At 39.6% G+C, this 571,287-nt stretch overlaps 12 protein-coding genes and 2 long non-coding RNA genes across 36 annotated transcripts; 6 read left to right on the top strand and 8 right to left on the bottom strand.

The window, feature by feature from the left end:
- The first annotated feature begins 1,711 nt into the window (after positions 1-1,711).
- BCL2L10 (BCL2 like 10) lies at positions 1,712-6,522 on the top strand. 2 transcript variants are annotated; one of them, XR_009959492.1, is made up of 3 exons: positions 1,712-2,176; positions 3,583-3,954; positions 5,370-5,458. XR_009959492.1 is itself a non-coding variant. In XM_062584023.1 (2 exons), exons 1-2 carry the CDS (start codon positions 1,775-1,777, stop codon positions 5,496-5,498), a joined length of 531 nt encoding a protein of 176 aa, XP_062440007.1. In that variant the 5' UTR covers positions 1,712-1,774; the 3' UTR covers positions 5,499-6,522. The 2 variants fall into 2 exon arrangements, 1 of the variants encoding a protein (XP_062440007.1); XM_062584023.1 differs by lacking the exon at positions 3,583-3,954 and having other exon boundaries at positions 5,370-6,522.
- A 46,125-nt stretch (positions 6,523-52,647) lies between these two features.
- On the bottom strand, positions 52,648-85,537 carry MAPK6 (mitogen-activated protein kinase 6). Of its 3 annotated transcripts, none has more exons than XM_062583601.1 (6): positions 85,374-85,537; positions 62,645-63,845; positions 61,313-61,457; positions 56,544-56,708; positions 55,661-55,862; positions 52,648-55,019 (listed from the first exon to the last, which is right to left on the bottom strand). In XM_062583601.1, the coding sequence occupies exons 2-6, from the start codon at positions 63,197-63,199 to the stop codon at positions 53,921-53,923; spliced, it is 2,166 nt and encodes a 721-aa protein (XP_062439585.1). In that variant the 5' UTR covers positions 63,200-63,845; positions 85,374-85,537; the 3' UTR covers positions 52,648-53,920. The 3 variants fall into 3 exon arrangements, with proteins under 3 accessions (XP_062439585.1, XP_062439583.1, XP_062439584.1); XM_062583599.1 differs by lacking the exon at positions 85,374-85,537 and adding an exon at positions 68,965-69,062; XM_062583600.1 differs by lacking the exon at positions 85,374-85,537 and adding an exon at positions 65,220-65,649.
- Positions 85,538-155,468: 69,931 nt separating this feature from the next.
- Positions 155,469-167,568, bottom strand: LEO1 (LEO1 homolog, Paf1/RNA polymerase II complex component). The gene is made up of 12 exons (XM_062583979.1): positions 167,480-167,568; positions 165,715-166,413; positions 165,335-165,439; positions 164,507-164,601; positions 163,709-163,854; positions 162,178-162,262; positions 161,720-161,814; positions 161,294-161,428; positions 160,585-160,720; positions 160,072-160,258; positions 159,702-159,799; positions 155,469-155,748 (listed from the first exon to the last, which is right to left on the bottom strand). The coding sequence occupies exons 1-12, from the start codon at positions 167,535-167,537 to the stop codon at positions 155,644-155,646; spliced, it is 1,944 nt and encodes a 647-aa protein (XP_062439963.1). The 5' UTR covers positions 167,538-167,568; the 3' UTR covers positions 155,469-155,643.
- A 1,663-nt stretch (positions 167,569-169,231) lies between these two features.
- LOC134144558 (tropomodulin-3) lies at positions 169,232-195,688 on the bottom strand. Of its 3 annotated transcripts, none has more exons than XR_009959416.1 (11): positions 195,620-195,688; positions 188,151-188,330; positions 186,549-186,705; positions 179,296-179,418; positions 178,573-178,662; positions 177,908-178,038; positions 176,663-176,770; positions 175,080-175,223; positions 174,590-174,734; positions 173,336-173,477; positions 169,232-172,331 (listed from the first exon to the last, which is right to left on the bottom strand). XR_009959416.1 is itself a non-coding variant. In XM_062583587.1 (10 exons), the coding sequence occupies exons 2-10, from the start codon at positions 188,274-188,276 to the stop codon at positions 172,297-172,299; spliced, it is 1,059 nt and encodes a 352-aa protein (XP_062439571.1). In that variant the 5' UTR covers positions 188,277-188,330; positions 195,098-195,290; the 3' UTR covers positions 169,232-172,296. The 3 variants fall into 3 exon arrangements, 1 of the variants encoding a protein (XP_062439571.1); XR_009959415.1 differs by lacking the exon at positions 195,620-195,688 and adding an exon at positions 195,098-195,292; XM_062583587.1 differs by lacking the exons at positions 173,336-173,477; positions 195,620-195,688 and adding an exon at positions 195,098-195,290.
- A 7,139-nt stretch (positions 195,689-202,827) lies between these two features.
- LOC134144914 (tropomodulin-2) lies at positions 202,828-243,686 on the top strand. Of its 5 annotated transcripts, XM_062584236.1 has the most exons (11): positions 202,828-202,896; positions 212,961-213,169; positions 214,807-214,963; positions 227,042-227,164; positions 229,404-229,490; positions 232,282-232,412; positions 233,059-233,166; positions 233,432-233,575; positions 233,906-234,050; positions 240,942-241,003; positions 243,436-243,686. In XM_062584236.1, the coding sequence occupies exons 2-10, from the start codon at positions 213,044-213,046 to the stop codon at positions 240,971-240,973; spliced, it is 1,053 nt and encodes a 350-aa protein (XP_062440220.1). In that variant the 5' UTR covers positions 202,828-202,896; positions 212,961-213,043; the 3' UTR covers positions 240,974-241,003; positions 243,436-243,686. The 5 variants fall into 5 exon arrangements, with proteins under 5 accessions (XP_062440220.1, XP_062440219.1, XP_062440215.1 ...); XM_062584235.1 differs by lacking the exons at positions 240,942-241,003; positions 243,436-243,686 and adding an exon at positions 234,845-238,203; XM_062584232.1 differs by lacking the exons at positions 240,942-241,003; positions 243,436-243,686 and adding an exon at positions 211,811-211,833 and having other exon boundaries at positions 202,830-202,896; positions 233,906-234,660.
- LOC134144916 (uncharacterized) lies at positions 209,912-264,999 on the bottom strand. 6 transcript variants are annotated; one of them, XR_009959516.1, is made up of 6 exons: positions 264,932-264,999; positions 263,430-263,624; positions 261,923-261,975; positions 248,310-248,375; positions 243,421-243,530; positions 240,547-241,000 (listed from the first exon to the last, which is right to left on the bottom strand). It is a non-coding gene; the product is annotated as an uncharacterized LOC134144916 (long non-coding RNA). The 6 variants fall into 6 exon arrangements; XR_009959517.1 differs by lacking the exons at positions 240,547-241,000; positions 243,421-243,530; positions 264,932-264,999 and adding exons at positions 215,972-216,623; positions 224,821-224,964 and having other exon boundaries at positions 263,430-263,755; XR_009959515.1 differs by lacking the exon at positions 264,932-264,999 and having other exon boundaries at positions 263,430-263,755.
- Positions 265,000-265,140: 141 nt separating this feature from the next.
- Positions 265,141-279,030, top strand: LYSMD2 (LysM domain containing 2). Its single transcript, XM_062584237.1, has 3 exons — positions 265,141-265,389; positions 270,462-270,799; positions 278,197-279,030. The coding sequence occupies exons 1-3, from the start codon at positions 265,192-265,194 to the stop codon at positions 278,249-278,251; spliced, it is 591 nt and encodes a 196-aa protein (XP_062440221.1). The 5' UTR covers positions 265,141-265,191; the 3' UTR covers positions 278,252-279,030.
- Positions 279,031-284,820: 5,790 nt separating this feature from the next.
- SCG3 (secretogranin III) lies at positions 284,821-317,022 on the bottom strand. Of its 3 annotated transcripts, none has more exons than XM_062584148.1 (12): positions 316,985-317,022; positions 311,021-311,073; positions 310,403-310,448; positions 310,093-310,308; positions 308,890-309,032; positions 307,825-307,986; positions 307,321-307,498; positions 305,397-305,513; positions 293,650-293,733; positions 292,928-293,056; positions 290,249-290,329; positions 284,821-285,800 (listed from the first exon to the last, which is right to left on the bottom strand). In XM_062584148.1, the coding sequence occupies exons 1-12, from the start codon at positions 316,992-316,994 to the stop codon at positions 285,682-285,684; spliced, it is 1,338 nt and encodes a 445-aa protein (XP_062440132.1). In that variant the 5' UTR covers positions 316,995-317,022; the 3' UTR covers positions 284,821-285,681. The 3 variants fall into 3 exon arrangements, with proteins under 3 accessions (XP_062440132.1, XP_062440130.1, XP_062440131.1); XM_062584146.1 differs by lacking the exon at positions 316,985-317,022 and adding an exon at positions 311,713-312,062; XM_062584147.1 differs by lacking the exon at positions 316,985-317,022 and adding an exon at positions 311,713-312,062 and having other exon boundaries at positions 290,261-290,329.
- AP4E1 (adaptor related protein complex 4 subunit epsilon 1) lies at positions 316,833-344,109 on the top strand. 2 transcript variants are annotated; one of them, XM_062584144.1, is made up of 21 exons: positions 316,833-316,994; positions 317,530-317,601; positions 318,439-318,562; positions 320,664-320,737; positions 322,898-323,019; positions 323,881-324,040; positions 324,492-324,658; positions 325,279-325,352; positions 327,990-328,112; positions 328,197-328,306; positions 328,604-328,743; positions 330,975-331,084; positions 331,220-331,338; positions 332,479-332,781; positions 333,595-333,709; positions 335,894-336,029; positions 337,210-337,465; positions 338,185-338,760; positions 340,228-340,412; positions 341,223-341,380; positions 341,867-344,109. In XM_062584144.1, the coding sequence occupies exons 1-21, from the start codon at positions 316,833-316,835 to the stop codon at positions 342,025-342,027; spliced, it is 3,447 nt and encodes a 1,148-aa protein (XP_062440128.1). In that variant the 3' UTR covers positions 342,028-344,109. The 2 variants fall into 2 exon arrangements, with proteins under 2 accessions (XP_062440128.1, XP_062440129.1); XM_062584145.1 differs by lacking the exons at positions 316,833-316,994; positions 317,530-317,601; positions 318,439-318,562 and adding an exon at positions 319,514-319,550 and having other exon boundaries at positions 320,664-320,762.
- Positions 344,110-347,433: 3,324 nt separating this feature from the next.
- On the bottom strand, positions 347,434-396,585 carry TNFAIP8L3 (TNF alpha induced protein 8 like 3). Of its 2 annotated transcripts, none has more exons than XM_062584150.1 (2): positions 396,340-396,585; positions 347,434-351,037 (listed from the first exon to the last, which is right to left on the bottom strand). In XM_062584150.1, the coding sequence occupies exons 1-2, from the start codon at positions 396,389-396,391 to the stop codon at positions 350,475-350,477; spliced, it is 615 nt and encodes a 204-aa protein (XP_062440134.1). In that variant the 5' UTR covers positions 396,392-396,585; the 3' UTR covers positions 347,434-350,474. The 2 variants fall into 2 exon arrangements, with proteins under 2 accessions (XP_062440134.1, XP_062440133.1); XM_062584149.1 differs by lacking the exon at positions 396,340-396,585 and adding an exon at positions 365,757-365,844.
- Positions 396,586-438,525: 41,940 nt separating this feature from the next.
- LOC134144823 (aromatase) lies at positions 438,526-452,563 on the bottom strand. The gene is made up of 9 exons (XM_062584030.1): positions 452,203-452,563; positions 451,354-451,504; positions 448,140-448,294; positions 446,895-447,071; positions 446,042-446,156; positions 443,871-443,985; positions 443,143-443,305; positions 440,269-440,510; positions 438,526-438,777 (listed from the first exon to the last, which is right to left on the bottom strand). The coding sequence occupies exons 1-9, from the start codon at positions 452,342-452,344 to the stop codon at positions 438,526-438,528; spliced, it is 1,512 nt and encodes a 503-aa protein (XP_062440014.1). The 5' UTR covers positions 452,345-452,563.
- A 30,953-nt stretch (positions 452,564-483,516) lies between these two features.
- On the top strand, positions 483,517-506,858 carry GLDN (gliomedin). 2 transcript variants are annotated; one of them, XM_062584169.1, is made up of 10 exons: positions 483,517-483,807; positions 488,896-488,947; positions 491,146-491,163; positions 492,172-492,279; positions 494,615-494,761; positions 495,484-495,612; positions 500,734-500,814; positions 500,898-501,023; positions 501,933-502,083; positions 505,485-506,858. In XM_062584169.1, exons 1-10 carry the CDS (start codon positions 483,517-483,519, stop codon positions 505,942-505,944), a joined length of 1,563 nt encoding a protein of 520 aa, XP_062440153.1. In that variant the 3' UTR covers positions 505,945-506,858. The 2 variants fall into 2 exon arrangements, with proteins under 2 accessions (XP_062440153.1, XP_062440154.1); XM_062584170.1 differs by lacking the exon at positions 483,517-483,807 and adding an exon at positions 483,908-483,972 and having other exon boundaries at positions 505,485-506,857.
- A 1,142-nt stretch (positions 506,859-508,000) lies between these two features.
- Positions 508,001-566,024, bottom strand: DMXL2 (Dmx like 2). Of its 4 annotated transcripts, none has more exons than XM_062584171.1 (44): positions 565,896-566,024; positions 556,484-556,609; positions 554,853-554,924; positions 554,069-554,147; positions 553,278-553,434; positions 552,241-552,307; positions 550,219-550,397; positions 549,633-549,816; positions 548,303-548,477; positions 547,176-547,415; positions 545,678-545,955; positions 544,798-545,494; positions 542,826-542,947; positions 541,756-541,845; positions 539,099-539,216; positions 538,251-538,370; positions 537,398-537,625; positions 534,721-536,400; positions 534,311-534,421; positions 533,372-533,541; positions 532,373-532,470; positions 532,036-532,201; positions 530,819-531,083; positions 528,970-530,069; positions 527,687-527,878; positions 526,363-526,439; positions 525,550-525,680; positions 524,624-524,872; positions 521,698-521,879; positions 521,213-521,343; positions 520,097-520,182; positions 519,779-519,980; positions 518,594-518,711; positions 517,692-517,754; positions 517,211-517,297; positions 517,000-517,121; positions 516,129-516,267; positions 515,469-515,529; positions 515,257-515,384; positions 513,283-513,360; positions 512,567-512,658; positions 511,915-511,967; positions 510,528-510,745; positions 508,001-509,432 (listed from the first exon to the last, which is right to left on the bottom strand). In XM_062584171.1, the coding sequence occupies exons 1-44, from the start codon at positions 565,980-565,982 to the stop codon at positions 509,223-509,225; spliced, it is 9,228 nt and encodes a 3,075-aa protein (XP_062440155.1). In that variant the 5' UTR covers positions 565,983-566,024; the 3' UTR covers positions 508,001-509,222. The 4 variants fall into 4 exon arrangements, with proteins under 4 accessions (XP_062440155.1, XP_062440156.1, XP_062440158.1 ...); XM_062584172.1 differs by having other exon boundaries at positions 525,550-525,677; XM_062584174.1 differs by lacking the exon at positions 517,692-517,754.
- A 190-nt stretch (positions 566,025-566,214) lies between these two features.
- LOC134144637 (uncharacterized) lies at positions 566,215-567,524 on the top strand. The gene is made up of 3 exons (XR_009959436.1): positions 566,215-566,274; positions 566,865-566,917; positions 567,231-567,524. It is a non-coding gene; the product is annotated as an uncharacterized LOC134144637 (long non-coding RNA).
- Positions 567,525-571,287: the final 3,763 nt, after the last annotated feature.

Here is a 571,287-nt window from a genome sequence, read left to right as displayed (position 1 = left end):
TACATGAGGAGAGGTTTTCAACTGCCTTTTGTCCTTTTCATCTCTTTCTCCCACTTTGGTAAACAGCTCCTCAGTCTAACTTTGGTTAGAGCAATGAGGCAGTCTTTTCATATCTAAAAACCCAGACAGAAGCTCTATCTTCTTGACCTGCTCCTTAGCTGGGAAGTAAATGAAAAACGGTCCAGAAAAGATATGGAAGCTGGCCATAATCAAGTTGAAAGTGCAAGAGAAACCATAGCTAGGGCAAAGTCACTGTCAAACTGCTCCATTCTGTTAAACAAAAATACCATATAAACAGGAAGGGTGGAATAGGCTATTGCTGGAGAAATAGTAGCCTCTCTCTCTTGCTCTCCTGCCATGAGGAATGCAATAGGAAATTCCTGCTTGAGAATTAACAATCATAGGGAAAACTTTAGTTAAAAAAGGATGTGTGTAAATCATTGGTGGAAAGTAAAGATACCGTTTCAGCTACTCTAGCTAGCTCTAGCACATAAACACAGTCTAGATTTCCCTGGTTAAAAAAAAAATAATAGGGAGGTGTAAAACTTAAGAGTTTACTGTAGGAATAACTAAGAGATCAGGCTGATTCTTAATAGTGATCTGAGAAATTGCAGTAGAACTGGTTCCATCTAGTTGTTTTTAGAGTTTCTGGGCTTATCGGGATTGTTGTGTGAGTGTAAAACTGAGGCAGAAGGGCTGTAACCCCAGACAGGTAGAGTGAAGTCATGAATCTTGTGCTGGTCTGTGAGGCATCCTGAGCCTGTTCTGTGATGAGAAGTGAGAGCCTAACTCAAGGTGCAGGCAGCTGCTGCTCCGGCCTTTCCCAGTGCCGCTCGAGGATGCGTAGTGACGGCGCAGTCGCACAGCCACCTTACTGGGCTGAGCCACCACCTGAGGCCACTGCTGCAAACTGGCACTGAGCAGGAAGCAAAAGCTGGGTGAGTGAGATACTATAGCTACCTGCTCTGAGCCCACTCATAAATCCTGCGGTGGTAATTCTGAGAGTTTGGATTACTTGTTTAGTGGTTAATGGTTCTTGGAGCTCCAAGGGCATGGCTGGGATGCAGGGGCAGTTTCCAGCAGAGATGCCTCCTCAGTGCTGCACAGATTTATGCTTTTCGTAATACAGTGAACCAGCTGGCTGTTCATCTTGCTCTCAACCTCTTTATTTTACAGCAGCAGTAGTGAAGGGCCCAACCTCTGTGCTGTGCGTTATGATCCTAAATCCTAAATTTATGGTCTGTATGCCCATCAGAAAGCAAATGCCATTGCATTAGTTTGGGAAATACAAAGTGTGCTCATCCTATAGACCTAGAAAACCTGAACCTCCTTTTGATGCAAGCAATACAGACTTTGGCCGCTAATGTTTTAACACATGACAAAAGTACCGTATCAGACTGTAGTTAAAACTCAGTATTTTGCTTCATTGTGCACGGAGAAGTTAGCGTTGGGGCGCCTTTTTCCCCCTTCCAGCTGCGAAATTAATTTTATCTTCAGAACGGGCTTGCCGTGGCTCCAGACGGGGCATCCCGCAGGGACGGCGGCAAGCGGCAGGGCCGGGCCGGGCCGGGCCGCGCAGGGGAGCGCCCCCGCGAGCGCCCCGCGGCGGTCGCGGCTCGCCGCCCGGCACCAGGGCGGGCTGGGCCGGGCCGGGGCGGGGCGGCCGGGCCGGGCCGGGCCGGGCCACGTGGGCGGCGGCGGGGGCGGAGGGGCCGCCCCGCCTCTTAGTCGGCGGCAGCTGCTCGCGGGGCCGCCGCCTGCCTCGTCCGCCGCCATGCCGGGCTCGCTGAAGGAGGAGACGGCGCTGCTGCTGGAGGACTACTTCCAGCACCGCCGGGGCGGCGCGGCGCTGCCGCCCAGCGCCACGGCGGCCACGCTGCGGCGGGCGGCGGGCGAGCTGGAGCGCCGCGAGCGGCCCTTCTTCCGCTCCTGCGCGCCGCTGGCGCGGGCCGAGCCCTGGGAGGCGGCGGCGCTGCTGACGCGGGTGGCGGCGCAGCTGGAGGCCGAGGGCGGCCTCAACTGGGGCCGGCTCCTGGCGCTGGTGGTCTTCGCGGGCACGCTGGCCGCGGCCATGGCCGAGCGCGGCTGCGGCGACGGGCCGCGCCGCCTCGCCGCCGCGTTGGCCGCCTACCTGGCCGAGGAGCGGGGCGAGTGGCTGGAGGCGCACGGCGGATGGGTGAGCGCGGGGCGGGGGGCGCTGCCGGCCGGGGGGTCTGGGGCGGGGGGCGCTGCCGGCCGTTGGGTCTCGCGGGGGGGGGCGGGGCCGCTGCCGGCCGTTGGGTCTCGCGGGGGGGTCTCGGGGGGGGGGGGGGAGGCGCTGCCGGCCGTTGGGTCTCGCGGGGGGGGGGGAGGCGCTGCCGGCCGTTGGGTCTCGCGGGGGGGGGGGGAGGCGCTGCCGGCCGCTGGGTCTCGCGGGGGGGTCTCGGGGGGGGGGGGGGGGGAGGCGCTGCCGGCCGTTGGGTCTCGCGGGGGGGGGGAGGCGCTGCCGGCCGTTGGGTCTCGCGGGGGGGTCTCGGGGGGGCGGGGGCGCTGCCGGCCGTTGGGTCTCGCGGGGGGGTCTCGGGGGGGCGGGGGCGCTGCCGGCCGTTGGGTCTCGCGGGGGGGTCTCGGGGGGGCGGGGGCGCTGCCGGCCGTTGGGTCTCGCGGGGGGGGTGCGGCGGGCGGGTGCGGAGCCGCAGAGCCCTCCGGGCTGCGGCCGCGGGGCCGGCGGTGCGGGTGCCCGGGGCTCCGGGCCCGGCCGGCGGGGAGGGGGCGGCTGGCTGGAGGTGCCTTGTTTCGGGAGATGGAGGAGGGATTGCCGAGGGTAGCCGCACGGCAGTCAGCACCGCGCTGGGTGCGCAGCGGTAAATACAAATCCAGGCAAATGTGGGTGCCTGGGAGGAAAGCAGGGCTGGAGGAGTAGGCTGAGGCATCAGGCTGTAGTCCGTAAGGGCTTTGTGTGTCTTCCAGTTTTGGCTAGTTGCCGCTAGACTTCTTGCAAGGAAATTGGAATTTACCACTAGTTTAGAAGTGCTCCCCGAGGTGGGTTACGGGGTTATGGCAGGTGGAGAGGGTGAGAGGGCTGGCTTCCACAAACGTGGTGTGGATGTATAGTACAAAACGAGCACGTTTAGTGAGGCTTGAATGCTGCTTGTGCAGCAGTTGATATCATGCGAAAATGTTCATCTATCTCGTGAAAATTCTACCTGCTTTCTGTAAAAGCCTAAAGCTTATAGGGTTCTGAACTAGACACAAGGAGGAGTCTCTGCAGGCTGGGAAGGGAGTTTAAATGTGCCACATGTCCCTGTGGTACAGTCCCAGCAATTGCTCTTGCTGCGTGTGCACCTACAGCAGAGCTGGCTTGGACTCTGTCTTCAAAGCTTGCTTTACCTGTCTTTAGGAAAGCTCTCTACTACCTCCAGCCAGCACTTGCTGGAAGAGGTAGGGCTTTAAGTCAGTAAGTCATCAGACTGCTGCTATGCCTCTTTTGGGGGTAGTTTGCAGCCCACTTGGGCACTTGTATGTGTGACAGAAGGTTAACTGTATATGTGTATCAGCGGGGTGTAAGCTGTGGGTGTGTCACTTGAGTATTGTGCTCTGCAGCTGTTTGCACAGGGACCTGGGTGATGCCACAAGCGATGCCTGCTGGAAGTGTTTCAGGGTTAGTCACTGGATGCAACAAAGTAGGTAGCAAGCTGTCACCTTGCTCTGAAATGTGTGATGGAGTATGCACCTTGAGGCACCGGAGGAACACCCAGCTCCTCTGCTCAGTGGGGAGTGCCCAGGAGCTGCACCAACCTCAGCCTCAGCAAGAGGTGTGGGAATGAACGCTAGGAGGTCTTGTCGGTTTTCCGGTTAGCTAAGTTGTGTTCCAGTGCAGCAGTGTAGCTTAGCCTGGGAACACTGTTGCCAAGGAAAGCTGCTGGTGTACAGAGCGATGGACTTGATGCAGCACTGCTCTGGAGACCCCTGCAGGTGAGGGGAAAGGTGCAGACCACATCTGGGTGTAGTTAGTTCTTAGCACATCTTAAGTACTCAAATACATACTCGCTGCATATTGCTTTCTGGGCCCTGTGGCCGCTAACAAAACATGGAGGTGATGCTCCTGAATTCTGGGGCCCAAGGTTTACCTTCTCTTTGTATCTGTAGTCTTTAGATTTTAGAGAGCGGCCTTATGCAAGGCTTTGTACTCTCCAAAGTATAAACACAAAACACTGGTGTGCCTGTTCCTAGATATACTTGTGTATTAAGTCACCTGTCCTCTAGGCTTGCTGCTCTGCTTCCCACTAGTTCTAAAACTGGTGATCAGGCTGGGGGCCCATGAAAGCATGAGCAATAGAACTGAGGCGTACTGTGACATAAAGCAATGGCTGCTATTGCTTTTTTACCACTTGAGATGCATACTGAAATATAATGTTTAAGATATCTGTGCAGCTGTGTCTGGTTCTGAACAAAATGTCAGCTATCCCACAGAACTTCAAATCCTCTATTCTTAGGACTGGTGGAATATTTTATGCCAGTACAAATAAGGACTAAAAATAGAGGAGGGGGGGGGCAGGAGGGGGAGAAGCATTGGGTTTGTTGATTTATCCGGAGACCAAAATGAAGTTGGCTTTTTCAGTGGTCACTTGTCCATCCAAACGTTAAGAACAATATGGTGGCTGACTACAAAGTAAACTATCATTTAGCAAAATCACATTGCCTGTTCGCACAAATTAAAGTGTAAAGAACAAAGTTCCGGAAGAAATTAAGAGTAAAACTTGTTTACATAGACATCTGCCGAACAGAGTTCAAACATGACCATCTGGAGTTGTATTACTGCCACTTCTGATTATCACAAATAAAGATCTGGTAGAGCAGCTGCCAGCTTCGTTCTGTCATAGGTCAGTGCAGAGCAGCTTCCACTAGGCCCTTCCAAGTGGAATATGTAATCAGTGTCATGCATTGACTGGGATGAGACCAGCTTCAGATGCCTGTCTTTCAAGTGGAAATTTCCATATCCTGTGTTTCAGATACTTTTTGAAATTTGAATGAAGGGGAACAATGCTGGCAGCTCTAGTCAGAAACTTGTTTAAAAGGGCAAAAAATAACGTGGTTACATGTTGAATCTCTCAATAGGAAGTTTGCACTTGTCTTTTGAGCAAAGTATACAAATACTCTGTAGCTACTGCTTTCAGTCGTCTTGTGCGAAGGCTTCAGCGAAGGCTCACACAAAGCATTTTTTGAGTGCTGAGGACAATAGGGCTTAGGCTTTTATGGTTAGGGAGACTTCTGGAGCTGACAAACACTGTGCTTGGAATATGAACCATAACTGTACTCAAAGACTTGTTAAAGAAATTTGATTAATTGCAAGCCAACCAACTCAATGTTCCTTTCTTTTGCTTTTCTAGGATGGCTTCTGTCGCTTCTTCAGACATGGCTCTCCACCAGCTGACCAAAACAGTACCATAAGCAATGCAATAATGGCAGCAGCAGGGTTTGGAATAGCAGGATTAGCATTTCTCTTGGTGGTGCGGTAGGCTGATGAATGGATCTCGCAATGGGAAAGTACTCTAAAAACTGACAATTTCCAGATTTCATTCTATTTTCTATAGAACAGACCCTCTAAAAAGAAGTTTATATTTTTAAACTGGCTTGGAAAACTGTCTTACCCGATCTTTGGCTATAAACTGCTTCACTTGCTACCCAGTAACAGCACAAACAAATGTGTACTAAACCACCATTTGTGCATGTTCAAAACTCGTCGTCTCCAAACATTCTTTGGACTTTCTTTTTAAAGATGTAACCTAAACATTACTATGGCTCTTGTACTGTAACTTCAGAGTGCGCAATGTTATGCTATGATGAGTTATGGTGGACTTGAAACTAAATCCTCTGTTCAAGGCGTTTTATTTAAATGGAGGCTAGTCTTGGAACGCACCTTCCATTAATACTGTAAAATGGGCTGATGCTGACTGTGATATAATATGATTTGTAGCTTCAAATGCGGTGCACTGCACTTGTTACTGAAAGGCAACTCGTTGGTTGATTTAGAGCAATTAGTACCCATGATGTGAGAGGCATTATGGCTCAATATAACATAAGGCTGATTTCATTACACTACAAGAAGATAAGTATTGATACAGAACAGTAATGGCTGCAGTATCAGTTCTTACTGAAAGGAATTTAAATATTAAACCTTAATTGGTATATTGAAATCCACTGAAGGCTGGAATTTCTCTGGATTTCCCTGACAAAACGAGAATTTCCATATATCTTAATATATTTTTGAAGTATTTATCACCATATAATACTTGTAGCCATGACATCTTTATTTTTGTTTAAAACTTCATTTTTAATGCTGGTTCTTATCACTCTAGCATGTAACAAGCATTGTCTTGTTTGAGTAATATTTCACTCATGCTGTGTATTTCTTTCAATGGTTGTACAAATTGCCTTATGTTTCTGGTAGCTTTCAATGTTCCTGGGTTACTTATAGCTTGTACAATTTTACTATGGTGACTTCAAATTGTGAATAAATGTTAAGTATTTTTATTTTAAAAAGCTAACCTTCTGCTTATTTGATTGGATGGATGATGGGACTTAACTGCTTGGAATGTGAGTGCTTCAGTGTTTGCCTGGATGGATGAGTCTGTATCTACTTTCTTGGTGTTCGACATCAAACGAAAGAATCTGTGTAACTTCAGAGCAGCATGAATAATACTAGTTTTCATTGCAGAATAGTTCTGCAGCTCAGAATTAGGGATAAGAATACTTCAGGGGAAAATCCAAAAGGCCAACTTCACCTGCTGTAACTGGAAATAACCCTGTGGTTTTGTAGGCAAAAAACTTTCCAAAATTACTAACGTAGATGGGTACAGAGAGGCTACTCTGAAAGACTCGTACAGGGTAACAGAGCTCTTGTTTCTTTTCTCTGGCAGCTCTTGCCAGCTCTTTCCAGAGTTCTTTCGTGTGTGCAGAGGTTCCAACTGAAGCTGGAGTTTGCCTGGCATAACAGTGACTGAGCAACTGCTGCCTTAGCTCAATCCCTCTCAGTTTAGTAATACCTGAACAGCTGCAAGTGTTTTAAGGGCCTTGGGCTTCACTCTTTTTGAAGTTATGTCACATTCCTATGACATGGAAAGTTTGAGTTACATATTTCAGTGGCATTGATGGATCTGATGTGTGTTAAAAGGTACAGATCTGCTGTTCAACTTGCCTACCTGATCTTTTCAAGGCCCACTGCTCTGTGCTCAAGTGGGGTTGCCACTTCATCAGGCATGCTACTTCCTGGGCGTTCAGTGGGTGACAGACTTTCTCTTGGAAAAATCTATTTGGCACTCAGGTAAGTGTTGCAGCATCCTGCTGTGATGCTTCTCTCTCTGCTGGCTCACAGGCTGAGGCCTTCCAGGGCCCTGGGGAGGGAGGGCTGTTTGCTGCAGCTACTGTGGTACGAAGCACTGTGCACTGCAGTCCTCTCTTACATAGAGCTCCATTGTGCTGACTGAATACAAGTGCAGAGAGAACAACAAAAAGGAACATTCAGAGATGGTAAGTCCCATGGAGGCTGGAAGGAACTCACAGTAACTCCCCCTCACATTGCTTGCTGAGAACAAATGTATGCTTGTTTTCTAACTTCCAGTTCTCTAAACTCTGCTTTGGCTCCTCTCAGCAAAAGGAGTAAGATCCCATGGTGTGGGACCATAGCATGCTTGGTTCCTCTCAAGTTTATAGTGCCTGCTTGAATGGCAATTTGATAGTCTTGGGTGGTCTTCCAGTCTTCTTTGAAAGTGAGGAGGTACAATGCCTGGCACACTGGTTGCAGTGGGAGTAGGCTAACTGGTGCTGAGAAATGGCTTCTGAAACACGGAGTGCTCTGGGGGCTATGCCACAAAGAGCATGGCAATCGACAGGGCAAGAAATGCTAGCTTCAGAGGTCAAATGTTGCATGGAAATATCCTACTGATGATCTTGATGTGTCTGTCATATTGAGCAGGACAAAGATGATAACAGTATCTTGACTTCTAGTGTAACCTGATCCAGCAAGCCACACACAAGCAAAACGAGAGAGAATGTTGTGCTAATTATTACAGTTTGCTCTGGAGAAAAGATTAAAAATGTTGTCTGTTGTGAGCCAGTTTCTAGAAGTGTACTTGAATAAAGTTACATCAGCCTTTGGAGTACAGGTGACTCTTCAAAGTGAAGATAGATCTCGGAGAGTATTTGCTAGTACTCCTTGGCACAGGAGAATTTGGGGGGTAAGCTTGTTAAGAATGCAATGCTGCATGTGGCATTCCAGACTCCGGAGCTGGACTGTACAGTGCCTGTCAGCCTATGCCCAAGGGACAGCTTCTGTCAGCTGTATTGTAAGCACAGGACATAACCCGAGCGTGGAGCTAGCATCCCTCATGCTGGCGTGGAGGGAGGCTGGGAGCGTGCAGCCTGGCTGCAGGAGCAAACGGGCTGTCCTTTCTGGCCAGAGCCTGTGCTCTGGCTGCTTTCTGCTGTTACGGGAAGCTTCGTGGTGTAGGGTTGAGCACCATGGCTTAAACTGCTGAAGCTCCATTGATTTCAGGGTGGTTTGGACTAACATTTGCCTGACCCTTCTGATTTTTTTTTCCAGTTTCAGTTTGAGCATTTGCCTGAATGATGTACTGTTTTTCAATTGATATGGAACTGCTTCTCATCCTCTTTCCTACCTCAGAAAAGGGAAGTAAAATTCTCTTGTTCCTTTCTTTATTTAAAGAAGCAAAGTAGGTGGTGTTTAAGCACAAGGTTGTATCTAATCCTGATTATAGCATTCAGATCTTCAATGTTCATGTACTTTCCTGGCAGGTGCTAGGCCTTGTCCTATAAAACAGCACAAAGTAATTGCTGTAGGTTCAGCTGAGGCCCAAATATGCCTAAGCCTGCAGGAGCTGTGTATAATGGGTTACCTCACGGCACGTAAGTGCTGTGCAGGATTTTGTGTTTGGGGAGGAGGGAGAGGTGAGTATGCTCTCTTGAGCTGGACTTTATGGATTTTTACTATACAGGCAGATGTCCTGTTCACACAGTTGGCAGCTGGACTCCTGTCTTGTCTGTCATGTGAAGGGGCATGGCCCGCGGTCAGTGGAGCTGAGCCAAGAGTCCCTTTGTACTAGACCCCTCAGTTGCTTTGCAACACTGGTAAAGGTATCTGAGTAGAGTTGGTCTCCTGGAAAGTTGTAAGTCTGATTTAACACCTTGAGCATGACGTTTAATATCAGTGCTGATCTAAGCTTTATTTGCCTTTTCTCTGTGTATTCAGTCCCTTCAGTTTGCCTGATGCTTTTGACATGGAGTTATGTGGTCATCGTCTGGTTGCTAATACCACACTTGAATCTTTCATGCTCTGCCACGTACGGAAATCTTTGCAGGACTAAAAGGCTGAGAAGAAGGCATTCCCAGCATATAGCGGTATTCATAATGGTCTGATTGGAGTTGTTACAATGTTAACTGCTGGTGCTGCACCTGGTTGCTACAGAATTTCCTTGTGAAGGGACATTCATTGTGAACATGGGCAAAGGCGGTAGTGCTGTTGCAGGAGCCCAGCTGTCTTTTCATTAATGGAAAGATGAATCTATTCACCAGCTCCTTAAGAATGTTTAAATAGCCTATATTTTTCTTTTTCACCTGAAAAAAATCAGAAGGTATTAGAGTTCAAAAAATGAGAGTTCTGGTGTTATATGTCAGCTTGTAAGCTAATTTGTAGTGGCATGCAAAAAATCTGGTTTGTCATGTATTGCTGAAGGAATTGGTACTGGTGTTATGTCCTCTTTTTCCCACACATGCTGCCAGAGTGAGGGAATACAACATTGTTCTTACCTATAATGGTGGTATCTAAGCCTAGGTAGGATGGGAGAGCCCTATTAAAATGATTTTTCTAATAGGGCAGCAAGGAAGAGAATCAATGGACAGAGAAAAAAAAAAGGATGTGGCATTTATTCATGTAATATCTCTTCACTTCTTACATTCATTCAATTTGGATAATGGAAAAAAACTTGGGGGTTCCACTTCTGTTTCTCTCGCTGGTTTCTTTGTGAACTCCTCTACATTTAAAAGATGCAGTGTGGGGAGAGGAAGCACTGTAGGGAAATTGTCTGCTTTCAGGTTTAAAAAGAGTCAAGACATAATTCTTTCAGAAATACTGCTGTTATTGGGAGAACATTAAAAAAAATAAAAAAAAACCCTACCCTCACAATTTTAACCCTTATTTTGCCCTAAACTGAAGTTCTAAAATGAGAACAGAGTTAAAATAATAATTAAAAAATTCTGCTTTAGCTGAAGCCTAAAAATCAGCTTTATGCTGAACTAACAAGATTGTTTCACTGGAACTTTTTCCCTGAGCCTCACCTATTTGTTTTATTCAAATGAGATGAGGAGGACAGGATCTGACTTTCCTTGTTAAACAGATCTGCTTTTCAAATAGCTCAGTTGTTTCCACACAATCTATGGTATGTTTCTAGCACTGTATCACTGATACTAGCAAATCGGAAATCTTGTGGTTTCTAAATGTTGACCCGTTTTATGTCAGAGCTGATGCGCATTACACATTTGTTTAATTGAACCCATTAAAATGGCTGTTTTTATTCAGTAAGGCCAACTATCAGGCAGATTAAAACCCATGATTTAATGTAGTAAGAAATGTCACAACATAGGAAATAGGAAAAGCATGTCTTAAGAGAGCTCCCGTATACATAGCAGAAAAGATTTTTGCTCTTCTCTGAATTTAATCCTTTTAATGATTCTGACCTATGACAACAATTCACTTTAGGGAGTTCCTGTGTTTAACTGAACATGCTCTTTTGTTTGTTTCTGAACAGACCAGCACAGAGTGAGTAACAGCAGGAACTCCACACCCTGTTTACAGCTCTTTTTGATACTGTCTCCTTTTTTCTCTCTCTTTTTAAATATGATTTATAACTAGGAGGATTGGGGGGAGGAGGGGGAATGATGGCCTGCTTCAGTTTAACTTCATGTGCTGCACTGCAGCTCTTGGAGGACCAGGCATGGTATCTAGAGATCTGCTACACTGTAGCTTGCTCTGCAGCCTGATACCAAAGTCATGAGCTCTTGCTACTGCTTCTAATTTACAATGCATAATAGTAAAACTGCAAAGTGTTTGGCTTCATCAAAAATGCAGACTGAAAGCACTGCCTTTGGTTACTAAACTAGCCAGCTGGTCAGCTTCTTGGTTGTAGTTGTTAGTGTCCTGAGAAAAATCTCACAATTTTAATTAATTTCTAAACATTAATTATACAACTTTATGATGAACATCTTTGAAACCCCTGAAAGGCAGGCAGGGCCAATGGGGAGTCAGTGCAGGGCAGGCACTGTTGGCTGTTGTTTCTCCAGAAGTTGGCCAGGAGCTGCCAGCAAAGCTCATTGCGTGCCTGATCTCCTGCCTTAGAGGCTGTACCGCTGCCATCTCCTCTGGCTGGATGCGACTGCTTTGTGCCCTTGCCAGCCTGGTGCATCCCCGGCTGTCCTAAGACAAAGCATACTACTTCCAAAGGCCCCAGCAGCCTGGCTATTGGGAGGTATTTCTCCCCTCACCCTGTTATGTTCCATATTCCCTCAGTTTAAAATTGCCACCATAAACTATAAAGCAGCCCACAAGTGTTGCTGCTGCGTTTCAAGTAGCTAGTCCATGCTTCGGGTTCACTAAGTGACGTGCTGGTGGTCGCTTGGAGCGTGGCAGTACTGGAGATGCAGCCAGCGTCTCATTGACCAAGTGCTGGGCTGTGCCCTGAACAGTACTTGTGTGCTGTCTCCCGGATGCCAAGAATGAGGCTGTGAAGGAGCGGTCATATTGATGCTATACTATATGGGTGGTGGTTACATGACTTTCTAATGATTATAGTGAGTGGACAAGAATGAAATCCATCAGTCTGGTATATAATAACCTTGTAAAATGGCAATGAAGAGACCAGTGGCAGCCAAGAGCTCATGGTGCTTGACATGCAGGGAAAATGCTTGCTTTTGGATGTCTAGCACATGAAAGCTGCACACTGGATGCTTTGGTACAGGCATCTGTTTGAAATGTTGAACCCAGTTATACCTGGAGCCTGAAAGTGATGTGGTTGTGTGAGCAAAATTGGATGGTGGCGCTTTCAAACAAAATGTGAGATGTGATCCAGCAAGTGTTCACCTTTTCTGAGGACAGCTCAATTCTTTCCTGGACTATGCAGAACTGTGTCTTGTCAAGTAGATCTGTAGGCACCACTAGGTCTAATACAATGTCTTTTGGTACAGGAATATGGTGCTGTCACACAGTCACTGCCTTCTGTGGGTGAAACTTGGCCCTGCACAGTCAGCGAGTCAATAAGTGGTTTCCGTCCCAAAACCCCACAGAAACCCCTGATCTTTCCGGCATTTGAAAAGTCTGTAAAATATATGCATGGTATGATTTTTCTAACCTTTACATGCCCTGAAGAACATACACATCCAATAATCTTGCTGGCATTCCCAGCACGAACAGTTCTCCTGTGCATAATTGCTACTCAGAGCTAAATGCTCACACCCTTAGTTTGGAGGCATGAAAGAACACAGCATCCTTAAAATATTCCTATTGCTGTTTGTGCAGGGAACTGTCTGCCATAGCAGTATTTCCCTTCTCCAGGCACCTTAAAAAGAAAAATTTCTCATAAAATACGTATAAAAATGGCAATAAACCAAAAGCAGCCTGAATTAAAAAAAAAAAAATCCTCAGGGGTCTCATGTACTGTCCCTTGAGATGCTGAAAGCAAAACAACACCTGCCTTTCTGAAAACCTTTCAGAGCGTCTGGTCTGTTTCATGGGAGGAAAAGGTTAAATGTGTGGGCAAGGAGGGCCAAAGATTATGTGAAACAAAAATCCCAGTGCTGTTTGTTCTGCCATCTGCTCTAAACTCGATCCAGTGCTGTATGTGGTTTCCCATGGCTTTCCCTCTCCTGTCGTTGCCATATGCAGCGGCGGAGCGCTTTGAACTCCCTGAGCTGGCACTGGAGATACGGGTAAGATTTGCATTTCCTTTCTGTAAGAGGAACTGCCCTTTGACAGTGTGTGAAGCAGCCCAGCTCGGCGGTGCCGGTCACTGCAGTGGAATAGCAGCTGAGAACCCACTCGAGCGCCTGTCAATAAAAGCAGACTTCAGTGGTTTGGCACTAACGAAGCATGTGCCTCAGGCTGCTGAGGCCCGCGCCGGCTGGAGCCGCCGCCAGGGTCGGCACATCCCGTGCTCCTGCTGTGCCTGCTACGATTTCGGGCACGGACCCAGCAGCCCTGCTACGACGGGGCAAGGGGGTTGTGGTGCACAGCTGGCGCCCCCTTTATTCACAGATAAATCCCCTCCTCGGACTATCCGAGCCAGCTGCCCAGAGGGGGAGCGGGGGTCTGCGCCTGTACTGCCTGCGCAGGAGGGCCTCTGCTTTCCCCTGGAGTGCTTAACCTTTGCTCATTCCCCTTGCAGGCTCCCTCGCTGGGCTGCAGCTCTGCAGCGCCGTGCACGCGGGCCCCGGCCGTGTGTCTCGCTCTCCAGCCAGCCTGGCTGCGTGTGCCCGCACTGCCAGCCCGTCGCTGCAGGTGCGGTCCCCCGGCTCGCGCCAGCAGCGTCCTACCTGGAGCAGGGCCTGGCACGTGTGATGGCGCACGGGAGGACGGAGGTGGTGTTTGTCTCCGTTTTGCAGATGAGGAGCTGGCACACAGAGAGACGTTGTGTGAAGTGCAAGGACCCAGGGCAGAGGCAGGAGCTGCAACGTGCTGATGCTCTGTGCCAGGGCCTGCACCACAGCTCGCTCTGCGCCACAGCTGGCTGGTGACAGAAGAAAGGTGAAAAGACTTCCTTACATCTTACCTTCAGGATTTCATTTTTGTTCCACTCTTTTCCTTCTTCCAAACAAAAGTCTTGCAGCTTGCTTGCCTCTTCCTCACAGCCTAAAGTCGTCAGCCCCGTGCCCAGCTTTTCCTGGGTCTCTGCGCTGGGCCTGCCTGGAAGCAGCAGGACGCACATCCTTATCTGGCCTCCTCGTCTGCTCTCACCACCCTTTCGGTGTTCTGTTTTTGCTTGGGAGCGTGGCCTTGCTCTAGATTACTTACAGACAAAATACTACTTCCAGCCTGTGGAGGTGACCCAGTTCCACACAAAACTAGTTCTTTCACTGGAAATATGGGGCCTGATGGGAAAGTTTTGCTGTGTTGGGGACAAACTGGCTGCAGCCATCTCCTGAGGACAGAGATGGTGTACAAGCATCACCCTGTACAGAAGTGGGAGAGATCCTTTGTTTCCATATTATAAGAAATGATCTGTGTCTGCTTCTGTTAAAGAGATCTGCCATCTACTCTGGGAAAATTGCCATGATGGCGCATTAGCATTAAGCAGACCTATGATATGTGTGTAACCAAAACTTGGGTTCCTCACCTAGATTTGCATGAGCTGGATCACGGTGCATCGCTTAGCAAAACAGACAGGGAACAAAGGCAATGGTTCTGTGTTGTGGATGGGGACAGGCCGAGAGACAATCCTCAGAAACATACCCCCATTGAATTTGGGGAAGGGTAGAACTGAAGACAGCGCTTCATGACTCATCTTCTTGGACCAAGTAAGCCTCTAGGTCTGAACTTCCCCTTTCTTTAGGAACACTTGGATCTGTTGCTGAACTTTGCAACACAGTCTCATTTTTACTGAGGTTCTCAGACATAGTTGTCACATCCGATCGGAAGTGGTGGTGTTCCAGTTTCTCTCTTTGTGTTTTTACTGGCAGGACAGACAGCTGCCCTTTTACCCGCTGCTGACAATTCTTTTCTAGTTTACCTTATGAAAGCCTCATGGTGGTGTTTTCCCACTGTGCAGAGACCTTACGCTTTTGACCTCGCACTGCTATAGTACCTTCTTCATGGCTTTTTGAGGCTATAAAGCAGTTCATTGTTCGTAATAAGATGTGAGACATGAGGTTCAAGCAGTATTGGTTATTTTGGATGGGGCCCACAAGGGGTCACAGACCAGTGCTGTTTTTTTGTTTTGTTTTGTTGGTTTTTATTTTTTTAACAGGGATAGAGTAAGCTTTCAGGTTTCCTAAGTCAAGTTAGTTATTCTGAATAAGGCTGTATGCTCAGCTTTTATTTAGGAGTAAGCACAGCAACTGTCAACAAAGCTAAACTTAATAACAGATACTGACCTCTTTACTGTGGAAGCAGTGCTTATCCCAAAATACCTCAGTCTGGTTTAGTTTGTACTTTGTCTTACATGGGTACGTGTTACTCTTCAGACCAAGCTTAATTTTCCTAACATTGTTTGATTAATTTGATTGTTTTCCTAAACTGTTTGATTAATTTGAAGAGGCATTTTGTGTACAGCCTGCTAAATCTGGTGCTCCTGTGAATAAATCCATTAGCTAATGTGGTCACGGGAGATGAACACAAGATAGGCACGTGCACAAAGATTCCCTGTCTAGTGCAGGATTAGCAATGTACCTCTGAAGTAATTTCAGCTTTCCCAGGTTACGTGTGGTAAAGATCTGATCCAGGTCCTTGCAGAAGCATTTGGTACAGGATGTGCATCAGACTGAGAAAAGGATACTGAGGTAATGGAGATGGCGTATGTTTAGGGACTGATCAACAAAACAGATTCAAAAAGCAGTGGTGATTCAGAGGACCGTCTTGCCAGCAGATCTGTCCAATTGACAGAGAGGGAACTGTATTGCAGTGTCTACTGTTAGTTTCGGTGCTACTGAGTTATGGAGCTGAATTTACTGGTTTTAAGTTAAACACAAAAAAAATCAATGGATTCTAATTAATGAAATACAAGTATCCTACGTTAAGAAAGGAAAGATGAAGGCTGAGGTAGGGAACATGGATGGAAAAAGGTTTATTATTTTAGTTAAATCATTGAGTTGGCTGCGAAGAACACATTCAGCAGCTGGGTGGAAATGTACCGGGTGAGAGACAAAAATACCTACAGCGGTCAAGCACAGCGGAAGGGCTTGCGCAGCACCAGCAGGTAGTAATTAAAGGATGTCATGCAGACGTGTCTTTACATGTTACTGCTTACTAGCACACCTACTGAGTTCTTTGCAAAAGAAGTCACTTGCTACCTGTATGTTTGGTAGCTAATAATTTTTGTAGAAGATTTGTGTTCATCAGGAATCTGACTATGTCCTGGTGGCATATGAATATGCCTGGAATAGGAATAGCTCTTAGGCAAAAAGTGAACTGTTACAGCTGTTCCAAATGCTTACTTTGCTGCTCCAGCAAGTATATTGCGTGACCTTGCAGGAAACTTCTTGTCAGTTCCTCCCCCACCTAAGTCATCTCTGCTTGGTGAAAAGGATTACTGGCATGCTTTGAGCTGCCAAACCTTCTCCACTCCTTAGGTCAGCAGACAAACTCTTCCCCCATGCTACAGCTGTCACAAGTGACCATTACCAGATTTGATGACTACCTGAAAATATACTGGCAAACTGCCACCAGCTTTGAGGATCAGGATTACTCTAATTGCTGTGCACACTCGAAACACATGCTGAAGAAGGCTAGGTAGTGATTGAGATAAGTGGTAGCAGGTGAAGGCCTCCTATTCTGGATACACTTTGCTGCCAGAATTTGCACAATGTTTGCTAGATGTTGAAGCATGGGTAGATGAGCAGGAAAAATACAGATCCTTTCTTTGGAAAGGCAGTAATACAAAAAAGCATTTCTCACTTCACTACATATGTGGGAGTACACAGCTCTCTCCTTTCAATTCCCCTTCCTAGCTGGGGGTAGTGAAAACCCTGTTCTGCTCCTCTGATCTTTTAAACAACCTTTTTATCAACAATATTACTTTTTTTAAAATCAACAATACCTCTTGGATATCCTTTTCTTGCCTCTGAGGGAAGATGAGGAGTATGGCAACCTCTTCCCGCACTGCCAGTAAGGGTAGGACCCAGCTTGCCTGACTTTTTGGGTCTGTTCTGCATACATCCATGTATATATAATGCAGCTTCTCAGAAATAGGATCTTTGGCACATTCCTTTCAGCTGAGTATTAACGACTCGACTGGCTTGAAGAGTTGACTGTGTCCAGCCCAGTGTGATGCTGGGGCTCGGGGCAGCCCTGAGCTGGGTGCTGCAGAAGGAACCCTGAAGCAGCTGTCAGTCAACCTAGCAGTGCCCCGGACTCCCTCGGCTGTAAGATTATGTCTGCAATGGGTGTTTGTGCCCCTTTAGAATACAGTTAGACATCTTAAATGAAGCACCTCTTGTGCTGGGTGTCCTAAAGGGTTAATTATCACTCCTGCAGATGGGTGGATGGTGAGAAGATTGATTGCCTTGTGCAAGGTACATTAAATCTCACTCTCCTCCAGAACCACAACACTTGTTCCACCAGGTAAATAACTAGTTTAAAATCCCCTCTTATAGCAGCTGACCCTAGATGTGTTTATCCAAGTGACTGGAGTTGTTCCAGTCTCTCTGGTAAGTGACCTTTCTCGAATTTTTCTTTTCAAGTTGACATTTAAGAAGAGGGGAAAAAGTCACAGAAACAAACTGTGTTTTAACAACGATAAAGCCATACCAGTCAACAAAGCCAGGAAAGTCTAATTGGAGCCTGCCACTGAGGGCTATGCCTTCCACAGCAGAGTTTGTAAAGACAGTGCTAGCTTTAATTTCCTGACCTGCTTGTTTTTGCATTAAGCAACGCATTGGCCCATGGGATGCTTCTGCAGCTCTGCGTAGGTTAGGCTAACTGGCCGGGATGTACTGCAAGGCAGGGGGAGGGCTGCTGTGCATCTATCTGAGGAAAGGCTCGTGGGTGCAATTAAGTCAAAGACAGCTGCTGGCAGCTGGAGGCACTCACGTTATTAGTTCATTACTGAAATTCAAATGAAGAAGAGTCTTGAATCTCCCTTGAAAACAATCTGAATTCTGGCAGGCAGTGGAGCGCTCTGCTTATTTTGAAAAGGCCTTGGACAATTTTGGTAAATGTTTTACTCTATGTTCAGGGGAAAGTAAAACATCCTCCTCTTTTTTTTTTTTTCATGTGCTTCACTGTGAAGCTTGTCATTAGCTCCAGAGCCTCTGCGGCTCACTCTCCCCCTCCCCTGGCCATCCTGTCACAGAAAGTTGTTCAAGAAATGGAGCCTCTGTGCTTTGAAGGAGGTTTACTTCTTTAGTGCACGTGCCCAGTGCATCAGGTCCCTCTTAGTGTCGAGGAAATCCTGAAGGTGTTAGTAAAGGCTGCCCAGCACTGAGGCGCCCCAAATGCCACTCTTCCCATATGCCGGCGCATCTCGAAGCCTTGTGCTTGCCTGCTGCCAGATGGCCTCCGCAGGCTGTGGTGTCTCCTGGCGCTCTCGCCTTCTCCTCCTGCAGAACGCCCCACGGCAGTCCCCGGGCCCGGCCCTGCAGGCTTTATTCGTTTGTTTTGTTTAGTTGCAGATGGTGAGCAGGATTGCAAGTAGCAACTGGTCCGGCGTGTCAGACTCTCCCGGGGATCCCTCCCTTCGGCTGCTCTCCTCTTTGCTGCCCGTAGAAGTGGGTTCCCTGGGGGGCCCACCCAAGGGTGGCCAGCCCCGGGCTCCGCTCCAGGCCTTGCCTTGAAAAGAGGAATTGAAACAAGGACCTCCCAGCATTCGCTGTTTCTTGTAGCACAAGGCCTGGGAGATACCTAGGAAACGACTGGACAAACAGCCTCCGAAGGAAACGCGCGTTTCAGTTTTGTTTCTTGCGTAGCGCCTGAACAAGGCACCGGCTGATGTGCAGCCTGCAGTGGAAACGGGGGCAAAAAGGCACTGGGCAACTCTGCAGGGGCTGGGCCTGGGCCTGGTGGCAGCTCTTAAATCATGACACTGGGAGGTCGTGCTGGCCTAGGGAGATGCTGGGCCACTGACTCCTGGCGCTCGGGTAGGCGTGAGGAAACCTCCCTCGGCCGTAGGCGCGTGCTGCCGCTGCCACCGGGGCTGCAGAGCCCGTCTGAGCTGCGCGGCCCTGCGTGATCTGCTTGTTCATGAGAGAAAACCCCAGAAGTGTAGAATAGCACAGATGCTTTTAGCAAGTTGATGACGAAGCCTGCCCTTCCACGGCACCACTTCTCCCGTCCAGCTCCAGGGACGGCAGGCGCAGGCTCCTGGCACAGGGCAAGGCAGTGGAGGCCTCCCAGCACCTCCTGGGTGGCAGCTTCTGGATTGTCCGATCTGGAGTTTCCATCTGAGGTAGCTCTCCCCACTCCCGTATCGTCCCCAGGAATCATCTGGCAGCCGGCCGCCCGCCCACAGCTCGCTCGCTGCTGGCAGACCCTCAGGAAGCTCCTGCTGCGAGCGCCAGCGCTTGCTGCACCTGGGAACAGCCAGCTGAAGGGCTCTTGGACCGGCTCAGGGCTCTTGGACCGGCTCAGGCCCAGAGCAAAGAACTGCTTCGTGCCTCTTGCAGAGCGCTTGCTGTTTCGGCTCCTGCCAGCAGGTGCTGAGCTTACATTGCTGGCCTTGCCAAAGCTCTACAGCTCGTTTCTATCCCTAAAGGTTAGGGAGACGCATCCCAGCTTTTGTGTTATTGGGACGATACTTGGGCAAGCCTGCTGGAGTCGTGGGTCTTGCCTGCCACGTGCCCTCTGATCGCTTTTGGCCAGAAGGGCTCGTTTGACTCATGCTTACAGCAGACCCGTGTGGTGTGGAGCTTGCTGCAAGGTCAGTGCATGAACTGTGGAGCAGGACGGCGTGTGTTCAGACACTTCCTCTGCCCCTTCCAGGAACGTCAGTGTTGGAGAGCACGAGGCTATTTTAATCCCAGGAATGTCAGCGAATGATTTCACTTTTGTTTTGTCCTTGATAACCTTTCCCATCACAATGAGACAAGACGTCCAAGCTCTGCGTGCTTCCGTGTGCTTAGAAAGCCATTCAAACTGTTCTGTTGGGGAAAAAAGCAAACGCCAGTTTAAAAATATCTGCACAATTGTCCATGGTGCCTGGACAAAGGAAAAAAAAAAAAGTCCCCGCATTGCTATACGCACGGTACGTAGGGAAACAGCCTCGCCAGGGCCCGTCTGGCACAAACAAGGCGGCCGCGTGGATATTTGCCCTCCTCCCTTTTCCCATGGGCACGGCCCGGCACGGCACGGCCCGACACGGCTCTGCGGCCGGCCCTGGGCACGCAGCCGCTCTCCCGCCTGCGCCGCAGCGGCCCGGGGGCGCGACGGGCGCCGCGCGCGCCTGCACGTGGGGAGCTGGAGACCCCCTTTTCCGACCTCCCTCCCCGCTGGGCAGGCACATCGAGCGGCTGCTTCTCCTTCCCCGAGGCTCTCGCCCTCGGCCGAGCGCGCGGGCGAGCCGCGCGCTGCGCCTGGAAGCACTTCCCTGCCTGCAAATCAGCAGATTTTGCCGGGGGTGAAACGTGGCGCGGAGAAGGGCGGCGCGGGGGCCGGGCCGGGCCGGCGCGGGCGAGCTCCCCTCCGCCGCCGCGCTCCTGCCCCGGCGTGCGGCCGGACGTCCAGCGCTGTCCCGGGCCAGGGACATCCAGACACAAGCTGTCGGAGGCACGGAGGGAGCCAGGCGGCGCTTCCCCTCTCCGTAACCGGAGGGGCTTTCGGAGCGCCAAGGAACCTTTCCCAAATCTGCACTCTTAGCTCGGCGTGGGCATTTTTAACGCGCGGTTTTCAGCGTGGGAAGTGGCCGGAGAGAAACGATCCGGCCCCAGAGGTGAGCGGAGCCCCGGCCCGCGGGGGGCTGTGGACCACCACCCTGCCCTGCTCCCCGTTTTCTGCGTGGCCCCTTTTTCCCGGCGGAAGCCTTGACCTGGGAGCACATCAGCCGCCCTGGCTGGCGCTGGAGCGGCTAGCCGGGCTTCGGTTCGAGGGGGCCTTTGGCTCAGAAGAGTCTGGGCGGTTTTTGAGCACTCGGCCAAGCGCATGACTTCAATGGTGGCTCCAAAAGCTGCCCTGGCCATTCACGAGCTCGAGCCTGTTTACAAAACAGCGGCCGAGGGCTGCTATTTGTTGTTACGCACAAATTACATTCAGAGTTGCTAAACAGGCAAAGCCAAAATGAAAGTCATCTGTGAGCAGTTTGCTTTAATTAGAATAAAATCCTGATGAATCATGAGGTTTCTTTACCTCAAAGATGCACAAGGAATTGACTTTGGCAGCAAACATCAAGGTACAGCAGTCAGCGAGAGCTTGCTAGCTGAATTTGACATCTGCTGGAAAGACTTGTTTTCCATTGCAAGTCACATGCTAACTTGTGATCAGATCATGAGATACAAAGGATAATCTTCCAATATTTATTTTTCTCACTGGAATTTTAAAAAACAGAGGGAAGGAACAAAAGCAATGTTAAAAAAAAAAAAAAAAAAGCAAGTCCCCTTGCCTGCGTGAGCCCTGCTCTGGGCTTGCTGCACGTGGCGGCAGCCGCTGCCGCGCGGCGAGGGGGAGCAGCTGCGAGCGGAGGGGCACGGGGCAGCGGCGTTTCGTCAGCCTCGCGCAGCCTGCGGGACGGAGGGACCCAGGCAGGGCGAAGGCGTCCGGCGCCGTCGTGCCGAGTCACCGCGGCCTTCGCGGGCTGTCGCTCTGCCGTCCTCGCCGCTGCGTCGCTTGGGCTCCGATCGCTTCTCCGGCAGAGCACGGCGGCCGCCGCGGTGCGTCCACAGCGCGGGCAAGGGCAGGCGCCCCGCTCGTGCGCCGCGAGGCCGTGAGCAGCCCGAGGCACCCACCCGTCGGGCCCTGCCGCTCCCCGCTCGGCGCCGAGTGCCCCCTGCGGCGGGCGCAACCCGCGTGCCCAGCGCCGCGCGGGGCCCCGCGTCCTGGGAAGAGCCGCGCGGGCGCGAGCGGGGGGAGGCCTCGTCCCGCCCCGCGGCGGCACACAGCTGGCCCTGCGCCCTCCTTCAGCGTTAGGCATTTATGTTTGATAATAAATGTCACAGCAGCTTTTTATATATATATATGTATATATATAAAACAATATCCTGATGTAATCAGCTAGGCAGGTGGAGTTATTTGCCATGCACTCTGGTGCAAAGGTTTAATAAGCCCAGCTGCAAGATTAACCCAGAATCACCCTTGAGTAAAATCCCCACACAATCTTGGGGGAATTTTGCTAGCGCATCTTGGCTACGTTCATGTCTGCGGGATGGCGCCTCGCTAGCGAGCACCAAAAAACCCCAAAGCCCGCCGCGGTGCGGCCGCCGGGGCCCTCCGGAAGGACGGTGCTCGCGCAGCCCCTGCCCGAGCCACCGCTCCGCCGGCCTCCGGCTGCTGAGGGCTCGCTCGCCCGGGACGATTTCTTGCTGGAGAGAAGCTCGGCCAAAGCAACGGCGCGGCCACCGCGGCCCCGGGGAGCCCTTACGGTGGGTCTTGCCGATTACTGTACTTCTCACGTGAGATTTCCTTCGCAGTGTAAAGGAAAAGAACACCTCGAGTCTCCCCGTGCTGCAAAGACCAATTTTGAGCCCTATTCCTACAGGCGATCTGTCCGCAGGTGTCTCTGCGGGCTCTGCAGCGGCGCTGGCCAGAAGCCGCGACGGGCCGACGGGGGCTCGGCGGCCGGCACGGGGGCCCGCGCGGAGGAGCGCCGGCCTGCCTCCGGCTCCCCGGCGCTTTGGGGGACGTCAGTTTTTCCAGGCCTGTCTGACCTCTCTCCGTGGCTCCGGGGGCTTTTCTGCACCGTGTGGTTTCGCCGTTTGCTGGCCCTTTGCCTGCTCCTAGCAGAGTTAGAGCAGGCCTGACCCAGAAAGCTGGATGCAAAAGTGATCGATAGGGACTGTAATCGGTCAGCAGCGGTGCCCGGAGGCGCCTTTCCACATTTCTCTGGAAAGAAATAAATGCGTCCAGAAAAAAACGTAGGCAGTCGGCTTAGGGTAGCGTGGGCACACGGCAAGCGTGCCTCTCAGCCTGTGGTCCCCGGCTGCTCGTAAGGCCCCAGGGCACAGCAAGGCCCTGTCCGAAGGCTGAATTTGCCGTACGGCAGCCCGCCGAGTGCCGCAGGTCTGCAGACAGGGGCTCTGGCCATCAGGACACAGGCTGAGGCAGGGCACAAAACGGGGTGTGCTCCTATGCAAAAATACGTAAATGTACGCATCAATTGTCCCTAAGGGGAAAAAAGGCAGTAAAAAGCTTACAGTGTGGTCTAATGCAGTAGCTACACCAGCTTCAAACCATGTCTGGGGCCCTCAGCGCCCATGGAAATCGAGGGAAGAGGCAAGCCCAGCGATGCTCTAGCCCTGCTAGAGCGGTGCTCAAAGCGCACGAGCTCAATTCTTACAACTTTTTAAACCGCCAGTAAGTTAGAGAGGGATGTGTGACTTGGCAAGTACGTGGGTCAATCAGAAATAGCCCCTCTGGGCTGGTTTTAAATCAGTGCAAGCAGGGAGATGATCAGCACCATGGTGCACACCACTGATTTCTGCAGTTTTAATTCTAGCCGAACCCAGGTGCTTTGGGCCCCCTGTGCTATCATCGGATCTGGTGGCTTTCTCTCAAATCTTGAATCCCTGTGGTGGAAGGTGCTTTAGGTGCTAAAGTGACTGTCAGGGAAAGTCATGGGTTATCTTAAGAACTGTATTTAAACACCATTAGCTGGTGCAGGGAGAGGTGCCCCTGAGGCACCTGGAGCAGGAGCCGGTGGCTGGGGTTTGCTTGCTGCTGCTGCAGCCGCGCTGTGGCTGGTGCCAAGCGAACGGCTTCAGCCTTCCAGAGCCGCAGACATATTTCTGCAGTGTTTCTCCAGCGGGTTTTATCGTGCCTGCAATAGCAGATTTGAGGCATGGCTGGAGGAGAAAGACTAAGCTAAAACGCAGCCCTGGGTGTGATTAATCTGAGCACATTAGTGGCTTCAGGAGTAGATGCCTCTATTCACCTCTGAGTGTGGTGTAGACACCTGCTTCTGGAAAAAAACAACAAAAAACAACCCCCCCCCCCAGTATTTTTAGGGAGACAAACAAATCCTAAGGAATATCCTGGCAGAGCAGCAGCCTCCTGTTTGCCTGAACTCCTGCGGGACAGCGAGCGCTTTGTGTCTTCCCAGGGCACTTAGGAACCCAGACAAGCTCGGTATGAGCTCAGCCGCCGTAAATCAGGCGGCTCCATCGGGTGCTGTTGGTAGGGCAAACGCAGTGCTGATTGCTTTGATCTGAAACGCTTTCATTTTTCACCTCTACAGAGATAGACACAAGGTCAAACTGATGGCTGAGGCATGGAAAGCCTATGTGGCCCTTATTGATTTAGCGGTGATTAATGATTCCAAGAGCAGGCTGGTGATTCACGTGCCCGCGTACTCTGCCTGGGAATAAAATTCAGCCCAAGGCGGCTTTTCAGTTCCAGCGTCCGACCTGCTTCCTGCTGCTTGGGGCTGGCAGCGCAGTTCCCACGATGTCCTTGCGCGGGCAAACACCGGCTTGCACGCCGCAGCGCCCGCTCGGGCGGTCGGCTGCTGTTTGCCCTCCTCCCTCTGTGCGTTCTGCAAACGGGTCGGAAAAGAAAGCAAGCCCGAAGTCGTGCCGTAGCCTTTCTGACAAGCCCTCCTGAGGCTTTCCCGGCCCTCGGAGAGCGCGTGAGCCGAGCGGCTGCCGCTCCCGCCTCGGGGGGCTGCGGGGCTCGGCCTGCCCCGCGCGTGCCCGCCGGCCGCAGGGGCCGCTGTGGTCAGGCTCGCGGGCGGCGGGATTTGGACGAGTTTCCCAAGCGATGGGCAGTGCTGGAGGCTCCCGCGGGCTCCAGCCGCGTCCACGCCGGGCCCGGGCCCTGCGCGCCGACCGCTGCCGCGGGTGGGCACTCGCTGCACACCGTGGACACAGCTGTCCCCCGGTACGGGGAAGTAATCCTAATTTTGGAGGGGGGGATCTGGCCGTGCTTGAAGAATCTAGACAGAGATTATGCAACTTTCCTATTCGGTATTCGACAAAACTTCCCCCTGGCTGTTTCTGCCTTGTGACTATGACTAAATTCATCGTGTTGCCACCAAGGCTGTCTGCTGCCTTCACTGATTTTGCAGCTGCTTTCTTGCTGAGCAAGCCCGGGACCTAGTTACGTCTCGTTGCAGTTTGGATTCCACTTGTTGCCTATTCTTTTTTTTTGGATCATTTCTGATGTCTTTCCCTCACCTAGGAGCAGAGATGCTTTCCGTCCCGGACAGTGTCCTGAGGGCAGTGTGCACCTGGGAGGGCTTTGCCGCGGGGCGGCGGAGAGCCCCACGGAGCCGTGTGGCCCCCGCCGTGGGGCGGGGGGGCCCAGAGGCTCCTCCGCACGGCACGTCCACCGACGCCTGGGTCTCGCGGAGACGGAGTGCTGGTACCCGCGGAGGGGGCTTTCCGGCGACTCCGGCTCCGCGTCGGTGCGTCCTGGGGCAGCAGAGGCAGCTGCTGCGGGCAGGCACGGGTTCGCACCCACAGGGAATAGTCTGCCTTCGCCGAGTGTGGCCAGGCAGTGAAGCATGGTGCATGGGGCTGCAGTTACGTAGTTCCTGGGAAAGCCGCGATTCCTGTTTGCAGGAAGTCAAGCATAAACATGAGCACCGATCTCCTCTTGGTTTTAATTTCTAATTTTTTATTTTGTTTAGATCTGTGTATTTCACAAATGAAGAAGGGCGAAGCCTGAGCACCCACGAAGGCCGGGCGCGCGGGACTCGTGCTGCCAGCTGGTGGCAGCCGTAGCTGGGCCGAGGTAGGACACTTCGGGCTGCTCTCGTGGCCTGTAGTTTGCTGGAGCCAGGACTGTGAAGGCTGTTTGTACACGCACAGATGTGAAAATGAGACTAGAGGGTGCCGCATTTGGAAACGCTGTGGCAGGACTGCAAGGCTTGGAGGCCCTTTGGCCAAGGTCCCAGCTGACCTAAGACCTTACAGCTTTACTGCCTGGTGACTTGCTGAGCCCACAGAAGAGCTGCCACCGATAGGCACAGTCCCCCTGCCTCCTTCCTTCTTCTCAGCCTCATACTCCCCCTGGCACCAGCGCAGCCCCTTGACGGGTCAGTTCAGCACACTAATCCTGCAGAAAACCAACCTGAGCATAAGAGACCAGCACACAGCCGCCTGCAAGGAGCAGCGCAAAGGTGACAGCAAGGTTTTGCAGTGGCTTAGTAGCCTCTTCTCAAGCGTACGTACATTCACTCCCCGCAGAAAGCATGACGAGACTCTGGGAGGGCTGGGAAGTGGCAGCTGGTCTCCTGCCCCTGTTGGTTTCCTGCCTCACACACCACTGGCTCTTCAAGTGTGATGTTCCTCTAACTACGACTTGACAAACTTGACTACCATGGTGGTGACTGCAAGGTGAAAACCTCAGCAAGGCCCATTTTCAGTACCGCCACTCCTCCAAGTCCAGTGGATGGGTGTCAGTGAGGACAAAATTATGCCCATATAACCATGTTCAGAGAAAACACGCAGTAAGCGGACATGTAAGGTTATTTGCAGCTTGGTCAAAGGCTCTGGGTTTAAGTCGGTCTATGGCAGGAGCTGAGGAGATGTTTTGAATGTACTGAGGACAGCGAGCTGTGTACATTGGACTAACTCTCTGTCCTCATGTTTCCATAGCCTCACCTCTGCTATGCTCTCCAAGGCTTCCTCCATGAACTAATTGCACCTTGTGAGAACACTTAAAAACATATCTGTCCTCAGCAACCCCAGAGCTGCCTGGAGCACAACATCTGAGGACTTCAGAGTGCAGTACCTGAAGGGAAGGGCACAAGGAAGCGTCCCCAGTGGCAAACTGGGGTGAAAATTTCCACCAGACAGGTAACTACAGTGCGGTAATGGCACGGTCTTTCACTTAGCTTTTGCCTCCCTGCCTTTAGCACAGCAAAGGTGCAGACTGCTGCTGTGGACTGTGAGACACACCGCGAATTCACACTTGAGCGTGGCCACGGTATCATTCGCTGCACCCAGAGCCTGAAAGAGCCCTGCCATGAGAAAGCAAAACCAGCTCTCGTGTGGCGGTCGCCCAGTTTGGCCCGTCACATTACCATTCCTGCCCCGGGGGCCGTTGCTGCGAAGGTGCTGAGGGGGCCGAGCTCTGAGTGCCCCTCGCAGGAGCTGGGGGGACCCGGCCGGAGGCTGGCGTTTTGCAGCCGGTCGCGCTGGCTGGCACGGGGCCCGGCAGACTGACGCCGTCCCTGGCTGCAGGGCGGTGACTGTTCGGCCAGGTCTCGGCCTGAGCGCAGGAGCGGCCGAGGGCCGCCCGCCTCCTCCGCCGGGCGCTCCGGGGTCGCCGGAGGCCGTGTGAATTAACAGCCGCGCACCCCGGGCAGCAGAGCGACTCGCTGGCGGGGCCCGGCCCCAGGCGGCTTGGCACCGACATAACCGCGCGCTGCTCCCCACTCGTCGCCTGAGCGGGGAGCCACCGGCACCAAATACTGGCAACCGGCGCAGGCGTGAAACGTGGCCGTGGTGGTGGTGGTGGTGGTGGTGCTTAGAGGGCTCCCACCTCCCCGGTGACTCTCTTCATCTTCTCCCCGGGGTGGTTAGGAGGTTGCGCTCTGCCAGACCACTGCTGCCGATCGGTCGCAAGGGAGGCTGTCTTCGGTCCTTGCAGCTCTCCGGCTTGGACGAGGCCGTCTCGGCTGGGCAGAGGCAGGAGGAAGAGCAGGGACACGGGCAGGCGCGCGGCCGCGGTGCCGCCCCGCCGCCTCGGCCCGGGGCAGGGGCCCGCGCCGGCTCTGCCGCTCGCGGACCGCGGGGACAGGGCGGAAATGGGCACGTGGAGGCGCAGGCGGGAGAGAAACCCTGTCTGCTCCCAAATTAGCCATTTGGACCTGGTCAGGTTGGTTTTCCTGTTTACGCTCTACATGGAAAATAGGAAGAGAGTAAAAAAAGAAAAACCTCACCCCAGTCAGTACATAAAGAGCCTGTTGTGTGGGTGCCCGGGAATTATACCTTTTCGTTTTTCTTGCTAATCCGCGCGGCCTCGGTGGAGCCCAGGTGCGTGGTCAGCAGGCAGTAATGACAGTAATGCAAATAAAGAGGGATGCTGGCAGTCATGGCTCCCTGGTAGGAGATGCTTCTTCTTGCACAGAAAGCTGGTCTCGGGCCTGTTCACCAGCCAGCTGGTGAACGCCTGTGTCGGTGTTTCCCAAAGTGCAGGAGTCACGGGGGAGACGCGCAGGGTTTGTCGGTTGAGTGCTGGCTTGCTGGCAGGAAGGGTTCCTTACCTTGAGTCAGGTTCATTTCTAAAGACTCACAAACTCTTAGCTACTAGTCTAATTTGGCTGTGGGGTACTATGGAGGGAGATGCTGTAGGAGAGTGGTATAGATGTATTGACAAGGGAGCCAGCACGAGGGAGCCTGCGAAGTGGCAAAGTGGCGCTGCGAGCAGGGTGGTGTGCCTGTCCCCTCTGCATCGGCTGCGAAGTCATTGCTCAAGTTTTGCACGTGTCCTGAGGGACGAGTGTGGGTGCATGACTTCACTGACACGGATACCTCTGGGGTGCAAAGCAGCGGATGGTTATCAGGCGACACAACCTGAAAGGCCATGACTAAAGGTGAAGAAGCCACATCATCCTTCCAGAATTTCACAGGCAGATTGCAAAAAATAAGCTAGCTGCATGGAGTTTGGCCAGCGGGAGTGAGCAATCAGAGCAGATAAGACACTGCCTTCAGGAAAGTGGAGCTGATGATTGCATTTTGGTTTTACAGCATGGGGATGAGGTATTGGGATCCTAAACATTGCAGGCTCCGAGGAGTTGCTAAATCTTGTTTGCCTTGGATTGTTTGTCCAAAAAGATACTGAAAGATGAACTCTTTCTTCCCTTCATAATTAGCCATAATCTTATCTGGAGCCTCCAGAGCTCCTTAGCGGCTCGCCGAGGAGATGTGGCCCGGTGGCCGGGGCCGCTCGGTGCTTGCGCTGAGCAGCAGCGGGCGTTCGCTGAGCCTCGGCCGAGGAGCTCGGGCTCTGCGGGCTGCTGCTGCGCGCCTCCTCGGCCCCTCCTGGTCTCCGTCCGTCCGCAGCTACCGGGGCCGGAGCGGGGAAGCGTCCGCCCCCGGCGCCAGCCCCTGCCGCCTGGCAGCTGCAGGAGCCTTCGGGGTCTTTTCGCATTAGAAAGTAGGAAATAAGGTTCCCCGTCTTCGGCAGGCAGCCCCTAGGTCGCACGGTTCCCTGGGCTGGCCAAAGGACGTTGTCCGCCCCAGGCCGCTCGGTGCCCTCCGCGCTCGCTTCCCGCGGTTCTGCTCCACTCTGCTGGCAGCTTCCCACCGCTCCTGCTTTGAAAAGCGTGGGCAATTAAGGAAAAGACTCCCCCGAGCACAACCTTTCCTTTAAAAATGGCTCAGCCTCTCTCCGTACGCCTGACACACACGCACCTGATTTCAGCTGGTCTTGTCACAAAAGCTTTCGGCGGCACCGTGAGCGCCTCGGAGGTCTGGCTGCGCTCGTGCGACCGGCCGGCGTTCCCGGCGCCGCGCAGGAGCGATCGCCGTGCTGGCGAGCCCCGGCCCCGGCACGGCGGTGGCCACCGGGGCTGGGGACATCCTCCCCGCTGGCACCCGCACCGGGGCCGCGTCCCCGCGCAGCGGTCCCGGCTCATAAATCAGACGAGCCCGTTGTTAGTGCCCTGATTACACACCAGGGCTTATCCGACTGCCACATCTCATCCGGGAATTTGTCTTATTTTTAGCTGCAATTTTTATATTTGTCTGCAGCAAAACAGGCGCTGAGCGAGGCGCTTGCCAGGCTCTGCAGCAGAGACCTGGCTGCTTTGCTAATTATGGTTGTTTTTTCCAGGTCATGGATTAAAAATGTGAAATTTTGAAGAAGCAGGAAAAAAAAAATCTTCTCTGACAAAGCTTATACCTGATGCTGGCTCGCTAAGAATTATTTCTGAGACCAATGAGTTAGCCAGGTGTACCACCGTTACTGCGTGCATGTTACATTTTTACACCATTCTGGTTTTCAGTCAAAATGAAATGCCAATCAAACGTGCACCGAAGTGTAAAAATGCTGCTCCAACCCAGCAGCGAGATGACTGGCCAGGAGGTATTTTCTGTGTAAGCCTTTCCAGGTCGGCCACCGTGGGGTCCCGGGGAGGACAGCTGCGTGAGCCAGCGTGCGTGTCCCCTTGGCCCCGCTCCCGATGACTGGCCGGCAGCTGCCCGCGTTGTGCCGCGCTCTTTCCGAGCGCTGGCGTTTTCGCCGCCCTTCGGACGGCTCCCCGGGGCGCCCGGAGCCGCGGCCGGGGTCCGCCGGCGCGGCGAGCCCCGCTGCTCGCAGCCCACGGTGGGTCTCTGCCAGGCGCCCGAGCTGAAGCAAACCGTTCTTCCAAGGGACCGTGTCGGCAGCGCCGCGGCTAGACGTCGCAGCTACAGAGTGAGGTAGCGTGCTTGAAAGTAAGGAGCACGTGCTGGAGAAATAAATGAGTATGCGAGGAACACCGACAGCCCGGAGACCGTGCAGTGAGCTCCACGTGACGTTACAGAAGTGCAGTGGACAGGCACAGTGGAGTTAAAAACCTGTGTCTGACGCTACTAAAACCCAGTTTTGCACTGTTTGTGTGCAAAGGCTGCTACAGTTCGCCTTGGGTTTAGCACACATTTTCATCTCACTTGCAAAATACTGTTATCACAAATTGCAAAAACTGACCTCATCCTCATTTGATGAGAATGAAACCAGCACGGCAACTCCAAAATGTTCAGTTTGCTGAACACTGCTTCATGGCAAGAGGTTTCTGCTCAGAAATCTTTTTCGGTTTGCGGGTTTTTTGCCCCCACCATCCTTGGCCTTGGCCCGTGAAAGCAGTTTGCTCTCATTGCAGCCAGCATACTCCCTGCTTTAGATAATGGCTTTGTGCTGAGGCCTGACATGGCCTTTCTATCTACAAATTTTCTAAGTAAGCCTGAAAATTTCAGGGTCCCTGCTTTTATCTATTCTGGAGGAGACTCTTCTGTCTGTCACCAAACTCTTCCTGACCAAAGCATCTCTGTTTAAAATAATACGCTTAATTATTAATGCAAATCCTGAAGGCTATTATTTAACCTGTGCCAAATTCTCGGGCAGGTGCCAGAGGGAGCTTGGACGAAGGGATCCAGCCCCTTTGCACTGCATGACCTCCTGCCAGAGGAGGACAGGGTTTATTTGCGGAGAGGGAAATGCTTGCAGTGCATCAGTAAAGACTGAACCAGTCCTTGTGAGCGGTTGCACCTTGAAGTGAGTTAAAATACGTCGGTGCTGACTGTTGTGCCAGGCTAGTGATGGTGGCTGCCCACAGTCACCAGTCACTACCTGTGTGACCAGTGTGAATTTCTGCGGCTGCAGCATGCCCAGAGGAAAGCCCATCCTTTTCGGAGCGGGTTATCGGCTGGCGGCTGAGACATCGATGCCTGGGAATCGTTACGTAGCGTTGCCAGAATGTCACTGCCTCCTGGTCATCCCTCTTGGAAACAGCCTGATTGGGTCAGTCGCAGTGCTCTGCCTCCTGAAAAGGGGGAATGTGGACTTTTAGCCATGGGCCAAATGGGAAGCGCCAGCCTGAGCACTGGGGCAGCGGCCACATGCTTGGCAAAGGAGGGTCCAGGCAAAGCGCACACGAAATTGGGGCTTTTACAACGTATCATTACAGATTGCATCTCTCAGTTGCAGTCACGCTCTGAGTAGGCCCATGGTGTGATACAGGAGCAGAAGGAAACAGCTGGGTGCCCCGGCCGCGGCAGTGCTGACACTGCAGTGTTGCAGCGTCTGCCGAGGGCCGGCCACGGTGCGATCAGCTGCACGGACACACGGGGCCACTGCGGTCCCAGCTGCAAGTGCCCTGTCATGTGTTGGTGTCATATGGTGCCTCTTGCACCAGGAATCAAGTGACTCTGAAAAATCAGGACTTGAAAGTGCTTTGGCAATGCCAAAAGCAGAATTTTAGGGAAAAATTTCTCCTCCCCTTTCTCAAGAACATTTTGGTATTGCACAGATGATTTGGAATAGTTTTTAAAAGTGCTAAGGGCTGGCCATGAGACATAAGCACTTTTCCTTGGGTAGAAGGATCTTTCGTTTTCAGTTTCGGGAACAGGTGAGACACTTCACTGGGGAGTCTTTAGACTTTACAGACAAGAGGTAACAGGAGCAACTTCATACTGTTGTAGGCTATGTTGGTCACAAATGCAACTGTTAATAGCTGGTCTTGATGTTCTGCTGTGCTTCGTACATAAAAGCGTGCGCTTTATCAAGACTGATAAAGAGAAGGTGAACTTTAAAGACTTTCCTTGCTGTATCAGCAGGACTCCAGATAGGCTTCGGGCTGGATTCCAGCTCAAGTCATGGTGCTGGGCTCTCCGGGAGTGCTGGGATATTCCCCTCTCCCCCTCCCAAGTGCTTAAACTTTGCACCTTTCTGCAGGCTCAGAAATCTTTTTTATCTACCTGCAGCGCGTTCGTTTTACGAAGGCCTTCAGCGCGTTGCTCTCGTCGGGGCTATCCGCGCGGGACGAAGGGCTGTCACCTCTGTTTCACACCGCAGGATGGTGGTAGCCCGGGCAAAGCGAGCTGCAGCAGGAAGCTTGCTTTGGTGCTGACCTTGGCAAAGTCAGTTTTCACCCGCTGTCCGAGCTGGTGTTTCCAGCAGCTGGGGTGCCTGAACCGTCTCACCGGACAGGCGGCCACGCGCTGCGCACAGCACAAACTCTGTGCCAGCAACCCTGCTGCTCCTGAACGGACGCGGGGCTGGTCACCGGCATGCCTGTTCCCATCTGTCAGCTGCGTCGGCTCGCCTCTCAGTAACGCCAGAGAATTAAGTTATTAGCGTATTCTGTTTGGTAGCGTAGAGACAGCTGAAGCGGTGGCTGAGGGACTGCATTACAAGGCTTTAAAGAGCTAAACTCTTGGTTAAACTCCCCAGGGCTAACTCTGTCTGGACTCCCCGAGCATCCCGGTATTACCCTGCCCGCCGTGAGCAGCTGATGAGTCCTAAACCCGAGGCGCTGGCTCCTTTGCAAAGCGGCCGGCTGGTTGCAGGCTGCAGCAGGACCGCTCTCTTTTCCTGGGCACGGATGGCCTCTTGTGGTGGGTCAGGCTGCTGCACCACGCCGGGGCTAGCAGCCGGGGAGCCGGCGTGCCTCCGGCCGCGCTTCCTTCAGTGCACGAGTTCGGTGTCTTCTCCTTGGCCCTGCCTCTCGGCTGACAACCAGTTTGGCTTTAAAGCTCATCTTCTTAACCTTCACTACGCAGTATCCAGCCGTGAATGGAGATATGTGTCTCAGGGGAAGCATTAAGAAAGCTCCGACGTAGATGGGCCCTTCACTCCCCCCCCACCCCGATGTAATCCCCTATTTCTCGTGGGGTTGTTTCTGAGTTACAACGGTGAGACGGGGAAGGATCAGCCCTTTTGTGAATCAAGACCTTTCCACAACCTCAGAGTAATGCTAATAAACCCCGGGACATGAAGTGCAACTACGGAGGACCCAAGGACTGGAGCTTTGTCAGTCCTGCTGATGTTTGGAGGGCCTCTTGGCTGAGCCCTTTGGTTGCTCAGTTTCTGGTTGTTCCCAAGGGCCCATAGAGGAGAGATGAGGTAGGTGGGATATGGTGCGAAATGGCTTCCTTGGGGAGCACCCGCAGGGGCTGCTTCCCAGCAGTGTGTTCACAGGTGGTGGGCAGGAGAGACACCTCAGGGTCCTGGGCAGGTGCTTGGGACCATCCTGGTGTTAGCAAGATTGACGTGTGGACAGATTGCATCCAGAAACAAGCTCAAGAGAGACAACTTTAAAAAAGATTTAGAAAGAAATGTCCAGGATCACATCAGATGATTAAAAAAAGCAGTAGCTTCACTGAGGTCCTGAGAGTTGAAGAAGGGAATAAGACCTCCAGACACCGAGTCATATATACTGGTCTTCAAGGAGAAAACCAAGTTTCCATGATGTGCTGAAGTAGCTAAAACTGCCTTTAAGAACAAATCTATTGCACAGGGTAAATTAGCAAGGAACATGCAAGATTGAAGCCTGGTCTCAGTTATGCCGATCTGAACCAGCAGCAGCGAACGCAGTGCATTACGTGAGTGCAAATCTGGTGCGGAGGAGCAGGAGCAAGCTTCCAAATTCAGGGTTTCCAGAGGAGAGGGAACAGCATGAGCTGCCCCTAGAAATAAATTATACACACACATAAAAACATGTATATTTTATATATAATGTGTTGTGAATATGTATTTTTATGTGTATAATTATACACCTAATCTGTACAAGTCCGTGGATGAGGCTCCCGGCGGGGGTCAGCGGCGGGGTCCTGCGCGGCCGGCCCCGCGGAGGGACGCGCGTGGCCCCGGAGCAGCAGCCCTGCTCGCAGGCTCCGCCGCGACCGCGCGGTGCCACTCTTCGCCCAGGCACTGTCCGCGGGCCGCTGCCGGCGAGGACCTCGGCGAGCAGGTCGCATGCAGGAGGTGTGGGTGGAAAGCAGCCACGGTCCATTCCTGTGTGAGGACACCAACAGGCTTTCCTTTTCCTGCAGCAGCAGCGGCACCAAACTCCGCGTTTAAGCAGCCTTTGAGCAGTGACAGAAATAGGTAAATGACAGGGCAGCCACGGTCCCTTAATGTGGGCTATTCTGGGAGGAGAACATAAAAACCACATAGTAACCTGGCAGTAGGGTTATAATTGCATTCCCACGCTTGGAGTGAGCGGTCTTTTAGGTGCGAAGCTGTCAAAATGCCAAGGGAAGTCTTGGATTTAATTTTTAAAGGATAAGCTGCTTCTGAAAGGAAGCCCCGGGAGCCTGGGGCCGGCAGAGCCGGGTGCCCGCGGCCTCCTCGATGGTCACCCTGCGCTGGAGGAGAGCGGCAAGGCCATATGGATGTTTAATACAGCAGCGCTGGGCTGTGCAGCCATTTTCTCAGCCCAAGGGAGCTTACCCGTGTCGTTCGTGTTTGCTCTCAGTAAAATCGGGATGTGCTGATGAGGCAGCAGGACACCACGATCTCCATGGGGTATGGCTTTTAGAGGACTGACATGCAGAGCCTGAAGTGACTCTGTGTTTACGTATGTAGTTGAGAAACAAGAAGGAAAATTAGGAACTCGAGCATGTCATTGAGCAGATAAAATAAGTAATACTAAATAATAAATCCTCCAACACGCTTGCCAGGTGGGAAAGGCACTGCCTGGAGTGGTGGCCAGGGCTCCAGGCCGCCAGCCCATGTGGCCGTGCAGCCTCATGGCCGTGCAGCCTCGTGGCCGTGCAGCCTCGTGGCCGTGCAGCCATGTGGTCGTGCAGCCGTGTGGCCGTGCAGCCTCATGGTCATGCAGCCGTGTGGCCGTGCAGCCTCGTGTCCATGCAGCCTCATGGCCGTGCAGCCATGTGGCCGTGCAGCTGTGTGGCCATGCAACCATGTGGCCGTGCAGCCTCGTGTCCATGCAGCCTCATGGCCATGCAGCCATGTGGCCGTGCAGCCGTGTGGCCGTGCAGCCATGTGGCCGTGCAGCCTCGTGTCCATGCAGCCTCATGGCCATGCAGCCGTGTGGCCGTGCAGCCTCATGGTCATGCAGCCGTGTGGCCGTGCAGCCTCGTGTCCATGCAGCCTCATGGCCGTGCAGCCATGTGGCCGTGCAGCTGTGTGGCCATGCAGCCATGTGGCCGTGCAGCCTCGTGTCCATGCAGCCTCATGGCCATGCAGCCATGTGGCCGTGCAGCCATGTGGCCGTGCAGCCGTGTGGCCGTGCAGCCATGTGGCCGTGCAGCTGTGTGGTTGTGCAGCCTCGTGTCCACGCAGCCTCATGGCCATGCAGCCTCGTGTCCATGCAGCCTCATGGCCATGCAGCCATGTGGCCGTGCAGCCTCGTGTCCGTGCAGCCTCATGGCCGTGCAGCCATGTGGCCGTGCAGCCTCATGGCCGTGCAGCCTCATGTCCATGCAGCCATGTGGCCGTACAGCCATGTGGCCGTGCAGCCTCGTGTCCATGCAGCCTCATGGCCGTGCAGCCATGTGGCCGTGCAGCCTCGTGGCCGTGCAGCCATGTGGCTGTGCAGCTAGCACCAGCCCAGGCTGTGAGCGCCAGCCGCTGGGGTTTGCGCCCTCTCCCCCCCCCCAGCTCTTCATCGTGACCCCCACCTGAAACCTCACGCTGCTCCCACTGGGCTGCAGAGTGTGTCATCGCCGGGCATCCAAGTCCTAATGTGCTGGTTTCCTTCAGGGACTTTTCTTCTGGAGAAGGCATAAAACACTCTATATGAGTTTTTGAAATGTTGAGCAATTTAGTCACCATGCAACCTCTCTAAAGAGTAATTTTTCTTTTAGAAAAGAGTTTTCACACAGAAATGACTTGCATCCCACTGGAGTTGCTCTGCTTATATTTTCATACCATAAAATATCTTAATAGCTTGTAAGATTGAAGTCATTTTGGGAAACCTTTGCTGTACCTGAGAGGAATGAGGGGGGGAAAAACAGAAGTAAAGAGTATTCTCATGTGGAGGAGGGTCTACAGGCCTTGGTGGAGCTCAGCAGCAAGCCTGGGCACGATAGAGCTGCATTAGGCAGGACCAGCCTGGTGATGGGCACCACGGCCACAGTCACAGGTCCCGCAAGACAGGCGCAGAGGGAACCGTGGCGGTGCCCCTCGGCGCACGCTGTGCCAGGCTGTGAGCACCCATGCACCAGTGGCAGCCAGGAAGGGCACCTATACGGTCCCTGGTACACCAGCAGTTGAAAAATAGACATTTTTGTTTGATGTCACTGAATAGCTGCAGGGTAGAGAGACTACTGCTCTGCAGAAAAATTGTAATGAATGATTGTGCTTGATCTCATTCGAACCGAACAAACTAAACCTATTTAGCACAGACCAGAAACCATCTGTTTAGGCCTGCTGCTAACTTCACGGCACCGCCTGAGCCTGGAGAGGCTGCGTGGGGGAAACGCTGCTTGGCTGCGTGCTGCAGTGTGGTGGCGCGGCGCAAAGGGCTGCCCCCAGCGCGCTGCTACGGCACCATCGCCCCGAGCGGAGTAGCAGGCAAGCCTAAACCCTGCCGGCCATCTCGGCTAATGTTCTCCTGCGAAACGGCTAATCTCTGCATGCCTTGGCCTTTCCCAGCACATCCTGGTTCAGAAGTTCAGCAGCTTCAAAGTTGCATCTGATCATTAACCCTGAAAGATCAGAGATTACTTAAGAGTTTAAACTGCATGTTTGAGATGGTTGAGCTGCACAAAGTTCAGATACAAATCTGACACCAAATCCTGAGACAATCTTCATGAAGTTCAACAGGGAGATCAAAGGGTTCAAGGGGTTTTGCTTCAGCCTTCTGTTGTCTGTAAGTATCCAGCCAGCTCTTTACAGAAACAGAAATGTTTCCACTGCCAGTAAAATACTGTTTGTCCCCCAAACCAGAAAGCTAATGGCCGTTTTGAAGGGACATCTGCAGTTCTCCATGCTGCTGGGATTCAAAGCCCTGCTCAAGCCATCCTTTCCCAGCTCTTTGCTAAGCTAGAAAGACAATCTCATCCAAAGCACTTGGCTTTCAGTGAAAAGGCCCCAGGGGTTCCCGGGGGTGTTGAACTAGGCTGCATTGGACATGGCTTCACTTTCCTGCAAATGCTGTCCTCATTCATCTGCTCTTGTTTTCAGGCAGAATTTAGAGGTTGTTTTTTTGCAAAAGGAAGACTGACCATATTCAAATTGCATTTCATTTAGAGTACAGTGTAGGTTTGTTTGCTTAGTTCTTTTTAAAGCTGCTTCCATGCAGCTACTATTTCAAAAATGACCATGAGTTTTGGATGTTTCTGGCAGCACATAGTCTTTGGAAAATATGGCCTGGCTTACAGCTCCTGTTGACTTCAGATGGAGAGAAAAGAGATCACAGTTCTTTGATTATGCCGGAGGCTTTGCTGGAAAAATACTTCTTTTCTTATGCATTTTTCACTGAGATATTATATATGAAAGACCATGCTATACATAAAAGACAGAAGCACCATCCATCATCACAGTTAGTTTTCTTTTCAGTTTGTTTTCATTTATGGCTTTCAGTGTCACAGAATCGTAGGAGACCTTAGGTTGGAAGGGACCTCCAGGTGTACTGTAGTCCACCCTCCTGCTCGGAGTGGGTCCAACTAGATCAGACTGTTCAGGCCCTCATCCAGCTCTTTCTAGTATCTCCAAGAATGGAGATTTGACAGCCTCTTAGCAAAACCTGTTCCTGAGTTTGATCACACTCGTGGCAAACATTTTCTTTCTTATAACTAATCAGAATTTCCCATGTTGCACCTTACGTCTGTTGTCTGTAGTCCTAGCACTGTGCACCTCCATGAAAAGCCTGGCTCTGCCTTCTTCATCCCTCCTTATTTGCCCATTGAAAGCAGCAGTAAGAGCCCTCTTTGCTTTTTCTTCTTAAGGCCAGACATACTGAATTCTCTCAGCCTCTCCATGTGCCTCATGTGCATCAGACCCCAACCATCTTCATGGCCTCAGTTGGACTCCTGTGCATCAATGTCCTCGTCCTGGGATGCCCCAAACTGTACCCAGTGCAGCAGATGTGGTCTCACTAGTATCAAACAGAGGGGAGGACCCAGCACCCTTGGCTGCTGGCTGCACTCATGCTCCTGCAGCCCCGCGTGTGGCTGGCCGGCTTCACTGGAAGGGCGATAGCAGGTCCATGCTCAAGTGAGCCTGCACGCACGACAGCAGTCCAGGGCAGCAGGAATACAGCATTTCCCCCTTGGCTGCTTGGGCAATGTGAGCAGCTCATCTAAGGTGAAGGTTTTGGAAGGATCTTTAGGAGCGCCAAACAGCAAATACATTGGTATTCTCCTTGATGGGATTTAATCTTAATGCAACTCATTAGTCCTAGCCATGGAAGTCCTGAACCTGATTGTGCCAAAGGATTAATTTAAGTCTAAATTCTTCAGGTACAAGCTCAAAGAAAAGGAGCTGAAGGTCACTTAGTGAAGGAAGCACATTAATATAGTCTCATCTGCAAGGCCAGTCTATGCTGCCGCTGGGAAGCAGGTTCGTGTGACGGCAGTGGGTTGAGCTCAGGCCCCTGAGGAACCCAGAGCAAAGTTGGGTGCGAGCCACAGCCTCCGAGCCTGGCTCACAGCCATTCTCCTGGAGGGCAGCAATGGATCAGCTTCAGACAGAGCGGAGCCGCTGCCTGATCGCTCAGGAAAAATGCTCGAAATATTCAGATTCAAGCATGAGCACAGGTTGTTGCTGGTTTTCTGTTGTTTATATTGCTTGTACTTAGCAAACTGTGGGAAGAGGGTAAGTTTGAATTCAGGCTGTGTTAGGAGCAGGTTGAGGCTACTACCTGTTTGCTGTTGTCTAAGTTCAAGTCAAGTATATTTGACATAGACACAAACTGCCTTTTTATTTTTTTTCCCATCTACTAAAATTGTACCATATTGCCTTAGCAAGCTGGCATGTATTCAGCACTGAAAACCAGATGTTGCCAAATTTCTAGTAGTTGCTCTTGATGTTTTATGCTGAAATATGCATGTCATTCCTTTTGCAAAAACAGCCAAGATTTGCTCCCTCAAAGTGGGTCCTCTCTGCCATCAGCTGTCTTGCTCTCAGTGGTGATGTCTATCTCAGAAACGTTGCTGTCAGCTTTCATGAGTTGAATTCGGTAGATTATTCCATAGCAACCCAGAGTCCTTCCAAGTCATTTGTTACCTGGGCACCAAACAGCTTCTCGTTTTGTGCCTGCAAAAGCATTCACCTGAGTATTTTTGCCAGTAAAATGCCTTCTTTTTTCCATCACAGTTGCAGACATTCAATTGTATTGCAAATGCAAGCTTGTGCATGTGCAGGTGGAAGGAACAACGCTGTAAAGTTAGCTTTGTGGGCAAGCAATAGAAATGTGGGAAATGTCCTCGACAGCTGATGGTTTCACTTGATGCATGCACAAATTGCAAGAGACCTTTGGAGAAATGGAAATATGGGTACTCTGGGCTACTTTCATGTCATGTAAACATGACTTTGCATGTTTACAACGAGCTCCTAAAACAGTAAGCAACTGTGGCAAGTAACATGGCCCATTGCTAAAAGCTTGGAGAGCTGTGGCGATTTCACTTGGTGGCTGTGTTTCTGCTGAACGGTGAGTTCCTGGTGTGATGCGCTGCAGCTTGTCCTGTCCGGGTACGCTGCCGCGGGCCCTGCAGCAGCGGGCTTCCATGGCGCCGCGGCCGCAGGGGGCAGCGGCATTGCCCCCACGGCAGCTCAGGTGAGCTTCTGCCTTATCTCAGTTCCACTTTGTGCATGTTTTGTGCAGCCTGTTGACAGAGGCCCCCAAACCAGTCTTGCCACTGCCTGCGGCACCCTGGGGGCTCTTCAGCATCTGTCCCTTCTGTGGGTTTCTTTTGGTTCGGGGGTTTGGAAGAGAAAGAGGGCCAGGAAGGAGCGGCTGTCGAGTGAGTACTGCATTAGAATGAGCTAATACGGCTTACTAGTAAAAGCATGCTTGGCAACAGGATCTGTCACACCGCAGCACTCGCACAGTGGTCAAGTTAGGGCCTCCACCAGACTCCTGCAGATGCCACAAGGAGCAGTGACAGCGCCACGGCTCAGGCTGCCCCGGGGCGCTGCCGAGGAAGGCGGCTGCGCTCCGGAGCCACCACCCTTTCACAGCCTCAGTTATACCCTCCATGTCTCTGCATAGCTCACGTGATGGTTGGCCTGTGAATCTGGATACACTTTGCTTGTTTGGCCAAAAAAAAGGATGAAGATTTTGCTATTTTAGTGAGGGTGGCTTATTGTCTTACGCACATGCCCATGCTGAGTTGCTCTATCCTGCAACATTGAATTAGGAAAAATAAGCAAAAATCTTCTAGCAACCTTCTTAACATTCATTTTTTTCTTGTTTAACCTTCAGGTGGAAAAGAAGGTGCCACGTTATTAACCCTGTTCTCAGAAATACAATAAAACAGTGTGAATAGAAGGGATAGATTTTTAGTGGCAGCTTGTTTTTGTGGGCCAATCACTGCAACTGAAATTTGGTTTCCTTAACGAATTACAAGTGCAAATGCGAATAGTGAAAGCACTAACCCTGTGTTTGCAAGCACTTCAGGCCAACTTCTTACGTTGTGCCACAGGCCCTACAGAAAGATGACAACTACCTCTGGCAAACAACTAGCCATTTACCATCACATACCGTGACACCGAGCACCCAAGGGCATGAAGTGGGAGCTGTACTGGGTCCACGTGTTCCTGCAAGGCCATGGTTCCTCTGACAGTGCCCTGGGAGTCTGTGGCACACCGTGTCCTCATGTCAGCATGGTGCTGCAAGCACGGCAGGTCCCTTCTGCGTCGTCTCAGGTTAGCTGGCGGATTGGGAGAAAAGTGTTGCTAGTGCAAAAGCAGGTGTATATTGAATCAAGTTACTGAAAAGCACTTTGTGGTCCCTTGCAGGTTCCCTGTATTAAGCATCAATGTCAAACTCCTAAAATAAGAAGCCCTGTCAATACGTGAGCCTCATGCCACTCTGTGTTTCTGTCTGGGGGACTGGGAAGTGCTCTGCCCAAGCGAGATGAGCGGGGCTTTTTGCAAGATAACGTTGCTTGTTTTGAGATCAAAACATCCCCAGGAAGCCTCAGAGGTGCATAACTGTGACATGCAAACATGCAGCCAGCTCTTAGCCGCCCTCTCCTGCAGCTGCGATCCTTTGATCATGTTTTTCATCCCTGTCACCTTTGCCAGAAAGTTTCCTGTACCATCCCACTGACGGAGCACCTGAAAACCAGCAGAAGAGTTGGTTGAAGCAGCAGCACAAGTGGCAAACGCATAGAGCAAGGGTTACTGCTCCTTACCTGGGAGCCACAGCAGCTCTGCACAGAGAGCAGGCTGGACTTTGCTCCTGCCTTGCGTTGGCATGTTGTCCGGCATTTGGGGAGGAGAGAAGGCTTCACTAGGGCCCTGATTATATGATTATTTGTTTCTCCCATTACAAACATCTTGGTTGCAAACAGGAGTTTTTCTATACTAATACAGATGTCTTAGTTGTAAGTTGAAGGTGGTTTCAGTTACATTAGTCTAAGTGCCTTATGCCAGTGTATCTTTTCCTTCCTCCCAGAGGAACAAACTGTACCAGTTCAGAGCCGTGTTTATGGCAGTCTGTGGTTTTGCCTCTTCCAGCATCACGTAAGCTCTTTCTGCACTAAACCAGGCAGAAAGCGGAAGGAGAGAAACAACCCACTGAGCTTCCCCTAGCAGACCGTCCCGGGCGGGTGAGCGCATTTCCCGCGGGCGCTGTGGCGGCGAGTTTCTCCGGGCGCAGGAGGGCTCGTCGGTGCCCGGAGGGCGGCTGTGGCAGACGGGCTGCCAGCTCACGCTGCTGCAAACAGGCTGGGGGCAGACCAGGGTTTATTTTAGACAGTCCTTGGGGCTGCGCTTTTTTACCAGTGCCCCAGGGCACCAGCAGCTCTGCAGGCGAAGCTGCACCGTGCAAAGGCCCTTCGCAGCTGAGGTAGGTATCCAAGCACCCATGCTGGGTTATGAAACCGGGCAACGGTCTTACTGAAAATGCAGAGGCAAAAATTGATAAAGGGTAAAGCAACGTCTGTGCTTAAAAGTGTATTGTGTCCAGGCTATCTGACTGAGAAGTCCGTGCTGCATGGGGGACGGGGGCCCTCCGGGAGCTGCAAACGCACCATGTCCCTTCCCCAGGCCACGGGAAGCAGAGAAGCAGCGTCCGCCCTTTGCCAAGGCTGAGACTCCAGCACAGAGAGGACAGGGAAAATGCCCCTGGAGCTGCCAGGAACTTCTCAGAAAAGCTGGTTATCTCTGCAAACTCAAATTTTTTACAAAATATTTTCACAAAGTTGAAATCTGAGTGTAACACCCTTGAAGTGATTCAGAAAGACTTGATTATTCCCTATTATTTGATCTGTCCTCTTTCCTTTTAAATCCTACTTCTAGGTCTAATTTCAAGTATTATATTAATTTGGCTTTGTTTCATTTCAGTTTTTATCATTTTCAGCTTGAGTTTCCAGTTCATCTTACTGGTCTGGCTAGCTTTGGGCATGAGGCTGTAATAACAGCCACTGCTCGCTGTCTATAATGCCTGGCATTAACCCAGGATCTCAGATGTGTATTTTCCTGGATTGTAACCCTAACTTTCACCTGAACTCAGATGCAGCTAGAGCCATTCAGTCCACTACAAAATACCTTGAAATGAGGTTTTACAATGTCTGATAAAACAGCCACCCTCATTCTAACACTCTAAACTTTGTGAAAATTAACAGTGAATGGCCACTGCCATAAGCCTGCTCCCCACACCTGTGTCCCTGCGGCGGCATCAGACCTAAGGTTAGTGTAGAGTTTGGGCTCGTATTTGGGAATGTGATGAGGCAAAAGCCCAGCTTATTGCTGCCTTCTCTGTTAAGAGCTGGGATTGGTGGCAGGGTTGACAAAAAAACAGGATTTTGCATTCGTTTTTACCATCACAACTGGTCCTTCTGTCACGGATGAGGTTAAAGGCAGGGTTAGGGCCACCATTAGGCCGGACTTATTCCCCATGTAACCTACTATTTACCAAGCACTCACCATGACGCAGAAAGGCCCCGCCACCGTGACCACCAAGCCTCATTCCCAGCCGTAGGGATTTGTGTATCCAGGAATACAGCAAATTCTGTAGTTCGTCTTGGCTCCATCTCTAACCTCAAAATCGTTGCATATCCATCTCCGAGCTGCCTGTTCCTTGAGCAAAAGGAGATCTCGGGCTCTCCCCCTGCTGTGCTGTTCCCCACCAGAGACCCGTACATGATACAGACCCCTACAAGCCCTCCGCGTGCTAACGACAGCCTCTTGTCTGAATTTAAAAAGCTGCCAGGTGCCGGCTGCACTGGTGAACCTCAAAGAAGAGCTCAAAGCTCTGACACAGCCTCTAACGCAGGGCTGCTGAGGCCATGTCAGTGCTGGGAGGTATGAAATACTCTGTGACAGCTTGGTAGAGCTATTTTTGTTTTAAAAAAGCACAGTTAAAAAAAAAAAAAACAGCTGTATGACTTTACTTGATGGCTTTGGGGGTCAGAAGGACTTGCACTAAAGACAACAGTTTGTTCCCAGATCTGAAGTGCTTGATGAATTGCTGCAGGTCCAGATCTAGGAGATAGCCCAAGTGCTTCCTGACCCAGAGTTTTCCACAAGACTGCGGGGAATGACTTTCCCAGCAGAAGCAAGCACAGTGTAGACAAGATGGATGGCTCATTTCCCCTTTAATGCACCACAGAAACAAACTTCTATTTAAAAAAATGTTTTAAAATGCAGACCAAGAATGAAAAGGCAATAGTCACTCTCACAGGTCATACGTACAATTTCTTTATGGCAAGTTTGCCTTCTGTGACTGACGAAAGCGGATCAGAGCAAGTGTCTTCCAACTGATCCGCATTAGAAATGAAGTAACGTTACTTGGAGGAATGATGGGCCCCACCAGAGATAATGTAGGCTGCTGACAGTTGTGTTTCCACATTAAAAAGCATCTTCCTTGTCAGAAGGGTTTCTCCTATATAGAAATAAATAAGCATTAATTTACGTGAAAACGTTAATGGCAAGAGAGATAGCTCATATTGATCCAATCGTGCTGTTCCACTGTAAAAATGTTCTGTGGCTTAAAAAAATGTGTTCTTGTTCCTCTTATATAAGGTGTGTGTAATGTGTGCATGTGTGCGCGTGCATGTGTGTATGCGTATAAACAAGATAGGCATAGCTATATATAGCTATATATAATTATATGCGTGTGTTGTACACATGTCAGTAGCTAAAAATACTCGGTAATCAGGTGTTCTCCTAAGACCAAATGTTCGATGGGCTGCACTGGAGGCTGTTGTGTAACATTTTCCTAAATATCGTTCACATACTCGAGCGCTGTAACTTAGCAACCCTTGTTTTACGCAGCGAGGACAGTATCGCGCAGGTATTTGTGCCTGGCCACAGTCACGGCCTCTGATCGCGTAACGGAGCCAGGCGGGGAGAGCAGGGGCTCTAACCAAAACGCCGCGCTGACGCCGGCCCCGAGCGGGCCCGAGCCGCAGGGGACCGAGCTTCGGTCGCGGTCTGCGGCCGAAATGCCCCGGGCGCCCTTCGCCCGAGCGGCCCTGCACGCTCCTCGGAAGCGCCGGGCACCACGCGTGCCCCCGCCCCGGCCAGCGTTATATAAAAGTAGAAGCATTTTATATAAGCCCATTTTATCTGCAAACCTTTTATATTTAGAGCACCTATTTCTATTGGAAACACTAAAAGCACGTTACGTAAGGCCCCGCTTAAATCCCTTGGCTTAAGGTTTTGGAGGGGGAGGGGTTCTTCGGTGCCCAGTACCTGCCAGGTACAGCTGCGATCAAAGCTTCAGCATGCAGCTGCTCCTGCAAGGCTTTTTGCATTCCCTCCACAACACCTCAACAACAGCAGAGTACTTCGCTACGGGGAGAGTTTCCCCTTCCTCACTGCTGTGTTCACGTGGGGAAATTTGCACCCGTGGCGAGTGCTCTGGGCGCGTTGGCAGCACAGCAGAGAGGGGCATGCAGCACGGCGGCCGAACTCCTTGAAGTACGTCGCGCTACCGCATTTGGGAACATTACTGACATCGCTTAAGCAACAGGAATGTAATTCTCAGAAATCCGCTGCGCATTCAGAAAGCATCTAACTGGAACTGAATATTTAGCAACATAAAGAGGCCAGCTCGCTGTGGTGCTGGGGCGGCAATATTGTCTGATGAATTAATTATTCCCCGAGCCCTCCCGGAGGGGAGGGAGGGGAGGAAAAATGGTGGCAATGGTCATAAAGTACATGTGTAACTGCTCAGCAGGCAGCTGAACTGCCCCGGGTTTATGCCCACCTACCGGCAGAAGTTGGCCTTGGTGCTTACCATGGTCATGAAAAGATTTGCTTCCCGTTATATGCCAGAACGACCTGCTTCGCTGAAAGGCTCGACCACGTCCCTGCGCAGCCCAGGGGGCCCGATGCCCTCCAACTCTTGCTTTCCTGGTGTTAGAAATGGCAAAAACGGAGAACGAGCGGGAGCTCCCGCCACGAAGCCCCCACAGCCGGGACGCCACCCCTGGAGCGCTCTGTCGGCCAAAGTCACGGAGTCTGAGCCAGAAACTGCAGCGTTTTGGTTACACTAGCGTCGCCGATCTTCCCTCAGCCTGGACCAGATCTTCCTGCCTCTCTACTCCTTTATTTCCGCCCTGTTTCTGAAAGCAAGGACACGGGTCCCTCCAGCGCCGGAGCCCTCCTCGAAGGGCAGGGCCAGCCCCGCAGCGGGCGCAGCAAAGCCCCGGGGCTACGGGAACGTCGCCACGGCCTCGGCGAGGGCGCTGACCGCATCCGCTCTGCAGCAGCCCCCGCTGCCGCCCACGCCGCATGGCCTGCGCCGGGCGCTGGGGCTCACTCGGACGCCGGCGCTGGCGCCCGCCCTCCCTCGAGGCCGTGCAAGGCGCCCAGCTCCCCGCCGGTCCCGGGGCAAACGTCCCGGGGCGAATTCCTGTCACGTGTCGCTGAGCCAGACATTGTAAACTGGATTAAAGTGGTGCTGGGAGGGACTTGCGAGCCAAATATTTAAAGCGACTGTTAACTGGCGCTGTTGACGGCTGGCCACAGGCAGCGGCACGAGGCAGTCCCCGGCCCTGCCCCGGGGGACTGGGGACTGCTGGCACGTCTGCGGCACGCGGCGGGGTGCCCCCGCGGCGGGGGCTTTGCCTTTGCCTCCTGCTCACCGCAGCGGGATCTTCAGCGCCTGAAATAGATGCCAAAATTCACATCACATCCTGCAGCAATGCAGACCTTAACGCTAAAAATATGGGTATCATCTTCTCATTTCAGCCAGGAAAAATACGTGCTGGGGCCGACTGTGGAGGGTTGGGCCCCCGCCTGCTCCCGCGGGACCCGCAGGGCGGATCTGTCCGTCACCTGCCCGAGCTCCCGGAGCAACCGGGCCGCTACGCCAGCTCAGTATTTCGTTTATTTCGTCTTTGAGCACTACCTCACCTTGTATTAGTCCTTACCTGTCCCAGAAGTCAAGTGACGCAGTCATCGTCTGTGAACAATAATCTGGATGATTTTATGGAGCAGGAGGGCAAAGCTGTCTCACTGAGCGTGGAATGAGAGAAGCGGAGCCCGTAGGAAGTAGCCGCAACGCGGGCCCCCCCACGAACCCGGATTAGGCAGAGCACTGATCCGAAAAGGAGCGGGCAGATCCGTCAGGAAAGCGCAGCGAGGCCCCGCCGGGCCGCCGCAGGGCCTACGCGGCGCCCGCGGAGCAGCGGTGGCCGAGCTGAGCCCCCGCCCCGCCGGCAGCGATGCGCCCTGCTGGTGCTGCGCCGGAGTTCGGAGGAGACCGGGGTGCCGCGGTGAGCTCGCCGGCCCCGACGGAGCGGCCCTCGCCCGGGGGCTGTTTGGTGCCTGTCGGGGGCCCGGGCCGCCGGGCCGCGCGGCGCCCTTCCCCAGGGAGCCCTGGCAGACCCGCGTGTCTGACAGCCTCTCTGCTCCGCGTCGCCCGTCTTCAGGCGACGCCGAATTGCCTCTCTGTTACGAGCTTTCCAACATCCTGTTTTCACCACGGTTATTTTAATCTTCCTATTTCTCATCAGCTTTTTCCTCCTGCCCATGCCAACACACGCCGCAACTGCTGGCGGCCCGGCTGGAAATCTCCAGCGGCAGTGTTTCGGAGGAGGAGCGGGCCGGGCCCCGCTGCGGCCCCGGCCCCAGCCCGGCCCACTGCCTTAGCGGGCCGGGAGGAACCGGCAGGGCGCGAGGACGGAGCGCGAGCGCGGCGGGGCCCCGCACCGCGTTGGGCCGCGGCTGCGAAACGCGAGCCTGCTGGCGCCGGCAGCCCGCCGCTGCCCCGGGCTTCCAGGGTTCGCGCCAGGCTCCGCCGCCCCGCTGGCACTGCTCGCCTCTCCCAAGCCCATCGCGATAAGGTTTTGTACCTTGTCTCTCTGGAAACCTGCCTCGTGCTGGGGGTTGTGCAACGGCGACGGCGGCAGCGGCCTGGCTCCGACGGCCGGCCTGGGGCGAGGGGCTGCCGGCCAGCACGGCATGGCACGGCACGGTGTGGCACGGCATGGCACGGCACGGCACGGCGCTGGTCAGGCGGGCGTTCCCGCGTCGCGCTCCTCTGCAGCACAGCGGGCTGGTGTTCCCGGTGCCGGCGTTCACCGCGCTCTCCCGCGTCCCTGCAGCGGCAGCCGGCTTTGGCCTCGGTTGCAGGCCCGGGGCAAGCGGCGGGCAGGACCTCGCGTGCTGGAGGAGGTTGTGTTCAACCGTCAGTGCCAGCCGGGGCAAAACAGCATTTGCAGCGTGTGACCAGCGGTGAAGGGAAAACATAGCATCACGGAAAATCAGCAAAATGTCACACGTACATGTCCAGAGGATAATCAAGTATGTAGAAGTAACTTAATCTTTCAATATGTATCAACACTGAATTTGCTAGGAAACTTCGTAGGAAAAAATAAAATCTCGGAGAGGCAGACATGACACAAAATAAAAAAACTAAACCCATCTGCTTTTTTAATCATAGGTTTTAAAAAATGTCCCTGCTAGCTATCCAGCTATTTCAAGAACTGTACTGTTTAAATTGATAGCCAAACAGAAACACAGAAGTCATAATAAATCGGTTACTTAGTTCTACGGCTTTAAAGAATTAAAAATGCTGAAATTCAAGAAAGGCATTAAGTGGAAATGCTGTCTTTAAACAGCTACTGACACTGAAGATTTAGATTCCAATCCACCTCAAATCAAATCCTCAATGGTACTGAATGAGAAAACGACGTTTTACTACCGGAGTCTGGTCGCAGAACATCCATACGTAAAGTCTTTCCAAGGCCGCAGCCTCCAGCCGTGTTTGTAAGCGGATTAAGATCAAGCGCCTTGTAAAACAGCAGCTCTGGCCTGACCACACCTGTGCTGCAGAGACCCTTTTTGAGCAAGACGGTGCTCAGCAGGACGGGATTGGTGGCTCTGGCACCACCCATGGCAGGACCAGTGTGGCAAGAGTCCGCCACCATTTGCAGCACCAGCGCCTTGGGGTACACCTCGAGCAACAGGCAAAATTCACATATAAAGAAAAGCCTGTATTTTATTAAACCATTCTGAGATTGTTCAATAATCTTTACCCAAGAAGACAGGACACAACCTACATATCTAGAACTGTACCCAGTCCCAAATGATCACTAGAAGAATATACTAAGCCTAAACCAAATGTTAGAAGAAATTTCAAAAAAAATCAAAATTGTAATTGAAGGCACAAATAATCTGGAAGAATAGCAAATTAGGACACAATGTATCAGCCCTCTACCAATTATGAAACAAAACCAAAAATTAAGAAAAAAAAAATCTAGTGATGATTCCTTACTACAGAAACAGCAGTATAGAGTAGCCTAATAATAAAGGTAGCTTAACGCACACAAGCGAGGTGTGCAGGGGAAAGGTCTTTCTGCACGTCTCTTTCTGTATAGCCCTGCTCTTATTCAAGGGACCTTCACTGCAGCTGGTAGTGGAGGAATCTGTTAACCCTGCTGTTGTCGTGAGAGATGCTATAGTCAGAGGTGACCGTATGATGCACCGCCATGCTGTGTGGTGCTCTGGGGCAAGAAGGAATTCATTATCACTCAGAAAAAAACGATACAAATTTCTGTAATCTCACCTGAAAACAATACGAATAACACTTGCTTCTTCGAGGCTTCCCGGGGAACATATCTGCCAGTGCCTGGTAGTCTCTGTATCACAGGGGACTCTTCTATCGAAAGAGGAAACTTGTCAGGGAGTGTGACTGGGTTGTGCAAGGGAATGACATTGCTGGCTCTGAACCCAGACAAGTCAGAAGTTCAATGTCCTGCACCTAACCACAAAAATACCATACTTTCTTCTTTCATAACAGCTGTAACATTCTGGGTAGGTGACATAAAGGTTAAAAGTAATTTTGGCTGCAGCAGAACAGCACAGAGATTACCAGAGGAATGTTATTATCAGTGTTCACTATAGCAGGCCTGCTTTGCAGTCAGGATGCAAAAGAGCATTTCCAGAGAAAAAGCGATTACATTATGCAAACAACTATCGCCAGCTATTGACAAAACTATTTACAGAATGGTGCGGAACCCAGTTATCCGCATGTCCACATGTGCTATCACACACACACATTCTGTCTGGTGCATGCAAATTTACTGTTACTAATTCCCAGGCAAAAGAAGGAAGCCATTGAGTTTTTCAACAGTCAATATTTTAAGGAGTTCTCAAATAACACTCAGAGTAAAGTAGATTACCATTTTAAATATAGAGACACTTGAATGAAAGCATAAGCATTTTAGGTATAAATGGTGATATTGATTATACAGCTTGTTACTAAATACACCACAGCATTACTTCAGTCTGACGCAAACCGTGGTGGAACAGCAGATGAGAACTTGCAAGATTATGTAAGCATAAAAATAATTAAAGGAATAAAGAAGAAATTGGTTCAGGATTGCTGTGACTATCTTTCAATGAATACAGACATTTTTATTATTTAATTATGTGCAAACCCTGAAATGTTGACAAGCACTTCCAAATCTCAGCAGTAGAACAGCAACATGGTCATAAATACAGCGAAAAAAGTTTGTGAGAACAGATTCAGTTCAGGGATGTTCTTCCCCTGGACTTGCATGCTGAAACAATCTGCAGAGCAGCATGCCACTGATTTCTCAGGAACTTAACTAAAAATCTCCCTGAATTTTGTAGCATATGCGCCCGGAGACTAGTGACTACAAGAAGTCCACGTTTGGAAAAACTTGCTACCCCACAGAGTTTAGAAGAAAGGGGAGGAGAAAAGAACCCAAAGAGCTGCAGATCCGCACCAGGGCCATATGGAGGAAAAACACTGCAAGCAGGAAGCCAGGTAAAGCCCTTCCTCCACCACCTTGTAAAAAAAGGCAGTAAAAAAAATGTCCTAAAATAATACCTCCAGGCAATAGGCCAGACTGAAGTGAGAATTTAGCAGGACTTCCAATTTATGTAACAGACAAAGCTCTAACAACCTCTGCAAGCACAGCAAACAAAACCACAATAGCAAAACAAACAGAAAAACAAGGTAAAAACAAGGCTAAAAGCATGTATTTAATACACAAACATAGCTGCAAACAGAGGTCTCATTGCTGCATAGGTAGACACATCCAACTAATTTTCCCCTAACTAGGGCGAGTAACGAGGGCTGAGGCGAAGCCGCGGCATGGGCTGTGGAGCCGCCCGTCTGCCTCCGTTCCCAGCAGGTCTGCAGAGGCTGCTGGGCGGCCTCCGGCTCCGTGCACCGGTTGTGCTCCTCGCTAAGGCCAGCAGGGATCCGCTCCTCGGGCCGTAACAGCAGTGTGAAGGAAGTCTTATTTCAATGTATGAGATAAGCTTCTTCCATAATTCAGTTTTAGACAGTTCAGTTGCCAGGCCACAGCTGAAGAACTACTCGTGTCATACTTTCTCCTTCAGGGATGGGCATGGCTGACGAGTGCAGGGCAGAAACAGCCTTTCACTCCTGGGAATGCTCCTTGAAACTCCGCACTTTCTGCCTGTTCTCCCAAATCCAAACTTCTGTATTTTGTCTAGGGAGAACCAAATTCCATGTTCTGATTATCTTCATTTTCTAGCCGTAGATTTAAGCTCGCCTGATCTTTACGAAGCGCTTCCACTTTCTTTGCTCACCTCCACACAAGAAATTACTTCTACTTAAGCAGCAAGGTAGACGTGCTGTACCCTCCAGTATCAGTGAATGCAGCCTCTTTGAGAGCACTATTTTCACCCAAAGAAGCCAGAGTATCTGCACAGCATTTCTCCCAGCACAGCTAGATGTCAAAGGCAGTGAAGCACTGCAGTGGACTTAGGCTTGACCTCAACTCCCTGCTCACGAGTGCAAAATGCTCCTGTTCTACAGTCACAAACTTCTTGTGCACTATTTGCTTTCTTGTTTAAAAAAACCACAAAGTGTCTTTAGGCTGAATGTTGTTTCTAGTCTCTAAGTGTGTCCCACCCACTGCTTTCATCCAATCTCAGAAGAACCAGACTATCACACCACTTCCAAGCAGTCCCTCCCCTAGGAGAAAGGATGGATGTTTCCTCCTCCTCACAGCTCCCTACACATGAAATGTGGCTGTGTAAACAGTTACACAATGTGTCTGGTAATACCACTGAGGCCCATCTCCCGCAGTGACCATGTTCTGCCACGTTCAAGTTACAGCTCCCCCTTTGAAGAGAGTTGTAGGCTCTGCTACCTGCCAGAAGAATGGGGCTGGAAAAAGCTGGAAGGACTAAAATATCGTTATGGAAAAAGTAGCACATCCTACTATTCCTAAGGCCTGTTGGATCAGAAATGCAGCCTGCACGCTTCAAAACATCCAATAGCTGTTCCTGGCCCTACTTCCAAAATTGCCTTATGGAAGCACTCCAGTCATTTTCTTGGCTGAGGGACCCATATGTTCACCTTCACTTGAGGTTGCCAATGACATGACAAGGCTCACATGTTCTTTCAGTGGTTCTTCCACTTGGGTAATATTCCATCTAAATAGCTGATGAAACAGTAATGCTCACAAACTCAAGAATTCAATTGACTTTTTAAGAGCCATGGTTATAGATGCTACTGCGTATTTACGCTTTTATAGACACACCATTACACAAGATTCTTAGGGGCAGGCTGCAGCCATCCACACTGGAACAGAAGCACTGGACCGCCGGAGTCTACGAGCAGGGCTCTGCGTCCCCAGCAGCAGGCAGTTCAAGGGCAGCCTACAACAGAACCGCTCACACTTCCTCGAGTACCTCCGAGTTACTGACTCATTTGTAATACAGACAGCTGTATTACTGTGGCAGGTATTTATTTCTCATTGGACAAAGCATCACGAACAACACTCATATTTGCTGGCCATGTTTTTATTTGTCTTTTGTTTTAAACAGGGGAGCCAATGATACATCCAGTATTTCAAAAAATCAGAAGGTAAAACAAATTTTCAAAAGACTGAGATGCTACATGCTATATTTAACCTAATTTTATTCATGCTTGCTTTTGATGGAGGTAGGGAGAGGGACAGGAATCATTCAGTAAAAACATACAGTAAAAACAAAATGTCTCACCATATAGAACTTTAACCTACAGTAATGTTGTACCTTAATTATTTCCATGCACACAACTAACATTACAAAATTTTTTTAAAAAATGAACACAATTAAGACTTCTAGGAGCATTTTATAATAAAGCAATTCCTAATTTCTTTTGTAGAGATCAAGCACCTCCAATTACAAATTCCTATACACAGTGAGTGCTTTACTTGAAATGAAAAACGAAACAAGAAAGATGTATTGGATAGCCTCAGAATAAGCCGATGTTAATATATATTCAGCTATGTAGGCAATAAACCATAGTGCTAAACAAAAACTTTTTATCTGAAAAGTAACTCAAATTAAGTTGACTTTCTCTAATTACAGAAATATACTTATTTGCTAAAATAAATAAAAGTGCTGCATATTAACACTTCACTATAAAGAATGCATACCAGAACATTTATAAATATTGAATGATTTTCAATCAGAATAACTACTACAATAATGCTGGCTAAATAGAAGTGCATAATGAGAAGCACTATGGGTGGTTAATGTTTTGCCACATACTGCTGTTACCTTGAGGTAGATAACACATGCGTACCAAATTCTGCATTCATTTCAGTTGCTGCTGGTATCATGTGTCTAAGAAATGTGTACAGTATGAAAAACTCTAAAATACACATGAATGAAAAATGTTTTGGGAAAAATAGATATTTTCATGCAATTATGTACATTCTCACTGTGTAAATTTCAAGGCAAGATTCTTTTTCTGCAAAACATGGACACTGTTTTTCTGAAAGAATTTTTTTTTAACTTGGTTTAGTGCATTTTTGTTACCTCCTGCATTTTGCATTATTTTGCTCTATTCTTTAATTTTGTGTGCAAACGACATGCCAGTTTAAAAACAAAAACTAACTTATGTATAGAAAGTAATTCTGGATTGTAAAAACAATGGTAAACAGAAAACTAATGAAATCCATACCAAAATTACACCATCTGATTCAAGTAAAAAAATTACTTACACTAGTAATAAAAAAAAAAAAAGACAAACACACCTCATGAATATAAAAGAAATGTCTGCTGAGTGTTTTAATTTAGATGTTTCAGAATGCTGCTGTATGTTTTGTGGGGAATTTGGGGAGATGATTTCATAGCAGAAGGTGTTAACGTGGCCTGTATTGATTTCAGGGGTGAACCAACAGGACTGTGGAACTGAGGAATACCTATAGCCTCAAGCTGCTTGTTGAAGAGGAGTTCTCCACTGTTATTGAGAAAGCTCTCTTCTCTCTCCTTCTCCCCAGGCTTACCCTCTTCTACTGGCTCAGGTTCTAGCATTTCGGCGTCTTCTTTCTTACTAAAAAATTTGTCCAAATAACTGGTGTAAGTATTTTCTTTTTCAGCTTGTTCATCTTTCCTTACTTCACAACAAAATTGGTCTATGAGGAAGCACTCTTCCCCACTACTTACAAACTGACTATCCCAAGAAGTTTGGTACAGTGCTTCTAACTGTGCCAAATTAGCCATTCCTTTTTCCTGCTTCTCTCTGCTCACCGACTTTGGTATTAATCCTTTCATCTCTAGTTGAGACACTGAGCTATTCAAGTCATTTAATTTATCAATATCAGTAGATTCATGTTGTAAGCTAAGCTGAATGGTTTCTGCTATAAACGAATCAAAGTCAAATCCTTGATTCTTCTCCCTTTCTTTCTCAACAAGCTGCTGTGATGCTTCCTCAAGTGCTATCTGAGCTTTCACCAATCCATTCTTTTCACATTTAGACTTGCCTTTCTTATCAGACTTCTCTTTGCTCTGTTCCTTCCAGTTTGAAAGATCTATAATAAGCTTGGGCTCATAGTAATGGTTAACTTCACTATCTCGCCAGACTAAATTATCTAGGTATGAAGATGACCTCATTTTGTAATTACAAGTGTGACTACATTCTAGATCACAATACTTGTTTTCATGGTGATCTGAATACTGCCAGCAAGGCTCAGTAGAGAAGTGGGTATCAAAAGCAGGATCCTCCAGATACTTTTCACGATCTCCATCCAAATATTTGCGAGGATCTACTTGCACTTCTTCCTCATCAGTAACATCAGAAAGAGCCCTTGGATCACGCTGAACTTCATCAGCTTCGTAGTTATTATGAATAGGCCAGTCATGATCTGAAAACTGACTTTCATGGTATCTGTAAAACAAATTTCTAAGTGTTAGCAACTAAAAACAGCCTTCTAGCTCCCAAGTCAGATAGTTATGATTAGAAATACCCTTAGAGAATACTGACAGTTCAATATACGTAAAGATTTTCCTCAACCAAATTCAGACGCCACTCAGGTTTTTAATTTAGTCTAGAATAAAGCAATCCCTATATGAACATTTGAAAGATTTAAGTCCAGAATTATGTATGATAGTTTACTCCATTTACAGATCTCTCCTTAAAGCACACTTAAGGGAGTTTAAATATGACTACTGTAATCCTCTTTACCATTATATGAGCTAAGTGTTGGACAAGAACAATCCATGTTTAACACTCCATTTTAAATTTACCTTTTTTAAAAGAGAAGTATTTTTGAGAAAAAGTAGTGGAGAGATTAAATTACTGATTCTAGAATCCAACTGTACTTCAGCAATCCATCAGCTTATCCAGGTCAGTCTAAGAAATCAAACTCAATGCCAATGCACCAACAATGAAAGAAAAATTTATTCCCAGGCTGACTTGAAAAGAAACAAACAGAAATGGAAATGATGCCCATGAAGCAACATTCATGTTTATGTTCAAACACACAACAGTTCAGTCACATTGCATGTTACAGTATGCAATGAACTTACCTTTCCCAGTTATAAATGTGGCTGTGACTTTCATCCATCAGCAGAATATCATCAACCTCATCTTCAATGTGAAAAGGATGGCTTGAAATAGGCTCATCCGTTGGAAAGGAATAAATGCTCATGTAAGGATGGGACAAAGCTTCTTCTGCTGTCAATCGATCCATGGGACTAAATGTCAAAATTTGCTCCAGAAAGTCCAGTGCTGCAGAAAAAAAAGCAAGTAACAATTAAAAGAGGATAAAACTGAGATTTCAGGCACCTAGAATTTAAGGTTAAGATGCACTGCTTTGCTCTACAGGTATGCATCTGCTTAAAATCTTAACTTCTCACCTCTGCAGCTACTCATATTATACTGCCAAAAATATATTATGTAGCCATAAACATAGAAGAGTGGAGGCCAGACAATTTAACATCAACAATAATTTAGTTTAGAAACAAAAAACTACAAAAGACAGAATGCTTCAAGTGGAATCAATATCTAAGAATAACTGTCATTAAACAGGGCAGTCAGTCAGTAGTTAAGATTCAAAACAGTTTGTTTTAGAGAATTCCTTTTTTTTTTTTTTTTGAGAAACAGTTCTTTTAAACTGACTCCATTACAATGTTTATTTGGAGTGTTAATGTCTCAAAATATGAGCAATTTCATCAGCCTTACAAGGGGAACAGGTCCATCAGAGATGCAAAATTCTGCTCCAAAGATGACCAAGTAGCTATCATGTAATTAAAACGTTTCTTACTATAGGTGAAAACAACTTTTCTTCAGAGAATGTACAGATTCTTCTGAATGAAATCTGCTTCTTTCAATCACATATATGCATTGTAAAGTTGTTCACCACTGCTTCAGGATTTTTGAAAGATAAAGTATTCTTTCTGAACAACTTACCTTCAGGACTGATGCCTGGAAGCAACTGAGTTAAAGGTTTGTGTGGCTCAGTCATATCATTTCTAATGTAAACTGGAATTACATTGAGAAGCTCCTGACGGTCCTCCTCATGTACAACAGGAATTGATTCTAGAATCAACTGCATCTGTTCAAGTTCATGTGCACCTAAGCACCAAGAGAAAATACAAGGTGTCATTTCAACTTCAAACACTCCTGATATATATTCCTGTATATGAAAGACATAAGAACTCTGTGCAGCTACTTTCTCTGAAGCCTACTATCTCCTGCAACAGAGGAAAGTCTGAAGCTCCACATTTGTATGATACTAGATCTCAGAAGTTCTCAAAAATGGTGTAGTATATGAAGAATTACAGAGCTACTGCACACCAATAAAGATACCTAACCTAAGTTTTCCTAAGTCAAAAACAAGGATAAGGTGCTGCATTAATACTGTATCTTTTTGCTAATATCCTGCAGCCTTCTCCTTTCAGTGGATCTACCTCATGCATTCAACATTTGATCTATTTTTGATTTATACAGTCTTATCAATAAAAGGGATCACAGTTTAGCTCAGCTAGAGACCTGACAGACTACTCACATTCATATTAATATTCTGCTCTGAAATCCTCTATTACTGTCAGATGTAAGATAAAAATATCTGCCAGATAAGAAGTGTAAGTCTGAGAAAATACCCAACCTAATACTATATTTTAATTGAAATTATCAAATATTTTGAAGAGCAGTGTTAATATACTATAAGTCTCTGCCTCAATGAAAAGGTAAATAGGTAGAGGCTTTAAAACAAAATTCAAAGTAGAAGGGAAAAAAAAATCTAAACATGTTAGATGCCAAACACTAATAAAAACTTTAAAGACAACACTTCCACCAGTCAGCAGTGAGAGTCCTTAGAAAGGCTTTTCAAAGCCTTTGAAAACAGATATAATCAGTTTATTACTGTTTACACAATAGAACAGTAGAGTATTTTAGTAAGGCTTTTTTAAAATAAAGTAATGACAGAATATTTTACGTTATTTCACTTCTAAAGGTCTCTGAAGTATCACTGGGCTTAAAAAAACTATAATGAAATGCATCCACTGCATATACCAAACAAACAAATGATATCTTATTTCCAAACATTAGTGTACAGAGACAGGCAACTTCTCCACTGCCATCCACTGTTCACCACTCGAACACTCTCCACCCTAAAGATGCAGCTAAGGGATGAAGATGTACAGGATTATCTGTATGCAAGTGTTTCCTTCCTTCACCAGGGAGCTTTTGGCAATCATTAGCAATGTTTTAAGCATGTGATATTACGTACAAAAACAAACGGGGTCAAAACCAGACTGCACTATCAAAATCTATACACTACAGACTCGCTACAGCAGTTTGCTTAATAGTCGGTGGCCATCCTACCACACACCTGCCATGATTTAAATAAAAGCTGAGGCAAAACCACTAAGGAAAATTTGGCCAATACCTACATTCCCCAATCAAATCACTACCATCTAATGTAAAGTTATCTGCAGGATTGAAAAAGTTGTGTTGTCTGCCTACTTCAGGCTAGTACAAATGACTTAAAAGATATAACAAAATCTGATTTACAGTAAATCAGGGACAGTATAGCATCTGATGAATTATTTTATTTCATGTCATGCCCATTTTGAAATTAATCAGCTTTTTCATTCCACTTTAAAAATTCTGTATTAAAAAATTTGAAAGAAAGAATTATGTAAGTTATTTGAAATAGTTATTAAATTCCTAACTTAATTTCCCTTCCCTCCTTTGTTCCAGGTATTCTGCAATTTTAATCTACCATTATTCATCTCATTCCATTAAGTCTTTCATAAAGCAGAATTCCTATGGGATAATTCACAAGTGGCAGCAGACAGGAAGGTTATAAATTAATCAAACCCTTCCCTTCAAACAACTTTGCAAAGGAATTTTATTCAGATCATTAGCATAGGTTAACAGCCACATCTTCAAACATTTTCCAAATGTATGACATTAAGAAGTTCACTTCTCTTCAGGCCAAAAAGCTACGGTACTGCTAATTCAGAGACATGCATTTAAAAATGTAACTAGGGCACATAATCCTACAAACTTCAGATTTTTATGATGAGACTGGGCCAAGAATCTAGATTGCTGTACAATAACTATCAGACCAAAAAACCTCTGGCAAATACTAATGTATCAAAAACTCTTTTGAAGAGTTATTTTCACAAAACAAGTAGTTTCAAGTTTTATGTATCCTCATATATAAACAGAAATTATATGCTTCACTCCCCATTCAAATAAAGTAAAATAAAGTGATTTTAATATTACTAGGCAAGCTGTAGGCTATGTGCTGCCATAAACCAAGATGCAAATACATAACAACTAAGTTTTCAATATACCAAAACTCAATTAACTGAACTCAGAGCTTGCTTCCTGAAGATCAAAATTAACCCCCACCTCCACAAACACACAAGATCAGCAATACTTCTGCCAAGTTTGATTAAATACAGGCCATAAGAACTGAAGAGAATTTCACTAGAATCACAAAACGCGATTTGGCCTTCATGTTTGGTCAAGTATTCATCTCAACTGTCTTTCTGTATTTGTCTGAAACGCAGATGCAGAAAACTGACCAACTCATTAGTTAAGGCATAATCTGGTGTTATGCTTTACTTCTAAGAACAGTTTAATCCAGTCTTTGAAATAGAATCCAGAACATCTAATCCAATATTTCAGTTTGGCAAGAGGGGAGAAAAGGTCAAACCAGAAAGCTAGAACAAAGGTCCACAAATCCCTAGGAGCCACAAAAGCAAAACCTGCCTCCCTAAGCGGTACACTTAGTCTCATAGAAGAAAGTAAACCTTAAGTGGGTTCACAAAGCTCAGAATAGAGCAGACCATTCCTTTTCCATCACGGACAGGAAGCTCAGTTTCTGGACAAGATGTTAAGACTCTACCCAGGTAGGGACAAAGTGCCCGGAGGAAAACAACGTCTGTGTTTGATGATGGTGACCAAACCGTGTTGATCCCAGAGGGAGAAAGAAGCAGTTAGCGAAGGCCAAAGCAAGCAGAGGGTCAGACGGCAGCAGACATCACAACCGTAAGTTAGCTTTTGTGGTTTGTTGGTTTTACTTTTCCGAGTAAGTAAAAGCATAGAAGACACTGACAGGCAACAAGTTGATACTTGCAAGTACACAGCTTTATATTTTTATTCATTCTTACATAGGCACAAACTAGAACACAGCATCAGCACATTGCTTCAAATTGTACTTAAAAAAAAAAAAAGTCAAAATGCTAATAACATCGTTACATACCAACTGCATCACTGGATGCAAAAATTCTACAATTCACAAGCTTTCCCCTACTTTTCATTATATTCCAATAGAACAGTAAACATTTTCAGGTACTGACACAGTGGAAATCTAATACATCTTTTATTAGCAGAACATTTTATACACTAGGGATATTACTCCAGTAGTTATTCACTGAAAAAGTTATCAACTCATTGCAAGTTAAAGAAAGCCTCTTCACATATTAATTGCTAGTTTCTATGAAATTACGATTTCAAGGTGACAGTATTCTATTAATAGGTTTAATGAGAAAACACATTCAACTTAATTATCTTGATGTATAAAGCTAAGAATTACTGCAGAGGTGTGGCTTTAGTCCACATGTCTCTAAAGGAATGTGAGCTTTGAAATGCAAGCTCAGTTCATAGAGGTTTTATCTATACAAGTAATGTGGGCCAACAGGAGTAAAGCCAGGAGCAAATTGGAGACAGCTGCTGCCAAGGCCCACAGGCCACAAAATAAGCTTTTCAGAGGGGTTACTCTAGACTAGCTCATCTGCTCCCATGAGCTGAACGCCCATCAGCAGGTGGGGCACAACAGATAAGCTCCTACAGTGCATAACGCAACTTCATTTTATCTAGCAAGACTATTTTGCACGTAGAGCTCATCAGCAACATCGTGCAGGACTGTGAGCAAGAGATTTGCTTCGAAAAAATGTGTTTCTGATCCTAACTGAAATACTAACATAGGCACACCTGATAAGACTAGAGCATTGCTTCCTATCTTGCCAGGAACATTTGGAGGTTACAAGTTTCCCTGGTATGCCACACTGAATTTGAAATCCCAAATTAAATCACGTATGTCCCACTTAAAGTCCCATTTGTACCACTGAAACACACGACATGAACTGAAGTTGACCGAAGCTGGGAATTTCCTTAGTTCAAAACAATCTGTAGATAGCAAAACAGAATTGGGAATGGGAGAGGAAAGCCTATTCATAACTTCAAATATAAGGAAGTGAGAAATGATCTCACTTTAAATGAGACCTACTTTAAATATAGGTCTACTACAGCTAAAATCTTTAAGAAAACAATACGCAGATCATTCACCATTCTTAAATACTTCCCGCGTATATCACTTTACTAAAACACATGCCCACTTAGAATACTTCCTCTGCATCTAATAACTTTTTCTACATACAAACTGATATGAGTAACAATTTAATTTAGTGCTCACGTGTATGGAAAATTAGTCTTTCACTAGGTTAAACTAAATTTATCAGAAATTAAAGCATTTCCTAATTTAAAAAAAGGAATACATCAATATATAGTTTACTTATATAAATGTATAATAAAATAGCATATCCCAACAGCAAGTGTGAATTGATACTAGCTGTGATAATCAACCTTTCTTTAGCAAGATTAAGTATTGTCATTTCTTTTAGGAATACACACACACACACACACTTTCTTATTCCACCCACCTGCAAAGAGGGTTTTCCCAGTCAGCATTTCAGCAAAGATGCAACCTGCAGCCCACATGTCAATGGCTTTAGTGTAATTGTTAGGAGAAAGCAAGAGACGGGGTGATCTGTACCATTTAGTAACCAATCCTTCAGAAAGATGGCCCTAAAAAAAGAAAAAAAAAAGAACAAAACAAAACCCCAAAACTTACTTGCGTTTAAGATTTTTTAAAATTATTTATTAATTTTTAATGCATTACCTATTTCAGTATTTTAACATAAGCTCCTAGGGATAAGGGGACAGCACTAGACCACACGCCATCCTCCAGTCTAGCATTCACTCAGCATACCATGCACACAAATAACATTTATTTCTACCTTTCAAACAGAATAGCAATATCTTTATGAATGAACAGCAATAACATACAATATGATTATTTATTAATCAAATGTGGGACAGTAGCAAAAGCTTTCTTATTTCTAGACGGCAAACAAATAAAGAGATAATAATGAACTCCCTTACGAAACATTACCTGAACTGGGAAGACAATATTTCTAAATAAATCCCAGGGAGTAGCCACACTTGTCACTATGACGAACACCATTTTTTAACTTATCTAAGGCTTCTATACTTACACCTCTCAGGGTCTTAATTCACTGTGCACGCTCTGCTTTTCTGAATACACACAATTAAAATATTGTTTTTAATTTTACGCTTGTGTAGTCCTAATAATTAAACTGTTCCCATCTGAGATAAAGTATGCCATCCAAAGATCTGTTTTGCTCTGTTTGCAAGCATTTCACTTCTGCTCAGAAAATCCAGACTCCTAGATGAAGAAAAATTCTATTGCATGATCCCTAACATGATATCCCACCCATTAAGAGGTCTTCTATGGACTATGCTTTAGTAACCCCGAAGTATTCCAGACAGATATTTTGTATAATAAAATAACTGGCTAAAACCAGGAAGTGAAACAGGCTCCATAGCAGGAATAAGAATCTTGGAACTTCAATGAAAGCAAAATATTTCTGATGTTCTAGAAACCAGCTGTACTGACATACAAAGACACTCTTCTTAAATGAGGTGAGTCACCCTTCAGAGGATCCTAACAAGCACCAAGTAAGAGACAGGAGCAGGAAAAGAGGAGGTTAGCACACCCTACACTGAGCTGTGAGATCAGTACATTCCCTCTTGGAGTCCTGCCATCAACTGATCATTTAAGGTGAGCATTACTTTAAATACCTAGACAAGGACTGGGAGTCTTATCTAATTCTGCAAAGGGGAGAGAGATCCTATTTTAAGAAGGCATGGTTGTCAGTATATCGCTTTGACTAGTCTCACTCTCCACATACCTTGTGGGAATAATGAGGATCCATGATTCGTGCAAGACCAAAATCGCCAATCTTCAGCACCAAGTCTTCAGTATTTATGAAAAGATTAGCTGGTTTGAGATCTCTATGCAGAACATTTGCAGAGTGAATATACTTGAGCCCACGTAGCAGCTGGTACATGAAAAGTCTGGCATGATCTTCCAGTAAAGGGCCTTGCTCTAGCAGATTAGCCAGATCTGTCTCCATGTACTCCTGGACAATGTAAACACAGTTCAATTCTGTAAGGGAGCCCACGTCATCGGTTAACTGGCTGCCACTAGGACCAAGAATTTCAAATACTTTGACAATGTTATCGTGGTCAAGTCTTCTAATAATTTTGATCTCACGTAGAGCATGTTTAACACTCTGAGGATCTGTAAGGACAATTTTCTTGACAGCCACTCTTTTGTCACAGTCATTATCGACAGCAGAAAAAACTAAGCCATTTCCACCACAGCCCAGTGGTTTTAAGTCCATATACCGAGAGCCCAGATCAAAACCATGAATGTTCATGAGACTTTCAAATTTTTCTGCCATTTTCAATTTCTTTACGTTTCTTTTTCCTCAAACTATTAAGCTTCTGTAAACATGCAGAGACACTTCCACCGGTATCTGAAGGAAAGGTCTTATAGAAAGGGAGAAGAAACACTTGGCTTTGACTGCAAGATGGTTTCTTGACACTCTCATTTCATTATGAGCCAGCCAGGCCTGTTGTGTCCCCTTGAATTTAGAGCCTGCAAGCTCTATAACTCAAACCGAGCAGAAGATAGAAAGATTGCAGCATTCATAGTTCAAGAAAGATGCAGCATTTCTGCAGACATTAAAGAAAATACTCACAAGAAACTCAAACGGAATGAAATGACATACTATGCACTCAGCTCTACTGTGCTAAACTGGTTAACATTTAACAAAAATGTGAATAAATATGCACGTAATAGGCTTCTATTAACATCCTCCTCCTCACAGTGCAGATACATTCAGTGTTGGACTGGTCCTGAGCAGCGTCATTCTATGGTGCTGGTAAGCACTATCTTTTCTTCCTTTTCTCTCCTTTGTTTACAGTCTAGTTAAACAGGAAACTGGCAGCTCTTGATTTACAAAAGATGCCTTCTGTTAATGATCAGGTGGCTCCAGCTCACCACAATCACAATCAAAGCTACCATCCATTTTATTCTGTGACAACCTGAAAAGAAAGAGAAAAAAAAAGATCAGTGTTCCAGTACAGACAGAATTCTGCCTTCTCTCCTGACAAGTTGGGCTAACCATAGTGCCCATTTACAAAACAGGAAGCCACTACTACTGCTGAACTAACTGGAAATAACACATCCTTTTCATACTTCTTGTGGCAGAAAACTGACAACTATCATCAGATCACCATTTCTGAATACATGTTCTGAAAGTTTTATTTATAACCTACTGAGAATCAGGTACAGAATCAAAAATCCTACTGAGTTTTAATAAAGAACATGGTAGAAGACTTGGCATTTCTCCAAGAAGGTCAGCAATGATAACATCTTGCATCTCAGCCATCAAATTTTTGGAAGAACTCTTTCCATCCAGTTTTTACCCCAGAACAGAACTGGGTTTTTATAACTATTTTGCCATAAGAGATAACAGAGTACCAGTCACAAAAAAAAGGACAGTGTTTGCACACTCTCAGAATTTATTCAGTTTCCAAAATATACAGCATATATCCAGTACCATTTCTAAAGTCTGAATACTTTTGAATAAAGTTTACTAGTATCTCAAATCATAATTTTGCCTCTATAGAGTCACTGTTGCCAGAATCATAGGAACACCTCCTACTTTCTACATCCAAGATGTATGTTATTACTTTATCAGTTACTTACACACTTAAAGCCAATCTAGATTATAATAGAAAACTAACAGCCAGTACATTTTACATAACGACTGATGTATTCTGTAACTGTTTCCTCTAACATATGGGCACCCTGAGACATCATTAATTTTTAAATCAGTATAATACACTAATGAATGCAACTACTATTTATGAAAACAAAAACAGCTATTTTCTCGGTAGGCTTCCCTAGCTGCAACAGCAGAGTACACTCGCAAAGACCACATGTCGTACTTCTGCACAATATCCTCACAATTTCTTTCGGAAGCTCAGAGATGTCAAACAGAAGAGTCAAAAGGCACACCTTATGCATTGTGGCTAGCAGCAGTCTATTTCATTACAAATTGATGAAACTTCTTCCCCACCAACTATGGCTCACACCAAAGCACTAAGCATCATTCTTCAATCTTAAATCAACACATTTCATCTCTTCAGCCAGTCCTCCAAGTAAACAAAATGTTCTCTGAACTACCAAGTAATTTAGAATTAATCTTTGAGTGTTTCTCCTTAAAAATGTTCTAATATTTCAGCAAAGCAACCAAGCAAAACAAGTTACTGTACTCCTAGGACAGTAAGTGACATATTATCAGCATATTCAAACAACAGCCTCTTAATTTGCTCAAACAATCAAAACTGCACGCAAAAAAAATAAGGCACACTGATAGAAATAAGAGTGCTGCAACACACTTAAAATATTACCATTTCTGAGGTTGAAGCCTGACTGCCTCCAAGAGACACCACCAGCGCACTGGCTTACTCACTCCCACTGCCACACACCACCCCACGCTCAGGTATTTGTAGAGTCATATGACAAGCCGCAGCAAGAAAAAAAAAGGAACACATCCTTTACTGGATTTTTCTTTTTAAATAAAGATCACCAAATGTAGCATTCCTAAATTGAAAGTTTCAGCTACTGTAGTATTCTGTAAAAACAGTGATCTCCAAAGCTTTGCTTGCAGAGGACACACGACCACTGCCTTGCGAGTCCTTAGCCTACCATAAGGAGTTCTACTTTTATACAGTGGTTTATAAGGGTTATTATAACCTTTGCAAAAGTTTAATGAGGTAACCCCATTTCTGCAAGCAAGTTATTTCTAAACAATGACACTTTTTCCAAACCCTGTCTTAAGTTTATATTAGAACTTAAGCTTTCAGCACGAATACTCTTCTTATAATAACCCAAAAGTTTAAAGAACAAATATCAAACTCATTCTAATATTAATTAGTATAACATCAGTAACAATTTAACTATTTGATCATTTACAATTTTTTTTAAAAAAATCAAAAAGCTAATCTCTTGATTTTTATCTTTTTAAACCTAAAAAAGTTATCATTCACAACACAAAGTACCACTAACTTAACACATCCATTTCAGGCTCATTCATTTTGAACTGCTGTCTGTAAACTAGCTCACATCACTCCAGACCACTTTCCTTTCATTCTATATTCTCACAAAAATTGTTACGGAAATTTTTATGGCTTACATTTACACTTCAGATTTCATGCTAAGTCAAGGTCCAAGGCCTCTGTTCAAATACCCTCCAATAAATTGTATTTTATATCCTTAGGAACATCTAAAAACCATTTAAATCTCTCCTATAACTAAGCCTGTTATTTCACATCACTGATGTCTTCAGCACGCAGCAATACTAAATTGGTTTCCATCATTTGAGTGGCACATGGGAACTTCTACTTCAGCCAGTTCCATTAAACAACACAGGAGAAGATTCAAAAAGATGTCCAACTGGCTTATCAGTTGCAAGGAGTAAGATTTGCTGATCTCATCACCTTCAACTCTGACTTTACAGCTTCATGCCAAGACTATAGGAAGGTTGAAGCAATAATACTAATGCGAGAGCAATGACAACATTGATGTTTACCTCAAGGAGTAACAAGGTTATGCCCCACATACTTGCTGAAGCAAGAGTCCTAAAAATTTCATCTTTAGTTAAGAAAGCAAAGCACTGATAATTTAAGCAGTCTACTGCAGCCTTCAGGTTGTCCCTATCCTGCCATAAACTTCCTGTGTAATTATGAGCAACTGACTTAATCCCAAAGCCACTAAAGGCAGTGCCCTACCATTGAAAAAAGGATATAGCTGTACAAAATTGAAACAGGAGGCAACCAATCCATCCAACAGATACAGCAACTGATGGGCGTATTTTGAGGACAATCATAGGCAGTCATAGCTAAAATACCTGACAATTAAAAAAACTAAAATAAATATCCAGTTCTGCATGAGCAAGCTTTTATTTACTGTAACTAAAAATTCTACTTCAGAAGCAAAACAGATTACAATACTATAGCAGGTTAATTTACTCTTATCAAAAAATATGCTTCTGAACCAACACAGCACATCGACTAAGCTCTGCAGTATCTTCTCTTTCACTGATGGCATCAGTACTACTTTTACCATGAAATTAGGAATCTCACACAGCAGAGCCCTTTGCTTACACTCAACAGACCCTTCACTGCCACCACCTGCAACCTGCCGGCTCCTCTGCCAGGACCGCAGCTCTCATCTGCTTTGCTCGCTCCAGAAGCCAAGGAAGCGAAAGCAGCTCTACCAGTTTCCCCACACACGGGTAAACAGCGAGCAGACATAAGACAAATAGTTCTGTCGACCCCAAATGAATGGAGGGATGGAAGAAAAAGAAAAAAAGAAAAAAAAAAAAAGGGGGAAACTAACCCCAAACTTTCTTAGAGTATGACTACAAAAAAATAATTACTTAAAGGAGAGTCAAATAACTAGATCTTAAGGTTTCACTTGTGTCAAAATAACCTCAAAGTAGCAAGCTTTCTTCTTCACATTTCAACACTGGAATTTTTTTATACTAATACTTGCAAAGAATGACACAAACACATTAACTTTACAGATTATTTAGTTTCAGTGAAAGTCCTAACCATCAGTTCAGTTGTCTGTCTTGAGAACACACAGAAAAGAAAAAAGACACATCCTTTTTCAGTTGTATAACACACTGAACACTTATGAATATTCAGTACAACCTTTATAGCACTGACAGCCTAACCTGTTAACACACATGATGGAATAGCATAGAGTATTAAAAAAATATGTATATACATCCCACCACACCACTGCACCAGATTTCTATCACCTCAATTTGTGCTCAATAGGCTATTCATTCAGGCACTGATGTTTTATTGCACAACTCTCTTCTCGGAATGATCCTTGCTGCTGCAGACAGCACGCAGCACCGGCTCCACGCATTATGCAAGGGGCTGCTTAAGCGCGTGCTGAACTTCTGCGTGTGGATTTATCATAGTTTTCAGGAAACAGGACGTACACTAAGACACTGTCAAATACGAGACGTTTACTTTTTCAGAAATCCAAATAAGACCGAAAGATCAAGCCGATTAAATTATGTAGACCACATAATGATCAAGCCATTACTCACACGAGAAAGACTAAGAATGACTAATGACGTTATTATACAACCTGCTGAGCGCTACCCCTCCGACTACAGAGATACGGGGCACGCGAGTGTTTTTTTAGACCAGCCACGTCGCAGGCAGTAGGCAGAATGAGTCATCGCGCAACTCATGAAACTGCCGCTTTTCAGAGCCTCCTCCTTGCTCCCCGCACCGCCCGGGGGGCTCTCTGCCGGCAGCATGTTGCTATGAGTTTATGAATTCTCGGAAGGGCCGGCGGGGGCACACGGAGCTGCGCCGCGCCGCGCCGGCCGCACGCAGGGCGGGCTCGGTCCCGCGGCGGCCCGGCCCCGGCGCGCCGCTCCCCGGGGAGCCGGCGATAACGGCCGCGGGCCGGGCGGGGCGCCGAAACGCGGGGCCGCTTCGAGGCCTCGGCCCGCCCCCTGCCCCAGCCGGCTCCCGGCGCCGCGGCCGGCGCGCACGAACGCGGCGCGGTGCCAGGGCCGCCGCCGCCGCCGCGCTGGCCCAGGCGGCCCCGGGAAACACGAGGTCCCGCCCGGCGGCGAGTTTCCGCCGGCGCCGCTCGCGGAGCCGCCGCGGCGACGTTACGCGGCGCTGGCAGCGGCCGCGGCGGGAGGGCGCCGCCCGCAGGCGCCCCCGGGGCGCAGGCCCAGCCCGGCGGCGGCGGAGCCCCCGCGCCGCGGCGAGGGCAGCGCCTGCCGGCGACCGTTAGCCGGCGGGGCCGGGCGCCGCGCCGCCCTGTCAGCGCCCGCCGCTCCCGCCCGGCTCCCTCGCCCCGCCGCCGCCGCCGCCGCGGCCCCCTCCCCTGCCCTCCCCGCGCCGCCTCGCCTCGGCCCGGCCCGGCCGCCGCCGCCCGCCGCACTGCGGAGGGGCCGCGCGGCGGCGGCCCCGCCGGAGCGGGCCGGGGTGGGGGGGCGCGGGCTGGCGGGAGGGAACAAAGCGCCTTTGTGCGGCGGGGCCGCGGCGGGCCCCGAGCGCGGCGCAGCGCAGCGCGGCGCGGGCGGCCGAGCCCCCCCGCCCCCGCCGCACTCACGGGCCGTCCCGGGCTCATCAAGGGGCTGCGCTGCTCGCACGGCCGGGCCCCGCGGCCCCGCCACCGGCTCCCGCCCGCCTGCTCGCAGCCGCCGCCGCCGCAGCCGCCGCCATGTAACCCGGCTCGGAGGGCAGCGAGGGGCGGGGCGCGCCGGGGCCGCCTCCGCGGGGCGGGCCGCGCCGGGGGCGGGCGGCGCCGCCCCGCGCCTCAGGGCCGCGGCCCGCCCGGCGGCCGAGCAGCGCCGGCGGCGAGGCCTGCGCCTTGCGGGGGCGGCGGCGGCGGCGCGCCCGGCCGCAGGCGGGTCGCCGCGGGGGCGCAGAGCCCCCGGCCCCGCGGAGCCGGGCGCCGCCAGGGAATGCGGCGCTTCGTGGGGAGCCCCGCGCGAAGCTAACCCAGGCCTTGGAGACCCACGGACGTCAGCTGAGGCCTCCCCCAACACCTCATTAATGCTCCAGTTACAGTTGCTCCTTCCCGCCCTTCTTTGGTCTCCGCTGCTCCCTTCGGACAGCTTCCCCGGGATAAGACTCCCCTCGCTGAAGCGTGCCCTTGACCCAAGGCCTGGAAGCGTGTCATTTGGCAAGGCTTCGGGGTTTGTTCAGCGCTTCCCCGGGCAGAAACTAAGCACTCCGCACAAAACCCCAAACGCAGCGAAGCAAGTGCTGTTTTGAGCAGCTGGAAGGATGCAGAGAGGAGGGTTAGACCGCGTCTGTACCTCGAGAGCGGAGCTGCGGGTCCTGCAGCAACCCGTGAGGAACCCGGGGAGGGAGCAGAGCTGGAAGGACCCGCGCTGGCCACCACGGAGCAAGCACGGCAGCTACGGATGCAAGCGCATGGCTGTCGACACAACCACGAGCAGGGAAGTGGTTGTATGGACCACGTTCACTCATCCTGGCTTAAGCGTCTGTCATGGTGGAGAAGCAAAAGCGAGCCTGGAAGCTAGGGCCTGCAGGAATGGCAGACTGCCTCTCCCTGTCTCAAGGGGACGTTCTGACTCAGATTTTCTGTAACCTTGGTGTGGCTGTGGACCTGAATGTTCTCTCCAAATACCTGCAAACTACTTGCCATTGCTTTCACCTCTGCAGGCACTGGCCTCCTTTTCTCCTCTCTTGCTATTACTGCATCTCCCTAACATCGATAGGGACAGTAAAATTCTTTTTCCTGTAAATCACAGCTGAAATAACAAAGCAAAATAATTCAAACAGGTTCAAAATTCTCCCCATGAGACTTGTATGGAGCTGTCTTAGCGGAGAAAGAGATGTTCTCATGTATTTAAAAAGGTGCATGAAAATACTAGGTCTGCATGTAACAGAAGAAAGTCTTAATAGTTTCAATACAAGTGGTCAACACTGGGTGGAGTTCCCCTAGGTCCCTCATGCGCTTTTCAGTGTAGGATGACTTAAAAGCAGAAAAAAACAATGTTTTGGGGTTTTTTTTTAACTGGTTGAACAGATTATTTATAGTTGATACTAGCATAGACGTACCTTGCATTGCATAGGGCTGTATGCGTCCCACTGCTCCCATCTGGGCAGAAGCATGCAGTTGACCCTGGCAGCTTTGATTTGCTTAACTTTAGTTTTTTTAATAAACAATCGTATATCGACATCCAGGGAGGTCCCTATCCAGGTTTTCTAAAGTTAAGTAAGTTTTAAAACCACTTGAATTATAAAGCCAAGCATTAACTGTTTTAATTTAGCCAGATACATTAACTCGTCTACTAGCAGTGTTACAAAGTAGAAGGCAGTATATTGCATGTGATCCTGCTGGCGTAATTCTGCTGCTCTATGCCAGAGTCTCAAGTGCGCACAGCAATGGCTTGTATGCTCCCATACCTTACATGCTGAACAGGCAGCAGCTATTACAAAGTTGCTCATAAATTTACACACAAGCTATAACCTACTCCTTCGTTTGCTGCCATATTACACCAACTCATAAAAGTCTCTCACAGCAGGAAAGGGTACAGACAGAACAGAGTATTGCCCTATAGAGAGTAAGCTAAAAAGGGAAGAGAAAACCCATTCCTTAGCACTGAAAAAAAATCATACAAATAGGTGGCTTGGAGCACAATCCCCAAACACACATATTTGGAAAGCAAATAGTGAGCTACAGCTCAGCCTGCCAGAGGCCTGGACGTTTGCTGCATATGCGATGCAGCTTCTTGTTACAGCTGTTGTTAGACAACCCTCGTCTCCCCAGGCACAGTCCCCTGGCATCTTATCCCTTCAGTGCCGTGACAGCCCTGCTCTCGGGCTCCCTGAAAATGCTTAGCCCTCTCCCTATGACCATGCAGCAAAACGTGGCTTTACTCAGTAGCAGAAAAATATGAGGTCAGATCAGCTAAGCCAATTAAAACTACAAGGCTTTGCAAAATTGTTTTTAGGAGTACAGAGGCAACAAGATGGGGGGAAAAAGGTTACAAGAGATACCAGCAGTTCCAACCTTTCTTGTCCCCCAGGGATCCACACTGAACAAGTAAAGCTGTGACCGGGTACCGCTTCCTTGTGGGCACAAGCCACATCTGAAGTGTCTTTCAGGCCGTGTGTGGCCTCTGGGACAGGGTCTGCAGACCCAGTGGTCTGACTCGCTGTACCGAGAGTCAGATACAGGCTATAGCAAAACACAATCCACTGCAGGTCAGTACCTCTGTGGCCAAGCATCCCTGGCACAGCGGGAGCCGTGCCACCGCAGGGGGAAGGCACGGTCCCGCGGCAGGAGGGCGCCGCCGGCTCTTCGGGTGTGCGGCTTTCTCTGCACGTCAGCAGAAGCAGTGTCAGCTCCCCTTCAAGCCTCGCCTGAGGAAGGCAACGAACAGTTGCTAATTCAGTATTGTACCACTATCAGAAGGCAATAGCCAAATTGCACTTCGCAATATTTGCTAATTTATAGGCACCTATACAGCAAGCAAGGGATAAAAATTAGAAACAAAGTTGCAGTTCTTCTGCCCATCCAGCCTAACAGTGTTGGTAGATTACAGCCCTAGCTGCTCCAAAAGGCCTGTACTTAAATATAGTCTACAAAAAAACCCTGCAAGAGTGCATATTTAGAAGAGGTGATGTTAGGACAGCAACCAGAGCCAAACCACAAAGGAGAACTTACTTGCATTAAAGGAAAAGATTTGGGCCTCAAAAAGAAAAAAATGTAGGAGCAGCAGTGGTTGTATGTCGAAAAGCCAAAGCTATTTACTTAATTAAAGAATTCTTCTACCCATACAAACTATTTTCATTATGAGAGACGAAAGAGCAAGCTGATTTTAGAGTACTGCAGTAAGAAAATTTTTATATTAAAGCCTTTTTATATTAAAGCACCTGGACAGTCCATCATCTTACGATGTCCATTAGATTACTTGCCAATACCCACATTTCCTGTTTCAGTCAGGTGGAGAAGTTATAGATCCCATGGAGTTTGCTCTGCAGCAGCCCAGCAGGTTTGAAAGTAATTCAGCAAACACAGAGGCCATGTAGTAAGTGGCAAGCTTCCTCACCTAGCAGTACACACTCGTAAGTCTCACAAAGTCTAGATGTACCACTGTTTTTCTGGTTTCTTAGTTAGTAATTCAGGAGCTGGTTTTTTTGTTTGTTTGGTCTGGGGTTTTTTTTCCAACTCCTCTTGGCTGCCATACTAAGAGCATAGCCTATGTTAGGATCTAATGAACTAGATCCTTCAACACAGAGAAAAATCATGCAAATAAGGATCTGGCGCAGAAATGCTACCTGTCTTCAGCCTCATTATTGACAGAGTTATAATGCACGTGACTTAAGACTTGCTCAGAGCTTAATTGTGCGTCATATTGCAATTTAAAGCTATCTAATCGAGCAAATTGTCAGTCTGTTCCCAGATTTTAAGTGCCTATTGATTAGACCATAAATAACAGCGTCAAATTGTTTCTCCCTCCCCACAGAACACAATTACGTAGCATGTAGATGATGTGCTATATGATCCCATTCTAAAACATGTGCAGATATTAACCATCAGTAAAAATGCACAGTAAGAAAAGAAGTGGTCTTAGGAGGCTAGAAAGCCCAGCAATTAAAAAATAATCAGAACAAAAACAATGAGTCATTTATTTCAAATAAGTTCAAAAAGATCAAACAGTAAATTCCAATATAATACTTCAACCTTGCATGCAAATCATTACTTGTGGCGTAACAGGGAGTGAAGTATTTTCGAAGCAGCCACACCTGTTAAGATTGGCAAGGGAAGAAAGATCCTTAGTTTGGAAAGGTTGCCCAAGGTGACTTGGCAGCTCCGAGCTTTTGTCTCAGTTCCACTGCTTCACTGAGCATTTCTGCAGGAAACCACTGCTTTCAGGATTTATGTAGGTCTCTCTAATGATTCTAGGTATTTTCAGAAAAGAATGAATTGAAGAGTATACCTCACATCAAGTAGACTCCGTCCTCACTGAAGAATCAGGCATCTGTGGCGACCCCTGCTTCATCACCTGTCCTGCAGAACCCCTTCCCTGGGTAGCAGTTCACTAAGCTGTGCCAGGCAAGGATTCACCAGCACACGGTACGCGGCGCACACGTGCTCGGACAGCTACTGCAGCGACACAAACGACTGTCCAGAGCAAAAGGCAACTGGCTCCTGAGGATCTACTTTTTGGGCTGGCCCATGTTTCCTAACAAAGTCTAGGATTCATTTTGCATGGGGATGGGGATGAGTTTAGAAAGAAAATCCAACTCATTAAAAGGAAATGGGGAGAAAATCAAGAAACATTCAGTTCCTTCTGCTGCCTTGGCCTATTCTGCTTATCTGTGTTCTGCAAGGGTGACTTGGCCCCTAAAGCATGATTTGGTTTTCCTGGAGTAGCTCCAGAGAAGCTCCAGAGTTTGTTTGGGTCTCCTTTAACTACTGCCTTCTCCAATTAGCTACTTCTCTGTAGCTTATAAGCAAAGCCTTCATGAGTCACTTGCTCTGATAGCATGCAGTTTCACGATGCCAACATTCAGCACTGACAGCCCAGGTAAATGGGATTTCGCTGACAACCCCCAGCAGTTCAGGTAGTTTCACTTCTTGGGTATCTCCATTTCCTGGGAAAGATCAGACCAAAACCTCCCACAATGACTGTAGGGTTTTGCTGACTTAAAGTTTTCCCCCAAAATATTAAAATATGTTTTATGCTAGTATTACTAGCAGGTATTCACACAGAATAGTTTTCAAAGTCACTATTTAAAAATCTTTTCCCAAAATTTTTAGTCAAAATCCCTTTTAGTTTTGCAGTCCAGATGCCCCTCTTCTCCTTTCAGTGGACCTGATCAAACTCTATTTGACAGTAGTTGAAGCTACCTAGGAGGAGACAGCATGCCATCACCTCATTTTCACTTGGTAGAACTAAGTTTGCTAGAACAAGCTTTGTGCCTATCTCTGTTCTGATCAGGAAATAAGATGTGAAAGTATATGGGGATATAGGAAAAAAGAAAAAAGGCAAACCCTAAGATCTTCATCCCTGTGCGAGACAATAGAAAGAATGGAAAAGAACAGGCTATTATCAGAGACCAACGCAAACCAAAGGCAGCAACGTACAAAGGCCAAGTGAAAGTGGAAAAAGAAAGTCACTCACACAAAATGTTTAACTTTAGAAATTAGAAGAATTAGAATTAGTTAGAAATAAATGGGCTCTGTAACATACTTTGGAAAATCTGTGATTGTGCAGAAAAGAAAGTCATTAGGCACTTAAAGCAGAACAATTCATTCTTCCCCTTTGGCAGATCATCAGCAACATAGGACACCACTGGTGCAGCAAGATACATGCAGGCTCCCCTCTTAATAGTCACATCTTTATTTGGATTGGCAATTCTCTCCATCTTAGCCAACACTTTGCACACTTAGCTGTATTGAGAGAAGAGGGAACATTCAAAAACTTGCCTTTTAGGTGGGTCAGCACTGGAAACGTCAGCCCTCAGAGCATTAAATTCACTTGCAGGCCTGGAGCTCTCCCAGATTTCTCAGCCTCTTATTAATTCCTCGTACCTAACCTTGCACTGATGTAGCTGTCATTTTTTTCATGCACAGAAAGTAAACACGGCAAAAAATTTACCAAAGTAGGCAATTAAAGTAGTAGGAAATCAAAGCATGTGTTAGGTTTAATCACCTTTTAAAAGGTAACTAGTATCAACAGTTTCACATTTGGGTGCTTCAAGTGACCCAAGTGTCTTGCAGCTCCCTTGCTGTGCTGTAGATCCACAGTCAGTGGGTGAATCTACAGTTGAAAAAAACTCTACAAAATGAGGATAAGCAATGCTGTGACACAGCAAAGCATAAGATTAAGCAAAAACAAGCCCAGAATTGTTTTTTACCACTGCAGGTACAAGAAGATGCTGGGGCTGGTAATTCTCCCTGCCCAGACCAGCCCTGCTCTGCTGCAGGATGGCACTGCTCCGACTGCCACATCCAGCACTCCAGGTGAAGCAGTGTGGAGAGCATGTCAGCCCACAGAGGTTGCACCAGAGCAGTTGCCCAAGACATCTCCATACTAGTTACTGCATCACCGCAGTGCTGCTAGAGTTGCAAGGCAGTACATTACTGTGTAGACATTATTTATGTCTGTAAAACCTTGAGTACTCCAAAGCAGAGAGATGCCCTGGTAGCAGAGGGCTCCTAGCGACAAATGCATTTGTTTGCGGACAGCTACTGGAAAATAAACCAGCTCTTAAGCAGAAGTCATAAAAGCCTGATGCTGGATTTATATTTTTATGTGGAACTATTCTTGTTCATTCCTACATAACAATAAACCTTCCTACATGCAGCATTTTGATTGCTATTGCATTACAGAGATAAAGCCTGGCTGTGCAATTGTAAATACAGCTGGTGCTGCAGTGATTGTCATTGACCAAGAAAAAATCTAACATTTGCTAACATTTTCACCAACATCAGAATCCTCTTGAAATACATTTACAGGAGGCAAAGCTCAATATAAATACACGGGCAGCAGCTGATACACCTTTTTAACAGCCTGAGGCTGCACAACTCTTACATACCAAATAGCAACAAATGTTATCTTGGAGTTTATAAAGGGGTGGAGGGGTGTAGTAAAGGAGTTGAGGCATTTTAAATGCTTTTGAACACTACACTGCAATAAACTATGTACAAACCGGTATAGGGCCAGAAGCAAACCTTATTTCGTCAGTAAAGACGCAGAGATCTGGTGCCGCCACAAGAAATTTGGGGATGTGAAAGCTAGCATTAACTGGCCGTATCACAAGAGTCTCAAACCTATACTGCTGCCTAGGAGATTAACACCCCAGGCTCAAAGGCCTCTCTGGCACATGAACTCAAATACAGCCTAGACCAACTATGTCACAGTACTTCACGCATGGCAGTTTGTAAAATAAATAAATAAAAAAAAAAACAGGGTGAAACGAGACTGAGCTCAGACTGAGACAGGGTGAAACAAGTTCCGAGACATGTTAAGAAATTACATCCTTGTAGCGAAGCTGTGGCTCCTCAGGCAGAGACCGTCCTCCATCCTATTGCGCCTGCTGCGCACAAAGCTCATGGATGGGCCTGCTTTGCAAATAAGAAATGTTCTATGCAGCTAAGGACTAACAGGCAAGAAGCACTGTGTCGGAAGGGTCAAGATAGGCTGGTGGGAAGCTGGAGTAACTGCTGTTGCTCAGGGTGTGCTTCTGCCAGCACCTTTTTACAGGATTCACGAAATACCACCTATCAGTGAACAGCAGATTCACTCGGGAAAACACTGCTTCTTTTGCATGTTTTCTCCTGTCACTGTCAGATTCTGACTCCATCCATCTCCTGAAGCCAGAGAGATGGAAAACCTGAAATGTCATTAACAGTGCTAATCATCCTTTATTTCACCCCCCTCTTTTCTTTTTTCCTTTTTTTTTTTTTTTTGCCTTCAATGGATATCAGAAAAGTAGAAACATTTTCTAAAACTTCTACCATCACATTATGTGGCAAATATTCAACATTGCAAAAGCTATGTTAAGTTGTGTTTGTTATATCTTCAAGGCACCCAAACCTAAAGCTTTTGTTTTGATAACACAGAACTCTGGAACCACCTATTCTCCCTTAATAATCCATACCTTAGTGCGTTTTGCACCATCTATTTCCAAGATTTTCACTGCAAATATAAGAGACTAATTATTTTCTCTTTTTTTTTTCCAACCCCATTATGTCTTTGTTTCCATTACAGTTTTTCTAGGATCTTTCAGGTTTTCTTAACAGTTTTGATACGCTTGCTGGGAGGGAGTACATTTCTGAACAATTTGTTTTCTCATGAAAACTGGGTTTTGCCTGTGTGCCAGAAGCAGCAGACATTTTATAAATAGCCTTGGATAGATGACAGGAAATGATGCAAGATCTCAGTATGCGCCACTCCACAGAGGGCAACTGTCTGCAGTGCTCAGGAAAAGGGGACTTGCACCACTGACTACTACACAGAAAAAAAGATGCACGCATGCGTTGTTTACTGCATAGTATCGGCCTTCTAAAAGAGAAAGGATCTCTCCTTATTACAGCTGAAGCAAAAAGTGTATGTTTGCAACTATGCTACAATGAAAACCAGTAAAATTTTCTTACGAAGATGAAAAAAACGAGCAGAACTGTCTGAACTCACTGTTTTCTTTTACTCTACAGGAAGAGCCTTCACCTTCTTGCATGCTATAAATGCCAACAGATCCGCTGGGGATCCTCCAGACCCTAACTGACACCAGACACTGGGATCATCTTCTTATCATGGCATTTCCCATCAACTTCAGCAAAGTCTCTTCCAACCCAAACAGCTTTAAATGGGCTCCAATAATAGCTGCATAGGGGCTAATCTCTATTCATTTGATCCCCAAAACAAAGAATGTTCTTTGCAATGATAATATAAAATGGAGAATCGATTAACTACCTCATTTTGTTTATATCTACTGGTTTCCATGAAGGTAAAGCCCAGTGATTTATCTCCAATAAATATTTTATTTGGAACACCTCTGCTAAGTCCATGGCAAAACTCTCAACAGATTTGACTTCAACATACTGACTCCAACCTTCTCACTCACTATCCCACTTCCAAATTGTTCATCTTCAAATCAGCAACAAGCATCTCTCTGTCTACTGCTTCTCTCTATCGGTCTACTTCTCATCAGGCTTTCACCCAACAGATGACTGATGAGCATGTTAGATATCCAACTACAAGTAATAGTGAAAAACAGGTAGTGGACCTCTCTAGCACCTCCTTCTGTCCTCTATATTTGAGCTCTCTGTGCTTATGCATTTCAGTTAAGTATTGTGCAAAGTTGGAAAGAGGTGGCCTTGGGAAAATTTACAGAACAAACCACTCTCCTTTCTACACCGCTAAGCATTTGAAGTGTGAGTGAGCATATGCAAACTCCTTTGCAGAGAGGCATCATCATAACCAGCTACTCACAGCACTTTCTCCTACAGAGCCAGTGTAAGAGAGGCTAGCCCGAGACTCTGGCTGATATTCTACTTTAACCAAGAATTGTATATTTGATCTCGTTTCAGAAGTGAATAGTTTCTACCCATCATTTATAAGTTATCTGTTCTCCTGATAGACAGAACTGCCCAGAAGCATTTTCTGCCTATGAAAGGAGTAAATAATATATGATATGTCTTTTCAGCTTTTGTACTAAGTGATTTTAATCACGATCTAAATTAATATAGGTTCAAAGAAAAACTTGATACTTTTGCATTAAAATATTAAATCTGAGTTTCTGTTAGTTTTGAAACGTAAGATATATTACTTCTACCTGACCACTATGACAGACAGTGCTGGAAACTGGGTCATGCCATACTTTCTCAGGAAAACACTGCAAATAGGAATAGAATACTTCTGTCCATGTACACATTCCAGGAAGTAAAAGCAGACCCACTTGTTCATACACTGTGTACGTCTGCATGAGGAAAAAAAAAGATTGAGAGGGTGCAAGAGAAAGTTGGCAAGGCTGTCACCGTTTGCAGTGCTCAAGGAGAGCTCTCATGCACAAGATCCAGCTGTTCTTGAGGATCACAAGCATTGAAAAAACAACTAGATTTTAAACACAGATTTGGTTCATTTCTGAATGTGGAAAGAAAACCTGTGTACCATTTCTGCCTGCTGACCCACAGGGAAATGTGTGCCAAGTGCCTAATCACTGAAGCACTGAAGAGCTTGCTCCACAGAGACATGCTGTTCATATATAGAGCTACTGGAGAATTCTTCTCAGAAATACCACCATAGGGCACCCTGCTCCGGCAAAATCACTCTAGCTGTAGTCCTAAACACAGGAAATTATCTACTACAGATAAACATTTCACTGTATAGTTAGGCCTAAATGTTCTTACATGATCTAAATAACAAGATGTATGTTGAAAGTGAGCTGGAATTAAGAAAGATTAAAGAGGCAGAGAAAATTTCCAATTTTTATTGCATCAGCACTCTCTTATCCTCAGCATATCTCTAAACAATTCCTGCAACAACATTTGGTGAAAAGCTGTTAAAATCAAAATTTAAGAGATACTACACAGAGCTAAAACTATATTTAGGGAGGGGAGGAGGGAGAAGGGAAAGCTATTCCTCTCTCATAAACAAGCATTTAAGTCTCTATTAAAATAAAATCAGTTACTAAAAAACAATTTTATTTTTTAAAAAGGTACTAACACTTATCTCAAATTTATTCTCACTGTTTGACCAGGACACTCCCAAAATAAAAGCAACTGAGATGATTTAAAGACGGAGAGTTTCAACCTTTGGAACAATTCTAAATGCAATACATAGTTCTCATGATAGCTGCAGTTCAATAGGCTTTGATGTCATCGGATGTTCACACATACTCCATGACCTGCTCTGTAGCATTGGCCCAGATGACAGCAAGAGCTGTAGCATGGATGGTATCCGTGATCTGATGTCCAGGTGGCTAGCAGAGCCACAAGGGGCTGAGAGAACCATTTCTGTTCCCTTGCAGCTATTATCACAGAAGTTAGGTGCACAAATCCACCAGAAGACTGAAGTCAGGCACTCACGTTCGGTAGTGGGAGGATATATTCAACAAGCTCAAGCTAGGCAGTGGGATATTTTACGTGGTCACCCAACAGCAAGAAATCAGACTTCAATCACCAGACAACAGTGGGAAAACTCCTCCTGGTAGTCTGTATCCCAAAACAGTGACCAAGACAACAGACCACAGCTCAGAAACCCCTCATCTTTCCACTGTTGTTAACTTTTCCAAGACAGAGAGCCTCGCTGGCTACAGACTGTCTTGGAAAAGACAAATCCCAGCAGCCAAGGATAGAAACAAGCCTCAGTCCTTGCTATCAAACCACCCTAACAGGGCTGGACAAAGAGTCCCACTACCTCTGTCCTGCTCTAAGGGTAACAGGAGGATTGACGCTCTGAAGCTTGTCTGTCACACAGACACTTTTCACTAAGACTTCAAAAGACAGTGCAATATCACTCAAAACCAAGTTGCTGTTTTTCCCTCAACCCAGAGAGATGTTGGCTGTTTATTTTTCCCCAACAGACAAACTAAGCTAGTATTTCCACAGCTGCATGGGCTGCCTAAATAGTTCCTAGTAATACAGAGAAAAGTGAGATTATTATGGTCTGCGATAACATCCCTGTTTAAATAATTAAGGCAATTCATTCACTTGTAGTAAAAATGATTCAAGGACTAAGTGTACAATTTCCGATCAAAGTACTACCCTATTTATCATCCTAGGTCCAATGATGTTTGTTAGTAAACAATACAAATGTAATCTTTACTGGAAGATGGTAAATCAGTGGCAAGGCTTGAACAGTCCATGCTCAAGTACGAAATCTTCAGCCAAGAGCCTGTTGTAACAGCAGGGCAGGAATGGAAACTTTTGAACCTTTTCACACAGAGGAACATGAAAATTCATATGCCTGATTGCTCCAATATTTCAGATAGCAGGAGAACATAGGAATACAGGCTTTAACGTTGGCTAGCAAACTTCTCTGGCCTTTCAAGGGAACTATATTTGACATGACAATCACAGTAATCAGATCAAGCTCAGTCTGCCCTGACACAGGTTTAGTGAATAAACAGATGCCTTTTTCTCCTCACAAGTGCTTTAGTGCTCTGCTTCATTCATTGCAGTGCTCACCTGATTAACAGTAATTGAATACCAAGAAAAAATAAAATCGGTGCGCTGCCCTATGGTTTATTCATCACACATTGCCCTAATCTGAGGATAGAACTGCGGAGATTTTTTTATTTTATGGAGTTTAAGAGCTCTGCAAATACCCATTAGTTTGATTTCTTCAATCTGCAAGGCTGTCAGGATACTATTCCGCTTTCAAGATTGAGAATTGAGTCACAAAGATCAAGGTCACAGTAGCCTTTAATAACAGATACACAATTTAAGATTCCTAGAACTGATTTTTTGAGGTGATTGGTGCTTTATACCACCTTTTCAACTTTTCAAACAACTTTTCAAAGTGCTTGGCATTTCTTGTACCAAGCACAGATCCCTGAAGTTCAGAGTTTTCAGTGTTTGCAAATTATTCTAGGATTTGTCCAGGTAGCACGATTTTTCTCCAGCACCAGAGCATCCCAGAGCAGCTGTGTTTGCACCTCCACCACCTCAGGCTCTCCCCTCTCTCAGCTGTTCATCCCCTTTCCCTTGTCTCCTCCCGTTTCCCATCCAATTCCCAGTTTCCATGTTCTTTTCTCCTTTTCAGTTCAAACCTCATTTCTACAAGCTCTTTCCTCCAACCAATTCCATAAAAATTCCCCACCTATTTGCTACTTCTTCCATCTGCATATGAGTCAGGCAGCTTTCTCCAGTTTCTCACCTGGACCCAACAGGAGCCACTAAAAGCAGTGCATGGGAGGAACAGTCTCCTCATAATCAGTTAAGCAGCCCAAACTCGACACAGCCTGCAGCAGCCCACAGATGCAGTCACAGGAAAATTTCTGTTCAGAAGTTACTTAGTCAGAGCAAACTCTGCACCGACAGAGGAATTTATCTGGTACCACACCTGTCCAGTCTGCAAAAACTGAAGTCTCCAGTTCATAGACGTCAAGAGATTTTCCACAAAGATAAAACGCACATCTTTGATTCTGGCCATCCCTAGACCATATTTCAAGCGTGCCCTCTTATTCTGGAATAGGTACAAGCTTTTTAAAAACTATTTTTGTTTGTCTGTTTTAGGTTGGGCAAAATTGATGATCTCCTTCCAACATAGTTCTTGCAAAATGAAAAAACATTTGAGCTAAACTCTCAGACTTGGAATATACCCAGCATCAAACATTTCCATCCACATAGTCAGTAGTTAGCAAAGCCACTGATAAGCAAACCATAGTGAGCTCCAAGCAGTCCTATCGAGAGACAGCTCACCAGCCTCGCCAGAGCAAACCCATGGGTGCAAGCACCACAAGCTGCTCAGCTGTGCTACTGCCTTCACCACTGTCCTCCTACACATACCCCCCCCCCTCCACTTCTCCTATGGGCACAGAAACAGACACAGGCACAACACCTTTTCTCTGCCAGAAGCTACCCAGAAAGTCGACACTGGTGGTATTACATTTCTAGGCATCCTTTTTCTTACAGCTCCTCCAGGATGGACAGCCACTACCTACAGTAAGGTGGTGGTGAAAGAGTCTGCCCATGAGAGAACACACTGGGGATGAAAGAAGTGGCTCATGCACTTTCAGACACTGGTAGGGCTGTTCACCAGGTCGGTGAGAGGCTGTTGACCAGGGAGGTGATGGAGCAGCCTACACAGTGGCACAAGCACTAGCCAGGGTGGTGCTGCAGCTGTGCTCCAGCCTCTCCTCTTCAGAAGGGTACTTTGGGGAATGGACCTGGCCAATGGTAAGGGGGAGGAGACCTCCCCTAAATAAAGAGCTCACTCTCTAGGACAAAGTTTCTATTTTTTTTTTTTGCTCTGATTTACAGTTAGACAGAGTCTTTCCTACCACACTTGTGGAAATGTGTTTATACAATCTCCATCATCAGCTTCTCCATAATCTCAGTTTGACCAGTTGGAAGGACTGACAGAAAGCCACATGTGGCTGCATTCAGGTGTGGGAAATGATGGTGGCAGACAACATCCACCCAACTTTCTGATGGTTACAGGGGCTGTAATTTTTTTAAAAAATTCATGCTCTCCTATGTGCAAAGTGCTTCAGGACCCCCGCTTTCTGCTCCATCCTATTAGGGAAAGCAGAATTTCACAAAGCTTTTCCCCAGCATGTCAAATCCAGGCTTCATGGCTCTGTTTGACAGTTTTACGAAGATGGCTGAGCAGAAGCAAACAGGTCACTGAGCAACAGAAATGCAGGACTCAGCACCCCAGCCCCGGCAGATGCATCAGGCCCAGGACATTTCCACAATCCAGAGGAGACCTTCAGAGGAGACCTCTCCCTTCACCACTTGCACCTGGGCTGGCCACTACAGCAGTGCATGCACCAGCCCCATCCTGCAGCCCGGCCGTCCCCACGGGCAGCCCGGCCAGCCGGGCCGGCACCCACCACCGCGCTCCAGGCTTCTCACCTGCAGACGGCACACAAACTGCTGGGGGTCCTTCAGCATAACGCTGACGGCTGTGCCAGGCAGAAGGCTAGGAGTACATCCTCCAGTCCTCTCTCTTGCTCTTCAAAAATATTTATTTATGCTGCCAGTGGTGGCAAAAAAGGAGTCTCAGTGCTCAGTCTACCTTTAGTTACATTTTCCCACGTGCAGAGATGAAGCTTTGACACTCCTCTCCCTCTGCAGAGCAAACACGGCGTTTGCAGGAACAAAGCTACGCTTATGTAAGCTGCTGAGAATGCCAAGCTGAGCGTCTGACAGGGAAAACTTCTGCTAAAAACCTAACTCTTGTCTTTATTCTAGAGATCTAATCTATCTTTTGTGCATTCCTGACCTTCAGAAACTATTTTCATCTCATACGTTAAGTATAACAATCCTCTTAACAGGGGAACATTTTGTTAGAGCTTTAAATTGGGTTACGTAAATTATTTGTAGTTCTGACAGCAGGTTTCTCTTCCGTCCACAAGGACAGTTGTGAGTTGCTACAAGGTTCATTTGCAATCACTGCAGATAATCAGCTGAAGGGACTTTTTGAAATGCGATTTCACCTGGGGGATATGCTGCAAGTTGAACAAGGTATAAAGGATTCTTTAAAAGCAGCGATTTTGCCAAATAATTCATAATACAATAACTTCACATCGGGAAAATTAAATGAAAAATCCCTGACATGAACAGTAAGTTAAGAAAAGCAGTAATTTTCAACTCCTATAAACTTCAAGAGAAACAGAATGCAGATGGAAGAAATATAAATATATTTTTTTAGAAAGGAAAAAAATATATAGATAAAGAGAGAGAGAAAGAGAGAGTGCACACTTAGCTACCTGAAAGTCAAATCCTGCTCGGTACTGAGCATGTCCCAATCCATTAGTTTACGACTGCTGGCTACAATGGGAATTGCAATCAGTCGGGATTGGGCTCTTTGCATCCAGTTATACACTTGTTCAGAAAAAAGCACAGAGTGGAAAAATTATTCAAGAAATAACAATACTACTTTTAACACCACATCAAAGAGCTCAGTGACTGTAGAAACAAACTTTTCAATACTCTACTTTCGCTCCTCTCCCCACCTCCCCTAACCAGCAATGTCGCTACACATTGAAGGGAATGCGTTCTTGGACAGTGGAAAAGTCTCCTTCCTCCTTTTCTCTGGTCACTGTAATGACTGACTGGGAAAAGGGTTTCTACCCATTTCTTCAGGAGTGGGAAAGGAAGGTATTATTCAAAAATTGAGTCATATTCAATTTTTGGGGGGCCCTCTACAGAATTTATGAGCCATAAAATAAAAAAATAAAAAAAATAAAAAAAAATAAAACAGCATTTTGTTCAACCTTATAACACTGATTCACTATAACAAAGTTTTAAAATGGAAAATTTCAAATCAAAATATTCATTTTAACATCTTTATAAGTGCATTCCAGATTTTTTCTCCCTATCTGACAAAAGCAGTGAGTTGAATCTTCCTGTGAATATTTTATGTTGGTATTTTCAATCATACTGGGTTCGTTTATGCTCTTCTAAGTATTATTTTTCTTTTGTATCCCCTCCCCTTCTCTCTTTTATGCTATTTTCAGCAGTCTTTACAGATTTGTCTCATGATTTTATTAGAAGTATTAGTAGTCTCTCTTACAATATTGTATCTACTGAGAATGCAATGTATTAATCCTTCCTCGTGCAATGTTAGATATTTTTCTGAATTATCTAAAGATACTAGCTGACTAATATATAATGATTTACAAAAAAGCATTCTGTGTAATCAGGTCTCCAGACAATATATTGTTATTTTAGTAATTCTCAAAGAGAAAGGGATGTTGGTTTCAAATGTTAGTTAGAAAGCTTGATCTTAATTCCTTATACTTTTCTCCTCTCTAAACAGACAGGTCTCATAGGAGAATATACACAGACATTTAACTTACCATTACTGAAGCCATCTTTTGACTTCCTCAGTATCATTAATATTTAAGCAGAAAGAACAGAACAAAACAATTATCCTAATGACATCACACCAAAATAAATAAAATAATTTTTTAAAAAGTCATCCAGGAGTAGTGAGAAGGTCGACAGGAAAACGCTAGTCAGAAATAGCTGTGATCTGAGGAGAGGGGGAAGGTTATGTTTCTGTGATACGAGTAGTGCACAGCTGTCACTCTAGTAACAATTCATCATATTAATATTTAAATGAGAGGAGGAGGAGGAGAAGGAGGAGGAACAGGAGGAGGAGGAGAAGGGCATGAGGTTGTGTGTGACTCAAACATCAATCCTCCCTGTCCTTAAGCAGAAAAATAGGCCACCAATATAGAAAGAGTATTAGGAGGTACACAGAGGGAAGGTTTGTTTTCATTACTGCTTGAATCCGAGTGGGCAAACTGGTTCCCCCAAAAGTCTAGAAATAACACTGCTTTTACTACTGAAAGTTAAGTTCCGTTAAGTTAAGTTCTCAGACAAAGCCGTCACCCATCAAACAAACCGAGCGGCACTCCAAGTGTGTGTAAGCTGTTTCTTGGATTTAAGTACAATTCCAGAAAGCGTCTACACTTCATGCAAAGAGCAGGGGGAAGCCTCAGCTGACCCGGGCAATCGCAGAGCTGCACTTTGCCGTTCGTTCGTCTACAGATGTGCTGGGTAAAAATAACCTCTTTAGCCAGCACATACTTACTTCCAGGCTTGTTCCCTCATCTTGGCTCATCAGAGTCTCTCACCCAGGAAAGCTGAGGAAAGCGGTGGCGCCCCGGGATGGGCCAGCCAGACTGCCGTCGGGAGGAGCGCCGCGAGCCGCCCGGCCGCGGGCAGAGCTCGTGCAGCCGCGAGCACCCGAGCAGCGGCACCGACACCGGCAGGCTGGGTGCAAGGTGGGGAGCTGCTGGCACAGGCATAGCCCAGAGGTGGGTGGCATCTCCTGCAGGAGAGCAAACCTGACCATGTTTGGCAACATATAAGGTTGCACAACTTTATCCAACAATTCCACATAAACACCGCCTCTCACATGCTAGTCTTTCAGAGTTTGGGGTTTCTTTTTTAAGTCTACATAACTTCTCTGTTAGCAGAGAAACTGTTACTGTTGACGCCCCTGGCTGAGCATCACACGGTTGGCTATGTAAATATATAAAGGTAACAAGCAACCATTTAACAAGAAATACAGACACAGACTCCAGAAATGGCCACAATGCTGAAGAACAAATAGCTTATAGCAGAACAATTCCACCCTCAGCCCAGGGCTCAGCATGAAAATACAAGGAACATAAAGTGTAACTGTTAAGAGATGCCAAACTCATGCAGTAACATCAGTTCCCATCACATCAAGACAAATTCCTCATCAGAGGATTACTATTTTCTCCTATTTGAGCAGAGACATTTTTCTCCACCTTCATTTCATTAGGCTAATCTTACAAGATCAAGTTTGCAAAAACCCAAGTTAATGTTGATGCTATTTTTAGCTGACTTATTCAGGGTTTTATTTGCTGAACTCAATACAACAAGAAATATGTTATTAATACATAGTAGAAAACACCATTCTCCAAGGCTTTCTCCATACACACTGTCAGTGTCCTGGTAGAGCGACCATTTTAGTGGTCTTCATAAATTGTCATAAAGACTTAAAGCAGAATCGGAAACCCTGGGTACGCGGAAAACCTGGAGGAATGGAAAGTAGTCATCTAGACTGCTCACAAGAGTAGATGAAAGGGGTCTTTGGAAGGATAACCATTACTCCATATTAGCAACTACAGTAAAGTAGGGGAAGTTGGTCTCATCTTCAGATTTTGGGAACACTGGAAGTCCAGAGCTTTCACACTGGCCTTCACCCCTGGCAGAGCCCGCTCTCCGCTCCCCAACCACCACTGCCTCAGGTGCAGATGCTCCAGGATAGTCTCAATGCAAATACACGAAGGGAATAAGGAGGCTGGAATTAGCCATCCTATTAGCCTGTTAGCACTCCCCGTTGTGACTCGCACTTTCCAGTCACTTGGAATGGCAAAATGTAACTTTCCTATTCCTCGAGCTTCTGTGTCACCTTCTAGTGACAGTTCCAGCCTCTCATAAAGTATCCACTGAGATAATCTGCAAGGGTGATGACAGCTGGCACTCCCACAGCTGCACCATTACTAGCAATCAGAGGGCTCAATCTTCTACCAACATGAGTTGTGTCACTGGCCACTGAAGAGTCAAGGGAAAATGCTGGGAGAAGCAGAGGGTCCCTAAAGGAACAAACTTCCCTTTCTACATGAAGGTATTGGGTCTGGCCCACTGGGGTTAAACTGGAATGCAAAGTATTTGCTGCTCCTTCTATTAGTAGCACCAGAGATGATTTAAGATAAAGTCAAGTTGGCTCCTTTCCTTCTTGCTCATCCTCCTCCACAATGTATACACACACATACTATTTCAGAAGCAATATCCTCCTTGTGCAAGCATGCACGTACCATTGCTAAAATAATCCGCAGAGCAACCTCCAGTTTTCCCATTGATTTTCAGGAGCCTGAAAAGGTTAGTAAGCCGAAGAAGCCTCACTGGCTTTCCTCCTTTCTTTTAGCCTGCACTTTAAAAAGCAACTGCATGAACATATTAATACAGATTAACAAGGAGGGAAGACAAATGTACAATCCTAAATTAAAAAAGGAGCAGTGGACAAAGGTTAAACAGTCTTTGCAACCATTGAATTAATTGAGGGTGAATGTGTGATAGAAGATAAACATTTTCAGGAACAGATTGGATCAGCTGACAGTTTTAATAGCTTCTGTAAAATGTCATATTGCAATAGCTTTTATACTATCTTCAAGGGCAGCTATCAATTTCCAGCTGGGCTAGGTGGCAATTGGATTAAAGTACAAACTGAGAAGCCCAGAAGTTCAGGCTCAGATCTGTTCTTTCTCCAGCCACAGAAGAAGTTGCTAATTTAATCCAAATCCATAATCTTAGTTCAGAAGAGGCTCAAACCTGTATTAATAAGTAGCTTTGAGGTCAAGGCTTTTCTCATGCTTTGTCCAATGTCTCCCCAAATTCCACTCCATTCCAGCCTACGATCTTAGTTAAAAACAAACAAAAAACCCCCTCCATCCATTTTTTATATTTTGTTTGTAAAATATAGCATTAAAAAGAAATTCCTGTCCAAAGGAGGCTACCTGTAATTTCTTAAGCACCATTGGGTGACCTTTTGTGCTAAGACTCCCTTCCTGTAAATTTGGCATAGCTTCCACTTAGCTTGGAGAAGACTGAGTACTTAATTCAAACATTCGGCAATTGCAAACAGCTCTGTTGCTGAGTCTTATTTCAAGAGAAGTAACGACTCAGGAGATACCATGTCTTTCATTCATTTCTCTGATAACTAAACATCAGGCCATAGCACAAGTCCTGAGCAGCTCATCAGAACAGAAGAGCCCACAGCAAAGCTGAGCACCAGACTTGCCCTAGGAAGATCCCTAAGAGAGGGATCAGTGTGAAGAGCTGCACTGGCACCAGAAACCCTAAGCCCTCACCAAACACAGATTCCAGTTTAACTACTAGCACTAGGTTTTAAAGTTAAGATAATCAGGTGCAGACTGCTGAGCCCAGCCAAGATGTGGTCTGCACATTTTTAAGTTTTCTTTAACCAGGCAGATGCCACTCTCTTGGCCATTCCAGATGAAAACAAGCTGTCATGCTTCTCAGTGCCTACACAAGTGGCCTTCCTCCATTCTGGCTCTGAAAAGGCTACGTGGTCCGTTTGAATAACTAACAAATGCTCTCATCAGTGCTGTGGCTAGCTGAGATTTCAACAGCAGCAAAGCTTACACAGTTGTTCATCATCAGAAAAGAAGAGTAAGCTTTTTATATTCTAAACTTTATAAAGTGATAAAGATCTATGAGTCATCTAAAATGCAGTTTATCTAGAGACAAATAGTGAAAATAGAGCAGGTAGCTTTGCCTCCTTTTTTTTTTTTGGGGGGGGGGCGGAAACAAAAAGAAACCTAAGATATTAGTCAGGAAAACGAAGGCTGCTGAAGATACTGAGGAAACTGAGCACAAGGCTATGGCTGAAGACTGCAATGAGAGCTTCCTCAGTAATTTTATTTCCCTGACAAAAGGCTAGATCTTAGGTACCCTCAAGTGGCTCTTATCCACAATGAGGATCTCTGTATTTGGCCTATTCATATTTAGCATTTCCCTGCATTTGGTCCGTGAAATCAGGGGGCTTGATATTTTTACCACTGCAACCAATGCAAAAACCTCTTCTTGCCTTTTAAGTGCTTGATTCTGCTTTCAGGCCTCAGCGTCTTTAAATCCTTCCTTTCCCAAACATAACTGACTGATGGGAGTGTGCATCCCAGGGGTCAGATTTCAGTTCCTGACCCAAATATCCACCCTTAACTTGGCAGACATCCCAACAGTTTCCCAAAGAATTTTCCTTGGGAGTGTTTGGAAATCCTCCTGATCAATAAATAATTTCTACCAAGTGAAACGCTAACAGAGCTGTTCCACTCAGCGATCTCTACAGTGAAACATTAACCCTCCTCCCTTCCCCATGGTGGCCGAGGCCGATTTGCTGCTTGGTGACCCACGAGCGACCTCACTGCACACCTACTTCATGTCCAGTATTTAGTTACGCAGGATTTACATTTAAAGAAACAGATGGGAAAAGCAACTTTAAATTTTTCCCTGACTCTAATGGGCTTTGTACTCAGTGAGAGGAGGCAGATGATGCCAGGACCACCTCATTCTAACTCTAGGATGCTTGTTCTTTTGCTTCTTCTACTGATGTTTCCATTCAGGAGGTATAAGTCATGTTCTTTGTTTCCACAGTCAGCAAAAGAATATGAAAATGGAGAGGAAAGAGCATATCTTGATTTTAACTCTGAATTCTCTTTTGTTTGGGGGGGGGAAGGGGGCGGAGGGGGGATCATTGCTGCCCCTGGAAGCTGTTCTTAGGTAGCAACTCCACACTGGGGAGCTCAATCCAGTCCATCTGCTCTGCACAAAGGCTAGTGCACACTGGTGCACAACCTCTACACTGCAGCCTTGCATATCACACACCACCAGGCCCCTCCTGCACCGGACTCAGCCTCAGTTTGTCTGCAACCCACACACAATCCCACAACTGGTGGCCTTGCTTGGTGCAAGGGGCACTGCCTGCTAGTGTGCAGGGATCTTGCCCCATCAGCACACTCTGTCAAGCTGCAGCACATACTGCTGAGGAAGGGCAGGAGGAGAAGAAATGCACTATTAAGGAGTGAAGGCCAGATGCTCTCCGCAGAACCAGCAGCTATGTGGCCCCAGTTCCATGACATGGGCACATATCCCAGGAAGAACTCCCTGGACACAGCCATGCCCAGGAGTCAGCAGCACAGCACAGGCAAGCCCACTAGCATCACTCCCATTTCAGAGGTCTCTGAGGCTGAGCCTGACATGAGTGGCTTCCACGCAGGATAGCACATACTTAAATGTCATTTTTTGTTCAGCTGCGCTAGAGGACGGACAAAGCACAAATACCCTTTCTCTGCTGGTAGGAACTATATCACTGGAGACATTAGACGTGTCAACCCACTAAACTCCAATTCACTGCAGTTACAGTCCCCGACACATTCATCAGTTCCCTGTTTCACACCTCCAGCTCCTGCTGCTGGCAACATGCCAGCAACCCTGATCCTACCATGTTGCACTGACTTCCACAGCATGAGATATCCACTCAGGCTGCCAGAAATCCAGTCCATTACCATAGTGACTGTAACCTGACATGGAGAGCCAAGGTTTCAGGATATGCCAGGAGTGCCTTTGAATGCCTCAGAGCATCCTGGAACTCACCAAGATGGAGGACACGACCAGGATCATCATTGCCTACTGAACAGTCTGTATTGCAGCAACCAGCATCCCCTTCCTGAGTCGCTGTAGGAAAGCTAGACATCCTGGGAGATCCTTCCTCACTCTCACAGCCTCAATAGAGATGGCCTGCCCAAAAGAGGATCATGCCAGACATCACAGCAGTGCATGAGCAGAAACAACCTCACCTAGTATCCTAATCGCCACCTATGCCTCTAAGCTCTTCTCTGTTCCTTCCTTCCAACCTCACCCTCTGTTGACTAGTTTCTCTACACCCACAATTCCCCAATCCACAATTCTCTCTACCTCCACCGATGATAATATACAGTCTGGCTATGCTGACAACACTATTTACCCATGCTAGCAAGTCCTCATGCAGAAAGGGGGCTCTGTTCATGACCCTGCTCTTCGGGTACAAACTGAGTAGAGCATAAGCATGTTCCTTCTTGCCTCTTCTCTAAAGAAGCCACCTGGCTTTACCCACAGCAGAACTGTCCTGCACAATTACCCAGATCGAGAGGCCTGCATGACTTTGCCACGACTCTGCCACCAGCCCAGAGCTATTTTGTAACCAAAATGCTTCACTTAAGCAAGAGAAGTTGTTAGAAATCACAGAAAAGTACAGAAGAACATATTTTACACATAATTGTATATAAAAGTACAGAAGAGTACAAAGTATAGAACATACTGTGGAAAGTGCTGGATAAGGAGATATAAGCCATTTTAATGTGCTCACAAAAGGCACTAATTCAGGAAAAAAAGATGGTTTTCATTAGAAAACAAAATAAGACAAAATCCTCTTTTTCTTCAATGCAAGTAGACTACATGGCCTCCTGCAGAAAAGCTGTTACATTTCTGGCGGCTGACACACCATTGACAGTGCTGCACTAGGAGAAAGAAAAAAAGCCAAAACAAACAAAAAAACCCACTCTTACTCAGAAGTCAACCCTCTAACTGCAACCTGCACACATTAGTCACAGCACAATCAGGACAGCCAAGGAAAGATTAGGTCAACTTACTGGAACAAGCTCACATAGCTCAGAGCCCACATTTCCCTAGAGAGCCCCTAGCTTTTACCAGGGCTGGTCAAACCCAGCATAGCACGTCCCTCTGAAAGTCCTTTCTCTCCCCGTCATGCTCCAGTTTCCATTTGGAGTTAGTGCTCCCAGTGGCCCTGGGCCAAGAACTCCCTGAGAGAGACAGGGAACAAAGTACATGCCATGTCCTGGTCAGGCTCCTCCAGGTACAAAGTAACAAAAAGCCATGGAGCTGCCCTGTGCGTCTGGACTTGTGACTAAATTTTTTGTCTGTCCATCTGAAAGCTCATTAAGAATTCTCCAGTATTCATCTGCAAGTCTCTTTAGAAGAAATTCAAAGGAAAGGCCATATGGCCCTCAGTTGTCTTGATGTCCAAATAACACCTCTACTGACCAGTACCTGACCTTGGTGCACCCACCACCAAAGCTGAGAATGCTGTGGATTAGCACCTAGGCCAAGGTAAGGTCACCTGCTGTGACTATCCTGTCTGCTGGGTACTGCCCACCTCATGAGTCCTCAGCCTTTTGCCAGCTCAGCATATACAAGTCTTCAATGGAACTCTCTATGGGATACTTTCTGGGTGGCATCTCCCTCTAGAACTTGTGGCTGAGCTCTGGCTATGCTGACAAGACTATTTACCCTTGTTAGCAAGACCTCATGCAGAAAAGGGGCTCTGTTCATGACCCTACTCTTTAGGTACAAACTGAGTAACGCATGAACCAACTAAAGGCATCTCAGCAACTTGGATGGTAAAACATTTAACCTTAATATACCAGCAATATACAGTCCTATAAACTTTGTGAAGATAGGTGACTGCATGTAAGAGATGGTATTAGTGCCTGCTGTGCAAGGCCAAGTGTGAGACGGAAATGTATATGGAGCAATTCATCCTGCTGTTTACAGACTTGACTTTTGCTTAGCAATTTATCCCATGAGGTTTGGATGTGTATATTCAGAGGCAAGAAGCACAACATCCACAGATACACTGCCTCAAACACTGAGATGTTCCTGTGGCATCCTCACTGTAACTGGCTTAGTCACGATCCTGTAAAAGAATAGTGCTTAGGACTGGTGAAGGCAGCAAAACTGCACTCAGGAGCTCCGCTTCTTGAGTAAACAACTGGGACAGAGAGGGGAAATAGGGGAAAGAGGGAGGGGAAAGAAGGACAGAAGAAAAATTCAACAGAAGCTGTATTGTATACGAGGATCAGGAGCTTAACGTGCCATAAAATCCTCTGTATAAATGTTCTTGCAATAAAATAGAATAGCAGCTACTCTCAGGGAAACTGGAGCTACCCTTAGCTTAATGATTATTACAAATAACCAGAATGATGAGGTACTTTTTCTTTTTAAACCAGATGCTATCATTAGTGGAATGTACCTGTATACTTGTGGAATACTCTAGATCAGTGTATCAGGTTCAAATGGAAGTTGTTTAATATATTTATATACCCAAGCTGGATAGGGTTTTGTTCAATAATGATTTCTCATGGTGAGATAAGGGACAGAACTGAATGAAGCCATTAACTGTCAATCAAACCCACACTGGTTTACTCATGACTCTCCTAACCCTTGGGAAAGGATAACGAGTTTAGATATCTCTCAATTAAAGCTTTCACGGACCACCTAGTCACCGGCTTGCTTTCAATATCTTACTTTTTAAAACCTTTTGTCCTTGTCTACTGAGTTTACTACAAGCAGAGCTGGAACAGCATTATGCTTTATTTAATCCTTGCGTCTGCCACAAGGTTAGCCAACATACCAAGTCTTGCCCCACTTGCTCAGACAAAATCTCACTGATTGCAAAGATGAATGGGGCTCATTTTCTCATTTTGTCTCTTGGGACAAGAAACTTCGTTAATAATGCTGCAAGTCACCCACTGCTCATACGCACTCCTCGAGCCTTCCAGCTCTACCTGTTCCGGAGCAGATTTCCTGTATCATGGACAACTTCCTCTTTAAACAATCATTCGTTTCCTTCCCACAGACAGGTGGACTTCTAAATACCTACAGTTCTGCCTCATTAGCCCCGTATCTTCTCAGGAGGTCACAAGGGAATAGTGGAAGCTAAGAAGTAGTGTGTAAGCAGCCAAACAGCTATTCTTTCGTCAGAGCAGCAGTGAAGTCAGCCCTGTACAGATCTACAGAGGAAGCTCTGCCTTAATAAGCTTAGATCAGAGTCCAAATTAGATGGAAACATGCCAGTTAACGAGTTCCAGTTCTTGCATGAAGAGTTCACTGAAGGAGGACAAATGGAGTAGTGTCCCTAGCCCCAGCTCGGCAAGTTGAAGAGCTCTGTTCTTCTAGATGCTCCATTTATGTATTTTAGAGATGGATACATATACATACACACACATATACACACACACACAAAATGACAGCAAAAAGATATCACAAATCTGGCCTCCCAATCTGGACTGGGATCTCATATCAGACAGGCTCCCCCCCCTGTTCTGAAGTATTTAGATCTTCATTCAGCTCCTTACAGGACAAAGCTATGACAAGAATTCAGAGCGAGCACTGGGTACTGAAACCAACATTAATTCTCCTCTTGGAGCTAGGAATGCAAAGGAGGAATGAAGGAAAAGAGCCTATGACATGTACTTGGTTAGCTTGTTCCCCTAATCATGAATTTCAGCCCAGACTTTTCCAAAAGACACTGCATTGAATAAAGGTCACAGTTGCATCCATCAGATGAGATGATGGGTGCAGATGAGAAATCCTCTCATAACCCAGCACACAGCCAAGGCATCTCACAGGTTCCTACCAGAAGTACAGGGCAAGGGGGAGGGAAACTACATCTGTGACCTGCCAACAGATTAACATTTAAATAAGATCGAGCTCCAGCCAGAGCATGCTGACAGCCTGTGCCGAGAGCAGCAGCAGCACATTATACAACCCTCTCAGAATCTAGGCTTGATAGGAGATCAAATACTGCACACACAGCAGGAGCAAAACCGACCTGGGAACCAGCAACAGGTCCACAGTCGAAGAGACACAAGTCAAGAATCTCCAGGATTCAACCACTCTATTCAATACATGCAACCAAAAGGACCAAAAAGTCTGCAGGGCCCTACAACTACCGAGCAGCTGGCCTGCAACAGGCCGTACTGCTCTGTACCATCATCCCCACTAAAGAAATTTCACGGTTCCAGGTTTCTTAGATCTGGTACCTAGATGTTCAAGTTTACAGCTCATGTTTCCTAGAATCATTGGGAAGTTTGGGCCTAGGACTGAAATCCCAGGCTCATATCCTTTTTCGTGTTAAAACAGCCAATAATGACAAAAAGGAACAAACCCTTTACCTCTACCCTCCCATTCCTGGCTTTCTCCACAGGTCCTGCCATCCCTCTCATGCCTCTCCCAGCACATCTCCAGACAACTCTCCTGGTCTTCAGTAGAGCCCTTCAGATGTGAAAATCCCATTCCGGTGGGAGCACTTTTGCTCTGCCATGCTGGCATTATCCTGCTCCTTGCTGACCTCCCCACAGACCAGGAGCCTTCGTGGCAAACATCTTCACCTTCCTCTCCATGGCCAGCATCCCTGCGAGAGCTGATGCACTCAAAAGCTTTACCAGCCAACCACCCAATTGTGCATCGCAGGGTTTCACTTTTGCACAGACTCAACCAGGTAGGTTAGCTGTGGCCTATTTGTGAGCGCAGCTTTTGGCGTAACAACCGCACATCAGTTAGAAACTCCTCAGATAAAACTCTCTTGAAGTAAGGCTTTAAAGGGAGAACTGAGAGAAGAAAAAGGAAGCATGCTACCTCTTAAAGTAGGCCAATCATATGTAGTACAGGCCAACATCTCTGAATATCCATGAGCTGTCAACATTTCTGCTAGTACTAAACATAGATCCTTCTACGTGAGGATGAGGTTATTTGTCTTAATTGCTGCATCTGTTTGCTGCACATGGGATAAGAACTATGAACTTTGCTAATGCTTGTACCTGTACTCTAGGAGCTTTCTGCTCCTTCGCCTTTGTCATGACTCTGTGGGCTAAACACCAGGCTGCTTGCCTTCGCTCAAGCGACGTCTTTGCGTCTCCCCGTTTGGAAATTGCATAAGCCATGCTGGCAGTCTGTTTCACTCGCTCCTTTTAGTGGCCTGTTCTCCTGCTCTGTTACAAATAGGGCAACGTTCCCACTGCAGGACACAACGGCAACGTGGTTCCAGCTGGTGCATCAGGAACGGCTATCCCAGCCCCGGCAGCTGGACCGCTACTGCCCGACAGGCTCCACTGCTCACATGCGCCCCTCTGCCACTCTTGGGCAGCTCACCTCGGCTGCAAAACCACAGAAGCCCAAACGTGTTGAGCAGGTTCATGTCAAAATCTGACTTGACAAATGTTATTTCAATCCTTGGAAAATTTGGGAACATTTTTTTCCCTCCTCTGGTTTGGATCTGCTGCTCCCTCTCTTGGGAAAAAAAGCCTTTTTTGCCTTTCAGCCACAGTTCAGTGTCAGAACAGTCAGAAGCAGCTCTTTTTCTTTCTTTCCTTTTTTTTTTCTTCTACAAATCACAGAGAAAAGAAAACCACAGAGGGAAGACAAGCCTTAAATCAGCATTGGAGATTTGGCTACTACACTTCAGTTCTCTCCTTTTATCTTTTAACCAGTCGGATATATAGCAAAGAAATGCTTAAAACATGCTTAAATATATTGCTGAATTAGAATTAAAATAATATTTAGACTCTTTATTGAAAAAGTTATTTTTATACTTCAGTTATGCTGTTCAGTTAAACAGTATATAAGTGAAACATAGCCTTTTTCCAGCATTTTGGATGTCGATAGCTCTGTAGGAGAGAATGCATTTCTTATCTCTAACAAGATACATCTTTCATCAAAAGACAGACACTGTTGGCCTGAGCGATAAAGAACAGGCAGTCACATTTTCAGAAACAACACCAACCGGCAATGGGGCATAAGCTCCCAAGAGTCAGATTGCCAAAGGTGGTTTGGCAACTGCCTGCAATCCTAAATACTTTTAAAACTCTAGTCCGAAGGCAGTCTAGATGGAAAAAAAGCCTTGACATTATAGTTTTATCTGTAGCACTAGTTTTTCTCAGTGCAATAAAAATGACAAATTTTCCTGGTAAGAGTAATTTTGCTGGCACAGCATCTCTGAGTTCAGTAAGTAAAACAAGCTAAACAAGAAAACAAACTGTATTGATTTAATTATACATCTATAATAGGATTCTGATGATACAGAAATGGTATCAGTGAAATCTTCTCTTTAACTAGCATTTCCTTATTAGCATAAGCTTCTAATTCAGGCCTGGCCTTACGGACTTATGGGAGACATTGAAGCTGCAAGTCACTTTGTGCTGTAGAAATCTGTAGCCACCGTCCTTTGCAGATGCAGCAGCCAGGGCCTCCTGCCACACAAAACAGAACCACTTGCTCTGCTCTTTTTTTTTTTTTTTTTTTTTTTTAAAGAGGGAACTGCTTGCTTGATTTTAATTTTTTCCTTACAATAGAGAACAACCCTAAAGAGTTTTGCAGACAGCTTTTCAGAATAAACACACAAGGTCATACTCATGTGGGGAGGGAAAGAACAAGCTCTGCTTCACAGAGACAGGAAATTACTGCTTGTGGGAGCAGGAAGTCCCAGCACCGCAAGCAGCAATTCCCAAGGAGCTCCCAGGCGAAGGCGGCCGGCGGCTCTGAGCCCACGGCTGGATGTGTGTGCCTGGAGCAGGTAGCAGCTATTCTGCATTTTCTGAATCAGTTCAGCATCGTGCCCTGTCAGAACAGCAGCTTTAAAGCCAAACTTTGTGGTTCATTTCTGAAAAGTGTTTTATTAAGAACAAAAAGAAAGACTTACATTTGAAGTTACTTACCCATAGGTTTATGTTTTAAAAATCCTCACAAGAATAATAATACTGTAGGATATGACCCATTTAGGTATAATACTTAAGTGGACTATAATCCCACATTATTTTATATATATATATATATATATATATTCATATGTATGAGATGAAATCCTGTATTAATTTCTATAGTTAATGACTAAGAGGTTAGCCAAGGACAGAAAAGGCAGCCTCCATTTAGATAAATGCTCATCTGAGTTTCAACACTGGTCAAACAGGAAGTTTGCAAATTAGGCCTAGAGGAATAATTATAAGAAGTTTACCTTAGTGTTAAAATGTCCTTCCTTGCATTTTGTCCTTGAAGGGCAGATGATTGCATGCAATCAAGTCGGATCAATTAAAAAAATTCCAGTCCCGTGAAGGGCAGATGATTGCATGCAATCAAGTTGGATCAATTAAAAAAATTCCAGTCCCGTTGGCTGAAGAGTACCGCTCACCTACAGCGAGGTGGCTTGAGGTAGCCTGTTTGACGTGCATTGCAATGAACCGCGAACACATACAGTACCAGTTACTGTCTTAGCTGAGGGAGCTCTGCTGCCACTACAGGTGGCCCACGTGTGAGGGTCCGGCTGCTCTTTGCACTAGCGCTCGGCTGCCCAAGCTCTGTTGGGGGAGCCCTGCAGCGTAGTCTGTAGGACTCCCAAAAGTTGGGGCGGGGGTGCTCTGATAGGAAAGCACATGGCTTTGGTGCTGAAGCAACAATTAGCATGTTGTGCTCCCAAAAAGGGGAGGATTTCTGTGTCCTGCATCTGCTACATTTGTTAAAGATAAAATAGTCATTCCTAACTACAGTGAGAAAGAGAAGGAGAGCCTTCTTGTATATAAGCTACCACAGCTGTATTAAAACCAGTGATTGATTTACTGTAGCTAAGGATTTGCCCCCAAACTAACCAAATGTCATCCTGTCCAGCTCATGTTTGTTTTGCTTCAGCCTCCTGCTTTTCTCCCTTGTTCTGACATTGACCTGGCTATGAATCAGCATCCCTGCTCAGGGGGACTTGCCTCTAACACCTTTGGAAAGAAACCGGTCACTGCCAGCAGCACAGAGAACACCAGGAACAAAGCACGGGCCAGGGTAGAAAGAGGTAAAACATGTTTCCTGCCTTATTTTGAACAATAGAGGATTGTGCAATGCACTGATCTGCAAGACAGCAAATGCCAGGAAAGGCTAGAGGCATTGCTTTGGCCTGCTGACGTTGGTAAGACCTTTGCTATTGACCCTACTGCTACCACATGGTTAAAGCACAGGGAACGGTTACACAATATTAGGTATTTCATGGCTGAACTGGTGGTTTAATTAGCAGCGATCATGTCAGCAGTAGCAAAGATGCTACATGTTTCTTGCTCCATCAATTAAAAAAAATCACTACTTCCAAAACTGTTGAATTCTATTAGGATGAACACTTATTAAAAGCCTACACGTAATTTTAGAAAAGGAGGAAAAAGTCATTTCCCTTACCATTTCCTATACATAACCTTGATACAATGTGATAACAATTCAGTTGTGCTGCTGTTGTTAATAAATTCTGTGAGCTATTTTTTGGTAGTACTTACCTTGGGTGCTGCTTTTCTAAGAGGGAAAAATCCAGGCATAAATTTTCAAGCAATATGGTCGCTTATCAGCTTTCATATGACAACAATGAGCTCTTTCCTAGACAGAGAGGCTCATGACTCCCTTCAGAGAATGGCACAGGCTTTGGCTCATTTCCACAGAAATAGAAAAGTCACTGGCAAAGCCAAGTGGGTAAGGAGGGCTCCACACTACAAAAAACTGAGTAATTCTGTGAGCTGTCGAGTACCCTCTGCTCCTTCTGATTTCAGTAGGGGCTGAGGGCATGAGGCTCTGGACAGAAAATGCTTTAACATGCTGCAGGATCACGCTGTTACTACTGAATTCCTTTCTGTTGCAATCTGTCAGGGAACAGCTGTGCCAAAGTGGAAAAAATCCCAGAAAGTTGTTGAAACATTCTTATTATTAAAGACCTAATGTTTCCACTGCAAATGCATGTAATTCCCAATGAGATTTCTGGTGTCTTTTAAGGTCAGCTTTTGTAGCATTACAAAATATCAGGCGTTCTGCTATACTCTACTTACAGGTTTAGGGAACGTTTTTAAAGTAAGGAGAGAAAAAAATTGGAACATGCTTGTGGTTTACACTGTTGTTTGCCCATAAGCATACATATGATTAATTTATTCCCCATTCTGCTACTTCTCAATACTGATTTGACTCTCATCCTCTTAGGTACTTCACTTCTGACTTTGCCTCAGTTTGATCTAGAGATTGGGGCTACTTTAAAGAATCTTTCTGTGCCTTCATTTGAAGTCCCTAGTAAGAGGGACTACACTGACTCAACAGATACTTGTACAGCACGCTGCTGTCACTGCCTATAAATATTCTATTCCTGTTGTTCAAACTGGCAATCCCAAAATGAAGATTTACAGAGCGATGTCACTGCAGCCACTGACATGTTCCTTCATCTACAACAAGATCCCCAGTGAGGTGGGGGAAGGAATTTCAGACCGCAGAATTAGTCCTCTTTTTGAACTATGATGCTTCATTTTTCCCCAATAGTATATAATATCCCTCTTGGGAAATGCACCCTTTTCTAAACAGAGTGCAGTATTGATTTCAAATGGAGAAGGATTCTCCCCTTTCATGTCACTCTAGAAATGCTCTCTAGATGAAAAGATTTTAGAATCTCTGGTGAACAGAGATCATGTATTAAATGACATTCCATGCAAGTGAGGACTCATTACTGTGAAGCTGTTGTTTCTTGCCCAGGCAGTTAATTGAAGCCTGTAAAATTTCCATTGTTTAAACCCAGAGTGTCTCACAGGGGTATGCCTGGAAGACACAAATCCTGGCCCCCTATCAGTTGGATTGGCACAAGGGTTTCCAAACGTGTGCAGGACAGAGAGGCAATCAAGACTCTCTGCTGGCATCACAAATTTTCTCCAGAGATCTCCTGCAGAGGTTTTAAGCCAATCTGTGGAAGTAAAGGCACTAAGACATGAAGTCACTTGCCTTGAGGCATGCAACAATTTAGTTGCAGAGCTGGAAATAAAATTGAGGAATATGAGCATGCTGGTCCATCCCATAATCAGCAGATACTCTTGCTTCCAAGTTCTAATTAAAGAGCTGATATTACACAAAAAGCATTTGTAGTTTGCCGTAAAAATTAATAAAGCTCAATAGTCTGGAGTACTAGAGGGGAGGCATATGTTTTTAAATTCTCCCAAAGATGGTAACACGGGTTGTGGTTGTTGTTACCTCTATACTCCTCAGTCTGCTGCAGCCCCTGTTGCTAGCTGATCCCAGCCGAGTTCTCTTTCCACTCTGACAAACCCAGGATCCTGCCAGTCCAAATTAGGTAATGTTAAAAGAATATATTCTGCTCTACAATTTCCTACCTAATGCTGTTTGTGTGAGAGAAACAGTGCATTGTGTCATTCTCATGAAACAGATACAACAGCCAGTGGGAAAAATAACAAGTCTGGGAAAGAACAGAAGTATTTGATGTGATGCAGTTATAATTAACACAGCTGGCAATGTTTAAACGCCTGAAAATAGGTGCTAACCCAAATAAAAATTAACCGATTTAATGCCCTGGGCATGCAAGCGCACACACAAGCACACAAGAACACGCACGCCCTCCTGCAAAGGGAGACCCAGCTTCCAGCTAAAGCTGCGTCCAGCACCCTTCCGGCTTGGCCCTGGACCCCACGCCGGCACTAAAAGCGTTTGATTGCCCCGCGCCGGCGCAGCTGCGGGCACTGCCGGCCCGCGCGCCCGCCGTGCCGTGCCGTGCCGTGCCGTGCCGCGCCGCCAGAGTCCTGCCCGGCCCCGCTCCGCCAGAGGGGCAGCGGGGGTAACACAGGCCGCCGGGAAAGGAGGACGGACGGCAAGCGCGCGTCCCCGCGCTTCCCACGAAATCGGAGACACCCCAAGTATTCTCCCTGTGAACCAACATGGGGAATTCATTACCTGGGTTTCTCACCTGGCAGACAGGGTGCTGCGGACCCCCGGGGTTTGCGGCTGCAGCTGGGAGCACCAGCGCGCTTCACTTGCAGCCCAAGACCCGACGAGTTAGCGGCAACTGCACCTTGCCCCAAGAGACCAAAGGCTGACACGGCTCATAGCTTCCAGCACCGGTTTTGCTAAGTAAAGTAAAGTTCTACCGCGGTTTCAAAGCGGAGCCTCCAGCTGAGCGCGTTCTCAGAGCTTTCTGCCCCGTTGCCCGGAAGGCCGCGAGCTCTGACCGTGACGCGCCCGCCGCCCGCCACGGCAGGAGCGCAGCCCCGGCCCGCTCCGCCTCAGAGCCCCTGGCCGGGCTGCTAATTTGGGCCCCAGGGCAGGGCCTGAGGAAGCCGGCTCTTCGCTTCTGTCTCTTAATCGCTTAAAACGAACGCTCGTCGCTGCCGTTGTGCTTCCCCCGTGCAGCCGGGTGCGGGGGGCAGGCGCCGGGCACGCGGGCGCCCTGCCCGGGAGCGGCAGCGGTGGGTTTATGGGGCCTGGGTGGTCACGGTGCCTCGGGAGAGGTAAAGCGCCCGATGAACCTTCAAGACCAAACATTTTAAACGGCCAAAACAAGTTAGCCCACAGGGCCGCGAGATGAGCAGAGCTGGCAGGCAGGCGAACGCCACCACGTAAAGCACAGACTCAGGGCGAGGGACCTCTGGGCACCGGGAGCGGCTGGGGCGCAGGCCCGGCTGCGCCGAGAAGGGGAAGGCGCGAGCACGGCTCGCTGGGCGAGCGCGGGGCGCAGGCGGCGGGCCGCGCGCGGGCTGCGTCGCCACCCGCCCCTCACGGGCAGAGGCAAGGAGGAGGCACCGCCGGCAGCGGGGCGGCCGCGGCTCCTGGGGCCTCCTGCGCCCCGCTGCTCCCGCCGGCAGCCCGTGACGAGGGGGAGCCGCAGCGGCTCCCGGCCCCGAGGGGGACACGCAGCCAAGAAGCTCAGCAGAGAAGCGACCAGCCCAAATTTAGCACCGTCAGCCTCGGTGGCCTTGAAAAGCCAGTGCTTCCAGGGGCGGCTGGTCCCCTCCTTGCTGCACGCGGGGCGACGAGGAGGAAACGCGCTGCGTGGGACCCTGGCGAGGCTGCCGCTTCCCACGGGAGGTTTCCACCAGGGACAATCGAGTCCATTATAACTCGTAACTACTAAATAAACTCTCTTGGCAAGGAGCGTGGGACAGAAGCGATACCAGCCCCAAACCCTTCTGCTCCCATCCTGAGGCTGAAGCTGCAGGGCCCTTGCCCGGTGCCGCCCCGGCTGGGCCGCGCCGAGCCTCGAGCCCTTCCCGGAGCTCCCCGCTGCGCCGCCCGGCAGCAGGCTCCCTCCCCTCCGCCGGGGAACGGGAACGCGCTGTGCCTGCGGTCCCGGGCAGGCGTCGGAGACGAGATCGAGCCTTCCTGTTCCAGCTGCTGAACAGGCTGTACTACGGAGATGCTATCAAACATTTTGCTCGTAATTCACTCGTTCTTGCGTTCTGATTCACAGCCAAAGCCCTATCCTGCATCGGGAGCCTGCCACCAATGGGCAGCAGCACCTCAGCAATTCACAGGTTGAAGCACTAAAAGACACAATTTTCACCAGAGGAGCTTATCTGTATTTCTGCCAATACATGTCTAGCATCTCTGGCAACAGCCAAATAGGGGCGAACGGACAAGGCCTATTTAATGCGAAATGCAAAGCTGGGAAGTCAGAAAACTCGACTGGCTGGCTAACCTTTTCCAACTGAGCCACCACCGCAGGGTCATTGCCTTATTTTGAGGGTATACAGAAAATACAAACCAGCAGTGCCACGTTGGGCGGGAAAGTGACACTGTAACTCCCTTTGTACCTGCTCACCTATCGGTTACTGGGAGAAGCCCGATGAAAACAGCATTTCTTTCTTGCCAGACTTGTTTCACTTCAGCTCAGTGAATGCACTCACTAAACCGAAAAAGCAAGTAACAGGAGTGAAATCAGCCTGCACTACTTCTGCTACCATGGATGTCCAGGTGGCTCAAGAGAAGCAAAACGTTAACTCTGCACCAGTCTCTGTTCCTGCTCCCAGTCTCTGGAACAATTTCTGTAACTGCTCCTGTTTGTGATTTTAAAAATCATTTCCTTCTTCCTGCTTCTCTAAGCACTGTACTTTGATTGCTCCGTGAGTGCCAGCTGGCCCACGGATTCAATTCCCCCAGCGTGGCGAGCCTGATGCAATGGCGCTGACGGAGTTTGAAAGGAAGCGATAGGGAGGTTTGAACTTTAAGCTGGAGTAATGAGTCTCTGCTGTCTTGTGACACAGTAACCCTCACCATGCGGCAGGGCTTACGGGAGGCCGCAGGCAGCACATGGAGAGCTGCAGAGACGAGCACAGCTGCTGCTTCACGCTCCCAGCAGTTGTTTGGACATGAACACTTCCCCGGGGGGTTGTTCAGGAGACTTGTTGTGGGCATTATCCTTTATTTGCACAGCGCCCCAGGGCACAGAGGAGGGATAAGAGAAGGGGGGAGAGAGGGATGGAAATTCCTGGCTTTTCATTATTTTTACGAAGACAAAAGGCACAGAAGGAAACAGCCTGAATGGGAGGCATGCATCCCACGCTGGTGAGCAAAGCCCACCAAACAGCATATGACAGCAGAAAACAAGGGAGGGGAAACCAGCCTGGGAGAAAATGGAAGGCTCAAGCTGTGCAAGTTTATTTACCTAAACAAAGGCAATAGTGACAGACCCATTGCCAAAGCCTCAGTTCAACCCAGAAGCCAGCCTGGAACAGAAAACTGGGAGAAAACAATTGCACGCACAGGGAAGCGACTGTGCCACAGGGCTCTGCTCACGCAGCCCCAAATCCCCCCTTGCACCTGTGCAACTGTAAAACAGGAAGGAATAGGGTCACCTCTGCAATCGCAACTAAGCAGGGGAACAGAAAGCCACAAAAGCTGAATTGCTAATCTAGTATGCACCGTCAACCCATCTGCCCCCATCAGGTCACTGGGTGCCTCTTGAGTAGCACCAGCCTACTGGAAGTCTCTCTCTCCAGTCCAGCTTCAAAATCACTTGGCCTCCTGCCTGCTCGGTGTGATTTAATGCTTAGGTGGGAAAAGGTTAAAGCACAGACAGAACTGCAGGCATGCACAGCCTGTGGCTTGCAGGATGTGCTGCCTACGATAAGCCTTCATTTTGCTGAAACAACTCCTCCTATCATTTTGCCCTTACTCAAATCAAAGTCTTTTTATTTAGTAAACAGGGATACCAAATTCTTTCCCTGTAGACTGCTATTAGAAAGACCTCTAGATTTAAAATCTAAAGAAAGGTATTATCTTGGCTGCAGAGAAGCCAGCCTCTATCTTCAACTTCTTTTATTTAATTAAGCTTAACAAAGACTGTGTTAGAAATGGATTTTAACTGTGATTCAGGCACACGTCAGCTCTACAGAGGTGCAGCACAAGCACATAGGCCCTGGGACGTCATTCAGGTCAAAACGAGCAAACCCCACATCACTGCGTGCACAATTACTCACAGCTCAATTCCTTTCAACTCTGCCTTATTTGAGATTTTATTATTGGCACTTTTGAAACACAAGAAAACATCCTTTATAAGGATTTCTCCAAAAGCAAGAACAGGCTGGGCTAGATGCTCAGGTGGTGCTTCAGTGGAGCTCCACCAATGCTTACCACATGGAAAAAGAACAAGGGAGAGAAAAAGAGAAAGAGGAAATACCTTAAAACAACATAACCAGACTTATCTCTAAGGCTCTCTGTGGTCAAGCTGTTGTCCTAAGAACAAGGAACCTGGTATATCAAAGTCTCTATGAAACCAAGGGACTCTCAAGAGCAAAAGAAAAACCAAGTCCAGTTGGGATCCTCAACAAAAAAAGAGCAGATGACATAAAGGATGGTGTAATTGTTCTTCAAATAGTAAAGGCAAATCAGGACAGCTTTCAGGGGCTGGTGAAAAATCCCAGTGCTGCTGCAGTATGTTACAGGCGAGGGCACAAGGCCTTAGCCCTCTGGAGCATTAGCTCCTGTTAGTTTGTTCTGTTCATAGAAGCACAAGGGAAGACAGTCGACAGTACAGCATCTTCTGGGGAAAGCAGAAAGGTACCTGTTACTACACTTTGCAATGTACAAGCTGTTATTGCATCATTATGAGCAACAGAGTTTAAATACGCTTTTATTTACAGTTAGATCAAGCGTAACAACTACGTTAGCTATCATCTTTGAATTGCAACTTTCCAGATTTTTCATGATTCAGAATTGACCATGAACATTTATGTGATCATGCTGCAGCCTTTGGCTTTCTCGTACTCTGACACTGATGATCTCAGCTGTGACACCATCACTAGGAAGGGGATATAAACCCTTGTGTTTGTATGATACACAAGACCAGCATTCTCCATATATACCTGCAAACGAACCAAAACCATCTGTAGGCAAGTTCATGGTTGGCAAAGGGAATTATGAATTTTATTGTAGTAGCACTAAATGAGCTGTTTGCCTAGTTAGATGAGGGGGTCATACAAGTTACCAAAAGATCAGATAAGGGAAGTCACTGACCCATGTTGTAACTAAAGTTCTTCAGGATATGTTGTTAAGATGTGTTTCCATCCTGATGGGGGTGAAAAATATGTATTATATTCAAGCTGGCAAACTCTGTTCTCTAGCAATACCCTACTATGAGCAGGGTGGGACACAGGCAGGCCCAGTCCTACCACTCCTGTATTTCAAAGTAGAGCTGGTTCATGGCAGGGGAGGAATGCAATCCCTCTGACAACTTGCACATCTTTTGTGAGACCAAAAGCAGAACATACACACATTCAACACTCCAAAAAGATACTCAAAAAAACAAATGACTTGTTCTTCTGCCCACTCAGAAATGAAGAGCTCAAGCATGAAATCCTGACTTAAGTAAAATGAACAGGACTTTGTCATCGATTTCAGCAGGGCCAGCTTTTCACCCCAAGAGCCTGTTCCACTGTTGAGCAGAGAGATAAGCTGCCAACAGCAACATTCTGGCCTAGGAAATCTGGAGAGGTTTGTTGGCTGATTACAGAAGCAGCAAACATACAGCTCACCCTGGTGCAGATATAACTTGCATGCATCCTGCTTTCAGAAAAGCTGAGGGCTCTGTGTTGTTTATTGTGCAGTAGAAAGATACTAACAGTCATGCCTGACAATGTTTAAGAATGGAGATAAAATTCTCTATCGTGGATTATCAGTTTGTCAAAGGGGATGCTGGCAGTCAGAAGCTTTACTGTGATGAGGTTTGCATTTCAATGAGCAATCTGCAGAAATCTTCAGGCTCCTCCATGCATCAAATCTAGGCAGAAGCAGATCTGTGCTGAAGCCTCCTTCAAGATGCCCCTGCAGCACTCAGAGAAGTCTAACTCCAGCCAGGTCACAGTCAAGGCTAGACCGAGCTGTCAGAGCTAGTAATTACAGTCTGTCTGACTGTAAAAGATGTTATGGTATGGAGTGAGTAATCAGGGGTTTAGAAAAACATGCTAAAAACTACCATATTTTCTGCCATTTATAAAATGCCACAACTGCACAAACCAGAGGGACTGGCACAGTGCTTAAACCTCAGAGTTCACTCAAAACCAAGGCTCTCAGATACTGTCAGGAGGAGAATGGTTGAAGGATTCAATCCAGCTACCTTGGATGGATTTTCAGGGGCTTTGGTGGGAGCTGGAACCAACCCTAAGTGCCCAGATAAAGACAGAGAGAGCAAACGCTTCAGCAAGCAGCATAACTCTGCTCTGTGCAGAGGGTTGGAGCGAAGCCTTGCTGCAGATATGCTACTGTCTAACCCCCCGTAGCTATCACAAAGGAACCTTCAGTGGCCGTTGAGTCTTTCTTGACCTCTTGCCATCACCATTCTTTTCTGTAATAAGATTTGAGAAAAACTCCCTATCTGATTTGTTTCCATCATGCCTTTGATACTGCCTGGCACACTGCATTTTCTCCTTCTCCTGGACAGCTAACTGGTAAAGCCCTGTCCCTGGCTTCCCAGGGGGCTCCACAGGGGCAGCCAATCTCCACATGTGATGGAGGCTGCTGGAATTTCATAGCTTTTTTACATGGGGGCAGATCTGAAGGCAGGGCGGGGAGAGGAGGACTGAAGTGAAGGTAACTTGGTTGTAAAATGATACAAGCTAGTGAAAAGATAGCAAGATGGTACTCCCAGAAGTAATTTGCAGCACTAAGTATCTCTGTAACTGATACGGTCTCTCTGACGTCATCAGCTTGGCTTCACATCGCACTTCTGAACACAGCTCCTGCCAAAGAGCAACCTGCTCTGAGTTAACGTCCTGGTCCGCCAGCATGGCTCACGGTGGGCAGCAGCATACAGCCTCGGGCAGATTACAAGGGAACCAAAAAAGAGCGTCTTACTCTATTTGCCAGAAGCCACACGAAGGACTCTTGTGTCAAAGTGATTTCCTTGCTTTTCACTAGTGTGATACTATACCTATCAGGGTGAAACTATGCAAGGACGCTTTTCAAGAGACAGCAGTACCAGGTACAAAATTCTGCACAGTCCAGGACTTAAAATCAGCTGCTCTCTGCTTAGCGTGACGGAGAGATCCTACGATTAGCCTTCTTTATAAAAGTGTTTTGCCTTGGATTCTCTTTCCACTAGTAGCTGCTGGTCTATCTGTAGTCACCCCAACCCAAAGGTGGTAACAGTGCTAAAGGACAACAGTGAGTTCTTCTTTGGCTTCCAGCTTTGTAGGTTATATCCTTCCACATTTTCAAGTTTCCTTCTACAAGCACAAGAGCTGGATACATCCCTCCTCCCCATCTCCCTTTAAGTAAATACTTAAGTTCCCCTGAAATACTGTGAATCAAGCACCTGCCCCTTTGCAAAAACCATCAAGCATCTGGAGATTCACAATGAAGTCTCAAGAGCTGATAAAACTGCCTGTGAATTTGGCTGAGGGGGCTCTGGGAGACAAAAGGCAAGCCACATCACTGCTGTGGGCCTTACTTATTTCTACCATCTGTGAGACTTAGACAAGGGACATTATCAGCTGTACACGTTCTCATGGCCCCAAGGAGCTCAACACAAGAGCCTGCTCATAGCAGAATCAAATTCTTCTTGTATACATCACTAATTTTCTGCCAGGCTTCAAAACAGACCTGAAAATGCCAGCAGCCACATTGATATAGTCACAAGACAAAACACAGGCTGTTCTTCATTTGCTCCCCTGGATTCAGCCACAAAGCTTGTGCGGCTACACATGCAGGGAGCATCTGCTGTGTGTGCATGGAGTACCATCAGCATGTGCACAAGCACAAATACAACCTCCTCCTGCACTCACACACTCACCATCTACAGTCTTGCAGTGTAAACACAAGCTGTTGTTCAAGTGTGATGCCTGGCTGAGCTCCCTTCCACCACTACTTCACTCAAGTATTTCAGAAACAAGCAGATTGCTAGGCTAAAAACAACCAGCAATTATTTATCCTGCTGCAGAACTGCTCCTGCAAGTTTAATACCTGACATTTGTACAGTGCTCTTCTCCATAGGACCCCAAGCACTATAAAGGCATTCACATGTAGAGGGAAGCATCATTATTCCCACTTTTCAGGTAAGGGAATCAATGCTTTGCACAAACTGCATTTCCTGGAAGCAGAAAGCCAGCAGCCCCTGTGCCCAGGCTCCTACTGCCTGCTGCGCATCCTTGCTGCAGCTTTGGCCCATTCTTCCTTGTGAGAACCACCACAGACCTGGAGAACAGGTCCACTTTGGTATAGAGCTAACTGCATACGGAACACTGTTCACTCCCTCTTTAATTTTTTGTAATTTAGGCTAGATAAAGATTATTTTTTTCAGTTGTTCTATACAATCTGTACAGAATATAGGATTTTTATTGCTGTTACCTTTGCTGCTCTCCTCCATATCTATATGAATCAGTCACCTCTTTCTTGAACTACAATGTGCAAAACCCAGACCTAGCATTTCAGTTGTAGCCTTACCTCTGCTGAACAGAGCAGGAGAATCACTCGTCTGGGTTTTACAGACTACACTTCTATATCAGTATGACAGTTGTCCCTGTTATACCACACATCCCCTGGCAGTCCATATAGTATGATTGTACAGTTTCAGTGTGTCTAGACAAGCAAAGACCATAGGGAACTTGGGGAAGACAAATGCTTTGCTGGGAGATCACCCTTTCTTTCAGCTGGCCATTCACTGTCTGTTCTGACATGGCAGAGGAAGTGGAGGTTTGAGAAGCACTTCTCTTTGCAAGCCTCACTGATTTCCAAAAGCAACCTTGGAAAGCACAGCCCAGAGCACAGTTGCCTTCACCAAACAAAAGCCTGTGATTGGTGTGGCTGCAATCTGTGTTCTGACGCACCAGGGTCTGTATGCATGTGATGCACAAAGCCTTAAAATACAGAGAATGCAGTATAAGCTGAAGCCGCTGCCAACCTCTCTCTCTCTTTCCATTTTCTCAAAAAAAAATACGTTTTGTAGTTTGAAAACTGCCAGGGGTAGAGGAGGTCTGCTGGTGGCCCTGGGTGCCAAGCTGTTGGCTTTCCCTTGCCTCAGCTGAGCAGCCCTGGCACAAATGGTCAAGGGTTAGACTGCCATTCTCCCCCTCTCTTCCCTCCCCATGCTCCAGGATTGCTCTCCTCCATTAACTCTGATCATCAGCATTGGTTCAACACCACTGGTACACTGCCAGTCTTCACAGATGGCCATGGAGCTGAGTTTTCAATACGAAAAAAAGTTGAAACAACAAAATCTCTGCTGAGGCTGATTCAGCTTGTGAACGTGGATCCCATTAACCAAGTCCCCTTTTCCAGTTTTTCAGCACAAAACTGTGTGCTACAGCTTCACAGGCAATGGCTCACTTGCCTGAATCACCTCTCGTTAGTGGCCTGCAGGCAGCATGGGTTTATGACTCCACACTCAGTGAAACAACTAGTTATGGGCAGAAAGACGGGTTAATGAGATGCTGAAACGTTTAGGACACAACCGTTTATGGCCTTTGTTACGTTATTAGCATGTGCTGGAAAAGCAACTATTTTGACCAATGAAGAGACAAAGACTCAAGCGAGGCAAGAGCAACACAAAGTGGAATTCAGATGAAGAAAAAAGGCCTCTTCCTCCATGTTTAGTTGCACTGGGTCATCTTGTACCTGGAATGTCAGGGCTGAGCCCTCTTCCCACAGACAGTAACATTGCACCTTTTTGCTGATAGCAAGGTGAGGAAAACCTGATCATCTGAATTCAGATTTGCTTCGGCCCTCAATCCAAATTACTCCAAACCGGACCAAAGTTACACCTTAGATGTTAGGGAATAAGAACATGCCTTGTGACAAGATCCTCCAGCCAATTTTATGCTGAAGTCACACTGGCAGTCCAGAGTATTTCATCCACTGACAATCCACTCAGAAGCATGAAACTGCACTTTGACAGACTGGTTCTCGTTGATGAAGACCTGTCCAATGCAAGAAAATGGAGGAGGGAGTTCCTACCATCCCTAGCCTGCACCTCCCAAAATCACACAGGGAATTTGCATGGGATATGGAAGGCAGAAGAATAGTAGTGCAGCTCATGAAGAATTGAAAGGAGACAAACACAAGCCATGCACCTTCTCTTACACACAGACGACTGCAATCCAGAGCCAAGGGAGAGAGATTAAAACCTCCTTTGCCTTCTTTGTATCATTCCTTGGGCTCAATCACGCTGTCTTACAGCACACTTGGCACAAATCTTGTCCCTTTGAGACATTTTTTAATTCAGAGTATCAAAAACTCTCAAAACATAGTAAAACCTACAGATGGTGGAACAACTCTAAAACTGTTTCTCTCCTTGCCTACTGTGTGTGTGTGTGTGTGTGTGTGTGTGTGTGTGTGTGTGTGTGTTTCATAGAGTGATATAATCTCCTGAGAGAATGCGGACTGTGCCATTCCGCCTGTCATCCACAGAAGATATCAGACTGAAACAGTTATTTATCAGGAGAGGAGAGTCTCAAGTAGACTTTCAAAGATACTTTTTTTTTTTTTTTTTTTTTTTTTTAAACATTTTTACATGTTCTCAGGGACTCTCAAAGGTCTCATGGTAAACTAGGAATGAAATTCCCAGTCAAACAGATAGGTGATTGGCATTGAATTTAGCTGCATCTTTAAGTGACTGGCTGCCTTTGAAAATGTGTCCTTTAGTCATTTACCTCGAGCCACAGTTGCTTTTAATTTAGGTTTGGAGGTTCTAAATCAAGAAGCAGCCCACAACTACTAATGACATATATACTTGGCCAATATAAGACACAGTGAATTCTAGTTTTTTAGTAACAAGAAGATAAATATTAACTGGCTAGCCATTTTGTAATTCCCAAACAAAGTCTAGAGATATGGAAGTTTGCTTAGCAGAACAGTTCCAGAGGAGTTTGCCATGGCCTAGGACACACTTTCAAGTAAGAGTCACAACTCAAAACTGCTAACCAAGTTGCACTGGAATCACATGAAGAAGATGATGCTAAAATTACCAAACTGAGTTGACGACCTCTGGAGCAGGCTGATGAATGTTATCCATTGTGCAAACACTTATTTGTCGGAAAAAGGAGTTACTTAACTTATCAAGCCAAATCCGTAATAGATTACAGAACTGATACAGAAACACAGATATATGCAGAATTCTCCCTGTGTTGTGATATGCTGTGAAACATGGACCACACAGCTATGAATGACCCTTGGGGATTTCACCAACTGGTAATGTTCAGAGAAAAACAAAACTTACTGCTTAATTTCATGGAGTTTGGACTCTACACATAGAGGCTTCTGCTGCCTTTTCCCCCCTCTTTTCTTTCACATTTAACAGTTTGTCAGAAGAATAAATTTGTTACAGACAGTATGAAGCAAATGAGCACCTGTGTAATGAATTCAACAAGCATCTTTATACTGTTTACAGCACCCAGAATCAAGCAGAGTTTCTCTAAAAGTATTAATTGTCAATAACCAGATTCTGCACTCACATATACATGTTCACATGTCATTGCCTTTCTGGCAACTGTGTTGGTATCTATGCCACAGGAAAAATTGGTCTTAGTTCCTCAATAAATACTGTATTTGATTGGGGTGGGGGGAAGGGTTGTTTTGTTTTTGTTTTGCCCAATTACAGTGTTTTGAATTTGGATGAATGAGTATTGCATTACAGGACGCTGTCTGATCTAGATAGTCTAAAGCCAAAGCAGCATTAAACTTGCACAGAATCCATGTAAACACTCTTACTCATGTCTCTTGGGTACTTTCACTTAAGTCTGAGATTGGACCAATAGATTGACATACCAAAGAGACAGTATTGGAAACTCTAATTTCAAATGAAGACATCATGAAATCAGCTCTCCATAAAAATGAGATCATGTTCCAGTCTTGAGGGGGTTGTTGCATTACAATTACTGAGTAAAATAAGTATGATATTTATCAATATTACTGAGAGAAATTACATTGGTTTAGCACTTCTACCATAAACCAGAGAGCTTACAGGGGATTATAATAAGGCTATAAAACATTATAGTGGAATGAAACTTGGCAAGTCATATAAGATCCAGGACTTCTTACTTAAAAGAAATTTAAAACTTGGTTTACCAATTTCCTGGTACAGGATAGGACATTTGTAGCCCACATAAAATACACATTTTTGTTAGCTATGAACTAGCTGGATACTGAGATCCAAACTGAATCACCTTGCATATTTTTATTCTTTCAGGCTAAGTATGTATTTTGGAGACATGCCATTTGCTCTCCAGTAAACAGTATACTTGACAAAATGATCCGTTTCCTCCCTACGAGGCCAGATCATTTAAGGATGTTCATTCTCTTCCTGTAACTAACGCTCACGGAATAATTTTCCACTGTGAAACAGGTCAACAGCCAACTAACAGATCTGAAGCTCTATCCAGAAATAAGACTGCACAAGAGAACAGGAAAAGCCTGAACCAAAGCTGTGTGGTTGGGAAATAAGGAACTACAGCACCTGCCCAGTATTGACCTGATGTATTTTTCTTGAGGGGAAGCAGAAGGAAAAATGTCACCAAAAGGTACCAAGGGGAACACACTGAAAAGCACTGCGCTTTTTCCTAAAGCCCAAAGGTGTGATGGAAACTCACACATTTAATTTTAAAAGATGTGAACAGCATTGTTATACTCACTGAAATTAGTCACATACTTAAAATTAAGCATGTTTCATAGCACCAGGCTACATGATTGCAGTGTGCCTCACACCGCAGCAAACTTTGTGAGCTGCATCCTAAAAATACACAGTGCCTCTGCCCAGTGCTGTTAAATCAGGCAAACTCCTGCTCCTACTGCTCTCTCTTCGCCAGAAGCCTTACAAGCCCCGTTTACTCTATGGGGCCATTTGCACCTATTAGTTTCTGCAGGGTTAGGTAAACATTCAAGAAGAAAACTCAAATCCTTCAAGCTTTCAAATGTGACATGACTAAGGAGACAGGACTTCCAGAACAGGGCCTATGAATTAATAGCATTTTTTAAGAATAAGTCTAGCCTAACTCTGTTTCTGATGCTGGCCAGTAAGGAAATTAAGGAAAGAGCATAAGAATAGGACAAGCACACAGCAGTACTTCTTCTGAAATCAAGAGAAATTCAGTGGCAGATTTCATCATCCCCTTGGAGACGATGCAGAAGCCCAGGACTGCACTATGAACCCAGACATGTTACAGAAGAACTCTTTCTGAGGAGCTGCTCAAATCCTCCATTCTCACCTTGCTTATATCTGATACTCATTTTGGCACAGAAAGCAAGGCATCTGCAGCTCACATTTCTTGTTCCTTTGAGGTGTAATTTGGGCAACACAATAGCTAATCACTCTTCAACCTCAGCCCCATTATACTCTTCTTCCCTCAGAGTCTCACATTCCAGCTTTCACATAGGGTGACCACTCCAGGAGGGCCACAGCAGCACACCTCAAGGAGATAAGCCTGATATCCAATCTACTGGAGTCACACACCATTAAAGAGCTTCCAGCCACTGCCAGGGAGCAGCAAAGGGCTCTCACGCTGATAGAGGACAAGGAGTGCACAAGGGCTGGCTGGCAGGGCCAGCACTCTGTTCTCACTACAGCAGAACAGTCCTTGTCTGTGGCTGCGATGACCCTCTCTTGGCACTGGTTAAGCCTCACAGCAAGGGAAGAGAACTGCTGAAATGGATTATATGTCATATACCCTGCCATTGCATTCCTTCCTCTGCTGCAGGGAGCACAGCATCCAGGAAGACTCTTGGCTGGAACAGGATTGCCTCATTTCCATTCACACATCCCAGACTGAGTGCAGCTATGCTATGCAGCGTATTTACGGTGAGCCCCAATGTGTCTGAGATGTATCCATCCTACTGAGAATGCACTCATACAGCTTGCTGCAGAAGTGCAAAATGGCTGATACAACAAATGCATCAGATTTCATGCTTATGCATGGCAAATCTATCAGGTAGGTGCAAGAGGTCCAAAGTAATCAGGAAGCACTGAGCTCCATGTAAGAACTTGTCCAGGGGCACATCCTGGATTTTTGGACATCCATGAATCCCCAACACTTCTCCAAAATTTTCTTCTGCTCAGATAAAACTTGTAGGTGGAAGAAAACAATGTATCTAGAGAAAAGCCCCCTGTTTGATAGTTTATTCTCATATCTCAACATCCAAGCCTTTGAGAAGCACAGACTAGGTATTTCGTGTAGTGTGTCTGGGGATAACTTTCACCTTGAAGATATCGATGTTACTCTAGTCTCTTAAGATTCATAGCTACCAGCTCCAGATGCTCACTGTTAGAAGGCACTAGTCAGCAGAAACCTACAGTAACTGGTGAGAACTGCCCTGAATTTACCAGGCAAATCCTTAAGTCTCTTATTCAAGCAAATTTGAAAATATTTCAGTAGATACTCTGTCTGCTTTTGGATTACCCTCAGCTCTCAAGGCCATGGTCTAAAAGAGCACAGCTCATTTCTTCATGCTAATCATTCTGTCCCTCGTTTAAGATCAAACAATAAAGTCAGACTATATCTTAGAGCAGCAAACACAGGAGACACGAGGCTTAGTAAAGCACAGAAGCTTAACAGAAAGAAATGTGTTCTCAGTTCCCCAAAACTATCTTTGCAGGAGGAGTTCCTAATAAGAACTGTCAGCCAGAGTGCGGAGAGAATATTGCATGTTTAATTTGCATTTAAACTAGTTCTGAAGAAGGAACTGTGGCAGGTACCAGATGAAGATGTCCTTTTGATATAGGATGCTCCCAAGTCCTAGTAAACTATATATAAAAAGAGAAATGAAGCCATGTGACGTAGCATTTAAATTTCAGAACAGGGACTCGCTGACTTTCTGTTAAATGTCAATAGAAGCCACGCAACCTCTCTCTCTCTTCACTTCCCCATACGAAAAGCACAAGCAACGGGACACTAGCACAAGACCAGTAGCCTCCCCCAACAAAATGGACAGGAGCTCGTTTCCAGCAAGGAAGGCAGCTGTTATGTTTAACATCACAAAACAGAACCCTATCTCTAGCACTGTTGACAATCCTCACAAATCTGATGCAATTGCTGAATAAAAGTCAGCAGTAATGACACAAAGATATGCATGTTGCTATCTCTTAGAAGACCTATAATCAGTACTGGGCTATGACTAGGGCAAAATACATTTAAATCAACTGCTGACACTGCTGACAGTCACTTAAAACTTTCCTCCAAAACTAGCTTTCAAATTGTCTTCAGGCTATGAAGACCAGCAAAGAGAAGAATACACATGGGCAACTCTGCTTCATCCCCAGGTCAGGGGCAGGCCTAACTCTACACCCCTACCATCACGGGCACAAGCAACTGAGAGCATATTCACATAAATAAGCACTAGAGTCACTTCACTTTCTCCTCGTTCATAGCATCCTGGCCAAAGATATCCCATGTAAAAGAACGTCTCTGGCAATGCAGAGTGTGGATCCAACTGATACGAGTTCCAGCAACTACTCTGAGATGAACGAACACCATGCTCTGCTGTTTCCAAAAGTTACAGAAGCCCATAGACAACATGTGCCCTTCTTTGCCATAATGTTTACACAAACTATAGTAAAACCCTTTGTAGAGCACTAAAGCAATATTCCCATGATGGGGGGAATGGATGCAAAAGGTAACCAGCATCTTAGTAGTTTGGATCTGCTTGATCCTGTGAGACCTCCGCTGGGCACCACGGAACACGCTCCCCCAGGACGACCTCGGCCTCAGCAGCCGACGGGCAGGCTGCCGACAGAAGGGCTTTGCTTAGTTTCAGTCCACTTTCCTGCACCATCCAGCTGTCGCTCATAGCTAAGAGCTGGGGGGGACTCTCATTATTAAGTCTGGCTGAAAAATGCCCAGCAAACACTGAATACTAAGACTTCGTAGCACTCTCCATTTGTGGGAATGTTTTTGACAAAATCAGTGAAACGGGTCAAAACTCCAGGCCAATGAGAGACACTGGAAACCATGTCAAGTGGATACAATTGAGAGAAATTTTAGCAGCACTGAGAAATCCAACAATACTAAATTACAGATGGAATCAAACAATTACAGCTTTATACTTTCAACCAAGGGACAACACACTTTGTCTGAAGGCTCTTCAAAATGCTTTCTTCTGTCCATGAGAATGATCTTTGTCTTATATGGCAGCTGTTTTTCTTCCATGAGCTGATCTCATACAAGTGGTAATCTTGCTGGACTTGTGATCAGCTATGATGAAGAATAGCCAGAGCAATCTCTCATTGTGTCTTACTGGCCTTTAGGTGCAAATCTCCATACCAGTCCAACTGACACGAGAAGGGGGCTGGTCAGTATTTCTGTAACGTTTGGAGGAGATAAATACTGACTATTAAAGTCAGACTTTTCTTTTTAGACTTTCTTAAGAAACATAATGTAAACAAAGATGCATATAATAAAAGACAGAAGCAGCAGTCTTTAAAACTACGTATACTCGACTGTAGTCACTGTTGAACAGCAAAACTCTTTTGCTGCTTTGTTGTCTCAAACACAGAGAGGTAAATATGTTGTGCTGTAGCTGTTTGTTCCTTAGGACAAACATAAAGTATTATATTTTCACTTAAAAATATAATCTTGAATGCTTATGAGCTGTTACTTACTTACATATACAGCAAGGAAAGCCATATGTTAGAAACAATAAATAAAGGAAATATAGCTGAAGTGCTAGAAAATACTTGTGCTACTACAGAAAAGGAACTTGAAAGTTATTTTGATGTCATTTCTATAAGGTTCTTAGAACAACACATGCAAATATATCTGATAATTCAAGAATCTTATTCTTGGATTCCTTAAATAGATTCAGCTCTCACTATAAAACCAATGTCTGTTCACTGCCTTTTTCAATTTTTCCATTTGAAGTACTTCTGAGTAGCCTTTAAAAATAAACTTCACCTAACTGCTCGAAGCCTTTGAAAGATATATGCTTTTGGAAACAATCCAGCTTTTATGATCATTGCAGGAACAATAATACAGTCAAAAGAAAATACAGAGCCTATCAATTTCTGATTTAGTTACTAATTAGTCAATCTCACATTCACTACACAGATGAGTTTTATCATTTTTTTTTATTTACACTACTGTTGCTGAGTTATTAACTCCATGTTGCTTTCTGCAAGGAAGATTGATCTAGAATATTTTTAGAAAAATTCACTGTTTACATAGGTCTTCTTGCTATAATCTTTGAACCTACCAGAATTCATCTGGATCTCTGCTGTCTGCAACATTTGCAATAGCTTTAGAGACTAATATCAATAAAGTAACCTGCAGTTCTCAACATACCACATTGCCATAAATGAGCTGAAGGGTTTTGTCAGCTGGCATACCTTAAAAGAACTGTTAGAACAACTTTATACCAAAACAAGCTAATTACCACATTCTGCATCCAAGATGGGCTCTCATACGTTATTACATAGTCAAGAAAAAAACTGTGGCATCCCTAAAGATCTGAAGAAATTCCCAAGCAAATCACTGTTGTATATACCCACTTACCCAGCCTAACTTTAAAACACTATGATATTTCAAATCCAATAAGTGAATTAAAAAAAGAAAACTACTAAATAGCTAACATTATGAAAATTCATTATAAGAGATCAAAAACAGCTTTAAATCTGACACTGTCCTCCCACACACCCACCCACCGAGCACAAGAATCTCCTTCATTGCCAGCCATCACCTAGACCTCACCCACCAACATCTTTATGCTCATCTTGAAACAGTCTCTGCCTGCACCAGGTAGAAAGTCTACGCTACCAGCGTAGCGTCCACAGTAGAGGTAGTTACAAATATATCTTATGCATCACCCTTCCAGATGAGGGAAATGATAAGAAGCCATAGTTTACCTTATTTGTGAAAAATTATGAACTTCCAGATCATAACTTTTGATTTGTTCTTAAAGTTCAACCCAGAACAGTCTCTCTTTCTGGATCACAATCCTGTTTTTTTCTTGTTAGTTACTATCAGTTAGTAATTGATACATATTTATATACTGACCCTAAGTATTCAATAAGAACATGTTTCACCGGAAGCATGTTTCACCATTTCTTTTCACAAGAAAAGATAAATCCACTTACAAAGACTTAGCTTAATCAATCTGACAGCTGTGACGAATTTCAATAATTTTTAAGGCTGCCTTATATTACTAGCCATATCCTGAAGCCAGAGTTAACACTGCTTCCACAAAGCACTGGGCTGTAAGGCTAGAGAAAACTCGGTGATTGTTCACTGGAACTTCCAGAGGCCACAGAACTTGCTTCATAATTTCAGTGTGGTGGTTCACACTTGCATGTCCGTTTATCTTTAACGCTGTTAAACTGTAATCAGAATTTACAACAGATGCCCCCAGTCGGAAGACAGGTGGAACCAGAAGGCTCAGGCTGGCTTTTTAGCCCGAAAAGCTCTCCCACATGCCCTAACTTTGAAAAACAAAACAAAACAACCACTGGATCACTCTCACTCATTCCTGAGCAACAAGGAGAGTGTCTGATCCTGGCACTCAAACAGCTGCATAATAAGCAAACAGTGCTCATGCTAGAGGTTCTACTCTCATTCTCAAACATCTTACGCAAGTATGATCCCTGGCCAAAATCACAAGCCATTTTGCAGTCTTTGCATCTGGAGATCACAGGTCTCATGCCCTGCAACTCCCTCTGCCCGGAGGCCAAGGCTTTTTGGAGAGGAACGTAATGCCAGTTACAGCTATCAAGCATAGTACTCGCCCTAAAATAATTCTCTTTATGGGCAGTTGTTGACTGCAGCACATGGGAACTAGCAACAAGGGAGGACAGAATCTCTTCAATTAATTCTTGCTTCAGCCTTGACCATCTGCAGTCAAGAATTAAGCTAAGCTAGCAGTTTGGTGGTGATATACAGCCCTAGGCAAAGCAGAGGGCAGATTAGCCCTCTACAGGGCTAATAAAAAGAAAAAAAAAATCTCAAACAGGGTGGAGGGGAAAGAGATACCACAAGGTCTAACCAGCAAACTAATCCTACAGGACTTGGATTTCCTCACCGAGGCACAGATACCTATCATCAGAAAATGCAAACTTTGCAACCAGTTATTTGACCATCCAGGACTTTATTTCAGTATGCAAAGAAAAAAGGTTCAGGGTATTTTCAAATCTTGCAATGCATTTCTCAAAGAAGCAGGACATCCTACATGTTTTGTGTTTGCATTTTCCTGTATTTGTTTCAGGATTAATATTGTCAGTAGATTATTTAAATGCTGACTAAAGACCATCACTGTAGGGATATCCGAGAGAAGAAGGACCCTCCGCAGCTGTCGGCAGCCATTACCTCACCAGTCTGGAGTTATTAAAACTTCCAGAACAAGCAGAGCCCAGCAGGAATGCTGACTGTTCTAACACACCATACCCACCAACGATTATTTTTAAAATCTGAAGTAGTTCAAGCTGGGGATTAAAGACACTATCAGGTGTTGCCTATTGTTGAAAATTACTGTTCCAATTGTTAAAAATCTTCCGCATTCAAGCAGAGACAAATATTAATAAAAAAGGACTTATTTCAGATGGGCTTATTTATACAACTATCTTATTTTAATACCATTAACTTTCATACAATGAATATACAATTTTAATCCATGGACTCTTCACTGATAAGTCCAATGAAATCCATAAAATGAGAGAAAAGAATAACTATAAAATTTGCATTAATAAGTAGCAGATGATGAGATCATCACTGCAGGCCCCAACCAGGCTATGTGGGAACAAATACGGAAATCCAGGGTTCTCTTCCTTGGACTGCCTCTAAACATCTGTCCTTTTCCATTCAGTAACCTTTCTATATGTGTTTATTCCCAAGTGTAATAGGCTTAAGTACACCTCATCCTAAAAACGGGCTGGAGTGGAACGGATCAAATGCTATGGTTTTTCTGTTTTTTTTTATTATTATTCCCAGGTTACCAATCAATGCAAAGTAATACTGTGAGAAAAAATTTTACTTCAAAACATGAATTTAGCAATTGGCCTAGACTCTGGGAGTGGATACAGAATATGCTGGTTGCATGTTCTAGTTGTGGATGGCCAAGCTCTCTGATCCTTAGAGTCTACAGAAAAATCCTTGCGTGCAGAGAGAAGGTGCTCACTATGAACGGCCCCAGTTCGGGAGTGGGGCGGTGAGGGGGGGGATCCCAGAGAGGAGATGACAGGGGTCCTCTCAGCCCGACATTCAGTTGTGGAACAGTGTGGGCTGAGACTCAGCACAACCCAAAGGCAACAGCACCAGCCTCAAAGGCCCTGCGCCACCAGAGGAGCAGCAACTACTTTTTTTTGCTCCAATTTTCATTTTGATGGTTACCAGTTAACCCCAGAAGTTCTCTCCCTTTCTTTGGAAAAGTTAAAATTATATCCCTTCATTTGAATTAAAGTAAAATAATTATTTTGGATTAACAATAAGGAGGTTTTTGATTGAGAACAAAAATGCCTTTCAAAATTGATCAAGCTAACCCACAATAAAACACTCATCCTGCAATATGAATGTCTATATAGCAAGTTAATCAGAAGTAGTTTTAGTGGGATAGTCATTCCAAGACAGCACCTTGAAATTCTGCACAGCTCTGATTACTCTTCTGCTCCTTCTCTGTTTTTCTCACTGGTTTTCCTGCTCTCTCCTTCATACATGCTCAATCTCCACTCTAAGCAATACCCAACAAATCCCTTCCACCTGCATGCCTGATTTTTGCATGGTGACATGTGTTAGGTAGAAGAATCAACTGCTGTTTCATACTCCTTCAAAGGAGTTTAACATTTGCTTAAAACTTTTTTAATGGGCAGCGGGATTTTTGCCATCCAGCTCCAGTAATGTTTCTCCTGAGTTAGGGTGGCAGCAGTACCTGAGTTTTAGCAGGAGGAAATAGAAATTTCAAAAACTCAATTTACATAAAGTGACACAACAAACTGATGTCATAAAATAGGATTAGTGACCTGGTATCTTAGTTCCTTGGCAAATACTTTAAATCAACAAGTTACTTGCCTTAATTTCTGTTCTTCTGGAGATCTGAATTCATTTTTGCTTTCAAATCAACTTTCATGGAAAATTTTGAAGCACTTGGGAATAATCCAAGATGAAATTAACTTAACACTGTGTAAATCCTGAATGGCAGCATGTGTACCTACTAGAATACACAGTAAGGAAACCTAACATTAATCTCCTAGTCTTTGAAAGCACTGGCAACACCAAACCCCAGCTCAGCCCACTTTAAAGTCAGACACTTCCACCTGGGCAGAGAGCACACAGGTGACTGAAAACTTCAGTACAAACCATCTTACTACCATGGAGAGGTGAAGCCATGCAGCCAAGTCATGCTGTAGATGGAGAGACAAATGCTGCCCCAGCTTAATCACCCAGAACTGTTTGTGGCAAGGCTGGCAGCATTACAGAGATACAGATTTCTTATTGCTTTTTCAATTCATACACAAGGTTAAGGTTATTTGGTACTCATATTTACTTTAAGAATATTGTGAACTTTGTCCAATCACTTCTTACCCAAATGATGAAACATTCTTCTGTGCATCCAAATTTATCTCTATTACAAAGAAACTGGAACAAGATTCTTATGTATAGATCTTCCACTGCTACCACACACAGTTTCAGTTCACAGAAAATAAGGCAAATTTATTTCTGCTTCTAAAATCTTCCAAAACACAAGAAAAATCTCACAACCCTCGGCCTAAAAACAAAACATTACCAAAATGAAAAATCTGCCATGACTCATCTAAAGAAGCTCAAGGATTCCCCACAATTTCTTTGATTAGAGAGTGTAATCATAGATTTACAAGCAGACATACAAAAGCTAGGAAGAAACACCCTCTCTTTCACTGGAAAAGATGGATATTATACGAGTGGTGAGATACAAATGGCTCTCAAAAGACTGTAGGCCTATTTGCATGTTATTTATCCTGTGAGGGTAGTGAATTACAACCACATTCGTTCTTGTCTGCTGTGGAGAAGAACAAATCACATCACAATCAAGTCATGGTTCTGTGCTCTAATCCTTCTAAACAGAAACCAAACAAGGATTTCCAATGAAAATGCTTTAGTCTCACCTGTGCATGCCAGAGGGGGCTGGGATGCAGACAGGACACTGCGGCGTTATGACACAACACCATGATGGGGTAAGGCTTCTTGTTGGGAAATACAGTATCCTTAAATGCTGCAGCTGCATTGAGATTGGCTCTGGTGATGTATTTGCAAGGGAAAGTGCTGGACAATGGGATATTAATTTACATCCTGACATGCTACAGTAAAGTAAGAGACTAGGAAGGCAGTGAAAGCAACCAGAGGGAAAAGCTGCTCAAGGATGACTTTAAAATATTAAGACTTGAAAGTCCAAAGGAAGCCTCACCACCAAGGGCTATGAAACAGAGAAGAAAGCAGGAAAGACTTAGAATAAGTAACTTACAAGGGTAAGAAAGAAAAAATGAAGACAAACTGCTTGCAACTGAACTTGGCTAGTTAAAACTAAGATGAAAACTTCCTGAGAAATCCATTTAAACTGCTTTTCTTCTCCTGTGTGTCTGAGCCCACAGAAAGTTTACCACATTGTACTGTGTAATTTCTTCAATAATGCAATTAATACAGCTTAGCTTGTCTGAAGGCAGGGAAGAAGACCAGGTGCACTGAGCTCAGTTTAGTTAATTCAAACAACAGTAAAGGCTTGATCAAGATCACATCATATTAGTGTTTCTCTGTGCAGTGCTCTCATGAAGCACAGGAAAGTCACATTGACTTTAACAGCCACGTGCATTTATCTTCTCCTAGTTGTATCAGGTTGCTACATGTCACGGGAGAGCGAGGCAACGTGATGCTTGGTGTCACATTGTGTTGCAGTTCAAAGAAATTCAACTTCTTTGCAGAAGCAAGCAATTACCTGCAAACAATGGGTACGGACGGTAACTGGTAACCGTAGCCCTGGGTGGGAGCCTTGGTGCGGCTCCAGCAATGGGTGTGAAGGCTGACTGAGTGGAATAACGCTTGGCTAGCTAGGACAGGAGTAATTAGCTGCCTTATTTGGTAGCTTTGCCTCTCAAAGTGTCCAAGTAATGAGTCTGCTCATTTTAGTTATCTGCTTAAACAAGGTTAGAAATCCTTAACTTAGAAGAAGTCAAAACATCTACCAGAAGAAAATACAGTGAATAAATCGGGGACTAGAGAATATTCAAAAGCAAAAACATAATTGTGTGCAAAGACAGCTACAATAGGCAAGCAGTGATCTCAAAATAGCAGTGTTTACAGGACACAAAGCAGCAGAGCTCCCTTACACTGCAGACACCCCTAACTAAAGAACAGCTGTTTGGGTTCTAGTAGATACATACCTGCAGCAACATAAGATCTTACCATAAAGAGTTGCGTAGGTATTCACCTAGTTTCTTAGGCCAATTCCTGTAATCTATGTTGAAGTTCATGTTGTCACGATGAACTAGAGCGTTATCCTACTCGAACTAAGATAAAGCCAGCTGAGGTACGCCTGACATGCTCACCCATCAGCCTTCACATCTGCTGACTTACAAAAATACTATTTTTTTTCTTTTGCCTGTTCAGACATGTTACAGGTGACTTGCTGCATTTCATTCAACTTTACACAGTGCTGTAACAGCAAAAGAAGAAATTTCAGTAATACCTGGGACCTAAAACTGCTCTGTAATACCAATGCAACACTCCTCTGATTTATGAAGATTATTCACAATAGAGAAATCAGAGATCAGTGATTTCCCTTTTCTTTCCATTTCCTAAAGTGCTTCATATGACTTCATCCTATAATGACAGTCCATACTTAAAATTACCTCAAAGTCAGTCATTGCTTACAAAGTGGATTCCATGTGACAGTGAGAGAGGCACCACTAAAACTGTTATACTAGAAGTGAACCAAGACACAAACTCACGAGGCATCTTCCCCAAAGCCACATACCGAAACCATGATCATGCTCTTGTGGCAAGAGTGGCATTCCAAACACATGCTGAGTCCAAAAGTGAAAGAAAAGACTTGCAACCAGCCCTCCACACAAACTAAGTTCAACTTCCTAAACTGAAAAGCAAAATAAAAATGGAATATATCACATGTTAGCTGCAAACATTTCTGAGATTATAGTTGGGAGGTTTTTATCTCATTCGCTGAAAAAGACTTTCCACTTCTGGGTCATCCATCGTCTATGCAGTTTTGTTTGGAAACCTCACCACCACACATTATCCATTAAGACCTGCACACTGCAGATGTTGTTTGCAGCAAGCAGAATAACCATTCTTTGGATGTAGGTCAATAGCAGCATTTGTCCCTGCGGGGTGCCGTGCCTGAACCGGCCCCTGTTGCACAGACCGGACTCACCTCACAAAGCCCGCTTTGAAGCACTGATCAAATAAAAGAAGTGATTGTTCCCACTGCCCTAAGCGGGAAACCTCACTCCAGCGACCGGAAACAAGATACTACAGCACAAATTTCAGAAAGTGTTGCCACAGAACAGGCCTCCAAACCACTGCCCCTCAAGCTCTGACATTATTAGGGGACTATGAAACACTTGTAAAGGATGAATTTTTATTAGTGAAGCTTCTAAGTAACACTTATAGGAAAACGGTTACTTTAAACTTTACTACTCTACCTATACACAGAGGTTACGCATATAAGCATGCAAACGACAGTTTCAAGACCAATTCATTTTGACTGAAGGAGACTTGGCACCTCCAATGGCAGGTCGGAGGAAACGTCTGTAAAAGCAGAGATGGAGGAAGGACTTTTTTCCATTAACAGCGTTTGGCTGTTCACCTTAAACTTCTAGCATCAGTGCTTTGAACTAACTTGGCTGATTCTGATTTAAAGCAGATGAGGGAGCATTCACTTATGTCCTCCCTGATGGCTCTGCTACAAAGGCAGGAGCTGGAAGAATGTATTAGTCCATGACCAAGCCCCTCTCAGTTCAAGCCCAACTGAAGTACACTAGTTTTCAGTAGGTAAGTGTCCAGAGAGGATTTTGTGCTATATTAGTTTAAAATCACATCTTTGGCTACTCTGGTGCAAAGCTCCTTGCAGGTCAAGCCTCAGAGAAAATATTTCCGAAGAGCCATTTCACCTGAAGAGACACCAGATTGGGATTTACAGCCCTGTTCTCCACTGGCTTGGAAGATGGCACTCCTAACTCCTGAAGCAGCCTTATTCCTGTATCTGGGCTGCACGGGAACCCTCAAGATACAGCCTGCAACTGTATCTCTGCAGCAGCTCTTCCAGCGACATGCAGAGCTTTCTGAGCTCCCTTGCACCACTACAACTTCTATTCCCTGTGAGCACAAAGCTTTGACAGGAGTGCAACTTCTCATATTATCAGGGAGGAATAGACTTGTCAGTCCCTGATGACCAGCTGTCTCTGGTCTAAATATACAACGGGTTGAGTACTGCTTTGCAGAGGGGATTCATCTTCACCAGCAGTTTGCAGGGAGGACTCTCAGCTGATTGCCAGTTTTACACCCCCCCCCCCCAGTACAGAGATCATGTTGGTAATGGGAAGACTTGCTGAAGCCTATTCACATCAACTGCAGTCTGGAGCTTAAAAGTGCACTCAGGTGGCTAAACATGTCCAATCTCAGGTATCTTCAGGACACACAGCAGTCAAAAACCTAGCTCTCAATTCACTGTTGCCGACTGATGCTCATTAGTAAGCCGTGTCAAGCAGACCACTGAAGAGGCCACGGGATTTTCTCCAGACAACGGAGAACTGCTTAACTGTTCACTGCAGGCGAACCAATCTGGGCTAGAGGAGCAGTCTGAGTATTAGTAGTTCTCTTATTTGTAGGAAATTTTCTCTAATCAGCAATAATTGTTAACCTAGGTTTAAGTAAGCTATGTTCCCTGTTAGCTTAAAAGCTGAGGGGCTCTAAGGACTGATTAGCTATATTTGCCTGAATTATAAACAGCAGTCCAGTGAGTCCAGCACAGAGCTCTCTCTGTACGCCCTGTACTCTCCCTGCAGCAATTCACTGGAGAGAAGTGAATTCATCTGAATTATACTTATGAAGGTTCTACTCTCAGGATTCTTTTAAGCTCAAACTGGCAAATAACTAACTGTACAAAACACTTCTGTGCAAGACAACCAGCAACACAAGAACTTATTTCTGATCTCAAGGTCATCTGAACCCACACAAATTAAGTTTGTTAGCTAGAAAGCTTGCGGGCCATGTTTGCATGAAAGAAAAAAAAAAAAAAAAAAAAAAAAAAAAGCAAGACTGAGAATGCATTCTGGGAAGCATTTGTGAATTGGCAGAGAAGAAAGTTCTATTTAGGACTAAAATTTATGGTAACACTACAAGGAGGTTCTTGGAGAGATTTTCCAGTTATCCTGATGGGTACTGGAAAAGAATCAAAGCATCAGACAGATTCCTATAGGAGCAAAGCATACTGATTGTTGAGCAGTTTAGGTAAATTGATCCTATGTGCACAAATAGAGCTACTAAATGCTAAACATTTGCTAAAATGCAGGCTAGAGCTCTTGGAGGCCCACAGGCTGACTGCAACCTGTCCAAAACCTACCCAGTGTGCCACATAGGAGTTACAACACTCAGCTCCCAGCAGGATTCCTGCTGATGGGCCAAAGGCACTGTCTGTGTCTGCTTCAGGACACTATGTTTCTCTGCAGCGTTTCCTCAAATGCTAGGTTCTTTGCAGACACTACCTACATCACTGTGGACTTCCCCTGGGTGGAGGCACAAGTACAGGAAGTTCAGGGGAAAGGAAAGTGTTTTTTTTTTTCGTAATGATTAAAAGTCCTTTTAGTTCCGAAAGCACACCTAAATCTGGACAGACTCCTCTCAGATCACCAGGTACCACCAACAGTTCTTTGCTCTGTTTTCTTCTCCATTTCCCTCACTCTGACCCTATGGGCCACAGTCACATCCATACTCATTAATTTTTTGTCTTTCACACAATGCAATTCTAAGTCTTGTGGCTCTTTCCTCCAAGGAAAAAGATCTTTCTTTTTTTTCAACCTCTGTACAACTCTTCTCAGGGTTCAAATAGGTCAATATTTTCCCCAAGCACTGAACAGAAATGAAAACACAGACAAACTGCCTTTTGACCATTAATTACACGAAACAAAAGCTCCCTCGGCAAAGTATGATTTGTGGATTAAAGTCCTTCCCCCTCACCCTCCTCCACTCTCAATAATAAACAGAACCCCAAAATCTCTTCCGGCAGCTTATCACAATCTAGCTAACCTCAATCCTTAAAAGACAGAAGTACTCTATTTTTGTACACCAAGGAAGGACTTCATCAGGGATTTTCCAAAAGCCCTCAGCAAACTTGCTACACACAAGGCATAGCACAAACTTCTGAATTTCACAAGACGTCTGAGATGCCAGGGTGAGAGAACTGGTGGGTTGGATGTCAGAATCAGAACAAGCCTGGGCATTATTGCACTTAAAAGCCTTTTACCTGGCATCTGGAAGCTCATCACATTGCTCCAGGAGCACAGAAAACACAGAGAACTTCAAAAAGACCACACTACTCCTCATATTCAATCTTTACATGGTCCTGGAGAAGTGGCAGCAGCTACATGGAGTAAACTGGAACTAGTCAGTGAAACAAAAATGACAGAAAGTAATTTATAAAATCCCTCCTGATTTTCAGCTGCTTCTTCACAGACTATATCTCTTTCGCCCTCTGAGACATGCATGAACATGAGACCAAAATGTTTGCAGTCCAAGGGATTAACCAGAAGATGCTATGAATTTGTTTGGGGAGACTAGACTACATGCATTCAATAACAAAGCACATAAAGCAATCTCTGCCACAGGCGTCTTCGACAGTTTTTGTCAATTCATAATAGCTCTTGCTATAGCTCACTTAAGAAAAACAAAATTACGATTAATCTCACCAATTTCACAAATGAGAATACACTCACGAAAATACCTGAAAATCTGGAAAGCTTGATAGTCAAACAGAATATTTTCATTATACTCATATAGCAGGAGAAACTCCACAACCATCAGACAGTGCAGCTGGGTTAACTTACTTGCAATGGAGCTATATCTTGTAAAGCAATCAAAATTAGCTGCTGCCTGGAACTCAAGCTCCATGAAAATATATCTATGCCACCTTGAGTAAGGTGACATTATACACAATTACTCACCAGCACACTTAGAGTTAACCTCTGTGCACTGCTCTCTAAAGCAAAACTGGTTTCAAGATGTATTTGTTTAAACAAGTGAACAGAAATGTCAGAGGCCATTTCACCAACTGCATGTGACGACAACCTTCCTCCTCCTCGATCAGCAGCAAACAATTGCACACTGGGAGACAAGAGTTTACTAATGTTGAGTCAGAGTAGGGAAATTCATCCAGCAAATACATGCAACTGAAAGAAGGAAAAGACAGATTTCTCTCTTCTCTTTCCCCACTCTTCTGCTCTTCCCTCAAATAATCTGAGCTACGTAGAGCGAGCCTTTTCTATTCTGGCTTGAAAAGCTCCACAGAAGAATTTGGCACATCCACAGACTCATCTGTTCCCAGAACTCACAAATGAGCATTGATATAAACTGGATGGATGTTTGGATAAATCCTAGCTGAGGTTAACGACTTTTTGTTATGTCAGTGCAGGACACACTTTTCCAGGAGTATCAGGAAACAGCAAGTCCTTACAAGGACGGACTTGCGCACAAAGCACAAGACTTCCTGGAGCTGCTCCAAGACCAGGAACTCTGGACTTTCTATGACAGCATGTACAAATCATGCTGGCATTTCCTTCAAACCATAATTCTGACCTCAGGGGACCTTGGAGTCTGTCTTCATTCACCTTTATAAAGGACCGTAGGCCAAAAGGCTAGCTTAGTAATGGCTATGTTAAAGTCCTTTGTATTATTTTACTTTATTTTACTGTAAGATTAGAAAAAAGCCATCCCTTCAACATTTGAATACAATTGTAAATACTCACTAATAATAGTGCACAAATAGGAACTTATCAGCACCAAAAACAATTGACAAGATCAACTCTGAAATACAGAGTTCTCTCCCTTGTACACTCCTCATCACTACCTTTCCTCTTTTCTATGCCAGAGGTGACTTCTACAAAACTTCCTTAATGTCAGCATATTTCCTCCCTGAAGTGACACACTCCTTATACTGACACCTTTTACAGAAATCCCTCAGCCAGTAGCTCCTACCCACAAGTAACAGAGGGGCTCCAGTATCGGCACTGGCAAGTGGCAAGTCACAACCATACCCAGTTCTCAACCAGTGACAAAGATAACAGAACTCTAGTGCCATGCGCTCCCAGCATCAGACCTCACTAAAGAAGCAGCAGCAGTGCTCAGTACCAAACACCATTTTCAGTTGAATTTAAGATTAGTTCCAAGAAAGGACATGGCAGTAGTCCAATCACAGGACAAACCAGTCTTCATTATTTTCTCTTGGATGTGGATCATGAAAACAAATCATATTTGGACAGGTCACAAAAGACAGCTCTTCCTAGCCAAAGCCCTGCGTTGGTGTTTTCAGCACTACATTTGACAGTGTCCTGGCCTAACAGACTGAGCACTAGTTCAGTATAAATAGAAACAGGTAAGAGAAAATACGGCTATGCCCTACTTTGCTCTGGAATTGATTTCCACTTAGGACCATGACACAGTACAGGGCTTCAGGGACAGCTGTTTTGCTATCCTGTCCTTTCCCAGATAGAAGTCCATTGGGGAGACTCTGCAGCACCCCTACATTCATATTTAAAATGCCATTCTGAAAATAAAATCAACCTCCTAACTCTTTCTAGATTTTAAGAAAAAGACTTACTTAAACCACCACCAATAAAGTACAGAGTTTTGAAATTTGTGAGTACAAATTTAACTTCTGATTTTCAGGAAAGCATGAGATGCAAAGAGGTGTTTTGGAAGAACATTGTTTCCATCCTTCTGCAGGACTAACCATAAATAACTGCATACTCCAGCCTTTTCCAGGAATACCAGCCCTATTCTGCCTTCCTCTCCCTCAAGCAAAGACACCATGTTTACATTACTTCTACAGTCAGGAGACTTGAGCAAATTCTTATTAAGGAAAGTAGAGGGTTTTACTAATCAGAATGGCTAAAAAATTCTAGGAAATTGTGACAGTGAAAGTCCCAGTCTCATTTTGCAAATAGACCTGTTTGTTTGTGTCCTGACTTTTCTAGATGAAAAGTCTAGAAACTTTTCCAGATGAAACTTTTCTAGATGAGCACTGTAAAACATAGCCTTGATATGCGCAAACACCCCTGTAATAACAGGCTGTGAAAGCAGCATTGCAGAAGAGCACTGCCACGTTGTGAAATGGCTCAGCACACCAGGCGCAAGCAGGCAGTCTGGAATGGGCAGGCCTATCATCCCTGCCTTGGTAACGCGCAAGAAATGTATTAATTCTACTCTTACTTACATGTTTCATTTTGGATTTTTACACTGTGCTAAAATGGAAATCTAATAAAATGTTACCTACCTTACCCACTTAATTTTCCCCCGAGGACCCACTATGCTTTTAAAATTCCCTCCCTACCTCATCTCACCCTCACTCACCGGGGTGTTGTGCCGATTAATTAGTTAATATTTGCAAGGTGCTTTGAAGATGAAAAGCGCTAGGTACTCAGCATTAGGCATTGTTATTAAAAAAAAAAAAAAACACCAGAGGCTCTGCCAATGCACTTCAGTGCAGGTGATTATTACAGTAAAGTCACTTTATCCTCTTGCCTCAGAGCTACCACCACCTGAGGCACACTTCAATTATTCAGAAACACCAGCCTGTCTTGTCTTATAGCTTAATTATAAAACAACTTCTAGTCAATCATGCACTGAGTAGTGGAGTAGAAAGGCCAGTCATTGCTCACATTGCACATAAACCACTGGTGTGGCAGCCCAAACAGCAAATTCTGCCCGGTGTCAGAGCAAACACAATTTTGATAATGTCCCGAAATGCAATGATGTTTAGGTGAGGAGACCTCCTGTGGCAAATAATTAGGCTGCAGTAGAATTGTGTCAGAGACTATATAGAGACCAAAAACAGGAAGGAGAAACAAGTCACAGGAAAATTCGAGAACAGAGAAAGTGCAGCAGCATCAGCCAGAAATGGTGGAGAGCAACATGGCTATGGACTCTGACCGCAGACTGGGCTGCAGCAGCACAACAAAGTGTTATCCTCCTTGGCTGGTTTTCTGGCCCTGCCAATGAAAAATATCATTCCTGAGTCTGCATCTCAGACAGTTCAGTTCCCAGTTCAGCATGGACAACTATCAGCAAAGATGAGTTTTCACTAAGATGCTGGACTGGGACCTGAAGTGCCTGCAAAGCTGCCACGTTCCCTGCTGCCCTGAGAAGCCGTAAGGACAGCTGGAGGTTACACTGTGCAACTACTGCAGCTGCATGCTGTGGCAGGGGGAGTCAGAGTCTGAGGACCACCACCAAAGCATTGGAGAGCACCAGACAGGCCTTCACAGCAGGGGGATCTGCTACAAACAGAACTGCGGGAGCTACCAGCACCAGCGGTGCCAGAGCTGCTCCAGAGAGAGCACGAAGCCCATGCGAGGCTGAAGAACATTTTAACCCTCTGCCTTCCAGCTCTATACCTTTGTATTTTTGATACACAGAAAAGCAAAACATAGAGGATGGGTTTCCTTAGGAATGAGGGAAAACCATTAAAACACTTTTCTTCTCCCTGTCAGTGCAAGACTGCTGCCTGTTAGTGCTTTATATAGCCAAGTTACTTTCTTTGTAGCTTTTCTTTAAACTCATGCTCCTAAAAATATTATAGTCTTTGTGCATACTCCAGAAGGAAACAAGCTGCTAGTCAAGCTAATAAATAGGTTTATCTGTTACCATATCTACACTGAAATGAGCTAGGAAGCTTTTTCAGAGCAATAATACAACCAAAATCCTGAAATATCTAACTTACTCCTCAGCTAAAGCACCAGCCACTTTACAGCAGAGACAGCAGACTGGAATTGTGCTGAAATAGTGACAGGATAAGCAAAGGCGAAATTTATTAACAAATGAATTCCTGCTATTACAAACCACTTCCACTTCACTACCAAGGCTTTTAAGGGTACCTGGTAGAATAAGACATCTCACTTGCCTTCCCAAGAGTACAATTTAAGGCTCAATTCCCATGACTGCTAAGCTCTTACTGCAGTTCCCATTAACTGTGCCAAAAGCTATGAACTCTTCTGAAACAATCAGAATAGTTTGATACATATGCAGAAGGGGTTAACCAGCCCCAGCTCCTACTTAAGTCTCAAGTTATATCCAGCAAGTTTCTACTCCTGCTCCCAATGTGAAGTGTAAAGCGGCAAGCGTGAGTACATGCTTGGAGAAGCATGTGCAGCCCTGGGTTCAGTACGCTTTACAAAATCACAGAATCACATAGAATGATTGAGGTTGGAATGGACCTCTGGAGATCATCTAGTTCAACTCCCCTGCTCAAGCAGGGTCTCCTGAAGCACGTTGCACAAGACTGCATCCAGAAAAAATTTTGAGCATCTCCAGAGAAGGAGACTCCACAACCTTTCTGGGCAACCTGTTCCAGTGCTGTCACCCTCACAGTAAAGAAGTTTTTCCTCATGTTCAGACTGTTTCAGTTGTGCCTGTTGCCTCTTGTCCTGTTGCCAGGCACCACTGAAAAGAGTCTGGCCCCATCCCTTTGACACCCTCCTTTAAGGTATTTGTAGACATTGATAAGATCACCTTTGCCTTCTCATCTCCAGGCTGAAAAGTCTCAGCTCTCACAGTCTTTCCTCATAAGAGAGATGCTCCAATCCTAATCATCTTTGTAGCCCTATGCTGGTCTCTCCCCAGTAGTTCCATGTGGTATTAGCTAGTCAGCTGTCGATGCTCCCTAGGGATTTAATTTTTGCAACAAAACACCAGCAGCCAGCAGATAATGCAACGTAAGGTCTGCTGGTATCAGACTCAGGCTGTTTTACAGCTTGATATTAGAAGGAAATCACATGAAAATCAGTCTTATTGCACATGATCAGATTAATGCAGTCTTAGAGCATAAAGTTGAAAGCTCTTCCATGAAAAGGTCATGTTATTTTTTTCCAAATGCTGATATAAACTATTAAGTCAAAACCAAATCATGATGCTCTTATTTAATCTGTAGTGACTGCCAGAATTGCACAGACTTCTGGGAGAGGTCTGTTTGAACACAGCTATTTTTGACTATCCACCTAGAAAATGAGAAACAAAGAGAATTTTGTTTCAGTACAGTCTAGTCCCACCACGTGGTTCTGACTGATCTGTGATACATTTCCAGAGTGCAGCAGGTGTCTGGGGGAGTGACTGCAGCTTCTCATTCAGCACAGCAATACACAACCACAACAGAAAGACCAAAATAGAGGTCAAAAGAAAAACAGTGTAGATGGGAAGATGAATGATGAAGCTAGATAAATTTATTTCTCCAGTGTAAATCATATTTGGCAGAAGCTTTTTATTTGCTGTGATTGTAAAGATACCGTAAACGCACTTCTCAGGGAGCCTGGGTTCACATTTGCACAGTTCAGTGCTCTCTGTACTGAAACAATTTATGATCTTTGTCCTGCCTAGTTCCTTGAAATTAAAAACTTAGAAAGAAGCATTCAAGAGGCTGAGAAAAACAACAAACCTGGTGAAGTCTAGCCCTAAATCCTCTGCAGGATACATTCCAGAGGACAAAGCTAGGTAGTTTCTGTAGTTGCATATTAGATGCCACCTATTTCACATTGCCAGTTCAACAGACAAAGGATACTGGACACCTGGGAAAGAAAGAAAGAAAGAAACTCACAAAAATCTGGTACTAGATCTCTTAATTCTGTGTCAGGACAAGTAGGTTTATCTTTCTTACAGGGTCCTTTTCTGTCAGGCTAATAATCACAGATTCAGATACACTAGCTGTTGGCAGTTACAGCTTGCTAGGAATACTCAAAAGAGTCCCCACAATACAGACTTTTTGGCTGTCTGATGTTTCAGAAAGACAGACTAAATACAGTCATGACCCTAAATATATCCTACTTGCTGTCTGCATAGAGTAAAACGCTGTGCATAGGCTGGGTAAATATTTATTTTACTATTGGTGTCATCTATAGGATAAACAATACCTGCCTACCCAAAACTGCTACGCTGTTATAGCGGCTGCTACACTACTGAAACATAATTTCAAACTTACTATGAAGAAATAGTAAGAGGCTATTCTCTTACTAGAGGCTAGAGAGGCTAGGCCGCTAAGGTCTAACAATACAGACTAAATGGCATTAAGGAGATAACATGGACTCATATTACCAGACAGGAAAGAGGATGGATGAAGAGTTCCTGCACGTATGCTGGCTTCCCCATTGGAAAATAAAACAAGCATCATTTTGCAGAACTCCCTCCTGACTCTTCTGGACAGAAGCTTCCAAATACGTAAGCAGAAAGGCTTCTGCAGCCCCAGGGTAGGAGGCACACCCCCACATTCCTAACCCGGGAAGCCAGCCTCCCCCTTCCTTCTGAGGGGGATGATCATACCAAATAAAAAGCTAAAAATTTCCCAGTAAAACTTTTCATGCAGGACATAACAAGAACTTCTTGTTCAAAGGAGCAGCACACTAACCTTGAAGTTTTTCCCATAAAACCTAACATGAATCTATGAAACTTAGGTCCTTCTACTTCCTGTACAAACCATTTTTTTAATTCTTGCAAATTTGACCCATTTTATCATTGAAATCAGAGTAGCTTGTTACAGGGAAAGCATACACTCAGCAGCTCACCACATTTTGTTCTTATAAAGGACAAAAAACAAAAATCAAAGCAAAGAAACTCATTTTCTAGAGAGCTGCATTTTTGTCTGTGTATAGAAATACTCAATATATCAAATACTTCAAAAGATGTGTAAATAAATTACTGTGGAAATCTAACAGTTGAAGAATAACATAACGAGTTTATTATTTTTGTCAGAATCTTCAAAATCTTGTGCACTGTTCCGTTTGCCAGTATGAAAGAAAAGAAATACAGGAAAAAACCAAAACACTCCCCCCAAGCTGATGGTGTACACGTCTCAAAAAAAACCTGCAAGAAAACAGCCTGATCAGCCTGTATGAATGCTGCGCTAGTTACTGCCATGACTTGCACATACAAGGACTCTAAACCTGATTGCTACTGTAATGATGAATCATACAAGTATCATTTCCAAAGGGATCACCCTCTACCGGTTTTTCAGTTCCACGTTAGTTTTTCACTGCTGCAACTTCAGTTGCTACAAAACTTTCATAAACACCCCTAAGGTAATGACCTAGCTAAAGATAACTGTATTTATCTATTATTTCCCCTTTGGTACATTTCAGAGCTCAGATAGAGCAACTGGACCCCTTGAGGATTATATCCTAACATATCTACTATAAATATTTATCTGAGCGACTTAAATTTAGCTTTAGTTAGGTCTTTCAGGGACACACAGTGGGCCTTAGCCTGGGAAACTAGAGAAGCAACTTAACATGACCTTCTCATTTTCAAGCCAGTTTTCCCTCAGTATTGCTGGATTAAGTTACCTGTGACTAACCTATTTGGTATGGCAGTTTAGCGTCACTGTTTTTCTCAGAATGAAAGTCAGGACTCAAAGTCCTTGATATATGCTGAATCTATTGCTGAAGTTGAGAACGGAGAACATAGCAGATTTCATCCTATTTTCATACCACATAAAACCCTTTGGTGTGACAATGAAATACCTGGCAATGCTCGAATTATTATTCTTCCAAAGAGGCAACCCCTTTCTGTCTAGTACGGATGCAGTATATTCCCATGAGAGAAAGATTTCAGGTACAAGGAAAAAGAAAAAAACCAACAAGTTGGAAGTAAAAAACATACCTTGTGGATAATGATCCATGGCCTTGGGTATGTCTACAGTGATGTGTGTCTACGAGGTTCACACCTTTCCCCGTAAACTTGAGTCTTGCAAACAGCTCTCTTCTCAAAGTTTCTCAACAGATGCCAAATTCTGCTTGCTATTATCCACACTGCCTTTCTTGGAACATCTGCGCAGCACTAACATTTGTGGGAATATATCCCAGGTTCCTAGCACTGCTCTTCTTGGAACAGTCCTTCCTCAAACAGCCCCAGAGGCAGAAGCTATTTTAACCCACCACTGCACAACAATTATTGGCACAGGGTGATGCTCTGTTCCATGTGTCAGATGCTTGATTGCAAGCATTTGAGTTTGGGCAGCTTTTGGGACCAACAGAGCCACACTAGCACACTGCACAGAAAAGTTGCAGAAGACACAAAAGACCGGGACAACAATCACTGCAGTGTTTATTGTCGCGGCTTTATGGATACACTGCTGCATTCAGACAGAGCAATCTAGCACAGCATCGCGGGACAACGGCAGGTGTTGCTAAGTTCAACAATAGCTCCAAAATATTTACCTGAGGGGATGAGGTTTCAGTTGCAACCCTTCTCTGCCAGATTTTAAGGGAGTCACAGACATTGCCAACTTGTAACCGGATAGTTTGATATTCGCCAGGGCTAGGCTAATGGACTAACGCGGTGCCCTTCGAAGGCTGTTACCTGCCTTTGTCAGCTTCGAGGACGGTCTGACATCATAACTAGCTTTCAGAGGAGCTTTCCCAACTATACTAACACAGGTACCCTTAGTACCACTGCCCTGAGGATGCTGAGGTAGGCCAGCACGCTCTCCCCAACTATTAACAACAAATGACCCTAATAATTAACTTGAAGTCTCATCACACAACAGATGTTTAAGCACTGCATCGCTGGCAGGAGGAAAGATCAAGGAGGATCCTGACAAATTGCCAAACTAAGCAATATTTAAACAACAGTCTCAAATTTGTTTCCCTGTTCAGTGCTGCAAAACTACCATAAGGCTGGAGGGAGGGAAAAAAAAAAAAAAAAAGAACTGAATCACTTGGATTTTTGCTATTGCAGGCAGTTCATCTGAGCAGCAAATGTAAATACTCAATGGAACTTTTGCCAAAAATACATTGCCTCCTCTCCCCAGTTTCAGGGTGGAGACAGATTCCACAGAAACATACTTGCAAGACAAGTAACCATCTCAAATGCTTTTTAACATTAGCATGTGCTGTCTACCGAAGGACAATACGTTTCACAGATGAAGGAGTTTAGTTCAGTAACAAACTTCTCCTTTTGTTTTAGTGGATTTTTTTTTTTCTTTTTTAAACTTCAATTATTTCAGTAATCCCATTTATACTGTAGCCGCACAGACAGTTTTATCAGCCAAGTGGTGCAGGGCAGAAACAGGCCACTAGAGCAAGAACAATTTTGTTGTGTGGTTTTGGTTTATTTTGTCAAAAGGTTTGGTTGCAGAAGAAAACATAGTATTGAACTATGCCTTAAGCTACATTTTGTTTCAGTGAAATATTTTCACAGACTTTTCATAAACACGTGCTCTACATACACAGAACAAAGTATTAAAAATAACAGGTTGAATCCCACCCTACCAAACGCCAAGAGGCGTGTGACCAATGGCAGTTACAATCACCGAGGTAATGTTAGGGGACGTCTTGGCTTGCAACTTTTAAATCCCTCCTTCTCCAAACAATTTGCCCAATTCTTGGTGCACAAGAAGGTACAAATAGCACAATCTGCCACATGAACTCTCATCATAACTTCCACCAACCTAAAGACAACCACTCACCAAGAAAATGAAAATCCTCCATGATTTAGCAGTAAGGTGGAGTCTACCACACTTCAGCAGCAAGAATGGCTGACAACAGCTTTCTCACTCTACACCTCACTGCCCATTCAGCTGTTAGTAACACGACTATTAATGGAGCTTCATTAACTAATGAACAGATGTAAGTCTTAACAAAAATAATAAAAGCAATAAAGATAAAATCAGTTTTGTTTTTAATGCAGACCTGCTCAGTGCAGAGTCCTACAAGCAGTTTCATCAGCACAAGGTGGAGGTTCACTAAACTCCAGAAGCAGGAAAAAGCAGCCAAGGGTGGAGCAGGGTATTCTATAAACTGACATGGCCACACGGTGCTATGGAACTACACCCATGTTAGCTCTCCGCAAGAACAGCCCTGTCCTTCACCCCACAGCTTCCCACAGAACACCCACAAAGGTGACAGTAGTACTTACGGAGTCGAGGCTCAGGATGCCTTGCAGGTTCCCTGCTGACCAAGTCCGCAGAGTATCCTCCCAAGCTGTGCAGTGAAACAGCCTTCATACTGCAGTCACCTCCCGGAGCCCTTCAAGGAAAGCCTCCTCTCCCCTCTTCCTCCATGTAAAAAAGCTTGCCAAGGAAAAGAACAGTTATGGCAGGTGATCATGTTTATGGTGCCTCCTAAAGCTCTGCGCACCAAAGATAGCACTCTGGAACACTACCTGGATCGCAGCTTCATATCCTTAGCTTGTCACAGCCTTTCTTCATGGACTTAAGGGGACCCCATATTGCCTCAATAACTGTTTCAAAAAGGAAGCAAGATTGCATATATCTATAAATGCAGTTGAAATCAACATGCTTGCCACATTTCCACCAGACATTGATTAAGAGGCTTCTCTGCTTTCCATGCCAGATAGCCAGGAAACCCAGAGTTGGGCTGGTGGAACAGGGGTTAGCTGGTTGCTATGGCCACTCAGAACCTCCAGGGGAAAAGATAGGTTAATATACTGAAGAGGCAGCTCTGAAAAGCTGCAGAATTGAAAGGTATTTGAGGGGCAAAGTGGTGCAGGACAGGCAAGAACAGGTCTGGAAAATTGTGGGGCTGTCTGCAGAAAACCATCTGCATTCAAGCCCAAAGCTTATGAGAAAAACACATCTGCAATGCAAATTGACCACGCACAGGCAAGTTATCACCCTGAACAGATTTGTAGCCTTGATCTTTCTTCACCTTCTAAGAGGGGAACTGGGATTTCCATCATAGGTGTTCACATGACAAAAGTATGGCTGAGCAGCTAATCACAACAAGAGGCATGAGCTGACTATTTCAATCGCAATTCAATAAAAGTTTCCTTTGGAAAAAATTCTTACGTGTTAGGGGCTTCCCTGCTACTTCCCCAAGTACCTGTCTACATTACTCCCTCGTGCTACTTAAATCAACGCTCAAACCACCCACCAGCATTTAAAGGGATTTTGATGCTACATATCTCCAGCAAGCTGACCTCAGCACCACGAAAGGAAAAATACTGCTCTTATGGGAAGCCTGTTTCATACCAGGCAGATGACAGTGACGATTATAGGAAGAAGATAACAGAAGATCTTTTAAGTGCAGTTTTCTACAGTGTTTGATATATATTCACATATCAGATATCAGTATTATATAAGATATATATTCATATAATTAAGCATAAACATTCGGGGGGGGGGGGGGGGGAACTTACCTGGACTAGCAAAAATAAAGCAAAATCCACCAGCCCTGACATTCTCCTGCAGGGGGAAGACCTGCAGCAGTACAGAAAACATCCCGTATTCTCCTGGCACAGCTTCTTTTGGATTGTTCCCTGGAAGGGGAAAGGACCATGCAACCTGCACGTGCTCAGGAGTTGCCTGATTAGGCAGGCAGTATAGAACTGAGTTTTCTACACAGTCAGTAAGCACAGTGTTTGAGCATGTTAACAAGGTTACGTTAGGACTACAAAGCAACCCCAGTGCCAACTTCACTGGCAACCTGTTTCTTTCAGGTGGAGATACCTGCAAAAGATACAAAATCCATCAGATTGCTACCAACCTATGTAACTGAGAGCATTTTTAAATTAAAATAGCTTATATGGAGAGGCTCTAGAACGGCACATCTTGCCAAAAGAAGATTGTTTTGGTCAAAGTAATGTTTGTGTGTATCAAAAAGCAAACAAAATTTCTACAGAAAATATGAGAGACAGAGATAGCCTGCCTTCAGCCAAGGTAGGCCAGGGAATGCTCATACTTAAACAAATAGATGGAAGAAAAAGGCATTTTTAAGGATTTTCAGCCCTAAATCATATTCCTACTTGTTACAGTTGTTGTGGCAGGAAACAAGAACGAATAAATGATTACCGACTATGTAAACTTCTTAAACTGATTCGTTAATGGCAAAGCTTTGTGCAACCATACACTCCAACATGGCTAGATTTCTATTCTCCAGAAAGGCACCCCCTAGACCAGCTGGCTTTCTGCTGAAGGTTACCACTCCCCCAGCTCTGTCAGCCAGAGAGATTGTGTAAGTGCTCCCAAATCAGCTTACGGCGAAGCTAGCCAGGTTAGCTCAAGTCACTATCAAGTGCATATTCACATGATCCTTTTGACTGGCAGATCCTCCAACTGGCAGGCAAAAATAAGTGCTAATATCTTTAACACACTCTCAGTGGTTCTCTATGGCTTCACTAACTACATGGCTCCAACTGGGAATTGTTTTAACAGAACTTCAAGTCTCTAACAGACCCTCTAGACTGTTTTCTACTTTCAGTCCACCCATCACATCCTGGAGGTGCACCACTGCTGGCTGGTATGCAAGAGACCTTTGTACCCTGCACCACATGTGAGTGAAGCAGAACATAGAAGTCCCCTTCAGCAAGCTTCTGAACAAGAGTACACCGATCTCCAAGTGATCAGACATCTTATGGGATAACAAATGGCAACATTCACTGAATAACTGATTTGATAAACTATTTCTGGAGTATTTGATCAGTTCTACTGGCTACCATCACTCCTACAGAATCAACAGGCCCAATCTGAACATACGCTTTAGAGAAAACATGCAGCACAGTAACAGGTTAGGAAAGACATTTACTAAATTAAATGCATACCCCTCTTGCTCCTCTAAGCCATAATGAAGCATACACAGAAACCTAAGCAACTAAATGCATACTCTTCCTGAAGTGGCTGTCTGTGCATACACAATCTGTCCCTTCAAGGTTTTTCCATTAACATATCCACGTGTATAGCTATAAATCAAAATGAAAGAGAAAAGGGCAGGCCAGCAGAGGTATAAAAGACAGGAAATACACTGTAGGCCATTTTGCAAAAGGTGGTGATTAACTGTTATCAATTGAAATCACAGATAGATTCAGAATCTCAGCCGCCTACAAAGCGATGAAGAAACAGAAGGTTAGAGAGAAATAAGGCTTTTAGCTACTCTTGAAAACAGAAACAAAAATGATAGAAAAAAAAATTAAGAGATTAAATTCTTTGCTGAATACAAACTTAGATTCAAAATGCACAGCAAGTAAAAGAGGTAAACAACAGTACTGACTTCCTTATAGAAGTTCGGGAACCCAAAGCAAAATAGAGGAATATAGCAGTGAACAACAGAAAGTACCCTGGCAAGATGAAGGACTGAACAGATGTACAGGTAACTTCCTGAGGCCAAAGAGCTGATGATAACATAACAGGCTACCAAAATCCAACAGAGGAAAGTAATTTACGTGAGTTATTTCTCCTCTTCAAAAAGCAGATTCCTGGGAGAAGAGGGGCAAAATTATCAGATATTTACTATAGAAAATGTTTCCCAGAAACATTACACACTTTTGCAAAATCTTAAATCCTTCCTTGCCTCCATCTTTCTCCAAATGGCAACTGGGAACCACTGTTACTATTGTATAGACTCAGCATACTTTTCAAAAAGAGAAAGAAAAGCTGTCAACAGGAGTTGCTGTTGAACAGACACTCATTTGATCAACACACTGTCATTACTAAGCTTCTTTTTCTAATGGAAGAGCATAAAAATACTTTCTCTCTCCACGTGGCACACAAGCCCCTGTACTTGTGTCAGACTCCATGGAAATACATTGGTGGGACCCCCTTGGCAGACGTTGGCAGAAAAAACACTGCCTAACTAGATTTCCTGAAGCATGTGGTTTTAGACAACAGCAATACCAGTCTACGCTAGGATCTTCAGCTCAAAATATGATAATCATTCATATACAGTACTAATGATATGGAGAATCCCAACTACCAGTTGCATGGAGGAGGCAAACTCATACCCCTGAACATGCTGAGATGCCAACAGGGTTTACAATAAACCCCTAGATTAGCATACTATTTTGGTGTGGTGAATCAGTTCATCGGCAGCCACGGACCATGCCAGCACACATGACAAGGCAGGAGAGTTGCCAGCTGCCTTTCAGTTGCAGGAGCAGTTCCTATCTGTACAAACTGGCACAGCATCCACTTGGTATCTGGCAATAGCAAATGTTACACTGCTCAACACTGCTGTTAAATACAGGAACCATTTTAGAATACAATAATAAAGTCACACGTAACAGGTTTAATCAAAGCTGCCTATTTTCTTGCCATGGAAACCAGTCACAAGGACCAAAAAGCTGCCCAAAGACAAGAATTTTCTGTGCTACTCTCTCCTAATCTGCCCTGTTCCCTTCTGAAACGCTAAAACTGATGAACAACGACATGGACTAGCTACAACCGGCCCAAAGCAGCAATCTAAGCTTTTCACACAAACTCTGCAAATGCATCATCAAGAGTCACACCACAGCGTAAATATGCTTCATATCCCACCTCCAAATGACTTAATTCAATGTGCAGCTGTTGCTTCATCCTTACAGAATGGACTCCCCACAGGCAGATGGACAACAAGCTACTTAAAGTGTTAGGCCTCAATACCTGTTTTTACAGAAGCAATAATAATCCAGAAGTCCAAGCAACTAGATGCTGGCAAGAGCTCAGTGCTCTGTAACTGAGTAAAGAACACAATACCAGATTAAGAAAAATCTTAAGTAGCAGCTGCAAAAAGGAGGATTCAAACTATTGTTCTTCTCCACTAAAGGTAGGAAACGTACTAACTGGTACGGCAGCAAAAGGTGAGGTGAGATTCAGAAAACCTTCGGAAAACAGGTAAGCAGCACCATCGCCACTAATAGTTTATACTATAGAGAAGAATCTGTCAGGAGAGCTTAGGTAAAGTTAATCTTGTCTCAGAGCTTGGAGGTGGACTACATAACCTCTCAAAGATTCACTTAAAAGCCTATTTTTCTATGAAACTAAAATCACTGGTGTCTCATGATGAGCACCCAAGAAACCAAAGCACCTACAATTCTACGCTGCAGAATTTGAGCTCTAAATACTTGCTTTATACACCTTATCAAATACACCAATACTTTATACACCGTAACAAATATTTTCTTGCTTTTTAAATATTTAAGTAAACTCTTCACAAGATTTGTATGCTATACTCCCATCCCTCTAATACTATGTCATCTGCCTGCCCCTTCCTTGTCATGTTACACCATGGCCCTTACCTCGCAACACGACTCTCAGAGAGAGGCTTCACACACAGGCTGAATCCCACCGAAACCACTGCTCTGCGCAACCACCAGAACCTTGCACGTGAATTGACTCGCACAGATGAGAAAATAATTGTACCTTGTGTGTATAACAGTTAAGAGACTCTAAGCTATGCAACATCCAAACATTCTATCTGTAGAAAAGCTCAGTCTTGCCTCATAAGATCAGAAGTCCACCACAGAAGTTTAGCCTTTGAGCGGGAACGATAAACAAGTGGCTAACAGGCGAGGGTATGTCTGCACGGCAGGCCTGCACGGAGAGCTGCACACCAAGGAACCCTACTGCGTGGGCAGTGGGCTCCATTCGGGCTAAGATGCTCCTCACTGCAAGAGAATTCTCATTATACAGCATGTGTATGTGTGTGTATACACACACACACACATATATATATGCATGCACACACACACATTTACATACTTTTTTGCTGGATCCATTTAATTTTTCCACCTAAATTGCACTAATACATGCTCTAAACATCTTCTTATGCAAGTTCAGGGTTTTCAGTTTATTTTACAGTCTTCTTTGTTACCAGTTATAATATACATATATTTATACAGTTTAAAAAGAACCATATGGAATCAAATGCTGAAAAATCCATCTTTTTGGCAAACAACTTGTGTAGTTCTGAGTAACATGAATGCATTTTGAAAGCCAGGAGAAGCTTTTTTTTTTTTTTGGTGAGCCCTCTCTCCATTAATTACCATATTTTCCAAAGCGTGAGAAATGTTTCGTGTCTCTCACACTCAGCTGCAATAAAGCCCTTTGTACAAGGCTTAGATGTAATATATGCTACAGATGACCAGAACGGTGACTTGTGCCTTTCTTCCCCCACATATACCTTCTGTGCATTTTGTCTTCACTTCATTCTGCTATCGCTCTGCTTCAAGGGAGGCAGCTTCTGGGAGACAGGCAGAGTGATTTAGACAGTGCAGTCTTAAATAGCCACAGCTTAATCCAAGACCCTTTGCTAGACTAACCACGTCTAAAGAGTTCTGACATTATATGAATATATATATATACACATATATAATGTATATATGAATATATACATTAGTATATATTTCTATACAGCCATGAACTAGTCTTCATATTACCCAAGTCCATGCCACAGAGTGGACATGTAGACTAGGTACACACACTGCCAAGACAAGACATTAAGGTATTTAGTACTGAAAAGTTATCAGAGGAAATATCCAAAGTTAAAGCACATGCACAGAAAATTCAACTAACCACTGCATAGATCGAAGTCTTTTTCAGACTTCCTGCAAATGCTTTTCAGGTTTTTGAAATGTCTATATAGACTGATTTAAGAAGTATCTAAAAGCCAGACCCTTTCAAGACCAAAGGCCATCAGGAAGCCATGTATCTAAAATCTCTAACAACATTTGAAAACTATATATTCTTTTTAAACTTTACAAGCACAGACTGAAAAAAATAAGATACATGCTTGCTTCTCAGATTCTGCAATGTCAGATAAACAGGCACAGGACCAAGACTCCTCCCCCTCTTTGAACTTGGCTGTGAGAGTATTTCAGATTTTGACATTCCCAGAGTTCAGCCTCACAGCATGACTTGATTGGCTGCAATGCATCTGACCTGCACTGTTCCCAAAGATCCCCAGCTCACATGTGACAAATTGTTTTCTTAACTATGTCAAAAAGTTTGAGCTCTCATTTCTAGGTTCCCAGCAATCCTAGCCGATCGGCCAGCACACCTTGAATGATGTTACATAACAAAAACATGATTAGTCTAGCAAAGTCCAAGGAGATTTAATAAGATATTGTGAAAGGAAGGCAAAAAATAAGATAAAGATTAGCTCAAAAGGAATTTGTGAAACATACCTCAAAATAATTTGTTCCCTTAAAAACAACAAAAAAAGTTTCCTTCCAACGTAACTGGAAATTGTTCTTTGATATGTAACCAAAGGTATTGCAGATGCCTACCACACTGAAATATAGTACTATATATAGAAATATGAACTGGCCCTAGTGTCTAGATCAGCACCTCTCAACCTCTATTGATTTGCAGCCTCAGTTCTTAATATTACTATTAAGTTTTCTGCATATCTGACATAAGCCTATTCACAATAGGACATCTTTTCAGAGACAAAGCACAAGGAAGTTAGATTTAAAAACACTGCTCTATCCAGTCGTATGAATTATACAGTGGTGTATTTCTAAAGAACATATTGTAACTGCAATGCACTATACATTTATATAATTCAAGTGAAGTGAATCCAGAATTACATTTAACAGATTTGACTGGCACATGTATTAAGGATTTTTAACTGACCTAGAATAGCTCAGACTATCCTGCTTACTCAACAAACTTTTCTGACTGAGGGGGAAATTGTTCCCAAATTTTAAAAACAATATAATGCAGGATCAAAGTTACTAAATAACCACTAAAATTCACCATCTTGAAATGCATTAAACTGTCAAATTACAAAGTAATTCAAGTCTTCAACCTGACAGTGTTGCATTCACAGATTTAATTCCTCCCCTTCAGCATCTAGTAATACTATGCTATGGAAGGATTAAATCCTAATAAAGACAAACACATACCCAGTGTGGTCCGCTACATGTGAGCAGCTACTCCAGATTCAGTGTTTGGGAAAGTATGAGAGGCAGTATAATCCTATTTAGTTCTGAGAGATCAAACAGGATTTCTAAAAGAGTAACACATCCACAGATCAATGAACTGTTCTCAATTTAAGTGGGGTCACTTTGTAATTATGTTCCAAAAGCATTTTTATCTGTATGTATAAAGTCTGTGACCATGTCTAGAGAAATTAGCATTATATGAAGTTATAGATGTCACACTTAGAACTCGAGAATGGTATTCAGAAAACACCATTCATCCCCTTATCCGTCCCCTCATCCATATTTTGATTTGCTTATTGATACAGGAAGCTTGGTTCTCCCAAAACCATATCTAATGCTAACAAAGTGAACACATCAACAGACCACAGCATCCCTCATCCCTTTCTCAGCCACGACAACATGACATTAATATCCTATCGATTTTTTCTTAATAAGACCAGAACAAACAAAATACTTAAGGATATAATCAAAATGCCAATTGTTTAAGTGGACAAAATGATGATATTATCTATAATCAATTCATGCTGAATGTAAAATGATGCTTTGACACAAGTTTCTGAAAACCAGCCAAATAGCTTTATGTTTAAGCATACATGCAAATACTGCAATTAGCAGTTCTGAAGAACCTCTAAGTTCATTGTTGACAAGGTCTTTAACAAATAGCCTAGATATGAAACTTCCAGGTCCTTACTCTTAATGCTTTGCAGTCTGTCACTACTATGAAAACAGTAACGTCATTCAGCTCACAACAGAAGAGCCTCCACTCACGGCAATTGTGAACTGAACTTCCTCCACCCTAAGTCTTTCCTATGGAGAGGAAAAAAAAAAACACACACACACACAAAGAAACAGTACACTTAGATCACTAGAAATTATGAAATTACTGCCCAATAGCTGAGCAGAAGATTTGAAGCATCTAACCACTGACATCACCTGAAGCACAAGAAGGAACCCTTCCGAAGGACCCTTCTACCACACCCAGTTCTGAAAGCAAACACCACTACCAGTGGCAATCCTGGGATAATGTCACCTAAATGGTTACACTCCACACATACCTGATTACCAGCTAGAGAAGCATCATAAATAAACAAAGTGAATGCTCAGATGTTACTTCTATGACGAGAACAGAGGCAGTCAGAGCTGCAGAAAACTCTAGGCCTCATTCAGTCAATATAAGGCAACTCTTGCTATCCTCAAATACTCCCCTACGCCATAACTTTTTCATCCAGTTACAATTAAGTAAATAAGGCATGGATATTCTAATATCCATGAAATTTCTTTACTTACAACAACATTCCATCCAGCATGACTACAGAGCAACCAAATTAAGCCAGCTGGCTGTCATGATGACACCTGTTCTCTGTGGTATATTCTGCTTTCCATGACCAAGTATGACTGTAAGAAAAGAAAATGCTCCTGCACTTAGCTGAAGATATAAACCTACACTGGAATACTTTAACTCAGTGCCTAACCTATTTTAAGGGTGCTGTTCTCAGCTGGACTCCTGTTTCCTAAATTAAAGGTTAAACCAGCTTGTAGAAACTGACTGGGAACCAGAAATCACTGCCTCTTAAAATGGTGTATTTCTTGCTCTGGACTCTGATGGACCCCGTTCAAAATCTGCAGATGCAGCATCTGTATCGCAGGTTGCTGACTCATCCTGTAAATTCTTGGAAAAGTTTCAGTTCAGACCTGAAAAATAATACTGACAGAGACCAGCATGTCTTGTAACTGCACATTTCACTGGATGCCGAAATAAAGATCGATTCGCCTCCATAACTTTAGAGAACAAGTAGGAAAAATTCCTTTATTTTCTACTGAATTTTCTTGCCTATCTTCTCCTTCTCAAACAAGCTCTATGTTAAAGTAAGTTTTTGTTTTCTTAAGTATGATGTTATCTGGGGACCTGAATCCTACTCTATCTGGAACAAATCTCTTCTTTTGATAGCAAATGCCTAGTCAGAGTGACAGGTCAAGGCTGAGGGAGTATTTTGACTGTAAAACACATTGCTCCATTCTTTTACAAACCTACCATAAATATCCACTGGACACTATAACATGCTTTTTGCACTTCCCATTAGACTTTTCCCCCCCCCCCCTCAAAGGCAGCTTTCATATACTACACTGAATGCCTAAAGTTCACTGGGTTAAGGATCTCATGTGTTTATTCTAGAAGCTGACCACTTAATCTTTACAATACTTTAACTTGAGTTGGCCACTACCCTTCCCTACAAGCCCAAGTGCTTCTAAAGTATCTGTCCTTCTTATCCTGTCAAGTCAGCATGCTCACTTGAAAGTTTTTGCCCTCTAAATTATTTCCATTCATTACTACATATTAACCATTAAAATGTGCATCTTAGGTGTATTATACTATTTATCCCAAATTTACCTCTTTTTACAACTGTAACTTGACTCTCTAGCACTCAAATTCAGTTCTTTTTAAAGCAGTCTGCTATGAGATTAAGCACTTCTAGTCTACAGGTCAAATTTCTGCAGTGCCTAGAGTAGTGTCCTATGTCCTCCCACTAGGTTGATCTAAATGTAATTAGTGCCAACATAAGAACTCATCCCAGGCATTTTCAGAAGTTTAATTAAAGAATTCAAACAAATATGGTGCAAAATTCACAGCTCTATGAAATCACAAGCTTTTGACATCATCCTAAGACTGTCCATGTTCAATGAAGCTCTCATTTAAGTTCCACAAAGAGAAAAGGAACACCAGCTACATCCCAAAGCAATTCACAAAACTCTTGGGAAGAGAGATGACACTTTCAGTCAGCAAGCTAACACTTAGCTGCTTCTGTCCTTGTTATCTGAGCCTCCTTGTTTCCACCATCAGATATGAAGAAGCTGTAAATTATCACCAATACTTTTGAAAATCATAGCAGGCACTTTGCATTTTTCCCCCTCAAAGGGAAAACACTCTAATTTCCTTCCCTAATCACCAGAAGAACTATTACTGAAAGAGAATCAATACAAAAAATTCAGTTCAAAAGATGAATTACTGATCTGACATATACTGCGTAGAGGAGGGTACTGAACAATGGAAATAACTCAGGCTTTTTAACATTGATATAAAAAATGAGGCATTCTTCAACAAAAATGTGAGAGATGTATCCTTCTTTAAAGAAAGATATCTTTCAGAGTCTGGATTATCAGTTTGCCTTAAACTAACACAGAATAATTTGTTTGCAAGAAAGCAGAAAACCCCTAAAATAATCAGGTATGAATTTTGAAATATGCAAGCCAGAGCTGCCCAAGGTCAGTTTTAAATTACATAAATCTGGTTTTGGCATTTGAGATTTTTTCCAGTCATTTTTGTAGGAAAAAAACAAACCAACCAACCTACCAATCAACCATGTTTTGGTCATGACACTTTGGCTTAATCCTTCTCTGTGATATACTTCTCCCTTCATAGATACAACATAGTCCAATTGGAGTTTATTGTAAGCTGAAAAATAAGATTAGGAGATAGCAAGATCACGCAGTTTAAATGAAATTACCTAATTCTAACTCAGTAAAAAAACCTCAAAGCTGCTGGCAGTAAATACTGTAAGAGCAGGGAGTTCTGTCTGATATGGACAAACAGAAATAGTAGGATTGTAGATCTCAAAAGTACACTCCCCTCAAAGCAAGCAAAAGGGATTACGCCAACATGAACGCTAAATACAAGTGTACTAACACCTGAATAGAAGGGTTTAGATTACTGCTGTTGCCAGAAACCTTGTGTTAAATTCCTTTAGATATTGCAAATAAAAGTGTTCCTTCTGTATCCATGCAAGTTTTTCCCAGATACATTTAACAGAGATCAGTGATGAATTTTATTATAAGATCCTGTCACATGAAGAATATTTACCGCATTATCCTTACATTGGCAGATGAAAAAGCAGATAATTGCCAAATTACCAGGATATAGATTAGTATGTCTTTTCTAGTTATATTCTGAAGTGACTTGATAAGAACAAGAAGCATAAAATGATATAAAATCAGATGTCATTTGATTCAGTAAAAGGATATAAAAAGCAGAGGATTTTTGTTAGTTAGTATTTCCACTGTTTTTAGAAGATTTTATTTAATTTACAATACACAGAATACAACACGTAAATGATTCCATGATTACTAGTAACTGAATGAATGCTATTACTTCCCAGAAAATTTGAACCATAGCTCAGAGAAATAAAGTTACTGTTGCTGGTAAGCTACCTCTGCAACCTCTCATTTCCTCAAGACTAGGTTTTAATTGAAAAAAGCCACTTTCTAAAGCTAAGCTTCCACTTCAATAACTGATGTTTTTCCAGACATTAGTCCATTAAACTAAGTTTCAGAGACTGCAAATGATAAAATTAACCCCCCCCCCAAAAAAAAAAAAAAAACACTTATGAAAGTTTCAAAAGAAAGAAAGAAAGGTTAGCTAGCTAGCTTGCCTGCTTTCTGGTAGAGAAACATTTCAGCACAAATTTACGTATGTTATCCTCTCATTTAGATAGTTTGTGCAGTTCCCCAGACTGCCTAAGAGTTTTGAAGCAATTAGAGATGCAAGCTAGGAATCAATATACTAGTTTGTAGCTTTAAGCCTTTCATGTCCAGACAAGTATAAAAAAGAACAAGAGAAAAAAAAAGAAAAAAAAAAAAGACACAGCTCAAGTCAAAGAGCATCACTAGGCAACACTAGGTATTAGTCACATGGTTTTCCGTGAAGCACTTTCAAGTGAAGCCATAGGCACAAGTGACTCAGAATTAGAAAAGCCTACCTAAATTTCATGAGTGTAAAGTACAGGATTTCTTACAGCAAAAACTGAAAGAACATTTACCAAATAAATGGGGGGGAAAAAAAAAAAAAAGAAAAACTTCTCAATCATTCTCATGTAACAATCTCTGTGCATTCAACGACACTATGAAGCTGTTAAAGAAAAGTATACTTCTAGAACGGACACCTGTGTCTACCGGGTGAGAAATAAGTCTTTGTGATTTCATAAGAAAGTCACTATCTCATGTTTAACACATTCCTAGGGCAGAAGCCTCATATCAGGGCTGAGCTAGTCCTTGTAATACACAGGAATTATTCTACTCTACTTCTTTTTCCCCTTGCACCGCCTTAAGTCACAACTGACTTTTCAATGTGCCAATTCCAAGATACACACCAATAAGAAACTATTCCCTGCCTTCTACAGCCAAGCCAATGTTTACTTCAGAAGAAGGAAGCATCCTTTCTCCATGTGCTTTAATTCATGATCATACCAACTTTCTGAGCTAGTTTTGACGTTCATATGGCCAACAAGCCAATGCAGTTGTCCCATCTGGCAGAAAACTCAAGAACTCAGCAGAAGTTTCCTGCCAGTTTAGCAAGCTGACTTTGACTTCTGACTCACTGAGTTGGGATACACATCACCAAACCTGCTGCGAGGAAAGAGGAAGAACGGCATGGGCAGCTGCTCCTTCCAGTGGGTACTGATCTGTCAGATGTGCTGCAACACAAAAACACCGAGCCGTATAGCTCTGATGAAGAAAAACGCATAGTGGAAAATGTTATCCACTACAAGAAATAAAACTGCAGTTTAACAGCTGGAAAGCACAGAGAATATCTTGAAACAACAACAAAACCAAATAGTCAAGCAGAGTTTTCAGTGACCGTTTTAAGAATGTTTATCCTACATCCTACCACTAGCCAGTAAATCCAGTACTCAGACAGCTTAACATCAGCTCTTCAAAGGAATTTTTCTTGGAAATAGTCCAAATCATACCCTTTCTGGAAGAAGTATTCTGAGCAGTCAAGTACAAGAGTAAATATTCCTTTCCTTTCTCCTTACTCATTTTGCTTTTGGTTTAATATTTTTAATTTAATGGCAGAAAACTGTCTTCAAGCTGAATAAAATTATACATTAAGTTTATAACTAGCAAGACTAAGTTCATTCAAGTGACTTTAATTACAATATGATTATTAAACCAATTTAAGCTCAGAAAACACTGTTTCTAAAATCTCATGTTTAAATAAGACTTCAAAAGAGCAATTTATAAAAGAAGACAGTATAAAAAATACTTAGTTTAATCTTTGTAATCCACAAAAATCATTTTTGGAAGACGAAGTAGGCCATTTAGTAAGTAAAGGCTTAGTCAGCATCAAACTTATGAAAGTGATTAACATGTTTTCACCCTTAGGAGTGCAGGAAAAATAAAAATAGCCAACATACTTTAATTAAACTAACATAAAAGCAAACACTTCATCAGTGAAACTGTGGTGTGCTCCATAGACTTTGTTGTTTAAGAGGTATCTGGGAGGCTTTTATGTGAAAGTACATGTTAGATTCACATTTCTCTACGGCTTGTTTCTTCCCGAGACTGTGACAAGCAAAAAGCAGGTAACTGCATGGAGCAAATCAGTCTCCCAGCAGAGGTCTAAACTAAGAGGATTACCAGGTCAAAATTCCAGCAGATAGAAAGAGGTGTTATTCGCATATTAAAGAGACAGAGGAACTCTTAGATAACACTTTAATTATAGAAAAAAAAAGAGAACAGTTTCTCAGGCAGTCAAAATCCTGAGTAGAAATTCTTCACTTTGTTTTTCATATTTGCAAATGTCTATACTGCAGTCAGCTCCTCAATAGAATATATTAGCACATGCAGAGCTCTCTGCTACTGCAGCTAGAATGCTTCCTGCATCTTCCAGGTGGGAGAAATGGAGGCAGAGTATTTCAGTAAACTACTAGCCTAATTAAAGATGACAAAACCAAGATGTCCAGGTTAAAAGCTATTTCTGGAAGACACTAGGGAATGTCAGACAGCAAAATGCCCACCTTACGGCACTCAAACCTTTCTATCATTTTACAGAGCAGCAGGATTTAGCTGGAAGACAGAGATTGGTAACAGTTATTCTTACATAACTATTACCTACTTTATCTTACGTAACATAAATAAACTTTCCACAGCATCAGTCAATGGTTCCATCTGAAGAGGTATTAAGCTAGTTCTCTTTTATTTCTGTTATCTCTTCAAGTTGCATCTAAACTCTGCAGGACTGTATGAAAACTCTGTTAACAAAGCAACACAGATAACATCTGAATGCTATCTCACCAACCAGGGAAACTCTACATACGGGATATTTAATCTTAGAACAAAAGTGAGGAAAAGTTCAGATACTTTTTAAACTTGCAGCCTTTCCCTGCTTTACAATTGGCGTTGCATAATCAAATACAGTGTTTAGAAATAATGTAAAAGAAGCAATGATTCTGTTCACAATATTCTCTTTCAATAACTTCCTAGTTCAACAACCAATTCCTAAAAATCAACCAGGAATAGTAAGAACCAGCACCATAAGGATCCCATGACATTATGAAATGCTATTATTGTATTTAAGACACGTATTTGCATTGTGGTTCCCAGCAGCTTTTGAAGGAAACATTCATGTCTCCTTGCAGAAATTTTTGCACTTTGTTTAAATAAGTGCTTTTGCTCTAACATTTACATTGCTAGCATATGCTCATTATTATTTTTTAACTCTCAAGCAAGAGATGTATTTTTCACATGCTGAAGTCTGGAACAAAAATCCATGTCTTAATGTGAACGCTTTATGACTTAGGTAAAGGGATGAGTCCTGTTTTAAATATAGCTGACTGCAGTAACTTCACAGGTTACACAAACAGGCTAAGAAATATTTTCAGTCATCAAAGTATACCAGCATAATAACATACAATTCATAGTCACCTGTAAATAAGGAATGTCTAGGAAAAAGCGAGCATTGTACTCTAACTCTCCCATACAAAATGATAAGTTAAGTCTCCATATCTTCATCGAATAAACTTTTTGTTTAAGCATTCTGTATGAAAATTATAAAATTTTTCCCAATAAACTTAGTGCCAGTGATTAATGCAGTTGTGTAACCAGTTACTACAGTTCTCAAAACTGAAATGTACCGTACAAGATATATATATATATATATATATATAAAAAAAAGGACACTGTGATGCCTGGTGCAACAGCTGATGCAATAAAGATAAAGCATTTTAAAAATAAAAGAAAGTCAGAAAACTTTATTCACACCAGAAACACAGAAGCCAATGGAATATGTCGTTATCAAAATAACCCCATTATGGTTACTTACACTTTTGCTGTAAGAGAACTGTACAATATATATATAAATATATATTTAAAAATCAACTTTTGTGCTTTCTCAGTATTAATCATCATCATCTTCCTCTTCATCGCTGATTACATATTTCTTATGCTTCTTACTTGCCTTGTCATCATCCTCAGCTTTTCTCTTTCCAGAAGGTTCACCTTCCTGAAGGCAAAAGAGAAGAAATACAAAGCTAACCCATAATTCAAGCCAAAACAGAAACTCAGAATAGCAAAACACCCAAAAAAGTATTTCTTGAAAGAAAAGCAAATTTATTTGTTCTAATTCTTTCCCTTTGTTGTAATCCAATGCAATTCTTTAAGTACAGTCAACAATGTTACCAGTCACAGACCCCAGCATGAGAGGGTCCAAATACAGCTGCAACTCAATTTACCTCAACGGACATACAACTACACCTGCTTCAAAGTCAACTATGGCATAGAGTAATTTATATCATAACCTGAATTTATGGCATGTGCACTGTTATTCTCAGCACTTATGAATTAAGTGGATAAATCTGAAATAAACCCCTAGAAATATAATGTTTTGGTATTTTAGATGCACTCTTAAGGGACACACTCCCTGTACAGTGCAGAAAGTCTACCACCAAAATCTGTATTACACTCTCCATGGAGTAAACAGAGGACACGGAGTAAACTGGGTACACAAATTAAAAATCATAAGAACAGAAATTTAAGTTTATATAGTTTTTTTTTTTAATGAGGGATTTTAAAATTATCTTTATTTCAAAGGCTAAAATACAGACTTTCAGTGCATGAAGTAAACTAACACATAATGTTTTTCTACAGGTAAACAGATTAAGGAGACAAGGTAGAATAGATGTTGATCTCATATCTCAAAGGAAGGAAGATGTCTAACTTCATGATAAAACTCTCACATTCAGTGTAAAGTTAACCCTTATACTAGAAACAGGTGAAGCAATTCACAGTGCAGAGCTCTAGAACTTAATGTTAAATATATGTAAAAACCCTATCTGTGAATACAAGAATAGGGAGGAAAAAAATTTTTTTTATTAGTCAAATGGCCTATAAGGTAGTCCCGAATTGTTTCCTTACCCATTCATATTGGAATTCAACTTTTTTTTTTTTTTTTTTTTTTTTTTTTTCTGGTTGTACTGTTTCTCTAAGCAATACCATAAAGCCTTTCAGAGGCTGGATGCCCAATTTCTAGCACTTAAATAGAGAGCCAATAGTGTTGGTTTTTTGGGGTTTTTTTTTTGTTTGTTTGTTCGTTTTTTTTTTTTTTTTTAATAATGTGCATTTTGACCAATTCAGTTTAGATGGCCCTTCCAAACAACACTTTGATTCAGAATGCTATGAAAATGTTTGGCCACACCACAACTCACTAATGCAAAAATCATCAATTTTAACATGAAAAACAAATAGTAACTCAATTATTGTTTATAAAAAAAAATATGTCTTTTAAAATATATTCTCAGGTCTGAGTAATCTCATATCTTTTTCCATTATAGTTATTTTAGTTATTTTTTTTAAAGCAGTACATATTAATCGCAGTTTAAGAAGCAGCAAAAGACAACATAGGTTTTCAAAACTGTAATAAACTATGTTTTATTCAAGTCAATTTTTTCTATATTAGCAAATTGGTAGGAGGTGAGAATCTGACTTAGGAGGAATTAGTAAGCAAGGAAAATGGAAATTATCAAGAGTAGGAATCCTATTTAGCAAAACATTCCCATTAATTACAATAAAACAAAAGTACTTGCCACTTAGTGATAAAGTATACTAAAACAGATTGACTTTTTCAGCATTGAAGTTAAGTTGTTACCAGCACAAAGATTTGTGCTGTGCTGTTGACTGACAGCACACAATAGCACAAGAGAGTGCAATGTTACCTGTATATTAAAATATTATTTATAATAAGAGCCATACTTCCATATGTGCCAGCTGAAAATAACTAGTTATGCTCTACTGCTTTTTAAATTCTGCAGCACCCCTGTGAGGCCATGATGGGAATATCACCTTTAAATCAAATAATTTTAAAATGGAGGCTATCACTGTCCAAGTAGCAGAGAAATCTTTTTGGCTAAATATTTTCTCTTGAGAGAGTAGAATTGTAAAATCTTGATGTTGCAGTATCATAAAAGGAACAACTGGCCGTGTCTTGTCAACAAAGAATTTAAAATTACATTTCGGTCTACATGCCTAACTCAAATTATGGCTCTTTCCAGCATAATAGTGTCATATTTTCTGAAACATTAATTTACTCAACAAATAATAAAAAGACAAAAATCATGAATTTCAAGAAAAACCTGCTTTTAGTTTCTCCTCCATATTACAGTGCTTTTTAGTGCAATCACTCAGTTGATGGTATATACCAAGAGGAATAGCATCACAGCTACAAGAATACACGTTCAGAGTAGAATCATAGCAAACATCCCAATAGCTGGGAAATAAGACACACTCGATGAGAAATTTGTATGAAGCAGAATATAAAAATGCAAATGAGAACAATCTTATTCCTTCCTTCCTGTACAGAGGTATGTGTCCTACTGAAAACTCTCACATAGAGGTCATTTACAGACAATTCTGGAGTTTCAAAAGCTGCAATTAAAGGAGTCTGTAATCATTCACTAAAAGGACACGTACCGAATCACACTGTAAAGTTATCCTCTTAAAAAGAAAAGCACATTTTATTAGTGAATAGTAGTAAATATATAAATATATATTTATATATATAAATAGTAAAGTGAATAAAGCCTTGGAAGCTATTCCAAAAGCTTACACTGATCTACTCACACTTCCTTTATTTTTAAGCTTCTGTATGTTATTCTACATATAAATTATATTTTACTTTAAATTAAATGTTTATAATAAAGCAGGACATGAAGATAAGTGAAACTGGAACTCAAGTGTAAAAATACTTCTTTTATATTCTACAAGGTAGTAATAAGAACCCATGAAGTCAGGTAAGTTTGGATATACTATGCTCCCACACAGCGAGGGCAGCTAGCAACAGAGCTCAGATGTGTCCAAACTACCCCTGCTGAGCCACATTTGGCTTGGAAGAAACAGAAGCTCAGCTCCAGTTCAGGGCTGCATCCTGTTCATCAACAGCAGGATTACAGTAATACGGAATGGCTTGTGTCTAAAATAAAGTGAGTTATTGGGTACTGAAACCAAGCAGGCCAAAGACTTGGCCCAACCCAGCTCCCTCTTGCAGCAGGGCAACAGTAAGCCAGGGAGCTAGGGTCAATTGCCACTTGTGACCCATTTCGAAAGTTTGCTCTCCTCTCAGCTCCCAAGGGTTGGCTCTTTGCCACAGAAGCTTTTTAGGACAAGGAGCAAGGGTCAAGAAGGTATACAGAGGTAGAGCTGATGGAGAATAGAGTCTACATACTTCCTGGTTCCACTTCTGCCACTGGATGAGAATAGCTTTTAATCTTAAAAATGGTATCAGTCAATTTTACAGAGTGTTATACCACAGCGCAGTATCAAAGTGACATTACCTTAAACCAACAAATCTCAAGACTTGGCATACACAAAGATTCATTTGTGTACACCTAGCAGTGATCAATTACTAACAACAACAAAAATCCTTAAAATTTTAGAAGAAATAGTACTATTACTGTAGCTAATATTTGCCTTGATCACAACCTAATGTCTAGGTATCTGGGTGAAGGATAAAGTTTGTTTAGCAACGCATTAACTGCATCCCAGTTTTTAACTCTTCTGTTTAAAAAGAGCAGAAGTGCTATAGGAAGAGGCTTACTTTGTTTCCATAATAAGCAGAAGAGGAACACGTAGCTTCGCAGACAATACTGCCCTAGAATTCGGATACGAAGTTTTCTTACTCCTTGCATAACTTTGATGAAGCCATTTTATGTAATTTTACACCATTTTTTTCATCTATAAAGCAGTAATAATGTTAGTGATCTCCTTCAGAAATCACTCAGGTCTGAACTGATGCAAAAATTAGCACAATTACTGTGAAAAGCATGCCAACTCAAATAATACATTCATCACAGCATAAATGAAACTAGAAAATTAAAAATATCAGCTTTTTAAGAACTAGATTTAGGCAGGAAACGCTCATGACCAAAAAGAAGTAGCCTTTTAAGAACAAGGTGCTTTTCTTACCTCATCACTAGTAAGTTTCTTCGCCTTAAGCAGTCTTTGTGTTTTATCTTCATCTGAGCCCTCATCACTGTCAGAAGAATAGATTCTAGCACGTTCCTCTACAAAGAAAAATGAAAAGCCAAACATTTATCCATTTCCAAAATTTGGTGAGGAAAAGATGGTATTAAAAACAATTCTTTTACTTTTCATCCCACAAAAAGCAGGCAGCACCTAACTCCATAATAATAATAAAAAAAAGATACCACCTAAAATCATGTTTTCGCATGTCTCAAATGGACAAGTAAAAATACAGTCTTACAGGATTTTCCTGTGAATTAATCTATCTGATTTATACAGACGCCATTTAGCTGCTGGTAGAGTTTATTATTACCTCTGATGCCACCTTTGTATCTGTTTTTGATAGCTGCTAAACTGATTGCATCATCTCCCTCATCCTCCTCATCATAGCGATCAGGTTCTAAGTAATTTGCACTCAGACCACGCTGATGCTGCTTCTCCCGCATTCTTCGCTGCTGAGACTCTCTACGAATGGAAGCTCTTAACCTCTCCTCTTCTTTCTGTCAAAAAAAGAAACAAACAAAAAAAAAATTCTGCCAACAATGTATAAAATCCGAGGAACAAACAAACAAAAAGTACTCTGAGCACCTAATATTCTACTGAAGCTTTTGAAATCACTTCACAGCAGTGTAAGAACTATCAAACCAGAAAAGCCATTCTAAAGCAAAAAAGATGGCATGCTCAAACCACACTCACGACTAAACAACTTTTGTCTATATCTCCAAAATGCAGTGTCTTTCAGGAAGTTGTTTTATGCTCAGCTATGTTATATTTGTGATTTTTTTAGATGAAATCAGCAAATAAAAAAATTCTTATGCGACAGTACCTTAATCATTTCTGTGCGCTGAGACTCTGGGTCGCGACCTGCCATTGGCAAAATACGGATTTTCTGAGTTTTTGAACATCTATCTGCAAGGGACAGAGTCATCTTCCTGTGGGTAGCGCTGTCTGTAGAGTGTGGCCTGTTATAAAATTGTTAGGGATTAAACACTTCTTAAAAGAATGTATCCCATTTCTAAGGACACCTGTTGGACAGGCACACTTACAAATTCAAATATTCATCTGCACAAAAATGAAACTACTCTTATATATTTAAAATTCACATGCACTATAACAGATACTGGAGACAACAGTTCCTCTCCCAGCAAGCACTCCACAGTTCATTGTCAGCCTAAATAATCATCCTCACATTTCAGTTCAATATCCCAAGCCACAGTCATTATTTTGATGGCAATAATAAATCAGAGAAAAAGGTTCCTTTCAGAGAGCATTAATGTTCTTTCTAATTCATGTGAGGGCTTTTCACTTAAAAATGTAAATTAAAATACATACAGTTTAAAAAAGTGTTATCTATGTACTGCACTATATAGCATACTAGCCTTACAGACCAGGAGACACGCATTAGGAAATCTTGTCCAAATGCTGACTGTTTAGCTCTGAAGGTTTACAAAATGATCTCTTAATTTTTTATATGCCAGTTACAACAGTTCATTACAAAAATAATACCACCATTTGATACGGAATCATGCATTTACCTGAAGGTTAACTTTGTTTTGAAAACAGCCTGTCCTTGTAGACCTGTCCCTTGTCTGATAAAGAGATGGTTGTGATCTCCCTGTAGTGGCGCTTTGTACACATCAAAGACCTCATTGCCCAAGTGGAGTGACATGCTTAAAAGAGATTCACGTTATTAGTTACTTTATAAAAAGTGGCTACATTCTATTGTTTGCCTCACCTATAAATGGAAGAAGCCTTTCTGTTTCCTTTTCATATATAGTCAATAATTATACTTCAATCTAAACAAAGCAGAGTGTAACATTTTCAAAGCACTGAGGCTTTTTAATAATTACTGCTGTGCAGCACTGACTTCAAACTTTGCTGATCTTCCAATTCTGCACGCCACGGCATTTCACTGAAAGACAACTGCTGCACTCCTTCAACAGCAGAAAGTCCAAACTAACCTTCCATCCGACCATTTGACTATCCGTGCGTTACTTTCTCTAATCTCATTTCCTTCCTCATCTCGCCGCATTCGCCATCGTATGGTGTTTTCTACCTTTGAGAACAAAAGATTGTTTTAACTCATAATAAGGAATACTGTTGTAAAACTGTAAAATATACTCTGCAGAAGTCAAGAACTATGGTTACAAGGGCTAGATAACATGCTGCATGATGCAAAGAACGGAAGATGAAAGGGAAGACTTTTACAGAGGAAGCGCAGCTATTAAGCTTTTTTTTTAAAAAAAAATAAGAAAATGTCAAGCATTACTAAAACTGATGAACTTTCTTCAGTGCTGAACTGGTCCACACCTTCATAATCTGAGCCATAATTCAAAACACCATTCTACAATATCTGAAATATACTTCAGAAAGTATAGCTAGATGATCATGAAAGAAAATAGGAAAATTAACATTATACCTTGAGTTTTAACCTAGTTCTACCCTCCTCATCAAGCATCTCCTCATCTTCAAATTCATCCTCGTAATACTGGGGGTCAAAAGGTCTGTAATAAATTATACAACACAATTTTTATTCTTCTAAAAAAATTATACAGATTATTCTAGGGTTGTGCAAAATAACAGGTGCTTGAAATGTTTAAATTATAAGCTGCACACAACATTAAGCACTACAGCTGTGAGACAGTCAGTTCTGCAGTAATGGAATTTACTGCATTGATTCTACACCACAGGAAACCTGCCCAAGTGTCTTCACTACCATCAATTATAGTAACTTCTAATATTCTGACTCTATAAATGGCTGTTGCTAAAGAAAGCAAGTCTGTCTCAGAAGATACTGTTTCTTTTGTATCAGGATGATGAGGTAAGAGTTTGGAACCAAAGTCTGGAACTAAATATGTATATTATACAGAGAAAGCCAAAAGAAAAATGATTATCTTGCAAATAGGGCGAATTAGTGATTTTCTACCAGTATAATGTTTAAGTCTATTTTTTATTTTAATCACAAAACCAAAGGGAAATAAGAGATGATTTTTCTTCTCTTCCTTCAAAAAACCTGATGATTGAAGAATAAAGAGGAGGGTAAAAAAGTGCCCATTTACTAGCCTCCTTCCTAATAGTTTCTATGTTGTTGCAAGGGAAAATAAATGACAGTAATAATAAATAATAAGTAATACAGTCCCTGCTATCCTGCAGTCCTATCTGACCAACCCCCTAAGATCCTCTGGACTTTTCTCACTGATTACAGCCACTAACCTAATTACATAACTAATTGTTATGTAATTCATAACAATTCTCTCCTGAAACGGCCTATAGCATGACAGCCTAAGAATTAGTTGACTAACATATGACAGAAACAATGCTGCACTGCCAGGTAAGAAGATACCTATTAAAATCTCCAATAAAGTTTTTTAATGGAACACTCAAAAGAGGTGGATTTACAGTAATCAGTAGAAGTGTTCAAGGTGGGCTTTAGGGCCACACCTAAATTAAGAGTCCTTTGTGGTATTATTTTGTGTCTCTCTACGAATTCCAGCAAATTCCTTTAGCTCGGATTAGGTAAATCAGAACTTCATACTAAAATAGTATATATAGTACACACAGTTAGAGTTATTTTAAAATTCAAAATAATATCTTAATTACTCAGAAGCACAGAATGAATAAGCACATTTGGCTTTCACACCTCTGAAAGCTGGAAGCTATATTTAGAATTCAACTGACAGTACATGCTTTCATATAAACCGTATTTTAGGCGGGTTTTTTTAAGACAAAAATTTACTCAATCAAGCTGGACTCCAAACTTGTAAGAAAAATCATTTACTTCTTGATTAGGTAATAATCAAATGAAGATTACTATTGATCAACCACACAAAAAGTGTGCATCTTAACCACTTTAAATATGGCCAAAGTATTTAATTTACTACTAAAACAAAAACAACACAGTGAAACACTAAAAAAAAAAAATGTTAAATACATATTTAACGTATAATTACCTGGGCTCCACGCTAAGGAAGTTGGGCAGCTTCACAAAATACAAATCATTACCCAAGTCTGTGTTTACTTTTGGTATTTCTACCTCTATTCTAGTCTCTGGAATGGGCTCCTCTTCCTGCTGTTCTTGATTCAGTCCATTCTCATCCTAATGATGAAAAAGCAACATAAGCATAAAGTGAAAAATACCAATCTCACTGTTGTTGTTAAAACAAGCACTTGTATTTTGTCCAGAGATGTCATTTGTATGTACAGATGGAGAGGAGGTAACTTGCATATTCTCAGTGAAAGTAATCAAACTTAGCATTTTCACACCCCACTTACAGTGGTTTCAAACAGGAACGCAAACACAGAAAAACAAAGACAATGAGCAAATAGTAAAAGAACTGACACAAATATTTATTTTTCAGTTGAGCACTGGAATTACAGTTGGGGATAACCTTTTGATGATAAAAAGGTTTTTTCATTACAGGACTCAAATGAAAATACCTGTCAAATGGCTGTACTAAGGTGCCAAAGACAGTTACGACTTCATACTTTTGTTCATGACAATCAATATATTTCTTTCATATATGAAAAGTCAGGCAGGGAAGGGGGGAAGATGAATAAATGAATTCATCCAGCAGTGCTACAAGTAAAATTATTAATAATTATTTTAGCTAGGGCAAAATTATCTGTAGGTTCTTACTTAAGCACTTATTGTTAGTCTTTTTTTCACTAAGCTGTATCAAGTTCAATCAGTCTTCCAAATTTCAAAGCGGAATGGCAGGTCAATTACTTCAAAAGTCAAGTCTACTCACAATAGGCTGTCCTGGAGTTGGTGGCTTGTCTTCTCCATCACTCCCTGAAGAAATGTCATCTGCACCTCCAAACAGATCCATAACATCTGTATGTTCTTGAGCAAAAAAAATATTATTTTTAAATATGCATGTACACACACACACAGAAGAAAGATCAACACATTCTTTGTCTTTATTACCACCTAAAATCTCCTACAAAGACTAAAAATTGAAAATGTTTATGAAGGAAAGATTATTTTCTTATGCCATAAAAAAAATTCCCTTTTATCTTTAAGATTCAAGCTACATTTGTCTTGGAAATGCACTACTAAATGGGAGAATCTGGTTGAAAACGAGCAACAGAAAAATCAAGATTAACTTATTTTATTCAATAAACAATATAAATATTTGTAAACAGCTACTTTGTTATACATTTTGGAAATTTTACATCTGAAAAGAATCAAAACCTATTTCTCAGGCAGTTAAACATCACAGAAAACGCTGTATATTCTCCTTTGACTATATGCACCTTTTTTTTTAAAAAAAAAAAAATCTCCTTCAGAAACAAAGGAGTGAACCAATACTTACATAAGAAAGGTTTTACCTCTCATGACAGAAACTGAAAGACAGATAGATCAGAACTAACCATAAAAAACACAGTGCACACACACAAAATTTTTGCTGTACCTTTTTGTTATTTCTGTGACATTACAGTTACACCATACAGCAAACAGTATTAATGGCATCACTTCTGTGGCAGATGAATGAGGCAAGTTTAAGACGAGGATTAAAAAATAAACAAACCAAAAATCCACAAAATCCTCACATGCACACAACCCCATCTGTTACCTTTCTGTCCTTCTGTATCACTGTCCACTTCTGAATCTGATGCAATTGGTTTCTTTCGTTTCATTCGCAAAACTTCATCTTCACTATCACTGCCCCTTGCAGACTCTAGTAGAGAGCATAATTATTCTCAGTAAATTAAGAATTCTGTTCCACAAATTTTAGAATTCCTTTGTATTAATAAAGTTGATTCAGATGATAAGGAATTTTTAAAAGCTGCATAAAAAACCTTTACAAAGAGGACTGTAGTTGAAAGCTAAGTGATCAATGCCCTTACATTTAAGTCTGAGTCTTTTCAAGTCAATATAAATGAAACACTAGAGATCAGACTGGCAAAAAGGAAGCAAATTATTACCACAGTATTCCGCAGTATTCAGTCCTACCAGATTTATGCTCTTGTTCCTCCTCATCAGAATGCTGGGCTCTTTCATCGTCATCAGAGTTCTGCATCTTCTCCTCATCAGAATGCTGGGCTCTTTCATCGTCATCAGAGTTCTGCATCTTCTCCTCATCTGAGACCTGAGGTCTCTCTTCATCATCAGAGTTCTGCATTTTCTCCTCGTCAGAGTTCTGGAGTCTTTCCTCATCATCAGACATCTGTGGCCTTTCATCTTCCTCAGAGTTCTGCACTTTCTCCTCATCATCAGAGTTCTGCTGCCTCTCCTCGTCGTCTGACTGATCACTTTTGTCCTCTTTGCCCCACTTTTCATCTTCTGAATGCGCTTTGTCAGAACCGTCTCCCTCTGAATGATGGCTGCCTTCATCTGATCCATGCCCTCTGTCATCATCATCATCATCGTGAGCAGCTTCCGAAACACTGTGCTGATCCGCATCGGACTGATCGTTATCTTCGTGCTCAGAATGTCCTGAAGCTTCAGAGCGATTGTAGGATCTTTCAGAGTGGTTGTCACTCCCTGTATGATGTGATGCTCCCTCATCCTCACTATCATCACCAAATAACTCTTTATTACTAGGTTTTACTGCTTCCCTGTCATCATCCTGGTCACTCTCGCTTCCAGAAGCATTACTACCAGAGCCAGCATTCTCCTGATCAGAATCAGATTCAGATCCAGAATCAGAATCTGCAAAACAAATACCACCCTTTCAAAAGTTAAAATGCCCCTACAAGAAGAAAAATAAAGAGATGGATATTGCTTTAAAAGAAATAAAAGGCAGAGAACTATAAGAAACAACTGTAAAAGTTACCTAGAACAACAAAACGTTACTGATGCACAGGCATCACAGGCAACAAAAGAGACAAAGAAAAAGGATAAACAGAATGTAATGTTTCAAACCACAGTGTATTACTTAAGATTGTAAGCTCCTAAAAAGAATATGCGCTTATACAAAAGACAATAAATTTTGAAATAGCAAGGGCATGAAGCATATAGTGTTTATAAAATTATAAAAATTTAAAACCATCATCATTTCTGAAGCAAAAGTTAGCTGCCCCACCCCTCTTCTGTACCCTGACACACTTGCTACAGTGGAGCTACTCTTAAGCGCCGGGGTTGGGGCATACAACTGTAATCAGAAAAAAAAAAAAAAAAAAAAGAACACCTGTTACACACATTGAGAGTAGCATTTTGAAAATACGCAAATGACAGACTCTAAAACAGTATCTATTGGGATGCACTCCACCATTTTCCTTTAGATGCTGATGACAGCTGAAACTTTTCCGGATAAAAAGGCGTAAACAGGGAACTTCCCTCATTTCCACCATCCCAAACCCAAGCACCTCTAAGCAAACGTATGATCAAATGTCCATTTATCAAATTCGTTGTCAGAATTGAACTTTTCATTAGTTTTTGATTACGAGTTTTCCAGGGAAGTGGGGCTGGGATAGAGCCAATAGAAAGCGCTTTTTCATTGATCTGGATATTTTAGAGCATGTAAATGGGAACTGATACACTATTAAAGAAAGTAAAATACCCCTACCACAGCAAAGCGTTTTAAAGAGAAAAACAGCTATAAAAGCGCGTGCGACTCGGGTCTTTGGCCAGCAAACGAAGCGTGCCAAGAGCCGCAGGGCAGCGCGCCTTGCCGCGGGCACCCGGGGGGGGGAGGAGGAGGAGAAGCGCAGCGCCGGGCCGGGCCGCGCCGCGCCGCGGAGGGCAGGGGAGCGCGCCGCCCGCCCCTTCCCGGCACCTTTCTGCTCGGCCTCCGAGTCGGCGTCGCTGCCGAAGAGATCCTCCATGTCGGCCATGGCGCGAGCGCCGCGCTCCCCGGCCGCCGCCGTCGCCTGCCAGTGACGTCGCACGGAGCGCCGCGCGGCGCCCGCGGGCGAGGGCGGGAGGGAGGAGAGGGAGCGGCTCTTCTTAAAGGCGCCGCGTCCCTAAGCGCCGCCGCCGCCGCCGCTCGAGCCAGCCGCCGCCGCCATTTCCTGCTGCCCCCGCGGCGGCGGCGGCGCGGCCACGGGAGCGAGGCGGAGAGCGACGCCGCGGCAGCGAGCAGCGCTCGTTTAAAGGGCAAAAGCTGCTCGGCGGAGGCAAACGCGCTTTGCTGGTCCACAGCGGCCGGGAGGAGCCGCCCGTCACACTGCGAACACGCCCGGCCTCTGGAGCCGGCCCGCGGCCCCGCGCGGCGGGCGAGGCGAGGCGAGGCGAGGCGAGCTCGGCGGGCGAGAGCAGGCGGCCGCCGCCGCGGTGCTTCGGGCATCCCGCCCCCTCTCCTCCTCAGCGCCGCGCCCCCGCCGCTGGAAGAGGCCGTGGCCTCCCCGGCGTCTCGCCTCCTGTGCGCGCCGGCCCCGGGAGAGGCTTTCCCTCCTCCGGCAATGCCGTGCGAAGGTCGGCAGGAAAACAAAACCGAGCCTTGCGCGGTCGCTTTCTGTAGGGGTTCACCCGGGCCACCGCCTGGCCGCAATACCCCTCTGCGCAGAGTCTCCTCAAACGTATATACATATATAATTATATACATTATCGTATATAATAACGATCTTCCAGACCACGTTATTATAGACTTGTCTCACGTTTGATTGACAGTGACAGGAGAGGGGACATGAGCACAACGTAATGATTTCGGGGGCATTTACAAGAATTTGGTTTAGTACACACCGAACAGACACTTGGAGGACTCTCACCTACTTAGATCTGTGAAAGTTGTTTTCCCCTTCTATGCCTACACGTTGTCAAATTTGGTTGAAGTAAGATGCTTCAAAACTCGTGCACCAGTACTAAGACTTGTTTTCAAAGAGAACAGTGAGCTGTTGTAGTAACATTTGTATTTTACTGCAGCAATAGCTGGGAATTGGAGGAGGAAACATTTAATGTTTTAGTAGAAATCTTTCAGGAGCAAAGTTAGGCATAGCGAATGGCACAAACTTGCTCAGCAATCACTTCTTTCTTGTTGTATGCCAGAGATCACATCCTTGAGGATGCAATCTTGAGGTTTCTATGCGGCTAGATACCCGTTTCCTACCACAGTCCCAGGCTTAACTGTCTCTAAGGGAGCAGCTGAGCTGGAAAATACAGCACATGGAGAGGGGCAGTGGCTGTTGAGCTAGGGAGCTCCCCAGAGATCTTTTCTTACACAAGCCTGTTTACAGGCATTTCAGCCAAGTGGCAAAGCTCTTGCAGGGAATGGGTAGAAAAGAGCAAACAACTCATGAACTGTCTTACTACCTAAGGCTGTATAAAGCAGGCATAAAAGCTCACCCCATTTCTTGTTTACTTGCTTGGACAATTTGAATTGGATTGACCATATGTTCTCAGTCTTTTTATGGACTTTTACACATTCTTTTGCCAGCTGCTATATGAAAATCAAATTCTAGATCAGTAACCTTTTACTTCCAGAAGAATCATTTGGTAATCCACTTTCCCACTGGAAAAATGAAAGTTTGACATATATGCATGGGTCAACTTTGTGCAAGTTCATGTACTATTAAAAAACCAAAACAATACATAAATTTAATCATTCAAAAATTTTACTGTTACACAGTCTGACAGCATATAGTGCCAATATGCTAAAACACTCAATTCATATTTCCTCAATGGAAATTTAAATTGAACACTTGCCCGTTTGTAGCTTACAAACAGTATTAAGCTGTAGAGAAAATGAGGCTATTTAAAACACAGTAAATAGATAATTCTTTTGGAATATAGTTTGTTTTCATGCTTAAAGAGTGGAACCCAGCATAATTAATAACACATAGTCAAATGACTCCTGCACTAAGCCTGGAAAATAATCTAAAAAAAATAAAAATAAAAAAACCCACCACCTTTTTAGGAAAAGGGATCTTGTGTTTATGGTAGCTGGCTACTGAAGTAATACCACTTTTGCACTAAAAAAATGAAATCATACGCAAGATCTCACTACATCTGAAACTATTAAAGCAGAACATTCACTTTACTTATTGAAACTGTTTATGATTCCCAGCTAGACTGAATTCCTTCATTTATTCCAAAATGGAGTATACATCATAGGCACAAAAATAATTGTTTTAACTGCTCCATGCACCATGCCAAGTGTCCTTCAGTAATTCAGAGGGCCAGATCCTTCTGACTGAAAAAGTCAATTTTCTATGGCCAGTCTGTCAGATTTCTATCCTGGAAGTGCCAACAAGCAGTCAAATATTTAGCTGCTACCTGCACAGCTAAGCCAATTAAAAGAGATTCATTACTACTGTCTGTGACAGGACACTTAAGAATTGCAACTTAAAAGCCTCTGACTTTGATTGCAGTATAGACCATTAGAAGCAGATAAACTTGATTTTAGAAGTAAAATAAAGAGATTTCGGCTACCATTTCCATAATCCAGACTTTCAGTTTTCTCCTTCAAGTAGGAGATAACCACATAATCTTGTTAGATAATGACACAATAAATCATCATAGAAGCACAGTATGTGAACAGATTTCATGAACATGTAGCCCTTCAACAAATGAAGGAAGACATTACAGCCTGTTTTTTGACACAAAATGATTGAGTACAGCTCTAGACAGCTCCGCACATGACATGCTTTGGCCATATTTATACAGCACTATTTGTAAAAACAAAAAAGAAAAAAATCCACAAAAGACACCCACTTAGTTCACTTAGCTTGCAAGTGTATGCTTGGTATAAGAACTTAAATTTCAAAACTGCCTAAAAAAGTCCTTGAAAATTTATATAAGCCAGAAATAAAAGAAGCCCCTTTTCTTGTTACTCATCAGATCATTTCTAGGTTAAATTTATAGTAAAGCCTTTAGTTTGAATAGAATTAATTCCAGCTTGCTTTTCAGAGCCCACATTTATTTGGAATTAGTCAATGAAAGGCTAATTCTGATACAAGAAATGCCCTATATAATTATAAACCTGTTATTTACATCATTGTTGAAGGTACTATAATTTAAAATTCTCTGTACAGTTGCAATAAAATTGGAAGTCACCTCCAGAATAAAGTCTGTCTTTAAAGATCTAATACATGATTTGCAGTAAAATAACATGGGCACAGTGAAAAAGAATTGCTCTACTGATTTTTTATAGTATAAACGTATTACCCAATGCAAAAATTTCAGTCCTTGACATTTTCTATACATAAAATGCTCAACATATTATGATTCTCTGATGAAGATAGTCAGTTGAATTCTGTTGCTATAAATACAGCTGAGCAGTCCTTTAGAACTGTTTTAGAATGTTTCTGAATTTATGATCTCATTAAAACAGAGCAATGTAGTACAATACAATAATCCAAAGATACCTCCATCAAATAGCCTCTAGATTTCACGTTAAATCAAAGTCCACTGTGATTGTGTACGCAAACTGAAATGATTCTTGTTGCCATATTCATTTGCTTTAGATACAGAACTTCAAGTATTTTAGTAAGCACTATGCAATATAGATTTCACTTTGCAAATTGGTTCATTTCTGCATGTCTTATGTAGTGTTTTGACATTGAGACATGAAGTAGAATAGAAAGATCCTTTCTTAAAAGTGTGACTTTATTGTGTTATAAAAAAGAAATGATGGATTTATATGAAGGAAAGTAGTTTAATGCAACAGTTTTTTAAAAAGGATTTTTTCCATCTGCCACTTACTTAGGACACTGGTTTTACAGTTAAGGCTGCATTTCCAATACATAATTATGCAGACTTTAACAAATGCATGTCCACTACTTCTAAAGAAAATGACACTATTTATCTATTTAGATAAGGATTTTTAAACAAATAATATAAACTATGATGAACACAGGAACTCAGTCTAAAAACATGTCCAGTTTAGATACAGAGCAAGATACAGCTTTGTGACTTTAGAAATGACTAAGGATTTAGGTGCAATAGAAATACTGTCATATTTGCAAGGCTCTCACTTTAGTTTTTATTAGTCTCTCACAAATCTCTTAGGACAAGAGGTCCTTAGCCAATTTATGTTTTGTCTGCTTTTTAAAGGGGTGTCTTTTGAACCTAATCACAGTACAAAGAATGAATCAAAAGAAGAGAGCTACAAATAGTTGTAGGAAGTTGTTTACAGATAGTTGTAAAAATTTCTCTTCAGTGCATATGAACAAGGCTGAGTAGCTCTATATAATGGGTCCAACTGTTATGTGAAGAATCCCTTATCACTAAAGTATTGTTCTTAAGAATGTACACATACCCCTCCACGTAAATAAGCACACCTAGATTTTCCAACATTTAAATTGGGTTACCTGCCCAGTGATCTTGAATGTCCCATTCCTTGACTACAGACAATTACTCCATTGATTTGTGTTTATATTTTTAGTGGAAAGCACAGTAGAGGTCTTGAAATACAAAAAAGTTTTTTTTTTTTTTAAAAAAATATGTTACAGAGACTGGTGCAGTTATTGTGTCTCAATCTGAAAAATGTGATGCATACCACACAGATTAATATAGCTTTGCTTTAAAAGGAGTGGGGTTTCCAGTCTTTTCCCTTCTAACCCAAGTAAAGGAAGTCCAAGATTGCCAAAGCCCACAGTGAATGAGTGTGCCTCGAGGACTCTTGAAGTGTGAACACAGTTCTGGCAGCAACAAGATTTACTGGTTTTCTCCTTCAACCCTTCTCTTGCGAACTGTAGTAAGAGAGAAAGTAGATTTTACTGTTTTTTAATCACTGAAACTACTGTAAGCACTTCTACAACATCAGTAAGCGGAACCATGCTAGTGGTTCCTACTTTGTGTCTTAATTTCACTTAGTACAACTTAAGATTATTAACACTTAGTATTATCCATCATTAAATTTATACTTGGCAATGCTTATTGTTATTCATGAACAGCTTCAAATATTTGAGGAGACACTAACAAGAAGCAATCATTCTACATTCAGTTAGCAGATTTAAACTACTCGATTTTATATTGCCGATTTCTGTTGGTGGAGAATTAAGTTTACACGACTTCAAAAGAAACAAGAGTTTCATAGTATACCTTAATAAGACTTGCACGTTTAGCAAAAAACAGTATGTTATGTTCAACAGCCTAAAAGCATTCTATTTATTAATAAAAGATTCTATTGTCAGAAATTGCAAGACCAGCAAAAATTTATGAATAAAATCACTAAAGCTCACAAGCTGCTTAGTTAAAATATGCAAGATTCACTGAATGACTGTAGTTTTGCTCAGTATTTGTAGTATTTTTGATTGATGCTTTCTTTTTCCATAGCAAATTATGTTTGCTAGGGAAACAGAGGGAAAGCAGTTTTGTTTCTGTCTCAAGAAATGCTTTAAATAGTGCAAAATATAAGTAGACTAAATGGTTTTCAATTAATGCTTTAAGTCTCATATTTAAAACACTACAGCTTGACTCTTTCTAAAGCCAATGGGTTCCTTATTTTTAGAATAACCCATAGACTTTTTGATCTCCATTCTAATCCAAATTGTTTTCTTCAGTGACAAAGGTTATTCATACCTGTTTTCACCAAATTGCAAGAATGGATGGAAAAGATTCTAACTTTAGACTTCTCCAGTCACGCAGTTAAAAGCAATTTGTGCACAGTTTCAGACAAACAAGAACAAGGAAGTTATATAACACCAGTGTGAACAAGGTAGAAGGGGTAGACTTAAAAAAACACCACACGTACAAAGACAGAGAGGTGAGATTTTAAACATTTCAGTTTCCAGTGCTTAATACCCAACTGGGTATTCAGAGTAACCCGTCTCTGTAGCTTCAGGGCTGGAGAGATGAAAAGGCATTTGCAGAAATTTTTACTTGCATACTCCAGACTAAGAAAGCAAGGAAAAAAGGCAAGATATCAGTAGAAACATAGATTTCCAACAGTCAAATGCTAAAATGAGAGCTTGCAAAAAGAGAAGCCTTAATGACAGGAGAAAGACACTTGAAATGTTATAACATAAAAATTGTTCTGAAATCTATTTTGAGAAACGATTATGTAGTGTTTGTGTGCCTTCCTTCTCCCTATAAGATCTTAGCTATTACTCCCCCTCCCTTTCAGAGCTGTTCTCTTCCACTTTGAACTTTACGGAGAGGGAAGCAGATCTTTAAATCAGACTCTGACTTCCTATGTAATCCCCTCTCATTTATTCCAGAACTACTACTAGAAAACTGCATGGCCCATTTTCACACCAAGAAGATGTGAAATCTCTACAAAACTACAAAGCATCTAAAAGTCAAGTTTAAGTAGAGTTTTAAAAGGTAATCCTATTTAAATAGATTGCCCATATTATCTGGTTATACTCAAACGCTCCAAATACTTCAAATTATTACATAAATGATTTCTTTTCACATGTGACATTACTAACCAATTTTTTGCTGTTCCATTTAGCTACGATTCTAACAGCCAAGCTCCCGCAAAGTTTTTTTTGCAACCAGTTAAGTCATTGCTACCAGTTACCTTTAACACAGAAGCAGAGAAGATAACTGTGTATTAACAAAATTCTGAGGGAACAAGCAACCCAGTCACAGACACTGCAGATGACAGACAATTCAGTTTCTACATTCCAAATAAGATAGGATATACAGGCAGGGAGGAGAGCATCTTACACTAATAATTTCTAATGGTGCTTTTAAAGGGACAATGAATTTTACCTGAATCAAAACTAAACAATCGAAACCACCTTCCTTTTGCCCATCTTACCTGTAATTCAAATGTTCTTCCTTGTTCTAGACAATGCTAAAAAGTCCAAAACTCATACACCTGAACACCCCGTAACAAAATAAAAGAACACTAAGCAGCAAACAGAAGAGTAAGAGTAAAGCATAGAAGAAATCTGAAACATATTTACTCACATTTCGTTATCATCCTTATTACATCAGAAATGCAGGAAAAAAACACCTTTAGAACATGCCACATTCATTTAATAATCACAGGCCTTACCCAAATCATTATTTTTTGTGATCGCTGCAGCTGCTCTGGCTCGAGGTCCCTGCTGTGTGAACTGGTATCCAAATTTAAGGATCTTGGTGTTTTCTTCAAGCATCTTGGCAATTTCCACTTCTGCAATTGTTCCCAACTGCTGCCTCTATTACAAAAGAATAAAAGACATCAGAAATCAGGTTTATTCACTCCTCCCACAAAAAAGTCAGAATACTTTCATCCCATTAATCAGCAAGTATTAAATTGGAAAGCAAAAGCTCGTAACACCTGTTTGTCCACTTTAAAGCACCAGCAAGCACAGAAGTGACCAGGAATCAACTTCAGCTGGATGCTTGTGAGACCCTTCAAGACAATCACGCGTGAGGTTACAATATTTAAAAGCAAAATATTTTGGGAAGTTTTACAAGCTACCATCTAAAAATATACAATCAATCAAGGTAGACAGTGCATAAAGACTGCTTTTAATTAGGATATTACCCCCCTCACTTACTTGGTTATCAATTTTGATCTCTGTTAATGTTTCATTGTCTTTCAGTGCATCGACCAGTGCCAAAATTCCAACTCCAGTGATGAAATTTGACTCTATGTTTAAACTTTTTAATTTTGTGTTTACTTTCAACATATCTGCAAGAGCCTTGGAATACAAGGAAGCATCATTAAAACTTTGAATTGTGCTACATTGCATCAAACCATGGGACAGAGTGAAAACTATTTTCACTAACTAGTTCTGCAGGAGCAACGTGTAGAGTTACACTATGCATTTCTGATTAAGTGTGCATTTATTATTTGAGACAGAAGTGAGTGTTCAACTAGGCTTTATCTACATTTCTCTTTAAAATTACATGGTCAAGAAAAGGCCTGTCTTACTCTTGTTACAAGCTAAAAGCATACACAGAATATAAATTGTCTGAAATTAGCATATTGGATCAATTCCATTTTGTAAGCCTTCAGAGCATACAATGAGTAATGCAAGCTGCTAAGTAGTAAAAGAACAAAAAAGAGATTGAAAGGAGAATTAGATATGGTTAATTTGTAAACAGGAAATTCGACTTTCAGAACACTTCTGTATGCTAATTTGGTTAAGTAGTAAATTCAAAGCCTTAAAAGTGATACTAATATGCATCTAAAAAGTACTTTAACGAAAACACCAAGTACCTGATCTTATTTCTGAGAAAATAAAAACAGGCAACTCCTGATGCTTACTATCGTAACCTTTAACCTTTAATTTCATAACCATAACCTTTTTTTTATATTAACTTACAATGCAGGAAAAAAAAAAGCTTCTATATTTAATTACAAAATGTTTCAGTTCTACTGAAAAGGAATGTTTTAATTGACCCAAAACATAGCTTTCAGATGTTCATTTAACAGAATGTTTCAAACTTATTTTCTTTCCAATCTGAAATTAAAACAAATGCAAAGGATTATCCCAGAAAAACATTTAAGGCTGTTTTCTCACGTTTTTTAAAAAAAGTAAAAAGTACACCTTATGATTCAACATACAAAGAAAAGGACCAGATAATAATTACTCAGATTTTAATTGTGTCAATCTAGATATCCTTCACTAATATCATGCTTAATAGAGCATTGCCTTGAGCAATCTTTGGTAGCAGAGAGATCAGAGAAATAGATGTTTTGCAATTAAACTATAGTTAGTTGAGAAATACGAGCTTTTCAGTTCTCAAGTGTGATTCTTATGCAAGTTTCGAACATACTACAGACTCATAGAATGAATGTTGGTGGAAAGAAGAAAGGAAGATCAGGAAGGAGGTTAGCAAAATTACTTCAAGTGAAAAATCAGGAGAAGAGGTTTGGGGAAAAAAAAACTAATCAATTCTCATTCATCTCATATCTCTTATGTCTTGCTGCATATTTGTGAACTAGCAAGTATTTAACAACTTTGATACAAAAAATGTTTGTTAAAAACAGAAAACATACTTTATGATCTAACAGAAGTTAATCATTTTCATCCTCAATATTTAAACAGGATTCAAGCCCTTACCAGTTTTCTTCCAGACTAACTTCCCATGTTCCCCACTTAAAAACATTAGCAAAAAAACACAGCTCACTTACAACAGCAACAGGATCGTTACTTCGTGTGGCTGCAAGGCTAAAAGTCTTCACATGTGTGTTGGTTTCTAAGGCTTTTGCAAACTCTTTCAGCGTTGGAATTGGGATGTTCTTGAATTAAAAACAGTATTTACATTCTTGAGATATTTATTATGTTTATTCCCCTCCCACATGTCCCATGATCTGCTTCTTTTTACAGCTAAATACACTATAATAGTAACTATAATTGGTCTCAGTCTCACAGTAAATGTCCAGATATGAAGCAGCGCTGTGTAAAATTCAACAGCTGTTAAAGCCACCAATTCTATAAAACAAAGTCACCTCTACTATACATATGTCACAGCCACAGTAGAAGTGTCAAAAAATACTTTCTAGCTGCCTTGGAACTGTTACGGAAAAGCAGAATTTACACAAAGTGAACGTTCCGATAACTATCAATATCAAATTAATCTCTCACAATTCAAAAATCGGTCCTTTTTCTCATTAGTGCAATAAGAAAAATTTGAAGTGGTGAAACCAATAGAACGTCACCCTCTGTGTTCTACTAAAAATAATTCCAGAATATGCCAATTTACAGTTTGAAAATTCTTGCCATTTAGTAGCAACCAACTGTAAAAGGAATAATGTTAATAACAAATTAGGATAGCAAATTTCTCAATTTATATCAGTGTATTTCTGTTACCTTTTTAGGCATTTATTTTGGCTAGTATTTCTCCCTACTGAACAATATTCTTAAACTACAAATTGTATTTTCTACTTTTAGTGTGAGCGGCCTGGGTTAACATATTGTTCTTTACATTTTAAGTCAAAATGTTGCACTTTTTTTCATTCATGTAAATAAAAGGTTTAGGCGTGTTTAAAAACACAGCTGTTACATTTAGGAGTAGAAATACCCTTAATTGCTGACAGCTCTTTTGCATGAGAATCAAAAGGATGTTAGGTACAAGTATAACTTGTTGGCAATAGCTGTAGCTGAGAACACATTTCTCCATAAAGAACAAAGGATTCAAAGAAAGTTAACTCCATGAGGAAGTTCTGAGGCTTTTTAAATACACATTTGGCAAAAGACAGCAAAATGGCTTATCAGTTTACTTCCATGTTTCCGATTTGAGATTGCACACATGGTAACATTTAGCAGAAAAAACACCATGCTTAAAGTAAGCCTAGACTGTCTTACAGAATTTTAGAACTTTAAGCATCTTTTACTGAGAAAAGGCAGCATACTTACTGCAGACTTAAGGCAATTACCTTAATATTATTTAAATTAACTTCAACAAGACTGGAATCATTATCTTTAATCCTTTGCAAAGTCTCCTCCACATTTGTGGGATTTGGTGGTTCATCAAAAACAGGCAGCATTTTTTCCCCTTTTACTATATCTGAAAAGTAAGGCATATAATTGAAATCAAACAGGTCACATGTATTTGCATAGCAAGTAATACACATAGTAAACATTAACTGTATTTAAAGATGATTTGATCAGTCTTTACATCCCTCTCCCACTCAAAAACATATAATCCTCTCTGGACTATATTTTCATAAAGTTACGTTCTTTTCCAAAGCCCTTCACAGCCTCATTCTGCTTTTCTTGCACACTAGTTCTTTTCAGAAAGCACACCAGGAATTGAATTATAAACACAAACACAAAGCCTATGAAGCCTGAAAACCAACACACACAAATGGGCTTGCATCCACTTTTACCCCAAAGTGGATTAACTGCAGAACAGATTTTAGTATAGATAAATGTATTTTATTTCCACCTCTGCTATAACTCAACTAGCAGACATGCATATTTCCAAATTAAAACTGAACAATATCAAGAATGCTAGTACAACAGAAAATAATTAATGCTATAGTAACGACTATGTGCAGTACAAAGAATTCATTTATTTAGCACTTGCATAAATACTTACTAGAGAAGTTATCTTTGCCAACTCCATTACTGCTTCCTACTACATCACAGAACTGATTGTTTGTTATCAAGTTCGACATTCCCAGTATAGCTGAAAAAAAAGAAAAGAAAAAAACCCCACAGTTCTTCTGTTCCTGGCTAATTCAGCTCGGAAACAAGAGTTTCTTTAAAAACAACAGATGAGAGTAAAACACCAGATTATCAGTAAACTAATCCATTTAATCTCTTAATAATTTAAAGAAAAGTAGAAATAACTTTCATTAAATACAGACTTTTTAGTTGCCTTTCACCTAGAAAGGCTGTCAACCTCACCAGGTTCAGGCATCATAGTTAAAAGTGCAGATCAGTCATGATATCATTATGCACAAAACTCTCGACTGAAACTTCAGGAATACAGTTCTACAAAGCACGTAGCAACTGTTACATGTAAGAAAAAGCAGTAGTGTACGCAAAACAAAAAGCCCTCAGTCTGAGAGGGGAACATAAAACATTTGATTTTCAAACTCAAAACCTATCATCAAGTTAATTATTTTGGCCTGCTAAAAGCTGGCAGAACTCCACAACGATGTGGTACAAGTAAATCAGCACATAACATAATCTAGTTTCTACCACAACTATAACTTCATATAGTCAGGTTTCAGATGACAAATATACCATAACATTAATTAAAAAGATCATTCTTGCCTGAATATGCACCCGCCTATTCACACTTTAAAAAGCTAACCTGCAAGGTCACATAATTCTGTGTCTGTGGCACTTGTCAAGGCTTCCTCCAATTCTGGATCAAGAGATATTTTTTCTTCAGTGTAAGACTGTACAGGCTTTTGTTTGGGGATAAATATTTTCCCTGGAATTAAGAAAATGAAAAGTCTGATATTATTTGTATTATGTAACTATTTATCCGTAAGTTTTTCTATAGTTATGGAGTACATAATACATTTAGTAAATCTTCAGAACAAAAGCACCAAGAAAAACAAAGCAATGGGGTTTCTTCTGTTTGTCCTTGAGAGTCAGAGATCAGAAAAAGGCATAAACAGAAATCCCATGTTACTTGTAACTTCATGCTTGGAGTCAGGATGCAGACTGCTGAAATCTTATTTGCTTCTTCAAAGTACTAGAAAGCATTATATGAGCCTACATCATAAATTTTAAACGCTGTAGAAAGTACCTGTAAAGAAAATTCAGTATTGCTGGAAAATGATAACTGATATGTTTATCTGCATCACAGAAAGGCATCTAGGCAGAGCTGTCATTTGAATGTGTCATATATGTGGGATATCCAAGAATCATCTGAAAATATGGACCAGACTATTCATTGCAATTTTACAGCATGTTCTCTACTTTTGATTTTGGATATTAACTGAATTTTAAAGAAAAAATAAAAAGATGTCTGAGCTGTTTAAGAAAACCAAAGCTTGTGAGTAGCAGAAAACAAGATACTAGATTCATATTCTAACAAAAACTGCCAAAGAGGCTATTTTCTAAACTGTAGAGAGCAACAGAAGATACTTGACCTATAGAAGGTCACAGAAGATTCAGTGAGAGGGGGGAAAAAAGAGCAGTAATAATATTGCATTCTGCAACAACCTTTCAGCCATTACAGACAGATATGTAGTCAAAGATCAAGAAAAGTGAAAGAAAATTTGAAAGAAATACTATGTTTTTAATATATACACACACACATATATGTATATATATGCAGGCACGCACACACGTACAGGTCTAATGACATCAATAAGATGCAATTTACTAGATCAAATTAAAACACAGTAGATCTTGGCTCTTGGTATTTCTGTAAAACACCTGATGTATCCCTTTCAACATTAGCACTCGGCTTCTTTGCCTTAGCTGTTAGAAGAGAGAATTGTGGAAAATTTGTTCCAACTTTTTTCAATCATTTCCCAAGACAGGAAGTGTCAATAATTTTCCTAAAAATTCTCAGTGGTAATTCAGGAATTCATCTTTCACATTCATCTCTAAGTACTTTCAGACACATGTACAAATGAATCATTCTAGTTCATTCCAATTACCTGACAACAGTCCTCCTCACGTACCGGAATCAGACCAGATGGTCAGAAGCCTAAGATATTTCCCTTGCGTTGGATACAAGTGTATCTTGTTACATGTTTGGACTAAGTTCAGCATTCTTTAATACCTCCTAGTGACAAGAAACTTCATAGGCACATTTCAGTTTTAATTCTGGGAAACTCGGACAAATCAGAATTTTGGTTTCAACATTTCTAGAAACCAGTGCTGAAGATAGATTCCAGGTTCCACAGCAAAAACAAACATAAGAACACATCCACCTTTCCCCTCTCCCCCCAAATTTCCATCTTAGATTAGAACAGTTTGTGGATCATTTTCATTTTAAAGGAAATTATGCATTTCTGCTAACACAGATTAGATAGAAGTATATCATTTTTTTCTCTTTAACGCCACAGTATGACAACAAAGATCTGATGCTAGCACCACAGTATTTTTGTTCTTGGGCTGTTGCCACTCTGGAAATTTGTATAAATGGTCATTATCCATATTTAGAACCAGAAAGTAAATCTCCTTACGTAACTTTGAGTTACAAACAGTAGCTGAAACCAGCTGAAATGCATTACCACAGATACCACCATTTTGATGGACACTGCGAAATAAACTGTGGTGATTCAAGATTAATAGAAGACCTTCATAAGTGGAAGGTTTGGGTGAAAAACATACAAGATTACTTTGATATAATTGATACAGTTCTTTGGTACTACTATCCAACTTTTATTTTGTCAGTATCATTGTCAGTAAAGGGGAGAGAGAAACTTCCAACTTAAACTGTAATTTACAGAAGAGATGAGAGAATTTGTTTGACCAGATTTTCATTAACCTCTGAAACACTCGGAACAGACAAACACAATCTAATGCCTTTCACTGTCTATATTTCCACTGTTTTCCCTAAGTAAACTATCAAAGTGAAGATTTCAGACTACTAGGAGGGAGAAGAGAAGGAAACATAGTGAGGTTTGAGCATCTGAACCTTTATTCAGATTGTCCTGATCTACAACATCGGTGTATTTCACACTTTCCGTATTACTTTGGCTTTTTCTCTGTACTACATGATTTCTTCCCAGAAATCCAAAAAACCAAGTGCCTTAAGAACTTAAAGAGCATCTCAGTCATGCATTTTTATAATCAGTCTTGTCAAAAAACAAAGTCCTACACTTGTATAGACACAGAATCATAGAATCAGTAAGGTTGGAAGGGGCCTCTGGAGATCATCTAGTCCAATTTCCCTGCTCAAGCAGGGTCACCTAGAGCATGTTAGACAGGGTTGCATCCAGACGGGCCTTGAAGATCTCCAGAGAAGGAGACTCCACAACCTCTCTGGGCAGCCTGTGCCAGTGCTCCATCACTCTCACAGTGAAGAAATTCCCCCTCACATTCAGGCAGAACTTCCTGTGCTTCAATTTCTGCCCATTGCCTCTTGTCATGTCACATGGGACAACTGAAAAGAGTTTGTCCCTGTTCCATAAAAGAACATGAAACCTTAAGAGAACTGTAAGCTAATTTTGTCTATTTCTGAGATCATCAGTGCACACAGTTTCCAACAGAACTTTACTTATTGCTATTAAATTCTCATCCATGTTCAAGATGAGGAATTAAGATTTATCCTATGCAAGAAAGCAAAGTAAATTGGTGGCAACAAGTGCCCATATAGCACTTTAAGAAAGTATGCTTCCTAAAAAAGTGTTAAATGGCATTTCTTTGATACCGGAAATATTTTCTATCTACGTTCTTCTGTCCTCCAAGAAAATCCCTATCACCTTTTTTGGTTACTTTGAGTTATTTAAAATCAGGAGTTCTCATATTTTCAGAATGCAGAACACATTCAAAGATAATCTCAGAGAGCATGTTTGGAGATGCTTTTCAGCACACATGTCACGGTATAGTGTCAACATCTAAAAGGAAGCACAGGAATCTGATTTTAGCAGTATTGCAGGATCTTTCCTCGCAGTCTTAAATTCAATTCTTCTAAGCCTCTTCTGTTTATTTTATAAAGAAATACAAGAAGTAGCCCAGTCACCCATCTTCAGATCACCATTAATGCTTTAGTTACACTAATGCTTCAGGCTTATCTCTGTGAACAATTTTAAACAAAACAAAAAACACACAAGCAAACCTCACCACCCATCTCCTCCTTTCAAATCCATCCAGCTACTGACTCCTGTGCCCTACCCTACCACAAGCATTTGTGCAGCAGGCAGCAAATGGGTGAACGCAACTGTTATCAATTAAAAGCAATTTTTTTAACAATGTATTTATTTTACCAGGTTAACTTCAACTTCAAACAGTCACCAGACTGGTTCAAAACACCCCTACAAATAAGAACTACTTTTTCTGTTGTCAACTTCACCAATTCTTAAATTCACAGGTTAAGAACCTCAGTTTCTAAATTTAGTCTCTTTCTCAGAAGCAAACTTTTATTCATACTTGCTCGAATATTAAGATAACTTAATTAAAAAAAGCAGAAGGATAAAGTATACAACAATTTCTTCATCCAAACAAAATGTAAGTATCAGCTAGCACACTTAACACCATAGACTTCAAATCAATACTTCAGCATTTACTAAGGCAAAATTGTTAAAAGCTGCTCCCCTCCAGCAGTGTTAATTAGAGCCAACTCCTGTCACATCAGCTGGGTCAGAGGCAGTTTTGTTATAAAACAGGTAACACCCACGTTTATATAACCTCTCATTTACTAGTTTCATCTCACCATAGCCCAGAATTCAGAGATTTACAACTCACACAGGAAAGCAGCTGTCTCCCCCTGCTTACCACTCCCAGGTAATGACCAAATACTTCAAGAAGAATAAGACTGCTGTCTCTTAGGAGACAACGATCTAAACTCGAGGTCCGTTTCCAAAACAGATTTGGGATCCTCCCTGCCTCCTCACTATTGCAAGTTTGGATGGGCATTTTTTTCCTCTTAAAAAAAAAAAAAAAGAAAGAAAGAAAAAAAGAAAGAAAAAAAAAAAGAATACATGTATACATCTGCACAGTCCATAAGACAAAGAGCTTTCTTGGCCCTTAAGTGGAACATTTCCAAATAGCAAGGATACGATCACATGAAGAAAGAGGCAAATATAAAGAGGCAAATTTCAGAGATGGTCACACAGTAGTTTCTGTAATAAGTATATATTCTGATCTTTTATGCCTTTAGCTACTATATTAAGTGATGCATATCTTGGAATTAGTTTTAAAACAGGCTTTCTTTGCAATAAAATGAACCAAGTTCTGAATCACACACTACTGCACTGTTTAAAAGCTGGAAAACCTGGATCATATTTACTGAAAGATACTAGATATTACATATAGAATGATAATATGTAAGATTGAAAGTCTTGCAAAAGTCAGATACATTTAGCGTATACATGCACTTCTGTATTAACACTATTCTTACACCCATAAAAAGCAATCCAGCACTCATTCTAGCTAGTTTCTTGCTGGCAGATCAGAAAACAGTCTAAAATCTGTTTTGTAGTATTCTATCTGTGGAAAAGGAATTCAGTGTCACCTGAGGACAACCGAATACAATCTCCTATCAGCAGCGATTCTATGAATAAGAACAAAGAGCAATACTTAGCATATGCTATATATCTTATGCTCAGTGATTTCATCAATCCAGAACATAAAATCCACAATTCAATCATCACTAATTCTTACTACGAGACAGACCAAGCTTCATCAACTCACTTCTGAGTACAAATTAACATTGATTTTTTTTCTTTTTAATTCAACTAACAAGTAACTTCCTCAGTGTCACACTGCAGAGCCTGTACTGTTTTTTGTTATCTGTTTACAGAACACGTAGCAATGAATTAAAACTGTTTTACATTAAGGCTAGTAGAACACATTATTTTGTTCCAGCGCTCTTGTATGGAGAATGTCAGTTCGACAAGTTGTTTCTCCAAAGCTCCTACAAGATCTTAACTACTTCATTTCGCAGCACATAATATACATTTTCCTTTAAAGACAAGTGATTGTTTGAAAGGCAAATAGAGAATACAACATCCCAAATTCTACTGCTACAAAAGCAAACAGTAATTTAGATCAACACAAGCCAACTGTGCAGGTCAATCCCAAAAAGCTCTAGACAGGTGACTAATACTTTAGGCTAAAGTATCTTCTGACTGAAATAGCAGGAAAAAAAATAAAGCTGAAAAAGCTATATTAAAAGCAAATCTATACAGAACAATTATTTTATTAAGAATGCAGACAGAGAGTCTGGAGGAAAATAGCATGATTAGAAGAGCACAAAATATTGAAATACAAAGCTTAGTTTATATGATATTTTGCTAATTCCTTGCACTCCACAGTACAAAGTACATTATAAGGGTTTGACGTGCTTTTGTCCCACATTGTGATAATTCTCATATGTTGCTGTTCAAACAGAAATGAGGAGCCTATATGATTTGCTCAGATGTATGGAATACATTTCATAGCAATGAAACCCAGAGCTTAAGTCTAGCTTTACTATTTAGATAAAAGGTCCTTCTCTTTGCATGTGTCTTGCAAAACTCTTATTACATCTTCATTTAAAGTGATTGAGACAAACCTAGTTTTGCTGAAGATATATTTTTAAATGGCATTTCATGAGAGTTGGTTTCATGAATGTTTTGGCCTCAGTTATTTCTCAGGCAACAACAGTTTACTGTATGGCTCAACACTTTGTTGCAACAATGTGACTTAAGACCTTAAATCTTTTTTTCAAAATATTTTTTTGTTTGTTTGCTTTTATACACAGCACTATTAGAAACTAGATCCGGCACGAGAAATGCAATAATAATTTTGGAGGTTTAAGCCTCAGATTTACTTAGTACTGTTCACCTTATTACATCAGGATGGTTTACATGACTTCAGATATTTCATGTTTCGCAACACACAGCAATAACAGCACCAAAGATATATAGGAATCACATCATCTATCAGTGAAAGAGATGCAACATTGTCTTGGTAATACACATTACTCCAAAATGATTAAGGAAACTGAGGGAGAGAATCTTCATTTATACTAATGTAAAGAAACAAGATTACCAGAATCTGTAGTAAATAAGGTTGTTTAACCCACAGTAAGCTTCCTGGATAAACCTGGACGCCATAATCACCACTTTGGGATTCAGTTCTGCTAAACTGGGAAAGGGAAAGAGGGGGAAAAAAGAAGTATAGAATCCCCCCTTCTCACTCCATATAATGAATAATTAGACTTATTAGACCAGCTAGACATACAGAAATAAGAAAGCATTTCTCACCAAGTCAGTGAGAAGACTAAAATCCAAAGCAAAGATTTAAAATACCAGACCTTAGTAATGTGTCTACTCTATTGGGTCAATTTTTTCAAGTTTTTTGTAGCACAAACCACAGCCAGATTTCAAAGCTTCTTGTTAATTATGCAATTATTATCTAATAATAATGATGCAATCTTTTCAAAACCTTTCAGAAAAGATATTAGAAAGACAACATGACTATAGACAACATACCTGGCCTTACTGACCTACAGCACCTTTGATTATTTGGTATCTACCATGGTAAATCATTTTACTACTATACTTTAAATTTAACATAGTGTTACAAATGCTACTGTTTGTCCTCAGCTGCCCAGAGCATAAGCCACAGATACAACAGCATTTGTTATTACTGAAACTAATCAGGGGCAGCTCTTACACAGGGAATACAATCCTCATAAGAACTTTGCAATCTTTGATAAAATCTTTCAGTCTTACTTCCTTCCCGTGGTATGTGTAAAGATACACCAGCCCCAGCATCCCAACTCACATGAACAGAAAGTGTTCTGCCTCTGCACCGAAGCACTCATTGGGAAATGCCAGCAGTAAAAAGCATTAGAGCTGCCACTCCTTCAATAAACTTTGGTTCAGAGGAGTTCTGGTTGGTCCACTTCAGAAATTTCATAGCCACCTACACAGAAAAGGGTGTTATTACCTTTCTTTTCTCTTGTAAAAGGCACATAATCTTCCCTGTCTTTGTGCTCAAGAGCCTGTTTCTCCAAATATGCAAGGAGTCGTTCCCTGTCAAAAGGACCTGAAGCCTTTTTAGCAGTCTGGTCTTTCTGTCGGAAGCCTGCAGGCAGAAGTGCATTCTACAAAACAAAATGGAGCAAACACACACAGTTTTAAAAAGTTTTAGTGAACACCTGTTTAGATTAATTTCCTTCCTCCCTCCCTTCCTTCTCCCCTCCCTGAAGTTCAAATCCAATATATCCTACTTTTCAGGCAATCTTGAATTCCTTTGCAACTTTTTTTTTTTTGGGGGGGGGGGATATATTCTTCAGATACCAATGATTTAATTAGAGTATACTGCACTCAGTAGAACTGAAGCAATTCTTTCTTAAGTATAACAGCTCCCAGCACTAAACTTGCTAGTTAGCTTGCATTTCTTTTCCAGAATGAATTGTTTAGATGGAAAGGAGTATATAAAACTCACCTATTTGCAGTTTAGACATACAGTAAGAGGGCTACTTCTTCCATTACTAATATCAGTATGTTACCACATCTTGAGAAGTATTCTATTCTCATTCAGTTAGCAATACAGATATATTTCTACTCTTGAGGCTAACTCAAGTTTTTTTTGCTACTATCATCCTCTTTCAGTTGGCAGGGGGGAGAAGGAAATCAGGAAAAAAAAAAAAAAAAAAAGAAGGATATGCATACTGAAAGAACAGAACATGAGGAATTACAGACTATAATAAAAAATGACCAACTGCTTCTGCCCGTTCTCTTTTGTTAAAATATCTACAAAGCCAAAGTCAATTACTATCAGGAATATCTTGCCATGCACGAAAATACATGACCATAAATGTTTTTTACAATCATCATTGAATATCAAGCTCAATCTTAATCTGGTTCTATTAAAGCAAGAAAAAAAAAAAGAAAGAGAATCAGAAGGTGAAAATATTAGTACTGGACTCAAATTTAGCTGTAGTATTAGTGGAGGATATAACTCAGCTCTTTGTAACAGAAAGCCGAAGTATTAATTATGCAATACTCTATGTTGACATCATAATTTAGGAACAGAGTATTTGCCTCCTCTTTGCCAAGTCAGGAAGAGGACAGGAGTAGTGTAGGCAAAGAGATACAGGATCAGGAATCTAGAAGACTTTAATACCCTCCCTCCCCTCAAATTGCAACTGTAGAAGCAGCAAAATAAGTAGATAAAAAAGGGTTGTTTACCATACAACAATGGAAACAGTAAAGTTAAACTGGCCTTCTAAATAAACTTTCTTCTCAAGAATGCTGCTAACAACAATTTTTCGTTTATAAATAACTCTCAGAGAGCTTCTCCTGACAATCCTCTTTTGTATTTTCCTCTACTGTGGTTGCATTCATGTTGCAAAAGGAAATAACCACTTGGGACATCATATACACATAAATTTTTTGAGTAGTATCATTAGCAGATTAGGAGAAAATTCTGTACAAAAGTATACCAACTACAAAATGAATTCAAGCAAAAAAAATAGTCTCAAGTTACATCAGACTGGTTTCTAAACATAACAAAAAACCAGAACTTCTCTTGGCTAACACCTACCTCAGGGTCAAGATCATCCAAAACAGTTTCCAGTTGTTTCAATTCTTCATCTGACAGTTTGCCGAGAATTTCATCCTCATCAAGATCTTTGTATTTGTCCAAGTCCTTTCGAAATGGGAGAGTCATGACTTGAGCAGTAGCAAGTTCTCAATCACTCCGAAATCAAAACCTTAATCAGATCTGCAGAAAGAGTTTTTAAAAGAAACAGGCACAGTTAAGGTAAATTCCCGGTTACAAGCATCTTCAACTTGCAAGTACATTTCTAAGAGGGAAGTTTTTTCATCCAGCATTCATATCTATTTATTATTCTACAATCAAAAGAGTACTAGAAAGCTATCAATGCCTTGCTTCTTCACTGGCAAGAATCCTGTCCTGCCATGCCCTTTGCAATCAATAACTGGATTCTTTTTTTATTTTATTTTTTTTAAGTTAAGCTACATATATTTTTATAGACTAATGCCAATGCCTAATTTCTTTAATAAGAACTCCAAGGTGTTCCCAAAGAGCAAGGCAGACTAGGGGAAAATCACCAAAAAATTTTGTATTTCTAACCCCAGTTTACTGCCATCAGTCTTTACAGATACTGATGTCAAATGAACAGTTAAGATCTTTTGTATATATTGTTGCTGCTGCTGTTTAAGGTCAATTTTACAAACTGACTAAGATACAGTAAAGGAAAACTTCACTAGACGCGAACTAGGTAATAAGAAAGGACATGAGTCAGTAATAACTACAGAGGAAATAAAGGATGTTTGCCTCCTGAGTTAATTATATCACTACAATGGAAGTAACATTTTGTTCTGTCAGATGAAAATTAAAATATCTTGATGAAAGGCCTAGGAAATACTGTTACTTCCTATGTAACTTCCTATGTCCACTCAGTCTCACCCTATTCTTCTTTATTTCCCAGCTGACCGACAGAGGGCAAAGATGAAGTGAATCAAAAATACAGAACAGACAGAATAGCTGCTCACTAAGTGCTGTATTTAGAAGAAAATCAGAGTTCTTCAAAAGACTTAAGTCTATACTACTTCTTGCTTACAGAGAGCATAGGTAATCTTGATTCTGATAGTCAGAAAGTTTTGAGCATTTGATATAGAAAAACACACAGTTAATGACTATAATGTTTAAGCACACCGATTCATTTTTCTCATTTTTCTCTAAGAAATTCTTGTTTTTAACTTCTCCTCAGCCAAAGTTTTGCTTCCAGTTGAACACACAAAGAAAAATAATGTAACTTAAATGGTTCTCTATACATGAGGAAGAGTGTCCATAGTGTATTTCTAGAGCAAAAGCTAGACCCACACTTTAAGGCTTATTAGCCCCTTTAACATCTTTCTTGGTTCTAATAAGAACACTCAACACAGAAGTTAGGCAGACAGCAGAAGTTATTTGTTCTGTGGAGTCAAAACTCCAGTTCAGATGCTCACATCATACACCCTACTATACACTATACATAATTTCATATCTGAAGTTAGGCAATACTTTAACCACACTTCAAAAACAGATCAACCTAAAGGTTGCTGCCTCTTAAAAAAAAGGAAAGGGAAGGCTGTATACACGTGCCATGTTATAGTATCCTGCTCGCAGGATTCCTTCATCTCAGTTGTTTACAGTCAGAAAGGTCTCCCTTCGAATACTGCCTGTCATAGTTATATACTGTGATACTTCAATTCAGAGACACTGAATAAACATGAGCATACAAAGGTCCATCCATAGTATTCAATGAAGTTTGCCTGTAAAGTAAATGTGGTTTAACAATCATCTTAGCAAGAATGGTATATTTTCAGTTCCTAGTAAAAAGTGCAAATAAGTTAGCAATGTATTTCAACTACTTTCAGGATGTTTCCTTATGAAAAATATTAGAGATATAAATACTAGAATTTATTTGTAAACCACAGTTGACATCGTTAGGACATAATTCCAAAGCTAAACTACCAAACATAGATTAAGATAGCTCAAAAAAAAAAAAAGAGAATGGTGTCTGGCTTCCCCAGGTTAAAGCCAGTCATGTTGAAAGAGCTTTGACATTTAACAAGAGGCCACAGATGAGAAAGAGAATTTACTAGATACAGAAAAAGTACTGATTAATATTCCTATGTTTCTCAAAGCTATGTTCCAAAAGTAACCATACCACATGCTACCGTTTTCCTAATCCTGTGATATATCCATTTCTAGAGGTGCATAGTAGTTGAAGAGCAATTAGATTATAGCTGCAGTGGATGCAATCTGCACGCAGACTTCTGATTCCTAGAGCCTTAATGTTTTCCTCTTCCTTACAATTTAAACTATTACACACCATCATAAAATAAAACACTTCCTGCAGCCAGTTACACAGCATTGCTCATGCCTATGCATAGTTTGAATACTAAATCAGCATACTGTTATTTTGCAGAGTTCTGCACGTACTTTTACATTGAGATACTAAAAGCTACAGTTTTAAATGGTAATTATAAGGAACAGAACAGTTAACGTATTGGAGTATAGCACTCCCCTTACTCAGATGAAGAGTACCACTACATGCCTGCATAACCATACCTTACATGCAGGTAGGCCATACTTTTTCTATTAGCAGCTGAGAAATGCAGCCACCCACAAATAACTACCTTTTACTTAGAGCACTTTTATCTTTTACATTGGAAAAACTGCTCATCTTTGTAATACAGGTCATAGTCCTTGGTCTTACTTGGCTTTACCACATGATCAATGTATCCACTTCAAACGATGTTTTGGCTCACTTGATGGCACCATTATTTGCATATCATATCATATTATGAGTTTTGAGGAGTTAAAAACAATTAGGACATCTAAGACTTAAATTTTTAAAGCGTCCTCAGTACGCTGAGGTCTTTCCATCTATCTGCAAAATTCAGAGAGAACCTGGAGTCCAGTCACTATGTATTTAGCTACAACAGCTGGATTAATAAGTACAGACTAGAATGCTCATGCAAAAAAGTGAAAAATAAATAAGTATGGCAAAAATAGCACTAATTTTGTAAGTGAATCTTCTTCACAACAAAAGAGAATCATATTGGGTACAGTAAATTTAAAAGAGGCCACGGAATGAGTTAACAATACAATTTTTAACACCTATCAATCAGAACCGAACTATTTTTAAAATACAGTAGAATACTTAATATGAGACACCTTTAAAAAGTTATGACTGTAACATTGCTTAGCACATCTGTATTACACAGGGAGTGCTTGGTAATGACGTTCAGATCACTCCCTACCAAAACAAACAAACAAACAAACAAACAAAAATCCACACAGCTAAGGCATATAAAACATGAATATATAACATTCTAAAAATCAGGTTTTAAAAAAAGGTGTCAAGAAGTCTCATTGCCCAGATAGGGCATAATGGCCAGCTGAAGCTATAGTCTCATCAAATAAAACCCTTCACTTCCTATTAAACGCATTAATATCATACTTTTTAAACTGACATTCTCAATTGCTTTTCCTCAGTCACCGTAACTACGCGGTGTGGAAAAAATATAAATGAATAATTTAATTAAAAAATCTTGAAAGGAAGAGTGAAGTTATTTAGATTGTAAAATATTTGTGGCACATCTCACTGAAAAACAGTAATTTCAGCTTTACGAATACTTCACCCTTTTTTAAATCAGAAGAGCTAGTTTTCTTCTAAATATCCTTCCTAGCTTTAATGTGTATACTGTTTTAATGGTAAAAGTCAAAAGGACTAATATTCTTTCCTTAGACATATAACTGAAACGTAAAGCAAGTTCTTTGTTCTAGTAACTCAACAGCTGCACAAGAAAGATTCAGGAACAACAGAAGCAAAGTTATTGTTTCTATTGAATAGAAACTTTGATTGATTGAAATTTCAGTGCTCGTGTTTATTAAGGAAAAGATAGAAGCAATGAAGACAATAGTAATGAAGACATTCTGAAGGACATCACAGAGAGAAAAAGCTTGTCACTACTCTTTCACCTGAGAAAGCAACAAACCAAAGAATTTAAGAAAGCAATAGTTTTATTTGATACTATTTTATGATTACCTGAATCATCCTCTAAAGTACTGTGAAGCAACTTTCATATACCTTTTATCCACATTTAAATATTTTTGTCCTCTCCTGTCTACGTTAAAAGCAAATGTTTAAAAATAGCTAGTTTCTGATCTTATTACAAAGACTCAGCCCTCAGAAATTTATCTAGTATCTTTAAAGGCACAATTTCTTGCAACCCTAACAGGAATAACTCTTGGGAAATATCTTATCCACGGGAAATTACAGTCTTATTAAAGTCCACTGTAAATGGTTTCCGTAACTTGGATTTTAAAATAGAAGTGACATCATGAAAAACAAACTGAGCTAGTTTTGGCCAGCATGTTCACAGAGGTCACTTTAATCTCATGTGTTACTTTAGAGTCTTCTTCCAATCAGCATCTTAAACCTTAACTGGCAAAGGGGAGTCCACAGGCAGAGTTTAACAGCATTCCTGCACCCATCAAAGCCCCGAAAGAGTTCCAGATGCTTAGCGGAGCCTAATCTAAGCTTTTCCCCATGGAAGTCCTACAATGCCAACAATTTTAACTTTCACTGTGCAAGATCATAGATAACTGTTTATGAATACTATTTACATTTGAAAGAGTTATCTTTATTTACCAAAACCAGAAGAAATATCAGTGAAGAGACATACAGAAGCTATTACGGTAATACCACCAAGTTCCTCATGATGATTTTGTATTATCTTATGACACCTCTGTAGTCCAGCAGTGGTTTTCTTATCAGAAAGTTCCTAAGAACTAACCTGACCCTTCCAAATTTCCAGCTTGAGGTACATGGCACATGACACTGGTTCTCTTGACTGAGTTAGCGCACATTCAGCAGAAGTCTGAGACTTTGTATAACCAGTAGGTGGCATCTCATCTTTGCCTATACTTTATCTCAGTAAGGCATTTCTTTCAGTCAATAAGAAATGGCTATTTCAGGCTATTTTTGTACATAAACACCCTGAAGCTTCATTCTGTTCTAAGAAATAATCCACTGAGTTTTATACATGACAAACTCATGCTCTCCCAACCTAAGACTTGTCAATACAGAGGACTGAGGTGGACAGACAGTTAGTGCAAAACAACTGAAAGAACAACAAATAATAAATAGGTATTTGCTAATGGACTTGTTAGTGGGAGAATCAATTTCCAGGTCCTTCTAGCTTTTCCTCTATATTACAGGATGCTCAGGAAGCAAACAAAGTTTGCTTTGCTGTTTTATAGTTCCTGCACACCACTACGCAGAATTACAACAGTTACCTTGCTAGTAGGATGCGTTAAACGATGACTAAGTTGCCAAGTTAGTTTTGTCCAATAAAAACTTATTTCTATATGCCTATTCTTGAAAAACAATCATCCACGCTACCAGACTGTATAAATATAACATATGTTCCAGCAAATAACAGAGACAACAGATTCAAGAATCGGAATTGTTCACTCATTAGGGTTAACATAGTGTGGAAGAGACCCTTCGTGAAAAGGGCACGTCAGATAGTACTTCAGCACAACCATATCAAAGACGCTTCCAGACTTCTCCTCAAACTACCTGCAGAGCAGTTATTGCGATCTCAAATAACTGCAGGGATTTGACAGGAGAATAGGAAGATAAGCACCTCAGAAAAAACGATTGCTACGCTTTTCCTATGACAGCTAAAAACCCCAGTTACCACAGTTACTGACTGCTCTGAGGAGACAGAAGTTCCTCCAGCAGAAATCTTTGCTCCGGTTATCCGTTCCCACTTACACACACACACAGAGCGCAACACCACTGGATCAGATGTTACAAAAGGCCTAGAATAAAGATTATAAATAAATAAATTGATTACAAATTTTTTTAGACAATGCCTGGATTTTCTTTAATAGATGCACAATATCTGCTCCTCAAGGAACTGCCCAGGGACATTTCAGTTAATAAGCAACTCCAGATATGAGCTATCTGAACATTCATAAAAACACTGACACTCACATTCATTAGAAAAGTGGCAAAACATGCAAGCCTAGAACAGAACAATAGAAGAAATTCACTTTATTCAGCTTGTGTTGCTTGTTTCCTGTTGTCTTTCATCTAGAACATCTGAAGTTGGGTGTCTGCACTCATCTAAGTACTCTAAATTTGTATGTAATACTTTAATACATACAAGAGAGGCAAATGGGTAAACTTCCAAGTAGTAGCCAATTACAAATTCTCCATTGCCTCAATTACTGTCTTTCACCATCTATATATCTAATATGCTAGCAAAACATCAGAATATATTAAGCATATTATGGCAAATTTAAAGTATAAAGTAACTTCTCTAGTACAGCATTTATTTTCAATACACAATTTGCACCTATCCACAAAGAAGGCAGCAGATAAGCTTTCAGTATTGGCCTCTGAAAGTTATGTGCCAGATTCTCTTTAAGTACAAGAAAACAAATATACAGACATGCAAAGGGGCCTTCTGGGTCTGGTCATTCCTCAGTGCAAACCTACCTCTCTAACAAGCCTATTTCCTGTTTGAGCATAGTCTCATGAGAGAAGTTCTCATTTCCGGAAGACTTTTATGTTAGTGCTACATACAGTACGTACCCTTTTGTCAACCATGGAGATACCGGAAAAATATTTGTCATTAACATGCATGACTTATAAGTTGTAGAAAGCAAGTTGAGTTATGCTAATGAGATCTACAGGCAAAGTTTTTTAAGTTTTAAAGATTTTAGATTTCATGGTGAAGTTGGGTGCTGCCTATGAAAAAATAGAAGTATTCTCTGTTTGAACACCCACTAACCACCCACAGAACTCCCCTCGATTTCTCTATGGTCAAGTTCTGAACCCACAAAGTCCCCTTAACTGTTCGCGGCAGGAAAACTAAACTGCTCAAGAGTTAGTTTTCCACTGCAAACATGAAAACCCCGCCTTACACACTCCAGCTTTGCACAGAGACAGTTCTGACCTTTTAACTCAAACACTCGCCCGACTTCCAGCTCCCTTTGCAGGGCGACGTGCGGTCACACAGGGGCCACCGGCAGCCCCGGCGCCACTGCCCAGGGCGCGCGCGGGCCCGCTCGGGCTCCGCGGCGAGGACGGGCAGGTCGCGGGGGAAGCGAACACGCATCCGGGCAGACGCGCCGCGGCCCCCTCGTTACCAGAACGAGCCGGCGTCCGGGGCAGGCGGCGCCCGCGGCGAGCCGGGGCCGGGCCGGCGGCGCCGCCCTGAGGCGCGGCTGGGCAAGGCGGGGCAGCCGGGCGGCAGCCCGCACGGCCCGCGCGGGGGCTCCGGCCGCGGCCCCGCGGCTGCCGCCGCGGCGGGACAGCGGCGGGCGGCCCCTCCCCGCGCCGCCGAGGCGGCCGCTCCCGCCGCCCGGCTCGGCCCGCCCGGCTGCCCGCCGCGCCGGGGCTCTGCCCGCTCCCGCCCGCGAGGGCTCCCCCGGGCGGCCTCGGCGGTCCCCGCTGCGCCCGCCGCGCCCGCACTCACCGAGCGGCGGCAGCGACCAGCTCCCTCCGCCGCCTCGCAGCCTCCACAGGGCAGCCCGCCCCGCGCCCGCCCCGCGCGCATGCGCCGCCCCCCCCCCCCGCCGGGCGGGCTGCCCCCGGGCATCATGGGAGCTGTAGTCGGGCGGGGCGGGCCCGGCCGCCGCCATTCCGCGCGGGAGCCTGGCCGAACGGCGCTCGGCCCCGAGGCGGGCGCGCTGTTGGGCAGGGCGGCAAAGCCGGCGGGTCCTGACTGGAAAACGTGGGAATGCGGTACAGGAGCAGGATCTGCCCAGGCGCCGGCCTTTGCTGCGTTCCCGTTCTCCCGCTCTCAGGCGGAGGTGGCGCGCCTTTGCCGTGCGGAGCCGAACGGCCGGGCCGGCCTGTCCCGCCGGGTCGCGGGCGCCCCTGGGCTCCTGCCGCTCGGGGCCTCGGCCCCGGCCCTTGCCCGGCCCTGCCCGCGGCTCCCCGCCGGGCCTCGCGCAGCCCGCGCGCCGGGAGGCTGATACCCAGTGCTAGACATCCACCTTCATTGTAATTAAGGCGCAGCAAGCTAAAATAAGGGAAAATAGGGGTTTATGATGGTAACTTCTCATCTTCAAAGTAGATAGTGCCGTTCCTGCCTTTAGGATAAGGCATTTGCAGCATGCAAATAATAACAATCCTTAGTCCTGCTATAGCACTTTGCATGTCAAAGCATTTTACAGCTATTAATGGCCGCACGATACCCCTGGGACCTTGAGAAAAATTATTCCCAGGCTTACATAGTAGGCGATGTTGAGATACTGAGTTTCTCTAGGTGTTTTTTTCAGAGTCAAAGGAAATTGTTAGCAGACTGAGGAAATTAAAGTGTGGGTGAAACCTTGGCCTACTGGTGTCAGTGCAAGCTCTGCCATCCACTTCAGCAGTGCCAGGATTTAATACCAGACCTTTCAGCTTCATAAAATAAATACAGTGTAAAGTAACGCATGTAATCCATCTTATTTAATATGGAGCTTATTTAAAATACTTCAAGTGCTAGTAATTTATAAGTAATACATTAATGAAAGATATTTTCCCAAATCTTGGCTGTGCTGAAGTCATTAACAAGGCTCTTATTAACTTTAACAGAAACAATTCCATCTATTAAATTATATGAAAATGAAAACTTGAAATGGGGCAGCCCAGCATGTCAGGCCGAACCGTCTATCGGTGCTTTGTTTAAAAGAATGAAACTGCCAGTGTCCGCGCAGTAACGAGGCGGGGTGCGTGCGGGGTGATCTAACGGGTTCACGAGAGCTGTGAGAGTCTCACTTGTTCAGCGCCCAAGGCCAGAGACCCACAAAGCAACGCCGAGCCGTTCTGGCACACGGCCCATGGGTGAATGAAGAGACACTTTCATAGCTGCAAGAGCACTTCTGCAAATGCTTAGCAATGGATTCATAATCCTTCAGTCATTAGGACACTGGCATTTTCCAAGCTGACAGTCCGGTGCATGTAGCAGAGGGCAAACACAGTGTTCTCAAAAGGATTAGTTGAGGGATTTCTTTTTCAAAGACTGAGATATAATTTAAGACTATTAATTAAACGCGGTTGAGAGAAGTGTAGTAAATACAAAACTCTAGGGACGGTGAAGACCTGGACAGCAGTTAAACTTCCATCAGTTCTGAGAGGATTCACTCGAAAACCGAGAGTGGTCACAGTCCAGACTGTCCTCTCTGCTGTTGCTGAACTACACTGCGCATAGCAGAAGAGGAACATGCAAAGCCTCAGACATAATCCTAAACTGATTAAATCATAATATATTTACTTACTACAGTGCTGATGTGGTGCAAATGAAGTCCATGGGTTCAGTGTATACAGCCTGAGACATACTTTTGTGGCTAGAGAGTCAGAACAGGATGAAGGCAGGAAGGATACTGTCAGTAAATTAAGTAACAATAAAATATATAATATCCTATATAATCTTTTATGAGAGTGGCCAAACTCAGAATGAAACAAATTATATATGTGAGAAAATCAAATTTCTTCCTTCTACTAGGAGAAAAGGATACAGTTTAGCCATAGTTCTTCTGAGACATAACCCTAATTCCTTTAGAGTTTTATGTTCTGATATGAAAGGTTAATACTTAGCATGTTCCCGTGAGCCAGATAGGATAGGAAGCCATGAAGGTGGCTGTGTACATGTGTTTCCAAATTTTCCTGCACACATAGCCACCTTGCAGCCAGCCTGTGACAGTGCACCATGGGGCGCAGGGCAGAGAGCTGGAGCACCCAGCAGCATGCTCGCTACGGCTGCCTGCACCAACCCAAAGGGCCTGTGTGCTTGGGAAGGGAGGCAGGGGCCCCTATTTGGGACCATGCTTCAATGGGCTTTGTTCCTGGAGTACCCGGTAGATGTATCCAGGTTTAGATGTATCCAAAATGACCTGATTCACTGCATACTGGCTGTATAAAGAAGCATGTCCTAAGAGAAATGTACCCATTACGTACTGCTTAGCTGCAGAGGGACTCTATCTCAGCTTAGGCCTCCAGCTTTTTAGGTAAAAAATGGAAATTCAGATACTGAACAAGCAGCCCTGCAAAGCCATTCATAAAGGGAAAGATGCAGCAGAAAGATCTTCACCAGTAGCAGATCCTGCAGAGAGAGACCAGCAGCTACTACCACCTGTTCCTTTTTGAGGGGCAAGCCATTGTATAAGAGCCAAAGAAAGTAAGCAGAGAACTGGCCAGTACCCCTTAATGCTTCCTCCTTCTCATACCAGCATATAAAGCAGAGCTGGCATAGGTGGAGGAGCAACCTATATTTCATGGATGGAGCAGATTTCCTGTTGCTCACCCTCAGATGTAGCTCTGGGAAGGTGTGAGCCCACCAAAGCCATGCTTTTGGGCAAGCACTGCTGGAACCAGGGCAGCTCTGTGCAGCTCTGCAAGTAGGACACAGAGCATAGCAAGTAGATGGGGTCTTCTCCTGCCAGGACCAGCAGAAGTCTTGTTATGTCCTTGGGTGGCTCCTTTCAACTCACAGCTTTCTGGAGTCCCAAAGCAGGAGATTGTGGTTCCTGTCCCCGACCACATGCCTACCATGTGTGCCTTCTGTTTAAAGTAATGGTCTTTGCCTCACTTTCCACACCTGCAAAATGGAAATAATGATATAAATTGAGATGCACTGCTGAAAATTAATAATTAAGGATGTGGTATTTGTATATTATTACTACCATGGCAAACACAGAGTCCAACTCTAAATGCATTCCTTTTGGATTCAGTATACTATGGGTAGAGTATAGAAGGGTCCACAGAAATTAAGTTTTGGTAAAAGTGTAGTGGCTGAGTTGGTTTTAGATTGGTGCTTATTAAGGTATTGTTGTACTCTGCCTTATAAAAGAGTCCAAGAAAATTCTATTTTCTGCCAAACCAGTGCAATTAAGAAAACTAAGCTGAACTGTAGTTGCAGTCTGCCCACTTGACATGCTGCTGGCCAGCATTTCAAGACTTGAAGCACCCAGCCCTTATGAACCAGGGCTGATTACATGAATTGATTCTGTTGAAATACCATTTCAGGAAGTGTGAATGCAGCTCAGCAATTCACATGTGAACAAGAGTAAAATTTTATCTTTAGCCTAGGTCTGAGATTGCTGATCAGTCATTGAAGCAAGAACTTTTAAATATAGGTCACTGAATTTGATCAACAGCTGGTCTTTAAGGGAAGAGATCAAAATACACACAACACAGTAATCAAGACCAGATGTTTGTCTAGAAGGCATACTATAGCTCAAGCAGGAATTCATTAAGCCAAGTCTTACAAGCTGTATTATAAAGAAATCAGATGAAAAGATCACAACAGTCCCTCTGGTTTTTATTTAAAAAATAATTCAAAACAACAAATAGTTGTGGTTACAAACAGTTCAGTAAAATAAAACTTGTTTTTGGATTCCCTAGGTAAGGACTTACAGTGATGCAACCTACAGGTAGTAAATTCAGTTTTAGGTAGGGCTAGAAAAATGCCAAATCTCTACACTACATTCACCATGCAACAGCTGAGAAACAAACTCTACTTGAGGTCAAGGAGAAGATAAAGCCAGCAAATATTTTATTTAGGAATCCACAGGACTGCTGCCTTCTGAAAGTGTGCCCCATAGTAGGGCAAATTTTTTTTAGAATAGTTATCCTCATGCATATTGTATCCTGGTGGTGGTAACTCTGCCACTGCATATCTTTCAATAAGTCATTTTAAACAGATAAATGGCCTGGATGGACAAAATGTTGTGCAAAGATTCCTACCAGGGAGAAAGGACTATCTGGAGTATTTGTGGAGCTTTATCCCTGCAGTAGTGCATTTTAGATGTGCTTTCAGGATATTAGTCTGTGAAATCCCATATATTGGAAATAACGTCTCAGTCAAGATAGTCCCAGTCATATATCTTTGCAAATATATCCCACATATAGGACATAAAACCCTTTAAGTTTGTTAAATGTGTTGTATATTGTTGATTTTAAATTTTTAGGTTTTGTAAGTATTAATATATTTAGAAAATATAATACTCTGTACACAAAGTAACTGAAACATGGTAAGGTTTACTTTGTATGCTGTGATTGTGAGCAAAATGTTACTCTTAGATATGTAGGTATACTGCTGTATACATCTGCATTTAATATACTTGTTATGTATGGTTTTGTCTGTGTATCATTAATACAGTTGACCTCTATCTCTTCTTAGACAAAAACTGTTCATGTTTCTAATGTTTTTGATTGCAAAACTGTGTATGAGGTAAAAGGAAAAAAAAAGAAATCACAGCCAAAGGAGAGACGAACACTGCCTCCAGCCAAGTCCTGTAGAGATCTTAGATTGTTACATTTCTAACAGAAATTAACATGAAGCGAATTTTTCAGCAGATATATGGAAAAGGAACCATGGGAGGGGTTCTCCTTATCCATATCAACTGAGAAATAGTTTCAAATTAGCAAATATGGTTTAAGGCATGACGACTTGAAAAAAAAACTTGCAGAAGTTTATCAGAGAATAAACGTCCCAATGTTATTTTTGTTTCTTTGTTAATATTGTACATTTTCCTTTATCAGTATTTGAATAAGTATGATATCATCCTAGATTTGGCACCGATCTTTGGTGCAAGAGCAAAGTCTCCAGTCTTTTTCCAGTTGTACACGTAACCAGGTCCTCAACAGCCCCGGTCCTTCAGACCGAGAGTAAACCCCTGAGGAGCACAATCCCTTCTAAAAATCAAAACCGCACTTCTGCATCTAGCAGACTGAATCCAGCCATGTTCTCAACGCAGCCTCAGCCCCCAATGCTGCGGCACAGCTGGTTTCAGAGGAACTCGATGTGGCTTTCCAGGCGATCCAAAGAGGCAAGCAAAGCCATGGATGTAAATCTGGTTTATCTGAACTCTTATATCCCAGCAGTAAGGGAGAGAATGTGGTATAAATTGATCTGTTTTTGTTTGTTTGCTTGCTTGCTTTTTCCCTTTCATTTCTGTTGGTCTGATAATATTTCGGATATTTGGCAGAAGCTTTGTTAACTTATGGCTGAATATCTTATTCATAAGAAGCTGGAGACAGGGAGGTTCCAAGCAGATAAATGCAGTTTTGATCCATCTTTGTGCATTCTGTGCATTACTGTGAATGCAGGTATTTTACAGAGCAGCAGTAGAAAAATGTCTGACCTAACCCTTTAGTCCCTGACACTAACACAAGTTTCCTGCCAGAAGTCCTGCCACAGGTACATGAGGTGGTTGGCAGGGTATGGAGTGAAGTTAAAGTCATTGCATTTCCTGGTTGCAATATTTTTTTCCATAACAAAATTCAGCTCTGGTGCAGCATCTGCTTCTTAACAAAGCAGCGTCTTGCTTTTCTGCCAACACCTCATGAAACTTAAAGACATTTTAATCACTGGAATAGCTGTGCTGCTGCTAGTGACTCATTGCTTAGTGCTCAGAACCAAGGGCTTCAGTTCAGCTGGAACACAGTGCCCAGCATAAGTTAACATCAATTCAGTGTAAATGTACAAAAATAAATTGTCAAAGCAAATTGAAAGAAGAGGAGCATAAAAATGGTCTCTTCCTATACTCTGTTAAGATCAACATGCTCTTCTGAGAGGTGTCAACCTCACGGTACCACTGTAACCTCATGAAACTGGGATACAGCTGGAGCTCTCCTTGACAAAAGCCACCAAGCCAAAAGCAGTGCAGGGCAGTGCAGGGGCGATTGCCCTCTCAAAGGGAGAGGACCCTCAGGACCATGCACAGAAACGCACACGCTCTGTCCTTTAGGTCTCCGGGTGAGGCCCACATTGGTCCTCTGAGCCCTCATGGAGTTGGAGAACCAGTTAGGAAGTCAGTGACCAGTGCCGTGGCCCCAGCCCAGGCAGGAGGCTCTGGGCAGCGCCCAGCACCCTCCTCTCCAGCACGGGTTCCTCCTCCCCCCTCCTTGAAGCGACAGCGACGAGTCACAGGGCCATGTGGGGCCCGTGGACTCTGCTGCAGGACCTGTCTGGCCGGTTGGGCAGCTGGCGGGTCACAGAGGCTGGCGAGCAGCGCAGAGGTGTTTCCCAGGGCCAGGTGCCTGCAGCATGCTGGGACTGTGCATCGCTGCCAAGGCCGTGTGTCCAGGCATGGCACGCGTGCACCCAGCAGCGAGAGACACGCACGGAGCAGGGCGACTGCTGCCACTGGTGCAGCATCTGAGCCCAGTGTCACCTGTTTGCGTGGTCTGCAGGTAAAGGAGACTTGCAGGAGAGGACAAACGCTGAGGCTACACTACGACAAGCCAGGGGAGGGGGGGAGACGTGGCTGGTGGCGGATCAGGTGGGGCCTCACCTGCAGTCTTTGGGCAGAAAGAAATGGAAAAGCGTGAGGGGAGAGGAGCCCCGGGGAGAGGGGCATGACCTGGTCCTGCGGTGAGGGGAGGAGCGGGGCGAGGTGCCGAGGGCGAGGGCAGGAGCGGCGCTGCAGGCGGGGCTGCGGCTGGCGGGGCTGGTGCCGGTGCTGGCGGGGCTGGCGCTGGGGTAGTGGCGGCGGTGCTGACGCTGGTGCTGGTGGCGCAGGCAGCCCCGGTGCCGGTGCCGGCGGCTCCGCGGCGGCGGCCGGACTACGAGTCCCAGCGTGCCCGGCAGGGCAGCGCGGCCGCGGTGCGCAGCCGCCGCGCCGGGCACCCACCTGCCGCCGCCGGGCTGCGCTGGGGCTCGGGCGCGGAGGGGCGCGCAGCCGCTGGCGGCGCCGGGCTCGGGGCGCGCAGGCGGCCGCCGGGCGCAGGCGCGGGCGCGGGCACGGGCAGCCCCACGGCGAGGTAAGGCTGCGGGCCGGGCCGGGCGCGGTGGCTCCGCGCTGCGCGGAGCGGGGCGGGCGGGCGCGGAGCGGCGCGGAGCAGGGCCCGTCCGCGGCCGGGGCAGAGCCGGCACGGCGCCGCGCCCCGGGCAGCGCAGCGCGGCCCGGCCCGGCGTGGGGGCTCCCGCGGCCGCGGAGGGCGCTTCCGCGCGGCAGCGGGGGCGCCGCCGCCGCGCCCCGTTTCTGCCCCCTTTCTCGCACCGCGCGTTTTGCAGAGCGGCGCGGGTGTGCCCGCCTCGGCGTGCTCACGCCCTTGGTATCGGGCAGGAAACCAGGAGAGCGGGGGCGCGGCGGAGCAGAGGTTTTCCGCGGCGAAGGGGAGCTGTCCCCGCGCGGTCCTGCCGCAGCGCCGGCGGCGGGGACGCGCCCGCCGCGGAGCCGCGCGGAGCAGCTGCCGCCGGGGCGCTGCGGAGCCTCCGGGCCTCGGCTCGGCGAGCGAAACGCGCCCTCAGCCTGCCCGCTGGCACTGGGCGTCCGTGCGCGCCGTCTGCTCATCCCGTGCTCACCGAATCACCAGGGCCTTCCGTGGCGGACTCGAGGGGCTTCTCCTTCGATGGAAGCTGTGAGGGAATTTCTGGTGCCAGAGAAAAAAATCTACAGTCGATCAATGAGAAACGTGAAGAGAAGTATGAAGACTGTAACTATGAAAAATAAATGAAAACTGGTTAGATTCATTTGACCACCTTGAGCTTAGGAGTAATATAAACTTACGGAAAACCTTCTGACATCCTGAACGATGAAACAAATTCAGAAATGTATCAATAGCAAATATCTATTTAAAATAGAATTGGAAGAGGAGACAACGTTCTTCTATCATGAGTGATATACTTTATGGGGTCTAGACATTTCAAAACACTTGGCAGAAGTGTTTTGTGTATTTGAGGTAAATATGTCCAGTCTTTTCAGTTTCTCATCATATGGAAGCTCGGAAATTGTCCTTGAACTTCTTTTTTTCTGCCATCCACTTTGGGGACAGGGGACCATGTAACACAGACAGAAACCCCCGGGACCAACTGGCCTAATACTGCAGGCATCACATCTTTTAATCCCCTGCCAAGGATATGAGTATTAGAAAAAAGCACACAAATTCTGGGGCGTATAGAGGTGTCTCACTGAATTTTACTAATGATATTACAATCTTTTCAGCATTATTTTACACCCATTTGCTTTCTGATAAACTATCTGTCTTTGCTGTGGTGCTGTATGCTGTGTAGCTATCTTAACTGAGCTTCCGGAATAGACTTTATTAAATTGTTACCATTAGTTAAAAAAATGAATAATGTTATGTGAGTCATTTCCATGGCTTTGCTGATCTAAATTCCATGTGTATCTCTTCTCCCATTCATCTAGCTGTATTTCTCCAAATTTAGCCAGTAGCCTCTCTCCTCTTGACAATCTAAATAATTATGTTCCAAGTGGCACACTTTGCCTTCTCACTCCATAAATTTTTTCCTTCCTTCTGCAAAGTATTATTGTTCACTTGCCCTGTCTTACAACTTACAGCAGTCAAAGTTTATGCATTTCTGCTGTTATTGACCTGTTCAAGTTTTATTTACAGTATTCCTATGTTATTGATTCAGATGTTATTTCACATAGTTTGATGTTTTTGTGTGGTTGGCTATCCTTTTGACCACAGCTGTGGTAGCTCTGCAGAGTTTTGCATTGAGAAGCATCAGGTAGCACCCTTCAGCCATGAGTATTTGCGTATGCTGGGTTTATGCCGGAGTGAACGCGTATTTTCCACTTACTGAACGTAACACCCAAGCATAGCAGTGCTGCCATGGCTTCTGTTTAACAGTGCAGTTTGGTCATCATTATTTGGTGCTATAGAGATTTGTAAACTTGCTTTCGTTAGGATACTTTTAAAATCCTTCTTTATTGGGATTATTTCAAGGAGCAGTTGGGTCTGAAGATCCAGCTGCCAATATAAAGTAAGGAAATTTGAGAGGAGCAGTGATAAAAAGGTAGCATTTGCTATCTGTTGTCAGCGCAGGGGAAACAATACTTCCAATATTACGCAGTTTCCTTTTTCTTCCTATGGGCGTTTCCAACACATGAAAAATAAACAACAGTGTTTTCTTTTCCAGGACTAGTCAGATCTACTTTGGTGTAAAAATAAAAGGTGTATTTCGGGGTACAATTCCTTCTCCTATTTATTGTTTCAGCTATCACACAACAGACGGTTTCTCTTAATGATTTGTAGCTAAAATGCAAAAAACTACATAGAAAGGAGACAAGTTTAGGAAAGATAGAAGAAAATTTTTTTAGACATGATCTAACAGTTATCGTTATCAACAAGCACAGTTTTGCTATCAGTATTGTACATTCTTAACCCAACCTTTGGTTCCCTCTCTGTCATATTTTCACCTAGGGTGTCTCACTTGTTTAAAAGATCCACTTAAATGAATGAGACTACCCATGGAAGAAGGGAAACGTAGTCAGAGCTCGGTACTTGGGAGACCTTGCTTCAATTCTTTCTTGTCCTAAACTTTCTATTTGACCTCGAAAACCGTATTTCTTTCCCCTGACAGGTCAGGAACATGGTGAGGTTCTCATTTAGTTGGCGGTGGCTCAGGCACTGCGGTGACAGGCTCTATATAACTGTGACTGATCAGAGAGGGTACCAGCATCCAGCCCTTGGCCTCCCCATGGTGCCGAGTTACAAAGCTGGGGACAGTTCATGGCCCGAGCACATGCTCTGCTCTGCATTCATAGTAGATGTGGTGCCAGCAAGAATTATAATTCTTTGTAAGCACGGAGTCCAGAAGACCATTAGTTGGATGCAAGACACTTTCTTCTGAACATCACAGCCATTACTGCAATGAGCATCATGTAGCAACTTACATTATTCAACAACTTATTCATCTGGGTGACCACAGCACCTCGGGCACCGTGTCCCAAGCCTGGGAGCGGGTGTGCTCCGGGCTTTTTCTGTGCAGGAGGCACAGCCTGTCCTTTTGAGGGAAACTGGCACCTCTGCAGAGGGGCCTCAAACTTGCACAGCGTGGCGGTTACTGAAAGGGTTGTAATACCACTGGTGCTCCCACAAAATAACGGGGGTGGCTTGCTTCCCCTTGCTATCCGATAGGCAGCAGTGCAGTCACATCTAACACTGATTAGCATCCTTACTGATAATCCTGGTGTATTATAATATTAAATCCTGCCCCAGTGCCCAACAGTCAGTCAGTACAGCTCACCAGCAAGGTGTTTCTGTTCTCAGCAGGGCTGAAGCTTACAGGTGACAAACAACGGGAAAAAGCTGCTGTTTCTTTGTCCATTTTGTTTGAGGAAAAAGAAGACTTCACTGTCCAGGATTTTCAAGCTAGCACTTCACATCATCCTCAACTTAGGACAGTATCTACTTGATGTTCCTATTTTAGACAGGGTTTCAATATTGTTATGATTAAAAAAAATTCTTGATACGGAAACAATTCTAGTGGTTATGATCTAAAATAAAATTTCATTCAGAAACAGATTATAAATTCATCAGTCAGTGTAAAGAAAATGAATTTCTTCTGAGGACTTATTTCCATGTTTTGAATAGTTATGAATAATTTCACTAATATTATTTTAGAAACAATTTGAAATTAGTTATTTCATAACTTTTTTTACATCAAAGTGGGAGAAGCATTAATGTTTTATCTTTCTTTAAATTCCCCAGTGAAAAAAACCTTTCATCTTATCCAGATCAAAGGCAGTGCCATCCCTTTATATCTTCTATAAATAACAGCACATTCGTATAGATAATTTTGCAATTTACGTGATGGTTATTTTCTTGTAAAGGGCATGATCTAACTCCCATTAAAGCGCGCTGATGTCTACCATTCTATTTGAGTAGGCGTTGTCAAGCCCTCCTTTAAGAAGCTAACTAATGTAAACTCCAGAGTGACCTATGCATTATCAAGGTTCAGAAAAGCTCATCCAATTATGGAATGGGGTTTCTCATCACTGTGTGGTCATCCTAAATGTTCAGGCATAGTCTAATACAACATAATTGATAACTATTTGCCAGAGTCTGTATGGGACTAAACCAGTTGCTAGGAGCAAGGTATAAATTAACCTCAGAGTAGCCTTAGGGAGTAAAAGCATTTTATAGACAGTGACATTTTCTGTCAAATGGGTTTTAAATATGGAAATTTCATGAGATAATTTGCCAAAGATAAAAGCCAGGAGCACCACATTATTTTTTTAGATCAAATATATCCTTTTTGACGCACTACTATCATTTGTTGGTAATTTTAGTAATCAAATATATCTGATTACCTGGTATGTTCATTGTAGTAAGCTGGGATAAAAGGAAAATGTTGCTTTATAGAAGAGAATTTGCAAGCCTAGAAACTCTACTGGCAGATACTAATCCTAATTTGCTTACAAAAACAAACAAATAAACAAACATCTTTTGTAGTCTTAGGGTAGACACTTGGAAAACTCAGCTCATGCCTTGATCAGAGTGCCTGGTGCTGAATGTACATCACCTCACCTGCTGAAATCCCAGAGCTGCAAAAGAGTCGCCTGTGGTTCCAGGTGGGGTAGACATAGTCTGGTGAGATTATTTTTTTTTTCATTTTTCCATAAATGAAGTTAAGGACATTTCTAATAAACTATATTCAGAAACAGAACTCTGTTATTGTACAGCAGTGCAGAGAAACCTGCAATTCAAGGGAAGTTAATTTTAAATATATAAGGATTTTTAAGAGTTCATTGCTAACATATAATAAAAGATGAAATACTAGCGTGGTAATAGAGCAGTCTTCACAAGCGCAGTGCTACCCTAACTCCAGCGCCGTATGTGGCTGAGTGTTCATTCACAGACTGTCCTCCAAAGGGCCTGGTGCTACAAAGCCCCAAAGAGCTTACTCATTTTCATCCACCAAGCGATCACATTGTGTCGCTGATGGACTGAGTTAGAAGAGGAGTGTAAAGCCCTGGAGGTACAGTCCAGTCCCTCCCTACGTCATGAGTTCTTAGGAAGTCTGGGGGGGGGGGAATAGATAGAAAAATCAATAGGGATTCTAGAAACCAAATCCTTTTGTATAACTTGCTTTTCCATTTTCTACCTGTGTGCATTTCTTTGGCTTTCTACTGTATCTACATCAGGACCTGTAGCTAATACCATTAGCATAATACACACAAAAAATCCATTTCATTATGCTTCTTTGTATATTAATATTATGTTTTTGTGTTATGCTGGGCCTAATGCATTCTTTATCTTTTCTGAGATTTCTGAACCATCTTGTTCTAACCCAAGGAGAAATTTTGTACTACAGAATGTGACCTGTGATATATATCTTCCTTTTGTTCATGGTTGGAAAGCACATTGGTCTTGCTTTTTATATTTACATAAGCAAATAGGAAGGAACCTTACTTGTATGACAGATAACCAAGTATTCCTCAAAATGTTTTTCTGAAGTTCCGGTTTTCAACAGCCCAGCCTTGTTTTCCATAGCAGTTGCCAGGGAGCAGAGGGATCATCTGTCTGGGATTGGATTAAGGATATTGTTTGGAGTCCGCTTTGCCTGGGTGGTGGGGAACAATCAGCCTCTTGCTGCTGAACATCTGTTTGTGCTACACAAACACCGCTCTTAATCACAATGGGCCAAATCCCATTTGTTTGGTCCAGTATTGATTTAACTTGGGATTTATTCCACTTGTTTCTTTTTGGCTACTTGAGACTAAAGAAAGTGAAGGATGTTGCCGCATTTACAGATCTGTTCCAGAGTGAGTCATTAAAAGACAAATATCCATCATTCTATGGAAACAGTTTAAAATAAATCGTGCATCAAGATTTTTTCTAAACTTCAGTTGTCATGATTTGCAAAAGTAAGAGTGATTTCTCAAATCCGATTATAATTTTTTTCTATAAAAATGCAAAGAATTCTATTGGATTATTTCCTCTTAGTGCTTCTCCCTCCATCTAAATATACATTGCCATGCAACTTCATTCTCAGACACAATGAAAACTAGAAATTCACGTTTCTCTTTTCTATAGGACCTCAGAGACATTATGATTTCCTAGGTATACAGCCTGTGTTTTCGAAAGCATGAGTGACCTGATGAGGCCTTGTAACTGCTGCCCCATGGAAGGACAGCACAGAGGGACTATGCTGTGGTTCAGGGTGCTCCAAGGGATCAAAGCAAATGAGAGTGGGAGCTCTCTGGCATTTAACATTAATTTGGTAGAGGACTGATTCTATCTCAAAAAGAAATACTTGCATCAGCAATAGACAATTATTACAGTATTATGGTACCATCGGAAACTAGTCTGGCTACTCTGGAAAAGCCTTTCAGTAGTGTACAAGGATTATAACAAAGAAAATACTTACGGTAAGAGGAGTCAGAACCCAGCAGGTGCTGACTGCCTACAGCCAGTAACAGTTTTATGCAGGCAGGCTTCTCTCTAAGCCTTTGAAAAACATGTTTTGAATCCTCACATTGATAGACATGGGCGAAGAAGCTGCCCCAAATAAAAATGAAGTTTCTATTTCTTTCCTTAGAAGGAATCAAAGATAAAAATACAGCCACAGAGTTACTGTAGTTCACTATGTAACATCTAAGCTCCACAAAGACTTACATGTACTATGGCACTGGTAGAAATGCTACTACTCAGAGTTTTGCACCATTCTGCATCAGCAGAGGTTTTATATTTTGTGCATCTCAAGGAATGTTTTGCTTACAAGTCATTTGCTATTTAACAGTTAATGTATTTGAGCCCATGATAAAACTATGGTGCTTGGCATTGAAATTAAATGGAAAAAAAAAAAAACGATGAGATTAGTATTGCTCCATTCCTTACTCTCCTTATTCACTCTTCCCAGTTAGTTTTCAGAGAAACTCCTTATTGTCATGCAGGCTGCCCCATTCTGCTTCCCGCAGCTCCAAACAGCGATAGCTTGGAGTGGCTGGTTAAATAATTGGTTTTTTTTGACTGATTAGAATTTGAAATATGTTTATTTCATACAATAATTATAACAACGGAAATCTGGTGGGTATGACCTATAAAAAGCGAAAGGTATGTGTGCACTCAGAAAAGTCAAACCACAGTAAGAAGCAGCACAGATGGCATATGGCCCTGTTTACATACACAAAATTAACAGTCTGGAATCCAATTAACAAGGTGGAGATAGTCATCATCACATTACACGGTAATTTCCAGCGTATGCAAACTCAAGACTTCAGCATTTCCTTCTCAGGCTGGCTGAGGCTGAACTTACCCATTCCCTTGGTTTCCGATAATGTGATGGCGGCAAAAGGTCAGCAGAGAGCACTAAGGCCACCGCGTAGACGACGGGTGTGCCAGCAGCACGCCGAACAGCCTGGTGGCCGGGGCGGGTGCTCCGGCAAAGCTTTGCTGCCGACGGCGACTGCGGACACAGGGGCTCCCAAAGCCGCGCAGCTTCGTTCTGCTCAGTCACCAAAGAATAAGATACAGACGAGAAAGGGAAAACGACAATGCGATTTCTGTCACAAAAGTGTGTGTGTGCAAGAAAAGCATTATTTCTACTGTTCCCTGCCCCACTAACTCCAACTGGGTGTATCCAGCACAGTGCTTGGTGCCACGAGAGGAGAGGAGATGGATCTTTACGCATCTGGGTTTACATTTGTTATTGCTGTCCTTGCTGCACGTGATCAAATGTCTTCTTTTTATAATGCTAATGATAGATACAATATTGAGAACTGTCTTGTAGAGAAAAATGTCTCCTGGGATGTCTTTCCTTTATGGATAGGTATGCTGTGGCACCAGTCACCAAAACCCAGAAATGTCTAGTGCACACAAACTGTACCCTGCAGGAATTACCTTTTAGCAGCCGGAGTCAGTCTGGCAAACTCCCTTCACAAAAGACGCTGCCCACAGAGTCCTGGTGACCCCAGTGCCCAGCTCGTAGCTCTACCCCTCGCTGGGAGCCCAGCGACCGCAGGCGGCGGCGGCGGCGGCTGCACCAGGCAGCACCCCGCGTAACGGCAGTGCCGAGCCTCGGCCAGCGCAGGCGCTTCGGCACTCTCACCGCTTCCTTTTCCAACGTTTAATCTAACCCCGGGATTACAGCTCTGTCTTTTCCAGGGACACAATTAAACTCTAATAAAATCAGCACTTAAACAATTAAACAGAGTTTTAAAAAGCTCTAATCCCCCCAAAGAAATTTTTCATCCCTGTTAATGACCGGGAGCTGAAATGCTATGTGTTTAATGAGTTTATCCAAAGAAACTTTGAGAAGGCTCCTGATGCCTTACTATAGAAATACTGTACTGCATCTGAATCTGCTTTTTTTTTTAATTTTAAGAATACATTACTTCTATTTGAAATACTTAAATTAGCTAATAAGTAATTTGGGCAATAAATTGCATCAACAGAACTCTTGTAGAGCTATGTTCTGTTTTAGTACCAAATACACAAAAACATGAGTTCTTTTGGCTGTTTTTTTGCCAAAATGTATCTCACATTCAGGGCATATGGGAGGATTTTGATAGAATAACAATTTTTTACAACTGCTGTAACTTTGTTAAACATCAGATGCCAACTAACTTGCTAAAAGAAACTACCAATTTAAAGAACAGTTGAATTCTACCATGACATTTGGAATGGCTTGATATTAAATTATATGAATATTACAAGGCATGACAAGCCTTGATCTGAGATAGGTAAACATCCTATTCCATGCAAGAGCATTATTTCCACTATATATTCTTATTTTTTTCCTTATTATGGCTCTATTTATTTTCCATATTTTCATAGCATTACATTAATATCAAGCCATTCCAAATGTCATGGTAGAATTCAACTGTTCTTTAAATTGGTGGTTTCTCTTAGGAGGTTAGTTGGCATCTGTTGGAGTTTTCAAAGTTGTAATTCTACTAACTAGTCTCTTCCCTTTCTATAGGTTCTTCCATTTAGGAAAATGAGGTATGTTTTAAAGTGCTTAATAAGCAGGTCTGTTTTTCTGTCCCATTTTTCATTTAAAAACATAGTTTTATTTTAATTAATTTTCAGATCAGTGGAAATAAGTATTTTAATAGTGAAACTGTAATTAAATACAAAATTTTCATTTCAAATTTGACTAAAAGAAAAATAAAGATCAAGTGTCCAGCTCATATAGACAGCCACATATACCTGCATGGATTTTGTAGACTTACGACAATTGAGGACCTGGCCAAAAGAAATCAAAGTTATAGTTGATAGATAAACCAGAGTCAGTGAAGAAAAAGCATCATTTGTCATATGACATATCATGTGGCAAGAATTTACTATTTTACAATTTACTATTTATTTACAATTTATATTTACTATGATCAGTTGGGATCATATAATAAGGAACCACATTCAAATTTTAAGACTTAGATCTAAGTTCATGAAATATTAAGTCTGTATTTTGCTTGTGGCCATGGTTTGAATGCCCACAGGAGCCCCATGCAGCAGGCTGATTTACAAATCACCTTTTGAGCTATAATGAGCATATCCACACTCCAGAATTTATTTTGATGACGACTGCTATCATTTGTAGCAAAAAATGGATACAAATTACTACTACACACCAGCATACTTTAAAGCTTCTTAGATAACCATGATGTACCAAAAAACTGGCTATCGGCAAAGCTGGAATAAGACAAAATACCTCGAGGCATAATGCTTTGTTTCTTCTTTGTCAGTTTTGGACTGTTTCCTGTCTACCACTTTGCTATGATCCTTTTCATCCCTTTAGCCAAAAGAACAAGCAGATGCTGCTGTTTCTAAGCAAATTAAATAAAACAGATTTATCTCTATGACAAAGGATAAGCTCCCAATATTTTTGTTATGCAATTCTTAAACCTCTTTGCCATGGACCATGAAGTTCCTGAATATACCAGTCCTTGCTGTTCCTAGGATACTTGCTGCCTCGCCAGCCGTAGTACTTCGTCACACACACGGAGCTGAGCCAGAACATTTTGTTTCTTTGTTTTCATTAATAAAGTGTAAATGTGATTCTCAGCATGCAGGCTCTTTACGACTCTATCTGCTAAATGGAGACACTCAAAATGCCTTCTTTCTAACAGCAACTGAAACCGCAAGAAGCACAGTACTCCTGAATGGTTGAAACCCTGAAGAGAAGCATCCGCTGAGCAGTGCAGCAGGAGCCATGTCTCTGCCCTTCCGCAAAGAGTTGGAGAAATACAAAAATATTAACGAAGATGAAATACTCAGCAAACTCTCGGAGGATGAACTGAAACAGCTAGAACATGTTCTTGACGACCTTGATCCCGAGGTTAGTAGTGGGGGACAGGAGATTAATATTTCAAATGCTATTGACTACAAATGCCATGTTCTGCAGCATTTTGTATTTGTGTTGTGCCATGGGAGAGGCAGTGTGCTCTGAAGGCTGAACAGCTCAGCTAGGGGCATTTTGATTTTACTCCTGCTGTGATGGGCTACTTGCTTTTGTGCAAGTTGTGTACTCCATCCCTCATCGATTTAGGCACAAGCTTGGCTGAGCTGTAAATCTTTAATCATGTTTGTACATGGCAGCAGGATGAGATGCTTTATGTGGCTGCTATTTCTGAGCACAGCAATAAACAAACAAACTGAATGGGTGTTTGTGAAGATTGGATCTTTTGAACTTCTGAAATCTGTTGACTGTGTCGTTCAACACAAATATTTTTAACTGAAGAGAATATATTTAGGCATGATTTAGGAAAAGCAGACTCAGCTACCCAACTGTCATTTTCTAGAGAACAAGGAGAATTTGGATATTTGAAACCATTGCACAGTGCATAAAGACCTCTGGCCTGGGCACTGCTCGGTCCCACAGCAGTGGGTGAAGGGCACACATGTTCTTGTGGGAAGTCTGTCTATACCTGCCACAAAAGCTGCCAAGTTGATGCGGAAGTTTGAAAAACAGCAGATAATCTGTCCAATAAAATTAAATCACTCTGGAGACAAAGTAAAGTGCGAAAACCCACTAGATTTATAGCCTGTAGTTTTATAGCACAAATTTACCTGGAGGTTAAGGATGGTCTGTAGTGTCCTCCCCTCCATTCTGCCCACTTGCTTCAACTACTACCACTTCTACAGTGCGATTTTCTGCTAAGTTCAGGTATCTAGCAGCTCAAATGGAAACCCAGCACATTCCAGAAAAAACGTCACAGTGCATTTGTAGTTGATGCACGTGTGTGCAGTATAGTTGTACTATTCTGGACATGTTTGTGGTGCAGAAGTCAAACACAGTGTCCGGGGTTCATTGGCAGCTCAGAAGTGGTTGGGTGCTTGCGGCACATGGGTGTCCCTGCGAGTGTGCTGGCCAGCTGTGCAGCATTTCTGCAGCAATCTAAGGGCAGCTCCAGCGTGTTGGCTTCACTGCATATGCGCTGTGTAGCCCCTCTGCCTGTGAGCCTTTCTGGCATTTCCTGAGCAGAAATGTGGAGCCTTATGCATGCTCCTACCTCAGGCGATGCAGGTGCAATCACGGCAAACAGCTGCGTGATTGAAGTGGGAATCCATCCACTTGCTTCCTGCATACTCCACATAACTCACCAATTATTTTCTGCACATTCCATTCATTTCTGAAGTCCAAGAAACAGCGTTAGAATGACATTATTTTGGGGGGAAATGAAAAGAAAGGGCTAAAAATGGGAAGAAGAAGAACGAGAGAAATAGTAGAGGAAACTTATCCTGTTCTGCTTACCTGGACTCTAAACCATATGGTTGTAGGAAGCACAACACAGAGGATTCTCATCTTGCTCAGTTCTTTGGTGCTATGTAAATTGCTTAATAAAGAATTGAGAAGCCTGGAGAAGATACTGCTCTTAATGATTACATTAAAAAAACCCACTGAAATTAAATGTGGGACACTGAAATTGTGTCATCTCCTGTGTGCCCATCCCTGTCTTTCCCGTGTGCTCACAGAACGCCTTGCTGCCCGCGGGGTTCCGGCAGAAGGATCAGACCACTAAAGCTGCCACCGGCCCCTTTGACAGGGAACGCCTCCTTTCGTACCTGGAGAAGCAAGCGCTTGAGCATAAAGACAGAGAAGACTTTGTACCGTTTACAGGGGAAAAGAAAGGTACAGTCCGTCTTTGGGTCCGCACTGAGGGCCAAGCTACCTGAACGTGGGGATGCAGGGCTGCGTGGCGGCTTTGCGAAAGCAGCCGGTGCAAAAGCGGCGGAGGCCGTATTGCGCGGGATGAGACTCATGAGTCAGAATCAGAGCTGTTGTCAAAGGAGATAAAGCGGTGGTTTTATCTGTGCCAAGGTGGTCTGCCTGCTACTCTGGAGTTATAATCCGAGGTTTTGGATCAGGCCCCTGAGGGGGTTTGCGAACATACTGACACCAACCCAGCAAAGGGTTGCAGTAGCAGCTTGCCATCCAGCAAATGCCTCTGAAGTTAAGCATGGTCCCGGGTAGCTTCATCAACTTAACGAGGATTATTCTTATATTACGCCTTAGGCCCATGCATGGGTAGTATACTAGGGCATGTGGTTAGGAGGAAAAGTCTCAAATACCTTTCTAAGTAAGGATTATCTACAATCACTGTAAGTAACAGCTCAGGGAGTGCACTTAAAAAAGTAAGTATTTTTCCAGTTGTTTACTAGCACATCTGGCAATGCTATTCCCAGAGTCAGTTTCTCTGTTTCCCTTTGTCCTACAGCTACAGGGAAAAAAAAAGGAGAAAAACAGGAAAACATAATTCTAATTACTCAAACATTGGCTGGGTAACCTTAGTCATATTTTTAAGCAGACAGTGTTCTTTTAGCATTATTACCTCCCTTTCCTCATCTGTATACAGTGGACAAAAACACCCACCTTAGACCACTCCTTCATTCAAGAAGGAACTTAAGTCCGGCCCATCTCTGAACATCTGATTAATCTCCCATTATTTCAGTGGGACCTACTTAAAGGTAAAGAGGTATTTCAGGAGAGTCAAAAGCAACATTTTTTACTTTGTATATCATTACTACTTACAAAGGATATAAAATGTCATTTGCAGGCTGAGTTGTTACCATCATTACATTTTCACTCTTTGAAACAATGGTTTTAGAGAATAGAGACAGTTTTCAGCTAGACCTCCTTGATGCATTATTTTATCATGCAGCACATTAATTTCTCTAGGTTTTCCTCCATTATAACTTGTGCTTAGTGCTATCACAAGGCTGATCCTGGCCCACTGAAATACAGTAGCACTGCAGTGATTCTGCAGGTAGCAGGCGCAAGCCGGTACACAGTGTACAGGAAGGAAAATGGTTTGTTGTCACATGGATTTATTACCAATTGCTTTTCTTTTCCAGTCTCTTATAGACCATCGTGTTAGCACAATACAAGTCACTCACTGCATGAAGGCTCTGCATATTTGTACCAACGCTATCAGTCAGGTCTCACCTTACTGATATTTATTTAATGGCTTAGGGCTAAGACTCTGCCATTTTGTACTGAAGTCATGTCTGAGATCTCTACACCTGTCTGAAACATATGAACACAAAAAAAAGCAAACAGTGGTGCATGGAACTGTATATACCCACAAGACTGGCACTCAATCTGCATAAAACTAAACCCTGTGTTGTCCATGCCAGTGTTATTCTGCATTTTGGGATACTTCTTTTACTTCAGTTTTCTTTTGATGAAGTTAAAGCTGTGCTGTTCTTCAGTTTGCCTCCACATGTCCTTAAAGTTCCTGTTAATATTTTTTATTAATTCCTGGTGTCTCTGGTGTCGAAATACCACTGTTCTACAAATGCAAATAACCACAGTTATTCCTCAGCACAGAGTGAATTCAGACATCCTGGCATTTAAACCTATTCTTGCTTTTTTGTTTGTTTTGTTTTGTTTCATTGTGATCATTTCCATCAGTTACAGTTTTAGGGATTATTATGATTATGAAGGTTTTTTACAGCTTTTTTAGGCTACGGGAATTACTTCCCTAGTTTCTCCTGTTCTCTCATATTAGTTCTTTATCCCAGACAAAATCCTTAGTATTAGCTCTAGCAGATTAAATCATATGAAAACAACCATATGTTCCTTGCTTTATGCAATCATTTTACAACTACAAACTAAACACAAAGAATTATAATAAATTTTCATTGAACTCAAAGGCCAAATGCCATGACAATACTCTTTGCTTCTCTATTAACATTAGAAATAACTGAATTAATCTGAGACCTGTATGATTCATCAGGTTCACTACCTTGATAATTGAGAACTGGATAGACTATGCAGCATCATTTTTGTGCTATTTTCAAGGAACTGGCTTTGGAAAAAAAATCTTTTTATTTTGAGCTTGGCATGTCCTATATTGATACTAGTGTCTCTCTTCTGCTGCCCTCTGGCTTGCTTGGCACGGTGGTTCCTACAGACTGACAACCAGATTGCGCTTTGCTTTGATGCCTCCCTTTCTTTTCCTTTCCCTTGCTCTGCACTGCAAAGACATCACAATTTCTAAGGCTCAGAATCTGAGTCTTGGAAAACATGACTGAAATCTCCAAATGCCAAATGAATACATACTGAAATCTTCCTACAAATTTTATGATAGTTTTGCTGATTGGGTGGATCTGAGGGAATGTGCTGAATGCTGCCTAAAGGCCATTTATGTGTAGCTGGCTCCGTATCTAGTATCAGTGCTTCTAACTGCAGCAATATTTGCTTTGGCAAACTTGATTGAAGAAGCAGTAACAGAGTGACTGTATTAAACTATCAATGAGCTGACTTTCATTTACAGCAAGATATTTTGTGTACAGGGAAATAAAACAATCCTGCAAAGGCCTCTCCAGTATATTATACTGTATGTCAGATTTTAGGTCACTTTAATTAGAGAATAACTGACATTCTTTCAAAGCTCAGAAATTAGTCCAGGATAAATAATTAATGTTTTGAAAATGTGTCCTCATAAGAAACATAAGAAGAGTATCTCTTGGGGAAGAGCTTGTTTTCCACCTTCTGTATGGTGATGGACTCTAAAGTGCCTTTACAGTTTGGTAAATATCTCTATTATTACATTAAATATATGTCCATTAAAAGATTTCTTTACCTTATAGCAGCTCTATAATGTAGCCATACTATACATAGTTCCAAATTAATTTTAGAGTAATTCTGCTAGTTAAAAATTAAGCACTTGGGCAGCTCCAAAATGCATATGGTTTTGTATAAATAGAAAAGGGAGGTATAGATTCCAATAGGCCATTTGGCATTATTTCCCATCTGAGGATATTTGTGTGTCAGTAGCAGTAGCATACGTCAAGTGTTGTTTCAGCTTTTGTCGCTGTCATTTGATATTTGCCTTCCACTGGGAGAATATCTGTTTTTTTTTTTTTTTTTTTTTTTTCAAAATTTGGAAGTGGAATGCTTCTACCAAATGTTAAGTGACATTTTTGCCCATTCTTACGGTTATCATGAAAAGCTGGCACTGGCATGGAAACTAAGTGGTGAGCTGAAAAGAAGGTAGCATTTGAAATAACCTGCTTCTAGAAGAGTCTGGGATGCATCATTTTTTTTAATCCAGTGTCTCTGCCTTTTTTTTTTTTGGTTAATGTTTTATTGGAGAGTTCTTCAACAAAAAGCAGTACCACACAGCTGCTGAAGGACAAAATTCAATTGCTTGTGTTGATCTTTATATGCTCAACACAACCATAAGGTTTTGATTGTGTTCAAAAACAAGCCAAAACAAATGCCAGGCTTAATGGAGATTCTGAGAGTGGTTAGAATGCAGGAAGTGTTAAATATGAGCTCAAGAGAGTTGGTCGTGCAGAGAATTGCCTTGGTTTTGATTGTAATCATGTTTTCGAGAGGTTTGAAGTGTTTGGCAAAATCAACCAAACGTATGGTGAGCATTAGAGTTTTGGCCCTCTGCCATATTTGGCAATTTCCTATATTAATTGTTGTACAAAAGGAAGGTTTTAAGCCTGCATGGGATAGCCTTCAAACCCCTAGTTTTGTGCTGAACAAGGACCTGAGTGTTCACAGCCTGATCAGCTCACCACCAAATGGGCCATTTGTTCAGACCACTTTACCCCGTATTCTCTGAGAGCCATTGACCTTTCAGGCATCTGCCTCTCCCTGATCTGTACCTGCATGAGCCAGGGAGTAGGTACGTCATTTGAGTATCCCCATCACAAATGTCTGCTCTCGTCTGTCACATGCAAAAGCTCTGGTGGCTTTCAAGAACTGTTGTGCACCACAGCTGGTTAATCAGCCATTCCCATAAACAGTGGCTTCATTATTCATGAGTAGTGGAGGCAGAGGGAGTAAGCACTCAGTATTGTAGCCATAGCGATTGGCAGTTTGTAAGTGTTTATTTTGTGTATTTTTTGGATTAGTTCCTATTTATGATAGATGCTCTAGAAATCCTTACATAGAAGCCAATGAACTACAGAAGTTATGCAGACTGACTCACTGCATTTAAAATATATAGCTGGAGCAACTGGTTATCACATTGAGATCACTATGAAGCCTTTTCTGTATCATTTGCAAGTTCTTGAGAGGTTAAAGAATAAAAAGGAAAGGTTGAGAAAGTCAGGGATAGAGCAGGGTAATGTTACAAGCCCAAAATGTTAGAACAGCAATGTCAATGCTACATAACTATTACGAGAGGAAATAGGAATGAGTTATTGTTCAAGGCAGAAAGGTCTGAGAAAGAAGAAATGATAATTTTATGTCCTCGCATCTCAGCATTTGAGACCTTTTTGCAGTTGTCTCACAGCTTTCTTATATGATTGTCCCCAAATTTCCCCAAGCTGTCCAATTTTAGAAAGAATAATCTATTCTTTGCTTATCTTTGTTGCAGCATGCTAGAGTCTTTCTCTTTACTGAGTGCATGTACATCTGATCTCAGTTAAGATCTCAGAGCTACTGTAATATAAATATATACTATTAACAACATGTCTGTTTCTGTTTTGGTGCAGTGGTTCTCTTACTACATGATACTAATGAGATGTAAATGAGAAAAAAGTTCTGTTGTGAAATACCATTAGATATGAAAAGTTGGCTATGCCTTTTTTAATTGCTTTAAGGATTGCTGTTTCAATCCTTCAGCATTATCCCTGTTTTCTACAAGGTCTTCTAATCCTTGCCAAACCATTTCATTTTGGATCTGATCCAGTTCTCATCAAAGTCATGGAAAAACTCCAGTGGATTGGGCCATTATTATTTGTGGCTGGAAAAGGAAGGGGCACACACTTGTATGTGATTAAATGCTAACATTTTCAGCCAACTGATAAAAAGAAACAGGAAGAAAATAATGACTGAACCAGAACGCTCTCGGCCAAACCTCTGTTTTCAGTTGCTCTGGTAGAGACCACCTATCTTGCATGCTGTGCTCTGCCAGGCAGAGTATCAATACTCAGCACTAGTAATAATGACAGTCATTTTCAAAGGCCATAGTAATAGAGTAGATACTAGTGAAATCCAATTTTGGTTTCTGTAACAGACCCCTACATAAGAACATTATGATTTAACTTAGAGACATGGTATCCTTTTTGGATTGACAGAGGGAGCCTTTTCACCCCCCAAAGCTGAAATACATTCATTTATACTTTTGTCACCTTCCTCCTGTTCTTCAAGGCTTAAATTTAGTACTGATGTTATTCTCTTAAAACATTAAAAGTGTTGCTGTTGCTGACAGTAATGCCTATGGTCAATGTCTTTCTCCACATTCTTTTGTAAAACCCTGTTTTAATTGCTTATGACTTTGCCAAACTCACACAGTTCACACTGAAATTTCCCATGCTAAGATTCTGCCTCAGGCTGAATGTTTTTAGAAAGTGTCAGCAAAAAGGAGTCAGCTGTTTCCAAGAACAAGATTAGGAGAAAACACATTGTTTTAGCCATGTAAAGTAAATTTTTCCAGCTGTTTTTATGAGCTGCAGTGCCTCCCTGCTTTGAAGAGGGGACTTGAAATGTGTGCCCTCTGCAATCCCCAGGGACACCTACTTGAATTTGGCATTTTACAAAATACTGTACTTTCTTGTACATCCAGTTTGTTGTAGTATTCTCCAAATACTCCTCCTGCAGTGAGTATTAGTCATGCCCTCAGAGTTTCTGCCCCCACGTGCTGGCAGCCCCCAAGCCACGGTGGCGGCCCCCCGGGACCTGGCCACACTGTGTCCCTGACATTGCTCTTTGGAGAAGCTGTGGTTGCGCTGTGATGGTGGGCAGGGGGACGTTTGCTGGTGCCCACTGTGGTCACCAGGCTTTGGAGGGCACTGCAAAGGAGAGAAGGAGTGAAACAGCCAGCGCGAGGGCAGAGCGATGGAGGGATTCATTTTGGAGGAGTAGAATGAAGATGTTTACAGTGAGGAGAGAGACACAGCTGCTCTGAGGAAAGGAGATGTAGTAGCGATGGGAAAAGACATCAGAATTCAAACATGCCTAAGGCGAGGGGACGCCGGGATGGGGAACAATAGGTGACAAAAGGAACAGAGGGAGAAAGGCTACGCAGGGTGGGAGAAAAGAGGACAGAGGAATGTAATTAGTGCGGACTCTAGTTTTGCCCAATTTTGAATATTCTCCGATGTGCCAGAGGACCTGCCAGACCTGGGCCTGTCCTCCTCTACTGACACTGCTCACAGATGGAAGAGCTTTGGGCTCCTGTTGGTGCCTGGCTTAATCCCGGGGGTTAATTCTGAGGACAGTTGTAGGGGCACAGGGATCCTGACTGCTCTGGGGATCCATGTGAGGGTCTGAAAAATATTCTGGGATATCTTCTGTTTTACAGGTTATGGGTTAGCTTTTGTTTATTATTTGAGAAAGTGTACTTTTCAGAAACATTCTTAGAAGGGTCTTGTTTTATGGCAGAAACCAAACATGCTGATCACAGTGAAGGGTGCTGGGCAGCTTGTACTTGGGTTTTTGCGTATATGCACAACAACAGATTTAACAACTTTGGAAAGATTAACTTTGCAATCTTACTATTCCTTTACCTTAAGTTTTCAAGCATCCAATATGCAGTCAGTAATCCAAGAGTAACAGTAGAACAGCAGTTATGATACTGCATTTTAATTACTACTAGCTTGCAGCTTCAAACTTATTTGAGCTTGGCCTGTTTTCTTATTCATAATTCAAATGTATTCCCATTAAAAATTAATTTAATTACATTTGCGTAGAATATTTGTAGAGAGGAATTGAAGTAAGTCTCAAAAGGGAGGAACAGTGCAAATGGAAAAAGTGAACTGTGTGTCTGTGATTTCTGCAAGGCAGAATTCCAAGATTATTGAATTTCACTGCTAAGGGCAATGCAGCGTTCTCAACTACTAGCTGAGAATAAACAGGAACTCACTCTAGTCAATGATTCATTGAAAAATAAGAAGTAAAGAATGTAACGAGATATTTTCTTAAAAGTACAATAATCTATATTTCAGTTTATAGGAAAAGAAAGTACATTGTTATTTTATAATTATAGTGGAAAATGTATTTGTATTATAAATTTAAGTAACTGTCCTTAATAAAACATAGAAAGGACATTTTTACAACTAACTTTGTTGAGTCATTTTGGTTGTGCAAGGCAGGAACAAAACATTACTAAATAAAAATCATAGCAATTTGTATCTATTTGCAAAAGTCTAATTACACAAGAAGCAAAACAAATGACATAAGAAGCAGAGCAGAGAGGAGACAGGCCAGAAATGATGCTACCAATGTTACAAACTCCAACTGAAGATGAAATCCTCAAGCTGACTTTTTTTATGGCCACACTAATAAAATTCTGCCAATTATGCTATTTGGTTTCCTTCTTTTTCCTTCCCTATAAACAACAATAAATACGTTTTTCCTACATATTTAGATACACGTGTGTGAATATGTAGTTAACTATTGCCGTATTGTTGTATAAGTAGGTGGAGCTAGGCTTATGTCTGATTTCCTTGCTCTTCTTCAATTTTGCTTTAAAGGAGGTATTTGTGTAATGCAGGAAATCACAACCTACTGAAAACCCAGTGACAAAACTACGTCAATGGTGTTATGACTGTACCCAGTTTATTTCTTCTTTTCATAGTATTTGTCTTCCTCTTAGCTCACTCTCCTTTTCTCAGTCTCTCCGTATTTGTTTCAGTCCTTTTTACTACACCTTTCTCTCTGTTTTTCAATAGATTTTTTCCCCAGGCTCTTTTGAGCAAAAGATGAACCATATCATATTTCACTTTGAACATAAGTTGTGCAGTGTTTGACACTGGAATCGTCCGCTGTTATACTGAAGCAGTGCAAACTTTTACTTGCTGCACTCACAGTCAGAAAGTCCCCTGGGTTATATAGGCCACCTCAGTCGTCATCCAGGGCACCACAGGCAGCCATCCCAGTTTGACAGAAGGGACAATTTCAGGGAACTGATTTACACTTACAATTTTATGTTCACGAAAAGCACTTTGGATTCCAGATATTTTGCATTTCTGTGCATGTGTACAAATGCAATGGTATTTTATTGCTTACTAGTTTATTTTTACTGAAATGGAGATTTTGCAGATAAACACAAGAGTATATTATTTCTCTACCTAAATATGCTTATTAATTTAGTGTTATTAATATTGAAGTTGGTCAAATATGACATGTAAAAACATAACTTGTCAATGCATTTTTCACTGGTAGAAAGATAAGGTACTATTGTTAAAACTCAGTACAGAATACTAAGAATTTTGGAGGCAAATGTAACACAGCCAACATTATTCACCTCACATGGAGTGTTCTAATAAAGCACCTTCATACCATGAAGATATATAAGAATACTTCATATAACACCTTCAATGTAGCGTGAATATAAACAGCAATATAAAGAGTACCAAGAAGAGCAGCCTTTCTTCATAAATCTCACTTAAAAATAACATAATAAAAAAAAATCATTATTCTTTCCAGGCTGCAAATAATATATTTTACATTTAAGCTGCAGTACAGCTACAAATTGGCACTAGACCACTGAAATAAGCAAGACAGAATTCACATCTTATTTTGTCACTGAATTGCATGATGACGCTATGTAATGAATTTATGATGGATATGGGGCCGGGGGCATCTCCTGGATCTTTAAACCCTGTCCTCAAAATAATGAAAGGAAAGTGGTTGATAGCTGTCTATAAACACAGGCCTTGGCAGAAAGGTAATTAATTTCTAATCATAAGCTAAATGCATAAATTCTTTTACTTTGTATCTATTATGCTACAGAATCTCTTCACAGTGGGCTAATGTAAAAGTATGTTCTTATCCAGCTAGCTGAAAAAGAATATTTTTATAAACCCATTGAATGCCAGCAAGGCCCGTATATATTAAAAATATATATTATCGTCTTTGACATGACCTTGCCCTTTTAAATACTTCATCTAACCAGTAATAGAATTTTTTTTCCTGAAATGTTTGCCAAGAATGCTTTAAATGAAACTATCATTGAGAATCATATACACATTTAAAAAAGACTTGGGCTGTCATCCAAGAATTACACATGCCTGAAACAAATGCTTAAATCATGTATTCCGATACATGTGAACTGCCTGGAAAAAGTATGAACCCAAACTGCCTGTACTGGTTTCCATTAGCTCTGGATTTCTTATATACAAGATATTTGGCCCATCCAGTTCCCAAGTACATAGGGAAGCACCAGCTGAAATATTTACCATGTTCAGGATACCTAAGACCTGGGGTCCTGTGTCCACATCAAATATTATTTAGTCTCTGCTTGTATCACTTTGAGATTCTGAAATAGAAGTGTCAGTACTCCCTAGACAGTTTTTAGCATTACATGGAAAGAGATGCCTCTGGATAGCTATTCTAAGGGAACTCTGGATTGAATAGTCAGTGCTGCTGTGAATCAGGGAGCAGGACACCTGTGAGACTTCTGGGGTCTTGGGTTCCCTGTGATGGATGCCATGGCGAGACCAGAGTGAAAGCAGAGATGTGTGTCAGGATTTGTAACAGCCTGGCTGGGGTCTGGGTCTCATCTTTCAAGAATCACTTACCACCTGCTTGAGATGGTTCATATTAGTTTGTGCTGCTGTGAAGTATAGGGCATAATCTGACCAGTCAGGATACAGATAGGTAGGATACCGTCAAGGTGTTAACCAGCTACTTATTACTTGAAATTTGTGTAACCCATCAGTGATCTGAAAGGAAAAACATTTTACAGTCAGTTATTCACACTATTGACTGTTTACTCAGATATTCCAATTAATTTTTGTCTTCAAACCCCTGATATATGCATGAATTGTCTCCTTGTATGTCAACCTCACCAGCCAAGCGTGCATAAACTCAGTGGATGATGTCTTGGAGGCTGCCCTCCAACATGAAAATTATGTGGTAATGCTGACAGTCTTTAATCTTAGCACTTGCACTGTTATGAAATCTGGAGAGCATGACTAACTTATCTTCACAGAATGAGAGTATTTCTCACTGCAAATCTCCACTTGATTTTTGTTCAATATTGCTGTCTCTGATTCATATCATCTAGTGAATGGTGAAGGTGAAAATGATTTTTACTTTTTGGCCCACAAAGGATTTCTCTCCTAAAAGCCTCTTCCTAAAAAAAGGCTAGCTTAAAATATCATGGGAAAAATTAATCATAAAATGCACTACTTGTTTTTGTACATCACCTTCTGTCCAGTTTCATACTCAGAAATTATTTCACCCCAGTACAAACATCTCTAAAGTAAATAAGTTAAATTCTGTACCAGTAAACCTTAAGAGCATTTCATAAATTTCCATTAACATTCCTGAGCCTATTCAGTGACCTCATTCACAGAAGCTGACCATACAAGATTGCTGCAGACAAACTTGTAAAATGAGGTAAATGAATTGGGTATTATTACCTACATAAAAATAATACTTAGGACCATAATGGAAAAAAAGATTGAAGTCACAGAAGGATGCCAGTGTTGAAAAGCCATTGGCAGAGGGTATATACTTCAACACTTAGTATCAGAACTGTATTTATTAATGGTGAGAAAATAACACCACTGAGACAGTGAAAAAACTATTTTAGAACCATTTCAGGAAACCTTTTAAGTGCTTCAAGCATTTAAATTAGATCATACAAAGCTGTACAAATAAGACAATTTAAGGTTTACAGTGGGTCAAAGCCACCTGCATCCAGAGGTCATCACAGCTTCATTACAATGGCATTAAGTAAAGCTTGCTTGAAAGTTACTTGTAAGGGACAAAGGTAAGGGGAACCACTCAGTTGTGGACAACAAAAATGGGAATTCACAGAATTATTAGAGAGATGACACCATAGGTTGCACATAGTACCATCTAACATATTACTTACTATATGGGTTTGGCACATGGAAGCATTGAATGGGAGAAAAGCTCCGGCACACTACTGGTGAGTGAAGTGCAGCCCCAACTCTGACTTAAAGGACATCAGTAGAAGCCTTTGTAGTTGCATCATTACAATGCTGATGTTGACTATAATACTAGGATAAAGCAGTAGTTTGATGTTTTGTATTGTTTCTGGATTTATCTTATGTTTTTTTTCAGCAGAAGGACTGATAATCTCAGTCTTTTGGGAACGTTGCATGGAAATACCTGCCAATACCAGTGTAACAGTGGCACATGAGGAGAGATAGAAATGAAAATAGATAGGTCAAGCCTTCCTCAGAAGATGTGGTTCAGTTCAGTTAAGACTTTTCAGGTCTGTACAGGTGATCAGGAGAAGGCTGTTTATGTGAATGATCACCAGGAAACAAACGGGAAATACTGATTCAAAGGCTAGGAATTAAACAGCATTACTCAAGGAGAACAGCTTTGTAGAGTTGTCAGGATCTTGAATGAAATTTGGTAAACTGAAAGTTTCTTGTACTGGGTGTTTTTAAATGCCTCTGATGCCTCATATAAATATAAGGATGAGACTTCTACCAGCTTTTTTTCTAGACCTCATTCTGCCTATTTAAGCCAACAGGATGCCTTTCAGAAAAATCTCAGCTATCACCACTCCTGGGGATTGATTTTAGGAAATTTGATCCTATATTAATAATTACCAATACAGAGCAGAAGTCTGTACCTTTTACTTTTTAACTCTCGTTAAGGTCCTCATGTTGAGGATAGCACCAAGTAAGAAACTAGAAAACATGCACTTGATATATTTCCAAGCAGTTCTATTGTCACAGACCTATTTCATCCACTGCCAGGAGGCAAGTGAGTTGTCTCATAATTCATTTCTCACTGACTTTTTTCTTCTCTTAGGAAAAATATTTATCCCTAAAGAAAAGCCCATAGAAACTCGTACAGAAGAGAAGGTGACCCTGGATCCAGAACTAGAAGAAGCCCTGGCCAGCGCTTCAGACACTGAGCTCTATGACCTTGCAGGTTAGCTAATACATCGTTATGCTCCCTACAGTAGTTCTCCTCTGCTTGGACCTTCCTCCAAGAATGTCTCATTATCATCTCCCAGGAACCAGCTATTTCACTATTACAGACATGGGTCAACCTGTGGGCCACGCATTGCTTGTGAGCACTTCACCTATGACTTGATAACTGCTGCATTCCTTCTCTCTCATTGACTTCTAACTGATGTGGCAGGCAAGGGAAGAGGATATATCAGCTAATATGATTTGGGGAAGGGATGGGTCAAGATGGTCGGTTGCAGACTGAAGTATTTGCTTTCTAGTGGAGACCACTGATGCCACTGCATCCATGTTGTCTGCAGTGCACTACTGCTGCCCTCTCTCCACTCTTAACACCCCATATGGCAGTGTGAACTGGTCAGAGGATGTGATGGATGAAGATCCTGTTTCCATGAGGAAATTTGGAAGCTATGTCTTTGAATTAGGAAAACTAGTTGCCTCTGAGTTACATGTACACAGATTCTGACTTATGCCTAGTCTGGTTTATCCTTACCACTTCTAATTGTTTTCCTTTAATCCAAATTCCTGAGTGTGCATACAGGAGATAAATTTGAAGTGCATCCTCTCACAAAAACATGAATAAAGATTTGAACCTACAGTACAAAAGGCCAATCTGTAGTTCTTGAGCTGCTTGTGGCTCTCAAGGGGTTCATGTCATGGGTATGACATCTGAAAATACTACTATAAGATCATCTGAATCCCTGACTTGGGAAGAAGGAAACCAGCAATGGCTGTTCAAGCCAGAGCTGAGAGGCCCCTATGGAACCATTGTCTTCTCCTGCTTCTTCAGCCCAGTTCGAGTGGATCCTTCCCTCAGCAGTCTGAGGTGCCTGGTATATGCACTGTGGCTTTTGTCTATACAAGGATTTGGTGGGAGAATTTCGATTCCACTGACAATTTTCTGTTTTTCATTAGGAAAATCTAAACGAAATATTTCAGTGTATTTGGTTAGTCTAAAGCATGTTATTCTGGGTTAGGTCAACATTAAACTTAAGCTCTTTAAGAGTTTATTATCTCATTGAAGGACATTATCTCACCATTTTCTTCTATGATTCTTGGCTACACATATATTTCTGGATGCATCATAGTCTTGGCTCTGATTGATCCAATGTTGTGTATCACAAGAATCACAGAATTACAGTGCAGCTGGCACTTCTTCTATAGAATGAAGTTTCAAGTTTTCCTCAGCTCTGATCAGTACCCACCATTTCATGCTGGAATTTATAGGTAACAAAGTCTAATGAACAACAATGAATAACACACCTACTGAAGAGAGTTTTGAAAACAGGCTGCAGCAGCAACTAAAAAGTCATTTGCTTATGAAACAAAAAGTATTTTTCAAAACAAAAATCTGATGATAAATGTAAAAATCTACCTTAAGTCCATAACTTTTAACTCATGCATGATACTATGGAATAAAGTCCAAGCAGATACTTAATTAGAGAAATACCAGCAAGCACTGCATGATTTATCCTCTGATGTGATGAAATTTAATTTGTATGAAAGATAACTTTCCCTACAGCTTCTTTTACAGAATTTTGATTTCTTTTGTAATTTCTCTCATGATAGTTTATATCTTCGCTATTTATTTTAATGCACTGGAATATATTCTTTTTCTTCCCAACCATGTTAGTATCTGTGTGCTTCTATAGGAAACTGTAGGATTACAATGAATGCAAACCTATTAAGCTAACCACATATAAAGTCAAACACATCTCATTTGTGCCAGAAAACAGAGAAGGGGCAATGAGAAGTTTGGATTGTTTATTAGGAAAAAAAATCTTTAGGAGAGTAGAATGGCATTGAAATGAGTTGTCCAAAGAGCTTGTGGAATTTCCATCCTTGGATGTTGAAGATCTAGCTAGATAAAACCATGACTGACCTGAGTTAGTGTTGGCAACAATCTTGCTTGAGTGGAAAGCTGGACAAGATGACCCCCAGAGGTCCCTTCCAGCTGACATTTCTAGGATTTTATGATATGCATACTGCAATGATTGATTTGTTTGATGACCTTTATTAAAAATGTCTACATTTATAGTATTTAGACCCTAAAGAGTAACCCAATAAGCAGTCAGAGAGTCACAACTTTGTAAGGGTTATCTGCTTAGAGACCTAAATTAGAATTTGTAGTAGACATTTTTCTGCAAATTTGTTTCTGCTATTAATACTGTATTCTATTGCTGTTTTTTACACATTTGTAGCTGTTCTTGGAGTGCACAACATGGTTAACAACCCAAAATTTGATGAAGCAGGAGCCCGCAGTAAAGATGGGAAAGGAAGCATGAGAAGTAAGCAAGCAGCTTTCTCTTATGGGCTATATGTCATCTTTAGAGAATTATACAGTTATGGGTTGGGTCTAGTGGTCTAATTTAGTGTAACTTTGCCTTACTTGTTTGGAACCTTGAACCTTGATTGTTCCAACTAATCATGAAGGAGAGCTCTTTAAAGCAAACATAATCTAAAAATTCATTATCTATAATGACAACAATAAAATGCAAATAAATCTTTCATAAGGTGCTTTGTTTTCCTAGGAAGCCACATCTGGCTCTGCAGAGGTGCTTGAAAGAGTGGGAGCATTTAAGAAGCCTAGATACATATATATTTATTGCACTTTAGTTTAGGCATGAGACAGAAAACATACTGCACTAAGCTCTATGTAGCTTAGTGTAGCTAAGAGGAGGCCACAAGGCCACACTGCAGGTGAGACAATGTCACACTAAGTATATATATATATATGTGTAACTGAAGAATGACTTGTAACTTTTAGGCTCTAGCTTGGCAGAATTTCTGGCAAGGTCATGTCTCTGGCCAAATTCACATTAATCTGCATTCAGAATGATGCAAAGGCTGTATGACACTATTACTACCCTGGCTACTCTGTATGATCTGTTACTTCCACCTCAGATCAGCAGTGGCATATTTAAATATTTTTATAGTTTGTCTGTTATGTGACTTCTTAGGTACAGTCCAAAGAAAGCATAATCACTCAGGAAAAAAAAAATAAAAACAGAAAGTAGGAAAACAGTTATTCAAAACAAAACCAGAAGTGCTCATACTAAATAAAATATATTCTGGCATATCAGATTTTAGCTCAACAACTGACAGGATGCTAGGGGGAAGAAACATGTAAGTGCGAGTTCCAGGATTTTCTTGTCACATTTTCTTGATTTAAAAGCTGCCAAGCCTAGATCCAGAGCTCTTCACCTCCAAGCTCAGGGATATAAGCAGGCTAAACTTTGCTTTTCAAGACAAAGTTGTAGAATGCTCTTTAATAAACTTACAGGAAGCAATACTCAAAAAATACTTTCTTCTTGCAAGGCAGTTACCAAGGACTTTCATTTCCATCCTTCTCTGAAGGAAGGGGAGGTAGGAAAGTAGGAGCAGGATACCATGTCTCTTCATTTTTCTCAGGATTAAGACTGCTCTGCAAACCCCCACAATGGGGCCCTGTACAAGCTGCCATCTATCTCATAACAGGCAACTGCATGCATTACTAATCTGCACAGATTTGGGACTATTTTTGTTGTACTGAGTCAAAATGTTAGCTATGTGAGTCTGCTAAACTACGCTCCAATCACAGATTTAACAACCAGAAAATCACCCTGTCAGATCACTTTGTTCTTTGGTCCAAAAGCAATACCTTTCCCTAGCCAAGTGAAATGTTTCAGTAGAAGGAGTAGGCAGATCTCAAAAGTTGCCTGTTAATATGGCAAAACAATACCATGATTAAAGAAACAAGATAAAATGCACATGAAGCAAAAATAAGTAGAAGAGAAAAAAAGAAAACTACTGCTAACTCTAGACTGGCATATTGAACCTGAGGACAGGGTCCAGGTCTCTCCTTGGTTCCTGGCTCAGCAGGCTGTTTCTACAGGTACAAAAATGCTGTGCTTTTTGCCTGTTCTTTTTAGCCATGAATCCAAGATGTGGTAAATGCTTCAAATGCATTTTATTAGCAATTTCCAATTTCCAACTAGTTAGGAAAGCTGAAATATTATGCATGCATATGTGAAATCTCTCAGGGAATTAGCAAAAATTAGTTGAGGTACAAGCAAGCAGAGTAAAAGCCAGCTCAAGGTTTACGTATCACTTCATTTTTACCAACAGTATGAGCTTTAAACAATATTTTGATTTTGCTTTGGCCCATGATATGAATTTTTACCCATGGCATTGACCAGAAATGCATAGTACATTGAGACTTGAGCACAAGATTTCAAAATAACTTACTATCTGCAGCACAAAATAAAAAGGTTTAAACATACTTGTGGTCAGTAACATATTCCTTTCTTGCCTCTAGTGGCTTGGGTGGTCAGGGCTTAGAAATTAATCTCCACAACTATATGCCTGGGAATTAGAAGTACTAATTGTGTTCTAAACTATGATTTTTATGCATCTCTAAGAATATTTATAGTTCATAACTGCCAACATTAAAAATTGTATCTCTTTGGAGCAGATATACTCAAAGACTTCATAAATTCTGGTGTTGGCAGACAGGCTTTCTTTTCATTCTTTGATAGTTTTATTATTTAGAAAGTGCAGATGCTGCAATTTTACAAGAGCTAATTGAATTTATAGTAAGGCTGACAGCATCACACCAAAGGAGGAAACTGAGGGGCCTCCTGACTGTGTTCCTTTACATTAGCATAATCTATTTGTGAGGTGCATTTTCTCACTAATGTAACAAGTGTGTTCTGAGGGCACCTTGCTTTGCAGATTTTAGGCTAAGAACACAGCAGCCCTTACAGTATGTTAGATCTTAAATATTAGTCTTAAAAGCTACTTTGGCTCAAATTAGTTGCACTGGCGCTTTCATGCAGAAAGGAGGAATTTTCCTCTTTTCCTGGACAATGCTGCCCAGCCACTGTGACTGCATTCCCAAGTGCCACGCTTCTGGATGCACAGAAGGTGCAGATGGCATGGCAGGAATATAAATCTAATCCTCCTGGTTACAAGTTTTTTGGTTACTATAAACTCTTGCTTGAACACTACAGTACAAACCTAAATGAGAGTTGAAAAGCCAGATCGTTTCTGACAAAGCCTGTTTCTCATGTCAAAATGTAATGAGATCTTGTGTTGCAGATGTGGTCAAAGGTGAAAAGGTGAAGCCTATTTTTGAGGAGCCACCCAACCCAACCAATGTGGAAGCAAGTTTACAAAGAATAAAAGCAAATGATCCTAGTCTCATAGAAGTTAATCTAAACAACATAAAGGTAGATGCTGTGGTTTCATTTCTGTCATCATAGGATGGTTTACTGAAATATTTCCAAAGCCCTTGTCTTTTATCTTCAAATTTGTCCTCTCTTTATTGTATATAGGAAAAGCAGGACACAGGAAAGGACTGTGGAGGGAATTGTTCTAGAGGCTTCAAGGTTATCAGTGCTTGCTATTGAATTAGATACCAATTAAAAGCCCAAGGAGTGATTCCCTCTGGCTGCCTTTCTTTAGTTGCTCATAAAGCAAGATACCTCATGGGCACTACATAATCATCACTGGTCTAATTCAATTAGCCCACACATGCAAATAGAGGAGGGGCTGGGATGTGGAGACTCTGAACAACCAGCAGCAAAATAGGAAAGGAGCTCAGAGATCAGTCACGTGCTTGCACTGGCCTGACCTAATTAGAGGCAGTGCTGACAGACAGAGCATCCTCCCATGGGCCTCCACTGGGTCTCAGAGGGCAGCTAGGAGCGAAGAATGAGTCGTCCACTCTGACATACTCTTAAAAGCACTGAGGATTATAAAATTGCATACTATTGCATGCAGCTATTAATCAATCAGTCTGGTAATAATTAGAATCAGGGTCTACTGATGTGACTCGCTTTCCTTATTACTGGATATATCTTTTTCTTAATGCAGAATATTCCTATTCCAACACTGAAAGAATTTGCAAAAGCTTTGGAAAGCAATACCCACGTGAAGACATTCAGCCTTGCAGCTACTCGAAGCAATGACCCTGTAGCTATTGTAAGTATAAACACTGTTTGGAAAAAAATACCAATTTTCAAGTAGGGCTATGTCTGCTGTAGGATGCATCCTTCATTTTCCCTTGCAAAATTTCCTTGTGACAATGTATATTGGCAGGGTATCTACTCTGTTCCACCTCTATGTTATTCAGAGCCTACTTGTCTCTTCTTTCTTTGTCGGTTCTAAGCTATGTTTTGCAGATTCTCTGTTGCTTCCTGAAGCTTTCAGGAATTTGATTTCATATTCCCTCTTTTTGCGCCCTCAGGCATTCGCAGATATGTTGAAAGTGAACAAAACGCTGAAGAGTCTGAATGTAGAATCCAATTTCATCACTGGGACGGGTATTCTGGCACTGATTGATGCACTAAAAGAGAACGAATCCCTGACAGAGATTAAAATTGACAACCAGGTAAAGAGAGAGCACTGAACCTGCGTCCGCTTTGTTTCCCTTCTAGATAGATTCCATATGTTATCCCAGAGGGTCTGGCAAAGGCAAGGCAGCCTTCGGTGGCTCACTCATTTTGCAGCTCATGTCCTATGCCCATGCAACCAAACAATGGAAAACATCTAAATAAAACTGGTCGAAGCCAAATATAAAACCTAGAGCAAAATCTCCAGAGATGGGATTCTCTGGAGTTTGCAGTATGATACTGGAATATAACACCTCTCTCTCTTTCTCTCTCATTTGAGAATAAATATTTTATTTTCTTTTGGGGACACTGCATCTCATCATCAACAGAGGCAGCAGCTGGGGACAGCTGTAGAGATGGAGATTGCCAAGATGCTGGAAGAAAACTCCAAGATTCTCAAGTTTGGATACCAGTTCACAAAGCAAGGGCCAAGAACAAGGGTGGCAGCAGCTATTACTAAAAACAATGATCTAGGTAAGATGCTACTACATCCACTCATCATTTTTTTCTTGTGAGCCAAGCTCCGACTTGCTTAGACATAGCAATTTCTGCCCATGCATAAGACTGGTTTCTAAATTTGTAACATCCAATCTGCTATATAAAAGGAGTGATATATACCTCCATCACCTCAAGAGTAGAGAATAGCAAATATCTTACTGTGATTAAGAGCCACTATTCTTCTCCTACTTGTGCTGGGAAAGGGAGCCTTTCCCTTGGAGCAGCCAGGCTCCCAGTTGCCCAGTCAGTTGTTGTACACAATAAGTAGAGAGAGCCAACTCTGGCCAGCAAGGGAACCAAAAAGATTTACTTGCCTGAGTGACCAAACACAGGCAAAGACTATAATAAACAAATAAAATAAAAAATAAAGCTTTGCAAGTTCTACCTGAGTAAATGTGATGTATTTTGCCCTACATGCTCAATACACAAAACATAGAGGAGCTGACTGAGCAGGAGTAGCTTACAGCAAAAAATGGACCCTATGTGTTACTAATCAATTCCACTTCAACTGTAGTGTCAAACTGGGATGCCTTCACTGAGGCAAATCCTCACTGGCTTCAGCTTGGGTTTCTCTCTGCAAGAACTGAGATAAAAATTGAGCAAGAATTCACTTCTTTCACTCAGATCCTTTGCTTTAATTTTTAATAGAATGCTTGTAGAAGCCCCTTCATTGTTATTCACGTGACTGGGCGTATAGAGTGCCACTGAGAAAATGCTTAGATTCTCAGAAAAGCCATATTGAACACTCTTCCCTTGTTCTACTGGTGCAGTTCGTAAAAAGCGAGTGGAAGGAGAGCGGCTGTAGCCATGCCGGAGGATGCAAAACCCGACTGGAGGCAGCCAACAACTGCAATCTCAGTGTTCACTGGTCAGAAGGGAAGACACTGGAAAACCATTATAATGGGAGTTGCTCATTTCTGTTAATGTCCCCTTTTAACCTTGAAAATGCAGCCTGATCATTTTTAACTTTCACAGTTAATTGAACTTTTATGAGAAAAATTCATCGTTGGTTTGATATTAATGAAAAAGTTGTTTTACAATATCTGAAGCCAATAAGCAGAATGTTATGGTGTTAGTGAGCATAATATACGGTGACACTGACCTTTATTTTAGACACTTTTTGCCATGTTAAAGTATAATCTTGTGTATGGATAAGGGATGCTCTGCTTAAAAGGAAATTCTAGGGCCAAGTCCTGCAATGCCTTACATTTTTGAATAATCCTAATTTATGTACGTAGTCCTGCTGAATTCAATGTGATGCTCCAGTAATGCCAGTGCAAGGTTGCAGGATCACACCCATGGGCCTCTCTCCTGCTCTCCAACCTGGACAGCAGGAACTCTGTGTTCGACAGAGCCCTGCTACCTTGTGTGGGTCTCTGCCCATCCGTGTCCAAGAGCAGGATCACGCCTAGGTTTGTAAGCATTGTCAAAGCCTACTTGTTTACATAAGATGAGGTTCATTAGGGGGATCATTTCACAATGTTACACTGATTTGTTAACCTTACTCCACAATGGAAGGTAGTATTAGCGTTGCCAATCCTAGATACCTTAAACGTTAGTTTTTTTCTAGTCCAATGAGTTTTTATTTGTGACTAGAATGCACAGTTTACAGCAGTATTTGTTTTGCTTTGAGCCATGTGTTTGACCTTTTTTAGTTCTGGTATTTATGCGCATTTGTTAGTACATAGAACTCAGGACCTTTTAGGTAAAGATTAATTAAATAGTTAATCAAGGACAGCAACTGTGCTACCAGGAAAAAAACAGTAAGAGCGTAGTTGTACCAACTACCTAACTTTCATTTATAGAGACCATTTCAGGTTTGTCCTTGTATCATAAAGCACTTACTTAGGTATTTGCATTAGTACTTAGCTGAATAAGGGCAGATTTAAGCATATGCACAACCGCTTTGCTAAATCAAGGCCTTAACTCAGTTGCTGTACATGTTACTAAGCCAGTGGAAAATACTCGTGAAGCAGCAGCTAACCCCAATGCTCAACAGCATAAAAATTTTAGTAGGAATTTAGTCCATAATGTTTTATTTTATGTATTTCACAGTCCAAAACATTATTTTCTACCACTGCTTTATCACTGCCAACCGTTGTCTCTGATGAACAGCCAGAGGTTCCTTTTGATTAAAATGAAACATACTGCAAGAGTTAAGGGAGACTCTGGTTAGGTGTTTCACTGATCCCTGTGCTTTCAGAAAGCTGCAGGAATTTCCCTGGAGCTAACACGCTCCTGCAAAACACTAGTGTCTTCTCCCAGAGCTGCCTTGCTTCACCCACACTGGTGGCAGCGGGACTCGGAAGGTCAGCGTCACTGCGCTGCACTCCCAACCTAGGGGAGAGCTGTGATCCACTGCACAGCTGGGTACCCAGGCCTAGAAAGCAGGGGAGGCCCAGAAGCAGCTGGCTGGCATACTCCCCCGAGCCTGACATTTTCCTGAGCCTAACAGCAGTGCAATCGAGTGGCAGGAAACCTCCCTCTGTGCCTTTTGAAATGGAAATGAGCAGGTCCAAGGCAGCACTGTTCCTGTGGGATTCTGATCTTCGTAGTTGAGCCCTAACTGAATCATGTACACCTAGATCCAACTTAAAAGTAATTTTCTAAAGTGCTCTGTTGAATTGGAGTCTAAAGTACAGTATCCACAGTTTACCTCCTCAGATTAAGGCTACAACTTTTGCTTCACAAGTGAAAAACACAACACATGAGGGAGTCTTGCTGAGATTTTCCCTAGATCCATGCCAGATTTGCTGTGAAAAGCTTTGCTATTCCATTAAAAAATGTCAAGTTCTGTAACACAGTCATAACTCTGCATGGTCTTAAGTAAACAGCCCTTAAAAGCATGAGGATTACTAGGGTGATAATGGACTTGCAGCATCAAGTCACATGGGTAGAAAAGCCTCATCTCCAAAGCCAAATGATTTTGGATGCTGACAAAATTCAGTGATTAGAATCACACTATCCATATTTTCCTCTTCATTTGTTTGATCCAAGCAGGGAAATCCCAAGTCCCTATGACTGTTTTTTTAATGTATTTTAATGATTTTGTAATTGGTTTTTTTTTTTGTAAGGATGGTGTGTATGTATGTTCAAGGGAAACAAGTGCAATCCATTTCTAGTCTTAATTGCCACCTACAGGGTTGGTATTTGCATGCAGCAGTTTTATAAGGATGGATTGGTTCCATCCACATCAGCTACACAGACCAAGGTAACTGGCTTGGGAAGGCCCAGTGGCTTTCTCTTGCCTTCATCTGCTGTGCTATTTCAGAGGCGCATTTCTCCTAGAGGGAGGATTCCTCAGGCACTAGAGAGCAGGAACTCAAACACTAGCCCCACTATGCACTAGCAGACAGCGCCTGGAGCTTACACCCCTTGGCTGGGCACCTCGGAGGACTGTCTCCTGCCAACACGTGTGAGGCAAGCTCCTAATACCTGGCCCGTTTGTCTGGCCAGCGGGTCCAGCACGGCCACTGCCAGGCCTGCCCAGGGAACATCGCTGTCCTCCCTCTTCTGCACATTCCACACAAGGGCTTGGTCACTATCTGAGCGTCGCAAATCAAATGTTAGGGCAATCTAAGTGTCTGCTCAATACAACAACAACAAATCAGCACCCTTACTGGTGACAACAACGGATTTTCATATAAACTTGAATATAGGATGATTTAGTTGGTTAAAATCCCCGCAACTTACATGAAGAGGGTCAGGATGTGACTAGTTCCTTTTAAAGTTCCACTTTGGAACAACGTCTGTTACACTTCCAACTGAATGGGACACAGGGACATGAGTCCTTTTTTTCTTAAGCAAACATTCAGGAGTAACTTTGTCTACTTTTGCACATTGCTTCTCATGTTGACAGCTTAGGTTTGGTTTGTATTTTTTATACATTTTTTCCATAGAAAAGTTCAACATTGTGCATGTCCTAACATTTTCGTGTATCGTAGTGTGCACTAAGGACAGTATGGTGTACATGTCAAATGCTAGATGAAGGTGTTATCTCCGGAACATAAATAATTGCATGCGCACAGTGTGGTGCATATTACTCAAGAGGAAGGGAATTACCACGCTATGTAACAGTGACTCCCAAACAACGTGGTTTTTCTAAATAAATCTTCATAAAGAATCTTGCTTTCGTGTTTTCTTGTGGTTTTGTGCCTTGAATCAAGCCTCCCTCAGTGCTTGACATCAAATTAAGCAGCTTTCTCCACCATGGCTCTTGCAATTTTCACTTGGTCTGGATCATCTGCAAGGTTTCAGCTTCTCTTTCCCGTACATTGCATGCAGTGGACTAGAGCTTCTAGAATCACTGTTGTGTGCTCACAACAAGGCCCAGGAACAGAATAAACTGGATTCTCTTTCCAGGTTAACAGATTTCCTTGTGATTCTCAAAGGAAGATGCGACAAAAGAGATTTGTATGTTTCTCCAAAAGAAGCTGAATAGGAAGTTAAAATCTCCCATTTTCAAAATATGTCTGTATCTGAGTTACTTTAGATCAGATTTTTATGATGCATCTAGGCATCGAAAGCTGCACAGAAAAAATGATGGGATTTCAGGAATGACTATGCACCAGCTCTCACCAACTGTAATATAAATTTGATTACGTAACATACTGGTTTCTGTCGTTATCATAAAAACCTGGCCCAGTTGTCCAACCCCCTTTCGGGATCTTAGATGCTTTTGAAAATAATGCCCCATATTCCAGGAATAGCTTTTTTTTTTTTTTTTTTAATACATCAGGGTTGTAAAATTAAGTACACAGTAAAAAATGAAGGAGACTGAAAAGCAGAAGTCTTAGTGTAATAAGCTTAATGTTTTCAATAGCTCTGTTTTCAATTTTTACAGCTCTGATAAATTATGTGACAAAGCAGTAATAGATTTATGCAGGCTGCTGTTCTTTTTTGAAGTAAAAAACAAGTGCAATTTATTGCAGTTCCTGCTATTAGAGCTGCAAAGACTACATCTCACGTTCCCTTCATCATTAATTCAGTTTTTCCAGAGAACGAGAAAGAGGGAGAGATTTCACTGTTATGCAAAATTTAGACCCCAATTTACAATTTTGGCTTTGGCATTCGAAAAACAAATATCAGTTGTTCCCACTGAGAATTATCTGTCATCGACGCATCTGCTGTGGTACACAGTAGAGCTGAAAATTTTCCAGTGAAACCAAAAAGATTTTCTAAAAAATGAGCTATTCTCCTTATTCCTTATAAAAATTAATCAGATAATCCATTTTTTGATGTAAGGAGGTTTAATCTAGACCTATTGGTATTTGATGGAGAATGGCCAATATGTGACTTTCTTTCACAGAAGCTTTTATACAATACAGAAACAAAATCCAGTCAGTATCAGTTCTGAAAGGATAACTATTTAGAGAGACGTGATGAAAAAGCATGTGCAGTCATAAGCCTAAAATTGCTATTGTCCAGCCAGGATCTTGCATCCAAATCATTTAGCATAAGCACTACATCAAATTATCCCTCCTCAGCTGCTATTCAGAAAGCCTGCAAAATAGGTTTTCCAGGAGGATCAGGTAGAGAGGGACTGCCCTCTCTTCTCAGCACATAGTGTCTCAGGAATTTTCCATATTACACCTCATTAGATTCTGACACTAAAAATATATACTGATTTCTTCTGATGTATATAGAACTCTACAAACTTCATGGCAATTAAGCACTTTGCCTGTTTAGATATCTTTATAAGTCATCAGTCTATGCCCTTAGGCACCCTAACGAACTTGTTAAGCTGACCCTTAGAACCTATGCCATAGAGAAAAAGAAGTCTACAATGTATATGTGTACATATATATATATATATATATATAGAGAGAGAGAGAGAGAGAGAGAGAGAGAGAGAGAATATGTATATATATTTAAAACTACAACGTATATGGCCAGCTTCTTAAAAAGGAAAGAAATAAGAAATCCCAAACATATTCTCACAGAAGATATGCTCTCTACAAGCCCAGGGAAGTTACCCAAAATATGAACAAATTTGGGAACAGGCAGACAAGTCAAGCAACTAGGAGCCACCTCTGAGAATGCCCAGTCTATTAAAACAGGTCTTTGCACACCAGAGCATGTGCTAATCTACAAATAATTTTCTCCAACTGTTATGGATGAACATAGCTGCCAAGAGGCTTTTACTAAATTTCTGGATTAGGCAAACATACTTTTTTGCATATCACGTTAGCCTTTTCAAGCTCATGTCATGACTGCCTTAATAACTCCTACTTAGCAGTCTTCTTCCCCATCCCACTTCTATCAGGTAAACTTTAACCTGCTTGCTTGCTTGCACTGCTTCGTTCAGTCACCCATAGCTTCTGTCTCAGAATTTAAGTGCAATTCACTTGTGTTACTAATACAAGGGAAGGTAAAAACTGCTACTTTTTTGCAATCTGGATGCAACCTGATGAGGTGCTAAAATAGCCTGGGTTCCCCAACAGAATACCTAAAGGCAAATGCAACTTCCATCATCTGTCTGCCAAGCTGTGAAAACCAAAACATCAGTAAAAAGTCTACACTGTCAGAGTTGGGGGAAAAAACAAAATGCAGGTAGCAAGAAATCAGCATAAGTTCTCACTTATATGGAGACCCCATGCTGCTAACTAGATCTGCCAGCATAAGAAGAGAAGTCATACATTATCCTCAGTTCATTTAGTCTGTATTGCCACCACAGCAATTACCATTCAGAACCAAAAGTAATCAACAAAACTAATTCCAGCAGTGACTGGAATGAAACCTAAATGAACTCAACATGGTATCACTCACTGAGATACAACAGTCTTCCTGTTTGCATTGGGTATCCTTTTTCTATCCTCAATAAACCTCACTTGTAATAAGGCCAGTTGTACTTCTGGTTGTTTGCAGACTTTGCACAGATCATCTTCCAGTTACCATAGGAGCAGTGAAGAACTGTACATCTCATCCTGGTAAGGAGACAGCAACAGAGTGTAAATGCCTGCTTCCAACTTCCATACCTGAGGCTTCTCAGCAAGGCCAACATTTTGCTTTCAACCCTTCTTTCCCCAGCAGATTCACATTCCCTCCTGCCTGCTGACTAAACAAAAGGCACAAGGAAAGAAATCATCTTCCCTGCCCATTTAAATTTTGCCTTTATTTCTTTCAATACTTCAATTCTGAAATCTCACTTTTTGCAATCTACTTTTGCATGCCAAAAAATTGATGAGAGACTTCTCAAGAAAATGAGGAAGTATCTCACAATAAGAGAAGATACATATCTCTGTGTCTCAGTACGTGGTTCTGTTGGGATTTGCAGGGCCTAACATTAAAGGGAGTGGTCATGGGAACTATGTAGCAAAACTCCCAGATCATAATATAAGAGGGAATCCAGCTGCAGAGAAGCTTATAAGGTCACGCACTCCATTTCCTATCCCTAAGCTAGGATATTATTTCTACGTATTTCCTAGTTTTTTCAAACAAAGGAAAAGGGCCCTTCAAAGACTGGTTTTGGTCCTGCACCCCTTTTATTACACGGGTTGTACTGAGGTCACCTGGAATTTTGGCTATGAATGGGATTATGGGCCAAGGACCACAGCTGCTATATCCCACCTTCTCACTCTAAACTTTTATTTTAGGAATCAGATTCTTCTCTTTTTTCTGTTTCTTTTCAGAATTAACATTTCACATATAAACAGCTGAAAAATAGTTCATTTACAGTAAGAGGGCTGATGCTATTTTTACAGTTTCTGAGCATGTCTTCATTTCTTTGCTAATACACTGTGTCTACTCCTCTCCCAAGCCTGAGTGACAGCAGCATAAACACCGGGTGCTCCATATTCTACAAGGAATGCAGGGCCAGTTCCCACGTGAACTGATATGGAGTGACAGTGTCACTGTAGCAAGCTGAATTTACCGCTGGCCCATTATCTCCTGCTTCTACCATGCAAAAAGTCCATTGATTTTGTTCTCTTGATATATCTACTCAAAAGTCAGATGTTCTCAATTTAGGCTGATATACCAGACAGGCAGTTCCAAGAAACAGAGGTGCAAGTTGACTACATTTTCTGCTATATTGAAGTATTTTTGATCTGTTTCTTTGTGTGCACACTCCTCTAGATGCAGCCAGAGGCTCTGCATTCTGCATCCAAAGTCAAACTGCTGCCAAACCTGCAGAAGGCTGGCAACAAAATGCAGTTTGGGGAGAGCACTCACTGCTGGGGAGAGAGGCACTCTGCTGGGGGTGAGGGAACATTGGACAGCAATCACTAAAACATGCAACTCTCATAAATGAATATTGACTTTTTAACCATTTTATTAGATGTCAGCTTTTGCACATTAAACACAATAATAACCAAGAAAGCTCTGTCATTCTAACCTCTGTTCAAACTTAGATGAACATTTGATACAGATCAAGCAAAGGAGTATGATAAATGGCCCTTGAGGTTTACTATTTGAGGAAGAGGAGGAGAGGAAAAATAAACCACAGAATTGTGCTTAGATGGTTCCCAGCCTCAGTGAAGTATTTAAATATTCATGCTTCTCGTGTCCATTCCAGTAGAGCAAATGAGCACAAACAAAAGAAGCATGAGGGGCCTCCCTCAATGAGGGTCTGTTTGCTTCTTATAGCCAGCTGCCTGACTTAATATATTGAGTCTGACATTAGGTAGACTCGTTAAATGTGCAAGGCATCCCTCAGATAAAGCAACCACATCTATTGTTTTGCTCTCTGATCTTTTATGATAATGAATGCATTGATGATATATTGAACAACAGAAGCTGGAATCAACAATTCATACTACAAATTGTTTGTTGTTTCCCACCTGCCACCACAGGTGCAGGTCACTTCTAAACATTGCTTGGACTCTCAGTCAATCTATGCTGGTGAACATTACATGTAAGAACTACCCAGACTCGACAATCTTACACTAACTCAGTCTCTTGTCCACGAGAAGGTTGTATACTCATCAAGTATCTAAAACAGCATTAGGAGCTGTCAGATAATCGCACTGCAGCCCAGCCCACACAGCCCCTGGCAGCAGCCTTTGCCCACTAGGCGGCACAGTTGCTCTATGCCATTGCGGTATTTTTCTGCATGCTTTCAGGCTGTTTGAATAAAAATACATATCATTAAATGTGTCAAGCCCACCTAAAATTAAAGATACCCCCTCAAAATAATTGCCTTTAAGTTTTGATGCTCAGAACAGATTGCTACGTGGCTGCTGTTCCAGCGCAAGCTCTCCCTCCGCTTCACACTTCATGCACTCTAGTTGAAGCAGCTAATTACTGTGGTATTTTCTTAAATGCACAGTCTAAGACTGGAATAAAGTCAAGAACACCTTTTATGAAGTGAGATTTAGTTATCTCACATTTTAGTTGTTCTCCTTACCATGTTTTTACGCAGAGCACAGTATCTCATACATGGAGGAGAATAACACAGTGCATCACCGAAGGGAAACGACACTTTGATTGCTGTGATCAGATCAAAGTGCTCAGCAGCTGCAACAGAACCAGACAGCAGCGACGTAAGCAGTTATGCCACCTGCCGAAAGCTTCAGTCCCTTCCAGCATTACTCAGAGTTTGAAAGATCATTTCTATGATGAGAAAGCAACTGAAGCTTTAAATGAAAATAAATGATGACATTTAAATAAAAATGCCTTGGTTTCCTTTTGTTGCACATTTTTCACTAAAAACTGGATACAGCTATATGTAATATCTTTATGTTTTCCTATTCTCATAGGCACAAAAATAGAAAATACAGGTTAAGAATTTCCTGTCACTCTTTTGAGACACTCAATCTGACTCCGTAATTAAACGAGCAAGTCAGAACTCTATGTTAGTTTTAGTATTTGAAAAATGGAAAGCATTCTCTTTCAGAAATGGCAGGATCCTGTATGTCCTGAAGCCAGCTGGGACACAAACCAGTGCATGGCCAGCACCAACAGAAGCAATTCCCAGAAGCACCAGCTGAAGTACCTGCTATTACTGTGAGGAACTCACTGGGCTGCGTTGCTAGATTGGAGACAGAATGAATCACTGTAAGAACATCCAAGGAGAAGCCCTAGGTGCTGAGGAAGACATGAGCAGGCTTGTCAAAAACGACTTGTAAAAAGTCGTACCCTGGCCACATGAGCAGGACACATCACTTAGGCACACCAGAGGAGCTTTCAGAGCATTGGCACCAGTGTTTTAGATCCTTTTCCAGTGTTCACCTTGACTCCAACCATTCACTGCCCTTGGAACTTAACCAAGGAGTTCTCAGTAGGCTAATTCACTTGCAGATGGGTAAATTAGGGCCAAACTAATCAACCCCCTGGATGACCCATCAAATCTCCTCCCCTGAATACAGCTTCTCTGAAATAAGAGAGAAATTTACCTCAGAAACAATTTAGATACTACAAAGGCACATAAGGTAAAACTCATCCCATGTCTGAGCAATCTGGGCTCCACATAACCAGAATCTAATCTAATAACCCTCCAAGTTAGCACGCACCTTTTAACTGGTGTCCATGTTTGACCATGTCCAACCTGGGGTAACATATGCTGATACTGCCTAAGGAGAATGCATCTACCTTTAAGCGTTTACAATAAACACTACTACTGGGTGAACTCATACATGGAAATCCTCTCTTATCTGCTGCACTGGATAGGAGCAGTTTCTAAATTGTTTAGTAGAGCCAAAGCAAGCAGCAAACTACTGCTCATTCTCTCATTCTTTCCTGTTCATTGTCACCAAATGGTGATTAATTCATGGAGTTTTAACAGAGGACGCACATGTACTGCATTGCAAATGCCACAGTCACCTACTACTAATTAACATCAATGTATTGCAAAGCTAAATGATGAAGTTAGCTCAGCAAATTTTACAAGTGACAAGAACAAGAGCTCTGAAATAAATGTTGGCATTCAGTGGGCTTCCTTGTATAGTACAGCTCTGGGCTATCTTACCATTGCATGGCGTAGATTAGTATTGGCTGCTGCTTTCCCAGGGACAGAGCACAGCAGGTCTGTCTCAAGCAAAGAAATAGCAAGAGGACAAACAAGTTACTTATGAATAACCGAAGAGGAAGAGGAGTCAGGAAGGGATTTGGCCCTCACTGAATGTGTGGCCCTCACTGTAAACTCACTAAGATTTTTTGCAAAGCAGTAGAACAAATAAAGAACATCAAAAATTAAAAATAGTTTTGGGGTGATGTATCTTCATTTTTGACCGAAAATTTTTGAAGTATTTAAACACTGACTACTGTAAGCATCCTTCACATATTATAGAGGCAGATGCTGAGGCACAGATTCATTAAATACTTTTATCCCATTCACCAGAGGAAATGCTAAGAAGAGAAGTCACCTGCATGTTCCATGTAGGGCCTGATGCATTTCCCTGTCAATCAAGATTTGTCTGCTGGTCACCCATTTGTTTCCAGTGCAGCTCATTGGGGCTGCAGTAATATTTCTCCGCTGGTCACCTGTTTGTTTCCAGTGCAGCTCATTGGGGCTGCAGTAATATTTCTCCTTCCCCCCTGATCTCTGCTGTGAGTCACCAAAGCCTTTACTCCCTGTCTGGGTAGAAGGACAGAGCAGCATCACCCTCTTTGAACGCACGCAGCCAGGCACCCAAGCAGAGCAGAACAGGGAGCAGGAGGAGCATGACTCATGCTGGAGCAAACAGGGGCAGCACTGCCATAGCAACAGCACTTTTAACCATTGTATTACTCAGACTACGTAACTTTTAATTAACGGTCTGCTTCTTTTTCTGTTTTCCCACAGTCTTAACATTTACCTCATTCCCTGCAAACTACTTAAAAACTTCAAAATGGGTAGTAATCATCAGAAACTAAAGCAGTCCAAATAGCACAAGGGAGAAAGCCACTGAGCTTTGGGAAACCATGCTGAAGTGGGACCAGCCTTGGACCACTAGCCTAACTACTGCCTCAAAGGAGGGAAGTGCCCACCCGATGGATGCCAAGAAGATCTGCCTTGTGCCTTTATGCTCATCCCTAAAATACTAGAGATTCACACCCAGCCCCAGATCAGCCTCTGGCATTCTGAAAATGCCTTCAGCATCAGGGTAAGGAAGGAAAATAAAGCAGAAAATAAACTTGGGAAAGAAAGCTCCCCTAATGTTTTCTCCATTGTGTCATTGACAGGGAAGGAAGAGGTCAGGGTGTGCTCACTCTCCTCTCAGTAGAAGATTTAAGACTTACCAGAAGTAAGTTTACCCTTTCTGATAAATTAAAAGTAGGCTACTAACCTTTAGGAATTTAAAGATCAATGGCTGGAAATCACTTTAGAATACAGAGTTTGAAAATGAAGACTCAGTGGGAGATATTTTTTTGGTTCAGGATTCAGTGAAGGTCTATACAAATGATCATTCAGGAAAAGAAATGCAAAATGCAAATCAGAAACAGAAAATGAGAAAGACCTTGTACATATTTTTATTTTTTAGCAATGACAGTTTCAAAATATATAGTCAAGAAAATTCTAGTTATAAAGGGGAAAGTTCTCTTTGGGCTACACAAGAAAACAGAGTGGATGAGAACAGATTTTTTTTTTTTAGGAAAGAGAATAAGCAAGTCTGGAGAAGATACTCCACAGTAGCATGAGTACTAAAGGTATCTACTTTTAAAAGGAACTGCAGCTCACTAACAGATCAGTTTTTGAAGGGCTTCTAGAGAAAAGAAAAAAATCTTGTCTAGAGGAGACAAGAAAACAAAATATCGACATACTTTTTTAAAAGTTAAAACAAGATGCAACTTATTTGTTTGCTTTTTATGTTATGAAAACCTGCATTCTCACAGGCCTGATTTAAGCTATTATTGATTCATGCCTAAATCGCTGTATGTCCAGAACAGCACATACCCATTGTAACCACTCAAAATTGTTCCGCTAGGTCATTTTCTTCTAGTATAGCTGAATGGAGCAGCAACACTACTCACTTTGAGTACATGGTCTTTGCACAGATACTATCTCCAGCTTTTTTTAGAATTGGTTCCAGAGTGATGACTATTCTCAACAACTAAAAAAAGTATTAATCTGTTCTTAATCACAAAGTTATTACATACGCCACACCACACACATATAGTCTCTGAAGCTCATCTCATCCACAAATGGTCAGACGCAGTACTAAAAAGAGAAGTTTCCAGTCATATTACAGAGCCCAGTTCTCCTCACTAGTCCTCTAAACTTCATTTCCAGTTAATATATGCTGCACTCAACCATTTTCATACTGCTAAGGAAAGGGCACCAGATCTGCTAGCAGCACTGTCGTGAGAACCCGTTTTTCCTTTAACTAAAAGTACTCAAGTTGATCTCTATTTTACCCATGTATAAAATACAGATTTAAAATAAATAGAACCGCTAATATATACCAGGCATGCAATAAGATGCAGAAGAATAAAACCAGCTTTTTCCCTCTATTGCCTGATGCCCACAATAAAAAGGATTTGCAGTGTATAGGCAGATTACCAACAGTCATTCAGTATGGGAGGATAACACTACAATTCTGTTGCTTCCAAGACTTTATAATTTGACTTCAAGGCTCATTTTTTGAAGAGCTCTTTTCTCTTAATGCAGATAGCACAAAAGAAAAGACTCTTCTCCAGATACAGTCAAGCCTTTAGCTAAATACTCTGGCTTGTATAGAGCTCCCTATTTTAAAACTGAGCATGATTTAGTGATGTAAACCACCCTCTCTATGCGACTGCTCAGATGTAGTTTACGTTTGTCTCCCAGAAAACACTAAGCCAAGTTCAGCAAGACCTATACGTCTTGGTAGGGCCAAATGGTTGACTGTCCAACAGAAATTCCTGAGGACAGTCTAAAGAGCTGAGGACACATTTTGGCACAAAGAAGAATAAGGACATATTATTCTTCCAAAACATTGCCTTCTCTTGAATGGGAGTTACAGAGGTAAAACCTGTCTAGGAGTAGATGAAAAATATGACTAACAAAATGTCCTCTTTGGTGAGATGGCATTTTCTTGTCCTTCACTTCAGGACTGAGATCTAACAGGGTGTGATGTTAACAAGGCAGAAGTAACCATCTTACAAGTACTGTTGCTAGGATGACACATAGAAGATCAAACTTATTTTTCAGAATGACCAGTCCAGTTGTAATAAACTTGCATTCTTTCCACAAAGGATAATGCTGCTTGTCATTTTTTTTCCTAAGATAGCATCGATCAGACTTCTTGCATTTAAAGATTAATTTATAGGAAACACAGCAAATCAGAAAATGCTTTATAATTCTCAGAGACAGTTCTGCAATCAGCAACTGCTTACCTTTTAATCAAAGGCTACACAGCACAATAGACCTCATCTTTCCAACTGTGGCACGTGCAGTTTGATCTGAAAGTAAAGCAGAGGAGGCAGTGCTGCATCAGTGCATTCGCTGGCCTGGGAGCACAGCATCGGGCCTGGGGGATGAGGAGAGGGACTCTCAGAGAGATTCTACCCAAGATGCATCACCTTTCTTTTGCCCAGCATCTAGTTTCCTTTAATGTCTATTCTGAGCACAGTGTATTATGGCAACATTAGCTGCTGCTAATGGTGCAGGTGCTAACAGACCCTCTGCCCCAGGATCCCAAGCACCCCACTATTGTGGTACTTGCAATGGATAATTTAAATAGTCATCCAGTACCAGGGGATGGATACCTTCAAATTTTGAGAAGAATCATGCTTCTAATTTTAATTCACATAGATTTGAAAGATTTCTGACTTTGGTGATTTACATAATAGATAAATCACTATTCACGTTCTTGTTAGGAGATAAAATACAAAATTTGGTAGAAACTGATACAGTTTATCGCAACAGACTGGCACAAGTCTCCCTGAATTTCAGTATAAACATTAACTGTTAGCTATGAGGAGAGACTGAGCTTCTCTATATAATGATACAGCTGAAATAATAGTAACGTCATTCCCAAACCAGATGTAACCATCTAAAAGAATGTGACCTGCAGGAAAGATGGAGGGAGATAGAGTGCTCTACTAGGAAATGCTACTACTCTGCTTAAGGTTTTAGTCTAGAAAGAAATGTGAGAAGGACCAGAGCGTCTGAGAATAAAAGTACCAAGCAAGCCAACATGGATATATTAACATAATAGCTGCCACTATGGCAGCTATTGATGGACCTTCAGTGAAACTAAAAGTAGATTTTGTACACAGATGTGAGATGTTGACAACAGATGACAAGCAGAAATTCTTGCAAGGAAGATCATACCTGCAGGCAAACACATTCATTCTGACAATTCTAGACTAGTGATTCTAGCTAGAGAAGTGAGTAATTGACCAGTATGGCATTACACTGTCCTTTGCAGAGAAATACATTTCAGTGTAATCACTTTTAGAAAAGTAAAGGTCAGTGGGTATCCTAGTCTTTAATCTCTACAAGCTTTGAAATGTGACTCTTGAATACATATTCTACTTGGTTTACGTGTTCGCAGGATTTAATATTCAACACAGAAGCCTCTCTGTTTACACAGGCAGGTGAGGAGTTGGTGATGAAAAAACAGAGCTACACAATTTTAGAAAATGGACCTAAGGATATAGCCCAAATGAGGATGAGTAATGATAGCTACTTCCTCAGATGTACGTCAAAAACAACCATCATTAAGAGACTTGGACAGTTAAGATTTGCCATGCTGTTAGCTTTTAAATTATTCAAGGGCAGAAAGAGTTATGATTCATAAAGAGGCTTTTAAGAAGATGAGTCTAAGCCCCTGCACTGGATCTTCCCAGGCAGTGCTCTCATTGTAGCCCAGATAATCACTTGGGTCAATTAAAAACTACAAAACTAGCTCTAATGCTTGCATGTGCATTCGTAACAGCTGTTTGTATTTTATAGAGCCTAGCAGCCGCAGCTGAATGGAAGGCCTCAGTGTGCTGTGGAGGGCATAAATACATAGCAAAAGTACTTCTGTGCCAGAGAGATTATATTCTGCCTTCTCCAGTAAGTGCAATGACCTCAAACCTAAGAGCCTCATTAAAGCAATGAAGCTAGATGGGATCAACCCAGGTCTGACTGACTCCCATGGGATCCTATCCAGCCTCTACAGCAGAGCAAGGAGGACTCATCTCCTAGTACTAGTCCACTGTCCTACACATAAACCCTGCTTTGGTCTTGGATGCCTTCCCCGCAGAAACGCCATATAGCCAAGAAGCCCTGTCACAGCCACCAAGCTAGAACTCAAAGATAAAGTTGCAATTTTACTGGGGAAAAAGGTCTGCCTGAAAGCACTTGGTTTCTTTGTTTCGACTTTCAATGTAAATACCAAATCAAAACACCTGGTCAATAAACATTGGATAAAGTCCTTTCAAAAGGTAAAAAGGAGGAAAAAAACTACTAGTTTACAAAAGCTGAAAACTGCTGCTTTTCAGGATTCTTACTGAGGAGCTTAAGAACTTCCTATATATTTATGGTGTGTATTATAAAAAGAATTCAAAAACCAATAACCGGATTCTGCTATCTTTTTCAACAGAAGCATTTAAAGCATTTCCAAAAGGTCGTCTGTTGAAAGTGCTTTCTGACTGATACTTTGAAACAAGTCTAATAGCTGCAAACACTATGAATTGAAAAGGTCACTGCCTAATCCAATCTCAGTGATTACCATTATTTTTCTCTGCAATTATGACTATATTAAAATAATGATCCCAATTCACTGGACGATTAAACATTTCTATTAATGTTACTTCAGTAAAACACAGTACAAGCTGAAAGATCTTTCATAATCAAGCATCAAAGTGCTGTTTACAATGCCTTTCCCTTCAAGTAGGTTTATTTTGCTATTAAAAAAAATCTATTTCTTGCTCAAAACCAGCTTTTTGTTCATCAAAGCTGCAAAACAGACTTCTCATTTTAGTACCTAATTCAGAGCCAGCATCTCAAAAGCAATGCTGAACATTATCTTCCTGCCTGCTAATTTTAATGCACTCACCATTGCCCTAGGAAGAATATAATTGCTTAATATAGGGGTTCTCATGCTGTTTGAGTCATTTGCACTAATATTAGCTGCAATTACTACATGTGCTCAATTAGGCATGAAAAAACCCTACAACTTGAAAAAAATTATGCGCTCAGACCCACTGGAGATCCACAGTCATTTTACCTTTTTGTGAGAACCATGATTTTAACAGGTTCTTTTCCTGATTTTTCTTAGCTAATGCAATGTATTTCTCCCCAGCTCTTACCTGGGCTGATCACATAAGCAAACTTTTCCCTCAGTTGATAAGGTAATTAATATGGAATACCCTACACAAAAAAGTTCCTTTTTCTTCATTACTCTGCGCTCAAAGTTAAACTTATCACACTAATCAGTCATGTGAGTAAGCAGAAATACACTGATTGTATGAAATCTTACTTTTAATGAAGGAAAATTAATCTCTTTCTTGTGACAGACATAATTGACTTAGTAATTAATGAAAATAGATGGAAACTGGGTCACTTTTAACAGTTAAGAAATTAATATGGTCAGCACATCCTGTTTTTCCAACTCATGGATTAAATACCGCCAATCAACAATCTGCCCAACCGAATCTATATGGCTAAATACATGGAATTGGGTTGAGTAAAAAGAAAAACTGTCTTTTAGGATCTCTTTTCAGGAATCACCTCTTATTATGCTGCAGAAGAGGACAAAGGTAACAATAAGGTCTCAATGTCAGTTTAATCCCTCAGGATTCACATAAGCCCAGGATCAAATCATGGTAATAACCAAATTTTTCTCTGGTACACAAAGTCAGCGGAATTTTTACAAGAAATCTGGGTCTCGCAGACTCCTTTTATTCTAATCCTAACAAGTGCCTAAAGCCTTCAAGCTTTTGTTCCCAGCTACAGAACTGTGGAGGCAAGTTCCATGTTTATATACATGCTAGGTCAAGACAGCTTGTGATGATTTTGCTTTTCGGATGGATTCCCATATTCCCTGCTCTGTCTCCTTAACCTACTGTTTTCTTTTTTCATGCGGCATGCTCTTCTAGAAGAAGTTGAGTGATGCTATAATACATATAAAATAAGAAGCAAAGGCATATCTTGGTGATGTCGTGTTAGTGATCAAACAGCAACTTTTGATGGAGAAAAATATCCTGCCAGCTGTAACCAGTATGGATAGTTTACAAGCAGGTAAGCTTCAAAGTGTTTATCTAATTTTGCAAGAAAAGTACATAAAAGTCAAGCTGGATACTAAATTCTAATCAATTCCATGAAACAAAATTCCTAATGAAACAAAACTATTAGGGATGATCACCAGGAAAGAGAAAATTAATTCCAAGAAATAGAAGATACCTTTTCAAGTCTACTAACCTCTTTTGCAACAAGGAGTTAGGAAATTAATTTAGGGCAGCTTGAAAGAATTGCTTAACCGGAAAGAAGAGGAGAGGCAAGTTACAGCAACTCTGTATGACTAACAACACAATGGATGTTTGCATAAAGTGTATTTGGGCCCTTTCAGTCAATTCCTCCCATTGGTTCTCTATTTTGGAAATACCCATTCAGTCGCTGAGAGTGACAGGACCCTCGCAGGATAAAGTAGGTCTCACATATAGCTCTATTCAGGTGAATTAGCTGATTGTGACAGTTTGGTCTGTAATTCTTCCCTTCCATCAGGTTCACGGCCAGAAGTGGAGTTCATCTCAGGAAAACGCAAATCCCTGGTGCCAAAGAATAAAGTGGCAGATTGGAACAGTCTATTTTAGAAAAGAGCTGCCATGTCTAGTTAGTATTATAAACAGATTCACTACACAGCAACAAATGACCTTGGAAACAAAAGCCAAAAGTAACTGAGGATTTCAGCCAGGAAAGGGAAGAAAAAGAGAAGTCACATCTTTTCTGCAGTAGATTTCAGGTACTCAGAATTCGTATTTTATTATCTTCTCCAGTTTGCATCCTTAATTTCCTTTCAAATAATCTTTTTAAGAACCCAAGATGCTAGTATAAGTAATGTTCTGTATCACCAGATTCGAAATTCAAGAGGAGAAAAGATTGCTTGATGTTAGCAGCAAGCAAATCAATGGGTCCCTATTTCAGTTCAGATTTCACCATCTCACATCATCTTCTGTAACCATACTGCAGCTAAACTCTGCAGAAAATAGTAATCACTACAGGAAGCTTTCATATAAATTGGTAAACCACAGCACCTGCCAAAGGTAAAAAACACATCTTTTTTTTAAATAGAAGCCAGAGGAAGCACATTTCTAGTTTATTTTCCTTTACTCATTGCTGTGTTTTACAGCCACTTCATAAAACATCCTCAATTCACCACACCAACCAAGCAGAACAGTTTAGTTTCTTTAGTCTCATTCTTTTCTCACTTTCTCAAAAGTACCAGCTGATAGAAATATGAATCTTAATAATGAAGCTACCAACTGTTTATTCCTTTCTAACTGATTAACCTAGCACTCCTATTTACCACTCTCTCTACTCTATTCTACTGCTATGTTTGCCTATTGTTTCAGTATAAAAATCAACCTGATATAGTCATGGGTGTTTCAGCATATATTCAGCACTGTTATAGCACAAGGTTATCATAGCATTGTTCAGATTATCTGTCTACCAAGAAACATATGCTAGCAGATGCAACAGACAAAGCTCCAGGGTGACACTACATTTTGAGAGAAACATGCAGAGGTTCTTTTCATTTTAGCGTAGTGATAGTGACTAGATTTCTTTAAAAATTCTGATTTCATACACTGGCTTTCCATTTTGATATATTTAGTTCATTCACACTTACTATAAATCTAAAGAAACTGGCTTAGTCTACCTAAAAGAGAGGATCTGGGGAATGTTTGGCTTTGGCTCCCCGCTTTGTGGCTCTGGCCTGTCTCTGACATGGATACCCAGCTAAGTACTTTCATTTGCAAGTTTAGTGAAAATCAACTGCTTCCAGGAACTACCATTGTCCAAACCTACATACACATACAACTTGACATTTAACATGTGACATATACTGAGGTTTAGTATTATAGATAACCTAGATAGTCACTCCTTCAAACACTCCAGTTTATTCCACTCCAGTATTAGCTAGCCATAACATTTGCTTGTAACTCAGGCATTCACATCAGCAAATTCAGAGCATGAACCATATTGTACCTACTACCATAATATTTTGAACTTTTCCTTCTATATTCCTGCATGTGGTATAAATGCACCAGTCTTCCCATGCTCTACTCCAGGTTCCAAGGGATTTCAGATAGTGTTAGGTAAATGCATAAGAAGTGCCAATATGATTATCTGAAAATCACATTTTAAGGCCAGCACCAGAGTCTTAATTAAGAGCTATCAGTAACTAGTAATAGAAGTGTAAACCATTTATGAGAGAACCCTGCAGTACAGGCAGTCTTCAGGTGAGCCAAATTATTAAGTAGATTATTTTATTGGCAATATTTGACATTGACAACCTATACAGAGGTTCTCAGAGGCCTTCATGTGCTCATATATGCTATATATTTGTATATGCATAGGCACAACAGTTACAAATTCTAGCCATCCACAGAGAGACAGCAAGAACTGGGTAGCCAGCTACTTGTTGCACCAAGAGCATCAGAGAATGAGGGCTGAGCAGTGAGCAGGTAAGCACACAGGAAAATCAAACAGGCTGATAGCTCTCTAGAGTCCCTACTGAGGTTTGGAAGTAACTGCAGGAGATGGCCCACTTTCTTTCTGTCTTGAAGCTCTTGCTAAATACAATAGTATGGCACAACTGGAGCTCAAAGACACAGAAGGATAATATCAGTGCAAATTGGCTGAGGCAAAATTACTAAACTGTCTTAACAGGAATCTGCTGCATAGCTAGAAGTCTCTCTCACCTTTGCTCCACTCTGAGTCTCTTCTATTGCTTACATGTGCTCTGGGCCTCATATCTTGCACATGTCTCTACTTCTGCAAACCGCTGATAGTCAGATTAAGTATTGCTTTCCATAACCAGGGAAGAATCATAAGATATTACCCCCTGTGAGGTGCAGCCCCTAAGGGATTCAGAGGGAAAGTGAAGTAGGAGAGACTCAGGCACATAAAGCAATCAGGCCTGAGGGACTCCTCAGAAGGGACTCTGCAGCTAAAATTCTTTGAGCAGAAAGAAACTATTCTAATTAGAAATAAGTATATACAGTCATTGTATCTGGCTTCATAAACCAAACAAACAGGTTTATTTCTGCATTAGCACATCTCTAATTAGGGATAAAATACAGTGTTTACACATCATGCAACAGGATGTTAGTGTTTCATAGTATGCCAAGAAAGAAAGTATTTAGAAAAACATAAGGCACGAGGATATTCTCCTTAGGACATCCCTTGCCAGAAAAGGGAATAACATGCACTTAGGATTACATATCCTTTTGAACAATCAGTCTACAATGAAGTGTAGAAACTTGGAATATTTTTTAAATATCCTGGAAAAGTTAAAACAAAGTCCCCACAAAAGATGTAATTCCCTTCACATATGAAACTCTTCCCTCCCCATTTTTTATTTTGCTATTTTAACTAGGTGGCAAAATAAGTCACATAACATACTTCAGCAGTACAGAAAAACAAGTATTTCTGCATTAAACTAGTACACTAAGCCATGACTTACTGACTGAACTACTGTCCTTTTGCTTCTAACAACACTGCTATAAAGACAACAACTTCTGGCAGTGAAGTAAAGTCTAAAACCAAAAGCAGTAGTGCCTTAGGTTGCTTTGACACAAGTCACCATTACCTCTTTATTAACTTTTCATCTTGCATTTTGACTTCATAAACCGCCTGTCAGAACTGCTCTGGCGCTTGTGCGGAAGCTACATTCACACAGAAACTCTTCTACAAAGTTACAGTTTCTACATTAAACCCATGAATTAGTTCAGAAACAGAGCAACAGGCAGAGTTACTGGTGAGAACACTCATGAAAATTAAATTTAGAGCACGTGCAGTAACAGCAGCATCTTCAATCATAAACATTTTCTTTAGAATTACAGTTCTCCATTTTCTTGTAAAAGCAGAAGAAACTGTTGCTGCTGGGGAGTCATAGCTGCTATACTATACCATCACAGATGGCATTGGAAAACTTTATGGAAACTTTGGATTAATGATTGCCCAAAGGCAATCAGGTTGAATGCAGCTGGCTCCAGACAAACACTGACTTACCAGCCATGCTTCACTCAGGAAGCGTTTTCTAGGCACATACAGTAAGAACATAAATGCACCTAAAGGTGCATTTAGGCGCACCAGCCATGCAGGGATAACAACTCACAGATCTTCCAGTTGGGAAGAATCAGCTGGTCTCCAGTCAAGAGCAGCATTTCAATTTAAAAAAAAAAAGGAGGAAGAAAAAGGAAGGACACCAAGCTTCCAGATTGTATTAGCTCACCACGAGGACTATCTAAAGGTTGATTTGAAAGCTTTCTGTATCCCTACATGAATACGGAAACAATACGAGCAAACACAGCAAACGGAAGTATAAGCAGTAAAAAAATTAAGAGGGCAATACCACATAAATAAGAGCAAAGTTTGTATGGCCACTTTAATCTGCATATGTCTTAGCTACCAACAAAAACCCCACGTCTCCTAGCCTCCTACCCTCATGATGCTCATTCCTGCCATCAAACACTAGCACTTTTGTGGCTCCACAGTTAGCCAGGCCAGGAAACCAATCTAGAGCAAAATTACCCTCACTCGGACCAGCCAGTTGAGTTCTACCAGACTACAGAAAATTGCTGTGTAACTATGACCCTAGAAGGTAAGAAATAATACACAGAAATCTCAGTACACAAAACAACAATCCACTTAATTCATTATCACTTTCTCACTTCCTGTAACACCATGATGCTTCAAAGACTAATTCCCCACTTCCCAAAAATAAGAGGGGTTTAATTTAAAATTCAGATTTAATTTAAAATTCAGAGTCTAAAATATATGGAAACTGCTGATTGAGGGTTCTATTTATACCAGCTAAGAACAGTCACAGACCAAAAACATACTCTGGTTTTGGACACTAAGTGACAACATGACTACAAGACCAATTAGGTCCAATTAAAATATTCCCACAGGAAGAAAATATCCAGTAGTAAACAGCTTGGAAAGCAAAGGGAGCTCTTGGAAGAGAAACTCTCTTTACACCTTCAAATGTGCCCTGCCATTGCTTTTGTCTTCCCACACAGAGTAACTTTCCTTCTTAATAGTCACAGGCTACTTTCACAAAGAGCATTCACAAGGGTAACTGTAGGCCTAGGAAAGCTGTAATCTTTGTGGCATCCTCTGTAGTCCACTAAGACAGGTAATTCTGGAATGACTCGGAGCAAAAACATGACTGGAGTTGCTCTGAGTGGCTCTTTCCAAGGCTAGAGTTAACTTTTATGAATATTTTCCTGCAAGGCAAAAAGATCTCCTCTGAAAAAACAAACAGAAAATCCACTGTATTTCCAACCTTTACTCTTTCTGAGCTCTTTTTTCCCCAGGCACAAGGCAAGACATACACTCTGCAAGCAGACATTGCAAGAGCAAAGACCTTGCTTGTCGTAGAAGATCTTTCAAGTGGTCAGGAGGCTGAAAACTGGTAGGCTCGAGGGGTATCAGTAAAAGGCTGAAAATGTAAAGTCTGAATTTTGGAAAATCACTTTCTTTTGATTAAGTGACTCAGTGGATTGAAGTAAACTGGAGTCTTAGTGAAAAAAATTGATACATACTCCAGATACTGTTTTATACTACTTTTATTCCAGGTATTTCCAGCAGTGCTACTAGAATTTCACCTTTTCAAGACAAATCAGAACTGAAGCCAGATCCAACTTGACGAAGTAGGAGACAGGGCAATAAAAAAATGGGAATGAAGGGTAAGGATAGACAATTACAATAAATGAGGTCAGTGAATAGGTATAAGAGAGAGCAAGCACAGTTTAGTAGGCAGCACATGGAGGTGAAAAGTTCGATATTCTCATCTGGATTTCTGGGTATCTGCTAACTTCCTTCATGTTCTTGGAGAATTTCTGGACAACTTCTTTGGAGTCTCTGACTAATCAGCCTGCAGGACACTTTGATAGAGAGCAGATTTCTTTGAAATCAGTACCTGATTGCTATTGTTTTGAGCCCTAAGAGTTGACAGAAAGATTAAAAAGGCAACTTGATTTTTTGTTAAGTCTTCCTGAACCTAAATTGTGGCTAAAAATGTATATAAAAGAAACAAATTACCTCTGACCACTTATGCAAAACTACCATTTAAAAAATGCCTAAAAAAGTAATTTTAATAACCATATAGATAAGCAAAATTGTCTACTCCTTTGTGGTTCTTCACTTAATTAAGGAAGATCCCTTTGGCTCTTGACAGAGCTGCAACTGAAACTACTTTGGCAAGTGAGGTGCACAGTAACACATTAAAGAAAAAACACCTACTCTGACAAATGAATAAGGAAAATGTTTTTATTTCTGTATGCATAAACCATTTCCTCTGGTGGATCACCTGCTTACAGTGAAATATTCTCCAACTAAAAATACTAAGATTAAAAAAGCCACTCACAGAGAACTGATGGGGTGAAGAAGGAAAGCTATTTCCTTATTATCTTCTCTCTGGCTGTTTTACATAGCTCTCCCTCATGACAAAGCTGTCTTCCTTATGTTTATTACTGGGTTTACACACCAGTGGAGGTGCCATTAACTATCCTATTACAGCCACACTTATTGTATTCATTGGTCTTTTTAATTAAAAGAGGCTAAAGCAGGGGTTAATTTCACTGAAATTTGAATTCTGGTGCCTTTTTAAAATCAGCAGGGGGAAAAATTTAAATAACTGAAAGACTCAGTGGTGATGGCAAAGTGGGCTAGTGGTGAGGATCCTGCAGATAAAGGACTTAGTTGGATGGCAAATGCATATGCGCAGAGGGAAGCACATGGAAGGGAGCAGTTAGCACGGACAGGGGAGGCAGCATGAACACAAACTTACTGAAACTATACTAAAAACACATTTAAACTCTTAAGTATTCCACAATGACCAATATTCTAATAGAACTAATTGAGACATTAATTTCACTCTGGAAATTGAAATCAGATATGATGTCATGGGGTCCCATGACAAATAGCCAAATATTAAGAAATTACATGAAAAGTTGTCTGTTCTTCACACGTACTTTTCTACCTCCACGTTTCCAACACTTTGTTTGTGCTGTCCCTCTCTATACTCCTTCTTCTCCAAAATGAGTATGAAGTGCTACCAAAATTTTGCAATTTTGCGACATTTACATTGATAATATCAGACATAAGGCGACACTAGCTGCAAATCTACAACTCACCTTGGAAGATAAAAGGCATGCTGTTAATGTAAACCCTGTCACTAACATATTGACGAAAAGCTGTTGATGTATTAAGAGGCTAGTTAATGTGTATTCCTCTGCTATACATAATTTGATGATACACAGAAAATCGACAAGGCATGAATATAAGGAAAGCTATATCGATAGCCTTTTTAGTGGTAAACTGAGTACATTTAATCCTGAAGTCATTGAGGGACAGCAAATATCATCCCAGGGTACCTTCTTAGCACAAGTGCTTCTTAATGTAGAATAGCAGTTTACATATAGTGTATGAAACTAATGAATATATGTTGCTGCTCCAAATGTTTCTGCCTCCTGCATGGTTGACTTTATTGCCTGGTAACTTATTAACCAGACACAGCTATAAATAATTTGATTTCCAAGGAGTTTATGACCTAAAGGAAAAGTTGATGAGCAATAAAAAGGCTAAAAAACACATGAGCAAAAATACTGACCCTCGATGCCAGAGGCTGGCCCTGAAGATCTATTGGATAGCTTCTCTCACCCTCATCCAAAGCAGTGTCAGCAACACCTCCCTGCCTGCCAAGTCCCCAATGCTGGGTACCCAAGGTCTAATATGTCCCCTGGATGGTGTCCTCTCAAAGGCAGATGGACAAAACATGGTGATTCCACCTTGCCTGTTTAGCCATCTCTTTTCAATAGCAACAACTATGAATTGCCAGGAACTTCCTGTCCTTTCAGCATGCACAGGTGGAAAACAGAATCAAAAGACTGGTAGGATGAAGGGGTTGAATCACCTTCTTCAGTGGTATCATCATTCTCCAGCAGTTCACATCAGGAATAACACAATTGAAGAAACCAAACAAATCTGCAATAGCACAAATCAGCCCTCGTCACGAAGAAGGACTACAACCACTTGCTTTCTCTTGCAAACCAGACTGCTCCTACCAGCATGGGACTTGCAACTTTCACATTACTAAGTGGAAGATGATATACAAAACAGCTAGAGACAGTGAAGAAGCACAAGGTCCTTTCATGGGTAATTGTGGACCTAGGATGCAGCTTAGAAAGACATTCAGCCTCTGCAAATAGAAGGGAAAGGGAATACATAAAACTTTATCAGTGCTTCACACAATAAAGCCAAAAAAGCTCTGAGAATACAAACTCACAGCACATGATATTGTAACACTCTCCTGTAACCTTATTATGGAAACCCACAGTAACCTCTGTTAAGAGTGTTAAATATTAATAAAGGCTCACAGCTGTTACTGCTACATAATGGGCTTATTTTGATGAGAAATATGCGCATGGCTTAAGTAATGTGCATCAGTTCAGACAAACCTACTTTCCTTTCGAAATTCACGCAGGATTTTCTCCCTCCTTCCTGCAATTAATTCCAGAACCCAGGGCTATTATTCATAAAAGGCAGGATTTGCCTCTTTGATCTTTGTCCTACATCCTATCAGTTTTTATCAGAGGTTGCAATATGAACTGAGGTGGCTACATTAACTTGGCACGCTACCCGTTACCAAGGGGCAGCCTTCATTTTACCTATTTTCTCCTAGTTATTGGTGAATATTCCCACACATATAACCCATGATAGAGATTTTGTATTGTTCCTGAAATTAAAACAACTCTGTCCTACATTGCTACAAATACTGTAGGTTGTAATGTCCCTGGCTTGCATCATAAACATCAAAATTCAGAAATGCTCATTGTTTCTTTAGTTTAATCCTTCACAAAGCAAATTTGGTCCAGGGCTTCTTTACTGACAAAGTAGCTGGTAACATGAGCTTTATCATTAACAGGATAAATACCTAGCTAAAGGGCATTCTCTTCTTATTTGGGCACTAAATTATATGTGCTACCTTAACTAGACTCAGTTGATACTGATCTCTATTTCATAAGTTTGTTGTCTTTAGTTGGTTAACCTACATAACTATAAAAACTATAAAAACAACAAAATCAAAATCAAGACCACTGTGCAACTCTCAATCTAGATGTGGATGATTTTCAAAGATAAACGTGGCAGTTAAGTATCTAATGCTAATTAGGAGTCAATGAACTGGAAAGACTTAAATACTGTTGGTTACTTAGAAAATTTCATTATGAAACACAGCTGAAAACTCCTATCCTTAAAATAGATTTCAGAAAACAATAGATGCAAAAGTACCTGAACTGAATGCCTTACTAAACGTCAGAATTACTTTTGTAACTGCTGTTTGCATGAATAAATACCATAACATTAGCTCCTACTCATCTTTCCTGTCCTTAATTAGCACCTATGCAAGGATTTTATACAAGAACGCAAACCTAGTATTTTCTAAAGTCTGAATATATCCTTACAAAAGAAACAGAGAGGACTTTCCCCTTCCTCACAAACTCGGCTCTAAGGAACCCTTAGATCAGGGATACAGCCCACAATACTTAGTCCAAGTCTCCAAAATGAAAGCTTTCTTTTAAAAAGTATGTTTCTATCTGTTGTAATTGCAGCAATATCCTCCCAAATGTGAAATGAGTAATAGATGCAATGATGTCTGCAGACAGCCTCAGAACAATGACTCAGAGGAGTGAACTCTTCTGTCCTATATAAATCTGATTAGAGTGTCAAGACCAATCCACAGTGATGTGATTTCAATGCTAGCATTACCAAGGGAATTACTGATTACCTTAATGCAAGAAGCAGGTTTGGGCAAGTACAGTTCCTTGGAGCGGGAGGCTACTGTGGAGGAAGAAATCATAGTAGCAATAATAAGGAAACAGGAAGGACAAAAGAGCACAGTAAGAGAAGAGAAATAGAATCAACAATGTTTAGAAATTCTCTTGCTGAACAGAGAATGTCGCAGTGGGGCACTAAACGAATTAAACCTTTAATTGCTATATAGTCACTGTCCATCAGGAAATAGCCAGTGATGTCTGACAGTTGCTCATATAGAGATCAAGAGGGAGAACATTACTGTGGGGAGTAAGAATCCCAAACCTACAGCAGAGTCTAACAGAATGAGTTTGACGTCCTGTTTTTAGGGGTGGGTAATCAGTGCAAATGGTTCCTTCCCATAGCCTGCCAGAGGAGCCTGTTAACTTCCTCTGGAGTCAAACAGGGCAATCAATAAACAGGCAGTGCTGGCACAGTGGGAATTTGAGCTGGAGTGCCAACTCATGCCCCAGTTAGTATGACAGTGTGAAGCAAGTGAGCTCTAACTTGTACATAGGCCAGACAGCGATAACTCAAGACCACCTTTTTTCCAGAGCCTTTTATCTTAAAATCTTAAAACTAAGAAACTGTAGGCAAGCTAGTATTTCCCTCAACTATCAAAAGATTACATACCTACCACTCTAGAGAGACTCTCCAGTAGAATAGATATTGCATTCTTACTGCTAACGCAATTTTATTTCTTGAAGTGAAGCCTTGTTATCATGACACTTCCAGTTGCCTCTATAATTCATCTTGAATTATTCATTTTGAATGCATAGTAAAAATGCTTGTATGTAAAAAAGGGTCACCCATTTTTAGGTTACCCAATTTGAGCTCTAGCTCTATTTTTTTTAAGTTATTCTTGGATTCGGAGTGTATTCACTTTATAAAAAAGGCAAAAAGCTAATCAGATCAAGTATCTTTGCAATATCTCAAATTCAAGATCTCCCCTGGATAATTCTCCTGGATTTTGATGTATCTGCAAACTGCTAATGCAGAAAGACAATCCAGCAGCTCTAGAAAAGGAACTCATATATCTCCTTGGAAAGTTTTATTACTAAAATAAAGCTTTCAACATTAAAATATCTGTGGTATCTTTATACTAATGTAAGGTGATGCTGTTCTCACAGTTGTGACAGCTGATTTAAAGTGTATCGCACACACTTCGCATATAAATAGAGTTTAACACAACATTAGATGGAGTGATACTAATATTAGTGCACCTGTCAAACACTTTTTCAGACTAATTGATACTACATGCTCAACTCATTGTATCAGCAATGTTAAACAACTTTTCCATTTTATCAAACTGGAGCTTCTCCTTGCTAAAAGCCACTTTAGTTGAAGTTATTGGTCTAAGTAATTTCAGCTCCAGGCAGGCACCCAGAAGTTTGTAATTTCCATTGATCAGCCTTGAGGAGCTGAATTTGAGCCATGACTCGGTGCTACATATATGGTAGGCATTTTTAATAAATGCTGACCTGCAGTTCTTCACTTCTTTCTCTAGGTGGGTGGCAGTTAAATTGCTGATGCAGCTCACAGCAGACTGAGAAGTTTCATAAGGAACTGAAAGCACAGAGATGTCACAGCTGATTTGGTGCTTGCTCTGTCTATCTGGTATAACCTCAATTGGGCTCCCCAAGAGGAGTCTCCAACTTCCAAAATGTTCTGTACAACTGTGGAAAAATGAAAATTAAACATATTTACCATATTTTGCCGCCAAATTCTTTCATCTTTTATACTGCCCTGATCTATCCATGCATTCCCTAACAACCAGTTTGTTCAGACACTCCAGGATTGTGATGCTGGATTCTCTGGTGGTGGAGGGTGAAGTGCTATTCCTTACCACTCTCTAGCGTGTATTGTGCAGCAGCTTTTACATTTTCCTAACTTATGCCTGGAGACAGGCAGCCAGATCAGCAACCTCTGTCACATCTGCCTTGATTTCTGTATCCTAATTCCTTGGGGAAACCCCACAATCTGACTGCTGACCATAATTCAATTTAACTCCCCAACTAGATACTGTTCCAGTTCATCATTTGATTTTTCCAAATGATTATCTGGATGCACACTAAGCTGGGCAGAGGAACACTGAGGTTATGCCATAAACCAACTAATCTCTTCCTGCATTTCACTTCTGCTTAATTTTGAGACAGAAATCTATTTCTCCAGATTTTTTGGAAAAGATTACACAATGCTAAGTTTTTGTTATACCTACTGCTTCTTGGTATCCTGCTATATATTTTGAACATATACTTTTTGCCATTTTGGTATGTATGCCAAATATACCCAGAAGACAGTTTTTGTTGTAAAATCTCAGATAATTATATAATGGTCTGGCTTTCAAAGAAAGCCTGTATGTAGATTTCTCAGTAAAAACTACTGAAAACCTTCTAGAATATGTAGCGTACGCTTGCTGTAAAATAACGATTATTTTAAAACAGATTTTTGTCAGCAATCCTACGATTTTTCCTCCAGAGTCATTTTCCCACTTGCTACCGTTATTCTAGTAAAATAGCCACAATAGCTCCTTTCGCATGCGTGCGCCCACACACTCCTTCGTGCCTGGCCTTTCCCTCTCTGGGCCAAGCACCAGCCCCGCGCACCGCCGGCTCCCCAGCGGCAGCGGCCGGGCCGACCGCAGCCGGCAGCGCCCACACCGCGGAGCTTGCGGAAGAGAAGCCCTCAATCTCTGCTGGAAGCCGCACAGATTTGGGGCCCAGCGCTAGGACACACGATCCCGTCTCTCGATAAGGGGCTAATAAACGCCTACGGGGCCACACAGCTTGTGCCGCGCCTCCTCCCCGCGCCGCTCCCGTCAGCCGCGGCGCTGCAACGCGCCTGCGCCGGCGCCCGCGAGGCCGCCACACGCGCGGGCGAGGCGCGGCCGACGCCCGCGCCTCCCAAAACAGCCGAGCCCCTCGCTTGCGAGTGTTTTTGTCCCTGAAAGGTGCGCTCTTGGGCTGCTCGCGCACTGGGGAACCTGCGAAAAGGCCCCGCCGGCCCTCGCACAGCTCCTCCGGCCGCCGCCGCCGCGGGCTGCCAGCGCGCATGCGCCCTCCCCGCTTCCCCGGTGCAGGCCGGCCCGGGCGGCGGCGGCGGCGGCGGCGGCGCATGCGCGGCGGGGCTGCCCCGTCGCGAGCCTGCGGCGTTGCCGCGCGGCGGGGCGGGGGCGGCCGCCGGCGGGGCGGCGCCATGCGCGGAGCGGCGGCGGCGGCGGCGCGGGGGCGCTGAGGCGGCAGCATGGCCGAGTCGCTGCGGGAGGAGCCGCCGGGCGGGCCGGAGTCGGAGGCCGAGCTGTCGCAGCGGCTGGCCCGCACCAAGGCCCGCTCGTACGGCAGCACGGCGAGCGTGGCGGCGCCGCTGGCCGAGCGCTACGTGGAGCACCGCCTGGGCCCCGGCGACACGCTGCAGGGCATCGCGCTCAAGTACGGCGTCACGGTACGGCCGCGCCGGGGCGAGGCGGGGCGCGGGCCGGCGCGCGGCGCCAGCGGGCCCGGGCGGGAGCAGGCCCCGGCCCCGGCCCCGGCCCCGGCCCCGGCCGCGCCCGCCCCCGCGCAGGGGAGCTGGACTCACCGTGAACGATCTGCGTTTTCAGGTTGATACGTGGGCTCTGACCACGAGAAAGTCTTCCAGTAGCTTCAGGGCTAAAAGCTCTCCCAGCCACCCGACAGGTGATTTACAGCCGATGCAGAAGCGTCACTGATCTTTGCTGTCTTCCCGGACAGAAGCTGCTTCCTTCTGTGGAAGACACTGAAGGGTTTACAGCAGCCTAAGACACAGCCCCCTGAGGTCTACCAGCTGGGCCTAACGCGCTGCCGACCCCCAGCAAAGAGGGGCTCGCCTAGCCTAGTGTCACTGCAGTTTCTTGGGGCCCATGAAGCTGCAAACTGACCTGTCAATACACAAGTTCAGTATTAAAACATGCAAAATTGCTTGGGGGCCAAGCAGTCGATGAACGCGGCCAGCAGCATGGGGCTGGTGCGCGGTGACTGCCGCTTTCACATCAGCTCCGAGAGCACCTTTTGGCTGGGCCCCCTCCATAAGAGGGGCAATGCACTCCTGAATTAGCAGGTGCTACCTGGAGTGGGTTTCCTTTCCTAGTCTGGCTCTGACACTTAAAAGTCTACTTCCCTTCCCTGGAGAAAGATTTTGATCAATCTTGGTCAAATCACTTTTGACCAAAGCTGCTTGACATGAGGATTAGTGGCATTTTGCATTTACACAGATCTGCCTCAAAACAAGATTTTCCTTTGTAGCACTTTGGATGAGCAAGGTAACCTGAGCTGCTTTTTGGATTTGTTTGCTTTTGCTTTTTTGTCAGTACCTTCTGTAACAGATAAAGTCTGTGGCCTAAATGATTCAGCTCTGTTTTAGTCTTTATTCACAAATGCTTTTCTCGCAGCAATAATTTGACTGAAAAATTTGTATACACAAGTCACTAAAAAAAGTAGTTTTCTGGAAGAGCATTTCAAAATACTTTAGAATTATCTTTCAGATGCAGTTGTGGATCAGACATATCCAATATTAAAAACATACATTTAACTTAAAAACCAAACTTTTTGTTCATATTATGGGTTAAATAAAATTTTGCTTTGTTAATGATGCCTTTAAGGTATAGATGCTGGGTTTTGATCTCATGCTAGCATTCTGATCAGGAAACCTTAACAGCAGCACTGTCGACCTAAACTGAGAAAGGGAAATTCCATGTCAGCGTAACCGTGTCAGTTAAGTTAGCTGAAATCTGTCATTGTGGTTTTGCTCTGATGGGTTTCACATGAGGGTAGGAATATATGCAAATGTTTATTTCAACACAAGATGAAGACCCTTAGCGCCTTCACACAGTTACATGGACAGATTCACTCTAAAGGGTCATTTAATTTACTTCCTACATCCCTTGTAGTTGCCTAGAAGAGACGGTTGCTGTAATGTGGAACATCAGAATTATCTTAGACTGCCACTGCCTCAAGTATTACTGTTTTTAGAAGTTTCCCCATGTGGTTTCTGTCACTGGTAGCAACTGCACAGTGAGAGACATCCTGTCCAGTGCCTGAGTTGGCATGACCTAGCATAGGCAATTTAAGATGGATGAAAACAGGTTGGGGAGAAAGAGATCAGAGTGCTTTGTTTGTCCTTTCCTCATATCCTTCACTCATTTCTCTCAGATGCTGTCTATAGCTGATACTCATTAGCTCTTCTTTTGAAGACTGTTGGGTAAATTATCATTGGAGAATTAATAGCTCGGGTTTAGTATCACATTCATGGTTCAGTTGGAGTATTGTTTTACATCACACAGGCATCTCTCTTGGGGGAAACAGGGATGAGCCCTGTTGGTTTCATTGCTGGTGGGAGCTGTTTTGATAGACTAATTCAGCAGCAGTTTATACAATAGTTCAACTTCAGCAACATTATTAAAAGCAAAGGCTTTAGCACACAATAGTAAAGAGATGACCATGCTACAGCTTTTGCAGTAAGTAGGTTTATAGCTAATAGCAATCAAGTTTCCCAAGCGTTGAGAAAATTGCTGTCCAATTGTACTCTCCATACATATCTGAATGTATTTAGTCATATAGAGTTGCAGAGAGCGCAGAATGTAGTGCGCTTATTGAGTAACTTGCTGAAGGCTGAAAGGATGTGCTTTTTAGAGACAAATATTTTCTACTTTCTCTTTACTGAGTGCACAGAAGTGCATAGTCTTCTCCAAATGACACAAGATGACATTTAAAAGTTATTCCAGGAAGAAGTAACCGAAGTTAGAATTACAGTGAAGTAGGTCAGAGAATAGCAATAGAGTGCATTATTAATCAGCTACTGAAGCATCACCTTCCTAGCCCCAGGACAAGACAGCCTGCAGTAGAGATGAAGTTTCAGCTTTGGTAGTGTATTTTATAGAGAAAGACTCCAACAATCATTTTAAATGAGACTGACACAAGGAAATGAAACGTTAGAAATATCTTTAAAATAGACTTTTAGAAATTATGACAATTGATGTTTAAACTTCTTTTTAGTGTCCATTATAAGTCTCACTAGTAAGTCAGGCAAAGCTTCTTTTGTGCCTTTCAGGCAGTAAGATATGTACTGTACTATGTAAGGTTAACTAAAAATAATTAGTTTCCAGGCTTCTGGAACTGGAAAAGTAATGAGTCTTTTATTTGAACAGGTAACTTATGGTTCAACACTGGATCTTAATTATTCCCCTTTTGAAAGGGATTATTAAACCCAACCATGCCATCAGGTGGGCCATCTGCAGTAACAGGTTGAGGTTATCTCTCCAGAGACAATACCATTTTCATATATTTACTGGATAGAAACAACTCAGTTCTTGAGCTTTACTTTTCCATTTCAACTACTATCCCTTTTCCAGGCATCCAGCCTTTCTAGAGAGAATCTTTGATTTATTTTTGAGGAGAAAGATTTCAGACTCTAAGGATCCAAGCAAATACATCGCTGCATGATGACACCACAGCTGTGGCTAGTCCACAGATCTCTAATGGCTCTACAGCAGATAAATACTCTTACTGCACAGTGTATGTCTACATTGCATGCAGTGCTTTATCCAGATTATGGAAGTGGTCATACAGCCTGGAGCAGATTGGCATGCTGATAATTTGCATCCTACCTTTCACTAGTTCCCTTGTGTAAACAAGGACACTCTGGCCAGTGGGCCATGTTTAAGTTCCTTCAAGGACACCTTTCTGCTTTTGCATTTTCTCAAGTGTTTCTATAGGGGTAGGGCATATCAGGGAACAAAGGCTAACATTTCCCTACTTTCCCTTAGTTTTAAGCAGCTTCATCTTCTATTAGCTTCAGTGTAAGAGAGACACAAACATGTTAACTCTGTTCTTGTCTGTTAAGTTTTCTCTTTTGCAGTTGGGAAGGATTCCAAGCAGTGGCAGAACTGAGTTTAAAAGACTGCTCTACCACTTTATGCTTATCAGTCTTAGAAAATGTTCATGATCCAAGAATTAAACTCAAGATGTTTTAAAGTCTGTAGTAGTGACTGGCTAGTGCTTAGAGCCCTTCTATAGTTCTGAACAATTATACTTGTTTACTATTATCTATAGTAACTATATATAGTAACTATATATATATATTATCTATATAAGTATATATATATAGTATAGTATATATATTATATTATAAGGTTACTATTATCACAAGACATAACAGTATTCTTATCCAATTCAGCTCCATTTAGTTTAATAAAAATGAACAATACTCTTCTAATGCAAGCAAGACATATTTTCAATTCTCTTCATACTTGTTTTCAAGCAGGTTTTGTTTAAAGTGCATTTATCATTACAGTACTGTAGTGATTAGGGATCAATGTTTACTGCAGTCACCAGAGAATTCGAATAGTCATTTTTCTTTCTTTTCACTTAATTAGGACTTTTCTTAGCAGTTTCATAAGCCCAGGTTATAACAAAATTTTATAAAAGTCTTATGATCATAGATACTGATTTCAGCAGTAGTTTTATAGCCTGTAATTGAGAAATAGAAAACTAGTTTTCAACTGTTACTGACTTGCAGGGGAAATTTTTATGAATAAGTCCTTAAAGAATATGCTTATTAGTAAGGAGGCAGTATAAAGATTTACTGGGAGCTTTTCTTATTCAGTAAAGTGTATGGCTGAGAAGCTATTACACATTCCATAGCTAGAGAAGAAGGAGGGCTTCCTGTTTTAATACTCAGAGAAAGATAGGGCCTGTTCAGCTATAGTTTGTCATCATCTGTGCTGATGAGTAGGTCATATAGAATGCTTCAAGTAAAACTGCAAAAAGAGGTATTTAATAATTGTATGATGGCAGTTCACGTGCATTACATACAAGATGTTGCTGTTGATCATGCTGTTCACTGGACAGGAAGCTGCTATCTTAGGCAACCATGTCACAAAACATTTAAGAGTTTCCTATTCTTTTTACTAGCTGACTTCACTGAAAGGCAAGACTTCAGCTGCAAATCTGATTTTGTTACATCGGCAAGGAAAAAAAATACTGTGAGGCGTATACTGTTCTTCCAAAATTTGTAGAACTTGCTGTTCATAACTAGCATGTCCTAGAAGGTTTGGTGTAACTTGATCACCACTTATTTAGATTATGAATACTAGTTTAGCTAGGGCAGCTGCCAACAGTCCAGCCTTACACTGCACTATAAATCCAGAACAGTATTGTTTTTGCAATAGCATTTTTTTTTTCTTTGGAAAGTTGTTCACGTGAGCCAATTAGAAGACTATTTAAGAAAAACATCTTTATTTGTTGCAAGACCTCTGGAAATATTCCAATATTGTGGAGTCAAGTCTGCATATAAGGGAAAAGCTAATGTGTTAACAAGGCCAAGACAGAGCATCCACTCTGAAGTAATTTTGAAATGCAAGAAGACATTTAAGACAACAAGAGTCATTGCAGCTGCAAAGTATGTTTTTATAGTAACTGGAGATTACTGCGGTCATTCAGAAAGGTGACATTTTATACTGTGCCAAAACCTAATAACTTACATTTTCCTGTCTTTTTCAGATGGAACAAATAAAGCGGGCAAATAAACTGTTCACTAATGACTGTATATTTCTGAGGAAAACCCTGAATATTCCTGTTATATCAGAGAAACCATTATTGTTCAATGGACTTAATTCTTTGGAGTCTCCTGAAAATGAAACTGTTGACAGCTCCCCTTCTTGTGATGAAGGACTAGCCACAGTTCAGGAAGACAGTAGTTCTTCTCCCAGTCCTCAAGAGCCTGACAATCAGCCAACTGCACCAGAAGAACTATCTGCCAAAGATTTTCTACAGAGATTGGACTTGCAGATTAAGTTATCCAAACAAGCAGCCAGAAAACTAAAAGATGACACTGTCAGGTAAATACCACTTTTAATATTCAGCATCTTAATTTCATCCTGAAGGCTTCTGTAAGTCCAAGTTGAACTCCCTTTGTGGATTACTTCAGGCTGTAGCTGTTTAATTTCTCAACAGCAAATCTGTGCTATTATCATGTACCACACACATGTACAGTACACCATTGGCAGATGCCTTGATATCGCAGTTATAAAAGCCGCTTCAGAATTTATGTACCTCATAGAATAGCAGTAATATCTGTGAAAGTTAGTAAGACAGTATTCACTAAGATGTTTTGCTATTTAAGCAGACAACTATTTAAGTGAACTCAGATTTTTCAGTAGAATATTAAACCAGAGACTGCGTGGAGGGTGATAATGTATAGCATGGCGTGACTGTTTTTTTCTCCTCTGTCCTAAGTTGCTTTGTAATGGTACAAATATACTCTATTTTGCAGGTCTTTTCCAGTTAAACTGTCCTACCTCCTTTCTTTAAGTGGTCCCTCCCTTTATGGATATGTAGACTTCCTCCTTTTCTTTAGTACCTCCTCTATAGCAAAGAGCTCACACACCTTTTAATTCCAAGTAAAAACAGTGCCTTTTGACCCCTCTGCAGTAATCATTACCCCCTCCTCTGACACATGTAGCGCATGCACAGAGTAGAGATACTATTGAGTGTAGGAGGAGGACTAAGAAGAAGAAGAATGGACTTCAGTGGTGTATGTTTTCTTCCCCTGACCTTGGGGATGAACCTCCCCAACCTTTCACCCTCCTTCAGAAACTTGCTCATGAGCAGTTTCCTGGCTGTTTTTTTGGCCTGTTCTCTGCAGAAATTGCATAATTGGGCAATGCTGAGCTGGCATTTCTCATAACAACAACAGACATAGCTGCATGAGACTGGTATCTTCTCTTACTCCAGAGAGAAAAGAGGTCATGTCTGCACATACGTACATTGCTTTTGAGAAGCTGTTTAATGCAAAGTTTCATCCATCATCCCGGCTCACCTCAGATACTCTGATTTTGTATTATTTTTGCCTTATACTCAATAGATTTGGTCCTGAAAGTTCACCTTTTTTCCTCCACATGGAGAGCTTAGAATTCCATCATCTTTTTAATATAGTATTATAGGTGATTTCAGCAATTTAAAAAAAACTTAGTTCAACGGACGAGCATTTGAAGGGGAAGAATATATTGCATTGAGCAATTGGACAAACCTCGTTTGCAAAAATCTCATAAAACAGCTTAAGAGTCTAATTAATTTGATTGCACTGTGCACACAAGTCTTCATTGCTATCCTGATGGTATCATGGCTATAATACTGTATCAGAGAAGGCTGGAACATGTTAGTGACACATCATGTTAGCACACTTCTCAATTTTTCCTTTGATCTGATCATATGAAAGAAGAAATGTAGCTATTGGACTTTAAATCCCTCCATACAAATTCATTTAACCTATGTTATCTTTGATACCATGCAGAGCATTTCTAGCAAAGTAAGTGCTGCTGCAATCATTATCCATGCATATCTGTGCATCTATCTAACACAGAGTAGATGTTGTTGACCCAGTGATTAAGCTGGATGGAAGGAACCTGTGGACTCTCTCAAAAGAGTTCAATTATTTTAACATCCAATGAACAAAACATGCTAATATGCAGGAGGAAATTCACTTAGAGACTTTGCTGCACCATGAACAGAGTCAATATCAGGAGAGTGACATTGCAAGAGTAGAACATTGTTACTACTTGTGTCGGTTTCCTACCTTGCTTAGGTTATGGCTTGGGAAATGAATGTCTGCTACTGAATTCTGCAAGAGTAATGCATACAGAGGACAAATTACTTTTCCCTCATGTTTGAATTTAGCAGGTAATTTTGTTAATTATGCATAGAGCACAGATTTTTGTTAATCATGATGATACATGAAGCATGCAGTGCAGAGCTTCGACACGTGCTTACAAATCTGACTCCTGGACTCAGGGAAAAAGCTTTTTTAGGAGGCAAGCAAAATTCTAGTATTACAGTATTACAGAACTAGATTCTCCAGAACTTTCACTGACAGTATTTTAACCCTTAACACATGAAGAATTGCTGTGCTGTCTTGTGTTTTAAGGCCTGGAAAAGTAACATTTTAAATTAATGAGCTCTCCTAATAGCAGAGGTCAATTTCCACTCTAAGTCTTACAGATTTTGCAGATTAGGTAACATCATACATATATCATAAATACTTATATGTGTATTTATTCTACAAATAGAATTTTACTTATATTTTCATCTATACTCCCATCAATGTTAAGTGCATGTTACTACACATTGATAGCATAGAAGCATGTGAAGTATTTCTGAGTGTTTCAGGATAAGGTGGAATCATCTTCTCCACTGTTGTAACTTAAAGCACTGAGCTACTGTTGCAAATATAAATCAAGTTCATTTGAGCCCTCCTCAGCCCTACTGGTTGATACCAAAACACAGATACTCTGTGGAGATTTAGGCCAGTGCATATCTAACTTCTAGCAGGAAGAGAGAAACAGGCGAACTCTATAGCAACTCCAATTCTGTCTTTCCAGACTTAAGTGTTTACCAAAGTTGTTCTTGCTCTTACATGTCCTGAAGAAGCCTCAGGAGAACAGTACAAACTCCAGAATTGTCAATTGGTTTCATATCCTGAATGATCTATTGACCACCTCACTTTTTCTAACATACATTTTTGCTTAGACTGCTTAAAAGGATGATGTCCAAAACTTCTGAAAATGAAGACTTCCTAAATGTCCGATAAAGCCTTTCTGAGGTCACCTTCCACCCCACCATCTCTGGCTTTCGGTCATGACTCATGAAAGCCATCTTTGTCTTATTTTCTCCAGCTGTGTTCACTTCTTTTCAGTCTGGTAGGAAGTGCCAGAGGTCTAAAGTGAATGCCTACAAAGGCCAAAGCAAAGAGCAGGACTAGAGGGAAACTGTTGCCAAGAGCCAAAGAGTTATCTTTAAGCTATATACCATGGATGGTATTTCTTGTCCCACACTGGAAGGTTGCTATGCCATGAACTTCAAAGCCTCTCTGGCAACATCTGCTAAAGCAGCTCCCCAGGAGGAGCTGGTTCTCTCTCCCATATCTCTCCTGTCCCTTGTTTTCAGCAGGGGATCTTGAGAATTGAACAGCCATCATAAATGGAGTTTTGTGTATTCATTATGAAATTAAGGAAGAATATGCATTAGTTTTATTAGCATGTGACAGAAATGCAATTTGTAGTAGTTTTAGAGAAAATATACCAGTGTTTTTTCTTGTCCAAGATGCTATTATACGCATTTCAGTATGCTCAATCTGATATTTAGAGTTTAGTGATGGTTTGTGTATCAGACAACTGAATACAAGAACTCTTAGACAAACTCCTTAAGAGTCCTTAAAATTTTAAGGTAGCACTATGATAGACTAGAACACTAAGGACATGGCACGCTTCTGAGTCAGGTCACATTTTTCTGCAATTGCCTTTTGCAATGACTGATTTTGAGCGCCTTGTTAATTGAACAGAGTCACACTAATAATTATTGCTTATATTAGCCAATATAATTACTGGTATGCAGCACTGGAACAGATTTTGTAGTCTGCTCAGTTGCCTAGGAAAGAGTAAGATGTTGAAATGTTTGAAACTGATAGCAAGGTTAGTTAAATTGTCCAGTCACCAGCATCAGCTAAAAGAATACAGATATCTCAGTGAATGAAGCTGGCTGTGGAGAACAGTGTTTTTAGGATTCCTAAAGCTGTTAGCCTGTGTACTCAGATTATTGCCTCCTTTAAGGGTGAATGCTAGAAGCATCCACACATTAGATTGCAGTTCATTTGTTCAGTCACAGGTGTGCGTTGAGTGTTATGAATGTGGCTGTTAGTATTTGTTATTGTGGCCTGGTGTATATAAAAGCTTATAATAGGTGTTTTTCTGCACCTGCAAATCGCTGAGCCAAGTGGGAGCTGCAAACAGGGAAAGGCAGCACTATGAAATGCTGTTGTGCTTTGCTGTTCCTTCCCCTTTGCATGAAGGAGAACATTGCAGTGTGACTTACCACTTTGCTATTTTAAGCGTCTCAAAAATAGAAGGAAAAAATTATGTTTATATATTAAATGTAAGCATACTGCCATGCTGTTTTCTGTGGGCCACTTACCAGAGCTACTAGTATATAATCTTATCTAGTATAAAGCTTGGCTTATTTTTAAGTGAGCTAAACAGACTTTAAGACTTAGTCCATACAGTTCTGAAGATCTACATGATTAAACATTCTTGATCATTACCTGAGTTTGGAGCAGAATCTAGTAGATTTCTCCACATGGCTTCGTACTGCTCTCTGGGATAGAAGACTGGAAGCTGTCCTTGCTTAGACCCCTTACTGCATTCTGCAGCATGCACAGACCTCAGACAGAAATGTTTTAACTGTGCGTTAAAACAAGTCACTGCTTCACTTAAGTTCAAGCATAACTGCTGAATAGTTCTTATGTCCTTGTCACATACAGAAACCCCTCAAAGTTGTCTGAGACCAAATGCCAGACTTCTGCCCGATTCTGCCAATTACCATGTAAGAACCTATAGTACAAATATGTATTTTAAAAGTGAGTTGGAGATGAACAACTTAGGCTGTTGTTTTGCATTATGGAATATTTGAAGTCTGCAAATACCTACTAATATAAGATCAGCATTTCTTCAGTTCTGCACACTTACTTTTACTATCCACCATAAACAACCACAGCTGCGGTCTAAGATTTGGTAGCTGTCATGTCATAATGGATGCGAGGAACATTCTTTCATTAATGTTTCTGAGAAGGGTAGAAAGGAGGCTGATTATGGTAGCCTCTGATTAGGGAGATCTTTTTGCTCCAGCTCTGCCACATTTTAGCTGCCTACACTTGTATTCTCAGCTTTTAGAGTTAAGCAATGACAACATTCTCCAAAAACATAAACAGATAGTGAAACTAAAAAGTACTAAGTAATTTTCAGTATACAACATAAAAAGTGAATTTCTCCCCTGCTGGACTGTCACTGCTTTATTAAATTCATATTTAATCAAGATACAGAAGCTCACTTTTTGGGCTGTTTGATTTATCTTGAAGTATTTAAAAATTAAAGTATTTAAATGTGAATGTCTTTGTACTGAATAATTAACAAATTTCTTCTTCGCTAAAGAAAATGATTATGTAAGTTGCAAAAACAGCTTTGGCTGCAGGAAGACTAAATGCTTTTAAAACTAAGATTTTATGTATAGCTATGTAATAAAATATGCTTTTTATAAGCAGAGAAAATAGATTTTTCCCCTTGCCATTCTGATGATATTGATGCATTTGAACTTCTGAATGTGATAGGAGACAATCAGATGATACAAGTTACTTGCTTTTGATTCTCCTGAATTAAATTTTAAAAAATGGGAGCAGCAATTCTTCAGTATCTAGTTTATGGGATTTAATATAGCCAGAAGAATTAGATAAAGGAGACCCTAATCAAATAGCCCCTCTTCTATTTTACCTGCTGAATCCCTCATCCTAAGCTCTGAAATTCTAGAGGTTAGCTTCATCCTCAAACAAGCGAGACTGCTATTTGCAATTGTATTCTGGGCATATGTGGCTGGAAACCAGTTGCCTCAAGAAGGTGTTTGTATGGGCTTCAGAACATACTTTTTAAAATAGTCAGCCTCCACTGAGCCTCAGCTCAGGTTGCATTTTCTAGCTCTTCCTTTTCCAGTCTTTTAACCTTAGTATGTTGATGGGTTTCACTTCTGAACAAGTTTTAAAATACTATCTTGAGACATTTTATAGATTAACTGTGCTTTATACTCATTTAAAAGTTAATTGTTCCTTCCCTCAAAAAATTCCCCTCAAATATTGTTACTTTACCCTCATGCCAGCTATTATGAAATGTGCCTGTGGATTATAGTATTCCTTGGCAGTTCTGCAATTCAGAATTGATGAGATTTAAGATGCAGGCAATCTGCATATATTTTGAAGTAATATCTTTTCTGAAGAATCAGGCTTAGTGTTGGATCTATAGTGTCACTAATGTGAGTACATTTCGCAAGAAAAACTAAAAATTTTTCATTACCATTGTAACCACACACCCCTGAAATTAAATAGCTGCTAGTTTAATTCACAGCCATATTTTGTGGGAGGTTTAATTTTTTGACAAGTTTGTCACAAGGCAAAAAGAAATCTCATATCTTTTTGGCTTAGAAATAAACATTTTTTTGCTAGACTACTTACAAATAGGAACGAGTTAGAAAAAAATCTGTGCTTGTACTCAGTTGCTTGGTTAGTTTATAGGTTTTTTCCAATTTTTATTCTATTCTGTTCTATTTTATTCTATACAAGATTTAAGGCGCAGAATGAACATTGTTAGGATTGTAGGAAAAAAGTCGATACGACTTTTGGAGTTGAAACACTGTTGAGGTATACTCAGCTATTTAAAGTGTCCATCCCCTATACCATTATTAAACTGTATGAATAACTATCTGTGTTTGTAGGCACATACAGCATTAAAAGTAACTGCAAATCATTTAAAACTCGTTCTGAAACAACTGTTAAGTTGTCACCAAATCACTAACATATTGCCAGCAGTTGCTTTGTTATCTTTAAGAGTATGCTCTTAGTAACATGTAATTTTGAAGACGTACTGGTGATGTACTGGAAATTAGTGATCTTTCGAGTATCTAGCATGCTTGATACTGGTTGCTGCACCGCAATAGGTTTACATAACTTAAAAAAAAGCAGTATTACCAAGCAAACAGTAGGCAGACTGATTTTCCTAAGATTTAATAGGTACTCAATTGTTTATCAAGTCACTGCATTAATAGTAAGTTTGTGGGCAACAATTTTCTGTGAAGAGCCATACAAGTGATTAGTCTCAATACTGACTGATGTGCAAAGAGGATATATAAAGGAGTCCACTGAAGGACAGACTGCAGCATTAAGACCCAGGTCCATCTATTTAACTAGGATGGACTACTCCTATTGTTGCATCAGTTGCTCCATCTGCATCCTCTGCCCTCCTCAAAAAGCCATAAACAAACCTACAATTAAGTCTTTATCTTGAAAGGAGAGATACAGGGAGAGCAATAATACTGGAACCTCAGCATGTGCTCCACTTGCTTATCATTTACAGTATTTCTTAGAGTTGGGACTGTAGTGTCAGAAACAGTTGAGTAAACATGTTCCAATATACTACTGAACTACTACACCTTTGTTTTCAGGTTTCCATTCATGACACAAATAATGAGAATTCCTGGGACGTATACAACAAATAGTATGCTGCAGTTAGACTGCAAGTAGTATTTGTTATGAAATACCAGTCTTGCCTATTTTGATCCATTACAAAAAAGTTATCTGCATTTTTGTGAGTTTTGCTATTGAGATGTGATGCATGTTTTCCTGAACTGATCATGATTTTCTTTTTAGAGAGGAGGAGAACGAAGAAGGTCCCTATGCAACTTCTTCCTATCATCACCAGTAGAAGACAGACATGATGGCCTGAAAACTTCCAATGAAATCAGTTCTTAAAGAACTAAATGGTCAATAAGTAAAAAAAAAAAGAAAATAAAAAAAGTCTTTTGGACTCATCATCATGATGTACTTTAAACAAGTCATGAATGGGTAGTTTCACTGACTGTGTAATTGCACTGAAATTATGACCTCTTCTGCCTTCCACAGGTTAATGTTCTTATGCTATATCAACAAAAGGTTTAAGCCTTCCAAAACTAGTAATGGCCTTTATATCCCTTCTGTGCAAATTGTAGCATGGTAGCAACAATATATCCTTGAGGTCACCTTTATGCAGGATGTTGATCTTTAGTAAACATTTTGTAAATACTTGTTAAAGTGTGAAATTTGTTTTAAGTATTTAAAAATATTAAGTAAGTTTGCTTGTCAATGACAAACTATAAATAATGGAAATATACTTACTCTGCAGACACAGCAAGTTTGCTATGGGAGTTCTGTCTACTTCAGGGCTGCAGAACTTGTCTCTGAACTCTGTGTGTCTGTGTGATGATAAGAACATCTGTGTATTCCTAGAAAGAGGAATTTGACCTGTTTTGATTAAAGCCTTTATGGTCAAAAGAACTGTTTGCAAAGTGGATTTTTGCTAAGAGTTACAGCAAAAGATATTTTTATTTGTGAGATAGTGACATTGAAATATCAGGTATATGTTCTTGTGTGCAGTTATACTTTGTGTAATTTTAAGTTAATAAATAGAAAAATACCAATAATAAATGCCTCTTCATTATAAAACTAGCTTGCTTCCAGTCTGGTTTTCATGAAGAATGATTTGCCTAATTACATCAGATGTATTAGATACTACTGATTTCAGGGAAAATAGTATCCTTTACAGTCCTCATTCTAAGGAAGGTTCTGCCCTTTGGCTGCTTCCTCTCCCCTAGAAAAGTGGAAAAAAATGAGGCGGCTGGAGCTATTTTTTGTTAGCTGTTTCTATTTTAAATGCATATCCTTCAAGGAGACGCTTTTTTTCCTTCCCAGGAGCTATAGCTAGTTGCCATTGTTGTTTTTAAACCTTAGTGAGTTAAAAATCTTCATAGGCCACACATAAATTAAGTAATTCTCATAAAGGAGAAGTTCCTTATGTTTCCATTAAGTTTAGCCATGCTCACTTTGTATGCAGCCATATGAAGTAATCGTGAGGCAATTCTGCTCCGTGAAGCAGCACTGAGGAAGTGGCTATTTGACACACTTTTCAGTCTCACGCTTCTTCATCTTTAAACTTTTCTGAAAGCAGCCATGGATAACTCTGGTTTAGCAAATGGTATAGGATCCTTGGGCCTCTCCTTGCCTTTCCAAATTTGGCTGTTCCATACATACATAGCTGCTGCAACTGAGGAAGTGTTAGCATTTAATATCTTAAGTAATGTTCTCTAGCCTATAAGTAATAAGAGCTGTTGGATGCCTTTTTTTCCCCCTATCACTAATAGGCCTGGAAATGTATATAAACAAAGAAAAGTCAAAAGAATGAATAAGTTAAATACAAAGTACCACCCTTGTTTCGTGAGTCCAAACATAAAGAGATAGGGATTGGGACAGGGGAGAGCATTGACACACTGACATAGAAAGGGCGAAAAAAAAACCACTGTGAATTGTTTGGAGGACAATTTGAAGAGTAAGGAACAGTATCTATTACTGGAATCAAGTTTTGATTCACTTCACGGTCAAGAGTCCTTTAATTCTGTGGCAGTTCAGATTGTGCCTCAAATACATAGTCAAGTGACCACATCAGCTGACCCTTGGTAAGTAAGCGTGTGCGTTTTCTCATTCAAAAGGCTAAGCACCATCATACTGCCTCCAAGAAATGCAGATCACCACTGAAAGATTTCCACAGTGGAAAAAGAGACAAACACATTGCCCCAGACCTATGTATCACATCTACGTTTATGAGCAGCTAAAGGAACCATATATTTCACAGTCTTTTAATCATTTTTTTGAAAGGTCCACTGAAATTTTTAAAGTTTTACTCTTAAAATATGATCTCATATCACTAGTGCATTACTTTTTCAAGTTCAAGTATAGGAAACTAACTGAAAATTTGTAGCAGGAGCTGCTGGAATCAATTTTAACAATTGTGCTGCTGAAGTAAACAGATTAAAGAATGTAACGCCAACAGATTTTGCCATTGATTAGTAATGCTAGAAAATAGACTTTTAATAAAACTAAGTAGGAAGCCATCTTCTAGCAAACAGTAGAGAAAGTTCAACAGAACAAATCCATCTTACTACAACCTAGATATCATTTAATCTAAGCAGGTAATCTTTAAGTCAAATAATTGTTATTTTCTGCAGGTTTCTAGGCTCTCAAGTGTTTTGTCAACCTACCACTACTCTTACTTAACCCAGGAGTTGGTTTAGAGTTGTTTATGAGACCTGTTTACTATTAATAAGGTTTCCGAAATCTATTTGATCTAACTGAGCAGTCAACTTAAACTTTAATACAAATTACTGAAAGCACACTGATAAGCCTTCACTGTTCTGAGAAAGGCCTCGATTTAAGTCTGTAAATTGAGCCCGCCTGATTCCATCCTCTCTTTTCCCCATAGTTAATACATTAGCCACTTGTTAAACATCTTGGATTTTTCCTTAAAGTATTCATCTAAGCTTCATAATGCTGTCAGTAAAGAATTGCAGCATCCCTGTTGAACAGCTGCAATTTCCTATTTATAAGCTCATCTGTATAGTTTACTGCTCTTTCAAAGTGAAAGAAAACTTTTAGCAATATGCTTTTTATATGGCTTCCATCTTAATTTCCTAGAACTAGGAATAAAAATTCAAAGCCAGGTAGGGATTTGTATTGCCTTAGGTATCACAACAGGCAGCTCTCTTTCCCAGCGCGACCATCCAAGCCTTGTCCTGGCCAAAAGCTGCTCTTCACAGCTGTGGGGCTTCCCAGCAGGCCACGGACGCCTGTGCCCACTCCCTAACATGGCCCTGGCAACCTGTGCCTGCTCCTCGACCTGATCTGGTTGGGGCAGGTGCTGTGCCAGGCTGAGGCCAACTGGCTACCTGAGCGCCCTTGGATGCTGCGGCTGCACTCCAGGATCAGCTCAATTGCCTGACTTTTGTTTGAGTCAAATCAAAATCGTAATCAAAAATCATACTTTGTCCTGGCAACATACTGTAATATAGACAAAAAAACAAAAAACAACAAACAAACAAACAAACAGATTTTTGTTGTGGTTAATTAGTGTCTGGTTTTTAGGTAAATGTATTTGATACTTCATAATCTGTAGGGTAAACACAAGGACAGAATGCCCACCTTGTTGTATAGATAAAACAATTTTTAGATTTTTAGAAATTGCTTTACTGTACCTCAGCAAACTTCGCATGCTCTTTGTTCAAGTGGGTTTAGTTACACAGTTTGGAGATTCCCATAATTCAATGTAAGCTTTTGAATTAGAAACAGTGTCTTTTCCAGTACTGTTGAAACAAAGGCCAGAAGATCTGCGCAGAGGGTTAGGCTACGCTACTGCTGGGTTTCTAGGCAATCCTGAACTTTATGCAGTCTTTGTGCAGGGCAGCTGTTCAAACACACTTTAGAGCAGGCATGTTATGTACTTCAGATACATTAAATTCAAAGAAAAACGAAAACAGATAAGAGCAAGTGATGCCTAGAAGTAATGTGTCTTTAGTATACTGAGGATAATTCAAGATGAAGTTTCTCTGCCCTGTGAATAAAGGGTTCTTAGGATTTCAAAATAGCTATTTTTAATATCTTGTCCTGCAAGTTGTGGTTTAGGGTTTGAACAGGGGAGGTCCAGGTGGAAGTGAAGCATGCAGTACAGATAAACTTCCTAGTTTTATAGCTATTCTCTGATGGACAAACTTTCAATTTTTTTTTACGTTTCTTCATTTAAAGCTTGTAAAAAGTCAAAACCTGTGCAGATTTGGACTAGGATCCTTTCCAATGGAATATGGTACATATTCAATAAAAAGTTTTCACCTGAGATTCATTTCTAATGTGGCAATTAAAATCCTGATACGTCAAATCAGCTCAATCATCAGGTGTTGTAGTTCCGTCTAACTTTGTCAAAGATGGGGCTTCCCTCCTCCTGTAGATAGCTCTTATAAACTCCCATTGCTCCATGGTGCAGGGCTTCCTCAAAAAACTAGGCACTGGATATAAAAGATGTGTTATCTTTAACACAAAAAAGCAGTCTTGTAGTACTATAGCTTGTACTAAAGTGTTTAATAAAGTACAATATACAATAGCCTAATAGAAAAGCTGATAATGTGAATACCATTTATATTGTACTTGCTACACTTTTCAGTGATAACTTACAGAATGAAGCATCCAGTAGAGATATAAACAGAAGTGATTTCTGTAATATTAGAACCAGAGACGTGCAGGTGTTGAAAATACTTAGTAACAGATGTCGAGTTAGTGATGAGCTCCAACTGCTCCCTTCAAAATAAGGACTGCTCAATAGTGCAGGTCTTAATTCGAGTTATTCAATTAGACTTCATTTAGCCTAAGTCAAAGAGCTTCTGAAATGCTGGGTGATTCATCAGGCTGACTGCATCTTTACTGACCTGTTCTGAAAAGTGATGTGGCTGATAGAACTTGTCTTGATGCAGCAACAATCAAACCAGTATTTGAGGAAGCCAAATTAACAAGTTCAGCAGGCTTAGTCAGGGTGAGAAGTGAATCTGCTTTGAAGAACATCAACTGGGATTGCTCCCCTGTCTATGAAAGGGCTTGTTCTGCTCTCTGCTAGTAATCACGCTGATCTAACAGGTTGACACGTATGCTTTAAGTGATGCACTGCAGCAGGGTAAGCACAGAATGGGTCAAAGAATGTGCATATTATGAACCAGAACCAGGCCACACTCATTGTTTGACCTTCTTTTTCTAAATTATACCATCTGTTTTTTTTTTGTTGAAGTTATGAAATTTATAGAAAATGAGAGGTTAAAAAATATTAGAGTAGCCTTTTGGTGGACACAAACTGTTCATAATCAGGAGTTATTTAATGATGAGACCTTTCTGTTAGTATGAGACCCTGCAGAGATTCCTGAGAGGGCAAAGTGAGAAACTAACTTCTAACAAAATCTAAAAATAGTATTATGCTACTCATTATTTTTGACAGGAGAAGAAAGTTTGCTCTTTTTTAAAACAACCATAGAGGAAGAAAATGTCATTCTTTTCTTTTTCTTTCTTTCTTTCTTTCTTTTTTTTTTTTTTTTTTTTTTTTTTTTTTTTTTTAATGCAGATATTAGATTACTACTGCTTCCCCAACTGCAAAGGTCAATGGTTATCTTTCTCTTAATTTTTCTGGTAAATCTAAATTTGGAAAATTGTCCACTGTGAAATATTCTAGTGTGACAGTCACATAATAAAGCAAGTCGCAAGCTGTTGCAGAAAACAACTGAGATAAAAAGGGATGTGAAAGAGAGACACTGTTCTTTGGGAACATTAGCAAATAGAAAAATAAAATTAGCAAGTCTAGAAGAAAACAAATATACTCATCTGATATAACAAGAATTCTTTTTTTTCTAATTGTTTTCTCTTGTGCTTCTAGGGACTATCTTTCACAGAGGAAGCTATATTGACTACATTTCCAAATATTGTTTTCAAACCTTAAAAATATAACCATTAGTGACTGATACTGTAAATCAATGATCCACAGCAGGATGTGTATGGGCAAGTAGGGATGTGCTTTTGGATGCTAGAAAGGATTCATGAACTTATATATCATCAGTTTTCAAATAGGTATGCTGTTATAGCTCATTGCTGCTACATTCCTTTAATATTTGTTACCAATGATGTTCTGTTGATAATTTATGCTTTGCAGGGATTCCAAAGTCCATTTCAGTTGGCTAAGAAATGTTGTTCAGATCTCCTCCTCCTTAGCATCCAGATGTGCTGAAAAAATAAGACAGGAAATGATCTGCCTATTAAACATTAACAGGACCCATGGTGGACAGGCATTACTGCAAGTCAGCAGCTCCCTGCAGTGTGGGGCAGATACCCACCTCAGCATCAGCTAGTATTTTTTGACTGTAGCAATCTTAAATGTATCATGGGTTTTCTAAAAAAAGCCAGAGGAAGGATAACCTCAGCTATTAAGGAAGAAGCAATATGTAAAGAGAAAAAAACTTTCCTGGGAGCTCTTTTAGACAAAGGACTGCTGCAAGGGATAAGTCTCAGGACAAACATCTTCTGGAACTCAGTTTAAAGCTCACTTTTTTTTTTTTTTTTTTTTTTTTAACCACTTCTTGGCCTTTGCTCTTGCTTCATGAGTTCTTCATCTGTACAATTATCCATTCACTTAAACTTGAAAAGACCTTGTAAGTTATTCTTTACAAACACTGTAAGTGAATAAAGAATGAGAGCCATATTTTTGTTATTTTAATTTTTCACTCTTTGGGAGGTATCAACTACTTGGCTAATGTTAGCATACATAAGGCAAGAAATAATTTTCCCTATAGTAGTAATACAGATCATAAGTCAGTGAATAGACCACTGACTTGATATTCAGTGATGCTGACATTTGACATGTTCTTTAAGGGTATCTGAAAAACAGGGCCTCTATTCCTGAACACATCTCTAGCTGCAGCCTCCCCTTCTCCTGCAAAATGACTCGATTTGCTTTGCTTTCCTTTGTTTTTAAAATAAATTAATGGCTATTTATGTTCGTTATCAGGCTACTCGCATCAGGAATTCAACTAATTATGCATGCACAGTCATCAAAAGGTGCACCAAAAAGTGAATATTTAATACAAGCTAAGTAAAGAAAAATCAGGGAGAATACAGCTCTTTCATTCAATCTGAAAGGCAATTGTATTATCAAAGATGTGTTAGTTAGCTAAAGACACTATACTCGAAGTTACAGAATGCCATACAAAGAAATACATATATGGTCAGGAAATCCTGGTACTAGGTTTTTAAAACAAGATTTCTGGATATAAAATAATATGATTAATGAACACATTATTAGGAAAATTATTTTCAAATATTTTATTCAGAGAACTATGAACTACTTTGTAATAATGCCCTTTACATAGTTGCATCTCTAGAAAGCTAGTGGAGTGAGAGCAAAATGATGTAGCATTAAATGAACTTCACATCAGAAACTATTGGTTTATCTAAAAAATAAATCAAACACAAATAATAAATCGAAGAGAACATCACATAAATATTTACCTTGTCAAATAGAAATTCAATGTAAGAATTTGGCCTTTAGGATTGACATGTAAGTGTTGGAAAATACAGTGTGCAGTCAGTGTACAGAGCACTACAGCTCTTCACTGCTGTCTAAAAAGTTGTCAGTACAATGTAAACAGAACACTTCTAATGATATCCTCAAAATAACAGATCATTAGTCATTGAGCTGGGAGTGGGGGAAGCTATACTAGTTTTCTACATTCAGCGGCCACCAGCTTTTTACAGGCTGCCATATATGCGTTTAATTACATCAGCCTCTTCCTTGTCCAGGATGCCCTTGTCCACATAAGCATCAGCTTGCTGATCAATGAAATCTCTCAGCTTTGAAAGATCGTATTCTGAAAAATAAGAATTCATTTACACAGTGAGTCATCACCATTACACCACTTCACCTAAGAAACAATGCCATTATAAAGTTTATTCAACAAATTTAGACAATATGAGGGGAATTCACTAAAATTGCAACTTGCTAAAACAACAAAAATTAAGAAACCTGCATAAGGTCATCTTAGATATGATTGTGGTTTTGCTATTTAAGAGTAATAATCGTCTCTTGTGCTTGCCTGCTTGCTAGTAAACGCTACAATAAGATTATCTTTTGGTCTAGAGATTCAATGTTCTAGTCTGCATGCAGAAGCTTTAATTTCACAATTGTCATGGATTGCAAAGATAGTATTAAATTGACTGTTTCATATTAAAATCTCTGGAAAATTCTTATTTACTACAAACACCTGTAGTTAAAAACTGACTTTTTAGAAAGCTCAAGAAATTCCTAAACTAAATGGAAATGATAGAATTATTTATCTTGATACAGAACACGCTATCTTGAAATGAAAAATATTGCAGTGAATAGTCCTTATACATCAATTTGCAATACAGTCCCAAAAGATCCTTTCTTCTTTTCTGATCAATAATTGCATCTATGCAGCATGATTCACACCACACCTATATAAACAGAATTTTCACATGGTGTAAAATATCACTGTTTTCTACAAAAACAATTCTACCGCAGGCAGTAATCTTCCAAATAATATAAAAAGTAACTTACTGTGTAATCTTTACTCTGACAACAGATTGAGTATACTCATAGGTAAACACATACAGGTTTCAGTTACTTAAGTTACTGCATATAATAAAATGCTTTCTCTTTTTTAATAATCACATCTTAGTGTCTAGAAAACACCAGTGTCTTAGTTAAATGAATTGATAATTTTCACAAAAATATTTATCTTGAATTTTTCAAATATGAATTACTTATTCCATGGATAGAGCCTTCAAAATATATTTGGTATATAAGGTTGATGTAATGTGGTCCAATATATAACACCATATAGCAATAAATGGAAGGACACTTTTTTTCAAACTGTGCATTGTTAACAAAATGGATACTAATGATTTTGCTGTCTTGTTATGGCTGAGTGACCAAAAATGGATGAGGGGCCGAAAGTAGTAGAAGCAAATTAACGTATGCAGTCATTTTTATAACAGTATAAGGCAATTTCAAGTGAGAAACATAGAAGATTGATATTCAGAACTCTCCACCCCTAGGGTGATATTCTTTCTGTATCTGAGTAAATAGGAAATTTGCCACTTCTTGTACTGAGGCCAGAATTCACTTCTGGTCTGTTTCTGGCATTACTTACGGTATGCAATCTGCTTTGCCTCTCTATCCTACTGGTATGATAGGGACTAATAATACTTAACAATTTAATAACAAGGTTGTGAGATTTCATTGCTGTTGGTAAAATGAGATATTCCAGTGAAAGATACCAGGGAATGGAAATGTATTTGTTGTATTATAGCCATATTTCTTAGCCATAGACCTTTTTTAACATTAGGTGTAGCTATAAACAACGTGTAACTTGGGACCACCATGGTATTGTGCAAGAGACTCTAGTTCGAAAATTTTATGTGATATGATCATATATGTAGTCCATGAATCCAATCACTTTGTGCTCAGAAGGACTAGCAAGGTTACAAAATTCTTACATGTGTACAAGTTGCAGACTGAGCTTTCAATAATGTCTTCTTCTAGGAGCCATTCCACACAGATTTCCAAAGCACTTGCAAGACTACATGGAACTGACAAAGCCAGATTTTTTATCCATCTTTATGATCCCTTGTCTGAGACCTCACAAAGCCAACTTCATTCTCCAGCATAAGGAACAAAAACCCTTTGTGATGGTCCCATATTTTTGGAAAGATACTTGATTTTATGAGATCGGTAGTGTGAGAGGACTGTGCGTGAGCTCCCCAGTTCTACGCTAAGCTAGAATTCCTGTAATGAAAGAAATCCTTAGGGGCCAGATTTGCTAGGCCAATTGCTCTGAACTCCCAGAACACTTGAAGAGTCTTGGATTTGTTTTTATGCATATACTTTGCTAGATTAATGGAAGAATCACGTACCTCTCAGAAAAAGGATGTGGCTAGTTGTTTATTCTTCATTACAGCAAAATTCTCATTGGTTTCAATTAGAATTTTGCCTTAGTAAGGACTGCACATTCATGGATGAATACTAAATTATGATGATATCCATATTAAAATTCCTGAGCTCATCTTTTCTCTATCTGTAGTAGTATCTGTAACTCTAAAATCATTTATTAGAAATGTGAAGGTTTATTTACTAAACAAATACATTCTATATTAGTTTATAACCATTAAGGTATTGTCCAATTCTAATTTTATCTGTAATGGCAATTTCACTTGATTTTCTTTTTTGAATTGGTAAATGTCAGTTAATTTCTAGTATGTATTTACAACCTATTAATTTGGGCAAGTAAATAGAAGAATCAGCTTTGGTTTATATTCATCAGAAGAGCTGCAACATTATACTGAACTGTGAAACTACTATAATAAATGAAGTGAGATCTTATTTGCATATTTAAATCAAGCTATTTGCCATTGCATCCTACAAATAATTCTAGAATTTATTCTTTATGCATAAATGGTTAGTGCTATGAAACTATGTATTACTTAAGTATTTTATGAAAATGTGAACATGCTATTTTCACATATTTCTTGACCGACTCACAGTTATGTCCTTTGGCAATAGAATACATAGCAACTGAAGTCTAAAGGTGGGAAATGATGTTAATTTACACAGGAGAGGATCTGCTCTTAATAGAGCATTGGTTTCAAAGATGAAGAACTCAAGTGTTTGCCTGGCTCTCCACTGTTTTATTTTATTTTTAGGCTATTGTGATTTCATTGATTTTCCAGGCTTTTCATTCAAGCCAGGTCTGGGAGATACAAGGATGGGTCCACAAACTCAGAGGGATAAAATTCTTTCTTCTGAATATATGAAACAAACTTTGGACACAATGGCCAATTGGCTAAAATCTAGGCCTTTGACAAAGTTCTCTTTATATTACCTAAACCACGCAGTATTATTGCCTCCATAAAAGGTAACTGATATTTTTAAACTGAGAAATTTCAGATGAACAGTTCTAGGGTCATTCATCATTAGATTAGACTCATACAAAGTTAAAGATCTACAAACATTTGCTGGAAACAAATCTAGGCCTCTTCAAGTATATTCAGAGAATAAATCAACCCAATAATGGAAAAGATTGGCCATTTTAATACAAATATTACTTTGTGAATCATTTTTCCATTAGCTCCCAGGTGCTAGCTGGAAGTGGAAAAATGATTGATGAGCACACAAATAACACCTAATCTTTACTGAAGGGACACAGTGCAGTGCATTCTGTGTTAGATAAGCTTACCCTGACCGTACTTCCTTTATCATTATCCTGGGAGAACTGAATTAGCATTTTACAAAAATAGAAAGAATGGAAAAGGCAAAATGAAGATAAAGTATCAAAAGAACAAGAACTGTATTCTAATTTTCTTGTAGCTTACATTCACCTTAAGACCCATTAACATTGACAGAGGACAGTGAAGATATTTTAGTGAAAATGAAAATCAAGCTACACAGAAAGCCATGCATTAAGCACTAACACAGCGGATCCATTTTCAGAAAGTATTAACATCAGTACATCTTACTGCATTCACAGGCAGATAAGATGCTACTGATCTCCAGTCACAGCCATCTTCAGGGTGCAGTAGTGCTGAGGAAAGGTCACTATGAAGAGGAGCAAGGTGTAACTGACTATGTGTTAAACAGAGAAATAATCACATAACTGAAATCTAATTACTATAATAAGTACAGATAAACAGAAATATTTATTAGAATGTCAGGAAAACACTTGAGCAAATATATAAGCCTGCTGCCAACTGGAGTTGCTGCCATAGCTTGTTTGGAAAAGGTTTTAAGATGGAAGAATTAACAGTGGGATTGAAAAAAAAGTCCTTCCTATTACCAGATTTCTATATATAAAAATGAATGTAGACATGTGTTCATCTCTGAAATGTAATTCCTACACACTTCAACTCACAGAGGGGGTCGCTAGATCACCTAAGGCTAATCTCATCCTTTCTGCTTGGCTGGTGCAAAAAGGATCCCTCTTGCCAGGCTTCGGTCCTACCCTGGGGATGGATTTCCTTGGCTAGGAACCTTCACTTAAAGAGCAGGTGACAGCAGGAGGCCCAGTAAGTTTGTATGTTGACTATTTAACTTGTGATTATGAAACAAAATACATTGCTGCTTGTGATGGCATGCAGAGCGCTAGCAGGATGCACTGAGCTTTTCCAGACATATCCAGACATTAAAAAAAATGTTTATTATTTAACTCATGACACAATGCTAAATATTATAATATAATTTAAAAAAATGCTCTGCAATATATATAGTGCCCATTCAATATCAAAGCTTTCTACTTCATACCTTCTTTGTTACCTTGTTTGTTGTGTTTTTTTAGCCATTCTATATTCTTCCTGATTGCTTCCAAATATGCCTCAGCTTTCCCTGGAGAAAAAGATCAGAGAGAAAGAAAGCACTTATCAACGATTGATGCAGCTTGTTTAACTTAGTGAAGTTGGCTACACTGCAAGGCAGATCAAAACTATTAGATTCTTTTTAAAAGCTGAAACCTGTCAACCTTAGTCAGGCAAAATTCCCACAGATGGCTAGCTGGATTTGCCTGTAAAAGATCAGTCATCTCTACCACAAACTTAGAATCATGGCTTTTTCTGATCTCTGTGTATGACTTTCAGTGGTATCCACAGATACCATGCATGTGGACTGAGGGAAACTTGTAGCTTTTTGATCATCATAACTGTTCAGCAAAGATGAAGCTGCTAAGACAGCAGGGAGTGACTTAGATGAGACTGAGAGCTTTGATTATCAAGTCACATAAAATGTCAGAAATCTCTTCCATTCAGTACTACTAACAGCATACAGCAAACATAAGGTTGATATTTTGGAAAGACAGGATGAAATACAGCTATTTACACTTACTGAGAAAAAGGAGGCATTAAAATTACCATGATAATTCCTTGTTACTGCTTGTTATAGCTGAAATTTTAAAGTGATAGCTATTTTTGGACTAGAAAGCACACAGGATAGAATTAGTTCAAGGATTACCTAATAAGGCCCCTAAGGAAATAGTCCAGCTAATGGATTTTGAATTCTTAACTTGCCTGGAGCTTTATTGATGTAATGTCCTTACTTTTCTCAGGAAAAAAAAAACTTAGTGTGATTAGCATGTGGAATGATACTACTGCCAACTATGAGTGTCTGGTTCCATTAGTAAGTGGATTCAGTATTAGACATACTGGAATTTTGAGCTGAGAGTGCAGAGTTAGCTTTATTTTAAGTCATCCTGTGAAACAGCAAAGGACATTGCATGAAGAGACAAAGAACTAAACGCAGATCTAATTTAAATCTCTTAAAAGGTATTGAGCTGAACTTTTCCCTGAAGGTAAAAGGAAGCAACCTGAACCAAACTGAACAGACAAATTCTCAACAGACATGGGAAATATGTAATCTATCACTTCTCACAGCTACTGCGATAATTTTGACTTATTCTGAAATTAGACACTTACCTCTAGCTATTCTGCTATCTATACTCCAATAACCGCTGCCAGAACCCTCTTCTATGTGTGACTGTTAATAGTTTATACACCTACACTGAGCACAGGACTGAACAAAGTGATCAGTTAGCTATGATTTGTAGCCTTGATTACTGCAATTCATTATAGAACGTAAGAACATCTTGCAGTGAAAACACATACATTCAAAAAGTATCAGCCAATATAAAACACATAATATGTTTTTGTTTGTTTTTTTTTTTTTTTTTTTAAACAACTAATGACAAACCAGAGATGCTTATGGTGGATCCTTAGCACTGAAAGGCTTCTGCCCTAACATACAAAATCATACAATTTCAATATTCGCTATCTGACAAATCTCTCTATAATAACTTCCTAAGAAAGTCTATTAAGTTTAGGCAAACAATTCCTGATGAAGAAGGTGACTTGTGAGTGCAGAAGCAAGAACTAACTTGGAGATGCAGCTAGCCTATGGAACTCACTCTGACAAAAGACATGACTGAGCCTGGAGCTCTACACTGTGACGGTTACTTGCCAAACTGATTGCTCAAACTTCGCTTATTCCCGTAAGTTCTTCATCCACACACAAGCCTAGAATGAACCCACTCTATCTCATAGGTATACACACCAACCACTTCTATTTCTAAGAAGTATCTCTAGTACAAATTGAGAGAAAGACAGAACAACAATTTTATTGAAATATTTGAGAACTGTGCAGGACACCATAGAAATGCCTGGCTAGAAATGCCTTAGCTAAAAATAAAGCAGTGCTTGTCTTTCTATTTGGTACACAGTCTCTGAAGTATACTCTAATGAGATACATAGCCCTCTGTGGGTTTGCTTTGAGATACAGCAGCTGACTTGTTTTTCCCTTTTGCACTCTGTGAATAGAGTGACTTCAGCTATTACAGTCTAATGTAGTGTGGCACATGGCATTACATGTCATGCTGAGGCAACTGGGATAATAACAGGTATCATTATGCTAAGTTTCCTTATTGAGGCACTAACTTACTGCAATAGACTTTCAAAGTTATGTAAAATATGTTAATTGTGGACAACCCTTAACCTCTGGCAGTGAGTAATGCAAATTGCTTCATTTTACAGAAGAGATGGTTCAGTACCTTTCAATATTAGCTTGTTTAACACAAACTAGAGAATTCAAGGCACTCATTCAGAAAATGAAATATCTTGATAGTCTGAGTTCATGGAAGACACAAATGCAAAGCAAAATCTCTTTGTACAAGTATATTAAAATGCATTTCATATGGTTCTCAAAAAGAGATAGGAATTCTATGAAGGATTATGACCTTATTCAGCACAGGATATGGTTTCCTGTATTTAAAAACAAGCAAATAATTAAGCACATTTCTGAATCAAGCTCTTGTGTGCTGACTCCTAGTAACTATATAAACTAAATACACTTATGCTAATACAATGGAAAAACAGTATCTAAGGAAAAGAGTCCAATCACTTGGAGCATAAGTGCATACCAAAAACAATAGCTATTCTGTACCTCTGGGCTCTTCATTGTTTCCTGCTGCATTTTGTTCTTCATTTTTTGTGGAATCCTTTGAGATTTCATACTCTTTTTCCATTTTAGCTGCTTCTTCCTTTGTACTGTCTGTTTCTTCACTACTCTTATCTAAAGAAATTGTAATAAGAGCAATTTTGTACCACATGTATCAAAAGCACTTCTAAAACACACCAATATGTTCTTTAGGAAGTAAAACATTCTGACTGATGAGTTAGGAAGAAACTCATTGGATCCTGTCTCAAACTGATTTCTAAAGGTCATCTCCACCCTGGACTTTTGGAAACAGGAATGCCTTTTTCCTCCCTTACAAACAGTTGCTGAATTCAGGCAATTAAAATACAATAATATGTAGTTCATAAAGATCTGTTTCTTTGTGAAGATAAGATCCATTCATTAGATCCAAAGTTGACAAAGAATGAGATTTTTCTATTTAAGTTTACAAAGCATTGATATGGCTTGACTGTGAGAAATGTCTGGGCTCTGCAGAAGAAAAGGACAGTCTGGTGAATATGCTTCTCAAACACAATCAAGTAAAAACTCCTCTCGTTCTGTGTGCTTAGATATCCAAGCTAGATCTACAGGTCCTTGAGGGATCAGACCCAGTCTAACACCTAATGCAATCAGCCTGCTTTTACCTGAATAGGTTAAGCAGTGTATTATTAAATAGGGATTTCCAGGAGAGAGAAATATAGAATAAGTACCTGCTGGTAGCTTTGCTTTGGTTTTAGGGGAAGGGTTCTCAAGCTTCTTCTTTGTCTGCACCGCTATCATTGTATCTAAGTTTTCTAGAAATCAAGACAAAATAAAACCAAGCCCCCAGTTATTCTTCAATAGAAACGATACAGACTATATTCTCCACAACATAGCTTTGAATGGCAGGCAGAATTCTAAAAGGAGCATCTTCATCTTTGTCTCTGAAGAAATAATGCAGAGCCAACTGGTTAATCAACAAAAGAACAAATAAGTAACTACAAGAAATTTTGGTCAATTTTAAGTAAGAAAAATACTAAATCATGACATTAGCAGAACCAAACAGGGCCAATAAGCATAAAGACAGTAAACGTGTGTATAGGTATTCAAATTATTTAAGTCATGTAAGTCACAAAAATACAACACTATCTGTCTGTAACAATTAATTCTGGTGAAAGCAATGAAAGGGTATAACTGAGTCTTCAAGGTGTACAAGACTACAAAATATGTACTTCATCCTGGTAGGAAAATATTCTTCCAAACTGCTTATTAGTCTGGATTTTATATGGTTTTATTGGGAAATTAGTCTAATAAAAGGTTTTCAGTCATATTTAAAATGAAATAAATACTTCAATTGAATTGATTAAAATATATATTTTTAAAAGTTGCTGAAGCCAAATATTTATCTGAAAACCAGTAGACAGTAGTGGCCATGTATACAGCTCTAGAAGTCTAAAAGATACGCTTTTCTTGTAGTATGCAAATTTCTGGGCTGAACTCAACTTGTTTAAAACTGAAAGCAACTTTTCATCAGAATGGATGTTTTAGATATAATCAGTGCATACTAACATGGGAAAAAAAGTCCTTCTTCATGTAAGTACCTAATAGGATACCCACAAATGCAGATCATCATATAATCTGTCACATTTTCTCACTCATGTTATGGACAAGGTATAGAATTTGTTTTCCCTTTATCAGCTTTTTAAAGGTTTAGTTAAACATGGATCCAAAATTCAACAGATGGATGTCATCTACTTGGTGGATGTTTTTGAGAGACTTGATTTTGAATTGTTAATCTTCTCTTTGTATAAACAGCTGAAATATTCAATATCAGGCCTGTGGCAGAATAGATACCATGGGACTAGTAAATCATTTATATCCTAGGTCTTACGTGTGAGGCCAACATTTTACTCATCGGCTAGGAGCATCTTTTTCCATGGCAAAAATACTTGGCACTGAAACCTCAAGATTATTTTTTAACCAAGCAGATTTCTCTTCACAGCAGATTACTATACGCAATTCTGCCTGCTATCTGATGAGAAGTAACATAATCCTGTCTGAGTCATCTATATTTTGTTATTTACATAAAATTAAAATGTAAGCAGTTTTCGTTGGCAGTCTGCCTGATTGCAACCTGTCAATTTTACATTATATTATTTTTTTTGTGTGGAAATTATTTTCATTTGTTACATCTCCTTTTAGTGTAATATTGAGACCTTTGTCATATGCCCTAAAATAAACAGGGTTGGGCTTGGTTACAAGCTGGATCAGACTACTAAGGAGGAAAAAAACTCAAGTTACTATTATAGTGGTGGAATTGATGCTTCACTAATCACTTGATCCAAAGTTTACTGAAATGAACATAAACATTCTTTTCAATTGAGCTTCAGATGCTATCTTTCATCCAGAATCAGTACCACACTAGTATCCCAGCAGGAATGTAAGCATTTCTGTGTTGCAAGAGGCATGATTTTTAGGATAAGATAGACAGTTAAGGACTTTGTGCTTCATTAAAGCGATCTTAATGAAAACAGAGTATTAACCTGGTGCTCATCATCTAAATATATTCACTTAAAAGCCCTTTGTAAAGTCAAACAAATATATTATTCTCCTTCACTTTCTAATTCACGCAGAAGCAAAAATGTCACCACTGATTTTTGGCCTCAGTCCAGCAAAATCTGTTAAATTAGGCTTAATTTTCAGTGCAAAACTAGTATTTTTATACAAGGAAGAGCATTTAAATATTTATAAAAATGCACACATGCAAGTGCATTGCTTGTTATATGCCTTCATGTTCCACCCCGGAGCAGCTACAGTTAGGCACCGCTGCAGGAAACAAAGAACCTTCCACAATTAAAGATATAGCCAGGCTCCACAACAAAACCGATCTGTAAGCCTTATACATCTTTAGATTTAAATGCCTGCAAACTGACAGTATTTCCAATATACATTGATAACAGTATTTGAGTTGCACACGCATCTGCATACAGCAAGTGCTACTGAAGGCAATAGGATTTATGCTCCTACATCATTCAATTACTTATGCAAATTCCATTAAAAAATCTATAGTTTCTCTAAGTATTTCAATTTAGCTAATTGTTCAATATATGAGTAATAAACAATATATATACACTACTACCTTGTCAAGTATGGCAACATGGTAATACGCATTGCTTTCCAGCCATACATATGTAACAGATGTATCTCTGTGTGAAGTATAGTACAGCAATATTGACCACTAATGATCCAAAGTTTGTCACTGAAACTAGGCTGAATGTGATAATGGCTATATCCTATTTTCAAAGCTTTATTTCATCAGTAAAGATACAAACAAGTTTATACGAAAAACCTTTCAATAAATACTGCATTTTACAGGAGAAATATGAAGCTACATTGCTAGCTGGATAGCACAATATGAATCTCAAGATTTCACAACTAGCTGTATTTTCTATGTGACAGAGAGGAGCTAGCTATGTAAGGTTGTTCATGTTTATGAGGATCATCTGGTGTACCTTCATAAAAAATATAGAGAATTTACCAGAGAACCTCAATTCTCCCTAAACGAGATTTATTGCCTCTTTTCCTTCCCCCACCCTTTTTTTTCCCCTAGAATTAATGCCTTTAACAGTTGGTATTGTCTGTACTTCTCATATGTGGCTAGGCTATGACTGAACAATGTTTGCTCTGAGTTACACTAATGGAGTGAGTCATCTTCAGAACTGATATGTGCCTGTCCAGCAGCTAAGCAACCAAACGTCCTATTTGGAGGTCTAACAAGAACTGATTAGTTTTCCGATATCATTTCCCTAGCAACGTAATTTTTACAGAGTAAGAGTTCAGAAAGGTAATGACCCTTCCACAGAGCTGGCCTCTTATTTGAAACAGCACTAATTCAAACAACAGAACTATAACTACTGAGCTAATGGAAGTGACCTATGTTGGTAAAATAGGCTATTCCTCTGGCTGTTGGCTTTCGGAGGAGCTGTGTAATCTAATTATTAGAACCAGACACCAGGAGTCAGAAGATCTGGTTTCTGTGTTACCTCACTTTCTAACCTGCTCTTTGATCTCAAGTGACTCACTGAAGCATTCATTTTTCAAGAGGACTCTTACTTTGGGTATACATTTGGGTAGGCAGACATCCTTAGCCCAGTTTTTACAGGCACTACACACTGTTTGATCCTACTAACTGCACCTGAAAATGGAAACTCCCAGCACTTTTGAAAATCAGAACTGAAAATCTTCACATTAGGCATCCAAAAATCTGAATCGCCTCTACGTATAAGCCTCATCTTTATTCTGTGGAAATACACTATGGTAACACCATTTTAAATCCTTGGAAAAAGATACGTAAAAAAATATTACAAATTAAATGACTTTGTTCTTATCAGAGGCATAGCAACAAATCTACCCATTCTAGTATTTAATTGAATTGATAATGGAAGCCTGAAATGCAACCTTCCTTATAGCTATAAAGATTCATGGTGATTTCTGGACTCTTGTAAATTTTGCTAGAAAGGCTTTTTTTATCTGCAAAATTGTCTTGTTCCCAAGAGGTATTGTCACATTCTACCCTTGTCAAATTGACTGAAGCTGAGACTTCACGCCATTAAACAACACCTCAGCAGAAAGACCTGCTTTGCCTTTCTGTTTTCATATAGTATGGAAAGTTTTTGTTTATTAAAGCAGAAAAAGGGGTACTCATGGTGTCTGAAATCAATCTTAATGATACCTAAAAAATGAGTTTATATACTTTATAAGTTTACATACAGCAGCCTCAGTCTGAAAGCTTTGTGCTGACGACTGCTTGTATGAGATGCACATACTTCAGGTATTAAAAAAGCACAGTTCACCCAGGGCTCATCTCCCTGCTGCAATAAGTGAGCCTACAGAGTTTGCACATTTTTTTTTCCCCACGTTTCAAAAAACTCAGGACATCTCAGTGTTTCCTTGCAACTCTTCTGTGGAGAGAAGTATTTCCAGTACACTGTGGAAATATTAATGTTACTGTATACCAAGTGCTAATGTTGCCACATTTTGAACATGGTCACCCACATCTGGATTAATTAAACTGAAGAAAAGGTACTGAATGATAAGCCAAATGAAGAGTATATTTATCGGAAAAAATTTGCCTTATTTATCCCAGCAAAATGAAGACTGAGAAAAGATAGAACTGCCCTCCATAAAGACACTAAGAGGGTAAACATCGGGGTGGGAAATAAAAAATTTAGTCTGGAAGATTATGTTGACACAAGAGCAAATGGCCTTGTCTAAATTTAATTAGAGAGAGGTTTCTAAGCATCAGAGAAGTAGGGTTCTCAAATGATCCTCTAACAGAAGTTACAACAAAAAAGGGCAAAATTCCCAACTACTTTTAAGAAGAAAGCTGACCATTATAAAATGGTGCTTGCTACAATGTGTTATTCAGGATACCCTTTTATTTATTATGGTCTCTACCAGTTCAAATAATTTTTTAAAACTCCCTAAGTCATGTAAAACATTGAAAAAAAACATCTAAATGAAGTACTAAGATATTTCTAAAACAATTGCTAAAATACAGAAAGAATAAAAAGAAGTCCATATATTGAACCTTACAGATTTGCCTTACAAATCTCCTGTTCCTTTCTAACTTACTGCTTTACATCTCAAGATACAGTCAAGATACATCTTTTTTTTTTTTTTTTTTTTTTTTTTTTTTTTTTTTTTTTTCCTTCCTATTTGACTGGTTTGTTGTGACAGTGATTCTGAAGCCTAATGCTGCCATGACATTTGTCAGGTAACAAACCCCAGGTACAGATTACAGGCAAGATGGGCGGAGTGATTTGCAATAAAATAGTTGTAGTATCACTTAGCAATCAGATGAAAGGCCTCTCAAAGAGCAAAACACAGTTAAGTAGATGATCTGATGCGAAACTCTGACCAAGCTTCCTTCACTGTCCTTATTTAATTCCCTGCCTCAAAGGCTATTTCTCAGTTTTATCCCTTCAGTATTCTAGAGTCATTTCCTTTACATTACTCCAGGTCCCCTAGAGCTTTGTGGTGCAATTCTTTCCTAATCCTTTCCTTCCCTGAGGTTGCTATGAGGTCTTTGCACACATTTTAAATATTTAGATAGCATGTATTTCATAAGCCTGATGGTTTGGGACTGAGGTAGCACACACCCGCCTCTACTTCAGGAGTGGGATGGAGCCTAATTTCGAAAGATCAGTAACACCCGCTTTACCCCACACCCACATCATCATCTCAAATCATAACTTATGGCATCAGCGCTCAGCTGTCAACACAGAGATACTGAATTCAGAAAGTTTTTCCAGGCAGATATTTTTCTCATTATAGTGAGAAAAAATAAAAGCCATAACTGTCTTTCTTTAGAAACACAAGCCAGTTAGTAGGACGTAAAACATGGATTTTCAGGGACTGAACGAAATACTTTTTTGTCAAAAGAGAAACTATAAGGAGATAAGGAGACAGAGATGTCTAGCAACGTGTCCAGTTAGGAAAGCATAGCGGAGGAAGTGAAAGGAAATGGAAGAGGCAGAATATTTATGAGAAATACCTGCAAATTCAAACGGTAAACAGCGATAAACAAAGAAATGAACTGTAATATATTTTTTAGTTTACGGATTTCTCCATATGATACGATAGGCACGTAATCGGGGGGAAAAAGGATTAGTAACACTGTAACTACTGAAAGAGTAGATACCAAAAAGGTATCTGAGAAAATTTAGATTCCATGAAAAAAACTATGCTCATATTTAAGTTGTCACTCTCAGATGACAGCCTGATATCTCCCTCGATCCGTGATGCCCATATCTACTTGCCTTGGTAGGCATTGACCCTATTTTTTAAGGGCTGTGGAGTTAGCTGTCAAACTTTTCATACCATATTTACCTACTTTTTTCTAAGCAGCAAGGGTCAAGAAAACAGTGGGGCAGGCAAACGTTCATGTGTTTGCTCAAATACAGAAGCAGCACAACACAACACTAATTGGGACAGACTGGTTAGACTACAGAAAGAAAAGCTATAAAGTTATAGTGGGGGTCGGCATCAACATACTCCCTAGATTCCAATCTTATTTGAGACTTATGCACAGTCCTCACCTTCTATCCACACAAATTCATTTTGGTTTCAAATATTCAAATAACACTGGGCAAGGAAAATCACCAAAGGGAAATTCAGAGAGGAAAAAACAATTAAAGATTTTAATGCTTATGTAGAGAACCTACAAAGGCAAGAAAGAGTTCTTTGAAAAAAAGGATGTTAAAAAAGAAGAAAAAAAGTATTATGCATGAATGGCTCCCTGTATGAAATACTGTCAGTATGTTTCATCTTCTAGGTCAAAATGAAGGGAAGAACAAAAGGCCCATGTGACACCTCATGTATCAACTGGCAGCCTCTGGCACTGGCTTAGCCACATCTCCCCTCACCCTCATTTGAGATCACATAGTCTGCATTAGGCAGCATTTGATTTTTGGAGGCAGTGAATAGGAGAAAGATAATGTCAGTCTGTGCTGTGACCTCTCTTTGCCTTACTCTCTTACCTACCTAAACAAATATCAGGATCAGACCTGTGCGCAGATAAGAACTTCAGGGATTAGTCAGTGCTCAGACGAGTCCTTGCCTCTCCCAAGGAAAGGCCAGACTGTGCACTGGCCTATGCTGGGGAAATTGCAGAGGTCAACCTTCATCAGAGGTGCAGCTGTGAAGAGCACCCAGCAAGAATGCCAGAGACAGAACAGTTATTCCGTATTCTTTAGCCTAGAGGGGCAGGGACATGTTGAAATCAGCATAGCACACTTTCAGGGGAGATCAGACTAGCATTTTCCCAATGTATGTTGGGCTTGGTTACAGCCTCCTCTGGATTCCCGCTAATTCCTCCATCCAAGAAAAGATCTGAAGGTGAACCTGAACGAGTTCTCTCTCTTCCATTTCCACTAGAATTTTTTCAGGTGGGTGCAATCCGGACCAAAGACAGTATTATAGTAAAGCAATATCACAGTAGTAACTTTAGAAAAAGGCCAAAACTAATGAGTCTATGTCTACCTAGATAATGGATCACCAATAAACCATTTCCCTATCACTACTGTGTCTTGCAGTTTGGAGTCTTCTTTTGAACTGCCCATTGAAAACAAATGGCAAGGGGGTAGAAGAGGTAGAGACATCTGTTCACATCCATTTCTAACCCACGCAATCTCCTACTCAGCTGTGGGGGACAGTGCAGCTTCTGACAGTGAGTCAGAGCCAAAGGAAGGCACTGTGAGAGGTGGCTTTGGTTTGGTCTAAGGGAGGAGGTAGTTGTGACTCAAACACTGCATATTGATGAGCTGGAGCAATTTCCCTTTTTCCCCTTCTAATTAAATGGGGTTTTGCTCCTAAACCAGCCTGCTGTAGGCTGCATTATATATGCAGTATCAAGGTGCAAGTCTCTCCACATATTTGTGAGACAGAGAAGTAACTCTGCTGACTGATAACAAAAATTTGTGCTAGATGCACTAGTCAATAAATGAGAATTCAACACCAGAATACAACATGCACATAATTAATTTATACCTCTGGGGTAATAATTCATTGGGTAACACAACTTGTATTTGGCTTAGATGGCAAAAGACAAATTCGCTACAAGCCTGCTCTTCTGAGCCATGCACAACAGGGAGAATATATTCACTGTATTGCATAAAAAGAATTTTTACACACCCACTAGTGCCTCTTAAAAATTTGCCTATTATCTTGAAAGCTTCATTTATACTATGGTCCACTAGGCTCTAATTGCAAATATTTCCTAGAATAGTTCTAAAAATCGCTCATTTTTTTTTAAGTGGGAGATAATTCATAACTATATCTGAACAAACTCGCAGAAAACCATTTGTTTCTGCTTCTAAACTTACCATATTAGTAATACAAATGTATTACAAAACTATAGTTTTCTTTACACTTTTTATATTTACTATAAACAGTGTTTTTACCAGGATGAGAGGAGACTGATATGCTTTCATTTTGGAATTAGCTGGAAGATATCTTGACATATGCAGGAAAATTCTCTCAGTACACAAAAACCTCCTCTTTGTGCAGTGTAGGGGAAGCATTTCATTAATCTTGCTGTTACAGATACATGCCTCTGACAGAGAAACTACCAAAACGAAGCCCAAGATGATGCTACTTAACAGACAGATAAAGAAAATGAAGTGTGATATTACTCACATACCAATATTCAAACAGTATACAATATACAAACAGTGTAACTGCGCAATGAATTCCTTATTCTGCTCTGCTGAAATCAGTGAATTCTACTATGGTTTGAATAGCACTTCCTTTTGCCTCAAAGCACTCAGCACCAAGAAGGATACAGGCATTTTCAGTTCTATATGGGAAATTCAGTATCAGAGATTTATGCAACAGAAATTAATCTTTAAAGTATGAATGCAATGAATAATGAAATAAGTTATGCTGAATCAGTCTTAGTTTCTCTGAAAGCTTCTTGCTGCTTTCAGCTGGTCATTATGTGGAGGGATTCCAGCTCTTTCATTGCACTCTACTGCTGCACCTTGTCAATGGCAATCATTGTTTCAATAACTGTCCCAATTCCTTCCAAATACACAACCTGTTCAGGGATAATAGCCTGTTCCTCTAGCAGATTGGGGCAAGCAAGAAGAGTCCAACTGCTTCAGTAGCATTTCCTGGATGTTGACCAGGAGCCCACGAGTGGATAAGATGATACCACATCTGAAAGCCTATGCACAGGCTAGAAACATTCTGTGGGGCTTTCACTCCACAGAATAATTTGCTCGCAGTACATCAATATACGGCATCTATACTTAAGAAAGTAAAAAGTGATAGATGATACTGGCATTCTGCCACCAGTAGGGCAATTAGCAAGTATGATGTATTTCAGCTGAGTGCACATTTTACATGAGTTTGTTCTAGTCTCTCTTCAATGCTTCCAGAGCTATACTTCCGTAAGGTGTACTGTAAAAGCTACACAGGACTTCTGTTTTATGTACATGTATACATCATTCCTTCTTGTTTGGGTTCTGTGTTATAGGTTATATTTACTATATGGAAGGCTTTTACATATGTATTGTACACAATGTATGTGACTATCATCACACGCTAAATAATACTGAATGTGTGTATTAAATCACAGACTTCCTTTTCCTGTATTTGTATGTGTGTACATGTGTGTTTTTCTTGCACCAGAGTAGCTAGGTCCTTTGTAACTTAAAGTTAAATCTAATAACATCATTCACTGCAGCAGCAAGATTATTTTCCTGCTGAGCAGGATTCAGTGATGATGATGACATAATGCTGTGGTTTCCAAATCCCAGACCAGATGTTACTCATACATGCATTCAAATTCACTGTCTCTGCATCCACGTGAGAGGCACAAAAGCAAGACTTGATTCAATAAATGATTTATTATTTTGAATGTATAATTCAGGGACATAGCTTCCACATGGCTTCCGCCATAAAGTGGAGAAAAGTAATTTATGTAGTTTCCTGATGTAATAAAACAATGAGAAAATATAATCCCACCTGACCAGATACAGTATTTTCCATCAAGTAGCATGAGATCTGCTTGCTGATTCTGAATTGAAGGAACAACTATCAGCTGCCTTTTTTTTGTAACTATTTCTTTCCTCTGAAAGATACTCAAACTAATTCCTATATGGATGAATATAACTGTGCATCAATAGCCTAATTTAAATGGCACCCAGTAACACATTACCTATTCAAGTATTTCTGGGTATATTATGTTGTAACTTGTAGTTGAGTAAGGTGGCAATAAAACTGCTGCTATGCTTACAGCTACTATAAGAAACTGATATTCTTCTGGGCTTGCTACCCTTGAACACTTGAGAATATTAGCTCATAAATGAAGGTCAAATTTAAAGTAATTTCTCAACATCAAAGCTAAAAAAGAATACCACAGATGCAATTTGAGACCTGTGAGAAAGCTTTTTCCACTACAGTAAGTTGATGGAGTACAAAATCCATCTCTCCATAAATCACTAGTTTGCAAAGCATACTTTTCTGGCTGCATCCCTTGATAGTCTTATTTTAAATCTAGACCAAATCAGACCTCCAAAATTCTTAACCTAATCCCTCTGTACTATGTCATCATGGCAATTTATTTCCAGGGTTACAGTATTTATTTAATCAATGTAAAGCCAACGTGAACAAATGCCTTAAGTTTTAGTAGGCAAAAATGCATCCCTAGTGTAATTCCATTGATCTGAGTGGTCAACATTAGCCTGTTAAGTTTCAGCACAATAGTATCAGTGAGGGCAGTATCTGCTCAAGCCATATTATTTTCTTTCGTAACTTCATTGCATGCTGAAACTGCAATGCCTGAAACCAACCACTTCATTATATGTAGTTCTCCTTACACAGGCAGCCAGAGAAATAAAGCCCTTACTTGTCGCATAAGTTGTCCAAATATTCCAAAATTCAAGGGCTTTCACAGAAAAAGAAGGGGAGATAGGATCAGAGAGAAAATGAATTTTTTAGAGAGGAGGTGCAATCATGCACTGAATGTGAATCATGAGTCACTAGACTTTTTGCAGCCAAGTAATGGATAATCAATCCATACAGTTACAGTAGGACCAATTAATCATATACGTGCAACAAGAAGCCTACAAAAGTCAAGAAAGATCATTGCCACACCTACCTCTGTGACAGGCTGATCTGTGACAAGCTGAGAAGTTGCCCTGATGTAAACAAAAACTTATCAGGCTAACCCAGACCAGGAATAATACAGAACAAAAAAATGTGGAGAACTTATGTACAGGAACTCTTCTTCTGTAGCCTTGGTTTCTTAACTAGAAAGGTTATGAACAGTTAATATAAAAGGGTTTATAAAAGCCAAAAGGAGAAAAGCACGGGAGAAAACAAACAAACAAAAAACAGATTGTTCCAAAATCTCTCTTCAGGAAATTATAACAATTTTGAAGTCTGCATAGCCACAGACTCTAAAATGGATCTAGGAAAGACATCTTCAAAGGCTATTCCTGTACTAAGACTTAAAGCTTTCCACAGACGGAGTTTTACTTGGTAGAAGACCAAAGAATTACATCCTGTGTACTCTAGCTATGTACAAATGACAGATTAAAGGTGCTGAAGCATAGGATTCCTTTAAAAAAAATGTAGGTGCCTGACCCACCTGAATATTATTGGAATAAAATGCTAATCTTTCTCTGATATAATGCCATGAAAATCAATTGAGTTGCACAGGTGAGAAAGTAGAATAATGCAATATGGCATACTTTTAAATCCACATCTGATAAATAATCTTTCATTCATTATGTGGAAATATGGAATTCAACATTGCTATAATGAATGACCAATCATTAAAAAGTGCAGCTTTAACATTTTGAATTAACAAGCCTGAAACAGAACTTGTAAGAGCAAGGAAGACGACAATATAATTATCACTGTTGGAAGAGTAACAACATAGAATTAATAACATTATTGCATAAATTACCCAGATAGGAAACTCCTTCTTCTGGTGTGATTGTTCCATATTTAACCATCATCTTCACAAAATCAATCAGGGTTTTCATGATAGTTATCAAAGTCTCCTTTTCTTTTGCCTCTGTCTCTGCATAAGGGGACAAAGTAAAAGCAGTCAGAAAGACTTAGCTCTGTACACTCTTTGCACAAATATATTTCATAAAAAGATGACCTAATCACTATAAAGAGAAGGTTGTGCTGCATTAGTGAGGAGAAATGCTAGATATTCTCCTTCAAAATGCTCCTGCAAAGTGTACCTGAATATACCTTAAAACTTCGGGGTGACTTGACAGAGTTCAAAGAGTAGGTCAGTGCATGAACAGTTTTCTACATTCTGTATATTTTTTTTAGATTTATCTGTGAACTACCCATAGACAAGTAGTTTTCTACCAGCTCTGTAGCACAATGATAGTTCAGAACCCCTTTCTACAAGACCTATGGGTTCACTGGCAAAAATATAAAGTGTCTCAAATGAGATTGGTATAGTGCACAAAATCATGACTCACTTACTGGGAAAACATATTTTTGTTTACACAGTTGGCAGGATTGTGACTCTAGAACAGGATATGAACGATGATTTTTCACAATAAAATCCATCTTTCTTACCCATATGTACCTCTGACTATCATCACTTCTGCTTCTTAGCAGCTTCTTAGCTTTCAACTGTGTTTTACCTGCTGGACAACATTACTGCTATTCTTGCAGTAGCAACATGGAACTCCCTAGCACCACACAGCCACACAAGCTCTACATACCAGGTTAGCACTGAAGGACCCAAGAGAGCCCATTGGGCACTGTCTGGCAGGGACAGCTGGAAACAAACTCCCAGCCTTAGAAGAGAGCATAGCCCCTTTGGAGAGCTGCTAAACAGGTTTTTTAACCTGCAATTTAACATGCATCTGTAGGATGCAATTGACTCTTCTCTCCTCTCAGTTTGATACAAGCTGGCAGGTAAACAGCAAAAAGTGAGAGACAAGGCAGAGACATGTGCAGCCAATGGGGCCCAATTCTGTTTGCTTGATACTCTGTGGAACCCAACACATTCTTCTGCTTTGTGTGCAGAAGAGAAAAACTGGCATGCAAAGCTACCAAGAGAAAATTAAAAGAACAAGAAGAATGAGAGGTTTCCAGATTCAATTTGGGAAAGGATGCCCTCAGGTTTCTCTTTGTAGGTCTCCACTCAAATGTTTAGGGGGACAGTGTGAGGAAAGACTAAGGATCCTGCAGGACAAGGAATCTGCAGACTAAATTGTTGCTGAGTGTACTGAAGAGAGATGGAGATGGTATGCTGGCTGCAGAGAGTAAGAGTGGGTAAGAGACTGAGCATGCTGACAAAAGGGCTGTGGCAAGGTGCCATAATCTTGCCTGTAATAGCTGGAAGGCAATAATGTCTAGCACCGGAATAGGAAGAGACGGGCAGAGCTCTCATTGCAATAAACAGCAAACCTGTGGTTTGTGAAAATACTAGGAAGCTCAGACTCATTTACTGGTACTATCACTGTGAGGATTCTATTGTTGCTTACTCGTATCTCCCTTGGCTTAGGAGACAAGGATATTACTGGAAAGGTCTCTGGAGAAAACAGTTTGCTAGTTTTTTATTATATCCTTACAGGAATGAAAAGAATTCAGGAGTCCTGAATCATGCAGCCCAAAATGGGAAGGATTTCATAGGTCACACAGCTTGCAGTCTTGAATACAGTTATTCCCACTTTTGCCATACTCACTAACAAAATGAGTTTCTGTTATGCATCTTAAAAAACATTCTTGAAGCACAGGGTCCATTGCAAATGCAGAAGCTGTAGGGAGGGCAAGGGAAAGGAGAGGGAGAAAACGGGGAGAATCTTCATTTTCTATATCTCTTTCTAAATTCTTCTATAAATACATAAAGAGCTCACCTGAATTAAGACTTTTTAACAGGGCATAAAAGTTTGGGAAGTACTGGAGGTCTTCAAAATTATCTTCAGAAGGCAGCTCATTTCTTCTTTCCAAGATACTAGATGATGGCCAGGTGTTATCCAGCGTATCATCAATTTCTCCATTAACGAAACTATCCTGATCAGCTTTGCTTGGTGTCTCCACAAAAGACATTAAAAATTCTATAAGCACATTGCTATTAGTGATGTACCTAGAGCAATATAACTACAGTGAATAGCATCATAATTTTCTACCAACATTTCCTAATTATGAGATAAAGACTAGTTACTTTCTCAAAGTTATTTCAGTTTGGGATCTCACTGAAACGTTAAAGTAAATCATTATTTGTTTTTTTTATCTAGTGGAATTTCTTTAAGAATTTCTTTAGTTTCCAGATTGAAATAATTATTCCCTAAAGCAAATCAGTGTATTGGTCTACATGCACCATTTGGCAAGTGAGTCAAAACTATTAGCTAAGAAATTACCATTTTCTCCTGTTGCTTTTCTTTTGTATCACTGTCTGCTCTGCTTGGAGGATAATCAAAATCTTCAGACTCCTTCTCACGATCTTTTGCTTCATTTGCAATTAACTGCTGTAAAACCTCTGCCACTTCATCTTCCAGGGTATAGGCCTGGCTTTCTGTAATCTGTTAAAATATTCAGAGGCTATAATGTATACAGTGTTTAACACACATGGAAAAGATGGAGCTCCAACTGACACACACACAACACACAAACACACGCACATTCCACAATGGATATATATCTATGTACAATTGGATAACTATACTAGAAGGCAGTAACAGAGAAATAGAAAATGCACACAGTTTTCTATGGCATCGTCAAAATGTTTTTTTCTTTTTCCTTTGTAACAGCTGCCACCTGAATGAGAACTCTATCATGCGGCTGTCCCACACACATTTCCCTTTGTCATCAGTGTGATTTAGCATGCAACAGCTAATTGGAAGATCTGGTACAGAAAAGATAAAGTTAGTAGCCTGAAATATAAAGATTCCATACTGCAGTGGTTAAAACCATTAAGACATTCAGAGGTCAGGGTTGGACCCAGTTTTGTTATAAATCAGTAACAATGAGAATAGATCAGTAACAATGGATCCTCAGCTAATCAGCATCATTATATGTCCACTGATGACAGTAACTAGCATGTGGATAGAAATGAGCTCGGACTGTTCTCCATAAACATCCAAAAGTAATTGATAATACAATTCAATGAAAACCAAAAGACAAATTAAATGAAAAATGAGGGCAAATACAGGAGGAGTGCCATCAGTGAATGTTTTCTTTACATTAGAAATGTTCTGCAATTTGACAGATTTTGTTGCAAATTCATCACAGGAATAGCAATAATATCGCAGGACAAAACTAATGTGCAGTGTCACAGCTGAGCAGAGAAGCTTGCCTTGAGCCTGAATCATATTCTTCCCCATTCAAGTCAGCATCATTAGCCGTTCATTTTCATAAATGCAATGTTCTGAAAAAGAGCATCAAGCCAGCCCACAAAGCAACCAAACTATTAACAGGAAACTTACCAGACCCAGATTTAGAAGTTTTGAAACGATCTTGTCAAACACTCCTCTATCATTTTCCTCATAAATTCTTGCAGCAATTTTTTGGACAATGTCTTCAGCAGTCAAAGGAGTGCCATCTAATTGATGGAGGCCATCTGGATCATCTAAAAGGATTACAATTTAACTGTGTGCTGACTGTCCTATTTCATTTGGATCAGACATCTTGTAAAAAAATATCTGCCCATATCTTTTCCTCTTCAGAACAAAGTCGCATTCTTTCCTCACATGTTAAGAGTATACTTTGATACATGCTTTGCAATGCGTTACATTATACCCAATGAAATGTTCTTAATATCCACTTTCCACATCTGAAAAAATGTTTTTCTGACTGCATCTTTTGAAAGAGCACAGATAAATATCCAGAATATTTTTTCTATAAAATTTTTTGTAGAAAAATATGTAAACGTGAGAGTACATTGCTCATATATGTCTTCTGCTTATATATATCTTCCTGGTATTTATTTTCATTCTATGGCTACTTAGAACAAAGCAGGTCATAACAAGCATATTATGTTCTTGTATGGATTTCAACAAATTAAAATTTTAATTTACTTATGGTAAATATCATCATTATGACTAATGAGAAAGTGAGTATGACAAGTAAACTTTGATCTGTGATCATACTTTGATATAATTAAAAATTTCTGGAGCTAAATGCTGCTAACAATTCTCAGAGGATTCACTATAAGACAATTAACTACTCCTGTAGTAAAGGTAATATTCTTTGGCCTTCAGCACCTTCTCTTCTGCTAGTTTTCTGATGAGGAGAACTATCTAACAGACATGACACTTGGAACAAATACAGATAATATGGATTTAGTGCCATATAAAAGTGCTTTTCCCTTTCAAACAAAAATGAATATATTTTCATTTAAAAATGTGTCTCACTTTCTTCCTACCAAATCTAAAGCTTTAAAAAACATAATGCAAATTACATGGTTGGATTTTCCTCCATGGAAGATGATTGTGAAAATCAACAGTAGTAAATCTTCTGTGCTGTATTTTAAAATCTAATTGTTATAAAACAAACTTCTAAAACTGAAAGTAATTGAAATTGTACTTCACTGATAAATACAGTCTGCATGCAGCTGCAACAACCATGACTGTAATCAGTTTGCAAGAAAATTCTATTCTAAATATTACTGAAAAATGGTTACAGAATACCTTGAAATTTATAATCCAGTCCACTCTTAGTAGAGTCATAGTCATCCACAAGCCTGCGGTTCTTGGTGGAGTCTACATCATCAGTAGTCAGTTTCTGTCCATACAAGGAGCTTCTAATTGTCTCCCTCTCTTTTTCATTCCTTTCTCTTTCTGCTACTGACTTTAGTAGATTCAAGTCATCAACAAAGGAATAATTTCTGAACTCTGGCTTGTTTTCTGAAAAATTTATTAATAGACATATGACATAAAATCTTATACCTCTTTGAATACCATTAGGAAAATCAGTATAAAACTAGGAAAAGTGTTTTACCTGCTGGAACTATTTTCCTATTCTTGTCTGCCTCAGCTTCAGCAATCTGATATACACAAATAAAACATACAAACAAACAAGAAACGTGGACAAAATAAGTAAGTACACTAAAATTTACGATCTCTTACTTTATCAATACCAGTAGAAACCTTAATGGCCAGTCTGCACTCTCAGTAAGAAGATTGCCTCAATGAGAACATCATGCTCAAACTCTTAGCACTTTTTTTGTCAGTACCACTATATCCTCTGATCAGAATCAGACATGAGAAGCTATAATAGACTTCCAATTTTAAGATAAATGCCAGTTGAGCTTTTCTTCTTCAACCCAAGCTCTCACTGTACTCCCTCACGATCTGAATACAAAGCGGCTACACACTTATGATCTATTGGAGCTGATGATCCACCTTTGGGATGATGAGGAGCAAAATTCTATATACTATTTCTTAAAAATTACTGAAACTTTACTTTGTACCCAAAGCTCACCCATACTAACTCTACTGATAAATCTATTTTTAACTTAGTTATTAAGCCATTAGGACATTCATGGTTCTGGCACCTGAAAGCTCAAAATATTATACAATACAAAGATTAGAGAACATTTTGAGTATTTTTATTTACCTGTTCCTCCAAAGGTCTTTCTACACTTAATTGTCTGTTGTGTATACCTTTATCTAGAATAAACACATATACACACATATATTCAATTATATGATGCATGTGACTACAAGAGCAGCATATTTTTTCTTAAATTACATTTTTTTCACATAAAACATTGTGTGTTAAATATGCTATAAATAAGTTCTTGTAAAAAAAATTCTGTGTTCCTAGAAGGTAATAAAATAAAAAAGGTAGCCAAGAAGGTTCTGAAAAACATATACCAGAAACACAGATATACACTGAACAACTCCTTTCTAGTAAGAAAACTCATAAATAAACTGGGGGAAAAAAACAGCGTATGAGAGTGACTAAAATAGCAGTAGCATAATCGGATTGGCATAACCAAGAGATTAAAAATCTGTTACATCCAGAATAGCAAGAGAGAGAGAGAGACTTGAAAATTGCTACAGAATAGATGAAAACATTGCTTGGAAAAGAATGTAAAGATTCATAGCCTTTCCTTCTAGTAGCCCCTACTTCTTCACTTTAATACCAGATTGCTATTTCAGTGGTCCAGTTTCTCCAGCTAGGAGTAATTTCTTTAGGATCTAATTGCTTTTAGCCAAGTGAAACTAAAGTTTTTACTCTCCTTTATCGATCCCCCCGTAAAACTTTCCCCATCCTGCAGAAAGGGCGCTAATGGAGGTGCTTACCTTTGCCTCCGGGTTTCGGGAAGCCATGCAGCTGGCTTGCCATCAGCGACAGCACCTGCACCGCAACCGCCAGCTTGAGGAGCATCCTGCTGCTGCCCAGCCCCCTCGAGGCGAGCCGGCTCAGCGATGGGGCCGATGCCCGAGGGGATCCCCGAGGCGCCGCCGCCCTTGCGCGCCCCCGACCGCAGCGGGCGTTCAGCGGCGCGGAGCCCCGCTCCGGCGGGCGCTGTCCAGCGCCGCGGTGCTGAAGTCGCAGGAGCAGAGCCCGCTGCGGAGCCCCGGGCAAGTCGCTGCCGTGCGGGCTCGGCCCCTGCTCCCCGCGCCCGCAGCAATGGTCGAGCCCGGCCGCGCCGCCAGACCCGGGCAAGGGGGAGGAGACGGGGGAGGGCCGCGGCCGGCGGAGCATGCGCGGCCCGCTCCGCTCCCGCAGCGGGAGGCCCCCACGCCGCCGCCGCCGAGAGAGGGGCCTGGGCCAGCCGCCAGCGACGTGGGAGGCGCCGCGGGGCGACTTCGGTTGAACACCGCAGCTTACTGCGGGACAGGCTCTAAGGACCGGCGACGGGAAAACGCGATCTGCTCGGCCAGCCCCAGGGCACTGCCGCGGGGAAAGCTTTGGTTTGGAGTCAGCTCAGAAAAGCTGAATGGGCTACACCCGCTCTTTAAGCTATAAAAGTGAAATTAATTCCTGTACAGAAAGCCTAGGAATCATTTAAATCTCATTTAAACCCTTTCTACAGGGATGGATTGCACAACAAAGACACAGTCATCAATTATTCTTTTTACTATAGAGAGGACACCAAAAGTTAGGGGGCACATCTTGCTCTGTTAAATTTAGAATTAAAAAAGCAGCAGCCCAAATTAGAAAAAGTGTGTAGGCTAACCACGAATAAGCATTTTTATAAATTTAACCCTCACAGACACAGAATAGTAATGAATCCCTAAATATCTGAGGAAGACATTTTCCCTCTTCTCTTTATGGTAGGAATAAAGGATCATGACAGTACTGTGTTCAGAATCCTATAGATTCTGTTTCCTTACCATTTTGATAAAATACTGATGAGAGCTGATGCTTCCATTTACATCAGATACACTGTTATAAATTAATCCACTGGTAATCCAATGGTCCACAGCTATTAAAAAAACTTTCAGAAACACTCTGCTAAACCTAGAATCCTTATCTAGAGTATAACTCCTATTCTTGGAGCTGTACCAGTTAGGAATTATAGAATATTTTGGATAAAAAAAAAAAGTTCAAGTATAGTTGTATATAAAACTGCCTTATTAACATCATTGCCTGGCAATCTACAAGGAAAAAAATTACTATACTAAACGGAAACTTCCTTCAGTTTAGAAGCACAGAAGGCAAGGAATTAAACTGAATGCAACTAGCATCTTCCAAGAAAGAGTGTATAGACTATCAACTTCCTCTGCCCTCTTCAGCAAATATATACACTTATAGGAATCTTTAAACTAGAGAATATACTGATTTAGAAAAATAAAAAGATCAGTTCTTATTTTAATGTGGCTTGATTTTCTACCTCAGCTTTAGCTTACAGGTTTGTATTAATTCAAAAGGTCCCTGCTTATCTAATATTCTCAATATTTCAAAAAATATGTAATTCTCTTCATTACCCCTACTGACATTTTATTTCTATCTCACTTTTAACATTTCCATTTATAGACCATACACATTTAGTCATTCAGATAGAAGTCATCACACAATATAAAAGCAGTAAATGAACCTTAAGCATACCAAAATCAGGCTAACTGTAAGGTGGTGAGGTCAGAAAAAAACTGTCATTGGACAAAATACTGCAATGAAGTTGCTGGTTAAAATATATCTATTTAAATGATATGTCTATATATTCTTCTTGTCTATTGTGAGATGTCTATTTGTATCCAAATGCATCTATTTTACATGATACTTTTCTACTTATGTGATAAACATGTTTCTAGTTATGTTAAATAGTTTCTTTATTATTTCCTAAGGTTTATTTCCTTAGAGCTAAATCACTCCCTTTTTGCTAAGCCTCTCTAACATGAAATGATGCAAGACTGTAGGGGCTGATGGTACGGACAAAAAGTAATCCTAAGCTCTGCTTTCATCTGAAGAAAAGTATCCGTTACAACTGCTGAAACTGTAAGCTAAAAATATCCAAGAAAAGCCAAATCTAAAACTGCAGACACAAATCATTTACAAGTTCTGTTAGGCAGAGTCAACGCACTCACAAACACATGGTATTAAGGGCAAGGATAGAGCACACCTGCAGTGCCACAGTCTGGTTTTGAACATTTGAACCAGTGTTCCATACAAGTGTGCTCATAAACTCACATGACATGTGACAGATGATACATAATCTCTGCTAATTATCATAAAATATGTTTAACCATAATAGAAAAATCACTATGTAAAGGTGCTGTCTTTGTTTGTTGCTAGATCTGTTTTCATTTGGCATCATTTGCTTGTACTACTACACACTCCTCTTCACAGTGCAGAATCAATAGTGAAGAGCATAAGCTCTTCTATTTTGAATTCTGTTTTGGCTCATGCACAACCAACCCATTTTCTATTCTAGAACTATTTATTTCCAGTAATGATTCATGAGCCAGAAAGAATACCACTTGCCTATCATAAGCCAAGACGAATTTGCAGGAATAGCAACTAGAATGTTTTTTATTGTAGCAAGCATAGCTGATATAGAGCCTAGAGAAGTAATTGAAATACAGCCTTTGAGTGCTATTTTTAGTTGTTTTATAACCACACTTCAAGGCTTTTCATCTAATTAGAAAAGCAGAAAAAACAATGCACCTTGCCAACTTTATGCTTAGGTGGTAGAATTTCCTTACTTTTGTGGATTTGATTTTTCTGCTTATGCTGACATTATGCTAAACAATACATTAAATAGTCTAATATTTGAAAAAAAATCATAGGAAAAGTGCTACTGGAGACATTTATCCAAGACATCAGAAATAAGTATAATCATCTGACAGTAAGTCATGCATCTTACATGTGCACTACGTGCACAAATGTGTGTGCTCTATGAATAGTCCTCTTGATTTCAGTGCAATCATCCATAGCATCATGCACAGGTCTGAGTGTTCACATTCAACAAGTCATTTAGCATACAGCATCTCTTTGTCTACTACCTAAGGTGAAGAGGAGAACTCAAGGCTCTGGAAACAATACTTAAATAAATAAGAAGCCATTTAGATGGTAGCATTTATTCAAGTACCATCAGCTTTACTGGCAGTTTTTACCATGCCTGCTGAACTTACACTTCTGGCCTAGAAAGCTTAGAAGCTTTGTCAGCTTGTACAACATAAATACGATGCTTTTACATGGAGAATTCTTAAATGAGATATTCTTAATCAATGTATTTTTTAAAATAAATTTAGAAAATCCCAGTATAAATCTTTTAACTTAGGTTCATGGAAATGCCATCTTCTTGTATTTTTAAAAACTACAGACCTAAGTTTGTTCCTACATGGCTTTTTTTCCCTCATAATAAATCAATTTAAAGCTTCAAACTTCAGCTCAATTTTCTGATCAGACATACACTGGAGAGAGAGCAATACTTCATTGCAAACATATAGCTCAAAAGTGATTACCTATTTTTTCTTCATGCTACCAAAAAAAAAAGAAACACCCTTATGTTGAGACACAAACTGGAAAAATTTCAATTAATTTTGATTCAGAAAAACAAGTATAAAAGTTGTACATGCATTTCTGAAACGTAATTCAGCCTATAAAAATACCTCTATACAGTATCAGTCTGCTATTATTAGCAAGGTGATTGACTAACAGATTCAAGCAGCACCACACATTTTCCTTGCTCATAAAGCAGTGAGAGAAAAACAGTTTTGTTAAAAAAAAGTCTATCTGAACACATCTTGCTGCAGTTGTTTGAAGATTTCCTTACATGGGTTTGGGAAGACGTATTCTATGATCTCTGACAAACATGACTATTAGATGCCCTTTTTCCCTTGTAGGATAATATAAATGTCAGGGTTATCCGGGAACATTCTTTTCTGTGCCTGTCATTGTTTGGGGGGGAATACCTGGTGCTGTCCTAGACATGTAGTTTGTACGTGAGTAAGAAGGCTTATCACAGTGTTTCAGAGCAGATCTGCCTGTGTCTAACGAGCAAAACAAGAGGATTTCTGTGATTTGAAATCACTTCCCTAGGAATCAAACGACCAAAAAAGAACAAGGCTTCCATTCATTTAGCACCTGCAACTATTCCTGTTCAACCGTGGCCACTTAAAACTAATCTTAGCTCCAAAGGCATGATACTACAAAATGGCAGAAACAACATCCTGAAAAGCTAGACAAATCTCTAATTTTTAACCTTATTAATTCAAATCTTATTTTTCATGGGGAGAAATCCTGGGTTTTGTGTCTTTTGAAAAAATCGTTCCTTTTGAAAAAGCAACGAATACAGAGGCAGCACTCAGGAGCTATGTCCCGAAAGCCCTACCAAACCGAAAAACGCTGGCTGACGCGAACAGCACCGTCCAGAGGAACGGAACAAGCGCTACCGCTTCCCTGGTGCTCCAGCTCCACCTTCCGGCGCAGCGGCCCGGGGCGGCCTCGGAGGCGGCCCAGCCCGGGCCACTGGCCCGGCGACTTCGGGGCGGGGGCAGGGGGACACAGTCCGGCGCCGGGAGGCTCCTCCCGCCGCGCCGCGCAGCGGCTGCCCCTCACCGCGCCGCGGGCAGCCTTCCCGCCGCCGCCTCAGCACGGCGCGGCCGCGGCACGAGCCCTTCCCGCCCTCCCGCCGCCGCCTCAGCACGGCGCGGCCGCGGCACGAGCCCTTCCCGCCTTCCCGCCGCCGCCTCAGCACGGCGCGGCCGCGGCACGAGCCCTTCCCGCCCTCCCGCCGCCGCCTCAGCACGGCGCGGCCGCGGCACGAGCCCTTCCCGCCCTCCCGCCGCCGCCTCAGCACGGCGCGGCCGCGGCACGAGCCCTTCCCGCGCCGCCGCCTGCGCGCGCCCGGCGGCCGCTGGCGGCGCCCCCTGCTGCTCGCTCGCTGCCGCGGGGCGGGGCCCGGAAGTGCGTGACGCAGCCCGCGCGGGCCACGGCCTGGAGCTTCCGGGAGGGAGTCGCGGCGGCGGCGGCTATGAGCGACGTGGTGGAGCGGACGCTGAGCGCGCTGCCCGGGCTGCTGGGGCAGCACGACCCGGGCGCCGGGCCGGGCGGCGCCGCCGGCCCCGGCAGGGCCTCGGCCACCTCGCGGCTCGGGAGCCTGATCCGCAGCATCACGGCGCTCACCTCCAAGCATGTAGGGGCTGCGGCGGGGCCGGGCCTCCCTCCCTCCGTGCCTGCCTCCGCGGGCGCCGCGCGGGGCGAGGGGGGGCGCTGGGGCCGCGGGAGCGGAGCGGAGCGGGAGCGGCGCCCGGCGGGGCCGCGCCTCAGCGCCGGGCTCGCCTCGGTGCCGCCAGCGCGCTGCCGGAGCGGGGCCGGGGCCCGCGGGGCCTGCGCAGCGCGCCGCGAGCCGCCTTGTGCCGCTGAGCGGCCGCGGCCTGCGGCGGCTCCGAACCCGCGGGGGTCTCGCCGCAGTAAACAGCGTTGCGCCGGCAGCTAGCAGCACTCCGCAGAGGGCATGGTACGCGAGAACGGGGATACAGAGAGCTGCTTTCTGTGCTTTGAGCAGGAAAATACTGCAACAGAAAACAAGGAGCTGCAAAGTTTTGAGAGAGTTGTGAAATGTTACTAATTGAATATGTTTTCTTGGACTTTTACTCATATTTTGTCCCTAAAAGTTAAGTACTTTTTTTTTTTTTTTTTTTTTTTTTTAAAAAAAAAACCTCTTACAGGAAGAAGAAAAACTAATTCAGCAGGAACTAAGCAGTTTGAAAGCCACAGTTTCTGCCCCCACCACAACACTTGTAAGTTGTTACTGATTAGAGGCTGCAAGAACAGCAGACCAAATACGAAAAGAACAGTGTTCTTCATTCTTTTTGCCCCGAGGATTGTAAAGGTTTTTTACAGTATAGATATTTAATCAGCAGCATTAAAAGACACCCACATCCATCGCTTTGCAGCATGGTTAAAATACTGAGGGTGGTGGTTCTAGTTTACATGAATAAACCATAGTATTACAGTGCCAGAAGTTTAGACATTGTGTAGCCTCTGAAGTAATGCAGACTGAAAAGCTAGATGCTTCAATCCGGTCACGTTCCTGTTTGCAGTCTGGCATTGTTCCTATCACTTCTTTTGTATTAGAAGCTGTGTTAGGTCATCTGTACAACAGTACATGTCTGAGCTGTATGAGTTGATGCATACTTCTGGTTTGGGTTGATTAACACAGAACCCAGTCACATGAGTGAGAAGTTTTGAAAGAAAAATGAAGCTTGCCCTCTCATACGTAGTGATAACCCATCCGAGGTCAACGCAATGATTGGTATAAAATAATTTGCATTAACACTGTGATCGTGTAACCGTAAAGATAATTCAGTAATTTTTTTTTATTCTGGTCATAATTAATATGATGTTGGTCACATAGTAAACAAAATCAGAAAATATTTAAGGAGAGTACGTGGGGAGTTCTACTATTGTTCTGATGCTGCTTCACCATAAATAAGGAAAAACTAGGACTACTCTGATTTCAGAAAATGTATGTATGTATACATGTTTTTATCAATGTTGTCTACCTCATTTGAGCAATGAAGAACAGCATAAAACACTGTTCTAAAATTCTCAGTACTTTATTTCTTGTATTTCAGAGACTGATGAAAGAGTGTATGGTGAGACTCATCTATTGTGAAATGCTGGGGTATGAGTCTTCCTTTGGATACATCCATGCAATCAAGCTAGCACAACAGGGAAATCTTTTGGAAAAAAGAGTTGGTATGTGCATGGAGCTGCAGCTTAATATTCTTAAAAAGTATTTTTAGAAGGTTCTCCATAATTTGTAATTCGTATAAAAACAGAAGTAATTGAAAATGTTCTTCTGCTTCTTGTAGTCTTGTTTCATAGTCCCTAACTCCTCTTGGAGGAATTGATTTATTGTAAATCATTAGTTGTTCTTTCATCATTTTGAATTACAGTACCAGTAAACATCACTAATTTATGGGAAATTTCATCAGAAACTCATCAAGCTGAAAATCAGTTTCTTCCAGGATCTAATTTCCTTTTGAAGTAGTGTAATACAAGATTAGACAAAAATGTTACTGTAAGACAGACTATTTCCATAAGCATAGTATTGTTTTTGCAGCATTTGACTGATGGGTAGTTGCCTAGAATTTTTATAAAGGGCTTATTGCTGTTAACATAAGTGGCCTTAAAACATCATCATGTCTGTTTTGGTGATTATAGGATTCTTTCGTTTAGAAGCAGTTGTAAGAAATAAAGCAAATGGGGAGATTTTTAGAGCAGAGGTGCAGAAGTTTCTGTGGGATTCTGACAGGCTATTTCAGATTTCTCTGAAATTTCTTGCCATAGTTTCCTTGGCTGCCCAGTATGGCTATAAACGTTTTTCCCAGTAGATTTTGTTTGAAGCAGCTGTCAGTCTTCTCTGGAGAAATTCCTTTACAGTTGCTGATTCAACTGCCTAGCAAAGACATTTCTTCTTGTTTGCAGAGAAAATGATTTAACTCCAAGCAATACTAAATTTCCATATGCATAAGGAAGGCAATCTCTTGTGGGATATGCTTGCTTGATATCCTGTGTTTGAATTTCATGTGGATCATCCACTCAAATTTTGGAATTTCTGAGGAAAATGTGCTACAAAGGATGATTTGAAGATGCATTTTCCCCTGAATATTAAAAGCCAGTCCACAGATATTCTGGTAGGGATTAAGAAATTCTATCTGCACCAAACCTAGGAGGGCAGGTGGTAAGCTTTTTTCCAGAAAACGTGTATATGACCTCTATAAATGTCAAGAAACAATATCTTCTTGTTAATCTGTTTGAGACCTTTCCATCCTAAGGGTCTTATTGAGTAGGTTTTGGTGCAACTACTCTTTTTTTCTTCTTCTTTTTTCCCTCTTTTCCTTTTAATGCAGGTGCTTGAGGTCTTTTGTGCCCAGAGAGCCCTTAATGATTGGAGCTGATAACAAAGATGTTTGAGTGTTTATGTTTTTTTTTTGTTCTTCAATTTTGTGATGCGTAAGGACAACTTTGTTCTGCATGAGATATACCAAATAAAAGTGAAATGCATTTTTACGGTTGTGCTAATGTGTAGTTCCATGAGCAGATAGGCCAATTTTAATAATTTGGACAATACAGTTACTTGTACCTAGGTTGTTCATTCTGATCCTTATGTTCTAAATGAGCCATGCCCTTCCTGACTAAAATCCATCTCTATAATACAAGTATTGTTATGCTGTATTTCTGATGAGTGGCAGTACTTGCCCCTCTTTAACTGTATTAGTTTAAGAGAAGAGGAATTCTTTTTTCTAAGAACTCAATTCTTTTCATGCCAGAAATCAAGTTTCTTTTCTGGGGTTCTAGAATTGTTTCCTCTTTCTTCCAAATAGAGATGATGACCAAGTAGTGTTGGGCATAGGATGTTGAGTTTAGTTTTAGTACTCAACTTGGAATACAGCAGTATATTTGAAGCTTAAGTTTTATTTTTTGAAAAATGATAAATATAAGGAAATGCATTAGTTGTCTTGTCTAAAACAAATGTGCTCGTCTTGCTGAGAAGACCTTTATTTTTCAGGAAGTAATTTTTCATGTTGTCCATAGCTGCTCTTTAGCATCATTTTAATGACTTTTATTTCTCCCAGCTTGTGGATTTTTAGGCATCATTTGTTGAGCTTTACTGCAACTGAAATATAACTGTTTTGCCTGGAAAAAAAAAAAGCTTTAATTAATAACTTAAAACACAGGAACCACTGTCATCTAACTTTTTGCTTTAATAGTTTGAATTAATTGTTCTTGTATTATAGTTTTCTAGGAGTTTTTACTGCTTGAAAGTAATTAGGGAATCTTATTTCTTTTCTAGGTTACTTGGCAGTTTCTTTATTTCTCCATGAAAATCATGAACTGCTACTTCTGCTTGTGAACACAGTTGTGAAGGTACAGTGTTTTTGGAGGTCTTGAGGTAAACTAAACTTGGACCACTTCTTTCCTTTGTCTTATGTCCTTCAATGTCTAAGTTGTGTACTCATTAGTAAAATCTTGTTATCTTAAAGTCACTGTTTTGGGGGTTAGCAATGACATTTGAAAAATGGCTCTGCCTGTTTTTTTGTTTAATTTTGACAATATTTCTACAATTACAATATAAGCAACATTTCTACACTGTTGCAAAGGAAATATACCGTTGAATTTCTATTATATAATGTACCAATTATACTTTTGGGTATTCATTCTTAACTCCAAGAGGATCTTTGCATGCACATTCCAATATAAAATTTTGCTTTTAGCTGACAGCAAGTATCTGTTGGCTTCTTTGAGTTCTTTGGATGATGATTTTGATACAGGAAAAAATGAAATACACTTTGGAGTGACACTGAAAATCCATTACCTATAATATTTTTAGGTATCATCTTCCATATTACTACTTTTTGCATGAAACAGTTGTAGCTTCTAACTCTTTCTAATGTAATTATTACTTTTATACTAAAGTAGGCTGAATTCTTACATAAATTACAGACTGAAAATGATGCTTGTTTTGCTGCTTTGATTGAAAACTTTTTTATAATCTATAACAATCGGACTTGAAGCTGATAAGGGTACAGAAAAATGAGAGTCACAAAATACTAAACCAAAATGAGCAATAAAACCTGGGTGGGGTAGATGGGTAGAGTAAATAATGATGTGTGCTGGAAATCTTACATGTTTAATTTGTTTTGAAAAATAATTCTAGTGTTTGTATTTTATGAATCTATCCATGCTTTTTCTTTGAGGTTACAATGAGCTATATCTACTATTTTCAATTATATTTGGGACAGATTGTCAGTTTTTATGATTTCTTTCGTAGAACTTCACATTAAGTTTGCATTTCCTTTTAGAGAACATTTAATATCTTATTTCAGCATGCAGATATGTAATTGGCAGTACTACTGATCTTGTTCTTTATTTATTCTTTTTTATCTTGTATTAAAAACCATTTTATGTTTTTTAATTCTTGGGTATGATCAAAGGCACTAGAGAGAATATTCTTGACTTCAGTGGGAAGTGACTCAAGTCCCATTGATCCGACTGGGGACTTGGCATAGTTTTATAGCCATCAAACTACTTCAATAAACAAATGTAGGTTGTAGCTTTTTGTGTTGGCATTACATGCATTAGAAACATGAATGTAATTCTGTAATGCAGTGGTGAGGACCAGCTTGTTCCTTACTCCCGTATAAGAGTCTTAGTTTACATTTCAAAACCTTTTGACTTGAAAAAAAATAAAGAAACTTATGAAGACTTAAAGACTTTAAATACTTAAGGGTTAGACTTGTGTCTAACCTTTGGTCAATGACACAGTAGCAAGGAAAAAAAAGAGTTATTATCAATGCTTATTGCCCTTTATTTTTGTATTTGAAAGAACCTTAAAATTCCTTGCCACCTTAGTTGTCTTTCTTCCTGTGTTATATTCACAGTTGCAGATGTAATGATTTTTTTTTGGTTGCTTCTTTGTGTCATTCACTTGCTTGAAGTATTTTAATTTTCCTTACAACCTGAGAAGCCACCAAATTTAAAATCTAGAAATGCATTTGTGGTGGGAATAACTTATTCTCACTTCTGTCAAGTATTCATTATTGGATTTAGCTTCACTTCATGCCAATATGTATAATTACATCGTTGTTCTAAAATAATTATTTTTGTCTCTGTTAAAGTTGTAATGAAAGAAGTGTGTGTACCTGACTATTAAGAACAGAACAGCTCTTTTTTTATTATCATAAACAGAAGGTATATCTTTATGGCTACGTTTTAAATTGGCTATTTATTTATTTGAAGAAGTTCAGGTGTCTTTGTTCATTAGAAATAAAGAAAAATTTAAGCAGGGCAGCTCAAACTTTCAGGTAGGCAGTATGAACCAAGCTCTTAACAACTGACATGGGTCTTTATTGCCCGTTCATGCCTGAGGAGACTTCAGGCAACTGAATGGTGGGCAGCAGGATGCTTGCACATGACCTGCCTGGGCGTGCTAGGTCCAGTCTGTTTGCCAAAGATTTGGGATATGTCTGGTAGATAATTTAAAAGTTTAAATGAAAAATGACTGTCTTATTTCAATGATTGTAATAGGATTTACAGAGCACTAATCTAGTAGAGGTGTGCATGGCGTTAACCATTGTCAGCCAGATCTTTCCACGGGAGATGATTCCAGCTGTTCTTCCCCTAATAGAAGACAAGCTGCAGCATTCTAAGTATGTATTAATTTACAGAATTTCAAGTCATATTATAACGACTTGATCTTGCACATGGTTTTACTAAACTAATGTTTTTTCCCAGAGTTGGTCTTTAGCCTTCATGTTCAGAAATTGCTTCTCTGCTAGTTTTCTTTTTGCATCCTTGTGTCTCATTTATTAGCACTCTTGAATGAGCAGTGTGTAGGCATTCATTTTTTTCATAACCAGTTTTAGTAGATAAATGTCATGTAACTTATCTGTTGGAATCCTTTTAACAGATATGTGGATGAATAATTTTTTGTGGAGTAAATGGAGAAACAGACTAGAATCCCTGAAGTGTACTACATCACTGACAATTTTTATAAAGCTCTGTAGAAACGTTATTGATGAAAGTATATCTGCAGAGATCCATAGTCTTGAATTTTTTGATTTGCTAACTTATAACATCCCATGCACAGAATATAATTCCTTATAAGCCTTCTGTTGATGAGAAACTTAAAAGAAACCGCAGAATGAACTGACTCAGTAACTAATTCCTTGACAAATTTTTTTTGGGGGGGAGCAGCAGATTTATAGCAGCCAATTTCATAGTTTATCTGGTGGCCATTCTTGTGAATTATTTATCTGTCTTCAGGTACTTCTGAGCTCTCAAGTTTGCTTAGTTGCTTCTGTACTTAGTTGGTCTTTACAAAGCCATTTGGTCTCAGGTCTTTATCTGTAAAACACAGGTACTTGTCTCTCCAAATCATGGTGTTCTGAGGACTGATTACATAGATCTTCTTTGCTGTAGAAATGATATTTGCATTTTGGTTTACTGAGTCAAATACTGAATACATGAGCAGCTTGATTTTGTTTTGTGTGAATCTCATTTCTTTTCAGGGAAATAATCCGAAGAAAAGCTGTTCAGGCTTTGTATAAATTCTATCTCATTGCACCCAACCAAGTCCAGCACATTCATGATAAGTTCCGGAAAGCTCTGTGTGACAGGGATGTTGGTGTCATGGCTGCTTCTTTGCACATTTATCTTCAAATGGTTAAGGTAGGCAAATAATTAGAAACAAAACTGAACTTAGGAGCTATTTATCTCCTATCTTAGATACTAGGGAGCTTTACAAAAAGTTTTGTAGATCTATGCTATGTTTGTTGGTCCTCTAGCTCTTTTTTTAGCTTCTGACAGAGGTCCGCATGTTGCCCAATCCAAATGTTCATTGGTATCCTTACTGAAAACTAAAATTTAATTTTTGCAGTATTTTAAAGGTTATACTGAAATTTGCATATAAGTTCATTACTGTTGCCTTCAGCTGACATTTACTCTTGCAAAAGTGCATGTAAATAGAATAGGTTTAAAGTGAAAAGCTTACAAGTTTGGGGACAAGAGCTGAAGCTTGATTTAAGACATGAAACAGTTGGTCAATGTAGCTGTTTTGATTGTATTTGATGTGTGTGGCCTTGCTTTGTTGTTTGAATTGTATTTCCTTTGCATTATGTAGGAAAACTCATCTGGATACAAGGACTTGACTGCAAGTTTTGTAACCATACTAAAGCAGGTAGTGGGAGGAAAGCTCCCTATTGATTTCAATTATCACAGCGTGCCAGCACCATGGTTACAAATTCAGCTTTTAAGAATATTGGGGCTGTTAGGAAAAGATGATCCAAGGTAACTAGATTTTTCTCTGCAATTAATATTTTTAAGATACAGAGAATACACACTGACTAGTACTTCATTGGAAAGTTTTTCTGCTCTTTCATAAAATAGGAGAATTTCAGTGTTCACCTTCTTATACATTTGTTTTTTCTAAACAGTATTGTCAGCAGATCCATTTTTTTAGTGGAGAATTTCTCAGCTTTTGTCTCTGTAAAGCAATTGATTATTATGGAATACACATGAAATGTATTTTTGTTCCAGACTTCTATTACTAGCTTAGCATGCAACTGAATGAAAAAACAAAATAAATATACCTAAAGTGGTGTGTTTTTTTAGGACCTATTTGTGATTTTTTTTTCCTGCTGATGCCTTATTTTTAGTTGAGTATTGAAGAAAGTGTTTTTATTCTTGTGATATGGTAAATGTTTCATTTGAAAGCTGAAAACATCTTGTTATATGTTGTTTAAAGATAGGTTATAGAGCTCTTCCATTTTAAAGGGAATCTGTGAATATGAATAATTTGTTTTACAGATACCAGTATTGGTGTCTGAGCTTTTTTGAAAAGTAGAACCATATGCATATATATATTAGTGCTACAAATGAGAATTTTTTTAAACATTCTTTTTAAACAGGACAAGTGAATTGATGTATGATGTTCTGGATGAATCTTTAAGAAGAGCAGAGATAAATCATAATATTACATACGGTGGGTGAGAGCATTTTATTTAATTGCCAGTATTTGCAAAGAATGAAAATGTGAGTAGTCATGCTAAAACATGCTCAGTACTTCTGAAAAATCTATTTATGTTCTCTATACAACAACTGTATTCTTAGGTGTCTATGATTGACTAGTGGATTGTAAAACAAATGATATGTATCTGTGTAGTACAGTTTTGTTTTTATCAATGAAGGAAAAACATTTTTGTTTAGAGGGAGTCTGTATTGGATCATCCTGACTGAAAAGCCTCTATCTTACATTTCCATTGTCCTTACCCATGAATACAGAAAGTTGGCTGCTTCTTGAAAGCTCTTACTGAGCATTGCTTAAGTTGAAATAAATGATAAAATAAAAATTCTAGTGCTACAGCCCTGTTTATTTGAAAGGCTTAGATCTTCAGCCATTTATCTTTTCATTGACTCTAGAAAAGCAATACAATTGTGCTAGAGTGACAACATGAGCTCTTTACAGCTATGTATTTTCCCAGTAGCCACAGTTAATAAAAATTACATTTCTAGAGTTCAATGATATGGTGCCTGTGAAAAGATACTTTTGCACACATCTGAATTTAAAACTTCGAGAACGTGGTAGATGGCTATGTTCATTTCATTATCTTTTCTGCAGGGAAAGCTGTATTTGTTGCTAGAAAATAGTCAAGGGGAATAACAGTACCATAAAGTTTTTCTAATAAAAAGCTGAGTAATTTCTTTGGATTTTTCTTTGCCTTCCCCTCCCCATCTGCTAATATCTTCTCAAGCACCCAGATCTAATGTTCTAGTACCCTACATTAAGAGATTTGATTCACTGTAAAAATTCAGTATTTTATGGATTTACGGCAAAGCCCTGTAAATTTTGCAGAGGTGCTTGCATTAATGGAATAGAGAGAAATTAGATGCCTATTTGATACATATTTTCTGAAGCATTGTGTAAACTTCACTACCAGTATAATGGAGGGAAAAGCATTGTATTTTAGTAAATAATACACGAAGAAGCATGTTTCAGATGTTAAGTGTATTCAGTTTGTTGCTTCTGTGTTTTTAGACAAGAACATACAGGATATTGGGAAGAATGTTTTGTTAAAATGCAAAAAAAAATTTGCACTTTTGATTTTTAAGAGACTTGTAAATCTGATGTTAAGCACTTAGAGGCCAAAGGAGAGAGTCCATTATGATGTGTACAAAGACGTGGGTATGTGGTATTTTTCTAATATGATAAACTTTTTAAGAGTTGATGATCCTTGACCAGAGAAAACTGTAATTCTGAATGGTTACTCTTTCTAATACAAAGTTATTGCTCATTGAATGTTTTTGGCTTGTTGCAGGCAACTGAGTTGATAATGTACAAATCTTTCTCAGATATGGTTTTGTAATGCTGAGAAGGGACTAGTTGTTGTCTGCCTGACTGACTCTATGGCAATCAATTAAAGATTGAATGATGATAATAAAAAAAGACCCTGAAAAGTAAATCGTGGTTCTAAGTACCACTTAAATGGAGGAGAGTAACTTTTGTTTAAATGTTTGCCTGGATTGCTACCGTAAAGGATTAATTTCCGTGTGTTGTGTGTAGTTCAGTTTCTTTTTCTAGCTTTTTCTCCAACAGCTATACCGTGTTTTTTTGAGGAGGAATAGTATTTTTGTTCCTCAAATTATTTTGGCTGACTATGGTAGTTAAAAATTCATGAGTTATTGAAAATTTTGTCTCAAATCCCCTTTAGTTGTCCATTGACTTTCTAAAGAGTCACAGTTCAGTCTCCTGACCAAGTATTGAAGACTTCAAGGTTAGAAGAACTTCAAAGACAAAGTTGTACGCAGCATGGCAAAGATTTAAAAATATTTATGCTGAAAGACAATAGTCTTTCATCCTGTTTTCACACAAGTAGGTACTCTGCAGTTAGGTTCAGTACTGTTAGGATAGCAAAATAATCCATTGTTGCAGTGAATGAGCTATATGTTCTGGGAAGCTCATCAGAATGTGAGGTGGTGGAAACATGTAATCACTAAGATTATTAAAACACTTTTGTACACTAAAATACCATAAGAACTTTGTTTTCACTTTTGAATCTCTAAGAGTTTATGGGCTTCGAAGATCTGTTTTAGGTTAACAGAGGTGGGCTTGCTTTTGTGTAAGAAATTTTAAGTCAACATATGACAGAACTGTTCCCCATGCCGTACTGTATTTTTTCTTTTTCTCCTTTTGATTTTCTATGCCAGATTGCCTATGCAGCACTCTTTGCTTCACTGCGTGTTTCTGGCAGTATTTCTGTGCTACATTTTCAGCATCCTAAAACAAAGTAATCATTTGTTCTTTTGAATTTTTATTAGTGAGTTAAGAAGGAGTGTCTTTGCTTTTAGACTAGGTAATTAAAAATAAAATTGCAACTTTGTTGCAAATATTCTTTGTTTGCAAAAACGAAATGTTTTTGTGTACTAATGAAATACATATATAAAAACTGTGATGCAGCTCAACTTCAGAAGTACATATTGTGGTAAAGTAATATACTGCTTTAATATACTAAGTAGACTGCATTTGGCCTCATAGTTTTGTTACTAAGATATATGTTTGTTTGTTAAGAGTGTTTGCATTATAGGAATATCTAATACATATTAATTATTTGTTTTTGCCCAGCCATCCTATTTGAATGTGTCCAAACAATATATACAATTCATCCCAAGTCTGAACTACTTGAAAAGGCTGCTAAGTGCATTGGAAAATTTGTTTTATCAACCAAAATTAATCTGAAGTATCTAGGTAAGGATACCTGGTTTCATTAACTTTTAAATCCAATCATGCTGATATACATGATTATATCTTCTTCAATTGCTTATTTTCTAGGTTTAAAGGCTCTGACGTATGTTATCCAGCAAGATCCTAACCTGGCGCTTCAACATCAGATGACAATAATTGAGTGTCTTGACCATCCTGATCCCATTATTAAAAGGGAGGTCAGTCAACGACACAGATTGAGATAATTTTTAAGCCTGGTGATGTGAGTGTGGTGTTTTTTTTTTTTTTTTAATGAATGATGTTAAAGTTATAATATGTTTTAGTTACTTTGAGGTAGCAGTTATGAACAATATTAATGTGACAAACGGTGTAGATAGGCATGGTATTATATTTAAGACTTGCCAAATAAAGACTGTTTCTCAATTTGGCATCAGGCTAAAGTGTTTCTGTTTGTTCAATTCCTGTGCTGACTCATCAGAGCCAATTAAGGTGTGTTTTTTAACTTTTTCTTTCAGACTTTAGAGCTTCTCTATAGAATTACAAATGGACAGAATGTAATTGTTATAGTTCAGAAGATGCTCGACTACTTAAAACAAAGCAAGGAAGAATATACTATCATCAGGTTAGCTGGCAAAATAGCAGAACTAGCTGAGAAATATCCTTTAATTTTTCTGAAGACTTGGAGTCAGAGCTCAGCCAAATGTAGCACACACATCTTTCAAAGCATGTTTCATGATCTGTAATAGGAAATTCTGTAATAGGAAATGCAGGAAATGTTACAGCTGTGCTTCTTACTCTATTTGAAATGCAAAAAGTATGTAGAAGAAAATGCATGTACTACTGTGTTTTACTTTTATATTTCACTGCAGAAAAGTACTCTCAAATATTTTATTTTGGCTTTGGAGTTTGGCATTAAAACCATTTTTTAAATTAAAACTTCAAAGCCTTATACCACTATATGAAAGCAGAGAGATGCCTCAGTGTTATCCTGAGTGCTATTCCATAATAGTGAGAATGATCTTCCTAGCAGAGAATTTTTTTGTTGGCATGTATTACCTATGGATTTTAAGACTAGCACGTTTTCATAGAAATAAGGAAAGGGTCATTTAACTATGCCAAAAATATAAAGGTAATCAATAAATATTTGGTGTATGGTTGACGTTGTTAGACTGATGATCTGATTTTTCTGTATGTATCCTCTTCTGATGTTTGAGTTATAAGCTCTTTGTAAGAGGGATCGGCTTTACCATTCTGTTTGTACACTGCTTGGCACAGAGAGTTGAAAAGCTGTATATTCATACAGTACACATAAATGAAAGTTATAACATGAACATATAAATATTTCTGTATTTTTGGAAATTTCCATTCAGTAGTGCATTTAAATTTTTATATTTACACACACGCGCGTGCATGTGGTTTTTTTTTATATATATATATATATATATATAAATGTATGTGTATATATCTGTGTGTGTGTGTAATATATTTTTTGGGGAAGGCAGAAGCTAGCAGTACTTCCAGCGTTAACAAAGCCTGTTCACGTTTTAAATATGTTCTTAAAAAGCAATTTTACTTTCAATGGAGTGCTTCAAAATGTTTGTTGTTATTCACTGAAACAATAGTAAAATGTTTCTAGAAAGAACAACCAGTCTGTCATCAAAAAACTGATACAGAACAAAATCTTAAATTATGTTAGAAAGCTAACATGGAACGAGTATGAACTTAAATAGCAGAGAACAGGTTTTCAAAACTAAGTTTTTGTAATAACACTTCTGATATTACTGCGTGAAATCTAATAAATCTCTCAGCTCTGGAAGATTTTTCCAAAGCGGTTCAGACTACCGCTGTATTAATGAATGCTCTGGCTGACAGATTAGTGTACAGTTAGTAAAGTGCAAGACTTTAAAGCTTATTAGTTGTTAATTACACCAAGGAGAGGAAGCTTAATTATTATGCAATAGCACATTTTTTATTTTTGATCTGCTGTATGCCAGCAGAGATGAGCCTGAAGAGAAACTCATTTTTGTTTGTTTTTTAACTGTTCAGTACTTCATATTACAACTTTGGCTACATGTTTTCAGTGAAATGTAGTTTTTAAGTTTGGCCTAGTTGAGTTTTGTTTTTCAAGGTTGAATTAGAAACACTGTAAGAAAGCTATGGTACCTTTGGAAATTTTGCAGCATATTTGCCAAATATTTACAGATTCACTATGAAACCCTTCAGTTCTACAGCTGTGAAGGAGCTGTCTCCTATCAGTCCTTTAGCTGGAAAATACTTTGAGTTGTTTGCAAAAGTAGTTATTTCGCACCTTAGGTACACAACATCCTTCATAACAGTGTAAGTAAAAGTACAACTGAGTTGTTTTGTAAGTGGTAAAATTAACGAGGCCTGCTTTCCTAAGAATTTGTCTCCTGATTTCCTGTCTCTCTTGCTGTACTTGACTCTCTATCCTCTATTTCTGCTGTTAACACATTCTCCTGTCTCTTTTCCTCCTGCTCTTCTCTGTCCTTTTAGATATTGGCTGGGCAGGAGACAATTTCCTGTCCTTTATTCATTCACAATATCAGATACATAGATTGCAAGCCAGCAAATTGGATGTAATGGATAGCTGTTAAGTTCATATGCAGGTTTTTGTTCAGCAGAGCAGTAATTTAAGACGTTCTTCTCTATCTGACCACCAGTTTTCATGAACTTTACAGGAAACATCTTTGTAAAAGATACAGGTCCTTTTTAGTTAAATTGAGCTGAAATTTGACCAGCAGACGCCAGAATTATTGGAAAGGGTAGGACCAGTAGCTTATTTGTGGAAAGTTTGTTTCCTTAGGAAGCACACTAAAAATGTGCGGAAGTTATGGCTTAGCACTTCATTCCTTAACTTCTGGACACGTATGCCCCTGACAATGAATGGTTCATCCAAACAATGAATGCAGTGTTCTCAGTTGGAGGAGATGTGCATCCTGATATCCCAAACAACTTCCTGAGGCTGCTGGCTGAAGGTGAGCAATTCACTGAATGTTGCGAAGCATTAGCCAGATGTTAGTTAATCGTTTGGCTTTGTTTCTCTTAAAAATGTGCTTTGAAATACTGATGCAGGTGGCATTTTACAAGCAAAGTATGTATTTTCCTTTTAGGATTTGATGATGGAAAAGAAGATGAACAGTTAAGGCTGTACGCAGTGCAGTCTTACTTAGCATTACTAGAAGAGGAAGATACATTCTATCCACAGAAATTTCTTCAAGTTATGAGTTGGGTAAGGCAGACACATAGTCAAAATTGAATACACAGATGTGAGGAAATTGTGAAAGGTGGTGATGTTTCTGATAAATATTTGTTCCTAACTTTAAGTTTTGATGTTTCTGGTAAGTATTTGTTTCTAACTTTAAGTTTTAATAATGAATATTCTATTTTTGCTTGAAGTCAAGATGCTACACTGAAATCTGCATTTTTCAGCAGCCTCTTTTGATCCCTAAGAACTACTTATGTTGTCCCAGTTAGTGAAAAAGGAGATCTGCTTCCTTTCAAGGCAGGTTACTATTAGAATGATTTAGCTGCAACATCTGTCTGCGTGCTGAGTCTTCCCGTCTTTATCACAGTTAAGCCAGTTGTGGTTTTGAAAGCATGCTTAGCCTTGTGGTTGACTGCCCAGTTGTTACGCTAGTGTTCTCTGACTCCTAGGTAAGCTTCAGCTACCACCCAAGAGGCTGCATTATGAATAAGTCATTTTTTGTAAGGACACGATTACTATATTTAGCTTCCTTTTCAAGACAGCTATTAAGAAACTAGAAGTTGGTTTCTGCTGAAGTAAACACAAAGGTCATTTCAAGCCTTTGGCATTTAAAGCAGAGTGCTTCAGAAATCAATATGATTTAGAATATGTTTGTCTGAGATAAGTCTTGCTGAAGCAGGTTGGAGACAATTTAATCAATTGTGCAAGCTTGACAGCTATCTTTCTTTAGTAAAACTGGGAATGCCTTCATAAGCAATTGGATACTCAGTGGAGGTTACATTTTTTGCATTAGTGAAAGCAATTTTGTCCTTTATATACCAGCAATTAAACCAGCAGCAACTGGTACAGTAGGGCAACTGTACTGACTGCTGTTCTTAGTTACAGGTCAGGTTCTTGTTCTAGACAGATTTAAAGTGAGAAAATGCTAATTCAAAGAGTCCAAAGCTGCAAGAGGTATTTCTCTTTACACAGTATCTCTTGCTTTCATTTTATTTGGATAAAAAGTTTTTCTAAGGCCTTGAATGTAAAGTTATTTCAATATTTATTTTTTTGGGATTGTGAGGTAGATTTTATTGTGTTACTGTGTTATCACATTAATTTTGAAACTGAAAGTACAGCTCAGTGTGTGTGTAAATGTATGTTTTGTCTGTGCTTTGTGAACAGGTTTTGGGGGAATACTCTAGCCTCGTTACAGATGTTGATCCAGAGATTATTTTGATGCGGCTACAGAGGTTGCTGAAGAAGACTTCTGTTACTCCTGAAACTAAAGCTTGGATAATGGCTGCAGTCACCAAAATAGCATCACGTACCTCCTGTTCTAAAACAGTTGACAAACTAATCCAAGAATTCAGCACCTCTCTAGATACCTGCATGAGGCAATATGCCTTTGAATTAAAGCATCTATGTGAAGACAAAGTATTGATGAAAAATTTGCTTCCTTTTGATGCTAGTTGCAATGACATAGTGGTAAGATAGCTGCAGTGTCTCCCTTATGAACAGTTCTGTGGCTCCAGGGATCGAATAATTCAGGAAAAGGCATTTTAAAAATGAATTATGTTTGATAGCTGAGACTGGTGCATGCGCCAGTCTGCTAGTCTCATTAAAAAAGGGTTTTGAGAAACATTTTTCAGGCCTCTATATTTAATTTTAACAATCTATACCAAAATATAAAGAGCCATGGTGTTTAGTTAGTAAGCTGACGTCAGTTTTAGCAAAATTGTTTTCATAAACTGATTTTTTTAAAGAAATATTTGACCTTATTTATTGATATGGTACAGCTTTTTATCCCAAAGGTTTTGCTTCCTATCCAAAAATACTGATCTTTGCACTGAAATGTACATATTAAGTGAGGGAAAATAGCATTAATGGTAAAATTTTTTGAGCTTTTTTTTTCAGTTTGATATTTTCATGTAATGGTGGGATTGACCATTTTGAGAAAACTTATGTTCACTTCTGTTTTATTTATTTATTTATTTATTGGTGTGGGGAGAGGGGTGCAGTGGGTTAAGACAAGAAAATTAGAAAGCACTGATGAAACTTGTTTGTAAATCTCCAGCACAGATTTATATCCTGTTTCAGCATGGTTTGATTAACAGTTTCTATACAGAAAACATTTTCATGAACCTAAATAATACAACAGCTTTACTGATTATAGATGGGAAGCATGAGATAGAAGATCCTAATTTGCTGATAAGATAAAATATTCTTCTGGTAAAATCAGGCTGATGTACAGAAAATATTTTTATTTTCATTGATGTCTCTTTTCTTAATTCTTTGTAGGTAGATGCTTCCTTGTCTTTCCTGGATGGGTTTGTGGCTGAGGGACTTGGCCAGGGTGCATTACCATATAAACCTCATCACCAGAGACAAGAGGAGAAACTTTCTCAGGAAAAAGGTGATTTAGTTTAGTGCATTCACTAAACAACTGGTAAGCTCTCTGAGTATAAACAAACAATAAGTGTACAGTTAATATAATTTTTTTGAAGTAAGTGATATATAGTGACATAATACTTCAAAGATATTTGTCAGTGCAAAATGTTTAACTTCTACTTGTTTCATGTCGTAGTACTAGAAGTAATTAATATATTTTGCAGCCAGTAGTACTGATGTACATTCAGTAAGCTTAATGCTAATAAGAACTAACAAAACATGTGGGAGCTATCTACAGAAAGATATGCTGGTCCTTAATGTGTTGTAGTTGGGGAAAAGGTTCGTGTTTTGCTCAGTAAGATTTGAAAAGGTAGCAGATTGTGTATCACCAGTCAACTTTGCATGTTTTGTTTTCTCATCAAGATGATCTTTAATTCTGTGATATTCTTGATACTCTTGTGACAATTTTAAGTGTTTTCTCTCATACCTTCTTAATTCATCTGAAAAGCTCTTGCTTGTAAATTCAACTAAGCTCCACTTAGTCCTTAATTAATTCCACATCTGCCAAGCTGGTATATGTAACCATTAATTTACCATTGGCTTGCTGTTCAGCAGAGGAAAACATTTTGCTATAATCTCTGCTAGTCCATGGGCTTTGAAATGAGCAGTAAAAAGCAGTAAAAGGAAAGAGTTCCTAACTTACGGTACTCAGCACTTAAGTCTCAGCTGTGAAATTACAATTTGCAGTAATAATCATTGTGAACTTACTTTATGTAAGGTGTCTCATGTATCTTTTCCCTAGTGCAGGTATAGATAACACAGCAGTATATACTTTTGTTTACTAAAATCCAAAACGTAAAAGCTTTAGCTTTCCTGCATGTTTAAAATTTTATTCTGACTTTATGCATTATAAGTTAGTGTATTACATCTGTAGTGTCTACATTAAACATTTTCAGTGGAGAGATGCTAACAGGTCAGATGTTTTGAAATTGAATATTCTATGTTTTTTTTTTTTTGCCATTCATGTAAAGACCAATGAAGAGTACAATCTACTATATGCCAAATCCATTGAGCTCACTGTAGTACTTCATAGTGAGGTGTCGAGAACTGAATGAGTGGTATTTACTGCTGAAGAACATGCCCATGTGGCAGTCTGGTGTTTGCAGAGTTTTTGTAATTTTCTAGGGAAACCTTTATAAGAATGAGATTATGAATTGCTGTTTTTTTCTCACTATTCACTCAGAATTCAGTTTTGATTAGCATCTGGTTCAGAAATATTCTAGCAGGTAATTTTTAAAAAATATATTTTTTTGTATTGAGTTTCCATTGAGTTTATTGATTTAAAGTTCTTTGTTCATAGACATCTAGTTGCTATGGGTTAGTAGTGTTTGGATCTCTTTGCCATTTATGACAAAGCCCCTAGGATCTCTGTTCCTTCTTGTTTTTCTATGGGGCAGGACACTGTTCCTTAGCATGGCCTTTGTATTTACCAGTAGACCTCTCTTATCCCAGATGCCCAAGAGTTCTGGTCTGCCCCTTCCTTTTGCTGTGAGGAGGAAAGTGTAGTGCTGGGTGGAGCTGAGGAGAAGGGATCGTACCCCTTGATGGTTCAGGTGCTGCAGTGGATACTGTTTCTTATGTGATAATGACTGGCTGTGTGTTAAATTGTAATTCAAAACAATTTTCAGAAATCATTCGAGCTATAATTTGATTCATGAAGCACAGCTGAAGTGCTTGGTTCTGAATCTTGTTTTGCAAGTTTTTTTTGAAATAATGTGTCACTCAAGAAGTCAAGTATGTTTACAAAGCAAATAATATATGGACATTGCTGTGGACTCAAAATATGTTAGGTTCATCAGCAAATAGAAAAATTCACTTATTTAGCTCAAATATAGTACTTCTGTCTACTGATAATAATTCAGTATTGGCAGAAGTTTTAGAGTGATATTTTCTAAAATCTGTTCAATCTCAGTGTTTAGAAAAAGTTATATTTAAAAGTATGTGTGCAGATAGCAAACGAATACCTCTTGTAGGCAGATAAATTCCCTGCATGTCTGGAAGAAATTTACTTGAGACAGAAACATTTGATTTTAATGATACTATGTTCCTGAGGCCTGATAAGTGCAAGTAGTATAGCATATCTCTTTTCAAAATTTTTTTTTCTTTTTAAGTTTTATTGCGGTATTAAAAGTTTCTGTCTTTCTTACAGCTCTGAATTTTGAACCTTATGGATTGTCATTTGCTTCAAGTATGTCTTCATCTGCCTTCACTGGCAGACAGTCCCCCACTGGTTTATCTTTTGGTTCTGATACATCTGGTAACAGCGCTGAGACAGGGCATAAAGAGTGAGTTAATTTGTCTTTGAAACGAAGTGTGTTTAAGCTTATGTTCTTGTCAGTATCATGGCTCCTTTTGGTGCTTCTTTCTGTGGAAGTAAAAAGAATATAGTTGAACTTGGAACTTACCTCTGTCATGTAAAAAGAAATTATTCAAGATGGTGTCTGCACTGAAATAACTAGGAAAAAAAAATAATGCAGTTAAACTATTTTTTTCCGCTTGTTTTGTGAAGTATGAAATGAATGTGGTAGCTCACATAGTACAGCTGAAACAGATTTGTTTGATAGTGGAAGGATGAGGTGGTTTCTCTCTCTCCGGCTTTATTTTTTTCATAGGCTATGCTCACTTTCATGAGCATGTCTTATAATAACATGCCTTTTATGGAAATCTTTTTAGATAAAGGTGAGGCTGAGATTCTCAATGTGAGATACTCCTTAAGTTTTAGAACACTATAAATAAATTCCATGTATGTAATTCCCTAGAAATTAGCTATTTTGTACTCAGGTAAATGAGTATACAGGAAAACTTGGAAGCTTTTAAGGTAATTGAGCCAGTTTACATGAAAATCTTTGAGACTGAAGCTTTTAGGTATAGTAGTTAAAGCATTTAGCCTGTGTGTGTCTGAACTAACTTTTACTATGGTTCAGAATGTCTGAATGTGACCACTTTTACAAAAAAAAAAAAAAAAAAAAAAAAAAATCTGGGTGTTTTCTAGATCTCTTCTGATTTGTAGCCTATTGTCTAAGGTACAAAATAGTACTGTTGCTGATTCTTTAAAAATTAAATATAGCTAAAGCTTCCCAGAAAATGGGAGTAAGGTAGATACCATGTTGTTCAAACTCACTTTTGAAATAATGAGTGATTAAATTATGAATGTAATCTGAAAAACTAGATGAAGTTTGCAAACATGGTCATCTACTGCCTGCAGGTATCTATGCTTGTTGCGTATCCTAGTCCCAGTGTATTTGCAGGAAGTTTAACATGAGCTGAACAACACCATTAACATAGAAGTTTGTACAGGTAGAAGATTGTTCCTTCATATTCCACTGTTCAGTCTGTAGTGAAGCACTAAGGTTGGGAATGGTGTTTAGAGTGTCTGTCTTTTTATGAACATGGTGTTCATACACTTGGTCCTGCACATTGTTTTGATTCTTTGATTATTTTATTTTATTTTATTTTATTTTTTAGGACAAATAGTCTGAAACTTGATGGAGTGAGGAAACTCTGGGGAAAAGAAGGCTATCTTCCAAAGAAGGAAAACAAGATAGGAAAAGAAGGTGAACCTCTGACTGTTCCTTGTGGCAGCTTATTAGCAGGAAGTGTGGCTGATCCCCCTGTGTCACAGTCTGATCAAATTGCCAGCCTCTCTGAGGAAGAAAAAGAGAAGCAGCAGTTAGCATCAACATTGTTTGTTGGGCTAGGATCAAATGCTGGTATCAGTCTGGTAAGTGTGGGATTTTTTTGTGATTTACCAGTTTGAAGTTTAAGTATGTCCTTATTTACAGCTAGATATTTTTATGCAAATGGAAATGAAATCAGTATTTTGGTAAAACTAGACAAATGAGTCACTGAAAAACTATTACAAATGACTACTGGGATTTGTTAGTTCATTTAAAAACCTGGAACAGGTTGGATATTGCTTGATCAAATGACCTCTGGAGCAGATGTTATTCAGTAGCCAGAACTTCTCTCTATATCCGTGCTGTGCTTCCAATTCTGTTTGCAGTCATAAAAATCATGTATTTGGCAATAAGGCTAAAGTATGACACCCAATGTCCACACATTTTTTTGTTTACTTTTGGTAATACGCAGAAGACTAAAGAATTCACCATTAGATAATCTTTTTGATAGTAGCCTAATCATATTAGCTAGCTCAAATGTTGCTGTTTAGCATGCTTTTAATGAGGAAATGTTTACCTGTGATTACTTTTTAATAGAATCTTTTATTTTATGAATTAGACAACCTAGAGTCCTTCTTGCATTACAAATTAATCTAATGCCCTGCAGGAAATTTAACAGAAAGCTGTTGCTGTATCTTTGAAAATATTTAAAATACGTTTGTATTTGTCTTTGCTCCTTCTGTTTTATTCTATTAACAGCTAGTCTTTAGCAGCCAAAAGATCCTTCCTTTTTATTCCTCCCCTCCCTTCTTTCTCCTTTCAGATGGGGAAGGCAGACATGGCTACTCAAAAGTTCAAAAGAAAATCAAAGATAAATGAAGCTCAAAATGCTGAGGAAACATCAGACATCCAAAATAGTGCTGCTTCAACTCTTGGCCCTTTGCTTGATACACTACCTAGTAACAAGGAAGGCCATGAGGGAGATGAACACGCAAGGTTAATGAAGGCCTCTTTGTGTTCTGCAGATACTGTGGAAGATAATTTAGCATTTGAAAAACTTCAGTCTTTAAAAAAATCTGTACCGGATAACAAACTTTTAGATAGTAGGCTGTCATCATCCTCTTTGTTTGCTGATAGTAATATTGAAATTTTTTGTCCTTTGCCAAGTACTGAATGTGAAAGTGCCAGTAAAACTCTCTTGGCCCCTTCCTTACCAGCAGAACTAGCAGAGCTCCCTCACTCTGAAGTAGTGAAACTTTGTCAGAGTGATGACCTAGCTCTGCATTTATGTAAAGTGTGGACAGATGACTCTTTGCTGCTCACCATGTTTATTTCAAATAACAACACTTCTGCAGTTAATGCTGTGAACCTAGTGTTTGAAAAAACAGAACATTTTCAGGTAAGAAACTTTGTTTCAAGTGTATTTCAGATTCACTCAGAATTCTTGCTTTTATCCCCATTTAACTGCACGATATTGTCTTCAATATAGTAACCAGCTCTTTTTCTAAGCGTTTCCCTGAAACCTGTTGTACGGCTATTATACACATTCTGAGGGGTGATGAAAGAAAATTCAGTTGTAAAATTCAGGTCATTTTGGTATTTAAATTCAGCATCTTTTTTTTTTTTTTTTTTTTTTTTGTTTCAATTTGATTTCATGTCCTACGGCTTACCTCCCTGGAAAAAACTTGTGTGGTGTTTTTTGTTGTTTGTTTTGTTCCAAATTCAGAGTCTTCCTTGTGTTTTAGGACTGAATGCAAATGTAACCAATTATGCTCAAAAGTTGTGTGACTTGAGTTACCAAAGAAATCACTTCAAGCTTTTTGTCTCTCTGTGGCTGTAATGCTTGTGCAGCTATTATTTGTATTTGTCTGGTAGACAGAGATGCTGCCATTTCTTCCCTCACATAAAACTATGTAAGCTTGCTTCAAGTTTTGATTTTTCTATTCAGAAACATCAGTCATGTTTCATTCAGTTGATACTAGAGAGGAGTCAGTTTATTTCTGATATCAGCTACGTGTGGGATATAAATATGACTGATAAAAGCATGATGAAGTCTTGATTGAAACTTTACATAAATAATTTAAAGCTTTTTAGGAATGGCATATCAGCATGATTATCTGTGGTTTTTACTGATTCATGCACAGAATTATAAAACCTTAAAAGCACTCGGCAAGTGATAACTGGACAACGAGAAATAAGCAAAATGTTTATTTTAGAATTGCTAATTGGTTATAAGTCTTTTTTTTCCTTTTTCCCCCTGTTGATGTTGAGCTTGAACCAAATCTGTCATGGCATTGATAGAAAAATGAACATCCCGTGTCTAGCTGTTCCATTTAATATTCCACATAAACTACTACACAGATAGAATCTGTGTAACCGGTTTGTTTGGAGAGGTAAAGGATTGCTTGAATAATCTTGGCATTGTTTTTGTTGCTAGGGACAATTTTTCAACTTTCTGCTTTTAGCATATGGTTGGAGTTGCTTAGGGAATGTTGCACTGTTGCGTCCTTTTGTGTATTAGTTAATTTTTGAGGATAAATAGCAGAGATCAGTCTCCTGACCATCAGTTTGCAGTCTGTCTGAGCGAACATTTGCAAAAAGCCAGTTGGTGAAGAGAGATCAATTTCTTCTGTGTGTTACTTCTCGTAGTATTTTAATACTTAAATTACCCTTGATGAGAACTGAGAAATGATAGCTCTGTTCACTATCCAAGAGTCCAAGAAAAATTAGTCAACGGAGAAAGCATTTGTACAATTTTATAGCTGTGTCTTAGCCACTAACACAAGTGGATGGCAAGACTAATATATATGTGTGTGTGTGTGTATATATATATATATATATATATATATTTATTTTATGTGTATAGATTTTGGAGAGTCCCACCTACCAGTTTTCTGTAATAAAAGCTCAGAGTGTGGAACATTGCCAGCAACGTGTGCAGATGGACAAAGTCTGTACACAGGGAGTTCTTTGTGGCTGCATTAATTACCAGTCAGAGATGGAAACTTGCCTTGAATTTTCAATAACTCTATCATTGTTGGACTTCATCAGGTAAGTAAAATAAGCTGCCATTCTTAAAAATGAATATTGTTAAATAAATATTAGGCAAGTGCAGGAAGGCTTGGGTGCTGAGTATTAAAGACTGATTTCGATGCAATTGAGATTCCTGCTAAAAAATGATTATTTTCACACTGGAAAGGGGAGCGAAGGGAGATAAATTCCAGAAACAGTCAATATCCTTACAGGATTTGTACTTCTATCTGCAGTTTTGAATATTATTAAAATAGTTTTTGAGGTTAATAGAACTGAGTGAACAGAAGGGTAAGAAGGGTGTATTGCTTTAAAATATGGCAAAATAAAAATAAAACGCTTATAGAGTGATTAGATAGAGGCACATATTATGTGTGAAAGTTGGCAATTTCTGTAGGAAAAAGAAGAAAACCATCCTATATATATTTGAACATGTTTTTAGCAGTAAGAAAAGCAAGACACTTTTTTTCAGATAGACTTGTTTGTTTTATAGTGAAATTCACGACATTTTCCATGTTATTTGTATTCAATAATCTGTTGAATTTATATTTTCTGTTTCAGCAGACAAGCACCTCAGGGCAATTGACTTAAGTCTTTTATTTACTTTCATCAAATTATCTAAATTTGTAAAAAGAAAAAAAAATCTAAGATAAGGACTGGAAACTTGTTATGATAAGCTGGCAGGAGGAAGAGTTTGTTTAGATGAATCTACATTTTGTTGTTGCTTGCGCTGTTGCTGAGTTGCTTTTAGATACCGATTTTTGGGGATACTAAGTATATTCTGAATAATGTATCTTACTTGACTAAGGTCTGTGATCAACGTATTTTTAGGCCAATGGAAATGACTACAGAGGACTTTGGGAAGCTGTGGCTGTCCCTCTCCAATGATGTGAAACAGAATCTAAAAATGTCATCTTCTCAAGATTCCTTTTCAGCAGCTCTGAGTACACTGCAACAGAAGCTAAAACTCCATATAGTTGATATTATAGGTAAGTGAAGTTATACTGTAAGGCAGCTTACAATCTGTAAATCGTCATAGGAAAATAAGTGCTTGAAAGCAGGTATGTTACGTTCTAAGGCAGGAGAACATTTGGGAGCATACTAAACCTTACCCAGGGCATTTTCTTGAGGACTTTAGTAGACTTACCCAGGGTCTGTGTGAAGGTTGAAATATCGAGGTGCAAGTGTACAGCAAACAGTAAGTTTTACAGGCAGCAGGTTATTTGTACCACTGTTTCTGAAGAGTTTTGGAGGGGACAAAAAAGTGGAAGTGAGGATTTATGACAGAAGGTATGAAGCTAGGATTGCATGCAGGAGGCATGACTTTTGGTAACGTGTCAGAGGAGGTAAGAGTAGAAAAGAACAGAAGAAGCGGCCTTTGAGCACGAGAGTTTTTATGAACTATATACATCTATACGGTATCTACCTCTAATTATTATTTCTCTCAATTTGTCTGTGGCCTCTGTTATTTTAAGGTAACGAGGGAATACTGGCATGCCAGCTGCTTCCATCCGTGCCCTGTCTGCTGCACTGTCGTATTCATGCAGGGATGCTGGCTTTGTGGTTCAGATCTTCTTGTTCTGCTCTTCCAGATAGTTTGCTCTATCAGTGTCAAAAGGTAATGGAAGGATCCTAATAATAATAGTGCCTGCCTTAATCTATGGGTATATGAAAATCAAATGGAAGATTTATACAGTTGCACGATAGTAACCAAAGCTAAATAAAGATACCAATTCTGAGAAGTATTGAAAGTTTTCTTCCAACTGGCCTATGTCATGTGGACTTGTAGGGACAAATGATGATGTAAAGTATGCCTGGAAAACCATGCTCAGGATTGTACAGTCACTGACAAGTCATCTGCTAAAGTATTGTTACCTGTTTAAGTGAAATGTGTATTTCTTACTTTTGTTGTAAATGACTGAAAGTATTTATTTTTATTATGTAATTTTTATAGATGCCAGCAGTCATTCCTCATGGAAACTGTATAAATAATATGATTTTATGGAAAATGTATCTCTCTTATGAGGTCAGACTTGAACATTGATCAAGATCTTCTCATTTTATTTTAAGAATTTTTCTAAAGCTGTTTTTTTAACAGTTCTGGCAATGAGACCTGTATTGGTTGTTGTATGAAGTACCTTATATGTAAACAAATGTATGATTTGGAAATAATTATAAGACTTCAGTCAGTAATACTTTTCCCATTATCTTTGACATTGGCACTTAGGTATTTAGTGGTAATATCTAAGTAAGATCCTAGTAGAAGACAGGCATGTGAAATGGAGACTGTTTAGAAGTACCTCATGGAGGGTGATCATTAAAGGCTTTTTGAGTTTTTGTCTGCACAGATTCCTTCCTCTTGCTCAGTCATCTTGCCTCTGCCTTAGGATGTGCAATAGTTGCTGAATCTGTGTGCATGTCTGAAGATAAGTTTCACGCAGATAGTCTGAGATAACTGAGCTGGGTAGTTAGGTGTTGTCAATGGACATATTCAGAGCTCTCCAGTCTTAATCCTTTATATTTAATTTGGCCAATATCTCTGTCCATGAAAACTTACAAGATGGAAACTTTACTTTTATTTCTCATTCTAATTCTTAGCATTTTTTTTTTCCAAATGCGAGTGTAAGACTCTGCAAAACTCTGACCGGTATGGATTTGGCTATATTGTGGGTGCATGGCTAGGACCTGCTGTAAGACGTAAGAGATCTAAGTCAGTCCAGCATGCATCCTGAATGTATCTGGATATACCTCACAGCCTCGAAAATCTACTGATTTCAATTTTTTTAGATATTATATGAAATAATACCATTTACCATTATTTACAACTTGTCATGTTTTTTTATTTAAAAACTTTCAGATTGTACAAACATTTCTCATAGATATGGTATAAATGGATTCTGCAGCTGAACTCTCTCTATTAACAAGGAAGTTCTTTGTAGTGTTTCAGTTTTATCAGTTCTCACCTGATGAACACTGATTTTTAAAGGAAAATATTCTGGTTTTTTTGCTAAAAGTTCGTGAAATCACAGTAAGAATACAATATGTATATGCTGATAGTTAAGTGGTGTGGATTTTTTTTTTAATGCAAGTGGCTTGACTTTAAGACTTAATCACAGGTACAATCACATAAGGAAAGCTCCTTTTTCACTGCTGTTTCAGTACCCTCTTGTTGAGGGATTTAAAGTGCACTGAACCTGTAAATATATTTTATGTTCTGCCTACTTTAATCATGTTTACTTGACACTTCAAGACAGTTTATATAAATGAAAATGATTTGTAGTGGAATAATTTCCAGCAAACTCTTTCCCTGGTGGTAAATCAGACTTGTGTGATAAAATTGGACTTCTGTATTCATGTGAAATGTTACAGAAGTATCTGTTTCTAGCCTGTGCATTTACACCATTTCAGCAATGAGATGTTGAATGTTTTAGTGTTTAAAAAGAACAACAAAAGATGATAATGCCTTCTACTGTTCACGTATTGCTCTTTACATCCTTTTTCACTGTACTGATAGTGTATGTTATGCTGTAAATATGCAGATTCTAGGAGCATAATCAAGTGCTTTATGCTAATGTCACATAAAGGGTTTTGCAGAGATTTGTACCTGTGGTACAGTCTTTATTTTCAGGTTGTCCAGCAAATATCTTTCTTAATCTATGATCATCTTTGCATTTCTTATAGTTTAATAAAATCCAGTTTAATAAAAATTTCAGCTTAACTTTCATTGAATGTTCTTTGTTACCACATGTGGTGGTGGTCTGTATATTAATAACTAGGTTCTACTTGAATTATTTCTCTCTGCAGCTAAACAATGATGAAGAATGTAACATTGTGGAAGTCTTGCATCCAGTGGTGATTTAAATGTCATGTTTCAACTGGAGGTATAAAAAGTGTGAAAGAATACACCGTAGATCTTTTGAATAGTATTTTGTGTGCCAGGGCACATTATCCAGTATTCTTTTTTGCAATACTGTCAGGCTATGGAATTTGAGGTATTGTTGATTGCAATAGATTCCTCCCCCCTCAGGTTCAGTGCTAACGTGACACACCACTTACTGTGGTTTTGAGAGGAATTGGGAGTTTGGCATTGAGTGGCTGCAACCCTAATCTAAACTGTGAGGCTGTGTGCTTGCGAGGCTGTACACAGGTGTAGATGTGTAATGAGCACATGCTGCTCTGAAGTTCTGGCTGATGTAGGTAACTTACTGTTCTTGAACCTCTGTAAGTCAGTGCTGAGAATCCCTGTCGTTTTGATCAATCATACAGGTGTCTGTAAAATGGAACATAGCTACTTAAGTAATTCTGCAAAGAAATATTCTCTTGCATCTAATTCTATATTGAAAATCCTTTAGAAAATATGTTAATCTTCTGAGTTCTTCCGTAAGAAACATGTTAGTATGATAGGAAAAATAGTTTAAACTCATGCTAGTAGGGAATTTGTTCATTTCAGAGGGAGCGTGAGACTTGGTTTCTTTCCATTTACTTTTCTTTTATGTACTAGGGCTTGAAGCATTAACCTTTTTTTCTGGGAAAGGGAAGTAAGATGGGTAAGGTAGGATGAACACAGCATATAATTCTATTAACATGAAGGAGTCTACTTTAAAGAGGCAACCAGAGGCCATCACAGCACATTGGCCTTTCTGAACTGGCGAGTTAACAGCATATTGGACAAAGAGCCTAGGTACTGAGAGACTCTGGCTGTTCTGCTGCTCTCTGCCATGGGCACCTTGGAGTTCTGGACATTTTGAAATCTACAGGTAAGTGATGATCTTGGATCCACATTTCACTTGATTTCCTGAGTTCCTTTCCTGAAATATTTTTAAATATATTTAATGAAACATTTGAATAAGAAAATAAGTGCAAGTGCAGAATGGCAGTATGATGCAGTATGTTTTCCTAAACATAGATTAAATCTCCCACTATGTTATATTACTTTCTGTAAAATATTCCCTATCCTTGCTCATCCTGTAAGGAGCAGAAAGAGTAAATCTCTGTGATGGATGGCAGTGTTTTGAGGTTCTTCTGTACTTGTAAACAGGCCATAAATTACATTGTCTATTGGCTTCTAAATATTGGAAAGATAGTAATCTGTTGTAGAGTCTCATTAGCAACCTTTTTCAACATAAAAACAGTATTCTTTTCTATGTGGGTGTGAAGGTGCATTATCTTTTCTGGCATTGAAGTATCTAGCATTGCATGTAAAAATGGAAGTAGACCTACTTGAGTCATCCAGTTAAGACTTGCTTTTGCAATTCTGTTGCTGTGATAAGAGGTAATTATGTTTTACCTTTTGGTTCTTTACAGGGTCAGTCGTTTATATGCCTTTCTGTAAAAATGTTTCTCTAATTATATTTTTTATATATATGTGACATACATACATATATATATATATGTATGTAATATCAGCACTGTGTACTGTTCTGTGGTTCACATGCAAATTCACTAGGAAGCTAAAAGTGGTCACTCCCTTGAGATTTTTCTTGGCCTTTAACATTTTTCTGTTTATGCAATAAATTTGGCAGTGATGAAGCAAAAATGTTGTGTCCTGCCATGATATGATGCATAAAATTCATCTGAGAGCAGTGTTTTACCAGCAGTGTGGCTGAAAGCACCACTTACTGATATTGCCTTAAAATTTTTAAGGTAGTTTTCAATTTTCTCTGTGCCAGTCTTTAATTGCTTCCAGTAAAATTTGCCACGTGAGTTGTTTGCAAATCCTGAAATCTTTAAGCCAAAGCAGTTTGTCTTTTCTAGGAATAAGAATAGGAAAATATATGCTTGTTGAATTAAAGCGTTCTGGTAAGTTCTAGCATTTCCGTGTTTAGGGCTAGGATTTGAAATTTGCCAGGGATGTACTTTTTTTTTTCTTTTCTCCTTTCAACTATAGTGACATTTAGCTAAACTGAACACAATACTGCTGAAAATTTGCAAGATGCTTGGTAGAGAGCTAGATTTTGGCATGTTATTTTTGCTCTGGCCCTGACATAGATTGCCTGTGTACCTTGTAGGCACTTCTCAGACTGCCTGTGTAGAGCCCAGTCCTTGAAGGCAGACACTCTTGCCATTTCCTCCATGCAGTGTGTGAGAGTTTGAAACCGGAAACTGAACCATACCACTAAAAATGTTGAGTATAAATTGGTAGCTCAAGTGCTTAAGGACTTTGTGAAAAACTACTTTTGTTGCTAAGACATGTTTGTGTTGTGTGATAGAACAGATTTTTCAGTTTTCTTTTAAACTGTTAAACTTTCTGAATTTCTGTCCATCTATCTGTGTACCCTCCTACTTTCACAAAATCTTGTGTTCAAAAAGCTTGTGTTGCAAAAGTTGAAGATGTCAAAACTTAAGACTATATGAACACCGTCGTCCTGTTGCCATACATGTGCATTACTGTAGTCTATGTTAACGTGATTACATACTATCTTTTTTTTATCCCCAAAGAACTCCCACACTTAGTGCACAAGATGGCCAGAGCTGTAGGTGGTGTGCTGGAAGAGTATCAAGCTCCTGCCTCATTTGCTATAGATGTGGTGAGATCTTAAGTAGACAAAGCAGAGGTTTTAAGAAGGGAAAGAAAGGGTCTTGAGAGCGAGTTATCTGCAGGTGGCATAGAGGAGAGGAGGACTGTACTTGCTTCTGCTTTATATGCAGTCGATAACATTTTCCCATATTTGGGGTGCTTGACTTGTCTATGTGTGGGGTTTTTTTTAATGCTAAAAGAGCTGAGAGTTGGCTATTTAGAGTAGCAAATAATCTGAAAAATCAGATTTTCTCTCAGTTCTCTATCTGTGACAGCATTCTCCCTTAGGTGACTGAGAATCGAGAATTTGTGAGGCCCTCAAACTTGTAGCAGTGAACGCTGTAAAAACATCTTGAGGAAATTAATAAGTAGTCTTTGGAGTAGGGTTTGAATTGTGTTCAACAATTAAAAAAAGAAAGTTTGGCCTACACGCTGAAACAGAAAGCTGCATACTGAATGCTGTGGATTAAGTGAATACTGCTCTTTTATATTGGAAGGTAGAATAAATAAAAGAAACAGAAGGGGCACTAATCACACATTTTTAATCCACAAATATGATAATGCATCATATACTTCGAGTGACCTGAACATTGCCAATATTTTAGCAATGTTACTACATACCAAGCCACAAGTACGAAAGTAAACAATGATTATACAGGATATGCAAATCTGAGAATACTTCAAAACACTTTCCTTTCTTAAGGCTACTCAGATTTATAAATAAAATGACAGATGTTTGGCTGTTTGTCTAAAATACCAGAATCTGCATACTGATAGCTGCAACACACAAAAAGAAAATTACATACACTGGATATCCCTTTCCTTTTGGATATCTTGAATGTTGATTCATGTCTTTTTTCTGACTTTAAAAAAAGAATGTATATATTTGTTTGCCACAAGTGAAACAAACACGCAAAGTCTGATGTGTGCATTGCGACAGGTGTGTTGAATACAATAAATACTGTTCAAAAGTGTCAACTGACAAGTACATGCTCTGGGGAAGAATGCAGTTAGTTGCGCATGTAAATATGGCTCTGGCAAATGTCTAAACTTGCAACCTTGAAAGGCAAATCTTAACAGATTTCTAACCCCAAGTGTATGTGTATCATTACTGTGCTGTGCTGCAAAGGGATAGTCTACATTCAATGCTACTAAATGTATGTTTTACAGTTTTATGGGAAATAGATGGGAAAATTGCAAACTGCTCTGGTGATGTCTGATGCTGCCATTTTTGCTGTCTTTTGTGCTGCAAAATGCATTCTCCTGGAACAGATGCTAGCTAGCTTCTAGCTCAACCCCAGTGAATGTGATCTGGATATGTGTATTCCCTATTATATAAAAGCAAGTGCAATAGTTAAAATTTGGACTGTTTCAAGAGATGCACTGTAGTTATTCTAGGTGAGGAAAGATAGACAAATAAGATCACGATTTTGAAAGCTTTCTCTACTACTATAGTACTTAACAGAGTTTAAATGGGAATATATAGCTTTCTGTTATCCTGAGGTAATGGGTGATCAACTCTGGAAGTTTTTCTTAGACAGAAACGGCTTTCAAATACATTTTCTGTTCTTTGTCATTTTAAAAGTATGCATCTCTGTAATGTATTTGATATGGCAAATGTTATCTCCTGCCTTCAAGATTGTTATCTGTGTGTCATCTAAAAGGGGATGCTACGTGACACTGAAGTGTCAGTAGATTGAGGTAAGCCTGGAGGATAAGACTAGAGAGCAAGGAAGGGAGGGATTTCTGAATATACTTTCTTTACTTTGGCTTAGCCAGCATGTTTGATCCAGCTGCAAGATTTTGAAACCCACAAGCTGTAGTATCTGCTCTGCTCTTGTTCTCCATTTTTTCCCCCTTAATTCTAGCAAAACTTTACAGAAACTAGTATGTCTTTACAAAATATTTTCAGTTTCAACACACCAGTGTGTGTATGTGTGTGTGTTTGTTTTAAGTCACTGAAAACATTCCAGCTAGCTCTAGCTGAAGGCTATTCTAGTTCTGTCTCTAACTTGGCTATTTTAGGGGAGTTCTCTTAAAAGGATACTTAATGTCATACTTCAGTGGAAATTTTGCACCCCAGAGGTCATGCTATAAAACATTTTTCTCTAGTACTTTTAAGCACAGATTTGTGTGTGGAATGAGTGTGACTTGCAAAATGACTCTTAAAAATTCTTACCACAATACAGTTGTCTTCAGATGCTCACCAACATACTAACCTTTCTCCCCAAATGCCAAAAGCATCCCAAAGTTCAGTTCAGACCTCTGTAAGCATTGCCTTAGTTACTGGCATATTCTCAGTTTTCAGTTTGTTATCAAGGAGCTGTGGTCTTACTTGATGTGTACTGATAATTTCAGAATATTTTGCAAACTGGAGGACTTGAACTGTGATACTGAACCATAGGAAAGTTACGATTTTTCAGAGACTATGTACGGGTTAGGAATAGAGCTGAAATTAGCTGCTGTTAAATACAGCATCATGGGGTCTTGTGTTTTGCAAGTGCAGATTATTTTAACAGGAATCTTCCCTCAGGTGTTATGCTACAGAAACCCATGTGATATTTTAGGCAGTCTCTCTTTCTGTCTTAATTTCTACTTTACTGCAAGCACGAATTAACTATAATAGACACATTAAACCAAGAGTTTTCCCTAGGCTGAGTATTATCTTTTGTGACATGAGATGTAAATGTTGCTTTGTAGAACCACTGGTTTCTTAGTAGTTTCAAAAGTGCAGTTTCAGAATCTTCACCACGGATATCTTGTCTGGCAGGCAAAACAGAAGAAGTATAAAGAATACGATAACCTTCAGCCTAAACTAATTTGATATTACCAAATACACAAAACCCTAGAGTGGGGGAATCGATGTTGTTCTACCTTATCTAGTTTCCTGGTTACCTTTGAGCTTAAACCACTAAGCTGCTTTTCAAAATATGGAAGCTTTTCTCTCTAACTAGAAAAAATAAAATAAAAATCTCAAATAGGAATATTGCTTCTTAGGGCAACTTTTAAACTTTCTCACTCAATTTGCATTATTTATTATCTGTTATCTATTTGTTATCTTAGACTTAAATCACATGTAAAATCACATATAAAATCAGAGGTGCATTCTTACAGCTCTACTTTGTCTTCAGCCTTTTCAGTCAGCGTGGAAATAATAAAAACATACACACCAGGGGCAGCGTAAATTCTATGCATTGCTTTCTTGCCTTTTCCCATCTATTTGCACACAGCCATGCATTTGAGTTTAGTTTCTTTTCACATACTAAACTTCCAACATGAAGCTAGTAAGATTATGATGAGTAGCATGTTTCTGAAAAATGTTTACCAGCAGCCTTGTTCACTCCACTCCTTGCAAAAACTGAATTGTCTGTGAACAAAACATTAAAATTGATAGCTTTCTGATTTAAGTTTTCCACCTCATCATGAGCCAAGTGAGCATGTTCTGGATCCTGCTGGAGACAGTAGTAAGGGAATGATCAGAAGGAAGCTCACATGCTCACCACAGCTCATGAAGGGAGGCCAGTTCTACGTAGAAGTTTTTGGTTGGCTTCTCTTTAAATGATGTTTCAAAGGACTTTCTCATCAAGTAGTTTGTTGATACCATCACAAATCTTTTTGAGGTATGGGCGACAATCTCCATCAAGGCTGTACAGGGCAGTTAGAAATTCCACATCTGCAAAATGATTGAAGACGTGGTTGATACGCCCATGGGATCTTGGTGTCAGGTGTCGATCTACTAGTTCATGCACGAGGTCTTTGCATTCATTCAGAAGTTCTGCAAGAACATTTCTGTCAAAAGTGTATTCCACCTCATAGAAACTGACAATTGTCATGGCAGTTTGGTTCAGCTTCTTCCTGAATTTGTCTACAATTTCCAACTCTTCTTGGTTGAACTGATTATTTCGATAGAGAATCCCAATTTTTATTGCCACTTTAATCAAGTCCTTCATAATTTTATGAGCTTCTTTTTTGTTTCTTGTGTGTTCCTTTGTTACTTTGTATAGCTCGTCAAAGATTTCACTGCTTGTGTCATCAATTAGCATGTTAGCCATAGTTTTGGTTGCCATTTTACTCAGGATCTTTTTCTGGGCTTGCAGTGCAAGGTTCTTGGAACTGAAACAATCGGGACCTGTTTCAGGATAGCAGAAAAGAAGAAAAATGTTAATTTTACTTTGTGAGTAATTTTCACAATCAGTTATGAAAAGTAGTACAGATTAGTTATGTGCTTCACTGAGGCCTAAGATCAATACATATAGTCAATATTTCTATAATGGAAATATTTCCAACACTCTATCCAGGTGTCTTCAGGGTATCAGACATCAGCATTTTAGGTCTTTTTCCTGTTGTCAGTGAGGTTTGTTTGTTAGTTTACAAATTAAGAGTAGAATGTTTGGAGGGGAAAAATCAATGACAGTTCTTTAGTAGTCTCTTAATTTTGAAGTTTAAAATCAAAGCTTTCTTGGAAGAGATCTGAGATGTGCTCAAAAAGGTAAATAAACTGTCAGACGAGCGAGATGAAATACTGACAAATAAATATAAGAACTGAAAGAATTATACTTCTGGTCATTGGGAGTCACTGTTGTTCCACAATTAGACTAAGCAGCATCATAGAAGGGCTGATAGAGCAAACCCATAAATGTGAATTTATTTTGCTTCAATCTCTAATAACTGTATCTAAATTTTGAGGGTTTTATTTTATTTTACAAATTTACAAATTTCTAAGAATCTAATTTTTGTGGAACATTGGTGCTTTAATGTATATGATTCCTGCCAGAAGAAGTTACCCAAGCTCCTTGCTGTACATTCATCAAATAAACATGAGTATATTTGGTTTTTTTTATCCATGTAAGCTTCACTCAACATAGTACGTAAGCATGCAGTTAATTTTGAGCATGTGGCTACTCCTCTGGACCTTATCCAATGAGGTCCTATAATTATTGTTAGGGATTAATTTGATCTTCCTCTGTTCTTCAAGTTAACACTGTTTTTTAACTGACTGTATGTGGAAAAACTCAAGGAAACTGAAAGGTTTCATATGAAATAATCATCCAGTTTAATACTACAATAACAAAATGTCTGTTGGCTCCAGGGGCATGTTATCATCGTAGCAAAACGCTGATGAGCATTGTTTTAGTGTGAGGCTCCTTCCTCATGTTCTCCTCGCATCTTGTCTAATTATTTGCTCATGCTGCAGAGCTGCTTAAGTGCAGCAACAGAGATTGGGAGTCTTTCTGTGCCAGTCACGAGACCCTGGTCTGCATTGTGGGAGACCAGAACCTTTGCTGACGTGAGTGGGGAATGGAGGCAATACTGTTTCAGCTGCTTCATCAGCTGCAGGGGAAGAATCAAGAAAGATTTAAAAAAAAAGAAAAGAAAAAACTTTCCAGTGCTGGTTTGATTTTGGAGCATGAGTAGGATTTAGGTTGGCTGTGTGAGCTCATGAGGCCCTTTTCAGCCTTTAGTACATGAAGCTTATCCAAGATAATCGAGATAATCATGCTGTAGTTCTGTTGTGTAGCTGTGATTTGTGAGTGTTTGTGGTAGAGCCTAGAGACCAGTCTGTGGCCTCACTCACAGTGCAGTGGTTTAACCACAGACTCTTCCTCTCAGTGGTCCCTGACATAGTCTCATGAGGCAAAAGTGATGTCGGGTGCCAACGCTTGCTTCAGATAAATCACGATGTGAATTAAAAGTCTTCTGTTTAAATGAGATTTTTCAAGTTACTGAAAGTATCACATTAAAGTTGTCACTTTTTTTACAGCCATACTACTGAGCAAAATGAAAGAATAACATTTAATTTTAACTGACCACCACCTGGAAAAAATAATTCAATATGTTTAAAAGAATTGCCTGTCATTTGGAGGGAAAATTGTGGGCCTGATCTGCTGACTGAAGGAAATAGAAAAACTATGATTTAATCTAGAAATGATAAAAGCAGGATGAAAGCTTCTTTCACTTTGCAGTACATGGGTATATAAATAGTGTCCATTATAAATAATGATGTGCATTGACACAGTAAAATGGAAGATTCATATTACTGTTTCTGTAGTATTTGCTACCAGTCAAATGGATGCAGTTATTTATCTGTTCTGATCAAAAGCTGAAAATAATTGCAGTAGATTTCTAGAATATTAATTTTACTAATGATAATGTACCCATGATAAATCTACATCTTCAGTAGGTGACAGTCCAAAAGCTTCCCTCTAAGCTTAATTCTCCAGGACAGAGCGTGCTTTGCCAGAACCATTGTGGGTCTGTGGCTTGAAGCAAAGGCTAAAGTACCGGCATACAGAAATAGGTAGCAGCCGAAGTACCACATCCCACGCTGCAGACAGTGAGTCCATGGAGGCTTTATACCAGGGCACCTGTGAAAGAGCCAGTAGCACAACCACCAGCGGATTCTCAAACACACACACGTGTGGTTGCCTTCCCCTGCATATGATTTCTGAAAGACAGGATTTGGTTGTAAATGAGCATGTAGAACTCCTAATGAACTTACCAGAAGCAATGGTTGTGTCTAATGCAGACAAAGTGGCATAAGGGTTATGTTTCTATCCCTAAAATAAATTCAAGCGCTTCCAGGTTTGGTAAACCTGATCCCATGGAAAGCTCAAGCTATAAAATGGACTATAAATGGTGCAGCCAAAGAAAATCAGTTTTAGTTTAACTGAATGTTAAAGTTGGAGCATTTTTCTATGGCAAGCTCACACTCTGAGATCTGTTATCCAAAAGGTATCAGACTGATCTCCTATTCACCCTTCTAAGAATGGGGAAAGCTGATATATCTGAGATGCTAACATTGCCTCTAGAAGTTGTAGTGCCCTTCTCTCTGTGATTCCTCCTAGCAGGCGCCAATGTGGTATCCTCCTGTTCTCTATCTCTTGCTCTTCTCTGTTCAAACCAAGAACCAGTTCCATGCCTGGTATCTTTGTCTTTAAATCCTGTCTCGCTGCTGGATCTCTAGCATCTAAACTGTGCCTGCCACTTGTGTTCAGAGCCCTCAGAATCCAGGCAGACCCAAAGGCTTGTGCATACTCCTTTCTCCTTTTGTGCAGCCCTGTGAATTGTAACATCTTTAACAGCCAGTAAGTAGTTTCTTTATTATTGTGACTGCCAAGCACCAAATGCGAGCTGCTTACCCTGATCTCTCTGCTAATCAACTGCACCAGACAGAAAAAGTCCCAGTGGGAAAGGGCTGTGTTTCATGGTGACACAGGGCAAGTTTGTGCATGTGTAGCATGCCATGGTGCTCTATATTAAAAACAGATGCTGCAGTCTGCTGCCAGTCTCCCCACGACATCAGGAAAAAGCTGAGGTGATCAAGAAGGATGGCAACTCGTGCATCATATCTGAACTAGCAGCAGGTCACCCGGCTATCCAGACTGGTGCTCTGTAGAGGCTGAGCGTGTGACCTCTACCTGCCCCATTGCCCATTTGGACTGTTGAACAGCATGGATGTTGAGAAGGTAGATAACGGGCATCAGTCCTAGCATGGCCTAGATAGTGGGGTGGGGGCTGCCTGCAACAGGCCATGCTCAACTTTCCTTAAATTCTGGGCACGTACAGTTTTAGAGCAGTGTAACCTGGAAGAAGGGAGAGACTGCGTTGTTTGGATTCTTGCCTCTGAAATCGCATGGTACTTAGAAACCAAGGTGATGCCTTGCTATTCAAAGATAGCAAATAGCTGTATGATTAAATTCTTTCATAACGCTTTCATGAGGACTGCAGGTTTACTTTAGAAGCCTTTTCTTGTTGCAATACAATGCTCTTACACACAAAATATAACTTCTTTACCTCCCACATGTGGCAAATCTATTTTCTGCTTTCTTTCACGTAACAAATCAGGAACAACATTATAGATGCTGTTAGCTTTGAGAAACATTACGCCAAAGGAAAAAAAAAACACCCAACCCTGAGCATATTGCTTTGCTAGGTTGTTATTAGCTTCCATTAGGAATTCTGGCATCTTAGTTTTTTACTGAAGTAGAGACTGGTTTTGTCTTCATATTTGCTCGCTTGCTCTCCCTTACTCTCTAAATCATGTAATCGCTTATTTATTGTAAAAGCTATTCAAAAAGCCCTATGATCTTCCATGCTTCAGAAGTGTAATTCTTCAGACCTCCATTTCTGTAGCTGTCATACCTGAAAACTGAGTCGAGCCTGGCCAGCTGCGGGTGAGATGACCTGGGGAGGCTTCCTGCATCCGGGCAAAACAAGAACCAGCCACCCTCAGGGAGGATGCTGTACCACCTCTACATGAGCAGAAGCCCAGCTTTTGGTACGTGGTGCTAAAAATGGCACAGATGCCTCACTTCCGTATAACAGAAATGCTTAATAATAGAAGCATGGAAAAAGTTTTGCAATTCTGGAGAGTGGGTATAGGAGTTTTATAACTTTTAAGAGTTTTTCAGTCTATAATGCAAGAGCATCTGTAATATTCTCAGTATTTTGATTCCAGATGGCTGTACAGCATGGTTAAAGCTAAATGCTCAGCAATACTACTTTCATGTAAATATCTATTCACCCATTATATATACACAACAGCAAAGCAGAAGCAGTATCTGCTCCTACTGCTACACACAGGAGACAGCATGGTTGACTGTTACTGTAAACAATTACCTAGACATGGAAACAAACACCCTGAGCAGAGAGTCCATTTCACTCGCAATTAGCCTTAATAAAGTTTTGCAGCCAGGGCTATTTCCTGCCTTGGCAAATGGCTGGAAGACATGTTGAAGTGAGCCCTGAGGTCAAAATTTACAGAGTAGAAGTTAATCTGTAGAACTTTGGTGGAGTTGGCCAAGTGCATTTTTTACTGTATTTGTAGGCTTGCCTGGAGAAGAAAAACATAAAACACTTTCTTGTTTTATACGTTGTAACAATGTCATGCTTGTACAATTAATTTTATGTGTCTGACACTGGCAATTGTCACTATCTTGCCTGCTGCACTCTGTACTAATTAATCAACTACCTTAACCATTGACTTCACCTGCACTAAGGCTGATCACACTCGCAGCTCTTTGTCGTCTCCCCTTTATGCTGTGAGCGTTTACCGTATTGAGGGAGCCTGTTACAATACTGACTCTGAGCAGTGGGTGGTGTGTTGCACTTCCAGACTGTTGCTAACTGGTGCACACCTTGGGGCACAGAGTTAGACCAAGAACGTCCTGAAGGGATAAGTTGAGCTATGCAAATCTAAGGACTGAGCTAACAGCATTAGGGTGCTGCAGGACCGCAGCTGGCTTCTGCAGCCTGTCAGGGATATAGGAGGTGGCGGGAGCTGGAATGGGTCCTGCTCTGTGCTCCAGCTGTGCTATAAATAAGCAAAAGGCTGAATCTCAAACCGAAGGAAAGGAAGGTATGCGGGAAAGGAAGGATAATGATCAAGAGGCTGAATTATTTTTAATACTTGTGAATCTTCAATTTTCAAAGCAATGCAGCTTCTGCAGCAAGAGGCAGGCTTTAAGGAGTCAGCAAAGCTGCTGGCAATGTGGGCAGCCATCCGACTGCCAGAGCTTGCCCAGGCCTGGTGGAGAGGGACTAAGCCGTGGGACAGATGGGCTCAGCAAGTTTGCTGTGGTAGGAGGTAGCTGTATTGTGAAAATCTTTGTGGGAAACACGCCCAATTGAACAGAAAAGCAGGGTGCTACTTGTTCGAATGACTGAAATTTCAACCTACGAGCTGGAGAGTTTTGGAACGCACATGAGAACGCGTGAGGCAACGGTCTCATCAGGCTTGCACAAGGAATTACATGAGCAGTGGTTCTCTAAACGGTCAATCAAAAGTTGCCGCTGTTGTTGATTCTTAATTGGGCTCTACGGTTACCTGGAACGTCTCTTTTCCTTCACTTCTAAATAGTTTATTAGTATAGATAACCTTACAGGAAAACAGGAAGTTTTATTAGGCTGTTAGGTGAAACTAAAGGTATATAAGGACAAGGAAAAGGTAGCACAAATTCAGAAAGGAGAATTTGTGTAAAAACAACAAAATTCTTTTTGCTTAATTTGCACTAGTCAGAGACAGAAATGTTAAGAGATACTGAGTTGCAAACTGATTTGTTTCACTTATCGTTCACGTATCATTTATATGCTATAAGAGTTATTAGAAAGGTGAACGGCAGAACTTAGGCTTTCAAAATAGCTTTAAAAATATATAGGGAAAAAAGTGCACTAAAAGCACTTCCACCACTGTATTTTAGTACTGTGCAAACAGAGAGCTAGTTGTAAATGTGCATATTTCTCTTGGACAGCTACACGATCATTGCAGAAGAAACATTCAGTATTTCCAGTAACTTTAAGCCAAGAAATCCGGTAAAACAGAAGGAATATATCAGTTTTCAAGGAGGGCCAATTTAAACATGTAAGCACTCAGGGCCCAGCACTCAAAACTTCTAACACTTCTAAATTGTTACGATGAACGTAAAAGGGTTGCTCATTTTCATAATGGAACAGGAGATGCAGACAGATAATTATACAATCCTAGGAGAACATACTGGTAACTTGAACTCTGAGTTCAAAATGTGGATATGCTGAAAATGGCAGCAACAGCACTGTAAAGAGGAAACATGACTGAATGGAAAAAAATATTTTTCTTTTCAATACTCTCTACAAGCAGCAATTATTTTGCAAAAGAGCACTTTCTGGCATCTAGTGCCCGGAGATTACTAACAGTAATTTTGTTTCAGCAGCTGTATTGTATGTTGAACTTATTTTATTAATAATACATTGTTCCTATGTGCTAGCATGTGTTTCAGAACCTGGCAGAGATGGTGGTAGACTGAGGAGCTTTTTCTGTAAACAGAACAGGAGCAATGCAGAATAACCAGTTTAATTGCTGTCCTTGCCTCAGGAATGCTTCCAGAGACTATATCCAGGGAGACAGGAGTTCAGTTGCTGTTCCATGAGCTCTGCTGGAGTTGTCAAGAAAGGGGCTGGCTGAGCTCCGGCTTGCATTGGGTAGGACTTTTTTTGGCCTTCAAAATAGCATATATTGAAAAATCACTGACATGTAGTAAATTTTAAGTATTAATTATTGAAGAGTTTGATTTCAGTCTCCAAAAGAGTTTGTGTTTACACAATCTCCTCTGCCTTCCCCACAATCATGAGATTTCTTACACCTGTTTCCTAATAAAGACACTTAGCACTTACATAATCACCATAATACCTTATTTTTTTTTAATAAAAGTGTTTAAGTGTAAGGATAATTATCTCTATAGGAAAATTTGCTGACCATGTAGCTTCCACAGGACAGTAGTAAGTTTTTATATGTGTAAAGCAAATGTTTATTGCTTAGACAGGACATGGTCTCTGCAGGAACATCAAGTGCATAACAAACAGTAAACCCATTATCATGTTAAGGAAAAAAAAAATCTCATAGACTCCTTTAAAAGGATGCAACTATTATATTCTTCCATACAGAAGTAGCAATTATTTAAAAAAGAAAGGATTTTTCTTGCCAAAGTACTATTTGCCACTGAGAATATTATAAGCCATGATAAACTTTTCAAGATTTTGTACCTGTTCTGCTTTTATCCAGTCAAAGTTTTCGTAGCAACTTCTCTTTCTAGATAAGGATTTGTAGAATTTACTTTTGGAGCTACTTTATCATCAGTTTCCACACCAGTACATTCAGTTTTGAGCAAAAATTTGAACAAAATTGCAAGCACTGAATTACAAAGTATAGCCTGTATTATCTAAGCATCTGGGATATACCTACACATCTGGGAACCCATCTGGTAGAGTGACTTCACTTAAACCTGTTAAGATTTTTGGTATTATAGTAAACTTAAAAATCTTAATTTGTTTTCAATGTATAGTGTCATTCTTGCTCAAGGAATGTAGTAAGAATTCAGTCTCTCTCTTCTCTTCTTAAAAAAAAAAAAAAAAAAAAAAAAAAAAAAAAAAACAGAAAAAATCCCTCAAAATCAGAACAGCTAGTACGCTAATATTTACTTATAAGGCAGGTGCTTTACAACCATTAAGTCTGTGCATTAAGTGTTCAGTTGCAGTATCAAAGACCAAGGTTCGGATCTCCTAGTTCAGGCTCTGCATCTTCCCCCCTTCCTCAAGGGATTTGATGCCAGGGAGCAGCTATTCCCCCTTTCTGACATCTCAATGTTTGAGCACCAGAGCACTTGTAATAGATCTTGAGGGAATTATTTCCTAATTTCATGAATGATAGATTCTTGATCAGGATGCATAAAGTCTCTTCATTCATATCATTCTAGTAGTGTGAGGGAAAGACAAGGGCTATGGAGGGATTTGTGCTTTTGTGGGCTTTGTGCTTGTTAATTATAACAATTCTAACTCCTAGTTAACAGGAGGTAGGGATTTTCCCATGCATCTGTAGCTTAAATGCTTTTTCTTTCTTCCTTAGAAGTCTTTTTAGCTTGCAGGAGCCAATGGTTCCCAGCAGGAAATTAATATACCTGGTAATATCAGCTCTAAATACTAAACAAGACCTCTGTGCAGTATGTCTGCTTTAAACAGACTAAGTGCAGCCAAGAAATGGGGTACTGGGTCACTGATTTCTTTCTTTTCCCATTTCTCATCCCCTCATGAAGAAAATTCTGAGGGTTTATTTTTGTGTCTTCAGGTTATTTCTTGTTGCAGTATATTGCTCTTTCTCTAGAGATATACTTCCCTGCCTTTTACATGGAGTAATTCTATTTTTGACTCTGGTATATTAAGAATGGCATGAAAAATAACCACTTCTACACTCTAAGGATGTACAAAATTCCCTGAGAAAGCAAACAGTTGAGAACCTAAGGATGGCTTGTGTGAAGAGGCTGTGAAACTGGGAGCTCGCATTGCTCTGTTGCTTAAGATGAGGCTAAAAGTAAAATATTTCTCCTAAGCAAGGGCACAGTGATGAAACTTCCAAAGACAATAGGCTGCCACTGCACAAGGTGTCAAGCTGCTGTGAACAAGCTGGCTCTGCAGCTGCACTAGATGGAGAGAGAGTCAGTTTATCAGCTCAGGCACTGTATCCTTCTAGAGCTAAGCTGGTATCTCTGCAGAACACACCATTCTCTTCACCATCCTCTATCATGTTGCTCAGATGCACCCAAAATAGTCTACCTTGTCCCATATAGTGGCAGGGGAGCAAAACTCTGTAATTCACTCTCAAAGGTTTTTACTGCTCAGCCTTGTTTGCTTGAAATGCTTAGAGGACACTGACGTGGTGCAAGATGGGTTGGGGTAACCCTAAACACTGACGTATACACAAATCAGAGGAGGCAAAGGGAAGGAGTGAGAAAGGCTGCTTCAGCTAAGAATTAATTTAAATTTATGTCATCTGCATATCCGGAGAATGAGGGAGATATTTTTATGAACATTACGTGCAATCATTTTATTTTCTTGACCATGAGATAAGAAGGTGATGGATAAGTGGGAAATAAAATAATGGCAAAGATAAGGCACATCAGTGAGGGAGGCGGGCAAATGTGTCCTTAATGAAACACCAGAGGAGCTGCTAATTGGGAAATGGTCTCTTGTCTAACTCCAGCCAGAACTTCCAAACTCTGTTTATCCTAAGGAAAAGAGTTGAAGTGAAGTGAAGATGAAGAGGAAAATGGTGGCAGGAAGCAAGTGTCTGATAGGAGTCCACTTCTGCAAGCCAGAAGCAGGCAATCTAGACTGATCAGAATGTATTTAAAACTATTAAGAAAAGAATGTTTAACTAAAACCATATATTTAGGCTATTTATTGTTTAATTTCTTTTTTTCTTTTTTTTTTTTTTGCTTATTACATAAACTGTGTTTTGAAGATGCTAGTAAGTGTGTACAGATCGGTTGCTAGGACTGCAGAAGATGGGGGGTGGGGGGTTAGGTTATAATACATTCAGACCTGTTGTTAGGTAGTCAACAGGCACAGCTATACGCATACATACAGGTAGAGCAGTAGGATCTTGATGTGTTTTTCTCTTTAAAGAGAAAGCGAAGAGTGCAAAACCTGCTGCAAGTATGAAATTTTGATAAGGGAACAAGGGAGTTTATTAGACACAGGATATGTTGCACTTTAATGTACAAAAGTGCTTTTGATAAAAAAGACTCTGCAAGTGTCTAAGTCAATTACTAAAGAAATAGTCCCCTAAACCAAACCTTCAAGCTATGCCTAGTGATAATGTGCTGTATGTCATTACCTCCCAGGTGTGTGCAAGTTAACTATGTCTGTGTGTTTAAGACAGTTTTCATTTCCAACATGAGTGTAATGGCCTAGATTTGTAAAGAAACCTAAGATATCATTAAGTGCATTCCCAAATTTTAAATACTAGTCTGGGATATTCGGGAGGAAAAACGGACCAAAAAAATCTGGAGAAGTTATTACAACCAGTGCAGTATTTTGGGGTAAACGTCCCAAATAATTTACCATTCACATATCAAACATCTTCCTTCTGTCTCCTGGCAGTGGAAGAGCCCTGCTTTCTCTTTGCCTGACTCCCTCCTGTCTCAGAGTCCAGTGCCTTAGCACTTAGTCACACTCTGAATTCTGATCTGTGCCCCACTGCAGGACAGAGAGAATGTCAGCTTTTCAAACCTCCATTTTAAACAAACTGTTATGCTTTGTTTACCATAATAGGTAACAGGGTATCAGTCCATGCTCTGACCTCACAAACACGGTAGTCAGAATTTCTTTGCCATTTGAAGCAGAAAGTTTTATTTTGCTCAGCTCTGATTAGCTGATATTTTTTGCTGTAGCTTTACCGCAAAGGTGCTATATCAGAGCAGAATGTTGCTTGTGCAAGTCCATAAAAGACCTGAGAGCACACTCCCTTTTTGAGTAAGGACTACTGATAATATCAGTGTCTGAGTGGTGCCAGGTCTGGCTTCTTTTAACTCATTTTAAAAGACTTTTTCCCCTCACTTGAAGTTTAAAGATTCCTTTAGCAACCTCTTACAGAAGATCCTATTATGGCCTTGCTGAAACATACCCTTCTGCTATTTAATTGTAACACAACCCATCTATAATGAGTTAGTTCAGTGTTTTAGCTACAAATGGACTGGTGGTACCACAATTCGGGGGGGGGGGGGGGGAGAAAAAAGAAAAGAAAAGAAAAAGAAAAAAAATCATCTGATTGTCTAGCTGAAAAGCATATGTGTAAACTCCATTTACTTGGCGAAAGAGGCATGATACTAAGAGTAGTGCAGGGCTTTTTTCCTTCAACAGAGAACGTACAATGCTCATATACTGAAATAGCCATAAGCAAACAATTGTACTTTGCATATCTTTATAAGTAAATATCTAAACTGAACTTGTCAATATTGTCAATCTGGGTTTAAACCGATGCCTAGTTTTCATACTGAAAGGGCTAGAAACGTATTTCTTGATGACAGCAAAGCTGAAATAGAAAAGGCTAAAGATGGGAGCATTTAAAAAGAAAAAGAGAACCTTTTTATGCCTGTTTACTGTTGCTCTCAAAGGAGGACAACAAAACTAGAAGATTCTCCATTTACTTATTGTTTAAAACAATGCTTTACTGTTTGCCTGCTTCTTACAGCATTGTATTTTTACGGTTACAGAATGTTTGGCTGCCTAGAATCCTTTACATGTTTGCTTTTTATTGCCTCTAGAGAAGGATTAGCTGCTGGGGAGATGGCCAACGCAGATTCAAAATGGAAAACTCTGACCAAAGGAAAAATTAACTACAGTCAGTGCAGCTGGGATTCATCAGACTCTCCATCTCTTACAACTCTTTGTGCATCTAATTGGCGATTCATTGGTAGGAAGGCAGCACATGTTGCCTCATGCCTCAGATGTGATCTATAACCCTGATTTCCTTTAAGATGAAGCCTGATTAGGACTTCAATATTTCCTGTGGGTGTTCTACTCTGCGCTGCTCACCTGCAGCTTTAGATCAAGCACCCTATCAGGATGCAAAAAACACTAAGAACTGAATGTGAGATGGCTGGCTTCCATCCCTGTGAAAAAGGATACATGCTAATATGTATCTATCCCACATGAATTAGACCACCTGCTATATTCTCCAGAACTGTTTTCTGAAATCGTCCATAAAGAACAACCACAGTTTATACAGCGTTTTCTTTAATAGAAAGGAAGAATTGTTAAGTTATGAAAAGCTTAGTATACTCTAATGAAAATACAAGCTGAATCCTACAAAGAGCAAAAGAAGATTTTTTTTTTTTTTTTTAATGGGAGAATACAAAACTCAGGTGGATTTAGTTGATTCAGTTCTTCCTCAGTTTCAAGACCTGCAAGAGTAGTGTCTGCCAAAAGTTAGTGTCTTGCTATCTTATACTAATGAAAGAAAAATCCTGATGCTGTACTGGAAGAAAGGGAGGAGAAACTAGACTACAGATGATGGTTTCCTTGTTACGAGTTTAAACTCAAGCGATAAGCATGGCATCAGTACTTTCACAGTGATCTCTCTGACCCAGGAAGCATAATAATATCTTGCAGTCAAAATCTTCTTTAGAGGATAAATGCTGATGAAGATACTTTTTACCTTGTTCATTGAATATATATTGCAACGTGTATCATGCCAGGAGGAACATCCTGATAACAGGGCCAATTTTTTCTGTCATCATGGAGTCCCTAATACCAGTTTAACTGCAGTAGCTATAACCACCCGTGGTGTAGAAATTTGCTCTAAGTGCAACTGTTTATTTCACAAAAGCCAAAATAGAAAAGATGTTGGAAAGGTACTGAAACGGTCAAGACAGTTCTTAGGTGGTCTGTTTCATTATTGTGGTGAGACATGTGAGTAACAGTGATGGTTTCTGTACATGTATGCAGCTATATGGAGTCAAGATTGAACTTACAGAGGGAAAAATCCAGTGACTGTATGTTACCTAAGGTATATTCTATAGGGACAAGCCTCCATGAGAAATACAGTTAAGCAGAATCTGAAAAATAGAGAAGCTACCTCTCATCTCATCAGACTTCAGTTCTGTGGGATCTCTGAGTACACACGTACTGAGTTTTTGTGCTGATACCTCCGCGTGAGGTGCCAGCTGAATATCCAATGTGATGCAGAAATGCTATCTCTGAATGTAGCAGTCACAACGGCCTCTAGAGAGAAACTCCATGTAAGATGAATTGGGCCCAGCTTAATATTAAGAGAAACAAATGCAACACAGCCCATGAGCTGTCGTCATCTCACTGCTTCAAATGCCAACAAAGAATCAGGTTAAATAACAGCAACAGAATAATAGGGAAATCATGTTTACTAAAATAATTCACTCTGCCAAAACAACTGCTATTTCTGAAGGTAATTTATCAGTATCTATTACTCTGTTTTGCTGCTTGTAATCTCGAGCATGGATTTTTAGAGAGTCTGGTATGTGTCCAAGAGCAAACAGCACACTGCCTTTCCTTCTGGGGCAATTCTAAGCGTAGACAGCTTCTCAGGTCTTACGGAAAAACGTTTCCAAAGGTGGGTGAGACCCATCTCATCTTTCCTGAACTTGATATGGTGCTCAAAGAGTGAACTTCCAGTGGAGGTTCCTCAGCTATGGTAGCAGTCACCTGAGGGAATACTGCTTAGTTTCCTTTTATTGCATCTTAGGACTTTGTAAGTCCCTCTTTCCTGGGGATCTAATCTTGCATTTCTTAGTCTCACTAAGGCTCTACTGAATTCATTCTTCTTTCTGCCTGAAAAAGTGTGACAAAACCTACTTCTTATTCAGCTCTCACCAGTCCAGAAGGAATGAAAGTGCATTAGTTCTGCACAATCTCACATTTCCCAAACTACGTTTTCTGCGGTGAGGGAAAAATGCTAACCCCTTTCTCAAAGAGGGGGTTTTCACTATTCTTTTGTGTACTGCTATGTGCAGGCCATCCACCAGAGATGACTTTCAAGTAAGGAAGGGCCAGGCCTCTTGGATCCCAGGTCTGAAAATAGGTCTGATCCTCTTTATCAAGGCTCTAACAATCCATGTGATATGCTTGTCTAGACAAATAAGACTGCTCTGCTCGCACATTCTGTAGGTTTCAGCTTTTCCTGAAACAATGTCTGCTTGTAGTTTCTCTTCTCTATTCCTGCAGTTAACATAGCATAACCCAGGGACTTTCAAACTGAATTATATAACCAGTGAGCAGAAAGTGATCACTGCCGCAAAGAGCCTTCAATCAAATGATGTATTTGTATTCTTTTAAATGGTGACTGGAGGCTTAAAAGGGAATGAACATATACCTGTCGTTCATCACTGTTAATTCCTATGCCAAAATAATCTCAAGAGTTTCCTTTGAGTTTGCACAAAAACTGGAAAACAATAACCCAATTCTTATGCTCCAGATATAAATATTAGGAGGAGTAAACTGTTAAGAGTAACATTTAAATAAACTCTGTAAGAAAGTAATCCAGTTGAGTGATATTCTAAAATAGAACTAAATCATTTAACTTTTACTAACCATCATGGTTCACTTAATGACACTTCCTAAGATGGTTTAGACAAGGTATGAGAACGTCTGCAGTCCTGCCCACAGTGATATAGCACAACCTAATATATTTCACATGAGAGGTCAATGTCCATATTCAGGTCTGGAACCTGTCTTTGTTCATTCTTTTTGTCTCATTTTAATTATTGTTAATTTGAGCTACTAATTTTATGCCATTGAGCCCTACACTACATTATATTTGAAGCTTCCCTTGGTAAAGCATTTAGTAGAACTTTAATTCAGCTGACCTAACCACAGTGGACTTATTTTTTGTCACCAAACTCAAGGGCTGGCATGCTCTTTTATTCAGATAGTTTTTTGTTTGTTTGTTTTTCCCCAGTAATCTGTTTCTGTTCTTCTGAGCCTGATGGTGCTGCTGAGGACCCTGCGGAGGTGCTAGCTACCTAGCTACTCAGGCCTGCCTTTGCTGCTGCAGTGAGCTCACTCACCTGCATGTCTTCAGCTTCGGGAAGCACTGGGCCCTCCCTGGTCACAGATCTCTTAAGGTTTGTTGTAGAAGTGGTGCTGCCAGCATCCTCCCATCAGCCAGCTGCCTTTCTGTCCTTTCTTCAAGCCCAAAGCCTGAAGACAATTGACCATTAACTGCTTTGCAGTGTCCTTTCCCCAAATATTAGATCCTGTTGGGCTTGCACAGAATACACCAGTAAAAATCTTCTATCCTTCCAGCATGCTTAACAGCCATGCCTCCTATGAGAAATGTGCTCATGATAAAAACACATTTTCTTACAGCAAATGGGCGCCCCACTGAGCCTCTCAGACTAGCTTCCCATGATGTGAACTCTCATTAAGTGCAGCCCAGTGATGCTAGCTTAGAGTTGCATCAGTAAACACTTACTTGACTTTAATATACATAGAAATTACTTGTGAAAAGACTTTATCAGAGAAATAAAATTCAGAAATGCCAGAAGATTCTCTCTTGCATAGTGAGCAAATGCCTAGAGATCAGAATAGCACTTCAGAGCTCGTAAGATTTTGACAAGTAGAGACAGTGCGTAAAAAGATAATGTCTGCTGTCATTGCCTCAATTCTGGCCACGTGTTCATGCATGGAGTAGGCTCATTCATATCCTTCTAATTCATGCTTCCTGGAACTCACACATGGGACACAAATCACAGCTAAGTCACAGTCTTAGGATGTGTCCAGTTACCTGAGAATATTAACACTACGAACACAAGTATGTAAACATGATACTCCCCAAGAATTTATTCAGGGAACACTGAAATTCTTAATCTAGACATTTGTAAAAACTGTACTGTTTTGTATACTGGTCAAATGGAAGCTGAAAATCTCATTAAGATTGCAAGGACTATGGTCCAGAAAAATTCTAGAGATACTTGAAAATTCTACAATTTCTGCTTTATTCTAGAATAAACAAGAGAACACAACCATAAAAACAATATGGCATATTTAAACATGAAAAAATATGTGCATCTGAATGTATGTGAGCCAAACTTAGGTCTGGCTATGCCTGTAAAGACTTCTTTTAGCATTATTTATTTGCTTTCTTACTTTATGTTGATGTATAAATAATCTTTTTTTAAAAAGCAAGCATTATCTAATATCTACGTATTGATACAATCAGTGAAACCATATGCATTCAGAGGTAGTTCTCTCCTTTGTTCTCTCTGTTTCTAAAGATAACTTTACAAAAATTAAAAAAAGTGGCCAAGTAAGAAAAAGTTGTCTGGATATTTGCTCAGATAAACTACAGAGAATAAAGTGTTTAAATGAAATGTTTGCTCTTATTTTCTTTACGGAGATCCTTTGCACCTTGTGGAATAGCGTCTGACAAGTACCTGTAGATCCTAAAGTCACATATGATCAAAGAGATTTAGGATATGACCCTACCTCCTTTTGGACAGAGCAGAATGTCTTTTGCTGTATTCAGTGTTTCATGAAAGAAAATGTTTTTACTGGTGTCAACAATAATGGCATAAACTAGCCACATAAAATTAAGATGTTATATAGGATAACAAGGACATTACTTTTCCAAAGACACCCCCACTACTTTCCATGGTGTGCTCAGGTTTGACCCCTACAGTTTCTTAATGCAAACTGATCTAATATCCAGCAGACACTCTTGCCTAATTTCTTTAGAGGGAACTTGCTATTTAAAGGGGAGGTGTTGCCATTAGTATTTTTTAAGTTTCAAGGTGTGTCATGTTTCTTGGACTATCTTGTCTCTGTACAGGCTATTTGGTGTTGTCATTCTAATTTCCCATAGCTACCAGCGGATAAACATACATTGCACAGGGACTACTGCCTGAATTAACATCTTGAATTCAAAATGTGTCTTTGTCTTATTCAGACTCTGATCCTCCAGGCTGGGGACGAGATCAGCAAATGCAAGGGACTATTTTCTGACTTCTCTTTTTTATTATGCTTTTCACTATGACAACTTCTCTAACAGAGAATGAGCTGAAATTTTTATTGTGTCTGTTCTTGCCTCCTTCCTCCTTCTCATGTTCATAAAATAATAATATAATTTGTCTGGAATACAGGAATGTAAATTACTTATGTCAGTGGTTGGATTAGGAATGACTTATAATAGCATTAGCCTTGTTTCAGGTTTAAAAGATACAGTTCATCATAGCAGCAAATGAAAAAACAGCCTCAGAGATAGGAATGGAGAAGTATGTGCAGTGGAGGATTAAAAACGCAAAGTTTCGAAATATTATAAGCTAATTCAACCCAGCTCTCATGATTTATAAGATTTCTAGAACTCTTAGTTCTATGTTATTTCTTGGCTGTCATTCTTAGCACATATGCTAGTTAATGTGTTTTGATTAAATATGGGCAACTATAATCACACTCTGTTCTTCTAGTCCTGGTTGTGTAATCTTTTTTCCTCTTCCTTTATTATACAAGAAAAACAGACTTTTCTTTGCCAAAGATGGTTTTAGGCCTCTGACTACATCTACTGTAGTCCAAATGATAAGGGCATATTTCTATTAAACTCAGTATTTTGCTAGTAATGAAAATTGATTTTATGTATTTTCCTAGTTGATTGTAGGACCATACAGATGCTACTCGTTTGATCTAGAATACTTACAACACAGCCCTGCTTCAGTGAGAAAAGATTAGAGGGAGTGTTGAGTAACACATAGCGCACTAGCTTGCTCTGCCTTTGCTGTTTAAGAGACATTCAGTATTGCATTAATAGTGGCATCTCCTGTTTTGTTCATATCTTTTCTGAAACATATCTGTTTTATTTCCTTTAGCGATAAAGATGCAAACTAAATGGACTTTTCCTCCCTCTCCCAACTGTGGAAACTGTGCATCAGACTTGGTACTACAATTACGACACTGCAGCTGGAACTCTTCTTGGCATAGGGATGAATGCTTTCACTCTAGAGGTCAAGGACAATTACTGTGGCCTGAGATTGCTTTAGGTAATATTTGTTCAGCAGATAAATTAGAAGGTAGTGCCAGGTTTGTCAATAAAGTATCTTTCATAAGGACTAAAGTCTTTAAATACTACTTTCCCAGCTTCCTCAGATAAGATTAAGCAACTGCACAAAATCTAAATGTGGCATTCTGTGCATTTTTATTCTGTGCATTAACACAGAAAAGAAGCCATTTGTTTTACTGATAAAGTAATCCGTACAGAAATACTAGCATGGGAAACAGCAGATTTATAGATGCAAAATTCACCCTTGGGATAACAAGGAAGTACAGTTCTGATTCAGAATGGTCTTCACTCCCCTTTCACAACTACATTTTCCTTCTTTGTAATACGGACAGTATATTAATTTCCAACAAAGCTGTTTTTTAGTTATAGCAGTTCCTAAAGTGTCTGTTATCACTAATTGCTGCCTTTTCTGTATTTTGTGTGTTACAGCTTAAAATGGACACCATTGGCTTAGTGTTTCAGACTTAATGTTTACTTGGGGAGGGGAAAATACTTAGCAAAATTCTGTGGTAACAGGCATGTTTGCGTGGAACCTTTCAAACATTCAGTGGAAAGTTTCCTTTGATTCTTACAGAATTTGCAATGTTACATAGTGGCACAGTGTTAATGAATGAGTTCCACAGAGTAAAACTGTTTTCTTTTGCTTTCTCTAACTGAGCTGTACAGGAATGAACTGAATGATCTAAATAGTCAGCAGAGCAATCAAGAAGTAGTAATGCTTGTTAAGTCCTAACTGATTGCAAGAGTTCAGTAACACCAGCAAAGCCACCTTCACCTAAAAATATAAAATCTTTATCCTTTGAACACATGTAATAATGAACCTATTCTGCTCTGTTACTCCTGACTAAACTCACTGAAGTGGGAAGAAAATGAATAAATAGCCATTTCTTTTTCTGTGGCTAGAGAACAGCTCTCAAAACAACCCTTTTCAGTAGTACCCTGATTAGAATGGGTGGTGGCTCAGGAGACTCTCAGTTGCCAGCTTTGGCACCTTGCTGATTTTTCAGCAATATCTGTTTCTTTTTTTAAACTGAAAGCAAGTTGAAACTAATCAAAACAAGCTTCTTCAATAGTTGTGGATTTCACAGCTAAGCCATGCTTAAACTTATTCATATAAATAGTTTTGTTATTTTATAAGATAGTTTTTGAGCAAAATGAGCAGATTTTAGTGTGAAACTAAACAAAAAATCTTGATTTCCCCTCCCTTATATCTTTCTAAATCCTGAGTTTTGCCTGCACTAAGGTAATCCTGTCCATGCAGTCTAAAGTTTAATAGTCATGTTGACTAATATCCCAAAGATGAGTCAGAGCACTGTTGCATTTTGTACTGAAGAATCATAGGAAAATAAAACCCCAAATCAAAAATAATTTCTGGTCCTTTCTGTCTCTCCTGTCTCAAGGTATAGACCCAGCCTCTGAAATCAGTGTTCCTCTTAAGATGCGAGGACAAATCCTCTGATGTAAACGGGCATAGTTTCACTTACACAGATAAAGCAATACAGGTTTATACCAAGGGAGGGAATACTCCCCACATCAGGATTCTTTTTAATAGATTGACTGAAGAACAGTAATTACTCTGAGTCTGAAGAGACTTACAGCTGGACATATGTTATGGCTGTATTACTACATCTACTTATTCAATTGAAAAGAGGCAAATTCATGAATTATGGCTATCCCTAGCTTCAATATAAGCTGGAAACATTGTTATTAAACTGATTTTCATGGAAAATGTTGACTGTTTGATATAATGTTGGAAGTGTATGTATTTTTGATAAAATTCCATAGGATTTTCTGTCAATCTCACAGGTTGTTGGACAGCCATTTCTACCTATGTCTGTGGTTTGCAATAGCTTTGCAACAGATTTTGGCAGAGAAAGTGAGATGTTCCTGTTGTGCAATAGGGAATCCAGGTCTCTCTGCCCCTCTTCAGACTATTAAAGCTGATATTGAGCTTCAGCCTTTGAGCTTGTCTCGCAGACTCAGTGTGCTTTTGAAAAAAGGAAAAGAGAGAAGGGGGGGGGAAAGCTATGTATGTACTTAAACATTTCCTCGGGAAATTTTTGATTCTTAAGCAGAATACAGCATCATTAGATTTTGTTAGTCTTTAGTCTTTCAGCATTGCAAAGTCTTTGCCTTTCAACCGTGTCTAGTCTTAAAAACATTTATGTAGATTTCCCTAACAGTACTGTAATTTCAACCCTGTGACACCATAAGATTGACAGTAATAATTGCTTCAGCAATTGTTATTACCTACTGTTCAAAATCTTTGTCATATCATAGGATACCAAATGCATTTATTGGGATATCCTATTTCTAAAATATACAATGGATAAATTATTGTCGTTGTAAAAAGTTCTAAATATATGAAGCACTAAGAGAACAGCCTTATTTCTCACAAACTCAGAAGGATTAAATTACATACTTGGAGGAACTGCTGCTTATTAAGAAATTATTTATGAGTTGAATTATATCATTTCTAAATATATAATGATTTGGGATGGCTTCCAACAGTTACTAAAGAAGCCAGCCAAGTGATGCTTTGCAATTAAATCAGGCTGACAATTCAGTTAACTTCTCGGTGTCCTGGCTTCTTTCTGCTGTTTTTCATGATTCAAGTGGATAATGTATTAACCTTTTACAACAGAAGCCTCACACATCTCCTCTTTGGTATCCTTTTATGTAGTGATGATCAATAGGAGCCTCTCTGTGGGTATTCACTACATGAAAGATTTCTTTCTTGTCCATGTAACTGCTAGTGATGCTTAAGTTCTTGTGTTTAGTTAGGACCCGTTGTTGTACAGAGTTTTAAAGCTTGTAGCTTCTGATAGCTCATTTGTATTGTTCATTCTTTGATAATGACCATCTTCAAAAAAACTTACTTTTATGCAGAAAAGACTGACCTCTATGGGAACACCTACACTGTTCAAGTTATGCAAGGAGACAAATATAACTCTAGGACCTAGGTTATTAGCAGGGGAATGAAGACAGATAATTAGGAACAAAAACACCAAACATAACAAAAAAATCCACTGAACCATAACCAGTCCCTCTCCTACTTGCATTGGATGGAACTCAGATGTTTACAGAGAGGTTATGCACCAGCTATGAGCTACAGCAGATGTGCTGTACAGCACTTGCACCAGCTCCCTGTAAAGTAGAAAATGCCATATCTCTCCATAGAGATCGGGGCTACTTTCCTAGGTAGAAAATACTATAGAAAGTTACTTATCTAGGCTTAGTTCTAGACATATCCAGAGTAGAGTAGCCCATAAACTTTTTAATGATAAAAGAATTCTCAACTGGAAAAGGTTAGTTAATCTGCAAAGAAATCAAAACCTTGAAAATCAGTGAAGTAGACGGTTGGAACGGGGTGGGGGTGGGGGTGTTCTTCTGTGGAAGAGTCTTTCCATGCCTGGCTGTCGCCATAGTTGCTGCAGGGTTTCTGTCGTTCTGTGTCAAAGGAGTATGTTTCCTCCAGAGTATCCAGGGCCTGTCTGTCTTGCTGGGATTGGCTATTTTGAGTTAGTCACTCAAGAACTAACTAGAATTATTTCTCTTTCCCAGCACTTCAGAATAGATAACAAACTTATTTGGGTATCTGGTATATTTGCTAGCTCCATTACTCATTCATCTCATTAGTGAGGACTGTTTACAAGATTTAAATAAAGGGTTCTCCTCCGTTAGTGCAGGAAAATGAAACCAGATTGTATTACTTGGAAGAATGACTTAAAATGATGGAAATAATTCTTGTACATAAGTAGTGCAACACAAGCTTATTCCACAGTTGCCAGTTGAAACAGCAGCCTATTTTGTGCTATGCAGTTCACTGATTCCTTTCTAGGGTGTTCTTTGTGTATTAAAAAAAAAATCTACTGTTGGTGGGTTTGAACTGCTGTTTTCTCTCAAGTGGATATTCTAGTGCCTTTTTCCAAAAGCTCCGTCTGAAAGCTAAAAATACTGTAGCACAGAGATCTGCCGGAAGGCTCTACTGGGAGGGCAGGAACGCAGTCCTTGCCTGCTGTCTGTAGGTCCTGCCTAGCTCCTCCCTTTCTGCTGTGACAATTCACATGCTGAAATAGCGGCTATCGCTGTTCACCCCCTATGTAGGAATTTTAGCCGGTGGATTCATGAAGCCAGATCTATTTGTCATGCGTCCATGTCTCCACCAGCCTTTGTAGGCACTTCCCTGAAACAATGTTCTTGACACAGCTTGACACAACTGCTTTCCTTCTTACAGCCCTGCTGAGTGGAATTACCCTGTCATGCTGCTCCACGTGACTGAACGTTACGGGGTTGGCGGAACAATCTACTGTTTTAATAGCGGCTTCTGTAAGTTGGTTTCAGGACTACATGTTTTCTGGACATAGAACTACCATATAAACTGATGCTTTTAGAAGATTTTAACTATCTTTGTGTGGGAGATAATACATCGGTAGGCCTTGCAGTGCTTGATAAAATTAAGGTAGAGAAGCCTTGGGTGTGTGGAGGATGGTTTCTGACAGTGTGCAGAATATATCTACTTTAGCCTGGGGAAGAGAAGACTGAGGGGGGATATTATCAATGTGTATAAGTACCTGAAGGGAGGGTGGCAAGGGGACGGGGACAAGCTCTTTTCAGTTGTCCCATGTGACAGGACAAGAGGCAACGGGCAGAAATTGAAGCACAGGAAGTTCCGCCTGAACGTGAGGGGGAATTTCTTCCCTGTGAGAGTGACGGAGCACTGGCACAGGTTGCCCAGACAGGTTGTGGACTCTCCTTCTCCGGAGATCTTCAAGGCCTGCCTGGATGCAACCCTGTCTAACATGCTCTAGGTGACCCTGCTTGAGCAGGGAGGTTGGACTAGATGATCCCCAGAGGTCCCTTCCAACCTTACCAATTCTATGATTCCCTTAACATTGTATAGGGACAGCAGGAACTATGGCTGCTCCCAACGGATGTAGTGACTCTACACATTCTTAGGAGCAAGCCAGAAGAAAAATGGTCTATGAGGTTTTATCCAATCAGCCCTAACAAGACAGCAGATTGTTCTGTGACTATGATAGCTAAACTACTCTAACTCATGGCTAGTTTTGTTTACAGGTTAATCTCATAGAAGATATTTTAGAGCCACTGTTTGGCTCGGGTAGGGCTGTCAGTCACTCAGGTAACTTTCCTCACAACTAAACGATGCATCGGACTGGGAATTTACTAGCCTCACCGAATACCTCACTACATTTTCACAGTGATAATCAAAGGGCAGTAGCATATTAAAATACACCTTTATATACTTCAAGCACATATCCTTAAGCAGACTTCTGTGGAACACCTACCATGCTTTTTAAAACTGCATTCTGACAAGCCAGGAAGTTTCTGTAGAACTCTTCCCAACAAAGAGCAACTATGAATAGTCATTTATGGCCAGAAGTGAAGATTTTTCTTATTACTATATATATTTTGCAATAATGGAACGTACAGAGAATCCCTGCGAAAGTCTTCAAATTGTTCAAAGTCAATATAAGTCCTTATCAGTATATGAATCTTAGGTCCTTCCTGAGGAGAGTTTTGCAGAGATCTTTTGTACCTATACGAATTTCACAATCAGCATTAGGACAGGACAGAGGAAAGAGGGGAGGAGGAGGGAAAGCCTTATTCCCCTCTTGCTCCCAGTTCTGCTAAATCTTTCATTCCATCGTGTGCTTGTGCTGTACAATGAGCCTTCCCCTTTTAAATTAAGGCTGTATCTGTCCCTGTCAGTCTTGCAATTTAACCTTCTTCTGCCCCTTTGACAACAGCTAGCTGTTCAGCTCTCTTACAAAAATTATCAGTTTCTCTTTTGGGTCACATCCAATGTGGACTCTTTCATATTGTTTATTTACTCTACATCTAAAAGCCCTTTGACATCCCAGTCGGTAGTAAAATGAAATAATCATTGATTTCTTACAAGATGTATCAATCTTTATACCATTATGGAGAGGAAGGAAAATAGAGATCTGAGAGCTAATCAGAGTAATGACTTTTGAATCTGTCTGCAAATAGCAACACAAACACAAATACACACATATATTAAAGAAGAAATTTTAAAATATTTTCTACTTTTTTATAATTTGAAAGCTCTCTACTGAACACAAATATCTTTCCATTTTGGCTGCAGAGTATATCTTGATTAATAAACCAGTGCTACATAGCATGTTGGTACTAATAATAACCACTAATAACTAACTAATAAATAACCACAAAATGAATGCTGACAAACTGAGGGTAGATCTAGCCAGTTATCAGTGTTAATACTTAGCATCTGGACAATCTAAGAGAGCCTCTGCTCAATGAGAACTGAGAAATTCATTGGATTTGTGTTAGAAGGTCTTCCCGCAATATCCTTATTTGGCAAAGAAAAATGAAAAGAAACTGAAGCAAGTTCATATTTACTGTGTCCCTCCAAGCAGAAGTTATGAAAATCCTTCTTCATGTAAAATGTACACAGCAGGATTTCATAGCTGATGTCATAGCTGGAATAAGAACTATCTGTCTCTTCACTATTCAGAATTTTTTAAGCATTGGAAAGGTGATTCTCAAAGTATTTCCAAGAGGAGTGTTGTTTGGCTTCTATCCCCCTCTATAACACCTAGGTTGAAGAGATTCAACCCTATATCTTGAATTTACTCCACAGCCACTTTAGAAAGTAAGAAACCTATCTTTTGCAAGCATTCACACACAACACCTAACTTTCCTCATTTGATAATTTCCCTGGAAAGTAGCAGTATGACATTCTTTATCACTCTTTTTTTTAGATGCGATTTAAAGGCACATAAAAGGCCATCACGGGTGCTACAGCAGGTAATCTGTCTGCAGCCCACAAACAGCTATTCACTTTGCGTTCTCATTAGGCAGGTAGTTTCAATACTTTTCAGAATATTACAATGACAGATCTTAAAATCTGGTTCATTGAATACGTCTCCATAATTTTTAGCTTTAAAGACTTTCACAGCAACTAATTTCTGAGCTATTTAAAATTCGCTTACTTGACTTAGTTAAAAAGTAGTATTACTGCTAGCACAGATTTTTTACAAAGATAATGACAGATCTGTTCTGAGCTTCAAATAGCAGGCGCTTAGATTGGGAGCTTGTTCAGTGTTCTTTCATAATGAGATATCAGACTTTCACTCGTGTACAAGTATGTACAACAAAGGCACTGATTAGAAAACTCCCTAGTAAATGACAAAGTCGAAGATATATAGATTTTTTTTGTTTGAGACCATAATGTTTACATTCAGTCAGGTAAATAAAAAATGCAGAGGAGAAGGACAATCTGGTATATTTATGTAACCTAAACATTTTTATTCCCAAATAATTGGTATCAAGTTCTCTTTTTTTCTTATCTCTATACAAAAAGTATCCCTTTAATTTTTCTAAAAATCCCCAGCAGCATCTTATACTCGCCACATTCTCTTTATTCTCTCCTAAGCTGTAAACCTCTTGCTGCTCTCTGTTATCCATTTCAGAGAACACATCCTAGTATTATTTTTTAGTTTATCCAATCACATCATCTCGGTCTTTGAGCCCTCAGATTTCACACTCAAGCTGAGATTTTTCATTACTGATTGCAAAAAGACAGATTTTGGGACACAGCTAATCATGATTCCTTCATTTCACCCAAGTATTATAAAATATCCAGGGAAAACAGAACTTTAAAAAGCTCTTTGCTGTGTGAACATTTTGACTTAGCATGAACCCTACATTCCTCAGTCAGACTGTTCAGTGCATTTAGACATAAACTTTCTCTATTCTCGTGATAGGAATCCAGCTTCACACATACCCTAATTAACTACAATTCAGAATGGAGTAGGAATGATTACTGTACAGTAATACTGCTGTTTCTTAGCAACCATGAAAGATATGCGGGAGGAGGTGAAACAGAGACCCAAATAACAACACTTTCAGATTGAGAATTTCCACCCAGACTCACCTGCTAGTGGGATAGCCATTTTATTTCAAATTTCTATTTGCCTGCCTCAGTGCTGCATCTCACAGGCTCTAACAATATAATTTGCACAGTCCAAGAAGACACTTAAGCATTTAATTTCCACAGAGCTGATAATATCTGCTTTCTACCTGTGACTCTGAAAAACTTGTAAAATTTAGTTAGAAAAATATTTTCCTGCTTCCTTTCCAGATAATGACTTATATCTAGCACTAATTCTTCACTTGATGGGCATCTTACCAGATTAAGGCTGCAAGGTTAGGCCTTGTTTCAGTTTTACATAATAAACAAAATTTATTTTATCAATCAATATTTTAGCAATTTTTTTTCTTTACCTTTGTATGCATTAAAAAAAACCCTCATATGTAATTTGATGTTTTTCCTTATAAGGCTAAGTAAGTATTTTGAGTACTTAAATTGCTTTACTGTAGATACTGAAGATACTTACATCATATATTAAGTAATTTTAAAATACAAAACAAACAATATTGTCACTGATTTTCAAATAATAATATTTTTTAAAAGTCTGACAGCTGTAATGCCAATAAAAAAAAACAAATTCCTTTAAAACTTGCTGAATCTCTCTGTACTATGCTATATAGTCCAATTCTGTGCAATTGCCATTTGGATATGACATTACTAATACTCTGAATTTATTTTTTAATCTGGAGGGCATGAAAGATTGGTCTCTGCTACCCTATTCATATTTTGATATTTGATCCTGGAAACTTTGGAACCTGAAAACCATACAGCAAACTTCAAAGTACCAAAGTGAAGATAAAAATGGAATAGCACAAAACAGCATGAAGACTGTAGTTGGGTTTTAGACTGACAGAAGATGCAGTCATGGAAGATATGCATGGTAACACTGCTTATTCTCACAGGTGCTGGGAGCTGGGAAAGCCCCAGCAGGAAGCAAGGAAGGTCTGCCTAAGTCATGATAGTCTCTCCTGGCTAACCTGTGCATTACAATCCCTACCAGGACACAAAACTCTCATTTTTTCACCTCCAGTACATAAGATAATGCTGCAGCACATCATGTGAAATGCATCTCACATGGAACAAGGGCAGAATTGTGGTGCCAGGATGCAACATGGTAACATGCCAGCCATTTGGCTTCCTTTCTAGGAGAGAGTCTGAGCCAAAGTGCACTGCTACTGTCTCTCTGCTCCATGGCACAAGGTGCTCCTCGTCAGCAAATCAGCCATTTCACTGACCAGCTGCACCTGGTGCTTGAAATGCAAGAGAGGCCAGGGTGCTGGCTGCTGTATGCAGGCAGGTGGGTTGCTTGCAGCAGGGGAATGCAAAGAAGAAAGTAGTTATGGATGGTCTGTGGTCAGCATGTGTGATTTCAGAGGTAGGTATGTGACTCCTTACTGTTACTGGCACATCCTCTAACCTGGGAGGTCTTGGAGCTGTTATTTGTTGGAGGCTGGGAGAATGTTTTGTGCAGGTATCACAGTGTCTTTTGCCCTGTTCCTGTACTTGTCTAGGTATTTGCTGTTGGCCTCTGTTAGAGGCTGCGTGCTGGGCTACAAGGACACTTGGTCTGACTCAATGCCTGTTCTGTTTAGTACAAAATAACACACTGAGGCATGCAGGGAACGTTTCCGCAAGAAACGCTGACTTTCTCACAGTGCTACGTGAAAGAGTGTTCCAGCTGAGCACACACAGGGTTTGTGCAGTCCTTCTGTATTGCTCTGGCTCATAGTTCCATCTGTACCTTTTAGTCTTTCTTCTAAGGTTTCTCTGCATGGTTGCTATAGTTTTATTTTCTTTTCATAAAACTGAGAGTGGATTCAACTGATTGTGTAAGCTGTTGATTTTGCTTAGAGAAGCAAATCTAAAGATGTAAAAATCTATAATTCTTCAGTTATAAAAAGTGTTCTCTGGCAATATGTTTTGCAAGTCCTGCATGAACTATGGAGTCACCTCTACAGGTACCAAGTTTAGTAACATATCTAACAAGTCTTTGTGTGTCTGTTTATTTAAAAGATTGTTGTTTACTCTGTGACTTTAATGTTAAAGTTAGCTTTGCAGTTTGTTTACTTTTTTTCTTTGCTTGTTTGTGTTTTTCAAAGCAAAAGTACTCTATAGCAGTGTGAGGGAAACAGGAAACTACTGGATTAGCAGTCTAAACAAGCACATGCTGTAGGCTCAGGTGGTGCTCACTGAAGAGCATTCTCTTGTGCTGTAAGCTCAAATGCTCCCTAGAAATTCACTGATATATTTCAATTGCTTTCTGTTGAGATATTTAATTTTATTTTGATCTAAGAGGTGTATGAATGTTTAACCCCTTTAGTATTCACATGAGTATCATTAAGGATGAGTAGCTTATTTCTGGTGGTAGACTAGCTGAATATCATGCCAGTGGCTTTCTATGGTGGTTCCTGTGTATTTTATTTTGGTAGTTTTGTCTGTGCTTTCCTTGCGTAGCCCAGATTGACTCTGTAGCCTACTGCTTTGGAGAGGATAAATATCTTCTCCTTTGCCCTGCTGCCCCTTTCTGGTTGTTCAGAAATTTCAAACCCACTCCTCCTGTTGCCGGTAAATGCAAGGCAAAACTGTAGCTGGTTTGGAGCCTGCATCACTTTTTCCTTCTGAAGTGTGGAGCTGAAGAGAGGCTGTTTTCTTAGCCTTGCCATGTTTTGAATTTGTAAAAGCTGAGTGAAAGGTTTAGTGTCTCTGGCTACAGACTCAGCAGAACAACTCAAGACCTTGGTCCCCTGAGTGTTTGAGTGACTTGGCAGGAATGTATCTTGCCTCTCTTACTTTCTGTGGAAACCAAAGTCTATGAGAGGGAAACTAAAGTGTCCTAAGACTTTCCTTTATGGGTTGGGATGCACATTGGAATTTTGGAGTGTTCCATCTGTGAAGATACATTCTAAAGCATACCAAAAATGGTTCAGCTCTCACCCACTCCTGTGAGCAAAAGGGTCTCCTCCTTTACTTCCTTCAGTCTGCTTATTCTTCCCCAGGGTAAAGTAAAAGCACTATGAAGAAAGAATAAAGCTACTCATAACTCACAGGTTTTAACATTCCTTTCTATGTTAAAAATTGAATTCCTAAGGTAGGTGGTCTGCTTAGTCTATCTTGGGTCATCTTAGGAACAGTTTTATACGATTTTTTTTTCCTGCTGTATATGGCTTTGTTATGGCAAGATGAAAATCAACGAAACTGATGTTAAACATGTAAAACGAAATTGTCAGGTTTGCCAGAAAGCGTATCTTCTCCTCAGTAACTCCAGTTGGTATTAATTTGCGTCTTGGTCTCACTGAGCTATTAAGCTGTAAGACAACACAAATAGCTCTCTAAGCTTAAAGTAGATGGTGTATTTTTAATAGAGCAGGAATTTGCTTTTTTAAAGTGTAATTTACAGCCAGAGAGTACATCTAATGGATATAAGACAAGTTAATGCTACCTACAGATATAGGCTTCCTCTAAGTAAGGAGGAAGGGAGAAAAAAAGCCTTCAGGTGTCAATAATACCTCTTATGCTAGGGGCTACATAATATGCAAATACAAGATGTTATTAACAGACCTCCAGGTGTAGTCTGTTGATGACTATAAGGCTGATTTTTATGTCTCAAAGCCAGCTGGCACAGAAGGTGGTTGCACCTGGCTTTCTGAAGGAACATTAGCTTCCGGAGAGGTGAGAGCAGTCAACAGGCTGTAGAGCACTGCCTCCTGTATCAATTAAGGAGCAGTAATACCTGGGGTGGTGCTGGGGGACTTAACCTGAATTGAATCTAAGGAGATTTGAGGGGATTGTGTATAAAGGCCCAATAGACACACACTCTCCCAAGTGAATGTGATCTGACAGCATAGGGTGCACACAAGTGATGCACTCCTGACCCCATGGTTTAGCCAAAAAATCTACAATTTGTCAGCTAGTTACAGAGAGGGGAAGCTTCTGGTCTAGTTTAGGGATGAGAATAATCAAGTGGTTTTCTTTAGCATTTTTTCTCACCTGTGTATTTACAGACCTCAGTAACTAAGCTGTGTGCATTTACATTTTGGAAATAAGTGTTTGTATTAATGGCTGAGCTGCAGGTGACTTTGGGGTAACTGACCAATGAGTTCAGTAGCTCCAAGGTTAGGGCCAGCAAGGGTGGTGTAGGTGGGGTTAGGACTGGTGGATTACCTACATGTATATGAACTAAAGTAATGATAGTCTTCAGAGAGGTTGGAACTTCTATCTAACAGACTTGATCTCATCTTCAACACTGGCAGTTAAGGGCAGGTTTTGGTGAAAGCAGTTCTATTCACTGGCAAAGAAGGCCAAATCAGGATAACAATTTGGTGTAGAAAATAGTTGTTTGCAACACTAGGCTTGGCTTCAAAATGCTATGTATTCAACTTCACAGAAGTATGATGCTGAAGGAGAACTTTTAATCGATCATCCAATCCATTCCTTGCTCTGAGATAAGATCAGCAGGCTAAAAGATATTTCTCTAACTTGTTCTTAAACTTTCCAATGAGAGAGCAGTTGCAACATCCCCACATAGCTTAATGCAGTACTTGCATCCTTTCTAACTATAAAGATCTTCCTAACATCATACTGAAATCTCCCTTGTTGCAAATATGCTGATTGTTTCTTGTTCTAACTGATCCCAATTTTCCATAAATAACTTCAACAAACTTCAGTATGTGCAGAAAAATGTCCTGTGGTCTTCTCATTTTTAGGTTAAATAAACTGACTGTGACAACTGAGAGAAGGAAGATAATTTAATTCCACAACAGTTATTCATTTACACGTTTTCAACCTGTGTTTCTGCAGGTGAGATTACTGTTACAGCTCTGTTAATGAAAGGCTGTGTCACAGAGAGCAAGGCTGGAGTTTGATGCATCTCATGTCAGGTTTCACCTAGCTTTCTAGAAGTCTACCTCCAGGTTATGGATTCAGTTGCCTTAGAGCAGGATTTATTATTCCTTCTGCTGAAGAGTTGCCTAAGATCTAGGAAGAGAGGGCAGATGGCTTGGAAGCACAGACTTTCAGCCCAGAAATCCAGCTTTTTGCACAAAACTCTTTAGAATAGGATCAGAAATCTGTTTTCTGGCTTGCACTTGAGTGAGTTTGGCAGGAAACAGCACCTTCACACCCTGTCCTGAAGATGATGGTGTAGGTAGATTTGGGTTATATATGTAAATCTACACTGATTTATGTGGAAGAACTAAAACTTGGATTCCAAAGAAAATAGATTAATTTTGGGTATTGTGGGAAATATTTTTCACCCCAACTTATGGTTGGATTCTTAGGGATGCTATAGTCCTAGACCATGGTATATGCATCGCAGTCATGAAGGAAACCCTGCGTCCCATCACTTTTGATCAGGTTCTCTTTTGTGTTTGATCCCACCCCTTATTTTAAAAGAACTATGTTAGAAAATATGCCAGCAGTCATGAGGATGTTAATTCTTGGCAGACTTTGTTCTAGTGACTTCTCTTTGGGTGAAAGGCCTGCTTTCTTTATTTCAGTGAGTCCTATGTATTAAAAGTGGCTTTTTTTTTTTCAAGGCACACCCGATGTTTCTGATTCTAGGTTCTATTTTTATCCCAAATGTGCTTTTGCATGGCAAAGAGCTAGCTGTTTTGAATCAGAAGAAAATGGAAAGATGCAAAAACATTACTGTTTCTCTTTAACTGAATTACTATAAAAATATAGTAGGAATTTTCAACTTCTAATTGTAATGCTTCTTTATTATATCATGATACGTAGTACTGCTGCTTATTTAAGACAAACACCCTAGTCACTTGTTTTGATACAGCAAGAGAGGTCAAAGCTGGTTAAAATAAGATAGGTCTTAAACTGCAGCCTGTTCTGAACCATACATATCTTTTGATTTCTAAAATCATTCATTAACTGTACAAATGTAGTTTCTGGAGTCTTTTCAGGATATACCCATCAAAGTATCTGTAGTAATCAGGGACTATATTGATATTAGTATTTATTAGCGTTCAGTAAAATATTTTGGGGTCCTTACTGCATAATCACATCATGAAAAATGTTCCTGACCTAAAAATAGTAAAGGTAGACAGACCAGAGATGGGAGGAGAAAAAGACACAACTGTGAAATACTTGCTTAAGGCTGTGATTAAGACCCTGCTGTCAGTCCAGTACTTCAGACATCAGATTGTGCAACCTCCCATGTGATATCCTTTCAAAAAGAAATTAGATGGGTATCTTTAAGGACAGACATATAGTAGGCATGTAAAATTAAGATCCTGTTGACTCTGAAATTCAGGAAGATGTTACTTAACAGAAAACTAAGTGGCAAAGTTTGTTTTTAAAAGATACACAAATGAGTTACCCCTCTCAATTTTTTAAAGTGGTGGATGAGCAGTTAAAATTTTCTTAAAGTTGAGGCTTAATACGGATGCAGTGTCATTAGTGCACACACCTACTGGGATGCAGAATCAGGAAAGGAGACCTGCTGCAGCGTTAATAAAGCAAAATGGGACAGAAGAAAACCTTGGAGAATCTTAAGAATCCTATGTATTTTAGATATTTTCTATTTTTTCCAAAAGAGAATGCAAATAACAAGGAATTTATTAAGTATTATCTTGTTTTGTTACTCTGCACGTGGGTATCTTTGCATGCTTTGTTAGGAGAGTTCTGAAGTGCGCAGCTGAACATATGCTAGGAGTATCCCATCCACACCTTTTAACTCTAGCCATCTAACACTTCCTCTACAATGTCTGCTGTATGTGGTTAACTGTGATATTGCAAAATCAGCCACCTAAGCAGTGCTGTCCTGAGATTAATTTTCATTTATTTGCTTTTTTTACTGTGAATTCTGTGTGTTTTTAAGCAAGCTAGCCTCTGTTTCCCCCCCCATCATGAAAGATGTGTGCATTTATGAATCAAAGAACAAGTAATTTTACATACCAAATTTTTTCAGATCTGCTAAAATCCAGTAAAGCCAACTCTAACTCTTGACATAATCCTGATGTGTTACCCTCAGAGCTTTAGAAGGGTATTGTAAAGGGTTAAGGTGCAGAATTTCTCCAGTGCTGTGGCAGTGCTGTCCACAGCCCTCTGTTGCCCCAAAGGAGGCAGCTTCCCAGGGGCAACTATGTGGGAGCAGAGATTTGATCTGTCCTCACAGAGGTCTGCAGTTTTGATGGCACAGATGTGGTCTATAAAGTTATTTCCTTCTCAAGAGCTGTTCTTCCACCCTGTACCTCTTAAGGGATGCAGGACAGCCTGCCTATGCTATGACTTATTCAGTTTTTCAGATTTGTAAAAAATATTTAAAGTTTCTTGTAAAGGTCTGACCTTCTGATGGGTGTGCACGTCCTATTCATGGTAGCACAGAGCGATCGTTATCGAACCAATGTAATGTTTCCCATTCTGTGGAATACTTGTCTCTTTGCTAAATGAGCTTCTCAGGTTGTTATATGTATTTTCTTATGAAGGAAATTGCTTTTATATTTGCTGTGTTTTATTTATACTTGCTGTAGATTTTAATGCCAAAAAACTACTGAAGCCTGTAACTTGGAAGTATTAAGTTTATTTTTCTATATATAGCACTTCCCTAGCTGACGAAGATGACTTTTATCTACTTAAAATTAGCTGAGCTATATTCAATCACATGCTGTTTGTATGAAAATGTTTTCAGCTTTAAAAAACTTTAGAATAAGGCAAGTTTCTAACCCAGTGAATTTCTGTAGATAGCTGTAAAACCTTCAATAATATAATAGTGGAGTTTCATCTCTCCCTTTTTTTTTTTTTTTTTTAATCGAGACCTTGACAAAGAAACCATATTGCTTTAAAATCCAAGTATTTAAGGATTTTATTCTTAATCTCTTTAATAACAATATGGTCTGTAGAGCAGATAGAACTTGTATTTTAGTCACTGGTGAAGTGACTACATGTTGGTCTAAGATGACCCTAAGTTATCATCCCTGTTAAAAAGCATACCTACTTCTTGAACCTCTGTAAAAGTGAGGGAAGAAATAAAGTATTGCAGAATTAACATGTATGCCATTATAATAAACTACTATATGAATTGCCTTTGAATGTGGTTATAGGAAAAGGGAACTCTGTATTTCATAGCGAAGCTCTTTCAGCGATGAGTGTATAATTACAAAGTCGTGCAATTGTGGTTGCTACCACTAGTTATTCGGTAGGTCTAATCATACTTTGTTTTAGTGCACAGCCTTAGGTATTTTGCATGTACCTTTCTACCTCCTTGTCACTGACTGCAGTAACTTCAAGGAAATTAAACCGTTACTTGAAAATATGGAAAATACTGAACAGTGGTCCCCTTAAATTCTCTTCCTGCACGTCACTTGTCTCAGTCGTGATACTGCGTGGCTGTTGCTAAGGCAGTATTTTCCTAGCTAAGTTCTAAAAGGTAAATACACAGAGCGCTTCGCAATGTAAGAGCAACTGCTACCCGTCTACTGTATATGGGCAAGAACAGACATAGCTCTTGTGGGAATTCGCAAGCCACACGGACATCTCGGTTGTGAACAGCTGATGTAATGTGAGCGTGCCCCTTCTGCGGGGCTGGGTCATGCGAACGGGCAAGGGCTGCTACGCTAGGGAATAACCACGTTCCCTTGCTGCTGTGCAGGACTGTGGTTTTTTTTTTTTTTTTCCCTCCTGTATTGGCATGTCATGTACCAGATATTGCTGACTGGACATGTGAGAGTTGCAGACTTGCATCCAAACTTGCAATCTTGATCAGGCAAGACAAAGCCATAAAGATAAGAGTTTTCTAAAGAAAAGCAAAGGGTTCCTCCTTGATGGAAACAAGGTATCAGTGTGGCTGCTGGCCCTGCACCAGGCAGGTTCAGCTCTGACTGACTTGATGCAGTTCAGCTAGATCAATCGAGAAATGGAAAAGGGGATATGGAAGCACTGTTGGTTGGTTCTGGTGAGCCTGCACCTGACTGTCGACTCTTCTGGTTCCTTTCCCTAGTGCTTCCCTTGGTGTACATGTGTGCTTTGGTCCTCTTAATGTCTCTCTGGGAGAAGAATAGTGAAAAAGGCTTTTTTTCCTTCTAAGTGAAGAAGAGTTTAACTTCTAGAAACATCTCTTACTGCCTTTTCACAGCTGTGGCAGTGACACAGCACAGGCTTCTGCTTGCCTTCTAGAGCCAACTTGTGTGAATCCTCTTAAAATACCTCTTCATTAAAAATATTTACTAGAACTTAGAAGAATAAATATTAGTAAACTTACAGGGGAAAAATAATCTGCATACCATGGTTTATCAGAATACTTTGCCAAAGGGACAGACAACCCCTTGTTTTCTTTTATTCCTTGTAATTAAGCTGTGCCCCTAGAAAGCAATTTCCTCCTCTGACCTTATTTGACCAGTGCCAGTTACAGGCTGTCGTGTTTGGATTGAAATGTAATTCTACCCTCCCCCTGACCTGCTATTCAAGATTTGATCTTATGGGGATGAGGTTATATTGTTTCTCCAAACAGATGTTTACTCAGGAATGCACTTTGGAATTAACAGAAAAATTGTCTTATTTTCTGGCAAATACTGTCAGATATACCTGTCTCTAATTTCAGTATCTCTAAGACGAATCAATTTCCCTTTCCTAGACGTCCCTTACTAATCAGGATGACAATCTTCTCATTTGCGAGCCCACTGTTTCTTGGCTAAAGGAGGTAGGTTAGTTCCTCTGGCAAAGCAAATCTGCTTCTAATACTTGCAACCACAAAGACAGTACAGTGCTTTACTCCCATCAGTTTCCCCTTTCATGAAATACAACTTGACAATACTTTCCCCCACCGTTGTGGCAGAAATCATAAAAAGCATATTTGAAAAGATTTCAGAAAGAGGAATTGGATCAAGACTGGGAAAATAGTGCAAAAGAAAATAACATATTACCCTGGCCAAGGCACAGGGGATACGAAAAGCTTGGTTCTATGCTAAAAAGATATGGGTGTTTGGAGAGGAAACACAGTAATGTTGTTAGAGCAAAAGGAGAGGATGGGCTTTACAGTAACATATTAAACAAATCTGAGAAGCAGTAAGGGGGAAAAAATGAAAAGAGAAATACTCCTGACTTTATCAACTGGAGCAAATGGCTTTGGACATATGAAAGAGGGCAAAGTGAAAAAGGTTCTAGAAGCTGGACATCGGAAGGTATAAACACAATTTTGATGCCTCTGTTCCTCTGAGGGACTAAACTTCTCTGGCAGCAACTGGCAGTCAGAAGTGTGTGTGTGGGGAGGGGGGTTCAGCCTTCCTTCCCTTCTGCAGGCCATAGCAAGCTGCATGTGCTGGGCCTTAGAGTGTGAGGTATGTCTGCATGTATTCCCAAGGTGTGGTCCCCTCCTTGCTCCTCTTACCTGCAGTCCAAACAAACATCCCTTTATACTGGCATAGGCTGTGGAAGATGGCAATGTAACATTGAACGTGGCTATCTTCTGGCTTTCCATAACTAAACTTTTAAACCCCTAGCACTGAGCAAAATCAGCACAACTTTGTTAAGCTTGAAGTGAACAATACCAGCTAGTTAAAAAGAAACTTGGTTCACAGCTTGGAAATTTTTCTCAAAATGCCAGGAAGTATTCTGGTCCTGAGGATAAATGAGTATCAGCTGATTAACAACTAAGTGCTGGGGCTGTTCTCGGCCCCTAGGCATCTGATTTAATCCAAATTTCAATGTTTGAATCATGGAATTATGGTAAGCATTGATGTTCATTTCTCCTTTAACAGATAATCTGTGCTTTCCATCAATTCTGTATAACTTCTATAAGGAAAGTGATTTGTGGAGAAATGCTAGTTTTGATCATGTCCTAGATGAATGTACCATCTCCCTTTGGGGGAAGGGGGGGCAGAGAGTGAAATCTCAGTTGTATCTACCCTGAGGATACCAAGTACTATGTTCTCTCTTATGTCAGATGGTATCTGATATCAAGATCTAAGAACTGATCTGAATATACTCTTAAAAACAAATACAGATAAAAGTGAGACAGAACTTCTAGCTAAACTTGAGCTAGATTTGTACTGTAGAAGCTGGTTTCTGATAGACACAAGTCACTTCATTGAAGGGAGGAAACTTTATATATATATATATATATATATATATATATATATATATATATATATAAATATAGACCCTGGTACATTTAAAGGGGACTGACTAGTCCAAATTGGTAAGAATATGGCATATTGGCACTTTGCGAAATTCATAGAACTATTCTTTGAATACTTAGACTTGTGAATTTTATCCCTTTCTGAAATCTATAGTTCAAGTCAACATATTAAATCACTGATTCTTAGTCACTTTTAAATAAATCCAGTAGCTGTGCATTATAAGTGTGTTGATTATTTTTGCATCTACTATTCCATATTTCTCATAATAGTGGAGGTCACTAATGAAATAATCACAGAAACATTGAGTTTGGAAGGGTCCTCTGGAGGTCATCTAGTCCAACCCCCCTGCTCAAGCAGGGTCGCCTAGAGCATATCGGATAGGATCATGTTCAGGCAAGTTTTGAGTATCTCCAGGGAAGGAGACTCCACAGCCTCTCTGGGCGGGCAACCTGTTCCAGTGCTAAACAATGATGTATCAAACTACTGTTGAGTATTAGAATAGTGAGATACCACATATAATCTGTTTTGAAGTGAATATAAAGGTCATTCTTGATACTTTTAACCTTTTACTTCCCTCTAACTTCTGGGAGTAATCAGGAAACTGGACACACAAATACACAAAGTTAAAATTAATTGCAAGCAAACAAAAAGCACTTTGACATTTTTGTGGAATGTTACTATAGGATACAAAATGTTTGCTGGCAAAATCACCCTGAAGGAGAGATGACTATCTTTTTTATTTTTTTTAAAAAAAAGGTGTGTGTGGAATGATGTGACCTTACATTTGCTTGATATGCATCTGCCAATGATTGGGCCATGTAAATGGTTCACTGTAGGAGTAAATGGAAAACTACTTGGAAAGGAAACAGTAACACAGTAATAGTATTCCTTTTTTTTTCTTTCTTTTAAGAGAAATTATTCAGTTTTTCCTGTAACATGAGGTATTTGGATATTTATTTGGATAAACAGAGTTAATGCCAGAAATGAAGTGTTTGATGATAGGGAAGCATTCTGCTAGAGTACTGTTTGTTTTAAAGAAGATTACCTCTTACATTGAACCAATACAAAGACCACAGGGAATGTCTTTCTTCACCATGAAGTGTTTATTTCATATCATAGCTAGAAATAATCGTTCTGTTCTGTCTCTTTTTTGTTGTTAAATTGACAGATGTTAACCAAAACCCATTATCTGTGCCGAGAGACCAGCTGTCTGTAAAAAGGCCAGCCAAAACCAACAGATAAACTATGACTTAAAACAGAACCTCCACCAAGGAGGGGTTAGCGATCGTTGGCAAGAACAGAAGTTACTTTTGCTTTTTTCTTTTACTCTTTTTTTCCTTAAAGATATCTGCCTTAAAGGGCAGGTCACCGTCTACCAGTCAGGGCTTCAGCTTAACTTTGCTCCTCAGGAAGAAGTCTAGGTCTTGGGTATGAGGTAATAATTACTTCAATTTTGTACCAGCTTCCTATGGGTCTCTTTGGACTAGACTCTTTTCAACCTATCTGATACTCTCCCATAATCTAGCTGTTAAAGATGCTTCTGTAGAAAAACAGCAAATAATTTAACTGGGCAAGACTCCAAACTGGGGCCTTGGCCCAACATAGCTGCTCTGAAAGCAGTCTACAAGCAAGCCAACAACCTGGAGAGCTCTGAGCAGGGCAACAGAAGTCACTGGGAATGAAGTCTTCCTCTGCAGCCTGCTCTGACCACAAAGTCTATGTCTGTAAATAAACTGGGACTGATCCTGTTGTACATGCACAGTACAGCCATCTGGATGCAAGCTGAGTTCTTTCCCACACTCCAAATGTTGTTTAATTCATACTGGCCACTTATCCTCTGTCCTGTGCCAGGACATCTTGCGGGAGATTATCTAGCATAGGCTGAAACAGTGCCAGGAAGTGTATTAACAGTTAAATGGTTCAGAGGGTTGTGTGCCACTGCTTGGGCTTGCAGCCAGGCCCTGCTTAGTTTACTGGTAAAGATGTAGTTAGTGAGAGCTCTTAAAAAGTTAGAGCATACTTCTGCTTTCCTGCAGTCTGGGAGGGCCTGTCACCTCTCCTCTGCTCTGGTTGATGCTGTGGGTAAAAGGCAGACAAAAAGGCTTTTCAGTCAGGCCAAGTTTTCAGGAACTTTCCTCATCTCTCTGACATATCCAGGAATATATCTGGCCAAGCATTTTCCTTACCTCACAGTACTTTTCAGCAGAGCAAGAGTTCTGATTCTCATTGTAACAGCAGCAAGACTGGCCACAGCTTCAAAGGTCTTCTCACAGCCATTCCTAATGGGTAGTGGCATAGAATTGTTCCCATCCTATGCTATCCTTTCCCTTGTTCTAGTACAAACCTTCATGTGGTTGCATGGTGAATCAGACTGAGAAAACTAATCTGAAGCTAACAGATAGGGGATAGGAGGGAGAACCATCTCTGAGAGTGGGATTGATAACTTTGTTCTTCCATCTTTCATTGTTCTACTAAAAAAATGGGTGACCTACTTTTCCTACTATGACTTCTTAATCTTTAGATGCAGTGGAAGGTTATAAGTTGTACCTTCAAACAGGAAGTGTGAAGTTTTGAGATGACAGGCAGGCTGTCCTGTACAGGTCATGGCACTGCTGCCAAAATTGTACATCAAATGCTCTAATTTCAGAACAGTCCTTTGGCAAGGAAGATAGGATAGTTGCTGATTGCTGTGTGACAGGGTATGGCTTAACAGTTTTGGCTATGAACTTTATCAGGCATTAGAAATTCCTGCAACAAGGTTTGTCCCTATCTGCGATTTTAAAAAGCAAAAAACCCCCAAACCTCACACCACAAACATGCTTGCTTTCTGCTTGTGTACCACTAGCACCACTGAGGAAAGCTCAATTTAGGGCTATGCAGAGCTCCTCATAACTACCATTCAAAAAAAAAGTGGAAACTCAATCTCGCTGCCCGAGCAAGGGGATGTCTCGGACCTGGCAAAGTTGTGGCTGCCTTTTGTCTGCTACTCGTGTGTCAAGCTGGCACTAGCATGCTCTGTCCTGAAACCAAATAGTTCTGATTAAGCATCTCAGAAGTATTTATGCATTATGATAGCACAACTTCCTCATGTGATCCAAGTCTGCTATCCTTAAATGAGTCAGTTTGCTTCACACACAATGACCAACCCTCCTGAGCCCACGTCTTCAAATGCCATCCTCTCAACAGTAGGAAGAAACTTCTAGGATCTTAGTCTGTTTTTATCTTGGTATGTGCAAGAGCCTCATATCACCTACTGAAGCACACTAAAACTATTGAAATGGGTGTTATCTCATATACTCTCTGGTGTTGCTACTTAACTGACTGGTCCACAGATACTGCTATTGCACAGGCTGGTGAGCTTGGATCTTAATCTACTGCTTCATTAAGTTCTTTCTTCTATTCAGTTTTAAAACTCTCTTGCACAGGTTCACATGTTGAACTAAACAATCCATTCAGTTTGCCAAAAAGAATCCCACTTCTGTCACCACCATCACAGCATGACTGGATTTTTGCCCATAGAAGGCTTCCCCACCTGCCCCCCAGCAGCCCCTGTGCCTGTATGTAAATCAGCAACCCAGGTGTTTTCTGGCGGAAACAGATCTGAGAAAATTCAGTCAACCTGTCTTGCATGCCCTAGCTGCTGCCCTTACAGGCAGTTACTGCCACCCGGTCCTGAAGGGTCTCCTGCCCACTCTGTCTTGGCAGAGAAATTAAGACACGCCTGCCTCAGCATGCAGTTTGAGCCAAAAAGCCCTGTAAGAGAGTCTGACTCTTTTCAACTAGTTTTGCTTTTTCTTTGTTTTCCAGCAGAAGGGAAGAGAGTGCCCTTTTTCATACAGGTGTTTGAAAACGCTTCATTACAGAAGTATCAGAGAGAGTCTGCACATTCCACTGAAAATGGAGGGGGGGGTTTCCCCCAGTTTCCATACATCTAACATGCTGTGGTCTGCCTCTTCTGCCTGCTTCTCTAAGTCCTGTTATTGCATTTCTGCTGCAAATCTCTTTATATATAAAGCAAAACAAGGTTTTGTTAAATCAAAACCCTACCCTGTCAAACACAAGTATTTCCTGGGGCAAAGCATACTTTTTGTTATGAAATACATCGTTTAAATGATCAGTATGATACTGCAAAAAGAATTATAAAGTGCCTGCTTGCGCTTTATGCTATGTAAGTACATCACTTGTTCCTCAATTTCATATAGTACTAAATACTTTATAATATACTTTTCCTACTTAATCTTAAACCCATAAAAATGGATTAGCTCTGGAACGGCATTTAACTCTGCTACACTACAATTAAAATATGTAAAGGCTCAAAAGACTAGTATCAGTTGTGCAGGCAGATCATAAAGCATGATAAATAATTTGCAGAAAAAATGTTGACGTGTCAATAAGTCTGTCACCAGTTAAGAGTTTTACTTGGGGCTCAAGCTGCTCTCTTTAGGCCAAATTTCTTTTGACTTCAGTAGGAAGAAAGAGAGGAGACCAGCAACAGTTTACAAGATACGTTAAACTTGAATCAAAACAATCAGTATTGTTTCAAAGACGATACAGGTGGTTGACCTCTACTTTCCATATGTTGATAGTGTTATACAATTCTATTAAAATGAACATGTCAATCTATGTTTGGATTTAGCAGCTTGGGGAAAGGCTTACACTGATATTGCATATAAATGCTATTTGGCCAGACTCCTGCCTAGTCTCGCCAGTGAACCTAGAGCAATCTGCACCAAATGAAGGTCTGCTTTTTTCTTGTGTAGAATCCCAAAACTCACTGCTAAATCACTGCTGTTGGAGATGACCTGGATTTTTATGATGTGTTAGGCAAAAAGGTGGCAGAGAATCACATTATGTGGAAGCACCGAAAAAAAATTCATTGTTCTTCCGAATAATTTTTTTAAAAATCTCTCAATAGGTGGACATTGAATAATGAGAACATTGTTCTATTTTAAGGATTACTGTTCAATTTCCAAAAGCTTATCCACAGAAAGATCACACTTCACAAAGAAATGTGATCAGCAGTATGTACAGTAAAATTCAAGAAACTGAAAGTAATGATAGTTTCCCCTTTTTTGCTTTACAAGATATACATTTTACAAAATAATGTAGACCTGCCTAATACTCTTAATAGGGGTTTGTGTAATCACTTATTTTTTTGGCAAAAATCTGCTTGGACTAGTCACTGCTTTGCACTCAAGCTGACTGATGGATGGAGGAGAAGACTAGTGGAAGCCAAGGCTGTGGAGGTAGTTACGGGTGATGGTTGTTGGTTTTCTTGTTTTTGTTTTGTACAGCTATCATCTTATACTGCTTTCACATGTAAGGAGCTTTTTCTTTGCACTAAAGAAATATGAAGCTGCTATCATAACAACACATTCAAAATAAACATAGAAAAATATACTTCTGCTCCCTTGGAGACTCAGCTTTAAGTGGGCTATTAAAGGAAATGAGGCTATTGGGACCTAGGAATAAGACTCCAGCTGGCTCTTGGAAGCCAAGTGAGCATGGCAGATGGTAGGGGGACACAAGTAAGCCTCTTGTCCTGTCCACACCTGTTTGGAGAGTCTCAGGAATGGCAGGGCTGGTGTTCTTCCAGGAGAGAGCAAAAGATTAAATCAGTATTGCAGGAGGTATGAGATGCTGTAATTGAGATAATGCTGTATTGCCGCTGTATTACATTAGCACTGTGAAGCCCTAGTGATAAAGTGAACTCTATTATGCTGGATTTGTACAGTTGGAGAACTAAAAAGTGGGCAGTGACTACCAGAAGTTTTGATTCAGGTAAGCTGAAGTCATTGCTCTGCATGCTAGGAGCTACCAGACGGTAATGATGAGATTAAGTTAAGCATTCAGGTTGATGTGTCATTTTTCAATGTATAATTCTAGCTGTTCTAAAGGCAACAGCTAAAACTGGAGCATTACTAGGACTTCACCCAAAATATTCTCCCCAGTTGTCCTAGAGGCACTGTACTTGCCCTTCAAAGGGGAGGCAGAAGGCGCGTGGCCACTGGGATCTGTGGTGCGTGGTACCTCAGCATTCCTTCCTCAACACGGTGGTGACTGAAGATCATGCTATAACCCCTCAAGTGCTGTGCCTGCAATAGTGACTGACAGAATGACAACCAAACGCCCACAGACAGAGATGCACTGCACTGCACATGTAGCAAAGTATGGAAAAAAGACCAAATGAAATCTAGCAAAAAAATGTATTTTTCAGAAGTGGATTGTGGATACCAACAGCAAGTAATTCTTTACAGCAGAGAAAATTAATGCAACTGGCTAACAGAAAAACACTAAGTTTTTGCTCTTCCATTTTTGTTCTACTGCATAGGCATCTGCCATGTATCATCAAAATACCAGATTTTTCTTCTCTTAGATAGTAAAAAGAAGGAAGAGAAAGCGTAGAAGAGAATAATGAGCATCAACTGTTGGCAGCTAGGAAGTGATGACATAAAAAGCACTTATGGCAATCTCTAAGAGTATCTTTTTAATTTATTTAAAAGAAAATCCTATTCACAGCAAGAGTAAGTTGTTGGCAGGAGCTGTAGTACATCAATTTCTCTATAAACCTAATGTTGTTTGTAACTCATGCTTCATGCGCTGCTTTGAATATTTGTATGAAAAAGTATAGCTGTTGGTGGTTTTGTTAGTAAGTTCAGCCTAGCAGTGCATTATGAATATATGCCTGTTGCTAGTCTTATGCATATCTAGATCTTGAGTAAGAAAATGCAGAACAGGATATCAGGAGTAAATTCCACTAATATTTAAAAGTGGATGGGATTTAAGATGCTATAAAATCCTGAGTTTTTTTTTTTTTTTAGGAAAAGAAAAAACTATGCTATAAAATCCTGTTATGCTGGGAGACTAGACCAAATGACACCTACTTATCTTACGACTTCTTACCATTCTTCATCACTGAAGTATTAGCAGGACAGGCCCTAAAAGTTGTCACAGATTATCTGGTATCTTTTTCTGTAGTATTTAAAATGCTTGTTGCTTGGTGTAGACTGCTTTTGGAGGGGAGTGGGATAGAGTGGGAGCTGGGATAAAAGATATGTCTAAAGTGGGCAGGTCATGGTAAAAAGATTTATCTTAAAGAGCATGTTTGTAATGTACCACTGTCTAGGTTTATTGTGAGACAATTTTAGACGTTATTTCAACTGTTCTCGCTTGTCTCATGCTGGTTAAATGGCTTTAGAGAAGATACCTATGACTTGAATGGGAAGCTGGAGGCCAAATGGGCCTGTGTCTTTTCTTCCACACCTAGCTTCAGTCATCACCTAGCTTCTGTCTTGTGCCAGTTTTCTATGTAGACGCTGTTGGAGTCTGCTTTTCTGATGGCAAGGTAACATCACTACTGATCAAAGAAGAGTTAGAAACCTGGAGATGCGCATAGGGAAGCAGGATGGCTTTCAGTTAACAGCTGATCTCTATGGACTGACAATACTGGTGGAGCAAATTTACTTCTATATATGCTGGATTTTATACAAGTTTATTGTCCCTATTTACTGCTTCTGCAAGGCACCCTTTGATTACAGCACGTCAGCAATGCTTCTTTTGCGTAAGACACAGGAATGCAGAGATTTGGGAATGGTAAAAGATATGGTTTTTCTCCCTCAGTTTTCTCTTCTGTCTCATGTAAAAACTATGCGGCCTAGAGCAACCAGGCAGCATGTTTTTGGTGACAAGTTAGCACTCTTCTGAAAACAAAATCCTAGTGGCCTAACTGCCTGGCATGCCTGTCTGAGTCTCCCCTTCCACACATGGACTAACATGGAGTCCTGCAGAAATAGCAAAAGAAACTAGCCACCCCCAAAAAGCTTTGCAACCTCTAGGTATAAAGCACAAGGGAGCAGACTGATGCCAATGCTGTGAATTTAACCGCGTGTCACATCATGCTTGGCTGTAACACTTCAGGACAGATCTCTCCGCTACCCTGAGCAAGCGTCCGGCCGAGGGTGAACAGAGCCCGGGGCCGGGCCCCTCCTGCGCCGGCCGAGCCTCTGCCCAAGCAGCCGCCGTGGAGCCGGTTACCACTTGCACCGCCTCCCGAGCGGGCAGCAAAGGGGAGGCTTCTCGCCTTAGCCAGTTCCTCCGCTCTTGCGAGCCCGCGTTGCCGCAGGGCGAATCCGAGCCCTGTTTCAGGAGTCCCTCGGCGGGGCGGCCGGCGCGCGGCGGCCCCTTGGCGGTTGGGGCCGTTGGCGCGAGGCGGCCGGCGCGCGGCGGCCCCTTGGCGGTTGGGGCCGTTGGCGCGAGGCGGCCGGCGCGCGGCGGCCCCTTGGCGGTTGGGGCCGTTGGCGCGGGGCCCTCGTGAGGCGGCAGCGACCCGCTCGCGTGAGGCGAAGCGGCCGCCGAGCCCTGCCACACGCGGGACGGCGGCGGTCCCTTCTCAGCGCCGAGCTTCGGCGACTCTCCCCTGGAGCTACCATACGAAATGCGCAAGGCGGGTGGAAAAACATACAACCCCCTTTTTCATTCACCCTCCAATCCTACTGCCTGCGGAGCCGGTTCCAAAGGCGGCGGCAGCACCACCACCACCACCCCCCGATACACACACAGACACCCCTTGCACTTACCTGCAGGTGAGAGCAGCTCGCCTTCGCTGAGCTCCCCGGAGTCCGAGTCCATGCTGCAGGTAGCGGCAGGGAGAGGGTTCAAGGGGGGGCTTGGAGAGGGCAGCGTGCGGCTGGCTGCCGCGAGCAGGAGGGATGCCTGGGGCAGGGGAGCCGGAGAAGGGAGCGAGCGACGAGCAGAGCCTGCTCTCTGCTCCTCTCCTCCCAGCCCGGGCGCTGGGTCCGTGCCACCACATGCAGCCACCTCGCTTAGTGCCATTGGCTGCAAAGGAGGAGCGGAGACGGGCGGGCTCCGCCGGGGGGAGGAGGGAGCGGGGGCGCAGCGGGGGACGGTTTCTCTCCCGAGCTCGTTGCACAAGTTCATATCGTAACCGGCTGCGTCTTCGCAGCCGGCCCGGTTTGACCGCGCCTTTTGGCTGCCGCGGCTGTGGTGATGCCCCAGGGCCGCCGGCCGGGCCCGTGCGGGCTCCCTGCTTTTGGCAGCTCCAGGCTGGCTCCTGAGAGCAGATTTCAGAGTGCAGAAAGGACCAAAACGACACTCCTTCACACTCAGAAACATGCCCCCTTTGCTGTTTCCTTCTCTTCTGGCCCTATGCAGGTTGTGGGGCTTGAGGCTGCTTTTTTCCTTGTTTCTTTTCCATTTTTTTTTCTTTTTTTGTGGGAGCGTCTCCCCTGACCTTCTGTCATTATTTTGTCTCTTTTCAGCTGTTTACTCCACTGGATGATTTCTGTCTGTTTTATTCTTTCAAAAATTAATCACTGAAACAGTAGAGGCTACTGTGGAAGCACCAGGCATTACTGGACATTGGTGTCCCTAAGAGTATTGGAGGAGTGAATTTTACTGTTACATGTTTGCAGGTTTTCTGCAGGCTCAGGAAGACAGTGCAACATTTGGTAAATGAAAGCACTGTTGGAAAATTGTTTTTAATTCTGAGTTTGAAAACTTTGGAGTTTAGATTCTGCAGGCTTTACGTATGCCCTATGAGCTATTGCAGTCCTGAGCCCACCCCATAATTCAGATGATTGAGGTCACTTGTTCAACTCTATCTTTCTGTGGTGGTTCTTACCCTTTTCTAACATTTATGTGCTGTTATTGGCCAAGGATCATTTTTATCCTTGTACAAAAATCCAAGGAAAGTAGTAGGACTACTTTGCTAACTCAAAATCAATCCTACAACAAACCTCAGTTAAAAGCCACAGATTATGTCATGTCCTAAGAGCCAGACAGTGTCTTGAACAGTCTCCTGTAGATTACTGCACCCTCCTGCCAGAAACTTGCTCCTATAGTTGTAGACCAAAGACTTTTTCCTCCTCCTTCTCTTCTTCCTCCCTCAAAAAAACTGTACAGATCCTCATGCTGCTGAAGAAAGCAATGCCAAGACACTGCTTTGAAGCTGTGCATGAAGTTATCTTTTGCTGTCAGACTATGCCAAATACACAGGATAAACATGAAGACTTTATCTAAATTAAGGTCTATTCTAATATAAAAAAGGATTCTTTCCAAACTTAAAAAAGGGGTCCAGCTAAATCTTCTTGGTGATGGCTCATTCTCTGCAATGCTGAGTGTGAGAGCTACAACAGTAAAAATGAAGAATTTGCCTTGTAGTCTAAACTGAATCCTAACTTGCTCCTCTTACGCTCGGATCATGTTGAGTCTAGAGAGACAGCAGTCTACAAGCTTTCTGGCCCTGACGTATACTGGTTAGGACCTTGAATTTAGGTATTTTGCAGGATTCAACTCTATCAAAGGCTTGACTTCCATTAATCTGTGTTTTATTTTGCAAAAATCTTCAAACTCTATGGTGAAAGTCAGATATAGAGTAATTTGGAAGGTTGCTATCATAATCTGGGCCTACAGAGTTATGTAAGATAGTGCTTTTGTTTTTAGTTTTATGAAAACAAATTCTGACTTTGATTTATAATTTCTTTCCTTGAATTTTTAGTAGTGTTCCAGATACTGCTGATTATAGCCTAACGATTTAATAATATATAAGGACAAACCACTAAATTTAAGTCTATTGCTAAGAGGCAATGCAAGATATGAATGCACATACATGCATTGCACAAATTAACAAAAGACATGGGAGTAATCTACAGGTATGATATGATAAAGGATACAGCTGCAGGAAAACCATAGGATTAAGTCAGGAAAGACAGTCTTGGATACCATACTGAGAACTGAATCTGAGAGCATGGAAGGCTTGAATTTCTCTTTTTCTTCTTTGTTTTTTACCAACACAAATGTAAAATATAAAAAAGCCTCTTCCATAAAGGGATATAGCAGTTTAAATCTAGTGGGAAGAGTAAGTTTGTATTGGTGTGTAATTTATTTTAGGGATGTCTTTAACTGTATGAAATTCTGATGGTAATTTCTAAACTAGACAAATTCTGACTTTCTAATGACAATCACTGTAATTAACAAGCAAAAAAAATACAATGATTGTTGTAGAGGCATACTTGTGGTTGGAACCCTTGTTGCTTCCCCAGCAGGAAAGGGGACTACCAGGTAGGGTGTATATTCTGGGTCATGTAATATATTTGGTACAGTGTAGCTGTATTTCTGCTTCCAAAGTGTTCTAGGTACTGGCCTCTCCTTTCCAGAAAAACTGGCCATAATACGAGAAATTATCTACTGACTTTCTAAATTTTTTTCTGAGAGCATAACGTGTGCTATAATTGCAATTAAATGTTAAACACTGAAAATTCATGCATCTCTGCTGCTAAATGATCATAGTTCAGTTAGTAATAGGACAGGTTTGTCTTTCAGAGGATCATGAAAAATGAAGACTTGACCTGCAATAGTGAACTTGAAAACTGAATCCCATTTACTTTAATTCAAGTCATTTTTTTTCATCCTTGTGTAACCACACAAATAATTTGATGAAAACGGAATAACTTAATCAATACTGCGTTGTGTCAGACTTGTGATATATACATTGGGCATTCTCAATACTATGCTGTAATTACTTTCTATTCCACAGTAAATGCTATTTCAAGATCTCTTTTCCTCTTTATTGCTGCTAACTGTAAAGCAGTTATTAAAGTTTTCAGCTGAAACAGAATGAGCACATTGTTTCATTTCAAAACATATGGTTAGAATTCATTTTTTTTTTCTTACTATTTTCTACCCAGCAGAGTCCAGCACTTGGCTTAACATGTGACCTGGAAAATTCCATATGCTTAGAGCTCTGAAATTCATAGTTTCCATCCATTACAATACTGGTACAGAGAAAAATACAAAAGCTTTATTAAGAGCAGTATATGCACTAGCTGAATACACATTAAATGAAACTCCACAAGGGAAAAGCAGTTTTCTCTCTCTCTCTCTTTTTTTTTTTTTTTTTTTTTTTTTGCAATTAGTATAAATTGTGCAATTACGTATTTACTTTTATGTTCACAGAGCTGTAGTTTGTTTCCTTTAATACCAGAGACTTATGGCTGGTTTTAGGATAGGCATAAAGATTGCTGGGAAATTTATACCTTGATCCGTTGTTTCTCAAGGCTCAGTTAATGCATCTTCCTGCAAACCTCTACAAATATAACTTACTAGAGAATCTAGTAATATGGCCTGTTGGAACTGCCCCATATATTACATGTATTCTCAGTTACATGATGCAGTCTGTAGTGGCTACATTGCTGTATGTCCCCTCCGCTCACATTTTAACTCCATCTGGTCTTGATCTTCATTCCATATGGAACTTATTTGAAATCCTCCTCTGCTTACTCATTGTATCTGAGTGCTGGAGAATTGCCTGTGAGAGCTGTTAGGTTCCAGGCTTTCTTATGGTTCTTTCTGCAGGTCACATTTGCATGTTCACTCGCATACAATTTTATTTTAATCTAAATACTAATGTAGCCCAACTACTGTACTGTCTGAATGACTTGATATATCTAGTATGTGGATTGTTGCAGAACTACTGTGAAACAAGGATAATAGTATTTCTGTCTTTCAGAGAGAGGAAATAGGAGGTACAGAGATGCTGTGATTTCCTGCAAGTCAAACAGGAAGACTTCCACCTGTATTTTTGAGTCCTACCTGAACTGTTAAGTTATTCTTCTCTGCTAAGCAAAAGAGTACTATGCTGCTTCTGTGTTTTTGCTATTCAAGTTTTTCTCCTTGAGGTTAAGCCTTAAAACCTGTCCCAGTAAAGCAGTCTCTTCTACCTTTTAATTATTAAATCTAACTGACCCATCTTCTCTGCAATACCTTCTTTGTGTTTGAATTGCCTGGTTTAGACTATGAAGACACTGAGGTAGGATTGCATCTACTTAGTTCTAAATGTAAAAATATAATGTATTTCTTTTTCTCACAAATAATTTTTATACTACTTTTTAAGTATGGTCTGCTCTAGGATGTACTGTTTCTGATACTGTTTTCTAATATTTTACTTCATTGATTAGGAAATTGTATCTTTCTTTTCTAAGTATTCTTCCTACTTAGTGTATTAAACAGAGAAACATGTATCACATATGTATAACAGCATGTGATATCATATACTCACTCATCATGACATGTAACTGATTTTAGATTTTCCAATTTCTATGTAATTTCAGTGTATGTTGTGTGTGTATTTCAGGAAGACAATTATTTGCACAGTTACTGACAAAGTGTGAATAGCTATTATCAAGGGTTAGTGGTTGTTTTGTCAATAGCTATGTCATCTGATGAGCAATCAGTTACTTACTGATGTCCAGAAGCTAGTCAGCATGCATATACATATATATGCATTTGCATACATTTTTAGTATGTTTTAGCTGCAATTCTGCATCTGATGGTGGTCTGCAAACAATCTTCATATTTGAAACAGAATTATCTGAACAAGATGGCTGCATTATTTTAATCATGTGCTAGTAGATACTCAAGATCTAAATTTTTGTATCCTCTAATTTAGGCAGAGTGTATATATCCTGGGTTGTGTGGATGAATATGGAAGAGTGCAGTCTTTTCTGTTTATATATTTTTTACTTGCTGTAAGGTATACAGGGCATCAGTTTAGAATACCTACTGTCATATGGACCTATTTTTAACCATTAGCTTTACTGAATTGTGTTCCACCTTTATTGTCTGTGTTGTTGACTTAAAGGGCTGAGGAAGCAGTCAGACTGAGGTTGGAGCCTGTACTAGTGAAAAATATGCTGGGAGGTTTTTGGTATACCAAATTTAAGACTAGGATTGCAAATCAGCTTTGATCACTTCATGCCTTATAAGGTGCTCTTACAAGATTGTAATCTCAAATAGAAGAGATAATAGAAAGATAGCTCTCAGTCTGGCAAGATTTTCTTCATTTGAATTGCATTGTTCTTGGTATGTTATCAGAAAGGATAATTTTGTCAGATCTTGATATTTTCATTTGCTTAAAAACAGGCTGGGACAGTGTGTTGATTTGTACAGGGAAAAAATGATATTAAATAGTTGATCTAACCCAAATTCTGACTGCTCTTACTAAGAATGGAAGAAACAATAAATATCTCTTCTCTTCACTCCTTCCCCTCTATCCCCTTACCCCATCCCAAGCAACATTGAGCAAAAAAGGCAGCTTTTAAAAGAGATGCAGTTAGATTGGAAGGGAAGTTTGTCAGCCTCTATGCTTATAGAGGCAGAAGAACAGAAAAGCCAGAGCAGTGCCCATTTTTCTTCTGTGTGTGTGTTTGTTTTAAAGCATTAAGTTTATCCTGTTTCCTCTTACTAAAATAGTCTTGTGAGAATGGAGAGACTTGGATGTTGGTTACTTCCATTCTTTTTCTGTCTTTGCCATGTTACTTTCCTGTTCACTTGTGGAGTAGGATTTTGCTCATAGGATAAGTCCTTTGTATAATGAACTGTAATCTGAATTGACTGGACATTTGTTCTACTTTAGTGATGTTTGATGTTTTTGTTTTTTTAAAGAAGCTCATGCAGGAATACCTTCCCAGATTCAAAATGTACATGTTGATTCTGTTGGTGAGAAAATTCTTTTGATTAGGAAGTTCTATTTGAAAATTTTATGGGTTAGGTCATAAGCCTCTCTTGTCTTAATGAGCAGGAAGTTAGGTATTATTAGTTTACGACTAATAGTATCTAATAAATTAGATACTTATGTCACTTGCAGTTTTTAATTTCATTACTGGTAGAATACTCATAAAATTAAAGGATGAGATTGATTAGCCAAAAACTATTTTTTATTTCCACTTTCTCTTTTTCAGAGGCAGGAAAATAAACTTGAATTACATTTTTCTGTGAGGGAATCACTGTAAAATACAGGTTACAACAGGCTGTTTTGTCCCCATTCTGATGCTGACTAGAGAAAGCTAGTGGTCAGCTACCAGTTAAAAATAATTTCCGAAGATAATTGTAGAGAGGAAAATGGTTTAGTGCTCATGGTAGTCATTTAAGTTACTCCTGAAATGTTGCATTCCTTCTTCTCACCAAGCTTTTTTCTGTTTTTTTTTTTTTTTTTTTTTTTTTTTTTTTTTTTATTATTCATTATCAGAGTTGATTATCTCATAGCTACACTTAAGCATTTGACCATGGCTAAGATGCAAGTAAAATACAGTTAAACCAACAACAGATGCTGCTTGTTCCTGAGCTGTTTTTCAGCAAGCTTTGAAACAGTTTTCTGCTTGCAGTCTGGATAATGGGTCATCCTTGTTTTCATCCCTGATTTCAAATTATGTGTAGGAGGAGGATTCCACAACTTCATGATACTCTGAGAAAGCAGAGAGAATTTTGTTGCTAGGAAACTATGGAGGTCCTATACTTTACTGTCTTTCCAGAATGGTTTTATAGTTGCCCTCAATTATTTAATTAACTTTTCCAATCCTATTGTTTATGCAAACATCCACATGTCTTTCTGTAACACATTTATAGATGTGTATTCTAGAAAATATTTTTCTATAGTTATTTCTGTATTACTTTTTTTTTCCTACACCATAAAAAAAATCAGTACTTTAGATCATACTGTGTTTTGAGGCTAATATTTATTCACATTCTAGTGCTGTGTAGAGATCCTGCATTATTAGGATCTGGTAAATTAAACTTTCCTTCAAAAGGCAAATGCTGAGATCCATAAGGAGTTATAAATCTTAGATAGAAATTTAATATCTGATTTGAGGAATGCTTTTATCAGGAAAAGTCAACAGTATTTTGCAGCTGACAAGGTCTGATTACTACTTATGCTGGATGCTGTGAATTCTGTTTGAGACACATAATCTATATGTACATTGGAAAGGTAACTGAATCAATGGTGTGGATTTCAATCCACAGGTCAATTAATGGTGACTAAATACAGTGATGCAACAGCTGTGTCCTTGTAGAACCTAAGTATTTTTATGAATGTGGAACTGAAGGACAAAGTTAACTGATTTGCTTATGATCACAGAAAAAAAGTCAAAAGAAGAGAGAAATCAAACATGGAAACAAATATGATTGCTAATATGATTATTCCTGTTTCAATATACTTTAAACTGATCTTTTGGGCTAGATCATGGGTTCTGTTTCAGCTACAAATTTTTAGGACTGTGTTGCAACAGAGTCTTGCAGGTGCATTTGGTATCTTGACTGTTCTTTTCATGCTGGAAACCGTTCCTTGGAGCAGAGAGGTTGCTGTAAGACCCTGATACTCGATCTCCCTTCAGCTGCCAGTACAGCCCCAAGGCTGGATAAATTAGAGAAAAAATCAGGCATTTTTTTTTAATCTTGTACCAAAGTTCTGAGATGGTACCTTTTAGCTCTTCTATTTCACATCTTGTATGAAGTGGGAACTGATCAAACCAACAGAGCTATCTTTTGAGTGATGTGTTCCTTCCATTAACCCTTCCTAAAATCTTAAAATAATCTTTTCCTCAATAAGTTGAAACAACCAAAGCATTACTAAAAAGGATGTGATAAATTATGAAAAGAGATTTTTATGAAAAAGGAAATGGAGAGGAAATTCAGATATCTCTTAGAGATTTTTGTGGGGATGATTTGTGCTTTTCGTAAGGATGAGATCAGTCTTAGTACAGAGCTTCTGTTAAACTTTGTAGTGCCATCTGGACTTAGGGAACTGTAATTTATGAGAAGCAACCCTAAAGAAAGCATTTTTTTTGTGCAGCAGTTCGCTAACATCCACAGACTTTGCTGCAAATAGCAGAATGTTAATAGACTTGTTTGTGGTTTCTACAGAGCTTGATGTAATTTTTTAGAACTTATGGAAACATCATCTTCATCTGACAGTGTGTGGGAGTTACTCCATGACCATTCTTAAGAGTTTGGCAAAAACCTCTCTGCTAGCCAGCCATTTATAAATAACCAAATATTATCAATCCAGACATAAAATTGCATTTTATATGTAGTCTTAGGAACATACAACATAGACAATTAGATTACATGTAGTGCTACAACCTTACCAGTAGAGAGAATGAAATTACTTAGTGGTCTGCTGTCCAGACCACTTTCAGGTGAATTATTTCTCTTGCACACGCATTGAGGGACTTGAATTCAATATATCAGTGACTTGAATTCAACCAGGAGAGTACCTGTGTGTCCATGGATAGATAGATCTTTTGTATGACTAAACTTTTGTATCATAGATCTTGGGTCCTCTGCAAGCTTTGCAGCCAAGGTAGCTGCACTAGAAGGGAGAAATAAATATATAAAAAGGCCTCTTTCAATACTGCAGGAAACTTAATGGAAATCAGTAGTGGTGCAGGACTCTGATAATTTTCTGTAGTCTCCCAAAGAGCTGTACAAACTATTTGCTATCAGCAATCACTGATGGAAATATATCCCAGTACAAGATACAGCATTCAAGCCAGAATTTTTTTTGAGTTAGAACTCCTCCTGTGATTTTGATGGCTATGTGTTTTGGGTAGAATCCCTTGTTCAGCTGGCAACTTCTAGTTCTCTTTAGTAGAGGAATTTGTGGAAAAACTTGGATAAGAATCTCAAACTTTTTTCTTTTTTTCTCTCTTTCTCTATCCCTCTGTCAAAGAAACCTGCTGTAGATAAACAGCCATTGCATGGAGCATTAAAATTGGTGCAGTCATTCTCCCTGCTTTTTCTGTCAGCAGGGGGAGATACTGTCTAGCTGATAGAGTTTTTCAGGTTCGGGACTAGGAAAAAGTAAATGTAAGCAGGCTGCAGTCATTACCTACTTTTTAGTGCTTTCCCATTGGAGCTAGAGAAATAGGTTCAAGTCTGTATTTTGAATCCCACAAATGACCACTATGAACTTATCTATGTATCTCACATCCTATGAAATGCTTGCAAGTCCTGTTTAATTGCACATTTATGTAGTTATTTAGAGTTGAACAGCTCTAACAAGAGTTGTTCAAGGCGAGCCTTGGGGCCTTGGCTGTAAGTCAGTTGTTCTCTTGATTAAAAAGTACTGAGTCTATTTTTCTTCAAGATTTCAGCGGTTATCATTGGTGGACACTCTGGCTGATTACATGTCTGGCTGATTATTTTATGTAAATCCTACCTACTTCTAGCATACAGTGCAAAATTAATGTTTAGAAGATAGAAAAATGCAGTAAATAAAAGGTTCCAAAGAGTTAAAAAGAAAAAACTCTTGTTAGCTTATATTGTGTGAATTGGAATAAAAAGAGGTGCAGTGCTTTTAGTAAAAAGTGCATAATACTTTAGTGCTGGTACTTTGATACAGAAATATCAGTGGCTAGCAAGTTAGCAGTTTACTGTGGGCTTCTGTCTCTGAAAATACTGATTTCAGAATTATCAGAAAAATTATGGGAAGGTACTAGCAAGCATATTTAACTTGTGTATGTTCATTTTAGCCTTATTCCTAAGAAAACAGACTTAGGACTGTGTTTCTGTCCTTCCCTGAATAACTTTTTATCCTGTTGGCCAATTTTAACAAGTGAGAGGAGGAAAGCATATCTCAAAAATAATTCAATTTCTACAAAATGTCTCCCTCTTCCACTCAGCAAGTAAATTAGTGTCTCTGGTAAAGGAAAGGCAGTGAAAACTTGGCTGTTATTTGTTTGACAGCAATTGACTGGACTGTTGGCACACATTAGTAGGCCAGCCAGTGCACTCAGATTTAGCTAGTGAATCACATACTGTTACTTTTTCAGTAGGGGTTTCAGAAGGGAAGTTGTACTTACTGGGGAAAGCAGATAGTGAGTTAGGTGCCAAAGGCTCCAAATCTCTAAGAAAGAGGGTGGTGTGAATTTTGAGACATTTGGAACAATGAGTTTGAGAGTGGAATTATAACTCTACTAGTGCTGGAAATCACTGTTGTGAGCCACTGTGATCGGTTACACTTTTATACTGACCAGGAGGTAGTTGACTAAAATATATATGTGCGAAGAAATTTGTAATGACGAGAGCTGTAATGGGATAAAATGGTAATATGCTTCGATCATTAAATTGAAGATGCTGACAGGCAGGCCAAAAGGATACAAAATGTAGGCAATCTAAATATTGTGAGTGAGATGAAGTAAAATGTCTGGATTTTGAGATTAATTGATTTCTGCCTTGTTCATGGTGGAAAGACAAGTTATGAAGGGAAACATTGGTACAAGACATCTGAGGCTCTTCAGCTCTGTGAAGGGAACTGTTGTTGGCTGGTATATTAAATTCATGACATGAGGATAGGTTATTAGAAAGTAGGATAGTCAGAGTTTTCAAGGCAATGTACCATTAATTCAGAAGCTTAAACTACTACAAATACAGAAAATGAAAGCTATTACATTAATAGGCATATTCTGTGGCATGTGTGCCTTTTTACCATTTGTAATTGATGGTATGATTTCAAGACAGGCTGTGTAAGATTTTAAAGGCAAAGCAGAAACTACTGTTTTTTTGAGGACTTTGGATGTCTTATCTTGTAAAAATAGTGTTCATTAAACTGTAGTGAAAAATCAGGGTGGGGTATTTCTTAAAGAAAAATGATTTTGGAAAGCATAGAAGTAACATAAAAAGGCATGTAAAGCCTGCTGTAACATGGACTGAATAAGAAAAACACTTTCATCTCAAATTGTAGAGCAAACCTTTGGATCCTTTCACTGTACAGTACATCATTCTAAGGGTGAATTACTGGTATCTAAATTCCACGGAAATTTGGGGAGTTCAGTAAGGCCTATGTTTCATTCCAGAGGTGTCAAAGATATGCAAATATGACTTAAGCTTGTCTAAGACAGTTGACGTTCTCTTTCCTTCATACTTTATGTTTATATATTCTGTAGGAGCACTGGAGAACATAGTTTTAGTTTTCATGAATCTGATCAACTGAGATAAGAACGAGCAGCCTGCTAGGTCACATCATCATGTGACTTCCTATGTCAGTGGTGGTGAAGTGACAGGGAGAATTTGCCTTATATCAGGGCTCCTTCTGTGCATAACTTTATTGGAAAGCTTTCAGATTGGGTGAAACACTGCTCTGCCTTGCTTTGGCCCCTTCTGTGCAGTTATCAGCTCCATCTTGCAACAGGAATATTGGAGGAGCAGGCAGGTTACGCTGCCTGTGTATAGTCCTGCGTGTACTGTCCTCCCAATGCATTTTGCACAACAATGAGGCAGGGAGTGCAGGGCATTGAGTAAATCTTAACTCTTCTGTGAAGATCCATAGAAAAGCACATCCTAAGGAATGGTGTTTGGTTAAATTTCATGAATTCCTATAACTTCAGTAGATGGAACAGCTTTTGGAGGACAGGTAGTGGACTAGGACAACCATTGACACTAGTATTTGGATGTGACAGTAGAAGAGAAGCTCCAGCTATCCTGCCTATATATCTGGGCAGAGAAACTTCAACTGCTGAATCATGCTTGGGAAGTTGTCTTCTGCTACTGATGTCTGTAGAGGGTGGGAAGAAAGTGTTTGTTGTTCTGCTCCCAGTGTCCTTTATATGCAGGAAAAGAAGAGATCGTGATTACTATTTCTGCTATTTCGGAGAAAGGAAATCCTAATGTGCTTCCTGAAAGGAAGGAGAATTCCATGAATTACCATATTTCATTGCTACTCCATGCCAAAGACTAGAATAGGGAGTGGGACTTCAGGGTAGAATAGGGAGTGGGACTTCAGGGTAGAGCTGCAGTAGGGAAACTTAACACTATGATCTGCTTAATGCCACAGATTGCTTTCATTCCATAATGAACTCTCTTTATTCTTTCACTGCTTAACTTGTGAAAGCCCCTCCCCCCCCCAAAAAAAAAAAAAAAAAAAAGAGGACCTGGAACCTGGAGAAAAGGTAATAAATTTATAATACAGTAGTGCTGCATTTAGCTTGAGTGATGTTTATGGCAGCTGATCAATTCAATCAGGCTGTAATATGGAAAGTGCTTACGATCATAGTATAATTCAAGTTGGAAGGCATGTCAGGAGGTCATCCAGTCCAACCTCCTCCTCAAAGCAGAGCTCTGCCAAAGCTCTGTCTTTGTTAAAGACAAAGGATATACTGTTTTTCTTGTCAGTGGGGTGGGTTCTCTCTTGCCTTCTGTATTACGTACCTATCAAAAAGGAGTATGAACCAGGAGCTGTAGGCAGGGGAGAATCAGATGCATTGTCTGCAAGGCAATTTGAGTCAAAGATGACAACCCAGCCATAGCTATGACAACTGCTTCTACCAAGCATCTTGTCAGATTAAAATTACAATGTTTGGTGAATCTGAAATGAATCCCAAGTAAATATCTAGTCACAGGATGTACTAAGCACTTTCCACTTTCAGGAAAGCATGTAGAATTGGAGGCTTAGCATCTCACAGAAAGCACTGGGCACCACTGTGGAACTGGACAGGGATGTGAAGAACACTAGTGTGGGATGATTTAATAGGCAACATGTGGAGCAAAAGTCCACAAGAGCAAACAGCACTGTGTTTCAGCATGTGAGAATTCAAGCCCTCTCTTCCTGTGTAAGACTAAGAAGCACAGTTCATTACTGAGAACAGAAATAAAACAACAGATTTCGGACAGTATCCACGGGCTGCTTACATAACAACACTTTGAGCTTTATATCAACTGTTACAGCAAGTAGCTGAGTCACTACAGAGATTCACTGTGGATATCACAAGCCTAAGGGCAGATCAACTGTTGCAGTAGGTCTTATAATGAAATAATATGAAAGATGATGGAAAGATAACACAGTCTACAAACTAGGATGCTGCAGAAGAAAATCAGAGGTCCGAAGCAAGCATTCTAGTTGATTAAAGAAATGAGGTAAGGTTCCCACCATGTAAAAGGACAATGAACTGTGACTCCCTTATATTTAATAAGAAATGATGCATAAGAGACTGTACTCCTGTAAATGAGACCATATGCCCCTAAATAGCCTGTTCAGAGCCTTGTCAAAGCCGGTGAGATAACACACAGTTCAACAAAGAGCCTACTATGAATTTCAAGAGAAGGATGTCAAATAGTTAGATGATGCCATCTTGGAGATGCAATCTTATCTGGGGTGAAACTGGGCCTGGCTTTCATTTTTACTGAAGAACTGAACATCTTCTGACAGAATATCCTGAGTATTCTGTAGGAGGCCACGATGCTTTCATGTATCAACTTTGTAAGATAAATATGAAACAGTAGAGAGAGAAAAAAATAAATAAATTCAGAGTCACAAAACAAGCTTTGCTTTTGTTTTCATTTTATAATGGTGTTAGAATTCTGCTTGTGATATCCCGAATGGAGCATTTAAGAATGTTTCTCAGCACATTTCCCTAGACCAAATTTTGCTTACGTATTGGGATTTTAAGCGTTCCAAATGAGCAGCCTTTAACTAAAGGAGTTATGTAGCTTGTGCTGTTCTATCACCTCCACAGGTAGGAATGAGAACTGATTCATATATTCACAGCTGAGGCACCATTGCAAAGAAATTTTGATGTGAACAACTGGGACTGTTAGGAAAGGTGATCCTTAGTTAATTTTTAAAGATTTACAAGTTAAGTTGTAGAAATGAGAATAAATGTAAGAAATACAAGCATATCAACAGCTCCTCACTGTAGAACATACAGTATTGTACTGAACACTAGCCAAATTTTGGATAATAGATTCAGTTTCAGAAGTGGACTTTTGTTCAAAGTGAGATCCTTTTGATGCTGAAAAATACTTATTAAAAGGCAACCTTACAAAGCATTGGACAAAACATATGTAGGTTGGTTCACTGTATGTAATAGATCTAAGCAGTCCACTTGCTACATGCCTCTCATGCTATGATAAAATGAATCTTGAAATACCTTGTATAATGACTCATCTGATATTAAGATGTGTCAGTGTTCATAAACAATGCTGTATCTTGTATGTGCATGTGTAGGTGGAAGCTGCAGTTTTAGTTGCAATGAATCAGCCTTTATTCACCGTTTCTCTTGTTTCTGATTTATGGAGAAATTCTCTTCTTTCTTGTGCACTAAGATGAGTGAAATTTCCAGGGCTGAGTGAGGAAAGTAATATGTTTGTTTCCTGCAATAGTCCTGGGATTTTATGGCTCAGATACTTGACTGTTAGAAATTCAACTTCCTGCCATGAATGGTGATCTGTTTTCGTTTGTCCTTCTTTTTTTTCACTCCCTTGGTTGGCAATCCTCTCGAGTGAACAGAGTAATTCTAGCTATCTTCTTCTCTAGCATGTTTTATCTGTTATGATTACAGTGTTTTTGTAGAGATAGCTCATTAAAAATGCATTTGGTGAATTTCATGCATAGTATTTTGTTGTCTCACCAGCCTGCTTGATAAAACAGTGACCAAAAAGATAAAATGTAAAGTGTTCAGTAAAATATGATGCGGAAAAGATCAAATCTTTTTGACAGTGTATTAGATCTTGATTTTTAAATTGCTAGGACTGTCCATCTGCTTTTTCTTCTATTTGTTTTCTTACTGTCAACTATATCATTGTATCCTCTAGATAATATAATTTGTGTTATCTATTAGCTGGTAAAATTTTCTTGAATCAGGTAGGAAAAAAGCAAGTGTTCTTGCAATGGAACTGAGCTTAGATTGCAAGAGTTCTCACTTTAAATTTTGTATGAGTAACATGCAAGCTGCATACACTAAGTGTAGCCAGCAGATGGAGGACTGTACTAATTGCTTAGACTTGTACTTGTCTGGCTATCCACCACAGACATTGTACAAACTGGCTGAAAGCTTGCATGGTTTTGTTGTGTCCTATTTTATATGAAGTAAAACCTATGCTTTAAGAGAGCAACAGCAATATTTGAACTATTTTCTTCACAATCATGTACAGCTCTATTTATGACTCTTAAACATCTGTGAATGGTGCTTAGAAAGCAAGTGTTCATTGCAAAGCCAGAAAGTGGTAGCTGAAAAGTAGTATGAATATATATGTTTATGAGATATTATATTTCTTTTCAGCATTGTGGAAGCTCAAAGGTCCATAATAAACATGTACCTGCTGGTCTTGGTACTGTGCAATGGTGTGTGGACTTTCCTGTTTCCTTCTTTGGCGATTATTGGCCAGCAACAGAAACAAGCTATGTGTGATACCTCTTGAATTATCCCCTTTTCCCCTCCACAATGGATCTGCTCGACCAACTCCCACAGTTTCTTTTCAGCTGGTCAGCCAGCGCAGCATGACTCTTCCCTGTCTGCCTACCATCTGCCTTTACACTCTTTTCTCCTTTTTTCCTCTTAAAAAGCTCAGTTCTATGAGGCACTAAGAATCTGCAGTGAAATGCTGAACATCCACATTGCCTACTGACGCTTAGGACAAATGATTGCTCAGAATCAGTTAAGAGTTAGTGTCCAGAGAGAACCTATCATGACTTGTAATAAGGCCATGCCAGCAATGCTAGCTCAGTTTGAGACATGTTTTTCATAGCCTTATGATGATGTCCTAATGAATATTTATCATTATTTGTTGGACCCTATTTTCAGCAGTTGTGTATTATAGTAACAGCTGACAAAATGTTCATTTGGTGGGTAATGAAATTGTCTCTATTTTAGCTGTTTATTGTGATGGAGCTGTCACTCCCATTCCATTGTGTCTGCCACAGAAACACAGCTGGATTGCTGGCTGGCTAGCAAATTTAAAAGCTTAGCTGATTAGTTTTTCTTGTTTGGATTGGGGGTTCTCAGTGGAAACGTTAACTCCGCACTGTGCCTTTATCTTGTAGTAGAAGTAAGCATAGTCCAATAAGATTTGACAGTGTTTCTTTAGTGTAAGAGAATTCTTCCAAAAATTTCTATTTAGTGTGGTGGTGAGATCTTCAATCTTGTGGATTCTTTTAAATCTCTGGAGTCCTTAGGGTTCATATTGTGGATCTGCAAATAATACAATCCAAATCTAGGAAGAGACCTACCCTTCACAAAAATAAAACACCTGCAATGAGAAGCAATATGAAAGAGTGCATACTGATAAAGTAAATTCAGTTACATTATTGAATTAACTTTACACCAACTTTAAATCAGTTAGAATAGACTGTAATGTAAATATTGCAATGAGTACTGTGTCCAGTTTCTTGCTCCTCAATATAAGAAACATGTGGACCTGCTGGAATGAGTCCAGCAGAGGGCTACAAAGATAATTAAGGGACTGGAGCATCTCTCATAGGAGGAGAGGCTGAGAGAGCTGGGACTGTTTAGTCTGGAGAAGAGAAGGCTCGGGGGGAGCCTCTCAATGTTTATCTGATAGGGAATGTAAAGAAGATGCAACCAGACTCTTCTAGTGGTGTTTAGTGACAGGATGAGAGGTAGTGGGCACAAATGCATACACATTCCATCTGATCATAAGATGACACTTTTTCAGTCTAAGGCTGGTTGAACACTGAAATAGGTTGCCCAGAGAAGTTGTAGCATCTCCATCCTTGGAGATGTTTAAAAATTGATTGGCATAATTCTGGCATCCTTCTCTAGCTGACCCTGCTTGAGGAGGGGTTTTGAACGAGATGATCTTCAGGGGTCCCTTGCAACCCCAAAATTTTGTGATTCTGTGAGAAATGCTTGTCCCGTATGTGCCACAAGAAAGCTGGAGAGTGAGTAATGTACGATGAAGGAGACCTGAAGGATAATTGCAGGAATGTGCACAGAGTTGTAATAGGGAGAAGGAGATGGCATTTAGGTTTGGAACGGAGCTCAGGAAAGCAGACTGGAGAACAAGTTCCCAACAGCATGGCACAGCGTAGTAACTTTTGTGTTCTTAAGATTATTGATTTATTTCTGTTTTAAAACACAGGATCACATTTGTATTCATAGGTCAATACACTAATTCAGAGTCTGATTTCCATAACATAAAGGATTCAGGCTCCTGCATATTTTTGTATGTATGTTCTTTCCTACATTGCATGAGCAGCTTGATATGGAAGACAAGCATCTAAGGCACCCAACAAAAATACCTTGGAAGCTAGAGGCTTTATTCTCATTTGTGCCATGATGTGTTGACCTGATGGCTTTGGTGATATATCGGCAATAAACCCTGTACCTATTTAATTTGGCATACAGTCTAGGATTTCAGCTACTAATGCAATTCTTTTAGATCTCATCAGTGAATGATATTTGCAATCTTGTAATAGCATTTTGGAATCTAGTCAAGGTTTTCTTCATTAGTTTCCATGACTTAAGTTTTAGTATAATCTCTGTTGGTCCAGAAACCTTTCTACGCTGTCTATCTACAGTAGAGACTTCAACCTAAGTTTCTGCCATTCAAGAGAAAAGCTTTAAATAAGCTAATTTTACTTTTGGAATTACTGTCTCCCTTGCCTCAAATAATGTTATTGGCTTGAGGATGCTTTCTTAAAAGAAAATAGCTTCTGGAAGAATGTTCCATTTCAGCAAATGACATTTTCAGATTAAAATATATTTTATTAGAAATTCACAATTAGCTCTATAAATGGAAGTTTACATTGACTTAATGCTATATGATGGTTAAAACCATAAGGTTGTCTTTGCGGTGTTAATTTTACAGCTACAGACCAAAGCTGCAACTGCATGATTATACAAACCCATTGAAATTTGAGAGGAAAAGGACTCTGGATGATTGATTTCATCTTTGGCCAACAAAAAATGGAGAACAACTAGGGCTGATTTTGCTTTAGGAGTGTTTTGTGGTTGGATTTGGGCTCTTAATAAGAATTCTGGAACAATTTCGAATTAGGTCCTATTTATCCTTCACAAATTCCAAGGGCTGAGCAAAGAGCAAGTATCTCCAGATTGTTCAATATAATTCAGACCATTTAGTACCTAAGTTTGTCACTACAGTACATGTTGTACTACATCTGGTTTCTTCTTACATCTTCAATTTAGAAATAGAAATTCAGCTGTTAGCATAATGAAAGGGAGAGGGCTGTACTGGCATTTTAATTTTTTAAAAGCACATTTCTAGAATAGTTTAGTTAAAACAGGAACATTCTTTCAAGATGATTGTCCATATTCCTGTATGAGTATGCAGAAAGTGTTAACAATTTAACACAAGAACAGATGTCCTATGGCAAAGTTTAAACAAAAATTGGAAGAAATTAATGCTTACCAGTTTTCTAATGCACAGCAATGGAAAATGTCCTATATATGGGGGCTCAAGCTTGGACGCCAACCTCCCTTCCCCCTCATTATTAAACAAAGAGGAAGAAGAAGAACACGATAAAAATAGAAACTGATGAGAAAGCTCAATCGATGTGTTCATTTTTATTCTGGAATAGAGTTTCATTTTTTGATCCATGTTCTTTGCATAATTGCCAATAAATTGAGTTCACCTTTACTTAATGCAGCACAGTTGTTACTTGCATAAATACAACATATAAAGGCATGCAATATAATCCTGGTGCCAGTTCTAGAACACTTACAATGGGTCAGGGAAAATTCAAAGTATCATTCCCAACTGACCTCTTATTTTGCTGCATAGTAAGGACTGACAGTTGAATTACTACTTTTGACTTTTGAAAACTGGACCTTTTTCAGAAAGGTGCCTAATTTTACTAATCATAATAAGATCTTATTTACCAATAACAGTCCAGCAAATAAGAATTTTTCTGTTTGACCCACACTTTATGGATTATTTAACTAGATGGTAGTCTAAGAAGAGACTTGGGCATTTCTACTATATTCTGTAGGTAGCAAAATGCTGTGACAATTGTTACCATGAATGACCAGCAAAGAAATTCTTCTAAGTAGATTTTTCAGGAATTAAATTTAAGAATTTTTCTTTCTTTTTATTATTCATAAAAAGATTTTGTCTTGTAACAAAGTTTATAGGGATTTTACCTTTCAGTCTCAAAAACTATGATTCTTTCTGTGAGTGTCACACACTAATTATTGACCTTTGTTGTCCAAAAAAGGAAGGGAAGAGCATCAGTTTAATCTTATGTCTCTGCTCCTCCATTTCTGATAAAATTTAATTACCTAAGGTGCAATATTTGTTTTAAAGTAGTTGAATTTGATGTTTTCCTAGATACAACAATTTTCAACACTTCAGTGTTTTGAGTTTGATAATTCATTATATTCGAGGATGGATTGTGGAGGTACATTAGAATATTTATGTATATTGTAACTTGTTACCAAGAAGTTTCAAATCATACCCTTTTGAATGCTTTTGTGTGTTTGCCTAAAAAACAGAATTCTCAGGAAGTCTGAAAAGTTAAGTTTTTGGATTATCTGGTCTTCATTTGTCCAAAAATCTGGAAATATGTGTGTCTGATTGAAAGAAACAGAGTCAAATCCATCCTGTAATTAGGTCTGAATCTTAGGAGAAGCATTATTGCATGGGGTTTGGTAAAGGGGAGATACAGGCTACCTAAAAGGTAGGTACCGCAGCACTGACCCTTGTGTTTATCCATCCTGAGTAAATTACCCCTTCAATCTTTAGTGAAAAATGGCACTCTTTTGCTATCGGGAAGAAATACCTGATATTTGATTTCTGATACATGAACAGTGATATCACTGTTCTCAGTATCTTCCAGCATATGTCCAAAATGCTCTTTTTAGGCTCTGAGATAACTGCAAGAACCTAATTGCATTTATTGTAATGCCATACTTGAACTGTTGAATCCTGCTGAGAGACAAGTTCAATGTGGAGCTAGTGATTTTGCATGTTTCCCTCTAGGTTTAGAGCACAGACAAAGGACGCTCACATATGCCTTTAAAATACCTTGTAGATACAAATGTAAAAAATAGGCAATTGAGTGTAAAGGCTCACTTTTTCATCCAATAATTTAGCAGAGGGATTTAAGGGAATTAGTTATTGAAATAATTAAACAATTCTCTGCTTGAGAAAATAGTGTGATTTCTCAAAATCCATGTATGTTTCTGAAGAAGTACATTTCTAGATGCTTGTCAGTTTAGCATGATCTTTGATATGATTTTTGTAAAATAAATTTTTGTTACTAAGGTAATAGATAAAACTAAATAAAGAAAAAGTCAATACAAAAGCTGTGAAACTTCCTGCAAAGTGTGGCCTTTAAGAAATGCTTCGTTTTTTCCTGAACTAGTATAGCAGAAAGAAATATTTGCAGTGTTCCGCTAGCTTGATTAGCATCAGTGCAGATGACAGAATATCAAATGGAAATATGACGGTGAATAAAGAAATAAAACTTTAAGGACTGGAGTACGTTTTCTCAACCGCTCAAAGAAGGAATAGATGATCCTAGAAAAGTATACTGTTTATGAGACATCCTGTTATCTCATTGACTTTAACAGTGCAAAAGCAAACAGTGTTAACTTTACTGTGTATGAATCCTGAACCCTGCTCAGAGCTTAAATTCACATCCTTAAATGAATGGAGACCTGGTCTTGAACACTTACTATATAAGCAATTTATTACTGTGGCCAGTAGAACCTTTCCAAAAGGAAAGTGGTACTGTGGGTTTTTTTTTTTTTGTTTGTTTGTTTTTTGGTTTTTAAAAACTATCATTCTTCATAATTCATTGTATTTCCATGGCAGATAAAACTTCCCCTGTATCTAGTAAAATCAAATTGTTTGAGCAGAAAAGCAAAACTTTTATGATTTGTCTAAATTTGTGTACTTCTGTCACTGATGTTTAAATACTGAGAGTGCAATAATTTTTTTATGATACTCTTCTCAAAAACTAACTTTCTCATTTTGTCTAGTTGTTCACCTGGCCTGTCTCAAAATTAGGAGTGATGATTTCTCTCTGGCCTTCTACTGTCTACTAACTAGACACAAGAGTACAAACCCAATTTACGTGATTTTGAGACTAGTTTTCTTACATGACAATTTGCAACACAGGGTGTCCGTAGTTGGAGGGAATGGTGAACTATGAGAAATAATAGTTCTGTCCAACTTTTAAAATCAAGTTGATTACTTTTTTCTCCAATAGCTGAATTTCTCAGTGTTTATAGAAACATCACCTGCAGTGGCTAACGTGGAGTAATATGTGTATATTGGTTAGCCAGTATGTGTGTGCTGATCAGTTGGTTGGCAGGCTGACTGACAACATTTGAACTCCTGCTGAACTACTTACAATTGCATAATGGATTCAGAAGTTACTAATGTAGATGAATAGACTGACTGCAAGCTTGTGTAAGCAGTATTTCCTTAAACTTGGCTGAAGGTTGTCTTGTAGTTAGGTATGTAGAACATGTCAAAGAAGCTGGAATGTTTAAATTAATTGGCATCGATTTATTGGTAAGCACAGCTGAAACAATTTTTTGGCAGCATAAAAAAAGGTGAGGTTCTCACCTATCTAGGAGTTTTCTAGGTCTTGTGTGCCCTCAATGAGCAAAGCTTTCCCTCTAAAAGCAATGGTTCTGAGTGCTTTGACCAAGGAAAATTTAACCGGTGGTAAAGAGGGATGCCACAAAAATTTTGGAAAATGGCTAGTGATAAATCTTAGTTATCTGATAATCAATTCCATGTGCTGCATAAGCAACAGATTAGTCTTAATCCTTTTTAAAAAGTGTTGAGTTTGCTCATCCATTGCTGCATAGCACTTGATGCACAATATGCTATACTGAGATAGCAGCAGCTAAAATTTTGTTAAATCTGTGGCTTTTTTCCACATTGGAATAGCATATTCCTGGTAGTAAAGGATATTACTATGTATAGGAGATACTGGATACTGATAGGGAGGCCTTGACCAGGAGCTTACACTAGTCTGGTTCATCTCCCCCCTTTTTGAACTTTAGCCTAATCTATGTCAGCACACTTGCCCTGTCTGTTGCCTACTATGGTTTTGAATTGTCTGAGCATCTCCTCAAGTCTAGAACTCACTACTATACAGTTTATGCTAATGATTTAAGTCCTATTTATTGTTTTTCTGTGCTAATTTTATAGGTTTAATTTTATAAAAAGATTATTTGAATGTAGAGGTGCATTACTTAAAACTTTGACAAGGAAAATCAATTCCTTTTTCTTCCTAGAAGAACCCTGAAAAATTAGCCTATTCAGTTTATTTTGCCCAAGCTTCAGTTAGGGAGCACTGGAAAAAAAGACATACAACTAAGTATGTATTGATCCACCATCTAACCATTAGAGATGATCTTAATTTAAGCATGAAATGGTTTGACGCATAATACAATAGTTTCAACTTGTTCTGCTGAAAGAAAAATGCTGAAGCATAAATTTACAACATTATGGAGTACTGTGAAGAAAAGAGATGTAGCTGGTACAACCTTTAAACAGTGGTATTATGTACAATTGATTTTATTCTGTTACAGTCTAAAATGTACAGGAAGAGAGCTATAAGTTAGAAAGGAAAAGTAGCTTGTAGGCCTTCACAGCTGTAAGTCTTGGATTAATTATGAGCTTAACTAGATCTAGAATAACTAGAATTTGCTTAAAACAAAAATATTTCTATGGTTTGGTAGTTATTGTATGGGATTTTTGAAAGAAACATGAAAAATACTATGCCTCAAACTCCCACTAAAATTCAGTACCATATGAATTAGCTATACCTTTGCTTTCAGTGGAACTGTATGGAACTTAACAGTCTGATTCTTTATGATCAGCAAAACTTGATGACTTCAGTAAAGTATGTTTGTTTTTGACACTTATGAAGAAAATACAGTACAGAGTGTCTAAGATTTTTTGGTAAAATAAAAAAGGCATAGTTGTTAATAGGAGAAAGTTTATATTCCCGATGATGGAAACTCCTCTGGTCTTTAGGGCATAATACTTCTATATTGTGACAGAAATAGAATTGACACAGATGGCAAATAGAAAGTTTCAACAGCTATAAAACATTTCAGCAAGACTTTTTCCATTGCATAATCAACCAGTTTTATGTATTAATACTAGTATTATTTACTAGATCGTATAGAATTTTACATCTGATTTGAGTAAACTGTAGTTGAGAATTATGTGGAATATAATTGCTTATCACTGGCTGCTGTGGTTGGACAAGCGTCTGAGAGTTTGAACAGTGAAACAGCAGTTTAAACAAAAAATCAAGAAAAAACAGTATAATCTGAAAAAAAAAAACTTATAAAACTTATAAAAAGATGGACCAGCCAGTCAGGAGAGAAGTGTTTTCTTTTTCTTTTCTTTTTTTTTTTTTTTTTTTTTTTTAATGTTCAGTGGCATTGTTCTCATAATAGGATTCGTAAGGGAGGTCTTAATGATTTCGATAAAAAAACCTTTCACAACTTGCTGTGGTGATAGAGTAGCCCTGAGTACCATCCAATTTTAAGATCTTACAATATGTTCTGTATAATAGCTTTAAGAACTACAGTGTCTGAAATTTTTAAGCGGTAAAAGGGAGAATTTTGATTGGAAGGGAAAGAGGACACTCCACAAGATTTTTGTAGTGCTATTAAATGCTGGCCATCGTCTCCAGGCTGCTAGCTGACTTGAACAAAGCAGAATAATACATTTTGTCCCAGCTCTAGACCTTCAGGTTTCTCAGTAGCAACTGTATGTATTAAGTAGGAAAAGATCCTGATTTCTGAGAATGTAAGTAGGGAAGACAGAGAGGCACATGCTTGTATGAGAAAAGAAAAAGACATCCTTACAGGACTTAAGCAGTAGAAAATGTAAGTTTCTACTGATTCTTCAGCTGTCCACTACAATAGGACCAATATCACGTGGTTAAGATAGTATTTCTATTGTCTAGTTTTGTCATTGATTAAAACCTGTAAAGCTGTATTTCAAAACAAAGACTAAGGCTATACTATTTCCAAAGTATATTATAAAAGCCTTATTAATCTTGCATTGGGATGGCTTATGAAGAAGAATTGTATGTCCTAATGACCAGAGAGCAGTGCCTGGAGTTGTTAAAACTCTTATTAGGGCTACCTTAGTCAGATAAATCCGTAACTAGAGACATGGAAAATTAGACCTCTGGTTATCCAGACTGACAGCTGAACAACAGAACAACTACCCATTTGCAGAATAAATTAACTATGAGGCCTTTTCCTGCAAGCATGGTCGTGATGGTGGAACTTTCCATCACTGCCACCTGGTGATGGTGGCTTTACACAGCATTTGGCAATGCAGGAAGGATTCAGATTTTTAAATTTCTGTAATACGACAAGATGTTTTTATACCTTTCCTTCAGCTTTTCCTTCATCAGTCTTTCTATTTCAGTAAAACATGCAGAGCTTGAACTGAAGTGCACTAAACTGAATGAGAAGTTTCCTATGCCTTCAGTGGGCTTCATGTAACTCCTGTAGTCAGAATCATTTGATTATTAAGATCAGGGATCATTAGAAGTAAAATCTGATCTCTAGCTCTTATAGTAAAGATATTTCCTAGTGAACTTCTGCTTTTATTCAGGCATATGTTTTAGATAAACTTTCTTTTTTCAGTTACAGAGGATAACTGATGCTCCTGTCTTGTTGCTGAGAACACATTGTGCTCAGTAGGCATGCAAATGAAACAATAAGATTTATATGAATGGTCACTTTTCCTGTAAAAGTGTTTTTCATTTTATTTTTGTAAAATATAGCAGGATTTTTTTCTTGATTGCTAACATTTTGGAAAGCATACATGTGACATTAGCAGTATGCTGTACTACTGAATGGCTTCCTGTTCTCTTATTGGTGTCTTCTGCACATCTTAGCAGTGAAAGAAAAGAAAACAGTGCTATCTGTTGATATTACTATAGTTGATCTCTAGTTTGGAAAGTTTTTGAAACTTTAATGGCTTTAGAATCTCACATGGATTGAAGAGCAGACTTACAACACTTTTGAAAACACTTTATTTTAGACCATAAATAAGAGTAGACTCAACTATATGAACTTGGGCTCTATAAAGATGAGATAATGGTAACTTTTTCTAACAATAGTTCAAAACTTGATATTACTTGATATTAACTGATTTCAAGCCTAAAATCAGGATGCAGAAAGGCAGAAAGAATAATTTAAATACACGATTCAGAATATTAGCAAAATAGATAGATACAAAAGAAGTGTTGCTTCTACCACCTAGTTATTCAGGTATTTAAAAAGAAAAACAGATTAGACTTAGTAATTTGGTAGTAATAGCAGTAGTTTGCTGTGATGGCTATTTAAGTGACCTGTGCTTAAATATCTTTATTTCTTGAGGGAGATGGAGACTGGGAGTGTTTCATTTTTAACTTGCATGCAATGATATATAAATTATTGTTTTAATAGTAGCCTATATATCCTGTTCTGGTGTCACCAGGATGACCAGATACAGTGAAATAAACAAACTAGACCATGTACCTTATGGCACAGCAGTTTCTGATGGGTAAAGTGAGAGGCTGGGTAAAGTTTATGCAGAAGATCTTGTCATAGTATATTGTCACTTCTCTATTTTGGAAAAAAAAAAAATCAGGACCATATGGGAGTCTAATAAAACTGAGTGTCAAGAATCCTCTCACATTCAGTCCAGATGGTTTAGACTTTCTTTAGAACCAAATGTCTTGTGTAAAATTAGCTCCTTGTTCATTCTCAGTTAATAACAGTTATAAAGGTGAAGAGGAGATTAATGTAGCAGAAAAGAGGAACAGCAAGATGTCTTTTCCATACAATAGTTAAGACTGAAATGTACAATCCTAGCGTGTGAGCAGAAGGGGATGACTGCAAATAAGCAATTCGATTTACTACATGTATTCAAACATATGATGACACACAAAGAAAAGGGATATCTCCTAGTAAAGCAAATAAGCAAGTTTTGTTCTTTTTTATTTTTTTAATAATCTCCATCTAAACACTGAATTTAAAGCTTGTTCTGAATCTGAGTTACCATAACTGCTTTTGCAAGAATAAACCTTGTCTTCTCTATGGGCCATTAGTACTTTCACTGCACAATTTTTTTTTAAAAAGAAAAATTCTTAAATTCTTGCTGTTATTCTCTTTATCCTGTTGAAAAACTGGAGATTTGATTTCCTTTGAGATAGCAGCAACTGGAACTGCTTGAGACACAATGTAAGATATTAGTAAACCTAAGCAGTTAAAAGTCAGTCTTGCTCTCTTTTTCTCTCGCCCATCTACTAATTATTAACCATCATAATGTTTAAAATTTCACAAGAAACAATATGACCTACTTTGAGTTCTCTGTGTCCGTCTGGCTTGTACTTAAATAATGTTTTCAAGAAAAGTGGAAACTTGGGGGTTTCCATTTTTTGTTTTTAAACATTTCTAGGAATCTTTTTTATTTACAGAAATCTTGATCTCAAGTGAAAATTCCAAAGATCAATAAGCTGGTGATAAATAAAAGACATTATCAATTCTGGCTGAATATTGGAATTAAGAATAGGTATGGTTTTTGCATGAGGGAATAAGGTCTCCATTATTCAGATGCAATTATAGTTTCTCCAGTAGCTTGTCGTAAAGGTTTAAAAATGGAGGACAGGACCAGATGGGAATGTTGCATTCAACTTCAAATCTAGCTATGAAAGTATTAAATAGACATTTCACTACTGGGAAAGAGAGGTTTGTAGGAAGATATACTTCCTTAATACCACAGATATTCTGAGAAAATATTGCTGCTGAGTCTAATAAGAAGATAAGACCACCTTGTTGCAAAAGAGTAAACACATTTTTAATAAAAGTGCAGACAAGACCTCTTTCAGTTAAAATGAGAACAGGATAAAATCCGGTTAGACTTTTGTATTGATTTTTTATTTTCTTTTATAGTTTAAACAAACAAATATTTGTTTATCTTAAATAATCTGATTTGATCACTGTGAGGCAAAAATCTGCAGGTAAACTCCTCAGATAAGGACATTTTAAATAATACATATTGCATCTTTTAAAAGCCTTTTGGTGTTTCACACCTTTGTCCATGTTTTTCAGTGTTTTTGTGCAAAATTAAATTGGGAAGTTTTGTATTCTAAAATGGAAGCTGAGATTATGATAAAATTCTGTGATGCTTGAGATGAGGTCTGCTGTTTTTAAAGAAAAAGAGCAACATTATTCAATACAGTATAATTTTGAGCACTGATAATGCTCTGTAATTATTTTGGCTTAATTGAGCTGATAGATTTTAGTAGAAGGAATCTACAAAACCTAATGTCCCACTCCTTTCTCTCATGCACACTGCCCTCTAGAAAAAAGATTCCAGGTAAACACATTTTAAATGTTAAATTAATTCCAGTCATGCTGCTGGTTAACGACATGGTGAATGAAGAGCTGGAGAACTTGTATAGTTTGGTTTGTTTAGTTTAGCAAACATATTTTCAATTAAGAATATTTGTATAGTTTCTAGTGTAGTTTGCATGCAAGTAGTATTGTTATAGAAGTAACAAAAGAATAAAGGAATAATACTGTAGAGAGTTTGTCTTATCCTGTCAATGGCTTAAGAATAGTGCTTTAACCTAGAAACTAAATGCTTTCAGGTTGGAGGATATATTGGGTAGTGCATAGAATATGTTGAAGGATCAGATGGTGCTGGATCTTCATGCAGAAGTATTCCACAGATACAAGCTGAGGAAGATATTCATCTCAAATACTTAATAAAAATAAAAATAAAAAAAAAATTTTTTTTAAATTGCACAAATGTTGTTAGCATGAGCTGGCAGAAGTTGGCAACTACTGCATGTGTGTTTGCTGTGCTATTCTATCTTCTAGTGCTATTTTTAATAACTAAATGATAAAATAATTTTGTAATATATTTTTTATTTAATATAGAACATTCCTTGTTTGTTCTGAATATTTATGAAACAGTGATCTTGGAAATTATTTGAAAAATTTCTCTGCAACTTATTTAGATTGTCTGATGAAAATTATTTGAGAAAATTGGGAAGGCTCAGCTGAACTTCAGAATCTATTCCAAGCCAGGCCCATATAATTTAGTAAATTCCTAAAATGTGTATCATGTTTTTTTAGAATGGAGTTTGTTCCTTGAGAGATGACTAAATTCAGACTGGGTGGAAGTACATACTTGTCTTGCAGGCAAGGGTGAATTTTAGTCTCAAGTAGCAATTTCATTTCTGTTTCCACACTTGTTTTCTTTTCATCATCCTAAATTCAGCAAGACTGATGCATCAGAGAATTAGCAGCACTTTGAGTTTCAGAAACAGGATAACAATGCATGTTTTAATTTGCTTTCTTTACTTGAAAAAAAAAAAACTTAATCATTCTGAAAGAGGTTTAGGACTTTAAGACCTAAACTAACCTGTACAAAACTTAAAAACTTATGGTTGTGTTGGAATATAGATAAGCTTCTTCACCATACAGGAGAAATTTCGCTATTTAACTAACATAATTCCAAGATTAAACTTACTTTTATTTTTACTTTATTTTGCAGAATCAATCCATCTGTTTATTTCATGCAAGACATAATTTAGTCAGACTCAGAGAATATTACCTTCATTTTTTCTTCTCTCCCTTAAAACTACTTAGCTGTTACAACTAGACTTTTCTGAACAGTTTAGCCAGCTGAAATCAGAGCTAGTCGCTTGGGTCAGAACCTTTTGAGAAAAGACTGTATTATCCCACACCACTGAGCTTACTTTAGCTAGCCAAATGTGATTATTTTAAGCAACTATCTATTTATTTTCCCCGAGTTATGCCTGTGAATTATCCATTCTTTTCCTAGTATTTAAGTGAATCAACAAGCTTTCCAGCCTGCTTGAAAATGATTCAAAATGTTTCTTAAAATATTTTCCTATTCTAATTTGTAATGATGGCCACTTATGTGACCCTTTATATATTCAAAATGCAATAAAGGTAGTAACTATTGAGTGCTACTGCACTATATTTTAAATATACTGCATTTTTAGATTAGAAATTATGATCTAAATATAAGAGATCATTTTCTATCATTTACTACCTATCTGATAGCCTTCTGGTTAGAGCTTTATGCCGGACTGTAGAACGGACCAACCTCAACAAGGACAGCCAGAAAATGGTTTGTTGCATGTCCTGGCATGTGGTAGAATTGATGTGATTTAGAAATATTAAGAACTCAAACCAAACTGAATAACCTGCTGGATGAAGCTGCACTAGTCATTTTGTGATGAGTGTTTTATCAGAAGTTTCTACCTTTTTTCCTTTTTTAAACATGACATACATGTGGATTATACAAAAAATAAGTCAACAATATTTCTTCACTGGAAAATTACTACTCAATCTTTTGTCATTATTCCCATTCAAACAAAAATTAATTGCTTTTTTTTATTCTCCTATCCTCTCCTGCAAAATGGGCTGAATTAGATATGCATTTGTTTTTTCAGAAATTACTCAGGCTGTATAGCTGAAGACATTTTGTTACTGTGTAATTACATTTATGAATGCCTACAAAAGCCGCTTAGGTCAAGGGAGAGATTTCACCAATATTGGACATCCTTAAAATACATCATAAATGTTAAAATAGGGTCAATATTAAAAATGACAAATACATTTGAATCTCTCTTTCTAATATCTGTTAGAAAAGATTCGATCTCCGGTATAATTCTCAAAAGGTTTTTTTTTTCTTTCTTTTTTTTTTTTTTTTAACATTTTAGTTTAAAGACCATTTAAAGACCATTTTAGAGGTCTTGAACTGAATATCAGTTATTTGTTACTTTATCACTAGGTTTGTAGATTGTACATGCAATAGTAGTGCTGTCCTTGTATAAATTCGCTACTTCTTGTGGAATGCTACTGGCCCAGTACTATTTCTCCACTTCTAGATAAACTGAGTTGTTGATCACTATTCTGATGTGGCAGGCGACTAAACATCCTAAATAAAAGGCAGTTTTGCAAATGAGGTTTGTTACTGGATGATTCACAGGTATAACCTGAGGAAAACAAATAGACAGTTACTTAAAATCAGACAACTTCGTGATTTATCACTCTGTATTTGTTCCTAGCAAGTATTCAGTACTTCATTCTCATCAAGTCCTTTTTATCTTCTGTTAGAATCACCTCAGACTGCTTTAGGGTCCTTTAGAAGAGATACTTTAGCTGCAGCCCTCTTCTTCAACAGTGCGTTTCAGGCAAACTTCTTAGCAGGGTATTTTCCTTCTGGTCCTTCCATAATAATATGTCCTTTAAATTATGAAAGCCCAGAGCTATTAATCCTAGAGGACATGTTATAAGGCCCATCTTTTTCCTAGGTCCTGGAGAAACTCTCTGATACTTGGTAAAAACATTTCTCTGTAAAACTGAGAACAGTGAGTTTATGGATGAGCTGTTTGTATGTAGATTTTCATTAAAATTATATATTTTTATATCAGGTTCTTTGCTCCGGACCTGTAATGGCAGCCTAGAAGAGAATCATGCTTTCACACATATAATGGCAATGTTTTGGATAACTTTAGATGACACAATATCTGGCCTCAGATATATTTTATATACATACATAAGCATTTAATATCACCACCAATTCATATAATCAGTCCTATGACATCTTCTGGTAATAACCTAACAGTATAGTTGCCATGGACAACTGACTGTTTTTATCAGCTGTATATCTTGTGCATAAGCCTTAGTCTACACAGAAATAATTATTTTTGTAAGTCATTCTTCTAGGCACAAAAATATTACATCCATTTGGCAAAAAACACAGCTTTTAATATATGAATCCTGCTCTGAAAATTAACTGAAGGCATTTTGCAATGACTATTTTGTTTTTGTTGATTGACTTGAAAAAATGTTTCATTATAAAGAGCTTTTGAGTACAAGGGATTTAAAATAGATCTGACAGAGCAGGTTCCCTAATTCTTTTACATGTATTAATCATATTTTCTCTCCTTCTTAAAAATACTGTGAATGCTACATATTTTAGCATGTTGGTATCTCAGGATTTTAGAGAAATACAGCTTACCAAGAGTCAAACCTGCGTCTGTCATATTGCTGAGGTGTGAGTATAGTTTGCAGCTTTTTTTGTACAGTTAATTTTGGATGTGTAACTGGCCCTCTTTTATGGTCTAGATTTATTATCTGATATTTTTACTATTGTTTGATTATTATACAGAAGATTTTTTTGAGAAGTGTATTGCCTAAGTATTGCTCTTGTTGGTTCTATTTAATCTATGTCTTCTAGAGGACAGCAGATAGGTTTGAGTGTGTGCCCAGTTTGATGCCAATAGAGGATCTCTTTTGCTTAAGAAGTTTAATATTTTAGATCTAGCTATCCTGTTTTAGTTTCTGCTGCTGTTTGGGTTTACAAAGCTGGTTTCCCTCTCTGGGAAGTGACTCCGCTGGAAAAATGACTCAGACTCTGTTTAGAGAAACCAAATGGATAGAACAGATAGTTCTGTAGAACCAGTACTAGGAAATTCTGTTTATTTCTTGAGTTTTCTCTTGTTTAATGAATTGTGACTGCCCAAGTCAGGCCTCTCTAAGAAATACTTCTCTAAGAAGGTTCTTCCACACACTTTTTCCAATGTCTTATAATTTATGAGTTCATTTTTTTTCCCAGTAGTAATATTTCTCTTCCACCCTGCTGCCTGTTTCATGAAACTTGCAGGATTTTATCTTTTATATCATTCCCCTTCCCATTTCATTTGAAACTAGATAATAACTGTAGAAGTAGTTGGTGAGCGAGCATGCAAATAGAAAGAATGTATGACTGCATAGTCCTTATTTCCAGAAGAATTAGCAGTAGCAATACATCTGTGATTTTTTTAATGCTTTCTGCACTTATTTTTGCATATTGTAAGTAAAATAATCCATATTCTTCCATCTCACTATCCTACTAGATTACATACAAAAGATGTGCACCATAGTTCTTTCAATAATATAATGTAATCATCACTAATAAGTGGATGCCAATGATTTCTACTCATCACACTTTGAAGTGCTTTTTTAAAGTAATCAATAAGCTGTATGTTGTTTCATAGTCTTGTGTAACTAATGCACATCTGATTCTGCATTTTCTGTAACATCGTAACTAAAAAATTATGCCATAGGAGTGGAATGTATCTGTGGTCATAAGATGATTTCAGAAATAACTGTTGAGAAATTAGTTCTTATTTTTTCTGGATTTTGGTGTAAAAGTTTTGAACTCTAATCAGAGATTGCTATAGATATCTGGCTACTACAGGTGCCTGTACAAGTTTGTCACTGAAGCTAGATCTTTGAGAGCTGAAAAAAGTCTTTGAGAGTTGAAAATAGGTAGGTGTCTCTTTCTTCTTTTCTTTTTTTTCTTTTTTTTTCTTCTTTTTTTCTTTTTTTTTCTTTTTTTTTATGTTAAATCCTCCTCCCTCCTGGTGTTAATTCTCCTTTTTACTTTTGACTAAACTAAAACTAAATAAAAAAATTTTGCTGTTATTGAGTTTTATTCTTTTTCTCTCAGCCATTTAAATGTAATTCAGTAGAGGAAAAAAAAATGGAAAACAAAATGGAAAACTATTGTGTATTCCACTGGAAATTGATTTCATTCCTAAAGGCAATGAAGTGCCTGTTATAATCTTCAAAATATGTATTGTTATCCTATGACCACATAGTCTTCCTGATATGGTTTCTTCCACTCACAGTGCATTATAATTACTTTGAATATTTAAGGCTGTTTACCTGTACCTTAGTAACTTCCTGAGTTCAGGAATCTCTTAAAATATGTTTACTGCTAAATAAGAAAGGATTAAAAAGTGAACTTGAGCACTAGACCTCTTGTTTGCTCACACTGACATACTGTTAGTTTGTCCCTTGACTCTGTTTTGGAGAGCTCCAAATAACTCTCTCCAGGACAAAACTGGAGGAGTAGTGTGATAAGATAATTCTCCTGCAGAATCCCTCCCATCAGATGGTGTGGTCAAGACTTTTCCAGGTATTGCTTCTGCATTTTTGCACAGACTCTGCCAAAAGGCTTAGCATCCCTCACATGATCTCTTGTTTATTTCAAAGCGTACGTTAATACCTTTGGTTTCATGAAATTTTATGTCATAAAATATGCCGCTCTAGAGGGCTGCAGTATAGCCGTCACGTTATTTCGGACAACTGTAAGTGAAAAACCACATGTGAAATGTGATGGTTTTATTGCAAGGACCCTACACGGTGCTTAGAAGAGACCAAGGACTAAATGCCATGTAGTGTGCATGTGGTCTAAGACTATGCTCTGGAAAGTTTCTGCCTTGATAAATCAGTTAAACTGTTGTAATTGTATTCTCTTCTCACATCACTACAAAATGAGTGGATGAATAAATGAGTTTCAGAAAATTAGAGAAGAACAGTTGATTAACGTAGTGAAATAACAAAATGAAAATAGTAAATTGTTACAAAATAGTAACATACAGATTGCAATAGGATGATTACTGCAAAAATTAGAATTTGGTGCACAAAGTTAGATTCAGTGGCATAAAGTGTACAATCTAACTATATCAGATCTAAAATACTATGAAAAATAATAATGAGATTCTTTGCAGACAGGAATCATAAAATCTCTCTCCTAATAGGCTGGAAGAAGACTCTGTAGCTCAAGTACCTATGTTGCACATAGGTACTGCTGTACATTGCTAATCAATTTGAAGAGGAGGATGTCTTCGTTTAAAAATATATCTAGATTTTTTTTTCCCCCCTCTTGGAAAGACTCATAAGACTTCTAAATCCCACTGACTTTACATGATGATTCATTAGACTTCTTCAGAATATTGAAATGAACCACTGTAAAACACATATTGTAAATTCTAAAAGGTGTTTGTGAATAGATATCCCACTTCCAGTTATATTTTAACTTTCCAAATTATGAACTAATATATAAATAGTTACTAGAATTGCAAGGGCTCTACTGCATGCTCATTATGGGTTTTTACTCTAATGCAAGTCCAATCTGTGGTATTTTGTATGAAAAATTATGCTGTCACAGAAACTATATGCTTAATTAATCAGGCCTCTTCAGAAGTGGCATTTCGTGGTCAGTTTATCTTGTATTGCTCTATTTACACACTGTCCTTAAGCTTGTTCTATCTGTTCTGTAGAGAACAGCACTCTCAGAAGAATTGGGAAGCTTCCACATCTGTTAATTCACAAAAATGTGGAACTGGATTCATGTTAGGAGACTTAAAACAAAATTCAGGAAACATGTCTTTATTCAAACAGTTCCAGTATTATGTTTAAGCTGCTGGCAGACTGATAGTCTTTAGCTTGACAGCTTTACAGAGCATTGCAGACATGGGCTTTCAGTAGGCTGTAATATTTGAAGACTTTATCTGCTTATCAGTACAGCAGCATTGCTCTCTGTTCCCTAAAATATGTTTTGTTTTAAGATCTACCTGAACTCGTCAGATATTATTAATAGTGGTAGAAGCTACGTTGCAGAGCCGCAGCCTTCTTAAACTCTAGCACACTCACAGGGGTTTTTAGTCAAGCACAGTTTCCAAAGTGCATAGAGCTAACCCAGGAGGGAGTACTCACGAGGGAATACATCTTCTATATTTTCTTTGTGTAATTTCCATAAACTTCCCTATCCTATGGACTGCAAGCCTCACTGTCTCCTGCCAAGTGTTTTCACTAACACGCTGTACGAAAATGTGTATTTTTAAGCCTGTAAGATGTAGTTCCATGAAACAATGTATGCTTTGTTGGCTTGTGACACAGTTCCTACAGTGCTTTTCAAACACGATTGATGATAAATGTCTAAAATTTAAGAAAATTTCAATGGGCTTTTGTATTTTCTAGATGACATTCTTCGTGTTATGGCAATGAGTTCTAGCAGGTAGCTGAAATGGAGAATGGAGAGTTGACATTCCTTGATACCACCTTAATCTCAAGTTACATTTTAAGCAGGATACTTGCCAGCAACAGAAGAAAACTCACTGTATAGATTCAATAATTTATTGATAACCCAACTAATAACAATAAGCAAAGAGTAATAAACAAGCTTTTGTTACTACAAATAGTACTTTAAGAAGCTCTACATATCCCTTTTGCAGTGTTCTCCACGTGTCTCAGTCATGTGCAGAGTCCCAAGGTTGAGACCATTCCTCCTTAGGTAGAGTGTCACAGGAAGACATTAGTTGCTTGAGTTCTCCCCAGGAGGTGTTGATCCTAATGGTGTCATCTGCTTCCTCATCTTCAGGTTCTCTGCAGCCACATTTGTACAATTGTAGTAAGTCAGCTTGCCTTCTCTTCTTCATTAACTTGAAACTTTCTGCTGTCCTGGAGTTTTATTATATGGTCTAACCAAAGCATTGCCATTTGTTGTGTATTTCCTGTTCACTCACCGTTTGTTGAAGTGTTAGGTCGTACAATTTACGTGAAGTGTTAGATAGAATTTTAGTATACATTTAATGTTTACTCAGACCATGCATACCACTACATAGATACAGACTTGGGCCATATATCTTGGAATCTAAGAAAAGGCATTTTAATTGGGTAAAGGTCCCAGTGTTGTAGGTTCTTGACCAAAGTTTGTCAATTGAATAAAGGAGCCCTCAGCCAATTAATTTTAGGGCTAAAGAGTAAATTGTTCTTTTACCATAATCTGTCTTTCTGTGGCAAATAAAGCTCTGCCTTGAAGACTTAATTCTCATTGAGATCCTTAGGTGAAATAATGTAATGGATTGATAACACTTATGTAGTATAAATTCATCTTCTTTGCATTATCCTTCTTTTAAGAAGGAAGATAGAGTATCAGTTGATATAGTTTCATTTTTACTTACATCTGAGCTTGGTGAAAATTCTTTTGAAAACATTTCATTTCACACGAAGCACAAAAAGATCTATTTGCAGCTGCTTTAATATTCATTCAGTAACTGGATCTAACCCTTTTGCAGAATTTAATTGTGTGCTTCCTGAAATGGAACTAAGTGCCAATTTTCTTAATGCAGTTAGCACCATACTTAATCACACTGATTTATACTCTTCTCATGTCTCCCTCAAACTATTGTTTAACACTCAGAAAAAATCCTTCTAATGTTTGCTGGAATGAACAAGGACGAATATAAATACAAATATAACTACAGGTGTTAGATGGTGCAGTTTCTGAATAGAGATGTTTTGAACTGTAGCTGTTTGCCAAGAGCCTTTCAGTGGCTGATAAATGGAGAATGAAATTCAATCCCATGTACATATCACTGCAAGGTAAGAATAAGTTTATAAAGTGTTGAGGGAGATGCTAATTAGCCCTTTAAAACTAAAGAGAAATAAAATGATCGAAATTCTAAAGGAGATACTTTCAGTGCTAATCAGGCAGTTTGTTAATGGAGTTGTGCATGTTGTGCCAAATATATCCTTTTTGCAATTGAGTTGACCGGTCTTTATTTGACACAGCAGTTATTTAAAGAATAAAGATTAATCATGAAGATCTGGTCAATTGCTGGACTGAGGAGCTCATAACCACTGTAGAAGGATGGGGAGGCCTTGTGAAGTATTGCATTACTCATTGAAGGATCAGTCAGAACACAAAAGTCAACTTTCCTTCAAAGATTCTAATGTTTCATTACAGATTCTTGTTATATTATGGGCTAGGGAAGAGAACTGTAGAGCCACTGAACTAAATTAACCAAGTGACAGTATAAAATATCGTGCGCACATCAAATTAAAAGAAAGTGGGTTAATGTAAATCTACCATATTTAAATATAGTTTAGCCTAACTTTAAAATGGAACAAATCCTTACAATTTCGCAGAAAGCATTTTGAAAGTCATCAGGCAGGGTGCTATCAATCTTAATGCTGACTGATGTATCTAGGTACCAGTCAAGTAGACTGGGAGCACACTCTGGTAAAAGCTGCTGTTTGAGAAAAATGATCTAATGCTAACACTAATAAGAGGAATGCTAGTACACTCTGTCCATATTATTGGTGATTAGTTTTCTCTTGACATTTCCAGTGACTTTGGTAACCTTTTCCTAAAGCAGTGTTTAATAACTAAGTAAAACCATAGGACTCTGGCTTTTAGCTTTTGAATATCAGCAGAGCTTTTACTAATAGAGAAGTTGTTCTTGTTGCATGAATAAATTTTCTGTGTATGCCATCTGCTGGACTCTGTTCATAATGCAATGTTTATTCCTAACTCTTTTCAATTATTTTTGTACCTAAATAAAGTTTTCCACAGCTAAAGTGATATTACAAAAACATGAACAGCATAACAGCATAAAGATATCTCAATATATAAAAGCAGTGCTTTTACTTAAGAGTGACTGTAGTACATCGTATGCACGGCTAAAAAAAGTAAATGCTGCATGATTTTACATGCATTGATGCTTTTAAATGGCATTATTTCTACAGTAGCATAAGCTGTTGAACTGAGTGTGTACATCATAAAATCAAAAATCTGTATTCTAAACACGAGGTTTAAAACAGTATGCAAAACCAACACTGTCAGTTTAAAAATTCTATATCATAAAGTTTAAGGCTTACAAAAGTAGTGCTTAGGTAACAGTAAGGTAATTATTAGGTAATAGTGCTTAGCCCTAACAGTCTTAACCCCTCAAGTCCTGGGTAACTGCTACTTTAAAAGGAATATGTCAGCACCAAAATCTACTCTTAAGTTAGACAAGGAGTTATTGCCACCGTAGATCAGAGCAGATTTGGCCCAACATACTAATTTTCTGTATCCAGCAGTAAAACATTCCTTTCTGCTGCAAAGTTTCATTTTAAAGTTAAGAATTGAATCGAGTGAGATATAACTGAGGTGATAACACTGAATGTATTGGGAGAATGCTGAAAATAGATGATCTAACAAAAGGGCAGTTGTTTTATTAACACTTTAATATCTACTAATACAGCTTATAAAACTGAAGGATAAATATTTGCACTAAGAATATCTCATGACTGGATTACTATTTGAAATATCTAGTCTTTTGCAGCAATATTAAAGAATCCTGTGATTTTTTTTTCAGAGTATTACATTTACTACCTTCAGTTTCTTGTTACACAGCCAAATACTATTAATTATCACTATTAAAATTTTCATTTGAAGGCAGAAAGTTTTATAAAGACATAAATAAATATAGTATTTCCTGGATAGCTTATCCCAGTGAGTGTAATCCAGGATGACATTTAGAGAGAAAGCCACCTTTTGTCAGCTTATAAAAATTGATAGCTAAACAAAGAAGCTGTTAAACTGCATGCATATTTTATTGGGAAATGGCCAGATTTACCATATAGTGCTTTATAGTTCAACCCTTTGTGAAATTTGAAAAAATCTTTTGTGCATTAATCTGTCTTTTTTATAAGTTCTCATTGGAACAGCAGATTTACTTTGTTAATTTAGAAAGCTTCAAAATCTTGTGATTTCTCATGAAATCTGTTTCCACATTGACTACAGACTGTATAGTGATCTAATGTACTACAAAAGCATAAGGTTTTTTTTATATACTTTTAATACTTTAGAATGCTAGAGTTCCTCACACTCGAACTTTCATCAGAAAATCTCTGCAAGAGAGGAAATATATATAGAGAATAAATGCAGTAAGGACAGAAGAATCATGTTTGACTACATTTGTCAAAATTGCAATATGCCATCATGATATGGATAGATAACTTTTTAATTACTTCATTTCTTTTCCCCAGCTAACCAAGCCTTCTCTATTTGTACTATTAACCTATCTATGAATCTACATCTACAAATCCCTATTGTTTTCAGAGTCTGTAGAACAACCTCCTCTCCCTTATTCTAAAACTTTGAGGTCATTCCACAGTGCATTCCTGGACAAGCAGTCTTGTAAGAACTTAAAATAGCCAATCTTTTCTGTATTCACGCTACTAATAAAAATATCTGTGCAATTCAAGATCTTCTGAACTTAATGGGAAATTCGTCCAAGAGTTTAGAAGGTCCAGGATTTCATCTATTGTATCTAATATTTAAACATCGGTTTATGCAAACATACACACTCATACATTTAAGTACTGTTCTGTAATTTTTACTTTGGGAAAACATGATAAAACAGATAATTTAAAGTTTGTTTTTGTGCGTACAACTTTTATTTGATGATTGTTTTTCAACATGTCCACTTTATGGGCTGTTCATTCATAATCACAGATTATTCTAAAATTCACTTTTTATAATATCTGATAATAAAACACCATTGAAAATCAGAGCTCAGTGTTTTATTATCAGATATTACAAAAAGTGAATGATTTATCACATTTATCATGTAAATACTCAGATAAACCCACTGCATAACAGAACAATAAATGTTGAGAACTGGCCTTAAATTAACTAACAGATCCATCGTCCAAATGTGAACAAAAATAAGCACTGTAGGAATTTGAGGACTAGATTTACTATTTTCAAAGCAAGTTGTAAAGAATATACTTAAAATATGATGGAAAATAATCCTATAGCCTTGCTTATAAAAAATGAAACTGCTTGTTTTCTTCCATAGAATAATTATACTAATAATATTTCTGAAATTCCATTCTACGATACGTGATATTAAAGAGACCAGAGCAGCATACATTTTCCAGCTATCTGCGTGATTTGTATAGTTATTTTAAAATGTCACTGACAAGCAGTAGTTTAATTCCTTGAAAAATTCCACTCATGGAAACCTATAATTATGAGATGGAAAATCAGAGAGTAAATTATCACTGAAAAAGTTTTTTGTGTGAAATAAACAGAAAAAGATGCACAATATGTATGAAATGCTAGTTTATTCCCAGGGAAAAAGAAGATTCAGTGAACTTCTTTTTAAGGTTTCATACAAATGAGAATTACACAGACACTGAAGTACCCTTTTTAGTATTTTATGATACAGAATGATGAGGAAGGAGATTTAATCAGGACACCACAACTCATCTTTCTTTTTCCAAACAGTTCTAACAATTTTGAAGTTTAAAAGCTGCAACGAATATAGAAATAGAGGTTCCATCAAACTGTCTAAAGATTCATACCACTAAGTCATTTCATGACTTAAAAAGCAAAAATTCTGTTTCTATGCATTTTCAAATGCCCAGTTTTCTCTGAATTTACAAGTGGAGTGGGACTGCGCTTCACTATTGTGTTTTTTTGTGTACTGTGCCAATGACTATGGAGAAAGCTTTCAAAGTAACTTAGCTACTTATAAATCATTCTGGTTTTTAACAAATGATTCAGCAATGAGCCAAATGTGCAGCTCCTGTTCTTGATCACCAATGTTGCTTCATTACCTTTGACTGGAATACACTTTTTTTTTTTTTTTGATTATATGCAGTTTTTAGATGCTATTGGATAGATTACTTCTGCCAGACCTGTACCTGAGAACAGTGGTCTAAGGGGCAAAACATCAGTCCTTCTGTTATTTTTGTTATGCCAACATTAGTCCTTTTGTTATTTCATTCATCTTTAATTAGGTTTTCTAAGCAAGGACTTAGAAAATTTTTCTTTTTTTCTGTTTTTTTATGGTTTAGATGACTTGAGAGAAAAGGCCAAATAAAAAGTCTAATGTTTGCTGGTTATTTGGCCTTATCAAGGCATTTTATCTTGAAAGCCCCATTCTTTGTGTTACACAGCATTAAAAACTGAAGCTTACTGACAATGGAAAATCTCTGTCAAGCAATGTTCTTATTAAACCAGGAACAGCTCTTTGTTCTTGACCTAACTAACTAATAATTAGGCTAGTAGGGATACCAATGAATCTCAGGGACTATACTACAAATTCAAGGATAGATTGGTTTACAAGAAATGTGAGTTGCTATGTGGATGATTTGCTGAGGACCAAGTATAATATTAAACCTAAAAATAATAATTAAAAACTGTGTATGCAAAATCCTTTTAAAAATGTTTTCTAAAAAGCTACTTGTTATTTTAGAACCATTTCCTTTGCCGCTACAAAACTCTGAGAAGTTGCTTCTTGAGACTTGCATCTTAGCTTGACTAGCTGAGTGAAGCCTATTTGACCTTTTAAAAATGGCTAAATCTACCTAATCTACCTCCTAAGACAAAGTTTTTTTCTTTTCTTTTCTTTTTCTCCTTCCTCCTTTATAGTATTGGCTCTGCGGGTATGGAGCAAGATACTTGAGTAGGATAAAGCTCAGCGCTTTTCAGAAGCAGTGTGTGCATAATTAGGGAGGGACTTTTCCTCCTGCTATGGTGCAGGGAGGAGGTTGTTGGGGTGCAGACAGCAATTCCAAATCTCACTCTCTGAAGTAGAGTGGAGCAATTAAAACCAGTTGGAAGCAGAATGTGATATTTAGGCAACTTAGGGAGAACTTGAACTTCTTTCACCAAACCTAGGTGAGATAGGAAAATTCTACAGTTAACCAGATAATGTAGAGCTGTGGGCACTCAACTTCTGTATAATACTAGCAGTAATGTTTCATATTTATTACCTGATTCTCAGCTGGTCATCACTAGTGCAGGGTGAAGATGCTTAACAAATCTCTATGCAGGACTATGGGATTAAAGTTTTTAGATAAGTGGAACAACTTCTTCAACTTTTATGTTCCTTGGTGTTAAAATTACTATCACTACTAAAGCATATCTAATGCTGTAAGTCTTGGATATCTGTTTAATATGGTAGAGAAAAATGTTTTGAATGACTTTATCTTAAATATATTGTAAATATTTTAGATGAATATTTTAGATGAAATTATTGTAGAAATGTTAATACTTGCGTTTTAGTATGATAGCTTTATGCTTTTTAAATTGTTTCATAGACCTGAAGACAGCTTTAGTATGAGTCATTCAAATGTTTTGGAAAATGGATAATTAGAGCATTTGTAGTAATCAGTTACAACTTTGGAATGGGGAAAAAACATATATAGTCTTGGAGTTAAATACACGTGGGTTGCTTTCACAATCCCTAAACCTCCGGTCTTATCCTGTTTGAAAAGCAAGGCAAAATTTGGCCTGAGCTTGATTCTTTTTTTGAAAGTAATCATGGATTCTGCACACAGCATGGCATCACCAGACAACAGCGCTATTTTGTGAATTTGATTATACTTTGCTATATCCAAACTGTGGCCAAAACATGGTTCTGCTGTGCAGGTGGAACAGGGATTCGCCTAGAGCCATGGTGATTTAGAGTGAATAAAATGTTTTACTCCTTATGTTTACCTAGGAAAGGGAGCATTTTTTAATCTGTCTGTAGCTAGAAAGCTCTATAACTTTCACTCTGCTGATGTATTTCAGACATCCTGATTGTTATTTGTGGTAGTTCTTGGTGTGAAAACCATCTCCAGCAAAGGCTCTTTTTCTTTTGGGTGCATGGATAAGTCATTATTTTTCTGCATGTTGTTAAGGCCTCTTCCTTTCATTGTCTGTACTCTGCACCGTCTCAGAAGAGTTACCAGAATCGCTTTCATCATTGCCATGGCAATAAACTTTCCTACACAGCCTCGAGGACCAAATCCAAATGGTTGGAAATAGCGTGAAGGAACCTGCATAGAATAACATGGGGAACAAACTTGTAAGACAGATTTTTCAGAATCTTCAGAAAAATAACCAAAATTATAATGGAAACCTGCAGTAAATATTTTCTGAGAAAAGTTGTAAGAAGAACATCTTTGGAGCAGTTATTTTGTTCCTTATTCTTGAGTAATATGTTGACTACAAATATTGTTGCTTTGTTTTTTCTTACCCTTTGTGCTGAACACTCCCTCTTAATCAAGTCAGGCCAAAATACAGAAATACCTACAGGAGACATGCCATTTTAAATGCTAAGATAGCAGGAAATGTAAAGTTAAGTAGCTGAATTCTGCTTGTGTATTTCAGTTTATTCATCCAGTGAAGTAAGAAATCTATTTTGATAGAAATAGCTTGAATGAAAATAATGGGCAAAACTGAGGAAATTATTCAGTGAATAGTTAGTTAAATAAACTAACTATTGCTGTGTGTATGGCATACATGGTACTTATGGTTTTTTGGCAGGAAAACTGTAAAACTTGGAGGCATGTTTCTAGTTTGGATATTTTGAATATTTGAATATTTCATAATTTTTGCCCAGTCACTTGAATTGCAGTACCTTCCATTTCCATTTTCACTAGGTAACTTAGTCAAAACTGAGAAATTAAACTTGGAGTACAGTCTACAATCTTTCAATATGTTTTTAATCACTCCTGATAGCTATTACTGAACAAATACGTTTTTGGAAAACAATTATTAATTAGTAAACATAACAGCAAAGTTCTGAATGACAGAAAATAATCTGAAGGATGAGTTACAGAAATAGGGATTATTTTTTAAAAAAGTGTTATTGATACAGGACTCAGTACTGTAGTTTAAAGACAGTTTTAATGCTATTGGGACCCAGAATAAAACTTATATTAAAAGGTTGTTCTGAACCGGGACTGAATTACTGAACATTTCCAGTACTGAGTGGATTAGAACTCAGAACTTGCATTTCAATCTATAAAGTTCAATCTAAAAATGTTTATTTTCATTTAGGAAAAGTAAAGAAATTTCTGTTTGAATACAATGGGCCAGCTAGATTTTCCATCTCTCAGGAGTTACTGCTTCACCTACCCAGAGATTCCTCCTAGTGACTCAGCTCTGTGTACTGCTTGCATGGCTCTAACCTCCTAAAGCCCCCAATATTTTCCAGTATGAGGGGATATAATGGAAACTCTGTGTGTTTTGGACAGTTTTCAACAAAAAGTTGTAATAAAAATTAAGATGACTGGGAAACTCTTAATTTCAGTAACTTCATTCTTTTCTAATTAAAAGACACTTTGGTAAGAAAACTTCCTGCCAGCTCTAATAGAGATTAATTTCCTGCCAGCTCTAATAGAGATGTAGGATGAGCAGGATGAAGAGCTAGCTAGGCCCTTAGATACAGGGAAGGCAGACTTATGATCAAAATAAGAGGAGGAAATTTTTTTCAGTAAGAAATAGTACCCTATGTTCTATAAGGGAAAAGACAAAAAACTTACATTCTTCTCAAAATTTTCAAGGGAAAACTCATTTGGCTTTGGGAAGAATTCAAGCTTATGCATACGTCCAATATTGAGAATAATATTTGTTCCCTTTTTCACAGGATATCCATCTATTACATCATCTTGTAAAGCTTTTCGCATGATCAAGTCCACAACTGGCTGGTATCTCATGCTCTCATAAATAAAATTTTCCACAATTTTTAAGTTCGGCATGTCATCACTCTGTATGTCTCTGTCACCTTGAGGAATAAAACAGATAACAAAGAAGTTGTTTATGAATTTCACAGCTTCATCATACAAATACCAAAAAATTTTGGAAGATTCTCAGTTCTTTGCATGGTAGGTAGGATTTAATGGCTTCCATATAACTTGGTATGGGCTCATATACCAGGGAAACCTGTTATATTGTTTATCAGCACAAGTCCTAACTTAATAACCTACGTCTGTGCCAGAGCTCTTCCTTTTTATACATCGTAAGTCTCTGTCTTGCTTTCTTACAATAAAACTCCAAAGGCTTCCCTGACTCTGTGAGCTGCATACCAATTCCTTTGTAAGACTGAGAGCAACAAAACACAACCCAGAATCTTCTGCGAACTGACAGCAGATGAAATCTGGAAATAGTTGACCAATGGCAGAAGATGACTTTTTAGGGACCTTGGATTTTCACTGTAAGATTGGGCTTTGCTGGATATATGGTTAGGTCTTAGTGTGATCTGGCAATTTCAGTTAGCCTGAATAAGTTTCTCCTGGTGTGATTCCTTCAGCAGCAGTGCCAGTGCAGCCTACCAGCAATGTGACATACTACCAGTGTGAAAGTGTCACCTCAACTAGTTGCAAGCTACATGCAGCTCAGGAGCTACAGGTTGATCACTGCAGTGGTAAGTTTCTGAAGCAAGAAGACACCTTTGCTATCCCAGTTGGTCATTTGCTGATGGAAAGACAACAGTGTCCTATTGCCTTCTCATTTCAAGGCTACCAGAAAGGAGAGAAGGTGAATGGAAAAGTAGTCAACTCCGATAACAATAAGATATTTATTCATCTGGGTGGAAATGGAAAATTCCTCCACTCTTAGATCAAATAAAATCAAACCTACTCTTAGTTCATATCATTGATATGTTCTACTTCCATATAGCTTGTCTTCTGGTAATGTTTTTAGTCCTTCTGGAAATTTCGATGTTGTTCTATACTGATGCTGCAAAAAAGTCAGCAAAAAACCTGCCTGCTGGCTGAGTTTTCTTTAGAAAATTCCTGGGTGCCTTCCTTGTCCAGGTCTGCATTTCTAGAAGTACTACATTATATTTCTAGAGATTCTGATTCCCAAATTGAAAATTTTGAAATCTCTAGAGGGTTCTTTAAAGTTCCACAAATGGAATTACTGCTCTCCACCAACTTATGCTTCTTTTAAATTCAGGAAATTGCAGATCTCTGCTATTTTATTACATTTTAGCTAGCTATTGAATTAGTGACATCTTAGTAGTTTGTTACCTTTTCATTGAAATGTAAAGTAATAGTTTTGAAAAGTGAAGAAATGTAGAATGTATTGATGTCTTGGCAGTTTCTGGAATGATTTGAAATCTGAACTTTAGAAAAAATAATTGTAACTCTTGCTTTTCAGTCAGTTACTCAGAAGTATTTCTTGGTAGAAAAGGCTTAATTTAATCTGGAGTCTATTGTATACAGTCTGAAATGAGAAAGTTTATAAAATCAGAGACCTTTTTGCACCAAAGCAATGGTGCAGCGCAAAGGCTAGATGTTACTCTAGGAAGCTAACTATGTCAAAGACTTATAACTTATTAAATTAGTTCTATCTCTTCAAGCTACACAATACTTCCTGAAGAAAACACTGGTGCATAAGAAATTGTAAAGAGACGGTTTATTTTAGCAAACTTTAAGATTGAAATACTCTGTCACAGACAGGTTTTGCTGAGGCATTTTATAGTGACAAGTCTCTGTCATCTGTGTCTGACTTCTGGTGTCATTTTGCATCTGAGCACTGTTATGAAGTCAAGTATAGCTGTGAAAAGAACCATTTCAGCTATACATTAGTGCAACTTTTGCTCTTACAGATTACAGGATTCAACATTTTTGTTAAAGTCAACAAGCTGATACAAAACTTCACTTTGCTGGATTCAAGGTTACAAGGTTTCAGGCCAGTGAGAAAAAAAGCCATGTATTTAAAACTTAAAGTAAGAGTACCTTAATAAAAGAGCAAATGATTTGTTACATACTTTTCAGTGTCTAACTGACCAGGAGTAAATACTGGATAAGGATGAATGAAATTATTTATCTATATAGTTCTGTTGGATATTCAGTCTTTGACTGAAGGCTAGAGAAAGGGAGGATGAGAAGTTTGGAATATTTTGACTGTGTTTTGAAGGGTTAGTCATTAGTATTTAAAGAGGAGACCAGTCTGAGATTAAAATGGAATGAATGTGATACGAAATTTTAATTTTGCTTAATCTTGCTATTCTATAGTCATAGTGAAATTTAGTTGAATATGTTCTGTATATTCATAGGGAAATATTGGTGATTAGAAGTATCTGAAATGAGTTTTTTCTTTTGTTGCTTTAAGGTAAATTGAGAATAATTTCACTGGAAGTTAAAAGGTAATTTGCAGTACTCTTCCAGAGGGGTGAATTTAGCACATTTTTTTAACAGATTGTCAATTCTGATTATTCCTATCTGAAATTAAAAATAGTTCATCTTCTTTTATTTGCTTTTGAACAAAAAGCCCTTTACATATGATAGTTCATATACTTTGCCACATATTAGAAGAATATCTTAGAATTTTCAGCCTTAGATAATGGAAATCAGATCACTGCTGAAGCAAAATTGTATTCCAGCATCACAAACTTTGCAGCTTCTGCTTACCCATAACAGTTTCAATTTCTCTTATCATCTCCTCTTCCACTGCGGGGTGCTCTGCAATCAGTATTAGCATAAAGAAGAGAGTCACGGACAGAGTATCAGGAGCAGCAATCATCATCTCCAGCACACACTGGTTCACATTCTCTGCAGTCAAATCTCCTCGGTTCTGAAAAATGAAAAGGGGAAAATGTTGATTACTGACCTTTGATGCCAACAGAAGGTCTGACAGCAGTAAGAAGGGAAGGATCTAGAATATACACTTAAACAAAAATTCAAACCTTGCCCTTCAATCTCATATGCTAGATAGCATTTACTTTTTGTCTTTCAGGGAAAAAACGAAAACCCATGTGTTAATGGGTGTATATGGTCTTACAGAAAAGCAAACGTTTGTTCTTAGCTCAGATCCTTATTGATTTATTATTTTTCCTCACAAAGTTTTTGAGCTGTCAGGGATTATGCAGAGTTAGGGTTTACATATAATTTGGTGTCTTTGTGAGCAAAAGGTGATATACTAAGATGAAAGTTAGACTAGCACTTCTTCCTGAAGATGCAACTGTTCAATGTTTGAATTGCTCTTATGGTATCGCTAGGGCTAGTTAGTTTGTATCTCTTTAAGATTACATGACTTTCAGATAGATACAGGATTTGCAGCTTAAACTTAGTGTACCATTACTAACTGGTAAAAGTTAGAAAATTCAAAGTTATCAGTGTTTTGAGTACGTTGCCAATACCTGTGCAAAAATCAGCTGAGATGCAAAGTCCGTGTGATCATCTAACTTTTCAACAGTGGAGAGCTTTTGTCGTTTCTGTTCTATTAAGATTTCCATTGCTCCTTTCAAATCCTTGCTGAAAACAGATAAAATCTGTAATGGTAAATATCTGCAAACTTTTAGTATATGCTAGGATATGATGAGAAACTTAGAGGTTATACCAATAAAAACATCTAGGAGTTGAAGAAACAGTATTCTAAGAATGGTGGGGTAGTCAAACAAGGCAGATTGCCTCTAGTATTCAAAAAAGTTGCTGCTGCTCTTGCAGTGAATTCCTAAGAGTACTGAATTGCTGCATTCCAAAAAATTACATAAGTGAAGATCGTAGAATTGCAGATATTCCATCAAAGAACAACAACAATACAGATGCTCGAGTAGTAAAAAAACTGAGACCTGTATTAGCTTTGAAAAATGTTTCCCAAGGAATTTCATGAACTGACTTAATACTGAGAGAAGTCATATTTTCCTTTATTTGTTACAAATTATTTGTTAGTTTTGACTGAAATCTTACTTTATATGGGACAGACTGAAATAGATGAAAAATGTCTGCACATAACAAATGGAAGTTTTTTAAAGAGTTACTAACAGTTTCAAAGTTTATTTGTTTGTTTTATATTTTATTATCACTTAGTAAATGAACTTAGAAAAATGTGAAGGCTAGTTAGAAAAATACAGAGAAAATGATACTATATTTATGGTAGACTTCGTCTGTTTTTTCACATTTATATACTCAGCAATACTTCATCAACAATTTATATTTCAGTAGTAGAAAAACAACAAAGTGAAAATTTTTACTGGCTTTTTCTGGATTTTCCATTAGCTATAGATTTGAATGGAATGTTTTGTGAAATGTATTTTGAAAAGCCACATAAAAAGATCCTGGATGAAGTCCTCGGGTTTTCCATTTTTTGATGCTTTTTGTTGCTAGCTTGGAAAATTTGATTCAGTTTATGAGACTAAATGCATTTTAAAACTTCAAATATGGTAGGGTTTTCATTTGAAATAACACATTTCTTAGCCATTGGAAGTAGAGGATGGCCCTTCTTCCCAACTTTATCAGCAGAATATCAGAAGTGATGGTATGCTGTGATTGTCTTTTGCTTTGAAGTCCAACAATCTGTATCATTTTTGCAGTAGGAATTTGTTAATATGTCCATTTTAATGTGATTGGTTCATATGGACTCATATGGACTTTCTAGTTATAACTAGGTATTTAAAATTATATAATATTAGAATTACAGGACAAAGTAGTGACTATTTCCATAAAATAAACTGTCTAGGAAATGTTAGAAGGTAAATTCTGTTTGTAAGGAGGTTGTCATTTACTTCCAATGAACTTCCTTCTTTCTCTTAAATGCCTTATGTTATATAGTTGTGTCCAAACAATTTATCACACATGCTTTGTAACAAGTACTTTCTCAAACTAAATGGACTTTGAATCCAAAATGAATGAAGTGCCATTTCTTTTTATAGCGAGTTCTCTTCTGGCAGAAGGAAGTAAATGAGATCATTGGAATAGAAGACATGTTTTGTGTTTTTGCAAACAGGAAGATGACAAAAAGTACTTGTTCCTTATATTAAAAAAAAAAAAAATCCTGAAATGGATTATCATGCTAAACACTAAGTTTTAACTCAAAAATGCACATTGCAAACACCAATAAAGTAGGATTATACCAAGGTGTTACCTGTCTTTTGTGACAATGTCATGAATTCAGATGTGATTTCTTGTTTTCAGGAACTGACGATCTGTAGCCTGCATTTGACTCTTCTTGACTAGGTAGCAAATGTAATTTTACCCCTTAAGGAGACTTTTCCTTGCCTGTTTGAATTGAACCAGTTATTTCAATTTGGTTTCATACTTGAAGTGGCATTAACTAATATTTTGGTGGGTAAATTAGGACTGAATAGGCAAAGGCTTTAAATGATTCCCTCAGATCAGCCACTTGTAGCATCAGCAGCAAATCTTGTCCTGTTGCTCTCTTGGATCTGCAGATAAAGTAGACTTTCACCAGAAACCTTTGCAAGTTTAACTATTTATTTATTTTCTATAGAAGGAGAGCAAAATACTAAGGAAGATTTTCCTAGAGAGAAAGAATCTTATTCAAATGATCTGTAAAACTGCTGATACTTACGCCGCCTCTTCGTATTTCTTGCACAGCCAAGAAATCTTAAAAAAGATATCAGGCTTTAATAAAAGTGCTTGCCAAGCATCAAAGTAGTTCTGAATCTTAAGCACAATGGCACTTTCTGAAAACAAAAGTTAATAAACATCAGTACAAAATGTTAACTTTAATAGCCAAATAACACAAGTACTTCAGAAAAATGAATAATGAGTTTCTGCTCTTACTTCCACTAAGGTTATGAAAATTTGATGAATGTTTTGTTTTAATGTATGGTAGATAATATTAGGAAATATTTGTAGCACACTGTAAAAAAAGGTACAGTTCTTTGTTAAAACTCATTTTAGGCAGCTAAAAGAAGACAGTGGTGTGACAACCAGAGCCAAATCCTTTCCCCTGGTGGTGCTTTGGAAGAGTTCTATCGCAGCATCTTGAAATGGGGTAATCTACACATCATAAGATTAATTCTCTCAAATGTTTTTGAGAGTGAAGGAAGATAGAAGACTGAGAATTTGTAAGGCGAACTTTTCAATGCAGCTGTTTAGCTAGGTGGAAAGATTTCTGATTCTTACGTTCATATATACATGCATGGGATTGTACCAGCTCAGTGCATAAAAGTCTCTGTAGATGCCACTATTTACTTCAGATAAGTGTGACAAGCTGAATACATGTTTTTGGTCACATAAAATTCTCTTTTATAACTAGAATCATCCATCATTAAACCAATATCAACTGATGATTTGATAATTGAATAGTCTGCTGGTGCAATTTTATGTAACAAAATTTTTGAGTGATGTCAATGAGAAGTTTTTCTTGGATATGCATTTTAGATCCATGACAAGGTATAGGAATAAAGCTGCAGTACCATCCAAAGGGATCCCTAGAAAGAGCTTGTTAGACGTGTCAAGCATGATCCGTCTCATAAGATTCAACGCGTTGATGTTTCCCATTTCAGTAGTCACCTCCTCCAGCTTGTCCAGATGATCAGTTGTTGATTCAACACAAATCGCTATCATACGCACAAGACCAGGACCAGATAGAGCTGAAATACATGTGCAAAATGATCAAAGGACTGATGAATTTTCATAACTTTTTAATAATCTATTTGTTGACAATAAAGTTCCCAATAAAATGTAAAGCATTATAATCTAAGTGACTAGAATGTTACGGTTTTGAAACTTATTGATTTAACATCCTCTGTAAGAAAAATGTAAACATTTATAGTTAAAATGTCAAGGAGGAAATGACATCCAGTAGGAAAGGCTTAAGCGTCAGAAGCCCAGACACGAATGAAATAATATAGGAAACTTGAAACAACAGATTATTAATTTCTCTAAGATCTTATGCCATTTTATTTTTCTTATTCAGGTTCCAGAGTTGCTATTGTAAACTACTGCAGTCTCAGCTGATGAGAATCTTCTGAACTGTGAAGTCTGCGGAACAACAGAGCAGTGAAGTATGTCAGTTTTTTAGGAAAAATGATAGATCATTGGAAGTAGCTAATTCTAAAGATCTGCAAACTTTCCAGTTTGTGGAAACAAGGTGAGTCCAGAAATTACAGATTTAAATAGTAACACAGTGTGTTTTAGAATTGATGTGTAGTTTTTTATTTGAGTTCAAAATAGTTATATTAATTTATATAATCTTTTTATTTCTTATTTAGGCTTGTTACTACATTGTTTCCTAGTGTATTAAATGGATTAATAGATAGTGCTGCTGTGCAGATCTAAATTTGTTTTTTCAATTTGAGCAAGAGAGAAAATTCTCTGAACTCGTCTGAAGCTGGGATGGGAAGTGGTAGAGACATATATGTAAGTGTCAGTTGAACTAGTATGTATGCTAGATTTTAAATGTAAAAACACTTGAAACTGTGGTCATCATTTAATTTTACTTTAATCATAATAGATTAAGACTCTGCAAAACTATTTCAAGACCATTTCAAATAACATACCAAGCAAGGTGAGTGTGAAAGAACACATGCAATGAAATATTTCTGTGGGAAAAGGGAGAACTGCTTTCTGTAATTTAATTATGAAAAGAACAAACAGCATTTCCTAACAAGTAGATTGTATGCCTAAGTGATGCAGTATATTAATGCACATTGAATTACCTTTGGTGAAAAAAGGTCGAATTTCTTTCCAGTGTGCTGGGTTGTTATTAAAAATTATCCCATTTTCATACATGCCAATGCATTGTAATCCAAGCTTACTTCCAAATCGAGAAACATAGTGCCAATGTTTCATAACATGGAACACACTTGAGGATCTGGAAAAGAAAAGTGTGTGGATTTTTTTAATGTTTCATTAATATATATAGAATTTTTATTCTGACTTGCTGTAGTTGCTCTGAAGTCCTGACCTGCTTTTTTGAGACAGCAATCTCAGTGTAGCAGAGGTACAATACTTGACATTCAGCGTTATTCCTTTTACATGGTTAAAAAACTTGACAATAAAATGACTTCAGAATGTATATTAGAGCAATAATGTATTCCATAAAGGTTTGAACCTATTTTTTAATGAAAATGCAGATGACTACCATAAGATTTTAATCTCAACACTATATATACATAAACACTCATAGAAACATGAGATATACTATAAGGTGATGTCCAATGTCAGATGTTTCAGAATATAAGGTAAAATGTTTTAATGATATTTTATATATTACTGTAAAATGGAATTCTTTTTCTAACCTCTGGTCTGTGGTATTAGTGGGGTGGTTTTTTTTTTTTTTTCTTTTCTTTTCTTTTTTTTTTTTTTTTTTTTTTTTTTTTTTTTTTTTTTGAATACTTGATTTATGATTCCTTAAAAAATTCTGGCAAACATGGTATTCAAATCTACTGACAGGTGGCGTGCTTTTTAGAAACACTAGAGAAGTATTCTTCAGGTGCTCAGAACACAGGTTGAAAACCGCTGCCATGGAAAATTATAGATTGCATTATGAAACAAAACATGAGGCCGGATACATATATCATGTAAAGGAGAAGGTAGTGTAACTGAAGATAACGTGTTTAACATATATATAGGTTTCTAATCCTTTTATGCTAACATTGCAGTTGATTTCTCAGCTGACTCATGCATTTACAGAAGTGTTAAACATTCCATGCTACCAATTTGCCTTATCCTTGGCAAATATTTTGGGAGAAAAGGCATATCCGTACATATACATATCTGTACATAGAAAATTACTGCAAATAACTTGTCCAAAAATATGGTATCTGTTACTTAGACAAGGAAAAGAAATACTTTTTTGCTTGTAGGCAGTAACTGGGCAGGTTTTAGGTAATATGCTTTCTAATTTTCACTCAAGTGCATTAAAGGAGCACAAATAAATTATGCTTATCTTGATGCGCTCAATATTTGTGTATTCAAGACTTCAGAGATCTTTGATTTAAAATAAGCCAGTTATAAATATGACAGCTGATAACACTTTATCACGTGTATTAAATTTTAGCTATACTTTTTAAAGCTATTTGTTAACTCCCAGATGCATATAGAAAGCATGAATATATGCATCACTTATAATGCAGCATCATAATATTAACAAATAGAATTATTTGTACATAAAAATATTAAATTGAAAAAGAAACTTTGTAATACCAAACATGTGGCATAAATATTCCTAAAATAGAAATGTAGGGAAATTCAAGATATATACTTCTTCTCTCTTTTTGATTGACAAATTTATTTAAACATTACTAATTGTGACCAGCATTATTGCTTTAAAATATAATTCCCTTTAGAGGGAGCTAGCATCTTAGAAATGCTGATCTGATGACAACGTAAACAATCAAAGCTAACAAAAAGATGAACATAGATTAAAATTGTACAGTAAGCTACTTTCTATATGATGTTGTATACTCCGTGGAGCAAGTCCTAGATTTCTTATTCTGGGTTAATTATTCTTTAGTGAGGCAAATTACATGGGAATTTTGCTATTGGTCTCAGCAGTATTAGGTTTTCACTGTAGTTTTGCATGAGCAGAGATCAATTAATGCCAATATACTAAATGATGCAAATGAACCAACACAGAGTAAGGATTAGGATAGAAACAGAGGAGTGTGCCTGCAGCTCCTTCCAAGGAGCGGAGCATATTCTCTTTATAGCATTCACATTTCCACTTATCTATAGAGGAGATACATAATAGAGTATCAAGGAATGATTTTGAGATATGACCTTGTATAAGCATGTATTCCCTATAAAACAATTCAGTGAAGTCCTCCAAAAGACACTGTGTGTGACAAAGACAATCCTTCTCTGTATGCGTTAAATCTCAATGTGACTACAACTGACGCTATAAAAATCATGTGGTGTCGGTAGAAACAGTATACCTTTTACTGAAGGCAGGCTATGTTTAGTTTTGCATTGAATTTATGGCCCACTCTGAAAACTTGATTCTATGATATTGTTAACAATGTGAAATAATAAAAATGTTAAATTCTAGTTCTCCGTGTGCTGTCTGTGCACAAAAAACCTATATAAACTAGGAGAGTAAATAGCTTTCCTATCACGATTACCTTTTACAGAGGTAAAACAAGAGATGAAACTGACTTGCCCAAATCCACATGACAAATCCTGTCTTAGAGACTTCCATACTACGTTGTCTTTCATAAGCTCTAACATAATGAGAGAGCTGAATATGGATTGATATGCTAATAAAAAGATTGTGATTCTTAACCATTATGCATGGAAAACATTTTGTTACTTTTTCTGTTCATGGCATAATTCATGAGCATCCAGAAGATCCAATGCAAAAAGTGAGCAGACATCCACTGGAAGTAATAAAGCAATAGACTGCAGTTCAGCATTATGTTTAATGCTGTTTGTAATTGAAATCTGTGATTAGCCCCATTAATTGCAGTGGAATTACTCATGATCCTATAATACTGCATTTGCTTAATTACCTTCCTGAACTACAGCCATAATCTTCAGGCATTACTCTAATTTTAAGGAGAACCTAAATAAGAACAAAGGAAACTAAAAATTGGCTTAATCATACATTGCAGTCAATCAGTCTAGGTTCCTCTATAGTATGTTATCCTAATATTACATGCAGTAGTGAAAGAGATATTAAACATTTTTTTAAGGTTGGGGCTATAATGCTTGATCTTCCATCGCTAACAAAATGAGAGAAACCACATGGATTTCAAAAATAGACTCTTTAAAAAAAACTAAAAAATTAGAAAAAGATCTGTGAATAGCAGAAAGTAAAAGATTTGTATTAAGATAATTTTTGAAAATAATACTAATTATACTTTAGAAAATATAGCAAAAAGGTAAAAATATCAGAAAGCTCTTCATATTATTAAAGAGAGAAATATTTACTTGCTAATTATGAATGTTTCTTCCCCGCTGATCCAAACTCTCACAAATTCTCCATATGTCTTATTGTAGTAGTTGCAGGCTTTACCTACTCCCATCCAGAGAAATCTGCCATGTGAAATGAGGGGACCGATTCCCATACAGTATCCAGGCCCTGAGAAATAGGATAAGAAAAATATGATCTTAGCAATGCTTAGTGACAGAATATGTCTCTGAGCATCACCCTTTTCAAAGGACCTTTTTTTTTACATTGTCGTCAAGATCTGCATTGGACATTTTACATAAAATTGCCTTCTGAAGTTCTGCCTTGGAAAAATTTGCATCTATGTTGTTGAAACCCCATTTAATACCCGTGGAAGCATACAGTCTATCCAATGCGCATGCCACACACTACATTCAAAGTTTCTTTGTGCAAACTCAGATTGCTGCTTTCAGATTGCTTACCTTTGAAGGAATAATGGCTTGATCTCTGAAAGAAGAAATGATCTAGAAAAAATGCACATGGTGTATTCATTTGTGACATTAACAAATCTTTTTGAGTGATCTTGGCTGAGTTTATGTTCAAATGTCATAGTAACATCTACAAAAGTCAACATCCTTTTGCTGTAAGTGAATTAATTACATTTCTTTAATGGTAACTAATGGCAGAGTAAGAAAATGGATATTTAAAGAAAAACGCATTTTAGTCCTGTGAACTTGTAAAAACAGCGTGCTAAAGTAGCAACTACAAATGGAGTAAAATGCAATTAGTCAACAAAGTTCTCAACTCCTCCTGCTATGTCTGAACATCAAATTTCCCTCTTAGCAAGTGGATAGGGCAGGAGATATCTTACATAGCTAAAATTAGTTTACCTGGTATTGATGATGTTTCTTCATGATTCCATATTAGAAATAAAAAGCACATGAGAAGGAATATGGGCACTGTGGCCATTGGCATCACATCTGGTAGCAGGCTGGTGATGTAGTGCATTGGATTCAGAGTTTCCAGTATCATCTTTTCCAAGAGATTCTGCTTTGGTTTATAGAGAAAAAGGTGGAAAGAGGTGGAGTTTTCCAAACTCAAAGAGATATTCAGCTTTCGTAGGTATCTCACAATCCCTTTGTAGGTCCTGTAAATGAGCAAATTAGCTCTTGTAGTAGCTTTATATTATAATGAGCCTGGCTGCCTGGAGTGTTTGCCAAGACGAGCTACATCACAAGTCAAAACAGACATGCAGCAGACACTCTTTTTGCTTGGAAATCACAAAACTTTTCTGACCTTGGTATTGAAGCTTAGTTTTGGATACTTTGGCTGATAGAAATTTTATCTCTGATACTGCCTTTACTGGCCAATACTGAGGTTTACTCCTTGCAAATTTCTAACCAAAACATAAGAAATTAAACTGTCAGCACATGTGGAAGCACTTGAGTGAGTTCACTTGCAAGCTTTCATCTCTGTTACCCTTCTTACTTCCTATATACCAGTAGTGTTTGTTAAAGTCTTTGGATTTCCGTAGTAACTGCATTGTGTTTTTCAGGAAACAGATGCACTGTACCTCAAACTGTTGGCTGAACCACAGTTTTAGGTGTTTTGTTTTGTTTTTCAAATCAGCTTCTGAGTGTGGTGTAATGCATTGCACTTCTTTATGGTTCTTCTGATAAATATTTGGAAAAATACAGTGTTTATTGTAACAAATAAGATCATGGATTGCCTGATGCCATATTTTTCTTCGGGCAGCAACTGGTACTTGGCGAAGGAAAGGAAAACCAAACAAATGGACAAATCTGTCATGTAAAGGGAAGTAGAAGGATTCCTTCAAAGTCATTTTGCATGTTTTTGAATTTAAGTCATAAAATATGAGAAGTGATTGTACCTGAGAAAGATGTTACATGAATGAGAATCTGACTTATTGCTTATATCTTCACAGTAATAAATATATACCTTCTTAATAAATGAACATCTTTTTAATTCTGATCTGACAATACTTAGAAATAGATTTGCTCTGTTCTTTTCTATGGTAGTATCTCAAAGCTGAATGATGTAGTTCACTCAGTATGAAGTTTTTCCTTGCAACCTGCTTTCCCCTAGTGCTTTCTCATTTATCTTGTGATTTGGACTCACGTTGCAGAAGAATGTACACTTTACTTGGTAGTAACTGTTAATAGTAGTAGTATATTAAACAATACCAAGAATATGATATAAGCTTTCTAGATGCAAAGAAGATCAGTGTTTACAATCTAAGTAGAAAATGTAGAGAGTATAGACAAAACCTGGGAAGGAAAGCAAGCAGTGGTTCCAGACCTTTCAGGTACCAGTACTGCTCCAGTATTTTGGATCATTGCTATGAAATGCTTCTGGTATCTTTGTGATTCAAAATGGCTCTGACACAGTATGCCAGGTGACTCTTTAGAAATACACGTGATATTCCAATAGCTAGCAGTAGACATCTTGTGTTACATACATGGAGAATCTCACATCTTGTACATGCTCAACTGTTGTACTGTCTTTCACATTCTGAAGAATGGTTTCACTGTCAGAAGCATTTTTTGACAATGTAAAGTTGTTTTTAGAGAAACTAATGCAGTGCTGCAAACTAATGACAGTGTTTCAAGCAGAAATGTTAGCTTTCAATTACCCTGAGTACTACTCACTACCACAACAAAAGTGTGCCTGCCTGTGTATGTAAATAGTTTCCTTAGTTTCAATACCTTTCTCTCACTTTGAGCTGATGGTATTACAGAAGGGAATAACTACTTTTAGGGCACACAATTTCACTTTTTTATTGCTCTTTCTCTCTGAATCTTGATAAATGTATTCTATGTAGTCCACTGCCACCTTTGCCGCACTTAGGCACACTGCTAGCTGTTTTGTTTGCTTGTTTTTTTCTTCCAAGAGATTCAGGTGTTTCAGTCTGACAGAACCTACAGGTTCCATCTAGGTGTTTATGCTACTTGGTGGTGTAAAATAAACAGGCCTATACATACAAATGTGTAGCTATGAATATTGTATCTGTAGGTTAAGCCCTGTGAGGTTTCAAGATTTGCTTGCACAGGTTACTTTGAAAATATGAGTCTTCCTCTTTTATTTTCCAAAAACATGCGTCGGGGTTTGATCTTGCTCTGTTCTTAGTCATTCACAGCTTAAACCTTAGCTTTGTGTGGAAAGGCAGGCCAGCTGTATGATTTGACAGAGAAATGGAAGCAGACTTTTATCTTTTCAGAATATACAGATTGCAGTGGATTGGATTTTGGGTTTTAGATTACCCAACTTCCTAATTTTATAATATATTAGTAAGAGAATAATTTTTTTTTTTTTTTTTTTTTTTTTTTTTTAGTAAAAACTATGATATGGTGTCCAGTGAATTACATCAGTGTGTAATTTTTATATTCTGGATGTGACTGTCATGTGAATGAAGACTTTTAAAGGCACTATCTTAAATTTAGATCCCTTTTATACCCTTGAAGTGATCTGAAGCTGTCTTACTTCTAGTAAAAGTGGCCCCTCAAACTCTTAAAACCAGACAATTGTCATTTCTTATGTGGAGAATTTGTTTGTCCTGTTTCAATGAGCATGATGCAAGCAGACTTCCAGGTTTTACATTTCTAATATTTATCTATTAGAAAAAAACAAGCTGGCCCAGGAAAAAATCACCTTAAAATAGTTCAGCTGAACTACTTGTACTGTATAATTGCTTACACTCATTGTATTATTTTAGGAATTTTCTTTGAGGTAAATTACTCTTAATAAAAATTCAGCCATGTGAGTTTTGATAGTGACTACTCTCTGAATGGACTGAAGACATTTAGAAATGAAATAAAGGCAGAGTGTCAATTTAGCAAGGAGGAAGCTTTGGCTATTCCTGTTCATTTTGTCTTAAAATGTTGTATAAACAATTTTCCTTTCCTTGAAGCAGCTTGAGGCATGTTTCTAATCAGAGGTATATGTTGGTTCTGACCAACACTTACTTGTATTGCAAGTGGGGGGGGGGGGGAGAAAAACTTTTAAAGTCAAATAGTGGAAGAAAAGAAACCTATTACAAAGAAGTGCTTCTGTGACATGATGTAGGTGGATGTGCACAGTCCTGGCTGGGGACAGTGTTAGCTCTCAGTAGCTGGGAAACTGTCTGACAGCAGAGGGCGCTGTGGGTTGCTGCACTTTAAAATTTGAATGTATTGTGAGAAAATTATATTTTAAATACTTTCTTGCCAAAGGAGGTGTTGTGGTGAGTGATGATAACATCCACAATAAACAAAGAATTGCCAATATATCTAGCTGACAATTGTGTTAATCCCTGTCCTTTCACCAATAGCTCTGTATCTAATGTTTATGTTAATAAAATATCAAGAGAGTGTATTATACCTGAAAATTTCTGATTATTCTTAGGAGGAGTTCATAAGACTGGTTCTTCAGCAGTTTTCATACAGTCCTAACTGTTGGAATTCTTCCCTAACTTGTTCCACCTGTCAGCGGGGACATGGGGGAAAGTAATCTGCTTCTCATTATAAATCCCTAAAAGTTAGTGCCCTCCATTAGTAGCATCTGAAGCTGAATCTCAGTTACAAATGAACCTGTGTAGTATTAACATCTGAAGCAGATGACTTAGGCTTAGCTAAACAGTTTTGGAAATTAAAATCAGTGCTTTTAATAGACTGGTTTCACACAGATATGACTCTGTTGGCTTATACAATTTCAGTAAATTCTTATTTTTCTAGCTAAAATGTAGTAGCTCTTCCACTATTTTTCCAGAGGTTAGAATAGACATTGCCTCTTTTCACTCAATGAAGATCAAAGTCATCACACAGACTTTAGAGACTCGGCCTTCCACAGATGAGTATGTACATTGCTTCCGTTGTGCATTTCACAATTAGAATGCTAAGGTAAGGAGTGGTTTTGTTGTATTTGTTCTGTGGATGCTGCCTGAATGTGAGCTAGTCCAGGAAGACAGCGACTCAGGGTATGTATGCGTTGCTATTTCAGTTCATATCGGGAGTGTGCTTTGGAAGGAAATTTCTAGATCGTTCCCATTAATGATGTTCATATTGCAAAGCAGTCTCAGAATATGCAAACTGGGTTCTTTTGTATGAAAATAAATCAGACAATGTGCTCCAGAGCTGCATCTCGTGCACTCCAGCTTTTAATGGGCATTCAGACCACAACACCAGGTTAGATCTATTCTGAGGCGAACTCCTGTCCCACCCCGATTTGTGTATGTTGTGTTCCTGTTGGATCACAGTGCTTGCCAACATTGGCATAGCCTAAGAGGAACATAGTACCTTCAATAAATAAAATACTTGGTGTCATTAGTTTTAGGCATGCAACTGTTTTGCTGTATTGGTATTATAGCACTTCTCGTAGGATGAGAAATCTCTGATTCTAACTGCATGTCAGATCTCTTTAAGAGAGTTCATGCTGAAGTTCTATATGACTGCTCTAATTTTGCCTTCAAATTGTGGATTTTGCTGCAAAATAAGCAATCTTTATCCTAGCTGTTGAATAAGAAGTCATATATGGAACCACAGTAAAGTGGTTGCATGGAAGCTATTGCTAGAGCTATTAAAAGAATGGACTTTTTTTTTTTTTTTTTTTTTTTTCCCTGAAGAATTAATTAACCTGTACTGGATAATTATCACTAAGTGTACAGCATGTATCACATAAATAAGCCTTGATACAGGGATTGTCTTGTTCCCTTGAAATTCAATAGGATTCAAAGCTGAGAATACATTAAAAGATTTTTTTTTTTAACTTGAGAATGCTTAACATTCCTTGTAAACTGAGCTATAGAATTATTCTCTAACCATCTGATTGTTTATGTTTGTTTAGTGTTACCCTACAAATTGCTCCATGATTTTTTGTGGTCTCTTCTAACAGTGTAATTTTCTCTAGATGCAATAGGGGGGTAATGGACAGATTTCATCACAATTTATTGCAATCTGATACTGTGATACTCTCCTCCTGATATTTTTTATCTTCAGTAATAATATCTTTTCTTATTCCCTTTTTCATGTGCTTTGAATCTCTGCTTCATGATCTTTGTTTAAGAGAGGATGCAGATGTCATATGTCTTGCTATAAGTGGTTTAGAATCTGTGTCATCTTGAGTGTTTCATTTCCAATTAGAATGTGCAATGCAGCCTTTGAAAGTTACTCGTGTATATTGCTGTGCTTCTGAAAGCACTTTCGTACTGAATCCTACTTCTCATTCAATACTTCTACACCACAAAAGAAAGTTAATTAAGGTAAAACCTGCGGCTTATGGAGTGTGCAGATTAGGGAATGGATATGCTGCTTATAGTGACCTTTTTCAATGATTCTTGAAGTTCTAGTCAGCAGGCTAAAGTTTCTACAATCATAGAGGTCTATCACATCTAATGACTATGGAAATTTATTCTAGCAATTTAATGATGTTGAATAATTATTATATTCCTGTAGCATAATTCTATAGCACTTACTACCAAACTAATCTAATTGGCACTCTTGAATATATCTTTTGTTTAGGTTAGAGGAAGAGGGAAGGAAGAGGCAACAGCTTTCAGCAGACGCTTGGAAGTAGGAACGTAGTAACTATCATCCTGACAATCTGAAGGGGCCCTTGACAAGTAAGGGAAGATGAGGGAGCCTGGCATATTGCTGTGTCTGACGGTGAGTGAGACAGAAATGCAAAACGCATTGGCTATGTGGTATTGAAAGAAGATGTCTTGATGTCTTTATTGTGAGATAAGAAAGATCGTTACATTTGATGTCTCCGCTGTTTTTTGGAGTTGTGATTTTCCTAATCTTGGTGAGCCTTCTTATGGCAGTGTTGTCTTGTTTCTCAGCTGAATAGTATTGCTAAAGCGTATTTGTCTGCATATTTTTAGTTCTATCAGCTATCTTCACTGTCACTTCTAAAATGCTTCTGCATGTTGGTTATATGTTAGCAGTGGCTATCAATGGCTCATACATAACTGTAAACAGTACTTGGCTTTTCTTATCTGCCTCAGTTGCCACAGAACTGCTTTCTCATCACCTCTCCTCCCCAAAGTATCATAACTTTGCAAGGTGCAGAGATGGTTTTAACTGCAGTACAGTTACGTTCCTGTTATTTGTAATTCCTGTTATTTGGAGTCTGCTTGATCAATTGGTTTTCTGAGCATTGGAGGCTAATGCTAGTGTGTGGAACTTACTAGTTAATGCAGATTGATTGCTATCAATGAGGAAACAAGTATGTTAAAAATATCTTATGTGAATGTAGCAGTTTTGGTTGACTCTGTGAATATTCTGTATGTTTGGATAACTCCAGTAAAGACCATGCCTTTCTGCACCTTCACGTGATGATTGCGACCTTCATTGGGTTGAATTTACCATCTTTGTGTCTGCTATTCCATGTCAGTTACTGGAATATGTTTTGAGTTAAATCAGAAGTGGTCACATATCAAACGGGGTCACTTACATCCACATTTAGATTTCATGGAGGAGCCAATATGAAATCAGTGTAGTGAGCTTTGAGCTGTAATTTCTGCAAGATGATAGTCAAATGGGTACCCTCCTAGCTGCTCTTCTCCTTGTGATTTACCCAAGTGATTTTTCTGGGACACAGGAGCGGTAAGGCCTTCTAAAGAAGTTAATGAATTCTTTTGGTGAAGTCTTTTCCTGTGCAAACGGTGCTTGAGTTTGTTCCTCTGTACCTATTTTAACTTGGGCTAGTTCTTGGCCTACCCCCTTTTAAATTAACTTAGACGTAAATGTGATAGTTCTTACAGATTTATAACAATACGAGGCTAACATAAATAAGGAGAATAAAAGATAACTGCATTTCATCACATTAAGCCTCAGATTTCAAGGAGTTCCGTTTCACAGATCTGTAAATATAACTCTGATCTAATAGCATGAGGAATGGCAATCCTGTTCAAAAGGATGTTTAGTAAGCAGCTGATAAGCTTCAGGCTTAAGTCTTGAATGTTAATTTGCCTAGACAACTTAGACTATCTAATAATAAGAAAAAAATAATCACATGCAAGTTCAGTGTAAAGTTTAGGAGGCTAAAAAGGAGTTTTAAGAATGCTTCTAATGTCATAAAGAATGGCTCAACCACTCAATTAGCATAGGATTCTCAAACACTCTAAAAGCATAAAGCTGCTAAAGATCTGATGTTGCTGACATATGGCCAAGTACTGATCAAGATGATAAATTATTGCTGAAAATGCTAAATGACTTTGGAGCTCATTAAGTTTTAAAAATATACTTTTAGCTTAGTAGGCTTTATAATATACTGTGAAGTTTGTTTGGATATTGCCTGTGAGGATAGCCAGTGAAAGTCCTGATATTCTGAAAGTCTTGATCCAAATATATTCTAGAAATTGGTAGTGACTTTGAATGGGTAAACTGATCTTCAGAGAATGAATGCTTACATCTTGAAGAATCTCTTCCCATTAGTGTTAAACATTCAAAATTAATAGCCAGTTCTAAAAACCATGATTACCTATGGTGAGCAATATTTGGAGTGGTAACTTGCCCTGTGCAATTAAAAACTCAAGAGTCATCTTTCTCCCTCTTTCTGGCCATTGTCCATACTATTTGCCTGTTTATGCAACATGGATGTGTGAGACGAGGTATGCTATGTTTTGCCCAAGTGACTGCACAGTAAGGGTTTCTGCTTATTGAACAATCTGTAATTATTTGAACTGTGTTTTTTTTTCTTTCAGAAGAATAATGATCTGAAATTAGAATTTGGACTGTATCCTCTTCCGAGATTTTAATTGCACTCTGATGTATGATTTGGAAAAATAACCTGCCAATTTTATTACCTTTCACAAAAGGTCTCATTGTTGCTTAGGAACCAGCATAATGTTCAAGTAAAGTACTATCCACAGTAGACTATAAAACGGGATTCATCTGAAACATACATCTCTTGAAACAGAATGAGTATATCAATGCATTATAAACCATCAAAAAGAGATATATTAACTTCTGCAGTATTGGTAAGGATATATTTTACTGCCTCACTGTCTAAAAGTTTTTCTTAGAACAGCATAAACTCCAATTATACTCAAAAACTAATCAGAAAGTTAGTTGTGGAAGGCTGAAATTCTCTCTCCCCCCTCCCCCGCTTCTTTCCCTCCTCTTTATCCCCTTCTCTTCCCCCCTTCTTTCCCCCGCCTTTCTTTTCTCTCTCTCTCTCTCTCTCCCTCCCCCCTTCCTCCCTCTCTCCCTTCCTTCCCCCTCCCCCAATTTTAATCTTATTTCCTGTTTAAAACTGTTGAAAAACCAACCTCGATGTGGATTTCTATGTATGTGTATGTGTAACTAATGTCAGTTTACTATCACTACTGAATGGGTGATTTTTTTTGTATTTAGGCATGTAGAAGGCAGCTCTTGTGACATAATTACATTTCTCCCATGGTAATTTTATTGCTAGCAAATACTTTGACTAACATAAATAGCTAGTTGATGCAGAAGGGTGAGAAAAGGTAACTTGTCGTTTTTTGACTTTTTTTTTCTGCATATATATATACCAAGTGTCTATCAAAGTATGTGAACTAATCCTGAAGAAGAAAATTTATCTGGGTTTTTGAAATGGAGAACCCAGAGTAAAGAAGAGTACGTGAATATTCTTAACCCATTTCCCATTCAAATGACTTCATCAGGAATAACTAGTAACTAAGATATACTATTTTAAAGAAAAATAACACTTCTCCACAGCAAGCACCAACTGAGAGGGATCAAGCCATGATACAATCAACTAATTCTCTGGGACAGTTCCAGACTTACTCGATGTCCTTATTTTAACCTCACTCATAATCCAGTTTCTCCCTACTGTGACAGTAATGCTTGGAAATGTTGGTTTGTTCAAGTTTACTCACTTTCTGACGAATTCTACATTGCCAGCAGGTAGCAAGGTATAGCAATATCTGTTCCGTCCTATATAAAGATTGCTAATTTTGCTGTGATACACATCTTCGTAAGAAGTAAAATCCACTTTAGAGCAGATAGAATGAAATTGGAGAACAGAGAAATACTGGACAGTTCTTTTTAATTAGTGGAGCTTGCCACACAAGTCTAAAACATTTTAATCTTTATTGGAATAATCTAAACAGTTTGAAAAGTTGAATGAAGTGAACGCTTTCCAGTGGTGACTATTCTGCAAGAGCCTTGTGCCATAGTTATGCCATTTTTTAAAACAAGAAACTTCTTGTAATATTGACAAAATATATAACCCCCCCTTTTTTTGCTATTTTAATGCCAAGAAGTTGGTTTAAGACCTGCAGATTTTCTACTTTAAAATTTCTATTTTGATAATGACAACATATCATTTACATGAAGTTAATTACAATAACTCAGATCAAAGCAGGTCTGGAAATCATCCTTCCCTCTCAAAGACAAAATTAAAAACATTTCTGTTACGTCCTAGTCCCGCTGTTTGAAGAAAAATGCTAGAATATGAATTAACAAATTACCTGTGTCCTCTTGTTACTTCTTGATTTTACCCATGAAGATTGCTATCTTTGTTACTGATGTGCTCCCTTTAAAGATCTGAATAGGTTTTCTGGTGCTCACTGTGTGTGGCATCTTTTATGCAGGTGCTTCTTGTTGCTAAGAGAACAGTTGCTTAGAGATGGAAGTTTGTTTTTTGTAATAGATCAGGTGCCATTGCAATTGAAAAAAGAATTTTGTAATTTTACCTCTACAGCTCAATGCACCTGCTGAAAAAAATAACCAGTGATAGAGATGCACATACCTAATATTCATTAGAATTGTAAATGAAGAGCAAATCACAAAAGTAAATAAAGTTTATAATTACGTTTGAAGGCTCTAAATATCCAGGAAAGAGGGATTTGTCATTTAAATGGAGGCATAACTGACAGAAATGACATAAATCCTTTGCTTAGCACATCTAAATGTATTATTAATTTCTGACAAGAAGGAAGAAAAGTCTAAAAGTTTTATTTTAACGTTAAGATGGGCAAATTCCTAGATAATCTTTTGTAATTTCCTGAACTGACAATGAAAAGTTCTTAATGACTATCCTACGTGTTTGTGCGTATATTGTTTTTTTTTCCTTATATTCCCAGTTTGCCTACTTACTGTTCAGAATTACAGGCTAAAGGCTGGTTTCCCTTTTTTGTGGGTGCTCCCATTTTTTTCTGTAGCCTTGGACAAACATAACTTATGAGAGTACAAATGTTTTTAAGAATTACATTAAGCAATTACAAGAAAAACATAGAAGGAATGACTAAAGTTCTATAGAAAAAGGTGGCGATGTTATTAGAAGATAAGACTAACACAAAAGTGTGACTAAGGTACTCATACCTGTTAAAAATTGCTTTGAAACACCAATAGAAATCTGAACTGTCTTTTATTTCTACTATGGAAAATCCCTAACTGACTCAGCTGCCTCTTCTATAAATTTATCTCAATGATGGCCAATAGACTGTCTGTTTTGTGAAACAGATCAAAATCATCATTTTTCTCAGTGCTCTCAATATTAGAAAATCCAGTCCCTCAAGTCTGTTCTCAGCAAGGCCGTGTTATAGCCCCTGGCAGTAAGCCTCTGCATCCTTGTCTTTTGCTGTCAGGCCACAAATGTAAAAGCTTTTCATAAAGTATTTTCATTCTTCTGAACTCACTCAAGGCCTTAGTGTTAGCATTTCAAAGGAATAAATAAAATAAAAATTGGAGCACTTTTGATAAGAAAATCCATCTAATGGGTGAAAGGGTCTTGTAAATAAAGGACTATGATCTCATTTAGAACAAAGGTATTTAAGACTTGTGTACAATAGTTCTAGTGATAGAATATTTTTAACTTAGGGGAGGGCTGAAAGGGGTCTAGAATTTTAGTGAATGTGTGTGTGTAGGGGGGGGAATCCAGACAGTCTGGGGAGAAAAAGGACTGAATTCACAGGGAAACTCTTCCGGCATGACTGTGACCTCATTGAAGATGCATACACGGCTTACACAACCAGGATCCAACATAATTGTTAAACTGAGAATTGAGCGCTTGTTCTTTTTCCCATGTGCACACGCCCTTCTATCGCTATCTGTTATGCAGAGAGTTGTTTACAGGATCATTTCACTGTCTAATTTTCCTGGAATCAGAAGTACAAGCAGAAATGAGCTGATCTCTAATGAACAATTCTACTGAGTCCCATATTCAGTGCTAGTTACAATAATGGTTAAAGCCTGTTGTGTATCATCTTATGCTCTGAAAGTGTTATGATTATTCTGTTCTATCAAAAGAGAGGATGGCTATTTTTAATTTTTAAACCTACTAAAATATTAGGAAAGTTGTGTGTTAATACTTCTTGTTTTAGCAAGCTAACTGCATGTTTTTACTACTTGTAAACTAGGGATATTTACACTCTGGAAGAGTCAGGTTTTAAGGCTAGTTTTGATTCTTTTTGTAGTGCATATCCTACAGATTCTTAGTGTGGCTAAATTAATATGAATGATCACTTCTGAAGAGAATGGATATTTATTCTATGGATACCAAATTGAGAGTTTATGTAGCAGTATAAGTTACCATAAAAAGTTTCTAGTACTTTCCCATGATTTGAAACTGGTTTACTGTGTTCAGTGTTGCTTTGGCTTACCTAGCTAAAAAGAAAAACAGCTTCTGTTGAATTTCACTTGCTAGTTTTCTCATTTTTTTTTTCTTCAAGTTCCCCCCATACTCTTAGCATAAGTGAAACTCGGTATTTGTTGGCAGTGCAGACATACTATTGATTTATTTTCTGTTTAAGATATAAAGGTAAGTTGTGGGTGGGTTAGGGAAGTTATGATAGCTCAAACCCTTGTGAGGCTGCAGCTGTCTCTAATTTTGGAGATGGCATATTGTTTTATAGGTGTTAAGCCAGTCTATAGCATTAGAGAGTAATATTATTATTAGAAAATGTGCTCTGGGTACTTTCATTATTGCTAATGAAGATTATGCTATTGCTATGAAGATTATGAAGATTAATGAAGATTAGCTTAATTTCAAAGCATATATGTATCTTTAACCTATATTATATGTGTAAATGGTAATAATAAACTACTAAATCATCTACATCATTTTAAATAGCCTCAGAATGAAGAGATTAGTAAAAGAAGGGAATTTAAGGAAAACTAATACAAAATTTGTACTGAACTAGTATAAATTCTCTATTAGCACATGTTGCTTGAAGTTAGGGGATTCCAAGAGTGATCTAACCAGTTTGCTGAATGTGCATCTTTGGACTCATTAGATGACTGTTCAGTAAAAGGATTGCTTTCTAAAAATGGGCAATCTGGTAATGTTTTTATTGGGGCTTCTGATATATCTACTTACTGATACAAAGAATTTGTGTATGAACTGTAAGTAATGAGCAAGGCATTAGAATTGGTCATAGAGTGAGCACAGAAGGGGTTTCACATCTATGAAAATACTTATTTATAGTTAAGCTAGGTTTTGTTGAAACTGACTTCTGTGGGCTATATCTTTAAATCAAATATTGTTTCCATAAACCAGAGAAAATTTATTTAAGTTCTTTCATGCCAAAGAATTCCCAGAACTTTGTGTAATAGAACCAGAATGATTGAACTTGTTGTTCATTACAAAGATCTCTAGTTGAATGCTACAAATTCTTCAGGGCCTGAGTAGGCCTTCATTGAATTAACAAAGTTCTTTTTTATACCGTTAAAAATAAGGCTTTTTTTTTTTTTTTTTTTTTTTTTAATATTTTACAATAGAGTTTTGTGAAAAGAGGATGCAAAATGCTCTTCATAGTTGAGCAGGAGAATATGTATCCCTGTAGGAACCCTGCGGTTCATATGGTAAAATTGATTAGAGTTTTATTTTAACAGTAAGGACTTAATTCTGCTCTGGCAGCTGTGTAGAAAGCAAATAACTCCAATAGAATCAGTCGGAAAGAAATTACTGATAATATAGAATCACTACAGTGAAATTAGTAGAATGGGATCAGGCTCTGTACTTTTTATGGCCTGATGGCTTCAATGCAGCCACAAAGGTATGCAATAAAGACTCTCCTTACTCTTAAGATGGATAGCCTCTGGTAAATCTCTCTCTCATCTACTCCATTTTACTTTTAAGACAGAAGGAAACAGCCACATGTATGAACACAGATTGCCAGCACAGGACCGCACTAAAGATATATCTAGCTTAGTACTCTGCCTCAGAAAATGGCCAAAACTAGATGCCAAGTAGGGAGCATAAGAACTTTCCTCTTCCTGCCTTCCGCCACAACTTAAGGACAGAAGAATTTAAAGTAACACACTTACCTACCCCTATGTTTGCAATTATGGCAATCTCTTTTTTCTAGGCAGTGCAAGAAATAAATGGTAATTCCTTTAACAGACATTTCACTCCTGCTTTTTCTTTTAACTTTACAAATGTTCATTTTCTTGTTATCCTAAAGAAGTCAGTTCTCAAATACCAGTAAAAGCAGAGACTACTGCAAGTATCTGTGAACTCAAATACTTGTTTTATTACTTTATGATTTAAATGTATGCATCAGCCATGGGAATTGCCAATATTTAACTTTCACGCTCTCTCTCTGGATAGCAAAGTGTTTCTGAGAGTTACTCTTTAATCTTTTTACAATAACATATCAATTTAGTGGCAGAAATTCACCCTTCCAAAGAATGGTATGCACATTTTCAGTTGTGTTTTGAGTGAGTTAGTTCAGACAGACAATATTGGAAATGAATCATTTCAGGTTTTGCCCATGTATTTTTCTTTTGCAGTGTCTAGGAAGAAGCTAGGCTATTTGGCTATACAAAGCCAGTGGAGAAATGAACTACTTTTTGCCTCCCTAGTTGCCAATTTTGCTTCCTCTTTACTCTCCAATGAGCAAAGCTTTTTTTGTTTGTTTGTTTGTTTTTTTGTTTTTTCTCAATACTAAATAGATTTTGGCTTCTCTAGCTTGTGCCACTTCACGAAGGTCACCTAAGCACTATTATGTCCAGTTATGGGATTGGCTTAAACGCATCCATGCTGCCCACAGGTTTCCTTTTATGCCTATTTTTAGAAGATCTATATTGCTTGCAGTTCAAATACAAGGCTGATTTGGCCGTTCTATTTCCTCAGATCATCACAACTCACTTTCTAAGATATCTTTCCAAACCCTCAAACTTTACAAAGTAACTTTGTGGTTTTGAATTTTGTTTCTCTCCCCCATTTTGTTGTGATGTAACTCTGCTGAGTTGAGTGAGTGAAGTAGGTATTTTGGCCTTGGAGACGATATTCCATGTGGACGTTCAGCATCCACTGGCTCTAGTGTGTAATGCTGGAAGTTGCCTCTCTTGGTTTCTCCAACAGGTGGATATAATTCAGCAAAGGGCATTTACTGTGTTATGGATGTGGATACTGGATAAGCAGAGTGATTATGACAGAAAATACATGTGTATTTTAAAGCAGAGTATAGTTGTTTATTGGGAAAGATGGAATTCCCTAAACTCTGACATCCCTAGCTGGAGTTCTATTGTGGAGAATGAGCATCTCTGGACCCAAGACAGTTTGTGTGGTAGTTTACTATAGATCAAGATATTATTTTGCTTTACTTCAACCCACAATATCAATTCCAAAGCAGACGTTCTGCTGGAAATGAGCACAGTTCCTCTGCTTCTATCAAAGATCATTTATCTCTACCTGGCTTACTAAACTGGCTGTGAATGAGTGATCTATAATCACCTTCCGTCTGGCTCTCTGGGCAAAAAATAACCTTTATGGCAGAATGCGAAAAGTGAACTTCTAAGAAGTAACTTTTATTTGTCATTTGGTTAGCTGCATAAAGGTTATGAATGGAGAAGTCCGTGATTATCCAATCTGGCTATAAAAGTGTTTCATTATACACCTGGGATATGTTTACATTCCTAAGGCCTCAGCCCAGAGTCCATGTGGAAGTTATGTGCCAAATAATTTGTCTCTGTCATTGCTAGTTCAGGTAGTCACTGTCCTGCTTCCTATTTTGCCCACTGTAAGCATGAACAACTGCACTGTAAACTGGATTTGGAGATGATCGGCCTTGAAAAGCCATCCAGAGAGAAAAAAAAATCCATGCTTATTTTTATCTGGATTAGTTCATTGATCTCTCATTCTGAGACCTTACAAATGTTCGGGCTGCTACTATGAGGATGTTGGCATGGGGGAGAGGTGTGATTAGTTGAGAGAGAGTGTGGGAGAGGGCAACAACTGATTAAACAGTAGTGCTACCAAGTGTGTGTTTGTAACATCAAGACTGAGAGAAGTTGCAGCTGATTTGACTTTCTGACATCCCTATCTCTGGCTGTCTCTAATAAAGTCTGATAATGTAGTAGGTTGGGTACTGCAGGCTAGGAGAAGCTTTCTGGCTTGGAAACAGCCACACGTGAGTGTGCAGACATGGTCCCTTAGTACTCTCAGGCTCCAGAATCTAACTCCAGCTGCTAGTTTTCTCTGCAGCCTGCCATCTGACCTGCATCCACCATGTTGCTGAAAAACCACCGTATGGGATGAGAAGGCAGTCCAGACTCTGTGCTCTTTCGCTCCCTGGTCTGATGAAGTTGCTATGTACAACGGTGGGCTCTGAGATGTGAACTTTTCTGCATGTAGTGGAAAATGACCATCCCAAAGTGAACAGCTTTTTTTTCAGATAATCCTGTTTTGAGCAGAAGGTTGCACCAGATGACCTCCCGAGGTGTCTTTCAACCTTTTCCAATGACGCTATTAATCTGTCATCTTTCCGACAACATATACGGCTCTCTAGTCCCTATCCGATTTGTCCCAGTGCTATACCAGCAGCCTAGAAATAGTGGTTTTAAAGTTGCATTATTCTTTCAGCATTATCCAGGATTATCCCATCTACTTAGTCAAGAATTTTGACTTTTGTTTCCTATTCCTGTCTCTTTAACTGACTTAATGAGAAAATTTCTGCCTAAACTTGCCAAGAAGTTGTCATTGCCTCTGCTGTGCTCATAGACTAAATGGATAATAGTGACTGCTACTCTGCTAATGTATTACCATGCAAAGGTCAAACATCTGTGTGTCCATGTGCAGCGGTCATAAAGATGCTTTTTGGAAGTTTCCACTTGCTACGGGTTACTTCTCCAGAGTTTCTGCTTGATGAAAATTATTTAGAAATGTTTAGATGGTACCAAAAGAAAGAAAACTTTGGGAGAAGCTCATTATATCTTGAGTTACAAGGTGGTCAGAAGTGCCTCAAAATCATTTCTGCCTGTACTGCCTGGAAATAAGTACAACACTTCAGCCCTCAAAGGTGACAGTCTCTGGGATTTTTTTGGATGAAAAGTACTCTGTGTGGGCTCAAACACTCTAAAGATCTCTTCAGTAATTTTTTTTTTTTTCACTGTCTGGAACAAGTGCAGAAAAACTCACTTGTAAGTGAAAAGGCTGAATGCAGCTTCTTTAGGAACCATTTGTGTATGTGTGTGTGGTTTTTTTTTTTTTTTTTTTTTTTTTTTTTTTTTTTTTAAGGTCTCCAGTGTGTGTGCATGTGCTTCACCACAATCATTCCTTTCCTGATGAATACACATGTATAGCTGCGCAGGAGACAGTGGGCTTGTTCAGCTATTCTTTTGCTGGTCTCCCCCCCCCCCCAACCCGGACCTATATCACTAAGGAAGCACATACCTCAGATGCTGATTTTAGTGAATAGAAACCTTTAGTTACTGGTATAAAAGTAATTCACTGTAGTATTATATTAATATCTAAGTGCTAACACCCATGAAGACAATTTGAGAATTGTCTTCCTCGACCACTACTGCAAGAACTAATTACTATTTTGGACATATTTTGACTAAAATTTGAAAAATATTTAAGTATATAACAGTTAGCCCTTTTTGTGAAGGGAGTAATGAAGGCATTCATTGATAAGTCTTTTTAAAGTATTTTTCAAAGTACCTTTTGTCTGGTAGGTAACTCTCTGTAGGACAGGTTGATGAATATTTCTTTAGGCTTCCAAAAAACATAAAAGCTTTCTGAAATTGCAGTTTAATAGTAAGGAGGCAGTGGGTTGGGTTGGTTTCACAGTATTTACTAAGGGCAAGATGCTCGTTCACACGAAAATACTAGATTCTGGACTATGAAGGTTATATTGGCATGCTGTTTGATTATCCAATGGATGGATTCTGTTGTCTTTTGATGAATAATGTTAATTCTGACCTTTCTTCTAACTTAATGAGTGTTTGGCTTGTATTACTAACTTTCAATCAAATTTTATTATTTTTCGTGCTTATGGTGGAGGTGAAATATGATCAAGAATAAATGTGTGTTATAATTTAGAAAAGGTCAAAGATTTATGGAATGCCTTTGAGGAGAAATGGTATGGTAGAAAGAAGGGGAGAGACAGAAAATAGCAAAGTTAGGTATTTGTATGCAGTTATACTTTAGTGCTCATCTACCAGTGTTTTGTTACAGCAGTCATGCAAAACGGTTATGATTGAAGGATGCAGTAACAAATCTCTATCCTAAATGTACCACCAGGAATATAAATGTTATGCAGTTAATGCAGCTGGGTAAGACACTGTTGGGTCTGTATTTAGAGGTTTCCCTGTACTGATTATCAAAGACTACACATTCAGAGAAGCTGTGAAAAGACAGTAAAGCTCAATAGCGTTTCCACTTGAAATGATGGATTTTTTTGTCTGAACTTTGGGAATAGGATAGTTTTCCATTAAAATATATAGAGGGATTATAAAGTAAGGTTCCAGAAAATGGATTTCAAAGCTAGATTGTTGAAGCTTGACTTATCTCTGCCTACCTTTACCTCAAAATCTTCTCACAGAGAACAAGAATGAGAGTTGCATGTATTAATGACTTGCCCTTGACACTAATTCAAGGTTATGTGGAAAATGATTTCATGTGTCGCCATGTTCTCCGATTTTTTCCTTATTTTTTTGATGATCAGTTGTGTCCCAATGCTTAATGAATCTGCTGAGTTTTCAGGTCCTTATATTGCAGGGGTTTGTTTCTGTTGCCTTTTAAAATAGGCATTAGATAGCTGTTACTAATCACTATTCTTGCCTACTAGTAAAATTCTGCCTTTTAATAAAATTAAGCTATATTTTCTCAGCTCCACAAAAAAATTACTCCTCTCATTCTGTGCACATCAGATCGATAAAATGGCTTTAAAAAGAAAAACAAATGAAAGTCAAATTGGAGAGAGTTAATATGGACTTTTTTTCTGTCAGTCTGCTTGCATGATTTCAAATCTTCAGACTACGGTACACTTGTTAATTCAGAAAGTAGTACTTATTTTGATGATGGGGACAATGTGTTCTTATTATAGGCAGAATCATCTGTAATGAAGCATTATAGGGACAGGTCACAGATATGCCGTCCAAAAGGAGCTCTGTATTAAGTATCTGAGCATTTGTAGTTTCTTGTGCTTGTTAGCTGCTCAACATGTTTACATCGTTTCCTTCTCCTGAATTGGTATTGCAGCAGGTGAGAAAAATGGAGAGACTTGAGAAGACCTCTTTGCTTTTCTGGATGCACAAGAGCTAGGGAAGACTATGTCAGATTTTTCTCTTTACCCACAGCTGTAAAGCCTGCAAATGCAATTTGAGAGCAAGGTGCCTTGACAGAGCATCTTTTTCCTTGTAACTGGAAAATGTGCAGATTGTTCAGAGCAGGTTAGGATGAGGCTTCAGAGCCTTCTTTGATAACTGAATGCACGGTCTCAAACGTGATTTTAACTATGTAAGACCTTTTGCTCTGGAACGTCAGTCCTACACTGTATTCTCTTATGTGGTGACTGCAATAAAAATGATAGAGAACTTACACTTGAAATGCACTCACAGAGGCAGAGTACGTTGTGTTGAACTTAAACCATTTTAATTGCCTTGAATTAATACGCGTGCTCCCTAAATATTTCTTCTTATTGTTTATAAGAAGCTGATTTACTCAGACTATCACACTGATTCAGTGTTAATATTTTCTGCTTTCCATTGTAACTGCTGAATGTCTGAGCAGTTTGTGCTAGCAAATTCATTGAATCTTGTGTATAACATAAAGTTTAAAATAATTCCTCATCAGTGTTTTGAAATGCTATGAATGGAAAATCATGGAGAACTTTCATTTCCTGCAGTTAGGTTTTCATAGTACGGTATGTGTGTATGTGAATATATATATCCTATGATTCAGAGTTCTGCTGTTGTTACATTAATATAACTAAGCACATGTATGTGGGCCCATTGCGATGGCTGCAGCATCCTTTCCTGTAATATGTAACTTGAGTATACTCTTCTCAACTCATTTATAAGATTCAGATTCTTCTGTCTTTGAGGGGAAGATTCCAAAGAGATAATGAACAGTGAGGCCAGGTCTTTTCTTCCACTGATAAGATTTTTCCGTACTTCTGGAGCACGTCTGCTGCTGCTAACCTTTCTGAAAGTTTAAATTGCTAAGTGCTGCTGTTGTAATTTTTCCTACCCAACAGATTCATGAACAAACCTCCTCCCTTCCTTAACTCCTGTCAGTTTTATTTCCCCCTACCTTCCACAAAGGAATCATGACTCTTCCCCACCCACAATAGCTATACTCTCAGCTTCATAAAACCATAGAACAATGGTCTAAAATATCTAGGCTAACCTTACAAAATGAGGAGTAGTCAGCTGAGTAGTCAGCTCTTTCTTCTGTATCCTCTCATAAATAGGAAGAAAGCCCTTGCAAGAGGCATCTCTTCAGTACTTTCCTGCCACCTTTCTTCACCTTTCTTTGCGGCATTTTCCTTGCACTGCAATCAGATCCTATGTCTTAGCTGAGGATGCTGGTGGGGCTAATAATGAATTACTTGAAATAAGAGCACTTTCTCTGTTAGCAGAGAAGAACTAGGATAATGTCAGGACTATCTGCCTGTCTGAGCTTTCTTTTGTGCCATATTTCTAGCTACTTGGCCTGTTAAAGGGAAAAGATAGGACTGCGGTCTTAGAGGGTTCCTCATATGCAACATTTTGCTGTTTGGCCAGGTAATCACTGTGTACTGGCCAGATGCTGGCAGCACACTCTCACTCTTTTGGACCATTCCAGGTGTGGCAGGAAATAACGGCCCGTTAAGGCCACTGTGGACCTCTGTGTTCTCATTGTGGGGGTGACTTCAGCAGCTCAAATAGTACTCCAGTATCCACTTAATTTTCCTAGACAAAGTTCTTTTGTTATTGTGGGAACAGGATTTCACTGTGTTTTTGCTGCATGTATCGTGTAGTATCTCTGCTAGTTATCACTTGGATAAGTAGTAGGAAGTTTTAGACATATTTTAAAAATATGGATGTTTTACCTCAAAAGTTCAAAAAAAGTTTAACTTATACTGAAAGAAGAGTATAGCCAAAAGTCTCATGCCAACGATCCCAAGAGTGAGAACAGCCATTCTGAGAATGCTTACAGAAGAGAACATTTTCAGCACTGACAGTGCTGCAGGTGTTTCCTCGGTAGAAATAAAATACGCAAGACTCAAGTATAGCTTAGAAAGGAGGTAAGCAATAATCAAATGAAAATGCTACTGACCGCTGCTAATGGTGCTGAATCCTCTAAACTGATTTTTCAAGTACTGCTGGTGATTTTGCTAATGGTAGTGATTATCAATCAAAACAGTAGCCTTGGCTGCCTATGCTCTGAAAAGAACAGGGTTCAGAGAAGCCTCGCAGTGTCTGCTTTCTAACCATCATACTGCCTAAAGGTACAGATCTACAAAAGTATTTCCTGCATGTGGGACTGCCTGCTTACAAAAGGATTTTTCATAAAGTGTGCTTTACTGTTTTAAAAATTTATCTGTGCATCTGTCCAGGTTATAGAGCATTTTGCTACTGATCAGTTTCCCTTAAAATGAAACAACTATTGTTTTTTTTTCCTGTTTGTAATGTTTTAGCAAATATAAAAACCAATTTTTTTGAAGTGCTTTATAGAGAAATAATACCATAAACCTTAATGAAGTTAAAACTGTGTAGAGTTTCAGGTTGAAGATGCTGCTTCAAAATAATTGCTTCTGTGCTGAATTATATTGTTTTAAACTCCTGTATCAGCTCCAGCCTGTAAAGGCTGAAAGTCTGTAAGTTCTGTAGAAATACGCATGCTGTACGGGTGCGCTCTCATGTATGTGCGTGATGGAATGTCACTACCCTGAGCTATGCAACATAGTGCAATAGTTGTAGTTGTCCTCAGAAGCTACTGGCAAAAACAAAATAGTTAAGTGTGATCATGGGCCAAAACAACCAAAAATGCCCTTTGACTGGGAGATCAGAATTCAGGAGGTCTGAGGAAAGCCAAAAGATGACCCAAAATATATTCCAATTGTTGCGATCAATAAAAATTACTTTTGATTCTAAGTATGAAGTAAGCATGCTCAGTCTGGGTGCCAAACAAAGCAGAATTTACCACAGCCTCTGCAGGTCAGACTTCAGATTCGTTGATTATTATGTTTATCAGCTGGGCATACAGTGAAACGTTAGCTAGTCTGTTAAACAATTGTTCACATTTGATGGTGTGAGTACACATGTAAAACACTATAAATAATTTTTTTTTTTTGGAAAGTAATTATAACAAGCCGAACTAAAATTAGGGAAGCCCTACTGAAGTTTATGCCTGTGCAGCAACACATTTGCTGAAAACTATGTCCAAGAAAGTAGGATAATGGAAACACTTTCTTTGTGCAAAATCTCTCTGCAGGATCTGATTTTGTTGGGATCCAAACAGGTGGAAGTTTCTGTGCTGTGTATGAGATGGTTGTGTATGGTTGTATGACTGAAACCTCTGACTTTGTTGCCAGGGGTTCAATCAATCAAGATGAAAGACTGACATATAATCAAGAGGAAATCTCCTGGTACATATTTTTCCTGGTAATTTAAATTATATTTTTAGGCTCATGAGATGCTAGGTCCAATAGATCTTCTATGAAAAATAAGTAAATAATTGAATAAGGATTTAAGTGATAACCAGGAAAATCAAGTTATGAGTGTTTTATATTATGAATGTTCTTTTTTAATGAACAAGTAAACCAGTCATTGCAGCTCTGCTTTATATAAAACTGGTATGCTCAATAATCCTCATCTCTACTTCCCAGCAGGCTTCCTGTATACCTGTAATAGAAAGTGATCTAATTCTTTAAGATGTAAAAGACAAAATCACCCATGTGTAAGAGCATTTATTTTAAAATTAATATTAATAACTAATTTTGCCTAGGCAAAGTAGGCAAATCTTCATAGTCAATTGGCTGTTCAAAAATACTCATCAGCCTCCTAATTGTATCAATAAAAGAATATAAAAGGAGTATATTCCGGGACCAGTGCAAGCCCAGGCTGCATTTGATCTGTGCTGAGAATAACCTACTAGGGTGAACCATTCTAGAACTGTCTGGATACAAAATATAAGGCTCTGATGTCATACTGTTTTTTCTGTGTAATGCTGTCTGGATTTGCCAAAAACTCAGTACCACATCCTGCAGAGATAATGTGTTTAAAAAAAAGTGGGGGGAAGGGAAAGAGCATGATCATACTAATTAAGATTTTATCAAAATGCATGAGTAACCTAGATTATGGAGAAACAATGCAAAATTTGCAAGTGATAATGTAAAAATGACAACTTAGTAATAAAACTGTGGGAGCAGAGAAAACAAAGAGAAGCAATGGGCACTTGTCTGTGTTGCAACTTGTTTTTATGCATCTTCTTTTATTTAAGAATTCAAAAAAAAGCAATAAATAAGAACATGGGAAATTATGAAATGTGTTTTTGAGAGAAGAATAATTTCTCTCTAGGTTTATGTGTCATTATTGACACAAAGGTCCAAATCTTGATTAGAAATAAGAACAACAGCGGAAAGTTGTTCTTATCTGTCACTTATCTGTCACTTCTACCATAGTGACAGAAATTGCCTAAAATGAAAAGCCAAGTTACAGATGTTCTCGAGAATCATAAAAATATTTTGCAATGATCTCCATTGAAGTATTTCCTGAATATATGTATTTCCTAAATGGCTGTTGCATAAGAAAATGTTTTAGTGCCAGTAGAAAGCTATAGTAGATAAGTGGGGAAAAAAATGAATTGTGTTGCTGTATCAGTTACCTGTATTTATCCTGTGATGGAATCATAGGTTATAAAGCAAAAGATACTAGCTTAAGGCTGAAAGATCGTATTGCAGAAAAGGCTATGTAGCAGAAAAGCTTCAGCTCAGCTGCCCAAATATTCTGATGTTGTTGTCTGTAATATAGAATGTTTGGGCTAATACAGCTCCTTACTGCCATCAAAAATATTGTTAGACTTGATTATTGCTCCCAGCCTCTTCCTGAAAAGAGGATTCAGACGCCTCAGAAAGCGTAGATACTCAGCACTGTTGACACTGCAGTCCTGTAGCATCCAGTCCGTCATGCACATTTTCATGTGACTTTTTCCAGCATTTGATAAAATTACTCTTTTTAAAGTCGTTGACTTGATCAGCTTGTTTAGAAAAGCACAATTTTAAAGTTTTAATTCATGGCATATCTCATCCTTTTGTGGCGCCTTCAGATGTTTTCTTTCCTGTGGGGACAAGGAACATAAATTCAGACAGTGCACTTTGAGAGGATTCTTCCCAGACTTGCAAAGTGCCAAATTGCTTGCTGTTGACGTGGGCTGTATGTACAATGCCTGTAAAGGAACCAAGTATGCTGCCAGAGTGCCCCCTCCATCCTGTATTCCCAGAACAATTTGAATGTTGTGTCATAGCCATGTGCCATTTTGAGATCTGCACGGACTTGCACATTTTCTGCTCTGAAAATGAAGAGGTATGCAGCTCTGAAACAAGTTTGGATTTGTGTGTGTCCACTTCCTCTGCTCTGGCAAAAACTGAATGTTTTCAACACTTTCTCCCTAAATAAGGCAAAATTTTGAAAATACAGTTTTACAAGTGTACATTCTGAGTGCACAACTGAGTCCATATAAGCAGATATTCCTGAAACTTGTACATTTGGATAATTTATATTAAAAAACTCTTTGAATGGTCTAGTAAACATCTGATGATAAAAATCTAATAAATAAGCATTCCATCACTTGCTGCTTTGCTTGCTCCCTGTTCCTGTTGTGTGCTGACTTCAGCTGAGATTACAAAATCTTTGAAGTAGAGACCATCTTTTATAAAATGTGTCTGAATAAGATCTATCTTAATATCCCATCCTCTCTGAGTGGTAATGTTACTACGAGTAGGATTAATCTTCCTTAACTTTAGACATATATGTCCGAACCTGTCTTTTGGACTTGCTTTATTAGCAGTGGAGGAAAAAGAGGCATTTAGAGGATGTGATTCATCTTGTTCTCAGGTAGCGGTCTGTGTGGTCACTTAATTTCCATGCCTGTCAGTAACAGGCAGAGGGGAGCTGTGGATAAGTTATTTAAGGTTGCTGTTTAATTAATCCAGTGTACATGATTTTATGCTGATTATGACTCATAGCTAGTTGGTAATTATTTGATTATTAATGGAAACTCTGACTCTTCTGACTGAAGAAGAACTGATTCTAGCATATTACCAGTCAACTTTGAAGATGAAAGCAGGGCAAATTAATTTAAAAATTGCTTTAAGTTAGTCGTTTTTGATGTCTTCTTAAAGTATAATTTTTACTGCTATGTTTAATGTATTCTCTCAGTTATCTTTATATAGCCATCATAGTCTCTCAGTTACCTTTCAGTTATCCCTTGGTATCTTTCTCCTTGCAATGTGAACCTGAAAGGACATGTGCTGTAGTTTGGACTTGAGCTAATATAAAGTGCATATAACAATCTACCTAATAGACGTAGTAATTATTTTCTACCTGTGAATGTTGTAAGATCATGTTGCCATCCTCTCCATTTATGAATTAGCCCAGCACAATTGATGCATTTCTTTTGCAGCTGTTTTTTTCTATTACCACATTCACTTTTCTGAAAGTAATAGATACCTGTAATAAATACAGTGCTTGAAATTTCTTCTGTGCATTTTGTTAAACATAAATTATATTGCATCATTTCTATTTCTTGCCTTTAAAAAGTCTTCTGATATATATTTATGAAGTGTATAGTGATATATCAAGTTATTAAAAGTGCTTCAATAGGCAAAATTAGTTTTAGTTTTCTGTGAATCGCAATAGTGAATAAAATGGGTGACAAGATGCTCAGAGAAAACTGAACAGTGCTTATAGTCATTATTTTCTAATTGAAAATTTACCAAAATATAGAGACAGTTATAATCTTTGCTAGGTTATACTACTTGCAGTACTGCCTTTAAGAGGGACAGAGGCAACATACTTTATACCCACCTGTCTATTTTCCTTCTCCTAGTCTGGCATATTTTGGCCACAGAGACATCCATGCTTTTCCCATGGATAGATCCCTGAAAAAGTGGATTATGTAAGAGAGTTCCCATAGTATACAACTCTGAATTTTTCCTGTGTTATTGGAGTACCGTTACCAAAAGAATGTTCTTTGATGTTTTGCGTGCCATTCTCAACCTAGAGCACAATTTAGATTTGGTAACAAATATTCAATATCTAATTTCTGGCAGAGTTTTTGAGGGTGGGGAGTATCCTTTTATTGCTGTGATGCCTTTCTGAACTACACAATCCTTTGAAAAAAGGAAGGACCATTTTTTCAAGGATTTGATACCTAGTGGATTTCTCCAATTCTAGTCACTGTTTCCAGATTTCAGTGGTGTTACAAAGATGTGATAGATCTGTTGAGCCACTTGTCATATGCTTTGTTCAGTTGCTTTTATTCCCATAGTTAAATTATGAATAGGCAGTTGTAGTTGTGGTACTTGAGCTGTTCTTGTTGACTTCACTCTCTAAGTCATCTTTCCCCTCTGATTCAGCTTTGATTTTTCTAATGTGTATGTGTGTTGGAGGAATTCTGAGTACATTTCTGGGAAAGTTTCCTTTAGCTTCCAGTGCTCTAATGATGCATCTCTAAGGCATCTTCCTCCAAGATTATTGAATGTTCATCTAAAGACTATGAAATATTCTGTTAATACCATTACATTATATTTTGTGTTGTACAGTTTGAAATATTTGAGTTTTATTTTGAGTTTTAACAAGTTTGGCTTGCTTAGAAACAGCTTTTTGTTGATTCTACCATTACATATTCCAGAATAACAGCTGGTATATCATTTGCTCTACATAAATTTACTAATTCTTTCAAACCTTTATTAAGATGCGAGTGCATGAAATCAGAGGAACTACTTAATAATTCTCTTGCTGTTGCTTTAAAGAGCATTTCATAAACTCAGTAAGGTTGAAAGGGACCTGATTTATTTCTTGTGCCACTGAAATTCACAATGGAAACTTAGAGGCCAAGAGTATAGCTTCAGTTTTTTCAGGGTAGTAATTCGTTAAGTAAAAAATTACCTAGCCTTCCATCCAGAAGTTTCAGTTGTATGTAAATTAATGCTTGAAAGGATGTTGCCCTATCTAATGAAATATTATTTGTTCTTCCTACGATTAATTTCGCTTATTCCAGTACTGTGACATTCTTCTTCCTTTTGTTTTTTTAATTGTCTATTGTTTTGATAATAACATGTTTGTTTAGGACCCATCCTTTGGTTAGAATTGAATTTATGATTAAACCCTGCAAAAATATAGAAATGAAGAAAAATTCCACATATATTCTTTTCTATTATTTCCATCCTAGACTGATATGCAAAACTAATCACATTATCCCTCCTACTATATTTTATGTGCACATCCAAGGCTACTTCAAACAAAAAAAAGACCTGTTCTAATATAAGATCAAGTTGATACTTTCTGCATACTTTATTTACTTCTAATTCTTAAAAATACATTTTTTCCGTGAAAAGCAGGTATATGTATCCAATATGCTATATTGTATGCGGAATGTATGTGCAGAAACGCAGTGGGCTGCATTCTGGTGTCTGCTGCATTGACATAAGCCTGGAGTAATTCTGTGGGGTGAGGTCGATCACGTAGCTTAGTGCAGTCTGAATCACTGAGAGTCGGCTATTGTAGTTGACCTACAGTTTTTGCAAAGGCATTTCAAACCTACATACTCCATTTTTTTCTAGACATGAATAGAACAAGACCTAATATGAATTTCAAAATTAAGCCTTTCTTTTTGCATACGGTCAGGAGCCTTTTAGCATTTTAAAGCTAAAGCTTTGCTATAGTAAAACAATGTTGGATTCATTGCCAGTATTGGATCGCAACCATGATTTGAGGAACTGTGCAGCTGCTTGACTGCTGCTGCATCACGTGGTTTAAGTACTGATAAACAGAGATGGAGAGAAAGAGTTTTTATAGCTCATACTGTACTTAGCTTTCCTGAGTATACCCGTGCTGAACAACTAGTTGCAACAGTTATCAGTATCAAATATCTCAAAGCACAAGAAATTTACTGAGAAGCATAACTATTAATAATTTAAGAGTCCAAATGGTGATCTTCCCCTCTAGGCAGATTTGGAACCCTGGAGCAAATATATTTAGCTTATATTTTTTGAGAAGAAGGGAGATTCAATATAACTATTCTAACCATCACAGGAGGTTATGAAAGTTTTATAATAACTTTTTCCCTTTAATTAGTTCAAGGAAAGAGATTACCCTCTTCTTTCTAGTAATGCTCATAAGGATGATAATCTACTTTGGCATATTTTCTTTTAATGACATAATCAGAGAAAGATTGGTTATTTCTCTTACACATGCATTATCTTCAGCAACTTGGTCCATCTTTCGGCATCCATTACCCAAGTGGAAAAGTGTGCCAGTCTCCAGTGTGCTTTATCAGTAGGAAAGTTACTTAAATAGATGAGATTTAAGTAATAATCATTTTTGCAAAGTAAAATATAAGTGGGAGAATTAAGTGTGATGCCATCTGAATACGTTCTCTGCCTCAGAATAGTCAAGTGATATTATTCATTATACACATAATACATAATTTGGATACAAAAATACTTTTTATGGGAACACTATATTTTATCTCCTAACCATTTATTTGAACTACATGACTAAGCTGGAATTGTTAAAAGAATAAATGTGATATATTTGCAATGTGCATATAATAATTTTGTTCTAGTTCCCACAGAACATAAGTCAGGTTGATATGTTCTTTATATGTCATGCTTCCCTGAATGTCAGTTAAGATACACATTTGTGCTAGGACATTCATTAGAGGAATAAATCCTAGACTGCCAGAAAGCAGTCTCATCCAGGCTAATGAAGTGCTGCTTATGGGCATTTTGTCTGGTCTACCTAAAAAAGAGTAAATGGGTACACAGGACAGACTGCATGCAGTTGATGAGAGGTGTCATACGGATGGACAGAAACTTGAGGTGTGTGATACAAGGACATAAGATGTAGATGGGGATGTAGAACTAAAACCATAAAGTGGGAGTAGTAGAGATGAGAGTGCTGGTTATATGATATGGGGAAATATGCAGCAGAGAGTTGGGAAAGGTGTGTCCACAGCCCAGTAAGACAGCTGCTTCTGCGGCTAGAGCAGATAATATGACTTTCCAGGCAGTCTAAGCTTGGGAGGCCCTTTGCACAAAACCGTGTAAATAATGATTCATGATTTACCGAAATAGGGCAATTTCCAGGCAGAGCTGACACTCCTTGTGTTCTAGCAAGTTAAGCATGATACCTGCACAGACTGAGCTGTAGGTAGCTACTCTGCAGCCTCTGCCAGCTAAGCAGCTCCCTTGACCACAGCCTTAGACAGGATGTTCACAGTGATCCAGACAGCCCAGGTTTTTAATAAACAGTATTCTATTTCTTTTTGACCCTAATACAAAATCCTGCAAGATTAGACAGATGGGGAGACAGACTGCTCTATTGCCTCTGTTGTCCTCCAAATGGTAGCTCATGATTTTTATACTCTTTTTACTCAATCATTACACTCTGAAATGTACAATAAAGATGAAGAATCAGTGCTTGTTATGCTGCATGGTCTCTGGAGTGCAGTTCTATTCCATTTATGTTCTCAAAAAGAAAGAAGCTTTGCTATTATGATAGATACTGGTTTTATTATATCTATGAAATTGTTAACCAAGTTTGTTTAAGGTATAATCTCTTTTAGGAATTTCTGAGATGTGTGATTTCTTTTTTCTTTTTTTCCTTCACAAAGCTTATAGTATAACTCATATATGCACTTTTATAATAGGCTAGACTATCAATTACAGAGCAAACAATTATTCTTGTAATCTTCTTTGCCATGGAAAAAAACTATTCGTATGTAAAGTACAATCTTGTGATCTTTAGAAAAGTTTGTCAAGGGCAAAGACCTCACAAAGGTGCATGTTTATTTTTGTCATTATTTCTCAGAATGTCACTATTTTGTATTTTACTGGTGGCTGTTCATCCTGCATAAAGATATATACGTTATCTGTGTGATGTTAATTGGCTTACATGCAATAGATTACCTGCAACAATACTGTAAGAGCTTGAGTAATAATTTAAACTTCAGCAAGATTCTTCTCTGTTTAACATTTCATTGGACGCTAATAGTGGGAATGTAAAGAGAGTTGGATAACGAAGTGCAGTTCCATCAATGTGATCTTTTTTTTAAAAAATAGCTGATTTGTTTTAAATAACATATTGGTTTTTAAAAATATCAGTTAATTGAGACATTAGGTTCCCGTTTATTATTTATTTATTTATTTATTTTGGTATGGTAAAGGCTGAAAAACTTACTCTGATCTATCTAACAGAAGTTAAACAAAATAGATCTGAGATAGTGTGAAATGGTTCCTAAGTTAGCACATAGTTGCACAATACAGTGAAATACAATTTTTCCTAATACATTTGCAATACAGGCTTGAGTCATCATTTTATATGTATTTGCAATGTGTATGAGCTATAAGAGAGATCCCTGTGATCCTGCATTACAGCAAATGCAAGAGCGCATTTTCAAATTTGTGCAAGGATTGCATAGGATACCTGTCCTCAGAGTTTGCTTAGGAAAGAGATTAGTGCGCTGGTGAGCCTTACTTCTGTGGAAGTATGATGATATTTTTCTCACTTAACTCATTACAGGATGAGATGGAATGATGCTTTTGTCACTTTAATTTAATCCCACTTTGCCTAAAGCCATCCTGCTAATTTCATAAAGAAGGTGGAAACTAGCTCTGTTTGCAGTGTGATACCTGAAAAACCAATGCTTTTTTTTTAACATTTTTTTTTTAACCAGGGAGATAAGAATTTTAACGTGGTAGAGTTGTTTTCTTGTTCTGGCTTCTCTGCGTTGTTTAACTGATTGGAGCAGAACTGCCTATATTAGGTTCAAACATCTGCATTTGACCCTTGAATGCACTGTGGGGTTGGCATAAATTTGCAGGTCAAAAGTGTAGTTAAAATAAAGGTTAAATGTTTTGCCTAATCAATCACAGAAATCTCTAGAGAACCAGTGAGGACCATCCTTCTGACAAGGTGAAGACCAAGTGCAAAGAACCTCTTTTTTAAGAAACTTGGAGCTCAAAAGGTGCAGATTTCTTGAGATCAGTTTGGGATAGTAACAGTGACAGAAAGCACTGCTTTGGCCTGCAACTTAAAACTTTTCTAAAAATGTTCTTTTTAGTTTAGAGACATTTTTTTATGAAGTCTTCATAGTTGGTCAAATTCTGTGCTGGTTTACAATGGTGAAACTCTGGATAATTCATTTTCATACATTTACTATAAAGCGAATGGGAACAAAATTTGTTACATATCAAGTAAAGCTATTGCATATTATAGAAAGGTTGCAAGAATAATTTTGAAAAAGCCCAGACTTGTACATCTGTGGTAGTACATGAAGTGTTACTAGTGAATTGCACGTGATATTCCCAGATAGCAAAGTGATCTTATGAACTGCAGAGTGGCTGCCAGCGTATAGAGGAGTGATTTCTGCGATGCAGTGTTGCTTACTGCCCGCATCGTAGCTTTGGGGGAAGCAGGGAAGGAGGCTCTGCGTGGAGAAAGTCGTGTATAATTTGAGTCATTTAAAAGTTGTGAGCATGGGAATAGGCGGTAAATGCTGTTTCCCCCTGGAAGTGACCGTGCTGCAGCTTCCAGCGCAGCCCAGTTTTCCCGGGAGGGGACGTGCGCGAGAGGGCAGATCAGCTGCCCCGAGCCCGGGTGCCCCCGCTCTCGGCGGTGCTCTGCTCACCGCCGTCGCCCTTCCTCGCTCTCCTCGCCGCTGCCCCGGCCCGCCGCCCCCGGCCCCAGCGCCACTCCCTCCGCCCGGGCTGCGGCCCCCGGCGCCGGGGGATATAAACCCTCCCCGCCGGCAGCGGCTCGCCGGCGCGCAGCCACCCCGCGGCGATGGAGGCGGCGGGCGGGCGGGCGCTGCGGTGCCTGCTGGCCGCGCTGGGGCTGCTCTCGGCGCTCAGCGCCGCCGGGACGCTCTTCCTCCTGGCGCAGTGGCGGGAGCTGGGCGCGGCGCTGCGGGAGCTGGAGGCGGCGCGGCCCCCCGCGGCCGACGGCTCCGTGCGCGCCCCGCCGGGCGCCGGGGCAGCGCCGCCCGCGGCCGCCCGCAGCAGGCGGAGCCGCCGCGGCCACGTGCGCGCCGAGAACGACGAGATGCTCCTGATGCTGACCTACTCCATGGTGCCGGTAGGGCGGCGGCGCCGGGCCGCCGGCGCGGGGAGGCAGCGGCCGCGCTGCGGGGCGCCCGGGCAGGGCTGGCCCCGGCTCTGCCGAGGCGGCCTGCAGGGCGCGGTGCAGACCTCGCTTGCCCTGCCGGGTCTGGCCCACTCCTGCTGCTGGAGGCTGGAGAACGTGCGAAAACACGTGTTTCTTAATGCTTTTTGCAGGCACTAGACTTACTAAGAGACATTGACAGTGGTCAGTGCAGTTTGTAAATGCTGAGGCCATATATAGGTGGCAGATCCTGTATTTTGCAGGTTACCCTCAAAGTTTTAAAATGACGGTTAGGTCAATAAATGTAGCTAAATCATTCACTAATAACAGATTTAATGAAACTTCTACAGAAATTTACTTAAAAGTCAGAAAGCCTTCAAGATTCTGAGGTTTCAGATTTTTACATCTCTGTATCACTAACAGAATCCCCCATCTGTAGCCTACTAATTTTAAAAATTACTAACAGAAAATAATTTTGCAGTAACATTCCACTGAAACTATTGTTAATAGGCTATTGTAGGGATAATTTTACAGTGATAACACCTGTGAAGTTGTTAGTTATTAAAATTGTGGGGTATAGGTGTTTATAGCATGGAAGTGTGGTAATGCAATTATTTGGGGGTTTTAGGATGTAGGATTTGTGGGTGTTTTTTGTTTTCGTTTTTTTTTTTTTGCAATGGACATTTATGTCTTGTACTTTGAATTCAGAGTTTGTAGTACAAGACCTCTGCAATTAGAAGAACATGGTTTTTATTTTTGGTAGTATGGCACATTGAAAGGTATAAGATACTCTGTGCTAGTTTCTAATTTGACTTGCTGACATCACAACCTTTTTTCACTGGACTGCATGTATCTTAATATCATAGAATTGGTGAGGTTGGAAGGGACCTCTGGAGATCATCTAGTCCAACCTACAACCCCCCTGCTCAAGCAGGGTGACCTAGAGCATGTTAGACAGGGTTGCAGCAACAAGGAAACCCCCTGCTGAAGCCCAGGCTAGAGTAATTTATTTCCTGGAGTCTTAAAATCACGTGGCTTTGTACTCAAAAGGAACTTGAAGTAATCTGAATAACATGTCTTTCATTTCTTTGTCAGTTCAGAAACAAATGTAAAGCTTTATTTTTGGTTAGAGTGAAATGTAAATAAGTTTTTTCACATTTTTGTGTTTCTGTTACTGGGCAGAGCTATTTCAGATTAGAAAACTTGGATGACTTGGTAGAAACATGTAAGAAAAAAACTGAAAAAAATAGAATGTTTTCTTAGTTTTTTTTGATCAGATAATGTTACAAAATTATGCTGCATCTGTCAAATGATTTTGTGTACTGTAGCTGAATTCTTCACCAAAACATTTGGCTATTTGGCCAAACTTCTTCCTATTTCTCTTAACAAATCCTCTTTGTGTTTCGCAGTTAGAGCTCCGTTTGTTCTATCGGATATGAATTGCTGCTTTGAATGCAAAGGATCCGCAAACAAAATTATCACAGAAAAGATTCAGATCCTGGCAGAGACTGGGCACTGTTGGTTCAATTTGCTGTTAGGTGCTCCGGACTGGGTCATTATTGGGATGCTTAGGTAGTTTTGGCACCGGCAGTTAAGCATGCTGATCTCTCATCAAGTAGAAGATATAGCTGAAATGAATTTTATTGCTCTCTCCAAGTAGCAGAGTGACATGATGCATATTTTAATAGTGTGTGACATGTTCACTTGCACAACTTCTCCATGTAAATTAACACTGTGGCTGCTGCTGCTGCGTAAGACATGCTTCATTTAAATGTACATACACTATAGGGAGTTTGCTTGGGTTTTTTTGTGGCTTTTCTTACAAAACTTTTGTTAAATATTTTTCATTTTGGCTGCTTCTTAGAAAAGTGCATAACTGCGTGCAATCTCCCTTGCTCGAGGGAAAATTCCTTAGAAGAATTCTCAATCCCCTTCTCCATTTTTATATTTGCTCTAATATGAAGACCTGAGGACTCTATGGCACGAGCTAAAGGTCTTTATGGGCCACGGGATGGTTTCTGTTGTGTCAGTGGCATTTACAGGGATGCTCCGGGGCTCTGCGGAATGTGGGCCTCAAATGGAGCTCTTGCTTGAGCAGCATCTCTCTTCTAGTAGAAATTATTTCTGCACCTATTGATATTTAACAAGTATAAATATCTTACAGCTGTATACAACAGCTGGTTGGGGAAAAAATGGTTTTGTGGAAAACATTCAAGAATCTTTGAAATAACTTTAGACATCAAAAATCATATTTCAGCTTCAATAGCATGGTATGGTGTTGGTTTTGTGCTTTTTGATAATGGTTTTTATTTTTAAAAGAAAAAGAATAGGAAATTGGCAAATCTGCTGCTGCAGAAGGACTGATGGGAGGGTAGCAGTCCAGGAAGGCTGTGAGCAGTGACTTTAAAAATGGGATTTAAAATGCTGGAAGAGGTGGTGGCCTGTGGGTATCTCTTTAATTATCTGAATAGTTGCTTCATAGTTTACATTGTTTCTCACTTTTTCTCCTCTTTCTTGAGGAAAAATACTGTGTTTATCGGATTTAAACAAGATACTCACACCTGTTCCTTTCTTGGCAAATATGATGCTGGTTGATTAGGAGGATGATGTAATAACCTTTCCGTGATTAAGCTGGAGATTCTGATGTAGGCTGTTACAGCACATTCAGTTCTAGAGTGTTATGTTGTTAACGTCACTTGGATTGCCCCAATCAGCAAAAATAATGCTGTTGAGATAACTGGAAGGCTCCAAATTGGGCTGTAATTACATCAGCCATCTCAACAAAACCATTTAGATTAAAACGCAGTTTGATTTTTTTTTTTTTTTTTTTTTTAAAAAAAGCACTTGGACATCATGTATTCTATAAATTATAGTGTAGAAACGAAGCTCTTCTGAGGGGTGAGAGGAAGAGAAAAACAAATTCTGATATGCAAAAGCAATTAGCTCTTTGCTAAATAAAAATTGAGTCTAAAACTTCAGAACATAAAAGCTTTTTCAGTACAATCTGGAATCCAGTGTATTTGACAGAATTGAAATCTGTAATCAAATATAGTTTAATTTTTTTCAGCAAAAATAGACATGCCATCAAAATAATTTTCATTTATTTGAATCTATTACATTAGTCATTTGAGCTAATGATGCATTAATTACAAAAATAAGGATTGACAGTGGCAAATAAACTTAGGTGCTAGGAATAAACAAATCTTTGCCCTTCATATTAAGTTATGCTTGCTCTCTATTTTGAGACTAGTGTAGTCTATTATTTGTAAATAAAGCAATTGTACAAAGCTGAATAAAAGTGCAACTCTCTATGTAGAAATGTTCATAAATTACCATATATTGTAAAGGCCTGTCTTCCCTCTTTGACTACAGAAGTTAGACTTTCCCTTAGAGAGCTGAGGCAGTTCTTGTGCTCATTTTTGTAATATTCTTATTTCTATTGGATGTTTTGATGAGTTGCAAAACATTTTATAGCATTGTTTCTCAGCACGCAGGACATAACATGAATATCTGCCTAGTCAAAATGTACGGTTCACTTCTGGGTTTTTAATTCAGGCTTTCTGCAAATGTGATGAGATCTTAGTACATCAGAAGCCTGTACAAGCATACACAAAGTCTTCAGGAACATTTTTCTAGGCCTCATCTATCCTAGAGTGTCTTTTAGGCTGGAAAGACAATCTGCCTTAACAGTGAAGCGTGCCCAGTGGAAATACAGCTATGCCAACAGACTAGCACTTTGACTGATAAAGCTTTGTTGCAAATATTTGCTGTTATAGATAGAAATAGCTGTAAAGCTTTATCAGCAACCCAAATACAAATACAGAGAATAGTGTACACCTCCCTGCATGCTGAATTACTGGGTATACAAGGTTAACTTGCTCTTCTTGCCCGTTGAGTTCCAGTTTGCTCTATTGTGCTAAACTGAATGATGTCTTAGCTTTGGTGATGACATGTGGGTCAATCTAACACAACTCTGAGGAACTGATAAGTTTATATTGGCAACGTAAGAATATGCAATCAAGTATACAATCAGTTGGAGTTCCAGCTCCTCACTTGAAACAGGGCTGACTTATGTAAGACCAGGCTGCTCAAGGGACAAAATGCACAAAACATTAACATGAAGATAAAAAATAAAGTTAAAAGCCTGCTTATGATGGAAAGGAAAAGAACTACTTTATGATGGTCAAGAAGTTCATCTGTGGAATGGTAGCCTAACCATTTGCATAATGACTCTTTGATCATGTACGATCGATACTATCAGCTATCATTAAAGTCTGTAGGAAGTCAGAGAGTTCATTACTTTGCAGGACTGAGTGTTGCATTAAGAACCTGCATATGTGTTTAAAAATATAAATTAGGAAGAAATATAGAAGCAAATATCAAAAACTTATAATGTATTTTGTAAAGATGACCTTTTAGTTGATAAATTTTGGTCCACTCTAGATAAAAAGCATGTGTATGAATTCACCTCCTCCAGCTTGGTTTTATGAAATGTGTCATTACTCAATTTTATTATTTTGAATGGATATGAAGGTCCATTCCAACTTCACAAATCTAGGTTATTCTAAGGTAAAAAAAATGACTTTCTTGGAACATAGCTCACCTTTCACATTGGATTTGCTTTGTTGGAAAAATATCCATCATTTGATATACCTATAAAATATGTTTGAACTAAACACTTACTGGCTGATTCTGGCTTTTAATACGTTCCACTGATAGAGCCATGCATGAGCAACAACATGCATTTTAATTGCAGTAAAATGTAAATCTTAATGCATAATACACAAAGTTGTCTGCCCAATATTTTCTTACCAGTAAGAACTTCTTCAGTAAGGTTTAAAATGAGGTACATAGAGCAAATGTCTACAAGAGAATCACTGCCTAAAGAGACAGTGTCACAATGTTAAAATAGAGTCCTAAATATTTTGTTATTGTAAGCAAAAAGTAGACAATTACATCTTTGTTTTCTGTATGATTTCTGTAGCCAATGTAAACTGGATTATTTTCTTTGAATTGTTGTGGCATGCATTGTTTTGAACTTTATATTCTTTGAAATGCTAGGTCCGAGTGATGGTGGATTTATGTAACAGCACAAAAGGGATATGCTTAACAGGTATGTCTGCCGCTGTTTTTCCCTTTAGGAATACCAAACTACAACAGAGAACTTGAAGTACAATTTAGAATGTCATAGAAATATGCTATTTACTCTGTCAGAATCTGCATATTGTTTGGATTATTTATTTTAAAAAGATAAATTTATTTTACAAAGGTAGTAAGTTCTTGATTTATTTATACCTGCTTATTAGAAATGCTGGAATTTAAGAAATTATGTTACCTGGATCTATTTATTTTCCATGTAATTTTCATAAGCAAAGCTAATTAGAGGTGAGTATTTAAAATACTGGTTGACATTTAGTCTTGGTATATTTGTATGAGTCCCTACAATGAAAGGAACAGCATGGAATGAACACATAAGTTATGGAAACTTACTTCCATTGTACTAGTTCCTGTGGAGTGGTGGGACTTAGGTAAGCAATCTCCTTCCCTGCTACAAGAGTGTGATAACAGGTTGTCTGATTTCACGTACCTGTGGGAACTTGAAATAGGTGATGGCTTGGGCACCAGAAGATGTGAGAAGTTTCTTTGTGATTTGGTGTTGAAAATGTCAAGTAGTAGCCAATATAAGGGCTTTGAAGATGATAATGGACTGAGCTGTGTATTCTTGTTGAAAATGAGAAGATTGGAAATCAGCCACTATTTATGAGTTTAAGAAAAATACTTCACTTGCTGTCCGGCGTACTGATTTTAACACAAGCAAGAATTACCATAGTATAGACAGATGTTAAATGCTGCTTCTGAAATTGCAGGTAAATTCTGCTTGTAGCAGAGGCTGAACCACAGACAGCATAAATGTGTGTTTCTTTGAGCTCCAGAATTCTGAATTCATGCAGTTTGGTGCCTTTGGCACCTCTTTGCTCTCTTGATGCAACTAAATTGTGCTCTCCACACAGTTAAATTGTGTCTCTCTCTAATACTGGCTTTCTCTACTCTAACTCTGTGACATTTACTACTTTTAAAGCCCATTTCTTATTTATCTTATGCTGATAAGAGGATAATCAGGAGCTTCAGAATTTGAGATGACAAAGTAATTGAAGGCACTAATGGACATTACATGCACAGCATGGAAACTATGGTCACTTAGTGGAAAATTGGCAGACAGTTATTAACTGACATTACTGTCTGTACTGATTAAAAGTGATCATCTCTGTAATAGTATTATAAAATGCTTTTCACTTTACTCATAATGCTTTCTAATTAATGCTGAAATTTGTTATCTTTAGGGGAAATCTTATAATTTCTACAGTTCTCTGTTTGAGTTTTTCTTGAAACAAGGCGGTATTCTATCCAGTCAGCTGGATAGAAATGTTTGCAGAATTAATTTGGTTCTTTAATTGCAGCAAGCACCTTTCTTTGTATCCTAATAATTTTCCCTAGTTTTTAACTAGTGTGTATTGGAGGTCACACAAATCTTGTTACAGAAACATTTTTGGTTAATGTCTTACTCTTGCCTGCTATGCTTCCTTCTCATTAAGGCCCTGTCCTTGAACTAAAGTCAGAGTGAACAAGATGAATTTTCATGTAGTACATGTTGCTGAAATACAGTGCATTTATGTGGGCAATCTGGTCCTGTCTAGAGAACAATCAAATGTAAAAAGCTCAACTGTGATTTAGGTGTAGTTAATAGGAATGGCAGATTTTTTTTCTCCCTCTATTTAAATAGTCTGAATCCTGAACTGTGGTGAAATATGTGAAAAAAACAGAGGGAAGTGTGTTTTTAATGTGTATTTTCTACAGGATTTTTAATCATGACATTCATCATTACTGTAAAGCTATTCAACTCCTATAAAAAGATTTTAGAGACCCTTATATATTGGAAATATAATAATTGCTGGATGACTCAGGTGCATGGCATTGGGAAGGCATGTAAACCCCTGGTAACGAGATTAGGCTTTAGAGGTTGCTTATTAAACCTTTATCATTTGAAATTTGCAGAAGGTTTGTGTATATAACTGCTTATAAGGATAGTCTTTCAGTAAGTCTAGCTGAGTTTGTGCTAGTGTCTCATTATTAATTTTAATACAAACCAGCTAAATCCATAGATATGTATTTTGAAATCTGAAGGGCTTTTTATTCCTTTACTCTTCTAATCTAATGCTAATCAGTTAAATTTGGAATTGATTTCTGTTTTCTTGCTAGGTTAATCTTACTATTTCTTCTCTTTCTTGTGTTCTTCTGCTTTTCTTGATGGAGGTCCCCCAGGTCCCCCAGGTAAGATACTTTCACAATTGCAGTGACATTTTTGGATAATTGAAATAGTTGCTGTTATAAAACGCTGAAATGTAGAAAAGTAACTTTTACAGAATAATCTTCCTTTGCTAATTAGAATGAAGGAGGATTGAATGACTGCTTTTTAAATTTCTGTACTTAGGTCAGCTTGTGTCCCTTCGGAGAGGTAGAAGGCTTTAGGTACTATAGGTATTACTTCCTCCACTATTGGAGGGAGTGGAATAGTTTTACACTTGCTAAAATGTATTTGATCAAAACCAGATAGAATTGACATTAAGCTGCACTTAGCTGAGGAGATGAGTAGATAAAAAAGAGTAAATAATTTTGGTTAGTGATTTTTCTTTTTCATAAAAATTCTCTGTTTTTCTTATTTAATTCTCTTTCTGCTCTCAGTCAAGAAGTGGTTGCTAGGCTATATGAATGGCTACTTGCTTTGTTGTTTCCCTGCTTTTTTTCCCCTGTGTGTCTGCTTAGAATCATCATCTTTATCAGAAAGGTATCAGATACTTTTTGTTTGTGGGGTTCAGGTAGAGACAATGGAAGGAAAAAAAGTCTCCTATATCAAGCCAACCACAGTATTCTTGATAAGTAGGTAAATGCTTGTGTTACGTTAGGCAGGCTGATGTCAGAAGCAATGTTAAAGCTTATGTGGCTTATGGAGGATGTTACAATCACTGACAGAATGAGGAACAGGATGGGTTCCACTGAGTTTGTCCCAGAAGCAGCATTCAAAAGGTTGATATGTTGTGGCCTTAATGCAGAATGTGTACAGCAATCATTTTGGAGACAATTTTCTTATGCAGAGTAAATACTCACCGTAAGTTTGGTGCTATAGTTAACTGTTTAAAAACAAAACAAACAAAAAGGGTTATACTGTATTGGCATAGCAAATAATGGACAATTGTCTAATAGTGACTAATAAATACAATGGTTTTAAGAATTAATTGCGTTTAACAGTGAAAATTCAGTTATGCTGTTTGTTCTGTCCAGGGCCTCCTGGACTGGATGGATTGCCTGGCTACAATGGATCAGATGGAGCTCCAGGTATACCAGGACAAAAGGGTGAACCCGGATTAAATGGGAAAAGAGGAAAAATAGGTATTTTTAGTTTTTGATTTTCTTTGTTAAAAATCCTTCCGTACTGTTCTGTTCAAATGCAGTTACTTTTAGACCTTTGTACAGGCTTTCAGTGTATAGGAAGAATTTACATATTACATAATTCTGCCCTTGCTGAAAGAAGTAACATCTTTTGTCTTACACTGACTTTTTGTAGGTTACTTCTGATTTATTCCACAGAGAGGAAATTAACTGAATCTCAGTATTATGAAGTTGCTAGTAAATACTGTCATTGTAAGAATATTTCTATTCCTTTAACCTGTTGACATAAGGGTACCTGAGCTTCAGATGGCTTAAAAAAAGAAAATCCCCAAACTCAGAGTTTGTGGGTGGGCATCGTTAAATGTTACCGTATTTTTATGGTAACCCTTGCTTTGGGTTCCAGATACATAATAGTTACGGCTGGGGATACTTTGGATTCCAGAAACTTAATAATTATGGCTGGAGAAAGGAGTAGCATATTTCCATATTTTTCTTGCTTTCTATACTGTTCATTTAGGCTTTAAACTCTTGGAGTAGGTTTTGTTAGTGTCAGCTAAATTTCTTGATGCAGCAGTGTCTAAATCCTGCAGGGTGTCCAGGTACTATTGTAATGTAATTGACTCCAACAGATTTATCAGCTCTACTCAATAGTCCATGGGCCACATGCAGTCCACAAGCGATTTTACATGCTGATCAAGGAAATTGTTTGGCCTGCCTTACTGTGTTCACTGTGACATGTTTCTACAAAGAATAGAGAGGACCAGCAGCAGAAGTGCTGTTGTCTGTTAGCTGTCTGGCTCATCAGCATGTGACAAAACAGGACAGAGCAAAGGCTGAATATTGAGAAGGGCCGTAGACCCAGCATGTTAGATCCATCACTGTGCAGTAGCTGAAATGGCAGGTAGGTAGTTACTGGGCTCAGCGGCTGTAAACTGCAAAGCAGTCATTGGTTTATCTATTGATTTATCTGATGCACAACAACTCCTTGCAAGTAAATACTGAAACTCAGTGTCTTCAAGGCAGAGTGAGAAGAAAGTGGGTTGTGCACGCTAGGAGAGTGAGGAGACAGAAGGGCATCAGAATGGTAGTACTGCGTGGGGAATGGAGAAGAGGAAGGGCATGCTGCTGAGTGGACGGGCTGATGTTAGCAGGTAGATATTTATAGTAGCCTATTTGTTATTCTAACTTTGCACCTTGACATGTGGGCTTGCTGGCAGGTACAGGTGGGATGATTTTCTACTGTGGTTTCAGACAGTACATGTTCTTTAGTATTTCTCAACAAATTTTAAATTTGGAGAATGGAAGTTGAGAACCTGTCTTCAGAGAATGTAGTGGCAATTGTGCCAAAGACACATTTCAGATTTTACCCCAAAACTGACATTCTGTTTCTGGTTCCACAAAATCAATTTAAATAATTGAATCATAAGTAGAAGAACAAGCATTTTCTTCTCAAGTGTTAACAAACTTGATTTTATTTCTAACCTGTGCCTGTAAGAACACTCATACTTCTTCTAGTACAGTTGTTGCATTTCTTTCTTCTAAAGTGGGAAAACATTAGCTGCCATAGAAGCAGACTGTGCCAAATGTTGATAGGTCAACTGTACCAACACACCATTGTTTTCCTTTTTGGAAAAGGTTCCAACTGAGATCATACAGGACAAACTGTTGAGTATCTTTTTCAATATGATATGTTACCAAATGATCAAATGCATAAAGTATATGGACTGATTATTCATTCTGATAACAAGTTTAAAGGCAAGTATAGTAGCTATGTGAAGATATTACTAGTTAACTAAATCTGTGGTCTGTTGGAACAGTGGAACATGTCAAAAGTGCAAGGAAGGTACTTCTTAAGGAAATTAAGGTGTTCTTTTTTATGAACATGTTAAATGTTGAAATGTTAAAGTGTAATTAATTACATTAAGAAAAAGTCTAGAGGAGCCATGAAAATGCCCTTTAATGCCTTACAGATCACAGCTGTTACCAATATGTTACTGACATCTAGATATATTACTTCATACTTTTTCTTAGTATTCCTACTTATCCAAGAATGCTCCAGCCACTGTTAGCAGGGGTCAGGTCTCTCTATATCTCATACACAAAACTTGGAGAATACTACGTAAAGAATGTAGTACTTGCACCTGATGGATTGTATGCTGTTTTGCTACGTTTGTTTAAAAAGCAAAACAAATTATACCTACACAGTTAAATTTAGGGAGAAAAAAATCCGAATAAGGTGAATATGTTTTGTATTTAAAAAAATGTGTATGCTGACTTTACAAAATATGCTTATTAGTGGAACAGTTTGTTAGTATTGCAATGCTTTTATTTCTAGGTGTCCCAGGACCAAAAGGTGATCAAGGAGCAAAAGGAGAACCTGGAGAAATGGGTTTACCTGGCAAGGATGGTATGCCAGGAGGAAAAGGTGCAAGAGGAGCAAAGGGTGAAAAAGGAGATGCAAATAACGATGTGATATTAGAAGGTAGGAAGAAGTGCTCCTAGGAGCTTTTCTGGAACAGTGTACAGGAAAAAAAAAAAAAGAAAAAAAAAAAGTACTCTGTTTTTGCAGCTTGAATGTGGTCAACAAAAGTAGCACTAACAAATACGATCACTTTATGCACAGTGGAGCTTTGGGGTATTGCTACAGTTCAGATATTAGAATCCCTTTGTAATAGTCTCAAGTGTGTGTGTGTAGCTCCAGAAAGTTAAAAGAACTGCCCAGGGGATTATGTTCCTTTTATAATGCAGTTACACAGAAGTTTTTCTACTCAGGCTTTTGCTGGAGATCGTGTGAATTCCATCCTTCCCAGTATGCTTTTAGACAGTTCATTTCCTCCTCCTCTTTTTTGCGGTGCATTTTTTTTTCCTATTAGAAAGTAAGGGGCAGATTTCTATTCAGGAGTGTGTGAGTGAAGCAACATGACAGTCAAAAATACAAGCTGCCTAAATTATAGTACTGTAGATGCCTGTAATCCAGACAGATGAATTGTGTTAGAACTTCTGAAATTCTAGATGGTTCATTGCCTACCAAACAGCATCCAGTGAGTTTACTGAGCTATGTTCCTGTACATAGCAATTTTTTAAGAAAAGGGAGGCTGCTTTAGCGATCTTGCCAATTTATCATATCAGTGGACACCTGCAGTTCTCTGCAGGTTGCCCATTTTCCTACAAGGTCTGCAACATCATATTGTGTTTTGTGCACAGGTGCAAAAGGTGATCCTGGACTGCCAGGGCCCCCTGGACCACCTGGGCCCCCAGGACCTCCAGGACCCCCAGGAAAGCGTAAAGGTAAAGCACAGGTTCAAGAGAACATATACAACAGCAAATGCACAGGTTAGTTCTTTTCTTTGTTCTCTCTAGTATTATTGACAGGTTCAGTATTATACTCGTTGCTCTGAGTCTCACAAAGCAGTAAGCATGTTTTAATTTTGTTGGCTTTAATAAAACTGCACAAACTTAAAGCTGATCATATACTTAAATGTTTTGCTGAAATAAAATCTAGATGAGGCAGCAAGCTGTCTCCAGTATAGTTTCTCTCTCTTTTACGTCTACTTCTAATGCTTAGACAAAGTACCTGCATGTGGGGTTTTCTGCTAAGAGGGGTAGTTTTGGAAAGTAAGAGAAATGCTATTCAGATCTTTAGCTTTTAAATGTTGATTTTTAAAATTATATGTAAATACAGCACCTATTAACTAGGCTGCATAATTAAATGAATTTTATGTAATGAAATGCCTGGTCATTGGCAGAAATGAACTAAGCTGAACTGACTAAGACTTTTAAAAGCTGGAGGAAGGTAAAAGGCTTTTCTGAGACTTTGTGTCCAAAAGAATGCATAACTTTTGGAATAAGGAGATTTCTACTTCTTTTCTGTTTTTGCTATTTATCGTTATCTCAGATGTTTTGTCATCTCAAGTGACAGGTAGATCATGACTCTTTTATTTGCTCTACTGTAGCTGCACTTATGAACTACAACTAATTCTAATATTCAGAAAGGAAAAATTAAACTTCAAGCTGCTGCAGCAGTTGGCTGTGAATTGTACAGCAAATAGCCCGAGTTTCTGGACTGCCAGTTGGTAGACTATAACCTGAATAAGCTGTTGCTAAAGCTGTCTTTTTTTTTTTTTTTTTTTTGCGGGGGGAGGGGGTGGGGGGTGGGGGGTGGGATTTGGGGGGTGTTTTGGTGGTGTTTTGTTTTTTTAGTCACTGATTTGTCTGCTGACATTAAGTTTGCCATGAGGTATCTTTGGTATGATTTTCAGGTATGCTAGACACCAGTAAATCCACCAGGATTGAATTTCATATTGTGGATGTTAAAAATCATGTCAGTGTTTAATGTCACAACTTCTATCAGTGTTTTAGAAGCTCTTTTTGTCATATAGATTAAAATTATGCCTCAGATGAAGTGTTTGTGTGTGTGCGCATGTGCATGTATTTTTAATCAGTGAAGTACTTCCTCTGCAGTGTGAAGCATATATGGAGGAAATTTAATTGGCATAGATCTCCACTAGCAGGTGGCAGGTTGGAAGCAACTTGCTGTCTACACATTATTTTGTAAACGTATTGACATACATAGTGTACTAAGCATGTTTTTTTCCATGCCGAACTTCTTCCATCCATGAACTTTGTATGGATTTAAATATATTAATATTAGCTAAGCATTTTGTTTATTGGTGTCAACACGATACAAAAACTTGTATTTTCTAAAAACATGCTAAAATAAATACATTCTCTAGCATATCTTTTACAGATATTTATTATAGATCAATTTCATTTTGGATTGGATTTTTCAGACAGATTTAAGTTTCTTTTTGCATGCTTATGATTGGGAATAGTCTCTGAAAAGTTAACAAGTATATTGAGGCTATCTGTGATGGTATTTGCAACTTCCCTAAAGAACTTTACTTTCAAGAGCACCGAAAATATAATCTCTGTAATGTGTTGTTCTAATGCTCCAAAAAAATCTGTTTTGAGGTCCAAAGCTTTAAGAAAGGGTTTGATTCCCCCCCCCCCCAAATGATTTTAGCTGCCAGTTGGTTGTCCCTACTCATTTTTTGGGGGAATATTAGGAACTTTTTTAAAGAAAATTTCAAGATAGAGGTCCCAAGTTGCTAGATGGTTCTGAAAATTTTAGCCAGAAATGTTATCTGACATTCCTGAAAATTGTTTTAAAAGAAAAAAAAAAGACTTTGAAGTGTCCAAGGTGTTTCTTTTTTCTTTTTTTTCTTTCTTTTTTTCCCCCTCTTTTTTCCCTGACAGTGAAGAATTAGCACTAGGAGATGAGATAGAGCTGGTGGCTAGGACACTTAGGAACGTGGGTGCTACAAACAATGTGGTATTGTGGTGACTGGAAAATTCTTGTTCAAGCTGTCAGCTGATTATGGAAAGTAAAGAAGCTGGTGCAGAACAGCACTGTATTTCTAGCTCACACCACCTTGAGAGTGGAAGCAAACTTTCGTATTTCCGCCTACATACTGGATCTGGCCTCTGCTGTTCTTGTCCTTAAACACTGGATAGAAGTGCGTTTGATGACAAAGATGATTGCTGCTTCCAATTACTCTTGCTACTGTTAAAGTTCTGGGACAAACTTTCCTCTCAAATAAAGAGGGGATGGGAAGTCTTGCTTTTCATGAGGTCAGGGTGATCCAATAAAAGAATAGCAACAAATGTCTTGGTTACTGGTCTTTTCTCTTTCATATTGCTAGAAGAGAAGGGAGTTATCTCTGAAAGTGTTTGGTAAAGTGGATTTTCTTTTGTAATTGAGAATGTAGTTTCTTGAGAGGCATACCAAAGGTGAATAGCATAAAAACTTCATGCAGTTAAGTCTGAAATATGCAATCTGATCAGTATGTCTCACCGTTAAAGAGTGTTGTGATTTTATGCTCCAGTGATAAAAATGCAGGGAGGCAGGTAGAGTTTTCCAGTGTTAAGAGAAAAGCTCTTGGTGGTAGTGGATTTGAAATACTCTTTTCCCATCTTTCTCTCTCCTGCCAGTTTGACACCATCAGCCCTTTACCTTGTAGGCAAAGTACACAGTATTAAGGCTTTTTAGCACCTAAATTGTCTGCTGCAAGGAGGTAATTTGTGATTAACCATTAGCAATGCCAATTTTAGCTTATAGTTTTGAGCGGGCCAGAGTTAGTATGTGCATTAACATTTTCCTTCCTCCTAACCATCGTTCTGCACAGTTTGCTAAGATGAATTTTTTTTTTATTATAGCCATTAACAATTTACACTGAAAGTTTAATACTGAATGGAACATATATCAATTATCTCCCTCTCTTACTTCTTCAATATAGCATGTAATTGTAGCAGCATGTAAAAACCTCAGTCAGGAGATGCTGGATATTGAAGTGTTAGAAAGGAGGCCATTGTAAGGATGCTTACAATGTTTAGCAGAAATATGATACTGATTGAGATGCAGAAATGCAGGAACTACTGTACAAGATATATGGCAATTTACATAGGTGGCCTGTTTTAAAGTGTGGAGGAGACTGAGGGGCTTTAGAGGATAAGCTATTTGGTGGATTTCTAAAAGATTTTAAACCCTGATGTACTGAAGTGAATTATGCTTAAATAACTCTACACAGAAAAGATTTTTCCTCAGCTAGCATTTACTTGTTATGAGCAATTGGATGAGACTTCATTATCAAAATTCAAAGAATAAAACAGCTTTTGCAGTCTGGAAGTTAAATATTCATATCCTTTTAACAAAAAGAGAACACACATGCTGCTTTGCAACTGTAACTAACTTCTTACATAAGAATATAAGAATATTTTAATGTTTTATTTGGATAAAATTTTGAAACAGAAAATCCTGATTTCTGTAGCAGAAGAGAGATATGAGTTGGAAGCTCAGGTATATTTTCTCACAATGGTACTGTTTGCTAATCCTAAAAGAAACCAAACATTCCTGTTTCTCTCTCCCTTGCCCTTTCCTTCCCTCCCTCCCTTCTCTTCCCTACTGCCCCAGATAGTCCAAATCAATATTTTTATTGTCTTGTAAACTACTTACTTGCAGCCAGAATATTTTATGCTCAGAACCAGTAGATATTTATCTTTTTTGATGGAAAGAAAGCAATGAAAATTTCACCAAGCAAGCTTTGATTGCAAACTGTTTTTTTAGGTTTAGTTGCTTTCTTTCATGCGGTTGAAATTTCTCAGAGAACATTGCAGATGTTCTCAAATCCAAGCAGTGCACTTAGCTTCTCCAGAAACACTGATCTGCTCCTCTTGACTGTATCAAACTCTTAGTTGTCTAGCGGAATTGCTCTTACAGCTAACTGTCTCAATTAGAATTAGCCCAAGAAAATAAGCTTGTGCATTGCAATTTCTTAATTTTTACTGATCAAGTTCTTTTTTATGAGGTATTTTGAGACTATTTTGAGATAGGAGCTGAAAAGGGATCTGGAGAGATTGCTAGATTCTGGCTATAGGCATTCATCTCCTTGTGGTTTGGATTGTCTGGTTGTGCCTTTTTTGGGAAATATGTTGTGATCACTTGCAAACTTTTAAGGTCATATCACCAAACATCCCTGATAAATGGATGAAAGAAAAACATTTTGTTCTTGCTCTGTTTTGAAATAGTTTCTTTCTGCATGACATAGAGAGAATATAACCTACAGGGAAAACAACAGTGCAATGTAATCTGTCTGTTTTCTCCCTGAATGTCACACTACCCTTTCAGCATTACTTTACAGTTATATCACTTTTTGCTACTATGCTGCCCATTTAAACTTCATCATAGTCCTGTATAGCCCAGAGATCTATTGAAAAGCAGTAATGAAAATGCATGGCCCAAAGAGTTTGCAGCCTGCTTGTCAGGCAGTGTGAGCTGTGTAAGGAGGTGGGATGTAAGAACGGGATCAGTGAACAAGGCTGCAACGAAATGAAGTTATCGTCAGCACAGAGTGGAGGACTGTTCTTTCTTTGTTCCAAGCAAAATAAAACGTCTTGCTTTATTTAAAAGGCAAAAGAGTTTTCTGGGTTTATAGAAAAAAGAACATAAGTAATTTCCTTCAGGCACTGTTTTAACAGCAACTACTAAGGAAAAACCCAACCAGCTACCTTTTGAATAGCTGAGGGATGGGGAAAATACTTCTACTTTTTTGGGGGGAGTAGAGTGGGGAGGGAGGGAGAACCATTTCTCTGTGTGGAATTTATGCATTTATTTTAGATGATAAATTTGAGTGAGTCAAGAGTTGGTGTTTTGCTCCCAAAGCTCTTCTCATTATCAACTTTGTGAAGTGCCAAAATTGCAGAATTTTAGATTCAAATAAGGACATACCCATATCCACTAGTACTGGATGAAGATACTGAGTGATTATGTTAATAAATTATTCTGAATACAAAAAATACACTTTTTGAAAAGTAAGAAATTTACTAGAGTTACTAAATACCTATCTGTTAATGCCAAATGTAGAAAATTGCTATTTACCCCTTCTCTCTCAATTCTAGGTGAGACATGTGCTGTACCAAATGATGACACTTTGGCTGGAAAAGCTGAAGATAGAACCAGTGATCAGTCAAAAAAACCCGGTAATCTACTACAGAAAGTAAGACTAACTACTGCTTACTGCTTTAAAATCAGAGATAATGGAGATGTGCTTTTTTTCTTCTAGAATGTGTCATAACATCTGTAGGAAGTCCTGTTCACCTTGTCAGTGTACAGCAAACGTTTGGAACTTGGATGCGGGAACCTGCAAATATAAGTGATGAAAGGATTTGGCTTACCATGCATTTTTCAGGTACATTAGAAATTGTTACTGATCAAAAGTCTAGTGGTATATTAATATTGCTTTCTAAATTCACAGAATCACAGAATAGATGAAGTTGGAAGGGACCTCTCGAGATCATCTGGTCCAAACATTCTGTTAAAGCAGGGTCAACTAGAGCAGGCTGCCCAGGACTGTGTCTAGTTGGGTTTTGAATATCTCCAAGGATGGAGACTCCAAAACCTCTCTGGGCAACCTGTTCCAGTGTTTAAAACTTAAAAAAAAAAAAAAAAAAAAAAAAATTTCTTACCTTACCAAATTAATATTTCTAGTTAAGTCTGATTTATTTTACCCACATCTATCTTCAGAAAGTTTTCCACATTACCTGTGTGATAGGTGATTATATACACGATTACAGACTTTTTGTCTTAGAATTTTCATAATTTGTACTATTCTCAGACATTTTCAGAATCCAATGTTAACTCTGAAAATAGTTTTAGGATTTTTTTTTCCCTAACAAATCCCAGTTTAAATGCATGTTGTTCATGCCTCTGTATTCTTTTAACAGCTTCCTATGGTTTTACTTCCCTAAATTGTATGTAAGCATTTTGCCTTCCAGCTTAGTAAGGCATATCCTTAGTGCAGGACAATTTCCAGGACCTAAGTGGAAAAAGGAAATACGGTATGTGTATTTGCCAACTGTTTTTAGAATTTGAGCCCATCAGGTCAATGGAATGCAGGCACACAAACAGCTATATAGATTTTTAGTGTTTGATTATTTTATCATGTTCCAGTGTTTTTGAATCAGTGCTGAAAACACAAATATGCTTGTCTGTCAGAAACTTGATTCTTGTTGAATTTTAGTAGAGATTGAAATTTAAGGTAGAAATTTCAGAACTTAGATAAACCAGTTGTTAAACTCATGTTGTTCCCTCCATTTAGGAAACTCTATAAAAGAATATGAGAATTCCAATGCGTTGCTGAATGACAGCTACAGGATCATTAACATCACAGGGTTCTTCTATGGATGTGGTCATGCAGTACAAAACAATCATCTGTACTATCAAAAGGGAGGAACCAATGTCATTCTGAAGTAAGTAAGTCAAACAGTTGGCTTAAGGCAAACGATGTTTTAGAAACAGGAGCAATTGCTCAGAGTGTTGGAAAGGAACCTCAGTTGGAAAAGCAGACGACTTTTCTATACCATTTTGTTTCTTTTGGAGCCTGTCTAGAGTAGGAAGAATGGAGAGAATGATCACTGACTTAAAGAGTTATTAATTCTTTCCCATCTGTAACTGGAATGTGGGCCACCGACCTTCCATACAGTCTGTGTGTTCAGATGCCGAGGGAAGGAAGGGAACTGGGAAGGTAGTTCAGGTCTTTTTCTCTGCTCTACCAGTTCTGTAGATATTGTTAGAGCTGCATCCAAGTTGTTAACTTTTGTAGTAGCTACATGATCCACATGGGGCAACTGGACCTCAAGATTAACAAGATGTCACGTGCAGAGATGACAACTGATTTTTCTGTGCATATCCTGGGTTCCAGTAGGCTTGCATTATACATTCATTATGTTGCTTTGAGTGTCCTTGCACTTTCTGGCTGTATTCAAAACTACCTGAAAGAAATGGGAACTAAGGAATTTGGAGCTCAGGAAAAGGGAATTTAAATAAAGAAAGTAAGTGGTGCTCGTGCCTGCATCAGGGTGGGAATTCGTTCAGTGCTATTTTAGGGGAGAAGAATGAAGGGTTATATGGTGGAAACCTGCTTTGGAGCATCTTGGCTTTCCAGAGCTTCCTACTTCTGCACCATAAATGCCTTGTGCTCAGATAGCACCATTCTTAGCCAGTAGAAGTTGTTGGCTAATGCTGCCAGTGTGGAGATACACACTAAGGCATCAGCTGAGGACATGGTGACCCAGTGAATTGCACATTCCATTAGTGAGGAGTGGCTCCACTGATTGATTTCTCATAATCAGAAATTTCTACAACTGTCCCAAAATGTCTCCCTGAAATTGAACTGGGAATTACATCTATGTTCCTTCACTTTCTATTGAGGACAGAGACAGATAGTACAAATCAAAAACAAAATGCCGTCTTGTGGGAAGAGCCAAATGCAGACAATCCAAGGGCAAGCAAAAGATTGCATCTGCTTTCAAGTTCCCTTACATGACTCTGATGTTTGAGCCAAGAACATTGCTATACTTTGATGTCTCTTCCCAAGCAGGTGTGAACATCTTCTTCCTATTATCATTTGGAAGCCAAGGAATGCGAACAAGCTGCTGGGATTGTATAATAATTATTCTGCCAGAGACATGCCCACCTTTTAGCAACCTTCTTTAAATACTGTCAGGGAGTTTTGTTTTTTAAACAACCAACACTGTCTAAATAATACAGTGATAGGACAGAGGTTCCTAACCCATACTTGGGTACCACTAATTGGGAACTGCCTTCATGTAGAGACTAACACAGATTATCTGTAAAAGTCTGAGAACTTCTCTGAGAAGTTGTTGAGAGATAGCCCTTCTGTTCAGTTTTCTCTAAGATTATTTACCTCCAGCACAGATAGGAGTAGACACTATGAACTCTGTGATAGTGAAGTCCTTGATTTTGGGCTGGAAAAAGATATGCTTCAGGGATTTTTTGTATTTAATGTAAAGAACAGGTGAGGATTTGGCTGGCTGATATTGCAAATGTTGAAAAACACATAAAAAAAAGTTCTGCATCTTACTGTCAGAAACTAGGTTTTGCTGATCTCCTCTGGCTGGCTTTCTCTCAATGGTCGCATCCCTTATGTTATGAATGCTCCATTCCTTCCTCTGTTTCCTAACATGCTTTCCCATATCTACTCTTTTTTGTTGACTTCATTCATCATAGTGAACGGAAGTGTCTTTGTAGCTTGCTTTGCTGTGGTTGATGAAATATTGCACTACATTTTGTCATTTACTCCAAGCTGGCAGATGATTAATAAATTTTTGACCCATTTGGAGTGCTAGGCTAGACTGGCCTTGATGGGGGGGGGGGGGGGGAACCTCAAGGACGAAACCTGTCTTCTCTGCTGCCTTTAGAATTTTCACATAAAACAGGAATGGAAAAAGAGAGGATGTTGTCCTCTGTACTGCTGATCTTGCACATCTGTAATAAATCTTGTCAACTCTGTCTAGAAAAACTCCTGAACACGAGCTGCATTTCTCTGGGAGTGTTCTTGCTAAGGGTGCCTGTCTTTTTAGGCCTTTCCCATGCATGAAATTATTTATAAATATGAAGTGAGTAACAAGAATAACTGGGTGGTACGTGTATCTCCCAGAAGTTTCTTCAGCCATGAGGCATTTTTTTAATGATATACTCCTGATGCTGGAATAGGGAATTGCTGCAGACATTAGCTTTACAAAAGCTGTGGAAAACATGCTGCTTGAATGCTTGAATTGCGTTAGCATGATTTTCCAGTTTGTCCTATCAACATCTCTTCCACAGAAAAATAATCCTTCCAGTACTTTTTCCTTCTGTTGCCAGTTGCTGGATCTAAGATGTTCCTGTCATTCAGTCTGTCTTTTCAGAAAACATTTGGAACTATTGCAGATACTGTATCTGTATTGAGTAATAATGTTTTTTCTGTGTTTGAGGAACTGAGCTATATAGTTAAAAGTCAAGACTATTAAATGTGCTTCATTATCTTATCAAGAAATGCATTCTGTAAAGCTTACTCTGTCTGCCTTTGCTTAAGTGCAGTGTTATTAAATAATTAAATGCTAACTGCAAATGTGTCTTATAGTACCTGATTACCCTCTTGAACTAGTAGAGGGACTCAATTTAACAGCTAAGGGCTGCTGTTTTCAGATTACCATCCTATTAAGGAATTTCAAGGAATAAAAACAGTTTTAATATATCAGAGGTAAGATATTCAGTCCCTCTTGATGGAGGCCAGTGGGAGGTCACAATGTTGGTTCTACAGAAGTAGAACTTTTATTCCTTTGATGTTTATTTGAGCAAATCACTGTATTATCTGAACTGTTTTTGAAAGAGGAGCTCTAAGACTAGGTGAACCTGCCCAGAATTCACACTGCTTTGTCCATCACATTTTTTTCCCTTCAGTTCCCACTTAGTAGAAAGCAAATTTTTGTACAGACCTTTACCAAGTGTGGTGCTTAACTCACTATCTAATTCATTTTCATACCCATTCCTCCTTTTAGTTGGCCGCTTTCATCTTGATGATAACAAAAATGTTCATAGACTAAATAAAAAGAAACCTATCAAAGTGAGGTCCATGTTACTGTGCACCCGTTAGATTAGCTATTACTTTGGAATTTCTGCATATAGCTTTTTTCATGGTGTTTTGGAAGGCGCTCTGTGAGCGAGGTACTTCATCTTAAAAGACGTCACAATGGGCCTTGAGCTCAAATACTATCAACAGCAATGTAGTCAGAATCAGTTCAGCCAACTAGTGTATAAAGACAATTTTTAACACAATATACTGAATACTTATTTCATTTCATTTCAGACTTGGGCTTGATAAAGCATCATCGGGCACACTGACAATTGAAAATGCCTTATATCACGGTCGTAACTACCTCTTTTCTAACTCGAAGACGTATTTCAATGTAGCAGTGGATGAAAAGGGTCTTTGGATTATATATGCCTCAAGTACTGATGAAAATATAATAGTAGCACATATTGATGAAGAAACATTTTCAGTCATTCGGCATATCAACACTACATATCCTAAGTCTAAGGCTGGTAACGCGTTCATAGCATGTGGAGTTATGTATGTTACTGACACTAAGGATATGACAGTAACTTTTGCTTTTGATTTACTAAAAGAGAAGCAGATTGATGCAAGCTTTGAGTTACGCTCTTCACAGTCTGTTCTTGCTATGCTTTCATACAGTTTAAGAGATAAGAACTTGTATACATGGGAGAATGGGAGTTTAATGGTATACCCAGTACGTTTTGGCAGATGAATGTATTATAAAATGGCATGTCATGGGAGCCATGTTTAGCTGAACAGATTATTTAAAGCTGTATCATCTACACAGCCAGTGGGTCTCTTCACTTCTCCGTACACATCTGTTGGCTGATGGTGGCTTGTATGCATGCATAAAAGGGAGATCAGACCCCTTTGTATAAATACACTTAAAATTATACAGGCCATTCTTGGCTTTTCTAGGAGAAGAGCTGTCCAACATTGCAGCTGGTACCCAGCAGAGACCTGCTTTTGTTTTTTCCTCTGTTATGCAGCCTATAATTACATTTAATGTACACTGATTATTCCAAAGTCATGTGTTCAGCAGTGACTATTTTTAACTTGCAGTTTCAATTACCTTATCTGCAATCATTTTCCAGTCAGTGATTATGGCTTAGTATAAATGTCTAAATAATGAACTTTTGTAGTGTACAAATACATTTCTCTGTCATTTTCACTTAATACTTTCCACTGACTCTGTGAAGTTTTTTGACAATGATATACAGCTGTTAAAAACAATGGGGATGGAAACAGTTCTTTCTTTACATAGGAAAAAAAAACAGAAATTTGAATTGGTAAGTCTGACCAACTGTTATATAAGCAAAAGCAAAATTACTGGACTACAAGGAAAATGCAAATGATAGCATTATCAAGTATCATTGAAGTATGTGAAATTGTGTTGAGTGACAGGGAAGGAAAGTAATTGGATACAAATTGATGAAAGATTGATTAAAGATGTAAAAATGTAAGATTAAAACACCATTTTTAACAGTTTGAGTTGCTTGTGTAGCTGCAGACTCCTCCTTCCTCCTCACTTGTATGTAAACTATACCATTTCATGGAAGTATAACTAACTTGCTTGTACAGTTTTATTTCTAATAAATCTTTTCCCCATTCATCAACTGCTTGGGAGCTATAGGTAAAAATGATAGGAACCTTTTGATTTTAAATTTTGTTTCAGTATTTCAGGTTTCTAAAGTTCACATTGCTGCTTGTATGTCTAAATTCAAAATTACCAATAGCCAGAGGACGCTTAGAAATTTAGGTAGCTTCTGAGGGCGTAAAGACAGACCATGGAGCTCATCCAAATACTGTTAGGCATAAGGTATCATCACTTAAGCCTGGACTGCACTGAGCTGTTTAATACCTCTTTAACATCTACACACCGTGAAAGGAATTAGTGAACTTGGGAACACATATGCCTACAGAACCTTCTCTAGCAAATACGCTGGAAAAATACCTCTACTGGAGCTAAGCTTCAGTGCATGATCAGGGGCAGGTTTGGCTCAGTTGGTTAGAGCATGGTGCTGCTAATGCTAAGGTCATGGATTCAATACCTGTATGGGCTACATTGAGGGTTGGACTAGATGATCTCCTGGGGTCCCTTCCAACCTTACCATTCTATGATGTTTAAGTTGGATTTAGGCTGCACTCTCTCTTCTTGGCATGCTTGCTGGTCTGATTAAGGCCACGATTCCGGCCCTGCATGCTAAGGAAATAGATACAGAAGGAGATACAAAAAGCACAATTAATAATTTGAATTAATATGTATGTATGTCCAAAAATCATATACCAAGAATTCTAAATACCTATAAAGAAGAGAGTGCAAGACTTCAAAGTCCAGACTTAAGGGTGTATATTACTTTATTTGTCTAAAAGTCTACTTCATTAATACTGCAGTACATTTTAATCTGGTAAGTACAGTCCAAGTCAGATGTGACGTTTCCTATTTAACAAGCAAATAACAAAGCCAAATCCATGTTAAATTTGTGAACGGGTCAACAATGACCAGCTGTCAGACCAACCTAGGCAAGCAAATTCTGACTGTTCTCTCTCAGTGACATAAACATGGGGACAGGGTTTGTGCGCAAGACAAGTATTCCTTGCGGCTGCCTGTGTTGGAGGAGATGAACTTCATTTTGTTAACCTTATACTTTTATAGGATGGCTGAAAATAACAAGCAAAAAGCTAGATCAGGCACTATCCAGTCAACATACTGGAGGTTCAAATAATTTATTTAAATGCAAGAGAAACAGTTCTGGAATAGACTGGTCCATGAAATAAAAGTTATTTATTTAACTTACAAAGGTAAAATTAACCAGTGACATTTGCTTTTCTTTCTTTTCGTACTTGATAACCTGCAATTAAAGTTGCCTTTGGAGAAAGGTGCTTTTTTCATCCTATTATATTTTACAATACAGCACAGACATCAAAATTTTCATTGAATAAGTAAGACAATTTGCTAACATTTAAATACACAGACATCTGTTCCAGTGCCTTAAGAACTTGGTTTTTGTTTACAACAGAGGAAAATACATCTGACAACAGTAGCTATTATATTACAAGCAAACAATATTGAACTCTGCATAGTTTATACAATATGCTGTGGTAATAATTTAGATTACCAGTTTTATCAACTATTTACTAGCTGGCCACATAAAGCCTGACATTCATCTGAAAGGTGGCATTGTATGTTCTATTGGTATTCTCTTAATAGCTTCATTTAATGAAGTAATCTGGACAAATGAGTTTCAAAACTAAAAGCTGATTTAGAAACGTGGAAGTTTTCACTACAAACATTTAATGCTCACAGTACATTCCTAAAGTAAAGGCAGGTCTCCGATATAAAACATAGCTGTCAGAAAGAAAGGATAATCGTGTGCAAATTAAAAAACATTGCATTTAAAATGTGTTCATGTGCAAGTTACAGTATCAACTGTATATTAATACTAACTGGGAAAAAGTCTCAGCATAAAGTGATACACATCTCACAGTACGTTCTTGATTGCACATTGTTCCACGGCATTTGCATCCATTACACTTTCTTGCAAAAAATCATATACACTAAGTACCCTTAATTAAAACTAAACTATTTTACAATGTGAAGTTGTAGACATGCTTCAATTAGTGGGAAAAACTGGAAGAAAAATAATCTAATTGCATCAGAAATGCTTACTGTCTTGTACAGCCACAGTTGTCAGATCTTCACTAAATGAGGTTTCCAGGCTACTGAGCAATAACCCCATCTATGAACAACTGTACTGGGTTTTATTCTTTGCTTTTACAACACACTTATGCATTTCAACCTCACAGATTCTTATAAGCATACTCAAAATTACCTGTTTTAAGTCTCTTTTTCCCGTGTTTCCCATAATATTTAATGCTGATGTAACTGCTTTGAAAGCAAACAGAATAGGTCCTTTCCTCAGTGAGTATCAATGCATTTTAGCTACTTAAATGGACAGTATATAAAAACAGTATTAGCTCACATAAATCTTACAGAATGTCAAAAATGCCTGAAGGAATGTTGAAAGCATTGGGAAGAACTCTCATTTTCAGTGTGCCATCTGCTCCACAGGAGAAGATACGATTGCCTTGTACAGTTTCAATCTGGGTGACACCAGCACCAATATTTCTGAATATGGACTGCTTAGCATGTTCATTTTTGAATGAATGCATTAAACTATAGCCTGTCAGTCTCCACACCTGTATCAAAAAAACAGCAAGTTAGGCAAAAAGGAGATGAAAATTAGGATTTGTATTTTTTCCCCTAATGCTCCCTTCCTGCTCTAAGCTTCCTGCTCCATTCAGCAAACATCTTTTGTTGCCATCCCTAATTACAAGTTCAAGAGTCTTGAGAGGCTTTCACTAAAGCATAAGGAAGAACATCATAGGGCTGCTTTAGTGGAGAACAGCTGGTTACTAAGTGGGGCAAAGCTGCCCTCTGATGTCCTGTCAGCAGTGCCCCCAGCTTCCTCCTCCTGAAGGGTGTGGAAATGGAGGGGATCCATTTTATCTAAGATATCAGTGTCAGCTTCAAGCAGATGGAAATACTTCTCTGCTAAGGAGCGCTGCAGAGTCTGCTGTATAAATAACACACATGCAGAGCAGGCAGTCCAGCTGTCACAGGTGGCTGCTACATCCCAACTTGCAGGAGCCCTCATCAAGATCAGGCCACAAAGCATGCAGAGGCACAGAAGACACCTATCAGCAGTACACAGTCCCCCCATAGGCAGAGAAACCAGGTACTCTCTCTCTCTCCCTCCTTACGTTTCCTTCTGTTAGTATTCTGGAAATAAGCCCTTTAAGACCCTATTTTTATTTTTTTGATGTCCTACTAGTATGACATCTCAGTACCTGTTTGGGGCTACAACAGCATTGGGGGGGAGGGAGGGGGGTACAGATTTTGCTGTTACACAAACTTACCACAATGTTAATGTTACTGAGCACCCTCTGTATTACAGAGAGAGATATCCAAAGGCAAAAACAGAACATTTTTAAGAGAAGAAAATAGCAGCTAGAAATTTCAGGAGTGTGCACTGTGCTTTATCCATTTAAAATTCAGTCACACAATAAAAAAGTTCAGAGACATTCTAATTGCCATTAACTGAGATCAAAAGCTACTTGTGTTAAAAGGCTATTAGTTGTTAAAGTTTTACATCATAAACTTATTTATAGCAAGCATCCTGAATATTGTAATTATCTGTTTTGTTATGCACTCATCTATTTACAGCATGTTGATCAAAATATCACTACTTTAGCTAAATACTCTATTACAATTCAGCTACTCTGATACCTTACCTTCATGTTACCTTCTGCTGAGCCTGTAACAAAATAATCCTCAGAAGGGTCCAGTGCAAGGGCTTTAACAGCCGATTCGTGCGCTTGGAAGGTATGGAGGATTTGTCTCTGTCTGATGTCAAAGATGCAAATGTACCCCTTCCTGCCTCCAGAAATCAGCAGTTGATGTTTAGGTGCATACTGAAGTACTGTGGCACCGTGATCATGACAAGTGAAGGCTGAAGGAGAAGTAGTATGTCAGAATTTAACAGATTTGAAACTGGTAAGTAGCTTTCAATCCTAAAATGCGTTTCTTTCTTTTATAAATCGCTATCTGTATGTTTCCTGACTTGATAGATGCGCTCCTTGCATGTGGGTAATGTCACATCAGCTGACAGTTCTTTGCTCTTGTAAGATCTATATAAATCTAATCTACTAAGCACAAGAAAGCATGATACACAATCTAATTTCATTTAATTTAAAATATGAACACAAGTGTGAGTTAATTTTAAAAACAGCAGATATAAAATTCACTATGTATGTTAAGTTACATTAAATTCCTTAGTTGAAGAAGTACCATAGCTGAAGTCAAACTTTAAGGTAAATACTAATTACCTCATAGATATGTTTTATCTCTTTTCTATAGGAGCCCTGACTCAATTTCTTTAAAGTGAGGCTGAACTTCTGCAGAGTCTGGTAACTAGTTTCAAAATGTGAATCCAAGAACGCACCTACTCTTCACACAGGTAATTGCTATGTTTACTCAAGCATTGTAATTATTTGTGGCTGTGTATGACAGTTGAATTTGCTCTTCTAAAAATCTAGGATAGTTGGTTATTTATTTATTTACTTTATTTCATAGCACAAGATGATAAAATTTTGCTTTATATTTTTACATCACTTATGTTTATTAAACTTGGTAAAATAGGTACAAACATTTTTTGGGAATCTGGTCAAAGTGCTGAAAGACAAGGACAGTATTTTCTTAGTTGCTTCTACTACTACCTGCAGTTGTCCTTTCCCCTCTGCTTCAGCAGAGTACTGGATGTATTAACTAAATGCCAGCTTAAGTAAAAGCATATATGCACACAGACTTTAATAATGTAGCCTTCATCAGCCTTTTTAATTCATGCATTTTAATACATTTAAATGTATTCAAATATTTAAGACTTTTTATAAAGTGTCACAAAAACAGATTTGTGTATGACCTCCTTTCTTTATACTTATTTACAGGCAGCAGATTATCATCATGCTGGAGACTATACCAGTCCTGGTCCAAGATTTAGCTTGCAACACAAACGTTTACACTGATTCCCCAACACAAACTTCTCCCCTTGCCCCAAACGCGTATGTATCCTATGTTTCTCTAGTCAATAAGTAGAGGTTTTATTTTCACTGCAGGACTTACCATGTATAAGACTGTTGCCAGATGAAACCAAAGTGTCCCAGAGGCACACATTTCTGAGGGAAAAACAAAAGTTTGTCATTGTGGCCTGTTGCTAAGTGATTCATAGGGTGACATGACTCAGAAGCTCCTTGAGTTTTATGTCAAAGCCTAGAAGGTAGAACTGAACAGGAAGCCCTTGACTCTGAACAGTTGATAGAGAGGAGATGCAAGCAATTAGGAACTTAATTCTTCCTAAGCGCTTTTGTGCTTTCCAGGGCAGACTATACCTTTCTGCCTTTAAGATGTGTACTACTCTTAGGGCGTACCAAGAAAGACAGATTAAATATACAAATTGATCTTCTCAGAGAAGAATTATTATCTTGCCTTTACTAAATGTATTTCTCCTCATAGCAACAATAGTATGTCACAATTTGGTTGCATTTGGGATACATCTTGAAAATAGTGGTTGACTGCCCTTCACAAAAGATAAGAGTTGGGAAGGAAGTGACTGAAGGAATGATGCTTGAAGAAGTAATCTGGCATCCAAGCTGTAACAAAGCATACAATGCTCAGCTTTAAAACATCAGCCGTGCTCCAAGGCACAAGATGGAGCAGTTTAACAGAAATGAACAGTACCTTTAGTGAAATTCCTCATCATTCTTTTTGAACACACCTGTTATCATTGGATTGTCCTGATGTAGCAACTAGACTTGAAGAGGTTATAAAGGCAAAGTCACTTGTGGTTTTACTGTGGCACTGCCAACTCTATTAAAAACAAAACAAAAACAGATGTAATCTTGTACTCTACTAGTAACAAAAGTTACTGCAATCTGATGTCATTAATAGCATACTGCAAGTCTTTGAAACAAAGTTGTTGCTATGCAATGCATAGCATGCACTGCATTTTGAAAGCTCAGAGAATGAAAAAAATACCAAATTTATAAAAAATTTCAGTATAAAATGAAAAGATATTAAATTAGTGGAGCTAGACCAACCCACAATATAGCAAGTCACATCAACCTCAGTTTCAAATTAAGCATGGTCTTTGCTGTACTGTTAATTAGTAGTGAAGAGAACTGAAGAGGTTATTTTTTTACCGAATCTTAGGGTTATTAAGTCATTACTGTCAGCTGTGATTTTTATTTATTTTTTTTTAATCAAGGGTAAGGTTGCAGTAGTATTTGAAATTATGTTGCAGCTTATGGTTACTTTACAACTAGTTCTCCAAAGTTGAATCATTTAAACTCTACACTTGTTTCAATAAAGTATGCCAGTTAAAGAGCAGCAAAATCAAAACCCCCTCAGTGAAACTCTAAAGCTCTTGGTCTGTCTTTAATCCTGAAATCTTAGATTTTATTACAAAAGAGGAAAAAAAATCTATTTACGTACCAGATAGGGCTTAGGATTTGAGGTGGTTTGATTTACTTGCCAAATACTTAGAAATCCTTCACCATCAGCAACACCGCACTGCAAAGAATGAACTGCATTTATTAACATAACATACTGGTTTCTGGATGCTTGCTTTGTGATAGTAAACATCTGAATCCGGGGGGGAGGGGGAAGAACAAACTTTGATAGCACATTAAACATCAAAAGTGTTTTTCAGACACAGTAAAGAAATTTAGCAGCCAAAGTGATTTCAGCAGTGATTGCTTAACGATTATTTGAAGACTGATGCTTTTCTACATGCCTAACTCTCTTCTGGAAGTGGAGGCTTTTAAAAGTACGCAAGTATGGAAGCTCAACTTTCAAATCCCATTTTTAAATGCTAAAGCTTACTGAAGGGTCAATACTCCATGACTGTACCAGAAAATATTTAGTAAAATAAGACAAATGAATGCCAGCATGCCATAAAGCATGATATGAAAAATCATGGAAAAACTGCATTGTATTATTACAAAAGACTTCAGTAACATTAAATTAATGACAACGATACTGTATATTCTAGAGACAAGATGCTTAGAAATGTTTTATAAATGTTTTTAGAAACATTTATAATTATTTGTTGCAATTTTATCCATGTAGTCAGGTTTTATAACTCCTGTTCGTTTGACCTCCATGTGAAGCAGGTGGGACAAAAAGTCTTCTTTGTTTCTTTCTTAGAATATATTTCCATATGATGCAAGATTGCCATATTTCAAAGCATAATCAAAACTCTGATTTCAGAGATGGTTACATGAAATACCTGAAGAGAGGTATGCTGGGAGATAGTCTCTGTTTCTAGCTAGTTATAAATGTTCAGCTTTTGCTGTTTCATAGCTATCGTACAGTCATGCCAAACCTCATCGAATTAATTCTGTTACAATTAAAAAATGAAACAGTCAATAAAATGAAAGGACAAGACCTGCTGAAATCAGATTGTGCAACGTGGAGAACTGAGGAGGTGAATGTTCCTCCCAATTTCCTTCTCTTTATCCACTCTGTTCTCTGCAGCTCTTCTACCTCACGGACTCATTTCTGGCCAAAGTACTCTCTCTCTGCTCTGCACTGTGCTGGAGCAGACTTGCTCTCTTCAGCTAATGGTCTGTTAATATGTTTTCTAGGTAATGTGTTCTGTCAAAACTTTAGAGTAGCCAGAAATCAAAGTATGAAGCACTTGCTGAGCTTGCAGAAAAGTTTGCCTCTGTAAAACAGGTAAGTTCAATAACATTTTAAACCTTTGATTTAAAAAGCCTACCACGTAGAACATGTAGATTTCAGAATGGGGAGACACTGAGAAGTCTGAAAATAGGGCAAATGGGACACAGTAATAAATACTGAGGGATGCTCAAAATTATTATTTAGTGATATAGGCTAGTAGACTGATGACCTGCGGGGGCCCAGTGAGTTGTTTGAGTTAGTCACATAGACTTACTATGCTCACAGGAAGAAGCTTTAGATACTCCTATGCTGTTCACAAGATCAGTTTAAAATTTAGAGGGGTTAAATGTATGTGTCTGTTGGTTTAAAAATAAGTTGTTTTGAGATTGCTTAGATTAAGAATGGAATAAATAACTTCAGTAAGAATGGATTGGTAAAAGAGGACAGTCATGATGATCAATCAGTGTGTTCTTTATGCAAAAGTTCTTTCTATTGATGTGTAAAGTCAGTGCAGAATATTGGTAATTTTGCTTTATATCAATATAATCCTGCAGATACCAGTGTCATGAAGCTGACATGCATGAATGGAAGGGAAAAGGGTCAGTGTCTATTAAAAAGCTTCCATACACAGCCAACATAAACGCTACGATACTAGTTATGCCATTATTCTAGGACACATTAATAGTTTTGTGCATCACTTGTTGAAAGCAGTCTGGAGGTCAAGGCAGAGCCAAGTGTTTCTTTAAAAAACACAAAAGGGAAAATCCTTAACGCTGCAGTTACCTTATTGCCTTGTGAATTGAAATACATTCTTGTAACCCTTGCATTCCCAGCCTGCCGAAAGCATACTAATTGCTGTGGCCTTGTCCACTCAAACATTCGAACGCTACCATCTTGCGCTCCTGTAAGATCTGAGATGAAAAGACAGAGACGTTAATAGCACAGAACGTTAGAGAAAAACAGATAGTCCATATTGGTAAGCCTGATTTACTTACAATACTGATGGACTGGATGTGACGCCATTCTCTTGACATTATTCAGATTTCTTTTAATAAGCTTCGTATAGAAGAAATAACAAAAATTAATAAAATTTTGAAAAATCCAAGACAGACACAAACTTACTCTCAATTTTGTTTATGCTACTATCTGCCAAATATTCTCCATAGATAAGTAGCCTGCTAAAATATCGTTATTTATATCTAATTACTCTTAGTTGCAGTGTAGTAGTTAAAGCCTCAGTTTAGGACAGCTTTTCTAGACAAGAAAGCACTATAGTAATTTATTACAGTACAATAATACTAATATTATCTTCTATTACAATGAAAAGGATTTAAGAATATGCTGACATATGCTTTTGATTTTAATCTCAATGCAAGAATTTAAAGAATTTTTTTAAAGAAACTACAAGTCCTATCTCAAAGTTCCCGTAAGAAAGAAAAAAATGCTTATCGTCTCATCATTTGCTATGTCACAATAATTAAAACACAAGAAAATATTTAGTCTGGCCTCCTTTTTTTTGGTCAGGTCTTTGTCATTGTAGGCCTTTTAGGTCAACACTGAATTAAAAGGATGATGATTCATGCCTTCTAAGTCTCTACTAAGTAATACAAAAAAGACATAACAGTCCCCAGAGTTGCACATAACAAAACACCTACCACACCAGCTCCAGTACTAGTTTGACCGCTGCCTAACCATGGCATAGATGCAGATGGTTGTATCTGATTCACTCCAAAAGATGGTGCAGTTGACTGAGTTAGTGTTGTGGTAGAACCACGAAAGTCAACATCATCAGAACTGTAAAAGAAAGGCAGTGTTCTGCTTTAAATAAATTTTTCTTTGCTACCAATACAGTTTGCTTAGCTCATTTTTGTCAATAGTCTATTAAGAGTGGGTAGAGAAAGTGATTATAATGGGACTATAAATGGGTAATTCCTGTTGTACAACCAGTTTCCATATCCTCCAAGCTATCAATATTTAACCTCAAAAAAAAGATGCTAATCTTAGTAGATGTTGAGAATGTGAGCTCTTTTGAGAACAATCCTGTTGTTGAAAATACGGAGAGAGAAACAATATAGCATTCCTGATCTGTGTGTCTATTCTGTGCAACAAAGTGTGTTACAGTGATACCCAGCGGAATGCTTGCTGGAGCTGCTACTTTCACAGTTTTTAGCACAATAATGTAAACGATGATAATTCAGGCCATTGCACTGTTCAATTCACATCTGCTACCATGACGTGCAGCAATGTGGATGTAGCACTTTGTTTATTAGCTGAGGCACCATGGGACTGTACTTCACTGTGCAGTGTATACATGCTTGAGATACTCAAAACATTTGTTTCTCCATCAGAAACACAGATAGTTCTTCCACGTTTCCTCACCTCTACTCCTTTGTAAAGTTATCTGAAACTTACCAAAGAAGAGTATGTAATTAACACTGATTTTTTTAATATATGATCCACTTGCTCTACAGGTGTTACATATGCAACTTTAAAGTAAAGCAATACTCTTAATATAATCACAGTTACCTTTTAGACTCTCTGTCATATTCTTCCCCAATCCATATAAATGACTGAGCAGCCAGTAGAGCTGAGATATCAAGTTCTTGAACATCATGTGTAGATGCCAAAACAATTTCATTGTTGTTTGCCTATGCAACACAAATAAGCAATTTATACTAATTTTCATTAAGATCTTTGCACACTTTTTATTATACTTACTAATAATGCTGTGACTTACCTTATTAACTGCAAATGCCATGATCATATCTGATTCTTTGTGAATGATTTTTGCTTTTCCTCCTGGATAGCCAAGATCTGCTTCAACCTACAAAACATTTACCAGTAAATTTTAATGAGCATGAAAGTGCTTTTTGTAATGGTACATACAGACCGCAAAAATCTGTAAGAAATTCATGCAAGAAAAGTTCAGTGGCCTCAGCATAGTTTAGGAAGCTAAACTTTAGACTTCTCATACTCTTTAGTGTTCTAGAAGCCAAAAGTTCTGTTTGAGCATAAGAAACAAAGTTGTGTGCGCAACACTATTTACAAGGTGTTCATTCATCCCAGTTATAGGACAACCAAAGTTAATTCACTGATTAAAAGCCTGCCACACACAGACTACACAGAACATATAGCTTCTGTTAGTCATGTCAGAACGAAAGAAAGCTAGTTCCACAGAACTTTTAAGTGTGCTAGAAGTTTGGGAGAAGGGATACTACCTTGTTTTTGTGATCTTCTGCTACGCAGTTTTGTTTGACCTGCTCCACACGATCTTCTACAGACTACATAACATCACACAGTCACAAACACAAAACACATGCACAAACAAATATAAAAAAAGAATGAAACATTCCAAACTAGATTTTAAAGGCCACTCTGTCAGTAAATGATGACAAATGTATTTTTAACCTTTTATAAAAGGCACGGAAACTAAGACAGGAATCTAAACAAACTCACTTAAAATGTAACGCTTCCTAGATGAACACGAAATGTAGGATATAGTAAATAAATGGAGGAGTTAATACACACACAAACTCCATACTTACAGGAAATCTTAAAGATACTAAATAATATATTTATTTTCCATTGTATTTATGTGTTGGTTTTAATTTTTAATTACAACTCAGTACAGTTGTAACTATGGTACTATTTATAAAACCCCATATTATATATTACTATATAATATTACTTGTATATGTATATATTACTCATGCATATATACATATACACACAGAGTTATAGCTCATTTAAATTTCTTTGTCAATATGACACCAAAACAAACCCCTATGAATACCCAAATGTATTTTCTTATGACCATTATCCCAAATATTCAGTTTCTTTATTAAGACAGTATTCAAACACATAAAAGTAAGGCAAGATAAGTCATGTCTAAAAATATTTGGTTTATTTGATATTTCATATGTCATGTCTAAAAGTATTTAGTTTATTTGATATTTCAATGAACAACAGGATATTCATTTGGATCTTAAAAACACTGTTAAATGAAAGAAAAGAAATTGAAATGGCAACAATAAAGGGAAAGAAAACCTGAGAGATACTGATGAGACTGAAGAACAGTTATAATCGAGTTTTCTATAAAAAAGTTATTTCCTTTGTTTACCTCACTTTGCTTTCTTTTCTTTGTGAATATGTATCTTATGAAAGTCTCCTGCAAAAGTTCTTGCTTCACAAGAAAATGCCATAGCCTCTTTGCTGGAAGGGCTGAGTAATCCTTTGATCTGGATGAAACGGAAGAAAAAAGAAAATGGCTTCAATATAGTTAAAAAAAAAAAAAAATCCTGACAAGAGAATCTGACTTCATTTGCAATTCCAATTTCAACTGCCCCCCCCAAATTTTCAGTTTTTATCTGTTCAAGACAACTATCAAGGGATATATTTATAATGTGGATTTAAAAATGCAAGAAAGTTACAAACTTCCAAAAACTATTGACCACAACTCAGCTGACTGACTTGCACTTATGTCCATATTTGTACTCTACTAAAGCTGCTTTTATATTGGAACTATGATGCCTCAAATAATTTCTTTACATATTTCTTTCAGTACTCAGAAGTCTTCTAAAAAATGTAGTTACCTCATATATGAGCCAAATAAAATCCACTGCCTTGAATTTGAAAACAAGTATTTCTAAAGAAGCAGTGAATATTTGTGAGTATATATGAATAAAATCCTAGAGAGTATCAACCATGCAACTTGTAAGTCATACATAGCAAGCAAAACTAAACCTGGGTTTTAGCATATGGAGAAAAGCAAACTATTTTTGAGTTTGAAAACATCATTCAAGATCTGTATTGAAAGAGGCCTTTAAGCATGACATAGGTCAAAACACAAAGAGGACTCTTTGCACTGGAAAAGATGAGGATTGGCTATATAAGGACTACAGCCCTTTTCTTGCCCTCTCCCCCTCCTCTCTCTTTTTTGTTGCTGAGATAGATTTAAGAGAAAATGGGAGATATAGAGCTGCTACTGGAGGAACAGAAAGCAGCTGAAAAGGGTCTCCACAGTAGCACCTGTTGCCCTTTAGTTGTAACTCTCCAAGCTTTGCTCTTTCCCTCTTACTTTCCTTTCTTGCTGCAGTTTGAAAGGTGCAGCAGAATGACTAAAGGCTGCTGCCGGAGATAACTGCGTAAAAAAGAACAGAGGAATGTGGAAAAACGGTTTCTGTAAAGCATTGGATAGAACTAAGATCTAGCCAATCTTTATGTAGTTGTTAACTTTAGGTATTGTTTCACATTAGTATTTCTATGATTAAGGAATCTCTTTTTCCCCCTAGAAAAAAATACTTACTTGAATGGTGTATTTTCAGGATCAATCATTGCTTTATTGCGGATAATGGCTGGGCCTACACCTACACCAAGGTCACTGGGATAGGTATTGATGTAGTTTGGTGGTGGGCCTTCAAACTGATCCATCCTCTCTTGTAGGATCTGTTCCCAATTTTCCAAAGTTTTTATTACAGCAATGCCCAAAGGTGATGTTACAGGCAGATCTAAAAAAAAATATTAATATAGTATAACATAGAGATAAAATTATGGACATTAGAAGTAAAATCTGTCAGAAAGCTACTTTAAAGAAAACTAAAATGTAAAGCAGAATATAACTTACCAGTGAATTCCAGACCAGCAATGGGAAAGAAGTTCTTAATATTGTGCAGGACTAATTTTACCATTGTCAAATGCAGAAGAGCCCAGCTGTATAAAAAAAGATTTTAGTTGTGTTAACACAACATTAATGCAGTTTCCTGCAGGACAATTTTCTCCTCCCACCAAATACACAGATGAGAAAAACAGCACAGATGGTTCACTGAAGTTTTAAGACATGCAACAAAAGATATTTATATATCAAACACAAAACGAGAGTGCACCTCTGAGGCTCCTCACTGGAACAGACAGTATCCTCTTTTCTCTTTTATAAATCACAAATTACTGTGCTCTTTCTCATAAAAGCGTATATCAGATACAAGTGTACTCATCCCTGAAAAGAGCATGAGGTTGGGGTATGTGTCAGACAGACAGAAAAGGCAGCCTGTGCAACACTGGGGATTAAGCACAAGCCATCTAATAACCTTGCTGAAAGTCTCCACAGTGAAGACAGGCAAGTGATTACTCTGGCATTCATGCAGGAAGCTTTTCCACTGAAAGTATCATTTATATTAAAAATATAAATCCAGAACAATATAATTGTAATGACTAAAGAGAGATTGCAAATGAAGTACACCTAAAAGCTGTTATCTTTCTCTATTTTTATAATGCTAACGTCATCCACTTCATTTTACCTTGCAACATTTTCTGTCACTATGTTCTACTTAATCTGTCTCTTATTCAAAAACTAAAAATCATACTTGAATCTTATGAAACAGTAACCTAGAGATGGCACTGTAAAACCTAATGTTCTGTGTGTCTTAATGATGTTTTTTTTTTTTTTTAAAAAAACAACCATCCCTCAAAAAAAAAAAGAAACCCAACCAAGCAAGCAAAAACACCTAAAAACCCCAAACTATCTGCTTATGCCATTCTTTCAGATGAGTAAATGGGAAGACTGTTATTGAGATCAGAATTTGTCACCCCTGTAATCCCGTTGTCATAGATAAATCTATCCACAGTGCTGAAAATATGTGTTTTAAACTGTGGAAGGTGCAAAGGCCCCATGTTTTCTCTAATTTGGAATAAAATGTAAACATGTGATATGACTGTTCTTAAAATAATGGCATTTTCTGCTAACCTGTAAGAATTGGCATCCTTATGTTCCTGGATCTGTGTATCAGAAAGGAAAGCATCATCTTCTTCCTCATCACTATGAATGCTTTCATCAGAATCATATATAACACCACTGTCTGATAAAGGAAGAAATGGCTGCAATACAAAATAGAAGCTTGCTATAAAAGTATTTTTCAGAGCTCTTAAATATTCAATTCTTTTACTTTAGTTGTCATTTAAAATCTGCAACAGTGATAACATATAAATAAGTTTCCCTAAAACATGCAAAAAGCAGGGAGAAAAGTATTTACTATTTGCTATAGACATTTTTTGAAAGTTATATAATGGACCATTAGACCTTTAATCTTTTATTAAGAGGATAATATTCCACACCTTACTATGAAGCACATTCAAAACTGTGACGTTATTTTTGTCCTTTAAAACTGAACATAAAAGAAATACACTTTTATTTATTTATTTATAATAACTTGCATTTTCCATTTTAAATACCTTTGCCATAAAATAGTCCCACATGCTGAGTTCTGGAGGAATAAATTTTTCTTTGTAAGAGGGTCTTTCTGCAGGCACAGGTGGTGGTGCAGTGCTGTCTTTTACAGGTCTTCCTGGCACCAGCATTCTCATATTAAACCGACGACGATGTTTATCCATTTCCTCTGAAGGAAGAGGAGGTGCTAAATTCAAATTGAAAAAGCTGATATTAATATTGTTCTTCAGAAATGGCTGTATTTTATAATAGAAGTAACTAAAAACATTAATATTGTTTCTAATTTCTACTAACTCAAAAAACCAAAGCCAGCCTAAATGAAGTATGTGTAATCATACAAAAAGTCTAGTGATCTAAATTCAGTAACTGTTGCATGTACATGTTGACTATATTACAAGAAATGCATTTTATTACCTAGATTAAGTTCTCAGGAGATGTAACTTTTCTATTTAAAAGTTTTTAGCTGAAAAATGTCTCAACATAGGGCTGAAATTCTGTTGAGAAATAGGAGCAATATATATGATTTCACTGAACTGCGAACTACACAAGTAATAATATTTACTCAAAGTATAAGCCTTTATCTTTACGATAGTGAAGAAAATTTGAATAGAGAGATATGTTTTTTTTTTTTAACAACAACTTTATCCTGTTACAATTTGAAATGTCTTTATACATGTATATCAGAATACAAACATGACTTTGGTTTTCAAAATTGTACTGGCCAGACATCATTGAAGATTACACTTACTTTTCTACAAGGGAGCTAAATATTTTAAAACATTAAAAAAAGCCACTATTCATCTACACTGCAAGTTTTTACAAACCTTCATTACCATCCTCTGAAACATCAGAAGCTGTAGCAGCTTGTAGATTAAAGAAAAACAGAATACATCTCAAATGAAGACATGACCGTATATCTAAGCTATTCATATTAACACCTTGTCAAAATAATACTCATTCTCAGAATCATTCCTAAAATGTTTTTTCTGAAATAAGTTTTCAAGATATTCCATGAATGACAAATACCTTTTACACACACTTACAGTGCTGCACGTCAGAATGTTAACTGAGCAGTGTTAACAGTGTATCAGCAGTGACAGCAATTAGTACGATTAGAAGCACTATTTACGTTATAGTGCCTTACTACTATTTTGTTTTATACACTAGATGTGAAGCATAACATTTTTGCCTGAAAGGTTTCAAGCATATAGTTGTTTGTTTAGAAAGCCTGTATGACAGGATTTTCAGTATGGTTGCAGCTTAAAGAGGACCACCTGAACCTCTTTCAGTATAGTTGCTGTTCAAAGCCTGGCACAAAGTGATCCTCTCATTACTGGGCCCTTAGTCTCCCCATAACACAAATAACAATGACATCTGTAACTTAGCCTTATATAAAAGCACCAGTCTTTATGCCTCTGCCTCTTGACTCAATCCTGAAAAGATCCCAGGCAAAACACGTTCCAAAGGGAAAAAAATTTTGCTAATAAGAAAATTAGAAGCACGATAAAGATGAAAGCAGCAGTAACTCTTCAACAAAACCAGTAAACAGGAGTTCCCCCATTTCCTTGGTACCCTACCTTGTTCTGAGGATCAGCCCCTTCCTCAGCAGGAACTTCTGTTTGCTAACTATGCGTTTCAAAAACCATAGAGATATAATCAAGAGTTTAGTTGCTCTGTTTTCCAAAAATCATATGAGAAAAGGCTGTTTTCCTTTGCCTTCAGCACATGGATTCAGTCTCCACATCTGCATTTTGTCATGCAGTATATTAAGTCATGCTTATTTTTCTTTGAAAAATTCCTGTTTTGAATTGGAGCTTAGATATGCATGAACTATTTTCTGTTGGTCAAAGCTGGTATTTATTTTACACTGTCTTGCGGAAAGTGAAATCATCTTCCAGTATAAACATTTTCTTTAAATTGTAGAATAACACTCATCTCATATACAGAAAAATACAGCGGTTAACTTACTACTGTTATTTATACTATCTGTTTTTCACTAAAAATAGTGAATGAAAGCCCTGAAAAGCTTTCTATAAAGCATCTAATTGTAGTTAAAAGAGGAAATACTGATGCTTAGAATACTTTTCTGACTCAGAACATCTGAATTTATATTACTCATTAAACCAGTAGAGAATTAATGACAAATGCAGAGCTGAGTTACAAGAGGTAATGCCAGTTAAAGAAAAATCAGTTCTTATGTTAAGGAAAGTAATGATGCACACAAGTAATTCTGGAACATTTATACTGGGAAATACACTTGACAATCCACATCATTTCCTGTGTCACAGTCAGCAGCGATTTCATTGCTACTTGACAGTTGCTTGGTGTGATGACTGATTGATTGTTAACAATTTTTTGATTGAGATTACTTTAGATTGAGAGATTTTTCACTGTTTTTTTAAAAAAAAGGAAGGAAAAATGCATGTATCTGGGATGATATGCACACACGTACCTCTAGTAATCTATACTGTGAGTGAAAACAATCAAAGGCAAAGGTCCAATGAAATTCTATTTCCAATCCACATGGAGATCTAAACAATTTAAAAAACCCTCTACCCGATACTGATACTGGATATTGTTTTCTAACATAACTGTTATCTTGAGGTGTGGAAACAAATATTAGGAGAATTAAAAATATATATATCTAAAAAGACATAGTTAAATTATGTCAAATTATAAGGTACTCTGAGTCAATAACTGTACGGTTTGTATGGCAAATGCAAAATGTGCTGGGTGCTACTTAAGACGACAAATGCAATAACAAACCTTTTTTTCTAGTTTCTAATATATATAGCATAAGTTTTCTTGCCAGTAGATACTTAAATTCTACTTATTTAGTCTTTGGCTTTATAAGGAAGAAAATCTTTCCTTTTAGGATGCAAAAAGGTATAAAATGCAAATTATTAGGCCAACCTTTAGATAACAAAGTACCTGGAATATTTTCTGATTGCCTTCGAGGTTTTACAACAAGTTTCACTCCTCCCCCAAAAACAGCAGCCCACATTCGGCTGTTCAAAGGATGGGCTGCTAGTCGAAACAATTCATTACATGAATTGGTCGCAAGGGCATGTATAAGGAGACTCAGGTAGACAGCTACAACAGCTTCACAAAGTAGGATGTTTAACTTTGGTTGATCTTCATCTTGAGCAGAACTTAAGAGGTTTATAAGTGAACTCACACCTGCGAAGTTAGGAAAAAACATAGGTTAAATGAGTATGAATACTAATAGAAAAGAAAAGGCAATGTTTTACCTGTACATTTTGTTAAACATACTAATAGCCACTTGATACTTTTATTCAAACCATTTTTTTCCAGAATAAAGAAAAATGCCTTCTTCAAATTCTGTAGGTGGTTCAGTTTGCCTATGAAACTCTTGTACTGTTCCCAGAGCTGACCTCAAAACACTAAATTTATGCTAGAACATCAAGAGTAATCTTTCTGATGGCTAGGCATAGTAAAACATATACATAAGACAGCACTGTAGGAACAGCTAACAAAAATACCTTTGCTAGGGGGTGAGGGTGACTAGAGGAAAAGATTATTTTAGGATGAGAAATAATCAGCCTGTAGAGCTGAAAATCCTAACCCCCTTTGGCAAATAAGACGTTTGTCATATAGTAAGTTTGTTTGTTTGTTTTGATATGCAAAAAACATTAAAAGCTGTTATTCATTAGAAAACTAAACCCCAAACACTCCTCCATCATTGATCATTCACAATTTCATCCATCTTTGCATGAAAGACTAACAGTATGTTGTATTGTACTGTAAGTTATTAATCATATTATGGAACAATGAGATAACTTTGAAATGTAGGTCTTGATCAGTGGTTTTAAAAATAACCTTCATTTTTGTCTCACCAGGCCACTGAGCAGGAGGCGAGTTTGGAGTTGCATGCTCTTCAATACTTTCTGTCCTCAGTCTGCGGCGATCACTCAAAAGCAGTCCCTGATAAACCATTCCTGTGAACTGATTTGCTTCTGTTTGACTGCTAAATACAAATCATTTTTTGGATGAGAAAGGATTTTAGAATATTCTTATAAAGTATGTATTTAATAAATTCTTTCCATTTTGATCAGAAAATCTCCAACATTAAAAATTCTGTAAAGCATGTAGTAAAGTTTTAGAAGACTCAGTGTTTTATAACATTACAATATAACCCCCTCCAAATTTTTAGTTAAAACTTGAAGTGTCTCCCTGCAACATTACCATTCATAATATGCACATACCTCTATATATGCAAAAAGAGTTTTCAAAAATTTGAATAAAATACTTATTCTGAAGAATATTTTTCCATTTTCACAGCATTCCCTTACAGTTAGTTTGGAATATAAACTCTCTGAAACCTGACTTGAGTTAGGCACAAATGTTTCCCTTGCATCTCTCTACAGCAATGAGTGTGCTGTGGAAAACAGCTTTCAAATGCTCTTTCAGGAGCATCTTAGGAGGCACAATAAAATTTCCTATTTATTTAGTGAAAGAATCTGAATAATTTGGTGTTATTTTATCTGTGTAAAATTGATTTAGCATGTCAAAACTAGCAATGTGTAAACTGTATAGGTATGTACACCCTTATGCAGAGATTTAATCCCTTTTAAGACACACGTATGAAGTTTGTTTTGGAAACAAAGGATATTGCCAAAGTAGAACTGTAAAAAACCTTCCATTTTTACCTGTAACTGTGGCTGTCACATAGAGCTTGATAAATGGATGCAGAAAGTGAGGCTGCTAGAGAATGAAGTGTGTACACCTAAAGTAAAAACAGCCAATATTAAGTTTTGCATAATAGGTGTGTAAATCATGATTTTCTCTAAACAGCATTTCAGTTCTATGCTCATAATTATCCAGGAGTCTGCCAGTAACAAGAATAATACGTCAGCCTCTAATGGCCTTGCAGTGGAACAGAAGCACTCGAATTCTTACACAGCAGAAGTGGTGCAAGGATTTCTTGGATTCCAATGGAAGAAAATGGTATTGCAAAACTGTTAAAAGACTGATTTTTTTTTAGCCTACCCTTTGTTCATTTTCATCTTTCCCTACCATCCTTCCATTTAATCGGTGAGATACTAGATTTCATATTAAAGCAGTGAATTATCTAAATAGTTCATCTGTGATTAGGAAAGTATCAGGTCATCTTTCTCAACTCATTTTTAAAAAGAAAACGCATGTGCAGGAGAGTAGAATGAGTTCTTTCTGGAGCATAATGCAGGATGAAAAGAGTCAACTCTTGTAAGAGATAAAATGAGAAGTAAATGAGCTTGGACTGAGGTTTTAGAAATTATTTTTAACTGCCTTGCAATGTGACAATGCATTTAGCTTCCTAATTTTTCCGCAGTTTGATTTAGTCAATAAAAATCATATTAACCTAATGAGAATGCTGATCTAAAATCTACAAGATAATGATTTTGGCTTCTTACTAATTAACTGTGGCATAGTGTCAGGCTCTTTCACTTTCCCCTCACCTCTATCTGCTGAATCTGAACAGAATTTATTCACCTCAGGGTATGGAACCAGGCAAAGCAATTCACTACAATTCCATGAAAATCAATAGACTTGAAGAAATCTGCACCAGGAGAGAAGCTGAGGTAAGGTTTATAGCATCTATATTGATAGAAAGCTGTAATGTACCTTACAGCTTCCCACCTCTAGTTTCTTTCATTAATATCCCTTCAGGATTTGTCCAGAATATTGATAATTAGTTATCTTATATGATCTTGTTGTTTTGAGAGGAAGAATTCAGTGCTTTAGTAAACATCCAAATTTGGAATAGTTTCCTGAGAATGGCCAACCAGAACTTGGATGAAATGGAATCATATTCCAACAGAGGTTAGAAAGGAAGCTGGAATTAGCATTTTCATTTCTCCAGGCATTAAGGAGAAAGTCAGTGTTGTGAAAGAACGAATGTAAAAAACTTAACCCAAACACCACATTTTTGCAAGCTCTCTCTCCATTTTATAAATAATCATTTAATGTTACTCTGAGAACTGTTTTCATTACCTTTACATCTTCAATATTAGGATGTGGTGGTGATTTCATCTGCACAATAGTGTAAAGAATATCATGGATGTGGTTGTTTAAATACAGCACAGGATTAGCTATCACAGTTTTTGTTGATGCTATGCTTGCAGAAAGCAACGGTAGTGTTGTGGGCAATGGAAGAGGAGACTGAAGCTGTTTTACAGTAGTTTCCTGTTTAAAAGAAGAGATTGCATTTAAGATGATTGGTTTGAGGGAAAAAAAAGAATAAAAATGCTCATTTTACGTAGTTTTTATTTTCTAGGTTTATCTTATTTCACTGCTATCTACTTAGTACACTACAGTGACTGACATGGAAAGTAAATTCTTATTTACTATAATACATAGATCAGACCTGATAGCTAAGTCTTCTGGAATACTTTGGATTTAGTGCAGGAAAAGTATTTTTACACATTTCATTACTAAGTTTTGGGACTGGCTATTAAGAAACAGTATCTTAAAGTACACTATTTTTTGACATAATGCTCGCTGGTTCGAGTTTAACAACAGTCAAATCTGCACTAATCTGAATTTCTCAACTAGGGAAAAACTGTGACTTTTCCTCTCAAAGTCATAAGCTTAGCCTAACACCAAAAAACAATCAAACTACTACTCCTATTTTAAATGTAAAAAAATCTGGAACTAGAGCAAGCTGCATGACTTGTACAATATCAAACAGACTATCTGCTTTAACTCAGATAACAGTCCCTACTGAAAAGTATCCTCTCCTGTACAAAATAGAAGTAGAAAATGTCATAACACAATAACAGAGAGCACTACACTGTCTGACTTGGTGTTATATGTTGAAGCTTGTAACAGAGATGCCATTCCTTGTAGCTCCCTTGCATGATTTGCTGAGGTGTAGAGAACGAGGTTTGGTCACACTATGGATTAGATACTAAATAGTAGATTTTTTCCAAAGCTTTAATTTCATTTAACACACATATATAATGCTGCAACTAATAGATAAACAACAATATTTACATTCCACAATATAGCCTGATAGGCTATACATGGCACTCAGGATTAGGTAACTTAATCCTGAATTTAAGCAACAGATGCTTAAAAACCAAATAATCAGAATCTTGAAAAGCAGCACAATAAAATAGCAAGCTGTTGCTCCAAGAACATTAAAATGATCTTGACAGCTAGGCTTGCAGAATGTTATAAGCATCTATCTAGGCCCAAACTGAAGCATTTGGCAAAATCCACAGCCCAAAACTGTTCAGATTCAAGTGAAAGGAAATTATTTGAAGTTGTTTTACCTGCTGTGACTCTTGCAGCAAAAATTTCAGCTCCATTCTTACAGATGCTAAGCCACCACCTTGTGCCCCATGAAGACTACAGTAACTTAGAAAAACTCTTAGAAGAGCTTGATTCTTCTGCAGCCACCACTTCCGCCTTTCAGCATGTTCTCGCTTTGCTTGTAACCTACGTCTTTCTATCTGGTGCCGCTCGTATGAACCAATGTCTGGCTTATCCACAACATCTTCGTGATCAAGTAGATCCCCATTTACTCTGCTATATGTTTTACAATAGTCTTTGCCAGCAGCTTCATGGTTGCATATTTCATGCATAGCAGCAATCTCTTTTTCAAGCCAGTTGTACAGCTGAAATCTGAGTTTTCCTCCATCTACTTCATAACCTGTAGCCAAAGTTCTCAATTCAGTCATCAGGATCTTCAAACAGGCTCTAAACTTCAGTTGTTCAGCAATAACATCAACCTCAGTATCTCCTGCATCAGAAACCTCCCCTCCCTGTGGTACCTGTGGCATGTCAGTGTCTGAGCTTTTTCTTTCATCTTGTTCTCCATTCTTAGAATCAGATTTAGATTTTTTCATCATTAAACCAACATCCTCTTCCTCTGACCCATTTTTGTCTTCACCCCAATCGAGAGTAAGAGGCTCATCATCAAATTTTACTGCAGGTTGACTCCAGTCAAATTGTGCTGAAGACTCCAGAGTATTCTCCGAAGCAAAGGAAGTTGAAATTGGCTTTGACCAGGATATATCACCACTTCCAGCATCATTGCTTAAGGCCTTGGAAACCAAAACATCAGCCTGTGTTGGAGGAATAGATGGCTCTTTCTCTGCAGCTGCAGTAGACTTTTTTCTTACTTTTGGAATTTTGGAAAGAACTTCAAGAGCTAGGACAGGACAGCCCACTTTAAAATGAGCATTTGCAGTAGTGAAGAATAATTTTCTTTCTATAAGATTAATTTTATCAACAAAGCTTTTCTCTGTTTTTAGACCTAAGGTGGCTAAAGTCCCTTCCGGTGAGCTGAAGTATCTTCGGATGAGCAAAGGGTGGGTACGAAGATAATTGTAAAAACTGAATACCACAGGATTGCATGACTTGACGATAACTAAGGAATTAAACAGATATGACATCTGTTGAAATGGTTCTATAATTACTATTATTTTGTTTTGCAGTATTTTCTGCATTACAAAAATTTCTCAACACACACAGAAAAGACAGTTTTGGATCTAGTTGCCAAAACAAAAGAAACATTCATTGCCCACAAAATAAGATTAAGGACATAAGGTTGATGAATAGAAAGATATGAAATTCTTGTATTTGCCTCACTGCTATATTCTACTCATCTAAGTCTAGAAACAAGCCGAGATGTTCAGCCAGGGGTGGATTTCCCCAGCAGAGGGAAACTGCTACAGCAATCTACATAGCCACCTTTCTGCCACTTAACAATCACCCCAACAGAGGCTGGAGCCTGGCTGGAACACTGCTAATCCCAGCAGCAGACTACAGGGGCTTACTGCACAACAGAGTCCATGGAATAAAGACTAACCAGCATCAGTAGTAAAGAAATATTGCGAGGAGGTAACAAAAAAAGAAAGCCCATCCAGAGATGACAGCAGGACTAAGTTCAATAATTACAGGGTGGGGGGTAGGGCTGGTGAGGGGAAAGCCCTTGGGAAAAAGGTGGAAAAAGTTATTTTTCAAAGACAACACTGATTGGGCCAATACCTAGGCTAATTAATGATTTCAACTGAATGGCATCTCAAGGGAAGGGATTGCATGCAAGTGCAGAAACTATTTCCCATTCTCTACTTTGTTTTAATGAGTATGAATGAATCAGACCAGTATCTTCCTTACCTGTGTTTTCATCATCATCTTTAGGTGTTTGTTCCAATAAAGTGTCCAGAGCTCTAGTGTAATCTTTCATTATCCAATACGCAATGCTTCTCAGAAAGGGATCAGAATGCAATTTAGTACAGCTGAAGCCAGTTCCATCCTTATGGCAACCTAAAATCTTTTCATAAAGAATGGAGGTGTATGTGACCGAGGTTTCAAACTCTGATTCATATAAACGAGCAATAACCATAGCCAACTGGATGTCTTCCATTTTTTCAAGGCATACCTAGGATAAGGGGAAAATGTTGCTTAGTTCAGGTAAGGTAGTTCTTTAAAACTACTAAATGAAGTGAATAACAATATATCTTTACAGTACAGATAATTTTTTTCTCTCTGATCCTTAAAATATATATTCATCTGTGGGTTACAAATATGGATTTAATTTTCTTTCAGATTTATGGATCTGTATTTCTTCTTTGTGTTTGGAAAGAGGTGTACTACCTCTTTTCAGGAATTATGGTAACCACAACAGTACGACAGCATGACAACAATTACTGTGTCAACAATAAATATGTTATACTTAAAGGAATAAACATATGCTTCCAACATTAACATTATCACTGATAAAGATTTTCTTCATACTATCTTATGTGCAGAATTAAACCTCTGAGAAAATGTACGTTCTCAGGTGAGTACGAACATACTGCATACAATTGGAAGAATAAGTAAATGCTCTCTGAATTCCAGCTCTCTCCTGAGATGTATTGCCTATATCATGATCCTGTCTACAACTCTCACCTCCCTGGTGGCAGACAACATCACAGCTCCATTTAACGGATCCTAAGGCTGCTTTAAAGGAGGACTCTCACTTCTTTTTTTGCTTGATTTTGTAACATAAGGGCATACAGCATAGCTGGAGGCTGAACACAGTGCTACAACTTAGCTGTGCAGACCAAACGGAAAGTTTTGCCAGCAGGGTCATGGCTGCTAGTCCCAAGAGTGTTTCTCCTGAGGACTGATGTATATAAGCTCTTAACTCTGGCCATCAGATCAGCTTCTAGGCTGCATTACACGCTATTTTAGAGGTAACTGGAATGTCTATGTGGCACAAGGTGCTTCTACATAGAAATATCCTTTCTGTTGCCAAGTTTTGTGAAAAGATCAGCAGAGCAGCTTGTAAGGATGCCACTATATAGTTCAAATTATAAACTAGAACTTAATTTCTTACAAGCTGGTACCTCTATTGCATCTTTCAGTGAACCTGCAAGTAAGAAAAATGCAGCTGATTGTTCAAAGCGTTGTTTTCCCAACAAAGCAAAAGCATTTTTCAAGGCAGCTTTGCGCCATCTATCTTCACTGAAGTTGTGGCTGAAAAAGGCAGTCATCTTTTCATCATGTTGGGACCTGCATGAAAAAATGCAATGTTTATAACTACTATTATATAACCTTAAGATACAATCACTTCAACAACATCACTTTAAGTTAAACTCTAATCTTGAGTTAAACTCTAATCTCTAATCTTTGCAATCCTGGTTCAATTAGGATTTAATCAAACTTACTGTTAGCAGAACTCACCTAAACAGACCCCACACGACTGCCTTTTTCTTCATAGCAAGGTAAAAAAGAGCAGCATCTAAGGCATCATTGTTCCTCTGGAATGAAGCTTTTGCAACCTGTAGTGAGCAAAACTTATTACCGAAAATATAAAGGCTGCCTTCAGCTAAAGAGTACATGTTCTGTTAGGTAGCTGAGTCTAGGTGACTGTCTTGCTTCTACAAAGCAAAAGTAATTTTTTTTCAGAATATTTTGCAGAAACTAGTTGTTACATGATAGCTCATCATACTGTTAATGCTCTTAAGATATGGAAAAAACAGCACTAGTGTAGATATTAGCCCCTCCCACCACAAAGCAGGACATTACAAATGTGCAAATAAAAATTTCCTCAGAAGTGATAAAGTCAGTCACACTTTTAGGTGAAATTCATCTTTCAATCCTTTATTTACACCTATTTAAGCTAAGTGTTTTTTTTTTTTTTTTTTTTTTTTAACCAACTATTACTTCCCCCCCCGTCTCAAGAGATATAATTGCATGGGTTTAGAGGACCTGAATAATTAAGCTTTGTTATTGAATTCATTCAGTATCTTGTAATGTTTTAAGATTTATTTATATAGCAGATGATTTGGAAATTCAGTAAACTACTAAGTATTCCTGTTCAACAAATACATCTCAGAGTACACTGTAATTCAGAGGAAAAGCTAATAAGTAATCCATTAAACTTCAAGTTACAAGAAAGCTGAAAATTTTTATTAAAGTAAGAATTTAAATCTCACTGATACATATAGAAAGCAGTTTTAAATAGTATCTCAAAAATATATTGCAATTTATCCATTATTAGAGCTCTCATGTGACAACTCTACATGCAAATGTTTTGGCCCTGGCTATAGAAACAACTAGTTACACTGTCTCCTGACTGTCATGGAGTGCCCGAAAATCTGCTATATACAAATCTCTGCACATATTTCTTAAGGCATACCTAACAGGACACAACTTTAATTTTTGAGCAATAAACAGTACCTTCTCAATGCACCTTCGAAGTGTGTTGACATTCCTGACCCACCAGCCTATACCCAAAGCTCTTAATTCAGACCACTGAGGGTCTCCCTTCTGGATAGCAGGAATCATATTGATCAACTCCTCCTCAGCCTCAGAATGAAAAGCCCATGCAAAATGGCAAGTAGATAGGCCTGAATAATAACATATGATAATCAATTTCGTAAGAGTAAGATTTAACTTCGTAAGTTAAAACACAAATGAGAGATGTCAGAGACACAAAGCGAGTGCAGCACTAGAGTGTAGATAAATTTGAAAGGGACTGTTTTTCTTGACAGAAAAGCTGTTACAGACACAGTCAGAGTATCTTTTTGCTCCATAGGACCTATCCTCTCTTCTGTGGTTCTGTGGATCTTTTCCAGTACTTCATTCATATACGTAATAAAATCCAAGCCAGAATGCTTTCTGTCTGCTGTTTAGGTGCTAACTGCTTTCCTTTTTTGCTATATTTCACAACAACATTTTCTCAGATCTGCTCTTGAGCAAGTAATAAACTGCTATGAAGAAAACAATAAAAAAATCTTTAAGACATGCTTATCTAAAGCAGTAAGTTTATTCCTCCAGCAAAAACTAAAAATGTATGTATATAACTGCATGTTATCTGGTTGGGGAAATTATTCATGCATCAGACTGATAATGCAGAATCTCTCCAATCTTTTCTGTAACTATGCCTTCTTTCTATTCATAGTGTCTGCAGGAAAACATATACATTAGTATATGCAAGATATAATGCAATCTTTACAAGGTTAGGACCTTAATGGAATAGATATAATCTAAAACGAATATGCTGATAATAAAGATATCAAAATACTATAACTCAACATAACCAGATCCTCAAAAAATGCCAAAACACAGTCAGCTCAGCTGAATCAAGTGAAAGTAATATTACATTCCAAGAATTACCTTGATGAAGCAGCTGAACGCGATACAGAGGTGGGAGTGATGTCAGAAGGCAGGTGTGCAAGCGCATAGCCAACAAATATCGTAAGCCACATTCATCTAAGGTATCTCTCCCTGTAAAATATACAAAATAGTGAACTTGAATATGCAGGTAACCACAAAGGGCATGTATAAGACTTACCATGCACAGCTTGTAAGTAACATATATCCCTAAATTTGCTGTTTGTGATGCTGAACTGCAGGTTACTCTGTACGAAGGATAAGCAGAGGTTTATTTTTAGGTGTTCTCTCTACTGTATCTAATCCAAATAGCTGATGCTACCTTTTAGCTTTGTTATCCCCCAATACTCTTCAAAGAATAATTTTGTTTAGCTAGGAAGATCAAAAATGTAGATATTACATCAGTTACTAACCTGAGTAATTCTTATCTCTGTTTTCATCTAGTTCAGTGCTTGTTGTGGCCACAGTGTCTGCCAAAGCTACAAGGAACATCTGCTCTAGTCGAGTGAGGCCTGGCAGACTTGAGTGCATCAGGTGGCTTGAAAGGACACTAGCGTGTTCTCGGCCGAAGTAAGTCGGACCATACTGTGAGAGATTAATAACTTTGGATTTACTCTCCCTCTTTTCAGGCTCAAAATCAACGAAGTCATCAGTTGTAACAGGCTGAATTTGGAACAGATCAGAGTACTGATCCTCTGTTTTTCTTTTAGCATGATCTTCAGAGCCCTGAGGTATTTTAGAAGTTTCTTCAGAAATGTAAGTGGCATCTTGATCTGCAGCAAGCAGTGCATACAGTGGCAGTGGGGGAATTGAGTCTATCTCTGTGTAGTCTCGAGTACCGTCTTTTCCAGCCGTGATGGTATCCTTGGCAGTACTACCACTGACACTAATGGTACGAGAAAGATGGCGTTTGGGACCAGTTCCCTCTCCAGCTTCCGCATCTTTAACTACTGCAACTTCTCCTGCTATACATTTAACTAAATGTGACAGAATGGCTTTGGCTCGACGAACTTTACCCAAGTCCATGAGTTCTAATAGCTGGGTTGGATGATACTGGGGGAGAGTAGGTGAAAGAACATGAGCAGCTTCAAAAAGGCCACCATCCTGGATTACAGTTGGAGTGCCAAAAACATCATCCACAATACCTGCCCCATCAATTACACTGGTCTTCTTTGCTATCAAACTTGTTTTGAGTGAATCTTGAGTTGTTGAATCTTCAGTAGCAAAAACATCACTTTCCCCATCACCAAACTTGACAGCATGTTTCCACTGTGCATAAACATGCATTTCACAGTCCATTCCCACTACAAGTATACCATCCCTGACCCAAGAGAGAGAAACAGGCAGTGAAGGAGTGCCATCTACAGATGACACCAAGTCAATTGACCTAAGCAACACCCACTTTGACTTTACACCTTGTTTTATGCTACCACCTAGTGGTAAAGTAATAACAGCTACTCCTTCTTTGCTACTTGTTTGATCTGTTACAATTCCTGAAAGCCTTCCGTACATGAAGATGTTAGCACCAACTCCAACTGTCAATATATGTGAACCATCTTCTTTTGATACCCAATCCAAATGCACCAAATGCTTGATATTGGGCACCAGATATTTGTCTTTATTCAAAAAAGCATCTGATTTACTGTAAACAAATAAATTACTATCTACACTAACTCTTGAATCAAGTACATTTCCAACCTTAACTAAATCATCCAGATGAATTGTCTGTTCCAAAACCCATTCTGATCCTCCTGTAGACTCACATTCAAGTATACAAACATGCATGGAAAATTCTTTGGAAATAAAACCATTATGCTGTACAGGTTGTTTGTATGCTACTGCGAGACGTCCTGTGTAAGAACAGCTAACAGCAACTGGCCTTCCGACTATGCACACTGTACTGCTATTGTCTTCTCCTTCATCATTCATTAAAGGCCATTTTCTCCAATGATATATTTCTCTTTCTTCACTTCTGCTGTTTGGCTCTGTCTCAACAGTACATCTCCAGAACCGCACTTTGTTGTCCGAGCATGATGTTACTATCAGGTAAGGTGCAAGGCAGACTGGATATATTGATGAAGAACTCAGGTGACCTGAAGTTAGAACAAATGTATTTAGTATTAGTAATATAAAATAGAATGCCTATATTAATACAACAGGCAACCCGGTCTACTAATAGACAACATTTCAATTTGGTATTAATTTTAGAATTTGGGGCTTGGTATAGGGCAAGTGTATTTAGACTGGTAAGTCTCAGGGCTTGGGCATTGCTGTTAACCTTTTTCTGTCACTCCACATATGAAGGCTGGAATTACCATTCCAATTTTTCTGAAAGTCTTAGGAACACAGGCAGTTTTGAAGGAGGAAAAGTTAATCATGTAAAACACCAAAATGCATTTGTCAGTTAAGCTGATCTCTTTTCAGACAGCATTTCTAACTCTTATCAGTTAAGTGATCATACAAACTTCCAGGGCCCTTTTTTAAAACAAGTCTGTAGTTTTTAATGTATACATGGGTTATGATAGCTAGACTGAATTTTAACCTGAAGGCTAGCTTGACGTTCTCAGACTTAAAGCACTTCAGAGATGGAAGAATACAAAGGTAATCTAGGAATGCTTCAGAAAAGGTAGTGTGAAGAGAAGGGAAGTATAGAACACTGAACAATGTCTTAGTAAAAACCTCACTTGGACTATTTGTGTACAGTTTTGGTAACAACTCAAGAAAGATAAAACAGAACTGAACAAATTCAGAAAAGGGCTGTCAGAATAACGAGAGGAATGAAAAGCCTGGTTAATGAGATGAGATTAGGTAAATTTATCTAAGATTGGGCTCATGTAGCCTACCAAAATGAAACTTAAGAGGGGCATGACAGTACTTCAGCAAACTGTGGAAAAAGATTGATAGTGGGAGAGAGAATAGGAGATGGGGTAAGCATACCAGGTTAAAAAACAAAAACACTATATACCCAACAGATTATTGATGGCAGGTGAACAAGTGAGTATAAATTGTCCATTTATACTGACTCAGGATATACTATCCTATAAACTAGTAATCTACTGGAGCAATAAGACAGAAAAATATTAAATTTACCTGCTGAAGGAGTTGCTCTAATTATTTCCACACCAACAGGAAGATCCAGTGGCTGGCTATAGACAAGTCTGGAGCTCAGAATGAGTTTACTAGCAGTCTGAAGATTAGCAATTGATGAAGATCGTGGAATGGGACTTACGCCAGGTGATATATCTGGAGAAGAATCCACAGTCTTTTGCTCAGGTACACTCAGCTTATTTTCTGATGAAGTAGCTTCAGTTGGTTTTGCTATTGAAAAAAAGTCATTGCAAAGAATATTAAAAAAACATTAATATGTTAAGACAGAACACGAATGTCCAGTAATCAGATTTGGTTTTCTTAGCAATACTTCAATTACTTAGAAAAGAACTATATTATGTATGCAGGCTGCTTTAATTTTATTGCAAATTATTTTATAGTATAACTACCCATAATATATCTATAACCTTCTAAAATCCTAGTTTTTAAAATAAAGAATTAAGCGCTTTAATATGCTAATCACCCTTTCAAGATGTATTTTATATTGTGATTGGTGATTGAATTTTGGAATTCAATCACCAATCACAATATAAAACACATGTGATATGAGAATTTTTGGAATAATTTATCAATGCAATTCTATTCAATTTATCAATGCAATTCTAAAGCGCTAAATTCTTTATTTTAAAAACTAGGATTCTCATACTTTTTAAAAATTAGGAGCCAGCCATTTGAACATTATACTTTGGCCTCATTTTGTGTCTAACTCATAAAAATTATTTTAAACCTCATGAAGTTAACATGTTGCAAACACTCATAGAACTAATTCCATTAATTCCACATATCCCCCAAACAAAAAACTACAAGGTGTTCGTCTCTAAGGAAATACACTCACCTAAACAGGCTTGCACAGATTTGAGATGAAGATGCCACATCTGAAGAACAGAGCAGCCATTACTGTCTTTTTCAATTACTACTAGGTAGAACTTTTCTGAGAAAGGAGGTGGACGATACCCTGTAATTTCAATGCAACACCACCACCATTACGAAGTTTATGTAACAGAAGATTTTCTAAAAATCATTAAAATAATGCTTTCCTCTTTGAAAAGAACTGCTTGATTTTAAAACAAAATATTCAAACAGTAGTACCATTAATAACGTATTTTTCTATAGATGAGACGAATAAAACATTGAGATTTTTTTTTTTTAATTTTAGACAGACTTACAGACAACGTGAATATTACTGGCGAATTTAATTAGCTGTCTTCTCAGTCTTACTATGAACTACTCTAGAAGATTGTAAAGACTCTTTTCCAATTTCCTCTTTTTCTTTAAAACTTATAAGTCTATACCAAATTCCCCTATTACTTTATATGGAATTAACTGCGAAGTCAGATTTAGCACCTGGAATTACATATTGATTCAAAAAAATATACCTCTATTCTATTTTGTACAAAGTCTTACATATAATATACAGCATTTGGAAGAATGGACCTTGTAGCATAGGTCAAAATGTTTCACTTTGAGCAAATTAGAATACTTTTATTTAATATTGCTATCATGTAAATAACAATTCATACATTTCAATGTGAGACATGAATTTTACTGAACTCTACAAATTCTCTTTAAATATGAAACATTTCTGTATTCTGCCTGCTAAATTTCAGTATTCTTTAAGAACATTTTTAGTACCTACATTTACATTAATATTTTTATGCTTTTATGGTTATTTTTATGCTGTACCTTGCGATGGCTGGAAAAATACCTCAGTTTCCTTCCCTTCCGCATCTTCCTTATGTGGTTTGTATCCCAAAATAAAGTCTTCTTGAAAGACATGAAGCAATTGTGTATTTGAGCCACACTGAAAGCATTATTGAACAGCAGTTATACCTTCCAAACAGTACAGCAGGATTCCATACTAATATAAATATTTCTTTTGTAAAATCTAGCTACTGACCTTCTTTTATAATGCTCAGTTATTTTAACACATCCGTAAAACCGAACACTTTCATCTCTTAGGTTAAGAACATCATGTTGTAGATCCTACTGTTTACATGTTCAAATTTCACTAATATCTACTATGCTAGATCAATTCTATAATAACTGCTGCAAAAATGTTATTTAAGACATGAGCTAGTATTTGATGAATTTTGATTTCTTTAAATGTTGAATAACTGACAGTCACAAACATTTATGCTTTCATATCTCTTCAGTGGGAAAACATGTCTGCTATGACTTGTTTGGGAAACCTGCTTAAAAAAAAAAAAAAAAAAAAAAGGAAGAAATCATTTTTTCTTTCTTCAGTTATCTCAACAATTATCCTTGCTGGCCGCAACAGATTTCATTGCGGTACCTTCATCCTTCTATGAAGGAGGAGCTGGCAGTGAAATCCTTTCCTGCAGGCAAGGATGATACATCCCTCAAAGACAGTTACGGCAAAGTCCTGATGTTCCCAAATGCCCCCTTTTTGCAGAGAAATATGGAGTGGCATCCTGCTCTATATAGATATTTTTAAAATACCGAGGATGAAATCATAAAAAACTAAGCAAAACAGAACAGAAAGCATTTCTTTTATAGCTTCAACAGATGCTATTAAAAAAATGCTTGGGGACAAAGGAGGTAGTGAGAAGATTTGTTTTGGTTTATTTTTGGTTCCTGCAAGACTGATATTTATATTATGGGAAAGTCTACAGTCACTGTCATGATCAGGACCCAGTATTAGGAAACTGGGTTCAGTGTTTTCTTGCAGAAGAAGAGAGTGTGTTTCTTCCTGTCTCCAGAGCTTTCAGCCTTTTATCTTTACAGTCTGCTTTTCCATAAAAAAATCTCTTCCTACACCATACCTCACATTTCTCCAGGGTCAATATACTGACTTCTACATTCATTAAAAAATCTGAATTCTGAAAAATAACAACATGACTAACTTATTTACCATTTCCGTAGACGTTAGTTAAGGCCCATGATTACTAATTAAGCTTTATATCAGTCATGTCAAAAAGGAGACTAGAAGCTAGAAAGTATGGCTTACAAGCTAAAACAAATGGAAAATGGAAAAGCCTCTGAAATACCCAGCATGTCTTGGTGTGTTGCCTCTCCCACAATACTGGTCCTTTGGGGAAGGTTCTGTTTCTTATAGCCTAGGGATAATTTACAGATATTCTCTGTACTCCCCATGCAAACTCATAAAATAATCTATAAAATTTCCATAAAGATATTTTGTAAACCTTGACTTAACATTGAAGGTCCCATGTGATTAATGCTTACAAGACATGGAAACTTGAAGAAGAACGGAGAAGTACTTCTTTACAAGCGAAAAAGGTCTATATGTCTAACTAAGAAATAGTAAAACACATCGCTTTCACAGGCTGCTTGCTGAGGGAAAACAGCACAGGAACTGGTACAATCAAAATAAGTATGAGTAAAAACAAGGTGTGGCAATATTGTTTCCTGTATAAATGTATAGCTGGATTACTTAGCAGGTAAAAGATTTTTCTTATAAAAAATTCAAACAAAGTCATATATGGCTATGATTCCTAGATTCTGGAATAGTTAGATTTATTTTTTTAAGTTGAATCTTTGGGGAATTTAGGGTGTTCATCACTTTGGTTTATTTTTATTTTCTTCTATAATTATGACAGTTTGTAAACCAGTTTTCAATTAAGTAATTTTAACTAAGATTTATGATTAGAAAATATTGTCACTGTATAACAATGGGCTTTGAACTTCCAGCAGATAGAAGAAAGTGGTGTAAATAAAAGGTTCAAGGTATCTCAATACTCATAAATTTTATTAACGGGGGAAAAAAAAACAATTAAATGTAATCAGTCTCCCAAACTGGTTTCAAGTCTGTGACAGCTTAGCTAAAAAATAAAGAACTGCAAATGTCATTATTAAGGGTTTTCTCTTGTTCAAGAAAAGTAAAACATTATTCAGGAAAAGACTGACGAAACAGTTGGCTTACAGTCAACCTGTAAGCCCTATCACACTAGGGCTTGACATGCTCTTGTTCATGTAGTGTAACTCTAAAAGATTCTAAAAACAATTACAGAAGGCAGGCATATTACAAACATTCAGGTATCGCTAGAAGAATAGAAAATTCTAAAGCAAGGCATCAGCCATAAATCTTAACCTTATTTTAGAGGAAAGGTGCCTTAAGAGTAGCTGTGGCTACCTTAAAAAGGAGAAATAAAAAAAACCCTTTAACTTCCTCAGTTTACTTCGTATATTCATGTTAACATATTAAAAGGAAGGAAATTCTACGGAGATAATTTCATCGTGTTGGAACATTAACAAATCAGTCTTAAAGGCACTCTATCACTGTAGAGAAATGTCCTCATTTATCTCTTGCTTAGTATTTGCAATACCCTTAAATACCCGGAAATAGTCAACCATTTACTTACTTTGTTAGTTATTGCATCAAGTTCAATAATGCATCCTGGTCGAGCAGTAGATTGTTGGCTCACAATGTTAAACACTTCCCCAATAAGCTTCTGAAATAGAGTGAAATGAATTAAGAATTAGTACATTCTTCTATCAGACAGAAGGAAATTGCAGTCATGTACAATAAACTGATGCTTTCATTTCCCTGTTGGTCTAATTAGTAATAGTTTTCTTTCTGTTCTCATTTTGGCATTTATGAATAATGCAGCATTCATCAAGACTTTTGCACTGTTTTAAGTCTGCAGCTACTCATGGGGATAGCACACACATTTTTAAGGAAAATAGATGCTACTTTATTAGATGCTGAAGTTTAAAGGTTCAGGTTTTGTCACAACACAGGAAAAAATAATCTATATAGCTGATATATAAACTGAATGCTCTACTGATTTTTGCTGGAGCATTCCCAATCGTTGTTCCCATAACGGACTGCTCACACTGATCTTAACATTGCCAGACTATCTATAGCTAATAAAACTACAGAAGAGTAGGTGTGTTTGCTTATACAATGCATTTCCAAGGCCAGATTTTTCTTTTCTTAGAATCACAAAACTGAAAGATACAGAGGAAAGAAAAGTAGATTATAACAGAAAAAAACAAGAGCAAATATTACCCTTAACAATAACCTGTCTTGATTTCTCTCGTATCCAGTGTCTCTGGCCCTCCTCCTATACAGATGTAACTAAGTAGATATATCTAAGTCTTGCTCTTCTGCCTTAAGCTTCCTACTTCCCCTTGACTCTCTTCTTTTAAAGATACAAGGAGAGAAATTCTGTTTTTACTTCCCCTACTTGTTATTGGTTGGGAAACTTATCAGGGAAATTATGTTTCAGTCAATCCACTTTGTCAGCTAATGTTTACAAGATACCTGCAAAACACATGTAATTATGAAAGCTATTACGGATAAAATCCTACACACAGAATGGCATAAAAACCTACAATATAGAGCTAACTAAAGAGAAACCACTGGAGAAAATAAAATTACCTTATTTTTTATTTTAAAACTTTCAAGCGATTGCTACATAAAACTTACAGATGATTCAGGGTCAGACAACTCATCTAGAAGTTTTCGTGCATCTACAACAGCTTGATAGAGTCTCAAGTTTTTGCCATCAGATGCAACAAAGCAAGCACTAGCAGAATTACAGTATGTACCTATCAGAAAAAACAAAATACAAATTGTAGAGTTAAAAGAAAAACGAGCAGCACTTCCTCCATAAGTCACTGGTTCAAATGGCATCAGAATGTATTTCTAACAGAATAATTTTCATAAATTCTAAAGAAAAGTGACTAAAAAATGAATCAAAACATTATTTCAAAACTGAAACAACTTTTTTCTGCTCATTTACATAGCTAAAACTCCTCATAAAAGTTAATAATCTAAGCAGAATTCATACATTTACAAACATTCATTGCTCACACATGCAAAAACCAATTACATGTAATGGAATACTGCCATTCCTTACAATGGTTATGTTCTCCTCACTGTAATCTCCAAGAAGATACTCAGAATGGCTAACACTCGCTTTAGGACTCCAATTTCCTTATGTTCTAACAGGCAGTTTAGAGTAGAAGTCTAACATAAGCTCCTCAGAATAGCGCCCTCTCTTTTCTTGTTTATCTTCTCTAGAGAGCAGACTCTTTGGATAAAATTAACTTGGACAAAAACTCCCATCTTCCTCCAGTTAAAAGTGCAGATATCAAAGTGGGGGGAGAAATTTACCTGTACTAGTGAATAGTATGATCTGAAAAAATTCAAGAAACAAGTGTCCTCTTTGTTTCTCTACTATGCATAGCACATGTTTGATGCAACAGTTTCTATTTTGATATGTGTTTTCCTCTTACATTAGAAGAGGCAAACAGCTACTTAGTTGTGACTGAAAAACTTGGTGGGATCCTGAGACCACAGAATATTACAATTGGATCAGAGAAGAGTGATTTCTTTTTTAGTCAAACTATTAAGCATATCTTTTTTTTTTTTTTTTTTTTTTAATAGGTTGCACAAAATCTCTGACACCCATTTAATCGTTGCAAAGGTCAGGCTGACCTTAGCATAATAAAAACCCTAGTATTATTAGTATAAAATTTAATAATGCTACATTCACTAGGCAAATGACATTTTTGGTACTGTACACAAAGATGATGATGGCAAGAGCATCTTTGTAATCCAAAAATAAATATCTGAGTGGCTGAATGGATTAACATAAGTAGAGGCAATTTTCTTAACTGTAATAGAAAACACTAAAATTAAACAGAAAAACTGAAGTATTTTCCTAGGACATTTTATTAGATATTCTACTGCCTGACCTCTCAAAAATCTTGTTTGTAGTTCTGTAAAATCAAAGCAGTATATTTCTTTAGAAATATTCAGTGTTCCAGCTGGGCTCTTGTAAATTGCTTATGACCATAAGGATTTCAGTATCATTTCAGGATCTGTAAAGTAGAGTTCTTAACCAGTATACGAGAGTGTTTGATATGGTAAATCCCGTCTTAAAAATCATTCCCTAAGTCAGAGGTTCAAGTAGTCCATAAAACAATGCTGTTCAACCCACTGCCTCCACTGCAACTGTGTATGCCCAGCAATCCAGATGCCTATGCCACACCATCACACCCACGTTGTTACCAGCATGTCAGTTTAGAAATTTCTCTGCAGAGCTGCCATGAAGCTAGCATCTGGCTTAAAGCCCTGAAAGATAGGACCATCTTGTTCTGTTTGTTGTGAGAGTGATGACTGAGAAAAACTGGAGTGGGATTGCTAACCCACACAGGCAAGTTGCTGAATATCAGCTGATCCATGGTAAATACAAACACAATCTTTGCCCACAGCAAATATGCTAATTTAAAAGTAGTTTAGCCTCAACTGAAATAAGAAAACTTAATTTGCGTAATACAAGGAAATTACTGGAAATATAAGTATACTACAAATATTTTAGTAATCTATTTTAACAAATTAATTCTATGACTCCTAGCATCAACTCTATATGGAAATAGGCTAAAATACTCACCCAGACAATAGCTGGGAATAAGTGTTGGAAGCCAGGCTACATTAGAGAAAGCAGAGGTATGAAGAGAGTTAATTCGAGCCAATTCAGATACTCCTCCAGTGTATGACAAAGGTCCTATCGGGTCTACACGCCACAGAATCAGCTCACTATAGATTGCATTTGGATCATGGAATGTACGGGTTGCCGCATTTCTAAGCTGCTGCCTAGAAGAACCTTTCAGATGTTTTACAGGATCCATTATTCTGTTTATTCTCTCAGAGTCCCAAGAACCGTCTGATTCAGGAGTTAACAGAGCATTATGATGAGACGATGTTAACAGTAGTGGTAAAACAGAATGGCAAGCTAGATCATTAAGATGAAAACGGTGACCACAGTACCTAAATTTATGTGATACAGTTAGCACAGTGGTGAAAGCTGATTTATCAGCAAAAGTAACTGCCCACTGGTTTAGAGATCCATCTATATGTTTGGAAATCATCATTACTATGGGAGAAATTATATGCACATTTGCATTATCTTGGGCAAAGCCTGGTCCATTATTTACTAGTGTCTTATCTGGAAAGTCCATTGTCTTCTGATGTACAGCATTACTGATGTCTTTTGCAGAGGCAGGGCAAGCATACATCATGATGTTTTTGCTAAGGGAACTGGCATCTCCTGATGGAAATGCAACAGGAATCCTAGAAGAAAATGAAACCTAAAAAAAGAGTGAAATAACAAAAACGTTAAAATATTACAACCCAGTGTAAGTATCTGAATAAATGCTAGCTGCTTTACAGGAAGTACTCAAATTCATACTGATGCTCAGATTTAAACAAAATGGATACAATGTCTGTTCATTAACTTCATAAATGCTAAAATTATTCTCAGTATACAGCACCTGAACTTGTCGAAAGATGCCCGGAGTGTATTCATCTAAGTATTTCACATGCCACACCAAAAAGGTACCATCAATAGGATGAATAGTAAAAAGCATATCTGGATTTCTATTCCATTCAGTTAGAAGCAACTCAATTTTCCGATCTAACAAAACTGTTGGAAGAGGCATGCGTGGGCCTGCTGGTGGAGATGTTCTTGGGCTTCCCTCTTTTTCTCCTTCTTCGTGTTCTGAAGAGCCTGTACCAGTCCCTGTCTCAGATTCTCTGTCTATAGACAACTCTGCAACAGAGGGAGGAGAAAAAAAAGAAAAACAACAACAAAAAAACCACACACACACCTAAAAACCTTGTTTTATCCATTGCAAAGATTTCCCAATGGTAGTTTCTATTCGAAACAGTATAATGCTTTTTAATCTGCTGATCATGCAGATGATGATTAGGACATTAATTGCAAATTGAGAATACAAATGTCTTTTTCTTGACTATCTGCACAACAATATGAAGGTCTGGTCTTTGACTAGTGCTCCTACCTATGCAACTCAAGTAATAATAAATATAAGCTAAAAATTCCAGACACTTAAAGGAATCACATGTCTAAGATTATTCTCGTCAGCTATATAAAAACATGTCTTTTATCTGAATGCTGGTTGAAAAGTCTGCTTTTTCTTTCTAAATTTATTTAGAAGGTAATAATGAAATATGCACTATGAAATGATTGGTGAAAAAGTATGTTTGTGTGCACAGTAAGAATTAAAACACACTTAACTATTGCATAACTTAGGTGACCTAGATAACTTAGATTTTAAGAACTCTGGCATTATAAATGACACAATGCATCATCAGTTTACTATCACTAATCAGTGTTACTGGTTTCTGTAGAATGATTACATGTTCTTGGATGATTCTTCATTCTTACCTTTGAGGAGACAAGGGAATACACAAGTTTCTGAAATTTTAAATTAATAGATCTGCCCTCTCTCCACAATAAAATTGAACGAATATGTATTACTCTACAAGTGACACTCCCACAGCAATGTAAAATGTTTCTGGAGGTCAAATTTTCCATCATTAATTTCAAAATATGTCTGTATGTTCTTTTGTGAACAGCTATAGTTAAGACTGTGAGGTCCTCTTTAAGGTGTTAAGATGTGTATTTTCTCTCTACTGGAAGAGTGCAGCTGCATTAAAATGGAGCTATGTCCCACCCTCCCAAAGCCAGACACAAATTCAGGCTTCACTACCGCCAATCAGTTGGTAAGGTAAGTCAAGAGTATGGCCTCGTCTTAACTTCGTAGCTCTACAGCATATTTCCAAAATGGAAACGAAAGACAAAAACTATTGCTGTTCTTTTTTTTTTTATTTCTCTCTATCACCATTGCCTTCCATGCCTATGGATGATTACATCAGAGAAAATTACAACTATAAATTGCAAGAAAGGGATCCAATGTTATATATAGTTGGCAGAATAAATCTTATGATAAATCTCTCAAGATTACTAACCATGATCCAGTTTCATACGTAAACCTCTCTCTTTTTCTTCCATTTCTTCTTCTTCTTCTTCGATGTCAGCATCATCAAAATCTTGTTCTAATTGCTGTTCAGAAAGTTTTCTGAGCTGTTGCATAAATACTTCAATAGAGGATGTAAAATTAAATTCTTTATTATTCAGCCAGTGAACAACAAAGCCTCCATTTCCTTCATCTATATTAAAAGCTGTTCCAGCCAAGACTGACGGAATATCTGTGGATAATTTTAAACAAATAAAAAAGCTATATATTAAACCATCTTTTTAATACATATATACAGATTACTTAATTAAAACATTTAACTCATTTTTAGGTAGAATGTATCTGTACCTGAAAGTTCAGAAAACAGTAAGATTCTGATTAAGCTCCTACACGCAATTTGAGTAAAAAAAAAAATGTATATTTATTTATTGATGTGACATGATGCCTATATATTAATTTTAAATTGACAGTCAACTTGCATATAAAATGCTATATTTAAGAAAAACAGCCTATTCTACTTTGTTTAAAAATATATCTTTGATCATAGTTAATTATTTTTGTAACATTAAATTATCTTTAACTGAAAATGAGTTCTTATGTGAATGGTGAATAATATTCAACAGCTAAATGCTAGCTATTCAACTAATATTGTTAGTTCATCTACAGATTTTAGCTAAAACATGGAGTTGCTTTTAATTTTTTTTTTCAGTTAAAATGGTCTGACTTATTCTGTAAAAGAACAAGTGAATTTTCATTCCCTATACATTCTGTAGGATGCAACTCATCATATACTCGTCAAATTATACAAGCGCCTCCCAAAGCCTAGCAATCAAGCACCAGGCAAACATTAAATTTATGCCATGAGGTTTATTTTGCATTCTGATGTACAAAGATGAATTCAAGTTGGCTTTTAAAAATGCTGAAATTCTTAGGAATAAATTCAGCTTATCTATCTTAAGAAACTCTATGCCAAATACAGGCTTGTGAAATAGCACTTTTTACCAATCACCAGTATTTATTTAGGAAAGCAAAGAACATGCATGTCAAAGTTCCCTTCCCTTATTTTTTCCATGTTGTGCAATGACATTCTTAACAGTTTAATAAATGGTTATACTTCACCTGTTTTAGGGTTGATGCTTGCTGCTATATGAAAGTGCCCAAGTGCATTTGCATGATGTGAAATGTGACGCTGAACTTCATGAGTACCTTGTTGATCAGGCAATACATCGGTGTGAGTAACGAGAACTGAAGATCTCCTTTGTCCTTTTCTCATATTTTTCAAACGGTGAATTGTCTAGTATAGTTAGAGGAAAAAATTAAAAATACTTGTATTTTAAGTATATTAAATATTAAAGTATTTTAAACAAAAAAGATAAGAACGCACATTTATGTGAAGTCTAAAGATTTATAATTTCCTTCTACCTAACCATAAAATAAAAAACTCACATTTATGTGAAGCCTAAAGCTTTGTAATTTCCTTCTGTCTAAGAAGTAAAGGCTAATTTCCAAAAGATTATTTCAAAAAGACTTCAGAAGAGATTATTAACACTTATGTACTTCAGTTCTGACCAAAGGCAAAGTTCTTCTAACAAAGGCTTTCAAGAGCCTTCTAACAGGCTCTTGAAAGATCCTTCTAATATCTGCTCCAAGAAAAAAAAAAAAAATATCGGAACTGTTTTGTATAACGTGAATAACGAAGATTATAATCTAAAAGTAGTATACTTTGCAAAGTATGTTTAAATTAAACATTGTTTAACAATATTTAATTTTTGTGTAACTGAACTTTTTTTTAATTAAGTTATAAATGTCTTTATCTATCAAAGTAGTTACTAAGAGTGATGGAGAGCCCAACTAATTCAATAGCCCAAAATATAATTTTTTCCACTTTCCCTATGTATTTGTTGACAGTCATGGTATATAAGAAGTAAAAATTCAGTCCGATTGCTGTAACTTATGGTGAAAGTTCTTTTTTTTTTTTTTTTAAATTAGTATTAGCAGTCTTCCCCTCCCCCAAACTTAATACGACTACAACTGAAACTCAGAAACTTTTGGAAATAAAATCAGATAACCAAAGGATTAAAAGAAAGCACTTTATTTACAGATTACAATCTTTTTATAACTACAGACTCACATTCCCTATCAGAATAAAGCCATCACTTACAATTCCATATTAAACAGCTTCTCTTCCCAACACTATTTGTTGGCTATAGTAAAAGTAGCTTTCTTCCAAGTTTTAAGAATGCAAAGATTGTTGCAAAATTTGAAAATCTCTGACTTCTTCGGTTACTAGTAATAAACTTTAAAACCTATTATGAAATAATTCAAATTATTCTACTGTGCTTATAAGAACTACAAAATGCACAATTTCAGGGTTGTACATCCCTTAAATATTTATATAAGTTCAGAATCCTGAAATAAAAAATTAACAAAAATCAGTATTTACTTGTACCTCTAGTGCATGCTGTATTTTGTCTTTTTGCTTTCCAGATTGAGAGATGCTGCTGCTAATGCTGGAAGTGCTAGTTTCACAGATCTGCTCACCCAGAAGAGTATCCTCTGGTAACAGTGTTTCCGCCCACAGCCGACAGATGCCATCATGACATGATGTAAGTAACACATTACAGACTAAACCCCTGAAGACAGACATATCAAGGTTACCTGATTTAATTAAATTAGGTACAGGGACACAGCAGGAATTAGGAGGAGAACACAGAAATATTTAGTAATTATAATCGCTTCATACAAATTTCTGCCTCTCCCCTAAGGGGTTTTATTTCAATAGAGACTTTTTGCATGTTGCTTTATTAACTCAGGTTACTGGCAAAAGTGTATGTGAACATGCAACGGCTATCACAACTGTTAGCATGACTGTCACTATTGTACAGGGTAATCCAGAAGCATATGGGTAGCTGGTCATGTCTTACTCCTTTAAAGTATTATCAGAGCAATCTAATCATGTTCTTGATGGTCAAACTTTAAGGAGCACGCTAAAAAGACTTCAATCAAAGGTTTTGGTTAAAAAAAATCTTTCAAACCTGGGCATGTACTTGCTAATGTTACGCCATGAAAATCCTGTCACTGCTCGAGGATGTGCCAAATAGACAAATGAGAAGTGGACAGCTCCTGAGCATTTTTTCTTTTCTTCACTCTCTTGGGGCAGAAGAGATGACTTCCAACCAGTCATAGGATACCAAACCTTTAAGAGGCAGTCATTCTAGGTAAAGCAGAAAAAAAAACCCATGGGATTAACTGACAATAACTAAAAATATCCCAGAAGAAAATCCCAAATAGTAAGGAAACTGCTGTTCTGGTATCTTTCATGGACACTCAAGTCTGTAGCCCAGAATTACTTGTATTTTCTCAGACAACCCACTTCTGAGACCACTTATCTCATTGATGGTCATTCAAGAGATCTTCTGCTGGCAATACTCCACTCCCAGAAAGTAGTATTTCCTGCAGGCCATTTGGACCATTACTTCCTGGTTGGGTTTTCTATACATTTTCTGTATATCACATAGGCATGCTTAAATCCCATGTCTACTTCCCTGTAAAGATGGAAGCTAGAAACAGGCTTCCATTCACAGGGCAATTTTAGGCTCCAGTTTAAAAATTTTAGGCTCTGCTTAAAAAGTATAAAAAATAGGCAAACAAAAATCAGTTTAGCAATAGCATTTTTTGAATTTCAAATAGAATGAACGTTTGTTCTTTATGCATTTTAAAAAATATCTCCAAACCCTCTTAAGTTTTCTTATAAATTGTTCTTATTTCCCCACAATGTTCAGACTTTGATTTTCACAACCTGAAGCATAAATCAGCTAATATTTTCCTTTATCTGTCCAAATTATCATCACCAGATTTTCGCCAGGTGGGACTGGAGTGTCACCAGACTGATGTACGCTAAGGGGAATATTACTAGTATCAACATAGTATATTGTACACATCTGGAAACCACATCTCTGGGTTAAGGAGTGGCATTTAGGGCAGTGATGTGGTACAAAATACATAAATGAAGAAATATAAACCTCTGGGAATGCAGATAAAAGGAAATACTTTTTAACAAGGATCAAGAACTACAGCATCTAACCACAAATTCTGCAGGAGGAAAAACTGTCAGGCAGCCCTGCTAAGAATTATGACCAAAGTTATAAATCTCATGAAATGACTAAGATAGTTCCAGAAGTCATCTTCTGTCTTTAGGACAGCTCTGTCTGCCTCATATAATTAGTCTGGCCATGTTTTTAGCTATATGAACATAAATTCATTAGAACAGAAATGCAGAAGCAAATCTTCTGATAACTTTCTAACCACAATGATTCAAAATGCAGTATTTATTAAGGTGGTGTTGTGGGTAGGTTCAGAGTCATATAACAAAGCTCATGATTCAGCTGTTCATTTTAGCAAGTTTAAGTAAAACAGAGGTTACTAAAATTCATCTCATCGTTTGACCAACATTAAGTTGACCAGCACTAAATGTTTAACTTTCTAGACTAGAAAAATTAAAGAACATCACTCAAATAAGAGGATGACATTAAAGAGAATAATTAATTGGAAACTTAATTCGAATAGCAATTTGAACAAAAAAATTGAAATGGAAGTTAAGAACTGATAATTGAACCCAGATTTCATTGTAAATTGAAAATTTGTTCTAATTTACCTACTGAGATGTGTTTACAATACCAGTTTAAGTGTGTTTTTTTTAGTGCTGTAATGATCTAATATTTATCTTTGCTATTTCAAACAGACATGGAAAAATTTATTTACATATATTTGAAAGCTCATCTAAGCATATTTTGTCTAAAATATATCAAAGACTATCACTTACATTGTATTTCCATTTTGATTCTGCAGTACTTAGAGTATAAAGTTAAATTCAATTTCTCATCACTGAAATTACATGAATTGCATGAAAAAACAGCATTATATACCAGGAGATGATAATTTAACTTAGCTCAGACTACAGTAAAGTATATGGCCCAGAACTATCCTATAGCATTTATTTGCTTTTGTCAAACACACACATCTCAAACACTTATTTAGTTATTCTTTTTTGTTCTTACCTTTCCAGCTGTTGCAAAGTATTCACCATCAGGTGACCATGCCATCAAATGTACCGATACTGCAGTTCTAAAGAACACAATAGTTTTAAATTGTAATGTGTTATTTATTCTACAGTATTTTCCCATGCAGTCGATTCAGTATTAGTGTGTGCTACTTAAATGAAATATATTGGTATTTTATAGTTGTTACTTTAAGCATATGTTAGAAATAGCATAAGCATAAAACTATTTGCTACAGCAAAATAAAATATTCAGTATTTTTAGACAGCTTTCCTCAGAGAAAAACAGGTCATATAATAAATTATTATAAGCATTGCAAGCATGGGCTAGATCTGATGAGTTCACAAATGTGAAGTTTTTTCCACGTGCTCCCCTATTTCCAGTAAAGCCAAAAAAAAATGGTAAGAAGAAATGAAGGTGACGTTCTTTTAGATCATTTGTCATACTATTTGTCTGTGGCTAAAGTTTGTAAGTCAACTGTCTGAAAGAAGAGAGCAGTCTACACAGTGCTCTGTGGGCACAAAATCTATCATGGTTTCAAAAGTCAAGCAAGACTTAGGGTCACAGAATGCTGCTTCCCAAGGCTTTATATCTATATAAATGGTTGATCAGGAAGCACTTCTGTAACATGGACCTCAAACGGAACAGGGGAGGCAGAGAGTTTCAGGACTCTCTTCCTCAGATTCAGGAAGCTGTCCTCTTCTCTACCATACCAGCATGTTCACCTGCTACTGCTCTTCTGTTCAGTCTCTCATCCAGTATCTCAGTACTACTTTCAAAGATGAAAAGACAGGGACAAGATGGATGCATTGCCAGTGCCAATCTGGGTAAGCCTCTAACTAAAATATTGGTGATAGCAGGTCACTTGAAAAATAAGGGATTTTTATTTGGAATAACTTGCGTTGCTTGAAGAATATTATATCTAATTGTATTTTAACTGTTTCAAAAGCACATTTTAAAATATGTTTTCCTCAGAGGAGATAGGGTTGATACATGTGATGGTAATGCAATCTGTCTTAAAATGAAAATTATCTTACTTGCACTGCCAGACACATTTCCAGTCATTTAGAACGGGGAGAACTTTATCATCTTTGATCTGATTTTCAAGATCGTCTTCTTCATCTTCTTCTAGAATGTCACTAGATGGTGGAGCCCACAATTGCAAATAGTCAGTTGCTGTCAGCAGCCTGTTACCTGAAAATGAGTAATATCAAAGCTGTGAATCCTAGATAATGCATGCATATTGAAAGATCTTTTGTTGAGAATTATTAAAAATAAGTTAGAAACTTGACTTTGTAAAGTCTACTTTAGTTATGATAGGTATTCAATCACATCAAATTTGTTTCTATTAAAATATTTTACTTTTACAATGCCTTTTAGAAAGGTGAGAGATTTTCTGGAATTTTTCTTTTAAGGTGACTTCAAATGATAAGTCACACTTAATGAAAAATACAAGTACTATACAGCCACTCACATCTCAAAAACTACTCACTGTTCAACATCTTAGGAAAAGTTTTTCCTTAGTACACGGTTGACTTTAGTTGTGATAAAATTGTATTTATCTGATTATTAGTGGTAATTTCAAGTCAGTTAGCAATTTAACAACGTGATTATCAAACTAATATCTTGTATAAAACACTCAAACATTTGGCATAGTATCGTCCTTCAGCCACTTGCATGCCTCACATTTTATGTGACACTGCTTTAGAACGTTTAATTTAAAATTTCTGTATTCATGCTCCCACTTTATTTCAATTAAAATAAAGATTGTGTTCAGGTTCTATAACTACAAACGTGGAATAAGTACTTCATGCAAGTTTCACATTACCTTGAGGATCCCATGCTAGGTTGTAAGTCATAGAACTGAGGAAAAATTGCCCCGTTTTAAGCCACTGACACTTCAGTTGCTGTGGTTTAAAAACAGTAAAGGATTAATTCTCACATCAACAGCAAAATCCAAAAGTATCAGTATTTCTTTCTTTCTCTATTGCTATTAATCCTGTTGCAAACAAATTCAGGACCCAGCAACAGACTGCTGAATCTAGTTTTAATAATTTCTTCAACTGTTTTATAAAAGATTTTATAAAATGCATCACAGAGGGTCCTGAGAACCAGAGCTGAACCTGTCACACATACAAATATCTCTCTAGCTTATTTTAAACTAGTTAGATCACACATTTATAACAACATAAGGGATGGCAGCATAGATGCTATAGAGATTCCAAAACACACTTGAGATCATTGTTAACACTGGAGCACTTGGCCATGGCCGTGCTGTTAAAGCTAGCCTGAGTACACATATGCAAGAGCAAGTCACCTCTCTGCACTACTGATCTGACACACCTCTTCCAGTTAAGGAGCACCAAATTGTCACCATGTCATTCTAGCATGCAATTCAAGAACAAAATGTAGATGTGAACTGGGGAGGAATGGAGTACCCAGTTTGGTTCATATAATGGAAGATCTCACCCACACAATTTTATTATGGATGGTGGAAAATATTTCTCCATTAGTCTTTTGTGTGCTGATATAATGTGCCAGTAAGAGTGGCAGAAATACTTTTGCCTCTAAGAGCTTAAACTGAACTACAACTGTGAAAAAAAAATACTTACACAATTCCTTTTATGAGAATTTATACCGAGTGGTTCAAAAATACAAACAGCATTTCCATAGGATGCTGCAATCTGGAAAAAATTGAACAATCAAAATATAAGGTTAGGAGAAAAGTAAGCTGACACTAAACTCCTTAGTATTGCAAAATACCTAAAGAATTTCCAGTACCATTTCTATGTGCAGTTAATCAAGAAAAGTGAAATTAATATCAAAGTCATTCATTCCACTCTATGTATACTTTCTAAAGGAAGCTGAGAAACATATTTCTGAACAAGCTGCTCTTAAAATTTTAACTCTAAGTAGGGAAGGCAACTTGTTCAGTGGGATATGCATTGCCAACCAGTTTCTATGTTTCTAAGGTAACAACTGTTAATGTGTAATGGAAAGCTGATGCCTTCACTACCTCTGCTCTTGTCCTGCTTACTTCACAGTTAACTAATAAATTAATTATTAGTGTCTGGGTCTCAGTGTGATCCCAGATTACATTTCCTACCACTGAATAATAATTACTGAAAAGCAGGGGAAAATGTGATTCTATTTTGAATCGTTAAATACATTTTGAGGGAAGACAAATGGTAAATGAAAAAACTACAACTGGACCCTTCAATTTCTTTCATCCACTTATTTTACACAAAGCTCTATATACACAATGGTCTTTATTAGGAATTTATCTGCTCATGTTCTCAATGCTCATATGCTTATAAATTATTCTGACTATTTTTTACATCCTCTCTCTTCCTCCTCAAAAGATTTGTAAAGAAAAACTAAGTTCTTCTCATTCAGGATCTGGTCTCCTCAATACAGCAACAATATGAAAGTTGCACCATATTTCTTATGAAATCTTATTTCCTCTTTAAGGGAAAAGAAGAATTTATAGCTGCAACAACACACCCAAAAGAACAGACCATGAGTTCGTAGTCCTGAGTGCAGGAGCTTCCAGGGGTTGAGTAGCGATCTTGCAGTACTAGCAGATTACTGATGAGTAGAATTTGGTCAATGCTCTAACTACAACTCACAGAAAATTGTTTCCTTTTTTTCTAGACTGGCAGACTGGCTGTTAAGCTTTTTTTTTTTTTCATAGCTGTACAGACTGTACAGTCACATAGCTAGCTGTACAGTTATGAGGGCTCATTACTCTAGCGTCTCTAAATGTATCAGACATGCCTGTGCTTTTCTGAAAGATAAAAGAATTAATTCATTACTTTGCAGGACACACACACACATATGCATGTATACATGAATGGTCTAATTTCTGCTCATCATCTTTATCTGGGTGTAAGTATACAATAATAGAGACATTCAGTAATAACAGTAATTTTAATATGACTCTAGTTTGACATTAAATTCTGAATAATGCATATTTCCACATTTTATGAGACCTCCTGTTGCAGGATATGCTCTCTCCCTCTCCCAACCAAAACTAATACATTTAAAAATAAATGACTATTAAACTAAAACAGTTCTCTGAAGAACCATTACTCAGAAAGTTACAGATATATCAGTAAAAAATTATCTTTGTCATGAAACTAACTCAGTAATAGCATTAATGTATTAAGTTACTGTTTAGTTATTTCATTTAGATGCATTTCATTTTTTTTTTAAGTTTATACACATTTATTAAAATCCTTACCCTGCCTTGTTGTTGGGAGCACTCCACACAATTGACTTGGATGTTTCCATGCTTAGCACCAGGAATAATTTGCACACATTCAAAGTCATTTGCCAGAATAACAATATCGCAACCAGAACCATAAGCCTGAAATAATTTTTAAAGAAATACAATTAAAAATGTATTAAACAAATTTAATTAAATTCTTCATATAATTATTTTTTGCAAAATCCATGAAAGCACTGAAGTTTCCATCTCCATTTAAACAAGTAATGAATTTTATGTTATTATATGGAGGGCTTATTCCTCACCAATTTGGCTGAAGCAGTGGAAGGAGCAATAAGTTAAAGGCAACTCTTATGAGTTGTTCTACAACTTCCTTCAGGCCAGTGTAGGGTGCAGAGAAAGGAAAAGGAATTCAGCCAGATGATGCTTACACCTTAACAACTCACAGTCTGTGGAATAATCTGTCCTGAGAACAGATAGAAACTCTTGAAGATTTAGTAGGTTTAAAAAGCAACAGAACGCACAATAAAACAAATACTCTCTTCTTGTCTTGGAATTATATGCTTTGGCATATATTGGACAGTGGAGTGCAATACCCATTGACAAGTAATGTCTTCTGTCAGATGTTGATGGTATTACATTAAAAATGTTTACTTTACTTTGAAGAAAAATAATCTAATTAGAAGCCTTTTTTTTATTATTTTTTTAGTATTTTCCCTCCAAAATCATAACAAATGAAGGGAAATTCTGGCTGTCTGCAATGAATACATTGCTAATTTACACCCCCATATCATACTTCCCAGAATTCTTTTCAAAAAAATGAAAGTGGAGCTTAAAGACAGGTCTGGTATATAATGCTGCTGTTCCTACATATCAGAGAAAATACATTTAATATAGGAACAACCGTAGTCCATTTCTTTTTGTTACAGACTTACAGGGGCAGGAACGGGCACAGAGCTCATTTCAGAAAAGAAGTAGCTGTTACATCTTAAGGTGTTAAGTCTTCTGGGGTTTAAATCATGGCAAATAAAAACAATTAAATATATTTCCTCTAGGACTTAAGCTCTGTATGTGCCTTAACTAAAAAAGCAGTCGAACAAAAAAGGCTAATTATTATATTTTTTAAAAAATAATGTTGCTTCTTTGAGCAATGTAGCCAATATTTTACTAGTCAGGTGTATTCATTATTAAATTTGCATGTAAATTCTTAATTTTTCTCCCTCCCCGCCCCCCCCCCCCTTTTTTTTTTTTTTTTTTTTTTTAAGAGCAGTATGTGTTTATTTTCCTCAAGAATCCAGTTTCTGGGGTTTTTTTGTCAGTTTTTAAAAGTGTACTTTATTATAACACTGTGAAACAACAAAGATAGATTTATCTTGGATATATTTTATCTTGCACAATACAAACTACAGTTTAAATAATTTGCTTAAGAATGTGTTACAGAACAATTACAGCTTGCAACACTTCCCTTTGGCAGGATAGATATGTACATGTCTGCCAATTTTTCACCTGTTCCAGTGTGCCAGAATTTTCTAAAAACCCTAATCATTCCAGATGATCTGTTCCACTGAACTCCCACATTTCAGCTTAGAAAGTCCTTCTTTGCATCCATCCACTACTGAAATATTACAAAGTAAACATTATAGCTAGGAGTCTCTTTCATTAAAGTAAGTTTTCCAGTGAGTCTGATACAGCAGATAGAAATCTTTGCAACAGTTGAAGTAAGGAATGTCCCAGCTCTCAACAGTCACATTCAAATACATAAAATTGCTGCTTTGTCAGGTTAACCTGTTCCCTGCTGCTTTCATAATAATCTCCATATTACTGAGTCCTAGCCCTTTTTGTAGAAGACAATCTTATTAAAAAGGCAATCTGCATTTGTGTTACAAAAAGCGTGCAAGCAGTTGTGTGCACTTCTGTTTATCTCGGTACTATGCTATATGGTTTCTGCTCTCTAGGTTTAGAGGATTAATGTCCCCTGAAGGTCACTCAGTCCCCTAAAATAATGGTGTGAGATAACCACTGTTACTAGGCTAGACAGTTGAGGTGCCATGAGCTTCTATATGTATATCTGAACCTTCTGGGAATGAGCAACAAATGAGGAAAAGTGTTAAAAAAGAGGCTTAATTTCATGAAAGTACAGTCACTGCTAAAAAACAGAAAAAGAAACAGTAACAGCAGCAGCAAAGCAGGTACTTCACACCTCAGAAGTTAACACAGCTGAGGCAGATTACTAGATTTTATAACAGATATGCCTGAAGGCCTCTTCTTGTTAGAACATTTCCTAACACATTATATTGTTTGGGATAAATAGAAACTTTTGCTTTTAATAATTTGTTCAGAGTCACAGCTCTGAAATTAAGTCTTATTCATAAATCTTATGATGTGAAAAGTTCACTGTGTTTGCATAAATAACCTTATTGCTAGCAAAATAACCATCTCTGTCCTTGTAAAGAAGCTTATAAAAAAATGATTATTCCAGTTTCCCTTTTCTCTTTGTTATACGTTTAAATTTTGTTGCACCACTGGATGCCCACTAGTATAATCATTAACCAGGAATACAGCCTCACGTGTTTAGGTATTTCACAATCCAAAGACATCTAGGCTCAATATCTATGCACATTTTGCATGCAATCATATTCTATTTTTCTGAATACTGCTATCACAGCTCTACACTCACATGGATTGATGTGTTTCCTTATACAGCTAAATACTTACCTGAACACAAAAAGGCTGGTTTTACATATAGATGCATAAAGCAGACATACAATTGCACATGAAAAAATGCAAGCTCTGTACAAAATGCAGACTGTCTACAAGAAAAAAAAGTGACACAGTCTTGTCTTTCTGAGTCTCAAGCCTGTGACTGTTGCTCTTGGAAGATATGAGGAACTGATACTGGAGTTATTCACAATGCAAACAGGAAAGAAAAACCCCAACCACCAACACTCAACCACCAAAAGCCAGTTAGAGGCAGATTATCTATGTAACAGAATATCCTAACTGCTTCGTGATTAGGCTACCTAACTATGACAACAAGTTTGTAAGGGAATAAATTATTATTAAACTGGAATGGGTATTTTTCCAGAAAGTAGGGAAGAGAGTTGAGATTCTAAAATAAGTTTTGACAGTGAACAGAAAGGCTGCTTTTGCTTTGTTGTTCTATCTTTTTTATATTAACTATTTTGCAGAAGAAACTCCATAAAAAGTGTGGAATTCTAGCCAGGCGAGCAGATGTTCACAAGTAGGAAGGAAGGAGATGGAGATCAGAATATGAATGCACACAGGTAGGCAGGAAAATAAAGTCCTTCTGTTTCAACAATTCATCCTGAATTCTTATGTTTTCCTACTACTTAATGCAAAGGGTGAGCAATTCAGCAGGCAGTCTGCCTCACAACTGCTAAAATGAACCTATTAAAAGATGCAATTTAATCTGTTCTTTGATACAATAAAAAAGGCACTGATCCACTTCAAACTAGGACTTTAAACTTTCAGATACCCTATTTATTGATTGTTAGTATTTATAACTTTGCATGCAAATTTACAATTTAATTAAACATGATTCATTACTAACTGCAATCCTGTTAGGAACGGATATGAACATTTGACTCAGAAATAATACAGGGAAAGGGAAGGACTTCTCAACTGTAATTTCAGTATGCTTACTGGTTTTAAACTTGTGTACATATATAAATATATATATAGTTGGTTATGCATAAACCAGAACAGATCTTATACTTCTGTATTATGTGTTTGTTGACTTTCTGAAGCAAGAATATTTAGTATTTTGTTTTTTAAATTGTGTTTATATGTTTGCCTCCTTGCCTTCCCCCATTCCTCACTTCTTATAGCAACAAAGGAGTGTTTTTCTGACTAATTGGCTATTTAGCATATTTTAAACAAAGTTAAGTAAAAGAGTGGCTTACAATAGAAAATGTATACTTTTTTAAAAGAATCACCAAGATGTAGAGATCTCTTAAGTGAAATCTTATTATTGTCACTCCTGTTCTTACTTTTCCTTGCCCCTGTTCGGCACTGCACCAGCTATTGACTCAGCGTACCTAAGTGTCTTATGCCAATAGAGAGGATTTAGTCCATTAATGACCTTCAGCTCTAGATTATTTGAGTAAGTGCTGCCTCTTGGTTCTGGGGTCATTTTCTTAGTGTGGTTGTTCATTCTGAGGGCATTTTTTAGTTCTTAAAAATACATTAAGAGTATATAACTTCCTATAAAGTATGTAACTTTAAAACTTAAATTTACTTTCAGGAATACATTTATTATAATCTCTTCCTTCAAAAAATCTGTTCTTCTCTCTTTAAAACATACCCTCCACTTTTTTACTTCTATAGCATCCAAAGTTTTTGAAACTGAAAAGGTCAACATGCTCTTCTGCATTGAAAGATACTCCCATGTTTCACATGTCTAAATACAAGTTGCCCACTTGATTACTTTTATGAGTCTTTTCTAATAACTCCATATATTAACATTTTTATACTTGAACAAAACACAAATATTTCTATCAAATCATCTTTTTATTTTGTTCTTTCATTCCTTGAGCGGTAATGCAGTAGATGTATCCTACATTGACAAATAATAAAAAAGCATCATATTTAACAATGGTAATTCTTTCTTAAGAATTGAACTGGCAACACCTTCTGGAAAGTCATTTATACCACCTCAGCTCTCTGTTGCTAAAAGAATAGCAGCCACAATATTTGTGGCAACAGACTAACCATCTGCACAGCCTGGCAAGAGAAAGGGAAGAATCCGTAAACCATGCCAAAAGGAAAGATGGAAAATAAGATGCTGAAATACTATAATGGATGAGAGCAGTGCAGAAGTTTTATCTAAACAGAATTATAAGTTGTCACTGTATGAAATAAGCACAGTAAGCACCACCCACAAGGAGTATCTGCCAACCTCCATTTCTAATGTCACTGATAACTTCAAAGAGAAAATTAAATAGAATTGCAAAACTGCCAGAAAACAAGGATGACTTGCAAGATCCACAAACAACTAATAAGCTGCAGCTTGCCAATGGCTGCTCCAATTGTCAAGATATGGGACCACTGAAATGAACAGTGACAAAGCTCTAATTGAATGCAATCGCTTTCTCTATGAAGAAGCAGAACGTTGTGACCCACTCTGCATCAGTAATTTACGCTATATTCTCAGTTCTTAGATAATATGAAAACAGCGTGTGTATATAACTTTTTCAGCCTCCCATGTTTTCCTGTTTGCTTCTCTAATTTCAATGGTGAAAGCCCGAACTATCAGTCACAGAAAAAATTATTCCTTCACACAGTCTCATCTTTTTTCTTTATTATAATTTTTTTCCTTTCTATATAGAATTCTTCTCCTCTTTCTATAACACCTCTGCAAGCATGAGTAAAACAGACGGAAGTTCTCAAGCTCCACTGTGTATGTACTATAAGGGGTAAAGAGGCACTTCAAAATGGCAAATGATGAAGAAAGAGAATCTGCCAATAATGGTATTTTTAAAAAAAGTTCATAAACCTCCAAACTTAAATAAATGAATTAAAACTTGTTAAACAATTTTAATTCAGGAGGCATAGGAATTTGTTTACTATCCGTAGCTTATTGATGCCAAAACTTAGAGAGAAATTTTGCTGTACAAAAGGAGTGCTAGAAATTTTAGATAATCTCAGAAGGCCAATACAAGCTTTTAGGTTTTAATAGAGGTTTTAATTCAGGTTTTAATTAATTTATTTAAGTTTGGAGGTTTATGAACTTTTTTTTAATACCAAGTTTTTGGCATCAATAAGCTATGGATAGTAAACAAGTTCCTATGCCTTCCGATAAACAATGAACACACTTGCATTCTGAAATACTTCCAAACTCTCACCAACAGACATTTTCACTCTTCCCCTCCTGCTAAGTCTCAGTAACTTACATACATATGCTTGACACAACCTGTCAAAATAACTACAAAGAAGCGCGCTTGTAGCATGTACTGTTAGAACAGGTTTTCATAAATTGATATTTGAGACAAATTTGCAATTGAACACTTTACAATATGTTGACATACAGAGCTTCAGAGAATAAGTAGTAAGGACTCAGATATTAAGAGTCTGTAATCCAGCTCATATAAACATGACACATTGGGAAGGTACCCATATGTGAAAAGAAAAAGAATAACTGACAGGGATTTGTGAATAAGGAGTGTAAGAAGTAATTTGCAAGAAGGATGAAGGAGAGAAGTGGAAAACTCCCTACAGCAGAGAAGAAAACCTGTTCTGAATTGCTGTATCTTGTTGACAAAGCTTTGGGTGAAGACTTGGGTTTTTTTCCACTAAGGAAAAAGAAGTAAAAGTGCGAGTGTATAATGTCCTCCACAACAGTGTCTAAAATGCTCTACATAGTTCCATGCCAAGTATTTGTACTGGCATGGAAGATGCAAAGAAGCGTGTCTCCTTTTTTCAAATATGACCATTGTACACTTGAAGTATTTCACTTCCATCAGGGAAATCTTATGTACTGATACAGGTAAAATTTTATATTCCTGTTTTTCCACTAAAAACAATGTTTATATTTTCATATTTTGTGTATTTAATGACGCCTGTTACATGAAGTAAATCTTCAGTTTTCTCCTATTTGTTGGACAGGAAGCAGTTGTTGGAATTTTTATCTATACAGAATCCAATCATGTAAGTAACTGACATAGTGTGTTTAACTCCTCACTTGTGGTCACTACAAAGGAATTGGTTTCTTTTTTCTTCTTCTTCTTTTCTTTTTTCTTCTTCTTCTTTTCTTTCTTTCTTTTTTTTTTTTTTAAAAAAACTAGACTGCCCATAAAAACAGCTACAATCTATACATTCTATTCAGAGTTTCAAGGAAGGGGGGGGGAACTTGGGAAATACAAGATGTATGTCAAGATCGTTATAGGCAGATGTGGGAGCGTAGGGAGGAAAGAACACTATATGCATTTTGGATATACACACAAAACCTTTATAACAAGCTTTCATAAACTCTAGCAGGCATATTGGCGGGGAGTACCATTTGTGAACGTATTTATCTGAATCCGGCCAGCATTTTAAAAACAACAGAGAAAGGCAACTAGATCTATTTATTCATTTTATAGAGGCACTAATATTTATTTTTAGCAAGTAAAAATATTAACAGCAAAATTATTTCTTTTCTCTTTCTCATTCTCAGAATAACTAAATAACTTTCAAAGCTTGAGAAAAGTCCAGCTATGTAGAACATTATCTCAGCTCTGACTGCACTAACTTGGAATTTATAAGCCTAGCAGTATCCCCAGCAAGGAGACATTTAAAGTAGCCAAGAGCAAGCCACCAAGGAAAGGAAACAATGAAGAGGAACCAGAGGGCTACAATGTTCCTGATCAGGTCAGAAGAAAATGCATTCCTTCTCTCAGAACCCTAAGATCACTGATCTAAGCAAGTTCATCTTAGTAAGACGTTTTTCCTCAAAAACAAAAAAAGGAAAATAACTCTAAACTACTAACCAGGGAATACACATATTCAAGACACTATTCTGCTTCTAAGTGGAATAAATTTAACATGAGCGATTGACACTGTCGCAATAAAGAGAATTATCTTTGCAAAGACAACTATGATACTTTAAAGTCTACATGATGAATTGGTTATAGTGATTTTCAGCTAGTTGTTACACATTTTAAATGAATGCCCTAACATGAGCAAAACCACGAGCAAGCACATTTACACAATGGTTCCTCCACCCCAGTGCAACTCCATTTAGTGCGGGACATACTGTGTAGGTCCCCCTGAACCACCTGCCTTTTACTGTCTGCTTCCAGCTGTGTTTCAGCTGACAGATGCTAGTTCTTAAGTGTATGTCTGCAGAGTCAGGCCCTATCACAAATACAGATTCCCTCTTGCCTAAACTGCAACTCCTTCAGGATCTAAGTTAAAGCTATGGCTCCAAACAGCTCAATGGTTTGGAAATATGGAGCAAGGTCAATACGTTTTTGTCAGTGTGGATGAACAATATTTAAGGTTAGGCGCTAATGAAAGTGTCATCTGCAGTGAATGGGTAATTATGGTGCCACGGAGTATCACACAGGTGACTAATCTCCTATGCATCTGGATATAACAGCCTAAACTCTGTGCTGGTAGATGTTTTTACTGCACAGTTTATTGCAGGATTAAGGTCTGGGGCAGCAGGGAATAACACCACAAATACATAGAAACAGGAGGAAATGAGAAGAGGAAAGTCACAGCTGTGAAATATTTCTTAAAGCATACTCATCTTTTAGTTCTGTCTTTCTGGTATTACAGTAAAACTGGATGCAGCAGCCAGAGAAAAGAATGAGGTGCGTTACTATATGCAATTCCACAGTTAAAGCATGCTACCAAATGAATTTGTGTTTTTGTAAAATGTAATTTATTCTTGGAAAACTCTTGTATAAACTATAATACATCATACTCATTTTGGATGTTGTCAAAACTGCAGTGAGGTTTAACATAACATTGTATTTTATAATACCAATTGGTTGCTATTTCCAAGTTATTACAGTAAAAAGAAATACGATACTATATGAATATTTGTATACAAATACCAAAAGTAACAGAGGTCCCTTTAACATCAGTATAGCTGCACAGCAGCAGAATAAGGAAAAAAAAGAAAAGGGTTTCTGCTGACTTTTGAGCATTCATTACTAGAATTACACACCTGTGATAATCCAAAGTAAGCTATTTGACTAGTCTGCTGACTATTACACTAGACTAAAAATGATGCTCTGTATCATTCAGTTTGGCACTGGTTCATGCCAATCTTGTAACTGTTAACACAAAGCCTAATGAGACAATTTATTCCTAAATAATAAAATACTGATTAGATTATACTGTGCTGAACACCGCAGAAGCTGATCACTCGTTAAAATCATGCAAGCATTGATAAGCTAAAATAGCAACGACTGACAGTAGATGAGAAGTAAAAATAATCAGGTGATTAGAATGTATGTTGCTGGACTCTTGAAATCTGCTTGATATTTCTTTTTTCCTCTAAGAGGAGCTTTTGACACAGAGATGTGCGTTTTATTAACCGCAGCAACAGAAGCCAAACGCTCATCAGTGAGGACTGTTAAGAAGCCTGGTGCAACAGAATCCCTTCTCTTTGCAAGAGGACCACACCGTCCGCCAAAGAAAAAGGGGGGAAAAAAAGGAAAAAAACAAACCAGAAAGCGTCGAGCCGGAGACCCGCGGACGTGCCGCGCCGCGCCGCGCCCGCTACCCCACCGCAGCGGGGGCCGCCCCGGCCGCCGCCGCCCCGCAGCCGCCCGCCCGCCCGCTTCGCGCTGCGGCGCCGCAGCGCCAGACAGCGCCAGGCCGCCCCCGGGCGCCCCCCCGCGCCACGGCCGCCGCTCGCCGCCGCGGCCCCGCCCGCCCGGCCCCGCGCGCGGGCCCGCCTCGCCGCCGCCGTTACCGTGAAGGGGACGTCCTCAACGCTGCCCACCGAGTAGCAGTTGTCGCCGGGGTTGACGGCGCCCGTGAGCACCTGGTGGAGATGCATCGCGGCCGCCGCCGCCGCCGCCCCCGGGCGAGACCCGGATGGCTCCGCGCTCCCGCTCGCCTCGCGGGGCCACGGCCCTCCGCGGCGCCGCCGCGAGCGCGCGCTGCCGCCTGCGGCCGCGCGCCGCGCCTCACCGCGCGGGCGGGGCGGGGCGGGGCGGGGAGGAGGGCGGCGCACGCGCCGGGCAGCGCCTGAGTCAGGTGAGGCGCGCGCAGGCCCCGCCCCCGCCCGCGCCCGCGCCCGCGCCGCGGCGGTTGGGGGCGGTGTGGCGCGCGCGGCCGTGGGGCGCGGGGTGAGGGGGCGGCGGCGGCGGCGGCGGCGGCGGCGGGCCCGCGTGAGACCCGCCGTGAGGGGAGCGAGGCGCGCAGCGCCCCCGGGCGGGCGGTGTAGCGGGGGAAGAGCAGAGCGCGGGGGTTGAGGAGAGGGGAGGGGCGGCCCGCGCCTCGAGGTGAGAGGGGGCAGGGCGCCGCGGGGCGCGGCGAGGGCCGGGCCGGGCCGGGCCGGGCCGGGCGGCCGCCTGCCTGCCGCGGCGGAGTCTCCTCCCGGCGAGGAAAAGGCGAGAGCAGCGGGCGGCAGCCGCCCGGCCCGACACGGCGGGGGGTGGAGCGGCGCCCCCCGCGCGGCGGCTGCTGCGAGCCTCTGAGCAGCCGCGCGCCGCGCCCCTGAGGGGCCGCTTTGCCCTTGGGGCGCCCCCGCGGCGGGAAGCGCCGCGCGCAGCTTCGGCCGCTCGCGGGAGCCCCGACCGGGCGGCGCCGCGCGCCCGCAGCCGGGGGGGGTCGCGCCGGGCTGGGCAGCGGGGCGGGCGTTGCACGGGGGAGCACTGCTTGGGTGTTGCGGAGGGGGAAAAATGTACGAGTGACTGCATGAAATCTCCATTTACAGGAGCTATCGTGAGAAAAGTACCATTAATTCCTACCAAAGAACGGTAAGAGCAGGTAGGGGACACCTTGTTTGATAAAAACGTTTGGTTCTGGTTTTTTGTACCTTATGTAGCCGCACAGGAATATATGAGATGTTTTTATCACATATCACATTGTAATAACTGCCTAGTACTTAGTGTTGGGAACAAAAACCTTGAAATTTGCCAGTCCTTTTCATTCTTGGAAGTGTGGAGAAGGCTGGATCTTGAAAATTTGTTGGAAGAAATTGTAAACTCTGAAGATGACGAATACTTTGCACACAGTATGTCCTGGTATAAGGAAAACACTTCTTTCCTTTTTTTTTTTTTTTTTTTTTTTTTGGTGCTAGGTGAATATGATGCTCTTGCAGTTGTACTGTTGCAGTTGACTGAGAAATGCAAGATTCACTGTGCACTGTGTTGCTTCTTGAAAGCATATGCATCTTACTGAACACGCGAGCTTATTTGGAATGTGGAGGTAAATGAAGACGTATCAAAGTTATCTTTGAATGGAAAAACACTATCATCATCATACTTGAGACTGGATCTGCTGTCATGCAAGATAATAGAAATCTTTGCTTAAAAGGAGCAGTACTTCTGGCTGGGGTGGGAGGGGAGAAAACCAGGTTGACCTTTTGATGAACTGACTACATAAAAACTATTACATAATGAACATATGCTTCTACTGATTATTATTCCATAAACTTTCTGATTCAGTGCTCTTCCATGCAAAATTTTTGCTAACTTGGAACTGAGTTTTATTTTGGGTAAGATTTTTCAAATATATTTGGTAAGAGTTGGAGGTGAAAACGGTGTTTTTTTTTTAATTAAGTGGAGCAAAGTCCAGCTAATGCTTAAAAAGACAGATGGCCTTTGAATGGATAATTAGTGTAGGCAGCTGAAATAATAAGCAGGATCACATGAGAAGAGTGTGACCTAGAGCAAAGTGTTTTTGCCTCTTTGATGTAGTAGAGCTATCTGGTTTTGACAGCAAAAAGGCTTAAGTTTAAGCAGACTACCTGCAGGATTACTTCGGTCTTCCTGAGTAACCATCATGATTAGTGAGAATTTCGGTTTTGAGCCAAGTCTTCTATTACCAAATGAGAGTAATGCTGCCAGTAACTCTTGGGCATGTACCAACTGTGGAGAAAAGTTCCATCTTTTTGTCTGGGTTGGTGATAAACTTTTCAGTGTTTGACTTCCACGAGGTACTGTAATTGGGTTGACATTTTATTATGGGAGAGAGAATGCATGTTACTCTGAAGCAAGCAAGATTCTTTTTTAAAATGAAAGTAGTGCTGAATTATAGGTTTAGTAGTAAAATTCTCTATTTTTTGGCTATAGAAACCTGTAGGCATGAGCAGCTGTGGGTTTAGAGCTTTGAGGAACAATTGTTTGGCAAGTGTCTGCAGATACAGCCTTCACATTCTTCCTGGAGGCAAGTTGTTTCACCTGAATTTTGCTTGCAGATCAAGTTGTATTTACCTTGATTGATTCCTCCTTACTAGTGATTTAAATACCTCACATTATATTATTTTTCAGTACATAACAGTGATTTTTATGTCCAAGAGCACAAAACCACCTTGTCTCCTTATCCCCCAAAAAACAACAAAAAAACAAAACAGAAAAAAACCCAAGCCCCCCAAAAACCCACTAAAACTTGAGAGCTTTCATTCTCTTAAATTTTTCTTTTTGTTCCTGATTAGCTGATTGCCTTGTTCAATTACTCTTTTTTTCCTTAGGATTACAAAGAAAGGAAAATGCCTATAGTACCTCTACTGGAAGCTGTTTGCACAGGAATTCCCTGCTCTGGCTTGAAATTAATTGGAGTTGTGGGAGGGGAAGTTCTGTTGCTGCAAGACAGTGATTACTGGAAACAAAAGGTTTATTTTAGAACAGCACCTTAGCTGTCTTAGTTTTAAGTATATGTTAGGAATGCTGAAGGTACTTGCTCCTGGCTTTGTCTGGCAGGATGGATTAGATGACCTCTCAAGACCTTGTATGGATCATATATAAGGATGTCTGTACTAGTTTGCCTTCTGCTTCTCCAGTCTACACTGAAAGAAAAAAAAAATCTATAGCTATTTAAAGTTGAGACTTCCTTCCCACTGTTTCCAAAAAGGAGGCGGCAAAGGAAAGAAATGCAAATTTATAAAGCAGGCACTGAACCCCACTTACACTATGGAGAAATAACTTGATTCTGTTTGCTGTAGGATGAAGCATTTTCACTTGGCAAAAAAGATGGTATTGTACAAAAAGCAGAAGGAAATACATTTTGATACAGAAACCATGATTAGAATATCTGTAACTATTTCTTCTGGGTCTCTAGTGTAGACAGAGAAGGGAAGATTTTTTCCTTTCTGCAAAAGGCACGGTGGTTTATGGGAAATTAGTAAATGATTCAAAAGAATATAGTAATTTATATGCAAAGGGAAGAAATCCTAAGGCATATACAAAAGAAATGTGCTGCACACAGCCTCTGCAAAGAAAGCAAATCTCTAAAGAGACACCATGGAAGATAAATACCTATGCTGGACTGCCTTTTATTTCAAATGAAGTGCTGCATTCCAGCCTTGGTATCCTGCGACATGAGAACGGACCCGTTAGGATCACTCCTGTCAGTTTTCTATGCTGCTGAAGGCTTCTGCCTTTTAACATTATACCCCAAAGAGATGGAGAACTTTTGACCACAGTGTTTACATGATTCTGTGAAAGTTTTCTTCGTGATTCATGGTGATTGTCTCAAATCTTCACCACGTTCTTCAAAAAAATGTTTGCCTCTTTTCCTAGAGGAAAGTTAGTTACTTTTCATTTTCATGAACTCAGATTCAGCTGTTACTTGGGGAAAATTGTATGCTTCAATCTATAAGTTACATACCTCTTCTCTGCTGTTAACTTCTAAACTAGAATGAGTTTCCCTTGCTATAGCGTTATTACCATATAGGTTCAGCACAAGATTGCCCCCATATTCATCTTCATTCTTAAACTGTTGTTCATTGGATATTTCTATAGAAGACCTTAAAGACATTAACCTTTGAAGGATGGTCACTTCTTCTGTATTCCTGAAAAGCCCTTGCTACAGCACATTTTTTTGCTTAGATATTTTTAGAAGATCCTATTTATGGAAGCTGACAGTCTTACTTCCTCAAGTATCTAAATGCTGGAGACTTTCAGTAGTAGATAGGTATCTAACAATCTTCCCACAGTCTAGACCATTACTTTCCTGTAGAATAGTTGCCCAGACTTCAGTTTTGAAGGGTGGATCTGAGGGAGATGGGAAAAAAAGGAACCCAATTGATAGCATTAAAAATTGCAATTAAAATGCAACTTTTCAAGACATTTTCCGTAAAGCACAATCAGGTACTCATGAAGGAAAGAACTAATGATTAAACAGTCTAATACAATTGAGTGGTGTGGTAGTGAAAAGTACATAAAATTAAAATGGCAAAGAGGAGCTGAGGCACTTGCTTGACTTGACTGTCTCTTTCCAATGCTAAGGAAGACTGTGTAGGAGAGCTGCCTCCTCATTTTTTTCAAGAGCGCCTAAGCTTTCATTTTCTTGCCAGTGTCTTTCCTACAAGGAATCTAACTGTGGTGCCAGCTCCAGACTAACAGCGTTTTTTTGGAGGTGGGATGGGATTTTTTCCAATAAATTATTATGATGTTTGTTGTTTGTTCAGTTGTAGAACTTGGGATGCTAAGAAAACAAAGATGAAGCAAACCTAAATCACTGCTAGAAGTGATATGTGGTAAGACACTGGGCTTTAATGGCATCAGATTAAATATTAACTAGTCTTGTGACCTGAATTTATGCTGTGTACTCTCTGCTGAATACTTATGTTATATAGGAATCTAGTAAAATTAAAACAATACATTTGATGGAATCATTTTTGAGAATCTAGATCTTAATATACAGTAGGAAGAATTATTATTTTAATGGGACTGTTTTTCTTTGGAAGGAAAAATTATATTTGTGCAAATTCTGTTCTTCTGTGGATCTTGGCCTTCAGTGTGTCAGTCAAACATCTGGAAAATAGAAATAAATGCACATGGTCACTTGTGAATTCTTTGGAGAGAGTCTAAGTACACGTTCTTTAACTTCTGCTCTAAATGATGATTCGGTAGAATGATAAATGGTTGTATTGCCAGTTGCATACAAGTGATTTTCCTGACACATGAGCAAGCATACCTTATCAAACTGAGTGTTGTGAAGGCACTAGGTGTACATGAAAGACATCGTCAGAATTTTTCCAGATCATCTCTTCAATTAAAAAAACAAATGAAAAAATCCTACTCTAAGTGCTTAAACCCTGAAATCTTTCAAGAGGGGGGAAGTGAAATGGAGTCATATCATGCTGCTCCAAGAATTTAAATTCTGCATCTATCAAAGGCAAACATTCTTGTCCT

This window comes from Rhea pennata, chromosome 10 (assembly GCF_028389875.1).
Source record: "Rhea pennata isolate bPtePen1 chromosome 10, bPtePen1.pri, whole genome shotgun sequence".
NCBI classification, from domain to species: domain Eukaryota; kingdom Metazoa; phylum Chordata; class Aves; order Rheiformes; family Rheidae; genus Rhea; species Rhea pennata.
The sequence above is the reverse complement of the archived record's forward strand: the minus strand, read 5'-3'. Positions and strand labels throughout refer to the sequence as shown.

Bases quoted from the DNA above. Each gene is read 5' to 3' on its own strand.
- DMXL2 (XM_062584171.1), bottom strand. From the start codon at position 565,982: ATGCATCTCCACCAGGTGCTCACGGGCGCCGTCAACCCCGGCGACAAC. The intron at 553,435-554,068 runs GTAATGTGAAAC...ACTCATTTTCAG, and splicing joins CCTAGCATGGGATCCTCAAG to GTAACAGGCTGCTGACAGCA. The intron at 521,880-524,623 runs GTACTTTGTTAT...ATTTGAATTTAG, and splicing joins GCAATCAGAAAATATTCCAG to CACCTCCTCTTCCTTCAGAG.
- BCL2L10 (XM_062584023.1), top strand. From the start codon at position 1,775: ATGCCGGGCTCGCTGAAGGAGGAGACGGCGCTGCTGCTGGAGGACTAC. The intron at 2,177-5,369 runs GTGAGCGCGGGG...TTGCTTTTCTAG, and splicing joins TGGAGGCGCACGGCGGATGG to GATGGCTTCTGTCGCTTCTT.
- TNFAIP8L3 (XM_062584150.1), bottom strand. From the start codon at position 396,391: ATGGACTCGGACTCCGGGGAGCTCAGCGAAGGCGAGCTGCTCTCACCT. The intron at 351,038-396,339 runs GTAAGTGCAAGG...ATCCTGAAACAG, and splicing joins CGAGCTGCTCTCACCTGCAG to GTCCCGATTGTTTCAGTTCC.
- SCG3 (XM_062584146.1), bottom strand. From the start codon at position 311,797: ATGCTCCTCAAGCTGGCGGTTGCGGTGCAGGTGCTGTCGCTGATGGCA. The intron at 311,074-311,712 runs GTAAGCACCTCC...TGTTTATTCTAG, and splicing joins CCCGAAACCCGGAGGCAAAG to ATAAAGGTATACACAACAGA. The intron at 290,330-292,927 runs GTACAGAATAGC...CTTTTTCTCCAG, and splicing joins AAACAATGAAGAGCCCAGAG to GGAAAGCTGAGGCATATTTG.
- MAPK6 (XM_062583601.1), bottom strand. From the start codon at position 63,199: ATGGCAGAAAAATTTGAAAGTCTCATGAACATTCATGGTTTTGATCTG. The intron at 56,709-61,312 runs GTGGGTGGAATA...CTTGGTGCTTAG, and splicing joins TGGGAAAACCCTCTTTGCAG to GTGCACATGAACTTGAACAG. The intron at 55,863-56,543 runs GTAAGTTGTTCA...TTTTTTCTGCAG, and splicing joins TCCAGGCATCAGTCCTGAAG to CACTGGACTTTCTGGAGCAA.
- LYSMD2 (XM_062584237.1), top strand. From the start codon at position 265,192: ATGGCCGAGTCGCTGCGGGAGGAGCCGCCGGGCGGGCCGGAGTCGGAG. The intron at 265,390-270,461 runs GTACGGCCGCGC...TGTCTTTTTCAG, and splicing joins CGCTCAAGTACGGCGTCACG to ATGGAACAAATAAAGCGGGC. The intron at 270,800-278,196 runs GTAAATACCACT...TTTTCTTTTTAG, and splicing joins CTAAAAGATGACACTGTCAG to AGAGGAGGAGAACGAAGAAG.
- LOC134144823 (XM_062584030.1), bottom strand. From the start codon at position 452,344: ATGATACTGGAAACTCTGAATCCAATGCACTACATCACCAGCCTGCTA. The intron at 448,295-451,353 runs GTAAATATTTCT...TTTCTTTTCCAG, and splicing joins GAAACATTCATAATTAGCAA to ATCCTCAAGTGTGTTCCATG. The intron at 446,157-446,894 runs GTACTGCAGCTT...TTTTGTTTTCAG, and splicing joins TCTAGGGATCCCTTTGGATG to AAAGTGCCATTGTGCTTAAG.
- LEO1 (XM_062583979.1), bottom strand. From the start codon at position 167,537: ATGGCCGACATGGAGGATCTCTTCGGCAGCGACGCCGACTCGGAGGCC. The intron at 163,855-164,506 runs GTGAGTAGACTT...TTTCATCATTAG, and splicing joins CAACTCCAGGACAGCCTATT to GATGAGAATGGACTGAATCA. The intron at 162,263-163,708 runs GTAATTATACGT...AATTTATTACAG, and splicing joins TTCCTTAGCGTGGAGCCCAG to ACCTTTTGACCCCCAGTATT.
- GLDN (XM_062584169.1), top strand. From the start codon at position 483,517: ATGGAGGCGGCGGGCGGGCGGGCGCTGCGGTGCCTGCTGGCCGCGCTG. The intron at 492,280-494,614 runs GTATTTTTAGTT...TTTTATTTCTAG, and splicing joins TGGGAAAAGAGGAAAAATAG to GTGTCCCAGGACCAAAAGGT. The intron at 494,762-495,483 runs GTAGGAAGAAGT...TTTTGTGCACAG, and splicing joins TAACGATGTGATATTAGAAG to GTGCAAAAGGTGATCCTGGA.
- AP4E1 (XM_062584144.1), top strand. From the start codon at position 316,833: ATGAGCGACGTGGTGGAGCGGACGCTGAGCGCGCTGCCCGGGCTGCTG. The intron at 316,995-317,529 runs GTAGGGGCTGCG...AACCTCTTACAG, and splicing joins CGGCGCTCACCTCCAAGCAT to GAAGAAGAAAAACTAATTCA. The intron at 328,744-330,974 runs ATATCCTTTAAT...ACTTCTGGACAC, and splicing joins ATAGCAGAACTAGCTGAGAA to GTATGCCCCTGACAATGAAT.
- LOC134144558 (XM_062583587.1), bottom strand. From the start codon at position 188,276: ATGACTCTCCCATTTCGAAAGGACTTGGACAAATACAAAGATCTTGAT. The intron at 179,419-186,548 runs GTAATAACACCC...TCTTAATTCCAG, and splicing joins TTTTACAAGAGAAAAGAAAG to GGAAAATATTTATCCCCAAA. The intron at 172,332-174,589 runs GTAAGGCCTGTG...CTCTTACTACAG, and splicing joins CACAAAAAATAATGATTTGG to TTCGCAAGAGAAGGGTTGAA.
- LOC134144914 (XM_062584231.1), top strand. From the start codon at position 213,044: ATGTCTCTGCCCTTCCGCAAAGAGTTGGAGAAATACAAAAATATTAAC. The intron at 227,165-229,403 runs GTTAGCTAATAC...ACACATTTGTAG, and splicing joins TGAGCTCTATGACCTTGCAG to CTGTTCTTGGAGTGCACAAC. The intron at 233,576-233,905 runs GTAAAGAGAGAG...CATCATCAACAG, and splicing joins AGATTAAAATTGACAACCAG to AGGCAGCAGCTGGGGACAGC.